This window comes from Notolepis coatsorum, assembly GCF_963971535.1.
Source record: "Notolepis coatsorum genome assembly, chromosome: 1".
Classification (NCBI taxonomy): Eukaryota; Metazoa; Chordata; class Actinopteri; order Aulopiformes; family Paralepididae; genus Notolepis; species Notolepis coatsorum.
In genome coordinates, this window is record NC_140165.1 from 169249677 (window position 1) to 169794715 (window position 545039).

At 44.5% G+C, this 545039-nt stretch overlaps 2 protein-coding genes across 3 annotated transcripts; one reads left to right on the forward strand and one right to left on the reverse strand.

Annotated features, from left to right (window-relative positions):
- Window positions 1-5332: 5332 nt before the first annotated feature.
- Window positions 5333-366780, reverse strand: adam10a (ADAM metallopeptidase domain 10a). 2 transcript variants are annotated; one of them, XM_084321679.1, is made up of 16 exons: window positions 366586-366780; window positions 336611-336761; window positions 214841-214959; window positions 207746-207904; window positions 150614-150714; window positions 144634-144792; window positions 131909-132001; window positions 98709-98892; window positions 31512-31675; window positions 30576-30759; window positions 25947-26097; window positions 24126-24309; window positions 23918-24029; window positions 22904-23124; window positions 14466-14592; window positions 5333-6048 (listed from the first exon to the last, which is right to left on the reverse strand). In XM_084321679.1, exons 1-16 carry the CDS (start codon window positions 366650-366652, stop codon window positions 5933-5935), a joined length of 2292 nt encoding a protein of 763 aa, XP_084177805.1. In that variant the 5' UTR covers window positions 366653-366780; the 3' UTR covers window positions 5333-5932. The 2 variants fall into 2 exon arrangements, with proteins under 2 accessions (XP_084177805.1, XP_084177806.1); XM_084321680.1 differs by lacking the exon at window positions 336611-336761 and having other exon boundaries at window positions 366586-366705.
- A 29828-nt stretch (window positions 366781-396608) lies between these two features.
- mindy2 (MINDY lysine 48 deubiquitinase 2) lies at window positions 396609-472326 on the forward strand. Its single transcript, XM_084321989.1, has 10 exons — window positions 396609-397635; window positions 399601-399658; window positions 408038-408102; window positions 437877-438035; window positions 441352-441454; window positions 444416-444558; window positions 447313-447486; window positions 460570-460740; window positions 471483-471576; window positions 471670-472326. Exons 1-10 carry the CDS (start codon window positions 396667-396669, stop codon window positions 471765-471767), a joined length of 2034 nt encoding a protein of 677 aa, XP_084178115.1. The 5' UTR covers window positions 396609-396666; the 3' UTR covers window positions 471768-472326.
- Window positions 472327-545039: the final 72713 nt, after the last annotated feature.

The following is a 545039-nucleotide window of genomic DNA, read 5'->3' on the forward strand; positions in this document are numbered from 1 at the left end:
GTACTTAAGTTATGCTTTTACATTATACTTACTTAATAAGTGAATAGTTCCAAGTCAATCAAAAACTATGAGTTTTATTTACTCAAAACATAATGCGGTTTACAGTCTGTATCTACTTAATTATCTTAAGTTGTACTTAAGTTATGCTTTTACATTATACTTACTTAATAAGTGAATAATTCCAAGTCAATCAAAAACTATGAGTTTTATTTACTCAAAACATAATGCGGTTTTCAGTCTGTATCTACTTAATTATCTTAAGTTGTACTTAAGTTATGCTTTTACATTATACTTACTTAATAAGTGAATAGTTCCAAGTCAATCAAAAACTATGAGTTTTATTTACTCAAAACATAATGCGGTTTACAGTCTGTATCGACTTAATTATCTTAAGTTGTACTTAAGTTATGCTTTTACATTATACTTACTTAATAAGTGAATAATTCCAAGTCAATCAAAAACTATGAGTTTTATTTACTCAAAACATAATGCGGTTTTCAGTCTGTATCTACTTAATTATCTTAAGTTGTACTTAAGTTATGCTTTTACATTATACTTACTTAATAAGTGAATAGTTCCAAGTCAATCAAAAACTATGAGTTTTATTTACTCAAAACATAATGCGGTTTACAGTCTGTATCTACTTAATTATCTTAAGTTGTACTTAAGTTATGCTTTTACATTATACTTACTTAATAAGTGAATAATTCCAAGTCAATCAAAAACTATGAGTTTTATTTACTCAAAACATAATGCGGTTTTCAGTCTGTATCTACTTAATTATCTTAAGTTGTACTTAAGTTATGCTTTTACATTATACTTACTTAATAAGTGAATAGTTCCAAGTCAATCAAAAACTATGAGTTTTATTTACTCAAAACATAATGCGGTTTACAGTCTGTATCTACTTAATTATCTTAAGTTGTACTTAAGTTATGCTTTTACATTATACTTACTTAATAAGTGAATAATTCCAAGTCAATCAAAAACTATGAGTTTTATTTACTCAAAACATAAGAACACGTCACACGAACTCAAGACATTCAAGTTAGTAGAACTTTCATAGAATATTGAGTATACCCTACTCAAACTAATTGATTATTTTGAACATGCGGGTTTACAGTGCATGAAAGCCACAGCGGGCCTGGGTTGAACCCTGAAGTGGTACTGATTCAGTGTGTCAGCCCATCATGAAAGCCACAGCGGCCTGGGCTGAACCCTGAAGTGGTACTGATTCAGTGTGTCAGCCCATCATGAAAGCCACAGTGGCTTGTGGCCAGAGTTCTGCTTGACTCGCTGGTTTCCGGCTGTACTGTATATGTACCGCTACGCTTTGCTCACTTAATATCACAGCCGGCCAAATGAACAGACTGAAATTAACTTTAGATCTCCCGGGCGATGGTATGTCATGTAATTTCATTTGACTTACTCAGAAGCATTTTATATTACCTAAACATAAATTTCAGGCCATTCATTTGACAAACACTTACCCCAAAGTTGTTTCAACTTGTTTACTGGAGGCTGACTTTTGCTTGACTATTTTCACTCCCAAGTCACATTTGATTCATCATGGCAGCGCCCGGGAGATCTAAAGTTAATTTCAGTCTATGTAAATTCTTTCCGGCTGTGATATGAAGCGAGCAAAGCACAATGGTACATATACACAGCTGGGAACCAGCAACTGTTTGACCAGCAGTGCTGTGAGTGCCTGGCGTTGTGCACAAATACCACAATTAGAAAATGATCCTTCAGACAAAGAACCATATTGAGTTTTCAGATATATTTGAACCAATTGAGTTTAACCAATTTAAAGATGGTAAGTTAGGAGTATTGTGTTCATTTGTAGTTAAAAGACAGCAGAGGTTCAGTACTTTTGGGCAACAGTCAGAAAAATCAATCAGAAAAAGTAAATAAAGTACAAGTACAAATCAACCACAGGAAAAAAATTACATTGTTATAGCAACAAGTAATATATTTATGTATTGTATTGACGATTACATATCCAAACAATGTAAACTTTTTACGCTTTCAGAAAATGTCGCCTGCCAGGGATCAAACCCGGGGCACGTATATTATGTACTTTTTTTCCTGTTGCAGATTAGTAGCCTACTTTATTTACATATTTTAAGCGAGAACAGGTTGTTTCGGGTGATGTATCACATTCACACTGTGATTAGGATTAACTTTACATCTGCAAAATACAAACAATGTGGAGCAGTTTGATCAAGTCTATATTTATTAATGCATTTCAAGTACTTTAAAAGAAATGACATATCTTTGCACAATAATTTTGCAATTTTAGTAAAAAATTTCAAAGTGAGCAGAATGGGAAATAGAACCGACAGAAAAGGTAAATAAAAACAAAAGACAATTGAAGAAACTGTATAAAACACAGCAGACATTAAAATCAGACAGCAGTATTGAATTATTTCCATTTTGAATTCTCTCTCACTTGTATTTCAGTGCACGTGTTCTGACTCATAGCAAGAATGTGTAAAAAAAAAAGAAAAAAAAAGAATAAACTCAATTCCCAGAGGCTTAGCCCTAAGCACATCTATTAACCAGATCATACCACACCAACACAAAAAAAGAAAAAAAAGAATGAGAGAATGACTTCACTAAGCTAAGTTCACACTAAAGTAAACATTACAATTTGCCAAAGACAATGACAAACATTCTTTATTTAACCGCCCAGGGGAGAAATAAAAGCATTACTAGTTAGCACTAAGCAGACATCACACAAAAAAATTACTTTATTTATTTTTCTTTTAGAAGCTTGGTTGTAGATGTAGCAAATGGATATGGATAATTATTTTATCAGCAACACAATATAATTTTCCATGCACCCATTTGCGAGGAAACAATGAAGGCATTTCTCTGTGTGGAAGTTTACTTCTTCTATCTTCAGCTCTGTTGATACTCTGCATAGAATGTACCTGATACATAAAGAGGTGTAAGTCCACTTTATAATTAGCAGTGTACACTAGATAAATGGCTATCAAGCTATACTGGATAAAAACCATTCCCAAGGATTTCTGACGTTACCCCCAGAATGTAGTAATGTACTTTTAAATACATACTTTTCTCTATATTGTCAAGAACACAATAATTCAGGAGGAAAAGATAAATCTATATCATGCAATCTTTCCATCCTCTCAACGTTGACCTTGTAAAAACCCTCCCGGTTAGAGGCCACTGGAAAAGTCTATCAGAGTAACTTTTATTATTAGTATCTATTTTCTTCTTCTCAAGCCTCATGAAACTGCAGCAGACCGATAAGAGTCTTTGGATGAACTGCTTCCTGACGTACGAGCTCGTCCTGGAAAATACCTGGACCGCCGCTCTTGATGCACTTAACTTCCTTTACACTCCTGTTCCACTTGTAGGCACATTGTTTTAATGTCATCGAACGGAGAGGGGCAGTAATGCTAGGTTTCTCCGGTGGTAAGAGAGTTAACCTTAAATCGCGGAGGGTCAGGTTGGACCTTAATCGCGGAGGGTCAGGAAGGCGTGACGGTGAAGGGATATGACAGGATGGTCGACACACAAGAGATTAGTGATAGTTGTTTTCCCCGTAGCGTTTCACTTAACACCCACTCAACTCAACTCAACTCAAATACTTGGTCATTAAGCCGCAAAACTAAATTAAGATGTCTAGTTTTCAGCAACTGATAACGATTCCTCTCTATATACAAATAATCAGAATTGCAAGTAAAATTTATAAAATGAAATAAAAATAAAAATCCACAATCATATTAAAAGCTAGCCGTGTGTGTTTTCATCTGGCAGATCATTGCTCATTCCTAATACAAGCATAGGAGATCCCACTGACCGGCCTGGAGTGGTTTGTAAGACAGGGCTTTCAGCCCCTGGTGACGGATTCAGAGGACAAACACGGCTGGGGAGAACCATATAACTAGATGGTGCAAGGGGGCGGAGTCTCCAGCGTAGTTCACCGGCGGCCATCTTGTCACAGGAAGCACGCCCACTCATAACATGAATGTCTATGGTGCATGTACTATTGAAATATAACCATAGCTTGCTAAACTTTCTACCGATTTACAAACGGTTTGGTTTATTACAAAAGTTATTAACGTGGCTATGATTCAGGCTGCTTGGACATGTTGAAATTATTTTCATATGAAAGTCCATTATAAGTATGCAGTATGATAACTACATCTCTGCCGTTTATAACAAACCAAACCGTTTGAAAAACGGTTGAAAATGTAGCAAGCTATGTTTATTTCAATAGTAGGCCTACATGCACCAATTGCACCATAGACATTCATGTAAGATGGCCGCCAAGTGGCAACGTCGGTCTCCATTGGCCAGCAGCGCGGGTGAGTCATCTAGCCTTTATATTATGTGTAGCCGGGCTGCGTCGTATTGCCATCTCTGCGTTGTGTTAAACTTCGATGCCCCGAGGTCGGCTGCACCGTGGGTTTCAACGGCAAGAGCGAGGCCAGTTAAAGTCCGCCCGGGCCGGGACTACGCATTGCTTTCTGTGATAACTCCCGATGGGCTGCGGTCTGTGTCCCGATATTCTGGCAAGGACTCTTTCGACTTGCAGGATACGATGTTGTCCTCCATCAGCTCTTATCCAGCGTGCCTACGGCCCTCTTGTTCTACAGCACCAAATAATCCATGTTGTCGCCCAACACTCATCAGTCTTGAGCCTCGCAGGTCAGAGAAATCTTGCAGGTTGTTCACAACTCGCAATCTTTTCCTGGCTCTGCAATACTACACAAGTCACTCGTTTGGAATGGAACTGATGTCTGAAGGGTATAGTGGTTGTTTTCTACAAATGAGGGGGGAAATAGCGGTGAGACGAGAAAAGTTGTGATACAATCAAGTTGAATAAAAGCTATTTTCTTACTAATAATCTCAGCCCCAAACGGCACCTTAATGTAAACCTGGCAGCACGACACCTTCCACCCGCAAAAATTCTATCACACTTCTCAAGATATAAATATTAAGATAATCTATCAGTCACTTCTCCTTTACCATTTTCTCAGATAACTCTATATAAACTTACACAGCTTTCCCCCCCCTCTACATTCCATCACCACTCTGATGAGCAGAGTTCTGCATGGCAGCTGCTGTCTCTTCGCCCAATACGCTTTTGTTTTGTTTTTATTAATCCTGAGAGTGAATTGAAACAGTAAATAATCTTCATCAGACAGCAGAAAAATCTATTTTCATGTGATACACAGGAAGAAAAAAAAAACGATACTGCAAAAATCTGTACAATTGCACACAGAGAGGGACATGTATGCTTTAGAAAGGAAAGCTTCAGGGTTTTTTCGTCCCCCCCCCCACGTCCCCCCACGTTCGTTTCGATTTAAAACAATCTAATTACATTGGCAAAAAGAGTCTCTTCCAATAGAATGTCTCCCTTCCAGGCTTTTGATTGGCAGCGGAAAAAACAACAAACCATGTGACTTGCAGTCCTGTTATCATGCTCATGAGGGCAGCAGAGAGGAAGAACTAGAAAAGCCTAGCTAGATGGTGAGATGACACCTCTACCACTATGCAGCTCCTCTCTTTCTCTTTCTCTCTCTCTTTCGTGCATTCACTGTAAAAAAAGAAAATAAAAAAAGAAGAAGCTTTCAAAAAAAATAATATATATATACCACGTGACAGAAATTTAAATATTTTCTCCCCTCATTGAGAATATTATTTGTGTTTCTGTCAAAAGATGTATGGACCAGCGTTAATCTGGCTCCTGGAGCAGAGGTGCTGTAAAGGTTGTTAGGCCCTGGAAACTATGGGCTTTTTGTCCAGTGAAATAAGTTTTGTTGCCATTTTTTATTATTATAATATTTTTTTAAGAGTTTTGCAGTAGGTGGTGGTGGTGAATGTAACTCTTTGGAGTGAAGTGCTCCCATTGTAGGCACTAGGTAGGAACCAAGGCAAAGAGAGGACTGGAGACTCAGCGTCTCATCTGTCCCATCTGATAGTCTTCCCTGGGCTGGCGCTGGGGCTGGCGCTGGCGCTGGGGCTGGGCCTGCTGGTTGGCGTGCTGGGGTCTCCTCCGTTTCAAAGTACCTAGAGGGACACAGACATGTGAGCGGAGCTGGGGACCGACTATGAGCCTTAGAATAAGAATAAGATAAGCATCACATAAGCATGGGAGAGGGGGGGGGGGAGTACAGGTATGGGCAGGGTAATAGTAGAAAGACAATACATACATACATACATATAAATAAATAAATAAATAAATAAATAAATAAATAAATAAATAAATAAATAAATAAATAAATAAATAAATAAATAAATAAATAAATACATAAATAGACAATAAAATGAGATCTGAATATACAAATATGAGAAAAAAAACAATGTAGAATCCTAACAATGTTGTGAGAATGGAGGTTAGTCTTCAGAACGTCTCGTCTACAAGGTGTAAACGACGGGCAGTGATGCAAACAAAGGTCAAAGGTCTCTTGACGCAACCTACAGGACGCACAGCGGACGAGTGCACGAGATGCGCAGCCTCAGTCTGTTTTGACAGTAACCTCTTCATTCCTGTCCCACAGTGCAGAGTTCAATGTCAACATAATTTCTTGCCTGTAAGAACGTACTGAAAGCAGCAGAGCGAACGCGACACTGTTAGCCCTTTCACACCGCCAGGGCTCTGGTTCTAGCTCCAGCTCCGTACTGGAGTCTCTGAACCTTGGTGCTCTCTGGCCAACCAGCCCGCATTTACACCTATTTAAGCAGTACCAACGTTCCACCGTCTCCATCATCAACGGGGGCCTTTACTCAGGCGGAGGTAAATAATGCATGGAGAAAGGCTTAGCGAGCCTCAACGTGCAAGCGCACACAAAAGCACACACGCACTGTATACGTTTGAAATGAATCGTTCCAGCAAAGTAGGCTTCTATTATTCGAATTACTTGTTTTAATGGGTATCATAGTAGTAAGTCCTACTGTAGAACATGACATATTAGCATGACATCTGATTTATTAATGCCAATACTGGACTACAAGCGCAATTGGCACTTGACAAGTGTAAATGATGGATTAGTCAATCACAGTTAACGTCGGACCATTTAGCTGATTAGTGCGCTGCCTGTGGATCCTATGGTCCGATTGATTGATTGATTGATTGAAAGTCCCAGGTTCAAATCTCTCGGTTATAAATTACTATTCTTATTTATTTATTTTGTATCCACTTTTTCTCCTCTTTTTCTATTTTTCTCCCATCCCAATTACCCGCTGTGCCAATTCTCCCCTCCCCTGACTTGAACGTTGGTCGCATATGCCCCCCACTGGCCGGTTGTAGGGAGGATAGAAGCCTTGCATCACGTGTCCCCTCCGATACACGAGGAGGCAGCCTGTCACAACTTTTCACCTGCCAGCGCGGACTCTCATTGGCGAGGTGTAACGTGTGGGAGGCTCACACTACCCCCGCCATTTCCTGTCTCTGCTGTGCAGGTGTCCCCAACCGACCTGTAGGAGTCGCTGTCCACAATGTCCAGATTACCACCCATCGACTTCCACCCGCTAACTCTGCCCATTGAGTTAGTATGAGGCAACGCCGACAGCCGGAGTCGAACCCGGTGTCTCTTGCGATGGTGACGAGCGCAATGTCCGCTGCGCCACCCAGCCGCCCAAATTATTATTCTTATTTTAACGTTAATTCATTTATCCACTCTGGTTGGATGGTGTATTGTACTTGTGCTGTATAATGACAATACATTTTAATCGAATCTCATTTTGAAATCGCTACCTGTTGAGTGGATCAGCATGGTGCAATGCCACACCTCCGAAGCTGTTTTGCACATTCTGCCACTGTCGTGTCCATAGGCAGCGTAGCGATCTCAAAATGAGATTCGATTAAAATTAGGGATGCACCGAATATTCGGCCACCAAAAATTATCGGCCGAAAATGGTTAAAAAGGGCACTTTCGGTTGGCGGTTAGGTGGCCGAGCGGAGATTGCGTTCGTCACCAGCCCCGGAGCTGAGCTGGATTTGCCTGTTCGAATCCAGCTCACAGCTCCGGGGTTGTCACCAGCTTGGCTGGCCGTCTGCACTGATACAATTGGCTGTATCAGAGGGTGGGAGAAGCTGGCGGGGTGGGTCCGGGTCGTTGTAAACAGCGACTCCTACAGTTCGGTCGGGGCGCCTGCTAAGCGCGGATTGGACGTGAGGGGGATAGTGTGGTCCTCCCACACGCTACGCCCTCTCAATGAGAATCCGCGCTGCCAGGTGAAAAGAAGCGGTGATTGGCTGGACGTGTGTCGGAGGAAGCACGTGGTAGCCTCCACTCTCCCAGATGATCTGACTGTGGGGGGTAAGTGCGCAGCGACCAGGAAGGGACTGGGAATTGGCATACGACTAACATTGGGATGGGAGAAAATCGGAGGAAAATGGAGGGGGAAAAAGACCAAAAAAAAAAAACTGTGCGGCTAAACTAAAATCAGTACCACTCTCAAACAATGTAGTGAAAGACCGAATTGATAAGATGTCAAGTGATTGCGAGCAGCAGCTGTCAGAAAAGCTTAGAAAGGGTCCATTTGCCATACAACTTGATGAAACTACAGCTGTCGCAGACGAGGCTGTGCTCATCGTTTATGTGCAGTATATCGAAAATGAGGATCTGAAGCAGGACATTCTCATGTCAGTCAACCTTACTACCACCACTCGAGGTGAGGATATTTTTACTGCAGTGGATTTTTACTTCATTCAACATAAATGCAAACCGTTCACCATTAGGGCCTGATTTGAGAGGATGAATACAGGATTTGAATATTGGCCAACATTTTGAAATACATATGGTGCAAGATGAGATTTGTTGATTGAAGGCACAAGTCAAAGAAGCATAGTGGGTCTAATTATGATGCATATGCCTGTGTATAAGCAGTTTGTTATTAAAATGACAAAAAAAAGTATTAAAATGACAAAAAAAGCATTTTATGGTATTTTATTAGGAGGGGGGTCCAGGAATTTCATCAGAGATGTTTGGGGGTCCCTGGGGGAAAAAAGGTTGGGAACCCCTGGACTACGGGTATTGCACTACCACCCCTGCAGGGGACGGGGAGACACACACACACACACACACACACACACACACACACACACACACACACACACACACACACACACACACACACACACACACACACACACACACACACACACACACACACACACACACACACACACACACACACACACACACACACACACACACACACACACACACACACACACACACACACACACACACACACACACACACACACACAACATTCTGCACTCGCACACACACAAATGCACCATTGGTCACTTTAAACACACAAGAAAAGGACACTTTAAAGGAAGGAAAAAGGACACTTTAAGAAAATAACTTGTTGTGATTGTTGCATAGTATAGTTAGTAACAGCAAGTATAGCATTAGGGACATAGAAGAAAAACTGCACATTGTATAGGAGTGTACATAGGATCCAGTGCCTTTAAGCGGATTATTAACATGTCTATTTACCATGTCTATTCTAGTTATCTTATTATTATTACTACTATTACTATTGTTTTATTGCACAATCGTAGCAGGCATGGCCAACCGCATTTCACTGTATGCCCTGGTATGTATGTGATGAATAAACTCTTGAATCTTGAATCTTCAACCATCTTCTCTGGAGTTTCTGGATTACAGAAGGAACCCAGCCCCACTCAACCCCATCACCCTGTGTGACTCCACAGTGGACACTGTGGAGTCTTTCCGCTTCTTTGGAACAATTATCTCCCATGACCTCAAGTGGGAGCTGAACATCAGCTCCCTCATCAAGAAAGCACAGCAGAGGATGTACTTCCTGCGGCAGCTGAAAAAATTCAACCTGCCAAAGACGATGATGGTGCACTTTTACACAGCCATCATCGAGTCCAAGCCAAGGACAGCGGCAGGCTGCAGCGTGTCATTCACTCTGCTGAGAAGGTGATCGGCTGCAACCTGCCATCTCTCCAGGACCTGTACGCCTCTCCAGAACCCTGAAGCGTGCAGGTAAGATTGTGGCCGACCCCTTTAATTTAGTTTGTATCCCATTTAATATTATTCAACCTCTTATTTACAGTTGTACAGCCCTGGCCTATATTTTATTTTATTTCATAATTATATTATATTATATTGTGCTCAACTTAGTTCATATTTCATTTGATCTTAATCCACCTCTTTATTGTATTATCTGTCTGTTAATGTCTGTCCGCTAATGTCGCACTGAAAATGACCAAAGCTAATTCCTTGTATGTGAAAACTACTTGGCAAATAAAGACCTTTCTGACCTTCTGACCTTTATAATACAATGAAGGACCTGAATCTTGTTTCAGGACTGAATCTTCAAATCAAGACCGAACTGTCAGAGATCATCAGAAATAAGATGTGAATTCTAGTTCAGGTTTGAAACGGAGCTGAAGGTCAGCTGCTCTGGAGCCTCGTTCATTGGACAGAGGAAAACCGAAGAGGGCACAGACAAAGATGAAGAGGGATCACAGTGCAGAAGCAGCTTTAGCTGGTGAATGAGTGACTGAGTGAGTGTGGTAGGGCTATTAACCACAATTGACAATCTCACCAAGAGAGAGAATTTGAGCATCTTCAACAGAAGTGGAACGTTGTTTTCTTAAGTTTGTACAATATGACTGTGCTGTAACTGTGCAGAATATACAGTATACATATACTGCATAAAAAGTGTAAGCTGATGTATTTCTTTGATTTCTGTTTGTGATTTCTGCTGTTTGGTGTAAATATTTTAATTAAATAAAAACGACTAACCTTCTACTGTCTTTTACTATTACTGTCTTTTACTATTATGCAATTTCTTATTAACTAATCTACCTTGCCTATATTACTACATACTATGCTAATCTGTCTATACTACTATGCAGTCAAGACTGTAGCACTCAAGTTGACACTGTTTTGACAAACAATGTTCTGTTCCATTAGGGGCTCTGCTTGGCATCACTCTGCACTCTCTCGCGTATGTGCACGCGCACTGAATAAATTCCACAAATGTACCTTTAATACCAGTATTAGTCTGACCACACCCCTCATCAGCTTACCTTCATAAGCAGGTGTGTGGCACCGCCGGCCCATCCACGACCGGAGGAGACGGTAGGGAACGTCGTGTCCAGCAGACAGTAACCTACCGTCCCTCCGGGGCTCCTCGGGGTGGCAAGACTCGAGCGGCGCGAGGTGGCAGACGCCGCTGAGTGACTTTTCCCCTCTGTATCCCCTCTCTTTTACACCCTCCCCGGCCCCTCTATGATTTTGTGCCTTAGAACACTTTATAAATAAATAAAAAAGTTCCCCGATATAAGGGGGACTGTGTTTTGGCCGAACAAACTGTGTGTTTCTTCAACAATTCATATGGTGGGGTTGTGTATATATGAATCTGCCCTTTTACGTTGTGAGATGAGTCGTGTTGTGTTACGAGGTTAAGCAAGGTCTGCAACGTACACTCAGTAATAGGTTCTATTAGCTTGATGCTCCACATGCAGGTAGAAACTGGTGTTATTCCATTGCTTGAACTAAGTATGTGTCTCACAATGCTGTGTTGTTTAGTTGCAGTAATACTCGTACACGCACATTCCGCGGCCTAGCCGTTTACTCTCGGTCAGCGTTTTTTACTATGTACGACATAGTCAACGGGTGTAGGATTCACACACAGGCGACTTGTGTTTTGTTGTAAAATCCTGTTCACATTTTTGTGGGTAGCGGGCATTGTATTAGCTTATGCTATGCATTGCATTCTACCGGAGGTTTTCAAAATGGCTACGGTTGTTTTCTGTGTGTAGGGTATGAAGTGTGTTTTTCGTGAGGGGGTGTCGAATAAACCCCTCCTTTTCCCACTTGATTGGTTTAGGGGATTTTTGATCTCTTCTGCTGGGCCAGTCAGGGCCAAGCCGGTGGGACGTCTTGGCAGGGGGGGGGGGGAGAAGGTTATTCTGCCGACTCCTATTACAAGACAGGAGCCGGCAGGTTTCCCCGCCCGTTGTAGCGGTGTTGCTATGGCGACGCCTTCCATGAGTTGAGGTGTCTTAAAGGTGTCGAGTTAGGGCGTATGGCTCACAGTTCTGCTGCGCCCGATTTATGTGTAAACTTGAGTCGGTTGGTCACGTGACTCACAGTTGGCATATCTTTTTCATGACTATAAACTCATGTGGGAAGGTGTTTCTGGGAGGGTCTTACACTCTGATTAAAAAGAGTGACTGGATTAAAATCATGTGAAAACAGGTTTTTTACTCCCAGCTGTGCAGTTGGGTCATACGGGTGATGCTTTTTCTTTATTATTATAAAGAGTTGGATGTGTCTATATGGATTGGAAATGAGGGTCCCTGATGGAAACTAGACTAACGTCTTTCTCAGGTCTGCCTCCCCTTAACCAATTGTGTGTATTGCGCCGTACTGGGTTGTACCCTTTCTGCAATCTGTTGGGTAAAGTTTTTCATTCATTCATTCATGGAGTTGATTGCATCTCGCCCCTCTTGTCGTTCCCCTGGGCGTCTTGGGGATTCAATAAGATGGTCTAAACAGCCTATTGTTGATGTGGGTATGTCAAAACGCACACATAGTGCTAGCTCAGGATGTTCTGTTGGACATTAGCTGACTGGCGCGCCTTGATTGCTTGGGGTTAAAACAGCGTTTTTATGAAGCAATTGGGATGGGGGTTTTTTCCTCTTCCGACACCCTGTGTGGTTGTCGATGGGTTCCCGTTCATGTCAGGGGATGATAACGGAATGGATCTGAACATATGGGGAAGGGTCATGTATAATACATTGTATTCTGCACTGTCGTAATGGCTTACGGCCGTGCCAACCTGTACGCGCCCGATCTCGTCGGATCTCGGCCGCTATGCAGGTTGGTCTTGGTTGGTACTTGGTTGGGTGACCTCCTGGGAATACCGAGTGCGGGGTGCTGGGGCTGGTCTTCCATTTTTTACGCTCTTCTCTTACGCATGGCGAAGAGGGGCCTGTTGGGGTGGTTTTGGCCTCCTCGGGGGACCCTGTGCTCCCCGTATCACCGGGCCCGGTCCGGGGTAATGTTTCGTTGACCCGTAGGCCCGGGATGACCCTGTTGGAAACCGGAACGCGGGCTGCGGCAGTGCCGCAGGTGTGTTTTGGGGTTTCTTTCCTGAGGGGTTATGGGACCAACCATTGCATAGGGTAACGCCTGGGTGGTTGGTTCTCTGGTGTGTTGCTGCAGTGTCAACTCCCGGGTTCACCGGTTGAGGGTGCCCCTGCACGTTCATGACGTCTGCCGATCGTGTCAGCCTTCTCTGTGGAGGCTTGGTTATGCGACAACGCCAGCATACGCCCCTTCCGCCGGGGCGGCTGTGTTCAGCTGTTCTTTCTGGCGCCTGTCTCGTCCGCACTCTCCAGGCTAGGGTTAACAGCCTGTTGCCTGGTCTTTTTTCCCGGTGCACTGCCTGCTTCCGTTGGTTAACTCTTGTGTGTTACGGCCATGCTGTCTGCCTGTTGCAGGGCCAGTGTGCCAGGCGGTGTACTGTTGGGGAGGACAGGGCCCGCTCGGCTGAGGGGCCTTTGTCCGAATACGCTGGCGATGTGGGGGGCGGGGTCTCTAAGTGCCCACCTGGTGGGGTCTTGATGCTGGCATCATGGACTTCTCCGGGCCCCCATTCCAGGGAGTCCAGTCCTTTTGGTGGGTCTGGGTCTTCCTTTGCGCTCCGCTGCTACGTTGTTTCCCTCCGTTCGTTCCCGGGTGGCATGCGGGTTGTGCGTGGGTGTAGTCGTGGGGTCAAGCCACGGTCTGCTCACCCTGTGCGTTGAGTTGCTTGAGTGCCTCTTCGCACGGTCGGGTCCGTCGCCCTCTCGGTAAACCTCTAATAGGGAGGGTGCCCTCCATTAGGGGGGGGTCGGGGGGGCTCGGCCCTCCCTGTTCTGTTGGTTGTGGGGGGCCTTCAGCGGGGTGTATTTGTCGGCCAGTGGCTCCGCTTGGCCTCCCTTTGTGCAGAGTGATGCCAAGCAGAGCCCCTAATGGAACAGAACGTTAGGTTATGACTATAACCAAGTTCTGTTAATTAGGGGTGACGCTTGGCATCCGACGGCCTCTGCAGCCCTTGACCTCACCTTGTGGTGAAAGCTTGGGAAGGAGGAGAGCAGGTGACCACACACCTGCTTATGAAGGTAAGCTGATGAGGGGTGTGGTCAGACTAATACTGGTATTAAAGGTACATTTGTGGAATTTATTCAGTGCGCGTGCACGTACGCGAGAGAGTGCAGAGTGATGCCAAGCGTCACCCCTAATTAACAGAACTTGGTTATAGTCATAACCTAACGTTACTTACTGTAGCAGCCAGAGATGTACCCTTCCTGCTGATTTGTTGTACAGAACGCTTTGGATAAAAGCGTTCAGCTAAATGACTAAATGTAAATGTAAATAAATCTGACTGTAAAGCATGTTGAGTCGCTTTCACATGAAAGGTTGTCTATGAATGAGATGTGATACCTGGCAGAGGCTTGGGCGGGGGCAGCTTGGGGTTGCTGCTGGGAGTGTGGACACTGCAGATCTTGATGAAGCCGGCCATTAGCATGATGAGCGCAATGCCCATCAACAGGACCGCCCACCAGTGAGCCTGGAAGACACACAAGTATATTATAGCATGTAGGAATCAATGTGCTGTTTCGACTTCATCTGCAGAGAAACAACAGGGCATCAACAAGTTAAATTGAAGACTTTTTAAGACCTTTTTAATACCACTTAGAGCCACATTTAATACCAATTTCATGACCATACTAGCACATAGCGACACTGAACTGACGGTTGCACTTGCACGCCAATTTAAATTCTTCGCCAGATACACCAAGCTCCCGGTAGCTCCACAAACAACAATTTGAATACAAAAACATTTAATATTATTTCATGCCCCACCCCCAAAATGTAATACCTGTGCAAATGATATGTAAGCTTTTTTAATACCTTTTAAATTGAGTATTATGAATTTAATACGTTTGAACCTCTTAACTCATTCATGGCCAATCACGTAATATTACATGTTTGCTCGCCAACCGTTGGGCGCCAAAAACATAATATTAAGTTTTTAGATAGTTTTTCCTTTTTTTTCTCGATTTTAATATTCTATGCCGTCTCACGGACCTCTATGTTACCGTTGAAAGCCATACTGAGACCCCGAGAGTGCAATAGTGGTTCATCCGAGCACATTGGAACGCGTCCAGGACACTCGATGCATGTGTTGTGCCAGTTCATGTTGGGGACTACTTAGAAGAGTAGCCAGAGAGCCATGGACCCTAGGAAAGAGCTCCAGAAAGACTTGGAGGCAGCAGGTACAACTGTGACAGAAAGGACCATAGGCAATGCACTCCACCGCCATGGCCTCTGTGCATGCTCAGCCCGCAAGACTCCACTACTGAAAAAAAGACATGTTGAAGCTTGTTTAAAGTTTGCCTAACAACATTTGGACAAGCCAGTGAATTACTGGGAGCATGTACTCTGGTCAGATGAGACCAAAATGTTACTTTCTGGTTGTCACACAACACACCATGTTTGGAGGAGAAATGGCAGTGCACATTACCTGAATAACACTATATACCAACAGTGAAGTTTGGAGGTGGAAGTATCATGGTGTGGGGCTGCTTCTCCTCTCCTGGTACTGGCAGACTTCATATCATTGAAGGAACAATGAATGGAGCCATGTACAGAGAGATTCTTGAGATGAACCTGCTGCCATCCACCAGGATGCTGAGGATGACACGTGGGTGGACCTTCCACCATGACAACAATCCAAAGCATACAGCAAAGGAAACTTGCAGTTGATTTCAGAGAAAGAAAATCAACTTGTTGGAATGGCCCAGTCAATCACCTGACTTAAACCCAATTGAACATTTGTGGAAGCATCTGAAGATCCAGATTCACAAGAGGCCCCTCCGCAATCTTCAAGATTGAAAGACAATCTGTAGAGGAATGGGCCAAAATCACACCTGAATACTGCTAGTTACATCATACAGAACGCATCCTTGAAGCTGTCATTACAAACAAAGGCTTCTCCACTAAGTATTGAATTAATTTCAGTTAGTGTGTTCAATACTTTTTTCCTATGTCATTCCACTTTATTACACAACTTTATTTATGTATGGACTTTAATGTTTCGATTTTTTGTCTGGATTCCCTGAGTTAATACCAAAGTCTGGTGAAAATTTCATTTGAATGGCCATATTGGAAATATATTTATACGGGACAAAATGCTGATGTGTTCAATACTTATTTCCCCCATTGTATAGCGCCCAGAGACATTTGAGTGTAACACAGGGTCTGGAACAGGGTTTACTGCACTCTCGATACTGCCACCTGGCAGGATCTGGCCGGTACTCAGGGATTAAAGCAAAAAAAAAATCTCCTGACTGAATTTTTTTTCAGGCAAAGTCATATTCTTATTTTAACCTCCACTGTATTTTTCTTTTTCTTTAATAGCGTTAGTTTTAAGGGAGCCTACTTGTAGAGCCTACTGTCCTGACTGTGACTATAGACCCTACTGTTGTGGTTGTCGCGCCAGGCTGCTTGTATCCTTTGTCATGACAAACCAATAAAAAATCACGAATTAACCGGTGGCTACAACAACACACAGTAACTACATGCATCATTGTTTACAATGAACGGTGGGGCTAATCGAAAGGACTGGACACGGACAAGTTAAACTAACCTAAAGTTAGTTGTTCACCAACAATCTACAGACACAAACAAACACAGAACCGGACTGTTATATTAAATTAATTGATTGCTGTTAGTGTGTCCGTGTCCAGTCCTTTCGATTAGCCCCACCGTTCATTGTAAACAATGATGCATGTAGTTACTGTGTGCAGGGCCGCCTCAGGGGGTGTGCGAGCAGTGCGGTCGCACAGGGCCTCGCAAAAAAAAAAAAAAATTATTTTTAAAAATAAATAAATGGCGAGGCCCCCCTTCCCGCGAGGCCCTTTTTCATCACAGACCTAAAATCTAGTTTTGCTTATATGCTTATATATTTCACATTAGACACGTTTGTAGAATGTGTCTGACTTGTTCCTGGCTCTGCGGCTCTGCAGCAGACATACTCACTATTGGAGCTCTGGGGCTCTGCAGCAGACATACTATTGGTTTCAACGAAGGGAGGGGTTACATGTGTACAGTCGGCCGGCGTGCGTCAGCTGCGTTTGACTATTTCGTGCGTGCAGCATTGGAGGTTATGCTTATGCCAGCCAAGACGAAGAGGACGGTCGTTCGGCAGATGGACTGAAGATGAAAGTTGTTGCATGTTAGACAGTTCAGTCAGGCTAGCCATGTCGGCTTAGCTAAAGGCAGGGACAGCTAGTTAGCTTTAGCTACGTTATAATATCGAGTGCTAACGTGTGGTTCAGTCGGGATAGCCATGTCGGCTAGTAGCTAGCTTAGCTAAAGGCTAACTAGCGTTAGCTAACCTAGAGAGAGTGCGTGCAGCATTGTTATGCCAAGATGAAGAGGACGGTTGTTCGGCAGATGAACTTCGTCAACTCCACGCGGTTGTCTCCATCCTCTTGGACGTTTGGTGAGTTTTTAATGCACTCTATTCTATTCCCGCCGTGGATATATCTCTCTCTTATTATTTTTTATTGAGCCAAACGGGCCGGCTAGCTGTTGTAGCTAATGTTATATTGAGCCAAGCGGGCCGGCTAGCTAACGTAGCTAACGTTATATTGAGCCAAACGGGCCGGCTAGCTGTTGTAGCTAATGTTATATTGAGCCAAGCGGGCCGGCTAGCTAACGTTATATTGAGCCAAACGGGCCGGCTAGCTGTTGTAGCTAATGTTATATTGAGCCAAAGCGGGCCGGCTAGCTAACGTAGCTAACGTTATATTGAGCCAAACGGGCCGGCTAGCTGTTGTAGCTAACGGTGTGTACCTGGTGTCAGTACCTGGCTACTCTATTTGCAGTTAGCCTATTTAGCTGATGTCGGCCGTTGGCTCCTTGCTACTTTGTTTTCTCTGGTATAGACCCTCTTCTCTTTGGATTTAAGTGTTGCTCTTTGTCCTTTTGGATCTATGTATATTCATGTTGCCTTTGTGAAGTTATCTTTTCCTTCTGTTTTGTTCTTCCATTAAAAGTTGAATATCCTTTAGGGGCTCATCTTAGCTGTCTTGCTTATCTCTCTCATACATGCTCTCTCTCTAACACACACACACAGACATGCTCTCTCTCTCTAACACACAAACACACATGCTCTCTCTCTCTCTTTCTAACACACACAGACATGCTCTATATCTCTCTCTAACACACAAAATGACATGCTCTCTCTCTCTATATTTCTCTATCTTTCTAACACACATATACATGCTCTCTCTCTAACACACACACAAACAGACATGCTCTCTCTCTCTCTCTCTCTTTCTAACACACACAGACATGCTCTATCTATCTCTCTCTCTTCAATTCAAATGGGCTTTATTTCACATTCTTGTATTTCTCCCAGTAGGTATGGGAGTTTTGAGTTATTGTCCATGTTTTCAAAGTCTCTTTGGGTGTTTGCAATTTGTGGGAAGTATATGTCTTGGTATAGTGGGCAGGTTGTTAAGAAGTGGAGCTCGGTTTCCACCTCATCTTGTGTGCAGTGGGTCTGTCTTCGCTTGGGAGCCAGGTCTGCCTATGGCGGCCTTTCTCGATGGCTAGGCTGTGCTCGCTGAGTCTGTACCTAGTCAAGGATCTTCTTAGTATTGGGTCAGTCACAGTGCTCAGGTATTCTGCCACTGTGTACTCTCTGTTTAGGGCCAAATAGCATTTCAATTTGCTCTGGTTTTGGGTTGTTTCTTTCCAATGTGTCTCTCTCTCTCTCTCTCTCTCTCTCTCTCTCTGGCCTTGCTCTGGTGGAGGGTCAGGGGCATTGCCGGGTCTGTGCAGCGATAACACTGTATATTGACTGTAGAACGGGAGCTCTCTCTCGCTCTCTCTCTTGCTATATGTTGACTGTATCATGCCCAGCCTCGGGCAGCGCTATTATTTAAGAATATGTTGACTGTATGAAAAAAAAGAAAAAAATCTCGCACAGGGCCTCGCATTTCTCCCAGGCGGCCCTGACTGTGTGTTGTTGTAGCCACCGGTTAATTCGCGATTTTTTATTGGTTTGTCATGACAAATTACATAATTACCAATTACATAATCCAACATATGTGTAAAGAAACAACATATTCCAGTTAACGGTATATTTTTTTAATGATTCGTTACAGCGAAATCAATACTTCAATTTGTATAAATTGTGTTAGGCGGAGCTTAGTATTCCTCATGCGCATGCGCGCGCTCGGCCAATCAGAGCAACGCGGAAGGGCTTGTTGCTTGCCGAAAGGATGCAAGCCGCCAGGCTCTGTGCTGGAGAGCGCGAATGCAATTAAGGCTTGTGGCTAGCTTCTGATTGATGGCGTGCTAGCACCCTTTTCCCATTACTGCCACACTGTAATTTCCTGTGGCATACGTTGCAAAAACACACACCTGGCTTTTTTAGTTTTTTGCACCATGAACTAAAAGGCTTGTTATCATACAAACAAGGGACTAAACACGTTTCGCAATTATGCCACAACAATGGGGAACGCCCTACAGCCGTAAAAAAATTTGAATCCTATTCCCTACCCACATTCAAAACCGCTCTCAAAGAGCACCTACGGGAGGCTGCAATTCGAAACTGGCCACCGTAAATGTCCAACCCCCCCCCCCCCCCCAATGGACAGTCTCCTCCCCACTGTATTATTTTTTATCCACTTGCTCGCATGTGCCCCCCACTGGTCGGTCGTAGGGAGGGTTGAAGAATCTATCGCATGTCCCCTCCGATACATGCAGAGTCAGCCAGCCACTTCTTTTCACCTGCCAGCGCAGACTCTCATTGGCGAGGTGTAACGTGTGGGAGGCTCACACTACCCTCGACATCTCCTGTCCTTGCTGTGTAGGCGCCCTGACCGACCTGTAGGAGTCGCTGTTTACAACAACCAGATTACCACCCATCGACTCCCCTCCCGCTGACTCTGCCAATTGAGTCAGTATGACGGCCGGCCCGAGCCGGAGGCAATGCTGACAGCCGGATTCGATACCGGTGTCTCACGTGTTGGTGACGAGCGCTTAGACCGCTGCGCCACCCAGCCGCCCGTCCCCACCGTATGTATATATTTTGTACCACCCACCCACCCCCTCCTAATGTACAGTCTTCTCCCCATCATATGTATATATTTTCTGTTAGGATCTCTGGGTAACAGTACTGTATATTTGCATATCGTATATGTGACAAATGTAAAAGTACTATATACCTGTATCTGTATGTCATGTATGTTGTGTATGTCATAAATGTCACTATGAATTGAAAATGGGGGACCCTGATGTAAACAAGACGAAAGTCTTTCTCTGGTCTGCATCCCCTTAACAATTGTGTGTATTGAGCCGTACTGTATTGTACCCATTCTGCAATCTGTTAATAAAGTTTTCATTCATTCATTCAAGTTTCCACGCTCATATGGGCTCCGATGAGTATCAGAGGTAGATCAACGTGTGAGAAATACGTTTTGTTTGGGTTTTGTCCGCTAAAGTGGGCCTAATGCAGGATTTGTGCACATGTGTTTTCTGACATAGCCGAATGATGTGAATGCGTTTCTGCTACTGGATCTACCAGATCCGGAGAGATACACCTGTGTGATGTTGGTACGGAGTTAAGCTAATAAAGGATACTCACAACCACAGCAGAGGACTCACATATTTGTACTGTGAAGTAACACGACAATGACAAATGTGTTGTTTCTGTTTTTCTTTTTGACATAGTTGAGGCACACGGAACAAGTTAACAACTCACCACTACAGCCCCCAGTAGCCTAGCCAGTCTCTTGAAACACAGCTATCTTCAAACGTCCACTCCTCTCGAAACTTTATTTTGTTAGGTGGTCCCGCTCATCCTTTTCGTCTGAGAAAACCGTGGTGGGTTTTCTTTTTAGCGGCCGGCTTACTCCTTCCATTTAACGTTATTAAGCTAACGTTAGCTAATCGGTATAGCAGGTGGGCGTAACGTTACAGTGCAAGCAAGTGGTGGATGTGACGTCGGTAAACAAGGAGAGATTGACGTGCGAGGAGATTGGGGCTGCAAAAAAGGCAACTGTCGTAAGACCAAAACACACCACAGTTTTAATTATTTTACATGACTATTTTGTTACCCGCCATGTGGCGGACAGACCTCTCATTGTCACTCGCCAAACCTAAAACCTGCCCGCCATTGGCGCTTGGCGGGTGCTTATGTTGTTCCCAGTCTACAAATCATATTATATCAGGTAGCCAATTGACGAAAAATCCGTCACGACTCCGAATCAAATTGACGGAAATCTGTCTCAAGACGGAGCGCTTTAATCCCTGCCGGTACTGCACCCTCGGTCCCAGTATGCCTTTTAATGGCAACATACAGGTCCGTGACATTGAATAGAATATTAAAATCGGAAAAAAGTTAAACGGACCAAATAACGTATATATATGTGGTTGGTGTTCAACGGTTGTCGGCCAATCACGCATATAAACGTTGTTGGTGGGGAGTGAGTTAAGAATCAGGCAAAAACGGGGCCATTTTAGTTTGAGTTTTTGACAACTTTTTTGCAAAGCTTAGCTTTATACTTTATACTTATAGCACATGCATGAGTCTGGTCTCTTTTGAAAGGTAACATTCTGTAGTTGCTATGTCAATAAAGAAAAATCACTTTGAATGCTAATGTATTAGAGAAAAAGAGGTTTGAACACACTGAAGTAAAAGTTGTGTGTACTCACATTTCTGTTTAGTGGTTGCCAGATGCCTGTTTTTAAGTTCCGCCATAGAGGTAGGAGCTGGAAAACACTGCAGTTCCATAGCCTGAAGTCTTATGTAGTACAGGTCAAAATTTAATAAAAATCCCACGAAAAATCTGTGTTTGAGAAAGGTTTTGGTAATGTGTGTACAGCGTGATTATCCAAAATGGCTGTCCGCTGCCATTCATTCAGACGAGCAAGTCAAAACAATGGACTTCTTCGTCTTCTTGTGTCACCTTCCCCCACTCTCACCCGCCTGTGTGGGATCTCTTTCGGAGCGGACGTTCGTTGGCTACAACAGTGATCAATCACTTTCGTCATCAGTTCAGGACCGTTCATTACCAGACGTGGTCATTTGACGGAGCGGCCTGTCAAATGATGCTTGCCGGATATATCGTCATGTAACTTGAGACCCGAAGCACACAATCGGTTGAGTGTGGTGGCGATCGAAATGCGGCAAATTTAACGTTCGAACGGTGTATTGGATGATCAGCGAAAAATGCAGCCCGGAGCCGGCAGACGAACGAGTGCCGCACAATCGTCGGGCCGGCCAATGCTTATGTGGTTAAGACCTTGTAATACCCCACAGATACCCTGAATAAAGAGTTGTCTCTCTTTTCTGTATTTTTTTATTCTATAAATACATTCTTTCTGTATTTTTCACACATCCAAATTTAGTCCTTATGCCAATTCCCTTCCTGGTCCTTGCACGCATTGCCCCACTGTTGGCCTGGGGAGGGTGTATAACTACCACATGCCTCCTCCGATACATGTGGAGTTGCCAGCCGCTTCTTTTCACCTGACAGCAAGGAGTTTCACCGGGGGAACGTAATGCGTGCAGAGGTACACGCTATTTCGCCCAGATCCGCTCCCTGCTGAACAGGCGCCCCGACCGATCAGTAGGAGTCGCAGTTTACAATGACCAGGACACATACCCTTCCAGCTTCCCACCCGCTAACACTGCCAATTGTGTTAGTAAGGATGACTGACCAAGCCGGAGGTACCGCTGACGATCCCAGAGTCTCTGCGGTGGTAGGCTAGAGTTGTCTTTCTATGCCTTGTTCTGTTGACGGATCCCTAGTTTGGGCTCTGAGGGACGTTGAACCGTCTGGTTCCTTGACACTCACCACTATCCATTCAGCAATGTTCTCGTAGAGCTCGTGGTTGAAGATGGCCTTCTTCAGTCTGGCCAGAGGCCCGTCAGCGTCCACCAGGCGGCACTTCATGAACACGTCGCAGTAGCCCTTGAAGTCGTTGCAGGGGGAGCCAGGCTGCAGGGTGGTGACCTTCTTGTTGAAGAACTGGGTCCACAGTTCAGAACCTGTGCTGCTGCATGTGTTGGGTTTCACTGGAGAGAGAGGGGGAGAACTGTTCAGAACCTGTGCTGCTGAGAGAAGGAGGAGACACCTCTGTCATATTGGCTGGAGAGAGAGAGAGAGAGAGAGAGAAGGAGAAGGAGAAGACAACTCTGTCATATTGGCTGGAGAGAGAGAAGGAGAAGACTACGGGTGGCTGCAATTCGAAACTGGCCCTGGTAAATGTCCAACCCCCCCCACCCAACCCCCTCCAATGTACAGTTTCTTCCCCATCGAATGTATATTTATTTTTTATGATCTCTTTCTCATAAACAGTACTGTATATTGGTATATCATAAATGTCTTGATGAATTGAAAATGGGGGACCCTGATGTAAACAAGACGAAAGTCTTTTTCTGGTCTGCATTCCCTTAACAATTGTTTGTATTGAGCTGTACTGTATTGTACCCATTCTGCAATCTGTTAATAAAGTTTTCAATCAATCAATCAATCAATCAATCAATCAATCAATCAATCAATCAATCACATATCTGTCATATTGACTGGAGAGAGAGAAGGAGAAGACATATCTGTCATATTTCATCACATTATGAACTGGACTTCCATTCTAGAGTACTGTTCCCATGTCAGCCCGACCTTTTATATATATATATATATATGCTCAAAACCGGACTAAACCTTCTGTTATATCCTCAGCCTAGTTTTTGTCATTCATTCTCTATGTGTACCTTTTCCAAGCCTGCAGTGCTATAAGTGCATCTCAAATGGATGGGTCCATGATGGTGTGGTGCAGTGACGGGTTCAGACGTCAGCTCCGCTACTCACTTTTCTCCATGCAGCACACGTGGCACAGCTCGGCTGCCTCGTCCTGGCCCTCCTCGCTGGCACAGGTGCAGACCTCCAGGCCGTACCTCTTACAGATAGAACCAGAACAGCCCTGTGGCCAAAAACGAGAGAGATTCACGCATGATTAGCCCCTGAAACCGCCCCTCCGATGTTGAAGCGACTGGAAGATGAGAGCTCCACTACGTACCCCGTTGAGGCAGACTTGAGTCTCTCCGTGGCAGACGGTGAAGTTGGGCTTGGGCTCCGAGGTGGGGCAGTGCGGGGTGCCGGCGTTACACATGCCCGCGTAGGCACACTCCGACTCCAGCCGGCACTGGTCGTTGCTGCCCTTGTAGCTGCACTCCGGTGTGCAGCACGGGCCCTGGCTGGGACTGAGGACGGGGTTCACAACCACGCTGTTCAGTCAACCAAAAGTTCTCAATATACCTGCATATAATCCTTCTATATACCTACTTATACACCTGCATATCACCTATATAACTCTGTATGATAGCATGTATATACCATATATATATTTATTTATTTATTCTTACCGTATATATATATCGATCCACATCTGTCTGTACATATCTGTAGATACTATATCTATAATCTGTACATATCCCTTACCTACTCTTACTAGTTACACTGCTGGCCAGTATGATTTACTACCATAGTGTCTTTATACCTGTATCACTGTACATATTAAAGGTCCCATGTTTTGCTATTCCTTTCACTATTTGGGCAATGTTACACAATTCCTGTGAGTCTATGGAACACATCTGTATGTTTTTTAATTTTTTTTTTAATGCATTGTTTTGTATTTCTAATCAAGTACTCTAAAGCAGCATTTTTCCACTTCAAGATTTCAAGCTGTTTTGGGCTGGGCTCCGCCCAGTGACAGTCACCCACACAGCGTGATACATGTATACGAGAGAGAGCGAGAGAGAGAACGAGCGAGCGAGAGAGAGAGGGAGAGAGAGAGGATACATCGCTCTGTGTGCGTGTGCGCTGTGTGAGCGGCTCGACTGCGATTGTGTGTAAAATGCAGGTGGACCGTGGAGAGAGAGAGGGAGAGAGAGAGAGGATACATCGCTCTGTGTGCGTGTGCACTGTGTGAGCGGCTCGACTGCGATTGTGTGTAAAATGCAGGTGGACCGTGGAGAGAGAGAGGGAGAGAGAGAGAGGATACATCGCTCTGTGTGCGTGTGCGCTGTGTGAGCGGCTCGACTGCGATTGTGTGTAAAATGCAGGTGGACCGTGGAGAGAGAGAGGGAGAGAGAGAGAGGATACATCGCTCCGTGCGCGTGTGCGCTGTGTGAGCGGCTCGACTGCGATTGTGTGTAAAATGCAGGTGGACCGTGGGGAGAGAGGGAGAGTCAGGGACAGGGAGACCGCTTCTGCATTATTCCCACTGCTCCGTTGTTGAGCGAATTGTTGATTCTCTCTGTCGGCACCCGCGCCACGTCAACCCGTTTGAGGAAGTGTCAGTATTTCCACTCGCTCTGTTGTTGAGCGAATTGTTGATTGTGGGCGGTGACTAGAACCAGTGCCTTATTCACGTCAGCGAGCGAGTCAAATCAGAATGGCTTAGTTCAGTGAGGGAGGATATCGTGAACTCAAGACTGGACTGATAAGCCAAAATGAGAATTAGAGACACAGACCCCATTGATACAACCCCACATTGCTAGAAAACAATGCTAAACACTAGAAAAGGCTTTTTATAAGACATGGGACCTTTAATACTACAACTCTGTACACACATCTGATTAGCACTATACTCAGTAGTACTAATCTATCTACCCAATTTAATCACCTGTACATTACTATTGCACTTTACTGTCACATTTGCACTCTGGTTGGATGCCAAACGTCTATGTGTATAATGACAATACATTTGAATCTAATCTAATATAAGGACAAATGCATGAACAAAATGTTGTGTTCAGTTAAGAGTAAAGTGTAAGAACTTTTCAAAAGCTACAGAATTATCTCATCAGACGATCTGGCCGATATTAACCACACTGACCTGCAGATTTTGCCAGGCTTGAGTTTACACTTGGTGCCGTCGACCTGGTTGGCGTCATAACAGCAGGCGTCTTTACACTGGTCGCTGTAGCCACAGTCACACTGCTCTCCAGGCTCCACTAGACCATTTCCACAGATGGGCTGTCCAGACTCTGCACACACGCGCACGCACGCACGCACGCACGCACGCACGCACGCACACACACACACACACACACACACACACACACACACACACACACACACACACACACACACACACACACACACACACACACACACACACACACACACACACACACACACACACACACACACACACACACACACACACACACACACACACACACACAGAGAGGAAGTCAACAAGGTATGCATAAAGCACCGATATGAACATTTTCCACAGTATCAATAACTGATATACCTGCCCAGTTGTATATGCAAGTACAGGAATTATAGTAATAGTAAGTAAAGTAGGAAGTATACAAACTCCTGTATATATACACACACAAGTATACAAACTCCTGTATACACCAGTGTTTCCCTTATATGGATTCAGCTGCACCTGAATCAGGACCGCCGCTGCTATGAACTAGACTACCCCCCAAATAATAATAAAAAAAAAATGTGTTTGAAGGTGTCGACTGAAGGTTTTTTGTCCTCTGCAAAAGCATGCAATTTGGTCCACCAGATTGATACATCTTGATATTTGTCTAGTGTGTTTTGTCTAATTTATATATATATTTTTTGTGTGCATTCGACTAAGGGGCTGGCAGTCGACTACGGCTCCTTTCGATTTATTAGTCGACTATTCGACTAGTCGTGGTCAGCCCTAGTAATTTGTAATCAGATTTGTTATTTGACTTGCCACAAATCTCACCCCACGTATTGTCTAGTGATTGATTCCATATTTACAGGTGAAGACTGACCTGAGGAACAGGCTGCAGGGAGACCATCTGGCCGCTTGTATGCGTCTCAGCATCAATGAGCCCCTACCAGTGAATTCCCCGACCAAAGAGCCCTGGAGCTTTTCTTTCAAAAGCCCAGGAAAATGAAATGCTCTAAGGCAGAATGTAGCCTATGCCACTGAGACTTCTTAGGTGTAACGTGCTGTTGTAGTGTTATGATTTGTGTATGTTAGACAGTTAGTATGTTCTATGTATCTATGTCTATGTTTTCTATTTATATTATCTATTAAATCATCTATATCTATGTTCAATACAAATTGTGTACATTTTCTTAAGTGTTGAGGCATGTCATTAATCTTGACATTTACCCTGATTACAACTACACTGCAAAATCTTTTTATCTTATCAAGTGAAAATATCTTGTATTTGGTACAATAAGTCCAATATTGAGTAGAATTATCTTGAATTATCTTATCCCACTGGCAGATAATTTAGCTTTTTTCAATTTAATCTTGTTTTAAGAAAACAAGATGTAATGGGATATTTCTATGGTAACGATTCGATAGAGCTGATAAAATAAAGATTAAACTGGAATCCAAGAAACGTTTCGTTGTCTTTATTTGAATATGGCCGGACAGTCTTGACAGTACAAAGGAGTGCTGCGAGAATGTGTGAGAAAACATTTGGAAAGAATGTGCTTATATGCTGTCCCCCATGTCTGAAACCTGTTGGTGAGCTGTTGCAAAGAGGGGCAACGTTTCCATGCACGGAAGTGCCACAGGAAACCTTTGCGGTTTAATGACCAAGGCCCCTCGCTATTTCTCTGAGAGCAGTCATTCTCGAGAAACAGCTATTCTTGAGAAACAGGTGTCAGCAGTTCACTGGTGTGGTTTTCAGACAGATGGTGCAGACTACAGACAGAGGGTGCAGACTACAGACAGATGGTGCAGACTACAGACAGATGGTGCAGACTACAGACAGATGGTGCAGACTACAGACAGATGGTGCAGACTACAGACAGATGGTGCAGACTACAGACAGATGGTGCAGACTACAGACAGATGGTGCAGACTACAGACAGATGGTGCAGACTACAGACAGATGGTGCAGACTACAGACAGATGGTGCAGACTACAGACAGATGGTGCAGACTACAGACAGATGGTGCAGACTACAGACAGGATGTTCCATGCAAAGGTGACAAGTTGAACAGGTGCAAGTCAAAACGTCAATGTATTCAGATGAATTAGTACATTGTTGTTTAAAGGTATATTTTTGCCATTACAAAGATTAACATTGTCCTAAAACAAGATTAAATGGACCAAAATCAAGAAGAAAAAAATAAGCAAAATTATCTGCCAGTGGAATAAGATAATTCAAGATAATTCTACTCAATATTGGATTTATTGGAACAAATACAAGATATTTTCATATGCAGCTACCTGGGCCTCCAGAGCACTTCTAGTGTCAGCTACCTGGGCCTCCAGAGCACTTCTAGTGTCAGCTACCTGGGCCTCCAGAACACTTCTAGTGTCAGCTACCTGGGCCTCCAGAGCACTTGTAGTGTCAGCTACCTGGGCCTCCAGAGCACTTCTAGTGTCAGCTACCTGGGCCTCCAGAGCACTTCTAGTGTCAGCTACCTGGGCCTCCAGAGCACTTCTAGTGTCAGCTACCTGGGCCTCCAGAGCACTTCTAGTGTCAGCTACCTGGGCCTCCAGAGCACTTCTAGTGTCAGCTACCTGGGCCTCCAGAGCACTTCTAGTGTCAGCTACCTGGGCCTCCAGAGCACTTCTAGTGTCAGCTACCTGGGCCTCCAGAACACTTCTAGTGTCAGCTACCTGGGCCTCCAGAGCACTTCTAGTGTCAGCTACCTGGGCCTCCAGAACACTTCTAGTGTCAGCTACCTGGGCCTCCAGAGCACTTCTAGTGTCAGCTACCTGGGCCTCCAGAACACTTCTAGTGTCAGCTACCTGGGCCTCCAGAACACTTCTAGTGTCAGCTACCTGGGCCTCCAGAACACTTCTAGTGTCAGCTACCTGGGCCTCCAGAGCACTTCTAGTGTCAGCTACCTGGGCCTCCAGAGCACTTCTAGTGTCAGCTACCTGGGCCTCCAGAGCACTTCTAGTGTCAGCTACCTGGGCCTCCAGAACACTTCTAGTGTCAGCTACCTGGGCCTCCAGAGCACTTCTAGTGTCAGCTACCTGGGCCTCCAGAGCACTTGTAGTGTCAGCTACCTGGGCCTCCAGAACACTTCTAGTGTCAGCTACCTGGGCCTCCAGAGCACTTCTAGTGTCAGCTACCTGGGCCTCCAGAACACTTCTAGTGTCAGCTACCTGGGCCTCCAGAGCACTTCTAGTGTCAGCTACCTGGGCCTCCAGAGCACTTCTAGTGTCAGCTACCTGGGCCTCCAGAGCACTTGTAGTGTCAGCGGACACCAAAAACATCCTAGCAAATTCACATGACTCCATGAACATGAACATGAATAACCTCGAACAATTCTAAAGTCGTTTTAAGTTATTTCTCCGGCTTGCGCTAATATGGATTCCGGCGGCACGTGCGCACGCACAAATATGGATTCCGGCAGTGTGCGCGCAGCACAGCACAGCTGTTGAATTATTTTTCAGGGGAAACACTGTACACACACACATAAGTATACAAACTCCTGTGTACACACACACATAAGTATACAAACTCCTGTGTACACACACACATAAGTATACAAACTCCTGTGTACACAGACACATAAGTATACAAACTCCTGTGTACACAGACACATAAGTATACAAACTCCTGTGTACACACACACATAAGTATACAAACTTAGGGCGGCTACGTGGCGTAGTGGGCAAGGCGCTCGCCACGAAATGCTGGAGACGCTGGGCTCGTCAGTTCGAGCCCAGCGCTCCACATTTGCTTTCAGTTTAGCTGGTCGTCCGTACTAATACACATTGGCCGTATTAGGGGGTGGGAAACTGATGGGTGGGGATCGGGCGTTGTGGACAGCGACTCCTACAGGTCGGTTGGTGCGCCTGCGCAGTAGAATCAGGAAGTGTCGGGGGCAGCGTGAGCCTCCCACGCGTTACTCCTCGCCACTGAGAGATCGAGCTGCGCAGGTGAAAAGATGCGACTGCTGTTACCTCAAGTACCGGAGGGGACTTGTGCTATGTATGACTTAGTCCACATTGCAGCCGGCTTGTGGGAGGCAAGAAACAGCGTCCGTGACAAGGGAGGGTTGAATTGGATGATACGAAATTGGGATGGGAGAAAATATAGAAAAATGGGAGAAAAAGTGGATAAAAAAAAAAACACATAAGTATACAAACTCCTGTGTACACATACACAAGTATACAAACTCCTGTGTGTACACACACACAAGTATACAAACTCCTGTGTGTACACACACACAAGTATACAAACTCCTGTGTGTACACACACACACAAGTATACAAACTCATGTGTGTACACACACACACAAGTATACAAACTCCTGTGTGTACACACACACACACACACACACACACACACACACACACACACACACACACACACACACACACACACACACACACACACACACACACACACACACACACACACACACACACACACACACACACACACACACACACACACACACACACACACACACACACACACACACACACACACACACACACACACACACACACACACACACACACACACACACACGTAGCCCTTACCTACGAAGCAGTTCCCCCTCTTCTTCTCCAGCACCTGGCTGATGTTGCGGACGCTGCAGATGGAGAACTTGTTGTTGTTGAGCTTGTCTCCTGACGTGGCTCTGGCGTACATGATGTAGTTTCCCCGCTCCTTCTTCTCCTGCACCTTAGATTCTCCCGGGGTGCATTCTGTCCCAGAGTCATGCTGCACAAACACCAACACAGTTATGTGTGCCCTTTTAGCAGCAACGTGTGCCCTTTTAGCAGCAAAGTGTGCCCTTTCAACAGCAGTTTCAGTGTCAGTTTATTTAAAAAGGACAGTACACATTAATAAACATTTTTGTAAATGTGTCAGTTTTAGCCAGCTGGCTAATTCGCAACTGTAGTCCTTTTGGCAAGATGTTATAAGACCGACCATACACCTAGAACAGAAGCATTAAAAGTAAAATACAGTATTTACAACACAATCCAACATAATAGTAAAAGCAATAATAAAATACACAATGAACTAAAAGTGATTACATGTTTGATTGGTTAATAACCAAGTCTTGAGTTTTTTTGTAAAGGTGTGGTAGGTAGCACAGTGTCTTATTTCAGTTGGTAGAAATGAGTGGCTCTGACTGCAAAACAGGACTGACTGAAGGAGCTGGACCTAAACGGCACCACAGTACAGTCCCCTCTCTGGGGAGATCTTGTGGACCTATTATGAGATAACAGTGTGCCCTTTCAACTCATTCAGCGCCAACCACGTAATACGTGTTTGCTCACCAGCGGGGGGGGGGGGGGGGAGAGAGAGAGAGAGAGAGAGAGAGAGAGAGAGAGAGAGAGAGAGAGAGAGAGAGAGAGAGAGAGAGAGAGAGAGAGAGAGAGAGAGAGAGAGAGAGAGAGAGCGAGAGAGAGAGAGAGAGAGACAGACAGACAGACGGTCATGTCCAGGTTCAGAGAGCGGTCACTCACTGGAGAGCCAAAGTTGTGTCCGACCTCGTGGGCGAAGGTGATGTGAGAGACCTTGGGAGGGACGTGGGAAGCGTAGTTCTGCACAGTGATGATGCCCGTGTTCAGAGACTTCCTCTTCCCGTCAGAGTACAGCTTACTCTTCTCACAGATACCCCCCGAGCTCCCTGGGGAAGAGGAATAAAGCATGCAGCATTGGAGTGACGTTGTTATAACACAGGGAAATGTAATAACCTTTTCCTTTAGAAGGACTTTAAAATGTAATAACACCAGGAAATGTAATAACCTTTTCCTTTAGAAGGACTTTAAAATGTAATAACACTCGGACATGTAATAACTTTTTCCTTTAGAAAGACTTTAAAATGTAATAACACCGGATAATGTAATAGCTTTTCCCTTTAGAATGTAATAACTTGCTGGATAATGTAATAAATGTGGAATGCTTATTTTTCCAGATAATGTAATAACTTATTACATTATCCAGTGTGTAAAAACAATGTGTTATTACATTTTAAAGGATTTTTTTTTTTTTTTTAAACATAACATAAAATTAGACACACAAGCATTAACAGTAAACATCCAATGTAAATCACCATTTGAATCAATATAAATGTAGTTTACGAGATATATACCTAATACTTGCTATCTAATACAATACATATGCTCTTGCTCGCTCTCCCCCCCCGGACCCCCACTTGGATAATCCATCCATTTCATTCGTTTCTAACCAGGCACTACAATTCATATGCTAGCTTTTATTCTCTCCACCACTTCTAACCAGATTGCAATGTTGGTTTCACTGACACCTAAAAGTCTTGCTGTAGATATCTCTAGATAAATCACATCGAGATAGGTAAGAACCCATACCTTCCGGCACATTTTATCCGGTTGAATCCATCGTGATGCTAGGAAAAGGATATTACATTTCCCAGTGTTATTACATTTCCCGGTGTTATTACATTTTAAAGTATTAACCCGAGATTTCTCATGTTTCAAATCCAACCGATTTCTCGGGTTTTGATGCTTTGATCCTTTTTTCGATTTTCCCATTCTAAACACTTGCGCAGACCTGCCTGTGTCTCCCTGGCACTGCTGCCTAGGTTAAAATTGCAATGGCGATCGAATCCCGACAGGTGGCAGTATCGCCTAACTTTTGAACTGGGTCTCTAGTGTCTCTCAGTGCCTCTGTGCCTCTGGCTGCAGGAATCCCCTCCCCCTCAAAGTGAAGCAGTACACAGCCATCTGTCGCGGATTTGCTCACGTGAAACCTATTGTTTTCCATATTCTAGCCAGGCCAATGCACATCCGGTAATGATGATCGTGATGGAACTACTGGGATTATTCATTTTGGAGTACCTTCTTACAAAGGTAAGGTCTATTTTACCTAACCTAAAACATGCTTTTGTATTGATCACAGGGTCCTATTTTACCAAACCTAAAACAAGTCAAGTCAAGTCAAGAGTTTTAATTGTCACGGCATACAGGTATACAATGAAATGCGGGTGGTCTTGCCCACAACGATGTGCAATACAGTGGTACAACATATAATAGAATCAAAAAATGAAAAAACAACATTGTGCAGTAAACAGGTAACAGGTAACATGGAGTGACATCTCGGTATCTGTACATAGTTATTTACAGAGCATATGGGACATGCTAGTTAGCTTTGGTAGTGCAATACACTGTTCCTGTTATTCTAATTTAAAGTGTCCTTTCCTTTGGCCATAAGTGTGCGTGTGTGCGACATGAGTGTGTGCCCGCTCATGTTAAAGTGTTAAGTGGCTGCTCGTGTGTGAGCGTGCACAGCGTGCGTGTCGTGTGTGTGTTCATGTGTGCTTGTGTGTGGATAGTTCAATGTTCTGAGCACTCAATGTTCATTGTTCATGGCTCTGATGGCCTGGGGGAAGAAGCTGAGCCTAAGCCGCTCTGTCCTAGTAGCTGGGGTTCGCAGGCGTCTGCCTGACCTCAGCAGCTGAAACAGGCTGTTATTGGGGTGGTGAGGGTCCTTCATTATCCTGCAGGCTCTGGATTTGCACCTCTTGTTGTATAGAACCTGCAGGGGGGGTAGTGCAATACCCGTGGTACGCTCGGCTGAGCGCACCACTCTCTGTAGGGCCTTCTTGTCCTGTGCCGTGCTGTTTCCATACCAGGCAGTGATGTTTCCGGTCAGGATGCTCTCTACAGCTCCTGAGTAGAAGGACTGGAGTATCTTCCCCGATACTCTGAACTTCCTTAACTGTCTCAGGTGGTAGAGGCGCTGTTTCGCCTTCTTTACTACTGTGCCTATGTGTGTTGACCATGTCAGGTCCTCTGAGATGTGGACCCCCAGGTACTTAAAGCTGCTCACCCTGTCCAAAACATGCTTTTGGTAACGATTGCAGCTTTGTAAAACAACCCCCCCCCCCCCCCTTGATGACTTTGTGAAGACACATCTATATTGGTATTTGATTTGGAAATAGTATAGGTTTCAGGCAACCAGAACAATTTGCGCATATGCATATAACACGTCATATCTCGCGATCTAGAAAATGAGACTGGATTATTTTTAAACAGGGCGATGTTTAGCATGGAATAGCGCACAAACGAAAGTATGTAGAAATGAACTGGTTTGTCAGTGTTGGACTATAAATAGTGCCTGTCAAATTAGCCATACTATTGTCTCCATAGCTATAATATAGAATATACGATGGGTCCGCAAACATCGTGAAAATGGTCAATAACGCTGGCGCCAGGAAGTAAAGATGGGAAAACAGTGTGGCAGTCAATGAGTTAAAGGAAAAAGTTATTACATTTTGAAAAGTTATCAAATGTCCTGGTGTTACAAGGTTTGTTTTTCCTTCCTAAAATATAGGCTGCTCTGGTTACATTAGGTTATCACTTATTACATTAAAAAACAGATATATCATAGCATATATTATTGGTATGCTATTTAATCTTTAAAACATTTGTAATTTTCCCTTTAATTAGGCCTTCCATCGTCAGTTTTTAACATGGAGGCTAGTGAGTGACGTTCAAATAGAGAGTTGAAATGACTGATGTTATAGCATTATAGTTTCCCACTGTGTATTTATTATGCGGCACACACAAGTACCTACTTGCAGCAAACCCAGTAAAAAAGTTACCAAAATTTGCTTGAATTACATTAACAGAGTTTTTACAAAACTGTCCACTTCCTGTATTGACCCTATATCCACAGCATTTTTTAAGCGAATATTCAAGAGAATTTCAAGTCATGTCCTAAATATTATAAATAGTTTCTGACAGGCATTTTCCCAGATGCATTCAAAACAGCTGTCATAAGACCCTTACTAAAGAAACCCAAACTAAACAGTAATGTGCTGACCAACTATTGGCCAATATCCAACCTCTCATTCATCAGCAAGATACTTGAAAACAAATTCTCAATACAAATAAACTCCTTTCTCAAAGAAAACAACATCATGGAGGAATTTCAATCAGGCTTCTAGAAAAGTTAGTTGGCCTTTCTGACTATGTATTGAACTGGTTCAGAACATATTAAAGGGATAAAATATTACGTCAGGCTTGGAGATCATTCTTCTGAGAAACACCTACTTCGGAGTTCCACAGGGGAGCTGCCTTGGCCCATTATTATTCTCACTATACATGCTGCCACTTGGAAACATCATCACTATGTTTCCATAGTTACGCAGATGACACACAATTGTACAACTCCGCTGAACCAAATGATCACACAGCTATTAACGTTAGGTTATGACTATAACCAAGTTCTGTTAACACTAGTGGACGCTCTGCGTCTGTTGCATATATCTCGCTTCAGCATATATACACTGAATAATTTCACAAATGTACCTTTAAATACCAGCATTCATCTGGCCACACCCCCATCCGCTTACCTATATAAGCAGGGGTGGTGCCACACACTCATCTCCTTCCCAACAAATTTCACCACAATGAAAAATCAAGGGCCGCAGCGGCGTCTAGACGCAGAGCGTCCACTAGTGTTAACAGAACTTGGTTATAGTCATAACCTAACGTTCTGTATCACACTAGCTCCCGCTCTGCGTCTGTTGCATAATAGGAGCTGAGCGGGAGCTAGAAGCTCAACAAATACACCCCGCTGAGGCCCCCCACAGCCATCAGATCAGGGAGGGCCGAGCCCCCCCGACCCACCCTAATGGAGGGCACCCCCCCTATTGGTGGCTTCACGGGAGGGCGACGGACCCGACCGTGCGAAGAGGCACTCAAGCAACTCAACGCACAGGGTGAGCAGAGCGTGGCTTGACCCCACGACTACACACACGCACAACCCGCATGCCACCCGGGAACGAACGGAGGAAACAACCTCGTTACTGCCCCCAGAATCACGGGGTCAAGGGCAAACCCAACCCCGTGGCAAGGCCGTAGCAGCGAAGGAAGACCCAGACCCACCAAAGGGACAGGACCCCCTGGAACGGGGGCCCGGAGAAGTCCATGATGCCAGCATCAAGACCCCACCAGGTGGGCACTTAGTGACCCCGCCCCCCACATCGCCAGCGTATTCGGACAAAGGCCCCTCAGCCGAGCGAGCCCTGTCCCCCCAATAGTACACCGCCTGGTACACTGACCCTGCAGAACAGGCAGTCAGCATGGCCGTAAGCACACAAAAAAGGTTAACCAACGGAAGCAGGCAGCGCACCGGGGAAAAACCAGGCAACAGGCTGTTAACCCTAGCCTGGAAACTGCGGACGAGACAGGCACCAGAGGGGACAGCTGAACACAGCCGCCCCGGCGGAAGGGGCGTATGCTGGCGTTGTTGCATGACCAAGCCTCCATTTAAAAAAACCCACCCAGAGGGGTTGAGGCAGAGAAGGCTGACACGATTGGCAGACGTCATGAACGTGCAGGGGCACCCTCAACCGGTGAACCCGAGAGTTGACACTGCTCCAACACACCAGGGAATCAACCACCTTGGTGTTACCCAATGCGGTGGTTGTTCCTATAATCCCTCAAGAAAAAACTCCAAAACACACCTGCGGGTATACACCGGCTATACCGCAGTACAAGTGTTTCAGTTTTCAAAAAAGGGTTAACCCAGGCCTACGGTCGACGAAACATTACTTCGGACCGGGCCTGGCGATACGGGAAGCACAGGGTCACCAGAGGAGGTCAAAGACCACCCCAACAGGCCCCTCTTCGCCATGCGTGAGAGAGGAGCGAAAAAGAATGGAGAACCCGCCCCTAAGCACACCGTACTTGGTATTCCCAGGCGGTCTCCCAACCAAGTACTAACCAGGACCAACCTGTGTAGCGGCCGAGATCCGACGAGATCGAGCGTGTACAGGTTGGCATGGCCGTAAGCCATTACGACAGTGCTGAGTAAAAATGTACCCAACCAGGGTCTCCATAGCGCTTAACCCTGTGACACCCGGACCGACCTGGCATTTTTCCCCCTGAAAAAAGCCCAAGTCCCTCAGGGTACCAGAACAACAGATCTGCATCCCCGGCGGACAACGGGTTCAACTGATCCGGACCAGCGTGACCAGAACCAGTCCCGTGCCCTAACCACGCCGACATGCCTACTCCAAAAAGAAGGCGCCACCCAGACGTTCGGGCGAATGCGCCAGGTGGCCCACCCCAAGGGCGTGAGACCCCTCTACATATGTTCAGATCCATTCCGTCATCATCCCCCAGACATGAACGAGAATCCGTCGATAACCAACCCAGGTCGTGGGATGTGGTCGTCGGAAGAGGAAAAACCTCCATCCCAGTTGCTCTATAAAAACGCTGTTTTAACCTCAAGCAACCAAGGCGTGCCAGTCAGTCGCCTGTTTACAGCGAGCTAGCACTATACGTGCGTCGGGACACACCCACATCAATGAACAGGCTATTTAGACCTGTCATTGAATCCCCAAGGCGCCCAGGGGAACGACAAGAGGGGTGTGACACTTCCTAACTCCAACTCTTTTTTAATAGAAAAGAAGGAAGCACCAACAGTATGTATCCCAGTCTACACAGCCGGGGGTAAAAAAAATGCACATTTTTACATCCCACCACCCTCCCATAGGAAGGAGACGGGAATCCCCAGAGAGACTTCCCACGCGAGCTGTACAGATTGAAAAGAATATATTGCACCTTGAGCCATGTAAAAAATTGGTTTTAGGGCTCTCCGGGGAAGAGGCACTGAACCCATACACACTCAATAATCGAATTGAATCGAATACATACACAATAGAATAGGACACCTTCTAGAGGGTCCACTCACTTTGACAATCTGAGGAGGAGGCTCTGTACTCTGATGGAGGCTCCCTCACATGGAAGGAGGAGTCCGAACTCACAGAAGGCCCGAATAGGCGCTTGGTGAGGAGGAGCCCTGACCACCCCCCCGAAACAGATCCATCACATGGACCTAACAGCACACGGAAGTCCTACCAACAGAGACGCGCACGGTGACGTACTCTATGGCGGGGGAATTTCTGCGGTGCACACGCCCAATATCCCAGGCCGTGGTACCAGGAAACTCCCTCCCCCCCCCCCCCCCTCACCCCGTAACGTGCCGAACCGCAACGTGACAGGAACCTTGAAGGACAGGGGGTGTACCCCTGACCAACAGAAAAAAGGGGGAGAGGAAAGGTTACCAGTTCACCCCTTTACGACCCCACACCCATGATACGATGTAATGACAAAAAGAGAATATGACACACAGTCATAGTCAGCTCTATGAAGCGTTTGACAGCTTCACACAGTGCATGAGCTAACCTGCTATCTGATTTTTACTAAGGAAAAAAAACACAGAATAGAGAGGGCTCTCTAAGAGCCCCGGTCCAACTCACACATGTGCTTCTGTGGCCAGTCCAACCCAGTTGTAGGTCACATGACACACACAACCCATCATCACCTACAAAAAATGGCAAAAACACTCTACAGAGGAACGCCGTTTTTCATAATGAGAGAATACATAATTCTCGATTAGTATCGGCCACAGGCCTTGCTAAGCACACACGAAAGCGACCAAACAATCTTTTCTTTTAGGAAAATAAAGTTTCTCCAGCAGTCTTAGCACAACCTCAGCAATCAAGCTAAGGGTTACATCGCATCCCTACCACACAAAGACACAATGTAGTGCAACAACATGTCTGATAGGAGGATGAAAAAGTCCCCAGGGAACCGGGGGGAAACACAATCCTCCTACTTTACCCTTAATACGGCCAGTTAAAACAGGAAAACCTGTTAATATGTGAACACACTGTTCATTGTCATCACAGGCTGAGAAAAGAAAATTCTTTACTCATTTGTCACTAAGCATAGCTTCATAGGTTAGTTACCCCTTAGTTGTGAGTACACGGTACATATAAACACACATGATGTTTCTCACACAACAACCAGATCATTTTCACATCTGTAACAACAACCCGATTTGCACGGAGAAGCTAATTACCAGTGACAAGACGATTCACACAAAACTCGCGTTGTATCCTAAATGTATTGCAGCAACACACGTTTTTGGAAAACAGCGTTATTTACAAAACATGTAGAAGGTAAAGCCAGAAGACGCGTATAAGGTCTGGCCAAACCTTTGTCCTACCCGGAGCGTAGATCAGCGAAGTGCAGTCTCAAGGCCCCGTAGAAAACACAGCAGTCCTGTGTTGTTCGAACTGGGCAGCGTCGCCGCACCAACCCGTCGTTACGGTCCCCTTTGTTGACGGAGGCTTTGCCGTCCTGGCCCAGGGCAGGTTCGACGAACATCCTCTGTCAAAGATGACGTCGTAGTCAAGAGTGTTTAAAACATGTTATAATCAAAGCACGTTCAACAGAGTAGCATTAAGCAAACGGCCGCTTCAACCGTCGGTCGCTACTGCCCCTGCCCGCGAGATGCCGAGCGAACGGCGCACGCGACCAGAGGGGAGCTTGCGGCGGCGCGCGAGGAGCCGGAGCTACCCCGCGCTGGGCCTTGCCCGATAGCAGCAAGCTAACGTTTCCTAGTGATCACAGCAAGCTAGCGCCGCAGCTAACAGCTGACTGGCTAACAGTAGGCCCAACATATGTAGGCCACGCAGTGATCACAGCAGGCTGACGCCGCAGCTAACAGCTGACTGGCTAACCGTAAGCTAAGCAGCTATCACCTGAACTTGTACACAATGATATAACACTCACCCAGACAGGCCGCCGTTCTGAAACCCTCCTCACTTTTTAAGAGAAAAGAGAAACAAGATGTCAACACAGCTTTACAACGGTGATTTTACCAACACCCGACGGAGCCAGCACAACACCCAAACTGGCCTGTGTAGCTGACTTGAACATAGATCTTCCGCTATCGAACATCTATGCACATATCTCCTCGTGAGGAATACTCTCATTTGGATATGAAAGAAGGGGCTACACGGTGACAGAAGAGATATCCACTCGTCCAGAAAACACAGGGATCACCAGTGTTAATGGTCGCGGCCCACTAGTTAAAACTATAATGGGCTTCAGACCAAGGTCTTCTGTCGCCTAAGAGGCTGAACAAAGGACCCTAGCCTGGGGCCGGTTTTCATAAACATTGTCAATTAGCCCCCATAGCACTAACAGACAAGTGGAGCCTGCCAGCAAACAGTACTCACCCAACCTGAAACCCACCGCTTCTCACAACAGCGGCGCGTCCTACAGTTCAGCTGTGCCCTGAAAGGTTTCACCCCAACCAACACAGCAAGGAACTGCAGTTGAGAGGCATGCAGCGGCGTGCTCCCAATACGAAAACCGGTGGAGGATTTTAGAATGATCATCATCTTCCAGACACTCCAGTACGAAGACAATATCGCTGTATTTTCTCGAAAATAGTGAGAGAGAAAATAAAGATATGATGTCAACGTATCTCCTTGTTCTTCCTTTCCTCAGAGTAAATATTTTTCTCCGCGTCAAGTGGGCATATAGCAACACGTTGCTTGTGATGAAATTTGAGAAGGAGATGAGTGTGTGGCACCACCCCTGCTTATATAGGTAAGCGGATGGGGGTGTGGCCAGATGAATGCTGGCATTTAAAGGTACATTTGTGAAATTATTCAGTGTATATATGCTGAAGCGAGATATATGCAACAGACGCAGAGCGGGAGCTAGTGTGATACAGAACTCCATTTCTGCCTGTCTCTTAGCAATAAACAAATGGTTGACAAACAACTTCCTAAAATTTAATATGGACAAAACTGAAATCCTACTAGTCGGTCCTATAACAATAAGAGAAATGTTACAGAGCAATATGGGGCAACTTACTCCTTGGATCAAACCCAAAGTTACAAGTATTGGTGTTATAATCAAGAATCAAGAGGTTTATTTGTCACATACATACCAGGGCATACAGTGAAATGCGGGTGGTCATGCCCGCATTGATTGTGCAAAATACAATAATAAAATAGGCAGGAAGCAGACCCCTCCACCTATGGACTTTCCCGACTCTTCTGTTCGGTCAGCGCGGAAGACAGAGAACGAGTCAGATGGGATGTTGTGATCCGGTGTTGATGGCTTCAACCATGTCTCCGAAAAGCATAGGATGTTGCAGTCCCTGCAGTCCCCTGCAGTGACTGGCGGTCGTACGACGTCCATACCAGCGTGGTTTTTATAGAAAAAAGTATTAAAAATAAACATAATAAATAAAAGTGCGCACAATTGTAAGTATTGTCTAAGTGTTGTTTGTCTATAAATGTTAATAAAAATGTAAGTAAAAAAAAATAAAAAAGTGCGCACAATCTCTGCAGAGCAAAACCAACGGCGACTGACCTCGGCCGCGCCATCGTAAGCCTGTAGGAGTGTAGGGCTAGACTCAGACCTAAGCATTAAGGAAGCTAGATCTCTAAATACTTTCTAAAATAAGTAAAAAACATACCTCTTCACCGTAGCCTTTTAATAAACGCTGCTGCTGATTGTACTGTAGATTGCACTATTTTACTCTGTCCATTATATTTTACTCTTTTATTACAGGTTCTAAACGGTCAGGTATTGAACTGTGTGGTTATCAAGCAGGAAGAAAGAGTTTTAAAACTGTGTGGCGGACCCAGGCCTGGAACTGTGCCCTGAGAGAGGGAACTGTGCCCTGAGAGGGAGGTTTTGTTTACCCTGAGAAGGAGGTGTGAAGGGTCAAAGTGGGTATCAAACAGGGAAGGTAAAGATGGTTTTAAACTGTTAAACAGTCATTCAGAAAAATTTTATTGCATAATTTTACTCTATCTATTCTATTCTAATATTTTATTGCACTGCACTATTTTACTATTTTTATTATTGTCTATTTTAAAACTGCAATAGAATCAAACCATAAACAAGGTGGCCTATTGGGATGTTAGATCCTAATGTGAAGAACTATGTGATTTTATGTCTGCACTTTAAATACTTCGAAGCTTTGTTCGATGGCACAAGCTTCGAACATAAAAAGAAAAAAAATAATGTAATGCTTTAAAAAAAAAATTGCCTTCAAAATCTTGCGCCTCCATTCCAATGAAACGAAAGTAAGCGGCGCCTTCCCGCCTCCATTCCAATTAAACGAAAGTAAGCGGCGCCTCGACTCCACCTCTCTACAACAAGCACGTGGAGATTATCTGTGTTGAAAACAACAAGGACATGTGCAGCAGACATGTCGATGAAGAAGCGAAGCAATGCTGTTTGTTATTTAAGACTATGTCGGACAGATTTGTGTTCATTGTGCTGCTTTTTTAAAGTGTCCCGACCCATATAAAAATATGTCTTAATAAAACGTGCTTAATTAAGTCGAATTCTGCCTTTGTCTCTATCAGCTACATATAAATATTTATATAATTGTTTGCTTGATAGACGAAGGTTGCAACATAATTATGTAATGTCATGTCGTTGGCTGTGAGAGCAGCCCCACTGCACCCAGGCAGCGCAGCCGAGTGAAACCTTGTTGGCACGAAAGGGGCTACTTAATTAATTAATCCAATCCACTTTATTTATAGAGCACATTTAAAAACAACAAAGTTTACCAAAGTGCTGTACAAGTCCTACAACATAAGATACAAAAAATTAAAAATAAAAATAAATAGATATATTAAAAAAAAGTAATTTCTTTATTTTTTACTTTTTTTGAAGCTTCGAATTAAAATCGAAGCTCGGCCCCGAAGCTTCGATTGCCAAAAAAAGCTTAGAAGGTCAGCCCTATTTATGTGCTCATTTTGTGCCTGTCTTTTTGCTGCTGTGAAGCACTTTGAGCTGCAATTATTGTATGAAAGGTGCTATACAAATAGTTTATTATTATTATTATTATTATTATTATTATTATTATTATTATTATTATTATTATTATTATTATTATTATTATTATTATTATTATTACTGTATAGACCTGTTCGCTGTATACGTCAGACTCAGTGTGCGCGAGCATCAAGGGGGCAAAAGGAACGTAATCCTGGTCAGAACAACGGGTCAGACTACAATATATTTGCATTTATTAGCCATGCTAGCGATCTAAACAATCAATCCATGCCAAAGCTGGATATGTAAAAGGTGAAAGACTCACAGCCATGCTGATTTTGCTAAATGACATCTAGGCCATAAGGTGAAGCATGAGAAGTGGCTAGAAAACGATTCTCATTCCCACCTCGGGGGACTATGCAATTTTCACTCTGGGTGAAAGATATATTGGTGTAGATTTAGGAATAAAAAGTTCTCCATTTACAATCCTGCTCGTTTTGCGCAATCATAATTTTCCTCGCAAACGGATACTTGGTCACCGCATAGTTTTATTTGACATAATTGGTGCGAGTTCTCAACTTTTTTAAGTTCTGGTAACTTATTAGGGGTTCCTGTTTGCGGACGACTCAGCCCTGCTGGTCTCTGACAAGAACAAGTTACAGGTTGAAAAAGCCCTCAGCTCGGAACTAGGCAAAATCTGCATATGGCTCGCCGACAACAAACTATCATTACACATGAGCAAAACAGAGTCCATTCTCTTCGGTTCAAATAACAAACTCAGCAAGACCGACGGCTTCTCGGTTACAGTGGGTGACAATATTATCACAAGGAAAGATGAAATTACCTACCTGGGTTCCATCCTAGAGGCTAATCTTTCCTGTGACAAAATGGCATCCAATGTAATAAAAAAAGTCAACCAACGAACGCGATTCTTGTACCGGATCTCCTCTCTGGTAAACAAGAATACCCTGAAGACTCTAGCAGGAGCACTCATTCAAGGGTACTACGACTATGCTTGCACCTCATGGTACCAAAGCACCTCAAAGGCACTAAAAAACAAATTACAAACATCTCAAAACAAGCTAGTCAGACGACTGCTTGACCTGACTCCTAGAACCCACCTCACCCCTGCCCACTTTGACAACCTAGGATGGCTTAGAGTAGACGACAGAGTACAGCAACTTGCAATGGGCCTGGTCTACAAGATACACTACGCGACCAAGGTACCCATGTACATGTCAAAATACTTCCCAAAGGTCAGTGAATACCACGATCACAACACCAGAGGGAGCTCCACAAATCATGTAAAACCCAGATTCGGCTCAAACAAGGGACTAAACACGTTTCGCAATTATGCCACATCAATGTGGAACGCCCTACCTAAAGCTGTAAAGGAATGTGAATCACTACCCACTTTCAAAAACACTCTCAAAAAACACCTACGTGAGACTGCAATTCGAAACTGGCCCCTACAAATGTCCTAACCTAGTTGTACAGTAAATGACCAAGTAAGGCTTTGTCAGTATTCCAATGTACAGTGTGTGTGTCCCCTACCCAACCCCCCCCCCCCCACCTCCAATGTACAGCCCTCACCCACCCACCCAACCCCACCCCACCCACCCAACCTCCTCCAATGTACAGTTTCTACGCCAAATGTATATACACTCTTTTTCTGGACACTTTTGTATCACAAACAGTACTGTATTTGCAAATCTGATATGTCATAAATGTATAGATGTAGCAGTACTGTCTATCTGTATGCCATGTATGTCATATATGTTATGATGAATTGAAAATGGGGGACCCTGATGTAAACAAGACAAAAGTCTTTCTCTGGTCTGCATCCCCTTAACACTTGTATGTATTGAGCTGTACTGTACCCATTCTGCAATCTGTTAATAAACTTTTCAATCAATTCAATCAATCACAGTGCATGAAAGGCACTAGTAGAGTCACAACCCCAATAGATCCCAATAAAGAGCTGAACACACATTGGTGCCAAGGGCTGATGACACCTAAGCCTAGCTACACTAATATGGAAAATATACTATTTGATGCTATGCTGAGTGACAGTGTGGTAGAATTGACGTTGAATTTCATAATTAATATGTGTGAATAAATTAGAAGACCACATCAAAAGCCAGATGTATCTTTCTATAGCAGAGAGAGACTCAGTGGCTAAATCAGGCTCAACTGCCAGTGGAGACAGCTGCAGCAGATAACAACAGAGAGCCATTCTCAACCCCCCACTACACCTTTTCAAACTGACTGTATGTAAATGCTGATCAAAGACAGCTGGGCTGCCCACAGGGCAGACCAGTTTAGACTTGTTTATCTATTAATCAACTGTTTATTATCAAAAGAGTAAACCATAATATTAGAAATGGGTAAATTCATATATACTGGAGATACAGTTGGTAAAAGGTTTGAAGGGTGATTACACTCTTGTTATAGAATTCTGGTTAGTACTGTATGGTAATATGGCCCAAAGGAGGGGGCTATTCACACCACCCCACCAGATGACATCACACCAACCCCCACCCACGGACAAGAACCTGTTGGGGACAGACCCAACAGGAAGACAATGACGGGGGCCACTAGCGGCCCCCTCTGGGTATTGAGTCAAGATCCACACAGGAGATCAAGGAGGTGGGGGCAGCCGGCCCCCCCCCCCCAGAGAAACCCAGAGGTGGGGGCTGCCAGCCCCCACAGGAGACCGCCCACAGAAGACGCCTGATTGGACCAACTGTATTAGTAAAATGTGCTATTATTGGCCAGAAATTATAGTATATAAGAGCGAACATATTGGTAGTTCAGGAGCCCAGATCCCAACCCCGATCTGCGTGCTCCCCGCTCCCCACCCAGAGACTACTGTGAGCTGATTGCATTTTACGTGAGTAAATCGTGGGAAACACCAATGGTTGTTTATAGATTAGAGTAATGTACAGATCCCTGATCTGTAAACCAGATTTACTCATGTATAATGTGTACAGTATTGTCAATGTATGTTCAAATTATGTTAACCAAGTGACTGTTTCTGTACATATTGGGGTTTGAGAATGCAAACCTTATTGTGATTTCTGTACACGACAGCCATGTTAATGTTTTCTGATAATCTTTTGTATGCAAAAGGCAACTTCTTATTCACCCTTGGCCTCTGGCTCAAATAAATGGTGAGTTGAACTATAGTTCATGGTTTGTCTGGCTACATGTTTATTTCTTTATCCGCTTTAAGTCAGATGAAGAGACCAACAATTCTATCAACATGATCCCTTCCTCCTCCTTCCAGATAAGCAATCCCATTTGTCCTGTACTACAATAACCTTAGATTATTGTAGGATTCTGTAGGAATTTACTACAACAGTTTAGCTGTTTTTTTGTTTACATAACTAGCATTCTAGTTTTCTTCAGATACTGTATGCCATCTAGTTAGCCCCCCCTCCCCCAGGGGTGCATGCTAGCTCTATTGTCCTAGTCACTAGGACCTAGTGTGTGTGGGGGGAGGAAGAGGTGATGGTAACACAAGCATTGGTTCTGAAAGCTAACATACTTTAAACATCACTATAAACTAGCAGAGCTACATAAACATCACTGTAAACAATAAAACTAGATGGCATACAGTATCTGAAGAAAACTAGAATGCTAGTTATGTAAACAAAAACAGCTAAACTGTCTCTCAGCACAGCATCAAATAGTGTATCCACATCTTGAGCTGCAGAACACGTTGTGGCCCGTTTCTCAGCTGTATCCAGGCGCTTTTTGTCAATAAAACGCAAGTTGTGTGAAAAGCAGCATCTCCAGGAACATTGGCAAAATCGATCTCTAAACAATGTTTGTATGTCTCCGCAATGGTATGATTCTGGCCTGGTAGGTTAATCCACCGTTCTATGCAGTTTCTATATCTATCCCACCGTGTCTGTGTAAAATCTTGTACAGGTTTTTTCTGAACGGCCGTGAGATGCATGTAACATTGTTTAGAAACCTTTTTGCGAACTTTAGAAGGTGTTTTTTGTCAATTTTTGTCCTCTTCTGGTGTAACGTTACTCTGTGGATGTCATATTTGTTGTCGCCCAATGGCCGTATCCTTGCAACAAAGAGAGCTGCTATTGGTCGAGCGCAAGATACGTGACCGAACTCGCACCAATTACGTCAAATAAAACTACGTGGTGACCGAGTATCTGTTCGCGAGGAAAGATCTAGTCCCGACTTTAAATGGATTGTAAATGAAGAACTTTTTATTCCTAAATCTACACCAATATATCTTTCACCCAGAGTGAAAATTGCGTAGTCCGCCGAGGTGGGAACGGGATGAAACGATACAGCCTTCACCTTACGGTCTACACTCGGGGGAGTGTCATGGTTTGTCCATAGAGCCCCATCATACTTTTGTAGTACTTTTGCAGAAGCTTGTGCTGGTATGGGGCAACTTAGTCACGTGACTCAGTTGGTATCGCTGATTGGCACGAACACGGTATGTTTGTATACAGCGAACAGGTCTATAGGCAATTGTTCAACCTGAAAATGAAACATCTTTCTATACCTTTTTCAATTGATATCATTGATCATGAGCTCCTACTCAGGAAGCTATTAGCATATAATTTCAATGAATGTTCTATTAAATTAATGGAGTTACTTGGTTAACAGAAAACAAAGGGTACTGTTTAATGGGACACTTTCAGATATGGAAACCCTTCAATGTGGCGTCTGTGATGCACGATATATCGGCCGCCGATATAATATTGGCCGATATGGCAGTTTTTTTACACATCGGTATCGGTCCGATATCAAGATAGGGCCGATATGGGCCGATATAAAAAGATTTTTTTTTATACATGTTTTGGCCAGAAATGGTCATTTCTGAAAATAAGTTACAAAAGTACAAAAATTATGCGTTTTGGAAAATAGCTCTTTATTTGATTATCATAAAAAAGTGTTTTCTATACAGAGATATCGACATCGGTAAATATCGGTATCGGCCACAATTTTCACATCGGTGCATCACTAGGTGTAACTGAGGGGTACAATTCCCTGACTGTATTGAGAGTATGGTATTATTAAACCACTACTTAGTTATGTACTTTAATTACTGGCCATACAGTACACGGTATATATGGTGAACACCCACACAAGAATACAGCTTAACAAAGAAAGTTATATTTATAAGTATTTATTAGCAGAGCAGTAATAGTAGATTACAATATTGAGAATTATGAGTTGCGCTTATATGGCGAAGAACACTTAAATAGGTCAAGAGCGTAAGTCCATGAGCATATTACGATGGGTATAATTAATACCACCTGTAGCATAAGAATTATATAAGGCACACTCGTAGTCAGCTGGAGATACTAAGGGGGTTTCCTCCGGTTGTAAGCCAGCAGGGGAGAGGAATGTTCGGATGCAAAAGTCTGGATCAACGAGGAATCAATAAGCTCCAGCTACGGGAGGCGGTACATATACTCCCCTCGATCGGCAGACAAAAGCAGCAGCTATAATCCAGTAGGCGCGACAGCATGGATGAAAGCCAGCCAGCCTCTTCCTAGAGACGGGCTCGAGTGATGCTCCTCACGGGTAGATCCCACACAGCAGTGGGGTAGACGGTTCTCTGCTCCAGCAGCCACAGTACCAAAAGCAATATAATCCAGCCGGAAAAGGCTCTGCATTCGCCGGTGTAGATTCTCCTGTGCACTATACTTCGCATTTAACTAGGTCGAACTTGACGTTATTTCACTAAACTCTGACACTTTTACTATCCTATTCGCACGCGGTTCTAAGTGCTCTATTTAGACGCAAGGTTGCTCACTTCACTTGGTCGTTGATACGTTACTTTGAACGAATGATGAACTGAATGAACTGATACTTTGAACGAAGTGCACGAAGTGCTGCTGTTTCCACCTGCGCCGTATTTATACGTAAGGTGAATTATCTAGTGCCAACCTCAGTTCTGTCTCGTATTACTGCGCAAACCTGGACATGTTGAGACAAGCCTTGGCGGTGGCTTTGAACTCGCCCTTGGGGGTATGGTCGTTGGCGCCTAGGGGTCGCTGTCCAATAGGAGAACGAATATTATGGTCTGGCTTGTACCTAGGTAAAGGGATATTTCGTGTATATATACAAAGAATATACAAGGGATATCAAACGATATACAAATATTATACAAGGGATATTAAGCAATAAATATATATATTCGGTTTAATCTGACCCTTTGTAACAGCCGCCTCCTAATTAGTCCGCACCTAATTAGATAAGCAGAGACAGATTAACCGTCTTGTCCACTGCTCAATGTCCGTTGTGAGGAGTAGGGCAATTCACAAAGTCAGTGGGTCATGGTCGTCATTAAGGGAGTCGGGTAGCCTTGGCAACTCTATCAGCCTCGCCACAGGTCGGGTGTATGTCCGTCCCTGGACGAGCACTTCTGCCGCTCTGACCTTTCCGTCGGCACCAGTGATCACCTTGCTTACGCGGCCGGCCGGCCACGCAGCTCGGGGTAGTGACTGGTCTATGATCATGACGATTGTGTCCACTTTTAAGTTGTCCCTGTCCTTGACCCGCTTTTGACGGGCTGGACGGGATGGAGGGGGGCTTAGGAGGAAGCGGGCCTGAGACTGGTTGATCTGTGCTTGGCTGTGCCTCCACATCCTCCGTCTGTTTCTCTTGTTTGGTCTGTACCCCGTCTGAGGAGGGGCCGGTTCCGGCCGCCCCATCAAGGAGTCGCTTGGGGTGCTGGGTTCGAGGTCAGCTACGTCTGGAGCGCAGCTGAGGGGGGTGGAGTTCGGAACTCCCTCTTGTGCCCACGGTTCTCTCACAGGCCTCTCGCCTAATGTCAATAGCCTCTCAACGGGCTGTACGAGAGTGGCCGGTGTCGCTCACCTTTGTGTGCAGGCAGCGTGTAGACGTGGGTTTACTGTCAAGTCCGTAGAGGGGGCCCTGGAGCGTCCACCCCAGTCGGGTCTGAACCGCGACTGGGCATCCTTTGGGTCCGATGTGGGCCGCCTCAATTGGGAGAATGAGGTCTGCGTGGTCGGAGCCTATGAGCAGGGTCGGTGTGGCGCCGTCGATAAGCGGTATAGGTAGTCTGCGTAGGTGCACGTACTTCGCCATCAGCTGTGGGATGGGGTAGGTGTACTGTGACAGGCCTATGTCGTGGCTGGTGAAGACGTTGGTAATACTATACTGCTTCTCGGGCTGGTCCACCGCTGCTATCTTGAAGGAGACATTTTCACCCTTTATGGTCTTCTGGTCTCTTCTGATGGTACGTATTGTCATTGTTCCTTTGGCACCCCGCAGACCCAACTGGGCTGCGGCGGAAGCGAGGAGGAGAGTCTTTTCAGACCCATCGTCTAGGACGGCGTAAGTGTCCAGGACCTTGTCCTCGTAGCTCAGGAGCACTCTGACCACTTTGATGAACACTCTGGGGTTCCCGCTATGCTGGTCTATATGGAGCACTCCTGTTGGCCGGTTGCCTTGTTTAGTTAATCTTCGCTGGTGGGCCCCGCACAGTGCTGCGCGGTAAGCGGCGCCCGCCTGGGCCGCCTCACGCCACTGGTCAACTTGGACGGGGTTCAGTGTCTTATATTCGGCGCACTGTGCCAGCCAGTGTCCGCTGTCGCAGTAGGTACAGTAGGGGGCGGTCTGGTGGATCTTCGGTACTGGTGCCACCGCCTCGGCCTGGTCCATTACCGTGACGGGCCCACTTTGTTGTCCTGGCGGACGCCTGTTGATGTCATGCAGGACTTCCAAGTGGGCGCCGCCGCACCTGCTGCACTTCTTCTTCAAACGGCACTCAGCTGCCATATGGCTGTGCGCGCAGCGGAAGCAGCGGCAGTGGTCTTTGATCCACTGACTCACCTCGTCTGTGGTCAGCTTCTTGAACGTGTCACATTGATACAGCCGATGTTCCCCTTCACAGTACTGGCATTCAATCTTCCACTCCTCTTTCGTCGAGGGGGTGTTGTGGTTCTCGTGCTGCGGTACTGATTCGGCTTGGTGCATAACGGTCACCGACCGGCGGTTATCATTAGATCCCCGAGGTCCATCTCTTGGGCTTGGTCCACTCCACACGAACGTGTCCAGTCGTAGGCTGCTGACCTCCCTGGCGAGGAAATCAGATAAGTCTAGGAGGGATGCCTCTGGGCCGTTGGGGTCGCGGTGGTCTCTTTGCCGCCTGAAGCGCTCTTGTCGGGCGGGAGGGAGCTTCTCTAATATCCTTTCTACATTAGAGTTAGCATACAGTTCATATATCCCTTTCTCCTTTTGGGACCCCAGCATCCCTACCAGGGACTGTACCTTGATAGAGAGGTCATCCAATGCTCTATTGTCTCTGGCTGGGGGGAGGCAGTCGATATCTCTTATTTCCTGTATCACGTAGTCCCATATGCGTCCATAACGCTGGTCGAGGGCTACTAGAGCCGCGGTGTATGGGGTACTTGAGTTGGAATATGCCAGCGCTATATTATGCGCTCTGGGCACCTTCAGGTGCTTGAGGAGGATAGCATATTTGTACGTCTCATCAGGGACGTCGGACATCATAGTCTCCAAGCACATCCGTAATTCCGTGTACTGTGCTCTATCCTTGCGCGTAAAGTCTGGGAACGTCGGTGTGCCAAGGTACGATGCCATGGATGGCTGGCACATCGGTGAGCGTTGGGGAAGAGGCCTTCTGGGCGAGTCTCCCCGTACGTGTTGTCGTGGGTTGGTACTTGGTGGGTACCAGGGGCCGGGTACCCAGGTGCTGTTCCTCGGTGCTGACTGTACGTCAAACTCACCCGTGAGTTGGGTCGGGGGTTTGTAGTGCAGTGGCTCGGGGCTGACGTCGGGGCTGTACTGGGCCTCCTGGTCCAGAGTACGTTGCTGCTGGTCGGGGCTGTACTGGGCCTCCTGGTCCAGAGTACGTTGCTGCTGGTGGGCTTGACATTCCTCCTCTTCCTCTTCCTCTTCCTCTGCTAGGTCCTGGAGTCTTCTAGTCAGTCTCTCGGCGACGTAGGCCGGTTCTTCCCGGTTGCTGGGTCTCGTATGGACCGGTCGGGGAGGGGGTTCGGAGACGTGGACAGGATCCTCCTGTTGGCGGGGTCCCGGGTCGCTTGGTCGGGTAGGGGAATGTGCCCTAGACCCGTGTCGTGATGATCTCCGGGAGCTCCGTGTGGAGAGAGGGGGTGTCGCCATGGCAATCAATTGTTCCATCATCTGCGCCTGCAGCCGGTCGCGCTCTGCCTCGCGCTGGGCATGGGCGGCGTCGCGCACTGCTTCGCGCTGGGCATTGGCGGCGTCGCACTGTGCATTGGCGCTGGCATGGGCGGCGTCGCGCTGTGCATTGGCGCTGGCATAGGTGGCGTCGCGCTGTGCATTGGCGGCGGCGCGCTGTGCATCGGCGCGGCCTCTTTCAATGTTCTCTTCCGTCTGAAGGCGTCTGGTCTCCAGTCTTATGCGGTCGTCTTCACTCCTTTGTTGCGCCTGGAAGCGCTCTCGCTCGATTGCAGCGTGTTCGCGCTCGCTCGTCTGTTGAGCCTGGAGGCGTTCTCTTTCCATGGTAGAATGTTTGCGCTCACTTAGTTGTTGCGCTTGAAGTCGATCGCGTTCGGTGGAGGCTGCCAGGGTGGCGATGAATGCCTGCGCGAGCATCTTGTCCGCTTCGCTGGGGGAAGACACTGACGGAGGTGATCGGCTTCTGGCAGTGCTCGTTGGAGATTTGTTCTCTGGGCGCGCCTCGAGATCCGTCTCCTGGGCGCGCTTCTCTTCTGGTAGTGGGTCGGGTTCTGTCCCTGGAGCGTTTTCTTTATCCTGGAGCTATCCGGGGACTGTCCCGTTGACGTTGTCTGGGGGTATAGTCATGTCATGTCCCCCCTGGTCCCCCCGTGGGCTTGGTCAGTTTCGTTAGAACCCACTGGGGTCTCTACTGGCAGGGTCGTCTGGTCGGTAGGATTTGACATGCTTTGACTATCCGCTTTATTTATTTTATCCGCATTTAACGTCTGTATAAAGCTAGGTATTAGACTGGCAGTGTAGTCCTCTAGGTAAGGAGGTGGCTGCCGTCTGCGCTGCGGGCGTTCTAGCTTAGGAGAGCCGTTTGTGGAGTGTTCACCGCTGGCCATGGTTAATATCAATATTATATTTAGATATTACACTGATATTCCTCCGGCTCGAAGGACCAATTGTAACTGAGGGGTACAATTCCCTGACTGTATTGAGAGTATGGTATTATTAAACCACTACTTAGTTATGTACTTTAATTACTGGCCATACAGTACACGGTATATATGGTGAACACCCACACAAGAATACAGCTTAACAAAGAAAGTTATATTTATAAGTATTTATTAGCAGAGCAGTAATAGTAGATTACAATATTGAGAATTATGAGTTGCGCTTATATGGCGAAGAACACTTAAATAGGTCAAGAGCGTAAGTCCATGAGCATATTACGATGGGTATAATTAATACCACCTGTAGCATAAGAATTATATAAGGCACACTCGTAGTCAGCTGGAGATACTAAGGGGGTTTCCTCCGGTTGTAAGCCAGCAGGGGAGAGGAATGTTCGGATGCAAAAGTCTGGATCAACGAGGAATCAATAAGCTCCAGCTACGGGAGGCGGTACATATACTCCCCTCGATCGGCAGACAAAAGCAGCAGCTATAATCCAGTAGGCGCGACAGCATGGATGAAAGCCAGCCAGCCTCTTCCTAGAGACGGGCTCGAGTGATGCTCCTCACGGGTAGATCCCACACAGCAGTGGGGTAGACGGTTCTCTGCTCCAGCAGCCACAGTACCAAAAGCAATATAATCCAGCCGGAAAAGGCTCTGCATTCGCCGGTGTAGATTCTCCTGTGCACTATACTTCGCATTTAACTAGGTCGAACTTGACGTTATTTCACTAAACTCTGACCCTTTTACTATCCTATTCGCACGCGGTTCTAAGTGCTCTATTTAGACGCAAGGTTGCTCACTTCACTTGGTCGTTGATACGTTACTTTGAACGAATGATGAACTGAATGAACTGATACTTTGAACGAAGTGCACGAAGTGCTGCTGTTTCCACCTGCGCCGTATTTATACGTAAGGTGAATTATCTAGTGCCAACCTCAGTTCTGTCTCGTATTACTGCGCAAACCTGGACATGTTGAGACAAGCCTTGGCGGTGGCTTTGAACTCGCCCTTGGGGGTATGGTCGTTGGCGCCTAGGGGTCGCTGTCCAATAGGAGAACGAATATTATGGTCTGGCTTGTACCTAGGTAAAGGGATATTTCGTGTATATATACAAAGAATATACAAGGGATATCAAACGATATACAAATATTATACAAGGGATATTAAGCAATAAATATATATATTCGGTTTAATCTGACCCTTTGTAACAGCCGCCTCCTAATTAGTCCGCACCTAATTAGATAAGCAGAGACAGATTAACCGTCTTGTCCACTGCTCAATGTCCGTTGTGAGGAGTAGGGCAATTCACAAAGTCAGTGGGTCATGGTCGTCATTAAGGGAGTCGGGTAGCCTTGGCAACTCTATCAGCCTCGCCACAGGTCGGGTGTATGTCCGTCCCTGGACGAGCACTTCTGCCGCTCTGACCTTTCCGTCGGCACCAGTGATCACCTTGCTTACGCGGCCGGCCGGCCACGCAGCTCGGGGTAGTGACTGGTCTATGATCATGACGATTGTGTCCACTTTTAAGTTGTCCCTGTCCTTGACCCGCTTTTGACGGGCTGGACGGGATGGAGGGGGGCTTAGGAGGAAGCGGGCCTGAGACTGGTTGATCTGTGCTTGGCTGTGCCTCCACATCCTCCGTCTGTTTCTCTTGTTTGGTCTGTACCCCGTCTGAGGAGGGGCCGGTTCCGGCCGCCCCATCAAGGAGTCGCTTGGGGTGCTGGGTTCGAGGTCAGCTACGTCTGGAGCGCAGCTGAGGGGGGTGGAGTTCGGAACTCCCTCTTGTGCCCACGGTTCTCTCACAGGCCTCTCGCCTAATGTCAATAGCCTCTCAACGGGCTGTACGAGAGTGGCCGGTGTCGCTCACCTTTGTGTGCAGGCAGCGTGTAGACGTGGGTTTACTGTCAAGTCCGTAGAGGGGGCCCTGGAGCGTCCACCCCAGTCGGGTCTGAACCGCGACTGGGCATCCTTTGGGTCCGATGTGGGCCGCCTCAATTGGGAGAATGAGGTCCGCGTGGTCGGAGCCTATGAGCAGGGTCGGTGTGGCGCCGTCGATAAACGGTATAGGTAGTCTGCGTAGGTGCATGTACTTCGCCATCAGCTGTGGGATGGGGTAGGTGTACTGTGACAGGCCTATGTCGTGGCTGGTGAAGACGTTGGTAATACTATACTGCTTCTCGGGCTGGTCCACCGCTGCTATCTTGAAGGAGACATTTTCACCCTTTATGGTCTTCTGGTCTCTTCTGATGGTACGTATTGTCATTGTTCCTTTGGCACCCCGCAGACCCAACTGGGCTGCGGCGGAAGCGAGGAGGAGAGTCTTTTCAGACCCATCGTCTAGGACGGCGTAAGTGTCCAGGACCTTGTCCTCGTAGCTCAGGAGCACTCTGACCACTTTGATGAACACTCTGGGGTTCCCGCTATGCTGGTCTATATGGAGCACTCCTGTTGGCCGGTTGCCTTGTTTAGTTAATCTTCGCTGGTGGGCCCCGCACAGTGCTGCGCGGTAAGCGGCGCCCGCCTGGGCCGCCTCACGCCACTGGTCAACTTGGACGGGGTTCAGTGTCTTATATTCGGCGCACTGTGCCAGCCAGTGTCCGCTGTCGCAGTAGGTACAGTAGGGGGCGGTCTGGTGGATCTTCGGTACTGGTGCCACCGCCTCGGCCTGGTCCATTACCGTGACGGGCCCACTTTGTTGTCCTGGCGGACGCCTGTTGATGTCATGCAGGACTTCCAAGTGGGCGCCGCCGCACCTGCTGCACTTCTTCTTCAAACGGCACTCAGCTGCCATATGGCTGTGCGCGCAGCGGAAGCAGCGGCAGTGGTCTTTGATCCACTGACTCACCTCGTCTGTGGTCAGCTTCTTGAACGTGTCACATTGATACAGCCGATGTTCCCCTTCACAGTACTGGCATTCAATCTTCCACTCCTCTTTCGTCGAGGGGGTGTTGTGGTTCTCGTGCTGCGGTACTGATTCGGCTTGGTGCATAACGGTCACCGACCGGCGGTTATCATTAGATCCCCGAGGTCCATCTCTTGGGCTTGGTCCACTCCACACGAACGTGTCCAGTCGTAGGCTGCTGACCTCCCTGGCGAGGAAATCAGATAAGTCTAGGAGGGATGCCTCTGGGCCGTTGGGGTCGCGGTGGTCTCTTTGCCGCCTGAAGCGCTCTTGTCGGGCGGGAGGGAGCTTCTCTAATATCCTTTCTACATTAGAGTTAGCATACAGTTCATATATCCCTTTCTCCTTTTGGGACCCCAGCATCCCTACCAGGGACTGTACCTTGATAGAGAGGTCATCCAATGCTCTATTGTCTCTGGCTGGGGGGAGGCAGTCGATATCTCTTATTTCCTGTATCACGTAGTCCCATATGCGTCCATAACGCTGGTCGAGGGCTACTAGAGCCGCGGTGTATGGGGTACTTGAGTTGGAATATGCCAGCGCTATATTATGCGCTCTGGGCACCTTCAGGTGCTTGAGGAGGATAGCATATTTGTACGTCTCATCAGGGACATCGGACATCATAGTCTCCAAGCACATCCGTAATTCCGTGTACTGTGCTCTATCCTTGCGCGTAAAGTCTGGGAACGTCGGTGTGCCAAGGTACGATGCCATGGATGGCTGGCACATCGGTGAGCGTTGGGGAAGAGGCCTTCTGGGCGAGTCTCCCCGTACGTGTTGTCGTGGGTTGGTACTTGGTGGGTACCAGGGGCCGGGTACCCAGGTGCTGTTCCTCGGTGCTGACTGTACGTCAAACTCACCCGTGAGTTGGGTCGGGGGTTTGTAGTGCAGTGGCTCGGGGCTGACGTCGGGGCTGTACTGGGCCTCCTGGTCCAGAGTACGTTGCTGCTGGTCGGGGCTGTACTGGGCCTCCTGGTCCAGAGTACGTTGCTGCTGGTGGGCTTGACATTCCTCCTCTTCCTCTTCCTCTTCCTCTGCTAGGTCCTGGAGTCTTCTAGTCAGTCTCTCGGCGACGTAGGCCGGTTCTTCCCGGTTGCTGGGTCTCGTATGGACCGGTCGGGGAGGGGGTTCGGAGACGTGGACAGGATCCTCCTGTTGGCGGGGTCCCGGGTCGCTTGGTCGGGTAGGGGAATGTGCCCTAGACCCGTGTCGTGATGATCTCCGGGAGCTCCGTGCGGAGAGAGGGGGTGTCGCCATGGCAATCAATTGTTCCATCATCTGCGCCTGCAGCCGGTCGCGCTCTGCCTCGCGCTGGGCATGGGCGGCGTCGCGCACTGCTTCGCGCTGGGCATTGGCGGCGTCGCACTGTGCATTGGCGCTGGCATGGGCGGCGTCGCGCTGTGCATTGGCGCTGGCATAGGTGGCGTCGCGCTGTGCATTGGCGGCGGCGCGCTGTGCATCGGCGCGGCCTCTTTCAATGTTCTCTTCCGTCTGAAGGCGTCTGGTCTCCAGTCTTATGCGGTCGTCTTCACTCCTTTGTTGCGCCTGGAAGCGCTCTCGCTCGATTGCAGCGTGTTCGCGCTCGCTCGTCTGTTGAGCCTGGAGGCGTTCTCTTTCCATGGTAGAATGTTCGCGCTCACTTAGTTGTTGCGCTTGAAGTCGATCGCGTTCGGTGGAGGCTGCCAGGGTGGCGATGAATGCCTGCGCGAGCATCTTGTCCGCTTCGCTGGGGGAAGACACTGACGGAGGTGATCGGCTTCTGGCAGTGCTCGTTGGAGATTTGTTCTCTGGGCGCGCCTCGAGATCCGTCTCCTGGGCGCGCTTCTCTTCTGGTAGTGGGTCGGGGGCTATCCGGGGACTGTCCCGTTGACGTTGTCTGGGGGTATAGTCATGTCATGTCCCCCCTGGTCCCCCCGTGGGCTTGGTCAGTTTCGTTAGAACCCACTGGGGTCTCTACTGGCAGGGTCGTCTGGTCGGTAGGATTTGACATGCTTTGACTATCCGCTTTATTTATTTTATCCGCATTTAACGTCTGTATAAAGCTAGGTATTAGACTGGCAGTGTAGTCCTCTAGGTAAGGAGGTGGCTGCCGTCTGCGCTGCGGGCGTTCTAGCTTAGGAGAGCCGTTTGTGGAGTGTTCACCGCTGGCCATGGTTAATATCAATATTATATTTAGATATTACACTGATATTCCTCCGGCTCGAAGGACCAATTGTAACTGAGGGGTACAATTCCCTGACTGTATTGAGAGTATGGTATTATTAAACCACTACTTAGTTATGTACTTTAATTACTGGCCATACAGTACACGGTATATATGGTGAACACCCACACAAGAATACAGCTTAACAAAGAAAGTTATATTTATAAGTATTTATTAGCAGAGCAGTAATAGTAGATTACAATATTGAGAATTATGAGTTGCGCTTATATGGCGAAGAACACTTAAATAGGTCAAGAGCGTAAGTCCATGAGCATATTACGATGGGTATAATTAATACCACCTGTAGCATAATAATTATATAAGGCACACTCGTAGTCAGCTGGAGATACTAAGGGGGTTTCCTCCGGTTGTAAGCCAGCAGGGGAGAGGAATGTTCGGATGCAAAAGTCTGGATCAACGAGGAATCAATAAGCTCCAGCTACGGGAGGCGGTACATATACTCCCCTCGATCGGCAGACAAAAGCAGCAGCTATAATCCAGTAGGCGCGACAGCATGGATGAAAGCCAGCCAGCCTCTTCCTAGAGACGGGCTCGAGTGATGCTCCTCACGGGTAGATCCCACACAGCAGTGGGGTAGACGGTTCTCTGCTCCAGCAGCCACAGTACCAAAAGCAATATAATCCAGCCGGAAAAGGCTCTGCATTCGCCGGTGTAGATTCTCCTGTGCACTATACTTCGCATTTAACTAGGTCGAACTTGACGTTATTTCACTAAACTCTGACACTTTTACTATCCTATTCGCACGCGGTTCTAAGTGCTCTATTTAGACGCAAGGTTGCTCACTTCACTTGGTCGTTGACTCGTGGTGAAGGCTTTAACGTTAAGACGATACGTTACTTTGAACGAATGATGAACTGAATGAACTGATACTTTGAACGAAGTGCACAAAGTGCTGCTGTTTCCACATGCGCCGTATTTATACGTAAGGTGAATTATCTAGTGCCAACCTCAGTTCTGTCTCGTATTACTGCGCAAACCTGGACATGTTGAGACAAGCCTTGGCGGTGGCTTTGAACTCGCCCTTGGGGGTATGGTCGTTGGCGCCTAGGGGTCGCTGTCCAATAGGAGAACGAATATTATGGTCTGGCTTGTACCTAGGTAAAGGGATATTCCGTGTATATATACAAAGAATATACAAGGGATATCAAACGATATACAAATATTATACAAGGGATATTAAGCAATAAATATATATATTCGGTTTAATCTGACCCTTTGTAACACTAGGCGTTCCCCAAGGAAGTTGCCTTGGTCCTTTGCTCTATTCAATTTGTTAATGATTTACCTTATGTATTGAATAATGCATGCATGGAAATTTATGCGGATGACATGACAATGTATGTCTCTGCAGAGAAAGATAACTTGGTTAATACGTTGCTCCAAGCTGGTTTCTAATTGGGTTACTGAAAACAAGTTAAAGTTAAATGTTTAAAAAACAAAGACTATCATGCTGGCCTCTAAAAATAAATTAAGAACGGATCAGGAACTAAATATTGTGATATGCAGTAGGTACCATATAATGCCGGGGTGCGACCCGGACAATATATAAGAGTGCACCAGTATGTATGAGCGTCTATGTCAACCTAAGTAAACTTGAGTCCAGTCTGCAACTAATTGTCTTCATTGTCTCGATAACACTTCATGGTGACAGCGGTAACAGTAGTGGATTGCCTTAAACAGGACGGGAGGATAATTCTGCATCTGCACGTAGGAAACCTGTCAGCGCTAATGAAGCAATCTGACAGCTGAAAACTGCAGCAGTTCACACGCTGGAAACGCAACCCGAACGAGAAGACGTCATGGCATCACATTTGCCAACAATGAATTGGGCCGACCCGGATCAGGGTGAGGCCAAATCCTTTTTTTTTTTTATCTTTCTTCCCCTCCTTTTTCCCGATTTTTCTCCCATCCCACCCTTCCTGGTTGTTGCGTACTTTCCCCTACTGTTGGTCCGGGAGACCGGAGACTGTCACATGCTTTCCTTCGACGCATGTGCAGCCTGGGGCAGGCCAACCTGGCCGCGCAGGTTCTCACCGGGGAGAGTGTAGCGTGTGGGAGGCCACACTATCTCTCCTCAGATCCAACCCTCCCAGCGCCCCGGCCGAACTGTAGGGGTCGCTGTCCACAACGCCCAGGACCCACCCTTCAGCTTTCCCACCCCCTGATACAGCCAATTGTATCAGTGTGAGAGGCCAGCCAAGCTGATAGCAACGCCGGGAGCTGGATTCGAACAGGCGAATCCTAGTGTCTCCCGGTGTTGGTGACGAACGTAATCTCCGTGCGCCACCTGCCCCCCCCCTATTTCATTGTTTAAACAAAAAAATTCTCTTTACCTAGAAGATGAGGAAATAGTTGGCGATGCCAACAGCAGGGCTGTACAGTGCGAGATATATGTTGCACGTGCTACAGCAACATCGGCCTGTGCGATGAATGGATTTACTTCAGTAGCACTGGTGCGATAGGCATTCGGTTCATATCGATACTCTTATTTTGAAAATCCTGTGGCAACTCTCATTTCCGCCCAAGCGCAGCTCCAGCCATAATATCTATGGCTCCGGCAGCTAGCAACGTTCGGTTCATATCGATACTCTTATTTTGAAAATCCTGTGGTGTCGTATCCGCTCGGCTCCACAGCACACAGCAGTACTCGTCTCAGTAGCGTCTGGAACACGCACATTGTAACATAGCAAGGCTAGTGTGCCTATTTCGCCACCCAAAACAAATCCCTGCTGTTTTATTCTGCAACGGGTCAAATGCGTCTAACATGCTTTGCAATCCTCGCCATTCCTTTATGACCACGTTGTGTTAAAGTCCGAAATTAAAGTTACGTTAGCGTAAGCTAACAAAAAGCTAACCTTGATCAGAGCCAGAGAGAACAGCAGAGTGGGGACTGGGAAGGAGGAGGGGGGGGCAGGCATTCTCCCTTCTGTGTGTGTGTGTGTGTGTGTGCGTTTGAAAAGATCAGATGAAGTCAGAGGAGTATATTATATTGATAGTAAATGTACTGAGGGTGGACAGATAATGTTGATATTTAAACATAAAAAATACAATACATAATAAATGTATTCATGATCATCATGCAACATAAAACAATTGCAGGAACGGTTTGGGAGAGGAAGGGGTTTTAGGTTGCGTGTTGTGAGTTCCAAAAAATTTACTTAAAGTTTAAAGCTCAATATATCAAAACGTGGCACTTTATATAGTGAACAGGAGGTCTATTTGTATTAACACTATGATCGCCGGGGACGAGTTAAGACGTCATTCCTAGCCATGCTCATTCTGCCGAAGACGCCGTAACTCGTCTTTGATGTCAATATTTCAAAAATCTGTCATATCATATTTCAATCATATTTCCTTTCCGGAGCACTGAGACACACTGCAAAGCTCTACTCAACTCTCTAGCGGTTCAAGAGCGCCATCTGGTGGCCGAACGGCAGATCGCCAACCGGAAATGAGCCTTTGTACCGGAAGTGCTCATCCATATGTGGTCCGGGCACTCGCTATCGTTAGAGAGACTCCGTCTTGATACAGTGAACATCGATTGGTGCAAATAACTCGAAAAAACAACATGATTTGGACGTATATACTATTATACAACCTGGAAATGGATCGGGCATTTCTCCATCCCATAATAGAAAAAATTCTGTTCCACGCTCATCTGCCAGCGGCGCGAGGAAGCCACGGTAAGATTCAGCGCTATATTCTAACGTGTTCCATATAAACTGCTATGATGAACATATGACCCACTCTGGATGAATCATCTAACGCTGCCCACGGAATTATAAACGATCCCCCGCCCATCCGGTCATCATCAGATGATACGCAGTAACTTCTAGAACCACGTCCAGTTGAAATTTTTTATCTTGCGCCGATTGCTATCAAACTGTATTTCATCATCAATATAATGCATTTGGAGCTATAAATCAAGTTCTGGAGAAAGCTGCAGAAAACGATAAAAACATACTTATACTTTAGACCATATTTTAGTATGAGTATGTGAATGAAAAAGTATAACGTTGCTACACCCTGAACAATACATATAGGACATTGAATGGGCCATAATAATGGCAATTTAGCAATAGAATTTAAAAAGTTATAGCCCTGCAAAGAAGGGGAACTTCTCCATAGACAAATAGAGCTGGTGAGGGATGGTAAATTATGAATTTAACCCATGGCGATTAAAGTGTTAAAAACAATAGATTGTTTTTCATTTAAATGTCTGGAAGAGCTAAAATTTTTTTTTTCTAATTATATTTTCGTTACCTTTTTTGAGTTGATCTAAATGTTACTGATTGTGTTAATGGGCTTATGATATCGTCTCATATCGATTGCAGGCACCTGCATCGTATCGTATCATGGCAGATATCGGCAAATATCGTATCGTTGTCCAAAGAATCGATATCGTATCGTGATGAAACTTGTGATTCCCACCCCTAGTAGAGTCCATACACCCAACACCAAATCCCATAATTCCTTACACGTAACGTGTCTGGCTGTGTGACGTCAACTTGTCAGCATGAAAATGACAGCCAAACATGGCACTGCAACTAAATAACACAAATACAATAGGCACATTTGTGACTGTTACAAATATAACACGTTTTATACTTGTGCTACAAGATCAACAAAACGATCAACCTCTGTAGCACCAGTGCTATGTGCAAAAAAAGTTAACGTACAGCCCTGCCAAACAGGCACGGAAAATATGTCGTGGCATTGGAGATGAAGGACTGAAACGGCTGAATGCTAGTGGACTCAGTGAGGCTGACAAGAAAAAGCCAGCCAAACTATGGGAATTATATGAAGGTCAGTTAAAATTGAATGTTAACTTTAGAATCCATAGGCTCCAACTAATGCAATATAGACAAAAAACAGATGAAAGCATTGATGATTTTGTGACCAGAGCCAGAATATTAGCTAAAAAATGCCAGTTTATTGATGAAGAGCTCAATGAACGTCTAATGGAACTGATCATTGCCAGCACACCCCACGATGCTCTGAGGAATGACCTGTACAGCAAACCCAAAGGCCATCCTCTAAGAAGTACTAAAAGAGGGGCGGAAATATGAAGCCCTATCAGCAGGCAATGAACAGTTACACCAACTGGGTATGTCACATGGTGAGAAAATCCATGCAGTGGACAGAGGGTGAATATGCCAAAACTGTGGCAGGAGCCATAAACCCTGTCAATGTCCTGCATTCAACAATGAATGCTCTGCCTGTGGTACCAGAGGTCAAGTGCTGCAGGAAAAGCAGGTGGCAGGGACAACAATGCTTCGGTCGGGGCCAAAGAAGCAAGTCTCCCCCACCACCACAAAGACAGGACAGACAACAGGCCTCCAGGAGTTACCACAGACAGTGGGGTGAGTCCCATATCAATGCGATACAGCACAGAGGCTGATGAAGAAGGGGAGTACCAAACAAAATTCTACTCAATCATCAGTGAGAAATACATGCACAGCATTGAGAGCAAGCCACCCAGAGAAGAGGCATACACAACAATGAACGTGAGACCACCTGACCTACCAGGCCACAGACATACACTCCGTCTAAAAATAGACACAGGGGCATCAGGCAATACTCTTCCACTACGCACCTTCAGACAGATGTATGGCAAGGATGCGTGTGCGCAGGAAAAGCTGAGGAAAAATTACAGGAGGCTATCGGCATACAGTGGTCATCAGATTCCCTGTCTGGGTACTATCGACATTCCATGCCAGTACAAAGACTCACAATGGATCAACCATTGCAGAGCTAAAGAAAGCTTACCCAGACCAGGCAATTTTAGTGGAACCGCTAAGCTCTTTTTGAAAAAGGATGCTGAACCACCACGGAAATGCAGTATCCACATCAAAGACAAGCTAAAATCAGAGCTGAATAAAATGGTGGAGCAAGAGGTGATAAGAAAGGTGGAAGAACACACAGACTGGTGTTCCAGTCTGACGTACAGCACAAAAAAAGACGGCTCCCTTAGAATATGCCTAGATCCTCAAAAACTGAATGCCAGCCTTAGGAGATGCCCACACAAAATTCCAACTGTGGAGGAATTAAACCCAGAATTTGCTAATGCCAAAATATTTAGCAAGCTTGACGCAAAAGCAGGGTATTGGTCTATACACCTAGACAAAGACTCACAACCCCTAACAACATTCCGGACTCCATTTGGCCGGTACTGCTGGAAGCGCTTACCATGCGGTCTCAAGACCTCTTCCAGGCCAAGATGGACCAGATCCTAGAGGGGCTCCAAGGTGTTGTCAGCATAGCTGACGACATAGCAGTATATGGAGAAAACGAGGAAGAGCATGACAAGAACCTGACCAACCTTATGGAACGAGCTGCCGAGGCAGGTGTTGTTTTCAACAGTGACAAGTGCACCATAAAACAAAGCAGCATTTCCTTCTTCGGCAACCTGTGCACAGGCAAAGGCATCAGGCCAGACCCAGATAAGATCAGGGACATACAACACATGCCAACACCCCAAAACAAAGAAGATCTGCACAGATGCATGGGAATGCTAACATACCTGTCCCCCTATATACCAAAGTTAGCGGATAAGGCTCACACCTTGAGGGGGCTGCTAAAAAATGAAGCGCCATGGATATGGGACACTGACCACCAGAAATGCTTCGAGGACCTGAAGTCAACAGTCACAGAGCATGCGTGTCTGAAGTACTATGACCCAAACACACCTTTAACCCTTGAAGTGGATGAAAGGATTGGGCATTGCTTTGGTGCAGAACAACAGACCCATCGCCTTTGGCTCAAAAACACTGACTGACTGCCAGTCAAGATACAGCAATATAGAGCAAGAGATGCTAGCCATTGTATATGGGATGCAGCGATACCACGCGTACCTGTATGGGAAATCATTTCACGTGGTAACAGACCACAAACCACTCGTCACCATATGTGCAAAACCACTGCATGCTGCACCACCACGACTCCAGCGCATGCTGATAAAGACACAAGGGTACAATTATGAAGTCATGTACCGACCCGGTACTCAAATGATCCTGGCAGACACCCTCAGCCGGTTGCCAAACCCAGAAAACCATGGGGACATAGAGCTAGATGAGCGCATTGGTGGAGTTGATACGGAGATCGAGGATCCGAAGCAACATACCGCTGCAATAATAAACGTCTCCCCTGAGAAACAGGACGCTCTCCGTACCGAAACTGTGAAGGATCTCAAACTTATGAAGACTCAAAGAAGTCATTCACCTAGGATGGCCAGAGCACATCAAAGACCTGCCGAAGGACCTGCGTGCTTACTGGTCCTTCAGAGATGAGCTCGCAATGGAATCAGGAGTCATATTCAAAGGTAGACAGGTACTCATCCCAGACTCCATGACTGATGACATCCTGAAACAGTTACATGTGGGCCACCAAGGGATTGAGAAAACGCGTCCCCTTCATTTGGATCAAAATGAATGATGACATCGAAAGCGTGTGCAGATCCTGCAGAGTGTGTGTGGAACATCAAGATGCAAACCCAAAATAACCTCTCCACCCACACCACATACCATCCAAACCATGGCAGTCTATCGCTTCTGACCTATTCGAGGTCAAAGGTCGCCAGTTTCTTCTGACTGTGGACAGGTATTCCAAATATCCATTGGTGGATGAAATGCCTAATGTGTCTAGCCATGCAGTTGCACAAAAAAATGCAGATGTACCTGTCATTGTTCGGCCGAGTAGACAAGATCCTAACAGATAAATGGGCCACAGTACACAGGGCAGGCCTTCCAAAGGTTTGTAACAGACTGGGGAGTCAAACACATCACAAGCTCTCCCCATTACCCAAAGAGCAACGGGTTAATTGAAAGGCACGTGAGACACATCAAATCAATTGTGACCAAAACCCTGGAACAAGGAGGCAATCTACAGATGGCATTACTACAAGTCAGAGCGACGCCCATCGACAGTAAACTGCCATCACCAGCAGAATTGATATTTGGGAGACCTGTCACCACCCTGCTGCCAAGTCTGGTAGAGCCAGGCAGGGAGGAGCATAGGGTTCACATGGAACAGAGAACAGCGGACCTAAAAGAGCATCACGACCGCAGCTGCCGCAGAGAATTACCCCCACTCTGCCCCGGACAGCATGTGACTGTGCTGAACAAGGATAGAGGGACATGGCATCCAGCTATCATTGTACAAAAATGCAATGAGCCAAGAAGCTATGTTGTACAAACACCAAATGGCAACCAGGTCAGGCGGTGCAGGAGCCACCTGCGTGAGCTATACATCCCACAGATGCAGAGAAGTCCAAAACAGACACACTTTGCTGAGCCACAGCTTCAAGAGGACACTCACGAGGGCCCACCGGAAACACCTACAGTGCAGAGTGACCCACCGGAAACACCTACCATGTCACCCTGTACCACACAGGTGTCCAATAGCCCAGGACCAAGACGCACAAGATGTGGGAGGGTTGTAAACAGACCAGATTATTACAAAGACTATGTGACATGAGCACACAAAAGATGCCCACTACAAAGGGCCAGAACAACACCAGGAGCACAAGTCTAAGTCATCATGGGGACTCTGTTACTTTGTTATCATTATGGTCTTGAAGGGTGAATGTAAAAACAAACAAAAAAAGGGGGAGGATTTGCACTTGGTGATGTGATTTCAGTGGACTATTGACATAGTGTTGTTCTACATATATGTTCCGCTAAGGGAGGTTCGGCATTCTGGGAAAGTATATATGGGGCAATGCTGCTAAACAGGGGGGATGTAGTGATATGCAGTAGGTACCATATAATGCCAGGGTGCGACCCGGACGATATATGAGTGCACCAGTATGTATGAGCGTCTATGTCAACCTAAGTAAACTTGAGTCCAGTCTGCAACTAATTGTCTTCATTGTCTCGATAACACTTCAAATGGTGCTGCTATTGAGCAGGTTAGAGAGGCCACGTTGTTGGGTGTGATTATTGATGAAAATCTTGCTTGGTCAAGGTACATTAATAACATAGTGGCTAAAATGAGTAGGAGTATTTCAATTGATTGATTGATTGATTGAAAACTTTATTAACAGATTGCAGAATGGGTACAATACAGTATGGCTCAATACACACAATTGTTAAGGGGATGCAGACCAGAGAAAGACTTTCATCTCGTTTACATCAGGGTCCCCCATTTTCAATTCATTGTAACATTTATGACATACATGACATACAGATATATATCATGACATTTATGACATACATGACATACAGGTATACAGTACTGTTACATTTGTGACATACAAGATATGCAAATATATAGTACTGTTAAACAGAGATCCTAACAGACAATATATATACAAGGGGAGGAAACTGTACATTAGGAGGGGGTGGGTGGGTTAGGACATTTACGGGGGCCAGTTTTGAATTGCAGCCTCCCGTAGGTGCTCTTTGAGAGCGGTTTTAAAGGTGGGTAGGGATTCAAATTTTTTTACGGCTGTGGTTAGGGCGTTCCACATTGATGTGGCATAATTGCGAAACGTGTTTAGTCCCTTGTTTGAGCCGAATCTGGGTTGAACATGATTTGTGGAACTCCCTCTGGTGTTGTGGTCGTGGTATTCACTGACCTTTGGGAAGTATTTCGACATGTACATGGGTACCTTAGTGGTGTAGTGTATCTTGTAGACCAGGCCCATTGCAAGTTGCTGTACTCTGTTGTCTACTCTAAGCCATCCTAGGTTGTCAAATGGGCAGGGGTGAGGTGGGTTTTAGGAGTAAGGTTAAGCAGTTGACCAGTTTGTGTCTCTATTATGGTTAATCTCAGGCACAGCCTGATGGACCAACCAAGCTATACAAGCTGCTGGTTGCAGAATTAAATACTTTAAGTAATAAAAACCACATACACATACATACACATACACATACACACGCACACAGCAGCAGAAGAAGATTGGGCAGGTGGTGCTGAATATGGCTGAAGGTAATGTGGGTGTCAAGGTAATATGGGGCTGAAGGACGTCACAAATAACAATCTACTACTCACTACTACTCACTTGCACTCTTTAAGACGTCCGACCATATGCTAATGTGCATTGACAAGGCAAGTTATTCTTGTGTACTAGGCTTACAGTGTAAAGCCTAAGACCTTTTGTAAGATCCAACAATAGGTGATCTGCATATTGATTAGACATGCCACTAAAGGAAATTCGTCTAAAGGTCTTCGCAAATCAAATTGTTTGTAGCTATAATGAAAATGACCTTTTCCTGTGTTGCATTGTTTTTACAGAATGAGGGGTTGTCCCAACACTGAGAACATGTTGTACATTGTGCCTTTTCTGCAGTTCATCTGTGACAAGAACCCTCCCTCTTCAAACAACCCATTCAGAACTGCAGCTTCAGTCGACGTGGTTAGTAACACCTCGTATGTGCGCATGAAGAGATCTTGGAAAAATGCGCATGTACAAAATACTTGGGCTTGCAGATACATTCTCTCTTTTCTACCTAAGTTGAACCTAAAATATATGTTTCACAACATTTTCTATGGTAAATGTGATATGTTATTGCTGGATCTTGAGTCATATTTGATCTGCTACTCTAGTCTGACAGTTTGATCTGAATTTCATTAAACGGGACAGGCTCGTCGCACCACTGCTAGATGTACGATAATATTTGCACTGTACAGGCACAGAAACAGCCCATTGAGAACAGAACTAAAACAGAGAGATATAGAGGCTGCTAGAATGCACAATCTGAGTGTTTGTTTCAGAAAAAAACTTTAAAGACTTAGGGGACCTCAAATACCCATATTAATTTGTTGAAAAGGACTAAAACAGATCCCTTTTCAAATTCATATCGCTCATGTTTTGATAATTCAGCTTTTAAACCTTAATCCTTTTATAGCCAAGAGGCTATTCAACTAGCCAAATTTCCCTCGGGATGATTAAAGTATTTCTATTCTATTCTAATAAAACCAAGAGGGCCAAAGATGGAAATTATTTAAAGATGCTATAGATAACATTCAGCCACTAGATGTCGCACTAGAGCACCAGCATGTCATTTATCCAATCAGGTGCATTCCACATGGGGAAATGGAAAGAAGCGAGGGGATACACGCACGCTACATGTAAACAACAACATTATTTTTGGACCAGCCATTAACACAATCTGCGCCGGAAACGAGATAACTCGTTATTGCTCGCCATGTTCAGCACCAGAAACGAGTTAACTCGTTTTTGGGATCGTTATTTCGTTTATTCGCTATATCTATTCATAATTCATAGCTGCAGCCTCTGATATACCCTTCAGACCCTGTCTGAGCTGGCAGACAGTCAACACCGCCCTCTACTGCCATGCGGAGCTATTGCATCTCATTGAAAATGGGCTGGTGTGTTTTAGGAGCCGATCTGAGCCAGGCGGGCAGGGTTTAAATACTCAGGCGAGCCAGTTCTATAATAAATAATAATAAATCAAATTTATATAGCGCCTTTCATAGAACCCAAGGTCGCTTTACAATCAGGACAAAAAATAGGGCAACGATGGCATCGAACAGTAACCCCGCCCGCCTGTCATTGTGAAACGGTCGGTAGTGTGGTACGGACCTCCATGAGCAGTATTTGGAATTGCGATCAGATATTTGGATTATTTCTTTTGCATTACATCAGATACAAGGTAAGAACACTATATATAAATGTGATTGTTGATCTGACATTTATTTCTACCGCGATCACAGCTATCTGTGTGGACTGTGTATGGCTGTTTTCCGTTGGCTGCGGTGGGGGGGGGGGGGGGGGGGCGCGGGGGGGGGGGGGGGACATTTCATGTATGCACGACGAGATATAATAATGATAATCTAGCGTTGATTTCAGGATGATTAGATAATCAGCCGAAAAATTACAACGTGATGACTGGATTACAGTAAAATGCCTTTTTCTCATCTTTTTCCTGGAATTACTCAAAAGCACCCAAACCATACTCTATTCAAAACGGTATAAAACGGAAATGTACGGATCTGTTTTGGGCATGTTGACTGGAAGCAACTCACTGACAGTCGACTGCGTTATTAGACCCATAGATATAATATAAGATATATTTTAAGCACTCGCAAATGTCGCAGTCTAAAACTATATCCATTGAATATAGACCTGGCGATGAAGGGGGATCAGCGCCCCCTGCTGCAAGCGGTCAATGTGTTAACTCAGATATCCTGTTTCTGGTTCCTTTTTTTCATTATTATTATTCTAAACACTCACGCAGGCCTTTGTGAGTGTGCCTGGGACCTGCAATGACGATTGAATCCCGACAGGTGGCAGTATCGCCTACCTTATGAACTGAAAATGGGGGACCCTGATGTAAACAAGACGAAAGTCTTTCTCTGGTCTGCATCCCCTTAACAATTGTGTGTATTGAGCTGTACTGTATTGTACCCATTCTGCAATCTGTTAATAAAGTGTTACACCCGCTAAGTTCCTAGCTTTAAGAAAGACACAAGAGTGTAGTTTAATTTAACAATAATATTTATTACATAAAAAGGGGTGGACAAAATTACTATAAGCCCACTTTAAGCTAAAATGTTATCTATAGCGCCTTTAACCTCTTAACGTTCGACGGCCCGTACAAGGGCCGTCACGCCCGTGTTTGAAAGTTGAATTTGCCACCTTTCGATTGGCACCATACTCGACCTATTGCATGCTTCGGGTCTCGAGTTACAAGACAAAATATCCGGCGAGCGTCATATGACAAGCCTTTCGGACGAGTGACCATGTCCGGTTGTAAACGGTCCTGAACTGACCAGTCACCACTGACGGAGAAAATGATTGACGACCGTTGTAGCCAAGGAGCGCCTGCTCCGAAAGCGATCCCAGACGAGCGCTGATTGCAACAAGAAGGGGACAGAATAAGACAAACAAGTTATTTGTTTTGACTCGCTTGTCTGAATGGATGGAAATGGACGGCCATTTTGGATAATCACGCTGAATTATTGCGGTACACACATTACAAAAACCTTTGTTAAACACACATTTTCTGTGGGATTTTTTATAAACTTTGGACCTGTACTACATAAGACTTCAGGCTATGGAACTGTTATGTTTTCCAGCTCCTACCTCTCAGCTGGAACCCAAAAACACAAATCTGGCAATAAGTCAACACAAAAGTAAGGAGCAAATATATATTTTTTATTTCAGTGTGTTCAAACCTCTGTTTCTCTATTACATAAGCACTCAAAGTGATTGTTCGCTCTTCACCAGCCCCCACCCTTGGACTACCTTTCGCAGCTGTCATAGTTTATGATTAGCGCCCCAGAGGGCTTTAAATACCTGGACCTCCCTCCAGTCCTGGTCGGGTCGTTCTTGTTACTACAATCTACTGCCGCGTCTCCGGCGTGAGACGTCGTGCCACCCCTGTACTTCACCACCTGTCGCCGTTTGCCTGGAGTGGGACGCCGTCTACGCTCTCTAATTCTCTACGGGAGGTTTTCCAGTGTTCCCACTCCAGACGTCAAGCCGGCGCGCATCGCTTCCTATTTCCACGGGAGGATGCGTCTCTTCGCCCCGGTCCCCTGGGACCCCTGTGTTCTGCGCTGCCCGTCTGCAGCATCCGAGGGGGATCTCCGTGCCAGGCCTGGAGTGGTGTTCCCACTCCAGACGTCAAGCCGGCGCGCTCCCACTCCAGACATCAAGCCGGCGCGCTCCCACTCCAGACGTCTAGCCGGCGCGCATCGCTTCCTAGTTCCACGGGAGGATGCGTCTCTTCGCCCCGGTCCCCTGGGACCCCTGTGTTCTGCGCTGCCCGTCTGCAGCATCCAAGGAAGATCTCCGTGCCAGGCCTCCGCCGTCGGGTCCCTGGTCCCCGTGCCAGGCCTCCGCCGTCGGGCCCCTGTTCCCGTGCCAGGCCTCCGCCGATGGAACCCTTTCCTCATCCCTGTAAGCAGCTCTGGCCCTCGCCCTGTCCAAGGCCTTACCCTGTTCTCTGTCCCTGTCTCCAGCCCGCCTCTCCGGGCCTCTGTCCCTGTCCCCCTCTCCAGTGCCCCTGGTCCTGGTCCTTGACATTTTGCCCTGGCCCTGTCCCTTAGCCTTAGTCCCTTAGCCTGTTCGCCTCTTAAAGGCACAGTGCAGCATTTTCCCTATTTCTTTGACTCTTGTGTTTTTTGTGTTCTCCCTTAAAGGGACAGTGCCGCTTTTTGTTATGTAATGAATAAATGCCCTGTTTTGGCTTACTCTCATACAGTACCTGTCTTGTGTTGTGCGATTGGGGTCGGTTACAAACCATAACATCTACGCTCCATAGAGGAGCAAAAGGCATAAAGCAAGGGAACACATCAGAACAACACACATCTTAGTAGAGCCTAAGGCGAACATACATGTGTCAGTTCTCCAGATAGGAAAGAGCAAAGTCGATGTGTGGATATTTCAGGCTTCCCGAGGTTTTCAGGATTGAGCCAAAATGACGTATTGAATCCTGAGGTGATATTTTTGGTAAAACTAAGAGTTCAAGGACGGTTCTCTGTTGCAGCAGCCTCTGCCCCTCAGGGGCAATGGTTGCTCTGTTATGGACATGTACTGCACATAACGTAGAGATGTGCTTGTCATTGAAGCCAGTTCGCTAGGTCTTGGGAATGTGTTGAGCACTTAGTGTAGTGCAAGAAATGCTGGAAACAACTTATCTTAACACATTCAGGAATCTTCCAACTCTGTTTGTGCACAATCCAGGCTGTTCTGTTAATGAATGGAATATAGAGTGGCATGGTGTTAGTGTGTTTATCAACTCTGCTGGTGCCTTCCTTTAAGTGAAGTATGTCTATAAAATACAGATCTTCCAGCATAATATAAAATATATATATATATAGACCGCTTACTTCAGATGTTTAAACTAAGCCTGGTCTGACAATGACATTTCTGTTTAACTTAAATTGGGGCAAATCCCATGGTTAGGCTGAGCTCACATTATATAAAACAAAATCTAACCTATAATGGCAAACTGACTTAAAGGCTACTTTTAGCACAGATGATTACAGATCATTTGATTCTTTGCGTATGATGATGTAATAGCAAACAAAAATAATGAGCCCAAAGATGCTGTTACACAGAGAGGTTGTTACAGAGAACATCCATTTTCTTGCCTGTTCAATCTGAAGGAGCCTTGTGCAGAAACCTCAAACCAAAGTCTCTGCTCAGCATACAATAAGCTGTGAACAACAAGTGAAATTAGCAGGAACAACACTGACATTGCAGCTTGGGTGAAGCCCGGTTGTCAGGAGCAGACTCCAGAACAGATGTCTGCTGTTGGCGTGTTTTGCTGTCTGACAGGCGAATTCACAAAGAATGGATTGCGCGGCGCTAATAGCACCTGTTACGGACGGTGTCCTTATGTATGTATATAGAGGGAGTAATGCATGTTATCTGTTGTATATATATAGGCATGTTTTGTTTGTTGTTGTCTTGTCTCCCTCTTGTGTCTACATATCCCATTCTCAGGTGTCTCCCAGTCCCAGTTGCAGCAGCAGCTGGTCAATCAGCAACTCACCCCAGTGCAACGGCAGGTGAAACTGATTCTGCAATCAACATCCACTCTCCCTTCATATACCCTTTTTGTTTCAGTGTTAGTGAGCTCCCTGGTTCGTTTGGTCTGTGTGTGGTGGTAACTATACTTGGTCTGTGTGTGGTGGTAATTATACTTGGTCTGTGTCTGTGTGGGAGCTCATTTTGTTATGTCTTCGGTATAGAGCTGGTGAAGGCTCTTGGCACTTTGTGCTGTCAGTTAGTTTAGGTCTTTAGTATACTGTAGTTTTGTGCTGTTTGTGTTCTGTAGAGCTGTGACCTGTTTGGCATTAGTTTAGTATTTGTACATTTCTGTTTTGTTTCTAACGTGTGTATTTATTCCTCGTCACCCAGCCTATGGTGATTGCTTTGCTTTGTATTAATCTTTTGTTTTGCACACAGGGACATTGAGGACAGGAAGATACCCTGGGTCTACATTTTGCATCACGTAGGTGACCTACTGTTAAAGACACCAGCCTTAGAAGTGAGCACCACCACCTGTACTTTGGGGCGTCCGCGCCTGTAAAGGGGGGGTGGGCTTTTATTTCTTTTTGATATTTAATTTGGTGCTCACTGGTAAGTCCTCTTTGCTCTCTGTGTTGCAGAGTTTTGAATTTTGTGAAATAAATATTATTATTTTGCAAATCGTTTCTTGTGTTCTATTTCATTATGGCTTTCGCTCAGCATCATCTGCACTGTACTTCACTTCGTGCACGTGCACTGAATAAAAAATTCCACCATGTACCTTTACATCCCAACATTCGTCTGGCCACACCCCCATCCGCTTACCTTCATAAGCAGGTGTGTGGTCACCTACTCGCCTCCTTCTTCACTTTCACCACAAGGAAGTGCCTTCGGTAGATCCCCACTTGACGAGGTTGTTAGTAGAAGAAAGTTGGAAAACAAAAGAACGGGAAGATACGTTGACATCATATCTTTATTTTCTCTCTCACTATTTCGAGAAAATACGGCGATATTGTCTTCGTTACTGGAGTGTCTGGAAGATGATGATCATTCTGACCTTCAACGGCTTTTTCGTATTAGGAGCTCACACCGCTGACATGCTCCCCAGCTACAATCCTCCTTGCTGCGGCTGGATGGGGTTGCCCTCCGGCCATACAGCTGGACTGTGGGAAGCACCGACTGTTGTGAGAAGCAGTTGTTTCCAGGGTGGGGTACGTACTGTTTTGCTTGCGAGCTCTGGTTGTGGTTGATGCTGTGGGGGTTAGCTGACAATTTTACGAAACGCCGACTCCAGACTGGGGTCCTCTGCTCGGCTTAAACGGCGGTCGGAGGATCTTGGTCTGACGCCCATGATGGTCAATCTAGTGGGCCGCGACCAGGTCCTGGTGAACCCAGGATTCTCGAGCGGATTCTTCTCTGTCCCGTGCAGGCCCCACCTTTCACATAAAAATTAAAGTACACCCTGACGAGGAAATGTGGGCATAGGATCTTCTTTATCGGGAGTTCCATGCTCAAAGTCGGCTGCAGCCCGAAATGGGAATTGTGCTGGCCCCGCTGTATGTCTGGATCACCGTTGAAAACTGTGTTTGACATTCTTTTTCTTTTCCCTCTTAGGGGAGGGACTTGGACAGCGGCCTGTCTGAAGTGTGGCTTGTTATGTCGTTGTGTACAGTTCAGGTGATAGCTGCTTAGCTGGCGTGCTAGTTTGTGGCCTACTGTGTTAGCCAGTCAGCTGTTAGCTGCGGCGCTAGCTCGCTGTGTTTACCAGGCTAGTAAACGTTAGCTTGTTGCTATCAGTCGGATAGCTGCTTAGCTGGCGTGCTAGTTGTGGCCTACTGTGTTAGCCAGTCAGCTGTTAGCTGCGGCGCTAGCTCGCTGTGTTTACCAGGCTAGTAAACGTTAGCTTGTTGCTATCAGTCGGACGGCTGTTAGCTTAATGCTACACTGTTGAACGTTGCTATGACTATAACATGCCTTAAACACTCTGACTACGACGTCATCTTTGACAGAGGATGTTAGTCGAACCTACACCGAGAGCCCTGCCAGCGAGGACTGCGTCAACATGGAGAAACGTAGCGGCTGGGTGGTGCAGCGACGTTACCCTCGTCGCCAACACAGGAGATGCTGTGTTCAACTTCGGTGTCCCGTTAGCCAGATTGCAGTTCTCTTGGCCTGCGCTCAGGGTAGGAGTCCCGACCGGACTTTAAACACTTCTTCTTTCCTTCCCTTCTAAATGTTTTGTAATAACGATGTTTTCCAAAACGTGTGTTGCTGCAATACATTGAGGATACGACGCGTGTTGTGTGTGAATTGTCTTGTCACTGGTATAGCTTCTCTCTCCATAGAAATCGGGTTGTTGTTTACATGTGTAAAAATGATCTGGTTAGTTGTGATGAGAACATGTGTGTTCATGTAACGTGAACTCACAACTAAGGGGGTTAATTAACCTATGAAGCTATGCTTAGTGACATGTGATTGAGGAATGAATTCTTTTCTCAGCCTGTAATGACAATGAACAGTGTGTTCACATATTAACAGGGTTACCTGTTCAACTTGGTCGTATCAAGGGTAAGGAAGGAGGGGTGATCCCCCCGGTTTCCCTGGGGCTTCCCCACCCTACTCTCAGACATGTTGTTTACAATATATGTGACCAGGTATGGACTTCAGGGTCATGTTGAGGGATCTTAATTTTTTTTTTTTTTTTTACATATTATGAAAGTACAGATTCATACCTTCAAAATAAGCCATCACTTGAACATTTTGGTGGGATACTTTGCAAGCTACTTCCTATGATTCATGGTGATTATCACAAAACGTATTCAGAGATAATAGCCTTCAAGAGACGAGCAGGCTATTCAGTGACAATAGTGAAACAACTACAACACTACCCAGAAGTCATTGTAATCCATGGCCCCCCTCTCTCTAGGGCAATTAACACCTGGCAGCTTTCCAGTCTGAGGCTCTTTGTTATTACAATGAGTCTGGTGACTGGTAGTGGTAGTGAAAGGGACCCTGATAATAAACAAGAAACTTAATCAAGTTTCAAGATTTTATTAGCATTTAAAATAACACGAGATAAAAATAGACATGCTAAAGTCAATGTTCAATGTTCTGATGGCCTCTCCAGAAGCATTTAGATGTAAATACATGTAGTGTGGTAGTGAAAGACACAACAACTAGGTTAACCTTCTGTAGTGTGGTAGTGAAAGGTTAACCTTCTGTAGTGTGGTAGTGAAAGGTTAACCTTCTGTAGTGTGGTAGTGAAAGGTTAACCTTCTGTAGTGTGGTAGTGAAAGGTTAACCTTCTGTAGTGTGGTAGTGAAAGGTTAACCTTCTGTAGTGTGGTAGTGAAAGGTTAACCCTTGTGCTGTCCTAACGATGAGGGAGCTCACTGGGCTTAAGGGAGAGGAAAAGATACATCATGTTTAAAGCCATATAATTTTAACTGTTTACTATTTTTAAAACATTTTTTTACCCATGTTTAACATTCATAGCCTATTCTCAAGATATCTGTAAAAAATTACACATATTTTCGAATTATAACCACTTAAATTAGTGTTTGTTTGATACCACGTCAGTTTTTATTGAAAAAAAATTTTTTTTCATCGAAAAAGACGGATACATGTTTGTTTTGACCATATTTCTAATATTTATTTTTGATAAATACCAATTAGAAATATCTCGACGAATTACCCCTGAATACGAATCAAAAAAAATATTAAAGATTCGCTCATTAGTTCGACCAGAAACGGCGTTGAGGCGAACGTTACGAAGCGCTCAGCGGTTCGAAATGTTGTTTGACCATATTTCTAATATTTATTTTTGATAAATACCAATTAGAAATATCTCGACGAATTACCTCTGAATATGAATCAAAAAAAATATTAAAGATTCGCTCACTAGTTCGACCAGAAACGGAGTTGAGGCGAAGCATTACTAAGCGCTTCTGTAGTGTGGCAGTGAAAGGGTTAACGCGCGCCTCATCTCATCTCCCCTGCCTATACACGGTACTGCGCACATTCACATTCATAACGTCCAGACAGGAGGGATACACGGTGCAGTAACAGTTAAGCATTTAGATGTATTTAGATGTAAATACATGTAGTGTGGTAGTGAAAGACACAACAACAACAACAACTTACTTTTAACTGTATTAACAGATTCCGTGCTGAATGCCAGCGCAGAAAATAGTTTACATCAGGGCCCCCACAATAATAATAATCTCTCGCTCCGATGAAAAAGCCATTTTTTATCACTCCGTTTCCGTATTAAATTAATTTACTTTTAGCCATTAGGTTGGAAAAAATGCACCCTACCGAAATTCGTTCACTCATAAAATTCTAACTGTGTTTTAATGGTTTTTAATTAAGTTAAAACACGCGTTTTATAACGGCCGTCAAGGCCTCTTTTTTTTAATCTTTTTTTTAGACACTGCGTTCCGTTGCTTATAACTTATAACATTAAGATAGTGTATTAATAGTGTGTTATTCTCTCTCTGAGAAAGGAGAGCTAAATAATGACGTCTGTGTGTTAACACCTATTAAGTACACCTATTAAGCCCCCTGTGGACAGGCCCAAGCCCGCGCGTGTAGTTTTTCTCCTCACTTGGAAGAAGATTTGTGGAACTATTATAACAATAATTACCTCATTTACAAGTTGTATTTAAGTTTGCAACTAAGGGCAAATAAGGGAACACATTAATGACAATTCAAATATGTAAAAAAAAATCAAGATTTCGATTTTTAGGATTTTCTGAACAGCAAGACATTTTCTTCATTTCAGAGCACCTCCCCCTTTGCGGATCAAATCGGGTTTGGTCACGGCGGGTCACATATTGTGTCACTGTGTTTGTGGGGATACGATGTAACCCTCAGCTTAATTGCTGGGGTTGTGCTTTCCGCTTGAGAAAAAAAAATGTCCTAAAGAAAGGATTGTTTGGTCACTTATCATGTGTGCTTAGCAAGGCCTGTGGCCAATACATAATCGAGGATTCTGTATTCTCTCGTTATGAAAAACGGCGTTCCTCTGTAGCAAGAGTGTACTTTTGCCATTTTTTGTTGTGATGAAGGGTTGTGTGTGTCGTGTGATCTACAACTGGGTTAGGTTTGGCCACAGAAGCACATGTGTAAGTCTGGTACCGGGGCTCTTAAAGGGGACCCTCTCTGTTCTGTGTTTTTTCCTTAGTAAAAATCAGATAGCAGGTTAGCACATGAGCTATGTGAGGCTGTTCGATGCTTCATGTAGCAGGCTATGACTGTGTCATGCTCTACTTGTCATTACATCGTATCATGGGTGTGGGGTCGTAAAGGGGTGAACTGGTAATCCTTTCCTCCCCCCTTTTTTTATTGATCTTTTTCCCCCTCCATTTTCCTCCGATTTTTTCTCCCATCCCAATGTTAGTCGTTATGCCAATTCCCAATCCCCTTCCTGGTCGCTGCGCACTCACCCCCCACAGTCGGTCTGGGAGAGTGGAGGCTATCACATGCTTCCTCCGACACACGTCTAGCCAATCAACCGCTTCTTTTCACCTGGCAGCGCGGATTCTCATTGAGAGGGCGTAGCGTGTGGAAGGATCACACTATCCCACTCAAGTCCTATCCGCGCTTAGCAGGCGCCCCGACCGAACTGTAGGAGTCGCTGTTTACAATGACCCGGACCCACCCCGCCAGCTTCTCCCACCCTCTAATACTGCCAATTGTATTAGTGCGAACGGCCAGCCAAGCTGGTGACAACCCCGGAGCTGTGAGCTGGATTCGAACATGCAAATCTAGCCGCTCCGGGGTTTGGTGACGAACACAATCTCCGTTACGCCACCTGAGCGCCCCTCTTTCCTCCCCTTTTCTGATTGGTCAGGGGTTAAAACCTCCTGTCCTTCGAGGTTCCTGTCACGTTGCTGTTCGGCACGTTACAGGGTAAGAGGGGGGGGGGAGTTTCCTGGTCCCACGCCCTGGAAGATTGGGCGTGTGCACCGCGAAAATTCCCCCGCCATAGAGTACGTCACTGAGCGCGTCTCTGTTGGTAAGACTTCCGTGGGTTGTTCAGGTCCATGTTATGGATCTGTTTCAGGGAGTTGTCAGAGCTCCTCCTCACGAAGCTCCTCCTCGGGGAGAAGTGCCTTCTGTGAGTTCGGACTCTCCTTCCCTGTGAGGGAGCCTCCTCAGAGTTTCAGAGCCTCCTCCTCAGATTGTCAAGGTGAGTAGAACTTCAAAAAGGAGTTCTGCTCTATTGTGTGTGTATTCGATTAAATTCGATTATTGAGTGTGTATTGGTTCAGTGCCTCCTCCTCGGAGAGCCCTAACCCAAGTGTTACATAGCTCAATGTTGCAATATGTTCTTTTCAATCTATACAGCTCGCATGGGAAGTCTCTCTGGGGATTTTCGTCTCCTCCCTGTGGCGAGGGTGGTGGGATGTAAAAATGTAAAAAAATTTTACCCTCAGCTGCGTCACGTGGGATTCATGTCAGTCTGTGTTTCTTTCTTTTTTAAATAAAAAGAGGAAGGAACATGAAGCACGACGGCTCCGTGTCGTTCTCCCAGGCGACTTGGAGGAACAATGTTTGGTGTCTTGCTAGACTATCCATTGATGTGTTTGGGTCTCGATGCGTACATAGTGCTGGCTCGGGGTGTTTCTGTTAAGAATCACGCAGGGGCTAAGTGCGCCTTGGTTGCTCGTTATTAAAACAGCGTTTTTATAGGGCAACTGGGATGGAGTTTAGTCTCTTCCGAGCGCCAGTTTACTAGGTTGTCTCGATGAATTCTCGTTCATATCTGGGGGATGTTAACGGAATAGATCAGAACATAGGTAGAGGGGTCTCACGCCCTTGGGGTGGGCCACTGAGTGCGGTACAAATGGGACCGTCTGGGTGGCGCCCTCTTTTCATGTTTTAGATCGACACGCATACCTACCCCCTCTTCTGGAGTGGGCATGTCGGCGTGGTTAGGGCACGGGACTGGTCTGGTCGCGCTGGTCCAGGTCAGTTAACCCGTTGTCCGCCGGGGATGCAGATCTGCTGTTCTGGTACCCTGAGGGACTTGTGCTTTTTTCGGGGGGAAAAATGCCGGGTCGGCCCGGGTGTCACAGGGTTAGGCGTTATGGAGACCCTTTGTTGGGTACATGTTGTACTCTGCACTATCGTAATGGCTTACGGCCATGCCAACCTGTACACGCCCGATCTCGTCCGATCTCGGAAGCTAAGCAGGTTCGGTCCTGGTTAGTACTTGGTTGGGAGACCACCTGGGAATACCAAGTGCGGTGTGCTTAGGGCTGGTTCTCCATTATTTTCGCTCCTCTCTCACGTGTGGCGAAGAGGGGGCTGTTGGGGTGATCTTTGGACCTCCTCTGGTAACCCTGTGCTTCCCGAGCCGCCGGGCCCGGTCCGAAGTAATGTTTCGTCGACCCGTAGGCCTGGAATAACCCTTTTTTGAAAACTGAAACACTTGTACTGCAGTATAGCCAGTGTATACCCGCAGGTGTGTTTTGGAGTTTTTTCTTGAGGGGTTATAGGAACGACCACCGTCTGTACCGAGAGGGTAGTTGATTCCCTGGTATGTTGGAGCAGAGTCAACTCCCGGGTTGCCCGGTTGAGTGTGCCCCTGCACGTTCATGACGTCTGCCAATCATGTCAGCCTTCTCTGCCTCGACCCCTCTGGGTGGGTTTTTTTTAATGGAGGCTTTGTCATGGTGGTCAACAACGCCAGCATACGCCCCTTCCGCCGGGGGGGCTGTTTTCAGCTGACTCCTTTGGCGCCTGTCTCGTCAGCAGTGCTCCAGGCTCAGGTTACAGCCTGCTGCCTGGTTTCCCCGGTGCGCTGCCTGCTTCCGTTGGTTAACCTTTTTTGAGTGCTTACGGCCATGCTGACTGCCTGTTCTGCAGGGTCAGTGTGCCAGGCGGTCTGCTATTGGGGGGAAATGGCCCGCCCTTGGAGGGGCCTTATCCGAATACGCTGGCGATGTGGGGGGCGGTGTCACTAAGTGACCGCCTGGTGGGGTCTTGATGCCTGGCGTCATTGACCTCTCCGGGCCCCCTTTTTCCAGGGGATCCAGTCCCTTCAGTGGGTCTGGGTCTTCCTTCGCGCTCCGCTGCTACAGCCTTGCCACGGGGTTGGGTTTGCTCTTGACCCCGTGATTTTGGGGGCAGTAACGAGGTTGTTCCTTCCGTTCGTTCCCTGGTGGCATGCGGGTTGTGCGTGTGTGTAGTTGTGGGGTCAAGCCACGGTCTGCTTGAGTTCCTCTTCGCACGGTCGGATCCGTCTCCCTCCCGTAAGCCTCCAATAGGGGGGGTATCCTCCATTAGGGAGGGTCGGGGGGCTCGGTCCTCCCCGGTCTGATGGTTGTGGGGGGCCTCAGCGGGGTACATTTGTCGGGCTATGGCTCCCGCTCAGCCTCTCTTGTGCAGATGATGCTGAGCGAAAGCCATAATGAAATAGAACGTAAGGTTATGTATATAACCAAGTTCTATGAATTATGGCGACTTGGTTATATACATAACCTTATGTTTTGTGTCACTGCACCCTCACCTACCCTGTCTGTGGCCTTGTGTTGCGTCTCCCCACTGGGGTACGTAACATAAATGGGGGATCGTTAGTGGGCAACAGACGGTTGGTGTTGGTGTGTGGTGGGCACGTTGGGTAGGTTGGTTTTTAGTAGTAAATTGATCGGTGTATGTTTGCGCTGGTGTCTCTTTGTAGACATGACGTCTTTTAGTGTGGAGGGGTTTCTGAGTGATCCCTCCGTGGATAATTTGGATCAGTGTAGGAAGGAGGATCTCTGTGCTATTGCCTCCCATTTTCAGGTCAGCCTTGCTAAAAGTTTGTCGAAGGCTGACCTGAGGGAGGAGGTGGTACGCCTTTTAGTATATAGAAAGGTGCTCGGTATGGGTGAGGGGGCGTCTTTTATTTCTTCCCCTCAGTCGGCCTCGGACACGGAGCATGAGGGGGTGGAGGGGGCGGTGGTGGACCCGGTTGCAGACGGGGTAGAGGAGGATAAGCCTCCCCTTTCGGGTGTCACGTCTCCAGGGCCCAGACATGCTTCACCCTTCCCTAGTGGGAGTACTGAGGAGGCCAGTCTTCAATTAAGTTTGGCGCGGTTACAATATGAGGAGAGGGAGAGGGAGAGAGAGGAGAGGGAGAGGGAGAACAAGAAGGAGAGGGATTACAGGTTAGCTGTCAGGAAGATGGAGCTGGATGCTGAGATCTCGAACTCTCGGATTTAAATCCACCCTAAAAACATGGCTCAGCAGCAACTCAAATTGGTCATAACACTTTCAATGCCAACGACGAGATAACTCGTTTGTTCATGCCGACCGTTCATTGCCAACGACGAGACATCTCGTTTTTTTTTTTATTAGCGATTTGAATTCATATTTCATCAATCTAGTCTCACGTTAGTGCTGCAAACTCTCTCTGAGCTCCATTGGGAAAATACCACCCCCTATCATCTCTCCCTGTGGTACTGCACCCCTTTGGAATGGATTGAATGAAACACATGGGGGGGGGGGAATCTAGCTTCCTCATTTTACTTCTCAGGCAAGTCACCCGAGAGGATCGGATTCATTGCAGAGCCCCAAAACAGCGTGGAATACATATTTCCAGTACCCAGCGTTGGATCAATAAACGCAATCAATATTTGGAATGGCGATCAGGAATTGGAATAATCTTTTTGGAGAACATCTGATCTGAGGTAAGGAATCTATTTTACCAGTTTTAGGATAATCAGATCTTTTTTCACAGAGATATCAACGTGTGCCCTATGTGTGTGTGTCAGGGTTTCCGTTAGAAAAAATTGTTGCCGGTCTCCGTGACCTGCAAGATTTCAATCTACCGGACAAATGAGATTAATTCCGGTCATAGTTTATTGAGCTTTAAAACAATTGATAGGCAGGCTATATAAAGAATGTCATCCTCAAGGCATGTAGATTTATAATATTATTACTTAAAACTAGGCTACTTTTGCATATACAGTCATTAATATATTCCAAATAAAATAAGTCCCTCGATACTCCGTGCTGCTGCTGACTTGAAATAAAATAGACCGCGTATGTGGGCAGTCGGTCCGACACTAAACAGCAGTCTGTTATAATCACATTTTTATGAGCTAACGAATTCCGTTATATTGGACATTTGTATTAATTATATCAAGCGAAGAACTGAGAAATTTGGCAGAGAGAGACGGCAACATTATCGTGGGTTTGCGTGATGTATATCTCCACCTCCCAACGACTTGGTGCTGGTCATAATGTCCGGTGAAAACAACTCCCTCCAAGCACAACTTGACCACCCGAACCGTACCAAAACAGGCCAAAATTAAATAGCCCATGCGACGAACGATTCATTACATTCGTTTCATCGTTGCTCCACCAAGCAGCCGGTCCAACAATGAAAGCTGTTGTCAGCGCGAGCCGGCCGCAGTTAGTTTGCAAGAAGCATCCAGCTGCAGACCCGCAGAGCAGCTTTCCAGGTCTGGGGACCGCACTGTGCCAGCAAAGCTGGTGGGTTCTGTGGGTCTGCAGCTGCATGCCTTCCGCAAATCCAGCAGCAAGCTCTCGCTGACACAGCGTCGTCATTACCAGACCGGCTGCTTGGCGAAGCAACGACAACAAACGCAATGATTGTTTCGTTCATCGCATAGGCCACCCAACTCCAGCCCATCCAAATACAATTCAAATAATCAAACTGTGCCCAGAGGGAACTATTTTCACCGGACACTATGACCGGAGAGATTAAATATGTCGGACTTCAACAGATTTTGCCGGTCAAATACCGGTAATTACCGGCTAACGGAAACGCTGGTGTGTGTGTGTGTGCGTGTTTGCTGATCAGGAAATGAGAGAATCGATTTTTCAGCTTGCTTCTATAGCGTGCATAAGTACACATATACTATCGATAATCTAGCGTTTATTTGAAAATGATTCATAAATAGGCCGAAAGATTTTCAAAATGGTATAAAACGGAAATGAACCGATTAAAAAACAATCCGTTTCGACAATGTTGACTGCAAACAAGTCATTGATAAGCAACGGCCAGATTACACACATAGCCATAATTTAAGACATAGTTTATGCGTTTGCAAATATGAGAGCTCTATCATTGAAGTGGGTGGTGGCATTCAAGGGGGGTAAGGCGCACCGCATGTCTGGCAATGAAAGTGTTAATATGGTTTTTATCTCATTTATCATAACTTGGCTTTTATTTCTCTTTATCATGAGTTGCTAGGGTTTGCGGATTTTCTTTTAACATTAGTTGACTGTATGAGTTTTCAGGTTAGGTGTTATTGTACTAATGTTTAGGGTGTGTCCTGTCTAGTGTACATGTCCATTTGTGTTTTTGTGCCTTTTATGTTCCATGTATGGACCACAATGGAAACAAGCTTTGGCTTTATTGTGTTTTATCCATTTTTGACCAGCGTGTTAACACTTATTGTTTGTCTTTCAAATGTTTGTCCTACGATTGTGTCAAAATAAAGTATTCAATCAAAAACTTACAACACAATCATGCTTCTATTCTTGCGTTTATGTCAAAACAAACAAACATCTGACTCAAGGTACAACAGTTTTATTGGGAAGTTTATTCTTAGGCTTTTCTCCAGTGCGTCCAGCTCCTCTTTCGATGGATTGACATGTCTAATAATTAGGGATGCACCGAATGGGAAATTCTTGGCCGAAACCGATACCGAAAATAGGAAACAGTTGGCCGAAAACCGAAAGGCCGAAAATGATTCATAGAATAGAATCTTTTTTTACCAATGTTGTTCAGCTACCTGATTATGGAAAAATATATGATTATGGCTAAACTTAACTTAAATAATAAATAATCACTATTATGGGTCTTTTTGTATCACAAACAGTACTGTATTTGCAAATCTGGTATGTCATAAATGTATAGATGTAGCAGTAGCCTACTGTCTATCTGTATGTCATGTATGTCATATATGTCCTGATGAATTGAAAATGGGGGACCCTGATGTAAACAAGTCGAAAGTCTTTCTCTGGTCTGCATCCCCTTAACAATTGTGTGTATTGAGCTGTACTGTATTGTACCCATTCTGCAATCTGTTAATAAAGTTTTCAATCAATCAATCAATCAGAGAGAGAGAGAAAGAGAGAGAGAGAGAGAGAGAGAGAGAGAGAGAGAGGCGGACATCTGTGCTCTACTGAGCACACCTTTCTAGTCCCCAGATGACTTTGGCACAGTAGACAGCGTCAATGTGAGAGAAACAATCCCTCCCCCTTTCGCTCTGAATAATATGCATATTAGATCACTCAAGTGATATATATAGTAAATAAGGATAAAGTATGTTAAAGACGCATTTATTGGACTTGTTGCGCGCGGAGTTTACATACTGTAGAAACAACTCCCGAGGAGATGCATTGCTCCCGAGTCCCAAGAGGAGTATCACGCAGGACTGAAGAGCTCACAGCGCGCATGTAATGAATCCGCGTTTTGATGACATCGTCACAACAACACGCGTTAGGTTGCTTCTGTTTCGTGATATATTTTCGGTGAAAAAACTCTTTCGGCCATTTGTGGCCATTTTCGGCCGAAAATTTCGGCCGAATTTTCGGTGCACCCCTACTAATAATGCTGTTTTCATTATTACCGTTAGATGTAGGCCCGTCATCTATTTCTATCTACTTGTTTATTGTTTACGGGTACGTTAAATCAAACGTAATATTGTCGGCGGAGTAGGTCATATTGACAGTCGAGTTAACGTTTTGATGGCAGTTGAAACTTTCTATAACATTCTAAAGCTAGCGCAGTGGTATATTCATGGTGATTTAACCGTGAGTGTATCATGAATATACTCACGGCTTAGAACGCTCTCGACCAATCACAATGCGTGGTCGGACCTACCTGTTGTATAATTAATCAAAATGTCCAATCTAACGAATTTTGTTTTCTCATAATAGCCTACTGCTGAATAACATGGACAAACCATTATGTTCCATGATTTTAATAAAACACAAACTGCCTATAAATGGTTATTGAGCTGCAAGCCCCTATGCAGAGTCAGTTTCATCACGTTGTATATTACTAGTCCTGAGTAATCATCATCATCACAATCACCATCATCACCACAATCACCATCATCATCATCATCATCATCATCATCATCATCATCATCATCATCACCACCACAATCACCATCATCATCACCACCACAATCACCATCACCACCACAATCACCATCATCATCATCACTATCATCATCATTCGCTCTGGGGGAAGCTACTGCAGCCTCCCAGGCAGAACCAACAGGACCATGAATAGTTTCTTCCCCTCAGCTGTCAGACTTCTGAATCAAAACTCTACTTAGCTCACGGCACCTCACTATATACCTGTGTATATAGCCATAACTTATGTAGACTTTATTTGAATGATTATTTTAATTATTATTTTGTATTCTCACCATTGCACATTGTGCCATTACACCCTACTGTACAGTTTTATTTATATGTGTCTTATATTGCAACTGACTGTTGATTGTCACATCCTGGTTAGACGTACAAAATCTCGTTGCACTGTCTTGTACCATGTAATGACAATAAAGTGAATCTAATCTAAAAACCACCACCACAATCACCAGCATCATCACCACCACCACAATCACCATCATTACCAGTCACCACTGGTCAGATGAACTCAATGGTACACTGGTTGAAGAAACCTGGCTTGGCTTCAAAACCAAATTCTCAACAATACTAAACAACATGGCCCCCCTAAGAACCACCAGGGCAAAAAATCGCGCTGAGCCGTGGATGCACACTGAAATACTGACCGCTATGAAAGCCAGAGACAAAAAATGCTCTGAATTTCATAAAAGTCAGTCAAAGCTTACCAAAAGCACGAGCAGTGAACTCCAAGCCCACGTGACTGAACTCAAACTAGAAAGAAACAGACTAAGAAATGACGTAAACTCCATGATAAAAACTGCAAAAAAAAATTTCATCAATGACAAAACTGAGGAAAACAAAAATAAACCACGTGAACTTTGGAAATTACTCAATAATCAACTAGGCTGCAGTAAAAAACTTAAAACCAGGTTCTCAAACATAAACATAAAGACAGACAACACGCTCATCACAGACAAACTGGATGTAGCCAATTACTTAAACACTTTCTTCACAAACATAGCCACAACACTGGTAAACAAACTACCCTCCCACTCAGGGCAGTATGGGGTAGAACACATAGTAGCATACTACAAGAACCTAGGCGTCCACAAAGACGATTTCAAACTGGAAATGGTAACTACAGATGAGGTACTCAATAAACTGAGCGCCCTCCAACCGAACAAGGCCACTGGCCATGACAACATACCCTCCAAATTCCTCAGAGACTCGGCAGCCGCCATCACCCCAGTCATCACACACATAATAAACCTCTCCATAAAACAGGGACACGTCCCCAAGGACTTCAAAATAGCGAGAGTAACACCCCTGCACAAAAAGGGCAGCAAATTAGACCCAGGCAACTACCGCCCTGTTTCTATCCTTACATCCATCTCGAAAGTCATGGAAAAAATAGTATACGAACAGGTCGAAAAGTACCTTACGGATAAAAATCTAATCTACGAATTCCAATCTGGCTTCAGAACATCCCACTCCACTGACACATGCCTTCTCTATTTGAACGACCACATCAAGCAAGAGGTGGACGCGGGCAAATACTGCGGCATGGTCATGCTAGACCTACAAAAGGCCTTCGACACTGTCAATCACACCATTCTGATTGACAAGCTAAAAGCAATTGGCAGTGAGCTGGATACAATCCTACCTGGAGGGGAGAGAACAGATGGTGGAGGTAAACGGTACCCTATCCCCCCCCCCCTCACAGTGAACTGTGGTGTTCCACAAGGAAGCATACTAGGACCACTACTGTTCCTAATTTATGCAAATGACATGTCGTCAGCTTGTGACTGCAACTTGTTCCTGTTTGCGGACGACTCAGCCCTGCTGGTCTCTGACAAGAACAAGTTACAGGTTGAAAAAACCCTCAGCTCGGAACTAGGCAAAATCTGCATATGGCTCGCCGACAACAAACTATCATTACACATGGGCAAAACAGAGTCCATTCTCTTCGGTTCAAATAACAAACTCAGCAAAACAGACGGCTTCTCAGTTACAGTGGGTGACAATATTGTCACAAGGAAAGATGAAATTACCTACCTGGGTTCCATCCTAGAGGCTAATCTTTCCTGTGACAAAATGGCATCCAATGTAATAAAAAAAGTCAATCAACGAACTTGATTCTTGTACCGGATCTCCTCTCTGGTAAACAAGAATACCCTGAAGACTCTGGCAGGAGCACTCATTCAAGGGTACTACGACTATGCTTGCACCTCATGGTACCAAAGCACCTCAAAGGCACTAAAAACCAAATTACAAACATCTCAAAACAAACTAGTCAGACTACTGCTTGACCTGACTCCTAGAACCCACCTCACCCCTGCACACTTTGCCAACCTAGGATGGCTTAGAGTAGACAACAGAGTACAGCAACTTGCAATGGGCCTGGTCTACAAGATACACTACATGACCAAGGTACCCATGTACATGTCAAAATACTTCCCAAAGGTCAGTGAATACCACGATCACAACACCAGAGGGAGCTCCACAAATCATGTAAAACCCAGATTCGGCTCAAACAAGGGACTAAACACGTTTCGCAATTATGCCACAACAATGTGGAACGCCCTACCCAAAGCTGTAAAGGAATGTAAATCACTACCCACCTTCAAAAACACTCTCAAAGAACACCTACGGGAGACTGCAATTCAAAACTGGCCCCTACAAATGTCCTAACCCAGTTGTACAATAAAGACCAAGCATGGCTTTGTCAGTATTCCAATGTACAGCCCCACCCAACCCCACCCCACCTACCCAACCTCCTCCAATGTACAGTTTCCATGTCAAATGTATGTCAGTATTCCAATGTACAGTGTCCCCCCCCCCCTACCCAACCCCCCCCCCCCCCCACCTCCAATGTACAGCCCCACCCCACCTACCCAACCTCCCCCAATGCACAGTTTCTATGTCAAATGTATATACTCTTCTTCTGGATTTTTTTAGTATCACAAACAGTACTGTATTTGAAAATCTGTCATAAATGTATAGATGTAGCAGTACTGTCTATCTGTATGTCATGTGTGTCATATGATGAATTGAAAATGGGGGACCCTGATGGAAACAAGACGAAAGTCTTTCTCAGGTCTGCATCCTCTTAACAATTGTGTGTATTGAGCTGTACTGTACTGTACCCATTCTGCAATCTGTTAATAAACTTTTCAATCAATCAATCAAAACCATCATCATCATCACAATCACCATCATCACCACCACAATCACCATTATCATCACCACCACCACAATCACCGTCATTACCAATCACCATCATCATCATCACCACCACAATCACCATCATCATCACCACCACCACAATCACCATCATTACCAGTCACCATCATCATCATCACAATCACAATCACCATCATCACCACCACAATCATCATTATCATCACCACCACCACAATCACCGTCATTACCAATCACCATCATCATCATCACAATCACAATCACCATCATCACCACCACAATCACCATCATCATCATCATCACGATAATCATCACCACCACAATCACCATCATCACCACCACAATCACCACCATCACCATAATCCTCACCAGTCACCATCATCACCATCTTCATCATCACCACAGTTACCATCATTATCATTATCACAATCACCATAATCATCACCACAATCACCATCATCACCACAGTCACCATTATCATCACCATCGTGTGTGTGTGTGTGTGTGTGTGTGTGTGTGTGTGTGTGTGTGTGTGTGTGTGTGTGTGTGTGTGTGTGTGTGTGTGTGTGTGTGTGTGTGTGTGTGTGTGTGTGTGTGTGTGTGTGTGTGTGTGTGTGTGTGTGTGTGTGTGTGTGTTGCTTGGCAGGGTTATTACTGTCTGTTTGCCCAGTGAACCCTGTTGTGATAAAACAGTCAGGGTTGATGTCAGAGCCACCAGGCTGTCAGTACAGAGCAGTCCCATCACCAGGCTCACTGCATCTCCATCCACCTTTAAACTGAGCAGAACACCAGACCATCTCAATGTCCGTTAGTGACCCTGGCAGAAGGAGAGCACTGCAGTTGTGACTAACGTCCATGCAGAGGGAGCAGAAACGCTCAAAATGCTGATGGGACAAAAACCCAGGGCGACTTAAAAAAAGCATTTCCTCCCTGGTCCTTGGAAGCACAGTTACATGCTCTCCTGAGGGAAGGTCAGGGTGTGTAATGCAGTAACTGAGGCGGAAGAGCTTATGGAGGTGCATGCCGGGGACACCAGGAGACACCAGGATGCTTTCACCGCTTTCTGATAAACATCAGCACCGCGCTCCAGAGGACAGAGCCAGAAAACCCACCGTACAAATTCCTCTCTTGAAAGCGAGACCCTGAACTGAGCTCATCTGAGTGGATTCTTTCAAAAAGGCAGAGATGAGATGCTGCAGCCTGGAAGCTACTGTACAGGCTCATCTGCTGCTGTGAAAAGGCTTCTGGGTCTGTCAGCAAAACCCCATTAGTACACAGTATACCCCTGTGTGTGTGTGTGTGTGTGTGTGTGTGTGTGTGTGTGTGTGTGTGTGTGTGTGTGTGTGTGTGTGTGTGTGTGTGTGCGTGCGTGCGTGCGTGCGTGCGTGCGTGCGTGCGTGCGTGCGTGCGTGCGTGCGTGCGTGCGTGCGTGCGTGCGTGTGTGTGTGTGTGTGTCCAGGCACACACAAAGACAAAATCCTGCCAAGTATGTGAGCTACAGTACGCTGATGACTGTGCCATCTTAGCTCACAGTCCAGAGTCTATGCAGCATGCTCTCGACACCATATCCAGCCTGTACCAATCCTTCGGTCTCCAGGTCAACATACAAAAAACCGAAGTCATGTCCCAACTCACTTCCCGAACCTCTACACCTCCCAGTTTTCACATAAACGGTGTTCCACTCAAAACAGTGGATAATTTCACCTACCTCGGCTCCACTCTGTCCTCATGCTGCTCCCTTGACGCGGAGATACACACACGTATCAATAAAGCGGCATCATCCTTTGGACGCCTACGCAGCAGGGTTTTTGAAAACCGAAACCTGAAGATCAGCACCAAGGTTGCCGTTTACAACGCAGTATGTCTCTCCACTCTGCTCTATGGAGCAGAATCCTGGACCCCATACCGCCGGTACATCACCAACCTGGACGCTTTCCACATCCGTTGCCTCCAAAGGATCCTCGGCCTGACCTGGGAAGATCGAGTCCCCCACACAGACATCCTCAACAACACCAACTCAATCTGTATGGCCGCAGCTGTGGCCAAAAAACATCTTCGTTGGATAGGGCACACCATACGTATGCCTGACCAGCGCCTGCCCCGCCAAGTCCTCTATGGCCAACTGAGAGGAGCAAAGCGGGCTGCTGGAGGCCAAAAGAGACGCTTTAAGGACTACACCAGGGACCTCCTAAAGTGTGCAAACATCACGCAGCTTGAAACTCTGGCACTCGACAGATCAGCCTGGCAAGTCACTTGTGCCACTGCAGTTTCCCAAATACACCAAACGAACCAAGACCGAAGATCTGAGAGGCGCACGCAACGACACCAGCGGGCGGCTGGCATCCCCCAGGTATCTGGCTTCCCTTGCGCCATCTGTGGACGGGTGTGTGGCTCAAGGATCGGACTCAACGCCCACGAGAAGTGGCACCAGCGGCAGCGTCGCTAACCCCCCCCCCCCCCTCTCCCCATCCCTGGAGCAAGCGTCATCATCGAACACGATGGACAGCTAAGAGAGTGTGTGTGTGTGTGTGTGTGTGTGTGTGTGTGTGTGTGTGTGTGTGTGTGTGTGTGTGTGTGTGTGTGTGTGTATGTGTGTGTGTGTGTATGTGTGTGTGTGTGTGTGTGTGTGTGTGTGTGTGTGTGTGTGTGTGTGTGTGTGTGTGTGTGTGTGTGTGTGTGTGTGTGTGTGTGTGTGTGTGTGTGTGTGTGTGTGTGCGTGCGTGCGTGCGTGCGTGCGTGCGCCTGTGTGAGCGCCTGTGTGTGTGTCTGTGCCTGTGTGTTTGTGTGTGTGTGTGCCTGTGCTTGTGTGTGTGTGTGTGTCTGTGCCTGTGTGTTTGTGTGTGTGTGTGCCTGTGCTTGTGTGTGTGTGTGTGCAATTATGAAATAAATCTAGCTTCCAGCAAGTGTTCTCAAACTTTTGACTAGTAGTGTACGCGTGTGAATGTGTGTGTGTGTGCGTATGTGCGTATACACTACCAGTCAAAACACTACACTTGCCAGAAGCTATGTTTTTTCCTAACTGACAAGGTTTAGTTTATGTACATACTGTTTAATGAAATTTAAAACACTTTACAATGTAAAACAAAACATAAGGGTAATTGAAAACGATCTCTAAACCTTGGAACAGAAGAGTCAACACCTCACAAGTCATTCTGTCCCAATATCTATGATCACATGAAATCAGGAGACTTGACATATTCAACGGCACTGTTCCAAGATGTAGAGACAACTCTTAATACTCCTTGTTTTGTTTCGTTTTGCATATTAGACAGGGTCAATTTTCAGAAAATCAAAACCCTGAAGGCATTTCGTGTTTATTTTTGGTACACAACATTTCTATGGGTATTAAGGGGTGCTGAATCCAAATCTGCTGTATACCAAGTTCAAAAATGTCAAATAAGGCCTCAAAATTGAGAAATCCAACATGGCCGCCAGCGCCAGCCTGAAATCTATTTAAGTGCATATCTTTCTGACTAAACAAGGTAGAAACATGAATGAAATGTGTTTTATATGTTTGCATACATGAATAATTTAAAATCATATCCTGATTTTAGATCAGTTGTGAAAATGTTGCTTGAAACTCATATTTATAGCAGAAACTGTGGTCGTTATTGATGCATAACTCATCAACCAAATAAGAAAGAAAAGCAGGATGGATTTATTCAAACTATTTTCTCTTGAATTTTTTATCAACATGCCATTTATGCAAATTAGATAGTCCTTAATATGCGTACAGTATCTTAGGTACAGTAATTTATTGTCAGTCATCAATCGTATTCAGGCAGGTGTCGCAGGTGTCTTGCAGTTGCATGATTCATCCAATGCCACTTTTCCTGAATAGAATAGAATAGATTATAATATAATAAAATAAAAAGATTATTTTACCATATAAATAAGTGAATGTTCAAGTTTCTTTATTAGTTGTCATACAGCATACAGAATACTTTGCATGAAATGTTTCTTTCTGTGTTGCTCCTGAGAGTGTGCTAGATAATAACAAGATAGTAAAAAATAAGTATAATAAGTATAAAATAGAACATCAAGAAGTCAAGTATGTAAACAAATGTAAACAACAAAATTGTTCAGTGTATCTATATATACAGTATGTACAGCTGGTACAAAAATGGTGAGGTATAGCTTAGCTTGTGGTGCCACCTTGTAGTGGTGAGGTGCAATAAGGAATGAGAATGATGTGCAATTTCCTTACCAATAATATAAATATAAATATAAAGTGTAAAGTGTGTCTAAAGTGGTAAAGTGGGTACTACAGTGTGTTTATTTAAGTGAGTGTATGTGCGCTGTGGGTGTGTTGATGGTTTGCTTATTGTTCATTGTTCATTCATTGAGCATCCTGATGGCCTGGGGATAGAAGCTCCTTCTGAGTCTCTCTGTGCTTGCCATGAGACTCCGGTATCGCTTGCCTGACCGCAGCAGTTCAAAGAGGCAGTTGTTTAAGTGGCTGGAGTCTTTGATTATTCTCTTAGCCTTGCCCATGCACCGCTTGTTGTAAATGTATTGGAGAGTGGGAAGCCCACCTTCAATTGTGCGTTCAGCTGAACGGGCCACTCTCTGTAGTCTGCTGCGGTCTTGTGCAGTGCTATTCCCAAACCAGAAGGTGATATTGCCAGTCAGGATGCTCTCTATTGTGCATGAGTAGAAGTTCTTGAGGATCTTCTGACTCACGTTGAACTTCCTTAAGCGCCTAAGGAAGTAGAGGCATTGTCGTGCCTTCTTGATAACACTGTCAATGTGTGTGGTCCATGTCAAGTCCTCGGATATGTGGACTCCGGGGTACTTAAAACTGTTCACTCTCTCAACCGGTGCCCCATCGAGGCTGAGGGGGCTGTAGTCCCTGACCCCGACCTCCTAAAGTCCACAATCATCTCCTTTGTTTTGCTGACATTCAGGGAGAGGCTGTTCTCTTGACACAATCCCGCTAGAACCTTAACCTCTTCCAGGTAGGCCCTCTCGTCGTTTGCAGAGATCAGGCCCACCACTACTGTGTCGTCAGCAAATTTGATGATTGTGTTGTTGTTCCGCTGTGCCACACAGTCATGTGTGTACAGGGAGTAGAGGAGGGGGCTCAGAACACAGCCCTGGGGGGCCGCTATGTTGAGAGTGATGGATGAGGAGGTCCAGTTGCCTGCTCTCACCACCTGGGGTCTGCCCGTCAGGAAGTCCAAGACCCACTGGCAGAGGTCATAGTTCAAGCCCAGGTCCCTGACCTTGACTATGAGTTTGGAGGGGACTATGGTATTGAATGCTGAGCTGTAGTCGATGAATAGCATTCTCACATAGTTCCCCTGCCTCTTGTCCAGGTGTGATGCTGCTGTGTGCAGCTCATGGGCTATGGCGTCCTCCGTGGACCTGTTGGGGCGGTATGCAAATTGCAGGGGGTCCAGGTTGATGGGGAGGGAGGAACAGATGTAGCCCTTCACTAGCTTCTCAAAGCACTTCATGGCTATGGAGGTGAGAGCTACAGGGCGGTAGTCGTTGAGGCAAGCAGGCTTGGATTTTTTGGGTACAGGGATAATGGTGGACTTCTTCAGACAGGTGAGGATGACAGCCTGTTCTAAGGACAGGTTAAATATGTCAGTGAATACCGGGGCCAGTTGGTCGGCACAGACTTTTAGGACACGGTCGGGGATGCCGTCCGGTCCTGCTGCCTTCCTGATATTCACTTTCTTAAACGTCCTCCTCACCTCATGTTCTGTTATTCTGAACACTGAGTCTCCATCAGCAGTGCCCCCCCCCCCTCCATTGCGGTGGTTTGTAGGCTGGTGCTGTTATTCCCAGCCTCAAACCTCGCATAGAAGGTATTGAGATAATTTGCCAGTTGGATGTCACTGTTCAGTTTGAGGGAGGTGCCTTTGTAATCTGTCATCGTTCTGAGGCCCTGCCACATAGCTCTAGAGTCAGCCTGTTCATATTGAAGTTCAATTTTATCCCTGTAGCGCCTTTTTGCTTCTATTACTGTCCTCCTAACATTGTATCTCGCCACCTTGTGGTCATTCATGTTGCCTGTCACAAGCCTGGCATTGTATGCTGAGGTGCGCGCCTTCAGAGCTTCGCGGATGGATTTGTCTACCCAGGGCTTTTGGTTTGGGTAAACTCTAATTGTGGTAGAGGGGATTGTTTCTTCTACCAAAGTACAAACAAAGTCCAGCACTGTTTCCGTGTAGTCATTAATATTATCTGTGTTATCGCGGAACACCCCCCAGTCTGTACATTCTAGTGCAGCTTGGAGCGTCTCCTCCGACGCCACCGTCCAGCGCTTCACATCTCGCGATACTACAGGAATGCGCTTGAGACTTTGTTTATACTGCGGTACAAGAAAGATGGCGTCGTGATCTGACTTGCCGAAAGGACTGGCAGCATGTGATTTGTACCCGCTCTTAAATTGCGAGTAGCAATGGTCTAAAATATTCCCGCCTCTGGTAGAACAAGTCACATGCTGGTAGAAGTTTGGCAGCACTTTTCTCAGATTGTGCCTGATTTGATGGATTGGTCATGGTATCTGTCAAAGACGACATCTACCCTCTGGTATTTTGCTCCCATCTTCAACACGGTGTCAGTGAACTTGTTGGCATAGTCACCAAATGTTGTAGTGTCCGGTGGCTTTCCGAGTGCCATTACCAGAGCTTGGCCATCAATGACCAGGCAGCTGGGTCCCTGAAGGGTAAGATCTGCAGGGGTTTTAACTTGTTTCGTCAGTATATTTGCTAACACAGACTTGTTGGTGGAATGTAGACTCCCGTTAGTTGTGGCCAGAGATGGCGGGATGGGCATGAGCTCATGCTGGAGGATATTGTCAAGGTCTACCTTACGACCTGCTCTGTAAGCTGTGATGAGCCTTTGTAGAATCTGCCTGTCCACTTTGATGGTGTTTTGCTTGTTCTTGGAAAGTTGCACAACTTCATACAAAGAGGCAAATGTCTTGGCTTTGTTCATTTGAATGGGTGATTTCAGGTTCAGGTGCTGGTCACTATCTGGAGGTTCACACAAAAGTTTGTCCACAAACATGTTCAGTTGTGCCTGTCCAAGGTGTTCTGCGCCAAGTAGGGATTCTTGAATCTCCGGTGTGACTACGTCCTTGTTGATGTATGTAAGAAAACTTACAAAAGCACATTTAATTCAGGTTTGTACCTTGTGTAGTCACACTTAACTCATTAAGCCCCACCATTTATTTTTTGAAAATTCGCCTAAAACAGCATGCTTACATTAAAACAAAGGCTTATATATCCAGATTTATAAGAGCTACTTGCATAAACTTGGTACCTGAATAAAGCTAAGACTTGGGGGATTCTAATGTTGGTGTCCAACACTGTACAGTTATTACCAAATTGCTGTAGTATTCCTGCAAACACTGAAGAAATGTCATTTTTTTATCCTCGCCTATACAAAGATTACAGTTAGACAGTCAAAAACACCCTGTTACTCATGGTTGCACCCCAGCTATATTCCTACTCTCTTCCTCCATAGGTGCAGATGTTCTGTGCAAAGTTTCATGTCAGTAGAATAAAAACTGTGGGTTTAGCACCTGTTTTTGTGGAGAGAGGGCCTGGTGCTGGCGGCCATGTTGGATTTCTCAATTTTGAGGCCTTATTTGACATTTTTGAGCTTGGTATACAGCATATTTGGATTCAGCACCCCTTAATACCCCTAGAAATGTTGTGTACCAAAAATAAACACGAAATGCCTTCAGCACTTTATACAAGCACATTTTCTGAAATTCTGCCTAGTCTATATCGTAATCTGCTTTAATTTTCAAGTATTTCCGTGGACGTACAATGTTGTTAGTTGTGGAAACAGAAAACTAGCTTCTGAGCGTGTGAGCGGAGCGGCGCGGAGCGGCCCAGACATCCGCTCTTCGCTCTAGACGTCTGAGTTCCGCTCTCATTCGCTCATGTTGGCCCCCCCCCCCCCAAGCCCATCTCCGCTCACTCAGCGCTCAGCTTCACTTGGCCCCCCCCCAAGCCCATCTCCGCTCACTCAGCGCTCAGCTTCACTTGGGCCCCCCCCAAGCCCATCTCCGCTCACTCAGCGCTCAGCTTCACTTGGCCCCCCCCCAAGCCCATCTCCGCTCACTCAGCGCTCAGCTTCACTTGGCCCCCCCCCAAGCCCATCTCCGCTCACTCAGCGCTCAGCTTCACTTGGGCCCCCCCCAAGCCCATCTCCGCTCACTCAGCGCTCAGCTTCACTTGGGCCCCCCCCCAAGCGCTCCCCGCTCCACAGCCCGCTCAGCAGAAAAAATATATATTTTTGGAGCATGATGTAAATTAGCTTGATTTTATCAAACTACAACAGTCTGCACCCCCTGGGCCCCTTAACAACTGTTTGTATTGAGCCGTATTGTATTGTACCCATTCTGCAATGTTAAATAACGTTGTTTATCCATTCAACTAGCTGTACTATGCTAAGGTAGCTAGCCTAGCCGCAATGCTATGGCCGATCCCATTCACGTTAGCATGTAAGCTAACAACAACAGCGCTTTTTGAGAGACTAAACTCTCCGCTCTTGGTGGTACATTGTGTTGATGTTGGTTTCGTTTCATCAATAAATGAGGCAGAACACAGTGAATGTATCCTTTTTTTTTTATTGCACTTTGTTTGTTTCTCACTGAAAATAAATGTTGCGTTCACCCGAGGTCCCGAGGTGATTTAAAGATGGCGGATTCTACTTTGACTTAGCAGGATGTGTAGTGACGGTTCACCCTTCTGATTGGTTAAAAATTACCTTCATGTTTGTACATCGCCACCTATTGCTTTGGCATTGTACTACATGTATATTACATCAGTTTAAACCACTGTGTGATCGTGTGCACTGAGCGGCTGGGAGCGGCTCGGAGCGGAGGAGAGCTCTGACCCATTTAAAAACACACTCCACGCTCACTTCAAAATCCACCGCTCCGCTCACGCTCCGCTCACATGCTCGCCTTCCAGCAAGTGTACTCAAACCTTTGACTGGTAGTGTATGTGTGTGTGTGTGTGTGTGTGTGTGTGTGTGTGTGTGCGTGCGTGCGTGCGTGTGTGTGTACACCAACCGGAGGGTGCTCCAACCCAAGCCAAGCCAAGCACTCCATCATCGAAGTCCCTGTCCGTGAAGACGTAGGCCAGGCAGTAGTCGTCGTGGTTCTGCTCCGAGTTTAGCTCCAGGAACTTCTCCACCCCAATGTTGGCGAAGCGAAACGGGTTGGACTTGTCGCTCTCGTCGACGGTGGTGTTTATCTGGACGGAACAGAAGAGAGTTAGTCTGGAGTTAGTCTAGAGAGGAGAGGGTGGTGTTTATCTGGACGGAACAGAGCTGAGGAGAGGGTGGTGTTTATCTGGACGGCACAGTTAGTCTGGAGTTAGTCTAGAGAGGAGAGGGTGGTGTGTATCTGCACGGAACAGAGCTAGTCTAGAGAGGAGAGGGTGGTGTTTATCTGCACAGAACAGAGTTAGTCTGGAGTTAGTCTAGAGAGGAGAGGGTGGTGTTTATCTGCACAGAACAGAGTTAGTCTGGAGTTAATCTAGAGAGGAGAGGGTGGTGTTTATCTGGACGGAACAGAGTTAGTCTGGAGTTAATCTAGAGAGGAGAGGGTGGTGTTTATCTGGACGGAACAGAGTTAGTCTAGAGAGGAGAGGGTGGTGTTTATCTGCACAGAACAGAGTTAGTCTGGAGTTAATCTAGAGAGGAGAGGGTGGTGTTTATCTGGACGGCACAGTTAGTCTGGAGTTAGTCTAGAGAGGAGAGGGTGGTGTTTATCTGCACAGAACAGAGTTAGTCTGGAGTTAATCTAGAGAGGAGAGGGTGGTGTTTATCTGGACGGAACAGAGTTAGTCTGGAGTTAATCTAGAGAGGAGAGGGTGGTGTTTATCTGCACGGAACGGAACAGAGTTAGTCTGGAGTTAGTCTACAGAGGAGAGGGTGGTGTTTATCTGCACAGAACAGAGTTAGTCTGGAGAGGAGGGAAGGATGAGAGGAGAGGCGCACAGTGTCTGGAGAAGCAGACATTTACATTTACATGTAGTAATTTAGCTGATGCGTTTTTCCAAAACGACTTACAAATTGGGAACAACAAGTCAGCAGGAAGGGTACATCTCTGGCAGCTAAGGATCAGTGGCATTGTTTGTCAAATAGTGTCAAACTTGAGTGTTATACTCTGAGTGCATAGTAGTAGGGATGCTCGATATTGGCTTTTTAACCGATACCGATATACCGATATTGTCCAACTCTTAATTTCCGATACCGATATCAACCGATATCAACCGATACCGATATATGCAGGGTTTCGGAATAATTTCAGGTAATTAACATTACATATCTCTTGTTGTGGAATTAACACAACATTATGCATACTTTTGACAATAAATAAAATCAGAATTTGTTCTTATTTGCTTGCCTGGGTAAATCAAGGTTATAGAAATGTACAAAAAAAAAATTACAAAAAAAAGAAAAACGATACCGATATTTTCCGATATCACATTTTAATGCCAATATCGGCCGATAATATCGGTAGGCCGATAATATCGGACATCCCTACATAGTAGTATAGTCATATTAGCATGATAGGTAGTAGTATAAGTATAGTAGCATAGTAGTAAGGTACATAATAGTAAAAGACAGTAAGAAGGTTCCCCATTTAAGATATTGATTGAAGATGTGTGTTTTTAGTTGATGGCGGAAAATTGGGCGGGTTTTAGCTGTTTTGACTGTGGTGGGAAGTTTGTTCCAACACTGTAGGGCGAGGACCGAGAATAGCCTGCTTCTCTTTGATGATGCCCCAGGAGCTCAGAGAGGAGTGGGTCTGAGGCACACAATTGGCAGTGTTAGCGGGTGGGAAGCCGGTGGGGTAGGGCGGGCCATACTTTTTTTGTTTTGGAAAATCAATCGAGTGGGGTGTCTAAAATATGTGTTTTTTTGTGGGGAATTCAAATATATGATTATTTTTCAGATCGGATATCTCTAACCTACATCGTTTTGGATTTCAAAATGGCCGATTTTACCATTTTTCACCCCTTGGCCATACATGGATGCCAACATGAATCTGAAGGAAATCCTAACATGCAAGGTGTCTAAATTATGTGTTTCTTAATGGGGAATTCAACTATGAGTTAATTTTTCGGATCAGATAACTCTAACCTACATCATTTTGGATTTCAAAATGGCAGATTTTACCATTTTTCACCCCTTGGCCATACATGGATGCCAACATGAATCTGAAGGAAATCCTATCATGCAAGGTGTCTAAGTGTTTCTTAACCCATTCTCTGCCACCACTTTGATCATCCTAAACCATCCTCTGCCAGCGCTATTTGTCTATGGAGATGTTCACCTTCTTTGCAGGGCTATAACTTTTTAAATTGTATTGCTAAATTGACATTACTATGGCCCATTCAACATCAATTATCTATCGTTCAGGATGTAGGAACGTTTTACTTTTTCATTCACACATTCATACTAAAATACCGTCTAGAGCAGGGGTCAGCAACCTTTTTGACATGGAGTGCCTGTTTGAAATATAGTTGTAACTAGTGTGCCTCAACAATATTCCATGCATCGTAATTTTTTTCTTCTCATAATCAGGTCTTTTTAACACTTTGGGTGCCGGGAGCCGTCTTTAGACGTCTTTGCTGGCCATGCTAAAGTTGCCGGGGGACGCTGTACGTCGTCTTTATATCAATATTTCAAAAATCTGCGATCGGATTCATAATGTCCCTCCGCTGGCCTGAGATCCACCAGCAGGACCCACTGAGCTCTCTGGCGGTTCAGGAGCGCCATCTGGTGGCCGATCGGCGCAAGCGCTTAACAGGAAGCGCACTAGAGGTTTTGCTAGACGTCCGTATTGCTTCCGGCCACTCGGTACATGTCCCGTGACTCTAGCTCGTCACTCTACATAGCGATCGATTGCCAATAACTCGATAAACAACATGATTTGGACGTATATACCATTATACAAGCTGGAGATGGACCGGGTAATAATATATCCCATAATGATAAAATTTCTACTCGACGATGATCGCCCAACGGCGCGCAGAGACTGGGGTGAGTTTCAGCGTGTAACGTTACCGTCTTCGATAATAACTGATATTATCAACATTTGACCCACATTAGATGATTGGTATAACGCTGCCCACGGAATTATAAACGCCCCCTCGCCCATCCGGTCAACATCAGATGACGTGTAGTAACTTCTAGAAGTACGTCTAGTTGGAATTTTTTATATCGCGCTGATTGCCATCAAACTGTATTTCATCATCAATATAATGCATTTGGGGCTATATATCACGTTCTGGAGAAAGCTGCAGAAAGAGATGAAAACATACTTATACATTAGACCATACTTTACTATGAATATGTGAATGAAAAAGTTTAACGTTGCTACACAATGAACAATACATATAGGACTTTGAATGGGCCCTAATAATGGCAATGTAGCAATAGAATTTAAAAAGTTATAGCCCTGCAAAGAAGGGGACTTTCTCCATAGACAAATAGCGCTGGCAATCTATGGTATATCATTAATTTAACCTTAGGCAACCAAAGTGTTAATGATAATTTTTACATGATTACATCATTATTGTTATTGTTATTATTAACAATATTATTATGATGGTTGTATCAACCCTAAATCTGAGTTGGGGGGGGGATGCAATGCAGACAAACAGCTGCATACAGTGCGACCATTTCACTCACATTTGCCCATTAATTTTTGGACACATCACACACCATCGGTGTGTGTACTGTACGTGTGCTGTCATAGCTCCACCTACAGGCCTAATGGAGAACACCAGGAGAACACCAGGATGTGAATGGAGGGTGAATGTGAGGTATATCGTGTAAATACGTTTTGATTGATCGCAAGACTACACTGTAAAAATAATAATAATAATAAGTTACCAGAACTTAAAAATATTGAGTTCAGTTACTCTGCATTAAGGTTTTCAGTTTTCAATCCATAATAAGTTAACAGAAAAATAAGTACACAACCACATTATTTCAACCTAATAAAACTATGTTTATTGTCATTGTTTTAAGAACACAAGTTGACTTGGTAATACTCACATTTTGAGTAAAAAAAAATGGCTTTTAACATGTGCAATGTTCAATGAAATAGAAAAATAAATAATACAATTTGTTGATTAATCCCACTGGTCACAATGGTGACCGTAATAATGATTTTGTTATAAGGCTCTGCAAATGTTATGTAGCAAATGATGTAGCAATGTATTTCCAGCTAAATTGAAATAATAAACAAATAAAGGGTCTCAATTAAATATGTGGTAGTAAAAAGAACCTGTGGGAGGATTTCAACAAGATAAATGCGACAACAGTGCAAAATATTTCACTAAAAAAAAAAAATAATAATAATTATTAATTTTTTTAATGCTGCCCCCTGTGCCTGCCTATGAAAATGCCCCTGCATGCCTATGCAGGCACGCGTGCCTAGGGTTGCCTACCCCTGGTCTAGAGTATAAATATGTTTTTATCGTTTTCTGCAGTATTTCATAGAACGTGAGATATAGGCATAAATGCATATATTAGATTATCAAATGCAGTTTGATACCGATCCATGCTATATAAAAAATGTCAACTTCCGGTTTAGCGTAATATGTAGCACACGCATTTGGCAACTGCTCCGCTCCCACCAACGTTAATTTCGTTTAAAAACATTATTTGGACAATATCAAAAGAGATTAGACCACATCGTATGTATTGATAAGACCTTCTACTAACTATATCAAAAGACAACATGAGTAAGAATAAAGGAAATCAGGGAAAGAAACAAGATACGGTAACTCCAGGGTCGCAGAAAGATACTCGCTCAAAGAGACACGTTCCAGCCGACGCGGGTAAACTGCCGTTGGCGACAAGCCCCGACGTGGAGAATGAAGAGGAAAATACACCGGGACCATCGACTACGGTCCCCGACAGAGAGTCAATAGATGCCAACATAACACAAGTGACAGGTACAAGCTCCGTGAAAGTTAGAGCAGCCGATCTGGATAAGATGATACTAATAGCAAAAAAATCCACCGTCACCGTCACTGCACCTATATCACCAATTGAAACAAGCAGTACAACCGCACCAGCCGATTTCAACACACTGTCTATCCTGATGAAAGAACAGATTACACAGATGGAGGCGCTCAAAGCAAACGTCGAAGATAAATTCGATCGCATCGATGCTAAATTGGAGGAAGTCATGAAAGCGGTCGCTGCACAATCCGAGCTAATCACGTCAGTGGAGAATTCGGTGACAGATATTATACTGTCAGTCAAAGTGATCGAAAACAACATCGACAAGGGCTTGACAGAGATGGCAAATGAGATAGAAATTGTGAAAGAAGCATGCCGGAGGGAAATACAAGAGGTTAAAAATGAATCGATGGAGAGGCAACTCGAATCCCAACGCTACCACAGGCGAAATAACATCCGCATTGTAGGGCTTGAAGAAGCAGTAAACTGCGAAGACGCCAACTTTCCAACAGTGCTATCAACGATTTTGGGTATCAACCCTCCAAACAAAGTGCCGAAAGTGGACCAAGTTTACAGAATCGGTCCTAGGGAGCAAAGAAACAAAGGGCCAAGAGTCATCATTGTTACTCTGCGGAAGACATCACTAAGAGATGACATCATCAAAGTTGCTCGCACCCAACGGGGGAATCTGAAATATGGTGATAATTCAATATATATCTACGAAGATCTAAGCAAAGACGCCATCGCTCGACGTCTACCATACAAGGAGGTGATGCAAAAAAAATTCACAGCTGGTCACAAGCCAAGGCTAGCATACCCGGCGCAGTTATCGATCGTGGGCAGTGACGGCCGCAGGTTTGGATTACGCACACCTAAAGAAGCTGAGGATCATTTGAATCGACATGGAGTGGATACCCCAAGGCAGGACGGCAATGCCTGAAAAACAGATAAGCCTCTTTCTCAGTGTATATCAGAATTTAGAATGACTTTATTGTGTTCATCAAGGTAACAGACGATATGCAGGCCGTCTATACCAATGCGATCTGTGTACAATACGTTCCGTAATACAATATAATTTCAGACTCTGGTCTCCGGGGAGACAAATATATATCATTGCAAAAAGATCAATCTGGAATATTCTGGGTTTATCGCTCGAATGCCCTGGGTCTCTTAGATCATTCTGGAACATAACAACAGTCTATTGGCACAAGTATATTCCACATCCTTCTAGAATATAATGCACCATGACAACGAAGGCCTACAACTCTAGCATTAAACTTCCGGTGTGTATATACATAGCAGATAATCAATTGAATGAAGTTCAATCAGTCCTTAATAATACTTTAAAAATCAACCACATCTAAACGTATGAACACTACAAGGTTATTCTAACAATTTAAGTAATCACTCCACTGTTGAAGTGACTGGCTCATTGAAGCTCTAAAAGGCTCTGCTTTTCTATTTTATTTTCTATTTTATCTAATCAGTTAATTCGGTTCTAGTGGCTTCTCCACGTTGATTATTATTCTATCTCTCATTCCTTATCTATATCTTTCTTTTCTTTTTTCTTTTTTCTTTTTTCTCTCATTATTCTATTTTTTATCTTTATCTTTTAACTTACATTGTTCTTTTCCATTGTTCTTCACATTAAGGTGTCAATATTTCTCTACAATCTTTTCCTTTTTCCTGACTTTCCTACATGTTAGTGGAGGGTTCAAATGAATATGTCGATGAAAGTTTATTCTCTTTTTTATTTTTTGTCATTTATCACAATATTTCTTTACAGTAAGGGAAGGTGCAAGACCAAAAGCGACATTCTATTGCATTAGAATGAAAATGTTAGATCCTATGGCAATTAGCATAGGAAGATTAGGATTACAATGCTCAGTTTGGGCAATCCGGTGGACTAAGGGGGAGAGTCATTCACGGAGGATGTGTTTTTGGAACACAGGCCTGTACGACTCTCTGGGCGAGGGGAAAATAGGGGATTTTTATTTGTATATATATATGTTTTTAAGCTCGGCTCTCAACGGGACCTCATTAATTGGATGTACATCTATTGTAGCTTCACACTCCAGAAGCATTACCAAAAACTACACAATAACATGCATAGATTATGGCTAGTTTGAATATAATGGTATGGAACACCGGTGGGATAAACAAACAACACAAACGCAAAAGCGTGCTCACACTGATGAAAAAAGAACATGTGGACGTGGCTCTTTTAAGTGAAACGCACATTTTAGAGGCAGACATAAATACGTTAGCGGATAACATATACCATAATATTAGTCACTCTTCTTTTGGTACGAGAACTAGAGGTGTAGCCATAGTCGTCAGACGTAAATTAAATATCGAATTGAAAGGGGTATGGTCGGATGCTGAGGGGCGTATAACTATAGCTAGGATTGTACATAATAACAGGAAAATTGCGTTGGCAGCGGTATATGCCCCAAATTTGTACGAAGTGGGTTTCTTCACTTCACTAACCGGAGAAATGTTAAACCATCCCGAGTACTCATATATAATAGGTGCGGATTTTAATGCCATTTGGAATCCAAGGATGGACAAATCTTACCTTGCCTTTTCCAGCGAACAAAAAAATTCATCTAAAGCATTAAAAGATTGGTCAAAGTCTACAGGGGTAATTGATTTATGGCGTTCACTTAATCCCATGACCCGTAAGTACTCCTGTCGTTCGACGAGACACAACACATTATCCAGAATTGATTACGTCTTTGCATCCCCGAGAATATTTGATAAATATGAAGTGGAAATGATACCCAATGCGCTATCAGATCACTGTTACTTAATCCTGAAAGCAACATTTGGTACACTATCTTCCCGGGCCCCAAGATGGCGTTTTAATACTATGCTGCTTAACAACAAGGAATTCATTACACAAATTAAAGAAGCACTCACAGTATTCCTACGGGATAATGCAAACGTGGAGCAAGACCCCAGAATATTATGGATGTCGGTAAAGGGTATGATCAAGGATTTCACGGATAGATTTTCCTCCATATTGCGCAAAAATCAATGCACAAAACTGTCTGAAATGGAAACGCTTTACTCAACGCTTTTTAATTCTTTAAAATACAACAACTCTACTAGACTAGAAAACCAAGTTAACATTCTAAAGACAGAGATCAAAGCAATATACAGACAAAAATCGGAAATGCAAATACGCAGCACAAGACAACAGCAGTATTTCCAAGGTTCTAAACCTAGTCACCTATTAGCCATGCGATTAAGAATTAATGCAAAATTTGCAGACATAACTGCCATTAGAAAACAACAAGTTCTTGTAACAGACCCCAAAATAATAAATGATACATTCAAAGAATTCTACTCCGACTTGTATAATTCAGAAACGACATTCGATCAAAACAAATTAGACACATATCTTAATCAAATTACTCTCCCTAAACTTTCGGAGGACGACGCTAAACAGTTAGAAGCACCGATCACATTAGAAGAACTCAAGAAGGCCATATCCGGAATGAAAAACGGTAAGGCTCCGGGAAAGGACGGTATCCCATCAGAAATGTACCTTTCCTGCTGGGACATATTTGGACCCTTATTACTAAATATGATCTTATACTCAGTCAAGGAGGGGAGCTTCCATAAACACCACAATATCGCACTCATTTCAGTTCTTCTCAAAAAAGACAAAGACCCCACTGAGTGCGGTAGTTACCGACCTTTAAGCCTCCTCGGAACCGATGTCAAACTGTACTCTAAGATATTAGCCATCAGATTGCAAAAGCATATGACGTCTTTAGTTCATCCGGACCAAACAGGCTTCATAAAAGGTCGCCTGATCAATGATAACATAAGGCGAATACTGCACGTACTAGATGCAGACAAAGAGGACACCACACCTAAGGCGATGCTATCCCTGGATGCTATGAAAGCATTTGACAGGTTGGAATGGTCGTTTCTATGGGCAGTATTAGAAAGGATGGGGTTAGGAAAAGGATTCATTGATATGATTAAAGTACTATACAAGGACCCATCGGCCGTGATTACAACAGGCACATTCATCTCCGAAATCTTTCCGGTATCACGCTCAGCCAGACAGGGTTGCCCTCTTAGTCCCGGACTATTCGATATATCATTAGAACCTTTAGCACAATTTATAAGACAATCCCAACACATAGAACCAATAGTAATCAAGGGCACACAACATAAAATTAGTTTATATGCGGACGACGTAATATTGTTCATGCAAAACCCCAACACCACATTGCCGCATCTACTCAAGTTGATAGAGAACTTTGGTGATTTATCGGGATTTAAAATAAATTGGCCGAAGTCGGCTTTTCTTCCTCTTAACATCCGTGCAAAAAAAGACACAACCCTCCCAGGTGCGATACCCATGGTTAAACATTTTAGATGCTTGGGTGTGGAAATATTTCCCACCATAAGACAAACGGTGAAGCACAATTACACAAAAATACAGAACAAAATCAAAGACGACCTGGACAGGTGGGCAAAACTTAAAAACTCAGTACAGGCAAGGGTATCAATAGTTAAGATGGATGTATTACCAAGAATCAATTTCATCAGCTCAATGCTTCCGTTACCTCCTCCAGAGGGCTACTGGAAAAGATTACAATCCTCCACATACAAATTTATTTGGAATAACAAACCACCTCGCATAAAAAGATCCACCGCACAGAGAAATAAAGCAGACGGTGGCATGGCAGTTCCAGATTTTTTACAATATTTTAAGGCTTTCACATTAAGACCATTGAAAATATGGTTTGATCCCCAGGCTTTGGTATCTTGGAGAGAATTAGAAGAAAACATAGTAGCCCCACAGAGACTGAAAGACATAGCACACACTAAACTTTCAATCAAGCATTGTGAGCGGGAATTTGGCCCCATAATTACCCATGCAATCAGAACATGGCGGGAAACACAAAAGAAATATCCTAACCCTCAAAAATGGCATAATCACACTCCCATATTCAATAACAATGCACTCTTAATGGGAAAACGCCCTATAAGATTCCCTATATGGGAAGAGCAAGGCATACACTCATTAGGGGATATTTTTAATAACCAGGGCTTCTGCAGTTATGTCGAAATATGCACAAAGTTTAACCTCACCGAGTCCACATGGCTTTTTTACATACAGTTGAGGTCTCACGGTGTTCCATTACTCATACCAATCGAACACCACAGATACCACAAATTTTTCTATGAAAGAGAAACATTGGGAGGTTTTGTATCAGGTTTTTATTATCAATTACTAACGTCCTCGTATGAAACCCTTCAACTAGACACTGTCTGGAGGAGGGATATACCAGACCTGGAAAATGACTTTGATTGGCAAGGAGCCTGGGCAAATGTCCGACTTACATCAAGGAACCCGGATCATCAACAAATCAATCTGAACTATATTCACAGGACATACTTGACTCCTATAAGGCTGTGCAAAATGGGGCTTAAACAAGACTCCAAATGCTCCCAATGTACAAATGGGGACGAAGGAACATTTATGCACATGTATTGGGACTGCCCACCAGTTAAGGCATTCTGGAAAGATGTGTCCCAACAATTATCAATACTCGTATCTTGGAATATACCTGTACACCCCTCGGTATTACTATTGAATGATGTTTTTGAGTTTGCAGTGAATCCACAGCTAAAGAGATTGGTTTTATCGGGTATCACAGTAGCTAAAAAACTGATCGCATCACGCTGGTTTCAACCGGAAAAAATTTGCCGGAGAGTTTGGTTCCTTACATATCTCGATGTGATATATCAAGAAATATCTACAGCAAGATTTCTGGGTCTCAATGAATCCAAAATGTCAATGTGGGTAGAAGTGGTGGAGAGAATAAAAGCTAGCTTATAGTGGTAGTGTCTGGTTAGGAGTGAGGGATAATGGAGGTACTATCCAAGAGGGGGTCCGGGAGGGGGGGGTTCGAGCTGGAGCATATGTGTGTAGGGTTTTAGAAAATAGGTATTAGGGGTATATTCTATACTAACATTTATATAATAGTAATTTCGCGGGATATACACTGTATACGGTTAAAATGTTATTATAGACTATTTTTGTTTTATCTTGTTTCTGTACTTGCATGTATTTTAACCACCTTGACTGAAAGTTTCATTATGCATTGTGTGTTGAGTACTGACTTTTAATAATTTTTGTTTTGCAATAAAAAAAAAAAAAAAAAAATTTCAACTGTACATGGTCCTAAACGTCATGACTGATCATCTGCCGGTGAACGGAGGGGGGGGGGGGGGGGTTGTTTATAATTCAATGACTGACGTTAAATGATTTATGTAGTATGGGTGATATATTGATCAGAGCAGTTTGTATCGAAAATGATAAAGAAAAACGCTGAAACTCACGTCAGTCTCCTCGTAGCGTTGGGCGATGAGAGTGGAGCAAACAGATCCCAATTATGTGATGTTGATCGATGCGATCCATTTCCGGTTTGTATATTACTAATACACGTCCAAATCATGTTGATTATTGAGTTATGGCAAAGATCCATATCCACGGTGTCTGTATTGAGCCCCGGGACGATAAATGAGTGGCCGTACGAAATTAGGGGACGGACCGAGCTCCAACGGGCACTTCCGGTTTGGCAACCCGCCGATCGGCCACCAGGTGGCAGTATTGAAGCGTTGCAGAGTTGTGCTGGCTCAGACAGCATCAGCCAAGACTCCGTGGGTGAAATATGAATACCATGACGAAAATATGAAATATTGATCTCAAACACGCCTTACGGCGTGATTGGCAGACAACGCATGGCGGAGAAACTCGCCTTAACACGTGATTGGCGGAGAATGGATTAGTGGGGAATTCAAATATGATTTCATTTTTGGGATAGGATAACTCTAACCTGCATAATTTTGGATTTCAAAATGGCTGATTTGACCATTTTAACCCATTGGTCATAAACAGGTGCCAGAATGAATCTGAAATAAATCCTAACATGCAAGGTGTCTAAATTATGTGTTTTTTAATGGGGAATAGAAATATGAGTACATTTTTTGGATATGATAACTCTAACCTACATAATTTTGTATTACAAAATTGACAAATTTACAAAAAAATATATGGGAAATCATTTATAATGACAAAGCCATCAAATGTATTAACAAGTGAACTGTATATAACTGGATACAACTCCAAAGATCAATAATAATAATAATAATAATAATAATACTAACAATAATAAATTGTATTTGTAATGCACACAAACACCTAAGTGCTAAATCTCGATCTCCTGACTTCTTGAACTTTGCCAGGTTCCAATGTCTTGATTGGACTCATTCTTGGACAGCAAGGTCTCCTACTGTACTGCTTTAGCCACCAACCTACAAACACAAACTTAAAGTCAACGTCAGCCATAAATAGGTGAGCTCTTTCCAGAACTACTCAGCAGAAACCTCAGTAACCATTTTAACAAACATCTCAATGTATTGAGAAAATCCATGGGGCTCCATCAATCCTCTATCTTCTTGAATTTGATCAGGTTGCACAAGTCCTACTTGGATTCATTATTGGACATCAGCCTCCTGCTGGTCTCCTGAGCCCTGATCCCTCCATCCATTTTTTCTTGTGAAAAGTACTTAGCAGAGGCCTCAGTCACCATTTTAACAACCCTCTCGATGCTTTGTGTATGGCAAGGCCAGTCGAGAACCTCCATGGGGGTGTTGATTAAGTTCTTCACCTCTGAGGTGCTTAGGGAGCAGGTGAGAGGTGGCTCTGACACATCTTCTGACCAGCTGATTAAGCCACCAATGTTGGAAGTGTCACTATTGATGTGAGGTGTTCTTCTGATCCTGACAGAGGAGTCTCCCAGCTGAGTGTCTGGATCCCCCTCTCCCCTGATGGCCAGGATTCTCTCCACCCCCTCAATTCTCTCTTTTTGATCCTCAGAGCACAGCAGTGTTTGGAGGATGGCTTCACTGTGGGCATACCAAGCAGATCTTCTCACAGTTGGCATCACAATATCCAGCACCTCCTTCCTCTGACACTTGAGGCAGTCCAGCTGAAACAGGATGTGCCTAGGCCCTTCGATCCAGGAGTGCTTGACCTTCATAATAATAATAACTTTATTTGTATAGCACTTTTCATACAGAGGTTGCAGTTCAAAGTGCTTCACAACAGTAAAAAATACAGGCATAAGCGAGCATAAAAAGATAGACAGGTAGAATCAGTGTTTCACATTAGGATCTAGCATCCCAATAGGCTCTCCGCTTACAGTTTTCAGTAACACAAATAGTAAAAATAGTTTAAAATGATTCAGTTTAAAAATAGTAAAAAAAAAATTAAAATAGAACGGACATAAAAAATACAGGCATGAGCGAGCATAGCAAGATATGGCAAATCACAGTGTTTCACATTAGGATCTAGCATCCTAATAGGCTCTCTATTCAGTGATACTCCTGTAATTCCCAACATACTTCACAGTACATATTGCTGTAACTTTAGTGATATTAGATCACAGGGACACGAACCCACACTGTAACTTTAGTGATACTAGATCACAGGGACTCGAACCCACACTGTAACTTTAGTGATACTAGATCACAGGGACTCGAACCCACACTGTAACTTTAGTGATACTAGATCACAGGGACTCGAACCCACACTGTAACTTTAGTGATACTAGATCACAGGGACTCGAACCCACACTGTAACTTTAGTGATACTAGATCACAGGGACTCGAACCCACACTGTAACTTTAGTGATATTAGATCACAGGGACTCAAACCCATACTAAATAGTGGGACCTATTGCATGAACAAATAATCACAGTGTTTCACATTTGGATCTAGCAAATAATAAAAATAGTTTAAAATGATTCAGTTTAAAAATAGTCATCAGTAAGAAGTAAAAAGTGCAATAACCGACACATGAATTTGATAGGCAGTGTATAAGAGTAGGCAGGGTAAGAATAGTGCAGGTAAATACAAGTTGTGTCAGGATATCCCTGATGTTTCCTCTTGCCACTAGGTGGTAGCAGATATCTATCAGTGAAATGCCTGAGCAAAGAGATAGGTTTTAAGCTGTCTTTTAAAGATGTCTAGCGAGTTGGCTTCCCTGATGTTTTGGGGTAGTTTGTTCCATAGTTTTGGGGCATAGTTGATAAAGGCTGCATTACCGATCCTCTTTTGACTGCTTCTGGGAGCCTCTAGTAGTCCAGCAGCTGATGATCGCAGTGTTCTTGCTGGTGTGTAATTTATTAGAGTGTTGGCGATGTAGCTAGGTCCCTGTCCATTTAGAGCTTTGTATGTAAGGAGAAGGACCTTAAAGTCAATTCTAAATGTTACAGAAAGCCAGTGTAAAGCAGCTAAGACTTGACTAATGTGCTCTCTCCTTTTGGTTCTAGTTAGCAGTCGGGCTGCAGAGTTTTGGATTAGCTGAAGCCTCTCTGTGGTTTTCTTAGGGAGACCTGTGAAAAGTGCATTACAGTAGTCTAACCGGCTAGATATGAATGCATGAATTAGCTTCTCAGCATCGTTCTGATTAATAAATGGTCGTACTTTTGCTATATTTCTGAGATGGAAGAACGATGTTTTCGTCACTTTGCTAATATGAGAATTGAAGTTCAGTTCTGAATCTATGATAACCCCAAGACTAGTGACCTCAGATTTGATCCAAGGGGTTAGTCCCCCCAGGTTCTTTATTAATGTTTCTTTTTTAGTTTTGGAGCCGATAATTAGAATTTCAGTTTTGTTCTCGTTTAGTTTCAGGAAGTTCTTACTCATCCATTTATTTATTGCCAGTAAGCAGTCTGTAATGGAGCTAATCGCTGTATCATTTGGTTCAGCAGATATGTACAGTTGTGTATCATCCGCATAGCTATGGAAATCTACATTATGTTCTCTGATGATATCACCCAGCGGTAACATGTAAAGGGAGAAGAGTAAAGGACCTAAGCAACTCCCTTGTGCAACTCCATAGTTGTTGTCGTATATATCAGACATGTGATCTCCTAGTTTAACATAGAATTTCCTCCCTCTGATGTATGTTTTAAACCAGCCCAGCACATGTTCTGAGAAACCGACATGGTTTTCAAGACAATCGATTAGAATATCGTGATCGATTGTATCAAATGCTGCACTGAGATCTAACAGGATAAGGATGGAGATCTTATTCTCGTCAGAGTTTAGTCTGAGGTCACTGATTATTTTGGTGAGGGCAGTTTCAGTGCTATGATATTTTCTGAATCCTGACTGAAATTCTTCTAAGATGTTGTTTTCTTCAAGAAAGGAATTTATTTGAACTGAAACTATCTTTTCAAGTACTTTACTAATGAATGGTAGGTTGGATATTGGACGATAATTTGCCATTTCATTACTATCCAAGTTAGGTTTTTTTTAGTAATGGCTTTACAACTGCTGTTTTAAAGGCATCCGGGAAAATACCAGTCCTAAGGGAAGTGTTTATGATATCTAGCACAGGGCTTGAAACACTATTAAATACCCGTTTGAAGAAAGCTGTAGGTATAGGGTCAATGTCTGAGGTGGAGGAGTTACATTCTGAGACAGTTTTGCAGAGTACATCTAATGTGATGCATGTGAAACTTCTCATGGTTACATTGCACGGTTTGCCGCAATCAGCTTTATTTCCATCATGAGTAATGCTGGCCCTGATCAAGGTTATTTTGTTGTTAAAGAATAGTGCAAGTTCTTCACACTTAACCGTTGATGACTGAGGAGGTGTAGGGGCAGTGTTGAGTAGTACATTAATAGTGGAAAAGAGGATTCTGGAGTTTCCAGCATTTTCTGTAATGATTTTAGAGAAGTAATCTTTCCTTGCTAAGCGGATGGTTTTATTATAAGCAGTTAAAGCATCTTTGTATATATCACAGCATATGGTGGTTTTTGTTTTTCTCCATTTTCGCTCCGCTGCACGACATTTCCTTTTTTCTTCGTTGACCGTATTATAGTTTAACCAGGGCGAGGCTCTAGTTTTCTTCTTTTTCGTTTTTAATGGGGCGACAGAATTTAATATAGATGACATTGCATCATTGAGATTTTCTACCATTTCATTTAGAGAGCTGTCATGATTGTGTGGTTCATGTAGTCTGATAAGATCAATGAACTTTGATTCAGCTTTGTCGTTTAGGAGCCTCTTTTTAACTATGATTTATTTTTTTGTTTTAGTAAGGGTTATTTGAGTATCAAAAAATATACAGTGATGGTCAGAGAGAGGTAATTCAGTTATTGAGATATTTGTTATGCTTAGCCCAGTTGTTGTTATAACTAAGTCTAGTGTATTCCCAAGCCTGTGAGTTGCATTTGTTATATGCTGTATTAGGTCAAAGCTATCCAGTAGATTTTTTAGTTCTATAGTTTTGGAGTCTGTTTTCTTATTAAAATGGATGTTCAAGTCTCCATTTAGGATCACCTTATCATATCCGGTAACACATAGTGAGATCAGTTCAGAGAGCTCCTGTATAAATATTGGTGAGTGTCTAGGCGGGCGGTATATTGTGACAATAATAGTTGATTCTGTTTTTAGTTCAATGGCAAGATATTCCATTGACATGAACTCGCCTAGTTCTGTGATTCTAAACAAGAGTTTTGAGGAGAAGATTGCTGCAACTCCTCCGCCCCTTTTATTTTTTCTGGGTATTTGAAAAAAGTTATAGTCTGGTGGACAAGCTTCTATCATTATTGATGTAGCTGTGTCATTATTTAGCCATGTCTCTACTAGGCAGATGCAATCTAAGTTATTTTCTTTAATCAGATCATTTACTAAGAATGTTTTATTATTCAGTGTTCTGACATTTAGGAAAGCTAATTTTATTTGTTGGACTTCTTTAGAGGAGGTCTGCTTTGGCTTGACCGTGATGGCCCTGAGGTTAATAGCAGGTAAACGCATTGATGGCGTATATTTTTCACCATGCCATTGGCTGGTTATGATTACTGGTATGTTTTGAGAGATGGCATGGCAATTGTGCTATACTGCACTGCACTGACTGTACTGTGCTTTCGGAAACATTTGATCAGACGAGATGGCCTTGTGTGATATGGGGGGGGGGGGGGATGCCTTGTGCTGCTGCACTTCGTGGTGAGATTGTGTCCTTCATGACTATCTCTCGTGCTGGTATGAGCTTAATATTCTTGGAGGCCATCAAGGCATGACGCATGTTTGCTGCTAGGAGCTTTGAACCTAAGTGATTTGGGAAGAGCCATTTCTTTGAAAACATTCTGGGTTATTCCAGAAAACATTGAAGTTGTCAATGAATTTCAGGCCGTGTACAAGACATGCAGCCCCTAACCATGAATTAAAATTTAGGAGTCGACTGAATGCTTCTTGTCCTCTGCGAAAGCATGCAATTGGTCCACTGATGGACACATCAGTGTCTATGTACACAGACTGATGTTTGTCTAGTGTGTTCATTAAACGTGTGAAATCGTCTTTCAAAGTCTCTGTGCCAGTCTTCTTTCGCAGGATGTCAAACGATCCAGAGTGAATGACAATTTTTGTTATTCCCGGTCTGATTAGTGTTGGAAGTATTTCGGCCAGCTCTTTCACAGATGTATTGTCTAGACCAGGGGTCGGCAACCTGCGGCCTCGAGGCCGCATGCGGCTCTTTAGCCAATCAGCTGCGGCTCCCTGGCACAAAAAAAAATAAAATTACTTTACAATTTTGGAGATCGATGTCATACTGTGACACTGAAATGAAAAAATATTTCATCAACTAAGATATTTAGTCAACAAAAGGCTTACCTGTATGCCTGATATGTGGTGCGAAATTTGCGAACAATGAAAAATTTACTTTTTATTTTATAGATTTTCCACAAATAAGGGAAGGACTCTAATAGAGCTGCATATAGTTCAGGGTTTTATTTCAAAGTAGGTCTACAGATGCCAGTGTTTTTTCTCCTTTTCTGTGTTTTATTTCAAAGTAGGTCTACACATGGTATTCTTTTTTCAAAGTGGACTACTTTCTATTTTATAAATGTTCCACAAATAAGGGAAGGACTCAAATATACCTGAATAGTTCAGGGTTTTATTTCAAAGTCGGTCTACAGACACCAGTGTTTTGTCTCCTCTTCTGTGTTTTATTAAAAAATAGGTCTACACAGCCAGTATTTTTTCTCCTCTTCATAATAGTTTGAGGTTTTCCTTTGGTAAAAACAGGTAAAAACAGCAATTCAAAAGTAATTTTTTTTCTTTTTGTTGCTTTATAATCCCATTAATGCAACAAACTGTGTGCTATAAGTATAAAGTATAATAAATCGCAAATTACTTTGGGTATGCAATTGTCAGGCGTTTTATGCTAAATGTGGGGTATGCTTGGGGATATATAAAACGTGTTATCTTCATTTTAAGGGTAAATAGGTTGTGCGGCTCCCTGAGCATTTTATTTTGTGGGACGGGGGAAAAGTGGCTCTTTTGATAGTAAAGGTTGCTGACCCCTGGTTTAGACAGATATTTTCTGTGTTTGCCATCTCCACATACCTTGTTGTGGAATCTCCAATCAGTATGCAGTCTATTTTCTGTGTGAGGTTAGCATTTTTCTTTCCAACAGTTTTGGGGCCGTTTGTTTTTGGGCTAGGCCTAGTCTGCCGGTTCTTTCCACAGTCCTGTGGCCTTGGTGAAGCCTCGTTAGCCTTCTCAATAGCCGGCATGTTAACGCTGGTCCCGTACCTTCGGCGTTGGCTACGCGACGTTCTCCTCGGCGCATGATAGTCTCTTCGCTGTTAGCCGTTCGCTCGGTCTGGGTCGTGTTTGCTAGCCGTGTCGCTCGTGGCTCTGTTTTCCTCGTCGTCTCGTCGTTAGCGTGTGCTCCGATGTGCCGGCTGTTAGCTTCGCTAGCATTAGCGTGAGCTCCGGCATGCCAGCTGTTTGCTTCGCTAGTGTTAGCGTGAGCTCCGGTATTCTTGCTATTAGCGTCGTTAGCGTGAGCTCCGTTACGCTCGCTGTTTGCTTCATTAGCGTTGTTAGCCACGCTTCTATGTCTCTTTGCTTTGGGTGTTGATATGCGTGTTTCCGAGAGTAGGTTGAAACTATTTCCTGGCGGTACCGGGGGTGAGGTCCTGGTTCGTTTATTTCTCCTTTTATCCTTGACGGTGGTCCACTGCTTTGGTTTAGCTCCTTGGTTGTGCCAAGGACCGTCTTTTGGGTGGTGCTGTTCTGTAGCTACTAGCATAGGCCAGGTCTCAATCATGGTATTGTTGGCTATATTTGTAGTAGCTTCAAAAATAGAGTCAAGGAGTTGCTCATCCTGCTGTATTTGGTACAGGGTAGAAACCCGAGCCTCCAGCTCTACAATCCTCATACTCATCTTCAAGCAATTAGTACATTCTGTGGGAGAGCCGAGTCCCGGCATCTTCCCTTATTTCCTGTCTTTTCAGGTTAGGCTAAGCTGAAGCTAAGCTAGGTACTTAGCTGGTGGTGGTGGTGGTGATGATGATGATGATGGTGGTGATGATGGTGGTGGTGGTGATGGTGGTGGTGGTGATGGTGGTGGTGGTGATGGTGGGTCACTCACTTCACAACCGGGGTCTTTATGAAATATCATACAGGAGAGCTGTCCGTCGCTCTCTCCTAAACGGGGCAGCTTCCGTCGCCCCAGAGATGTCCGTTTCTCTCCCCTACACGGGGCAGTTCCGTTGCCCTGGAGCTGTGCTATTACTCACACAACCAAAACCACTGTCATGTTGAACCAACATGGATAATACACTCCACAATGCATTGTAGATTATTCAGGTTCTTTCTTTTAAGTTGATGCTTTGACACCCAGAGCCTGAGGAGTCTGTTTGCTGTGGTGAGCCAGCGGCTGTGGTTTACCGGTCCAGCAGAGCCAGCCTTGCAGAAAGCACTCCATCCCTGATTGCACAGACCAGCTTATAGCCATAGTGTTGATCAGTTGAGAGATCTTGAATGATCTTCTCAGGCAGCTTGATCAGCGGAGGGCCAAGAAAGATCCTGGTGAAGTTAGGTTTGATCTCCAAGTCTGTAACAGAATCAAGGAGCTGTCCTATTGGCCCAGATAATTTGTTGTCTGACAGAGTAGCCCCATCAACTTCAACAATGAGACGGCGCAGTGGAAGTTCACCAGTGTGCAGGTTGCACACCAACCAGACCAGCTTTCTCCCCAGGTACAGCTCCGGCTTCCGCATTACACCTGCCTTCACTCCAGTATTGACATTGGTTGAGTCTCCTCCAATGGCCCACAAGGTCTTATCAGAACCTCTCTCTTTCAACCAGGAAAACAGGACCTTAGCAATCTGCTCTGCATGTGACTCCTCTTTAGTTGCTTTATCTGGTGTAAAGTGGAACAGATAGTTGCTGCCAGGCTCACTAGCAACACTATAGTGTTCTTCCTTGATCTTTGCAGGAAAAGATTGGTCACCATCATCACATTGGTCATGTCAATCTGCCCATCAAAGAGGATACAGGAGATCCCCCCCTCCTCCCTGCACTTCTCCTCAAACTCTTCCCCCAGCTCTTGCATCAACTTTTCTTGTGCTCTCTTAACCTTGTTCTTATCAATCACTTTACTTGTGTCATCTTCTAAGATGAGTCCTGCATCAATCAGAGCTGCAGTTTCTATAGCTGCAGTTGGCCTTAGCCCTATGCCATACCTTACACTAGCAAGGGCGATGTTTGGAATCTTATCATAATTTTTCAGTTTCAGGAATGAGCTCAACTTCAGGGACTGTAAGGAAGCTCTCAACATCCTTCCTGGCGACCTTGTCTGCTGCTGCAAAGCTTTCTTCTTTGCCCCTTCTCCTTTTCTCTGCCTTCTTTTCCATCCCCTCCCTTTCCAATGTTTTCACCTGTCTCTTGTGCTCAGGCAGATCAGCTCCAGCCATTTGGTGTGGTCTTTTACTTCCAACCTTTTCCCTCTGTCCCTTGATGTAGGCAATATCTTATATCAATACCTGGGGCTGGCGGCGACGCTATTGGTCGCGTGAGCCGGGGGTTGGCAGAGGGGAGGGGGCAGGAGCTGACCTGGAAAGGGTATAAGCGGGTGTGGCACCTAGGGTAAAAGGGTATGGTAAAATCGGCCATTTTGACATCCAAAATGATGTAGATTAGAGTTATCTTATCCTAAAAATTTACTTGTATTTTTATTCCACATTAAATAAATAACACCTTGCATGTTAGGATTTATTTCAGATTAATTCTGGCACCTGTGTATGACCAAGGGGTTCAAATGGTAAAATCGGCCATTTTGAAATCCAAAATGATGTAAGTTAGATTTATCCTATCCCAAAAATTAACTCATATTTGAATTCCCTGTTAAGAAACACATAATTTAGACAACTTGCATGTTAGGATTTCCTTCAGATTCATGTTGGCATCCATGTATGGCCAAGCGGTGAAAAATGGTAAAATCGGCCATTTTGAAATCCAAAATTATGTAGGTTACAGTTATCCGATCCGAAAGATTTACTCATATTTGAATTCCCCATTAAGAAACACATCATTTAGACACCTTGCATGTTAGGATTTCCTTCAGATTCATGTTGGCATCCATGTATGGCCAAGGGGTGAAAAATGGTAAAATCTGCCATTTTGAAATCCAAAACGATGTAGGTTAGAGTTATCCGATCCAAATAATAATCCCATATTTGAATTCCCCACAAAAAAACACATATTTTAGATACCCCACTCGATTGATTTTCCCAAAAAAATATATATGGCCCGCCCTACAGGTGGGGTATGTGTCCTGGTCGCTGTAAACTGCGACTCCTACTGGTCGGTCGGGGCGCCTGTTCAGCAGGGAGGGGATCTTGGGGAAATAGCGTGAACGTTCCCCCAGTGAAACTCCTCGCTGTCAGGTGAAAAGAAGCGGCTGGCGACTCCACATGTATCAAAGGAGGCATGTGGTAGTTCTACACCAGGGGTGGCCAACCAGTCAGAGACTAAGAGCCACAAAAATTACTGTGGTACGACAAAGAACCACACCATATATACCAGCGTTTCTCAACCTTTTTTTCAGTCACGGCACCCTTCATGTGTTTATAGGTCCCACCCTCTGGCCTCTGAAGTTGCTAATGTCTTTTTTATTTGGACCTCACAGGGTTCTTAAGCCCGAGTGGTCAGGTACTGGACCGCAAATGACATCAGGCCATAAATCCATCTCTACAGAATGTATGAATTAATGTTGCGTTTTCTTTTCAAATGTAGCCAAGAGTAAAGACCTTAACCCTGTCAAAACAACAGTCAAAGTGTATATTTTCAGCATTACGTTTGTTTACCAATGATTGTAACTGTTATTAGTGAAATATATGATTATAGAAATCTCAGGGCATTGAGTCGGAAAACGGCGCATATTGACGGGAGGAAGTGGCACAGCCAAAAGTGAGTGTAGTCTTTTGAAGGAAGAGACCCAGAGCTTTTGATGGGCTTTAGAATTTCAAAAAACTACACTACCCAGCTCACGCCAGCCCCTGTCAATCATCTGACTTCTGGATAAACTTTTTTATTTCTCTTATTTTTCGGGATTATCTCCCACAAACCTGAACCTTATTGCCATCATACAGAACACAGTTAGTTTCTCTACCTTTCTGTGAACGTCTAGCTAAAAACGGCGTTGCAATCTGATGAAAATGTTTGGAGTGTCACTGGGAATACATTCCCTGAGATCTATAGATGTCCCTAGAATCAGATACCAAGAACATGCAAATTAACCTTAAAAAAGTCTGTAAATGTTGGGCGCCCCAGTGGCGATTCCCGAACCCGTCGTTATTTGCCGAATGTCTTCCCCCCACTCTGTCTCCCATTCCTCCTCTGTCTCTATCTACTGGACTGCCCAGTAGAAATAAAGCGATAAAAACGCCAAAAAATGTATCTAAAAAAAAAAAAAAAAAATCTGTAAATGTTTATTCTACGTTTTATGGAATGAATGACATTAACCCTTTATCTGCCGGAGCTTATATCCATCCTTGTAGCCTCTCTGACAGCACTATTTGTCTATGGAGATGTTCACCTTCTTTGCAGGGCTATAACTTTTTAAATTGTATTGCTAAATTGACATTACTATGGCCCAATGGCCCATTCAACATCAATTATCTATCGTTCAGGATGTAGGAACGTTTTACTTTTTCATTCACACATTAATACTAAAATACCGTCCAGAGTATAAATATGTTTGTATCGTTTTCTGCTGTATTTCATAGAACGTGAGATATAGCCATAAATGCATATATTAGATGATCAAATGCAGTTTGATACCGATCAACGTTATATTAAAAATTTCACATGTACATGATCCTAAACGTCATGACTGGTCATCTGCTGGTGACCGGAGGGGGGGGGGGGGGGGGGGGGTCGTTTATAATGCAATGGCCGACGTTAAATGATTCATGTAGTATGGGTGATACTACATTCTTTTCAAATGTAGCCAAGAGTAAAGACCTTAACCCTGTCAAAACAACAGTCAAAGTGTATATTTTCAGCATTACGTTTGTTTACCAATGATTGTAACTGTTATTAGTGAAATATATGATTATAGAAATCTCAGGGCATTGAGTCGGAAAACGGCGCATATTGACGGGAGGAAGTGGCACAGCCAAAAGTGAGTGTAGTCTTTTGAAGGAAGAGACCCAGAGCTTTTGATGGGCTTTAGAATTTCAAAAAACTACACTACCCAGCTCACGCCAGCCCCTGTCAATCATCTGACTTCTGGATAAACTTTTTTATTTCTCTTATTTTTCGGGATTATCTCCCACAAACCTGAACCTTATTGCCATCATACAGAACACAGTTAGTTTCTCTACCTTTCTGTGAACGTCTAGCTAAAAACGGCGTTGCAATCTGATGAAAATGTTTGGAGTGTCACTGGGAATACATTCCCTGAGATCTATAGATGTCCCTAGAATCAGATACCAAGAACATGCAAATTAACCTTAAAAAAGTCTGTAAATGTTGGGCGCCCCAGTGGCGATTCCCGAACCCGTCGTTATTTGCCGAATGTCTTCCCCCCACTCTGTCTCCCATTCCTCCTCTGTCTCTATCTACTGGACTGCCCAGTAGAAATAAAGCGATAAAAACGCCAAAAAATGTATCAAAAAAAAAAAAAAAAAATCTGTAAATGTTTATTCTACGTTTTATGGAATGAATGACATTAACCCTTTATCTGCCGGAGCTTATATCCATCCTTGTAGCCTCTCTGACAGCACTATTTGTCTATGGAGATGTTCACCTTCTTTGCAGGGCTATAACTTTTTAAATTGTATTGCTAAATTGACATTACTATGGCCCAATGGCCCATTCAACATCAATTATCTATCGTTCAGGATGTAGGAACGTTTTACTTTTTCATTCACACATTAATACTAAAATACCGTCCAGAGTATAAATATGTTTGTATCGTTTTCTGCTGTATTTCATAGAACGTGAGATATAGCCATAAATGCATATATTAGATGATCAAATGCAGTTTGATACCGATCAACGTTATATTAAAAATTTCACATGTACATGATCCTAAACGTCATGACTGGTCATCTGCTGGTGACCGGAGGGGGGGGGGGGGGGGGGGTCGTTTATAATGCAATGGCCGACGTTAAATGATTCATGTAGTATGGGTGATATATAGATCAGAGCAGTTTGTATGGATAATAATAATAAAAAACGCTGAAACTCACGGCAGCTTCCTCGTAGCGATGGGGGATGATACTGGAGCAAAAAGATCGCTATTATGGGATGTTGATCTAGGTGATCCAGTTCCGGTTTGTATAATACTAATATACGTCCAATCATGTTGTTTATTGAGTTATGGCAACGGATCGATATGCACGGTGTCTGGATAGAGTCCCGCGAGCAATAGCGAGTGGCCGGACGGAATAGGGTGCGGACCAAGCATTTCCGGCCACTTCCGGTTTTGGCAACTCGCCGATCGGCCACCAGGTGGCGGTATTGAAGCGTTGGAGAGTTGAGCAGAGATCTACAGTACCAGCCATTGGGCTGGGCGATATGGCCTAAATATGATATCACGATATTTTCTGACCTTTCGGCGATACACGATACGCATCACGATGTTTTTCTTTTTTTCCCCAAACAATTCATTAAGAGGCTTACCAAGACAGTATTTGAGTTTTGCAAGCTAACATTAAAGACAAAATAAAATACCCATGCATTTAGCATTTTTATATTATATATTAGATTTAGATTATTGGATTATTAGATTATATATTGCATATATTTAGCAATGAGATATTATATGATTTAGATATGAAATATGATGAATTGAAAATGGGGGACCCTAAACAAGACGAAAGTCTTTCTCTGGTCTGCATCCTCCAGTCCACTGTTGTTGTATTGAGCTGTACCCATGCTGCAATCTGTTAATAACGTTTTCATTCATTCAGACGGCAAACAGAATCATTTTGATTGACAGTCGAGTCTGCCAATTACGTCACACCGCTTGCACCCGCCCTGCTGTTCTTAGCACCAATCGGCAAGCGCATATTAATTTTTTACTTCCGCCATTGGAGAGCTCAATGACAACAACAATGGTAGCAGTAGGCGGGCGGCTAGGTGGTGTAGTGGGCATTGGCACTCGCCACCAGTGTGGAGACGCTAGGATTCGCGTGTTCGAATCCAGCTCTCCACATTGTTTTCAGTTTAGCTGGTCGTCCGCAGTAATACACATTGGCCGTATTACGGGGAGGGAAACTGAAGGGTGGGGATCGGGCGTTGTGAACAAGCGACTCCTACAAGTCGGTTGGTGCGCCTGCGCAGTAGAATCAGGAAGTGTCGGGGGCAGCGTGAGCCTCCCACGCGTTACTCCTCGACACTGAGAGATCGAGCTGCGCAGGTGAAAAGATGCGACTGCTGTTACCTCAAGTACCGGAGGGGACTTGTGCTATGTATGACTTAGTCCACATTGCAGCCGGCTTGTGGGAGGCAAGAAACAGCGTTCGTGACAGGGGAGGGTTGAATTGGATGATACGAAATTGGGATGGGAGAAAATATAGAAAAATGGGAGAAAAAAGTGGATCAAAAAAAAAACAATGGTAGCAGTAGCTCCCCGCGGCCGACGTTTAGCTTTTAGCTACGCAGGATGACTAAACGACTGGAGGCATAATGATTTTACTGCAACGGATGTTATAATAAAAGCCTTTCCATACATCTGTCTGATTGAAAACTTTATTAACAGACCGCAGAATGGGCACAACTGAGTCAGCACGGGCTGAGATATGAACGACTAATGCTTGCTATCTATCTAGGTCGACCTCGGACGTTGCTATGTAAATACGCTGATGTTATTGAACATGTAACTATATAACGTTGATGCCACAAAACGAATGCCTTTGTTATCATAAGTAGTAACTTTGATGCAGTAGTGTGTGTGGGGCGGCGCTGTTCAAAAGTTTCAACGTGTGGACCAGATTGACGCGACACAATCCTCTTGGGCAAAACATCACGATATCCACGATACGTTTAAAAAGTGTATCGTTAATGAACTGTACCCGATATTTATATAATATCGTCATATCGCCCAGCCCTACCAGCCAAGACTCCGTGGGTGAAATGTGAATACTGTGACAGAAATTTGAAATATTGATCTCAAAGACGCTGTAAAACACCATTGGCAGATTACGCATGGCGAGGAATGACGTGGTAACACGTGATAATGGGGGGAGGAGCCCCACATTGGCGGGCAAAGAGCCGCCAAGGTAAGGGCTATATGGTATCAATCTTGCGTTGATCCAAGAATTCCTTCATTGCGATCGGAGCGTATGTGTGTAATGTACTGTGTAACGTATTCCGTTGGTGTCGATCAAAGCATAAAAAAACTACCCCCCCCCTTTCATGCATTCATGATGAAACATAATACCTATAATCCAGTGGCGGCCGGTGGGTACTTCGCCACTAGGGGCGCTATACCAAACATCTCTCCCTCTCTCCTTCTCTCTCTCACACACAGCGCGACGTGGAATCGATTCGTTACACAATCAGACCTATTATATACCAAGAATAACTTCAGTATGAGTACAGGGCTGTACACATATTTTGCATATTGTTAAACGAGCCAAGGCTAGCTATTAAACTATGGATATGAATCGAAAATCTGGGACCCTGATGTAAACAAGACAAACGTCTTTCTCTGGTCTGCATCCCCTTAACAATTGTGTGTATTGAGCCGTACTGTATTGTACCCATTCTGCAATCTGTTAATAAAGTTCTCATTCATTCATTCATTCAAACATAGACGATATTGAACAAGCCATAATCCACGTATTTTCAATCCGAGAGAGCTGCAGTAGTTAAATCAATGAGCCATCGACATAGTCAGTGTGGTAACGACGTAACGTTATTATTGCATCCAAGATTGATACACGGCTGGCTAGGCAGTTGGTAGTCATAGTCTTGTGTTATAAAATAAATAAACAATCAGCAATGTCTCGCTTCATGAATGGCCAGCAGTAGCCTAACAGTACTGCTCCTAAAAAAAACTATTTACAAACGTTAACGTTAACCACAGAGAGAGAGAGAGAGAGAGAGAGAGAGAGAGAGAGAGAGAGAGAGAGAGAGAGAGAGAGAGAGAGAGACTCACTGTTTAGTTGAAACGTCCAGGGCAGGAGAGCTTGATAAACGTGTATAATCCACTGATGATGTATTCCAGACAACTGTCCACTGTAGTCTGTCTCCAGACTACATCCGCCATATAGCTTGTTAGCCAAGTGTTAGCTCGTTAGCACAACACAAGTACATTCCTTTGTCCATTTCCGCTCGAACAGACTGCAAACTACCTGGCGTTCTATCGCCATGCTCTAAGACAAACTCTAACCTTAACCAACTTTGAAAGAGTGCCTAAGCTTAACAGTCTAAAGAACTTGCAGTCACGGCACGCTCGTCTAAGACAAACAGCTGCCTGCATCATTCTCACAACAACACAACTATCTCCACCGACCAACCTAGGAACCAACCTAGCCGGAATAACCTAGAATTGGAACATTAGAAATTGGATTCGGCCAATCAGAGATCGTCTCTGTGAAATTCTGCTACGGAAAAAAATACTGGCGTCGGCCAATCAGAGAGCGTCTCCGCGAAATGCGGCTACAGATATTCTTGACGCTACTGGCTAGACCGCTTCAAATCGCGCCCAGATTCCAACATAATAGTCATATTTCAACGCACAACGCGTTATGCACTGATTGGCTGTGACGGATACAGCGATCAAACTGTGACGCGCACTCAGAGCGCTGTCGCGTATAGCCCGGGCCGAGAAATACGAAAAAATAAAAAAAATAAAAAAAACGTGATGTCACTTCCTGCTCTGGAAAACGAGTGTTTTTTAATTGCGATAATAACGTTATATTGTGCATTGGAAATACAAACATACTTAAAATGAGTAAATATTATTCATTTTAAACATGTTTATATTATTTATAGTAGTAGAATACACTTTTAGTAGAATACACGCATATGGCTATTACGCAGCCTTTTGGGAATTCTCTAAAACTCTAAAACTATACTTATATTCACCACAGTATAAAACGGGAATGTATGGATGACATTTTTTTTTCTTTTTCACATATTGAACGATAGATACTCGATGTCAAATGGGCAATGGTATTATATCCATAGCTATAATATAATATAGTTTTAGCCCTGCAAACACCGCCACGTATTCCTATACTTTAAAGTGTTGGCCTTTTAACCAACACAGTAGACAGCTCCATCTGGCGCTGATTGAGTTAAAGGCCAGTTGCAGGTGTGTACCGCACGCAACCCCCCCCCCCCCCCCCCCACACACACACATAGACACAATCGATCTCAGAATTAAAATCCCTTTAGTGGTGTTTTAAATAGTTGTTGAACAGAGCTCCTCCTACCTCAGCTGGAAACTGGTGCTACTCAGCTACTCAACTTTAAAGATATTATGGGGTCTCACTTACTCTTAATCTAATTGATTAATCCAGTTTCAATTTCAATTATGATTTTGTCTTCCCACGATCACGTAAACAAGATAGTTGAGATAAAATGATTATCGTGCCGCATTGTGTGCCGTGTTGCTCTAATTTTGTCTTGTGCTGTAAATGCAGCGCACCCTTCCTTCACAGGCGTGCGCTATGCCCTCTTCCCTCAAGCCCAAACAGTAGTTTCAGCTCCTGTTGAGAGGGAGGCGGGAGCCACGGTGCGTTATTTTTAAACAAAACAAACAAAGGCAGCTTTTGGTCGAGAAGAAAGGTAAAACTAATTCATCATTCATATGATTGATAGATCCGACTTGTTTTTCAATGTGTACATAATGTAAATATCGGTAGATGACAGCATCTACTCTGACGGATCTATAGATCCGAAAATGGAGGCAGCCAGAGTGTGTGTTTCAGAGCAGCAGGCATGGTGTTAGAGATAGTGCTCAAGGTCATCGGCTGAGGTGCTTGAGAAGCCGTTGCTATGGTGATGAGATAGGGTGGGGCATTTTGAACCGTAGTTCGATTTGGGTCAGAAGTGCCGTTGCCATAGTAACAGTCATGAGAGAGAGAGAGAGAGAGAGAGAGAGAGAGAGAGAGAGAGAGAGAGAGAGAGAGAGAGAGAGAGAGAGAGAGAGAGAGAGAGAGAGAGAGAGAGAGAGAGTTCGACATTGCGAGACTTGAAGACGGTAAGCTGTGAGTTCTTCAGAAGACTAACCAGACTAGGACACGAGGCTGAGACGTGTAGATGTGGACAGAGACCTCAGGAGCTAGAGGGTAGGGGGAAGGGACGCGTGGCCCCACCCTCCGGTTGCCACGAGCTAGCTGTGGCTAACAGGGAAGGCTTTTTGGATAACAGCTAGGCCGCAACAACCACCGAGCGGGTAACAGGAGAGATCATTAGAATAATGAATTTAGTTTCTTCAAAGACTTTCAAAGACTTTCAAACTGTTTACGCACACACACACACACACACACCAGACCAGGCTGCAGAAACAAATTAGTGGGGGGGGGGCATAAAATTTGGAGTCCCAGCAAGCCCCTAAATACCTTGGCGTGCGTCTGGATCGGACACTGTCCTTCAAACAACACCTCGAAGATGTCAGGGCAAAGACAACATCAAGGGTTGCGCTGATCCGACGCCTCGCAGGTACAACCTGGGGAGCCACTGCCAAGACCCTTCGGATATCCACCCAAGCCCTGGTCTTCTCGGCAGCAGAGTACTGTGCCCCAGTCTGGAGCAGAAGCCTGCACGTTAAAAAAGTTGATGCGGCTACTAACAACGCCCTCCGGATCATCACTGGATGCCTGAAGGCTACACCCGTCTTCCTGCTGCCAGTCCTTGCAGGAATCGCACCAGCTGGCCTACGACGAGAGGCTGCCACTCTCGCCCTAGCAAGGAAGGCAGTGAAGCATGACTGGCACATCCTACACAACACCACAACAACAACAGCACCTATGAGCAGACTCAAGTCCCGCCACCCCTACAACAAGGTGGCACAAGAGATGCTCCGTTCCACCACTGAGGACCTATCCAGAAATGGATGGCTGGCGGCAGCCTGGAAGAGAGAGTGGGAGAGTGCTGGGCCAACCCGTATCCACCACCACATCTGGGATCCAGGAGATGGCGCCACAGGAGACGATCTTCCACGCCGGCAATGGGTTCTGCTGAACCGTTTAAGATCTGGGGTTGGTCGCTTTAAAGCATCATTAAAGAAGTGGGGCCTGGCAGACAGCGCTGCATGTGAGTGTGGAGACCCTGAGCAGACTGTTGACCACATCCTGACCATCTGCCCCCTATACAAACCACCCTCGGAAGCCAGCCTCTTTGATGTGGGACCAGAGTTAAGGGCATGGCTACAAGATACGGAGTTGGACCTCTGACGTTACACGAAAGAAGAAGAAGGGGGGGCACAATGGTTTTTCAACACAGGTTCCCTTTTATACGTTTCAGCTGGGACAGCGGCACTGTGGCTTGCTTGGCGCTGCCCACGGTGCTGAACTAAACAGCAGAGAGGCAATTGAAAAATCTAATTTCTCTCTATCTTAAGAACTTTCACTTATACAAAAACAGACTGAACGGATATATATAACAGACCTGCTGGGGCAGCGGACTGAGAGCAGGGGACACAAACAGGCTGGATAAAATGGTCAAGAAGGCCAGTAGCGTGGTTGGGGTGGAGCTGGACTCTAGCGAGGGTGGCGGAGAGGAGGAACCTTGCTAAGCTCCAGGCCATCAGGGAAAACCCCTCCCACCCACTATACACCAGGGTTTCCGTTAGAAAAAATTGTTGCCGGCCTCAGTGTCCAGTAGATTTCAATCTACCGGTCAAATGAGAGAAATTCCGGTCAGAGTTTATTGAGCTTAAAAACAATTGATAGGCAAAAGAATGACAACAAAACAAAAGAATGACATCATCAAGGCATGTAGATTTATAATATTTTTACTTAAAACTAGGCTACTTTTGCGTATAAAGTCATTATATTCCAAATAAAATAAGTCCCGAGACTCGTGCTGCTGCCGACTTTAAATCAAATAGGTGTCTGTGGGCGGTCGCCCGACATTAATAAACAACAGTCTGTTATAATCACATTTTTATGAGCTAACGAATTCCGTTATATTGGACATTTGTATTAATTATATCAAGCGAAGAACTGAGAAATTTGACAGAGAGAGACGGCAACATTATCGTGGGTTTGCGTGACGACTCTCTCTCTCGCCACCTCCCAATGACTTATTTGTGAGAGTATGTCGATGCAGAGCAGCAGATTCAGCTGTTATTGGCTCTTTTCTGGGGGCCGCACAGCAGCGCCCCCCCCCCCCCACCCAACATTGAATTGAAAATGGCTGAATTGGAGTACTGCTGGAGTACTGCATTGTGCTGCTGCTGCTCCGGCTCTGCAGCTTCACAAAAGTTTGCACACCCAGCACTAAGCTCTCGCTGACAACGTCGTTGTCATTATTAGAAGCAACGATGAAACAAATGTAATGATTGTTTCGTTCATCGCATAGGCTATTTAATTTTAGCCTATTTTAATACAATTCAAATAATCAAATTGTGCTTAGACTCAGGGAATAATTTTCACCGGACATTAAGACCGGAGAGATTAAATATGTCGGACTTCAACAGATTTTGCCGGTCAAATACCGGTAATTACCGGCTAACGGAAACGCTGCTATACACAGACTTGGCTGACAGGAGGAGCATGTTATAGGCTCACACTACCTAAATGCAGCACTGAACAGCACAGGAAGTCCTTCATTCCGACAGCCACCATACTATACAATGCATCACTGTGCCTCACTGCATCACTGAGCACAGAGTGACAGTTACCATCTTCCTGGACTCTTACTTTTTAAACAGCACTGTGCAATATTACACCTACTGTAGACTTCAGTATATTTTTACTGTATTTATTTACTGTATATTTTATTCTATTTTTATTCTATTTAATTTTATTCTATTCTTAGGCCATTTGTTTTGTTATTCTTATTTGTGACTTGTTCTTTCTAAATGTTTAATGTTGAGTGATTTGCAGTGTCAAATTTCCCTCAGGATAATACATTTCTATTCTATTCTATTCTATTCTATTCTATATCTTTGAAAAGTCTCCATTTATTCAACACTTCTGAATGACAAACTGAACTGAACTGACAAAAATAAGGTGCATAAAAAAGCAAACAAAATTCCTCCACAGGCTACTCACCATCATAAGTAGAGAGGCAAGCGGTGTTTGGGGACAGAGTGAAATCTTCTTAAAACACTGCCCCTCCACTCATTCCTGAACTTTTTTGATAAGTCCTTCTCAAATGCCAACTGAATTAAATTGGCCTTAGTCGCGTCGATGAAGCATACTAAGGCGATGTTCTGTAAAGACGTTCTTGAGGGTAGAAAACGAATTCTCACAGAGTGCCGTGCTAGCTTCAGTAGTGTTGTTGTTGACATCAGTGCCCACTAGGGCTGTCCCCGACTAAGGATTTGGATAGTTGACTTTGATTGACAAAAAAAAAAAAAAAAAAAAAATGTACCAGGGTGGGCACAGCTGACTCAGTGGGCGGGCCCGGCCCCCTAATGCCCGCCCATGGCGCCGGGACTGACACACACACACACACACGCATTACAACTGCCTCAGGTGCACACTGCACATGCATGCATATATAAACACACACACACACACACACACACACACACACACACACACACACACACACACACACACACACACACACACACACACACACACACACACACACACACACACACACACACACACACACACACACACACACACACACACACACACACACACACACACACACACACACACACACACACACACACACACACACACACACACAGACAGACACACACACATGCATGCACATGTTTGCTTCAACTCACCCTAATCCTCTTGACCATAAAGCTGATGTTGCGGATTCCCAGGAAGTCTGTGGTCTGGTAAATGGCATCGATAGCCTTTACATGGCTGGAGATCTGCAGGGAAAACACTATGGATTAGCAACACATAAAAAAGCAGGTCAATCCCACCCTGGTGGTGTGGCTGTGACGACACGGATTAATCTAATCTGCATAAATAATCTCTAATTACAGAGGAAAGCCGCGGGGAGATGTGCTCCACACCGTTGTTGATCTTGAAGATTAATTGACATCTTTATGATGCTCATATGCTTGCGGCTTCACACAATATACACTGTTTCTATCGCTTTCTCTCTCAGTGGGGAGAAACTGCCCAGAGAAGAGAGACAATATGCCATAAAAACGCATGCCGTTTGATGACATGTAAACAGGTTTGGAGACACTCGTCATAGCTGGAGGCGATGTCTGCCTGTTTGTTTGCCAATAAATGAAATGGTCTTGAAACAATCTGTTTTAATCACTTTTTCCCATGGTGCTGCAAACTGCCAGCCGTGGGCTATGCACTCACTCACTCACTCACTCACTCACTCACTCACTCACTCACTCACTCACTCACTCACTCACTCACTCACTCACTCACTCAACTCACTCACAGACAAGGCAAGGACTTTTATTGGACACATGTGCAGTAGCAACGTTTCCTGCTCTGGCAGGAGAACGTAGTGTGAAGAGCGGTCAGACTAAGATGCCTTGAGCTGCCTCTCCCCAAATCATCCTCGAATGCAATTGCAAGATATTAACAACACAAAAGCTTCCCCCAGCTGCTCTAGTTGCAGCACGTCAGGATTGGCCATGGATCCATGCGTTGCCAGAGGCAGCTTCACAAAATGTTTCCTTGTTGTTATTTCTGTGCGTCAGTGATTACGGTGAGAATCTATTTGTGTTTCTTCAACTGTAGAGCAAGTTTATTTCTTGTTATTACATGGCGTTTTCACATTCGCCGAAATGCTTGCTTGTGATTGGTCAATAGCCCCCGACAGCGGTGAATTATTTTTTCGATAACCACCGGTGATTATTGTTTTTCGCAGCTGGAGTAATCAAGCCCCAGTGCCCCACTGACACACACTGTTTCAGTGCAGCCAATCAGACACACCTGCCGGGCTGCCCGCGATAATAATAATCACTTTATTTGGGCTGACAGAGCCACAGAACAACTGCGATTTGTCAAATGAATTAGGTATATTGTTAGTAAGTTAGCCATGTAATAAGCGGGATAATGTATAGCTATACTCGGTCATCATCGCAAAATAATTGACCTTCACTGACGTTTAAAACACCTCGCCGAGGCGGCTCGGTATTTTAAACTCCGTGTCAGTCAATTATTTTGCGACAATGACCTCGTAGCTATACATTATCCCTTACTTAACAGGCATACCTTTGTGTGTTTCCTAGTCTGTGTTTGTAAAACAACTTGATGAGCCGAGGTGCGCTAGCTTACATTGTGAGTGAATGCTCATTTATGTTAAAAGTAGGGATGTCCCGATCCGATTTTCAGAAGATCGGGATAAAAAAAATACTAAAAAAAATCGGGATATTATATATTTTTTACTTTTTTTTTTTTATTCAACAAACATGACCATGTTCACGTCTTAAACTCATACTGAGGCCTTAGTTTTGGTTTTAAATTGCATATCATCATTCATTTATTTATTGTCACACAGAGCAGAAGAATTTTGCCAAAACAAACGCATTTCCTTTGATTTAATTATACATCAAATGATTTATGTCAAGGATGAGGGACATCCACTAGTTGCAGAACTTGCAGTCACCTGATTTTTACAGACGATGGCGCCATTGCTCTCATGAAGCAGCAGGTTGAAGGCGGAGTTTTTAGATTACTCCGGTTGCAATGCCTCGCTTGAATGAAGTTCTGTATCACACTTAGCTCACGCTCAGCGTTCATTGCATATATCTCGCTTCAGCATATATACACTGAATAATTTCACAATGTACCTTTAAATGCCAGCATTCATCTGGCCACACCCCCATCCGCTTACCTATATAAGCAGGGATGGTGCCACACACTCATCTCCTTCTCAAATTTCATCACAAGCAACGTGTTGCTATATGCCCACTTGACGTGGAGAAAGATATTTGCTGGAAAAGAAATGTTTACGGGAAAGGAAGCACAAGGAGATACGTTGACATCATATCTTTATTTTCTCTCTCACTATTTCGAGAAAATACGGCGATATTGTCTTCGTACTGGAGTGTCTGGAAGATGATGATCATTCTAAAATCCTCCACAGGTTTTCGTATTGGGAGCACGCCGCTGCATGCCTCTCAACTGCAGTTTCTTGCTGTGTTGGTTGGGGTGAAACCTTTCAGGGCACAGCTGAACTGTGGACGCGCCGCTGTTGTGAGAAGCGGTGGGTTTTCAGGTTGGGTGAGTACTGTTTGCTGGCAGGCTCCACTTGTCTGTTAGTACTATGGGGGCTAATTGATAATGTTTATGAAAACCGGCCCCAGGCTAGGGTCCTTTGTTCAGTCTCCTAGGCGACAGAAGACCTTGGTCTGAAGCCATTTTAGTTTTAACTAGTGGGCCGCGACCATTAACACTGGTGATCCCTGTGTTTTCTGGACGAGTGGATATCTCTCTGTCCCGTGTTAAGCCCCTTCTTTCATATCCAAATGAGAGTATTCCTTCACGAGGAGATATGTGCATGGATGTTCGATAGCGGAAGATCCATGTTCAAGTCAGCTACACAAGCCAGTTTGGTATTGTGCTGATTCCGTCGGGTGTTGGTAAAATCACCGTTGTAAAGCTGTGTTGACATCTTGTTTCTCTTTTCTCTTAAAAAGTGAGGAGGGTTTCAGAACGGCGGCCTGTCTGGTGAGTGTTATATCATTGTGTACAAGTTCAGGTGATAGCTGCTTAGCTTACGGTTAGCCAGTCAGCTGTTAGCTGCGGCGTTAGCCTGCTGGGATCACTGCGTGGCCTACAGAGGTTGGGCCTACTGTTAGCCAGTCAGCTGTTAGCTGCGGCGCTAGCCGGTTGTGATCGCTAGGAAACGTTAGCTTGCTGCTATCGGACAAGGCCAGCACGGGGTAGCTCCGGCTCCTCGCGCGCCGCCGCGAGCTTCCCTCTGGTCGCGTGCGCCGTTCGCTCGGCGTCTCGCGAGCAGGGGCAGTAGCGACTGACGGTTGGGGCGGCCGTTAGCTTAATGCTACTCTGTTGAACGTGCTTTGATTATAACATGTTTTACACTCTTGACTACGACGTCATCTTTGACAGGGGATGTTCGTCGACCCTGCCCTGAGCCAGGACGGCAAGGATTGCGTCAACAAAGAGGACTGTAGCGACTGGTTGGAGCGGCAACGCTGCCCAGTTCGACCAACACAGGAACGGCTGTGTTGTCTACGGGGTCTTGAGACTGCACTTCGCTGGTCTACGTTCCGGGTAGGACAAGGTTTGGCCAGACCTTATAACACGTCTTCTGGCTTTACCTTTCTAAATGTTTTGTGAATAACGATGTTTTCCCAAAACGTGTGTTGCTGCAATGCATTTAGGATACGACGCGAGTTATGTGTGAACTGTCTTTGTCACTGGCAGTTAGCTTCTCCGTGCAAATCGGGTTGTTACAGATGTGAAAATGATCTGGTTGTTGTGTGAGAAACATCATGTGTGTTTATTGTATTTTATTTTTTTATTCTTTTTTAAACAAACATATAAACAAACATGACAACACACGATAAGATATACAAGCATTAATTGTCAGGGCACATCCAATGAGATCACATTTTGGTTAGTTGTTTTATATAAGATATACCCATAATACCTGTTATCTAAAAAAAAACCTACATACATATGCTCAGCTCGAAACCCCCCCTCCCGGACCCCACCTTGAGAAGTACCTCCACTATCCCTCGCACCTAACCAGACACTACCATTATAAGCTAGCTTTTATTCTCTCCACCACTTCTAACCACATTGACATTTTGGATTCATTGAGACCCAGAATTCTTGCTGTAGATATTTCATGGTAAATTACATCGAGATATGTAAGAAACCAAACTTTACGGCACATTTTTTCCGGTTGAAACCAGCGTGATGCGATCAGCTTTTTGGCTACTGTGATACCCGATAAAACCAATCTCTTTAGCTGTGGATTCACTGCAAACTCAAAAACATCATTCAACAGCAATACCGAGGGGTGTACAGGTATATTCCAAGATACGAGTTTTGATATTTGTTGGGTCACATCTTTCCAGAATGCCTTAACTGGTGAGCAGTCCCAATACATGTGCATAAATGTCCCTTCGTCCCCATTTGTACATTGGGTGCATTTGGAATCTTGTTTGAGCCCCATTCGGCACAGTCTTATAGGAGTCAAGTATGTCCTGTGAATATAGTTAAGATTGATTTGTTGATGATCCGGGTTCCTTGATGTAAGTCGGACATTTGCCCAGGCTCCTTGCCAATCAAAGTCATTTTCCAGGTCTGGTATATCCCTCCTCCAGACAGAGTCAAGTTGGAGGGTTTCATACGAGGCCGTTAGTAATTGATGATAAAATTCTGAAACAAAACCTCTCGATGTCTCTCTTGAGTAGAAGAATTTGTGGTATCTGTGGTGTTCAATTGGTCTGTCTAATGGAACACCGTGAGACTTCAAACATAGCTCTAACTGTTTGTGAAAAAGCCATGTGGACTTGGTGAGATTAAATTTTTTGCGTATTTCTTTATCACTACAAAAACCCTGTTTGTTAAAAATATCCCCTAATGAGTGTATGCCTTGCTTTTCCCATATAGGGAATCTTATAGGTCGTTTTCCAATTAAGAGAGCATTGTTATTGAATAAGGGAGTATGGTTGTGCCATTCTTGTGGGTTAGGATTTTTTTTTTGTGATTCACGCCATATCCGGATCGCATGAGTAATTATGGGGCCAAATTTTCGTTCACAGTGCTTGATTGGTAGTTTAGTGTGTGCTATGTCCTTCAGTCTATGTGGGGCTACTATGTTTTCTTCTATTTTCCTCCAAGATGCTAATGCTTGGGAGTCAAACCATGTTGTCAATGGACTTAATGAGTACGCCTTAAAATATAGGAAAAAATCTGGAAATGCCATGCCACCATCTGCTTTATTTCTCTGTGCGGTGGATCTTTTTATACGTGGTGGTTTGTTATTCCAAATAAATTTGTATGTGGAGGAGTGTAATCTTTTCCAGTAACCCTCTGGAGGGGGTAACGGTAGCATTGAACAGAAGAAGTTGATTTTAGGTAGTACATCCATCTTAACTATTGATATCCGTGCTTGTACTGTGTTCTTAAGTTTTGCCCATCTATCAAGGTCGTCTTTGATGTGTGTTTATATGTACCGTGTACTCACAACTAAGGTACTGTAACTAACCTATGAAGCTATGCTTAGTGACAAGTGAGTAAAATAATGTTCTTTTCTCAGCCTGTGATGACAATGAACAGTGTGTTCACATATTAACAGGTTTTCCTGTTTTAACTGGCCGTATTAAGGGTAAAATAAGAGGATTGTGTTTCCCCCCGGTTCCCTGGGGACTTTTTCATCCTCCTATCAGACATGTTGTTGCACTAGATGCGATGTAACCCTTAGCTTGATTGCTGAGGTTGTGCTAAAACTGCTGGAGAAACTTTATTTTCCTAAAAGAAAAGATTGTTTGGTCGCTGTCGTGTGTGCTTAGCAAGGCCTGTGGCCGATACTAATCGAGAATTATGTATTCTCTCATTATGAAAAACGGCGTTCCTCTGTAGAGTGTTTTTGCCATTTTTTGTAGGTGATGATGGGTTGTGTGTGTCATGTGACCTACAACTGGGTTGGACTGGCCACAGAAGCACATGTGTATGTTGGACCGGGGCTCTTAGAGAGCCCTCTCTATTCTGTGTTTTTTCCTTAGTAAAAATCAGATAGCAGGTTAGCTCATGCGCTGTGTGAAGCTGTCAAACGCTTCATAGAGCTGACTATGACTGTGTCATATTCTCTTTTTGTCATTACATCGTATCATGGGTGTGGGGTCGTAAAGGTGTGAACTGGTAACCTTTCCTCTCCCCCTTGTTTCTGTCGGTCAGGTTCCTTCAAGGTTCCTGTCACGTTGCGGTTCGGCACGTTACGGGGTGGGGGGGGGGGGTGGGGGTGGGGAGGGAGTTTCCTGGTCCCACGGCCTGGAATATTGGGCGTGTGCACCGCAGAAATTCCCCCGCCATAGAGTACGTCACTGTGCGCGTCTCTGTTGGTAGGACTTCCGTGTGCTGTTCAGGTCCATGTGATGGATCTGTTTCGGGGGGGTGGTCAGGGCTCCTCCTCACCAAGCGCCTATTCGGGCCTTCTGTGAGTTCAGACTCCTCCTTCCATGTGAGGGAGCCTCCATCAGAGTACAGAGCCTTCCTCCTCAGATTGTCAAAGTGAGTGGACCCTCTAGAAGGTGTCCTATTCTATTGTGTATGTATTCGATTCAATTCGATTATTGAGTGTGTATGGGTTCAGTGCCTCTTCCCCGGAGAGCCCTAAAACCAATTTTTTACATGGCTCAAGGTGCAATATATTCTTTTCAATCTGTACAGCTCGCGTGGGAAGTCTCTCTGGGGATCCCCGTCTCCTTCCTATGGGAGGGTGGTGGGATGTAAAAATGTGAAAAAATGTTACCCCCGGCTGTGTAGACTGGGATACATACTGTTGGTGCTTCCTTCTTTTCTATTCAAAAAGTGTTGGAGTTAGGAAGTGTCACACCCCTCTTGTCGTTCCCCTGGGCGCCTTGGGGATTCAATGACAGGTCTAAATAGCCTGTTCATTGATGGGGGTGTGTCCCGACGCACGTATAGTGCTAGCTCGCTGTAAACAGGCGACTGACTGGCACGCCTTGGTTGCTTGAGGTTAAAACGGCGTTTTTATAAAGCAACTGAGATGGGGGTTTTTCCTCTTCCGACGACCACATCCCACAACCTGGGTTGGTTATCGACGGATTCTCGTTCATGTCTGGGGGATGATGACGGAATGGATCTGAACATATGTAGAGGGGTCTCACGCCCTTGGGGTGGGCCACCAGGCGCGGTTCGCCCGAACGTCTGGGTGGCGCCTTCTTTTCATGTTAAGATCGACACGCATATCTGCCCTTTCTCCTGGAGTAGGCATGTCTGCGTGGTTAGGGCACGGGACTGGTTCTGGTCACGCTGGTCCGGATCAGTTGAACCCGTTGTCCGCCGGGGATGCAGATCTGCTGTTCTGGTACCCTGAGGGACTTGGGCTTTTTTCAGGGGGAAAAATGCCAGGTCGGTCCGGGTGTCACAGGGTTAAGCGCTATGGAGACCCTGGTTGGGTACGTTTTTACTCAGCACTGTCGTAATGGCTTACGGCCATGCCAACCTGTACACGCTCGATCTCGTCGGATCTCGGCCGCTACACAGGTTGGTCCTGGTTAGTACTTGGTTGGGAGACCGCCTGGGAATACCAAGTACGGTGTGCTTAGGGGCTGGTTCTCCATTCTTTTTCGCTCCTCTCTCACGCATGGCGAAGAGGGGCCTGTTGGGGTGGTCTTTGACCTCCTCTGGTGACCCTGTGCTTCCCGTATCGCCAGGCCCGGTCCGAAGTAATGTTTCGTCGACCCGTAGGCCTGGGTTAACCCTTTTTTGAAAACTGAAACACTTGTACTGCGGTATAGCCGGTGTATACCCGCAGGTGTGTTTTGGAGTTTTTTCTTGAGGGGTTATAGGAACAACCACTGCATTGGGTAACGCCAAGGTGGTTGATTCCCTGGTGTGTTGGAGCAGTGTCAACTCCCGGGTTCACCGTTTGAGGGTGCCCCTGCACGTTCATGACGTCTGCCAATCGTGTCAGCCTTCTCTGCCTCAACCCCTCTGGGTGGGGGTTTTTAAATGGAGGCTTGGTCATGCAACACCGCCAGCTTCCGCTCCTTCCGCCGGGGCGGCTGTGTTCAGCTGTCCCCTCTGGCGCCTGTCTCGTCTAGGGTTAATAGCCTGTTGCCTGGTTTTTCCCCGGTGCGCTGCCTGCTTCCGTTGGTTAACCTTTTTTGTGTGCTTACGGCCATGCTGACTGCCTGTTGCAGGGTCAGTGTGCCAGGCGGTGTACTATTGGGGGGACAGGGCCCGCTCGGCTGAGGGGCCTTTGTCCGAATACGCTGGCGATGTGGGGGGCGGGGCACTACGTGCCCACCTGGTGGGGTCTTGATGCTGGCATCATGGACTTCTCCGGGCCCCCATTCCAGGGAGTCCAGTCCTTTTGGTGGGTCTGGGTCTTCCTTCGCGCTCCGCTGCTACGGCCTTGCCACGGGGTTGGGTTTGTCCTTGACCCCGTGATTCTGGGGGCAGTAACGAGGTTGTTTCCCTCCGTTCGTTCCCGGGTGGCATGCGGGTTGTGCGTGTGTGTAGTCGTGGGGTCAAGCCACGGTCTGCTCACCCTGTGCGTTGAGTTGCTTGAGTGCCTCTTCGCACGGTCGGGTCCGTCGCCCTCCCGTGAAGCCACCAATAGGGGGGGTGCCCTCCATTAGGGTGGGTCGGGGGGGCTCGGCCCTCCCTAGTCTGATGGTTGTGGGGGGCCTCAGCAGGGTACATTTGTCGAGCTTCTAGCTCCCGCTCAGCTCCTATTATGCAATGAACGCTGAGCGTGAGCTAAGTGTGATACAGAACGTTAGGTTATGACTATAACCAAGTTCTGTTAACACTTAGTGAACGCTCAGCGTTTAGACGCCGCTGCAGGCCCTTGATCTTTCATTGTGATGAAATTTGTTGGGAAGGAGATGAGTGTGTGGCACCATCCCTGCTTATATAGGTAAGCGGATGGGGGTGTGGCCAGATGAATGCTGGCATTTAAAGGTACATTGTGAAATTATTCAGTGTATATATGCTGAAGCGAGATATATGCAATGAACGCTGAGCGTTCACTAAGTGTTAACAGAACTTGGTTATAGTCATAACCTAACGTTAACTTTTCACCTGGATAACGTCAACATTCAGGGTGAATGTAATGTGAGAAATTGGGATGGGAGACATTTTTTATTTTATTTTTTATTTTTTTTGGATCGGGAAAGATCGGTATTGGTAGATACTCAAAATCACATGATCTGCATCGGATCGGGAGCAAAAAAATGTGATCGGGACATCCCTAGTTAAAAGGTGCTGTAAGTGGTGTTTTTTTGGTTAAAATATGTGTTAAATAGCTCTACATTCTGAGAGCCATCATTGATAGAGAGTGTTTAGTCAGTGACATGGGCCTACCAGATACCTCTGGTATTCATTCCCACTTAACAGGAGAGAGAACCCAGGATATATCAGGAGAGAAAACCCTAGATATTTCTACTTATTTCAAGAAAGCTTGCCAAGCCAGATTTTATTACTGCTCTGGCAGATTATTTGCATAAAACCCATTTTTATTTATCTATTTTTGTCAGACCATTGTGTGGAGTTCTCTCTCATGATTGGACTGAGAGACCCACGTTACTGACCAGACAATCTATATCAGTGATGGCTGTCAGAATGTAGTGCTATTATTCTAACAAGAAATATCACTTACAGCACCTTTAACAACACCAGTACTACGGGGGGAGGGGCATCTTATAATAGTCCAAGTGTCTGTTCAGTTTCATATTTGTTATACATGATATACAGGGATTGAAAGAGAGAAAGAGACTCTCATTACGTGCAACGCAAGTAAGTGCGCACTGCGTTCAGAGAGAGAGAGAGAGAGAGAGAGAGAGAGAGAGAGAGAGAGAGAGAGAGAGAGAGAGAGAGAGAGAGAGAGAGAGAGAGAGAGAGAGAGAGACCACTGTCACTGCCACTGCCGAATTCTACCCGCATTTGGTGAGTGGCGGGTGTTAATGTCAAGCCCTGTAAGCACTTGGATATAAGCACATGTACACTCTCAAAAATAAAAATTGAAGTCACGGTTCGGTACAGGTTTTCGGTACAGTTCCAATCAGGGGTGATGTAGTGTGCAGTAACTAATTGTACTTGTAGGGCTGTCAACGAATATTCTATATTGAAATTAATAATCGATTTGTTAAATTAAAAATTACAAAAATAATTATATTAGATTGTGAAAAAACAGCCCCCGTGGGTGGTTGTTAGTGGTTAACATACCGTTGTATTTGTTCGGTACACAGCCGTACTGACCGGTTCGGTACGGTTCGGTTCGGTACGGTACGGCTACGTGTACCTTTACACCCCTACTCAAAAAAGTTTGCGGTGCTGGGAGTAAATAATGTAAGAAGTCACTGTCCTCTGCTTTATTCAGTCAACGTTTCAGTCAGGGATCTTCAGCATGACATAAGGATTGTAAAAATTATTAATGTGGGTTCTTTTGAACACCACCAAACAATTGTGATTGGTGACTGGATTGGTGTGCCCCTTGTGTAGATTGTTGTACATTGTAGCCCATATGTCTTCCTTGCTTGCAGGTCAGTTCTAAAATGGAACGAGGTTGTGAAGGCCTACAGAGAGCATGTCGCCTGTGAGCCGCCACTAGAGGCAGCAGAGTGGCTAACTGTGAGCGAGTGAATCTGTGATTTAATCCGTGAGTGAGTTAGGCTACGTTCAGAATGCACATGAAAGTGGCCGAATTTATTTCAGTGTGAACAGCACAAAGCACATGGAATCTGATCTTTTCAATTCTGATTTGGCCCACTTTCATATGTGGTCCTGAATCAGATACAGGTCAAATTTTTTGCAATGCCACCTCAGTCCTGGGACTTTTACGTCACTCTAGATTGACACTAATTGACATTTGTTCAGGACCATGACCCGTTCCGACTGGAATCTGATATTGGTCACATTTACAATAATGTGAACAGCCAAACAAAAAAATTCTGATCTGAGCGGCACGGTGGTGTAGTGGTTAACACTTTGACTGCCGGAAAACGCTTAAAAGCGGCCATGCTCAAGTTGCCGAGGACGCTTTACAGCGTCTTTAATATCAATATTTCAAAAATCTGGGATCGGATTCATATTTCCCCTCCGCTGGCCTGAGATCCACCAGGAGGACCCACTGAGCTCTCTGGCGGTTCAGGAGCGCCATCTGGTGGCCGATCGGCGCAATCGCTTAACAGGAAGTGCCGTAGAGGTTGTGCTGGTCTGCCATATTACTTCCGGGCACTCGCTATAGGTCCCGGGACTCGATCTCGACACACTACATAGCGATCGATTGCCAATAACTCGATAAACAACATGATTTGGACGTATATACCATTATACAAGCTGGAGATGGACCGGGTAAATCGACATCCCATAATGGTAAAATTTCTACTCTACGATGATCGCCCAACGGCGCGCGGAGACTGGGGTGAGTTTTAGCGTGTAAAATTACCGTCTTCGATACTAACTGCTATTATCAACATTTGACCCACATTAGATGATTGGTATAACGCTGCCCACGGAATTATAAACGCCCCCTCGCCCATCCGGTCAACATCAGATGACGTGTAGGAACTTCTAGAAGTACGTCTAGTTGGAATTTTTTATATCGCGCTGATTGCCATAAAACTGTATTGCATCATCAATATAATGTATTTGGGGCTATATATCACGTTCTGGAGAAAGATGCAGAAAGAGATGAAAACATACTTATACATTAGACCATACTTTACTATGAATATGTGAATGAAAAAGTTTAACGTTGCTACACAATGAACAATACATATAGGACTTTGAATGGGCCCTAATAATGGCAATGTAGCAATAGAATTTAAAAAGTTATAGCCCTGCAAAGAAGGGGACTTTCTCTATAGACAAATAGAGCCGGCAACCTACGGTTGATAATGAATTTAACCCATGGCACCCAAAGTGTTAACACTGCCGCCTCACAGCTAGAAGGTCCAGGGTTCGATTTCAGCTTGGGGACCAGGTTTCCGCGTTGCCAGGTACACAGGTGGGGTATCTCCCGGGCCTTTCTGTGTGGAGTTTGCATGTTCTCCCCGTGCTCGCAAGGGTTCCCCCCCGATAAGATAAATCCAATGGAAAAACATGCACAACAGATCGCTAACACTGTCGCGTCCCTGACGAAGACGTACAGGAGAACTTGGATTGGTCCCCGGGGCGCGGCCCCACGCCGCAGCCCATGTCTGCTCCCGGCGGCACTTGGGGGGAAGGACGACGGGATGGGTCAAGCGCAAAGACTCAATTGCATGGGCGACCCAACAAAAATTGCATGTGTGTGTGTTCCTGTGTGTGTGCCGCCCATCGCATGTGTGTGTAAATAAAGACTTCTTCAAAGTCCAGTTATTATTATTATTGAATTGAGCACTAAGGCCTGCAGGGACATTGCCGGTCGTAGCGCCATGAAGCCCCGACATGCTGGAGAACTCTGAAGTGGCTTTGTAGCTTAGCCCTGCGTCAGCTAGAGAGGAACATGTGACTTTACAATATAGGAAAGACTATGATGGTATATTCAGCAATTACATAAGTGTCTCCTAAATTAATTTGCTCTCCTTCTTTGGCCTGGCATCTGCTGCTGTCAGCTGTTCCTCTACTCTACTCTACTCCTCTATCATTAGTCTGTGGTGATTGGTTCAGCCAGTGAGAAAGTCTGCGCTGCTACAGTAGCTGCATGAGGCCAATACCTACTCACAGAAAAACACTAGACTTCACGCATTTCCCCATCACTGTGTGTGTCCATTGAGTTAGTGAATGAGTCATTTGGTTATTCGTCTTCAAGTTTTCCAGCCAACCTAGAGAGTCAGCGTGTCCAGAGTGAGGTCATGTGTATCTGGGTGTGTACCTGAGCGATGACAGCCTCCCGCGTGTGGTAGTATTTGTAGAAGAGGTGGTCGGTCTGGATGAAGAGCTGGCACGTGTTCTTCTCTATCCCTGCTGCCCTCCTCTTCCTCAGGAGGACTGGACCCTGGGGGTGTTCCTTCTCCAACACACTGTTTTCCTCCTGCACCAACAACAACAACAACCACCACCAACAGTCATCAGAAACAGGACGAGGACGAGAAGTTCAACGAGAGACTGACGCTATGCAGAACAATCTGCTAGGCCAGGACTAGTGGAACTAGAAGGAGAGGCCAGGACGCGTGTATGCTTTACCCAACGCAGTTGTGCGATTTGCGAATCTGATTGGCCACTGACGTTTCTGGTCATGTGACATGTGCGCCCAATAGCGTGACCAGCTGTGTCTTTGCCCATTTCCGCGTCGAACAGCCTGCAAAGCACCTGGCCTTCTATCGCCATGCTCTAACACAAACTCTAACCTTAACCAACTTCGAAAGAGTGCCTAAGCTTAACCGGCGAAAGAACTTGCCGTCATGCTCTAAGACAAAGTCTAACCTTAACCAACTTCGAAAGAGTGCCTAAGCTTAACCATCGAAAGAACTTGCAGTCACACGATTGGTGCACATGTCACATGACCAGAAACGTCAGTGGCCCATCAGATTCGCAAATCGCACAACTGCGTTGGGTAAAGCATTCACGCGGCCAGGACTAGTGGAACTAGAAGGAGAGGCCAGGGCCCTCATTTATCAACGTGGCGTACGCACAGATATGTGTGTAACCCGTGCGTACGATCATTTCTAAGCAAAGTGTGGGATTTATCAATTTGAACTTGTGCTTGACTTTGTGCATATATTTAAGCACAGGTCGGACCATGCGTAGCTGGCGCCGGTGGTAGAATATTTTTACAACGCGGAAATAAGCACTGACTGCGCTCCGCGTAACTCAACTCGTTATTATTTTGCGCATATATTGCAGAAATACGGGAACGTTTTGATTATATTTAAAAGGCTTCGCCATTGTTAAACGTAATAAGTGGAACCCCGAAGCTGTAAGCAGAATACAAGTCATATGAACACCCACGATATAGTGTTCTTCCCCCTTCCTATAAGAAAGAATAAAAAACGCATTGCAACGAGAACAGACTGAGGTTATTTGTTGAGTGTATGTGTATACAAAACCCTTGCAATAAATGTGTCTTAAATGAATGAAAAGCATACATGCTCTGGACACAGAGCATATATCGTGTGGGTGATATCATGACTTATATTCTGCTTACAGAATTTCACTTATTTAGTTTTACAATGTCAAAGCCTAAATCAAAACGTTCCCGTATTTCTGCAATCTATGCGCAAAATAATAACGAGTTGAGTTCTAACAAAGAACGTATTACATGCTGGTAGGCTGATAGAGTAAACTATGATATGAATATGATATGATATAAAGGTATACTGGTCCGTCCGCGAGGATATCGAGGACTCGAGTAGGATAGCCATTAAATGCAATTTGAGAATATAGGCTAAAGCGACGGCCTATAGCCTATACATAATATTTAATGTTTTCATAAGCGTAAAGATACAACAGCTAGATTAATGATCAAGTTAGTTTACTGTATGCAGGCTTCGCAGGGCTGTGTGTTATTATATATGCGCAAGTTACTGTTGCATAATGTAGGCTATGGGCTGGCTGCTATTATATGTAATTCATATAGGCTACCTAATAGTATATGATTTTTAGAGGCATCTATTTTGTTGTCGGTATTAGGCTAATACCGACAACAACAGGGGGGGACCCTGATGTAAACAAGACGAAAGTCTTTCTCAGGTCTGCATCCCCTTAACAATTGTGTGTATTGAGCCGTACTGTATTGTACCCATTCTGCAATCTGTTAAATAAAGTTTTCATTCATTCATTCATTCATTCAAAATAGATGCCTCTAAAAATCATATTATAGCCAATCGAACACAACTAATAAAGGCATTCATATTACAGCACGGTTATAATGACACACCACCAACGCCAAAAAGTGGTCAACGAACGGTCTTTATTAGTATTTTGAGCTGTCCAGGCAGAATTGCAGCAATGGTCTTAGGGAGCCGTTGATATCTGACATCACCGTTTACAAGTCAGCCTTTTATTTATCCCATAACACGCGTTGTGTCTTCTTGGTTCGGCAGCGCCTCAGTGAACAATCTCCGCGAAGTTAAGTTTCTCAGAGTTCCGCTCGGGTCAGTCCATTATTTCACATCCCATGGGGGGTGTTTCATCACTTTCATGACCATACTGTATATGGATAATCATGCACGAGCATTGACGGTAGAACAAAGAGGTATTTATCAACACGGAGGAGCGTAGGACCTGTGTACGCACGGTTGATAAATCCAGTTTTTTTTGTGCGTGCACACATTCTAAATTCCTGGCTTACGTATGAAAATAGAATACTTTTTTTTTTTTTTTATCCACTTTTTCTCCCATTTCCTATATTTTTCTCCCATCCCAATTTCGTATCATCCAATTCAACCCTCCCCTGTCACGAACGCTGTTTCTTGCCTCCCACAAGCCGGCTGCAATGTGGACTAAGTCATACATAGCACAAGTCCCCTCCGGTACTTGAGGTAACAGCAGTCGCATCTTTTCACCTGCGCAGCTCGATCTCTCAGTGGCGAGGAGTAACGCGTGGGAGGCTCAGGCTGCCCCCGACACTTCCTGATTCTACTGCGCAGGCGCACCAACCGACCTGTAGGAGTCGCTGTCCACAACGCCCGATCCCCACCCATCAGTTTCCCACCCCCTAATACGGCCAATGTGTATTAGTATGAATGACCAGCTAAACTGAAAGCAATGTGGAGCGCTGGGCTCGAACAGGCAAGCCCAGCGTCTCCGTCATTCGTGGTGAGCGCCTTGCCCACTACACCACGTAGCCGCCCTGAAAATAGAATACTTTCTAAGAAAAATTGATAAATGAGGGCCCTGGACTAGTAGAACTAGAAGGAGAGGCCAGGGCCCTCATTTATCAATAATGCTTAGAAAGTGTTCTATTTTCGTTCTTAAAGGGGAACTCCACTTTTTTTGGAAATTAGCTTATTTAACATCTTCCCTGGAGTTAGACAAGAAGATGCATACCTTTTTTGTCTCTGTGCGTGCATTTTAGCTTTGGGAATAGACGCTCCGTTAGCATAGCTTAGCTTCATCACTGGAAGTGAGGCAGGACAGTAGCCTTACAGTGCCTTACAGTGTATTGCAAGGTCTGACATTGACCAAACTTGATATGCATGACCTTGGTGGGCTCTAGGTCAACTCCTGAAAAGGGGGTCAATGTCAGACCTTGCAATCAAAAGTTAGGGGGTGCACTGAAATTATGGCAAGGGTTATTAGCCCCCTAACTTTTGATTGCAAAGTCTGACATTGACCCCCTTTTCAGGAGTTGACCTAGAGCCCACCAATGTCATGCATATCAAGTTTGGTCAATGTCAGACCTTGCAATACACTGTAAGGCACTGTAAGGCTACTGTCCTGCCTCACTTCCAGTGATGAAGCTAAGCTATGCTAACGGAGCGTCTATTCCCAAAGCTAAAATGCACGCACAGAGACAAAAAAGGTATGCATCTTCTTGTCTAACTCCAGGGAAGATGTTAAATAAGCTAATTTCCAAAAAAAGTGGAGTTCCCCTTTAAGCACAGAATTTAGAATGTCTCTACGCACAGAAAAATCGGGATTTATCAACCGTTGTGACCAATCTTATTTGGAAACATGACACACAGAATAATAGTATTTAGCGTTTTATTTTAAACAATATTTAATCGTATGATTATAGATATTTTTAGAGAATAAATAAATCCAATGAAGGTGTCAAGTTTACAGACAACTCCGCTGAGGAGGAGGGAGCGTGTAGACTATCTTCGTTGCGCCGGGAGCCAAGGATGTTGACTGACCCAGTCCTGCTACAGAACCAGCACATTGACAGAAATAAATGACAAGCTGACCCAACATTAAGCACTGTAATGACTGAAATGAAATCAATTTCAGCACGCCAACTCTGCGCTCTACAATGCCTATTGTGCGCTCGTGAGCCCGTGGTTTTGGTCGGTCAGCACACCGCGAGAAGTATTCCTATAATAACGCTATGAACCAGGCTGAATTCATTCGGAAATACCTATTCCAAATGCTATTTGGGGTTTGACAATAATTACACTAATGTCGCTATTTTACAATGAACTATAGTGAATTACGGGTCATACAGAAGTAACAGAACACGTCATTGTTGAAACTAATGCATGAAACTAATGAAAGCATAATGCCATCCGTCTGCAGTCTTCATATTCTACCGCTGGGCGCCAGGTACGCATGGTCAGAGCTGTGCGTATATATACGCACAAAGTCAAGCACACGTTCAAATTGATATATCCCACACTTTGCTTAGAAATGATCGTACGCACGGGTTATGCACATATCTGTGCGTACGCACCATTGATAAATGAGGGCCCAGGACTAGTAGAACTAGAAGGAGAGGCCAGGACTAATACAGGGGCCGAGGTCCAGTCATGACCCCTGAGGGGAACAACCCTCCAAGGTGTGATTAATCTGCTGGAGACAGGAGGACACACGTCACTCCTCCAGAACACCGGATTATCTGACATCATCACTCTCAATCATCCACTGTTCTGCTCAGCTGGAACAACATAGCAGGATAAGGACACAGGAAATAGAGATAGAGAGAGAGAGAGAGAGAGAGAGAGAGAGAGAGAGAGAGAGAGAGAGAGAGAGAGAGAGAGAGAGAGAGACATAGAGGGATACAGACAGTCACACAGAGAGAGAGAGAGCGAGAGAGAGAGAGAGAGAGAGAGAGAGAGAGAGAGAGAGAGAGAGAGAGAGAGAGAGACAGAGACAGAGATAAAGAGAGACAGAGGGTACAGCGTCACACAGAGAGAGACATAGGGAGAGCGAGAGAGAGAGAGAGAGAGAGAGAGAGAGTACAGACAGTCACACAGAGAGAGAGAGAGAGAGAGAGAGAGAGAGAGAGAGAGAGAGAGACAGAGACAGAGATAAAGAGAGACAGAGGGTACAGCGTCACACAGAGAGAGACATAGGGAGAGCGAGAGACAGAGACAAAAGGATACAGACAGTCACACAAAGAGACAGAGAGAGAGAGAGAGAGAGAGAGAGAGAGAGAGAGAGAGAGAGAGAGAGAGAGAGAGAGAGAGAGAGAGAGAGAGAGAGAGAGAGAGAGAGAGAGAGAGTACAGACAGTCACACAGAGAGAGACAGGGGGAGAGAGAGAGATAGAGAGAGAGAGAGAGAGAGAGAGACATACAGACAGTCTCATAGAGAGACAGATGCATACAGACAGACAGAGAGACAGTGAGAGAGGCATATAGACAGACAGTCACAGATAGAAGAGAAAGAGAGAGAGGAACATAGAGGGATACAGAGTCACACACAGAGAGAGAGAGAGAGAGAGAGAGAGAGAGAGAGAGACATAGAGAGAGAGACAGAGGCATACAGACAGTCACAGCGAGAGGAGAAAGAGAGAGAGAGACAAAGAGGGATACAGACAGTCACATACAGAGAGAGGGAGAGAGAGAGAGAGAGAGAGAGAGAGAGAGAGAGAGAGAGAGAGAGAGAGACATACAGAGACACACAGCGAGAGACAGAGAGGCATATAGACAGTCACAGATAGAGGAGAAAGAGAGGGAGAGAGACATAATAGGGATAATAGACAGACATACAGAGAAAGAGAGAGAGGGAGAGAGAGGGGGGGCAGAGAGTTTATCATAATGTAATCACTTCCATGTTTTCCTATCAGCCTAATGGCACCGGTGTTGTTCTAACCACAAGCAGCCATGAACCGACTGATCCGTTACAGACTTATAAGGGAGAGGATGTTCTCCTCAGTGTTATGGTTACATAATAGTGTTGGTGTTAAACCCTTGACGTGAGTCCAGCTGTGCGTCTCAATAGAGGGCTGTGGGGTGTGATGCTGATGTTTACCTTGACTGGCACGTCTACCGCTGAGGCCTGGTGCTTTTTCATCTTCTCAAACACAGAGTGGTCAGCACAGCCGCCCTCTGAGCCATACCGATGAGGGTAATCTGGTGGAAAGTGGAGGGACAAAAGCTCACATTCAATTATGGTTCATTTTCAGAATCGCACCTTTGGGAAATATGTGCCCAACTTTTGTGTTGGACAGGCAGAGAAAGAGAGGAGAGAGGGGCTGATAGAAAGTGATTCCCAAGAGTAGAGCAGTCTCTCGTCGTCTCTAGTAGTCCCTCTCCCTCTCTCTCTCTCCTCCACTTTATCTCTTTTCTTTTCTCATCTCTCCTTCCCAGCAGAACAAGGTCTCACACGACACACGTCTCCACTAATTGAAAGGAAAAGAAAGTCCCTGTGCCTTCTTCCTCTCCACTGCTACAAAGCTCGTCTTCGTCCCAATTACCGCTGTACTGCTGGCCTTGCAGATACTGTATGACAAGTTTAAAAAGGGTACCAATCCTGTGTCCAATAACTGTGGTACATGAAACTTTCAGGCCCCCTTTTTCAAATAGCTTCTTAGATCAATAAGCGTTCATTGGAATGATATGAATACGGGAGGAAGCCGGCACTGTGACGTCCCTGCCCCTACCTACCCGTCTACCGGCTCCACTGCAGGCACACCTGGCTGTAACCCCTCCCACTACGCAGCAGACCTAGCAACTAGTTCCATCCCTCACAGCCACTCCCCAATGCTGCATCATATTCACGCCTTTCTCCCACTTTTCCCCTTTCAAGTCCGGCCTTGGGAATCACTCCCCCTTTCTCTTGAGACGTATTCTGGAAAGCCGAAGGTACGATAATTTCTACAACGCTAAGAATCCACGTTACATTTTGCGTGCGTATTCTTGAACTCTGTCATCTCGGCATTTCTAGAGATTTCAAGTTATTCACGTGGTAAAATGACTGCATTTATATAGGGCTTTCATCCAAAAAGAAACCGGGAAACATCAGATTACTAGACGACCGCTCTACCTCCTGAGCCACTGTCGCCCGCACACATTTCACAATTCATTCATGTTCCATCTTGCAGGCGTATTCTCACCCATTGCTATGGGTGATTACTATCATTACTAGTGATTACCATCAAGCTATCAACTGCATGCTTGTTCTCAGCCATTGCTTATCTGTCAAAGTCATTACCTGTGATTACCATTAAATGTTCCACTTAGCGTGCATATTCTCACCATAGTTCTGTCATTGCCAGAGACTTCTGTATCATCGGGCTTTGCAACACATCCACCCTCCATATACTAACTCTTCTCTCATCCTTTCATCTTAATAATAAACACTGCACGGACTCTGGTGCAGTGTGTTACTACGGTTTGAACCATGTATACCAACATCACTATTACTATTGTCTGATTGAATCCTGCCACCCACTACTGTTCACTACTGTTATCACTATTGTCAATATTACTTGCACTTTGTTCTATTACTGATGTACCTATTTACCTGTACACCCCCTCAAGCTGCTATGACACTTGAATTTCCCCAAGGGGATTAATAAAGGAACACTTGACTTGACTTTGATCCATCCAGGTCAGACGGAGGGGCTTGTCATACCACAGCGCAATGCTGGGTCGAGCCCCTCTTCTCGTGCGCTTGGGCTCCCCTTGCTTCCCCACCTGCTGCCCACTCTGGTGTCGATCGGAGGCGACCAGCTGCTCATGTGCGACACGCTCACTCCCTAGTCCCTACCCGCCCCACCTAGCCGAGCGTGCACCCCATGCGTTCACGCCTAACTGCCAGCAAGGCATGTGTATCGATCCCCCTGCCGTCTATCCCATGCCTCGCTCTCACATCGTCAATAGATGTCTTGCACCTCATGCGTGTGTTGTGTTCGTCATTGGTGCTGAACTAGTGAAACAACAACATTCCTGCACGACTCAGGGAGTTCCATTGTATTAAAAATCAACCTAAGCCTTTTCCACATCTAGTCTGCATAGATGTGGAATAGAAATGGTTCAAATCAAACCACTAAGTGTGTCTGACTCTGGACCACCAAAACCTGCACAGACTACAACGTATGACGTATATTATGCGTATAGTACCGTTTACTTTTTACGTTTACTCATAGTTTACTCATAGTATTCAGATTCAAAGTCTTTATTGCCTATATTTATTGTAACATAGAATATAACCAATAGGGAAGACAGAACCTCCTTTACTTTTCTCATATTTTTATATTCAGAGTTAATTATATTGCCTATATGTATGTCTTTCTACTATTACCATGCCCACACCTGTACCTCCCCTCCCCCCTCCCCCATGCTGCTATTATCTTAAATAGTACTGCCAAATCATTCTAAGCATTTCTTTTAACAACCTACCTGTACTATCAGAATTGTCTGAATATGGTAAACCCACCCAGCTGGCACTACGAGCAGGTTAAAACTAAATCTAAGAATTAACAAATACCCATGTGGCTCTCTATATAATTTAACCCATATCTAATTGTGACTTTGTGTATACGATGACTGCCCATCACTACAACCCGTCATGCTGCTGAGTCCCTGACCCTGCATCCTGCCCATCTGGCTGCTGGAGCTCTGGCCCTGTCAGCATGTCCCAAGTGTAGTGACCCATATGAATAAAAAAAAAATTAAAAGGCTTGAGAAGGATTTTTTATTTAATAATGCAAGTTGACAAGGGATGCACCCAATCTGACTTTTTCAGTCCCAATATCGATACCTCTGGGCTTTGGGTATCGGCCGATACCGAGTACCGATCCGTTACTTTTAATGAACAGTATAGACTTGGACCGTCATTTTGGGGTCATTGGACAAAATATATTGAGATATAATAAATCTTTCTCCATTAGAGACAGTTAACCTGTAAAAATGCAGAAAATCAAGTCACTTGTGTTAGACATGTTTCTTGGTATCGGATTTTAGTATCTGGGAAATTCTCTGATACCGATATTCTATTTTATTATCGGTACTGGTCCTTAAAGTTAACCCTAACCCTGTGTTTCTCTGATAGCTGTGTGACTGGCAATCATTATTTGGTGGGGCTGTCAATCATTCTTTGGTGGGGCTGTCAATCATTCTTTGGTGGGGCTGTCAATCGGATTGTGTGAGCAGGTGTTGTCCGTTTGGTTGATTTGAGTTCCTTGCTGTAGAAGCAAGAGGAACTGGCTGGTGAGCTGGATTCTCCAACTACCCCTCACCTGTGAGGACCTCGTGGCCACAGCTCTAAGAGCGTGCTAGCTTTAATAGAACATGCCAACATGCTTACGGAGTCAGACAAGAAGATAGATACCAATCTCCTCTCTGCGCATTCAGTAGAAAGCTATCCGGCTGCAAGCTAGCCTAGTTTAGCACAAATGAATGGAAGCGGATATAGATCAGATAGCTTAGCTTAAAACCTTAACGCCTAGGCTAGCTGATTGGCATCTATCTTCTTCGTCTGACTCTGGAGAAGATGGTAAGCACATTTCCCATAACGTTGGCGTGTTCATTTAAAAGACTCTGGCTAGTATACATGTAGGAAGTAGCCTACATGTATAGTAGCTTGGGTTGACAGCTTACTTATTTCATTTAGCTCACCTGTTTGGGGGTGTTGTGTTGGCCACTATTGGCAGTGCCTGAATAGCTGACCATCGTGAGCACACTCCACCCTGTGAGTTCTGGTGTTTTAGTTGAGTGTTTTCTGTGTGTTTTGAATTCTTCTCCATTCTTCCAACGATGTAATTACTATACTTTCTCAATTTGTTTGTGTGGGTGGAAAGAAAAAGGCCAACCTGGCACACCTTCCTAACAAGATGGGTCAGTCATACGACTATAAATGTATTGTATATTGACAAATCCTTTATTGCCTAGATCAATTGTAAGTTAACGTATAATATAACCGATAGGGCATACAAACCCTCATCTGCACCTTTGTTTACCATTTTCATATTCTTATATTCAGATTGCCTATATTTATGTCTGCCCATTACCATGCCCATACCTCCCCTCCCCACTCCACCATGCTGCCAGATTTTTCCCCAAGGGGATCAATAAAGGAATGTCTTATCTTAGTTTAACTTATCTTATCTTATAAAAAGTTTAGAAGCTCATTTCAGAGGGGAGAGATGACGCCCACAGGCTGCTGCTTTAAGAGGGGAGAGATGACGCCCACAGGCTGCTGCTCTCAGAGGGGAGAGATGACGCCCACAGGCTGCTGCTCTCAGAGGGGAGAGATGACGCCCACAGGCTGCTGCTTTCAGAGGGGAGAGATGACGCCCACAGGCTGCTGCTCTCAGAGGGGAGAGATGACGCCCACAGGCTGCTGCTTTCAGAGGGGAGAGATGACGCCCACAGGCTGCTGCTCTCAGAGGGGAGAGATGACGCCCACAGGCTGCTGCTTTCAGAGGGGAGAGATGACGCCCACAGGCTGCTGCTCTCAGAGGGGAGAGATGACGCCCACAGGCTGCTGCTCTCAGAGGGGAGAGATGACGCCCACAGGCTGCTGCTTTAAGAGGGGAGAGATGACGCCCACAGGCTGCTGCTTTCAGAGGGGAGAGATGACGCCCACAGGCTGCTGCTTTAAGAGGGGAGAGATGACGCCCACAGGCTGCTGCTTTAAGAGGGGAGAGATGACGCCCACAGGCTGCTGCTTTAAGAGGGGAGAGATGACGCCCACAGGCTGCTGCTTTCAGAGGGGAGAGATGACGCCCACAGGCTGCTGCTTTCAGAGGGGAGAGATGACGCCCACAGGCTGCTGCTTTAAGAGGGGAGAGATGACGCCCACAGGCTGCTGCTTTCAGAGGGGAGAGATGACGCCCACAGGCTGCTGCTTTAAGAGGGGAGAGATGACGCCCACAGGCTGCTGCTCTCAGAGGGGAGAGATGACGCCCACAGGCTGCTGCTTTAAGAGGGGAGAGATGACGCCCACAGGCTGCTGCTTTAAGAGGGGAGAGATGACGCCCACAGGCTGCTGCTCTCAGAGGGGAGAGATGACGCCCACAGGCTGCTGCTTTCCCATCACTAGCCTGGAGTCACAATAGGGAGATGTAGTGGTTACTTCCTGGTCTATAGGGAGGTGTAGTGGTCACTTCCTGGTCTATAGGGAGGTGTAGTGGTTACTTCCTGGTCTATAGGGAGGTGTAGTGGTTACTTCCTGGTCTATAGGGAGGTGTAGTGGTTACTTCCTGGTCTACAGGGAGGTGTAGTGGTTACTTCCTGGTCTATAGGGAGGTGTAGTGGTCACTTCCTGGTCTATAGGGAGGTGTAGTGGTCACTTCCTGGTCTATAGGGAGGTGTAGTGGTTACTTCCTGGTCTATAGGGAGGTGTAGTGGTTACTTCCTGGTCTATAGGGAGGTGTAGTGGTTACTTCCTGGTCTACAGGGAGGTGTAGTGGTTACTTCCTGGTCTATAGGGAGGTGTAGTGGTCACTTCCTGGTCTATAGGGAGGTGTAGTGGTTACTTCCTGGTCTATAGGGAGGTGTAGTGGTTACTTCCTGGCCTATAGGGAGGTGTAGTGGTTACTTCCTGGTCTATAGGGAGGTGTAGTGGTTACTTCCTGGCCTATAGGGAGGTGTAGTGGTTACTTCCTGGTCTATAGGGAGGTGTAGTGGTTACTTCCTGGTCTATAGGGAGGTGTAGTGGTTACTTCCTGGTCTATAGGGAGGTGTAGTGGTTACTTCCTGGTCTATAGGGAGGTGTAGTGGTTACTTCCTGGTCTATAGGGAGGTGTAGTGGTTACTTCCTGGTCTATAGGGAGGTGTAGTGGTTACTTCCTGGTCTATAGGGAGGTGTAGTGGTTACTTCCTGGTCTATAGGGAGGTGTAGTGGTTACTTCCTGGCCTATAGGGAGGTGTAGTGGTTACTTCCTGGTCTATAGGGAGGTGTAGTGGTTACTTCCTGGTCTATAGGGAGGTGTAGTGGTTACTTCCTGGTCTATAGGGAGGTGTAGTGGTGACGTCATTGCCGTTTTTCGTGTTCCACCCTCTGCCCAACGCAATGTATTTCCCCATTGCCCATTTCTAAATCGTCTTGTTTAAACCAAATAAAGCATTAGCATTTGCATGGTGTACCTTTCTGTGCTTATTCATAGACAATCTATAGCTCAACATGAAAATATTCGCAATTAAATCTAAATTCAATCGGCAAATTTTATTTCAACTAAAAATGCTTAAACAATAATGTTAGTGATAGAAGGGAACTCATTTTGTCCAAAAATGGAGCTTTTCAATTTCCATGCGGCAGAATTATTACAATAGCCGATAACACATTTTCCCAATGATAAATCCCTATACGGGTGGAACAACCAGTGACGTCAGACTACACCTCCCTATGGATCTACCTCAAACCCGCCCTCTTTTTTCTTGATCCTCCAATCACAGCTGTTGCTTCCGTACTTTGTTTGTCAGAGGGAAGTGATTGGAGGATCAAGAAAAGAGGGCGGGTTTGGGATAGGTCAGATAAGACAGAGAGGTAGAGACACTTGTCTCCTCTCTTCCCATAGTGCAGTGCATCTCCCTGCCCCTCTAGCTCTAAAGCTCAGCTATCACTTATTTTAATCACAGGGTCATGCACACACATGCACACACACGCACAGATGCACACATACACAGTCTTTAAAGAAAACAAACCCTCTTCATAGACACGATGCTCTAAAAACTACCAGCAGCCTTCGAGCCTAATACCAACAATGATGATGGAAACGATTCCAGCTCCCAGGCCTGATAAGCACACTCCCCCTGGGAAGGTCACTCTCCTCTGCCAGCCCTTACAGAAATGACTTGACTTTACTGCTAACTCACCAAAATAAGTTCCCTACAAAAATGAAGAGGGGTTGCATCACCACATAAAAACCCTCTAATCCTTTTAAAAATAAAGTCGGGGTGACAGTGGTTCAGGAGGTAGAGTGGTTGTCTGGTAATCAGAAGGTTCATGCTTCGATTCCCGCTCCTCCCGGCAGCGTGTCGCAGTGTCCTTGAGCAAGACAATTAACCCCTTAACCTCTTACACCTGTGCGGTTCATCAGCGGACCGCAAATGACATCACGTCATAAATCAATCTGTCTAGACTGTCTGACAAAAGTATCGTTTTATTTTTCAAACGTATTCAAGTAAACATCACAACCATGTCACAACAGCAGTTATAATGTATATTATCATCAATATGTTAGTTTACCAATAGGTTAAAATGTTATTAGATAGATTGTCGTTTTCGTTTTGCTGTTGTTTAGTTCGCGAAAGTCGACCATTTTGGAAAAAATTTATGTCGGGAATTTCGAGAGCTTTTTTCCGAACGACACTTCCCAAAGGCCTCTATGGGGTTTCAAGCTAATTACTTTTTACTATGCTAACGTTGTTGGCATATATTGAAGCGCAGTTAGTTTCTCATCCCTATTTTTAGCATGTAGCAACAATTAGATTTGAAATTAGTTTAAAAATGGTGGCACCCTGGCAAAAATAAAAAAGCTACTACAGTAGATTTCATTATCTGTTCTTATGCACGCCTGGTGATACTAAATCCAAATCGAACTCTGGCATTTGAAATATAAGATTTGGCACAATCCATAAATGTGCGAATTGGCTATAATAAGGTAATTTATAAGCCTGCTATTCTATATTCTATAATAATATTTCAAATTGCATTGGTCCGGATGGAAGAATTCAGTACTGTATCTACAAAACCTTCGGTTTAATCATCTTCCCTTTATTCATTTCCTTCGAGTTTTTGTACACATGATCTCAAGAAGGTACTGAACGAGATCAGTGGCAGTTTTTCATGTCTGGTAATTTTTAGCATGGTGTTATTCACTGCCAAAGATGCAAAGAAAAATCATAATTCATATTCTCCTTTGTTTCATCACAATTTAAGCAAGCCTAGTAATAGACACAATATTTCTGACACTGGGAATACATTCACTGAGGTCCATAGATGTCCCTAGATACCAATAATATGCAAATGGACCTTGTAGAAGTGGAGCAAATCAATATTCCATTTACTTAGGTATGTATTTTAGTCGGATTTTCAGAAAATAGGGCTCCGGGCTTAACCCTTTGGTTGCCGAAAACGGAGATCTACATTTCTGTGGCCCAGCGCTTGAGTGCGGGACACGTCACAGAAACGTAGATCTACGTTTCTGTTTCGGTATTTATTTTATTCGCTATTGCCATTCATAATTCATCGGGCAGCCTGTGCATGCTGTACTGAATGTGTCTGAGATCGCAGATGGTCAATACCGCCGCCTACCGCCTCGCGGCCGAGATTGCACTCCATTTGAAACAATGTCGTTTATTTTCTCTACCGAGCTGCGGCGTGGGGGCGGGTCCTAAACACTCCGGCAAAACAAGCGCTTGTAGGGATGGCTTGGACAACTGACCCCGCCCGCCCGTTCATGTGCAATGCCCGATAAAGTCGGAGACAGGATCGCTGTGGATATATGGAATGGCGATCAGATAATTGGATTATTTTACATCAGAGACAAGGTAAGGACTCTATATTACCGATCTTGCGTTGATCTGATATTTTTTTGCCCACTATTGCTCCGTGTGTGTATGTGTGTGTGCTATGTCCCGTTTGCAGTGATCACAGCACGGAGGTGCGCCCGCTCCAACCCCCCTTTCATGTATGCACAAGGAGACATAATACAGGTTTGATTTCAGGATGATTAGATAATCAGGCGAAAAATGGCAACGTGTTTATTGAATTACACAAAAACGCTGTTTTCGCGTCTTTTCCTGGGATTACTCAGAATCACTCAAACTATACTCATATTCAACACGGTATAAAACGGAAATGTATAGATGAAAAAATTATGTTTTTTGCACGTTGACCGGAAGAAACCCACTGACAATCGACGGCGTTATTAGATCCATAGCTATAATATAAAATATAGGTTTAGCTCTACAAACAAGATGAGCGTTTACATGGGGTTAATGAGCGCCAAGGCCTATATGCACTTCCCGGAAGGGAGCGTGGCACCCAATGTGTTAAGAGGTTAACTGCTCTCGATGAGCAGGTCGGCACCTTGCATGGTCGCCTCCGCCGTCAGTGCGTGAATGTGTGAGTGAATGGATGAATGTGAGGCATAAGTTGTAAAGCGCTTTGGATATAAATGCAGTCCATTTAACATTTAAAGTACAACTTTTACAAACTGGCACAATTTCAATGCAATGACATAATCGAATAGTCATGAAGACAAATACCCAAAACATTGCAGATGTAATGAAGCTGACTGGCCAGTTTCTGTTGAAATGTTTCCATATATCTCACAACATGCTATTTTTCATCATGACAGGGTTATTATTTCAGCTTTTAGTGAAATCAAAAAAGCCAAATCACGTCGGAATCGTTATAACTAAACAAATACCTTGCACACAGCAATTCAGCCGACAGTAACTTGGATGACATATGTTTTAACATTTGCATAAGCCAAAGTGGAGATGACAAGAATATTTTTGTTCACGTTCCTTAGGATTCCAAATGATGTTATCACAGCAAGACGGTCCTGGGTTCAAACCCAAGCAGGGGGCCTTTCTGTGTGGAGTTTGCATGTTCCCCCGTGTTTGCGTGGGTTTCCTCCGGGTACTCCGGTTTCCTCCCACATCAAAGACAAGCTTGCTAGGTTTCCTGACGTTGCCCTTGACCGAGGTACTGGCATTACAACTGGAGTTGGTCCCTGGGTGCCGCACTATGTGTGGCTGCCCACTGCTCCTGAGTGGTTAGGATGGGTCAAACGCAGAGGACGAATTTCCGCAAGGGGATTAATCAAGGTTCAATTTAACTTAATTTGTAAAAAGTGCTACAACATGAACAATTTCACTTTAGATTAGGACTTTTCCAAACAAAAGTGCGAAAACGCCCTAAATTCACACTCTTCAATAGCAGAACATTTCTAGAGGAGCAGTCCTTCAAGCACTTAATTTTTTATTTATAGACCGTTTCCATCAGCCACGGACAAACGTGTTGCCGGGTCAGCAGCAGCAGCACCTCCTCAAAAGATCTGCCAGGCTGGAGCCAACATTCAGCAGTAACTTACGGGCCCATCCGCCAGACTCCGGCTCTGGTCAGAGGTGGTGGTGTCATAAAGGTCAACCTCTTGCTCCACCGTCGGCGGTCAGGACAAGGGAACGGTCCTGTGCTGGTCACTGGACCGGCTAGCAGACAGACACGGAAACAATGCGTTCACCCTCCCGAAAGAGAAAGCCCTCATTGTCCCCGCTGTGAATGCCCATCCATTAAAATGCTAACCAAAAGGACTTTGTGAATGGGGAGAGAAGAGAGGACAAAGTTGCAGGATTGGCCAGGAGTCAGAATCAAGGCCTTTTCATTCTTTTGTCCACAATTCATTCACTCACTCAACCTTTATTTAGCACTCGGGAATGCAGTTGAGGGTGGGCCTCGTTTTCAACACAGCCGAGATTACACCAGCAATGAAACAAAGTGAGTAAATAAAGTTAGGCTACAATAAAAACATAATAAAAACTATAAAATACAAAGTGAAACATACTAAAAACAATAAAGGTAGGCTACATTAAAAAACATAATATAAATATTATCAATAAAATACAAAGTGAAACATACTAAAAACAATAAAGGTAGGCTACATTAAAAAACATAATATAAATAAAATACAAAGTGAAACATACTAAAAACAATAAAGGTAGGCTACAATAAAAACATAATACAAAATTATAAAAACAATTAAATAAAAAAATACTATTCTTTACTCTTTCTCACCAATACCTTACTCATTCGGGGCCATCCACATAATATTACGTGTTTGCCCGACAACCGCTCGGTGCCAGCCACGTAATATTACGTTTTTGGTTAGTTTTTCTTTTTTTTCGATATTAATATCCTATTCACTGTCACAGAGCTGTATTTTGGCTGGAAAAGGCATATTGGGACTCTGAAAGTGCAGTACCAGCCAGATCCTGGTAGTGGCGCTGTCTTGAGACGCTCCGGGCGGACTTTTCTGTTAGTCTGAAGCGAGGACTTCACTCGATCGCATGGAATACTTCTTGGGATGCCGAATGGCATGGGCCAATGGACATATGATCTACCAGATGGCGATCAAATAATTGGAAAATAATTTTTGGAATCCAACCGGCCAAAGGTAAGAGCAATTTGACGTCAATTTCAGCTTGATCGTGCAAGGATTTAATAGCCATCCCCCAGTTATTGGCTATCAATTAATCAGAAACAACTCCCCCCCCCCCCCCCCCCCTTCATGCATTCATGATGGAACATAATACCGATCATATGCATTTGGATTTTTAACTCTAGCGTGTGTATGGATGAAACGCCAATGGATTTAACGTTATTAGCTTAGCGCCTTATAAATAGCCTTGCAGGAATTATCCCAGATCATTCCGATATAACACTCATATTCACCACGGTATAAAACGGGAACGTATTGATTGAAACAAATATTTCTTTTATGCATCTTATTGGATACATAGCTATAATATAAAATATAGATTTAGCTCTACAAACAACGTGACGCACAGTGAAAAGTTGTAATGGAAAGCTGGCCTAACTACAGTCTAATAGCTGGCAATGATTGAGTTAACAGGCATGAAGACATGTTTACGATTAGGTGTCATGGTTTTTTTTAATAGATCTCATTATTGGCAGACAGATGTCTGCACTATATTTTATGAACAACACAAAAACTCACTTAAATTTTTATGGTAGAGAGAAATCTCTTACTATCTTGTTTGTTTTTGAGATGTTGAGCTCCAGGCAGAGGTCCCTGCCTGCTTCAAGATGTCTACCATCATCCCTGTACCAAAGAAAACCTCCCCAACATGTCTCAATGACTACAGACCGGTGGCACTCACCTCTGTGGCCATGAAATGTTTCGAGAGGCTGGTCAAGGATCATATTTGTGCCTCCCTCCCCAGTGATATGGACCCTATGCAATTTGCATACAGGCCAAACAGGTCCACTGAAGATGCGGTCTCCCAAGCAGGCGTGGAACTTTGTTCCTAGCGGTGGGGGGGACATATTAGGGGGCGTGGTCAGTGACGTCGCGGGGGGGGGGGGGGGGGGGGGGGCGCCCCCCCTTCCAATTTTTTTTTCTTCTAATACCAGGTGTGCAATACGCATTTTCCCAGGCGGTGGCGCCTCTTGTAAGAAGTGGTCACGGTGGAGCCAGGGCTTGTCCAGCTGCACGTCCGCTAATTTAATATAATGATACTAGTGAAATTTTTTTAACTCTGTCAAAATAAACGAGCTGCATAGGCATAATAAACTGTAAGCGACATATACATGTTTGCACTGTCTTTTTTCTATTATAAAGTGCCTCTCGAGACTCGGGTCCATAACACATAACAGATCAGTCATTTGATTGTAATGCAGGTGCTCGCATTATAAATCGAATGTATGCGAGACAAACAATGTAATCGTTTTGATGCATACATCTCTGCCCAGCCTACCCCACCTGTTGCTGTTGCGCCCCCGCACAGAGACCCATATCCCCGCACCAGAACGCTACGACGGGGACGTCTCTAAATGTCATGCCTTTATTTTTCAATATTCACTAGTATTCGGACAACAGCCGCACACTTAAAGTGATACATCTAAAATCGCTTACCTTACCTGTCGGGGGTCCAGGACTCCTGCGTTAGAATGGGCGACAGGCAGCTCTCCACTTCCCTCTGCAATTCGTTCCCTGCATACATCGCAAAAGGTATTCGACCACCCTCCCGGGGGCTCGGATAGTTCTTGTAACTGCCTCCGTGTTCAAGTTTAAAGGGGAACTATCTTATAAATGGCCTTTTTGAGTGTTTAGCATTGTTTCCTAGCTATGTGAACTTATATTAATATGATCTATGTCTCAAAATTCTCATATTGGCGCATTCTTCCAATTCTCCTCTCACAATATTCACCCTTACTGAACTGAGTCGTTTGAAAATGTGCCTATATGTGATGTCATATAGTCACTGCTGCATGTTAATGTGGCTCCTCAGGCACCAGCACCTGCACCCCAGTCCACATCAGCTCAAAACGGCTCGAGATCTTGAGGTAGAAAAATGCTGTTTTTGAGGACTTGATTAGAAATACAAAACAATGAATAAAAAAATATATATATATTACAGAGGTGTTCCATAGACTCACAGGAATTGTGTAAAAGTGCCCAAATAGTGAAAGAAATAGTAAAATAGTTCCCCTTTAAGTTAAGTATGATGTCATAGACTATGTCAAATGTCATGACTCATAGTAGAATCGGCTGGCTTGTTCGCCATCCGCCAGGGAAACTGCAGATATATTCCTTTACTGCGAATTGAGAGCGTCCCAAAAATGATTCCAGGCCGCTATTTCTTTACCAACGGATTTCCAGTTCCGCGTTGACGCTTCCAGGCCGCGTCTATTCGAATCCCAACTGGTTAATGCGTCGGCTACATGCTGCTTTAATAACACTGCATTATCGAGACAGCGCCCCTATGTATGACTTTGAGGATCTGGCAATGAATTCCAAGAGTAGGGTAAATCTGCAGTGCCGGCACTGTGTAGTAGCGACTAGCGAGTCACAGTGCTGGCCGCCAGGCCGCGCAGTTGCAGCGGTTTGGGGGTAAAAACATGGGGGGGACAAATACTGCATTCTGAAATCATGCAGGGGACATTTTCCGGGGACCCCCCCGCAAGTTACGCCCCTGCTCCCAAGTACTGCACAGCAGCACCCTCTCTCACCTAGACCGCCAGAAGGGGGGCTATGTGAGACTGTTGTTCATTGACTACAGCTCAGCGTTCAACACCATAGTCCCCACCAGACTGGTGGACAAGCTGATCGAGCTGGGTCTGAGCTCCCCTCTGAGCGCCTGGATACTGGACTTTCTGAGCGAAAGGCCCCAGGCGGTCAGGGTGGGGGGCCAGACCTCCAACACCATCACCCTGAGCATCGGGTCCCCCCAGGGCTGTGTTCTGAGCCCCCTGCTGTACTCACTATACACACATGACTGTGTGGCCAAGTTCAGCTCCAACTCCATAGTGAAGTTTGCGGACGACACAGTGGTGGTGGGGCTGATCTCGGACAACGACGAGAAGGCCTACCGGGAGGAGGTTGAGGTACTGGAACGCTGGTGCCAGGACAACAACCTGCTCCTGAACATTGGTAAAACCAAGGAGCTGATCGTGGATTTTAGGAGGAGACAGCAGGAGACACACACACCACTGAGGATAAACGGGGCTACCGTGGACAGGGTAAGCAGCTTCAAGTACCTGGGGGTCCACATCTCAGAGGACCTGACATGGACAACACACATAGACTCAGTCGTAAAAAAGGCGAAGCAGCGCCTCTACCACCTGAGACAGTTAAGGAAGTTCAGAGTATCGAGGAAGATACTCCAGTCCTTCTACTCCGGAGCTGTAGAGAGCATCTTGACTGGAAACATCACTGCCTGGTATGGAAACAGCACGGCACAGGACAAGAAGGCCCTACAGAGAGTGCTGCGCTCAGCCGAGCGTACCACGGTTATTGCACTAACAACCCTGCAGGTCCTATACAACAAGAGGTGCAAATCCAGAGCCTGCAGGATAATGAAAGACCCTCACCACCCCAACAACAGCCTGTTCATGCTGCTGCGGTCAGGCAAATGCCTGCGAACACCAGTAACTAGGACAGAGAGATTTCGGCTCAGCTTCTTCCCCCAGGCCATCAGAGCCTTGAACACTGAACTCTCCACGCACAAGCACACATGAGCACACACACAACTAGGGATGGGTATCGTTAGGATTTTATCGATACTACTACTCTTATCGATACTGCTTAACGGTTCGGTACTTTATCGATACTCTTATCGGTTCTTTTTGATTATTTTGCAAGAAAAAAAAACAATTAATTAAGAACAGAATCGACATTGCTTTATTATTCTTTTATATAACTATATAAATATAAATAAATATTATTTCTTTAGCAGCAACAGCAGCAGCAATGTTTTAAATGTGTCTGAATTATAGACTTTTCATAATTAACAACAAATTTAAGATAAAAAAGTTGGAGTCATACAATACTATTTTGATAGACAGTCGATCTGCCAATTACGTCACACCGCTTGCACCCACCTCTTCTTCTTACCACCAATCGGAAGCTCTCGTTCGTTTATTTACTTCCGGATTGTCAGCCATTATTCTACTCGGAGCTCTCAGCTCAGGCTAATAACGTTAGCTCCCCGCCAGCCACATTGACAAGTACCAGCGCTTATACATTACTGGCAAATGTCTTGTTGCACAGCGAGCGTTGTCTGCATCAACTTTAGTAAAATAGACCCAGACTTTTGAACGTTTCGTTCTGTCCGCCATGATGAGAGCAGAGCTGTCTGTACTCTGTAGCCTACAACAGCACCCGTGTGTGTGTGTGTGTGTGAGTGAGTATGTGTGTGTGTACAGTAAGAGCACAGCACAGCCCGCTCCTCCTCGCGCAGGCAGAGAGAGACCGAGGGAGGAGAGATATAGAAAACGGCCAACAAGATTAGTTTGCGACGTTTAAATTCCTAAAAAAAAAACTCCATAATTTCTCGAGTACCGATAGCAGTACCAATGACGTCGGAGCTTATAAATACTCCGGTTGTTACAAAGGATCAGATTAAACCGAATATATATATTTATTGATTGATATATATTGCATAGTATTTGTATATCGTTTGATATCCCTTGTATATTCCTTGTACATATACACGGAATATCCCTTTAGCCTACTACAGACCATAATATTTCATTCTCCTATTGGACAGCGGTCCACAGGCGCCAGAGCCATGCCTCCGGAGTCAGGTTCAAAGTCACCGTCAAGACATGTCTGTGCATGCCCGGCCTTGCCCAGGGATACGAGACAGAAATGTCGTTGGCACTAGTTTGTTCACCGTGCATATAAATATGGCGCAGGTGAATACAGAAGCGCTTAGTCTAAGAGTTACCCAATAAGTTGAAGCCTCACCCACGATACTCCGTGCGGTGAAGTATGGCCTGTTTGGCCCCAGAATAGAGCATTGAGACCGCGTGCAAATTAATAACTGAATTGTCAGAGTTTGGCGCTATACCGTCGAGTGCGACATATTTCTATTAAGTCAGTAATAGTCTATTTGTGTATAGTGTATCGTGCGGCTAAAGTTCTACAGTGACCAGCATCACCAACGCTTCCTCGTACCAGCTAGAGTTCTTATCCAGGCTGGGCTGCTTTCATGGCGCTTTCACCCGAGGAGACCTAGACGAGAACCGTGTGGACATGTACACTGGATTAATCTACCCGACGACTACATAGCCCTTTGCGGCTGGATTATATTTGTTTTGGTCCTGTGATTTATGGAGCGGAGAATCGCCGACGCCTGCACGTGTTGGATTTACCCTGTGAGGAGCCAAGTCGAGTCCGCGCCTCAGAGAGCCTGAGGCCGGTTAGCTTTCTTCACTGTGGAGCTACAGTCTACGGAGAACAGCTGTATTCGTCTGTGGATCAAGAGGCTATTGCACCGTCTCCTGTACTTGGAGTCTCCTTAGTCATCGTTGACCAGACTCTCTACTACCGACAGATCCTCTACCCCTGCTGGCTTACAACCAGGGGGACCCTTCCAGTATCTCCCGCTATATATTACTAGTGTACCATAGATATAATTCCCTAAGATTCAGGTTGTATAAGTACCTCCTGCGTAACCAGAGAATGGACATTCATTGTTGATTTGCCTACGCACATTCCTTTGCCTTACAAGTGCATTCAAAGTATAATAGAGAAGTATTATGTACCTTTTGCTGCAATAAATACTTAAAGACAACTTTGTGTAGAACCGGTTCATTGTGGGAAGTGTTCATTATATTTATATATCATGTACTGTATGGCCAGTAATTAAAGTACATAAAGCGGTAGTGGTTTAATGATACCATACTTATCAATACAGTCAGGGAATTGTACCCCTCAGTTACAATTGGTCCTTCGAGCCGGAGGGTAACTAGTGTAATATTAATATAGTGGTATTAATATTGACATGGCCTATGATGAACACTCCACAAAACGGTTCTCCTAAAGTAGATCGCCCGCAGCGTAGACGGCAGACACCTCAGTACTTAGAGGATTACGTTGCCAATATACTACCTAGCTTTCTACAGACGGTAAACGCGGAAAAAGTAGATAGTAAAATTATGTCCGACCCTATCGACCAGGCTACCCCGCCAATAGAGGCCCTAGTGGGTTCTAACGTAACTGACCAAGCTCACGGTAGGGACCAGGAGGGACCCGACATGACTTTACCCCCCGCCGAGACCGAAGAAGTAGTCCCCGGAGAGCTCCAGGATAAAGACAGCCCTCCAGGGATGGAACTCTACCCGCTACAAGAAGAGGAGAGCACCCCGGAGATGGATCTCCAGGACTCGCCACAGGAGAACAGATCTCCAACGAGTACTGCCAGGAGCGGATCACCTCAACCAGCGTCTTCCCCCAGCGAGGCGGACAAGATGCTGGCACAGGCATTCCTCGCCAGCCTAGCAGCCTCAACAGAGCGCGATCGACTCCAAGCACAGACGCTTAGTGAGCGCGAACATTCTTCCATGGAAAGAGAACGCCTTCAGGCGCAGCAACGGAGCGAAGAAGATCGTATACGTCTAGAGATTAGACGCCTTCAGACGGAAGAGAATATGGTAAGGGACCAGGCCGAAGCCCAGCGCGCCGCCGCCGGTGCCCAAAGAGAAGCAGAGCGCGACCTCGCTCTCACCAAGCGCGAAGCCGAGCGCGACCGATTACAAGCGCAGATAATGGAGCAGCTGATCACCAGGGCAACACCCCCTCCCTCCGCACGGGGTTCCAGGGCCTCGTCAAGACAAGGGTCAAGGGCACCCTCCCCTACCCGATCAAGCGACCCTGAGCCCGACCACCAGAGAGAGCCTATACCCCCCTCCGAACTCCTTCCCCGACCGGTCCAAGTGAGACCCAGCTACAAGGAAGAAACGGTCTACACCGCGGAGAGGCTAAATAGACGACTACAGGATCTAGAGGACCTGCCAGAGGAAGAAGAAGAGGGAGAGGAGGAGAGTCAAGCCCGACAGCAGCACAGTACTCCACAGGACCAGGAGGTCCAGTACAGCCCAGGCTCTACCCCCGCGGCTCTGCGCTACAGACCCCCGACGCAATTCACGGGTGAGCTTGACGCACGACCAGCCCCGAAGAATAGCACCTGGATACGTGGGCCATGGTACCCAGCAGGTACCAGCCCACCAAGAGGCGTAAGAGGAGACTCGCCTAGGAGGCCTCTCTTCCAACGCTCACCGATGTGCCAGCCATCCATGGCATCATACATTGGCACACCGACGTTTCCGGACTTCACCCACGAGAACAGAGCACAGTACACGGAGCTACGAATGTGCTTAGAGACAATGATGTCCGATGTAGCTGATGAACCGTACAAGTATGCTATCCTACTGAAGCACCTCAAGGTGCCCCGATCGCACAATATAGCGCTGGCCTATGCCACCTCTACTACCCCATACACAGCGGCTCTAGCAGCACTCGACCAAAGATATGGACGCATATGGGACTACGTAATACAAGAGATAAGGCATATTGACCGCCTACCCCCAGCCACAGACAATCGCTCACTAGATGACCTGTCTATCAAGGTACAATCCCTGGTAGGGATGCTGGGGGCGCAAAGAGAAAAGGGTATGCACGAACTGTACGCGAACTCTAATGTCGAGAGGATTTTAGAGAAGCTTCCGCCCGCCCGACAAGAGCGCTTCAGGCGGCAAAAAGACCACCGTGATCCTAACGGTCCCGAGCCATCCCTCCTAGACCTAGCCGACTTCCTGGCGAGAGAAGTCAACAGCCTACGGCTGGATACGTTCATGCGGAGCACCCCAAGCTCCAGAGAGGGACCTAGGAGAGCAAACGATGGCCGAAGATTGGTGACCGTCATGCACCAATCAGAATCAGTACCGAGCAGCAAGAACCACAGTACCCCCTCGATGAAAGAGAAGTGGAAGATGGTGTGCCCGTACTGCGAAAAGGAACACTGGTTGTCACAATGTGACACGTTCAAGAAGATGACCGCCGACGAGGTGAGTCAATGGATAAAGTCCAACCGACGCTGTTACCGATGTGCGCGCAGTCACATGGCAGCCGATTGCCGCTTAAAGAAGAGGTGTAATCGGTGTGACGGAGCCCACCTAGATGTCCTACACGACAGTAACAGAAGAAAGCCTGCACCCTCAAGCAGCACAAAGGCAAGTGTTATGTACATTGACCCCGCCAGCAGCGGGGGCGCCCGGGTGCTCTTAAAGGTGGTCCGCGTAACACTGAGTTACCAAGATAAGGTCATGGACACTTACGCCGTCCTTGACGACGGGTCAGAGAAGACCCTTCTCCTCGCGTCCGCTGCGGCCCAGCTGGGGCTGCGGGGGAGCGAAAACCAGATGACGATTCGGACAATAAGAAGAGATCTAAAGACGATAAAGGGCGAGAATGTCTCCTTCACTATCGCAGCAAGCGGGCAGCCAGAGAGACGGTATAGGATTACTAATGCTTTCACCAGCCAAGAAATAGGCCTGTCGCAGTACACCTACCCCATCGCCAAGCTGATGGATAAATATGTGCACCTGCGTCAACTACCTATACCGCTCATAGACGGTGCCACCCCGACCCTGCTGATAGGCTCCGACCATGCAGACCTCATCGTCCCGATAGACCGGGTCCACACAGGGCCCAGAGGCTGTCCTGCAGCAGTCGAGACCCGCCTAGGATGGACATTACAAGGCCCCCTCGCTAAGTCTCTTAACCGAACAGCAGCCACTAACTGCCTCCACTCCAGAGTGACGGAAGAAGACACCACCCTCCTACAGCATGTCGAGAGGCTATGGACACTAGAGACAATGCCCTTTAAGAACGAAAAGAAAGACATTCGTTCCAAGGAAGACATTTACGCTATAGCACTCCTCGAGCAGGGGACAAAGAGAGTCAAAGTCAACGGAGTGATGAGATACGCAACTCCACTCCTGAGGCGAGAGGGTATGCCTACCTTCCACGCCCCAAAAGAAGCGACGGAGCGGTATCTATTGAACACAGAGCGGCGCCTAGCCAGAGACCCCGCTCAAGAGACTGTGTACCGCGCTGAGATTAACAAGCTAATCACAGCGGGACACATAAAGAAAATTGACATTAAAGAGGCCGATCAGACGACCGAATCATGGTACGTGCCGCGCCACAAAGTCCACCACAACGGCAAGGATCGTATTGTGTTCAACTGCAGCTACCAGATCGGATCACAAAATCTGAATAAAGAGCTCTTGCCCGGCCCAACACTCGGCCCCTCTCTACTAGGCGTGTTACTACGTTTCCGCCAAGACAAGGTGGTCATCAGCGGCGACATCAAAGGGATGTTCCTGCAGGTGAGACTAGTGGAGGAGGACAAGCCCCTGCTGCGGTTCCTATGGAGAGAGAGGATCGGGGATGAGCAACCAGCCATCTATCAATGGGAAGTCCTCCCTTTCGGAACCACATGCAGCCCATGCTGTGCTACGTTTGCACTGCAAAAACACGTCGCAGAGGACCCAGCAGCTGATGAAGAGGTCCGACAAAGTGTAGGAAATAGTTTCTACGTGGACAACTGTCTGCAAAGCGTCTCGACGCCAGAAGAAGCCGAGGCCCTTCTACTCAAGCTCCGCGCCTCCCTGATCAAAGGCGGCTTTGATCTCAGGCAGTGGGCCAGCAGCGACCCGCAAGTATTGCGCAGCCTCTCCCCCGAGGACAAGGCAGCAAGCAGCGAGACCTGGATGGCGACCATCCCAGGAGAAGCCCAAGAAATGACATTAGGACTAGTCTGGCGCTTCAAAACAGACTCGCTCCATTATAAACACACACCCCTGACCAAGGAGCAGGGAAGGTCGACTGCACTACCGACCACCAGACGGAGTGTATACAGAACACTCGCCAGACAATATGACCCGTTGGGATGTATTCTACCTTACACCACCAGGGCAAAGATGATTGTAAGAGCGTTATGGGACAAGGACCAGGGCTGGGACGACCCCATACCCGAACACCTTGCATCCACATGGAGAGAGTGGGAGACGGAACTCAGCTCACTCCCAGGTGTCAACATACGCCGCAGCTACTTCCCACCCACAGTGAGGCCGGAGACGTGCCAGATGGACCTGCACGTCTTCAGCGACGCCTCCGAAGTAGCCTACGGTTCGGTGGCCTACTTGCGTGCCCGAGAGGAGGGAGGAGAAATACATACTGCTTTCATCCTGGCTCGCTCAAGAATAGCCCCACGAAAGCAACAATCTATCCCGCGTCTAGAGCTCTGCGCAGCCCTAGCAGGAGCGCAACTCGCCACGTTAATCCAACGTGAACTCACCATTCCGGTGCAAAGAACAATCTTGTGGTCAGACTCCCTGACAGTACTCACATGGATCCGGTCTGATTCGTGCAGATACAAGGTCTTCGTGGGAGTCAGAGTCACAGAGATTCAAGATTTAACAGAAGTAGCAAGCTGGAGGTATGTGGACACAAAACACAACCCAGCTGACGTCATCACCCGGGAAATGTCCCTGGATGACCTCACCCGTCACAACCTATACAGTGACGGGCCAGAGTTCCTCAAGCTCCCGGAAGAAGAGTGGCCTACACCCACCCCACGGGAAGCGAGTAAAGAGGAGGCCGAAAACAAGAAATCTATGTTCTGTGGATTGAACACACTCGTCTCCACAGACCCCGACATAGACGATTGCCTCACCCTAGAGAGTGCGCAGCTAAAGACATTCCTGTGGCACCACCCAGAGGTTCAGCTCACTACTGACATTACAGCAGCTGACTACGAAGAAGCAGAACTTCTTCTACTACAGAGAGACTCGTTCCCCGATGAGCTAGACTGTCTACAGGGAGCAAAGCCCGTCCCATCAGACAGCAGACTGCTCCACCTAGCCCCCGAGAGAGACACCCATGGTCTCATCAGAGTGGGTGGTCGTCTGCGGAGAGCTCCAGACTTACCGGATGACGTCAAGTACCCGATAGTCTTAAACAGCCGACACAAGGTCACAGAGCTGATCATAAAGAAATACGACGAGGATGTGCATCACGCCGGGGCAGAGAGAGTCTTCGCGGAGATCAGACGTCGTTATTGGATACTGCAAGGGAGAGAAGCAGTGCGGCGCTTCCAGCGAACCTGTCTAGACTGTCGTAAGTGGCGAGCGCAGCCCAGTATACCCCGGATGGCTGACCTACCTCCCTGTCGCCTCCGACTCGGCGACAAGCCTTTTCACTCCACCGGTATGGACTGTTTCGGCCCGCTGTATATAAAGAAAGGAAGAGGAACCGAGAAGCGGTGGGGTATTGTATTCAAATGCATGACCACCCGAGCGATGCATATAGAACTCCTTCCAACCATGAGCACAGACTCATTCCTTATGGCCTTCCGAAGATTCATATCGCGGAAAGGCAAACCGTCTATATTATTGTCTGATCACGGGACAAACTTCAAAGGCGGAGAAAGAGAGCTGAGAGAGAGCTTCCAAGCTATGGGCCCAGAACTTAAGACCCACCTCGCTCCATCCCAGATTGACTTCCAGTTTAATCCCCCGAACGCACCTCACTTCGGTGGAACTTGGGAACGAGAAGTACGTTCAATAAAGACAGCCCTGTACGCCGTGCTTGGGGCCCAGACCGTGGCGGAAGAAGTCCTAATGACAGTCCTCACGGAGATCGAGGGAGTATTGAACTCAAAGCCCCTCGGTTACGTCTCAAGTGATGTAGCAGATGTCGACCCAGTCACCCCCAACACACTCTTGATGGGGCGGCTGGACCCCGCGCTACCACAGACAATGTACAGGCCTGAAGAAGCGAACGGCCGAAGAATGTGGAGGTACAGTCAAGTATTGGCTGACAAGTTTTGGAACAGCTTCCTACTCCACTATCTACCGTCTCTACAGACCCGCCAGAAATGGGTGAAAGAGAGAGACAATTTGCCAGAAGGAACAGTCGTCATGATTATCGACCAGTCACTACCCCGAGCTATGTGGCCGGCTGGCCGCGTAAGCAAAGTGATCACCGGTGCCGACGGAAAGGTCCGAGCAGCCGAAGTGCTCGTCCAAGGACGGATCTACACCCGACCCGTGGCGAGGCTAATAGAACTGCCAAGGCTCCCCGATACTATCGATGACGACCATGACCCCATGACTTTGTGAACTGACCGACCCCTCACAACAGACATTGAGTAGTGGACAGTGCGGTTAATCTGTCTCTGCTTAGCTAATTAGGTGGGACTAATTAGGGGGCGGCTGTTACAAAGGATCAGATTAAACCGAATATATATATTTATTGATTGATATATATTGCATAGTATTTGTATATCGTTTGATATCCCTTGTATATTCCTTGTACATATACATGGAATATCCCTTTAGCCTACTACAGACCATAATATTTCATTCTCCTATTGGACAGCGGTCCACAGGCGCCAGAGCCATGCCTCCGGAGTCAGGTTCAAAGTCACCGTCAAGACATGTCTGTGCATGCCCGGCCTTGCCCAGGGATACGAGACAGAAATGTCGTTGGCACTAGTTTGTTCACCGTGCATATAAATATGGCGCAGGTGAATACAGAAGCGCTTAGTCTAAGAGTTACCCAATAAGTTGAAGCCTCACCCACGATACTCCGTGCGGTGAAGTATGGCCTGTTTGGCCCCAGAATAGAGCATTGAGACCGCGTGCGAATTAATAACTGAATTGTCAGAGTTTGGCGCTATACCGTCGAGTGCGACATATTTCTATTAAGTCAGTAATAGTCTATTTGTGTATAGTGTATCGTGCGGCTAAAGTTCTACAGTGACCAGCATCACCAACGCTTCCTCGTACCAGCTAGAGTTCTTATCCAGGCTGGGCTGCTTTCATGGCGCTTTCACCCGAGGAGACCTAGACGAGAACCGTGTGGACATGTACACTGGATTAATCTACCCGACGACTACATAGCCCTTTGCGGCTGGATTATATTTGTTTTGGTCCTGTGATTTATGGAGCGGAGAATCGCCGACGCCTGCACGTGTTGGATTTACCCTGTGAGGAGCCAAGTCGAGTCCGCGCCTCAGAGAGCCTGAGGCCGGCTAGCTTTCTTCACTGTGGAGCTACAGTCTACGGAGAACAGCTGTATTCGTCTGTGGATCAAGAGGCTATTGCACCGTCTCCTGTACTTGGAGTCTCCTTAGTCATCGTTGACCAGACTCTCTACTACCGACAGATCCTCTACCCCTGCTGGCTTACAACCAGGGGGACCCTTCCAGTATCTCCCGCTATATATTACTAGTGTACCATAGATATAATTCCCTAAGATTCAGGTTGTATAAGTACCTCCTGCGTAACCAGAGAATGGACATTCATTGTTGATTTGCCTACGCACATTCCTTTGCCTTACAAGTGCATTCAAAGTATAATAGAGAAGTATTATGTACCTTTTGCTGCAATAAATACTTAAAGACAACTTTGTGTAGAACCGGTTCATTGTGGGAAGTGTTCATTATATTTATATATCATGTACTGTATGGCCAGTAATTAAAGTACATAAAGCGGTAGTGGTTTAATGATACCATACTCAATACAGTCAGGGAATTGTACCCCTCAGTTACACCGGTCTTTTCTAATATAGTACCGGTTCCCTACTATATACTATATGCTGCTCACGCTCACACTGATGGTCACTTTACAGAAGGAAAGGTCACTTTAAGAATAGTATAGTATAGCTTGAGATTGTAAAATATAGCATTGTATAGCAGTGTACATAAAGACCCAGTGCCTCATCCGTAGCTAACAGTGTATTGCACTACCACAGGACCTAGCATGTCCTACCATGCTCTGTAAATAACTCATGTACAGATACCGATATGCCCTACTTTGTTACTTGTTATTGCACAATGTCGTTCTATTGGATTCTTATTATATATTACTATTGTAATTATGCACATCGTTGCGGGCAAGACCCTCCACATTTCATTGTATACTTGTATGCCGTGACAAATAAAACTCTTGTATCTTGTATCTTGTTGTATCACCATGTCTTGATGATATGGTGATTTGAATATAGAGGGGTTTGACATAAAATATTCAGAAACAGGGCGGCTACGTGGCGCAGTGGGCAAGGCGCTCGCAACGAATGCTGGAGACTAGGCTCGAACAGGATGCTTCCTGTTCGAGCCCCGCTCTCCACATTGCTTTCAGTTTAGCTGGTCGTCCACAGTAATACACATTGGCCGTATTACGGGGAGGGAAACTGAAGGGTGGGGATCGGGCGTTGTGGACAGCGACTCCTACAGGTCGGTTGGTGCGCCTGCGCAGTAGAATCAAGAAGCGACGGGGGCGGGGCCCCTCCAAAGCCCAGACCTGAAAGATCGAGCCGCGCAGGTGAAAAGATGCGACGGCTGTTATCTCGAGTATCGGAGGGGACTCGTGCTATGTATGACTTAGTCCACATTGCAGCCAGCTTGTGGGAGGCAAGAAACAACGTTCGAAGACAGGGGAGGGTTGAATTGGACGATATGAAAATTGGGATGGGAGAAAAATAGAAAAATGGGAGAAAAAAGTGGATAAAAAAAGAATATTCAGAAACATAGACACAGACACACTCACATACACATCTGAGACACACACACACACACACACACACACACACTCCTGAGACACAGTCTCTCACATGCACCTAACTATTTCTCCTCTGCCGTTTATTCATATTTTATATATATACGTATGTATATGTATTATTATTTTTTGAAATTATTTTAATTGTCTGTTTTTGGTATGTCTGTGGTTTAGTCATTTGTTTGTTTTGTATGTTTATAAGAAAAACAAATCGAAGTGGCGGCTGGGTGGCGTAGCGGAGATTGTGCTCGTCACCAATGCAAGAGAGTCCGGTATCGAATCCCAGTCTCAGCATTGCCTTCGGCTTGGGCCGGCCGTCGTACTGGCTCATTTGGCAGAGTCAGCGGGTGGAAGTCGATGGGTGGGGATTGGACGTTGTGAACAGCGACCCCTACAGGTCGGTTGGGAGACGCCTGCACAGCAGAGACAGGAAGTGGCGAGGGTAGTGTGAGCCTCCCATGCGTTACACCTCGCCAATGAGAGTCCGCGCTGGCAGGCGAAAATATGTGACAGGCTGCCTCCTCGTGTGCCGGAGGGAACACGTGATGCAAGGCTTCTATCCTCTCTACAACCGACCAGTGGGGGGCATAGTCAAGCAACGTTCAAGACAGGGGAGGGGAGAATTGGATACACGAAATTGGGATGGGAGAAAAATTGAAAATGAGAAAAAGTGGATAATTTTTTTTTTTTAACGATAAATTGTTTGATGGCGTACACCATAAAATAACTGAAATAAATGTAAAAATAAATAAATAGAATTCAGAAACGATTATTTTAAAGCTGCAGGCTTGTTTTATTAATGTACGAAAAACAAAGAAGCACATTTTTCAAAAGAATTTGTTGAGAGGATGTCTTTGGTTACCAAGTTCCACCTGATATGTAGCAATGACAAAAATCATACCAAACACATTGCCCCACAATGAGAGCGAGTCTGTTCTACGCACAAGTCGGTCTGTACTGACTGACTAAACATTGTTGTAAGACCGGGAAAAACTGGATATTAAACAAGAGCAAACGAAAGCAACACCAGCAAAGTGGAGGAGCAACACATAACAGTTACTGTCAGAAAAAGCTTATTGTGGAATGTTGTCAGGAGTTACATTTCCTTCTGCTTCAGACGTATCATTTGATTTGTTATAACTGATTTAGTGCACCCTCTCTGAGCACAGCCAACCCTCAGTATACTGAGAGGAGGTGTCGCCCTCTGTTAATTGAAAATAGATGTCAAGTTAGCATCATAAAACAAATTCATGGGACCAGTGTGATCGGTTGCTATGGGAGATAAACATTGGCTAACATTGGCTAACTGTGCTAGCGGGTGATAAATCGATTGCCACAGTTGCTGTGGATGTTTTTCAACCACTAAAATGAACTTAGTAGTTAAGTAGTTTCATAACTTGTTTGTGGAGAACTACTGACAGACTCACCGATGGGCCAAATTGGGTCAAATTATAGATGATGCAGTTAATTACGGGAAGCAGAAGTGAAATGGTTTCATTGATGACCGGCAGGATAGTTTCTCAAGGGGCTTTAGTCAACATTTTGGATAACTTTAGATTGGCATGCCTTCTGTCCTTCTGTTAATTTATGTAACAAGATTGGACAGGATGAACAGAAAGAGGAAGGATATACAGAGTAACATTAGAGGGAACCGCAATCAACATAGGAGGAGCAGTAAGTCAAGCAAGCATGTGCGTGCATGTGTGTATCTGTATGTTAGGGGGTCATCACTTTTTCCCCAAATCAGGTAACAAATCCAAAGTAACAGAGTTCATTCAAATGAATTCAAACTTTTATGTAATCAGAATGCTTTATTAACCCCCCCCCCCCCCCCCCCCCCCGCGCGCCGGCAGCAATCCCAAAACTATTACTAATGTCATCGATTAGTTGCTAATGCCTCCTTAAGGGACAGTGCACACCCGAGAGAAAGAGAGAGAGGGGGAGAGAGACACACACAGACCTACTGGCAGGCACCTTATAATTACAAAGGCACACATTTCTGGTGAAAGGATGTCCCGACTGATAAGATGACAGACATCCTTTTAGCAAGAGTGAGTTTACCCGCCCAGCAGAAATAGAACCAGCGCTGCTTCACTTTTCACAAAAGTTTTCCACAGACTCCCAGAGGCACCAGCAGCTTTAACCTCTTAACGTTCGGCGTACCGTATATGGCCCGTGCTCGGGACGCACGCACATCGCGGCACGTTGCTATCGTCTGTCAGCTCTGGGCTGCATTTTTCATCATCACATTGTTGGAAAGTTGAATTTGCCGCCTTTCGATCGTCACCACACTCAACCTATTGCATGCTTTGGGTCTCGAGTTACAAGACGAAATATCCGGCGAGCGTAATTTGACAAGCCATTCCAACGAGTGACCACATCCGGTTGTAAACGGTCCTGAACTGACCAGTCACCGCTGATGGCAGAAATGATTGACCACTAGGGGTGTAACGGTACGCGAATACGTACTGTACCGCCTCAATGTGGTCCTCCGGTACAGTACGCGCTGTGCACCGAACGATTGCAACGGTACGGAAAGCTTTTTTTGCTGAACTTAAATCCCCCCGGCCCTAATATAACGTGCACAACTAACCGGATGTTGTTTGTTCATCCCACGCAGCCATGCAGCTACACTGAACGATAGCTGTAATTCAGCATAGCATATTAGCCTTAGTATGGTGGGTGCAATACTAACTGACCAGCCAGAGCTAGAAGATGCTCCCACAACATTCAAGTCTCCCATTTGGGATCATTTCGGATTCCCAGTTCTGTGTCGTATGGTTCTCGCTCGGTGTCACTACTGCACTATACTTCGCTCGTGCACGCGCACTGAATAAAAAATTCCACAATGTACCTTTACATCCCAACATTCGTCTGACCACACCCCTATCAGCTTACCTTTATAAGCAGGTGTGTGGCCACCTACTCGCCTCCTTCTTCGCTTTCACCACAAGGAAGTGCCTTCGGTAGATCCCCACTTGACGAGGTTGTTAGTAGAAGAAAGTTGGAAAACAAGAGATACGTTGACATCATATCTTTATTTTCTCTCTCACTATTTTCGAGAAAATACGGCGATATTGTCTTCGTTACTGGAGTGTCTGGAAGATGATGATCATTCTACACCTCCACCGGGTTTCGTATTAGTAGCTCACGCCACTGACATGCTTCCCAACTACAATCCTCCTTGCTGCGGCTGGAAGGGGTAAGACCCTCCAGCAACACAGCTGGACTGTAGGACGCACCGACTGTTGTGAGAAGCGGTGGGTTCCAGGTTGGGTGAGTAATGTTTGCTTGCGAGCACCACTTGTCTGTTAGTGCTATGGGGGCTAGCTGACAATGTTTACGAAAACCGGCCCCAGATTAGGGTCCTCTGTTCAGCCTCTTAGGCGACGGCGGAGGATCTTGGTTTGAAGCCCATTATAGTCAACTAGTGGGCCACGACCAGTAACTGGTGATCCCAGGATTCTCTGGACGAGTGGATGCTTCTCTGTCACCGTGTAGGCCCCATCTTTCATATACAAATGAGAGTATACTTTAACAAGGAAATGTGGGCATGGATGTTCGTTATCGGAAGATCCATGTTCAAGTCGGCTGCAACCCAGATGGGACTGGTGCTGGCTCCGCCGGATGTCTGGTAAAATCACCATTGTAAACTGTGTTGACATCTCTTTTTCTCTTCTCTCTTAAAGGTGAGAAGGGTTTTCAGACGGCGGCCTGTCGGAAGTGTGGCTTGTTATATCGTTTGTGTACAAGTTCAGGTGATAGCTGCTTAGATTGCGTGCTAGTTGTGGCCTACCTGTTAGCCGCGCAGCTGTTAGCTGCGGCGTTAGCTTGCTGTGTTTACCAGGCTGGTATACGTTAGCTTGTGGCTATCAGCCGATCGGCTGTTAGCTTAATGCTATACTGTTGAACGTTCTGAGACTATAACATGCTTTAAACACTCTGACTACGACGTCATCTTTGACAGAGGATGTTAGTCGAACCTACCAGGAGCCCGGCCGGCGAGGACTGCGTCAACAAGGAGAACCGTAGCGGCGGGGTGGAGCAGCGACGCTGCCCGTGTCGTCAAACACAGGATGCTGTGTTTACTATCGGTGCCCTGTTAGAGACTGCAGTTCGCGGGGGTCTGCGCTCACGGTGAGGAAGGTCCTGACCAGACCTTAAAACGCGTCTTCTTCCTTCCCTTCTAATGTTTTGTAATAACGATGTTTTCCAAAACGAGTGTTGCTGCAATACATTTAGGATACGACGCGAGTTGTGTGTGAATTGTCTTATCACTGGTATTAGCTTCTCCATGCAAATCGGGTTGTTTGTTACAGATGTAAAAATTATCTGGTTTGTTGTGTTGAGAAACATCATGTGTGTTCATGTACCGTGTACTCACAACTAAGGGTGTTAATTTAACCTATAAAGCTATGCTCAGTGACATATGAGTGAAGAATGAATTCTTTCTCAGCCTGTAATGACAATGAACAGTGTGTTCACATATTAACGGGTTTACCTGTTCAACTGGCCGTATTAAGGGTAAGGTAGGAGGAGTGATCCCCCCGGTTCCCTGGGGACTTCCCCACCCTCCTCTCAGACATGTTGTTACAATATATTGTGTCACTGTGTGGTGGGATACGATGTAACCCTTAGCTTGGTTGCTGGGGTTGTGCTAAAACCGCTTGAGAACCTATATTTTCCTAAAGAAAAGATTGTTTGGTCACTTTTCGTGTGCTTAGCAAGGCCTGTGGCCGATACTAATCGAGAATTGTGTATTCTCTCATTATGAAAAACGGCGTTCCTCTGTAGAGTGTATTGTCATTTTTTGTGGTGATAAAGGGTTGTGTGTGTCGTGTGATCTACAACTGGGTTAGGTTGGCCACAGAAGCACATGTGTAAGTCTGGTACCGGGGCTCTTAAGGGGGCCCTCTCTATTCTGTGTTTTTTCCTTAGTAAAAATCAGATAGCAGGTTAGCACATGAGCTGTGTGAAGCTGTTAGACACTTCATGTAGCTGACTGTGACTGTGTCATGCTCTTTTTTGTCATTACATCGTATCATGGGTGTGGGGTCGTAAAGGGGTGAACTGGTAATCCTTTCCTCCCCTTTTGACGGGCAGGGGTTGTCCTTCAAGGTTCCTGTCACGTTGCTGTTCGGCACGTTACAGGGTAAGAGGGGGGGGGGGGAGTTTCCTGGTCCCACGCCCTGGAATATTGGGCGTGTGCACCGCAGAAATTCCCCCGCCATAGAGTACGTCACTGTGCGCGTCTCTGTTGGTAAGACTTCCATGAGCTGTTCAGGTCCATATGATGGATCTGTTTCAGGGAGTGGTCAGGGCTCCTCCTCACGAAGCTCCTACTCGGGCCTTCTGTGAGTTAGGACTCTCCTTCGATGTGAGGGAGCCTCCTCAGAGTGCAGAGCCTCCTCCTCAGATTGTCAAGGTGAGTAGAACTTCAAAAAGGAGTCCTGCTCTATTGTGTGTGTATTCGATTCAATTCGATTATTGAGTGTGTATTGGTTCAGTGCCTCCTCCTCGGAGAGCCCTAAACCAAAATTTTACATGGCTCAATGTTGCAATATATTCTTTTCAATCTATACAGCTCGCGTGGGAAGTCTCTCTGGGGATTTCCGTCTCCTCCCTATGGGAGGGTGGTGGGATGTAAAAATGTAAACTATTTTTACCCTCAGCGGCGTCACGAGGGATTCATGTCGGTCTGTGTTCTTTCTTTTTTGAATAAAAAGAGGAAGGTACATGAAGCACGACGGCTCCGTGTCGTTCTCCAAGGCGACTTGGAGGAACAATGTTTGGTGTCTTGCTAGACTATCCATTGATGTGTTTGGGTCTCGACGCATACATAGTGCTGGCTCAGGTGTGTTTCTGTGATAGAATCACACAGGGGCTAAGTGCGCCTTGGTTGCTTGTTAAAACAGCGTTTTTATAGGGCAACTGGGATGGAGTTTTGTCTCTTCCGAGCGCCAGTTTACTAGGTTGTCTCGATGAATTCTCGTTCATATCTGGGGGATGTTAACGGAATAGATCTGAACATAGGTAGAGGGGTCTCACGCCCTTGGGGTGGGTCACTGAGCACGGTCTATATGAGGACCGTCTGGGTGGCGCCCTCTTTTCATGTTTTGGATCGACACGCATACCTGCCCCCTCTCCTGGAGTGGGCATGTCGGCGTGGTTAGGACACGAGACTGGTCTGGTCACTCTGGTCCAGGTCAGTTAACCCGTTGTCCGCTGGGGATGCAGATCTGCTGTTCTGGTACCCTGAGGGACTTGTGCTTTTTTCGGGGGGGAAAATGCCAGGTCGGTCCGGGTGTCACAGGGTTAGGCGCTATGGAGACCCTTGTTGGGTACATATTGTACTCTGCACTATCGTAATGGCTTACGGCCATGCCAACCTGTACACACCCGATCTCGTCCGATCTGGGCCGCTACGCAGGTTCGGTCCTGGTTAGTACTTGGTTGGGAGACCGCCTGGGAATACCAAGTGCGGTGTGCTTAGGGCTGGTTCTCCATTCTTTTCGCTCCTCTCTCACGCATGGCAAAGAGGGGGTGTTGGGGTGGTCATGGACCTCCTCTGGTAACCCTGTGCTTCCCGTGCCGCCGGGCCCGGTCCGAAGTAATGTTTCGTCGACCCGTAGGCCTGGAATAACCCTTTTTTGAAAACTGAAACACTTGTACTGCGGTATAGCCAGTTATGCCCGCAGGTGTGTTTTGGAGTTTTTTCTTGAGGGGTTATAGGAACAACCACCGCATAGGGTAACGACAGGGTGGTTGATTCCCTGGTGTGTTGGAGCAGTGTCAACTCCCGGGTTACCCGGTTGAGTGTGCCCCTGCACGTTCATGACATCTGCCAATCATGTCAGCCTTCTCTGCCTCAACCCCTCTGGGTGTTTTTTTTTTAATGGAGGCTTTGTCATGCAACAACGCCAGCATACGCCCCTTCCGCCGGGGGGGCTGTTTTCAGCTGACTCCTTTGGCGCCTGTCTCGTCCGCAGTGCTCTAGGCTCAGGTTACAGCCTGTTGCCTGGTTTCCCCGGTGCGCTGCCTGCTTCCGTTGGTTAACGTTTTTTGTGTGCTTACGGCCATGCTGACTGCCTGTTCTGCAGGGTCAGTGTGCCAGGCGGTGTGCTATTGGGGGGAAAGGGCCCGCTCTTGGAGGGGCCTTATCCGAATACGCTGGCGATGTGGGGGGCGGTGTCACTGAGTGACCGCCTGGTGGGGTCTTGATGCCTGGCGTCATTGACCTCTCCGGGCCCCCGTTTTCCAGGGGATCCAGTCCCTTCAGTGGGTCTGGGTCTTCCTTCGCGCTCCGCTGCTACGGCCTTGCCACGGGTTGGATTTGCTCTTGACCCCTTGATTCTGGGGGCAGTAACGAGGTTGTTCCTTCCGTTCGTTCCCGGGTGGCATGCGGGTTGTGCGTGTGTGTAGTCGTGGGGTCAAGCCAAGGTCTGCTCACCCTGTGCGTTGAGTTGCTTGAGTGCCTCTTCGCACGGTTGGATCCGTCGCCCTCCCGTGAACCTCCAATAGGGGGGGGGTGTCCTCCATTAGGGAGGGTCGGGGGGGCTCGGTCCTCCCCGATCTGATGGTTGTGGGGGGCCTCAGCGGGGTACATTTGTCGGGCGATGGCTCTCGCTCGGCCTCCCTTGTGCAGTAGTGACGCCGAGCGAGAACCATACGACACAGAACGATAGGTTATAACTATAACCAAGTTCTGTGAGTAATGGTGACGCTCGGCGTCAGACGCCGCTGCGGCCCTTGATCTCGCCTTGTGGTGAAAGCTTGGGAAGGAGGCGAGTAGGTGGCCACACACCTGCTTATGAAGGTAAGCTGATAGGGGTGTGGTCAGACGAATGTTGGGATGTAAAGGTACATTGTGGAATCTTTTATTCAGTGCGCGTGCACGAGCGAGGTATAGTGCAGTAGTGACGCCGAGCGTCACCATTACTCACAGAACTTATAACCTATCGTTAACCACAGTAATGGACAAAGACAGGTGGATCGCACTAAAGCTACATGCCGGCTAGCCCCTTTCGTGACTGTGATGCACACTTGTGGAAAGGGGCTACGTGCCAGCATTGTTCAACTTTATTGCGAACTTTATCACGCATTTGAAACGGCATCACCCAAATGTGAATATCACTGGTACAAGGAAGAAACAGACCCTAGTGCAAACCCAGCTCCCTGTGGCATTCAAGCAGCATCTCGCTATTAATTCTGACCGGGCCAAAGCAATAACAAACGCCATAGGTGTTTTTATAGCAGCAGATCTGCGACCATACTCCGTTGTCGAGAACACTGGGTTTAAGCACATAGAGCATAGAGAGTAATAGAGCCCCGCTACCTAGTTCCCTCTTGTCCGTATTTCAGCCAGCAAGTCATACCACCAGCTGTGTATAAACAAGCCCCTTTCGTGACTGTGATGCAAGCCCTGCCCCTGTATTCAAGCAGGGCTTGCATCAGATCACAGTCATGAAAGGGGCTATGTATAAACAAGCACACGCTACAGTTGTCCACGACTTATCCTAGGCATCTGCTATATAATAATATTCAGATTTACTTTAAGTGTTATTAGTAGGTTACAGCAGTAAGCATTAGTTTGCTCAGTAAATTATGCCCCCCCCCCCCCCCCCACTGTACCGAAAATAATACCGAACCGTGACTTCAAAACCGAGGTACGTACCGAACCGTGGATTTTGTGTACCGTCACACCCCTATTGACCACCGTTGTAGCCAAGGAGCGTCTGCTCTGAAAGCGATCCCAGACGACTGCAACGAGAAGGGGGCAATGAATAGATGAATGAAAGTGGATGGCCATTTTGGATAATCACGCTGAATTGAACTTAGATTTTTTATATATTTGTATGTTGTATTGAGATGTATTGTTGTACTTTTAAGTGAACATATATGCCTTGAAACACGATTGAGTAGATGGGTGTGATTGGTGAACTTAGATATTTTATTATATAATATATTTATGTGTTATTGAGGTGTATTGTATTGTTTTATTGTATTGTATTGATTGTATTGTATTGATTTGTGTGGACCCCAGTAATAGTAGCCTATGCCTGTGGCAATGGCTAATGGGGATCCGAATAAACTAAACTAATTATTGCGGTACACACATTACAAAAACCTTTGTTAACAGGTGGGCAGAAAAGTTGCAAATATTTTACTTAATTTTGAGGACTGCATACTTTTTTTTGCAAAGTCTCTTTTGAAAGATAACATTCCGAAGTTACTAATGCAAAAAAGGATAATCACTTTTAGTGCTAATGAAATAGAGTAACAGAGGTTTGAACTTGAGTTGAACTTGAACTTGTGTACTCACATTTCTCTTTAGTGGTTGCCAGATTCCAGATTCCATTATTCCAACATAGAGGTATGAGCTGGAGAACAACGTGGTTCCATAGCCTGACGTCTTATGTAGTACAGGTCAAAATTTTATAAAGATCTGTTAAAAAATGTGTGCTTGAGAAAGGTTTTAGTAAACCGTGTACCAAAATCTACAGTCTAAAAACATACTTATATTCTCGACGGTACTAACACGACAATGTATGAATGGAAAAATATATAACGTTCCCACATCCGGAACGATAGATACCCGATGTTGAATGGGCCATAGTAATGTCGATATAGCTATAATATTTAAAAAGTTATAGCCCTGCAAAGAAGGTGAGCCACTCCATAGGCTTACAGCACTGGCAGAGAGTGGTAAAGATGGGCATACTGCATGTGTCTGTGTACTGGTATGTGTCTATGTATCATTATGTGTGTGTCTGTGTACCATTATGTGTGTGTCTGTGTACCGGTATGTGTGTGTCTGTGTACCATTATGTGTGTGTCTGTGTACCGGTATGTGTGTGTCTGTGTACCATTATGTGTGTGTCTGTGTACCGGTATGTATGTGTCTATGTATCATTATGTGTGTGTCTGTGTACCGGTATGTGTGTGTCTGTGTACCATTATGTGTGTCTGTATATCATTATGTTGTGTGTCTGTGTACCAGTATATGTATACTGTGTGTATTATGGATGGGCATAGATTTTCAAATATTTGCATACAAAAAATTGTTTAGTCCCCCCAAAATATTTTCCCTTGTTTTTACCGGCACCTATGCTGTGTAGTGTATTGAGGGACCCTATTAACTGTTAGACCGCTGAACGGCATGCTGAGTACAACTCGCTAGCTAGGGCTTATCAAAATAAATGGTTTGGTTCCGGTTGCCGACCGACCCTGCCAATTTAGGTGCGACCCAATTTATTTTATGAGTTTAAAAAAAATGAATAATTAAAAAGAAATATATATATATATATTATTTTATTTAATTTTTTACAATAAAGTTTCCGAAAAATCTTAGTCAAACCTTTAGTATTATGGATATTAAACATGCTGGCAGAGTACATGCATCCATGTTGTCGTGAACATTTTAATTAAATAAAGAAATTCCCTATCCATAGTCGCTGTGGGACAGAATTTAATAAAAAATGTAATAAATTCCCTACTTACCCATGGCCTTAACTGACAACCAACAGGAACCAAACAATTAATTTTGTTAGGCCTAGCCAGTCTGTTAACAGCTGAGGGAACAGAAAACGAAAGATGAAGAAAGAGAGACTGGAGTTGTTACATGGTAGCAATGTTTTGTACGTTTGTCATGTTGTTTCACTAAGCACACCATATCTTCCAGGTGCTGCCCTCCGGGAGGCGCTACAGATCCCTGACCACCAAAACATCCTGCTTTAAAAACAGCTTTTTCCCCACTGCCATACGGACACTGAACTCCCTGTAGCAACCCCCCCTACCTCTGTTGCTATGGACATGGACATAAACTGTGATATTGTGGTCTTTGTAAATATGTATTTATGTATTCAACTGCATGTAGTATGTATGTATTGTAAGTGATGTTATATGTTCTATGTTGGAACAATGCTGTAACTGCACTGAAAACAAATTCCACCAGCCTGGCTGGGTGGTCATTAAATAATCTAATCTAATCTAATCTAATCTAAGTTCACACATTTCAAAAAGCGATTAGTATTCAAATAGTTCCCAGTGACTGATCTTGTGAGTTTTGCCCATCCCTAATGTGTGTGTGTGTGTGTGTGTGTGTGTGTGTGTGTGTGTGTGTGTGTGTGTGTGTGTGTGTGTGTGTGTGTGTGTGTGTGTGTGTGTGTGTGTGTGTGTGTGTGCAGTGTGTTGGTGTGAGTACAGAGTAGCAGTCAGCAGGCTGGAGCAGTAGCAGGCTTGGCAGGCAAATACAAATGTTGACAGCTGTCGTAGCCGCCTGCCACAGTCATATGGACTGTGAGTGAATATGCGTTAGTGTGCGGCAGGCGTGGCTTTACTGGATGCGTAGAATAACCGCCATGCCCTGCAACAAGAGAGGGAGGGTGCACCTTCTGGCAGTGACATCACCTTCTGGCAACACAATCACACAAAGCCTCCGTTGCTGTAGGCTACAGCAGTGGTTCTCAAACTGTGGTACGCGTACCACTAGTGGTACTTGGTGGTACTGCTGGTGGTACTTGAAAACATTTACAAAAAAGCTTTTTTTTTTTTTTTTTTTTGCTATTTTTTTTTTTAAACATAACATCAAATTAGACACACAGGCATTAACAGTAAACATCCAGTAAACACTTTTTTTTGCAGTCAGGCCACTGAACTTAGAAGCAGGCCAGGCCAGTGTTTCTGGTTGCGGTGGCGCGATAGTTAGATAACCTAAGTGGGGAACAACCAGGATTAATGCAGTCTAAACAGTCATACATTTTTAATTCAACTTCAGCCCTGATCATAACCATTTATTTTTAGATTTTTTGTAATGTCAGAAAAAAAATCTGACATTACAAAAAATCCATCAAAATCTGTGTTGCTGCTAATCATTGACACATGCCTAGCCTGTAACAATCCCCCCCAGAAAAATGTACTTTGCATTTGATATATTGAAAATATTTTACTTTTTGTGTTTTTTTTAACAATAATTTGTGATGCCATAACACAAACTGGCATTTAAAGGGTAAACATTAAAACATTTATTAAATATGTGTTTTCTTTTCTTTTTTTACAATAATTTGTGATGCCCATCACAAACACTGGCATTTAAAGGGTAAAAATTCAAAAATTCCACCAGAATGCAGGAAATTAACTTTTTGTAACAAAATAATTGTGTGCGTGTGTGTGTGTGTGTGTGAGTGAGTGAGAGAGAGAATGATGGACAATCGCTTGCTGTGTGTGAGAGAGAGAGAGAGAGAGAGAGAGAGAGAGAGAGAGAGAGACAGACAGACAGACAGACAGACAGACAGACAGACAGACAGACAGACAGACAGACAGACAGACAGACAGACAGACAGACAGACAGACAGACAGAGAGAGAGAATTAAGTACATTTGCTGAAATACAGTTGTTCTTAATTTTCTCACTTGCTATGTGAGAATGTTAGTTATTATGTTCTCAATGCCCCTTGCATTGTATGAGTTGTGTGGAAGCGTTTGCTAGTTCTAGTGCTATCCCTTTGTACATTGTGGCTGTGTCTGTTAACAATACATAATGGTATTAGGAATACATTTGCCTCCTGCGTGAACTGCGCATAGCTGAATATACTGTATTTTAACGCCGGTCATATGGTGGTACTTGGAGAGCCAGCTACGTTCTCAGGTGGTACTTGGTGTAAAAAGTTTGAGAACCACTGGGCTACAGTAATGTTATAATAACGTTGTGATAGTCTACAGTAATGTTATAATAACGTTGTGGTAGGCTACATTAATGTTATAATAACCTTGTGGTAGGCTACAGTAATGTTATAATACCGTTGTGGTAGGCAGGCTACAGTAATGTTAATAATAACGTTGTGGTGGGGGCGGTTAGGTGGCCGAGCGGAGATTGCGTTCGTCACCAGCCCCGGAGCTGAGCTGGATTTGCCTGTTCGAATCCAGCTCACAGCTCCGGGGTTGTCACCAGCTTGGCTGGCCGTCTGCACTGATACAATTGGCTGTATCAGAGGGTGGGAGAAGCTGGCGGGGTGGGTCCGGGTCGTTGTAAACAGCGACTCCTACAGTTCGGTCGGGGCGCCTGCTAAGCGCGGATTGGACGTGAGGGGGATAGTGTGGTCCTCCCACACGCTACGCCCTCTCAATGAGAATCCGCGCTGCCAGGTGAAAAGAAGCGGTGATTGGCTGGACGTGTGTCGGAGGAAGCACGTGGTAGCCTCCACTCTCCCAGATGATCTGACTGTGGGGGGTAAGTGCGCAGCGACCAGGAAGGGACTGGGAATTGGCATACGACTAACATTGGGATGGGAGAAAATCGGAGGAAAATGGAGGGGGAAAAATAAAATAATAACGTTGTGGTAGGCTACATTAACACTTTGAGTGCCAGCAATGTGTTATGTCGTCTTTTCATGCCCCCCGTTGAGTGCCGACGACGCGAATTGTCGTTTGATTTTTTTATTAGCAATCTGAATTCATATTTCATCAACCGAGTCTCCCGTTGGTACAGCAGCCCCTCTAGGAGCTCAGATGGGAAAATACCGCCCCCTATCGTCTATCCCTGTGTAACTGCAGGCCATTCGATTAGACTGGTGGATCTGTGTGGGGGGAGCCTACTGGCTCCACTGTGCTGGCGAGCCGTCTGATGAACATGGAAGTGATCGCGAGTTGGAAAGCAGCCTGGAATATATATTTACAGCAGCCAATAATCAATCAATAAACGCGATCGATATTTGGAATGGCGATCAGGAATTGGAATAATCTTTTTGGAGAACATCTGATCTAAGGTAAGGAGTCTATGTTACCAGTTTTAGGATAATCAGAGCTGTATTCACTGAGATAACAGCGTGTCCTGTATGTGTATATGTGTGTGTGTGTGTGTGTGATGTTGAGGAAATGAGGTAATCGATTTCTCAGCTCGCTTCTATAGCGTGCATAAGTACACATATACTATCGATAATCTAGCGTTTATTTGAAAACGATTCATAAATAGGCCGACAAATGACAACGTGTCTAGTGTATTCGAGAATATTCCAATAAATGCCGTTTAGGGAATCTTTCTATTTTCCGAAAAATTTTGAGAAAACGATAGCTTTTCGAAATGCTATAAAAAGGATATGAACCGATTTAAAAACAATCCGTTTCGACAATGTTGACTGCAAACAAGTCATTGATAAGCAACAGGCAGATTAGACACATAGCCATAATTTAAAACATAGATTATGCGTTTTTAACGCTATCATTGAAGTGGATGATGGCACTCAAGGACATTAACACTTTGATTGCCTAAGGTTAAATTCATGATATACCATCCGTTGCCAGCTCTATTTAACATGGATAAGTTCCCCTTCTTTGCAGGGCTATAACTTTTTAAATTCTATTGCTACATTGCCATTATTAGGGCCTATTCAAGGTCCTATATGTATTGTTCATGGTGTAGCAACGTTAAACTTTTTCATTCACATATTCATACTAAAATATGATCTAAAGTATAAGTATGTTTTCATCTCTTTCTGCAGCTTTCTCCAGAACGTGATTTATAGCCCCAAATACATTATATTGATGATGAAATACAGTTTGGTAGGAATCTGTGCGAGATCAAAAATTTCAATTGGACGTACTTCTAGAAGTTTCTACGTATCATCTGATATTGACCGGATGGGCGGGGGATCGTTTATAATTCCGTGGGCAACGTTTTACCATTCATCTAATGTGGGTGATATGATCATCAGAGCAGTTTATATCGAACACGTTCAAAAATAACGCTGAATCTTACCGTATCTTCCTCGCGCCGTTGGACGATGAGCGTGGAACTGAAATATTCCTATTATGGGATGTAGAAATACGCGATCTATTTCCAGGTTGTATAATAATATATACGTCCAAATCATGTTGTTTTTTCGAGTTATTTGCAGCGATCGATGTTCACTGTGTGAAGACTGAGTCTCTCTAACATTAGCGAATGCCCGGACCACATATGGAGTGAGTCCTGCCGGGTTAAAGGTAACATCCGTTTTTTCGATCTGCCGATCGGCCACCAGATGGCGGTCTTGAACCGCTAGAGGATTGAGAGGAGATCACACTTGTGTCTCAGGGCCCCAGAAAGGAAATATGATTCCGATCACACATTTTTGAAATATTGATATCAAAGACGAGTTACGGCATCTTCGGCAACTTGAGCATGGCGGGGAAGGACGCCTAAACTCGTCTTCTGGCAGTTAAAGTGTTAATCAACATTATGGCCGGCACTGAAAGTGTTAATGTTATAATAACGTTGTGGTAGGCTACAGTAATGTTATAATAACGTTGTGGTAGGCTACAGTAATGTTATAATAACGTTGTGGTAGGCTACAGTAATGTTATAATAACGTTGTGGTAGGCTACATTAATGTTATAATAACGTTGTGGTAGGCAGGCTACATTAATGTTATAATAACGTTGTGGTAGGCTACAGTAATGTTATAATAACGTTGTGGTAGGCTACATTAATGTTATAATAACGTTGTGGTAGGCAGGCTACATTAATGTTATAATAACATTGTGGTAGGCTACAGTAATGTTATAATAACGTTGTGGTAGGCTACAGTAATGTTATAATAACGTTGTGGTAGGCAGGCTACATTAATGTTATAATAACGTTGTGGTAGGCTACAGTAATGTTATAGTAACGTTGTGGTAGGCTACAGTAATGTTATAATAACGTTGTGGTAGGCTACAGTAATGTTATAATAACGTTGTGGTAGGCTACAGTAATGTTATAATAACATTGTGGTAGGCTACAGTAATGTTATAATAACGTTGTGGTAGGCTACAGTAATGTTATAATAACGTTGTGGTAGGCAGGCTACATTAATGTTATAATAACGTTGTGGTAGGCTACAGTAATGTTATAATAACGTTGTGGTAGGCTACATTAATGTTATAATAACGTTGTGGTAGGTAGACTACAGTAATGTTATAATAACGTTGTGGTAGGCTACAGTAATGTTATAATAACGTTGTGGTAGGTAGACTACAGTAATGTTATAATAACGTTGTGGTAGGCTACAGTAATGTTATAATAACGTTGTGGTAGGTAGACTACAGTAATGTTATAATAACGTTGTGGTAGGCTACAGTAATGTTATAATAACGTTGTGGTAGGCTACAGTAATGTTATAATAACGTTGTGGTAGGCTACAGTAATGTTATAATAACGTTGTGGCAGGCTACATTAATGTTATAATAACGTTGTGGTAGGTAGGCTACAGTAATGTTATAATAACGTTGTGGTAGGCTACAGTAATGTTATAATAACGTTGTGGTAGGCTACAGTAATGTTATAATAACGTTGTGGTAGGCTACAGTAATGTTATAATAACGTTGTGGTAGACTACAGTAATGTTATAATAACGTTGTGGTAGGCTACAGTAATGTTATAATAACGTTGTGGTAGGCTACAGTAATGTTATAATAACATTGTGGTAGGCTACAGTAATGTTATAATAACATTGTGGTAGGCTACAGTAATGTTATAATAACATTGTGGTAGGCTACAGTAATGTTATAATAACGTTGTGGTAGGCTACAGTAATGTTATAATAACGTTGTGGTAGGCTACAGTAATGTTATAATAACGTTGTGGTAGGCTACAGTAATGTTATAATAATGTTGTGGTAGGCTACAGTAATGTTATAATAACGTTGTGGTAGGCTACAGTAATGTTATAATAACATTGTGGTAGGCTACAGTAATGTTATAATAACGTTGTGGTAGGCTACAGTAATGTTATAATAACGTTGTGGTAGGCTACAGTAATGTTATAATAACGTTGTGGTAGGCTACAGTAATGTTATAATAACGTTGTGGTAGGCTACAGTAATGTTATAATAACGTTGTGGTAGGCTACAGTAATGTTATAATAACGTTGTGGTAGGCTACAGTAATGTTATAATAACGTTGTGGTAGGCTACAGTAATGTTATAATAACGTTGTGGTAGGCTACAGTAATGTTATAATAACGTTGTGGTAGGCTACAGTAATGTTATAATAACGTTGTGGTAGGCAGGCTACATTAATGTTATAATAACGTTGTGGTAGGCTACAGTAATGTTATAATAACGTTGTGGTAGGCTACAGTAATGTTATAATAACGTTGTGGTAGGCTACAGTAATGTTATAATAACGTTGTGGTAGGCTACAGTAATGTTATAATAACGTTGTGGTAGGCTACAGTAATGTTATAATAACGTTGTGGTAGGCTACAGTAATGTTATAATAACGTTGTGGTAGGCTACAGTAATGTTATAATAACGTTGTGGTAGGCTACAGTAATGTTATAATAACGTTGTGGTAGGTAGGCTACAGTAATGTTATAATAACGTTGTGGTAGGCTACAGTAATGTTATAATAACGTTGTGGTAGGCTACAGTAATGTTATAATAACGTTGTGGTAGGCAGGCTACATTAATGTTATAATAACGTTGTGGTAGGCTACAGTAATGTTATAATAACGTTGTGGTAGGTAGGCTACAGTAATGTTATAATAACGTTGTGGTAGGCTACAGTAATGTTATAATAACGTTGTGGCAGGCTACAGTAATGTTATAATAACGTTGTGGTAGGCTACAGTAATGTTATAATAACGTTGTGGTAGGCTACAGTAATGTTATAATAACGTTGTGGTAGGCTACAGTAATGTTATAATAACGTTGTGGTAGGTAGGCTACAGTAATGTTATAATAACGTTGTGGTAGACTACAGTAATGTTATAATAACGTTGTGGTAGGCTACAGTAATGTTATAGTAACGTTGTGGTAGGCTACAGTAATGTTATAATAACGTTGTGGTAGGCTACAGTAATGTTATAATAACGTTGTGGTAGGCTACAGTAATGTTATAATAACGTTGTGGTAGGTAGGCTACAGTAATGTTATAATAACGTTGTGGTAGGCTACAGTAATGTTATAATAACGTTGTGGTAGGCTACAGTAATGTTATAATAACGTTGTGGTAGGCTACAGTAATGTTATAATAACGTTGTGGTAGGCTACAGTAATGTTATAATAACGTTGTGGTAGGCTACAGTAATGTTATAATAACGTTGTGGTAGGCTACAGTAATGTTATAATAACGTTGTGGTAGGCTACAGTAATGTTATAATAACGTTGTGGTAGGCTACAGTAATGTTATAATAACGTTGTGGTAGGCTACAGTAATGTTATAATAACGTTGTGGTAGGCTACAGTAATGTTATAATAATGTTGTGGTAGGCTACAGTAATGTTATAATAACGTTGTGGTAGGCTACAGTAATGTTATAATAACGTTGTGGCAGGCTACAGTAATGTTATAATAACGTTGTGGTAGACTACAGTAATGTTATAATAACGTTGTGGTAGGCTACAGTAATGTTATAATAACGTTGTGGTAGGCTACAGTAATGTTATAATAACGTTGTGGTAGGCTACAGTAATGTTATAATAACGTTGTGGTAGGCTACAGTAATGTTATAATAACGTTGTGGTAGGCTACAGTAATGTTATAATAACGTTGTGGTAGGCTACAGTAATGTTATAATAACGTTGTGGTAGGCTACAGTAATGTTATAATAACGTTGTGGTAGGCTACAGTAATGTTATAATAACGTTGTGGTAGGCTACAGTAATGTTATAATAACGTTGTGGTAGGCTACAGTAATGTTATAATAACGTTGTGGTAGGCTACAGTAATGTTATAATAATGTTGTGGTAGGCTACAGTAATGTTATAATAACGTTGTGGTAGGCTACAGTAATGTTATAATAACGTTGTGGCAGGCTACAGTAATGTTATAATAACGTTGTGGTAGACTACAGTAATGTTATAATAACGTTGTGGTAGGCTACAGTAATGTTATAATAACGTTGTGGTAGGCTACAGTAATGTTATAATAACGTTGTGGTAGGCTACAGTAATGTTATAATAACGTTGTGGTAGGCTACAGTAATGTTATAATAACGTTGTGGTAGGTAGGCTACAGTAATGTTATAATAACGTTGTGGTAGGTAGGCTACAGTAATGTTATAATAACGTTGTGGTAGGCTACAGTAATGTTATAATAACGTTGTGGTAGGCTACAGTAATGGCAAAAAAACTAGTGACCTTAACCCTTTCTCCGCCGGAAACGGCTTACGACGTGTTTCAAGTTCATGCGAATTCTGCCAGATCACGGCGTACGACGTTATTCTGATCATATTTCATATTTTTGCCATGGTATTCATATTTCCATCACAGAGGCTGGTCTGATGCTGTCTGAGCCAGCACAACTCTGCAACGCTTCAATACTGCCACCTGGTGGCTGATCGGCGAGTTGCAACCGGAAATGGATCCCTTGTGATCCCGGTGCGTCTCCCTATTCCGTCCGGCCACTCGTATATCGTCGCGGTACTCAATACACACACCGTGGATATGGATCGTTGCCATAACTCAATAAACAACATGATTTGGGCGTGTATTCGTATTATACAAACCGGAAATAGATCGCCTCGATCCCCATCACATAACTGGGATCTGTTTGCTCCAGTATCATCGCCCAACGCTAAGAGGAGGATGCCGTGAGTTTCAGCTCAAGTTTCAAGTTTCAAGTTTCTTTAATAGTTGTCATACAGAAGTACAGAATACTTTTATACAAAATGCTTCTTACTGTTACGCTCCAGAGACTGTGCTAGACAAGATAAGTATCAAATAAAATAACATAGTATAGCATGTAAATTAGAAGTAAAAAAATTAGGTCACAGTGTTCAGTATAGACATATGTACAATGTTCGATGCAGAATAGACGTAACTGAGTTACCATATAATATACAATACTGTGCAGTGTACTAATACAATACTATATAGTGCAAGGCAGAAATGGGATGAGGTGCAATTTAGGTACAATTTACAGTGGGTGTACGAGTTGTAGTGCAAATCCTTTATCAATAAATATAAAGTGTGTTTGTGTGGTTTAAGTGAGTGTATGCGTTTGATGGTTGTTGCATAGTGTTTATTGTTCGTTTAGCAGCCTGATGGCCTGGGGATAGAAGCTTGAGTGTTTATCATTATCGATACAAACTGCTCTGATCAATATATCACCCATACTACATAAATCATTTAACGTCGATCACGGAATTATAAACGACCCTCCCCCCCCTCCGTTCACCCGCGCATGATCAGTCATACGTTTAGGACCATGTACAGTTGAAATTTTTAATATAGCGTGCATCGGTATCAAACAGCATTTGATCATCTAATATATGCATTTATGTCTATATCTCACGTTCTAGGAAATACTGCAGAAAACGATAAAAACATATTTATACTCTAGACTATATTTTCGTATGAATGTGTGAATGAAAAAGTAGAACGTTCCCACATCCTGAACGATAGCTAATCGATGTTGAATGGGCCATAGTAATGTCAATTTAGCAATACAATTTAAAAGGTTATAGCCCTGCAAAGAAGGGGAACATCTCCATAGACTTACAGTGCTGGCAGAGATCAAACATGGATGGATATAAGCGTGGCAGTTAATGTGTTAACAATGAAGAAGAATGCGTGGAAACGTTGAGGCAGTAGAAGCAACAAGTATGAAATACACAGACGAGCTACACTATGCTAATTATGTTGTGAGAGTTGTCTGCCAATATTGTTACATTTCTTATCAGAAATAGTCTTTCTTATCAGACTCAGAGATTCATGTATTCACAAAATGGATCCCCGGTCAACGTTATTGAAGACTCCTGTGACAGAGTACTTGTGATTTACTAACCGCACATGTATTGCATGATATGGCTGTTAGATTTGACATATGGCTGGTAGATTTCACTTGTATCTGCCACGTAGGCTGCTAGCGGAAACCTTGTATCATCTCACAGAGGGCCACAGTCTGACCTGCTGCTGCAGTGTCCCGCTACAACCTTGTATCATCTCACAGACGGCCACAGTCTGACCCTCTACTGCAGTGTCCCGCTACAACCTTGTATCATCTCACAGACGGCCACAGTCTGACCCTCTACTGCAGTGTCCCGCTACAACCTTGTATCATCTCACAGATGGCCACAGTCTGACCCTCTACTGCAGTGTCCCGCTACAACCTTGTATCATCTCACAGATGGCCACAGTCTGACCCTCTACTGCAGTGTCCCGCTACAACCTTGTATCATCTCACAGACGGCCACAGTCTGACCCTCTACTGCAGTGTCCCGCTACAACCTTGTACTGACAACCTGGTCTGACCTGTCCCTGGCTGAGATTCTGGGAGAGCCCTGGCTGTCAAAAGACATCCTTCTCTGTGAGCTTGACGTTGTCTGTGTTCTTCTCAGCACACAGAGAGAACAATCCATCTATCACAACCGCCACTAATCTGTATACATTCCTCTATTCATCCAACCAGCCATCTGCCCTTTTACAACCTCTCACAATCATAACACCTCCAGCCTTCCTCTGTAATTAGCTAACTTTCGTAACACAAATAATAGTGTGTGTGTGTGTGTGTGTTAAGGCTGTCCCCGAACCCTGTTTTTAGGGTTCGAACGTTCGCCAGGGTTTATCGAACGAACGTTCGTTTTTTTTTAAATTTTTAATTAAATTTTTTTTTAATGAATTTATTTTAAAATAAAATTATAATATTTTTTTTTTATTGTATTATTATAGATCCTACGGAGGGCGGCATTGCATAGTCTATTGGTGAAAAACATGTTGTTTACAGTGGTGGCTGTTCATGTAAACATGTAATTAAACAAAGCACTCAGAAGAAAATAAACAAGCTACTGCATCAAAGTTACTACTTATGATAAACAATAGCCCTTGCACACCGCAGTCACGTAAGGGGCTAGATAAACAAAGGCATTCGTTTTGTGGCATTAACGTTATATAGTTAGTGTTACACGTTCAATAACAGGTATTCACTCTTGGTCGACGGGAAGGGGAGAGAGGCGCGCGCCTCGGCTCCTCAACAGACCCGTCCACCGTCTACCTCGGAACGGGGGACGGCAGAGAGACAGAGAGACACCGGTGGAGGGGCCCCCGGACATGCCTGCCGCCCGTCCACCCTCGGCCAGAGTTGTTTCCAACGCAACCACCTCCCGCCATGAAGCTCGCGCTCCGTGGCCGAAAAAGGCTGGTATTCATTAATGATCCTTCCGCAGGTTCACCTACGGAAACCTTGTTACGACTTTTACTTCCTCGGCGGGGAGCTAACGTATTAGCTACGGTAAGTCTGTTGTGCTTCTCGCAAGCAGATCAATGGCGGCATTGCCGGAAGTAAAAAACTAATAAACGCTTGCCGATTGGTGGTAACAGCAGAGGCGGGTGCAAGCGGTGTGACGTAATTGGCAGAATCGCCTGTCAATCAAAATTGTTCTATTGCATTGGTTGAGAGCTCTGGTTGAGACAATAGTATCCAGCTGCAGCCCGGCAGACCATACTGGTTGAGCCGAGCGCTGCGGGGGACGCGCCGCTTCACATCGCCTCAACCCTGTGTGCCTCCTTTATTTTTTTTTCACCGAACGTTCTAACCCATTAATTAAAGTCGAACGTTCGGGCTCAGCCTTAGTGTGTGTGTCATAGGCGGCGCGTATATTAAGGCTAGGGGCGGCTATGCCTACCCAGAATATTATGCTCGGAATCTTGAAATGTATATAATATATATGCGCAGGCTGCTGGCTAGTGCTGCAGCCGGCTGGCTGGCCGAGGTGTCAACGACGAAGGTGTCAATCTGTGGCAGCGTTTAACATTCCAGGTATACAGGCAGTAACCAATCACGCATAGGCTCAGGTTAAATAATGTGGCCAATCACATCATTCACATGATCATCCTGATCCCGCAGGCAGAGTAACATCTGTGTTCTGAATTTCAGCCCGCCGATCGCTTTGTAGAGAAGCGAGGAGAGGCATAACTAGCGATCACCTGAGGCTGTATGTTGTTTTATCTTGGCAAACAAGGGCTTGCTCTAAGAGGACATGATGAGAGTCCGAGTTCATCAAATCGTGGAAACTTTTTAGAGCTACTGTATGTACATTGTTTTCAAAGCATGATGAGATCTAAATTACGAAAAACGTTCACTTCATTGCAACTTGTGATTCAATTCTCACCAAGACGAAACGTCGCATTTATCTGCATTAAGGTAAGACAATGGTTCATATATTATTGGATGCCTTCATTTGAACACTTAATTTGCACTATATATAAATGAGTGGGGCTCGCTGTAGTATAGCCTAGTAGTGTGTGTGTATATGAAATCAGAACCTGGACAGTTTGCGTGCAACCAAAAATAAAATATCAAATTTTTCTCGGGCTGCGCGCGAGGGGCGTTCCCAATACAGCCTACCTAGACCTGAAGCCCATCCGCCGCCTATGGTGTGTGTGTATGTGTATGTGTAGGCAGGGGCGTAGCTGGGGGGGGGTAGATTAGGATGATTATAAGGGCCCAGCACGGGGGGGGGGGGCCCAGAGAACACTATTATTATCTTTTTATTAATATGGTTTTATTATTATCCTAAAGTAAGTTAATGTAGATGACTTAAAAGTATAATTGCCTGTATTAAAAGAAAAACGTCACAAAACAGGTGCTTTTTTAAGTTTCCATAGATTGTGACACCCCTGCATTTCTCTAACAATGGTTTGATCTACTGCCTCACAAGTCCCTCCCACCATGAGCATGAAGCCAGGTGCTGAGTGAGTGTCGGCTGAGTGAGTGTGTCACGGTGTTTAAAGACGGTATGTCATTGGTGGTGGTGGCAGGCAGACCTTTCATGTAAGTTACAATACTCAATACAAAAAAACACATTTATAATCATCATCTCCTCTTAATTTCCGCTGCTTTGAATTACAGGTCACAGTCTTTATGTTAGCTATAGCTCAGCTGTTAGCTAACGGTGTTGTCAAGATCCAGACCCCTCCTCTCTCTCTCTCTCTCTCTCTCTCTCTCTCTCTCTCTCTCTCTCTCTCTCTCTCTCTCTCTCTTCCTTGCTACCTCTGATTACAGATGTGCAAACAGCTGCCACTCCTCCATCAACTCACAACTATAATTTTCCTTCAAGCATTGACTTTCATATTTTCCATCATATACCACTTTCTGATTTCATTTCATTGGAAAGAAAAGAATGATAATAAAATAAGAATAAAGTACTTATATCTGCGTTTACAGATGCCAGCCTTCAAGTATTTTAAGGTACAACTACCTGAAAATAAAATAAAAGAGAAGAATGCATTATAGAATGATAGAAGATAAATTATGATAGAAGCCCATCTCCTACTGTAACTAACCTGCACACTGTATATATATATGTGTGTGTGTGTGTGTGTGTGTGTGTGTGTGTGTGTGTGTGTGTGTGTGTGTGTGTGTGTGTGTGTGTGTGTGTGTGTGTGTGTGCGTGGTGTGTGTGTGTGTGTGTGTAGCCCGCCAACCAGGTAGAACATGGCAGAAAAAAGAAAAAATCATGTATTCAAACCAGTTCAGTGTATTCCTAAGTGTATTGCTCTCCTGTGTAGAATGATGTGGTGACTGCAGACTCAGGGAGGAGGCAGAGGAAGTGAGAAAGAGACCCAAGAGTTACAGGTAATGGGATATCAGACAGCTTAAAGTGTAGGATAACATCCCTAGTAAAAAAAAAATGCTATAGGAATCTCTATACGTTTTTGGAACCCTATAGCAATCCTTTAGGATCCCATATGATTAATTGAATAAGTCAAAGAATGTTGAGATTTTTTCTTTGTTCATTCCTATATTGGGTTTAATTTTCAATTAAATAGACAGAAGATAAAGTTGATAGTCATGTTGATTTCTTGCAGTCCATTACAGTTCATTAACTTCAACAGGGTTTTCAAGGTTGGGTATCATTGTGTAATTTAGGGGGTGAACGCAAGGTCATGACCCCACCAGTATCCAAGAATCCTGAATTGTCCCCACCAATAGCTCAACACTTGTCACTTGCGCCTCCTTGAATTACTTGCGTGTGTAACAGGTAGGGCTTTAGCACTCTGCTGAGAAAGGCAGCAACCCGGCCCCTACAGCAAAAAAGCTAGTGCTCCGCCCGCGACAGTTCAAAATCAAAATCTGCTTCGTAAAAGGTACACAGTTTACTCAGTTTGAGTAAAATGTACTCAGTTTGAGTCAAATTTACTCTGCGAAATTTACTGTGTATATCGAAGTAGGGAGTGATTGTATACTACAGAGCACATAAAAATGTAAGTGTCTGTCAACCTAATAGTGTGCTTGAGACTTTGTGTGGGAGATGGGATTACAGAGAGACAGGACAAGTAACAGCTTTTGTATGTTGAGTATCAGAAAACATTGTCACAAGAATAGGGGGAAATATGCCTAGCCTAGTGCGACTCAAGGTTCTTTGGTAGACTATTGCATTGGTTCATTCATTGAAGATGAACGCAATGCGACATCCTTTACTAGGCTCACCCACCAACAGTTCAGGTGCTGAACTGCTGATCCAAATGTATAGGTAAAAAACATATTATGCGTTTTCATCAATAAATACATGGCCAAAAATTTTCGCTCGCGCACTGACGCGCGCTCGCTTCCCTTAGGGGCCCATAAGTCAATTCTGTCAGGGGGCCCAGAATCTACAGCTACGCCCCTGTGTGTAGGTGTAGGTGTAGGTGTGTGTGTGTGTGTGTGTGTGTGTGTGTGTGTGTGTGTGTGTGTGTGTGTGTGTGTGTGTGTGTGTGTGTGTGTGTGTGTGTGTGTGTGTGAGTTAGCATGGATGAGTTACTCTCTCTAACAATCACAGTCAACAGAAACATCTATTTTACATAAGCCACAGGAAATACTTAGAACTCATGGACATGTTACTGTAGCAGAAATTACAAACCACCAACCATGTCTGCCAGCAGTATAGTACTAGTAGCTCAAGAAATATGCATTTTCCATGCAATATGCATTTTCCATGCAACATGTATTTATTTATTTTAAATGACCTATGCCCTGCATATAAGTAATATGCTGGGAATGAATATGAAGATGCAAACCTCTAATGTTAAAATCTACTTTGTAAAAGTAGCATTATACACAAACTAATTTAATGACATTTCATATAGGCTGTAATACAATTTTCTTTAAGTGTTTTCCTTTTAACACTTTGCCGCACAACCACGAGTTAACTCGTGTTTCGATTCCACCCGTTGAGGACCAGAGCCACGAGTTAACTCGTGGGAAGTTGTTATTGTTTTATTCCATATTAATAACGGTATTAACGTCCCCGATCGACTTGCAGGATCTACCCGCATATTTGATTTCCGAAACATGCAATACCGGCCAGATCCTCTTAGGGGCGCCATCGCTCCACTGCAGTATCATTGAGGCCAAATGGGATTTTTTTTTTTTTATTGTCTAGGGCAGTGGTTCTCAAACTTTTTACACCAAGTACCACCTGAGAACGTAGCTGGCTCTCCAAGTACCACCATATGACCGGCGTTAAAATACAGTCTATTCAGCTATGCACAGTTCACGCAGGAGGCAAATGTATTCCTTTTTTTTTATCCACTTTTTCTCCCATTTTTCTATATTTTCTCCCATCCCAATTTCGTATCATCCAATTCAACCCTCCCCTGTCACGGACGCTGTTTCTTGCCTCCCACAAGCCGGCTGCAATGTGGACTAAGTCATACATAGCACAAGTCCCCTCCGGTACTTGAGGTAACAGCAGTCGCATCTTTTCACCTGCGCAGCTCGATCTCTCAGTGGCGAGGAGTAACGCGTGGGAGGCTCACGCTGCCCCCGACACTTCCTGATTCTACTGCGCAGGCGCACCAACCGACCTGTAGGAGTCGCTGTCCACAACGCCCGATCCCCACCCATCAGTTTCCCACCCCCTAATACGGCCAATGTGTATTAGTACGGACGACCAGCTAAACTGAAAGCAAATGTGGAGCGCTGGGCTCGAACTGACGAGCCCAGCGTCTCCAGCATTTCGTGGCGAGTGCCTTGCCCACTACACCACGTAGCCGCCCCGAGGCAAATGTATTCCTAATTAGGGCTGGGCGATATGGAAAAAAATCATATCGCGATAACGATATGATAATGTTATCATATTTCTCGATATCGATAATTATCGAATTGTTATAAGTATTAAAAAAAAATAAAAAATTTAACAACAGATGTATGTTTATTTTGCAGCAATTCTTTGTCATTGCCGCCATCTTTAGTGTTACATCCCCTCACACTCCAGTTCTCAGGCTGCAGCTGGTTTAAAAGCAAAAGTAAACCGGCTTCTCTGCTGGCTGTGGCTCCAGGGGAGTTGAACAGTTCTGGCTCTGCTAGTTTATTTTCGATCTTTTGGCGCTTTTTTGGTGGACAAACCACTGCACATGTGCACCGTGACTCGTGACTGGAGTCTAGTTCTGCCAGCACACATAGCCTACTGTGTACAGACGGTTTCAAACTGTATTTTAAATTAGAAAGCAAACAAAATAAATGGATAAAAAAATAAATAAAAAAGAGAAAAATAAATCTCAATTTGGTCAGTATTGTCATTTGGACAAGCAAAGCCATTACTTTAAGTTGCAGGCAAGAAAGACAAGTCTGTCCACTGTCTCTGGTTTAAAAAAGAAAAAAAAAAAAGAAAAAAAAAAAGATTTTTCGATTTTTTTTAAATTTCGATATTCGATATAGATTATTAAAATATATCGCGATATTTATCGTTATCGTTATATCGCCAAGCCCTATTCCTAATACCATTATTTATTGTTAACTTTTGTCAGACACAGCCACAATGTACAAAGGGATAGCACTAGAACTAGCAAACGCTTCCACACAACTCATACAATGCAAGGGGCATTGAGAACATAATAACTAACATTCTCACATAGCAAGTGAGAAAATTAAGAACAACTGTATTTCAGCAAATGTACTTAATTCTCTCTCTATCTCTCTCTCTCTCTCACACAGCAAGCAATTGTCCGTCATTCTCTCACACACACACACACACACACACACACACACACACACACACACACACACACACACACACACACACACACACACACACACACACACACACACACACACACACACACACACACACATTGTTACAAAAACTTAATTTCCTGCATTCTGGTGCAGGAATCTTTTAATTGTTACCCTTTAAATGCCAGTGTTTGTGATGGCATCACAAATTATTGTTAAAAAAAACACAAAAAGTTAAATATTTTCAATATATCAAATGCAAAGTAAATTTTTCTGGGGGGGATTATTACAGGCTAGGCATGTGTCAATGATTAGCAGCAACACAGATTTTGATGGATTTTTTGTAATGTTAGATTTAACACCAACTCTTTTCAGAAAAGTGGGATTCATTTTTTATCTGACATTACAAAAAAATCTAAAAATAAATGGTTATGATCAGGGCTGAAGTTGAATTAAAGATTTATGACTGTTTAGTAGGGTTGGGCACCGAAAACCAGTTCTAATTAGGAACCGGTTCCTAACTTCCGGTTCTGGAACCGGAAGTAACATACCTGCATTTCGATTCTTAAAAAAATTACTTTGTTAATTAATACCCTAGTTACAGTACAGCAACCAAATTAAACTGTATCAAGTCAACTGAAAATGTGAATAGTATGAAAAAAATGTAAATTTTTCAAAAAAAAATAAAAATCTCCTGCGAAATAAGCTGTGACCTGCACCTCAATGAATCGGAATCGAGAATCGTTCAGAACAGGAATCGATATGGAGAATCGGAATCGGAACCGGAATCGTTCAAATCCAAACGATGCCCAACCCTACTGTTTAGACTGCATTACTCTCTGTCACAGTGATCTCCTGGTTGTTCCCACAGTTTGAGAACCACTGGTCTAGGGGCGTTTCATATGAGCCTGGATCCCAGCCGAACATCCTCCATCTTTGATCACGTTACCGAATGTAGATTTCAGCCTGGAATAATGGGATTTATGATCAGCCAATGGACATATCGATCTACCAGATTCCGATGAATAATGACGAAATGCTGCCGGCGATCACATGGCCTGACGGTAGGATACTATTCACCCAAATTACAGCCGGATTGGACATTGTTGTAACACGCAAGCGATCGATCAGTTGAATGTGGCTACTTGAACGCACACTGTATTGCTAATCAATAATATTAATCGGCGTCCCCCGCCGCCCCCATTTCATCCATAGATGCTCTGTAATAGTCCGGATGCTAAGCAGTTTGTTTTATTTCATTCGTATATATACAACAGAAATGGCGTTTGATATAACGTGACTAGCCTTTAGCCTCATATCTAGCTTCCCAGAAAAAAGACGAGACGAAAACTGCGATAAAGCTTATATTCACGACGCTATAAAATGACAACCAACCGATGGATTTTTATTTTCTTTAAGCCATTATGAAGGCACGGTTTATGCACTCAAGTGACAATGAGAATGGACAGATAGCAATACTATAAAGTATATATATAGCTGTTAGAAAGTACATCGGTTTGTTGACAAACCCTGGTCGTCCAGAACCATATTACACTGTAAACCGTGGTCGCCAATGTGTTAAAATGGGGTGTTCCAAAGCATCTCTGACAATGGCCAGAGAATAAGGTGCAGACATGTTCTCACATAATATGGAAATACTCTGCTTAGTTTAGACGAGGGGCCGTAACCATAAAATGTATATGCTTGTTTTACACATGTATAGTTTTAGAGCCACCCGGTGGGTTAATAGCACAGCTGCATAGATAGGGTTTCTCTTTACACACCACAGATGCCTCAGCAAATGAACATATTCCCAAGTTGTTGGTGGTTGCATGAAAGATGTACTGTTGTCAATATTTCAATGTGCAGAATGGGTACAATACAGTACGGCTCAATACACACAATTGTTAAGGGAATGCAGACCAGAGAAAGACGTTTGTCTTGTTTACATCAGGGTCCCCCATTTTCAATTCATAGTAACATTTATGACATACACAACATACATGACATCATGCCATTTATAGCATAGGGACATACATGACATACAGGTATATAGTACTGTTACATTTGTGACATATACGATATGCAAATATACAGTACTGTTACCCATAGATCCTAACAGAGAATATATACATATGATGGGGAGGAGACTGTACATTAGGAGGGGGTGGGTGGGTGGGAGAAAAAATATACATACGGTGGGGAGAGAATACATATGGTGGGGAGGAGACTGTCTATTAGGAGGGGGGGGGGGGGGTTGGACATTTACGTGGCCAGTTTCGAATTGCAGCCTCCCGTAGGTGCTCTTTAAGAGCGGTTTTGAATGTGGGTAGGGATTCACATCTTTTTACAGCTGTGGGTAGGGCGTTCCACATTGTTGTGGCATAATTGCGAAATATGTTTAGTCCCTTGTTTGTGCCGAATCTGGGTTGCACAAGATTTGTGGAACTCCCTCTGGTGTGGCCGTGGTATTCACTGACCTTTGGGAAGTATTTCGACAAATCGACATGTACATGGGTACCTGTGTGGTGTAGTGTATCTTGTAGACCAGGCCCATTGCAAGTTGCTGTACTCTGTCGTCTACTCTAAGCCATCCTAGGTAGTCAAAGTGGGCAGGGGTGAGGTGGGTTCTAGGAGTAAGGTCAAGTAGTAGTCTGACCAGTTTGTTTTGTGATGTTTGTAATCTTGTTTTTGGCGCCTTTGAGGTGCTTTGGTACCATGAGGTACAAGCATAGTCGTAGTACCCTTGAATGAGTGCTCCTGCCAGAGTCTTCAGGGTATTCTTGTTTACCAGAGAGGAGATCCGGTACAAGAATCTAGTTTGTTGGTTGGATGCCATTGGATGCCATTTTGTCACAGGAAAGATTTACCTCTAAGATGGAATCCAGGTATGTAATTTCATCTTTCCTTGTGACAATATTGTCACCCACTGTAACTGAAAAGCCGTCGGTCTTGCTGAGTTTGTTATTTGAAGAGAATGGATTCTGTTTTACCCAGGTGTAATGATAGTTTGTTATCAGCGAGCCAGGTGCAGATTCTACCGAGTTTTTTTCAACCTGTAACTTGTTCTTGTCAGAGACCAGCAGGGCTGAGTCGTCCGCGAACAAGAACAAGTTGCAGTCACAAGCTGACGACATGTCATTTGCATAAATTAGGAACAGTAGCGGTCCTAGTATGCTTCCTTGTGGAACACCACAGCTCACTGTGAGGGGAGAAGGAATCAGTAACATGCATTCTGACTGGTCTGAATAATTCGGAACGACATTAACATATCATATTCGGAACACATTAACATAATACTAGTCAATGAACACTACGCAAAGCGGGCGACATGTTCTTGGCACAATTTGGAAATGCACAAACCGCTGTTTTTATCTTTTAGATAACGCTAAACTAGCTGTGCAACAAACTTTTCACGGTAACGCTAGTAACGGTTATAGGACGTTAGCTCTCCATGCTCCACAGCTTCCAATTGTTGTCTTCCTGCAACAACTCACGCCTTGCAGGATTTCAGGCAGAGATTTTTGTGTCAGTGGCAAAAACATTTAAAGAAAAAGATAAATATAGCACCCTCAAAAACGATTCAAGTTCAGTTGATAACTCATGCCCCTCCCTAATCGGGAGATGTTATTCAAGCGAGTATTGAGGCTGCTACTTACTGATGTCCTCGTCACGATAGATGACGGAGTGGAAGGGCACATTCTTTTCTTGGAGGTACCTCTCCGAGGGTTCTACGTAGTATGTGCCCTGATGAGTCAGGATGAAGCCCTCAAAGCGCCCGTCCACCACTGAACCATGGGTCATGGTGCCCTCTTCACCTGAAGCACAGAGAAGATACTAGTCACATTACAGTCAATTATAGTCAAACATGTGATACTACACGGACTACTGCACTATTAATACTGCACAGACTCTGGTTACTACAGTTTGGACCATGTATACCATCATCACTATTACTACTGGGCTGACCTTCAAAGCTTTTTTTGGCCGCCGAAGCTTCGGCCGAGGCCGAGATTCGATTTTAATTCGAAGCTTCGAGATAAAAAAATATATATATATTTTATTATACTTTTTTTTTTATCTTATGTTGTGGGACTTGTACAGCACTTGTCAACTTTGTTGTTTTTAAATGTGCTCTATAAATAAAGTGGATTGGATTAATTAATTAAATTAATAATGAGTCGGGAGCTGCGCTGCCTGGGCAGCTGCTCTCCGTTACACAGCCAACAACATTACATTACATAATTATGTTGCAACCTTTGTCTATAAAGCAAACAATTATATAAATATTTATATGTAGTTAATAGAGACAAAGGCAGAATTCGACTTAATTTTTTATTAAGACATGTTTTTATATGGGTCGGGACACTATAAAAAAGACTAGAGAATTGTCAGTGCTGTAAAGTTTAAACCTTTTAAAATCTTAGACAAACTAAACACTTTGCTTTCATGAAATATTGTAAGCCGTCATTTGAGGCTTTATAAAAGCAGCACAATGAACACAAATATGTCAGTGCCGAGTCCGACCTCATCTTAAATAACAAACAGCATTGCTTGTTGTAGTTAACAAAGAGAGGCAGAGTAGATTTTGCAAAAAAAAAAATATATATATATTTTTTTTAATATATTCAAAATCTTTTTCCCCATTCGAATCCCATGCCCATCGAAAGAAGCTTCGAAGCTTCGAAGTATTTAAGACAGCCTTAACTGTCACTAGTGATAAATCTAAGGGCAGAATGATATACAGAGTCCAAAGGCTTTAGAGTGGAAGTAGCAGCATGTCTATAAACTATCTCCATAATCCAAAACAGGCAGAAAAAAGCCAACCTTCTGTAGCAGTTTACGTGCAAGGTTGTCTAATCCAGTGTTTCTCAACTGGTGGGTCGCGACCCAAAAGTGGGTCGCGGGGCCATTTTGAGTGGGTCGCGGATGTGTGTGTTAAAAAAAAAAAAAAAAAAAAAACGTTTTTTTTTTTTTTTTACTTTTTTTTTTCACTACCTATCTTTGTGAAAGTGGCTTCTCAGCTCTGGTCCAGCTGAAGACAAAGCGGAGGAACAGATTGGACATTGAGCATGACCTCAGAGTTGCTTTGTCTACAATCACCCCAGACTTTGAGACTCTTGTCAGGAGCAAACATCATCCCCAGTTATCCCATTAGTCCCCTGCATGTTAAGCTAAGAATTCTGCTAAGAAGGATATATTATTTATTATTATTATTATTATTTTATTTCATTGTGTTTTTAGCCCTTAGTTGCACTTTTGTTGCAATCCCAGTTATCCCATTAGTTCCCCCAAACTTAGGTCTGTTATGTTAAGCTAAGAAGTCTGCTAAGAAGCATAATTATTTATTATTATTATTTAATTTCATTGGGTTTTTAGCCCTAGTTGCACTTTTGTTGCAACCCCAGTTATCCCATTAGTTCCCCCAAACTTAGGTCTGTTATGTTAAGCTAAGAAATCTGCTAAGAAGCATATTATTTATTATTATTTTATTTCATTGGGTTTTTAGCCCTAGTTGCACTTTTATTGCAATCCCAGTTATCCCATTAGTTCCCCCAAACTTAGGTCTGTTATGTTAAGCTAAGAAATCTGCTAAGAAGCATATTATTTATTATTATTTTATTTCATTGGGTTTTAGCCCTAGTTGCACTTTTGTTGCAAACTCAGTTATCCCATTAGTTCCCCCAAATTTAGGTCTGTTATGTTAAGCTAAGAAATCTGCTAAGAAGCATATATTATGTATTATTCTTTTATTTCATTGGGTTTTTAGCAATAGTTGCACTTTTGTTGCACTTTTTTGTGTTTATTTCATATTTTGAAAGATTGCGTATTACTGCAAATTTTTTTTTTTTTACATTTGGTTCAAAATTTTGGGTCGCGACTTAATGACGAAGGAAAATGTTGGGTCCCGAGGCTAGACCAGTTGAGAACCACTGGTCTAATCCATTTAAATGTAAATTTCTCATCAAGCCAGATGCCAAGATATTCATATTATTTAAAGGGGAACTATCTTATAAATGGCCCTTTTCAGTGTTTAGCATTGTTTCCTAGCTATGTGGACTTATATTAATATGATCTATGTCTCTAATTCTCATATTGGCGCATTCTTCCAATTCTCCTCTCACAATATTCACCCTCACTGAACTGAGTCATCTGAAAATGTGATGATTTGTGATGTCAGAAAGACACCGCTGCATGATAATCATCATGTGGGCGCAGCGGTTTACCATTGTGGTTGGAGCCCAGGCTCAAAACGGCTTAAGATCTTGAGGTAGAAAAATGCAGTTTTTGAAGACTTGATTAGAAATACAAAACAATGAATTAAAAAAAATATATAATTACAGAGGTGTTCCATAAACTCACAGGAATTGTGTAAAAGTGCCCAAATAGTGAAAGAAATAGTAAAATAGTTCCCCTTTAACTCTCTCAATAATAGACCCATTCACAGTGTATGCAAATCATCACAAACAGTACCTTTGGCTCTAGAGAACAGCATGAACTTTATTTTGTTTGCATTGAGTAACCAGTTTAAGATGAACAAGAGCATCCTGCAAAGTATTAAATGAGAGTTGTAATTTTTCAAAGGCTAGTTGTACAGTGTCAGCAACACAATAGACAATAGTGTAATCCGCATAGAGATGAGCCTGATAACCCCTCAAAGAAGAGACCATAGTATTAACCATTTGGTTGCCGAAAACGTAGAACTACGTTTCTGTTGCCCGATCGTTGAGTGCCGGAAACGTAGATTTTTTTTTTTTTATCCACTTTTTCTCCCATTTTCTATATTTTTCTCCCATCCCAATTTCGTATCATCCAATTCAACCCTCCCCTGTCACGGACGCTGTTTCTTGCCTCCCACAAGCCGGCTGCAATGTGGACTAAGTCATACATAGCACAAGTCCCCTCCGATACTTGAGGTAACAGCAGTCGCATCTTTTCACCTGCGCAGCTCGATCTCTGTGTCGAGGAGTAACGCGTGGGAGGCTCACGCTGCCCCCGACACTTCCTGATTCTACTGCGCAGGCGCACCAACCGACCTGTAGGAGTCGCTGTCCACAACGCCCGATCCCCACCCATCAGTTTCCCACCCCCTAATACGGCCAATGTGTATTAGTACGGACGACCAGCTAAACTGAAAGCAAATGTGGAGCGCTGGGCTCGAACAGGCAAGCCCAGCGTCTCCAGATTTCGTGGCGAGCGCCTTGCCCACTACGCCACGTAGCCGCCCTCCGGAAACGTAGATCTACGTTTTTCTCACAGTATTTATTTTATTCGCTATTGCCATTCATAATTCAGCGGGGCACCTTGTGCATGCTGTACTGAATGTGTCTGAGCTGGCAGACGGTCTTATACCGCCCTCTGACGCCTTCGGCCATTATTGCACCCCATTAGAAACGGGTTTGTTTATTTTCTCTACCGAGCTGCGGCGTGGGGGCGGGTCCTAAACACTCCGGCAAAACACACGCTTGTAGGGATGGTTTGGACTACTGACCCCGCCCGCCCGTTGAAGTGCAATGCCCAACAACGTCGGAGACAGGATCGCTGGGGATAACTGGAATGGCGATGAGATAATTGGATTATTTTATTTGCATTATATCAGAGACCAGGTATGGTCACTATATATGAAAGCTTGCGTTGATCTAATATTTATTTCTACGTCGATTTAAGCTATCTGTGTTTTATGTGTATAGCTGTTTGCCGTTGGGTTGCAGGAGGGGGGGGGGGGGGGGGGGGGCGCGCCGGTCTAAACCACATTGCATGTGTGCACGAGGAAGGATAATAATAATGATCCAGCGTTGATTTCAGGAAGATCCGATAATCAGGCGAAAAATGGCGTGTTTATTGAATTACACAAAAACGCTGTTTTCATGTCTTTTCCCTGGAATTACTCAGGAGTAACCAAACTATATTCATATTCAAAACGGTATAAAACGGAAATGTACGGATGAAAAAAATCTCGTTTTTTTGCACGTTGACCAGAAGCAACTCTGAGACTCGACGGCGTTATTAGACCCATATACTATAAAATATAGGTTTAGAATATTAGTGTCAACTTGCGAAGCATTAGTGAATGGATAGTGGATAGTACAAAAACAGAATCAGAATTCAAATATTTAAAATTTTACGCATTTTATGAGCAAACTAAATTTGTTAGATTGGACATTTGATTAATTATATCAAGCAGAGAACGGAGCAATTTAACAACCCTCGACACCGGGCTGTTTCTCCCCTCTCCTTTACTAGAGACAAAAAGTAGCCTGGTGTAACCCAAGCGCCCCCTACTGGTCGAGTATTGTTAATTTGGCAACTACCCGGCTACTGTGCAGCAAGGGCAGCGCTCTACTGTGCTCCATCTGTAACACATTCACCCGGTGCATTGAAAGCATGCTGTAAGAATTATTATTCAATAGGGCTGACCTTCGATTTTTTTTTTTGGAATTCGAAGCTTCGGGGCCGAGATTCGATTTTTATTCGAAGCTTCGACATTAAAAAAAAAAAATATATATATATATATATATATATATATATATATATATATATATATATATATATATTTTTTTTTTTTTATGTTGTGAGACTTGTACAGCACTTTGTTCAACTTTGTCAGTGCTGTAAAGTTTAAACTTTTTTTAACTTTGACCAGTCAGCTGGTTCTTTTAGCGTTTATCGCTTTTTCTGGTCAAGCATGACCGACAGAAACAGGTTGAATGGGGTATAGATCGGGGGAAAGACACTCTGAGAAAATACGGCGAGTCCGGGAGTCGAACTCGTGTACCCCAGATCCGTGACGCGCACGGTTGTCCCCGACGCCGAAATAGCGTCCGAGGTACGCGGTGAGCTACTGGAGCTCCCCTAAGTTTAAACCTTTTTAAATCTTAGACAAACGAAACACTTTGCTTTCATGAAATATTGTAAGCCATCATCTGAGACTTTATAAAAGCAGCACAATGACCACAAATCTGTCAGTGCCGAGTCCGACCTCATCTTAAATAACAAACAGCATTGCTTGTTGTAATTAACACAATCGTGGCCACTGGGATGAGTCTAATAAATCTCTAGAGGACCAGCAAATGTAAACAGATGTGGGGCTGTTTGTAGAGCTAAATCTATACTTTATAGTATTGCTATCTGTCCATTCTCATTGTCAATTGAGTCCATAAACCGTCCCTTCAAAATGGCTTAAAGAAAAAAACAATTCATCAATACGTTCTCATTTTATAGCGCTGTGAATATAAGCGTTATACGGCATTTGGTCTAGTATATTTCCTGGAAGGCTAGATAAAGGGCTAATAGCTACTAACGTTATATCCAATGGCATTTCCGTTATACAGATGCTACAGTTAAAACTCAAACTGCATATGATCGGCACGATCCTCAAGCATGTATGCATGAAAGGGGGGGGGGGGGGGGGCGGGGGACGTCGTTTCTTATTATTGATTACCAATAACCGTGTTCGTCTAAGTAGCCACATGGGCCGATCGCCTGGATGGCTATCAAAACAATGCCCGATCGGGTAGTACTTTACGTGAAAAATATCTTACCATGAGCCGGTTGGATCCCCCCGAGCATTTCCCCGTTATTGATCGCCATCTGGTAGATCGATATGTCCATTGGCTGATGATAAATCCCCTTATTGCATAGTGAAATCCGCAATCCAAAACGTATCCCATGCAACAGACAATAGCTATCGCTTCAGATGAGTAGAAAACTACATTAGAGATCCAAAAAAAAAAGACAACTTCTGCCACAGTCTATTATCGCGATAGCGCCCCTAAGAGGATCTGGCCGGTATTGCACTTTGGCGAATTCAAAGAGTAGGGTACATCTGCAGTGCAGCTCGGCGACCTTGAATAGGTTATTAAAATGGAATAAAAGCCAAAACAACTTGCCACGGATATATCCGTCCTTCTGTCCACAACGGGTGGAATCGAAACACGGAGATATCCGTGCTTCGTCCCCAATGAAGAGAGGCAGAGTTGATTTTGCACAAAAAATATATATATATATTTTTTTATAATCAAATTTTATTTTCATATTCGAATCCCATGCCCATCGAACGAAGCTTCGAAGCTTCGAAGTATTTAAGACAGCAAAATCGACCCCCACAAAAATTTAACACATCCCCCATTCTGGCAGGAATGGATCTTTTAAAAATATTTTGATGGTTCATGATCAGCCTAAGGTTTGAGAATGGCTCCTTTTTAAATCATACCAACACAGCTTTCTGGCAAGGCTCACTGCTACTGTACACAACCAACATGCTTTGCACTCAAGACAACAGCATTCAGAAATATTATGGTAGGGAAGGATGGGGAAGGGGGGCCTGGATGGCTTAAAGAAATCAGTCAGGGAGGAATCGAACGTAGGGGACCGACTATGGTGCCACACATGGGTCTATGATATTGGCGTATGAATAAAGCACAACTTCGACATCCTTGGCAGCTACTGTAGAATTATCTGATTTCCAAAGATTGGGATTATCTAATCCCAAAATTAATACTGCCAGTGAAACATAAATTAGGGAGGCAGTTTCAGGCTGGAAAACAAAGAACTTTTAAAGAACCGGTACAATGAAAATCATAAACTAAAACTACTCAAAAGGTTGTTACTCAAAAAACGAAACAAAAAGTTATTATAGTAGCTAATTGTGATTAGTTTACTTGAATCATGAGGTTGTCACGTAAAATGGATGTTTTCCTGGTAACCATCATGACCGGCAGACACATGGATCCACTGATGACTACTGGACTTACCAAAGATGTCTCCAGAGTAAATGTGAGAGGTGTCAACGGGCGTCTCCTCCCCTGATACCTCCACGACGAGATCTGGGGAAAATAGGGTGGTGTCCCTCTTCATTCGCAGATTAAAATGCCTGTAAGAGAACATGAAGCAACATATTACTAAAACAATGGGACGACATTCAGTATTTATAACACTCTCCCTTGTGGCATAGTCGATGCAGTAGCAATGTAGCAGCTATGAAAAGAAAACGATGAGGGCATGTAATATCACATCCAACTAATTTACCTATCTCAAGCCACAAACAATTTTCTTGAAGACTTAATTTCTTCTCATTATTAACCTTTGCACCGGTAAAGTGTAAAGATCTTTAGGGATACGACATAGGAACAAAGTGTGATATCTTCCTGAGAATTCATCACAATACGACTGCTGGTGTTTGGCTTCCTCACATACCCTGACTGGAATGGGAATGCCCTCGTTAACTGACAACAGTTACAGCCATTTAACATCAGACGTCCTGCGGGTTTGACCTTGTCGGCAACACGGAGCAGATCTCGTTCCCCCGGCCCTCTCACTGGGTAACAAATGGCAGCAGCAATCAATACAGGCATCTCTGCTCACAGTCACCTCATTAACTTTCCTCCTCAGCAACACGGCGGGTTAAGCTGGCAAGGCTCCCTGCTACACAACCAACATGTAGGCAAGACAACAGCTGGATGGCTTCAGAACAGGGCCGGACTGGGGAAATAATTCATACCGGGAGATATAGCGCGAAATATAGCCCCAATCAGGCCACTTTTTAAGCGGGGGGTCCCCCACCAGGACATTTTTTGTTACAAAGACTTAATTTCCTGCATTCTGGTGAATTTTAGTGCATGTGAATCACAAACTAATGAGCCAACAATTGCTTAGTACAATGTACTGTTATGGACCTCAAATAAAATTGTTGTGGCACTAGCAATGCTACTCTCTCCACCTTCAAAAAGAAAAAAGCAAGAGCACAACATATTTTTCTATTTACTATTATAATACAGTTAACCACTCTCTCCTGTAAGGGCCTTTCTTTTTCTTTGTTTTATCCCTCTCTCCTCCACCCTTTCTCTTTCTTCCACTGTCCATCTTGACATCAACGTTAATTGACTTTCGCTCTACTGTATCTCTCCCGAGTCCCTCACTACCTGGCTCACTGCATGTTATTCTGCATCTGAGTGCCGTCTGCCATTCCATTCGCCACCTCCGCTGTCAATTAGTTGTATCGCCTGGTCCCGCCTCCACCAATCACAAGCGGCAGCACGGCTCCATTGTGTGTGTGTGAGATCCACGTGAGGGAAAGAGAGTCAGATAGTTCTCAACTCTGTCGCAGACAGTGAAATCCTGGTTGTTCCCCACCCACCTAGGTTATCTAACTATCGCGCCGCGCCGCCGCCACAACTAGAAACAATGGCCTGGCAAAAAAAAAAATATATATATATATATATATATATAATAAAAAAAAATATATATTTTTTTTTTATAATTTTATTTTTTTATCTGTGCAGGCCAGGCCACCGGGAAAACTCCCGGTGCTCCCGATGGCCAGTCCGGGCCTGCTTCAGAATATCAGTCAGGGAGGAATCTAACATAGGGGACTATGGTGCCACAGGGGGCTATGATATTAGAGTATGAATAAAGCACAACTTTAATAATAGCTTCATTTTATATAGCGCCTTTCAAAAGACCCAAGGTCGCTTTACATAGGGGGGGGAATAACAAAGTAACAAACATAGTGGACAGACACAACATATACATATAAAGTGAGAAATTAGGGGTTAAAGGCCAAGTTGAAGAGGTGGGTTTTGAGCAGTTTTTTGAATGAGTCCAGAGTTGGGGCGATGCGGAGTTCTGCGGGGAGGGAGTTCCAGAGGGTGGGAGCTGCCACACTGAAAGCTCTGTCCCCAAAGGTCCGCAGTCTGGTTCGGGGGATGGAGAGCTGACCACCATGAACAACTTTGACTTGTTTGTTACTGTAGGATTATCTAATTGCTTAGATTAGATTAGATTAAAATGTATTGTCATTATACAGCACATACATGTACAGTACAACGAAAATAAGTTTGACATCCACCCAGAGTGCAAACATAACAGTAGTGCCAAAGTAATATACAATGTACAGGTGATTAAACTGGGTCTAAAATATATCGTCGTCAAAACTAGAATTTTTATTTGACACAAAAATATTTTCAAACCAAGATGAATTTCCCTATTGTGATTGAAGAGCAAACCTAACTTTCACCAATCTTCACTTACATTTTCTATATATATATATATATATATATATATATATATATATATAGAGAGAGAAAAGGTTACTCTTGATCAAACAAAGATGAATGTCCCTATTGGGATTAATAGTGCAATAACTTGCTTTTCCCCCAAACTTAAAACAAATAAAAGGTGCCTCTTGATCATCAAACAAGAATGAATTTTCCTATTGGGATTAATAAAGTGCAAATCTAACTTTCACCAAACATCACTTTTTGTAAAATAAAAGGTGACTCTTGACATTTTTTTTATCGATTTTCATTTTATTTTATTTTTTATCGTCCTAAATCATGAATTCGAATTAATCGATTAAATCGATTAATTGCCCAGCCCTATGTACAGTGATACAGGTATAAAGACACTATGGTAGTAGTCATACTGGCCGGCAGCGTAACTAGTAAGAGTAGGTAAGGGAAGGCAGTTTCAGACTGGAAAACAAAGAAATGCCATTCAGGATGCCTACCATAAATCAATAGAAAGTTTGACAGATAAATGGAGGTAGGTGGAGTGAAAGGGGACAGGTTGAAAACAGACTTCATAATGTTTATAATAAAGTGGGGAAGGTAACACTGGATCTTAATAGCATCCCTGCATAGAGGGGACAGCATGTGGGCATTAGGGATTCTCTACACAGGGATTAGGGATTAGTTAGCGACGACTGCTGTCCCTGTTGTCCACCATCAGCCTCGCTATTCCTTCCAGGTGTCAGGCATTTTGTTCTCTTGCATTCATTTAGGGGATTCTATGTAATAGTTTTCTTTTGTGTTAAAGGTCAAAGGTTCGTCTGTGTCACAGGGAACCACAGCCGCATCCCATTTTAGGAAATTACAGAGGAGGAAGTACAGGTTTCGAAAGCTGAACGGGCAAGAAGCAGAGCTGGTGGAACAGCCTGGGGCTGATGAGTCTACACATGGTAACAAGATGCAACGTGTGAGGCATTTCTGGAGTTGTTGTTCACCTTTGACTGAACTATAGGCTAGCCACTGTAACCTGCTTTCAGTCATGGTGCTAAGCTAGCTAGGCAAGCATGCAAACGGATCTCTCACTATAGGGAGGTGTAGTCTGACGTCACTGGTTGTTCCACCCGTATAGGGATTTATCATTGGGAAAATGGATTATCGGCTATTGTAACAATTCTGCCACATGAACATTGGCAAGCTTTCCATTTTTGCACAAAATGAGTTCCCTTCTACCACTAACATGGTTGTTTAAGCATTTTTGGTTGAAACAAAGGTAGTTATAAGGTTTTTAATTTGTCATAAAAAAAGAACTACAATTACCAGTAGGCAGCCTGTTGTTCAGTACGCATCGCTATTGGTTTGTTAGGCTGTCGCCTTATCCCCGTCACGGGTCATAGTACCAAGCTAGCTAGCTAATGTAGAATTTGCACTACAACCCATACCTCATTACACCTTACTGTAAATTGTACCTCATCCCATTTCTGCATTGTACTGTATAGTATATAGTATATTGTATTGTAACTCAGTTACTTTTCTACTCTGCATTGTACATTGTATGTATATATTGAACACCTTTGTCTACGTACTTGACTTCTATTTTATACTTACTATACTTTATACTTATCTATTTTTATCTAGCACAATCTCTGGAGCAAAACAGAAAGAAGCATTTTATATAAAAGTATTCTGTACTTCTGTATGACAACTAAATAAAGAAACTTGAAAGAAACTTGAAACTAACGTTACCCCGCTAAATGCTATTACGTAGCATTATGTCTACTGTCGTGAACCATTTTAAATCGGGGCATGTAGAGGAGTTTCGGAAACGAGTAAAATGTGTAGGTCCTCTTCTCAGACCTGTGGGGCAAAGCACTGCACGCATCATGCCGGCTAGCAAGATAGCTAGCTACACGCCACGGCATGTTGATACGATAGTAGCCCCTTTCGTGACTGTGATGCACTCGGTCACGAAAGGGGCTACCACGATAGCTAACTAACGTTAACGTTACAAGCTCAAACACCTTATAACTACTACTACTGTCGTGTCCATAAATTCCCTGTCAGAATACTTTGTTTGTGAGGACAAAGGTATACAAAGAGGAGAGAACCATTTTAAATCGGGGCATGTTAGGAGTTTCGGGAATGCAGACTAGCAAGCTAGCTAGCTACTAACGTTATAAACTATACACAATATGTACAACGACACAATGATTTACATTAGTATTTACAGTGATTTAATATGCAGCGAAATAACGTTATACGATTTAAATTATAAATACAAATATGGTAACATGGTTGTGGCTTTTACAAATAGTGGTTAGCTTTAGAGATAAATGGCTATGATCACGGAGCACTAGTGTTGGGTGAAACAGATACTAGCCACAGATTCAGGGTCAGTTATTTTCCCATTGTGCGAATTGTTAAGCTTATGGAATGTAAGGGAAATCTGATCCTAGGTCTGTGACTGACTACAGGCAGAAGGCAGGCTACGCTGCAGTAGGAGTTAGATCATTTTGTGTACTGTACTGTGTAGGGACTGTCCTGCTCCACTAGGGGCAGGCTTTTCTCATTCACTAGGCTGGGGGCGGGGCTGGCTTTTCTAATTCACACTGTACAACTCCCGAGGCTGACAGTAGTGCACAAACTCTAGGTTGGCTTTGAGAGTTGTATTATACTGTTATAAAAGTTATGCTTTTCTAATTCACAGGAGCGATCTTTTCTACCACACTGTACAACTCCCGAGGCTGACAGTAGTGCACAAACTCTACGTTGGCCCTGAGAGTTGTATTATACTGTTATAAAAGTTATGCTGTAGGTTGTGTATGTGGGAGGGGGGCGGGGGGGTATGTCGCCCACGGTCTATTTGGTTAACGTTATGTACAGTAGTTGTGTTTGATTGATTGAATTGAAAACTTTATTAACAGATTGCAGAATGGGTACAGTACAGTACATAGATGTAGCAGTACTGTCTATCTGTATGTCATATATGCCCTGATGAATTGAAAATGGGGGACCCTGATGTAAACAAGACGAAAGTCTTTCTCTGGTCTGCATCCCCTTAACAATTGTGTGTATGGGCGGCTACGTGGCGTAGTGAGCAAGGCGCTCGCCACGAAATCTGGAGACGCTGGGCTTGCCTGTTCGAGCCCCGCTCTCCACATTTGCTTTCAGTTTAGCTGGTCGTCCGTACTAATACACATTGGCCGTATTAGGGGGTGGGAAACTGATGGGTGGGGATCGGGCGTTGTGGACAGCGACTACTACAGGTTGGTTGGTGCGCCTGCGCAGTAGAATCAGGAAGTGTCGGGGGCAGCGTGAGCCTCCCACGCGTTACTCCTCGCCACTGAGAGATCGAGCTGCGCAGGTGAAAAGATGCGACTGCTGTTACCTCAAGTACCGGAGGGGACTTGTGCTATGTATGACTTAGTCCACATTGCAGCCGGCTTGTGGGAGGCAAGAAACAGCGTTCGTGACGGGGGGGGTTGAAATTGGATGATACAAAAATTGGGATGGGAGAAAATGTAGAAAATGGGAGAAAAAGTGGATAAAAAAAAACAATTGTGTGTATTGAGCTGTACTGTATTGTACCCATTCTGCAATCTGTTAATAAAGTTTTCAATAAATCAATCAAAACAGCTCAATACATACAATTGTTAAGGGGATGCAGACCAGAGAAAGACGTTTGTCTTGTTTACATCAGGGTCCCCCATTTTTAATTCATCATAAACTGTACTGTGCGGGACAGTGATGCAACAGTAGCAGGACAGTGGATCACAGTGATGTAGCAGGACAGTGGATCACAGTGATGTAGCAGGACAGTGGATCACAGTGATGTAGCAGGACAGTGATGTAGCAGGACAGTGGATCACAGTGATGTAGCAGGACAGTACATCACAGTGATGTAGCAGGACAGTACATCACAGTGATGTAGCAGGACAGTGATGTAGCAGGACAGTGGATCACAGTGATGTAGCAGGACAGTGGATCACAGTGATGTAGCAGGACAGTGGATCACAGTGATGTAGCAGGACAGTGATGTAGCAGGACAGTGGATCACAGTGATGTAGCAGGACAGTACATCACAGTGATGTAGCAGGACAGTGATGTAGCAGGACAGTGATGTAGCAGGACAGTACATCACAGTGATGTAGCAGGACAGTGATGTAGCAGGACAGTGATGTAGCAGGACAGTGCATCACAGTGATGTAGCAGTACAGTGATGTAGCAGGACAGTGATGTAGCAGGACAGTGCATCACAGTGATGTAGCAGGACAGTGATGTAGCAGGACAGTGGATCACAGTGATGTAGCAGGACAGTGCATCACAGTGATGTAGCAGGACAGTGATGTAGCAGGACAGTGGATCACAGTGATGTAGCAGGACAGTACATCACAGTGATGTAGCAGGACAGTACATCACAGTGATGTAGCAGGACAGTGATGTAGCAGGACAGTGGATCACAGTGATGTAGCAGGACAGTGGATCACAGTGATGTAGCAGGACAGTGGATCACAGTGATGTAGCAGGACAGTGGATACCAGTGATCATTTTGTGTACTGTACTGTGTAGGGACTGTCCTGCTCCACTAGGGGCAGGCTTTTCTCATTCACTAGGCTGGGGGTGGGGCTTGCTTTTCTAATTCACAGGAGCGATCTTTTCTACCACATTGTACAACTCCCGAGGCTGGTAAGTGCTAGTTAAAATGTACAACTAAGTGCTAGTTAAAATGTACAACTCCCGAGGCTGGTAAGTGCTAGTTAAAATGTACAGTAGTGCACAAACTCTACGTTGGCTTTGAGAGTTGTATTATACTGATATAAAAGTTATGCTGTAGGTTGTATGTGGGAGGGGGGCGGGGGGCTGCGTCGCCCGCGGTCTATTTGGTTAACGTTATACCTGTTACTGTGGGATGATAACAGTGGCGCACGGTCTGTTTAGTTAAAATGTACAGTAGTGCACAAACTCTACGTTGGCTTTGAGAGTTGTATTATACTGATATAAAAGTTATGCTGTAGGTTGTGTATGGGGGCGGGGGGGGTACGTCGCCCACGGTCTATTTGGTTAACGTTATGTACAGTAGTTGTGTTTGATTGATTGAATTGATTGAAAACGTTATTAACAGATTGCAGAATGGGTACAGTACAGTACATAGATGTAGCAGTACTGTCTATCTGTATGTCATGTATGTCATATATGTCCTGATGAATTGAAAATGGGGGACCCTGATGTAAACAAGACGAAAGTCTTTCTCTGGTCTGCATCCCCTTAACAATTGTGTGTATTGAGCTGTACTGTATTGTACCCATTCCGCAATCTGTTAATAAAGTTTTCAATCAATCAATCAAAACAGCTCAATACATACAATTGTTAAGGGGATGCAGACCAGAGAAAGACGTTTGTCTTGTTTACATCAGGGTCCCCCATTTTCAATTCATCATAAACAGGGGTGTAAAAAGTACCCAGAAATTATACTTTACTACTACTATTATACTAAGTACACTGTACAACTGTACAAGCAAAACTATAATTGGAATATTGACGAAACCATACTTGGTAATTTACTGTACATTGGAGGGGGTTGGGTTAGGACATTTACAGGGGCCAGTTTCGAATTGCAGTCTCCCGTAGTTGCTCTTTGAGAGTGGTTTTGAAAGTGGGTAGTGATTCACATTCCTTTACAGCAGGGATCAGCAACCTTTTTGATACGAAGGCCATTTTAAAATGTTCTTGTTAACCAGTGTGCCATATCAATGTTAAGGTTAATTATGACACCACATCACAATGTAAATATCCAACAGATCTGTAATTCTATTCCATCCATATAGGCAACGTGCATAGCAATAGTTTTAATAACCATTTTCCTCTCATAAATATATAAGAGAATGCTGCCGTCTTTATGAGATGCTTGCTTGCCATACCTGGACACATTCAGCCTTGTCTGCCTCATCCTTTAAAGTTCTCATGTTTAGTCTCAAAATGGCGTTTAACACTCAATGTTCGGCAAACAACAACAGACTGACCCTTCTCATTGGCTCTGACCATGAAATATCCCTGGTATATCAGTCAACCTACAGTACCATAAATAACAGGCTGTGCAACTGCCAATGGCTGTGAAAGAGGTAACTGCATGGGGAGGTAACTCAACATTTCCAAAAAGGTTCCTCTTACACATTTGCTAGTGTGCCATGTTGGTTTAGATAATGTGTACCAATGGTGGCACTCGTGCCTAAGGTTGCTGACCCCTGCTTTACAGCTTTGGGTAGGGCGTTCCACATCGATGTGGCATAATTGCGAACCGTGTTTAGTCCCTTGTTTGAGCCGAATCTGGGTTTAACATGATTTGTGGAGCTCCCTCTGGTGTTGTGATCGTGGTATTCACTGACCTTTGGGAAGTATTTTGACATGTACATGGGTACCTTAGTCGTATAGTGTATCTTGTTGACCAGGCCCATTGCAAGTTGCTGTACTCTGTCGTCTACTCTAAGCCATCCTAGGTTGTCAAAGTGGGCAGGGGTGAGGTGGGTTCTAGGAGTAAGGTCAAGCAGTAGTCTGACCAGTTTGTTTTGAGATCTGCCAGGTTATGACATTTATGCTTCTACCTAAAACCAGGTTATGTGAGTAGCTGGGATTGGTTCAGGTTCTGATATTGCTGTACAGGCCAAGATTTCACTGATCGCTTTAGTACTTAGAAACATAGCACTATGTTGTATCCTCTCACCAGGCTCCAATGCAATGGGGCACATTTTCACATGATGTTGCTGTCAATGACGCATTATACAAAATGGTCATCAGTAGTGGCCACAGAAATAAACCCATATTCCATAATGGGACTTGAGTATACTGAATATTTGACCATACCAAATATCTCATATAAAAGGCCTTCTAGTAGGCCAGTTGACTAACTCACATAATTAGCATCATATAGCCACAATACTAACTAACAATGCTTTACTTTTTCTCTTTCCTTGGCATGTCTCCCAAGGGGCCCGGAATCACTACTTACTGCTCTGTTTAGTCCTATCTCATTCCTCATCTCTCCTGCTCCATCCCTCATCTGCTGACTGTGGTCATCCTGTCCTGGGTGTGTTTGGTCTCCTGCTCCACTCTTCTTCAGGCTCTGTGATCCTGCACCTTTTTAGGGTGGAGGATATCGGCAGCCATTGGACGTGGTTGGCTGCCTGAATTTAGCTTAGGTCTATTGCTCTTTTTGCCCAACAAAGTAACTGCAATTTTTTTGAAGACCAGCACCATGAAAGGACATACTTTAAAGACTACAAGACAATCTGAATGTGTGCACATAACCTCACCATGCTCACTGAGAACACCTGCACAATGAGGATTACAGTTTATCACAAATGATGCGCTTGTTTATGTGTTGTGCTTGTAGTAGTAGTGTTAGCTTGTGTGCTATTTGATTGTTATTATTTACACTGTTTCTAAACAACTCCTAACTGATCAGAAAAAGATACTGGAATATGTTGTTTCTTTACACATATGTTGGATTATGTAATTGGTTTGTCTTTTTTATTGGTTTGTCATGACAAACCAATTACATAATCCAACATATGTGTAAAGAAACAACATATTCCAGTTAACGGTATATTTTTTTAATGATTCGTTACGGCGAAATCAATACTTCCATTTGTATAAATTGCATTAAAGGGGAACTATTTTACTATTTCTTTCACTATTTGGGCACTTTTACACAATTCCTGTGAGTCTATGGAACACCTCTGTAATATATATATATTTTTTATTCATTGTTTTGTATTTCTAATCAAGTCCTCAAAAACAGCATTTTTCTACCTCAAGATCTCGAGCCGTTTTGAGCCTGGGCTCCTAAACCACTGCGCCGGGTCTCGCCGCCTGAACATTAACATGCAGCGGTGTCTCTGTGACATCACATATCGCGCACATTTTCAAATGACTCAGTTCAGTTTGGGTGAATATTGTGAGAGGAGAATTGGAAGAATGCGCCAATATGAGAATTTTGAGACATAGATCATATTAATATAAGTTCACATAGCTAGGAAACAATGCTAAACACTCAAAAAGGCCATTTATAAGATAGTTCCCCTAACTCTTTCAGTGCCACTCACGAGATTTCTCTGGGTTTTTTATAGGTGGTTGCGTGCCACTCACGAGATTTCTCTGAATTTTTTTATTTATTTTTTTGCGATCTGAAAAATTATTGCATCACCCGAGCCTACCCGAGTATAGCCGAGCTGCGCCGGTGATCACTGTGGAAAAAAGCGCCCCCTGTCGTCTCCCAGATGACATAAGTGATTTTGGAATGGACTCAATGAAAATGAATGGGGAAAAAAATCCGGTACTCCACATTTTCCAGTTCACTGATCCAGCCGGGGTTACCACAGTTCATTCTGGAGCCTCAGATCCCCGCGGATCATGGAGATCTACAGTTGGATCCATACACGTATCGATTTTTTCGAATGGTGATCAGGAATTGGAATATACCAGTTGGATACCATCTGATGTCAGGTAAGGACTCTATGTTATCAGTGGTAGGATAATCGGAGTAAGTTTGATGAAGTTATAAGCTGTTTTGTGAAATGTCTTCTTTCGGTTTCACTGTAAAAGTCTGTGAGGAAATCAACGGAGCGATTATCAGTGCACGGCCGTAATGTGCTTGCGTGCACGTATAATATTGATCATCTAGCGTTTATTTGAAAACGATTCATAAAAAGGCAGACGAATATCAACGTTGTGGAATATTCCACTAAAAGACGATTTTCATAGAATGCTCCAGAATGAGCTGTTTTTTATATCAAAACGGGGGCTTTTCTAACTGCTCTGAAACGGAAACGACGCGATAAAAAAACAATCTGCCTTCACAGCACTGACTGGAAAATAGTCTTTGATAATGCGATGGGCAGATTAGACACATAGCCATAATTTAAAACATAGATTAGGCGATATTAACGTTAACATTGGCGCCGATGGTAGCATTCAAGCGGTAAAACGGAAAACCAGGCGTGGACCTTAGTATTGCTGAATGTAATTCAAGCATATATACCTTTAGGAGTTGAACATGAAGTATTATTTTAACTTTGGGTGGAATAAAGTTTTAGAAACATTTGGGATGAATACACCTTTAAAGCTATTTGTGGGAATACACATACAAAAATAAAAACGAAAGAATGGAAAAACATGCAGAACTGATCGCTAATGCTGTCACGTCCCTGATGAAGATGAACAGGAGCACTTGGATTGGCAAGGTATTGTATTGGAGCGGACCCACGACAGGATGAAGGATGACAGGATGGGTCAAGCGCAGATGACATTTCAATGGCAACCCCCCCAAAGGAATGCGTGTGTGCTGCCCATCTCACATGTGTTACAAATAAAGACTTCATAGTCCCATTTCATTCATTTATTCATTCAAACTATTTGGGGTTATAAGCTTTAAAAGGATTTGGGGAAGACACCATAACACAATTGGGTATTCGAACCTTTGAAACCATTTGGGTGGAATACACCTTTAAAATGATTCGGGAAGACACATTTGGGTATTAGAACCTTTAAAACCATTTGGGTGGAATACACCTTTAAAATGATTCAGGGAAGACACATTTGGGTATTAGAACCTTTAAGACCATTTGGGTGGAATACACCTTTAAAATGATTCGGGGAAGACACATTTGGGTATTAGAACCTTTAAAACCATTTGGGTGGAATACACCTTTAAAATGATTCGGGGAAGACACATTTTGGTATTAGAACCTTTAAAACCATTTGGGTGGAATACACCTTTAAAATTATTCGTGGAAGACACATTTGGGTATTAGAACCTTTAAAACCATTTGGGTGGAATACACCTTTAAAATGATTCGGGGAAGACACATTTGGGTATTATAACCTTTAAGACAATTTGGGTGGAATACACCTTTAAAATTATTCGGGGAAGACACATTCGGGTATTTGAACCTTTAAAACCATTTGGGTGGAATACACCTTTAAAATGATTCGGGGGAGGGGGGGCGGAGCTGAGCGATCATGGAGTAGACGTGTTTCACATGAGCTCCCTTCTACCGTGCTGAATATACGTTTCTCCCCATTAGTCTTTATTTTATTTTTATTTGTTTTTTATTTGTTTGCTAAGTCGTCGTGTTTAGTATACATTCATTGACTTTTTTCGACTTTCTACGATGACAGGGGTGGAAACCAGAGCCATGAAACCATGCGCCACAACCAGCAAGCCGTCACCGCCGGGCCTAGCCACACCGTCTCCCGCTGTCGGGGAGTTAAGCGAAGCTGTGCTCTTGGTCATGACCAAGCTACACGCAGACTCTGAGACACACATCGCTGAAGCACAGAAGAAAGTGTTGGCGGATTTCTGTGTCAGCCTCCGTCGTGAGATATCGGAAGAAATACGGCTGGCGGTAGTCCCGCTGACAGACAAGATGGAGACGATTCACGCTGCCTCATCGGCTAATGCTAACGGAATAGCCATGCTAACGACGGAGGTATCATTACAGTGTGAGAAGATGGCGGGTCTCGAATCCGCCCTGCTGGCTAGGCAGGCTGAAGTCAACAAACTACAGTCGGCAATGGAGGAGATGCAGTCCCGGGATAGACGCCACAACGTCAGGATTGTTGGAGTACCGGAGACCAGCGGTGAGGGCCGTCTCTCTGAGACCGTGCCCGAACTGCTGCAGAAGATACTAGGGACGGACGTCCTCCCTTTGCCTCCTATCTGCGAATCGGCCTACAGAGCGGGCAGGTTTTCTCCCGGCGTGAACAAAGAGCCGAGGCCCATCGTAGTCAAGCTGAACAGACTCCAGCAGAGGGAACTCATCATGCGGTCGGCTCGTACCAGAAGGGGTAATCTGAGGCTTGGCGATCACAAAGTGGCCATTTTCGAGGACTTTACACCGGAGGTTCAAGCACAGAGAGCCGAATACAAGGTGGTCCTGACTAAGCTATGGAAACTAGGCCTGAGGCCCACGTTATTCGCTCCCGCGAAATTATCTGTGTTGGAGAAGGTCGGTGGTCAGCGTTTGTTTTGGTCGTTGGCTAAAGCGAAGGAATATCTCGCGGAGACACCCGAGTCTGTTGCTTGATATCTATGGAGGGTGAGTGACTTGGCGGTTTGGGCCAATATACATTGATTAGGTCGACTATTCACAAACACTTGCTGTCATGCCCAGACATGCTAACTGTCCTCTGCCCATCCAACTAGCGGGGCTTCCCAATGACTTCTGTTACTTGCTAAAGCTGACCTCATGGTCGTACTTGTGTATCGCCTCTTTGGAAGCTAACGAGCTAGCTGAACAATGTACATAATAGGCTAACGTGCTATCCGGATTCATCACTAGCTTACGCGCTAGCCTCGGGCTAGCCAGCCAGCGGGCTTCGTCTATAGTCTGCGCTGAGACATTCGAGACCCGTTAATGGTTACGTATTTTGGTTGCTGCTGCTGTTCAAAGGGACATTGGTTTGCACAATTCAAGAGTGACCGAATCCCTAACTAACTTCTGGTATGCTTTTATTTTTATATCCAGGTTGTTTTGAGATTTGGGATCCAAAGTAGATGCCAAGGTCGGTTGAATATGCATATACAATATATGATAACAGGTTGGGTCGGGTATGGCTTGCACTTCATGGCTATATGGTTATATGGCTTGCACTCTAGCCATTACCCTCTTTTCCTTTATTTTTTCTTTCCTATTGTCGCTGTTTTTATGTCATCTGTATGCGCGATTTAAATGTGATCCGATTCTACCTTGGACTAACTGCTGATTCGCCTTAATTTTGTTTTGAATTTTCCGTGATCCACTTATGCTATAACGTTGCGACATTAATATGCAGACTCCAAGGTAGTTGGTTACAGGGTTGATGCTGAGTAATTATATAATAATTATTGTCGCTGTTTTAATGGCATTTGAATGAGCAATTTAACTGTGATTCGATCCTACCTTGGACTAACTGCTCCGACCGATATCTTTATTGAAACAATGTATGATAACAGGTGGTGTCAGGTGTTGCCTATTACCATCCCCGGATTAATTAATGAATGTGTTTAATTCTATTCTTACATAGGTTATGTCATTTCAGCCGTTGTGCCTGATCAGAGGGACAGCTAAAGGGGTGCACTTTGACCATAACCCTTTTTTTCCCTTCCTTTTTTTGTCATGGTTTAATTGACACTGTTCACACAATTTTGCACAATTAACCTGTGACCCGACCCTGCCTTAGACTATCGGCTGGGATGCTTTAATTTAATTTCGTTTTGAATTTTCCTATACCCTTTTGGGCCATAACAATGCGACGTTGAAGCGCAGATTCGGAAATAGATGGCTGCAGGTTGATGTGGAGTTATTATTTAATAATGGCTATTTTTACCATTATGGTTATCTCATGTTGGGGCCAGTGCTCAGGTGGGTTTCGACCGATATCTTTATTGAATTTAATTTTTATTATTATTTGTGTTTATTGGACTAGTGGGGGTTTATTCAGGGGTTTATCTAGAGGGGGGTTGGAGTGGGGAGCGTCTTATTGATCCATGTCTCTAGTGGGAAGTGATAAGAAGATGACCATCCTCAGGGGATGGGGCATAGGGTGGGGATTGGAGAGTGGGTATAGGGGGCCTTATAATAGGACGGGTGGGATAGGGTTTAGAGTAGAAGGAGGGGGGGTTGTAACTGGGGTGGTATTTTTATGTGTTTTATGTACTGTTGTCTTATATGTGTGTAATCGTTCCTCCTCTGAACTCCTGGGATTGACCGTCCGGGCCCGTTACAGTTGATATAATTGAATAGTTCAGCCTGCATTTGTTAGATGTGAATGGATACACTGGTTTTGTAAAACCACTGGCTGGCTGCTCTAATGCTGTGAGCATCATAGACTGTTGCTTTACCATACTTGATGGTACAGAAGCTGAAGCACTAGTTTAACAATTTACGTTATGTGCAGAGAAACAAGTTAAAAACAATTTATGCACTTTCAATAAAGCGTTTTAAAAAAACTGTTGGGGGAACGACGACGACTTCGTAACCTAGTTACTTTCAAAGTAACTAAGTTACTCTGATAATCAAGTAATCAGTAAAGTAACTTGGATTACTTTTTAAAGGAGTAATCAGTAATCAGTAATCGGATTACTTTTACAAGTAATCTGTGGCATCACTGGTCGGACCAACACAGTGGGGGGCAGCTGGACGAAGGTCCATGCTGGCCCGTCTACCCCGCACATCAATGTGTTGGAATTGAAGGCGGTCCTCCTGGTCCTCAAACGGTTCGACCACCTGGTGGTAGGCGAGCACGTTCTGGTCAGAATGGACAGCATGACGGCAGCGGCGTATATCAACAGGCAGGGTGGGACTCGTTCCATCCACCTGCACCGGGCGGCGATCGAACTTTGGCTATGGGCATCCCGCAGGCTGCACAGTCTGAGGGCGCTCCACATCCCTGGTGTAGAGAATGTGGGCGCAGATATGATGTCTCGGGGCGGTCCTCGTTACGACGAGTGGGAACTCCGCCACGATATAGTCAGACAGATCTGGGATCGCTTCGGGGAGGCCTCGTGGATTTGTTTGCGAGCCGACGTTCTCACAAGTGCCCCTTGTGGTTCTCGGTCAGTCGGGCAGATCGTCCCCTCTTGGGGGTGGATGCCTTCTCGATCTTTCCATGGCCGCCCGGTCTTCTGTACGCCTTTCCTCCTGTACAGCTGTTGAGTCAGCTGTTGGAGCGGATACGGAGGGAGCGCAGGACGGTGATCCTGGTCGCGCCGGACCGGGGCACGGCAGTGTGGTTCCCGGTCTTGATCCAGCTACTGGTCGCTCCGCCTTGGGTTATTCCTTGGTCGCTGTTTCAGTACCCGGTGTTGGGCCAACGTCTGATGGTGTGGCTGGTGGGAGGGTAAGTCTGGAGAGGATGGACCCTTCTGTGGTTGATACCATCCAGAATGCGCATGCTCCCTCCACTGTCGCGCTTTACGCGGGCAGATGGCGTATGTTCCAAGAGTGGTGTAAGGCGGGGGGCCGGGACCCAGTCTCCTGCCCCCTGGATGCTGTCCTTGGTTACCTCCAGTCTCTCCTTGCTAGACTGTCGGCTTCGACGGTGATGGTATATGCAGCAGCTATTTCCTCCTATCATGAGGGATTTGAGGGGGATGTCTTGTTCAGCCACCCTCTTGTGAAACGTTTCCTGCTTGGCGCTCGACGCGTTAAGCCGGTGCAACGCTCTTTGGCTCCGAGTTGGGATCTTCAATTGGTCCTCGTCGGTTGTCCTTGGCCCCGTTTGAGCCTCTTGAGCAAGCGCCGTTGGGACGGCTGTCGTTCAAGACGGCGTTCTTGCTGGCCGTCACCTCCGCTAAACGCGTGGGTGAGCTCTGTGCTCTTTCGGTACGTCCAGAGTGCCTGTCTTTTCGTTCCGATTGCGGTGCCACTCTGCGGCCTAATCCTGCCTTCGTGCCTAAAAATATCCGGAGTTCCTTCCGCTCCAGGGATATTGTGGTTCAGGCGTTTCATCCGCCTCCTCACGCTAGTGAGTTAGATGCGGGCCTTCACCTGTCATGTCCGGTCCGTGCTTTGGGAATTTACCTCAGCCGTACTCAGGACCTCAGGGTTACCGATCAGCTTTTTGTCTGTCACGGTGGTTCTCGTGCCGGTAAGGCACTATCGAAACAGCGCCTGTCCCATTGGTTGTGCGAGGGCATTGCCCTCTGCTACACGTTGGCCGGGCTGGATCCCCCTGGGGGCGTCAGGGCGCACTCCACTCGTGGGGTAGCAGCCTCTGCCGCTCTGCTGGGTGGGGCCTCGGTGGAGGACATCTGTGCTGCAGCTTCGTGGTCCTCCCCGGGCCCCTTTGTAAGGTTTTACCTCATGGACATGACCGGGGATTCTGTCTCCCAGGCGGTTCTGGGGTCTGTGGCCTCTCCTGCTTCCCGTCCTTTGGTAGGGTAGCAGGGGTGTGTGGGTATGGGCCACAGTGTGTTGGGTCACACGTGGTTCCGCCTGTGCTGTGTGTTCAAGGGGTTCTAGTTCCCTCTTGCTCGCACTCGGGTGGAGTTGACTGCGCCCCCCCTTCATTAGGAAGGATGGGGTGACGGGACTCCCCAACCCCTTGATGTGGGCTTACGGGTCCTCAGGGGGTGCATCTGTCGGGCCTCGCGTCCGCTCTACCCCATATCTCGGAATGGCTTAAGAGCGGGACGTGATGGCCAAGTACGCTATATAACGACAGGTTATGTATATAACCTAGTTATATGAGTACTGGCTAAGCATCCCGCTCTTAAGCGGCCCTGAGTTCCCTTGAAGAATCTTTTCCTGGAAACGGGTTTTTTGCGAGGAAGAGTGTTTGGTGACCATGCCTAATGTCTTATAGAGTACGCCTCTATAGGGGCGGAGCCCGGCAGGTGATGGGTGTATTTGTTTTTCGTTGATGGTGTACAGTAGGTACATGAGATGAGGTATATCTCGGAATGGCTTAAGAGCGGGACGCTTAGCCAGTACTCATATAACTAATGCTTTATTTATCTAAAACGAGCCGATTTAGAAATGGTCAATGGGGAAATACATTGCATTCCACAGAGGGTGGAACAGGAAAAAACTAAAATGACGTAACCACTACACCTCCCTATACTGGACGCACTCTGGGTAAGCAAATAAGTTAATTTATAAAAATGTTGGAGTGTTCCTTTAAAAGGACAACATGTCAATGAATGTCAATGAATGTCAATGAATTAACGTATAGGCTATCTGAACTTGAATAACTTTCTCCTGTTTATCAGATCTTTGTTATAATTCTGTTTTGTTTCTAGCCTTAGCATACTATTATGCTAACTAAACTATTGCTAACCTTTGGATGTAAAATATTGCAGTGTTTAATTCCGTCAAATTATTGGTAAACTTTGGAGCGCTATTTAGCCCCTTTAATCTAGCATGAATGATTCTGTAGTTTCACATGATATCACTATTGTCATTAAAATGAAGCCTGCTAGAGCCATTAACACATTGAGTGCCACGCCTCTTCCGGGAAGTGACCTGGCCTTGCCGTTCATTAACCCCATGTAAATGTAGTTGTAGTTTGTAGAGCTAAACCTATATTTTATATGATAGCTATGGGTCTAATAACGCCGTCGAGTGTCAGTGAGTTGCTTCCAGTCAACGTGCAAAAAACAGATAATCTGTTCATCTGTACATTTCCGTTTTAAATATGAATATAGTTTGGGTGCTTCTGAGTAATTCCAGGGAAAAGATGTAATTCAATAAACACTAGGGGTGTAACGGTACGTGTATTCGTCCCGCGAATTTACGGTATGGCCATCACGGTGCGGTACATGCAGCCTACGACGAATACGCCTCAGCGCAAACACACCAGCACCAACACACACACACGGCGCGCGTCGCCAACACACACACGGCGAGCATCGCCAACACACACACAACACACACACATGCCGTGCGTCACCAACACACACACACACACATGTGTCGCCAACAAACAACAACAACATTCTCCCCTGCCGGACTCACGCTGATCAAATAAAAAAAAGAAACATACTTTTTCGGACTGATCATCTGAGCTCCTCTCCAGTCTCCAGTTGAACTGCTATTGTGTTTAAAATCCAAATAATCCTCTGCCATTGTTGTGTAACATGTCATCTGTTCTCTAGTCTTCAGTCTCGGCTTCACGTGAAGTTAAAAACTCTCTAGAAGTGAAAGTGAAACTTAGCAAGCCTATAAGTTGTTAAAGGGGCACTAGGCAATTCATTTACTCTAGGATGCCTGAACGCGTGTTGCTTAATGACAGCCCTACAGTGCAAGAATGTGACAATTTGACCATGTGACCGCGGCAACGCGGGAGAGCGGCAGTGCGGAAATAGGCTGTCTCTAAGACAAACTCTAACCTTAACCAGCTCCTTAACAGCGCCTAAACTTAACCGTTCTAACCTTAACCAACTCCGAAACAATGCCTAACCTTAACCTTAACCTTAACCATGCCTAACCTTAACCATAGAAAGAATATTGCCATTCTCTAAGACAAACTCTAACCTTAACCAGCTCCTTAACAGCGCCTAAACTTAACCGTTCTAACCTTAACCAACTCCGAAACAATGCCTAACCTTAACCTTAACCATGCCTAACCTTCAGGGCCGCCTCAGGGGGTGTGCGAGCAGTGCGGTCGCACAGGGCCTCGCGGGAAGGGGGGCCTCACAAAAAAAAAAAAAAAAAAAAAAAAAAATGTTATTTTTTTTTTTTTTTTTTTTTTGCGAGGCCCCCCTTCCCGCGAGGCCCTTTTTCATCACAGACCTAAAATCTAGTTTTGCTTATATGCTTATATATTTCACATTAGACACGTTTGTAGAATGTGTCTGTCTTGTTCCTGGGTCTGCAGTGACATACTCACTATTGGAGCTCTGGGGCTCTGCAGCAGACATACTATTGGTTTCAACAAAGGGAGTGGTTACTTACATCATGTGTAGTACGCCGGCGTGAGTCAGCTGCGTTTGACTATTTCGCGCGTGCAGCTTTTGACTATTATGCTTAGTTATGCCAGCCAAGACGAAGAGGTCGGTCGGTCACCAAGGAACGTTGACGAAAGGCCTCTCGCTGGCGGGACAAATGGCCGGAGCCTTGTCATGGTGCAGTCGGGATATAGCCATGATGATGATGTCGGCTAGTAGCTAGCTTAGCTAAAGGCTAACTAGCGTTAGCTAACCTAGAGACAGCGCATGCAGCCAAGATGAAGAGGATGGTCGTTTGGCAGATGAACTTCGTCAACTCCACGCGGTTGTCTCCATCCTCTTGGACGTTTGGTGAGTTTTTAACCTATTCTATTAACTCTATTCTATTCCCGCCGTGGACATCTCTCTCTCTCTCTCTCTCTCTCTCTCTCTCTCTCTCTCTCTCTCTCTCTCTCTCTGGAGCTAAACTGGCCGACTAGCTGTTGTAGTACTACTAGTAGCTAACGGTGTGTGGCCTGGTGTCAGCACCTGTATGTAGCCGCATAGCTTGCTTCTGCGTTAGCTAATGGTTAGCGATAGCCTGGTTGAGCTAACTGTTAGCCAGTTAGCTGTTTAGCTACGACGTTAGCTGCCGGCTGCGCTCGGCTGGGAACGTTCGTTTGATGCTATCAGTTAGCCTTGAGTTAGCTGTTAGCTTGTGCTACGACCATTGACATTAGCCGTGAGAATAGCAGGGGGTTCTGGCACTCTGACTACGACATCATCTTTGACAGAAGATGTAGTCGGGCCTGCACCATGACAAGGCTCTGGCCATAGCTTCTTTTTGTGCCGCCAGCGAAAGGCCTTTCGTCAACGTGGAGACCTGTGTTGCGGCCTTTCGCCCTGCATTCCTTGGTGCAGGTAAGATTAATGAAAATGTCATGACATTACCCCACTCTTCCTTCCTTCCCCTCCCGAATGTTTTGTTAATAACGATGTTTTTTTCCAGGCAAAACATATGTTACTTCACAACATTTGGAGATACGACATGTGCTGTGTGTGAATTCATTGTCTTGGTCGTTTGTGTAGCTTGGGTAGCGTTGGGCCGTTGGCCAAAGCTGTGTGTGGCCTGGTGTCAGTAGCCTACCTGGCTAGCCTTTATCTGTCGGCCATTGGCTCCTTGCTGCTTTGTTTTCTCTGGTATAGACCCTCTTCTCTTTGGATTTAAGTGTTGATCTTTGTCCTTTTGGATCTATGTATATTCATGTTGCCTTTGTGAAGTTATCTTTTCCTTCTGTTTTGTTCTTTCATTAAAAGTTGAATATCCTTTAGGGGGTCATCTTTGCTTATCTCTCTCATACATGCTCTCTCTCTAACACACATGCTCTCTCTCTCTCTCTCTAACACACATGCTCTCTCTCTCTCTCTCTCTCTCTCTTTCTAACACACACAGTCTGCCTATGGCGGCCTTTCTCGATGGCTAGGCTGTGCTCGCTGAGTCTGTACCTAGTCAAGGATCTTCAGTCACAGTGCTCAGGTATTCTGCCACTGTGTACTCTCTGTTTAGGGCCAAATAGCATTTCAATTTCTTTCCAATGTGTCTCTCTCTCTGTACACTGTATATTGACTGTAGAACGGGAGCTCTCTCTCGCTCTCTCTCTTGCTATATGTTGACTGTATCATGCCCAGCCTCGGGCAGCGCTATTATTTACGAATATGTTGACTGTATGAAAAATATTTTTTTTTTTTTTTTTTTTTTTTACCTTTTGGGGGGGGGGGGGGGGGGGGGCTCGCGTTTAAATCTCGCACAGGGCCTCGCATTTCTCCCAGGCGGCCCTGCTAACCTTAACCGGCGAAAGAATACACGTTAAAAAAAAAATCACGTTAAAAAAAAATTTTGATGGGATTCGAACTCGTCAACAACGGACCGCAGGACCGCAGGACCGCTGCTCTGCCAGGTGAGCTGAAGCGCCGAATGAAAATCATGGCGGATTACTAGGGCGGTTGCATAATTCCGCTCGCGCTCTGCCGCTCCGCTCGCTCTGCCGCTCCGCTCGCTCTGCCGCTCTGCAGTTGCCGCGCCTGGCGCGGGGCATGGCGCAGCCAATCAGGGAAAACGCGGAAGCAAAAGCAGCACTGTAGGGCTGTCATTAAGCAATAGGCTGCCTGAACACAGAATGACACCAGTATCACTGACTACCATGGCAAGCCTATAGAAAATTATTCTATTTAATAATAATAATAATAATAATAATAATAATAATAATAATAATAATAATAATAATAATAATAATAATAATAATAATAATTATTATTATTATTATTATTATTATTATTATTATTATTATTATTATTATTATTATTATTATTATTATTATTATCATAAATATAATATATAAAATATATATATAAGAAATAATTTTAAAAAATAATTATATTAATAACAATAATTATAATTTTTGTTTTCTGTTGTACCGAACTCGTACCGAACCGTGACCCCAATACCGAGGTACGTACCGAACCGTGGCTTCTGTGTACCGTTACACCCCTAATAAACACGTTGTAATTTTTTGCCTGATTATCTAATCTTCCTGAAATCAACGCTAGATCATCATTATTATCCTTCCTCATGCAAGCATGCAATGTGGTTTAGACCGGCGCCCCCCCCCCCCCCCTCTCTCCTGCACCCAACGGCACACAGCCACACACATAAAACACAGATAGCTTCAATCGCGGTAGAAAGAAATATCTGATCAATGCAAGCTTTTATATATAGTGTCCTTACCTGGTATCTGATGTAATGCAAAAAAAAGAATCCAATTATCTGATCGCCATTCCAGTTATCCACAGTGTAACTGAGGGGTTACAAAACCCTGACTGTATTAAAGATTGTGATAGATTAAACCACTGCTAATTATCATTATTATTACTTGCCAGAAAGTACAGTTAATTATGGCAGACACTCAGAATAATACGGCACGGTGACAAAGAAATATCATTTAGAGTATTTGTACAGAATGGGAATTAAGGGTCGCACTTGTATGGCGAAGAATATGAATAAAGTCAGTCAGTAGCAAACGTCAGTTGGAATGAATAATTCCTACGATGGGGTACTAGACTAAACGCCGCCTGGCGTAGGATGGCACTATAGGGGGAAACGATGGTACCGCTGGAGACAGGGGGTGTCCTCCCAGAGATGTAAGCTCTGGAGGAAAGAAGAATGTTCGGATACTCAGTCTGTTCAATTGAAGAAGACGGGTTTCTCGTATAGAATCCAGTCCTTGTAATCCAAAGGCTCAGCAACAAAGCAATAGCTGTAATCCAATTGCTCGATAGCAATGACGATAGCCAGCCAGCTTCGGTCCTCGAAGCTAGCCCGAAGTAAATCTTCAAGGTGGTTAAATCGAAACGACAGTGGGTATTAACGAGGCTCTTCTCCAAGGGTAGTACGTTCCACAATCACTATAATCCAACCAATACTGGTTCTGCAATCGCCGCCGTAGGTTCCAATATGCACATGTCCAGTAGGTCCACGACTAGGCCCTCCTCGTGTACTGGCACTAATTACTAAGTCCACGCACACTTGCTAAGGTTTCACTAGTTACCAAACGAACAAACTACTTGGTAATGCCGCACACGAACTAACTGCTGTTGGCACGATTCACACTAAATGACGACTCTTTACTTCACATTAAGCTAAGTCAAACTTGACATTACTGCATTAACTCTGACACTTTTACTATTCACTTCGCACGTAGTTCACAACACTCTGTTTAGACGAACTGCTTGCACTTCACTGTTTTACCGAACTGCTGCTGTTCGCACCTGCCACGATATATATACTTAAGTGGCTTTCTAGTGCCAAACCTCAGCTCTCGTCTCGAATCAATGCGCCGGCTCCAGGCATGTTCCAACATGCCCAGGCTCGCCTTTGAACCTGACTTTAGGGGCGCGCCGTCTGGCGCCGAGAACGTCAAGGACATTATCCAATGAGGAAAGTGAATATTACTAGGATTCAAACACAGGCTTAAAGGGGTATAACTTGTATATATAAATAATATACAAGGTATATAAAACAATAAACGTAGATTCTCAGCTTTAATCTGGCCCTTCACAACACACAGCGATCCTGTCTCTGACGTTGTTGGGCATTGCACATGAATGGGCAGGCGGGGTCAGTTGTCCAAACCATCCCTACAAGCGTGTGTTTTGCCGGAGTGTTTAGGACCCGCCCCCACGCCGCAACTCGGTAGAGGAAAGAAACAACCTTGTTTCTAATGGAGTGCAATAATGGCCGAAGGCGTTAGAGGACAGTATAAGACCGTCTGCCAGCTCAGACACACACAGAACAGTATGGGGATTATTTTTTCGCTCTGTGTTTTGTCCCTCCACCCCTCACTAGGACGGGTGTGGGGGCCCGGACCCTCCCCAGTGTTCTGATGGTTGTAAAGGGGACCTCAGCGGGGTACATTTATCAGGCCTTCGCGTCCTGCTCCGCTCCTGTTGTCCAATAGAGCGTAGCAGAACGCTAGACAATAACGAAATGTAACAAAGGTTATCCTATAACCCTACTTACATGAGTTCTTGTGAGCGTTCTTCTTCCAAATGGAGTTCATCTCGGGAAGGATGAGCACGGCCATGCTCCACGGTTATATACATGCCGGAAATGGGCGTGGCCGGGTAGATAAAAGGTGCATGTGGCAAAATACTTTCAGTATATACTAGGGATGCACCGAATGGGAAATTCTTGGACGAAACCGATACCGAAAATAGGAAACAGTTGGCCGAAAACCGAAAGGCCGAAAATGATTAATATATATATATATATATATATATATATATATATATATATATATATATATATATATATATATATATATATATATATATATATATATATATATATATATATATATATATTTTTTTTTTTTAGCTACCTGATTATGGCAAAAGACATGATTATGGCTAAACTTAACTTAAATAATATTAATAATCACTATTATGGGCCCATAAAACATTTATTCAGCACTTTTGAATGCATACATTAATTCCAGACTGTTAAGACTAAAAGACTACAACGATTGATGACGACTTCCTGTCCTTGCATTTCCATTTCCGGTTTAACGATAATACATTTTCAACAACAGATTGCTGCTAATTAAACACTTCATTTAAACGGAGTAACGTTAACGTTATGTCGAGTTCATACGTGTAGTGTAGTATGAACTCGTCATAACGTTAACATTACTCAGTGTCCACTGTTGCTGCCACCGTTGCGTCGCAGATGGATGGTACACTGTTAGCTCCGTAGCTAATCCGCTCCTAGACTACTGATAGCAGTACTGTTAACGTCGGAGCTGATCAATACTCCGGTTTTTTCTAATTTAGTTTAGAACCGGGTTTCGGGGGGCATCCCTACTCCCAAGAGGAGTTAGTTATCACAGGCTGTAGAATGCAGGAAGAGCTGCCAAGCTGCTCACGTTACATGTTGCGCATGCTACCGGTATGTCTGTAGAGTGTAGTCGCGTTTTGATGACGTCATCACAACAACACGTTATTTGACTTTCGGTCATATATTTTCGGTGCTAAAACCCTTTCGGCCGAAAGCCGAAAGAGCCTTTTTAACCATTTTCGGCCGATAATTTTCGGTAGCCGAATTTTCGGTGCATCCCTAGTATATACAGTAGGTATTAACAAGTTAGTCCAATAGAGTGTAGCAGAACGCTCACAATGGATTAAAAGAAATACAGTGAGAAAAACGTAGTTCTACGTTAACGGCACCCAACGTGTTAAAAGAAGGTCTGTTGGCTGGGTGATATTCCAATGTTCATATGCAGTCGATAGCAATATATATATATATATATATATATATATATATATATATATATATATATATATATATATATATATATATATATATATATATATATATATATATATATATATAAACATATATATGTATATACATTTTTCTTTTTTGGGCCATATATTGGGCCAATATCAGCCCAATATATGATTAACTCCTACCAGGCTGAGACAGCCATGCTTCATAACTATGTAAGACATGGACACACCTGGCTGCAAGCAACATCATAAGAAATTGACAGTTGTTACAGATTCTAAAACATTTCAAGTCTCTTTCTGGGAAGAAAATAAATGACTGCACAGCAGTCTATTTCAGTAGTGAGCTTTACCAAATGTATCTACTTTGCAAAGCAAGCAATTCATTAGGATAATCAGTGGTCTGTCATTTGGCACTGTGTTCTCTTGTTAGAGCAGGAAATATAGTATCAGTATACAGGTGTGCAAGATATTCTTTTTCATTTAATATGATCCTATCTTTGGCCAGCTGGCTAATCAATGGAGGTGCTACCCTGACTAATCAGATAGCCCCAACTGCAGATGGAGACCGGGTGTGACTATGCTGCTATTGAGAACGCTGTTGTGTGTGAAATTAGTCCAGAAGAGAAATCATTCTGAGTCAAGAAGCAGGGATGGGAATTGATAAGATTTTATCGAAACGATTCCGTTATCGATTCTGCTTATCGATCCGATTCTTTGTCGATTCCCTTATCGATCCTTGCTAAATTTATAATTTTAATAAATAAATTGGAAATGCAACAGAACTAAGGTGGTTAGAATAACAACATGCAACTTGACATTTCTGATTGTCATTTATTGTTGGGCCCCCATGTCAAAAAACTACAAAAACTGTAAAAAAATATATTTAACTATACACTTAAATAAAATAATGTATTTGAGATTCTCTTAAACTAATTTATTTATTTATTTGAATTTTTTTATTCTTAAACTAATTTAATCTATTGAATAACGACCTGTTCAATGCAACTACAGTTCAATATCTTAAACTAATTGAATCTATTGAACTGTAGTTGCATTCAACTGGTTGTTATTCCTCTGCACGCACGCACACACGCACACGCACACACACACAGCTCCCTCCCCGCTAGCCCCCACCCTTTTCTAGTCAGATCAGCCTGCTGTTCTCTCTCTCTTTCTGTGTGTGTTTGTGTATGAGCAAGGTTAGCTAGCGTTAGCTCCACGGCTAATGCTAGTTTACCCCGAATTAAATGAATGACTAGGTTGCAAAACATTGGAGTCGTTTTCACTGCACATAGAAAGTCAAACAGCGGGAGCATATCCGACCAAAACCCAGGCAATTTCGAGCCCTTAAGGAATAAAATAGTCTGCTATGGCTGACTGCTAACGTTAGCATGGCGCTAACGTTATTGTTTTAAAATGCGCAAATGTCGGAAAAACATGGCAGCGATAAGAGGAATCGATAGTCACGGAGGCATGCGATTCCAGGAATCGGACAATTAGGAACCGGCTCCCAACGGGAACCGGTTTTCGATTCCCATCCCTATCAAGAAGTCAGAACGTGAATTCTGCTGAATGCAAACACACGACCAAACCACTTACAGCTTCCTCTAAACCACAGCCAGATAGCCCAGATTAGCAATAAACAACAACTACAGGAAGTACAGATCTAGACTGTGATTGAGGTTATATGCAACTCTTGTTGCAGACTCAATGCTATGAGGCATGAAAATCAAGTAATCACCATTTCAGCATCCATTGCAACAAATGTATCTAGCAAAATGGAAGGATCAACACGTCTAAACGGTAGGGTTACTTCTATTCTATTCACATATGCTTACTACATCTATTCTATTCACATATATGCTTACCACACCACATGTATCTATTGCTATGTCCGCCCATCACAATCCTGCAAACGCCTGTCCCGTCTCCCTGTGAGTGGCTGTCTTGTGGTGATGACCGGAGTAGTGGACGTCCCGTGATGATGACCGGGAGGATGTGACCCTCTCTGCACCGCCCCCATGCCTCAAATAGATTCGCCATCAGCTCTATTTTCAATTTTTCAAAATGTTCAGTTGCTATTGCATGCACTTATCTGTGTTTCATTACACATATGAGTGCATGCTTACCAACTGTTTCGCCTGTTTTATTGCAACACTACTATCACCGACATCTAAGAAGGGAGATCCCCCCTTGAACGGCCCTTCTAAGGTTTCTCTCCTCCACATTGTCTGTGGTGCATTTTTTCCTATTGCTAGGTTTTAGTGAGTTTTTCCTTACCTTCGTGTGGGGTATGTCTGGGAGTGTTGCATGAATTTATTTAAAAATGTTTGGACTTTTTGGTGTTTTTGTTTTGTTCTTGATTTATTGTGATGTTTCTTCTTGATTTGTCTAAAGAAGATGTGTCCGGCCCGCGTGAATATTAAAGGCAACCAACTTGTGTTCAGCTTTTCTCTGATTGGCCACGACCCCACGCCGCTAGCCCGCCCGACACCGAGCCTGAAAATGTTTCTTTTTACCTGGGAATCGATACCGGTACCCAATGGTACCCTTTTTTCTGTACTTTACTCTTCACAACACACCCCTTACCTCCCTCTCCAAAACCGTTCCTACAACAATAACAACAACTTGCAAAGGAGATCTTGTATCTCAATGGGACTTCCTGGTTAAAGAAAAAAAGAAAAAAGAAAAAAAAGAAAAGAAAATATTAGCGTTTATTTATTTTTTGCGATTTGCTAATTGCATCATTTCAAATTTCGATTTTAAATCGATTAATCAATTTAATCAGCCCTAACAGTGAAGTGGCATTACAGTCAGGCGTCACTTCCTTGATATGGCGCGTTTCTCATTGGGACAGACTTAATTGACTTATCAGGCTGATTGGGAACCGACATAATTGACCTATTTCAAAAAAATATTATCCTCCAATCACAACTCCTGCTTCCCTAGGGGGCGGGGGGGGGGGGAGACAAGTGTTAGTTGTGATTGGAGGATCAAGAAGAGAGGGAGGAGTCAATTCCGACAGGGATCTGATTTGTATATTGACCAAAAATGATGGTAAAATGTAAAGTGGCCCCAACCTTAGCCTTCAGCAAAACTTTTATAGGATCTGAGGCAGGAAGTGGGATTGTTTTTACAATCAACAATCATATGTTATCAGTATCTCTGATGGAGTAGAGAAGAAATCAAATTCCGATATAGAAATGCAAAATATGCAAATACAAGGAAGTTACATTATTATTTATTGAATTAATAAATAATAGTAGCAAAGTACATCCAGGCAAGACAAAGAAGTCCATTTTCACTTGTTATCTTTTAAATCTTCCATTGTCATGCTGCTGGAGCCAAATAGAGAAGTACCGGTATGTCTTTTTCTATAACTCTGCTTCATTGATTCTCTAGGTTTAAATTTGAGCAGAGAACATTTTCTTTTTTTTGTATCTACTTTTTCTCCCCATTTTCAATTTTTCTCCCATCCCAATTTCGTATTGTCCAATTCTACCCTCCCCTGTCTCGAACGTTGTTAGACCATGCCTCCCACTGGTCGGCTGCAATGTGGACAAAGCCTTGCATCACGTGTCCCCTCCGGTACACGAGGAGGCAGCTGTCGCATCTTTTTCACCTGTACAGCGCGATCTCTCAGCGGCGAGGAGTAACACGTGGGAGGCTCACAACGTCCGATCCCCACCCACCGGCTTTCCCACCCCCTAATACTGCCAATGGACCTATCTCAAACCCTGCCCTCTTTTCTTGATCCTCCAATCACAGCTGTCGCTTACCTCGGACTTCCTCGGTAAGCGACAGCTGTGATTGGAGGATCAAGAAAAGGGGCAGGGTTTGAGATAGGTCTATTGTATTAGTATGAACGACCAGCCAAGCCGGAAGCAACGCCGAGAGCTGGGCTCGAACCCAGCATCTTCTGCGTTAGTGGCGAGTGCCTTGCCCACTGCGCCACTTAGCCGCCCAGCAGAGAACATTTTCTAAATAAATAAAATTTATTTGTAAGGCCCAACAACACACGTTAATGTCCCCATGGGCCGGACGCGTGAATATTAAAGGCAACCAACTTGTGTTCAGCCTTTCGTTCAGCGTTTCTCTGATTGACCGCGCGGCGTCTTCCGTTGGCCGTCGCAATGACTTGTTTTGTTTACATCAGGGTGAACGCTGTTGTATTCGCAAATATGAGAGCCAGCAATACGCAGCTCCAGTTAACCTAATTTATACCGTAATGAATAATTAAAAAAATATACCGTTAACTGGAATATGTTGTTTCTTTACACATATGTTGGATTATGTAATTGGTTTGTCATGACAAAACAATAAAAATCGCTACTTTACATCAGGGTGAACGCTGTTACGCTGCCACCACCCACTTCAATGACAGAGCTCTCATATTTGCAAATGCATAAACTATATCTTAAATTATGGCTATGTGTCTAATATGGCTGTCGTGAAGTCATTGATAAGCGACAGCCATATTAGACACATAGCCATAATTTAAGATATAGTTTATGCATTCGCAAAATATGAGAGCTCTGTCATTGAAAGGGCTTCTACAACGGACGACGGCCGCTGCTGCTGGAGCTGGGCCGAGTCAAGCCGGCGGCGGCGCACGGAAGCCGGGGAGAAACCACCGCATCGCCCCGCTGGCGCTTCAGCAGCCTCCACTGATGTACAGTGACGAGTGAATCTGGTAGTTGGTTTATGACGTTAAAAACGCGAAATAACATATAACGTTACAGCGTACAGTTTCTAGTTAATCAGTCAGGCGTCAGCCTCCACACTGATGTACAGTGACTGACGTTAAAAACGCGAAATAACATATAACGTTACAGCGTACAGTTTCTAGTTAATCAGTCAGGCGTCAGCCTCCACTGATGTACAGTGACGCGTGACGCGAAATAACATTATATAACGTTACAATGTACAGTTTCTAGTTACAGTAGTGACGCGTGAATCGAGATAGTCCTAACAGTGTTTATTATTAAGAGTCAGATAGTCCTAACAGTGTTTATTAGTAAGAGTCAGATAGTCCTAACAGTGTTTATTATTAAGAGTCAGATAGTCCTAACAGTGTTTATTATTAACACTTTGAGTGCCACGCCGGGTTTTCCTTTTTACCCCCTTGATGCCACGGTCCACTTCAATGTTAACGTTAATATCGCCTAATCTATGTTTTAAATTATGGCTATGTGTCTAATCTGCCCGTCACTTATCAAAGACTCATTTCCAGTCAGTGCCGTCAAGGCAGATTGTTTTTTTTTATCGCTTCATTTCCGTTTCAGAGCATTTTGAAAAGCACCCGTTTTGAAATAAAAAACAGTTCATTCTAGACCATTCTGTGATAATCGTCTTTTACTGGAATATTCCAGAACGCTGATATTCGTCTGCCTATTTATGAATCGTTTTCAAATAAACGCTAGATGATCAATATTATACGTGCGCGCAAGCACATTCGCGCCGCGCACGGATAATCGGCGCGTTCATTTCCTCATGGATTTTTTCAGTAAAACCGAAAGAGCCCATTTCACATAACAGCCTATATCTTCATCAAAATTAGTCTGATTATCCTAACACTGATAACATAGATTCTAGGGATGTCCCGATCGCCTTTTTTTGCCCCCGATCCGATCCCGATCATGTGATTTTAAATATCTACCGATTCCGATCGTTCCCGATCCGATCTTTCACATTAGTAATCAATTTTGACGCATTTGTGTCAGAAACTGGCGGAGCAAGAAGCCCCTCTGTTGCCTATAGTCCGGGGCGCGAGCGCGGCGGCTCTTGTTATTTACATTCATATGTGCTTCATATGAGAAATATTAAAAGTTTCAATATATGTTTGCACATTAGTATACATTCAGTGTTCGACTTACGTAATGATTAGCTCCATTCTGGTCTGAAACGCCGACGATAATCCTCAGTCACACAGCAAATAATTGCCGTTATCTGAAAAGTTAGTCTGAAAACTCCGCCTCCTGCTGCTTCATGAGTTTTTCCTCCACGCGAAATGTCCTCCTTGCAAACATTGCAATTGCTGTTGGACTGGCTTGACTTTCTATTTTAAAATGCTTAGGCCCTGTCCACACGAGGGTTTGGATTTAATATGACCGAAGTTTGAAAAAATAAAACTCCGTCCACACGGTGAACACAGGCGAACAACCGTGTATAACTGCGTACTCACGGCAGAGCTGGGAACCCAGTAACCGATACATTTAGTACAATGCCAAAACAGTAGGCGGCGATGTTGTTCAGACATGAAGGCCATTTCAACCAATCAGAAAAGGCTGTACGCTCACTAAACTTCCTGTTGGGTCGCGATCTGCCATTAATTCACTGAAGAAGAAGAAGTAAACTTCCTGTTTAGAAGCACAGCTGGACTGGATCATTTTGCCAACGGAACATATTATTTTCAGCAAAGAAAGAAACTGCAATAAACAAACGGATACATTCACTGTGTTCTGCCTCTCATTTTGTTGATGAAACAAAACCATCAGCAACACAATTTACCACCAAGAGCGGATAGTTTAGTCTCACAAAAGACCGCCGGTGTTGTTAGCTACATGCTAATGTGAATGGCTATATCCATGTATAGTATATAGCTTAAATGCTAACGTAATGTGGTAACGTTACCGATATGAAATGGATGTAAACGTTATTTAACACATTGCAGAATGCGTACAATACAATACGGCTCAATACAAACAATTGTTAAGGGGATGCAGTCTGGACTGGGTTCCTTATAACAATAACTTGACAACACATGAGTTTAGTTTAGCTGCAGCTCAGCGTCAGGTCAGGAATGCGACAAGACATCAGTCGATCACAACACTCTTCAACACAGACGATACGTTTCGAACAAAAGTTTGTTACAATCATTTTCATATAACGCTACTTGGGACTGCTGTAAACACTGGTGTAGTTGGCTCTGCTATAATCTCTCTACCCCGCGGTCTGCCGTGAACATGGGAAATAATTGCGACAGCTCTGCTGTAAACACTGGGAATAACCTCGGTTGCTATGCCCACACGCAACTGCAAAACCGCACAACTTCACCCTGGCCACCGGTTTCAAAGACCGCGGTTGCAGTGTAGCAAATCCCCGGTTGTGTGTGGCCGAACAGTGCAACTGCGCACATACAATCATGGTTATATTAAAACCAGCGTTCGTGTGGACGGGGCCTTAGTTACAAACCTCTAGCAGCTGCTCAAGTCAGTGGATAACGTTTCGGGGAGCAACGTGTTGTTGTGATGTGAGCGTCTAAAATTAAAGGGAAAGTGTTTGTTGCAACGGTGTAAATTAAAGGGGATGTGTTTGTTGTGGACAATTATTCTGCTCTGTGTGACAATAAATACATTAATGATATATTATATGTAATTTAAAACCAAAACTAAGGCCTCCGTATGAGTTTAAGACGTGAACATGGTCATGTTTGTTGAAAAAATAAAATAAAAAAAAAAATCTTTTTTTGACTGCCGATTTTTATTAAAAAAGATTCCCGATCCCGATCCTCTGAAAAGCACGTGATCGGCGCCGATCCCGATCACGTGATCGGATCGGGACATCCCTAGATTCCTTACCTGACATCAGATGGTATCCAACTGGTATATTCCAATTCCTGATCACCATTCGAAAAAATCGATAAGTGTATGGATCCAACGTGATACAGTAGTACACATGATTCCGCGGGGCTGAGAGGCTCCAGAATGAACTGTGGTAACCCCGGCTGGATCAGTGGACTGTAAAATGTGGAGTACCGGATTTTTTCCCCCATCCATTTTCATTGAGTCCATTCCAAAATCCCTTATGTCATCTGGGAGACGATAGGGGGCGCTTTTTTCCACATATGATCGCCGGCGGCGCTCGTGTATACTCGGGTAGGCTCGCGTGATGCAATATGATTTCAGATCGCTAAAAGAAATTAAAAAAATCCGAGAAATCTCGTGAGTGGCTTTCAACATAACTATCGGAAACCCGAGATATCTTGTGTGTGGCAGTTAAAGTGTTAAGAGTCCTAACAGTGTTTATTATTAATTAACGTCATAAACGAACTACCAGATTTATTTTGCACCAGGGAACTTGAAGGTTCCTGCCGCGCTCGCGGCAAAAGGGGGCGGGCTAGCGGCGTGGGGTCGTGGCAATCAGAGAAAAGCTGAACACAAGTTGGTTGCCTTTAATATTCACGCGTCCCGAACAGACCCAGTGCGTAGGCCAGATGCAAGCCGCATTTTACAATAAACCTCTGTGGGGCTGCCTAAAAAAAATATATAATCGCAAATGTAATCGCAATCGCAATATCTGTCAGAAAGATCGCAATTCGATTATTTCCCAAAATATTAATTGATTTTTAATCGAAATCGCGATTTGGAATGATGCAATTATCAAATCGCAAAAAAATAAATAAAAATCGCAATAATTTTTTACATTATTTTTAAAACTTTTTTATTTAATTTTTTTAACCAGGAAGTCCCATTGAGATACAAGATCGGTTTGGGAGAGGGAGGTAAGGGGTTTTAGATTGTGTGTTGTGAAGTTTAGACTTCAGAGAGGGAGAGTAAAGTACAGAAAAAAAGGTACCGTTGGGTACCGGTATCGATTCCCAGGTAAAAATAAAAAATGTCTGGCTCGGTGTCCTGAAAAGACCCACCGCGTAGGCCAGATGCAAGCCGCATTTTACAATAAACCTTTGTGGGGCTGCTTATTTTTTTTTATTATTATAATCGCAAATGTAATCGCAATCGCAATATATGTCCGAAAAATCGCAATTCGATTATTTCCCAAAATCGTGCAGCCCTACCGCCAACTCAGAAGAGTGAGGGTGGGCCCCCTGCCATAATGACATCACAGGGTTCGTGTTTTTTATTGGCACGAGGGGTATGCCCGTGAATTGGGGCCTGCGTAGTTCAGGTCCCAACTCACGTTGTCAAATGAGGTCTCTGCGGGATAAACTGGCGTCTTCCCCCTCTCGAGAGAGCGGAGGTAATGACGGGTGGTTTCTTCCCAGGCTCTGTGTATAAATCCTGTGTCAAGGGTCCTTGCGAGGACCGGTCTCCCCCCTTTTACCCAATAGGGGGGAGAGACGATGGGTTGGGGCTGTTTCTTATCGAAATTCACCCAACACCGTTCTCAGGTTATCGGGGCCGCGGCTACGAGCCCCGGCCAAGCAGAGACCGTTCTTTTTCTTTTTTCGAACCGGAACAGTTACAGCCCATTGAATGGGCATAATGTAAGGGTCTGTTCTCTGTCCTTCGATATCAGCCCCTGGTCCTTAGGGACCGATATCGGCGCCTTGTCCCGGGCGTTTTTCAAATTATCTAATTTGAACTAGCCATCTTTTTTTTTTTTACTTTATTTTTTAGCGTTTATCGCTTTTCTGGTCAAGCATGACCGACAGATACAGGGTGAAACGGGATATAGAGCAGGGGAAGACATTCTGGTAAATGACGGCGGGTCCGGGAATCGAACTCGGAGTCCACCAGATCCGTGACGCAGCACGGTTTTTCCCCGACGCAGAAATAGCGCCGAGATATGCGGTGAGCTACTGGAGCCCCCTGAACTAGCCATCTTAGGGACCGACGCGCCCTGGTCTGTCCGAGCAGCATAATGGCGTTTATGCGGTCAGCCAGGAGGGAGTTTATCTCTGCCGAGCGGCAGGCTTCGCTCGTGCAATGCATCTGTAGCTTGAAGGCTCCCTACATTTCCGGGGGGAAATGACAGGGCAGATCGTCACATGGGGGCTTCACACCCAACAGGGTGGGCCACCGTGAGCTGTTTTTACAGTCCATCTCGGTGGCGCCTCCTGTGGTTTTTGATTAAAACGTTTACACCCCCCCACCGGTAACCATTTTTTAGAAGTGGGGTGACAGCGTTGGGGACCCAGGACTCGTTCTGGTCGCGCCGGACCAGATCAGTCCAGCCGGGTAGTCGAGCTCTGCTCGTACAATGTAACTGTCAGCCAGAGGGCGTTGTGCGTTTCTGGGAGGAAATACCAGGGCGGACCGGACGTCACGGGGGCCCCTCCCCCCTCTCAGCGGGTGGGCCATTAAGGTACTGTTTTTAACAGTCAGCCCCTCTAAGCGCTCATGTGTAGTTCACGGTCCTCCAGGCACAGGTCGAGCCATGCTCTTGCTAAGGAACCTGTCAGCCTGGGTTAAAGGAGCAACCCTCTGTTTGAGTGGTTGTCTCCCCGGTATGCCGGTGGCAGAGTCAGCTCACTGGCAGAGTCAGGGTTCGAAATCCCGACCCCACGAGAGTATGACCCCACGAGATGATGACATTATACACGGCGTACCAGACGGCCCCGGTGGTGTCACAAGCAAACGCCTGGGGAGGTCTCGATGCCACGGCCTCGTTGTCCTCACCGGGTCCCTTTGGTCGGGTCCTAGCTCCTGGACTCGACAGAGAGCCCTGTCCCTCGAGTGGTCCATGGGGCTGGGACCTGCTCCGCGTCCCGCCGCTGGCGGAGTCAGGGTTCAGAACCCCAACCCCACGAGACGCCTCGCTGGCAGAGAGATGCTCCGTTCCACCACTGAGGACCTATCCAGAAATGGATGGCTGGCGGCAGCCTGGAAGAGAGAGTGGGAGAGTGCTGGGCCAACCCGTATCCACCACTACATCTGGGATCCAGGAGATGGCGCCACAGGAGACGATCTTCCATGCCGGCAATGGGTTCTGCTGAACCGTTTAAGATCTGGGGTTGGTCGCTTTATAGCATCATTAAAGAAGTGGGGCCTGGCAGACAGCGCTGCAGGTGAGTGTGGAGACCCTGAGCAGACTGTTGACCACATCCTGACCATCTGCCCCCTATACAAACCACCCTCGGAAGCCAGCCTCTTTGATGTGGGACCAGAGTTAAGGGAGTTGGACCTCTGACGTTACACGAAAGAAGAAGAAGACCCTGACCCCACAAGATGTGGGAGCGGTAACGCGAACATATGCTTCGCGGTCGTTTCCCTTGTAGTGAGCGGAATGCGCGGTGGGGTAGACGTGGGCCCTTTTTTCCCACGGTCTACTCACCTTGTGCGTCTTTTGGGTGCTGTCACCTTTTTTCGCTCCACCCCTCACTAGGACGGGTGTGGGGGCCCGGACCCTCCCCAGTGTTCTGATGGTTGTAAAGGGGACCTCAGCAGGTACATTTATCGGGCCTTCGCGTCCTGCTTACATGAGTTCTTGTGAGCGTTCTTCTTCCAAATGGAGTTCATCTCGGGAAGGATGAGCACGGCCATGCTCCACGGTTATATACATGCCGGAAATGGTCGTGGCCGGGTAGATAAAAGGTGCATGTGGCAAAATACTTTCAGTATATACAGTAGGTATTAACAAGCTAGTCCAAGTTGCTCAACGAACAATAAACACTATGCAACAACCATCAAATGCACACAGCACACACATCCACACGCACACACTCACTTTAAACAAACAACTCACTGCAGCACCCACTTTACACACTTTAGAACACCTAAACACACTTTACACTTTATATTTATTGGTAAAGGATTTGCACTACAACTCGTACACCTTACTGTAAATTGTACCTAAATTGTACCTCATCCCATTTCTGCTCTGCACTATATAGTATTGTATATTAGTACATTGCATAGTATATTGTATATTGTATGGTAACTCAGTTACTTCTATTCTGCATCGAACATTGTACATATGACTATACTGAACACTGTGACCTCTATTTTTACTTCTATTTTACATGCTATACTATTTTATTTCATACTTATCTTGTCTAGCACAGTCTCTGGAGCGTAACAGTAAGAAGCATTTTGTATAAAAGTATTCTGTACTTCTGTATGACAACTATTAAAGAAACTTGAACTTGAAACAATAGAGTGTAGCAGAACGCTCACAAGAACTCATGTAACTACGGTTATAGGATAACCTTCGTTTCCATGACTACATAACCACATAACCAAATCTTCTATGCCAGACATCACAGCTGCGGCAACCAGATGACGATTTGGAATGGAAATGAGCCATTGTATGGCCAATCTATCAGTTGAATTCCTATGGGGTGAGAAATGTGTGTAATAGTTTTCCCCTATGGAAATCTTCCATTAACCACTTTGGTTAGCCGTCCACATGCCTCAGCTCGGGCTGACATGAGATAGGTACACGTGCCAGACAATAAAAAATCTGATTATACGGTGCAACTTCCACATTTCCACACATTCGCAGGCTACGAAAAAGGCTGCTTTTAAGTAAAGCCCAAACAAACCTTCCCAAGCTGAGGCAGCACACACCCAAAATTTTAGCAATAGTAAAGGCAGCATTTTCTATTCAGATGTCTGTGTGGCTAAAGGAAACACTGCTGAACTGCAGAATCGATTGAAACACTCAAATCCTGTGGGTCCCAGTAATGATTTGGCTTATCTTGTTCTACTGGACATGGGGGGGAGAGAGGGGCCACACACAATATTATCTTTAATCGTGCAGGCTCAGAGCAAGTGCTCACAGGATAACCTGAACAAACAAGAGCCACACAGCAGCCCTGCAAAACATCAACCACCGACGGGGACCTCAGGGAGGGAACTTTAGCTAAATCAATTTTGAGTACATTTTGCCCCCTTGGTAGTCTAGTTTATGGGGCATGTTGTGAAATTCAAATTATACATTTGGTCATATTCACAAAATCGATATTTTCCATGCTTCATGTCCAAATAAATAGTTGAATAGTAATTTTACAGGATTAAACTGAAAAGTATTTGGTTGAATTGAGCCATGGATGGTATAATCCAAGGGTGGCTTAACCTTTCAATTCCAAAAATAAGTTCAAAATCACAAATAGATTTGAAATCACAAAATTCCAGGCTGTAGGCGGCTGGGTGGCGCAGCGGCCATTGCTTTCGTCACCAACGCAAGAGACACCGGGTTCGACTCCGGCTGTCGGCGTTGCCTCCGGCTTTGGCCAGCCGTCATACTAACTCAATTGGCAGAGTTAGCGGGTGGAAGTCGATGGGTGGTAATCTGGACGTTGTGGACAGCGACTCCTACAGGTCGGTTGGGGACGCCTGCACAGCAGAGACAGGAAATGGCGGGGGTAGTGTGAGCCTCCCAGACGTTACACCTCGCCAATGAGAGTCCGCGCTGGCAGGTGAAAAGATGTGACAGGCTGCCTCCTCGTGTATCGGAGGGGACACGTGATGCAAGGCTTCTATCCTCCCTACAACCGGCCAGTGGGGGGCATATGCAAGCAACGTTCAAGACAGGGGAGGGGAGAATTGGCATAGGGGAATTGGGATGGGAGAAAAATAGAAAAAGAGGAGAAAAAAAATTCCAGGCTGTTTGCCGAACCCTCTGGTAGAGAAACTCCTTGAAACAGTTAAAGTATGTTCAGCTTAAAACAGTTAACACATTGAGTGCCACGCCCCTTCCGGGAAGTGACCCCTTCATTGCCGTCCATTAACCCCATGTAAACGTAGTTGTAGTTTGTAGAGCTAAACCAGTGTTTCCCATTAATTACCTAGACTGTGGCGGCCCAAACTTTATATTTTGAAATATAAAGTTTGCCAATAGGGATGTATCAGTAGTATTGGCAGTGGTAGTAGTCGTAATAGTAATCGAGTATATTTTTTTATTTTCTAAAAAATAAACCAGTTCAACACAGGTAACCACTTCATTTCATTTCACTTCATTTCTTTGATGGCTCAAATGTATGCTCTAGTCCAGTGGTTCCCAAACCTCTCCTCTCCCCAGCCGTTGCATGTATTTGTTAAATTCCACCACCAGCACACCTGATTCAACTAATAAAGGGCTAGTTAAGTTGAATCAGGTGTGCTGGTGGTGGAATTGAACAAATACATTGAACGGCTGGGGTGCTTCGAGGACAGGATTGGGAAGCACTAGTCTAGTCGATTTTGTGTTTTGAGCACAAAGTTCATCATAGATCTAGCCTCTTTATTTTGCTCTCAAAGTGCACCAGATTGATGCATTTAACTTTAAAATGTACCCAAAAAAAAGTTACGGGGGGGGGCATGCCCCCGGACCCCTCTAGATGGGTAGAGGTTCACCCACCACAGTCTCACAAAATCCTGTGGGAAACACTGGCTAAACCTATATTTTATAGTATAGCTATGGGTCTAATAACGCTGTCGAGTCTCAGTGAGTTGCTTCTGGTCAACGTGCAAAAAACTTATTATTTTTTCATCCGTACATTTCCGTTTTATACCGTTCTGTATCATAGTCGGTTCCGCTCGGCGTCACTCATGCACTGTCCTCGCACACGTGCACGCGCACTGAATAAAGACCACAATGTACCTTTAATCCCAATATTTGTCTGACCACACCCCTATCAGCTCACCTACATAAGCAGGTGTGTGGTCACCTGCTCTCCTCCTTTCTCGCTTTCACCACAAGGAAGTGCCTCGGTAGATCCCCACTTGACGTGATGTAATGGTAGAGAAGAGTTGGAAAACAAGCGATACGTTGACATCATATCTTTATTTTCTCTCTCACTATATTCGAGAAAATACGGCGATATTGTCTTCGTACTGGAGTGTCTGGAAGATGATGATCATTCTAAAAATCCTCCACCGGTTTTCGTATTGGGAGTTCGCGCCGCTACATGCTTTCCAACTGCAGTCCTTGCTGTGTGCTGGTTGCGGTAAAGGCACAGCTGGACTGTAGGACGCGCCGCTGTTGTGAGAAGCGGTGGGTTCCAGGTTTGGTGAGTTATGTTTTTGCTGGCGAGCTCCACTTGTCTGTTAGTGCTATGGGGGCTAGTTGACAAAACCGGCCCCAGACTAGGGTCTTTTGTTCAGCCTCTTAGGCGACGGCGGAAGACCTTGGTCTGAAGCCCATTATAATTAACTAGTGGGCCACGACCAATAACACTGGTGATCCCTGTGTTTCTGGACGAGTGGTTGTTTCTCTGTCACCGTGAGGCCCCTTCTTTCATATACAAATGAGAGTATTCCCTCACGAGGAAATATGGGCATGGATGTTCGTTAGCGGAAGATCTGTGTTCAAGTCAGCTACAGGCCAGTTGGGTATTGTGCTGGCTCCGTCGGGTGTTGGTAATATCACCGTTGTAAAACTGTGTTAACATCTTGTTTCTCTTCTCTCTTAAACAGTGAGGAGGGTTTCAGAACGGCGGCCTGTCTGAGTGATTGTTATATCATTGTGTACAAGTTCAGGTGATAGCTGCTTAGCTTACGTGCTAGTGGTGGCCTACTGTTAGCCAGTCAGCTGTTAGCTGCGGCGCTAGCCTGTTGTGATCACTAGGCTAGGAAACGTTAGCTTGCGTGCTAGTTATGGCCTACCTAGGCTAGGCTAGGAAACGTTAGCTTGCTGCTATCGGCCGAGTGCGGCCGTTAGCTTAATGCTACACTGTTGAACGTGCTTTGATTATAACATGTTTTAAACACTCTTGACTACGACGTCATCTTTGCCAGAGGATGTTCGTCGAACCTGCCCTGAGCCAGGACGGCAAGGACTGCGTCAACAAGGGGGACCGTAGCGACGGGATGGAGCGGCGACGCTGCCCAGGTCGACAACACAGAACGGCTGTGTTTACTACGGTGCCTTGTTAGAGTCTGCAGTTTCGCTTGATCTGCGCTCAAGGTAGGCAAGGTCTGACCAGACCTTGAGCACTTCTTCTTGCTTTCCCTTCTAAATGTTTTGTAAATAACGATGTTTTCCAAAACGAGTGTTGCTGCACTACATTTAGGATACGATGCGAGTTATGTGTGAATTGTCTTGTCACTGGTATTTAGCTTCTCCATGCAAATCGGGTTGTTTGTTACAGATGTGAAAATGATCTGGTTTGTTGTGTTGAGAAACATCATGTGTGTTTATGTACTGTGTACTCACAACTAAGGGGGTTAAACTAACCTATAAAGCTATGCTTAGTGACATATGAGTAAAGAATGGTTCTTTTCTCAGCCTGTAATGACAATGAACAGTGTGTTCACATATTAACAGGTTTACCTGTTCAACTGGCCGTATTAAGGGTAAAGTAGGAGGGTTGTGTTTTTCCCCCCGGTCTTCTTCATCCTCCTCTCAGACATGTTGTTACACTACATTGTGTCACTGTGTGGTAGGGATACGATGTAACCCTTAGCTTGATTGCTGAGGTTGTGCTAAAACTGCTTGAGAAACTTTATTTTCCTAAAAGAAAAGATTGTTTGGTCGCTTTTCGTGTGTGCTTAGCAAGGCCTGTGGCCGATACTAATCGAGAATTATGTATTCTCTCATTATGAAAAAAAAAAACTGCGTTCCTCTGTAGAGTGTTTTTGCCATTTTTTGTAGGTGATGATGGGTTGTGTGTGTCATGTGACCTACAACTGGGTTGGGCTGGCCACAGAAGCACATGTGTAAGTTTGGTACCGGGGCTCTTGGAGAACCCTCTCTATTCTGTGTTTTTTCCTTAGTAAAAATCAGATAGCAGGTTAGCTCATGCGCTGTGTGAAGCTGTCAAACGCTTCATAGAGCTGACTATGACTGTGTCATACTCTCTTTTTGTCATTACATCGTATCATGGGTGTGGGGTCGTAAAGGGGTGAACTGGTAACCTTTCCTCCCCCCCTTTTTTCTGTTGGTCAGGGGTACACCCCCTGTCCTTCAAGGTTCCTGTCACGTTGCGGTTCGGCACGTTACGGGGTGGGGGGGTGGTGGGGGGGGGGGGGAGTTTCCTGGTCCCACGGCCTGGAATATTGGGCGTGTGCACCGCAGAAATTCCCCCGCCATAGAGTACGTCACCGTGCGCGTCTCTGTTGGTAGGACTTCTGTGTGCTGTTCAGGTCCATGTGATGGATCTGTTTTCGGGGGGTGGTCAGGGCTCCTCCTCACCAAGCACCTATTCGGGCCTTCTGTGAGTTCGGACTCCTCCTTCCATGTGAGGGAGCCTCCTTCAGAGTACAGAGCCTCCTCCTCAGATTGTCAAGGTGAGTGGACCCTCTAGAAGGTGTCCTATTCTATTGTGTATGTATTCAATTCAATTCGATTATTGAGTGTGTATGGGTTCAGTGCCTCTTCCCCGGAGAGCCCTAAAACCAATTTTTTACATGGCTCAAGGTGCAATATATTCTTTTCAATCTGTACAGCTCGCGTGGGAAGTCTCTCTGGGGATTCCCGTCTCCCTCCTATGGGAGGGTGGTGGGATGTAAAAATGTGAAATTTTTTTACCCCCGGCTGTGTAGACTGGGATACATACTGTTGGTGCTTCCTTCTTTTCTATTAAAAAAGAGTTGGAGTTAGGAAGTGTCACACCCCTCTTGTCGTTCCCCTGGGCGCCTTGGGGATTCAATGACAGGTCTAAATAGCCTGTTCATTGATGTGGGTGTGTCCCGACGCACGTATAGTGCTAGCTCGCTGTAAACAGGCGACTGACTGGCACGCCTTGGTTGCTTGAGGTTAAAACGGCGTTTTTATAAAGCAACTGGGATGGAGGTGTTTCCTCTTCCGACGACCACATCCCACGACCTGGGTTGGTTATCGACGGATTCTCGTTCATGTCTGGGGGATGATGACGGAATGGATCTGAACATATGTAGAAGGGTCTCACGCCCTGGGGGTGGGCCACCGGGCGCGGTTCGCCCGAACGTCTGGGTGGCGCCTTCTTTTCATGTTAAGATCAACATGCATATCTGCCCTTTCTCCTGGAGTAGGCATGTCGGCGTGGTTAGGGCACGGGACTGGTTCTGGTCACGCTGGTCCGGATCAGTTCAACCTGTTGTCCGCCGGGGATGCAGATCTGCTGTTCTGGTACCCTGAGGGACTTGGGCTTTTTTCAGGGGGAAAAATGATAGGTTGGTCCGGGTGTCACAGGGTTAAGCACTATGGAGACCCTGGTTGGGTACGTTTTTTACTCAGCACTGTCGTAATGGCTTACGGCCATGCCAACCTGTACACGCTCGATCTCGTCAGATCTCGGCCGCTACACAGGTTGGTCCTGGTTAGTACTTGGTTGGGAGACCGCCTGGGAATACCAAGTACGGTGTGCTTAGGGGCGGGTTCTCCATTCTTTTTCGCTCCTCTCTCACGCATGGCGAAGAGGGGCCTGTTGGGGTGGTCTTTGACCTCCTCTGGTGACCCTGTGCTTCCCGTATCGCCAGGCCCGGTCCGAAGTAATGTTTCGTCGACCCGTAGGCCTGGGTTAACCCTTTTTTGAAAACTGAAACACTTGTACTGTGGTATAGCCGGTGTATACCCGCAGGTGTGTTTTGGAGTTTTTTCTTGAGGGGTTATAGGAACAACCACCGCATTGGGTAACACCAAGGTGGTTGATTCCCTGGTGTGTTGGAGCAGTGTCAACTCCCGGGTTCACCGGTTGAGGGTGCCCCTGCACGTTCATGACGTCTGCCAATCGTGTCAGCCTTCTCTGCCTCAACCCCTCTGGGTGGGGGTTTTTAAATGGAGGCTTGGTCATGCAACAACGCCAGCATATGCCCCTTCCGCCGGGGCGGCTGTGTTCAGCTGTCCCCTCTGGCGCCTGTCTCGTCCGCAGTCTCCAGGCTAGGGTTAACAGCCTGTTGCCTGGTTTTTCCCCGGTGCGCTGCCTGCTTCCGTTGGTTAACCTTTTTTGTGTGCTTACGGCCATGCTGACTGCCTGTTCTGCAGGGTCAGTGTGCCAGGCGGTGTACTATTGGGGGGACAGGGCCCGCTCGGCTGAGGGGCCTTTGTCCGAATACGCTGGCGATGTGGGGGGCGGGGTCACTAAGTGCCCACCTGGTGGGGTCTTGATGCTGGCATCATGGACTTCTCCGGGCCCCCATTCCAGGGGGTCCAGTCCCTTTGGTGGGTCTGGGTCTTCCTTCGCGCTCCGCTGCTACGGCCTTGCCACGGGGTTGGGTTTGCCCTTGACCCCGTGATTCTGGGGGCAGTAACGAGGTTGTTTCCTCCGTTCGTTCCCGGGTGGCATGCGGGTTGTGCGTGTGTGTAGTCGTGGGGTCAAGCCACGCTCTGCTCACCCTGTGCGTTGAGTTGCTTGAGTGCCTCTTCGCACGGTCGGGTCCATCGCCCTCCCGTGAAGCCACCAATAGGGGGGGTTCCCTCCATTAGGGTGGGTCGGGGGGGCTCGGCCCTCCCTGATCTGATGGCTGTGGGGGGCCTCAGCGGGGTGTATTTGTCGAGCTTCTAGCTCCCGCTCAGCTCCTATTATGCAATGAGACGCAGAGCGGGAGCTAGTGTGATACAGAACGTTAGGTTATGACTATAACCAAGTTCTGTTAACACTAGTGGACGCTCTGCGTCTAGACGTCGCTGCGGCCCTTGATTTTTCATTGTGGTGAAATTTGTTGGGAAGGAGATGAGTGTGTGGCACCACCCCTGCTTATATAGGTAAGCGGATGGGGGTGTGGTCAGATAAATGCTGGCATTTAAAGGTACATTTTGAAATTTATTCAGTGTATATATGCTGAAGCGAGATATATGCAATGAGACGCAGAGCGTCCACTAGTGTTAACAGAACTTGGTTATAGTCATAACCTAACGTTAAAGTACGTTCAGCTTGAAACAGTTAAAGTACTTTCAGCTTGAAACAGTTAAAGTATGTTCAGCTTGAAACAGTTAAAGTACGTTAAGCTTGAAACAGTTAAAGTATGTTCAGCTTGAAACAGTTAAAGTACGTTCAGCTTGAAACACTTACTGTAGGAAAGCCCTGTTAATAAGACTACTTTGTTCTGTAATAGCCCTTTAATATGTTGTTGTTGACAGGAAAGGGTAATTGATTTATGCCAGTGTAATCGTTCAGCGTGATGTGCTCCAGCTAGTGTCGCACTCTAGTCTTCTGATAAGGTTACTGGCCCTTTAAGAGTTTCTCCTTCTAACGTGGGCAAGTTGGTCTCCGTGTTGCTGCCTGATGGTGCGGCAGTAGAAACATCTGTCCCTTTGAGGAACGTGTGCGTAAATGACACGTGAGTACAGTACTTATGTTTAGTTCCTGCCTATTCATCCACTCAGCTTACTCTACACTTACACATTGATCCATTCCTGTTGACGTTGTTTCTCTCTGTTCTCGAGATGCTGCGCCGTTAGCTTAGCCGCATGTTAGCCAGCCTAGGCTGCCCCTGCTAGTGATATGCTGCTGTGCTGCGTGGTTAGCTTAGCCGCACGTTAGCTAGCCTAGGCTATATAACTATAACTCACTCATTACCTCTAGTGAATTGAATGTATCTTTACACCTGGTTTACAGTCCGCCTACCTATATTGTTTACATGCATTGCATGAGTAATTCCCTGCATAGGCTATGTAGGTTATATATAATAATTCTGGTTAAGCGAATGTCTTAGTTACTAGTTGCACTATATTACTAATGAATATTATTGTAGCTATAGACCACATGTTTATGACATTATGTTTATGTACGTCACTACTGTGTTTACTAATGTATACTGTATTGTATTCCTTTGTAGACAACCACACACAAATTCCCAAATACAACCACATTAACTGCAGCACGCCTCTGTGTGATTCTTTAATCGGAGTCACAACCCCATAGTGTCCGCCAGCTCTATCAAACGCACCCTGTGGAGGCCCTAGCCCTCCGTTTCACTTACAGTAGAGTACGTTTATATTAAATTATGTCAAATGAATTTGAACTTGAACTGGATGTTGAGAAATCATACCTTTTGCGACTAGGAACTCCAGAGTCGTCGTGATTTTTTATTAGATAGTTCCTAGTAGGAATTTCCGACCTCCAGAGTTATAATCAAATGCAGCAGGAGACTGTATCTAATCTCATTATCCCTGAAGTCGCTGAATATAGATATCTGGGCATATGGCCTGATGAGAAATTTACATTTAAATTCTATATGGACAACCTTGCCTCCAAGTTGCGACAGTAAATTGGCTTCCTATACAGAAACAGAACCAGCTTTCCTTTGATCAGTAGGAAGAGAGTTGTCGAAGAGGTTTTCTTATCAGTCTTGGACTATGGTGATGTAATCTATAGGCATACTGCAGCCTCAACTTAAATCATTGGACTCTGTCTATCACTCTGCCCTTCATTACTGGTGATAGATATGACACTCAACCTTGTCTTTTATGAGAAGGTTGGTTGGTCCTCTTTGACGGAGAGGCGCAACAAACACTGGTATTTGTTCATTTTTAAGGCCCTTATTGGTAAGCTTCCTCCTTATATTACATTATTGGAATGGAATGTTGGAACCTATGGAACCTGTTCTAGTGTTGATTTCAGGAAGATTCGATAATCAGGCAAAAAATTACAACGTGTTTAGTGTATTCCACTAAAGGGCTATTATCGCGTCTTTTCCTGGAATTACTCAGAAGCACCCAAACTATATTCATATTCAAAACGGTATAAAACGGAAATGTACCGATGAAAAAACCATCTGTTTCGTGGATGTTGACTGGAAGCAACTCACTGACAGTCGACGGGTGTATTAGACCCATAGATATAATATAAGATATATTTTAAGGACTCGCAAGTGAACAAAGCGCCCCGATTTACAGCGCTGGCATAATAGCGCCCTCTGGCGCCCGACCCGTGGCGCAGAATGAGTTAAGAATGTAATTCAATTTCAATAGATGTTCATTGTTGTGAAATGTTTGTATATAAAAAAGTTATTTCAGTTCCCTGGGGAAAAAAATTTTCAAAAAAAGAAAATGGACAAATTGATCCCCCTCACTACTTTTAAGGACTCTATCTATCGCAGAAGGAGCCGCCCTCCCTTATGTTGTTTACAGACACCTGCAACTGTATGTACATACACAGCCTTTTAACTGTAATTTGACTGTTCTGCTTCATGTATGCCCCTCAGTGTTAATTTCGTCAGCTATTTTTTATTTTAGTTTTAGTCTTAGTCAAGTGTCAAATGCTCTTTTTCGTTTTCATCATATTTAGTCACCTTCATTAATTTTCCGTTTAGTCAGTTTTTGTCAACTACAGGTCTGAGCATTTTAGTCTTTGTTTAGTCTCGATTTAGTCTTTTTTGTTTAGTCTCGCCACTCAGTTACAGCCTCATAAGTTGGCGTGAGCAAAAAAAGCTAACGTTGTTAGCTAGCTGGTTAGACTTATGTAAGCTATTTAATGTGTTCTATTGTGGTGGATCAACATAATTTAGCGATCCGTCATGCAGTAATGTAGGGAAGAAAGAGGAGTTTCCTTTTCTGTATAGTGCTTTATTTCCAGCTCAATATGGGGTTTTAGAGGTTGATAATTCCCTTCTCATACACAACACAGCTGCCTACATGCTAATACGCTAGCTTCACAATCACAACAACAACGTAACATGCGGTCCATCCTCCCATATCTCCCGGGGGGGAACAACACCCCCAGCATAACAGTTGTGCCCCTAAGACCATACAACTAGAGCGACACACACCCACGGAACGATGTGTTGGGGATAAGGGTTCCGCACAGACTTATGTCTGTTACTTTCCTTTTTTTTATATACTTTTTCTCCCCATTTTCAATTTTTCTCCCTTCCCCAATTTCGTATTGTCCAATTCTACCCTCCCCTGTCGTTCGCCTCTCAGAATCTGACTGCAAGCTCTGAGAGAACAAGAGGATTTAGAAGAATGTGCAGCACGAGTACATATAGCCTACCATCTTATGTGATCATGTGCTTTCCCTCATGGCATGTGTTGTGTTTGGGGTGCAGTGGTTTTGGTTTTGAGTGGAGGAATTTGAGTAGGCCTGGTGTCTGTAAAGGAGGGCCCCTGAAACCTTTTATTTATACTCGAAAGGCAACTGAGGTTTCCCTCGTTTACAGTTACTTTTATTTATTTCATTTTTATTTAAGCTTTATTTAAGCAAGCAGGTCAATTAAGAACACATTCTTATTTTCAAGGACGGTCTGGCGAGAGGACAAAAGGTCCCCTCGAAAGGTAACAGGGAAAGGGGACCAAATCAATAAAATAAAATAGAAAAGAGACAGATGGTAAAAACCATCACAGAGGTAAGGGAAATAATTAAAACACACATTAAACAAACAACCAAATAAAATTACAAAGGGGCATCTGTGTTAATTAGTCAAACGAAAATGATGACTAAATATGGTCGTCAACAAAGCTTTTCCCCCTGACAAAAACGAGACGAGACGTCACATTAATGGAGATCATGTGACAGTGTGACACTAATGTGACGAAATGATTCGTATTGTCCAATTCTACCCTCCCCTGTCTCGAACGTTGTTAGGCCATGCCTCCCACAAGCCGGCTGCAATGTGGACGAAGCCTTGCATCACGTGTCCCATCCGGTACGCGTGTACCACTTCCGCAACGGATTTGATTTCCGGGGTTGCCCTGATTGGCCGCGACGGCCACGTGACGCGGCAACGCCAGAGGCTGCTGTGTTTCACTGCCGCTTTCCCACTTCAACGCCGCAGCAGCATTGTCGCGCCTAGCACAGTCTCTAACAGTAACAGTAAGAAGCATTAATGTTGCTGAATTAAAGAATGAATAAGTTAAACGTGTCAATTCAGCAGTCAAAGTGTACTGTATAAATCTAACTTCATTAGATGGCCGACGTACGGCTCTCTTGTCCATTAATGGATATATAATGGATATTTTATTTATCTGCCACCATGGTGTAATTGTTAGTCCTCATACCTCTCACGCGGGGGCGGGCGACCCGCGTTCGAATCCCGCCTTTTTCTAATTTTTTTTTTTTGCGATGTAAATGCTTCAATCTGGTGCACTTTGAGAGCTATATAAAGAATGACATCCTCAATGCATGTAGATTTATAATATTTTAACTTAAAACTAGGCTACTGTTGCGTATACAGTCATTAATATTATATTCCAAACAAAATAATATTAGACACGCGGGGTTTCGAACTCGGGTCGCGTGTATCACTTCCGCAACGGATTTGGATGAGGATGTCATTCTTTATATAGCTCTCAAAGTGCACCAGATTGAAGCATTTACATCGCAAAAAAATTAGAAAAAGGGGGGATTCGAACGTGGGTCGTCCGCGTGAGAGGTATGAGGACTAACCATTACACCACGGTGGCAGATAAATAAAATATCCATTATATATCCATTAATGGACAAGAGAGCCGTACGTCGGCCGTCTAATGAAGTTAGATTTATACAGTACACTTTGACTGCTGAATTGACACGTTTAACTTATTCATTCTTTAATTCAGCAACATTAATGCTTCTTACTGTTACTGTTAGAGACTGTGCTAGGCGCGACAATGCTGCTGCGGCGTTGAAGTGGGAAAGCGGCAGTGAAACACAGCAGCCTCTGGCGTTGCCGCGTCTGGGGCGGGGCCGCGGCGTGTCACGTGGCCGTCGCGGCCAATCAGGGCAACCCCGGAAATCAAATCCGTTGCGGAAGTGGTACACGCGTACCGGATGGGACACGTGATGCAAGGCTTCGTCCACATTGCAGCCGGCTTGTGGGAGGCATGGCCTAACAACGTTCGAGACAGGGGAGGGTAGAATTGGACAATACGAATCATTTCGTCACATTAGTGTCACATGATCTCCATTAATGTGACGTCTCGTCTCGTTTTTGTCAGGGGGAAAAGCTTTGTTGACGACCATATTTAGTCATCATTTTCGTTTGACTAATTAACACAGATGCCCCTTTGTAATTTTATTTGGTTGTTTGTTTAATGTGTGTTTTAATTATTTCCCTTACCTCTGTGATGGTTTTTACCATCTGTCTCTTTTCTATTTTATTTTATTGATTTGGTCCCCTTTCCCTGTTACCTTTCGAGGGGACCTTTTGTCCTCTCGCCAGACCGTCCTTGAAAATAAGAATGTGTTCTTAATTGACCTGCTTGCTTAAATAAAGCTTAAATAAAAATGAAATAAATAAAAGTAACTGTAAACGAGGGAAACCTCAGTTGCCTTTCGAGTATAAATAAAAGGTTTCAGGGGCCCTCCTTTACAGACACCAGGCCTACTCAAATTCCTCCACTCAAAACCAAAACCACTGCACCCCAAACACAACACATGCCATGAGGGAAAGCACATGATCACATAAGATGGTAGGCTATATGTACTCGTGCTGCACATTCTTCTAAATCCTCTTGTTCTCTCAGAGCTTGCAGTCAGATTCTGAGAGGCGAACGTTCAGCACATGACATACATATGACCCAGGCTTCCCATCCCAGAGCCACTCCTGAGTAGAGTCACGGGGCTCAGGATCTGAGGGGGCACGAGAATTCCGCAGATATGACTCACATGCGGTGTTTCCCATCAGTTGACACATAATGAGCTGTTTATTGATCGCATCAATGGATAATACGGTCAGCTGGTGCTGTACAGTAACTACCGGGGAGGAAAGAGCTGTTGCAGGCATCTCTCTCTCTACTGGTTCAATTAATGTAGAAAAGTAGAAAAACGTTGCACTATAAAAACAAACTGGATAGTTGATGATAATAAACATTTAACTTCATTAGCTGAAGTATTCTAAAATCATTTAAGCCATTCTCCTTTTCTGTGTGTGTGTGTGTGTGTGTGTGTGTGCACGCGTCTCATATCTGGTCTGACATCAGAGGAGTTTGATAGTATTTACTGAGGATTGCCAGATAATGTTGATATTTAAACACAAAAAAAATTATAATACAAAATAAATATACATGATCATGCAACATAAAAAAAAATTGTTGTAGGAACAGTTTGGGAGAGGGAGGTAAGGGATTTTAGATTGTGTACCGTTGGGTACCGTACCGGTATCGATTCCCAGGTAAAAAGAAACATTTTCAGACTCGGTGTGCCGAACAGACCCACCGCATAGGCCAGATGCAAGCCGCATTTTACAATAAACCTCTGTGGGGCTGCTTAGAAAAAATTATAATCGCAAATGTAATCGCAATCGCAATATCTGTCAGAAAAATCGCAATTAGATTATTTCTCAAAATCGTGTAGCCCTACTTCCTACCAAATCACTGTACAACAGACCACATTCTCACCCTCAGCACCCTAATCGACAACCAAATAAATAAAAACAAAAGCCAATTATACTCCTGTTTCGTTGACTTCCAAAAAGCATTAGACTCAATTTGGCACGAGGGTCTGCTGTACATTGTGTACAAGCTATTAGAAAGTGGCATTGGAGGGAAAACCTACGACCTTATAAAGTCAATGTACACCAACAACACATGTGCTTTTAGGATTGAGGAAAAACACAGACTTCTTTCCTCAAAGCCGTGGGGTTAGACCGGGGTGCAGTTTGAGTCCAACCCTCTTCAACATATACATCAATGAACTGGCAAAAACATTGGAACAAACAGCAGCACCTGGCATCCCCCTAGCAAACACAGAAGTCAAATGCCTACTGTTTGTAGATGACCTGGTGCTGCTGTCCCCAACAAAAGAAGGGCTACAGCAGCACATTGATCTTATGCACAAATTCTCCCAGACATGGGCACTGACAGTAAATCTAACCAAAACTAAAGTTATGATATTTAAAAAAAGACCCAGTCTACAACAACACAAATTCCTCCTAGACAAAATTGCCCTAGAACACACAAAAAAGTACACCTATCTCGGCCTAAACATCAATGCTACAGGGAACATCAACCAAGCTGTATAGCTACCAAATCCATTCCGAGACTGACTAGCGTCGCACATAACAAGTCTCAGTCTCTCTCTCTCTCTCTCTCTCTCTCTCTCTCTCTCTCTCTCTCTCTCTCTCTCTCTCTCTCCTTCAAGTAACCAAACATTACACTATAAAAACAAACTGGATAGTTGATATGTGTGTGTGTGTGTGCGCGTGCCCGTCCCAACTCTGGTCTTTGTGGAAAGTTTGATAGTATTTACTGAGGATGGCCAGATAATGTTGATATTTAAACTTAAAAAATAATTATACAGAGAGAAGCTTCAGCAAGTACAAAACGCTGCTGACCGAAAAAAGAGAATCCCTCACTGAGGAAAACACAAAGGCCTAACCATCATGTATCACAATGGTGATGTCAGTCAGAGATGGGTAGAAGCATGAACCTTTAACCTCTTCCACCCGACGAAACTGGTACCGGTCCTGAAATGACATCTGGTCATAAATCAATATTTTTCAGACTGTTGTATAAAAGTAGCGATTTTTATTTCAAACGTATTCAAGTATTAACATCATAAACATGTCACAACAGCATGTAGAATGTATATTATCACCAATACGTTAGTTTAGCAATAGGTTAAAAGTGTTATTAGATAGATTTTACTTTTCGATTTGATCAAGTCTATTTCGCGAGGTCGACCATTTTGGATATTTTGAACCATGGGAATTGTAGTTTTTTGCTGCCATTTTGTAGCAGACTTCCACAGATCTGGTTCTGCGTTGGAATTTTGGCCGTATTACGGGGTGGGAAACTGATGGGTGGGGATCGGGCGTTGTGAACAGCGACTCCTACAGGTCGGTTGGTGCGCCTGCGCAGTAGAATCAGGAAGTGTCGGGGGCAGCGTGAGCCTCCCACGCGTTACTCCTCGCCACTGAGAGATCGAGCTGCGCAGGTGAAAAGATGCGACTGCTGTTACCTCAAGTACCGGAGGGGACTTGTGCTATGTACAGTATGACTTAGTCCACATTGCAGCCGGCTTGTGGGAGGCATGAAACAGCGTCCGAGACAGGGGAGGGTTGAATTGGATGATACGAAATTGGGATGGGAGAAAATATAGAAAAAAATGGGAGAAAAAGTGGATCAAATTTTTTTTTATATTACATCAGTTTAAACCACTGCGTGATCGTGTGCACTGAGCGGCTCGGAGCGGAGAGCTCTCGCTCCGGAGTCACTCTGACCCATTTTAAAGCCCACTCCGCGCTCACTTCAAAATCCACCCGCTTCGCTCCGCTCACATGCTCTGGTACTGTATAGATTAGAACCTTCTGTTTAATCATCTTCCCTTTATTCATTTCCTTAGATTATTTTGTACACGTGATCTCAAGAAGTTACTGAACGAGATCAGTGGCAGTTTCTAATGTTTGGTCATTATTAGCATGGTGTTATTCACTGTCAAAGATGCAAAGAAAAATCATAATTCATATTCTCCTTTGTTTCATCACAATTTAAGCAAGCCTAGTGTTATATTCTGGCAATCAGCCAATCTCATCTCCTCATCTCCTTCGTCTCTCTCTCTCTGTTGTGCGTTGTGTTTCTCTTGCAACCCCTATTAGAACATCCATAATCAGAAGAAACGACACTGCCAGCGTGATACCTTTATTCCATAAACGTAATCAGATGTTACCCATTTCGTATTGTCCTTGAAAAGTCTTTGGTGGAAAACTAAATTCATTATTCGAATGATTTCTCCTTTCACCCCGCTCGGTGGTCGTCGCGGCCTAGCCTTCTCTGTTGTTGTGCCACGTCAGTCCTCCCCTCCCTTTCCCCGCTAAGGGAGGGGGGGGGAAATCGTCTCAAAGTCTCTGATCAACGCTCCTTCTTCTGTGTGTGTTGTAGCTGAAAAAAAACTACTTACACCCGGAAAGAACTCCAGTCCACATTATAATATTCTCGGCATAGCAACGACAGGCCCGGCCTCTCTTCTCGTTGCTATGTGACATGGTGTCTTTTGACCCAAATCACTACAGCAGCAGCAATTGTTGATATTATCCCCCCTAGTTCTCTCTGACCAAACCTGCACTTTCAATGCTTATCAAGATGCCGAACGACCTTGGAGTAGGGCTGGGCGATATGGCCAAAAACGTTATCGCGATAAAATTATAAAATTATTTTCATATAACTCGATATCGATAATTATCGTCGATATAATGTCTGTCAAGTTTAATTAACTTCTTATGCCCGGCGCCGATAGACAGGCTATTAATAGACTTGTTTTGCTGCTGCGAATGTCTCGAGTTGATGTCGTCATCAGTCCGCGCACGTTAGCAGTTAGCCAGAGCAAGCCGTGTATCCCATGACAATGTACTAAATATGACCCTAAAATACTCCGTTGCAACGACGTCCACCGTATACCCCACACTACTATAACCGTGGCCTCAGAATTCACGCCACACACCCACTCGGCACGTAAACTATAAAATAGCGCCGTGCAAGCTAATTATCCTAGCCAGCCTTGTTTCCAATGCACTCAATATAACCCTAAAATACTCTGTTCCGCCCCAATACATTGCAACGACGTCCACCGTATACCCCACACTACTATAACCTTGCCCTCAGAATTCACGCCACACACCCACTCGGCACGTAAACTATAAAATAGCGCCGTGCAAGCTAATTATCCTAGCCAGCCTTGTTTACTACTTGAGTGCTACCTCTCTACCCAGAGGTGCAGCGCGGGTCTCCTTCCGCTATCGGCCATCTCCTTCACTGATTGGTTGTTAGTGCGTGTGCTCATATCCAAGCTTGGAAAATCGATATATCGAAACTTTGCGACCACGTTTCATGTTTATTTCGAGGATATAATTTATCGCGATAGTTATCGTTATCGTTTTATCGCCCAGCCCTACCTTGGAGCCACACACACCCTACTTGCCGTGGAGACACTGACTCTCTCTGTCGTCCTCCACCACCTCTTCTAGCTCTCTGACCTGGCTATAAGTAGATGCTGTTATCCACCAATATTTAACACTATATACACTTTGAAAAACCTCTACATCCTTCACTAGTAATATACACAATATTTCTGACACTGTGAATACATTCCCTGAGGTCCATATGTCCCTAGATACCAATAATATGCAAATGTACTTGTAGAAGTGGAGCAATATTCCATTTACCTAGGTATATATTTTAGGCGGATTTTCAGAAAATATTCCACGGGTGGAAGAGGTTAAAGGACATCTCTTTGAAATAAATTACATTTTACAGTTTTTTTCTGATTTCTTTTAAACAAATTGTTATTTTGTATTATTTAACTATTTAATTATTATTTAGTTATTGAACTGCATTGAAAAAAAGAAACCTCATTGTCAATATTCCAATGTACAGTTTTGCTTGTACAGTGTCCCCCACCCACCCCTCCTACCCCCCCCCCCACCCCCCCCCCCCCCCCCCCCACCCACCCAACCACCTCCAATGTACAGTCCCCCCCACCCCCACCTACCCAACCTCCTCCAATGTACAGTTTCTACGTCAAATGTATATACTCTCTTTTCTGGACTCTTTTCGTATCACAAACAGTACTGTATTTGCAAATCTGGTATGTCATAAATGTATAGATGTAGCAGTACTGTCCTATCTGTATGTCGTGTATGTCATAATGAATTGAAAATGGGGACCCTGATGTAAACAAGACGAAAGTCTTTCTCTGGTCTGCATCCCCTTAACAATTGTATGTATTGAGCTGTACTGTACTGTACGCCTGAATACTTTTGACAACAAATGTTTGTTTCCGCGTCTCTGATTGGCCAGGTCATTTCTGGTCATGTGACATGTACGCCCAATCGTGGGACCGCAAGTGTCTACACTGGTTAAGCTTAGGCGCTCTTTCGAAGTTGGTTAAGGTTAGAGTTTGTCTTAGAGCATGGCGATAGAATGCCTGCCCTTCTTTCGACGGTTAAGCTTAGGCACTCTTTCGAAGTTGGTTAAGGTTAGAGTTTGTCTTAGAGCAGGGCGATAGAACGCCAGGTAGTTTGCAGGCTGTTAGACCCAGAAATAGGCGCAGAACTTGCTGTCCCACGATGTCACATGACCTGGCCAATCAAAGCGCAAAACTTGCACGCGGAAACAAACATTTGTTGTCGAAAGTATTCACGCGTACTGTACCCATTCTGCAATCTGTTAATAAAATGTTCAATCAATCAATAGTCATAACTGAACTGTCACTGAACTACACTGGCACTGTTTGCAGATATACTGTTATTAAAGTTAGTTAAAAACATAATTTTGTATTGTTTTTTTTAAATCCAAAGGAAAAAATATAAAATCAGAGAAATCTGAAAACAGGAAAATTAAAAACAGAGAAATCCAAAAACAGGTAAATGCATATCCGAAAACAGGAAAAGATAAAACGGATTTCATAGGGCCCTAGTTAACACTTTCACTGCCACTCACGAGATATCTCGGCATTATTAATATGTGGTTGAAAGCCACTCACGAGATTTCTCTGATTTTTTTTTTAGCGATCTGAAATCATATTGCATCACGCGAGCCTACCCGAGTATACCCGAGTGCCGCCGGCGATCAGATGTGGAAAAAAGCGCACCCTATCGTCTCCCAGATGACATAAGGGATTTTGGAATGGACTCAATGAAAATGGATGGGGAAAAAATTCCTGTACTCCACATTTTCCAGTCCACTGATGCAGCCGGAGTACCAGAGTTCATTCAGGGGGCTCTCAGCCCCGCGGAATCATGTGTTACACTGTACTAGGGATGCCCCCCGGACCCCGGTTTTAAACGGGAACCGGTACTATATTAGAAAATACCGGAGTATTTATAAGCTCTGACGTCCTCGGTACTGCTATCGATACTCTAGAGAAATTATTATTATTATTATTATTATTATTATTTAAAAGTTGCGAACGATCCTCTCTCTGTCTCTGCACGAGAAGCGAGCCGCAGCCAGCGAGTCAATTATTACACACACTCCTCGCGAGTCGCTCGCTAGTGCTACACATAGACATACGGGTACTACATACGGGTACTCCTTAATGAAAGTCCCCGACGCCCCGTGCTATAGCGCTCTGCACACAGACAGCAGCTCTGCATGCACTGAGTCGTGATCATGGCGGATAGAGCGAAGCGTTCTAAAGTATGGATATACTTTACAAGGGTCAATGCCGACAATGCACGTTGCCACAAGTGCAACAAAACATTTGCCAGTAAGGGTGGCAATACGAGCAAATCAATTTATCAAAACATCTGTTGGCAAAACATGATATTAGTGTGCAGAAATGCGCGTATTCGACTGCCTTGCGCGCAGTGTTCCATCTGCATACTGCAGCCGTAACCCAAGATACGGAGTTGCCTAGGCTAATAACGAATTATTACAAATAGGCTAATAAACAAAACAATTGTTTAGCTACAAATACTACAATCTAAACTTTTTATAGATCGTCAAGCTGAGGCGTCAGCCACTATGTCCCAGCCCAGTGAGCCCAGGGCCACCACACATCCTCCCTCTACCTCCCTCCACCACCCAAAGTCCTTTCTCCCTAGCAGCTAGAGGAAGGATGACAGAGGATAGGGTGAACGAGTGTCACAGTTCTGTTAGCCTTTTGCATTTGTTGTTTATTATAAAAAGTCTATAATTCAGAGTCAGACACATTTAAAACATTGTTGCTGCTGTTGCTGAAGAAATTATATTAATTTATTATATTTATTTATAAAGTTATATAAAAGAACATTGCTGCTGCTGTTGCTGAAGAAATTATATTTATTTATAATACTTATTTATAAAGTTGTATTTATAAATAATAAAGCAATGTTGATTCTGTTCTTAATTAATTGTCTTTTTTTCTTGCAAAAAAATAACCAAAAAGAACCGATAAGAGTATCGATAAAGTACCGAACCGTTAAGCAGTATCGATAAGAGTAGTAGTATCGATAAAATCCTAACGATACCCATCCCTACACTGTACACACGTTGGATCCATACACTTATCGATTTTTTCGAATGGTGATCAGGAATTGGAATATACCAGTTGGATACCATCTGATGTCAGGTAAGGAATCTATGTTATCAGTGTTAGGATAATCAGACTAATTTTGATGAAGATATAGGCTGTTTTGTGAAATGGGCTCTATCGGTTTTACTGAAAAAATCCATGATGAAATGAACACGGCTATTATCAGCGCGCGCCTCGAATGGGCGTGCGTGTACGTATAATATTGATCATCTAGCTTTTATTTGAAAACGATTCATAAATAGGCAGACAAATATCAACGTTCTGGAATATTCCAGTAAAAGACGATTTTCATAGAATGGGCCAGAATGGAAGGTTTTTTACCTCAAAACGGGTGCTTTTCAAAATGCTCTCAAACGGAAATTAAGCGATAAAAAAACAATCTGCCTTGACAGCACTGACTGGAAAAGGATTCTTTGATAAGCGACGGGCAGATTAGACACATAGCCATAATTTAAAACATAGATTAGGCGATATTAAGCGTAACATTGGCGCCGATGGTGGCATTGAAGCGCTATATCTGGCGCCATCTGGTGGCATTCAAAGTGTTAAGGTGAGTTAATAAATTCACTCTGAAAATTTGCTCCACTCAGATAAACTGACTCTTCGGTCGGAGTGTCCAGTGTGCACTCTGAGCCTTCAGAATTTCCGAACAACTTGAGTGCGCTCGCTCTGACACTGGTTGTAAATAGTTATGTGTTGTATGTGCCTCCCTGTATTGTAAATAGTTCATATGTGTGTTGTCACTACTGTATGTATAATTGTAAATAAGTTAATTTGTGTTGTAAATAAATATTGTTAATATTTATTTACCCCATTTATGTGCAATCGTTTCATTTCAGCTCAGTGTAGAGAAGTGCAGTTAATGCACCGATACTAACAACCTCCTTACTGCGCGCGTCTATGACGACACTGTTGACACCACGTATCGGTGACACGCACACCCCGTGACAACACTAGAAGTTTCGGGGGGCCTACCACCCCCCCTGAAAAAATTTGAAATACAACAATGTGCAAACACAGCAGCAAGATTTGTGAGCTGCTGTAACAAGAAAAGGACATCCAACAGAATACAACCACCATAAAGACTGTCAATCACACAAAAAAATTCTTTCCTTCTGTACTGATTTCTTCAGATTTCTCTGTTTGATTGTTTTGCAATGTAAACGTATTTTCCCATGTAAATAAAGCCCAATTGAATTGAAAGAGAGAGAGAGAGAGAGAGAGAGAGAGAGAGAGAGAGAGAGAGAGAGAGAGAGAGATAGAGAGAGAGAGAGAGAGAGAGAGATCCGATAGGGCAGACAGCCAATTAATATTGTTATTAATATTGAAATATTGACTTATTCTATGTTTGCATTATTCTAATTAGAAAGCCTATGATACGACATGATGCTTTTCACTCTCTCTCTGCTTGGCTGACGATGGTAGATTTCTCGAGCCTTGGAAAAGTACAAAGTAGATCTCATGCTCAAAAGGGTTGCCCACCCCTGCTATAAAGAGTTGTTGAAACCTCCACCACTCTCTGAGACAGACCATACTAGACTCTTATAAAGGGTTGAAACCTCCACCACTCTCTGAGACAGACCATACTAGACTCTTATAAAGGGTTGAAACCTCCACCACTCTCTGAGACAGACCATACTAGACTCTTATAAAGGGTTGAAACCTCCACCACTCTGAGACAGACCATACTAGACTCTTATAAAGGGTTGAAACCTCCACCACTCTGACACAGACCATACTAGACTCTTATAAAGGGTTGAAACCTCCACCACTCTCTGAGACAGACCATACTAGACTCTTATAAAGGGTTGAAACCTCCACCACTCTGAGACAGACCATACTAGACTCTTATAAAGGGTTGAAACCTCCACCACTCTGAGACAGACCATACTAGACTCTTATAAAGGGTTGAAACCTCCACCACTCTGACACAGACCATACTAGACTCTTATAAAGGGTTGAAACCTCCACCACTCTCTGAGACAGACCATACTAGACTCTTATAAAGGGTTGAAACCTCCACCACTCTGAGACAGACCATACTAGACTCTTATAAAGGGTGAAACCTCCACCACTCTCTGAGACAGACCATACTAGACTCTTATAAAGGGTTGAAACCTCCACCACTCTGAGACAGACCATACTAGACTCTTATAAAGGGTTGAAACCTCCACCACTCTGACACACACCATACTAGACTCTTATAAAGGGTTGAAACCTCCACCACTCTGACACAGACCATACTAGACTCTTATAAAGGGTTGAAACCTCCACCACTCTGACACAGACCATACTAGACTCGTATAAAGGGTTGAAACCTCCACCACTCTCTGAGACAGACCATACTAGACTCTTATAAAGGGTTGAAACCTCCACCACTCTGAGACAGACCATACTAGACTCTTATAAAGGGTGAAACCTCCACCACTCTCTGAGACAGACCATACTAGACTCTTATAAAGGGTTGAAACCTCCACCACTCTGAGACAGACCATACTAGATTCTTATAAAGGGTTGAAACCTCCACCACTCTGACACAGACCATACTAGACTCGTATAAAGGGTTGAAACCTCCACCACTCTGAGACAGACCATACTAGACTCGTATAAAGTGTTGAAACCTCCACCACTCTGAGACAGACCATACTAGACTCGTATAAAGGGTTGAAACCTCCACCACTCTCTGAGACAGACCATACTAGACTCGTATAAAGGGTTGAAACCTCCACCACTCTCTGAGACAGACCATACTAGACTCGTATAAAGGGTTGAAACCTCCACCACTCTGAGACAGACCATACTAGACTCTTATAAAGGGTTGAAACCTCCACCACTCTGAGACAGACCATACTAGACTCTTATAAAGGGTTGAAACCTCCACCACTCTGACACAGACCATACTAGACTCTTATAAAGGGTTGAAACCTCCACCACTCTCTGAGACAGACCATACTAGACTCTTATAAAGGGTTGAAACCTCCACCACTCTCTGAGACAGACCATACTAGGTAATTTACCTAGTATGGTTTTGTCAATATTCCAATGTACAGTTTTGCTTGTTTGTACAGTGTCCCCCCCCCCAACCCCCTCCAATGTACAGTAAATTACCTAGTATGGTTGTCAATATTCCAATGTACAGTTTTGCTTGTACAGTTGTACAGTGTTTCCCCCCCCAACCCCTCCTACCCAACCCCCCCCCAGCCAACCCCACCCAACCTCCTCCAATGTACAGTTTTTATGTCAAATGTATATACTCCCTTTTCTGGACCCTTTTTGTATCACAAACAGTACTGTATTTGCAAATCTGGTATGTCATAAATGTATAGATGTAGCAGTACTGTCTATCTGTATGTCATGTATGTCATATATGTCCTGATGAATTGAAAATGGGGGACCCTGATGTAAACAAGACAAAAGTATTTCTCTGGTCTGCATCCCATTCTGCAATCTGTTAATAAAGTTTTCAATCAATCAATCAATCAATCAATCAATCAATCAATCAATCAATGGTCTGTCAGAGTGGTGGAGGTTTCAACCCTTTATAAGAGTCTAGTACTGTATGGTGTGTGTCAGAGTGGTGGAGGTTTCAACCCTTTATAAGAGTCTAGTATGGTCTGTGTCAGAGTGGTGGAGGTTTCAACCCTTTATAAGAGTCTAGTATGGTCTGTGTCAGAGTGGTGGAGGTTTCAACCCTTTATAAGAGTCTAGTATGGTCTGTCTCAGAGTGGTGGAGGTTTCAACCCTTTATAAGAGTCTAGTATGGTCTGTGTCAGAGTGGTGGAGGTTTCAACCCTTTATAAGAGTCTAGTATGGTCTGTGTCAGAGTGGTGGAGGTTTCAACCCTTTATACGAGTCTAGTATGGTCTGTGTCAGAGTGGTGGAGGTTTCAACCCTTTATAAGAGTCTAGTATGGTCTGTGTCAGAGTGGTGGAGGTTTCAACCCTTTATACGAGTCTAGTATGGTCTGTGTCAGAGTGGTGGAGGTTTCAACCCTTTATAATTGGAGGGGGTTGTGTTAGGACATTTACAGGGGCCAGTTTCGAATTGCAGTCTCCCGTAGGTGTTCTTTGAGAGGGGTTTTGAAAGTGGGTAGTGATTCACATTCCTTTACAGCTTTGGGTAGGGCGTTCCACATTGATGTGGCATAATTGCGAAACGTTTAGTCCCTTGTTTGAGCCGAATCTGGGTTTGACATGATTTGTGGAGCTCCCTCTGGTGTTGTGATCATGGTATTCACTGACCTTTGGGAAGTATTTTGACATGTACATGGGTACCTTGGTCGTGTAGTGTATCTTGTAGACCAGGCCCATTGCAAGTTGCTGTACTCTGTTGTCTACTCTAAGCCATCCTAGGTTGTCAAAGTGGGCAGTGGTGAGGTGGGTTCTAGGAGTAAGGTCAAGCAGTAGTCTGCATACCGCCCCAACAGGTACACGGAGGACGCCATAGCTCATGTGCTGCACACAGCAGCATCACACCTGGACAAGAGGCAGGGGAACTATGTGAGAATGCTATTCATCGACTACAGCTCAGCATTCAATACCATAGTCCCCTCCAAACTCATAGCCAAGCTCAGGGACCTGGGCTTGAACTATGACCTCCGCCAGTGGGTCTTGGACTTCCTGACGGGCAGACCGCAGGTGGTGAGAGCAGGCAACTGCACCTCCTCATCCATCACCCTCAACATAGGGGCCCCACAGGGCTGTGTTCTGAGTCCCCTCCTCTACTCCCTGTACACACATGACTGTGTGGCTCAGCGGAGCAACAACACAATCATAAAATTAGCTGACGACACAGTAGTGGTGGGCCTGATCTCTGCAAACGACGAGAGGGCCTACCTGGAAGAGGTCAAGGTCCTGGCAGGATGGTGCCAGGAGAACAGACTCTCCCTGAACGTCAGCAAAACAAAGGAGATGATTGTGGACTTTAGGAGGTCGGGGGTCAGGGACTACAGCCCCCTCAGCATCGACGGGGCACCGGTTGAGAGAGTGAACAGTTTTAAATACCTCGGAGTCCACATTTCCGAGGACTTGACATGGACCACACACATTGACAGTGTTGTGAAGAAGGCACGACAACGCCTCTACTTCCTCAGGCGCCTAAGGAAGTTCCAAGTCAGTCAGAAGATCCTTAATAACTTCTACGCATGTACAATAGAGAGCATCCTGACTGGCAATATCACCTCCTGGTTTGGGAATAGCACCGCACAAGACCGTAGCAGACTACAGAGAGTGGCACGTTCAGCCGAACGCACAATTGGAGGGGGGCTTCCCACCCTCCAGAACATTTACAACAAGCGGTGCAGGGGTAAGGCTAAGAGAATCATCAAGGACTCCAGCCACCCAAACAACTGCCTCTTTGAACTGCTGCGGTCAGGCAAGCGATACCGGAGTCTCATGGCGAGCACAGAAAGACTCAGAAGAAGCTTCTATCCCCAGGCCATCAGGCTGCTCAACGAACAATAAACACTATGCAACAACCACCAAATGCACACAGCACACACATCCACACGCGCACACTCACTTTAAACAAACAACACACTGCAGCACCCACTCTCCACACTTTAGATCACCTAAACACACTTTATATTTATTGGTAAAGGATTTGCACTACAACTCGTACACCTTACTGAAAATTGTACCTAAATTGTACCTCATCCCATTTCTGCTTTGCACTATATAGTATTGTATATTAGTACATTGCATAGTATATTGTATATTGTATGGTAACTCAGTTACTTCTATTCTGCATCGAACATTGTACATATGTCTATACTGAACACTGTGACTTCTATTTTTACTTCTATTGCATGCTATACTATTTTATTTCATACTTATCTTGTCTAGCACAGTCTCTGGAGCGTAACAGTAAGAAGCATTTTGTATGAAAGTATTCTGTACTTCTGTATGACAACTATTAAAGAAACTTGAAACTTGAACTTGTAGTCTGACCATACTAGACTCTTAGATAGTGCTCTGTATCTTCTCTCTCCTATGGGCTCATAATACATGTTTATAACCACCAGACTATTAGACTCCTCTATTTCTTACATTTCCATAGTATAATAAGTTACTAAACAAAACAAAAAACATCATATATTATTTAATATATTTTTCTTTGGAATATATTGTGAGGGAAATGTTATCTATGTCCATCTGTGTTAAATCTCTGTACAGCTTGACTAGTTAATATGATCAACTAGCTACAGCCCAGACACTAGGCTACAGTCTGACAGTGTCTCTTTAAACAACGACCAAGATTAGGAGATGGCATTTGGCCTATTTCTTCAGTTCTAGTGAGAGACATAACACCGCCATAGAGCCAATCTTTGTTATGATTCTCTCACTAGGGCAATTATTTGTTTACTTTTCTTGTCATATCTGGTATCTGTGTATGTCATGTAAATTCTGTATTTAATGTACGTCTGACCAAGACCTCTGGGTCACTTTCTGGTCAGACGCTTTGTGTGTACAGTACACATGTTGTCTCTGATTATAAACTGATCACTTTTTCTATGGCTATGGCCGCAGAAATAAACTATGTTCTATATACTATGTTCTATGAATTAGGCATGAGGGGTGTCAGGGGGAGACACATGTTCTCTGGTCTGGTCTCATCTGACACGGAGACGTCCGCCGACATGGCGGGTCTAGTGGAGAACAGCAGGAGAAGCCTGGATGTGTAGAGACGCAATTCTTGCTAATTCTTTACTAGTTCTTCCTGAGTTATACTCAGGGCTCAACACACTATTAATATCTGACTTCAGCCCAGGTTGTGTTGCTGGAAAGGGGAAGGAGGGAGCAGAGAGATGGGGTGAGGTAGTACTACCAACTGATAAGAGTGGAAAAGGGATGGCTTTTTCTTTTCTTCTTTTTCTTTTGAAAGAAAATGAGAACGAGAAGCTGAAATAGGTCCAGAGGAATGTGAGGAGGAGAGGAAAGCGATGGGAGAGTGAGAAAATAGATAAAGAAAGGGAGAGAGAGAGAGAGAGAGAGAGAGAGGGAGGGAGAGAATGAAACATGGGGGAAAGGAGAGTATGATGTGACCTATGGATATACTGCAGCATAGAGCTTATCTGGGGCTAGATTTATTATGACTTCCTCTGCTTGCTATTCACCGCGGCACACCCATTACTGCCAGCAGCCTCTCCGCTCCTCCGCTATGGAACGCTCAATATGACCTCCCGACTTCATCTATCTCCCCCGCGTAACCAGCTAGTGCTCCACAGTGTACCGCGCCCAATTCCAAACATCTACCACTCAGCCAAAGGCCAGCGCAACCAGCTAGTGCTCGCCAGTGTACCACTCAGCCACTCAACGATAGTATACTCACAGTAGTGTGAGTATACTAGACCCTCCCGTATATGATCAATCCCTGGCCAATACAGTCGGGATCCTCAGGGATGAATCCATAACAATAATAAAGTAATAATAATAATACACTTTATTTGTATAGCACCTTTCATACAAGAAGTGCTGGACAGTCATTATTGTTATTATTATGTCGGTCATAGTCCTGTGATTTATTGTGGATTTCGTTAATGTATTGTGTGTCTAGTTTTATGTTAAAAAAGGGAAAATAAAAAACATTTGTTCAAAAAAAAAGAAAAAAAGAAATAAGTGCAGCCCAAAGTGCTTCACAGCAGTGATGTAGACACAAAATAGACATTGGCATATAATTTGCATATAATTGGCATAATTATAGACAGGCATAAAATGAGCAGAGAATTGATATTAAATTCCCCCATAGGGAAATGTTTAGGTCCAGAGACTGAAGACACGTAGAAGCAGTCTGTTTAGGTCTGATGTGTTAGGTCGCATTCACACCAGAGTCCGTTTCCTCGGATAGTCCGCTTGGTTTGGGGTAGTGTGAAAGCTCATTCAAACTCGGGTGCGGACCAAAAAAGCTAACTCTGGTCCGCCTGAAAATGTAGGTCTCGGTTCGCTTCCAAGTGAACCCTGGTGCATACTTTTGTGGTGTGAATGCTCATCGGACCAAACACAAGACCAAATAGAAGTTCACTAGGATACTATGATGAATTGAAAATGGGGGACGGTCCCTGATGTAAACAAGACGAAAGTCTTTCTCTGGTCTGCATCCCCTTAACAATTGTATGTATTGAGCTGTACTGTACTGTACCCATTCTGCAATCTGTTAATAAACTTTTCAATCAAACTTTTCAATCAAAACAGCTGCCCAACTCCGCGCTCTGAGCGTTCTGAGCGCACTGCAAAACAAGCACGCGTGGAACATGTCTCGTGGACAGACGTGGGCGAATGAGGAAGTAAAAGCCTTGATAGAAATATGGTCAGACGAGCTAATTAAACAGCTGCTTGTGGCCACTCACAAAAACAACGAGGTGTACAAGTTGTTTAGCGAGAGGATGATGGCAATGAGCTTCAATCGAACAATCGACCAATGTCACATCAAAGTTAAAAAACTGCGTCAGCATTTCAGCAATATATGACAATAATGTGTGTGCGCTGGGCTGCTCCGGGGAATAATGTGGTGTGTGTGTATGTTGTGTGTGTGTATGTGTGTGCGCTGGGCTGGGCTGCTTCGCAGAATAATGTGGTGTGTGTGTGTGCGCTGTAGAGCTGTCCCCGAAGCCTGTTTTTGGGATTCTATACAACAGTATATCCAATAGACGAGCCTTTTCGATCGGGTGACATTGTTCAGAAAGTTTGGTGCACTTGACAAATTGCAGTGTGAAAGCAAACCGAACCAAATGAAGAATGCAACAATGTTGCAACTTCACCCCCCCGAATTGCACCGAGTCCACCAAACTATGTGAAAGCGACCTTAGAAATGTACCCGTGCGGATGGGGCGAAGTCTTGGAAATTAATGTGATCACTTTGATTGTCACTCGCCTCTGAAGTACCTCTGTGGAGTGTCGTTACTCGTCAATATGACACTGAATATTCATGCACATGACAGCTTCCATATTTAATTTAAAAATATATTACTGATTAGAGGCAAGTTGATACCAAGGATGCGAGAAGTGGGGGTGCGACGGGTGCTCCAGCACCCCCTGCTGGCGGGGAGGGTAACTGCAACTGCAAGGTGGTTTTGGCCTTTATTCCATTGGAATACCGACGCTACTCAATGTCATAGAGCGGAACGGCACTGCAGATTTACCCTATTCTTGGAATTCATTGCCAGATCCATAGGGGCGCTGTCTCGATAATGCAGTGTTATTAAAACAGCGTGTAGCCACTCATGAACCGGTTGGGATTCGAATAGACGCGGCCTGGAAGCGTCAACGCGGAACTGGAAATCCGTTGGTAAAATAAATAGCGGCCTGGAATAGTTTTTGTTTTGGGACAATTCGCAGTAAAGGAATATATCTGTCGGCGATGTTGTATGCGGGAACGAATTGCAGAGAGGGAGGACTGTCTGAAGTGGAGAGTGTGTTTACTTGTGTCTCAGAAAAGAAATGTCTCATCTGATTTCTTTAATAATAATAACCTGGACTTGCTGCAGCATATGCATCCGGATATTCTGGACTCACTGGACATTCATGTTGTCATGAAGGAGTTTATTTCCACCACTCCTGAACGCAAGACCACCTTCTGTGTTTTACCGTCTTCGGAATAGGTAATGTGTGTTATTATTATTATCGCTCCTGCAGCTATTGTTGTTGCGACAGTGACACAGAGGGCGCAACAGCCAGATGGGGTAAGCTGGGCTGTGATGTGTGCATCAGAACGCTCAGAGCGCGGAGTTGGGCAGCTGTTTTGATTGAAAAGTTTGATTGAAAAGTTTATTAACAGATTGCAGAATGGGTACAGTACAGTACAGCTCAATACATACAATTGTTAAGGGGATGCAGACCAGAGAAAGACTTTCGTCTTGTTTACATCAGGGACCGTCCCCCATTTTCAATTCATCATAGTATCCTAGTGAACGAGAGTGTTGGTTATGACTGACAGACATGTGGAGCTGTTTGCAGATAGCGAGCATTTTGACGTGTTGCGTGGTGGCGATGTCTCGCAGACAATACAACTACAAGTATAATTATATAATATATATATTTTATATATAAAAAAAAATTATTAAAAAAAAAAAATTAATCAAAAACGATCGATATCTCAGCACCCCCACTCCCCGCGGACTTCTCGCGCCCCTGGTTGATACTAGATACAAATGTGTGGAACTTGTGTATTCAGAAGAGCAGGAGCACCATCACATGCTAGAAATAATCATATTGACACAGGGAATAGTGTACTCTACATAGGGCTGGGCGATATAACGATAACGATAATTATCGCGATATATTTTAATAATCGATATCGAAAAAAAAAAATTCAAATTTTATTTTTATTTTATTTTTTTGTGACCTGCAACAGGGCAGTTTTAAAACCAGAGACAGTGGACAGACTTGTCTTTCTTGCCTGCAACTTAAAGTAATGGCTTTGCTTGTCCAAATGACAATACTGGCCAAATTGAGATTTATTTTTCTCTTGTCCATTTATTTTGTTTGCTTTCTAATTTAAAATCCAGTCATGAGTCACGGTGCACATGTGGTTTGTCCACCAAAAAAGCACCAAAAGATAGAAAAGAAACTAGCAGAGCCAGAACTGTTCAACTGCCCTGGAGCCACAGCCAGCAGAGAAGCCGGTTTACTTTCGCTTTCAAACCAGCTGCAGCCTGAGAACTGGAGTGTGAGGGGATGTAACACTATAAACATACATCTGTTATTTATAAAAAAAAAAAAAAAAAAAAATTATATATATATATATTTTTTTATACTTATAACAATATCGATAATATCGAATATCGAGTGATATATTGTTATCAATATCGTTATCACAATATCATTTTTGGCCATATCGCCCAGCCCTAACTCTACAGTCTTACTTAACTATTTTACTATTTCTTTCACTATTTGGGCACTTTTACACAATTCCTGTGAGTCTATGGAACACCTCTGTAATATATATATTTTTTTTATTCATTGTTTTGTATTTCTAATCAAGTCCTCAAAAACAGCATTACCTCAAGATCTCGAGCTGTTTTGAGCCTGGGCTCCTAAACCACTGTGCAGCGGCGTCTTCGCCTGAACATTAACATGCAGCGGTGTCTCTCTGACATCACATATAGGCACATTTTCAGATGACTCAGTTCAGTGAGGGTGAATATTGTGAGAGGAGAATTGGAAGAATGCGCCAATATGAGAATTTTGAGACATAGATCATATTAATATAAGTTCACATAGCTAGGAAACAATGCTAAACACTCAAAAAGGCCATTTATAAGATAGTTCCCCTTTAATATGCGGCCAAGAACAAAAGTGATCAAATAGTGATTTCAAGAAGCCACCCGGCTATATTCATAACCTCACACACCTGGAGACCATGACAGATTGTATGTGCGTCGCACAGCGACTACAATTGCGGACTGTATTTGACCAGGGACTGAAAACTTGTGTAACAGTATTTGTGTATATCGTTGTGCTCCACACTGCGGCACTGTTGTTTAAATGGTAAATGGACTACATTTATATAGCGTTTCACAATTTATGCCCCACATTCACCCATTCAGGCGGCACGGTGGTTAACACTGTTGCCTCACAGCTAAAAGGTCCTGGGTTTGTTTCCTGCTTGGGGACCAGGTTGACGCGTTGCCAGGTACGCAGGTGGGGTATCTCCCGGGCCTTTCTGTGTGGAGTTTGCATACACTCCCCGTGCTCGCAAGGGTTTCCCCTCCCAATAAGATAAACCCAATGGAAAAACATGCAGAACAGATCGCTAACGCTGTCACGTCCCTGACGAAGACGGATAGAGTCGGTCAGTCAGTATGGAGAGTCGGTCAGTCAGTATGGAGAGTCGGTCAGTCAGTATGGAGAGTCGGTCAGTCAGTATGGAGAGAGTCGGTCAGTCAGTATGGAGAGTCGGTCAGTCAGTATGGAGAGTCGGTCAGTCAGTATGGAGAGAGTCGGTCAGTCAGTATGGAGAGTCGGTCAGTCAGTATGGAGAGTCGGTCCGTCAGTATGGAGAGTCGGTCAGTCAGTATGGAGAGTCGGTCAGTCAGTATGGAGAGTCGGTCAGTCAGTATGGAGAGAGTCGGTCAGTCAGTATGGAGAGTCGGTCAGTCAGTATGGAGAGTCGGTCAGTTAGTATGGAGAGTCGGTCAGTCAGTATGGAGAGTCGGTCAGTCAGTATGGAGAGTCGGTCAGTCAGTATGGAGAGTCGGTCAGTCAGTATGGAGAGTCGGTCAGTCAGTATGGAGAGTCGGTCAGTCAGTATGGAGAGTCGGTCAGTCAGTATGGAGAGAGTCGGTCAGTCAGTATGGAGAGTCGGTCAGTCAGTATGGAGAGTCGGTCAGTCAGTATGGAGAGTCGGTCCGTCAGTATGGAGAGTCAGTCCGTCAGTATGGAGAGTCGGTCAGTCAGTATGGAGAGTCGGTCAGTCAGTATGGAGAGTCGGTCCGTCAGTATGGAGAGAGTCGGTCAGTCAGTATGGAGAGTCGGTCAGTCAGTATGGAGAGTCGGTCAGTCAGTATGGAGAGTCGGTCAGTTAGTATGGAGAGTCGGTCAGTTAGTATGGAGAGTCGGTCAGTCAGTATGGAGAGTCGGTCAGTCAGTATGGAGAGTCGGTCAGTCAGTATGGAGAGTCGGTCAGTTAGTATGGAGAGTCGGTCAGTCAGTATGGAGAGTCGGTCAGTTAGTATGGAGAGAGTCGGTCAGTCAGTATGGAGAGTCGGTCAGTCAGTATGGAGAGAGTCGGTCCGTCAGTATGGAGAGAGTCGGTCAGTCAGTATGGAGAGTCGGTCAGTCAGTATGGAGAGTCGGTCAGTCAGTATGGAGAGAGTCGGTCAGTCAGTATGGAGAGTCGGTCAGTCAGTATGGAGAGTCGGTCAGTCAGTATGGAGAGAGTCGGTCAGTCAGTATGGAGAGTCGGTCAGTCAGTATGGAGAGTCGGTCCGTCAGTATGGAGAGTCGGTCAGTCAGTATGGAGAGTCGGTCAGTCAGTATGGAGAGTCGGTCAGTCAGTATGGAGAGAGTCGGTCAGTCAGTATGGAGAGTCGGTCAGTCAGTATGGAGAGTCGGTCAGTTAGTATGGAGAGTCGGTCAGTCAGTATGGAGAGTCGGTCAGTCAGTATGGAGAGTCGGTCAGTCAGTATGGAGAGTCGGTCAGTCAGTATGGAGAGTCGGTCAGTCAGTATGGAGAGTCGGTCAGTCAGTATGGAGAGAGTCGGTCAGTCAGTATGGAGAGTCGGTCAGTCAGTATGGAGAGTCGGTCAGTCAGTATGGAGAGTCGGTCCGTCAGTATGGAGAGTCAGTCCGTCAGTATGGAGAGTCGGTCAGTCAGTATGGAGAGTCGGTCAGTCAGTATGGAGAGTCGGTCCGTCAGTATGGAGAGAGTCGGTCAGTCAGTATGGAGAGTCGGTCAGTCAGTATGGAGAGTCGGTCAGTCAGTATGGAGAGTCGGTCAGTTAGTATGGAGAGTCGGTCAGTTAGTATGGAGAGTCGGTCAGTCAGTATGGAGAGTCGCTCAGTCAGTATGGAGAGTCGGTCAGTCAGTATGGAGAGTCGGTCAGTTAGTATGGAGAGTCGGTCAGTCAGTATGGAGAGTCGGTCAGTTAGTATGGAGAGAGTCGGTCAGTCAGTATGGAGAGTCGGTCAGTCAGTATGGAGAGAGTCGGTCCGTCAGTATGGAGAGAGTCGGTCAGTCAGTATGGAGAGTCGGTCAGTCAGTATGGAGAGTCGGTCAGTCAGTATGGAGAGAGTCGGTCAGTCAGTATGGAGAGTCGGTCAGTCAGTATGGAGAGTCGGTCAGTCAGTATGGAGAGTCGGTCAGTCAGTATGGAGAGTCGGTCAGTCAGTATGGAGAGAGTCGGTCAGTCAGTATGGAGAGTCGGTCAGTCAGTATGGAGAGTCGGTCAGTCAGTATGGAGAGTCGGTCAGTCAGTATGGAGAGTCGGTCAGTCAGTATGGAGAGTCGGTCAGTTAGTATGGAGAGAGTCGGTCAGTTAGTATGGAGAGTCGGTCAGTCAGTATGGAGAGAGTCGGTCAGTCAGTATGGAGAGAGTCGGTCAGTCAGTATGGAGAGTCGGTCAGTCAGTATGGAGAGTCGGTCAGTCAGTATGGAGAGTCGGTCAGTCAGTATGGAGAGAGTCGGTCAGTCAGTATGGAGAGTCGGTCAGTCAGTATGGAGAGTCGGTCAGTCAGTATGGAGAGTCGGTCAGTCAGTATGGAGAGTCGGTCCGTCAGTATGGAGAGTCGGTCAGTCAGTATGGAGAGTCGGTCAGTCAGTATGGAGAGAGTCGGTCAGTCAGTATGGAGAGTCGGTCAGTCAGTATGGAGAGAGTCGGTCAGTCAGTATGGAGAGTCGGTCAGTCAGTATGGAGAGTCGGTCAGTCAGTATGGAGAGTCGGTCAGTCAGTATGGAGAGTTTGGGACATTCGCTGTTGTAGGCTGGCCCTCCGTGTCCAGCAACAAAACTGAATTGGGCTCCTGCTCTACAAATATGCACTTTACATGCAGGACTGGAGGCACATGGGGTGAGAAAGAGTTTTACAGTATAACAACAAGGGGAGTGCTGTTAGACTAAGGGCAGCAGTTGACTGATAAATGATTCAGCCCCATCCTGAGTGCTGCATACGCGGAGCTGAGTCAGACAGTCACACATATACCTTGACTCACAGCTTGCTCTGTAAGCAGGGCAGCCGCAGGCAAATGGGAGAACAAGCCTAGAAGTAGGCCATCAGCAGGGATCAGGTCCCGTTCAGGACAACTACGTGAAAACCTCAGCAGAACTAGAGGAAAGAGTCCTACTAACTTGACTCAAGCTATTAAGATGATCACACACACAAGTCCAAGGCAAACAGGAAAAGGACAGACGTGCAACACACACGGCGCCCACGCCCATCAGTTCAGTAGAATCAGGTATACAGTAAGTCTCCTAGACCAGGGGTTCTCAACCTTTCTGCTGCCAAGGCACCCCTGTGTTCAATAAAATATTCCAGGGCACCCCTACATACGATAAAGACTTTTCCGGTCCTGTCTTTTTTGCTACAATGATGATAAAAGTGCTTGCTTTCAAAATAATGTTTATTTAAGAAACCGGGAAACACATTTGTGTGTATATGCAGGTTATATAATGCATTATTAACAGGTGTTTCAGGTCTAAATGGCTTAGTACTGTTGACATTACACTGCTTGTAGTAGTAATCAAATAGCATATTTCTTTAAATAAAATTACAGAAAATTATCACTAAAGTGCTATCTGTTGCAGCTGCACTGTTCTCCATAAAAATAGCATATTTGGATAAGTTTGAAAATTTCTCAAAAACAGAAAATCATGTATTTTTTTTAAATACAGAAAAGGATCACCAAGTTACCATTTCTCAAAAAATATAAATAAATACAGAAAATAAGCACTCGTTCACTCAGTGGACATTTCTAGCTCAATGCGAGGTCCGCTGCTGCTGGCTAATAATACGGTCAATACGTGGGGAGATCTTTGACAAGGCAACACGCATGTCATCATCAAGGCTCAACTTGGCCCTATATTTTGTTTTCAGAGCTGTCATGGATGAAAAGCCAGCTTCACACAGATATGTGGGGCTGAATGGTATCAACACCTTAACTGCTGCATCATGAGATACTTGGTACTCAGCACCACACTCTGAAACTAGCTCTCCAGGTGGTATCAGATGAGATTTCAATGAGTTCTTCCAAGAGTTTGGATGGAGATGTGTCAGGAAGCTTTGTCTCAATGTTGTCTGTAAAGTTTTTTTTTTATCCAGAGTAACTTGGTGATCCTTTTCTGTGTTTTATTAAATAATGATTTTCAGATTTTGAGAAATGGTCAAACTTGTCCAAATATGGTATTTTCATGGAAAACAGTGCAGCTGCAACAGATAGCACTTTAGTGATAATTTTCTGTAATCCAAAAAGAATTTAATTTTTTAATTTTTTTTATTTTTATTTATTTTTAATCTCAAGGCACCCCTGGCAGCTCTCTGCGGCACCCTATGGTGCCACGACACCCCTGTTGAGAACCGCTGTCCTAGACTACATGTAACAAAGGTTGACGTTGTTTGGTGCTTGGTCTATACAACATGTAGCTCTATTGACAAGCTTTGTATGCATTACATATATATACAAAGCTCTATGATGAACCACTGCAAATTCTGAGGGTTAAGTCATAACCTGTCCTAAATAAGTATTAGTCTTTGTCATTGTGTTTTTGAAGGGATCAACAGAAAGCTCAAAGAGTCTTGACAAAGGCCAGTTGGGTGAAAAAAAACACAAGCTGCTGCTGAAATACAGTATAAAATTAAATACTTTCAAATACGCCAAATCGACGAACACTCAGTGCTGCCACCACTGGTCACTAGGGCTGACCTTCGATTTTTTTTTATTTGAAGCTTCGGGCCGAGATTCAATTTTAATTCGAAGCTTCGGAAAAAAAAATAGAAAAAATATTTAATATTCTTTTTTATAAAATCAGCACAATTGGAGAATTATCCAGCGCCTTTCCTACAGAGATATTATTATTATTATTATTATTATAGGGGCACTTACTATACAAGTATTATTTATCATCTGGTGCCACCTAGTGGACGTTTACTGCAGACTGTGGGACTCCTGGAGACAGAAACTGTGAACAGGTGGGCTGATTCAGAGTCTGCGTGACGCACTATTTAAGAGACACTCATAGCCATATGCCTGTAATGAGAAAAGCCCTGTAGGCGATCTAACTGGCTAACGGTATGTTGCATTGTTGTCTTTTGTATGCGCTGTTTATGTTCGTAATTATCATTTATATATGCATAGCACATGTGGCTAATGAATGCCGTTTTGTTTCCCGTTTGTACAGGTAAATAATCTGACTGTTAACTGACGGTAAAGTGACTAATGACTGATGAATACTGCCGTCTAAAGACTACCAGTAATCTAATGGCTACTAATGACTAATGCTACTAGCTACCTACTGTCTAATTGACCACCTGCTGGCTGTTTGTCAATGACGTTGGAGTTTTCGAGTGTTTGGATGCTATATCCTAATAAATAACATTCAAGCAGATGTCGGAATTGTTTCCTTTGGTCCGTATTAAAACAGTTGATCGCCTGCACCCTTCCAATGGGGAGATCTAGTTGACGCACATTGACAGTGACTGCTAGATAATTGGACAATTATTTACCGAACGCGCCCGCTATGAGACGGGACGGACGGAACGCAGAAGCAAGTGCCCGCGTGAGATACCCCTCAACGTCAAGGTGGAACCAGGACGGAGTGGATACACACAACGGGGCACATTGGAGAGGACGCGGTCAGCTCAAGGGAAGTGAAACGTTGATGTTGACTGCTTATTGGGTTGGAATCGCCGTATTCCGCCCACATGCTGGTTGCTTGAAGTGGTGGGGTCGCCGAATTCCATCCAATGTTAATGCTAAATGCTATCCATTAGCCAACCAATGCTAATACTGCTAGCCACCAATGCTAACGCTGTTAGCCAAAGACTGCTAACACTGCTAGCTGCCAATGCTTAACGCTAGCCATTAGCCAACCAATGCTAATACTGCTAGCCACCAATGCTAACGCTGTTAGCCAAAGACTGCTAACACTGCTAGCTGCCAATGCTTAACGCTAGCCATTAGCCAACCAATGCTAATACTGCTAGCCACCAATGCTAACGCTGTTAGCCAAAGACTGCTAACACTGCTAGCTGCAAATGCTTAACGCTAGCCATTAGCCAACCAATGCTAATACTGCTAGCCACCAATGCTAATGCTGTTAGCCAAAGACTGCTAACACTGCTAGCTGCAAATGCTTAACGCTAGCCATTAGCCAACCAATGCTAATACTGCTAGCCACCAATGCTAACGCTGTTAGCCAAAGAATGCTAACACTGCTGGCCACCAATGCTAACTAAAGAACATTCATTGACACCCATGCCTTGGCTGTGTTGAACTAAGCAACTACATTATTGCTCCAAACGCTGTGAACATTATCATTGACACCCCTATGCCTTGGCTGTGTTGAACTAAGCAACTACATTGTTGCTCCAAACGCTGTGAACATTATCATTGACACCCCTATGCCTTGGCTGTGTTGAACCAAGCAACTACGTTGTTGCTCCAAACGCTATGAACATTATCATTGACACGCCTATGCCTTAAATATATTGTTGCTCCAAACGCCGTGAACTATACCAATTAACCAAGAACTGTAACGGTGCTCACCAACTCTTTCCTACTTGCTCACTCACATTGTGGACTGTACCTCAAGTTTCAAGTGAGTTAAGCGAACTACGTTTGACCCACCATACGGTCCCGTCATTAACCCCTGCTGGGGAAAGTGTCATTGTAATTATACTGCTACACGCCAACTGTACAACTGTGCTTCTGACTGTTCCATTGTTTACTACTGCCTGCGACCAGTGACTCTGCCGTAAAAGGAGCTCCAGTTGGGGCAACGGCTGACTGAGACAAGATGGAGGGTGTAGATGTGGAAGAGCTAAAGAAGAGGCGTACTGCGGCGCAGACAGCTTTCACAAGGAGAGCCAACCAAGTAGCTGACAATGTTGACACCGCATCGCCAGCGGAGCTGGTCAACGACAAGAAAGCTCTTCAAGTAGAGTTTGCTAAGCTCGTTGACACGACGGGAGACTATGTTGGAGCATTGGAGGAGGCCGACGGAGCCGCACATGCTACCGTGATAGCCGACGCCACAGCAAAGAAAGACGCAAGCAAGCAGAGGAAAGCGGCACTGGAGAAGAAGATCTTCTCGGAGGTATGGTCCCGCTTCGTTCAGCCAGAGTTAGGCCCCCTTGAAGTGGAGTTCAAGGAGGCCTTGGAAGAGACAAAGAGACTCAGCACCCAATGGGCACCCAAAGACGAGAGAGCGTTGGAGGGGAACAAATTGGAGAGGAGACTCAACGCCTTTGAACAGATGGTGAGAGAGTGGAGATACTTTCTTCCAACTCCCAACATAGCTGAATTGGGGAAGCGGTACAGGCACCTAGACGAGGAAAGAGCAGCACTAATGGACAGATGGTCGACCCTCCTAGAGCCTGGTGGAAAGGGTGACATTGGAAGTGCTTATGAGGATGAAGAGGAGGAAAGGACACACCTCCTGGTTTGGGAATAGCACTGCACAAGACCGTAGCAGACTACAAAGAGTGACACGTTCAGCCGAACGCACAATTGGAGGGGGGCTTCCCACCCTCCAGAACATTTACAACAAGCGGTGCAGGGGGAAGGCTAAGAGAATCATCAAGGACTCCAGCCACCCGAACAACTGCCTCTTTGAACTGCTGCGGTCAGGCAAGCGATACCGGAGTCTTAAGGCGAGCACAGAAAGACTCAGAAGAAGCTTCTATCCCCAGGCCATCAGGCTGCTAAACGAACAATAAACACTATGCAACAACCATCAAATGCACACAGCACACACACCCACACGCACACACTCACTTAAACAAACAACACACTGCAGCACCCACTCTCCACACTTTAGATCACACAAACACACTTTATATTTATTGATAAAGGATTTGCACTACAACTCGTACACCTACTGTAAATTGTACCTAAATTGCACCTCATCCCATTTCTGCCTTGCACTATATAGTATTGTATATTAGTACACTGCATAGTATTGTATATTATATGGTAACTCAGTTACGTCTATTCTGCATCGAACATTGTACATATGTCTATACTGAACACTGTGACCTAATTTTTTTTACTTCTAATTTACATGCTATACTATGTTATTTTATTTCATACTTATCTTGTCTTGCACAGTCTCTGGAGCGTAACAGTAAGAAGCATTTTGTATAAAAGTATTCTGTACTTCTGTATGACAACTATTAAAGAAACTTGAACTTGAAACTTGAAACACAACATTGAAAGGGGCGGTGACGTGACCAGCCCACCTGGCGTCGCCAGGGACGCTCCTCAACATGCCACTGAAGCTGGCCCCTCCCCGTCCGCTGACGATAAAGGTGAGGTCGCTCATGCCCATTCACCTCCCCAGTGTAACAGCGGTCAAGCAGAGGTAGCTTATGGAAGCCCTCCCTTGCCTCCCGGCAGCCATGAGGAGGCCTCCAACGCCGTCCATCTCCAGTATGGAGTAGGGGCCGCAGGAAGTGGGCCTCTCCATCATGTTGGAAGGCAATCACCCCCACGGGTAAGACAACCCGGCAGGGAACCTCGTTTCAGTTCATCCGTCACCATCTATATTCATGCCAACCCCACTGACACGCCTCAGTCACGAGGTGACCGCGCCACGCCACCAGGTGATTAGGGCGCAACGCAGGAAGGTCTCGCTCACCACAGAGACCACCAGGGGGCCCGACCTAGGATCAAGCTCGCCGCCATCAATCTACCCAAATTCTGTGGGGACAGAAGGACCTATTGGCGCTGGCGGGATAACTGGGAGGACCTCCAGGCGCTGGCAGAACCCTCAGGTTTACCAGTGTGTAAACTGTATCACCTACTGGACAGTGTGGAAGAGCCACTGAGGAAGAAGCTTGGGCTGGATCGCTGCAGAACCGCGGATGACATTTTCAGGCTCCTAGACAACCGCTTTGGGGACAGGAGCGTGACCGCAAGCCTGATCCTCAAGGATCTGGAAGAAGTACCTGCAGTGCGAAGCAACCAGCCTAGGCCGATGATAGACCTGGTCCAGGCAGTGGAAACCGCACTGTATGACCTGAAGGACCTTGGAATGGAGGATGTTATCAAGAACCACTTAACTGTCGCCGCCATAGAGAGGAAGCTGCCTATAGGCATGAGAGAGAAGTGGATCTCCTACGAGCGTGACCCCGCAAATGGCGTCACGCCCAGAAGCTACTTCGACAGGCTCTTGTCATTCTTGAAAGGACAGGAAAGGATCCTCGAGAGGCTAGCACAGCTGGAGATCGGAACCACCCACGCTGGCGATAGACCAACCCAGCGTGAGATGCTGAGCGACAGAGGTAGTGAAAGACAGTCATTCACCAGAACAACAGTGAGTGATGTCAGGAGGGAGTCCCAGAGGGACCCGTGCACCATGTGTGGAGACAAAGCACATGGAGGGAGACTTTATTTCTGCCCGGCCTTCAAGAAGGCTTCATTGACGGAGAAGAGAGCCCAGGTGAAAAAGGCAGGGATGTGTGCCAAATGCCTCGATTATCACGGGGTTGACGGCGGGTGCATGGAGAGATTCTTCTGCCAAGAGGAAGAGTGTGTGGAAGAGGACGGCCCTGTTGTGCATAATTTCCTCCTCTGCCCCAAGACGCAAGGGAGGAGTGAGGCAACTGATGAGCCACCAGCTAGGAGAGGACCCCAAGGCCTGACAGAAAAGCAGGAGGAAGTCATCGCTGGGTTGGCGCTCCAAATGGAAGCATTCAAAAGGGCCTTCACGAACAAAACAACCTCTAAAGTGTGCACCGGCAAGAGCCTGGTGGACAAAAGTGGCTTAAAAGAATACCCAGTCCTGATGATGCTCGTGGATGTCACCACAAGGGGAGGAGGCTGTGTGGGGGCCTTGATCGACCTCGCCTCCGACACGAACTATATCACACACAAAGCCGCCAAAAGACTCGGGCTGACCGGCGAGCCAATCACACTGGTCGTGTACGGTGTGGGGATGATGGAAGTCAAAGTTGATACAAAGCGATATGTGGTGGCGATCAAGGTATGGACCCCGAAGGGGACCGTAAGGTGCCATGAGATGATCTGCTATGGCCTTGAGGACATTGCCAAGGTGGACAGAGTGGTGGACTCTGAGCAGCTGGAGCTGTTCTTCCCACGTGTCCAGCCAGGAGAACTGACCCGGCCCGAGACCATCGACCTGCTCATCAGCGCCCGGGAGGGTCGCTTAGTCCCACAAAGAGTGGGGAGAGTCGGCGATCTGGTGCTGTGGGACGGCCCGCTGGGCAAGACTGTGAGTGGTGCGCATTCAGACCTCTTTGAGGGGGTAGAGTTGACGGGACGCCAATCATTGACCCACTTCGCGCACTCCATGGGGACAAAGGCCGTCGGAGTGAAGAAGCACCTCGTGGTAGACCTGACCGAGAGTGGCCGCCCGCCTGGAGCGAAGGAGCAACCAGCATCACTCCCTAACGACCATAGAATCTCACAGTCGGCACTCCTGAGAACGGAGAAAGCCTCAGGAGGGACCTCGCATGGCGTTGAGCCTACACCAGACAGGTCCGGTCTGGTCAAGGTGGGAGGCGTAACGCCACAGAAGCCAAACCAAAGACACTGGTCCAAAAACGCCCCAAGAGGGACCCCAAGTGGAAAGCAGCCTACACCAGGCAGACCCGGTCTGGTCAAGGTGGGAGGCTCAACGCCACGGAGGCGAGACCAAAGACACTGGCCCAAAAGTACCTCAAGAGGGGCCTCAAGTGCAAGGAAGCCCACACCAGGCAGGCCCGGTCCTGCAAAATGGGATGCATTGACGGGCAAGGAACGCCAAAACACGTCCGATGAACTATGCCTGGCTGGGCTGGAAGGAGAAGCCCACAGGGCCAACCACGAGGGCGTTGCTGAAACCCTCTCACAATTGAGGAACAATGACCGAATAAAGGACGTCGAAAGTCGCCTGTTTCTGGCACAAAAAGAAGGACGTCGAAAGTCGCCTGTTTCTGGCACAGAGAAGGACGTCAAAAGTCGCCTGTTTCTGGCACAAAGAAGGACGTCGAAAGTCGCCTGTTTCTGGCGCAATTGAGGACGCAGAGGATTGCCTGTTTCTGGCACGATTGAGGATGTCGTGGATTGCCTGTTTCTGGCACAACTGAGGACGTCGAGAATCGCCCGTTGCCGACATAACTTACGTAGTTTTCACGGACGCCGTTGAGCTACCACTGTAGATAGAACGAGAGTTGTATCTTTTCTTTTGTTTCCCTTTAAATATAAGAACAATTTGTATGGTTTGGGTAGTTTTCTGAGCCCTTACGGCCAGAATACTAGGTGGGAGGTGGAGAATTATCCAGCGCCTTTCCTACAGAGATATTATTATTATTATTATAGGGGCACTTACTATACAAGTATTATTTATCATCTGGTGCCACCTAGTGGGCGTTTACTGCAGACTGTGGGACTCCTGGAGACAGAAACTGTGAACAGGTGGGCTGATTCAGAGTCTGCGTGACGCACTATTTAAGAGACACTCATGCCTGTAATGAGAAAAGCCCCGTAGGCGATCTAACTGGCTAACGGTATGTTGCATTGTTGTCTTTTGTATGTGCTGTTTATGTTCGTAATTATCATTTATATATGCATAGCACATGTGGCTAATGAATGCCGTTTTGTTTCCCGTTTGTACAGGTAAATAATCTGACTGTTCAGGGCTCTACAGTGCGACCATATTGCTCGCATATGCCCCTAAAAATAATTGTGTGCGAACCTCAAAAACCAATTACGCGCACGGTGTGCGAACTGCTGATGACAGCCTAAGTCGTACTTTTTATTTTTCCACTGAGAATCGTTAAAAAACTACAAGTCCCACATTGCACTCAAGCCAACGGTCCAATCACAGTAGAGTAAAGTGACTGGTTTCATGGGAAATAAAGCAAATGACCAATCGGAAGCTCTCATTTTGCTTGTTTACTTCCTGAAACTCCGCCATTGCGATCAGGGCTCTCGTTTTCCGAGACACTAACTTATTATAGTCTCTCTCTTACCAATAGCAATAGATTTTAGAACACCTAGATTTATCGATAGCAATAGTAATATAACGTTAATGCAACAAAACGAATGCCTTGCTTTGTTAATCATAACGTTGATGCAGTAGCGTATGTCGGTGTGTTGGCTGTAACGGACATGACAATAACATAACGTGTACACATTAAAATTGCGATAATATATTCTAACATTTTAAAATCGATGCAGTTGAATTTCCCCCTTAGGATCGATGCATTGTTACACCCCTACACCAAAGTCACTGGCCCACTGTGTATCTGTGTGTATAATAACTTGGCTAGCGTTATCAACAGCAGAGGTGGGCAATGGGTCCAGCTGCAGCGCCGGAGTGCAAGCGGTGTGATGTAATTGGCAGACTCGACTGTCAATCAATGGTCTACCTGACACGCAAACTCAAACAATGTTTCTGTACTGGAGGTGTACAGTATTTCAATAGGCAACCCTGAAAGGATTATTTTTCTAGAAGAGCAACACAGCCAAAACATAAGCATTGTATGCATAAAAGGGGCTAAAGTTAAGTGACTGAACCTTTTGTAGCAGTAGTTTGATTTGATAGGGACAGCACATGTTAATGAACATCAAGTACAAAATACAAAATGTAAACATGCAGGGTTGTAGCAAGAGCTAATGTACACACATGCACGCACAGTACAAATATACATTTATTTTTGAAAAAAAAAAAGTCTGTTACTTGAAATATTTTCACTGTGCTCCTAAATTTTTTTGGGTGCTCCTAAATTTCTTTGTGTGCTCCTAAACTTTTTCATTTAGGAGCACATGTGCTCCTTGGGAAAAAGGTTAGCGTAGAGCCCTGCTGTTAACTGACGGTAAAGTGACTAATGACTGATGAATACTGCCGTCTAAAGACTACCAGTAATATAATGGCTACTAATGACTAATGCTACTAGCTACCTACTGTCTAATTGACCACCTGCTGGCTGTTTGCCAATGACGTTGGAGTTTTCGAGTGTTTGGATGCTATATCCTAATAAATAACATTCAAGCAGATGTCGGAATTGTTTCCTTTGGTCCGTATTAAAACAGTTGATCGCCTGCACCCTTCCAATGGGGAGATCTAGTTGACGCACATTGACAGTGACTGCTAGATAATTGGACAACAATGAAATTCATATTTTTTTCCTTCTTTTTTTAATAATCAATTTTTTTTTTTCATATTCGAATCCCATGCCATCGAACGAAGCTTCGAAGTATTTAAGACAGCCCTACTGGTCACCAATAATATAAGCACCTTGACCTGACAGGTTAACAGTGATAGTAATGTGTTTTATTGGCGCTCTATTTCTAGCATGTGATTTCACTCACAGGTTCTTATATACTGTAGCGAGGGTTTAGTCACCGATGCGGAAGTAAAGAACCAGGAGAGGCCTGACTGCGACCAGTGTTATAAACATTTCAATCATGTCAATAGAATATGGTCCCAGTGCTGCCAAACGTCATCAATGACTTGACGTTTTAGTTTTAAAGACCTTGATCTCACTCTGTACAAAAGCCTGGGGAAATAACCGCCTGCTCTGCCTGGTCTGGTCATCTGATCCTGCTCCAAACACTGTGCTGTGGGTGTGTGTACACAAGAAACTGTTGTCTTGCTACAACAAACCTTTAGCGCTACACAGCTCTAAGTGTACACACCACGTCTGTGTGTGTGTGTGTGTGTGTGTGTGTGTGTGTGTGTGTGTGTGTGCGTGTGTGCGTGCGTGCGTGTGTGTGTGTAGCAGTTTGGATCTGAGTGGAAAGATAAAAGCTTTGTGTTCGCTGAATAGCTTCCATTTATCTCCAAGCCCAGCTAACTCTAAGGCCACAGGCCCTTACCTCAACAGTGCGTGTGTGCTGTTGGAATGTCTTGCTTTTCATTTCGGCTCCCATGTTAACAGATTAGAGCAGCCACACAGTGACCATGTTAACAGGTTAGAGCAGCCACACAGTGACCATGTTAACAGGTTAGAGCAGCCACACAGCTACTGGTCCATGTTTTATACAGACCACCAGCCAGCATCTCAGAACATCCTAGTAGCTGGTCATAGTTTTATACAGACCACGAGCATCTCAGAACATCTTAGTAGCTTGTCATTGTTTTATACAGACCACGAGCATCTCAGAACATCCTAGTAGCTGGTCATTGTTTTATACAGACCACGAGCATCTCAGAACATCCTAGTAGCTGGTCATTGTTTTATACAGACCACCAGCATCTCAGAACATCCTAGTAGCTGGTCATTGTTTTATACAGACCACCAGCATCTCAGAACGACTTTGTAGCTGGTCATTGTTTTATACAGACCACCAGCATCTCAGAACGACTTAGTAGCTGGTCATTGTTTTATACAGACCACCAGCATCTCAGAAGACTGGGCCGCTCCACTCTTGACACCTTGTGAGCTGTTCAGTTGATCCCAAAGGTAACTTTGAAGTGATCATTTACGATTAGGACAACATTACCATTATCATATAGGTAATAGCAAACATGTTGTTAGGTTTCCTCTTTCTATGAGACTTGGTAATGACACAGGGAGGACTGAGCGGAGCATGGAGCAGCGTGATGGGACCCTGACAGCCATCAGAGACGGAGCCGGGACTTCAGAGAGAGGGAGCGTGTACTTGGGACATGACAGGGCTTCTCCAACAGAGAGGGAGCGTGTACTTGGGACATGACAGGGCTTCTCCAACAGAGAGGGAGCGTGTACTTGGGACATGACAGGGCTTCTCCAACAGAGAGGGAGCGTGTACTTGGGACATGACAGGGCTTCTCCAACAGAGAGGGAGCGTGTACTTGGGACATGACAGGGCTTCTCCAACAGAGAGGGAGCGTGTACTTGGGACATGACAGGGCTTCTCCAACAGAGAGGGAGCGTGTACTTGGGACATGACAGGGCTTCTCCAACAGAGAGGGAGCGTGTACTTGGGACATGACAGGGCTTCTCCAACAGAGAGGGAGCGTGTACTTGGGACATGACAGGGCTTCTCCAACAGAGAGGGAGCGTGTACTTGGGACATGACAGGGCTTCTCCAACAGAGAGGGAGCGTGTACTTGGGACATGACAGGGCTTCTCCAACAGAGAGGGAGCGTGTACTTGGGACATGACAGGGGTTCTCCAACAGAGAGGGAGCGTGTACTTGGGACATGACAGGGCTTCTCCAACAGAGAGGGAGCGTGTACTTGGGACATGACAGGGCTTCTCCAACAGAGAGGGAGCGTGTACTTGGGACATGACAGGGGTTCTCCAACAGACTATTTTTTAGGTTCCTTTACACACAGCGGGCCAGAGACACACAGAGGGGGTGAGAGTGGAGAACAGGGAGAGAGAGAAAGAGAGAGACCAGACAGACAGCCCCAGAGCCTCACTGGACTAACAGGTGGTGTGTGCTCAAAACCTGTTTCACTATGCAAGTGTGTGTGTGGTGTTTGATTGATTGATTGATTGATTGATTGATTGATTGATTGATTGATTGATTGAAAAACTTTATTAACAGATTGTAGAATGGGTACAATACCGTACGGCTCAATACACACAATTGTTAAGGAGATGCAGACCAGAGAAAGACTTTCGTCTTGTTTAAATCATGGTCCCCCATTTTCAATTCATAATGACATTAATGACATACGCAACATACAGATATATATCATGACATTTCTGACATACATGACATACAGGTATACAGTACTGTTACATATAAGATGTGCAAATATACAGTACTGTTAAACAGAAATCCTAACAGAAAATATATACAAGGGGGAGGAAACTGTAAATTAGAAGGGGGTGGGTTTGGACATTTAAGGGGGCCATACATACAGATATATATCATGACATTTATGACAATACATGACATACAGGTATAAAGTACTGTTACATTTGTGACATATGAATTGACTCTTGACTTGACTTGACATACAAGATATGCAAATATACAGTACTGTTAAAACAGAGATCCTAGCAGATAATATATACATACGAGGGGGAGGAAACTGTACATTAGGAGGGGGTGGGTGGTTAGGGAGAGTAGGTTTGGACATTTACGGGGGCCAGTTTCGAATTGCAGCCTTCCGTAGGTGCTCTTTGAGAGCGGTTTTGAATGTGGGTAGGGATTCAAATTTTTTTACGGCTGTGGGTAGGGCGTTCCACATTGATGTGGCATAATTGCTAAACGTGTTTAGGCCCTTGTTTGTGCCGAATCTGGGTTGAACATGATTTGTGGAACTCCCTCTGATGTTGTGGTCGTGGTATTCACTGACCTTTGGGAAGTATTTTGACATGTACATGGGTACCTTAGTGGTGTAGTGTATCTTGTAGACCAGGCCCATTGCAAGTTGCTGTACTCTGTCGTCTACTCTAAGCCATCCTAGGTTGTCAAAGTGGGCAGGGGTGAGGTGGGTTCTAGGAGTAAGGTCAAGCAGTAGTCTGACCAGTTTGTTTTGTGATGGTTGTAATCTTGTTTTTAGTGCCTTTGAGGTGCTTTGGTACCATGAGGTGCAAGCATAGTCGTAGTACCCTTGAATGAGTGCTCCTGTTAGAGTCTTCAGGGTATACTTGTGTGTGTGTGTGTGGGCGCACGTGCATGTGTGTGTATGTATGTGTGTATGTGTGTGCGTGTGCGTGTGCGTGTGTGTGTGTGGTTTGACAATCAGGTAAATTCTCCACTGGCTCTCCAGGCCAGTAACTTTTCAATTCACTGGCCAAACCATTGAAGCCACTGGCCCTGTAGGAGTGTAACGGCACAGCAAAACCATGGGTTATTCAGGTTGGGCCTCGGTTTTTGGGGCACAGTTCTCAAAAATAGATGTTGTATATATCACTTAATCATCTGCCAATTATAAACATAATTAATTAAATGCGTTGTTCATGAGATATTGGGTTCCACATTGTTGTTTTTGCAGTGAGGGAGAAAGATTAGAATTTCATCATGCGTGGCTACAGTAACTTGAGATTTGTCACGGCAAGAGGTAGACTAATTACTGTTTGTTCTAAATGTAGGCTAAATGTGAATTGATCAAAAATAAATTGCCCAATATTTGGAACTGGGATTAATATGAATCAGGACTAGGGCTACAAAGGATCGGAAACTTTCCAGCACATTTCTGGAATTTCTTTTAGATCAACTTTTTCTCCCATTTTCTATTTTTCTCCCATCCCAATTTCGTATTGTCCAATTCTACCTTCCCCTGTCTCTAACGCTGTTAGGCCATGCCTCCCACAAGCCGGCTGCAATGTGGACGAAGCCTTGCATCACGTGTCCCCTCCGGTACTCGAGGAGGCAGCCGTCACATCTTTTCACCTGCACAGCGCAATCTCTCAGCGGCGGGGGTCCGCGTGGGAGGGACACGCCGCCCCGTCGCTTCCTGATTCTGCTGCGCAGGCGCACCAACCGACCTGTAGGAGTCGCTGTCCACAACGTCCGATCCCCACCCATCAGCTTCCCACCCCCTAATACTGCCAATTGTATTAGTATGAACGACCAGCCAAGCTGATAGCAATGTGGAGAGCTGGGCTCGAACCCAGCGTATCCTGCATTGGTGGCGAGCGCCTTGCCCACTACACCACCTCGCCGCCTATTTCTGGAACTTTTCAATGGGAAGTTAAGATCGGGAATTTGGGAATCTTTGGGGGGATAGACAAAATAAGGTAATACTAGGTTATGTGAAATGTTTTGATTAAAATATCCCCATTTAATGTAAATTCAGTTGAATTGCAACTCTGTGCTAGTTATGAAGTGGTGATGCTAATCACTAAACTCTACCAGGGCTAGTTATGAAACCGCCGTGATGGGATCCTGCAGGGGGCTTAAAGCTCCACTTTATCCCTTGCTGAAGCATAGCATTCTGGATTTTATCCTGATTCAAGCTATTCAGTGCTTCCCTCAATTCTCTTTCTGCTCCTATGAAGTTTGTGCCATTGTCTGATCTCAAAGACAAAACTTGACCTCGTCGACAGATGAATCTTCGTAATGCATGGATGCAGGAGTCTGTATCAAGTGTATGTGCAATTTTGAGATGTACTGCCCTGCTTGCCATGCAGGTGAAGATTACACCATACCTTTTAACTAGACTTCGTCCTCTTTTGATCTCTATCGGACCAAAGTAGTCCACTCCTACATCTGTAAATGGAGGCTTATCTGGTTGAATCCTCTCCAAGGGCAAGTCTGCCATTTTCTGCTCTCCAATTCGACCCCGCTGTCGTCTGCACACAATACAGTCAGTTATAATTTTTCTTGCAGCGGAGTTAGCTTTGATGATCAAATATCTTTTGCGGAGACAAGACAGCATATAGTTTCTTCCTCCATGTCCGAGTTGTTTATGGATATGTCGTAACAATAGTGTGGATATGTGAAGGTCCTTCGAGAGAATAATTGGATGTTTGGTCTCTTCCGGCATCGCAAGCCTATTCAGGCGACCACCTACTCTCAGAAGTCCATCATCCAGCACTGGATCCAATTTGTACAAATGACTGCTTCTTTTGACATTTTTACCAGCTTGTAGAACGGATATTTCTTCCTGGAATTTCTGTCCTTGACTGAATGAGATGACTGCATCTTCTGCTTGGATAAGATCTTCGGGAGATAAGCACTGTCCACGAAGTGTCACTTGAAAGACTTGCATTTCCTCTGCAACTTTTTCCTTTAATTTGACAAGATCATCTTCGACACTACTCATGGCAGTTTGAATCTCCTTTCTCTTTCTAGTCAGTTGCAGGAGTGTGGTCTTTACTTTAAGAAGCCAAGCTACAGCAGTCTTCAGCTTCATCCATGATGAGAAGTAGTGGATTAGATAGTTGGTTAGGTTCAATTGACTTTTGACGATGACATTTACTGTAATGTCAGGTTTGATTTCTGGATCATTAGCAGAGATTGTAGATTCAAAGTGCAAGTTCGGCCATTCATCATTTGATCTACAGAGAAAATCTGGTCCTCTGATCCATCTTTTGTAGCTCAAGAAGCGGTCTGCTGTCAGCCCTCTTGACGCTGCATCTGCAGGATTTTCCTTTGTGCTCACATATCTCCATTGTGATACGTCAGTAGCATCCCTTACAAAAGAGATCCTGTTTGCTACAAATGTTTGAAAACATTTAGTTTCATTGTTTATGTACTTTATCCGTCCAGAAAATGGATTTGTCCAGTGGTAGCTGCAAGTCCTTTTGCAGCATTGTGTCAACTCTGACAGCGAGGACTGCCGCTGCCAGCTCCATTCTTGGAATTGTCATTTGTTTCAATGGTGCCACTCTGGACTTTCCAATTGTGAATGCAACGTGCACTTCCCCGTTGCTGTTCTCCAGTCTTAGGTAAGAGACAGTTCCGTAGCCACTCTCACTGGCATCTGAAAAATGATGCAGCTGCGAGTGTGTGACTTGGCCAAAGTTCTTAGGTTTCATACACCGATCCACTTTAAACTCCACCATTTGCTTGAGATCCGCTAGCCATCCTGTCCACTGCTGAGAGAAAACTTGGGGTATGGCTTCATCCCATCCAAGCCTCCTCCTGCAGAGCTCCTGCATTATCAGCTTGGCTGGCAGAGCAAATGGTGCCAGAAATCCCAAAGGGTCATATATTGAACCGACCACAGACAAGATGCCACGTCTAGTGTGTGGCCTCTCTGGTGCTGTAACCGTGAACCTGAACACATCTGTCTCAACACACCAGTGTAATCCCAGGGCTCTTTCAACTGGTAGACTGTCCTTGTCCAAGTCCAACTTCCTGAACTCCTTGGCTCTGTGCTCCTGTGGAACAGATGCCAATACAGCACGGCTGTTGCTGATCCATTTGGATAAAGTGAAGCCACCCCTCTGGCAGAGAGCAGTCAGTTCTTTCACCAATTGTACCGCTTCTCGCTCTGTAGGCATGGATTTCAGGCAATCATCCACATAGAAGTTGTCGTTCACCGTGTCCGACACTCCAGGTGGAAAGTGGGCTCGGTTGTCTTCAGCAGTCTTCCTCAAAGTAAAATTTGCACAACTAGGTGACGACACAGCTCCAAAAAGATGTACCTTCATTCTAAATTCAGCCAGATCTTGCTGCACATCACCATCAGGCCACCATAAGAACCGCAGGTAGTCAACATGTTTTTCAGATACCTTAACCTGATGGAACATGGCCTTGATGTCTGCCATCAAGGCAACAGGTTCCTGTCTGAACCTGATGAGGACTCCAATAAGTGAGTTGGTAAGATCGGGACCCTGAAGCAGTTGACAGTTTAGTGATGTTCCTTTAAAGACTGCACCGCAATCAAAGACGACTCTCAAGTTGCCTTTCTTTGAGTGATGCACACCATGATGTGGGATATACCAGAGTTTTCCATCACCTCGATTCAGCTGGTCCACTGGCACCAATTCAGCATAGCCACTGTTAATCATATCTGTGAGGAAAGAAGTGTATTCATCATGGAACTTTTCATCTTTGTTAAACTTGCGTTTCAGGCTCTGGATGCGTTGCTCTGCGATACAACGGTTGTTTGGCATGATGGGATCTTCTTGTTTGAAAGGCAAGTTTAGACAGTAATGTCCCTCTTCAATCCTTGCTGAGTGGTTTACAATATCAAGGAATTTTACCTCTTCTCTTGACATTTCCTCTGTTTCTTTGAAATCCTGGTTGTACTGTTCGACAATTAACTCCTCTATGTTTAGAATAGATATTCTATTGACAGCAGCAGCAGGGCAGCCATAGCCATTCTCATCCCTGATGGTGTTGTCTCCTCTTAAGGGACCATAGATGACCCACCCCAATAGGGTCCTCACAGCGTATGGTCCATCTGCCTGGCTATTGACCACCTCCCAGGGTTCCAGTACATTTGAGGCGTTTGTGCCGATGAGGAGGTCAATGCCAGAGTCTATTTCAGGTATTGTGATATGGTTCAAATATGGCCATGGTGACAAGTCCTGTTGTTTTGGAATATTGTGTTGTGAAACTGGCATGGTTTTATGAGTGAACACATCAGGCAGTTGAATGAAGCTGTCACTGTCCATCCTAGCTATTTCCAAACCGGTAATATGGTAGCTGGTCTCAGGCTTCACTTGGTTCATGGTACGGAGAAGAATATTCGTTTTTGGTCCAGGAATGTTTAGCCTTCTCATTAAGCTTTCAGTGCAGAATGTAGATGTGCTCCCATGATCCAAGAATGCATATGTTTCCAATACTGTGTCCCCCTTGTGGCTCTTTACCTGTACTGGTACTATGGAGAAGAGGGAGTTTTCATCACCGGCCCCAAGGTGAGATGACAGCATTGTCTCCTAATGATTCCTGTGCCATTTGTTCAATGTGGAGTATATCGGGATGTTTTTGTTTACATGTACCACACGTTAAACGACTTTTGCAGTCTCTGCTTAAGTGTCCTCTAAGAAGTCTATATTCTCTCTGTGTTTCTTCTTCTTCATCTGTGGACACCGCTCCAATGTGTGATCACTTTCATTGCAGAACAGACAAGAATTATGAAAACTGATGAATACATTTATTTGCACTCTATTTGACTCCACTGCTGTTTCCATGGGTGTTACTGTTGTTGCAAAACTGCTTCTTGGGCTTGACCTTTCTCTTGGTTTAATGATGGTTGAGGTTTTGACAGTTGAATTCTGTTTAGCATCCTGGATGTTTCCAAAAAGCGGGTCAGACAGTATTTTCACCTGTCTCTCTATGAAATTGACCAGGTCTGAGAAAATAGCACGATGTCCAAGCTCCTGTACCTCACATGCCCTGTTCCTCCATCTTTCTCTGATCTTGTATGGCAGTTTCATAAGGATGGTCCTCATGTTTGACACAACATTCATCTCCTCCATATAGGCTAGATTTTCCATTGCATTGCAACAGCCTCTGAGGAAGAGAGAGAATGCCTGCAATTCTTTCACATCCTCCTGCTTGATTGCTGCCCAAGCAAAGGCCTTTTCCATGTATGCTGTTGCAATTTTGTGCTCATTCCCAAAATGCTCTTTGAGCAGATGTCTTGCCCTCTGATAGCCCTGTGATGGAGGCAGATGTTGGCAGCTGCGGACCAGGTTTTTTGGATGTCCTCTTGTGTATTGCTCTAGGAAGTGTAAGCAGTCACTGTCATCATCAGTTCTTTTCTCCACTCCTCCCTCAAATGCACTGATAAAACCTTCATATTTTAATGGATCACCATCATACACAGGAATGTCTCTTGGTGGTAGAGTGGAATACAGATTTTGCTTAACCAGTAAAGCAGTTATGTCAGTCTGTCTTTGTAGCACATTGCAAATATCACCGGCAGGGGGTGTAGTATGAATGACATGACCTTGAACATCCTTTTCCAAATGAACCTGTATATTTTCAGTTTGAACATGTTGGCTGGGGAGAGAATATTGCATTAGAGGAGTCATATGATGAGCTTTAACAGGTTTTTCACAAATAGGCTGTATAGGCCTCACAACCTGTGGCAGGGAGGGAGGCTTTGTTTGAACATGTTGGCTGTATAGGCCTCACAACCTGTGGCAGGGAGGGAGGCTTTGTTTGAACATGTTGGCTGGGGAGAGAATATTGCGTTAGAGGAGTCATAGAATGAGCTTTGGCAGGTGTATCACAAATAGGCTGTTTAGGTCTCACAACCTGTGGCAGGGAGGGAGGCTTTGTTTCCCTTTGAGCAGCAGCAGCTCCTTTTTGCAAGTCTGAGCTCCTCCCACTTGACACTCTTGAACTGTTCCTTGATCCCATTGTTTCCAGTACATGGGCCTTTGCATTTGCTGCTGCCAGCTGTGTATCAATTTCCAGTTGTTCCAGTTGCATTCTGAATTGTTGTTGTTGAGCCTCATTTTCTCTTCTGAGTTGATCTTGTTGTGCCTCATTTTCTCTTCTGAGTTGATCTTGTTGTGCCTCTTTTTCTCTTCTGAGTTGTTCTTGTTGCATCCTGAGTTGCTCTTGTTATGCATCATTTTCTCTTCTGAGTTGATCTTGTTGTGCCTCATTTTCTCTTCTAAGTTGTTCTTGTTGTACCTCCAGTGTATGTTTTTTCTTTAAGGCAGAAATCTTTTCCATTATAGCGGCCTTTTCGGCCTGAGCTAAAATACGAGCAGATGAGGTGGAAGATGTTTTTGATGCAATGGATTTGTGTGTGGATCTTGATTTAGAAGTATTTGATACACTGTCATGAGGTCCAATATCATCAGAATTTACATCACTCAGTCTTTCACCTTCAGTAGTGACATGTGTTTCCTTTTCAACAGTGACATGTATTTGCTGTTCCACTTCTGATAGCCACAGATGTACATCCTGTATAAAACCTTCTAGAAAGTAAATTTTTGGTGATTTTCCTTTTGCCTTTCAATTTCCTCTTCATGTAATGGTAAATTCATCAATGATGAATGACTTTCCTTGGCTTCATCACACAGAGTGGTTAATTCATTCTAGGGCTGGGCGATATAACGATAACGATAAATATCGCGATATATTTTAATAATCGATATCGAATATCGAAATAAAAAAAAATCGAAAAATCGTTTTTTTTCTTTTCTTTTTTTTTTATTCTTTTTTACCTGCAACAGGGCAGTTTTAAAACCAGAGACAATGGACAGACTTGTCTTTCTTGCCTGCAACTTAAAGTAATGGCTTTGCTTGTCCAAATGACAATACTGACCAAATTCAGATTTCTTTTTCTCTTGTCCATTTATTTTGTTTGCTTTCTAATTTAAAATACATTTTGAAACCGTCTGTACACAGTAGGCTATGTGTGCTAGCAGAACTAGACTCCAGTCACGAGTCACAGTGCACATGTGCGGTGGTTTGTCCACCAAAAAAGCGCCAAAAGATTGAAAATAAACTAGCAGAGCCAGAACTGTTCAACTCCTCTGGAGCCACAGCCAGCAGAGAAGCCGGTTTACTTTAGCTTTTAAACCAGCTGCAGCCTGAGAACTGGAGTGTGAGGGGATGTAACACTAAAGATGGCGGCAATGACAAAGAATTGCTGCAAAATAAACATACATCTGTAGATCTGTAGATATTTCTAGATAAATCACGTCGAGATATGTAAGAACCCAAACCTTCCGACAAATTTTTTCCGGTTGAAACCATCTTGATGCTATCAGCTTTTTAGCCGCTGTGATACCAGATAAAACTAATCTCTTTAGCTGTATAGGGACTGCAAACTCAAAAACATCATTCAACAGCAATACAGAGGGGTGTACAGGTATGTTCAGAATTAAGAAATTTGATAATTGCTGGGACACTTCTTTCCAGAATATCTTAACTGGTGGGCAATCCCAGTACATGTGCATAAATGTACCCTCATCCCCATTTGTACATAAGGAGCATCTGGAGTCTTGTTTAAGTTCCATTCTGTTCAATCTTATAGGAGTCAGGTATGTCCTATGAATATAGTTAAGATTAATTTGTTGATGGTCCGGGTTACGTGACGCAAGTCGAACGTTTGCCCAGGCTTCTTGCCAATCAAAATGTATTTCCAGGTCTGGTATATCCCTCCTCCAGACTGAGTCTAGGGGGAGGATTCCATACGAGGACGTTAGTAATTGATGATAAAAATCTGATACAAAACCTCTCGATGTCTCTCTTTCATAGAAGAATTTGTGGTATCTGTGGTGTTCAATTGGTATCCTTAATGGGACTCCATGAGCCTTCAAACATACCAATAACTGTGCGTAAAAATAATATGTGGAACTGGTGAGATAAAATGTTTTATGTATGTCTTCATATCTACAAAAACCCTGTTTGTTGAAAACATCTCCTAATGTGTGTATGTCCTGCTTTTCCCATTTAGGGTATCTTATAGGTCGTTTTCCAATCAGGAGTGCACTGTTATTGAATAGGGGAGTATGACTATGCCATTTATGTGGGTTAGAATATTTTTTTTGTGTTTCACGCCATATCCGGATCGCATGAGTAATAATGGGGCCAAATTTCAATTTGCATAGCTTAATTGATAATTTGGTGTATACTATGTCCTGCAGTCTATGTGGTGCTACTATATTTACTTCTAAATTTCTCCAGGATACTGATGCTTGGGAATCAAACCAGGTTGTCAGTGGTCTTAAAGTGTACGCCTTAAAATAGTGGTACAAATCTGGAAATGCCATACCTCCGTCGGCTTTGTTTCTCTGTGCGGTGGATCTTTGTATACGTGGAGGTTTGTTATTCCAAATAAATTTGTATGCGGTAGAGTGTAATTTTTTCCAGTAACCATCTGGAGGGGGTAACGGTAGCATTGAGCTAATGAAGTTGATTCTAGGTAGGACATCCATCTTAACTATTGATACCCGTGCCTGTCAGCGTTTCCGTTAGCCGGTAATTACCGGTATTTGACCGGCAAAATCTGTTGAAGTCCGACATATTTAATCTCTCCGGTCTTAATGTCCGGTGAAAATAATGCCCTCTAAGCACAATTTGATTATTTGAATTGTATTAAAATAGGCTAAAATTAAATAGCCTATGCGATGAACGAAACAATCATTACATTTGTTTCATCGTTGCTTCACCAAGCAGGTATAATAATGTTGTCAGCGAGAGCTTAGTGCTGGGTTTTGCGAGTGCATGTGTAGCTGCAGAGCCGGAGCAGCAGCAGCACAGTGCAGTACTCCAATTCAGCCATTGGCAATTCAGCTGTTGGGTGGGGGGCGCTGTTGAGCGGTCCCCAGATAGAGCCAAAAAACAGCTGAATCTGCTGCTCTGCAGCGCCATACTCTTTGCAAATAAGTCGTTGCGAGGTGGAGAGAGTCATCACGCAAACCCACGATAATGTTGCCGTCTCTCTCTGCCAAATTTCTCAGTTCTTCGCTTGATATAATTAATACAAATGTCCAATATAACGGAATTCGTTAGCTCATAAAAATGTGATTATAACAGACTGCTGTTTAATAATGTCGGGCGACTGCCCACAGACACCTATTTGATTTAAAGTCGGCAGCAGCACGGAGTCTCTGGACTTATTTTATTTGGAATATAATGATTGTATACGCAAAAGTAGCCTAGTTTTAAGTTAAAATATTATAAATCGAACTCGCTACCCCAGATCCGTGACGCGCACGGTTGTCCCCGACGCCGAAATAGCGTTCGAGGTACGCGGTGAGCTACTGGAGCTCCCCTGGATGTCAATTATTTTTAAGCTCAATAAACTCTGACCGGAATTTCTCTCATTTGACCGGTAGATTTAAATCTACCGGACCCTGAGACCGGCAACAATTTTTTCTAACGGAAACCCTGGTGCCTGTACTGAGTTTTTAAGTTTTGACCACCTGTCAAAGTCGTATTTGATCTTATCTTGGATTTTTATGTAATTGTACTTCACCGTTTGACTTATAGTAGGGAATACTTCAACTCCCAAACATCTGAAGTGTTTAACCATTGGTATTTCTTCTGGAAGGAGTATATTTTTTGCAGGGGCATTAAGTGGAAGGAAAGCCGACTTTGGCCAATTTATCCTAAATCCCGATAGATTGCCAAAGTCATCAATCAACTTGAGAAGATGAGGCATTGAGGTGTTAGGGTTTTGCATGAACAGTATTACGTTGTCCGCATATAAACAAATGTTATGTTGTGTGCCCTTGATTGCGATTGGTTCTATGGATTGGGATTGTCTTATATATTGTGCTAAAGGCTCTAATGATAAATCGAATAGTCCGGGACTAAGAGGGCAACCCTGTCTAGAAGAGCGTGATACCGGAAAGATTTCGGAGGTGATTATACCTGTTGTAATCATGGCCGATGGGTCTTTGTATAATACTTTAATCATATCAATGAATCCTTTTCCTAACCCCATCCTTTCTAATACTGCCCATAGATAAGACCATTCCAACCTACAGGTATCAAAAGCTTTCATCGCATCCAGGGACAGCATCGCCTTAGGTGTGGTGTCATCCTTGCTGGCATCTAGTACATGTAGTAAACGTCTTATATTATCCTCTTAGCCTCTTATGAAGCCAGTCTGATCAGGATGAACTAAAGACGTCATATGCTTTTGAAGTCTGATGGCTAATACCTTGGAGTACAGCTTGATATCGGTTCCGAGGAGGCTTAAGGGTCTATAACTACCGCAATCGGTGGGGTCTTTGTCTTTTTTAAGGAGGACTGTTATGAGTGCAATATTGTCGTTCTTATGGAAGTTCCCCTCCTTGATTGAATATAAAATCATATTAAGTAATAGGGGTCCAATTACGTCCCAACATGAGAGGTACATTTCTGGTGGGATACCGTCTCTTCCAGGAGCCCTACCACTTTGCATTTCAGATATGGCCTCACTAAGTTCATCTAGTGTGATGGGTGTTTCTAACTGTTTAGCGTCATCCTCTGATAGTTTAGGGAGGTTAATTTGATTAAGATATGTGTCCATTTAGTTTTGATCGAAGGTCGTTTCTGATTTATACAAGTTGGAGTAGAACTCTTTGAATGTCTCATTGATTTTTTTAGGGTCTGTAACAAGTCCTTGTTGTGCTTTAATGGTAGTTATATCTGCAAATTTTGCGTTGACTCTTAACCCTTTGATCGCCATGCTTAAATTCATAATTTACCATCCTCCGCCAGCCCTATTTAATATGGAGAAGTTCCCCTTCTTTGCAGGGCTATAACTTTTTAAATTGTATTGCTAAATTTACATTACTATGGCCCATTCAACGTCCTATATCTATTGTTCAGGGTGTAGCAACGTTATACTTTTTCATTCACATATTCATACTAAAATACGGTCTAAAGTATAAGTATGTTTTTATCGTTTTCTGCAGCTTTCTCCAGAACGTGATTTATAACCCCAAATGCATTATATTGATGATTGTATACAGTTTGATAGCAATCGGCGCGAGATAAAAAATTTCAACTGTACGTGCTTCTAGAAGTTACTACGTATGATCTGATGTTGACTGGATTGGGGGGGGGTCGTTTATAATTCCGTGGCCAATGTTATATGATTCATCTAGTGTGGGTGATATGATCATTAGAGCAGTTAGTATCGAACACGTTGAGAAATAACGTTGAATCTTACCGTAGCTTCCTCGCGCCGTTGAGCGATGAGCGTGGAACAGAAATGTTCCTATTATGGGATGTAGAAATGTGCGATCCATTTCCAGGTTGTATAATAGTATATACGTCCAAATCATGTTGTTTATCGAGTTATTGGTAACGGATTTCTATCCGTTGTGATCAGCTCGAGTCCTGAGACTATTACAGAGTGATCGGACCAAATTGAAATGAGCACCAGCTTTCATTTCCTGTTTCCGCCCTGGGCGATCCGCCGATCGGCCACCAGATGGCGCTCTTGAACCGTTGGAGAGTTGAGAGGGGCTCAACAGTACATCTCATGTCTCCGGGGGAGAAATATGATTTCGATCACAGATTTTTTTAAATATTGATATCAAAGACGTGGTACGGCGTCTTTGGCAGAATGAGCATGGCGGGGAAAGACGTCCTACGGCGTTTTTGGCGATTAAGGGGTTAACCGCATAGCTAGTAGGTGACTTGGTTTAGAACCATGAAAGTAGTGCTGTTGTCTTGTGCTACGTATTTGTACTTCAGATTGTTGTTTATAAATGGCATTAATCTCTTTTTTTAACACATTAATTTGAGTTTCCAGTCGAACCGAGTAGTTGTATTGTAAAGAGGAAAATAACGTAGAGTAAAGCGTTTCCAGCTCTGCCAGTTTTGAGCAACGATTCTTGCGTATTTTGGAGGAAAAGTACCCGGTAAAATCCTTGATCAATCCCTTTACCGACATCCATAATATTCTGGGGTCCTGTACCGATTTCGCATTCTCCAGTAGGAATACAGAAAGAGCTTCTTTGAGTTGTGTAATGAATTCCTTATTATTCAGCAATATCGAGTTAAATCGCCATCTTGGGGCTCGGGATGACAGTATACCAAATGATCCTTTTAGGAGTAAATAACAGTGATCTGATAGTGCATTGGGTACCATTTCCACGTCATAGTTATCAAATAGTCTCAGGGATGCAAAAACATAATCTATTCTGGAAAGTGTGTTATGTCTTGCAGATCGACAAGAGTACTTCCGGGTCGCGTGAATATTAAAGGCAACCAACTTGTGTTCAGCTTTTCTCTGATTGGCCACGACCCCCCGCCAGGGGCGCGAGAAGTCCGCGGGGAGTGGGGGTGCTGAGATATCGATCGTTTTTGATTAATTTTTTTTTTTTATATAATTTTTTTTTTATATAAAATATTATATAATTATACTTGTAGTTGTATTGTCTGCGAGACATCGCCACCACGCAACACGTCAAAATGCTCGCTATCTGCAAACAGCTCCACATGTCTGTCAGTCATAACCAACACTCTCGTTCACTAGGATACTATGATGAATTGAAAATGGGGGACGGTCCCTGATGTAAACAAGACGAAAGTCTTTCTCTGGTCTGCATCCCCTTAACAATTGTATGTATTGAGCTGTACTGTACTGTACCCATTCTGCAATCTGTTAATAAACTTTTCAATCAAACTTTTCAATCAAAACAGCTGCCCAACTCCGCGCTCTGAGCGTTCTGATGCACACATCACAGCCCAGCTTACCCCATCTGGCTGTTGCGCCCTCTGTGTCACTGTCGCAACAACAATAGCTGCAGGAGCGATAATAATAATAACACACATTACCTTTTCCGAAGACGGTAAAACACAGAAGGTGGTCTTGCGTTCAGGAGTGGTGGAAATAAACTCCTTCATGACAACATGAATGTCCAGTGAGTCCAGAATATCCGGATGCATATGCTGCAGCAAATCCAGGTTATTATTATTAAAGAAATCAGATGAGACATTTCTTTTGAGACACAAGTAAACACACTCTCCACTTCAGACAGTCCTCCCTCTCTGCAATTCGTTCCCGCATACAACATCGCCAACAGATATATTCCTTTACTGCGAATTGTCCCAAAACAAAAACTATTCCAGGCCGCTATTTATTTTACCAACGGATTTCCAGTTCCGCGTTGACGCTTCCAGGCCGCGTCTATTCGAATCCCAACCGGTTCATGAGTCGGCTACACGCTGTTTTAATAACACTGCATTATCGAGACAGCGCCCCTATGGATCTGGCAATGAATTCCAAGAATAGGGTAAATCTGCAGTGCCGTTCCGCTCTATGACATTGAGTAGCGTCGGTATTCCAATGGAATAAAGGCCAAAACCACCTTGCAGTTGCAGTTACCCTCCCCGCCAGCAGGGGGTGCTGGAGCACCCGTCGCACCCCCACTTGGCGCGTCCTTGCCCCCCGCCCCCTTTTGCCGCGAACGTGGCAGGCAAGCGGCAGCGGTCCCAAATGAAATCCATCAGTGGAGGAAGCGGCAGCGGTCCCAAATGAAATCCATCAGTGGAGGCTGCATCAGTGGAGGACGCAGGCTGCTGACTGATTATGAAATGAATGAATGAAGCACGGAGCATAATGTATAATGTTATTTCGCGGCGTTTGTAACGTCATAACATCAGTGGAGGACGCAGGCTGCTGACTGATTATGAAATGAATGAATGAAGCGCGGAGCATAATGTATAATTGAAGCGCGGAGCATAATGTATAATGTTATTTCGTAACGTCATAACATCAGTGGAGGCTGCTGACTGAACTAGAAACTGTACGCTGTAACGTTATTATGTTATTTCGCGTTTTTAACAACCAACTACCAGATTCACTCGTCACTGTACATCACTTCTGAAGTATAAACAAACTATACTGCTGTGACGATTTTGAATATCTTAACATGTATTTACGCCCATAAATCTTTTTAGATGAATGATTGTGGATATAATATAGAAAACACATCATTATGATATTGTCAGATGGCGTTGTCAGATGTGTAGAATTCACCTACTTACAATTATTTTCATATAAAATACAATGGTGAGTGAGAAATGTATCTCCAGTGATAAAACCCAGTGCTCTATGATACACAGTGCATGTACATAATTTCACCATAATCAAATACAGACATAATTGTGGATTATAGGCATAGGCATAGGTTAGTTATGGCGTTAAGTGATGCGGCGATAGCGATATGGCATTAACCAACAACAACGGGCATTAACCAACAACGCAAACACAATGAGGCATTAACCAACGAGCACCTCTCGAGCACCTCTCAGAGCACCTGGGGGAGCCTCATGCGCATGCGCGGCCGCGGTCACTCTCTGCCGCGTCTGCCGCGTCTCTCTCTGCCACAAACAACACACAGCGCGGATAAGGGCGTGTGCTAGGGCGGTCACGTGGCCGTGTGGCCAATCAGAGAAACGCTGAACGAAAAGCTGAACACAAGTTGGTTGCCTTTAATATTCATGCTTCCGGGTCGTGGGGTTGAGTGCAGGGTTTCCGTTAGAAAAAATTGTTGCCGGCCTCAGTGTCCGGTAGATTTCAATCTACCGGTCAAATGAGAGAAATTCCGGTCAGAGTTTATTGAGCTTAAAAACAATTGATAGGCAAAAGAATGACAACAAAACAAAAGAATGACATCATCAAGGCATGTAGATTTATAATATTTTTACTTAAAACTAGGCTACTTTTGCGTATAGTCATTATATTCCAAATAAAATAAGTCCAGAGACTCCGTGCTGCTGCCGACTTTAAATCAAATAGGTGTCTGTGGGCAGTCGCCCGACATTAATAAACAGCAGTCTGTTATAATCACATTTTTATGAGCTAACGAATTCCGTTATATTGGACATTTGTATTAATTATATCAAGCGAAGAACTGAGAAATTTGGCAGAGAGAGACGGCAACATTATCGTGGGTTTGCGTGACGACTCTCTCTCTCTCCACCTCCCAATGACTTATTTGCGAGAGTATGTCGATGCAGAGCAGCAGATTCAGCTGTTTTCTGGCTCTATCTGGGGACCGCTCAGCAGCGCCCCCCACCCAACAGCTGAATTGCCAATGGCTGAATTGGAGTACTGCACTGTGCCGCTGCAGCTCCGGCTCTGCAGCTGCACATGCACTCGCAAACCCAGCACTAAGCTCTCGCTGACAACGTCGTTGTCATTATTAGAAGCAACGATGAAACAAATGTAATGATTGTTTCGTTCATCGCATAGGCTATTTAATTTTAGCCTATTTTAATACAATTCAAATAATCAAATTGTGCTTAGAGGGAATTATTTTCACGGGACATTAAGACTGGAGAGATTAAATATGTCGGACTTCAACAGATTTTGCCGGTCAAATACCGGTAATTACCGGCTAACGGAAACGCTGGTTGAGTGATCGCCATAGATCATTTACACCTGTATTCTTCGACCAATCCTTTAACGCATTAGATGAATTTTTCTGTTCGTTGGAAAAGGTGGGATAAGATTTATCCATCCCAGGATCCCAAATGGCATTAAAATCCGCACCAATTATAAATGAGTATTCAGGAAGGTTTAACATTGTTCTGGTAAGTGTAGTGTAGAAGTTAGCTTCGTACAAATTTGGGGCATATACCGCTACCAACGCTATTTTCCTATTCCTGTATACAATTTTAGCTATGGTTATCCGACCATCTGCATCAGACCATACTCCCTTCAATTCAATATTCAACTTCCGTTTCATGACTATAGCAACTCCACGGGTTCTCGTTCCAAAGGAAGAGTGACTAATGTTATGGTATATGTTGTCCGCTAACGTAGCTTTGTCTTCCACTAAAATGTGCGTTTCGCTTAGAAGAGCCACGTCAACCTGTTTGTTTTTCATCAGTGTGAGCATGCTTTTGCGTTTATGTTGATTATTTATTCCCCCAGTATTCCAGATCATTATATTCAAACTAGCCATAATCTATACATGTTGTTGTGTAGTTGTTGGTAATGCTTCTGGAGTGCGAATTCACAATGGATATATATCCAACTATTGAGGTCCCGTTGAGAGCCGAGCTTAAAAACATACATATATACAAATAAACCCCTAAATCCCCCTCCCTCAGAGAGTCGTACAGGACTGTGTTCCATAGACACAACCTTCGCGTATAACTCCCTCCCTTAAACCACCGGTTTGCCCAAAGTGAGCCTTTTAACCTTAACTTTCCTATGCTAATTGCCATAGGATCTAAAACTTTCATTCTAATTTAATAGAATGTCACTCGTGGTCTAGCGCCTTCCCATTAATGTAATACAAATAATGTGAAAAATGAAAAATATACCTCAATTGGCATATTTATTTGAACCTTCTACTAACATGTTTATGTTGGAACCTTCAGAAAAAAGAGAAAAAGAAAAGAGAAAAAAAAACTAAAAAAATAGATTTTTAGAACTAAATTATGTAAATCCCTAAAGCAATGGAGCAATTGCTTAAAATATTTAAATAACTTTGTCAGGCTTATACCTTTAGATGAAAATGAGGTTTTTAAATCCTTGTATGCAGTTCGTCCCCCGACAAGTGTGGGCATTAAACCGTTATGAGGGTTTATTGAACTTCCATATCTGGTTCATGTGCATATACATACCAAATGTTATTGTTCACAGGCCTTCATTGTAGGAGTACAGTGTATTCTAGAAAGTTAGCCATCGATATTGATTTGTATATACTGATGTTATGTTCCAGAATATTCTTCCTATCCAAGAGTTATGTCATTCCAGTGTATTCCAGTATATTCCAGTATGACCCTGAACGATCGAAAGAAGAATCCAGAATGTTCCAGAGTGTTCCAAAATGTCAACGTTAGATTATTGCCTGCACAAAAACCAGAAATCTATAAATATAGTGCCTATCGTTTCATATAACTTAGATTGCATCTGCCTAGTAGAGACATGGCTAAATAATGACACAGCTACATCAATAATGATAGAAGCTTGTCCACCAGACTATAACTTTTTTCAAATACCCAGAAAAAATAAAAGGGGCGGAGGAGTTGCAGCAATCTTCTCCTCAAAACTCTTGTTTAGAATCACAGAACTAGGCGAGTTCATGTCAATGGAATATCTTGCCATTGAACTAAAAACAGAATCAACTATTATTGTCACAATATACCGCCCGCCTAGACACTCACCAATATTTATACAGGAGCTCTCTGAACTGATCTCACTATGTGTTACCGGATATGATAAGGTGATCCTAAATGGAGACCTGAACATCCATTTTAATAAGAAAACAGACTCCAAAACTATGGAACTAAAAAATCTACTGGATAGCTTTGACCTAATACAGCATATAACAAATGCAACTCACCGGCTTGGGAATACACTAGACTTAGTTATAACAACAACTGGGCTAAGCATAACAAATATCTCAATAACTGAATTACCTCTCTCCGACCATCACTGTATATTTTTTGATACTCAAATAACCCTTACTAAAACAAAAAAAGAAATCATAGTTAAAAAGAGGCTCCTAAACGACAAAGCTGAATCAAAGTTCATTGATCTTATCAGACTACATGAACCACACAATCATGACAGCTCTCTAAATGAAATGGTAGAAAATCTCAATGATGCAATGTCATCTATATTAAATTCTGTCGCCCCATTAAAAACGAAAAAGAAGAAAACTAGAGCCTCGCCCTGGTTAAACTATAATACGGTCAACAAAGAAAAAAGGAAATGTCGTGCAGCGGAGCGAAAATGGAGAAAAACAAAAACCACCATATGCTGTGATATATACAAAGATGCTTTAACTGCTTATAATAAAACCATCCGCTTAGCAAGGAAAGATTACTTCTCTAAAATCATTACAGAAAATGCTGGAAACTCCAGAATCCTCTTTTCCACTATTAATGTACTACTCAACACTGCCCCTACACCTCCTCAGTCATCAACGGTTAAGTGTGAAGAACTTGCACTATTCTTTAACAACAAAATAACCTTGATCAGGGCCAGCATTACTCATGATGGAAATAAAGTTGATTGCGGCAAACCGTGCAATGTAACCATGAGAAGTTTCACATGCATCACATTAGATGTACTCTGCAAAACTGTCTCAGAATGTAACTCCTCCACCTCAGACATTGACCCTATACCTACAGCTTTCTTCAAACGGGTATTTAATAGTGTTTCAAGCCCTGTGCTAGATATCATAAACACTTCCCTTAGGACTGGTATTTTCCCGGATGCCTTTAAAACAGCAGTTGTAAAGCCATTACTAAAAAAACCTAACTTGGATAGTAATGAAATGGCAAATTATCGTCCAATATCCAACCTACCATTCATTAGTAAAGTACTTGAAAAGATAGTTTCAGTTCAAATAAATTCCTTTCTTGAAGAAAACAACATCTTAGAAGAATTTCAGTCATGATTCAGAAAATATCACAGCACTGAAACTGCCCTCACCAAAATAATCAGTGACCTCAGACTAAACTCTGACGAGAATAAGATCTCCATCCTTATCCTGTTGGATCTCAGTGCAGCATTTGATACAATCGATCACGATATTCTAATCGATCGTCTTGAAAACCATGTCGGTTTCTCAGACCATGTGCTGGGCTGGTTTAAAACATACATCAGAGGGAGGAAATTCTATGTTAAACTAGGAGATCACATGTCTGATATATACGACAACAACTATGGAGTTGCACAAGGGAGTTGCTTAGGTCCTTTACTCTTCTCCCTTTACATGTTACCGCTGGGTGATATCATCAGAGAACATAATGTAGATTTCCATAGCTATGCGGATGATACACAACTGTACATATCTGCTGAACCAAATGATACAGCGATTAGCTCCATTACAGACTGCTTACTGTCAATAAATAAATGGATGAGTAAGAACTTCCTGAAACTAAACGAGAACAAAACTGAAATTCTAATTATCGGCTCCAAAACTAAAAAAGAAACATTAATAAAGAACCTGGGGGGACTAACCCCTTGGATCAAATCTGAGGTCACTAGTCTTGGGGTTATCATAGATTCAGAACTGAACTTCAATTCTCATATTAGCAAAGTGACGAAAACATCGTTCTTCCATCTCAGAAATATAGCAAAAGTACGACCATTTATTAATCAGAACGATGCTGAGAAGCTAATTCATGCATTCATATCTAGCCGGTTAGACTACTGTAATGCACTTTTCACAGGTCTCCCTAAGAAAACCACAGAGAGGCTTCAGCTAATCCAAAACTCTGCAGCCCGACTGCTAACTAGAACCAAAAGGAGAGAGCACATTAGTCCAGTCCTAGCCGCTTTACACTGGCTTCCTGTAACATTTAGAATTGACTTTAAGGTCCTTCTCCTTACATACAAAGCTCTAAATGGACAGGGACCTAGCTACATCGCCAACACTCTAATAAATTACACACCAGCAAGAACACTGCGATCATCAGCTGCTGGACTACTAGAGGCTCCCAGAAGCAGTCAAAAGAGGATCGGTAATGCAGCCTTTATCAACTATGCCCCAAAACTATGGAACAAACTACCCCAAAACATCAGGGAAGCCAACTCGCTAGACATCTTTAAAAGACAGCTTAAAACCTATCTCTTTGCTCAGGCATTTCACTGATAGATATCTGCTACCACCTAGTGGCAAGAGGAAACATCAGGGATATCCTGACACAACTTGTATTTATTCTTACCCTGCCTACTCTTTTACACTGCCTATCAAATTCATGTGTCGGTTATTGCACTTTTTACTTCTTACTGATGACTATTTTTAAACTGAATCATTTTAAACTATTCTTATTTATTGCTAGATCCAAATGTGAAACACTGCGGGTTGTGACGCACACACACACAGTCACACACACACAGTCACACACACACACACACACAATCACACACAAACACACACACACACCGACATACACACATACACACACACACACACACAGACACACACACCGACATACACACACACACACACACAGTCACACACAGACACACACACACCGAGTTGTAGTAGCGTTGTAGTTGTAGATCTAGGTTAACTGTGTCCTGGTAGATCTAGGTTAACTGTGTCCTGGGGTAGAGTAGTAGTAGATCTAGGTTAACTGTGTCCTGGAGTGGTAGTTGTAGAGTAGATCTAGGTTAACTGTGTCCTGGAGTAGAGTAGTAGTAGTTGTAGCGTTGTAGTTGTAGATCTAGGTTAACTGTGTCCTGGTAGATCTAGGTTAACTGTGTCCTGGAGTAGTAGTTGTAGAGTAGTAGTAGATCTAGGTTAACTGTGTCCTGGAGTAGTAGTTGTAGAGTAGTAGTAGCTGTAGTAGTAGTAGATCTAGGTAAACTGTGTCCTGGAGTGGTAGTTGTAGAGTAGCGTTGTAGTTGTAGATCTAGGTTAACTGTGTCCTGGAGTAGATCTAGGTTAACTGTGTCCTGGAGTGGTAGTTGTAGAGTAGTAGTAGCTGAAGTACAACCACACACACACACACACAACACAATAAACACACATACACACTAAACAACGATGCATACAGGATTATTTATGACTATTTTTAAACTGAATCATTTTATTCTTATTATTTGCTAGATCCAAATGTGAAACACTGTGATTATTTGTTCATGAACTACAGGAGTATTACTGAATAGAGAGCCTATTAGGATGCTAGATCCTAATGTGAAACACTGTGATTTGCCATATCTTGCTATGCTCGCTCATGCCTGTATTTTTTATGTCCGTTCTATTTTATAATTTTTTGACTATTTTTAAACTGAATCATTTTAAACTATTTTTACTATTTGTGTTACTGAAAACTGTAAGCAGAGAGCCTATTGGGATGCTAGATCCTAATGTGAAACACTGTGATTCTACCCGTCTAACTTTTTATGCTCGCTTATGCCTGTATTTTTTACTGTTGTGAAGCACTTTGAACTGCAACCTCTGTATGAAAAGTGCTATACAAATAAAGTTATTATTATATTAAACTCTTTGTACCTCAATGTTGCCAACAGGCTTATTTGCTGCCGCTTTTGTAGTCGAGCCATGGCAAAGTCATCCAAATAAAAATAAAAAAAAATAAGAAAAGGAGATGAATAAGCTTGTCATCTGAGACGGGCCTATGGTGTTGTGTTTGCTTCATGTAATCTTTGGTGTCTTCAGGCGAGCGTAACCCGAATCTTTTCCCATTTTCCCCCACAATGGAGAGAGACGCTGGGTAGCGAAGGCTGGGATTGAGTTTTCTCTTATAGAGCTTATGCAACACTTCTTTGTAAGGGGCTCGTCGGATTATAGCCTCCCTGCATAAATCTTCGTAGAACGACACTGGTTTATCGTTATATTTCAGTTTCCCCCATTGCTTATGTGCCTCTCTGATGATCGTGTCTCTTATTTCTGTTTTACGCAGAGTAGCAATGATAACTCTCGCCTTGTTGCCGTTGGGGTCCCGGGTACCGATTCTATTACAATGATCCACTAACGGCATTGTGGGGAGGATTTCTTTACCAAGAATTTCAGCTAACACTGTTGGAAATGTGTCGTCTGTGCATTTGGCTGATTCATCCAATCCCACAATACGGATATTAAATCTACGATAGTGACGTTCGGAATCGAGCAGCCTCTCCATTGATTTCTCTTTGTTGTCATGTATCTTCTTCAAAAGCACTTTGTCCCCCTGTTGCATCTCCTCCGCTAGCTCCATGAATCCTTCATGAAAAGCCTTCTTGCTCTCCTCGACTTTCAATGTAAATTCGATCAGTGTTTTCAACTGCAGTAATACGCTCGGATTGATTTGCGGTCGCTGTTTTAACCTCTTCGAATTTAGCATCGATATATAATTTGAAAGCGTCAGCCTTGGCGTCCGCCTTGGCGTCCGCTTTATCCATCAGATCCTTTATCAGATTAGTCAGAGACTTGAAATCGGGTGGTGTATTCTCCATGCGGTTGTAGGAGCGTTGGAAGGAGCGGCGGTATTGTCGGATATTTTCTTCTCAATTTCCACTGCTATCCCTTTCACGAAGCTCGTCCCCGCCGGGACCGTTATATTGTCGTCTGCTATCTCCCTCACGGGGCAAGTCGTCACCGGGACCGTTATATTGTCCGCTGCTGTCTCCCCAACGGAGCAAGTCAACACCGGTGCCGTTATATTGTCCGCTGCTATATCCCTCGCGGAGCGTGTCACAGCCGGGGCCGTTATATTGTCTACTCCGTGTCTCTTTCCAGGATCTTTCTCTTTCTTTGGTCCCATGTTGAATCTTTCTTTCTGTTGATATAGTTAGTAGAAGGTCTTATTTAATATATACGATGAGGTTTAAACACATTAGTGTTGTACAAATAAGGTTTTGAAGCGAAATTGACGTTAACGGGAGCGGAGCGTTGACCAAACGTGTCCGCTACATCTCGTTCTCAAACCGGAGAAGCCTTTGATGATGTCCTAGTTTCACTCATAGCTGTAGAGCGTCGTTCTTACTTGAATGTAACGGCAATTTTTCATTTCCAATGTCCTGTTTTCTCTTGCCCGTTACTTCACAGGTATGGTAGGGAGTGATCTTACGCAGTAGACACAGCAATGATGGATGTCCAGTCGTGATTCCAGGTTTAGGGGTGTTTATTGCTGAAGTTGCAGTTGTACATTCAATTTATTGCCAGTGTGGGTTCTGTAGGAATTATATGGTATTCTATATTTATTTGGTATTTCTTGGCTTCTGGTTGCTGAGCTGCTGAGCTTCTGTTACTGAGCTACTGTTACTGAGCTACTGGCTGAGCTACTGTTACTGAGCTACTGGCTGAGCTACTGGTAAGAACGGTGTGCTCCTCACTACCTGTGTCCTAGTTGATTACTGCACCTGTGACCCTAAATACCTAACCAGTGCTGTCAAATCTAAAACCTGCCACCAGGTGTCCAATAATAATATTACAAATAATAAAATAATATGCCACCATCATAATGGCTCCTACAACGAGGTCATTGTCGCAAAATAATTGACCGACACGGAGTTTAAAATACCGAGCCGCCTCGGCGAGGTGTTTTAAACGTCAGTGAAGGTCAATTATTTTGAGACAATGATCGAGTATAGCTATACATTATCCCGCTTATTACATGGCTAACTTACAAACAATATACCTAATTAATTTTACATCGACTCGCAACACTGGTTCTGGCTCCGCTCGTCGCTCCGCCCTGTCATCGCCGGCAGCTTCCCCGGCAGCCGGCAGTGTCTGATTGCACTGATGTCAGTGGGCTTGATTGCGAACAGCTGCGCACAGCGGTCATTATTGTTCCACAGAGGTCCGTTATCGGGTAATATCGGACCTCTGACGCACGCTATTGACCAATCACAAGCAAGCATTTCGGCGAATGTGAAAACGCCATGTAATAAGAAGTGGTAATGCTAATCACTAAACACTACCAGGGCTAGTTATGAAGTGGTGATGCTAATCACTAAACACTACCAGGGCTAGTTATGAAGTGGTGATGCTAATCACTAAACACTACCAGGGCTAGTTATGAAGTGGTGATGCTAATCACTAAACACTACCAGGGCTAGTTATGAAGTGGTGATGCTAATCACTAAACACTACCAGGGCTAGTTATGAAGTGGTGATGCTAATCACTAAACACTACCAGGGCTAGTTATGAAGTGGTGATGCTAATCACTGAACACTACCAGGGCTAGTTATGAAGTGGTGATGCTAATCACTAAACACTACCAGGGCTAGTTATGAAGTGGTGATGCTAATCACTAAACACTACCAGGGCTAGTTATGAAGTGGTGATGCTAATCACTAAACACTACCAGGGCTAGTTATGAAGTGGTGATGTTAATCACTAAACACTACCAGGGCTAGTTATGAAGTGGTGATGCTAATCACTAAACACTACCAGGGCTAGTTATGAAGTGGTGATGCTAATCACTAAACACTACCAGGGCTAGTTATGAAGTGGTGATGTTAATCACTAAACACTACCAGGGCTAGTTATGAAGTGGTGATGCTAATCACTGAACACTACCAGGGCTAGTTATGAAGTGGTGATGCTAATCACTAAACACTACCAGGGCTAGTTATGAAGTGGTGATGCTAATCACTAAACACTACCAGGGCTAGTTATGAAGTGGTGATGCTAATCACTAAACACTACCAGGGCTAGTTATGAAGTGGTGATGCTAATCACTAAACACTACCAGGGCTAGTTATGAAGTGGTGATGCTAATCACTAAACACTACCAGGGCTAGTTATGAAGTGGTGATGCTAATCACTGAACACTACCAGGGCTAGTTATGAAGTGGTGATGCTAATCACTAAACACTACCAGGGCTAGTTATGAAGTCGTGATGCTAATCACTAAACACTACCAGGGCTAGTTATGAAGTTGTGATGCTAATCACTAAACACTACCAGGGCTAGTTATGAAGTGGTGATGCTAATCACTAAACACTACCAGGGCTAGTTATGAAGTGGTGATGCTAATCACTGAACACTACCAGGGCTAGTTATGAAGGGGAGATGCTAATTGCGAAACACAGAAAGCCTTTTGCTGAGGGTGAATTTGTTAAGACATCAAGAGACAAGTGAGTAGCAGGGAAGCAGATTTAGATGAAAGCACAGATGGATCTGACGCAGCTCATTTGCTTATTCTTTGCGAGGAATAGAGAGGCCTTGCACAGAATATTTGTGTAGTTCTTCCAGGATCTGTAACCATTGGTAACCACTTAAAAAAAAAAGTGTGAATAATTTACAAGATCCAATAATAAGACACCAAATTATTATGTTTTTGTTTATATATTTCTCATAAATCAACACATAACAACCATTGTCTCTTGCAAAAAATAATGGTTGCTATGTTACAGGCAGCCATCCTGGAGGAAAAAGATCATTACACAATACATTCTGTGCAAGGCCTCTATTGATGATGTGAAAATTACAAAAGAACTGTTTGACCTCCAGACTCATAAGGGCCAGACAAGAGAGGTGGAGTAGAGTTATGTCCATCTCTTCAGTTCTTCACATTATTTTTTTTTAAGTCTTATTCACGTCTGCAAAACTTTTTTTATATATATATATAAATCAAACTCTGTGGGGAAAGAATTATCTGTGATATTGTGAATAAGTACGCAGTCACAGAATAAGAATAGAATTGGTTAGAATAAGGATAACAGAAAAACTTCCAAGTGTGAAGGGCACTTGGAACAATATTACATTTGTAGATGTGAGTTGTTATTTTCATATTCTCGACCTTCTGACTATCAACTGAACCTTTTTTTTCTGCTGAAACTGTCAAACCACGTACATCCTTTTTAAGCCGTCCTTTCTGTGAAAAATACTTGTCTGAGAAAATTCTGCGACACATAGCCTGTGTGTGTGTGTTGTGTGTTGTGTGTGTTGTGTGTTGTGTGTTGTGTGTGTGTGTGTGTATCATCCTGTACACAGTATGTATTCCAAGAAGGGATGTGCATCAGTTGTGATTGGAGGATCAAGAAGAGAGGGCGGAGTTTGGCATAGGTCAATTGTGACCCAAACACCATTTAAAACTAGAAATCTATGTGAAAGGTTGTTGTTGTCGTTGTTGTTGACAACAATGGCAGGGCCCGTAATTTTGTTCACAAACATCCAAATAAGTATCTTCTAGGCTTACATTTGGATCAGTGCCTCAAAATGATCTTATGAATGTATGAATGACTTATCGGAAGAGTTGTCACGGGGTGCGCTCCATGGGGAGCGTGTTTTCAGAGACAGGGCAGTCTATTTGCAGAGAGAACATAATATTAAGTAGAGTCCGCTACCCAAGACACATTCTCCTTGATTTGTACCACAATTTGGGACCCAAATTGGAGCGTGGAACAAAACACACGAATGCCATCCCGTGCACATTCAAGTTCTCCACCCTGGGATTTTTGGCCACCGGCACGGTCCAGCGTGAGATCGGGCATTTACCAACCCTCCATGAGCAGGATTATGACCGCAGTGTTGGATGTCATAATTTCCCCAACCCCCAACTACATACAATACCCATATCAAGGCAGAGGTTAAGAGAGGATTTTACGCCAGGTTAACCAACATCATCGGAGCAATAGACTGTACCCATGTACAGTAGGTGTCAAAGCTCCATCAATAAACAAATTCAGTTATGTGAATAGAAAGGGATTCCACTCGGTCAATGTACAGATAATCTGCTATGCGCATTTTGCTGATGTCGTTGCCGGTGGCCGGGAAGAACGCACGACTCATTCAGGCTAATTGTATTTAATTCAATTGTAATGTTATTACTGGGTTATCTTTAAAATATCACTTAAATGCAGGTGATTGGAGTTATCCACTGAAGCCATGGTTAATGACTCTGACCGAGCCAACAGGAGCGCAATTATAACAGGCTCACACGCGCACAAGAGCCATTGTAGAGAGCAATTGGCCTGCTGAAAGTTTGGCACGGGAATTGCTGCAGCAATTCAGAGGATCATACAGCAGTTTTAAGTAAATCTGACCATTCCTTCATATCCTTCTCACTAACTCTCATGCTTAACCGAAAGGTCTTCACCCCAACTCAAACCGTCTCACTCAGACGCAACCTGCCCTCCCTATCCCCCTCCACCCTCTCCTCTGACATACTATCCGCTCTACCTTTGAGTGACACCTTCTCTGCTCTCTCCTCTTTCTCTGCAGAAGACTTCGCGATCTTCTTTGAGGAAAAGGTGGAGAACATCCGCAGCTCCTTCTCCCAACCCCCACCCATTCCAAATGCTGAATCGAGAACCTCATCCTTCACTCTGTCATCTTTCTCTCCCATTACAGACGCAGAGACCCTGACACTGGTAACGTCGAACCGTCCGACTACATGCCAGCTGGACCAGCTACCCTCCCCACTCCTCCAGACCATAGCACCGGACATCCTCCCATTCCTAACTGCAACCATCAACTCCTCACTCAACTCTGGGGTGGTCCCTACCTCCCTAAAACAAGCCAGAGTCAAGCCACTCATAAAAAAAAAAAAACATGAACCCCACCGTCATAGGCAACTACCGTCCTGTCTCTCTTCTCTCCTTCCTTTCTAAAACACTTGAACGTGCTGTATCCAACCAACTTACTGCTTATCTCTTACAGAACGACCTCCTAGACACTAATCAGTCTGGCTTCCGGACTGGCCACTCACAGAAACGGCCCTCATTGCGGTCACAGAGGCACTTCACTTAGCAAAAGCGAAAGGCCTCTCCTCTGTCCTAATTCTCCTAGATCTATCTGCAGCCTTCGACACAGTCAACCATCAGATCCTCCTCACGGCCCTCGCAGGAATGGGAGTGGCTGGCTCTGTGCTGACATGGCTGACATCATACCTCAATGACCGCTCCTACCAAGTGTCATGGAGAGGGACCCTGTCGACCACCCGCCCCCTGTGGACGGGTGTCCCCCAGGGCTCGGTTCTAGGACCCCTTCTCTTCTCCCTCTACACTAAATCACTGGGTAACATTATCACGTCTCATGGCTTCTCCTATCATTGTTATGCCGACGACACTCAACTCTTCCTCTCCTTCCCTCCCTCAGATATCCACATCTCTGAGCGGATCTCGGCCTGTCTGTCCGACATCTCCGCCTGGATGACGACCAACCACCTCAAACTGAACCTAAGCAAAACAGAATTGCTCCACCTGACTGACCTTTCCATCACAGTCGAGAATGCAGCTGTGACCGCGTCCCCGACCGCCAAGAACCTTGGTGTTGTCCTCGACGACCAGTTGAACTTCTCTGCTCACATCGCAGCGACAACCAGAACCTGCAGATTCCTCCTGAGCAACAGAAGGATCCGCCCCTTCCTGACAAAAGAAGCCACCCAACTCCTCGTCCAATCAACAGTCATCTCCCGCCTCGACTACTGCAACGCACTGCTCGCTGGCCTCCCGGCCACTGCCACTAAGCCTCTTCAACTCATTCAGAATGCAGTGGCCCGCCTGATCTCAAACCTACCGAAGTCGGCCCATGTCACCCCACTTCTTAGGGACCTGCACTGGCTCCCCATTGCTGCACAAATCCGCTTCAAGGCCCTCGACCTAGCATACCGTGCGGCAAAGGGAACCGCTCCCGCATACCTCCGGTCAATGGTCTCTAACTACACACCCTCAAGACCCCTACGCTCTGCATCTTCTGGCCGCCTCAGACCTACTCCTATCCAAGCTCCGGGAGGGTCATCAAAGAGAAGTCGCCTATTCTCAGTCCTTGCCCCACAATGCTGGAATGAACTACCCACCCCAGTTAGGACAGCCGAAAACCGTCCAATCTTTCACCGTCGACTAAAGACACACTTCTTCAACCATTATCTGAATTAAAAAAAAAGATCTAACCCTAACTAACCTTACTGTCATGCACTTGTCCTAATAAACTAACCTACACTGTAGCACTCAACACTTTGATGAACATTGTTACTCAGCTGATAGAGTTGTGCCCTTCCTGATGACTTGTCGTACAGAACTTGTAAGTCGCTTTGGATAAAAGCGTCAGCTAAATGACTAAATGTAAATGTAAATCTACCCTTGCAAGGTCTTAATCTAACTTTAAAAAACCTAAACGAAAAAAGGCATTTATTTTGCAGTATATGTTATCACCGCAAGCGCAAAATCGTGGTTATGAGTTTTTATTCTCCATTGGGTTGCACAGGTAGCAATTTGCTTCAGTGACTTGTTCATTTCAGTCATTACAGTGCAAATGTCGGGTCAGCTTGTGATTTATTTCTGTCAATGTGCTGGTTCTGTTGGACTGCGTCAGTCAACACTCTTGGACGCTCCTTCCTCCTGGGTGTCCACTGGAATGGACAACTTCATTGGATTTATTTATTCTCAAAAACTATTTAAAATCATACAGTTAAATATTGTTTACAATAAAAAGCTGAATATTATTTTGTGTGTCATGTTTCCAAATAACATTGTTAATTCAATATGCGCCATCCACCTATATATACGTGTTTGCTCGCCAACCGTTGAACGCCAATCACGCATATATGTTATTTGGTCCGTTTTCCGATTTTAATATTCTATTCAGTGTCACGGACCTCTATGTTACCGTTAAAAGGCATACTGAGACCCAGAGAGTGCAGTAACGGCCAGATCCTGCTAGGTGGCAGTATTGCCCACCCTTTGAAACCCTGTTCCAGACTGTGTGTTACATCTAATCTCGTCCAAGCGGAGAACTTTGGTCCAGGCAAGTCTAACGGTTCACCCGATCACATTGGAACGCTTCCATGGCCCCTCGATGCATGTGTTGTGCCAGATTATGTCGGGGACCCGATGGACATCAATACTGGAAATCGCGATCAGACAATTGGAATATTCTTTTTGGAATAACCCAGATCAAAGGTAAGGACTATCTGACTTCAATTCCACCTTGAACCTACAATGATTTCCTATCGATCCAGTTGATCAACGTATGTAGTATTCAAAACGAATGCCGTTGATGACGATCAGAGCATCAAAAAACGACCCCCCCCCCCCCCTTTGATGCATTCGTGATGAAACAGAATAACTATTATATACTTTTTTTTTTTAACCTTCTCTTTCTCCAATTTTTCTCTGTTTTTCTCCCCGTCCCAATTTAGTCGTTGTGCCAATTCCCCCCCCCCCTCCCCTACCTGGTCGTTGTACGCATGTTCTCCCATGAGTCTGTACAAGGGCATCCCGAAGCCGATCGCACGCTTCCTCCAATACGTGCGGCGACTGCCAGTGACGTCTTTTCACTTGGCAGCGAGGACTCTCATTGGTGAAGTGTAACGCGTGGGAGGGCACGCTATCTCCACCAAGTCCTGCCCCCGCTGAGCAAGCGCCGAGACCTGACCTGTAGGCGTCGCTGTCCACAACGCCAGATTCCCACCCACCAGCTTCCCACCCCCTAATACTGCCAATTGTATTAGTATGAACGACCAGCTAAGCTGGTAGCAACGCAGAGAGCTGGGCTCGAACTAGGGCTGCACGATTTTGGGAAATAATGTAATTGTGATTTTTCTGACAGATATTGCGATTGCGATTACATTTGCGATTATATATATATATTTTTTTAAGCAGCCCCACAGAGGTTTATTGTAAAATGCGGCTTGCATCTGGCCTACGCGGTGGGTCTGTTCGGGACACAGAGTCTGAAAATGTTTCTTTTTACCTGGGAATCGATACCGGTACGGTACCCAACGGTACCTTTTTTTCTGTACTTTACTCTTCCTCTCTGAAGTCTAAACTTCACAACACACAATAAAACCCCTTACCTCCCTCTCCCAAACTGTTCCTCAGTAAAATCCTCAGTAAATACTATCAAACTCCTCTGATGTCAGACCAGATATGAGACGCGTGCACACACATACACACACACAGAAAAGGAGAATGGCTTAAATGATTTTAGAATACTTCAGCTAATGAAGTTAAATGTTTATTATCATCAACTATCCAGTTCGTTTTTATAGTGCAACGTTTTTCTACTTTTCTACATTAATTGAACCAGTAGAGAGAGAGAGATGTTTTCTCTGTCTTGAGCAGGGTTAGCTAGGAACAGCTTTCTTTTTTTTGTATCCACTTTTTCTCCCATTTTCTATTTTTCTCCCATCCCAATTTCGTATCGTCCAATTCAACCTTCCCCTGTCTCGAACGCTGTTTCTTGCCTCCCACAAGCCGGCTGCAATGTGGACGAAGCCATACATAGCACGAGTCCCCTCCGATACTCGAGGTAGCAGCCGTTGCATCTTTTCACCTGCGCGGCGTGATCTTTCAGCGTCAGGGGTATGCGCTTTGGAGGGGCGCCGCCCCCATCGCTTCTTGATTCTACTGCGCAGGCGCACCAACCGACCTGTAGGAGTCGCTGTCCACAACGTCCGATCCCCACCCCTCAGTTTTCCCTCCCCCTAATACTGCCAATTGTATTAGTACGGACGACCAGCCAAACTGAAAACAATGTGGAGAGCTGGGCTCGAACCCAGCGTCTCCAGCATTGGTGGTGAGTGCCTTGCCCACTGCACCACCTAGCCGCCCAAGGAACAGCTTTCTCAAGCTTCGCACCTTGGGCATGGAATGGGCTACAGGACCATTATCCACTTAGACACCCCGGTCTCTCTTGGTGAATTTAAATCTGTATTACATAACTTCCTACAAGAAGAATGTTGCTGCTTTCTGTATTCGGGGCCCAACTGCAACATTACTGTATTACCCTGTATTATACACTTTTACTATCATGTTGTAGACTATTCTGCTTTGTGTTTTTGTGTTTACATGTGATGTATTGTATATTGTATACATGCACATTTATTATGTTCTTGTGTGATGTATCGCACATTTTATTGCTGTGTGATGTATTGCAAATGTTATTGCTGTCATCTTGGCCAGGTCTCCCTTGCAAAGGAGATCTTGTATCTCAATGGGACTTCCTGGTTAAATAAGTTAAAAAATAAAAAATAAAGTTTTTAAGTTTTTTTTATTGCAGGCCCTGGCGATTTTTAATTGCATCCTTTCAAATCACGATTTCGATAAAAAATCGATTAATCGTTCAGCCCTAGCTCGAACCCAGCATCTCCTGCGTTAGTGCTAGCGCAATCTCCGCTACGGCACCTGACCGCCTATATACCTTTGATTTGGAAACAGTAGCGTGTCCAGGCGAGTAACGCGAATGCATTTAGCTAAATTCACATATCGCTCCATAACGCAGTTCCCAGGAATTAGCCAGTATCACTCTGAAACTATACAATATTCATGGCCCAGATGAGAAACATTTAAAAAAGCCTACCATGCATAATAATAATAATACATCAGATTTATATAGCGCTTTTCCTAATGCTCAAAGACACATTACAAAACAAACAATACAATACAGTTTTAGTAGAGAAAATAAAAAAATATATATAAAAAGGTGAGAGAGGAAGGAGTTCATGGGTTGAAAGCAAACTATTGGTCAATTGCCCCCAAATACGACTTTATAAAGCCCATGCTGTATGCATAGAACGCATATTTACAACCTCTCCTCTCCTCTCTTCTCTGCTCCACACCTACAAGTTCTGAGCACACTCTGGGTTTTAGCCACAGGGACCTTTCAGAGAGAGATGACAGGTGACATCCGGTATTTCCCAACCTACTGCACGATTGGCTCTTGACAAGCGTGCAGTCGTTCAGTATTGACAAATCCTACTTTGCTGGAACGATTTATTTCACACTATACAGTACGTATGTCTTTATTTGTCAACACACACACTCACACACATGCAATGAGCGACCCACAGGAACACACACAAACACATGCACTGAGTCGTGAGACACGTGTGTGTGTGTGTGTCATTTTGAGATTAGTCGCAAATCGCTTCCTGTTGAATGGATCAACTGTTTTACACACGCCTCATTCGCCTTATAAGGAGCTGGCGGGCGTGTCTGTATGCAAATTAATTGAGTGTGAATGAGCATTTCAGTTTAAGATCAGGTGGGATTCATCATTCAACACACCTGGGTAAGAACGGATTTGGACTTTAAGAACGGCTTGATGAATGTGGCGGTGGCTTTTCTTATTTTTCTCTTAACACTTTGAGCGCCACGCTTAGCCGTTATCTCTACCGCTAGATGGCCAGCTTGATAGTCGTTTCCGCGGTGTTTCACTCTATTTGCAAAGCTGTGTGTGTGTTCTGTATTATAGCTGTGGAGACAATGGTGTGGCTCATTTGACAGACATTACTTGTAGTGCAACATGAAAAAAATTGTTTGTTTCTACACACTGTAGTTTGTAGTTCATTACACGCTAAACATCGCGCATTTCCAAGATAATTCAGTCTTTTTTCATAGATCGCGAGATAAAACGCGTTATGTGCAATAAGCCCGAATCGTTCTGGTCGATTCCCTGAAGCCCCAAATACTCCCAAATCAAAGGTATATAACCAGTATATTATGTACCTTCACAAAACTCAAAACTGTGATCGTGTTTGCAGAGCATGTTTTACGTCCGGTGAAACACAGAACTGTGATCGTTTCAGTTTGTGATGTTTCAGATTCGGTAAAAAATAGACAGAATATACCTTACCTTAGCCAGAAGGTATTCCAAAAAGAATAATTCCAAGTGATCGCATCGCCATCGCGATTACCAGTGTATATGTCTATACACGTTTCGATGGTAAAATGCACTTAGGCAAGTTAACTCATCTTTGGCGCCCAATGTATTAACAGACAGGTAAGAAAGAATAAGAAAAATAATAAGAGAGTATTGGTGAATGAGGCCCATTGTGCCTATATGTATGAAATTGCTGATAAACTATGTCTTGTTTTGTAAGCTTGTCGTTGCTGTAAATAAGGGTAACCTTAGTGTCTTACGAGTTGAAATAAAGGTTTGAAATTAACCTTCCTGTCAATCAAAGGAGGAGATAGTTTAGTCCTAAGACTGACTGCATGTCTGTGATCCCACCATGCCTCATCACCTACTATGCCCAACTTTCCAGTAGCATAAGGAATAAAACTTGTAATCTTTCTTGTGTGCAAAATGACCTTTGTTTTCAGTGTCCGTTAGGATTTGAAACGCCTTGCAGCCTCTCCCTAGCTTAAGACTTTATCATGTAACACATCTGAAATGGAAACAAGGGATTATGGAGGGATAGAGAGAACCATTGCTCCCTAAACAAAGCATTCTGGAAAACAACTCAAACAGACAGGCTGACCTTCAGCTAACCATTGCTCCTTTGTCACTCAAACTCAATCTTTGTGTTTAAAGGACAAATAATGAGAAACAGTAACAGATTAGACTGCATCCAATAAAATGTTGTGAAGTGATAATTCATACATTTTTGTGAGCATTTATTTGGGATCATTATCATAAAGACAATCAAAAGCAGTTATGGGACAAAGAGTGGTGCTGTTCTCTAGCTCATGTGCTCTAGGCTACTTACTGCACCAAATTGTAGCAAAAACAATATCTGATAGTGCTGGCTTGTTTGTACCCGCACAGCTGAATTCAGAAAACACACTGAACTCCAAACAAGTCAATAATACAACATTGGATCAAGAATAAGTCGTCAGTTGCGTCAAGAAGATACAGGATTTGTTAATAATTTGTTTAGGCAAGTTAGGCAAGGCAGAGCCACCAACATCACTAAAGACTCCACCCACCCTGGTCACCCACCCTGGTCACCACCTCTCTGAACTGTTACCCTCTGGCAGACGTTATAGGTTCAGCCAAAAAAAACTCCAGACTCAGAGACACTTTCTTCCCCAAAGCAGTTTGCACTCAATACGAACATGAAAAGACACTGAGAACCATATGCTGCTATCCACCTGGCACTTTACCTTGCACTTTCCTATTATATGCAATATTGACTGTCAAGTCAAACTGGATCTCTAAACCTCCTGAACCCAGACATGACCCAGTCATGCCCCCCCCCCCCCCCACACACACAGTCAGGTCAAACTGCATGTGTCTGCATGCAAATGAGGGAAAATGTGAACGCGCCTGGAGTTGTGAATGAGTGACGTCAGTTCATTCAGCGGAGCACAGCTGCGAGCGTTTTCCCGCGTTCATTTCACGCGTTCAGGAATCCAGAGGAGGATTTCCGTATATCTGTTGGTACGAACTTTTTACCAACACGTTCCCGAATGAGGACCAATGTTTGCTGTCAGTCGGTGCAAGGAAACACACAATGGACAGCGCCTGATGCAACACTAGGTTAGATGTAGGGTCAGTGCCTGGTAATATGGTGACATTAGCTGTGGTCATTAGCTAGAATGGAGGTAACATAAACATTAGCACCACTCCTGTTGGGGAACAACCTCTACAGCGTGGACAAATCACCAAGCGCTGTAATCAGAGTAACACGTTGTTGTGAACTAAGTAATTCAATGTCCAGCGCCGGGGGGGTTGTTTCTGAGCAGTGCAGGCCAAGCTCTTCCTGCAGGTTTGAACTAGGAAAGGGGACAATCCGCACTCAGGAAACACGTTTAAATGGTTATTTTTTTATGCATAGCAGCAGACAATGTTTCAGCCTTCGTCAGCATTTCCATGCCTGGGCGGAAATGACATATAAACACGATACGTTGTCCAAAAATGGTATACAAGATTAGAAAATACAAGACTAGAAGATGGAAGATATAAAATAACACAAGGCTAGACTGGTGGAATTTATATCTTATAAGAAACCTCATTCAGTCCTTTAGGGAATCTAAGGTCTCTAGAGAGTGAATTCAATACACCCCTCTCTAAGAGCAAACGGTCCCTATTCCCTTCCTCTTTTCAAAGGATTCACTACTTCACTAGTTTGAAATCAGCCTACAAACCTCATAGCCTGTGGCATTGAAACGCCTGACTACAGGGGACTATTCACCATGATTTCTAATATTGCTCTTATGTTCAGAGACTCAGGTCCTCAATTCTCTCTTGGTTTTACAAACGGCAAAAAAAGGAAAAAGCATTTAAACGTGTTTTGTGAGTGCAGATTATGATTCCAAGTCTTGTGACTTGAGCGTACCGATCCTCTGTACTCGAGTGTTGTTTGAACTAACCTTCCGTGAGCGTGGAAGTCCAGCTGGAGGATCTTGTCCTGGTGAGAGACTGCTCTCTTGGCTCTCTGGTGACTGCTGTGCAGGGCTTCTCTGTCGTATGAAAGGCCCTCATAATGGTGGATGTATTTGTTCAGAGGTTTTCCATACTGACCTGGAACAGAGTTGATACAGTTGATTAAAATTCACATGCCCATTATTTTGTCACAAGGCGATGAGGAAAATCACTTAAAGCAATGTTTCATGTTGGTACAGCTAATTTCCACATGAATATTCATGCCAACGAATACATTAATCAACAGTAAGTCGCTCACATTAGTCATCTGTGTTCAGGCATTTATTTTACTATTAAAAACATAATTAAAAAAAAATATCCATTTTGCACTATGCATTCTTGTGCCATGGGCAAGTGATCATTGATTGATTGATTGATTGATTGATTGATTGATTGATTGATTGATTGATTGAAAACTTTATTAACAGATTGCAGAATGGGTACAGTACAGCTCAATACATACAATTGTTAAGGGGATGCAGACCAGAGAAAGACTTTCGTCTTGTTTACATCAGGGTCCCCCATTTTCAATTCATCATAACATATATGACATACACGACATACAGATAGACAGTACTGCTACATCTATACATTTATGACATACCAGATTTGCAAATACAGTACTGTTTGTGGTACAAAAATAGTCCAGAAAAGAGAGTATATACATTTGACGTAGAAACTGTACATTGGAGGAGGTTGGGTAGGTGCGGTGGGGGGGGGGGGGGGTGGGTGAGTGGGGGACACTGTACAACTGTACAAGCAAAACTGTACATTGGAATATTGACAAAACCATACTTGGTAATTTACTGTACATTGGAGGGGGTTGGGTTAGGACATTTACAGGGGCCAGTTTCAAATTGCAGTCTCCCGTAGGTCAGGGTTTCCGTTAGAAAAAATTGTTGCCGGTCTCAGGGTCCGGTAGATTTAAATCTACCGGTCAAATGAGAGAAATTCCGGTGAGAGTTTATTGAGCTTAAAAACAATTGATAGGCAGGCTATATAAAGAATGACATCCTCAAGGCATGTAGATTTATAATATTTTAACTTAAAACTAGGCTACTTTTGCGTATACAGTCATTATATTCCAAATAAAATAAGTCCAGAGACTCCGTGCTGCTGCCGACTTTAAATCAAATAGGTGTCTGTGGGCAGTCGGCCCGACATTAATAAACAGCAGTCTGTTATAATCACATTTTTATGAGCTAACGAATTCCGTTATATTGGACATTTGTATTAATTATATCAAGCGAAGAACTGAGAAATTTGGCAGAGAGAGACGGCAACATTATCGTGGGTTTGCGTGATGACTCTCCACCTCCCAACGACTTATTTGCAAGAGTATGCCGCTGCAGAGCCGCAGATTCAGCTGTTTTCAGGCCCTATCTGGGGACCGCTCAACAGCGCCCCCCACCCAACAGCTGAATTGCCAATGGCTGAATTGGAGTATTGCACTGTGCCGGCACAGATGGTGGATTCTGTGGCTCTGCAGGTGCATGCTTCTCGCAAACCCAGCACTAAGCTCCCGCTGACAACATTATTAGACCTGCTTGGTGAAGCAACGATGAAACAAATGTAATGATTGTTTCGTTCATCGCATAGGCTATTTAATTTTAGCCTATTTTAATACAATTCAAATAATCAAATTGTGCTTAGAGGGAATTATTTTCACCGGACATTAAGACCGGAGAGATTAAATATATCGGACTTCAACAGATTTTGCCGGTCAAATACCGGTAATTACCGGCTAACGGAAACCCTGCCGTAGGTGTTCTTTGAGAGTGGTTTTGAAAGTGGGTAGTGATTCACATTCCTTTACAGCTTTGGGTAGGGCATTCCACATTGATGTGGCATAATTGCTAAACGTGTTTAGTCCCTTGTTTGAGCCGAATCTGGGTTTAACATGATTTGTGGAGCTCCCTCTTGTGTTGTGATCGTGGTATTCACTGACCTTTGGGAAGTATTTTGACATGTACATGGGTACCTTGGTCGTGTAGTGTAGACCAGGCCCATTGCAAGTTGCTGTACTCTGTCGTCTACTCTAAGCCATCCTAGGTTGTCAAAGTGGGCAGGGGTGAGGTGGGTTCTAGGAGTAAGGTCAAGCAGTAGTCTGACCAGTTTGTTTTGAGATGTTTGTAATTTTGTTTTTAGCGCCTTTGGGGTGCTTTGGTACCATGAGGTGCAAGCATAGTCGTAGTACCCTTGAATGAGTGCTCCTGCCAGAGTCTTCAGGGTAGGGGTGGACGGTATAAACGGTATACGGTATAAACGGTATGAATTTACTCTACGGTATGGATTTTGACTATACCGAGTAACCGGTAGGGCAGCTCTAAAATAGCAATGACGTCATGTAACCACAGCGCGACTATTTCAATCGCATTTGCCCCTAAAAATAGATCGAATTAGTTATAGATAATAGATATGTGCAAACTGGAAAAAGTTATTTAGGAGGCTTCGCGCAGTGGGCGCACTGGGCGTGTCAACACGCAATTGTCATTTCATAATAAACACATATCACCGCGGCGCGCCGCGCACAGCAAGTTTCAATTTCAGTTCCTGGCATTTTTAACCAGTGGAGAAAGGTAAGAGATCTTACCTATCGTTTTTCTTATATGAATTATTCTACGTTAATAAAACATACCTGGTGATCAACTACAGTTTGCTGTAAACATTATGATATGTGTGTAGTGTTATGATAACGACGGGAGGACGGCTGCTGCAGCAGTGGATTTGCGAAATAGCATGCAGCTGCAGAGCCGCAGAGCCAGTGGCTCTTTCAGGTCTGGTCACAGGCCCGCTCAACAGCGCCCCCCCACCAAACGGCTGAACGACCTGAAAGAGCCACTGGCTCTGCGGCTCTGCAGCTACATATGCTTCTAGCAAAATCCAGCCCCGCTGTTTGCAATGGGAGCAGCACGGAGTCTCGACTCGGGACTTATTTTATTTGGAATATAATGACTTTATACGCAAAAGTTGCCTAGTTTTAAGTTAAAATATTATAAATCTACATGCCTTGAGGATGTCATTCTTTATATAGCCTGCCTATTAGGCAAAAAAAATTATTCTAACGGAAACACTGATACCGTGATATATACCGTTACCGTCTATGCTTCAAATTATACCGTGATATAAATTTTAGACCATACCGTCCACCCCTACTTCGGGGTATTCTTGTTTACCAGAGAGGAGATCCGGTACAAGAATCGAGTTTGTTGGTTGACTTTTTTTATTACATTGGATGCCATTTTGTCACAGGAAAGATTTGCCTCTAGGATGGAACCCGGGTAGGTAATTTCTAATTTCTTCTTTAATCATAATAATCAAATAAAAACATGCACATAGTAAGCTATAAAGCTATATAAAGAAACTACTAATAACGTAGGTATGGTGCTAAATGCAAGGTAGGCTTGAGAATTATGACCATGGCGTAGTCAAAGAGAAAAATAATATCTGGGTCCACAATGTCACGATTTGCACTAAAAGAGGGCCTATAGCTTTTGAATGAATGATCGTTGCATTTAAATAGCGATTTTCTAGACACTCAAAGCGCTCCCCACAATGTAGGGTGGAAATTGCCTCCTTCACCACCACAGGTAGCACCCAACCTTGGGCTACGCAAGCTCAATGGCTGCCATACACTGGCACCAGGCACACATTTTTGCATTTGTACTTTAGTTTTGTATATTTTGTAGTGTTTGGTCTTTATTCTTTTTACTTTTTTACTGTATGAAGCACAATCTGAGGGGGCTCATACAACCAAATATTTCACTGTAATGTACATGTACCTTATATATGTGACAAATAAAACAACTTGAACATCACACTACATAATGGCTGAGCGGCTCAGGAGATGATGTCGGCAACAGAGTCTTCATGATATTGTGTGGAGGAATGGAACACAAGTACTGCGGCTAAGGTAGAGAAATCACGATTACAAACTCATTCAAAACACTTAGCCAGCAACAGCTTCAGAGCTGCTCTAATCCACTCATTTTAGGTTTTATGAATATATATTTTCCTATTGTCAACTGAACACTATACGAAAAGACCAAAACCAAGAATGCATTTATTCTACTGACAAGTATGGTCCATGCAGCTAACACCAGATTATAGCTCATATCCACAAATCATACAAGTCAATTAAAATAAGAGGCCGGATTTGTCTCAAATTAAATAAATTAAAATGAATTGTGCGTTTCACTCTTTTGATGTGTTTCTTACACATTGTGCGCCATAAACGGCGTAAGTCGTTATTGCCCGCCATGCGTTGAACGCCAACAACGGCGTAAATCGTTTTTGGGATCAATATTTTATTTAATTTAATATTTTTTCGCCATGGCATTCATAACTTCATCCAGCCTCCCTCCGGACTGCAGCGGCACCCTGTCTGAGATTGCAACGCCTCAATACCGCCACCTGGTGGATGGTCAGGCGAGTTACACTCACAGCAAAACCGGAAGGCGTGTTGCTTTTTAACAGCGGAGCAGTGCAAGAATGTGACAATTTGACCATGTGACCGCGGCAACGCGGGAGAGCGGCAGTGCGGAAATAGGCTGTCTCTAAGACAAACTCTAACCTTAACCAGCTCCTTAACAGCGCCTAAACTTAACCGTTCTAACCTTAACCAACTCCGAAACAATGCCTAACCTTAACCTTAACCTTAACCATGCCTAACCTTAACCTTAACCATAGAAAGAATATTGCCATTCTCTAAGACAAACTCTAACCTTAACCAGCTCCTTAACAGCGCCTAAACTTAACCGTTCTAACCTTAACCAACTCCGAAACAATGCCTAACCTTAACCTTAACCTTAACCATGCCTAACCTTAACCGGCGAAAGAATACATGTTAAAAAAAAAATCACGTTAAAAAAAAAAATTTGATGGGATTCGAACTCATCAACAACGGACCGCAGGACCGCAGGACCGCTGCTCTGCCAGGTGAGCTGAAGCGCCGAATGAAAATCATGGCGGATTAGGGCGGTTACATAATTCCGCAAGCTCTGCCGCTCTGCTCTGCGGTTGCCGCGCCTGCCGCGGGGCGTGTCGCAGCCAATCAGGGAAAACGCGGAAGCAAAGGCAGCACTGCTCCGCTGTTATTAAGCAATAGGCAACCGGAAGTGGCGATCGGTGCATCGAGGAAATCCCTCCGGCAGTCATATCTTGTTACGTGGGTCCAGACAAACACTCAAGTGCATTTGGATCGCTTTCTAAACGCAATAATCGATATGATTTCGGCATTTATTGCACCATACAAACCGGAAATGGATCTAGGAGATCGATGTCAAATAATTGGGATATTTTTCCTCCAGTCTCATCGGCGAACGGTAAGAGGAATATAACGTTATTTTCAGCCCGATTGTTTATTCATTTCACTGCAAACCATCTTCTCAACATATCAACCCATACTAAATAAAGCCGTTACTGACGATCAAGGAATTATAAACGACCCCCCCCCCCCTTTCCTTCACGCATGATGAAGCATAATGTATACCGATCATATACATTTGAATTTTTTAATATAGCGTGTATAGGAAAGAAACGCCAATCGATAATCTATCATATGCGTCAGGGCCCATAACTAGCGTTTTTGGAATTACAGCTGAAAAGCTTAAAAACATACTTATATTCTGGACGGTATTAACACAACAATGTATGAATGAAAAAATATAACGTTCCCACATCCGGAACGATAGATAATCGATGTTGAATGGGCCATAGTAATGCAGATATAGCTATAATATTTAAAAAGTTATAGCACTGTGGGCAGCTACGTGGTGCAGTGGGCAAGGCGCTCACCGCGAATACTGGAGACGCTGGGTTCGCCTGTTCGAGCCCAGCGCTCCACATTGCTTTCAGTTTAGCTGGTCGTCCGTACTAATCAGGGCTGTACGCTAAGCTTTTTCACTAGGGGCACACTTGCCCCTAAATGAGAAATTTAGGGGCAAAGAATATTTTTTAGGGGCACATTTTTAAATAACTATTTTACCATTATAGTAGGGCTGGGCGATATGGCCTCGCCCTCTAAATGATATCGCGATATTTTTTGGCCATATCACGATACACGATATATATCGCAATATTTTGACATTTCCTCTAAAGCACTTAAAAATGCTTGATTTAACCCTTTGATGCATACAGTCACGCTAATATGATGATTATAATACGTCCCTGCAACATATGTTTGCATTATTAAACCATGAAGATGCTTTAAAAAATTATTTAATGAAAATGTACTAAGAGTAGTCTACTGACACACTAATAAAAAATGTATTTACATCTAAGACCATTTATATAAAAACTTTTGGGTGCCTTTTTTTTGCACAGTACTGTGTTTTCTATCCACTTTAGCCAAACACACACACACACACACATATATATATATACACACACACTACTGTGAGAAAATAATAATCACACACACAAAGGGATAATGGCTTATAGCAGACTTAATTATTTTAGAATATTTCAGATAATGAAATTAAATGTTTATAATCAACTATCCAGTTAGTATTTATACTGTCTGTAACGTTTGGCTACTTTAAATCATTGAATGTAGAGAGAGCTGTACTGTATTGTACCCATTCTGCAATCTGTTAATAAAGTTTTCAATCAATCAGAGCGAGAGAGAGAGAGAGAGAGAGAGAGAGAGAGAGAGAGAGAGAGAGAGAGAGGGGGCGAGAACGAATGAGAGAGCCAGCCCCCCCCCCCCCCCCCCCCCCCGGGTTTTGTTCTAGGTTCGCGTTTTGATCGTCTAAGCTGCCGTAGGTGATGACGTCACACTCGAATGTAAACAGGACGCGTTTAACAGACGGAGATGGAAAGTGGATGATATACAGTAACAGAAACAAATAACCAATAAATATGAAGTTATGTTTAAACTTCTGTTGTCAAGCGTTGTCAATATAACCCACCCCCTTTCCTCCCGAATGGAACTAGTGTTGTGGAGTCCGCTTTGACTGGTGTCCAGGGTTAGCAGCAGCTTAGCATAATCCTAATGGATACCGTGGATAGCAGCTAACGTTAGCCCATTGCTTGTGTCAATCAAATTGCATGTTATTAAAGGTCCGCGCTGGTCTGTCTAATGAAATTACAACCGCAACATTATGCCCTGGTTGTAGGCTAATGTTTTATCCAATTTGTATGGATTAATTTAGGAGTGAAATGCGAATGAAGGGTTGCAAATGCAATCACTACTCGCAAGCTTGCCCCCAGATGATATTTTCCACTCGCACCGGCCAGATTAGGGGGCAATTTGCGACGAGATGATCGCAGTGTACAGCCCTGCTAATACACATTGGCAGTATTAGGGGGTGGGAAACTGATGGGTGGGGATCGGGCGTTGTGGACAGCGACTCCTACAGGTCGGTTGGTGCGTAGAATCAGGGAGCGATGGGGGCGGCGCCCCTCCAAAGCGCAGACCCCTGACGCTGAAAGATCGCGTGAAAAGATGCGACTGCTATTACCTCGAGTATCGGGGACTCGTGCTATGTATGACTTAGTCCACATTGCAGCTGGCTTGTGGGAGGCAAGAAACAGCGTTCGAGACAGGGGAGGGTTGAATTGGATGATACGAAATTGGGATGGGAGAAAAATAGAAAATGGGAGAAAAAGTGGATCCAAAAAAAAAAAGTTATAGCCCTGCAAAGAAGGTAAACATTTCCATAGGTTTACAGTGCTGGCAGGCGCCCAATGTGTTAAAGGATGGATTCGAGTCCAAGATTGATTGAAAACTTTAATTAATAGATTGCAGAATGGGTACAGTACAGTTAGTGCTGTGACAAACTGTCAAAAAGGGCTTTAGTTTTTGAGATACCCCTACCGGAGGTAGAACAAAACACAACATTGTTTTTCCTCATCTCTAAGGTCTCCCATATATGAAATGGATTCTTGTATAAAAATATTTTACTGCAAAAATAGGTAAATTGATAGATATTGTTATACACCCCCAAAGGAAAAAATAACCAAAATATAGCCTGGCCGTATGGGAGTTGAGACATATAAACTCATGTAGATTAATAATACAAGCTCCAAGAGCTTTCAAAATTGGCATGCTAGCAGTCAGACAGTTGCTTAACATAATAGAAAAACCTGGATGTGAATATCTTTATGCATGTAGGAAATATATACCTATGTACACATACTTAAAATAAGCGGAAATGTAAAAAATTAATATCTCTGCAGAATGTTCTCATTTACTTTGTAGTACCTCTGCCATGGATTGTCATAGAAACACAGATGAGGGCTTTTCGGAAAGGTGTGGTTGTGCTGAATCCAGCAATACCACATGTGTAAATATAGCATGCATGGTCAGGGACTTACATCAGTAAATGTATGAGGTGTCCTAAATTAAAGAAAATGAAACATTTACATAATGAAGTCTTCAGTCCAAAGCCCATTATTATCAGTGGTGAGAAGCATGTTGACAAATTCAATGTTACTGCTATGTTCACACCAGCAGAGTGCAGTCGAGCCTGCACTGCTTACAGTTTATTACAGTTGTGGTGTGGTCAATAATTGGCTACTGTTAGGCTACCAGTTGGATCCTGCTGTAGCTAGCTGCATCATTGTCTTCATGGATACTTCATAACTTGACAGGTAAATCATTGCAAATATTATGTGATGTGAATATGCTGAGACTAACTTTCCTAATCTAAGTAGCTAAATAGCCTAGCTTAACTAGAAAGTGGTTAAGTAGTAGTAGTTAAGTTGAGTAGGCTATGATTAGCACAATTCTTACGGCTAATAATACCATAACGTTAGGTTACATGTGTAATTCAACATTTTATTACATGCGTGTGAAAATACTAATTCTGAAATGTATATTTTTCCTTTTTACTAGTCTCTTGAAACAATGGAGAATGTCTTACAGACATTGGATCAAAATCTGTGTATCATCTGTGGGAAACATTTGGAAAAAGGCAAGAAAAAAGATCCCTACATCCAAAGGCCCACAGTAGAAGGCCTCCAACGCATACTTACTGTTGCTCAGCAGAGAGATGATGATGTTCATAAAACCCTGGCTCCATATACAGATGACATACTTTCCTCAAAAATAAATGTATTATATCATGTATCATGTAGAGCAAAATACTCCAGTAAGACCAACATCAGTGAGCATCAAGTTGTAAATGTTGAGAATGAGAGCCTACCTGCGACTGAGTAGGGTTGATACAACATCATTTAACATACGAAGAGTTTAAGTTTAAGTTTAAGTTTAGTCCTCTGACTTCTGTCTCTCTCACTCACTCACTCACTCAACACACACACACACACACACACACACACACACACACACACACACACACACACACACACACACACACACACACACACACACACACACACACACACACACACACACACACACACACACACACACACACACACACACACACACACACACACACACACACACACACACACACACACACACACACACACACACACACACACACACACACACACACACACACACACACACACACACACACACACACACACACACACACACACACACACACACACACACACACACACACACACACACACACACACACACACACACACACACACACACACACACACACACACACACACACACACACACACACACACACACACACACACACACACACACACACACACACACACACACACACACACACACACACACACACACACACACACACACACACACACACACACACACACACACACACACACACACACACACACACACACACACACACACACACACACACACACACACACACACACACACACACACACAGAGCTCCCTCCCCGGGCCCCTGTCCTATAAGGTATTGGCTTGTGTTGCTACACGGACACATTTGTATGTTGCACCACAGTACTTCCTGGCTTACAGAGACTAGTAAACAAACACTCTGTGTCTTATTATATGTGAACTAAAGAGTACAAGGTTTACACAACAGCCCCCACCTGCTGTTTTATTGTATTTGTACCTGTACTATCCGCTGTCAGCTGTTTATCTCTCTTTGTGAGCTTGATTAAATAGCGTTAGCTCACGTTAGCTAGCGTTAGCTCCGCGGCTAATTTTAGCTCACCCTGAACTAAATCAATGACTAGGTTCTAAAGCATTCAAGTAGTTTTCACTGCACATAGAAGTAGCCAAACAGCGGGAGCATTTCGGGAGCATATTACCAAAACCCAGGCAATTTCGAGCCCTTAAGGAATCAAATAGAGTCTGCCATGGCTACATGCTAACGCTAACATTATTGCGCAACTGTAGGAAAACCCTGGCAGCTATAAGGGAATCGAAAGTCACGGGAGCCACACGGTTCCAGGCATCGGCCAATTAGGAACCAACCTAGCATTAGGTGAGTAGTAGTAGCCCACTATTAGGACGTGAAATACTGTCTACTTAAATTTATAAAATATCAACCTATCTATCTATCTATCTATCTAATAATGAGACAATATGCAAATAAGATAATACTAATAATTGTCACGGTTCCCCGTATATGAAATGAAAGTGGCTTGCAACTTTACTGCTGGTAAAATCACTGTTTATTTCTCGTTTAGCATAGTATTACATTCCACTTCTATAAACAATCAAAGTCCTACCGTAAGAGCCTCATACGGGTCAATTAAACCTTTTTGATTAGTCTTTCCTTCGAGCTAAGTTGGACTGAACATTTCACTGTCAAAAGCGCAAATGTAAATAAGGTTGCGTCGCAACACGGTTTTCAAAATAAAGGTCACATATACAAATACCTCTCAATTCTTATTAAAAAAAGTCCCGGATATACATAAACATTAATTGGCATAGATCTCTATAAACGGCCCAACACATTGATCACTTTAGGCACACACTGAAACCAGTAACATCACAAATATGAAGCAGGTAATTACCCATACAAATAATAAATCTTTCATGGGGTTATTTACAATAATAATTCATTTGATTTCTAAAGCACTTTTCATTGTGAAACAAATGTATGCAGAGTTTCTTGTCCTCCTGATTAATGCAATGGTGTGTGTGTGTTGTGGTGATCTCATTCAAGGAGCACTACACAAGCGCGCGCACACACACACACACACAGTTTGTTGTTTTTGTTCTATTAGTGATTTACACACTTTCTCAGTTGGTTCATTATAAAAGATACAAACCTGAAAACAAACGCACTTAAATGTTAAATAAAAGGACCACAGTAATGAGGCAGGAGGAACATATTTTTTTAATAATGGTAAAATTGTTATTTAAAAGTTTGCCCCTAAAAGATATTTTTGGCCCCTAAATTTCTCATTTAGGGGCAAGTGTGCCCCTAGTGAAAAAGCTTAGCGTACAGCCCTGAGATAGTGCAAAAAAAATTATTATAAAAAAAAATATATATATATATTTATGACTAATCGACGCAAACATTCTGCGTCGACGAGTTTTTATGATCGACGTCGTCGATTATGTCGACTAATCGTTGCAGCCCTAATCTGCAGTAACACCCCCTCTATGGTTGTAGCGCAACCATTCGCTCAACAACAAAGTGAGTGGAAATACCAGACACTTCCTCAAGCGGGTTTTGACAGAGAGAGGCAGAGAACGAGTGAGCGAGAGAGAGGGAGAGAGAGAGATAAGAGGGACAGGAGCTTCTGTCGGGGAAACACACACGCATTTACACTAGGGATGTGCATCTCCATCACTGAGGCCGATGCGATGCGCATCTCGATACGGTGCCAACAATACGATACATTAACGATACATGTGAAGCACCGGGCGATGCGATACGATTCACCCCTGTTGAGATACGATACGATTTGATTCAACGTAATGCGATTCAGGGCGATACGATGCGATTCAACACGATGCAAAATAATGATAACATTTTATGGTATGACAGAGGATTTGGCTGTATTCCATATATGCAGCTTATATTATTATTAAAATTAAAATAATCTACTGTAAAACAATTTATATAAAAACTCTTGGGTGCCTAAGACTTTTGAACAGTACTGTGTTTTCTATCCACTTCAGCTAAAAACACACACAATGTATATATATATACACACTACTGTGAGACAATAATAATCACACACAAAGGGATAATGGCTTATAGCAGACTTAATGATTTTATAATATTTCAGATAATGAAATTAAATGTTTATCATCAACTATCCAGTTAGTATTTATATTGTAACGTTTGGCCACTTTAAATCATTGAACGTAGATAGATAGAGAGAGAGAGAGAGAGAGAGAGAGAGAGAGAGAGAGAGAGAGAGAGAGAAAGAGAGAGCGAGAGAGAGCGAGTTTGAGTTTGAGCGTTCTGATGCTCCGTAGCTAACCACACCATGATGGTATTTTGTCAACAACACAGTTTGAACCTGGAGGAAGCGATATAAATAAACAAATTGACAATAAATGTGAAGTTATATTTGAACCTGTTGTCAAGCGTCGTCAATATACCCCCCCCCCCCCATTTCCTCACTAATGGGCCTGGTGTTGCGGAGTCACGTTAGTTAGTTAGATAGTTTAGTGTTAGCTGAACGGCTAACAGTGGCTAACGTTAGCTAGCGGCTACTAACGTTAGCCAGTTGCTCAATTCAATTCATGTCTCCTCCTCGACTTCTGTAGTAGCGAAGCAAAGATAGTATCTGCTGTGTGTGCACTGTGCAGTGCACTGCTGACAGAAGTGGATGAGAGGAAATTATATGAATGAATCGGTTTTGACCGATGCAAAGACGCTAACAAAAGATGCATCGCGAGTTCAACCTGAATTCTAGCCGATGCGCACTTATTCCACCGGTGCACTCGCATCTTGAAAGTTTATGCCGGTGCACCGATGCGAATCGGTGAATCTTAACATCACTAATTTACACACACACAACCTTGACCGGTGAACGGGGAAACACACACGCATTTACACACACACAACCTCGACCGGCGTGCGGGGAAACACACACGCATTTACACACACACAACCTCGACCGGCGTGCGGGGAAACACACACGCATTTACACACACACAACCTCGACCGGCGTGCAGGGAAACACACACACATTTACACACACACAACCTCGACCGGCGTGCAGGGAAACACACACACATTTACACACACACAATTTTTTTTAAAGAAACTTTACAGATGTGTTCCATAGACTCACAGGAATTGTGTAAAGTTGCCCAAATAGTGAAAGGAATAGCAATGCATGTCCCCTTTAACCAAAAAGTAATGCTGATTCATTTTGCACATAATCTCACACACAGCCAAAAACAAATCAGTTTTGCACACATTCATTTAGTTTGAGAGTAAATGAGTTTAAATATGGCCACCGATATCATGGGACATTGAATCCTTGTGTTGTGTTAATTACTTACAGCTCCATGAAATTTTGTAGATGAAAAAATAGCAATACCTTGTCTTATTTATAGGGGCTGTTACCATGACATTTTTTGTGTGACTGACTACACTCAAATTCTTTCTTTCCACTGTAAATAAAATGATACAAACTGGTAAACTCAATAAAGGGTAATTATTTTCGCCTACAAGCGTATTTCATGAAAACTGCAAATGTTATAAAACCCAGCATTAAAGAATAATTTACATTGTAAGGAAGGCCACGATAACAGCTTTCCAAACAATCCTACAGCCAGAAACCTTTACTTTGTCATGCAAAGAGCAGGTGGTGCTTGAGTTGTTGTACTCTGTGTGGACCATCCGTTTCATTAAAAACAGCCCGACAGCGATAAGGAGGAGCATCCAGATGCTAAAGAATGCACTTTGTTCTGTTCCACTCAACTGTACTCTAATCTAAAAAGAGGAAATATCAACAATCAAGATATATCTATTCTACTACAGCAACCAACAATGGTATAATTTGCCACAAACGCAGTATAAGCCTTGCTTAAAACTAGGGATGTCCCGATCCGATCACGTGATCGGAATCGGCGTCGATCACGTGCTTTTCAGAGTATCGGGGATCGGGAAAAAATAATAATAAAAATCGGCAGTCAAAAAAAGAAAAATTGTATTCAACAAACATGACCATGTCCACGTCTTAAACTCATACGGAGGCCTTAGTTTTGGTTTTAAATTACATATAATATATCATCATTAATGTATTTATTGTCACACAGAGCAGAATAATTATCCACAACAAACACATTCCCCTTTAATTTTCACCGTTGCAACAAACATTCCCTTTAATTTAGACGCTACACGCGACCACATCACAACAACAACACGTCGCTCCCGAAACACGGTTAATATCCACTGACTTGAGCAGCTAGACTTAATGTCAGAGGTTTGGAACTAAGCATTTTAAAATAGAAAGTCAAGCCAGTTCTGTTTGCAAGGAGGAGATTCCGCGTGGAGGAAAAACTCATGAAGCAGCAGGCTGGAGGCGAAGTTTTCAGACTAACTTTCACCTGGAGGATAACGTTACGTGACTGAGGATTATCGTCGGCGTTTCAGACCAGAATGGACCATTACGTAAGTCGAACACTGAATGTATACTAATGTGCAAACATATATTGAAACTTTTAATATTTCTCATATGAAGCAGAAGCACATTTCTCAGGGTGAATGTAATAACAAAAGCCTCCGCTCTCGCGCCCCGGACTATTATAGGCAACAGATGGGCTTGTCTCGCTCTGCCAGTTTCTGACAAAAATGCGTCAAAATTGATTACTAATGTGAAAGATCGGATCGGAAACGATCGGATCGATAGATATTTAAAATCACATGATCGGGATCGGATCGGAAGCAAAAAAAGGCGATCGGGACATCCCTACTTAAAACCCTTTGGAGGCCAAACCCGAGATAAGTCGGGTTAACTCGCCATGCTCTGGGCACCAAACCTGAGAAATCCCGGGTTTTAATCGATATTTCTTTTATTCGCTATATCCATAAATTTTTCATCCATCCAGCGTGATGTTATCATTGGGAATGGGTCTGAGCTCGCAAAGGGCAAATACCGCCGCCTAACGTCTCCCGGATGGTATTGCACATCATTGGAATCCCTCTGGCTGGGGCTGTGCATCAATCTAAGAAGTCCGGTCCAGGTTTTCCTTCTCGGGCATGCAGTATCGTTATAACACATTGACTGGGGACACTCGGAGCAGCGTGGATTATGTGTTTTGGACATATAACGTTGGATCAATAAACGCGATCAATATTTGGAATGGCGATCAGGAATTGGATTAATCTTTTTGCAGGACATCAGATGTGAGGTAAGGACTTTATGTTACGAATCTTGGGTTAATCAGATGTTCCTTTCACCGCCATCAGAGCGCGTGTGTGTGTGTGTGTGTGTGAGGTTCGCGCCGACCAAAGTACGGAGAAGCGATTTTTCAGACCCTGCTTCTGTTCGCCCATGATGACACATAATATCGATAATCTAGTGTTTATTTGAAAACGATTCATAAATCAAGCGACAAATGGAACGATTTCTAACGAAATACATTGAAGCTTGATTTGCTGGAGTTTATTGAGATGAGACAGAACGCTCTAGAAATATATTCATATTTGTCACGTACGTGGGTTGTTCATGATCATTATTGCCATATTTTTAACACCATGTAAACATCAGGTTAGTATATGTAATATGTGTTATTTTGTTTGTGTGTGATGTGTGTCATCTCCTAAACCCTTTTTTCTTTCTCCCCTTCCCAGATGCCACTCATCTCACTGATTGGGCTGATTGCACCTGCTGATTGCACCTGCAGGCAGTCAGTCTGAGATGAGTGGTTATTAACCTGGTGACACACATCGGGGCGCCTCATTTGAATCACTGCCACGTTCCAGAGTGGAGTGGGGAGGTTGCCCTTCTTACCTAGCTGTATCTGTGGAGCTATTGTGTGGCCTTGTGCCATTTACCACTTGGTGTGGATTAATCCATTTGATGGTTGTTGTGTCCTATGAATGACACGTTGACATTTGTTTGTTTGTCTGTATGTATACCTTGTTTGTTCTCCCCTACCCTTTTCCCTGATTGGATATTGTTGTGGGTTTAAATCCCCGCTTCAATAAATATTATTTACCATTTGGAAAACGCTTTGTGTTGTTTCTTGCCTGCCGGGACCGGTGCTTAAAGCACCCACTGGACGGGCTGGTTTTCATGTACAGCCCGCTCCAGCTATATTCTATATGGTCATCAGACCTTTGTACATGACAATATTCATCACGGTATAAAAATGGAAATGTATGTATGAAAAAAGTATCTGTTTCGTGCATGTTGACTGGAAGCAACTCACTGACTTATTTAGATCTATTGCTATTATATTTGATATATTTTAAGCACTCGCAAATAAGTCCTATCTTACATTGGATAAAGCACTGCCGCTGACGGGCCATGATCCCTCTGCTGTTGGCGCCGGAAATGTTAACAGGCTTGAACAGCTCGTAAACATGAGTCACCACACCCTTAATCCAGCCGGTCTGCTTCTTTTAACAAAGACTTAAAAGAGAGTGGTCAGTAAACATACCTGAGGAGATCACAAGCTGCAGACGGTTGGTTTCAGTGCTCTGTCGTCATGCTATTACTCAGTATCCTAATCAGATCACCGTTTAAACTCTAGGCCATGTGACAAATTGCATTAGCACAACAACAACAAACTTCTATAGACAACTACTGCTGCCACATGCTGCCACAATATGCAGACTAGATTAAAGCTATGAGCTCCACCCCTAACCGCCTCCACCCCTAACCGCCTCCACCCCTGTGAGCTGTCACCCCTAACCGCCTCCACCCCTGACCGCCTCCACCCCTAACCGCCTCCACCCCTAACCGCCTCCACCCCTAACCGCCTCCACCCCTAACCGCCTCCACCCCTAACCGCCTCCACCCCTGTGCCAATTCCACACTGCATGGTTTGGGCCTAATTCTGTAACACAATACTGCATGTTTGTAAAAATGTCTTAGCAGGGCTTAATCCAGACCTGGGAATTGTACGGCCCGCGGGCCGGATGATTCTGACCGGCCCGCGAAAGATTACATGATAATAAAAAAAATAAAAAATAAAATAAAAAAAATATTTTTTTTTAATATTTTTTTTTTTACTTTTTTTTTTTCATGTCAACGTTCACACGCACAGTATACGCTTAGGAGACATGCTCAGAAGATGTTGGTTCTCTTTGGATCCACCTACATATGTGAACAGACATTCTCAGTCCTGACGTTTACCAAGTCCAGGTACAGATCCTCTCTCACTGATGAACATCTGGCAGCTGTGCTTCGCATCTCCACCTCAGACATGCAACCTGACTTTGATGGACTTGTTAAAGCTCAACAGAGACTGGATTTCTCACACTGAATGAAAAAAAAAGAACTGAAGAACACTAAAATGTGGAAATATAACAAGTGAAATGGGACACTTGATCTTTTTTTTTCTTTTTTTTGCACAGTTCTGAAAACATTAAATGTTTAATATAGGCATGTAAAGTAAAAAAGGCTACACAACTGGGACACTTTTCTTTACACAGTTCAGTGACATGTCTTGTTTATTTTTGCTATAAGATGATGTGATGTCTTTAGAAAGCTAAGAAAATCCTTGTTTCAATAGTATATGAAACTCAAAATGCCCTTTGTTATTAATGTTTCACATTTTGTTTATCATTTTGGAAATAAATTCTATTTGAATAAATTATATTTTTGAAAGCTAACCTCACCTTTTAATTGTCAAATAATAACATACACTCTTACCAGGGGTCAAAACAATGCCATTTACTGCTTTTTATATAGAAATAAAATGTATATTATGCATAATTGAGTTTGGAATTTTGGCCCGGCCCCCCAACATATTTTCAGTTGCTCATTCGGCCCCCCGGGAAAAATAATTGCCCACCCCTGGCTTAATCGATAGAGCTCTAGCCCATAGGTATGTTGTCCAATAGTTGGAGATGCTAAGAAAAGCTGACTCTGGAGTGAGCAGTAGATTACAGGCTACTATTGTTGATGACTAACAGAAGGCTCTTGTGAGCATGTGGCTGCTTGAAGCAGAATATGCTTGAGGCCTGGGTGTGTGCTGCCTGTGGTGCGCTCGCCGTAGAAGGTTTTACCAAGTAATATCACACAGAAGAATGCAGATGCTGATTGCAAGTGTGGACATACGTCACTTGGTAACCAACTTACTAGAAATAAGGGAATTATTTTCACCCTGCAAACAAGTGATGAAGCATTAACACTTTGAGTGCCAGCAGGGGGCGCACGATTTAGCGCTTGAGTGCCAGCGCTGTAGTCAATGGGAGGGCGAGCACATTTGCGAACGCATAAACGATATCTTAAATTATGGCTATGTGTCTAATACGCCCGTCGCTTATCAATGACTTGTTTTCAGTCAACATTGTCGAAACGGATTGTTTAATCAGTACATTTCCGTTTTATACCATTTTGAAAAACGTTCGTTTTTTGAAACTTCCAGAAAAAAAAGGAATCAGGAATTTCGCTCTTTAGTGGAATACACAAAACACGTTGTCATTTTTCTGCCTATTTATGAATCGTTTTCAAATAAACGCTAGATTATCGATAGTATATGTGTACTTATGCACGCTAGAGAAGCGGGCTGAAAAATACACACACACACACACACACACACATGGGGCACACGCTGATATCTCTGTGAAAATAGATCCGATTACCCCAAGACTGGTCAAATTGATTCCTTACCTCAGATCAGATGTTCTCCAAAAAGATTATTCCAATTCCTGATCGCCATTCCAAATATCGATCGCGTTTATTGATCCAACGCTGGGTACTGGAAACACATATTCCACGCTGTTCTGAGGGTGGGCAATGAATGGGATCGTCTCTGGTTACATGCCTAGGGATGGGTACCGAATTCGGTACTTTTGAGGTACCGAACCGAAACACGTCGGTACTACCGAGTATCGAATCAAGTGAGATACCAAAAAGAATAATACAAAAAAAAAAAAATGTTTTTTTTTTTTTACTCTTTTTTCTTTTCATGTCAGCGTTCACACGCACAATATATGCTTACCTAGGATTTGACTTGATTTAACAACAAAGCAGTCGGAGCAATGGCAAGCCGAAAACTGTAGAAATTGTAGTTATTTGAAGTTTGGATTTTCTTGAGATTAAATTTCTTGAGATTAAAGTACAGAAAAAAGGTACTGTTGGGTACCGGTATCGATTCACAGGTACCGGTACCGGTATCGGTTCAAATGTGAAAGGTACCCATCCCTATACATGCCTGATAAGTAAAATGTGGATTCCGGAGTCTTTTTTTCCCATCCATTTCATTCAGTCCAATCCAATGGGTACAATACCATCCGGAGAGACGATAGGGGGCGGTATTTTCCCTGTTCGAGCTCAAAGCCAGTCCCAATGGTAACGTGAGGCTAGATTGATGAAAAATTTATGGAAATCGCTGATTATGATTAAAAACGAGATTTCTTGTCGTTGGCACTCAACGCATGGCATGAAATAACGAGTTTGTCGTGGCTGGCACTCAAAGTGTTAAACATTAAAACCTCAGGACAAAAATGTGCCTTTTTTTGGAAGCTGAAGGTTATTTTTTGTAGTGGAGATAAACGGTTTATCTTTCCTAGTTTCCTCCTGTAGCCTATCGTAGAAAGCATTACAAATTAGTATACGCCCCCATGTGCAGGATGAGTCATCAAAATATTTTGATCGTTTTCTAGGAAATCACTAACTCTAAAACACCATTCACTTTTTGTCATTGTTGGGACAGTGTGTGTGTGTGTGTGTGTGTGTGTGTGTGTGTGTGTGTGTGTGTGTGTGTGTGTGTGTGTGTGTGTGTGTGTGTGTGTGTGTGTGTGTGTGTGTGTGATTCATTGAAAACTTTATTAACAGATTGCAGAATGGGTACAATACAGTACGGCTGTGTGTGTTTATAGGCCAGTGAGAGGGAAGGTCATGTGAGGACTGTGACCCCAGTGGTACCTTCGGAACGAAGAAGCCACCTAATGATGATGATGAGAGGGAAGGTCATGTGAGGACTGTGACCCCAGTGGGCCAGAGAGCAGCCTGCACCAACACATCAGCACACCTGCCATCATCAGCACACCTCCATCATCAGCACACCTCCATCATCAGCACACCTCCATCATCAGCACACCTCCCATCATCAGCACACCTCCATCATCAGCACACCTCCATCATCAGCACACCTCCCATCATCAGCACACCTCCCAACATCAGTAGGGTTGGGTACCATTCACAATTGATACCGGTACCCAACGGTACCTTTTTTCTGTACTTTAGTCTCTAAAAATGTAATCTACCTACCTCAGTTGTAAAAAATGAGTCAAAACATCAAATTATTTATTATCATTATTATTTATTTAGAACTATTTGTTAATAAATATATATATATATATATTAGGGATGGGTACCTTTCACATTTGAACCGATACGGTACCGGTACCGGTACCTGTGAATCGATACCGGTACCCAACGGTACCTTTTTTCGGTACTAGTAGAGTAGAGTAGGTACCATGCAGTGGAAAAGCGCCATAGTCTCTAAAAATGTAATCTACCTACCTCAGTCGTGAAAAAAAATATCCAAACTTCAAATAACTACACTTTCGATCGTTTTCGGCTTGCCATTTCCCCGACTGCTTTGTTGTTGAATCAAGTCAAATCCTAGGTAAGCGTATATTGTGCGTGTGAACGTTGACATGAAAAGAAAAAAAGTGAAAAGAAAAAAAGAAAAGTGAAAAGAAAATATATATATTTTTTTTTCTGTATCTCACGTGAATCGATACTCGGTAGTACCGACGTATTTCGGTGAGTACCTTTAAAAGTACCGAATTCGGTACCCATCCCTAATATATATATATATATAAATATATACAGTATACTATACACACACACATCTTTAAATAAAAATTTATGTTTTACAAAATAACAAGTATAAAACGATTAACACTTTGAGTGCCACGGACGCGTTTTGTCGTTAGTTCATGCCGACCGTTGAATGCCAGCAACGCTATAGCATTTGTTTGTCGAATTTCTTTTATTAATCGAGCCTCACGCTAGTGCTGCAGACTCTCTCTGAGCTCCATTGGGAAAATACCGCCCCCTATCGCCTCCCCTGTGTAACTGCACCGCATTGGATTAGACTGATGGGGGGGGGGGGGGGTTCCAGCCTCCTCATTTTACTTTTCCGGCGAGGCATCTGAAGAGACCCAAGTGATCGCCGAGCCGGAAAACGCGTGGAATACATATTTACAGTACCCAACACTGAATCAATAAACGCGATCGATATTTGGAATGGCGATCAGGAATTGGAATAATCTTTTTGGAGAACATCTGCTCTGAGGTAAGCAATTTATTTTACCAGTCTTGCGGCTATAACTCAGCATTTTGGGAATTACCCTACCGCTCTAAAACCATAGTTTATATTCACCACGGTATAACATGGGAACGTATGGATGGAAAAATTTATTCTTTTTCACATATTGAACGATATAGGTGATGTCAAATGGGCCATAGTATTGTATCCATTCCATTGCTATAATATAGAATATAGTTATAGCTCTACAAACAAAGTGATGCAGTCCTATCTTTTAAAGCGTGGCAGTGCTAGAGCGAGGCCCCGACTAATCCCCGGCAGTCAATGAGTTAAAAGTACCGGATTCGGTACCCATCCCTAAACATCAGCACACCTCCCATCATCAGCACACCTCCCATCATCAGCACACCTCCCACCATCAGCACGGCTCCCATCATCAGCACACCTCCCATCATCAGCATAGCTCCCACCATCAGCACACCTCCCACCATCAGCACACCAGCACACCTCCATCATCAGCACATCTCCCACCATCAGCACATCTCCCATCATCAGCACACACACCTCCATCATCAGCATAGCTCCCACCATCAGCACACCTCACATCATCAGCACACCTCCCACCTCCCATCAGTATGGGCTACAATTGGCACATTTGGTGATTGGCCAATTGCAAAGGCAGATCATTCGAACCGTTAGCACAGCACTGTTTTCTTTTTCTTTTTTACTTATTTTTTCACGCTACAGTATCACATTTGATGGTGTTTCCACTACACACACAGCACACTTCATAACATAAACATAAACCAGAAGATCAAAACATGCCCACATATTTATGAATTTCTGATAATGGTCCCAAAATAATGCACTCGATTTTACAATTCTTATAGGCCTACTGTATACATGCAGGGAGCGAAATTAACTTTTTGACTCACTGGCCAGTGGCGGGTAGATGGGAAGAGTCTACCCGCCAAGCATATTTCTTACCTGCCAATATATATTTTATATATACAATTTTTTTTTAAATAAAATATATATTATATAATCATACTTGTAGTTGTATTATCTGCGAGACATCGCCACCACGCAATAAGTCAAAATGCTTGCTATCTGCAAACAGCTCCACTGTCTGTTTTGGCTGTGTTGCTCTTCTAGAAAAATAATCCTTTCAGGGTTGCCTATTGAAATACTGTACACTTTCCTACTGTACACTTTCCTGATTAATTGAAATGGGGGACCCTGGTGTAAACAAGACGAAAGTCTTTCTCTGGTCTGCATCCCCTTAACAATTGTGTGTATTGAGCTGTACTGTATTGTACCCATTCTGCAATCTGTTAATAAAGTTTTCAATCAATCAATCAATCACACCTCCAGTACGCGTGAATATTAAAGGCAACCAACTTGTGTTCAGCTTTTCGTTCAGCGTTTCTCTGATTGGCCACACGGCCAATCAATCAATCCACTAGCACACGCCCTTGCGGCAAGAGAGACGCGGCAGAAGTGCTGGTCGAACCAGCGGTGTTCTGTTGTGTGACTGTACTACAGCGGTGTTCTGTTGTGTGACTGTACTACAGCGGTGTTCTGTTGTGTGACTGTACTACAGCGGTGTTCTGTTGTGTGACTGTACTAAACTCTTCCACCACATGACCGACATTTGACATACAGTACACCTCCTATCTATGTTGGGATTATGTTTGGTCATGACAAAACAATAAAAATCGCTACTGTTAGTAATGCTGCCACCACCCACTTCAATGACAGAGCTCTCATATTTGCGAATGCATAAACTATATCTTAAATTATGGCAATGTGTCTAATATGGCTGTCGCGAAGTCATTGATAAGCGACAGCCATATTAGACACATAGCCATAATTTAAGATATAGTTTATGCATTCGCAAAATATGAGAGCCGCTGTCATTGAAGGGCTTCTACAACGGAGGAACGGCCACTGCTGCTGCTGGAGCTGAACCGAGTCAAGCCGCGGGCGGCGCACGGAAGCCGGGGATAAACCACCGCGTCGCCCCGCTGCGCTTCAGGCTCAGCAGCCTCCACGGGCGAAATAACATATAACGTTACAGTTCCACACAGGGTTCGAAATTAACGGGGGCTTGGGGCATAATGCCCTTGAAAATGGATAAAATGCCCTCGAAAATCAGTTAAGGGGGGCACTTAATGCCCCCGACAGTTTACTAATTATATATATATATTTATCCGGTAATGGAGCGTCTGTGTATCGTATACGGTTCAGATGACGCGCAAATAAAAAAAATCATTTGGCGGAGCCGGTGTTCTGCACTGGCTGCAGCAGCAGCAGCCAGGTGCTAGTCAGTTTGTGTAGAAATGGCACGCACAATATAAATCAATCTTCATTACGACTTTAAAAACATAGCCATTAACATTACATAGGCCTACACACATCTTGCCATAGCGTTAGCAGTTTGTACAATGTTTGTAGCTGTTAGCTAGCTAGCCCTTCACAACAACAGCTAACACCGTAGCTACTAGCTACTGTAGCAGAGGAGGAAATGGGAGTCTGAGAGGCGGGGTGTTTAAAGACAATGATAGGCGTTTATTCAACATCCAAGAAGGCTAACATACAACTGTGTTTTACTAACTCCAACCGGGACTATTGCCGCTTTCGCGCTGCTTGTTGACGTTATGAACTGCTCCTAACGTGACCGGAGCTGAAGGTGGCGGTGCCACACGCTAAAATGTCCGTGGGGACCCGGCGCCAACCCATAGATAGTTCCAACTCACCGAATTACGTAATCCACCACAGTTGCACTCAATATTTAAATAATGTTAGTCTAAATATATGTAGACAGAAACATAATAATTTCAAGCAGAAAACGAATCTTTCCATTAAGAACTGACAAGCAGGGAATTTAAACATGGTTGACATTGTTTTTGTGTGTTTATATTAATTAAAGAAAGGAAAGTCTAGTGCTGGCTGAGCATATTGTTTGTTTGCACTAAATTAATACTTTGACAAATGTAGCCTATATTTTTCAGTCAGTTCGGTCTTTGTGTGCCAAACATTATTTAAGGCTGTAAACACTGTAAACCTTTTATTTTATTTTTAATAAATGAGAAACATGTTTAGATTTGAGTGTTATAGAAAAAGAAAGCAATACGCTTGGACCAGCACTCACAGATTTTGGTATATTTAATGGCAGCCTGAAACAAACATGTTTCGGAACGATTATGTTCCGAAACATGTTTGTTTCAGGCTGCCATTAAATATACCAAAATCTGTGAGTGCTGGTCCAAGCGTATTGCTTTCTTTTTCTATTATACTCGACGGGATTTCAGCACCCAGTGTTATAATTTGTGAGCGCAGTCTATCTTGACTTTTAGATTTGAGTGTTAAATTTTTTTTAATAAAAATTAACGTATATCTAACTGAAAACCGTGACCCCAAATTCGTGATATGAACCAAACCGTCCATTTTGTGAACCGTCCCACCCCTACCGTTTATCATAAAAATTCAGTGCCCCCGAAATACAAAAAAAAGCCCCCGAAAATCAATTAAGGGGGGCAAAAAAAGCCCTTGAAAAAAAATGTTAATTTCTAACCCTGGTTCCACACTGATGTACAGTGAGTGTCTAATATGGCTGTCGCGAAGTCATGCCTCTCCCCCTGAAAGCCCATCCACGCTGTGTATCATAGAGACATAGAGCACTGGGTTTTATCACTGGAGATATATTTCTCACTCACCATTGTATTTTGCGCCATCTGACAATATCATAATGATGTGTTTTCTATATTATATCCACAATCATTCATCTAAAAAATTGTATGGGCTTTGATTAAACATGTAACCTACACCTACTGTAACCTACTGTACCTCTGCTTCCTACAGCACAGCAGGTAATGGCGTTAATCAATGGAACGCGAAACATAATAACGTTCCGCTTTCTAGTTCAGCGCATTTCATAACTGTATGGGCTTTGTTTATACACGAGTGAATCTGGTAGTTGGTTGTTAAAAACGCGAAACATAATAACGTTACGCTTTCTAGTTCAGCGCATTTCATAACTGTATGGGCTTTGTTTATACACGAGTGAATCTGGTAGTTGGTTGTTAAAAACGCGAAACATAATAACGTTACGCTTTCTAGTTCAGCGCATTTCATAGCGCTCCACTGCTACCGCAGCTGAACACAAGTTGGTTGGAACAGGTACACAAGTTGGTTGCCCGCGCTGCCGCTTGCTTGCGCTCCTTGGATTTCATTTGGGACGTGGGACGACTGCGCTTGCCTGCGCGTGGGGGCGGGGGGGCGCGGCCAATCAGAGAAAAGCCGAACACAAGTTGGTTGCCTTTAATATTCACGCCTCCAGTACAGAAACATTGTTTGAGTTTGCGTGTCAGGTAGACCATTGATTGACAGTCGAGTCTGCCAATTACATCACATCGCTTGCACTCCGGTGCTGCAGCTGGACCCATTGCCCACCTCTGCTGTTGATAATGCTAGCCAAGTTATTATACACACAGATACACAGTGGGCCAGTGACTTTGGTGTAGGGGTGTAACAATGCATCGATCCTAAGGGGGAAATTCAACTGCATCGATTTGAAAATGTTAGAATAGATTATCGCAATTTTAATGTGTACACGTTATGTTATTGTCATGTCCGTTACAGCCAACACACCGACATACGCTACTGCATCAACGTTATCATTAACAAAGCAAGGCATTCGTTTTGTTGCATTAACGTTATATTACTATTGCTATCGATAAATCTAGGTGTTCTAAAATCTATTGCTATTGGTAAGAGAGACTATAATAAGTTGGTGTCTCGGAAAACGAGAGCCCTGATCGCGGAGTTTCAGGAAGTAAACAAGAAAAATGAGAGCTTCCGATTGGTCATTTGCTTTATTTCCCATGAAACCAGTCACTTCACTCTACTGTGATTGGACCGTTGGCTTGAGTGCAATGTGGGACTTGTAGTTTTTTAACGATCTCGCAGCGGAGGAAAAAAAAGACGAGAGAGGCTATAATCTGTATTCGCACAGCGTGCGCGTAATTGATTTTTACCGTTCGCATACAAATATTTTTAGGGGCCTGCTTATGAACTACACGTCTACACGCCACACGGCGGGCAGCCCTCTAAGTGTCATGCGCCAAAGGTAAAAACAGACCGCCCCTGGCGGGCGGCGGGCTTTAGTTTCGGTCCCTGTATACATGCCAAACCTAGTTGTGGTGTTGCCTGTCTGAATCAGCCGAGCTCGTTCAGGCTCCATGTGCTGCCTGTCTGAATCAGCCCAGCTTGCTCGGAGTACACACAGCCACTACTCTTCAGCTAATGGCTAATGGCTATGCATTGATTACTCTACTGGAAAGTATTTCATACCACTACCACTATCACTTTAATATCTCATAAATCAAATAGACTCAGTTCAGAGATACTTATTTCTTTAATTATTTTTCTTTTGGTCCAGATTCAAAAAGCAGTGCTTCAGGTTTTTCCATTCGGGTTTTAAGAAGAGTTTAATCAAATTGCACAGCATTTTGGTTGTAAATGGTAAATAAAATGGTAAATGGCTGCATTTTTATAACGCTTTTATCCAAAGCGCTTTACAATTTGTTCCTCACATTTGACCCTTTCACGCACACATTCACACACCGACGGCGGAGGCAACCATGCAAGGTGCTGCCAACCTGCTCATCAGGAGCATTTAGGGGTTAAGTGTCTTGCTCAAGGACACTTCGACACACTGCCCGGGAGGAGCAGGAATCAAACCAGGAACCTCTGGATTACCAGACGACTGCTCTACCTCTCGAGCCACTGTCGCCAGTAGGCTATGTGTTTGTGTTGTGACATGATTGCGCTAGCTGGATCACAATATCATATAAAATCGATCATGTCACCGAATGCAATCATAGCAACATTTGCATTATAGCAAAATATCAAATTGTTGCCTTAAGATATGATACCAGACCAGTATATTGTGGTAAAGCCTGATGTTTACACACCTACTAAATAGGTGAATAATAGCAGGGTAGGTGGAATAAGATCACTTTGGCTTCATCTTCATCATGTAGGCCAGGTCAACATGATTACATCTTCATCTTCATCGTGTAGGCCAGGTCAACATGATTACAGTAGAGTCTTTCTCAGCCTCACTACCAGTGAGGTGGTGCAAGACTTGCCATTCCTGACGGGAACAGAGGAAGTGGAAACAGCTTGGGTCATGACTCACCCCACCCTCACATAATTACCATGGATGCTGGGTAATGACAAGAAGACTGACATGCCACTGACAGTGAGGAGAGATATCAGGATGGCTCTTGGCTCAGTGTAATGCAAGCATTTCTCATCCTGAACCTACATCATACTTGGAACATAATACTGACAGTGCCAATACATGTTGTTGGCTCATTATGCTTCAAAACTGCTGAGTGCTGAATGTGAACTAGCAGTGGGACAAGCTCGTCATTCCAAACTGGCGCTAATAAGACACTTAATTTGCTATCAGCGATAAATGCCACGAAACACTGGAAATTGTAGAATTGGTGGAGACAACATAGAACAAGAGAATGTTCAGTCCCCCTTGCACAGTTGAATAAATCATAAATAACAGAGTTACAGCCACGCTACAGGGCTGGAGCCCTAGAACATTGACACGATAATAAGATGCTGTTCCTAATGTTAGAATGAATGAATGAATGAATGAAAACTTTAACAGATTGCAGAATGGGTACAATACAGTACAGATCAATAGTAATACACACAATTGTTAATTAACACTTTGACTGCCTAAAAACGCTTTACAGCGTCATTGCTGGCGATGCTAAAGTTGCCGGGGGACGCTGTACAGCGTCCTTATATCAATATTTCAAAAATCTGCGATCTGATCCATAATGTCCCTCCGCTGGTCTGAGAACCACCAGCAGGACCCACTGAGCTCTCTGGCGGTTCAGGAGCGCCATCTGGTGGCCGATCGCGCAACCGCTTAACAGGAAGCACAGTGGAGGTTGTGCTACATGTCCGTATTGCTTCCGGCCACTCGGGATAGGTTCCGGCATTCTAGCTCGTCACTCTACATAGCGATCGATTGCCAATAACTCGATAAACAACATGATTTGGACGTATATACCATTATACAAGCTGGAGATGGACCGGGTAATAATATATCCCATAATGATAAAATTTCTACTCGACGATGATCGCCCAACGGCGCGCGGAGACTGGGGTGAGTTTCAGCGTGTAACGTTACCATCTTCGATACTAACTGCTTTTATCAACATTTGACCCACATTAGATGATTGGTATAACGCTGCCCACGGAATTATAAACGCCCCCTCGCCCATCCGGTCAACATCAGATGACGTGTAGTAACTTCTAGAAGTACGTCTAGTTGGAATTTTTTATATCGCGCTGATTGCCATCAAACTGTATTTCATCATCAATATAATGCATTTGGGGCTATATATCACGTTCTGGAGAAAGTTGCAGAAAGAGATGAAAACATACTTATACATTAGACCATACTTTACTATGAATATGTGAATGAAAAAGTTTAACGTTGCTACACAATGAACAATACATATAGGACTTTGAATGGGCCCTAATAATGGCAATGTAGCAATAGAATTTAAAAAGTTATAGCCCTGCAAAGAAGGGGACTTTCTCCATAGACAAATAGCGCTGGCAATCTATGGTATATCATTAATTTAACCCATGGCAGCCAAAGTGTTAAGGGGATGCAGACCAGAGAAAGACGTTTGTCTTGTTTACATCAGGGTCCCCCATTTTCAATTCATAGTGACATTTATGACATACACAACATACATGACATCATGACATTTATGTATAAACACATTTACAATATAAACTAGATGGTTAGGCTAATCACTGCATTGGTTACGAGTAGGCCTCTCTAAATATATCCTAAAAGTCCTCATTGTTTTAACTCTATTAGTAAAGTCATAAAAACAAACTTAAAAAGCTCGCCCCTTTCCTGCTGCAAACACGCCGTGTCTACTAGTAGTGTTCTGCAGGCAGGGAAGGTGATGATGATGATGGAGCAGAGCTAGCAGCTCGCAGACCTCGAGAAGACTGTCCATAGGGCGGAGACTGGTGACAGCTGTCAATCAACACCGTAGCACATCATGTCTAGCTTGGCAACAAACATCGCCTTCGGTTGACTTCATATATAGCTGTAGCTTCCCTCTTCCCCACGATAGTCAAATGAAGGAGAGTTTGCTAGCTAAGGCTAGCTAGCCACTTCTCTGACAGACGTTAGTTCCTGGTCTTATTCTGTCCCGTCTACTGAATGATATATCGTAGCTGTGTTAGCCTAACATGTGTGTGTTATTAACATTAACGTTTAAGTAACGTTGGTTTCTGACGTGGTCGAGGGCAAAATATCTGGGACTCTCTAGTCAACAAACTGTCTTAGTTGTAACGTTTAGAAGCAAGAAGCGTGAATGTATAACAACAAGCTGTATCTTGTCGCCGCTTCCCGTGAGCTAACATCGCTTGGCCAGCCTCGGCTGATAGGTAACTTAGGGTCGGTGTAATAGCCACTCTATAGCATTCCATAACCCTCAATTACATAGGAACAAAAAGTGAAACTGTTCGGGCTAGCGCGTCATTTCATAGATCCGATTAGCTAACATTAGCGATCACTTTTCTTGTCCTGCGAAATCAGGGGACGAGACTTACCTTTAATATTCCGTAAGCAGCTCAACAAGAGTAGGAGTTTTACAAATATCATGTCGAATGAATTCATTGTACTCCAACATATAAACTATGCAGTACGGCGATATAACAAAATGCTCCTTATTTTGGTTTATCACGTCTTAAAGGTACAGCCAGCTGCCCTTCTGCATGATTTGCTAGTTTATCGTTGGCTGTCTCGCGACCACCACCACGGCCGTGTTACTAACAAGCAGCCTGACGTCACGTCATTGGGAAACTCTTCCTGATAGGTCACGTTGCAGCCAGGGTTACAAATGTTGTTGGTGTTGTGTTGTTTTTTTTTTTTTTATATATTGAGATGTAATTGAACATTTACTTATTATTTTATTTCTTTACAGTGTGCAACGTGTATCTGTATTCTGTAAATAGCTCACTATCTTTAGCTAGAATATTCTAAATACATTTGGAATATAGCAATATACAGTGTAATATGTGAATATGTATATGACTAGTAGTAAATATGTTAATAGGTTAATGTACAGTATTATTATATACAGTGGTACAAGTATGAATACACTATGGTAGTAAGCCATACTAGCCAGTGGTATTAACTAATAAGAGTAGGTATGGAATATATACAGATATAGGAAAAAGTATAGTGTGTACGTATGGGTAATATATATATATATATATATATATATATATATATATATATATATATATATATATATGTATGGTTTGAGTTATTGTACATTGCTATCGTACAGTGGGGATCAATAAAGGAATCTTATCTTAACTTATCTTATCTTATATGGATATGGTTGAGTATAGGCAACAGAGCCTTGAATATTTTATTGAAGAATTTATACGGTATAGACGGTGTGTGTATGTGTGTGTGTGAGTGTGTGTGCGTGTGTGTGTGTGTGTGCGTGTGTGTGTGCGTGTGTGTGTGTGTGCGTGCGTGTGTGTGTGTGTGTGCGTGTGTGTGTGTGTGTGTTTGTGTGAGTGAGAGAGATTCCTTTAGCGCCTCCCAGAGGATAAGAGGGCAAACAGTCTGTGGTTGGGGTGAGAGGTGTCCTTGACAATAATGCATGCTTTCCTCAGACACTGTTTATACTGAACAGTTTCAATTGCAGAGAGTGATGTACCAGGGAGTTAGGGTTTTTCCAATATTTCCCCCCAAAACTGATGGCACACGCTAGACCAGGGGTGCCCAACCTTTTTTGAACCAAGATCTACTTTTTAATTTACCACCTAGCCGAGAGCTACCAGCCTAAATGTTACCTACTCTATTAGTATTAATAGTATTAGTAATACCCATTCAATATGCACATGACAGAACATATTATATGGCATATAATATTTTCTGTCATGTGCATATTGAATGGCAGAATGGGTATATAATATAATATGATATTTTATATATCATTGTAATCCTGACATCCTGGCTGGAGTGATGCAAGGGGACACCCTTGCCCCCTTCCTTTTCGTCATAGTCCTCGACTATGCGCTCAGGAAGGCCATCAATGGACGGGAGCAGGAACTTGGTCTCACAATAACCCCAAGGAGATCGAGACGACACCCCGCCATAGTCCTAACAGACCTTGACTACGCGGACGACATCAGCATGCTCTCTGACCAGGTGGAGCAGGCACAGGAACTCCTGTGCAGAGTGGAGACGGAGTGCGCCAAGGTTGGCCTTAGGCTAAATGCCAAGAAAACCGAGGTCATAATGTATAACATCCTCCCGGATCATCCACCTCTAAGGACAACAGGAGGCTCTGCTCTAAAGGAAGTCAGTGATTTCAAGTACCTGGGCTCGTGGGTCAACTCGTCCGAGCAATACCTTAAAGTGAGGAAGGCACTTGCGTGGAGGGCTCTGAACGGCATGACCAGTGTGTGGAAATCCAACCTCCCCCGTCAAATCAAGCTCAACTTCTTTCATGCAACAGTTGAGTCTGTCCTTTTGTATGGCAGTGAATGCTGGACCTTGAAGCCCACCCTGCAGAAGTCCTTGGATGGGTGCTACACCAGAATGATGCGTGTGGTGCTCAACATCAACAGGGATGAGCATGTCACTAATGCAAACTTGTATGGGGGGGTGCTAAAGGTGAGCGATAAAGTGGCAGTCAGGAGAATGAGGCTGGCAGGTCACTGCCAGAGACACCATGAGATGCCAACCAGCAAACTTGTGCTGTGGGAACCAACACACAGGCATCGATCACGAGGACGTCCCACGTTAACCTACGTGGACGTACTCAGGAGAGATGTGGGAACAGAAAGCACCGGCGAGCTAGCCAGATGCATGGAGGATCGGGATGACTGGAAGCACCGATGGAGGGCCCATCCGAGGACGACCTAGATAGATAGTGTAGTGTAGCAATTACAAGAATGACGAGACTAACTTCTCACGTTGGGCATGCAGGCAGCATGACCCATTTATTTCACACTCTGCATACACAGACAACACACACACTCAATTCAATGGGCATGAGAAAACATGAGTTTACATTGCCAAAGCAAAAGTGGAACAATACAATCAAAACAAAAATGATGTACAATTAAAAGGGAATAGGAATGATGTGTAAACAGAGCTGTCACATTGCAACTGTAGTGTTGTCACGATACTGGAATTTCTAACTTCGATACGATACCTTGAAAAGTATCGATATTCGATACCATTTTCGATACCACAGGGAAAAATGTTAAATCTTAAAATGTTAAAAATTAAAAATAAAGATAAATATATATATATATATATTTTTTTTTAACAATTTTGCTTTTGTTGCTGGTCGATTCTCCTTAGCTTCTCTCTGGTACTATAGGAGAAGATAAATATAACACTCGCACACACGCACGCTGAAATGGGTATCGTAGAACATGACATATTAGACAAACGCACGCAATTGGCACAAGTGTAAATTATGCATTAGTCACTCAGTTTTAACATTGATGCACTTAGCTCAACTCGTTCGTCAGTTGGTCACAAGTTCAAATCACTCTTAGTTAATTTTTTTTTAATTTTTTTACGTTTAATTAATTTATCATCTCTCTATATTAACGTAACTAGCTATTCATATCAATCGAAATAACGTTCATCTCTCTATATTAACGTAACTAGCTATTCATATCAATCGAAATAACGTTCATCTCTCTATATTAACGTAACTAGCTATTCATATCAATCGAAATAACGGTCATCTCTCTATATTAACGTAACTAGCTATTCATATCAATCGAAATAACGTTCATCTCTCTATATTAACGTAACTAGCTAAGTAATGGGTTTATGCCTCTTTTGAGGATGTGAGAGTGAGTTTAACCCATAGCACCGCTACTCACCCCAGCCCTTCTTGACTGCGCTTCACGATACCATCCGTTACATGTATACATATTACATATAGGCCCTCCTTCCCAATATGTAGTGTAGCTGTGTAGGCCACAATCTATTCTCAAATCAATTTATTACAGCAACTGTAACTTAAGTAAACCTAAATCTCTAAGTGGTGTTTATTTTTTTCCGATTGATATGAATAGCTAGTTACATTAATATAGAGAGATGAACGTTATTTCGATTGATATGAATAGCTAGTTACGTTAATATAGAGAGATGATAAATGAATTAAACGGAAAAAAAAGAAGAAAAAATTAACTAAGAGTGTTTTGAACTTGTGACCATAGGCTCCACAGCCAGCTGACGAACGAGTTGAGCTAAGTGCATCGATGTTAAAACTGAGTGACTAATATCACTAATGCATAATTTACACTTGTGCCAATTGCGTGCGTTTGTCTAATATGTCATGTTCTACGATACCCATTTCAGCGTGCGTGTGTGCGAGGGCTCTCGCATTATTATTATTATTATCTACGCTGCGTGTGTGCGAGGGCTCTCACATTAATATTATTATTATCTACGCTGCCTGCGTGTGTGCGAGGGCTCTCGCATTATTATTATTATCTACGCTCATGCGCGCTCATACCGGCGTGGGGGCAAAACTAGCGTGGGGGCGAAACTAGCGTAGATCAGTGGCCAATCAGAGCAACGCGGAAGGACAAGCCACTTGCTTAAAGCATAGACGCGAGGTGGCTGCGCACAATTATCCTGAGTATCAAGTCTGGTTCGAATTAACGAGACTGAATCAGCGTGGCTTGTTTTTATCCTTATTCTGAAAGAGTTGAACAAATGATTTTCGCTAGCAAGATCTCATTTGATTATTCATTCCATTAAGCCTACTGCCAGCAGGTTGATTGATTGAACATTTTATTAACAGATTGCAGAATGGGTACAATACAGTACAGCTCAATACACACAATTGTTAAGGGGATGCAGACCAGAGAAAGACTTTCGTATTTACATCAGGGTCCCCCATTTTCAATTCATCATAACATATATGACATACATGACATACAGATAGACAGTACTGCTACATCTATTTATGACATACCAGATTTACAAATAAAGTACTGTTTGTGATACAAAAAGAGTTTAAAAAAGAGAGTATATACATTTGACGAAGAAACTGTACATTGGAGGAGGTGGGGTGGGGGGGGGGGGGTTGGGTAGGTGGGGTGGGGGGGAACTGTACATTGGAGGTGGGTGGGTGGGGTGGGGGGGGGATGGGTAGGCGGGGTGGGGGGGAGGGGGGTAACTGTACATTGGATTATCGACGAAACCTTACTTGGTCCCAAGAAGAGAGTCTCGTGTATTACGGGGTTAGGACATTTACTGTACATTGGAGGGGGTTGGGTTAGGACATTTACAGGGGCCAGTTTCGAATTGCAGTCTCCCGTAGGTGCTCCTTGAGAGTGGTTTTAAAAGTGGGTAGTGATTCACATTCCTTTACAGCTGTGGGTAGGGCGTTCCACATTGATGTGGCATAATTGCGAAACGTGTTTAGTCCCTTGTTTGAGCCAAATCTGGGTTTAACATGATTTGTGGAGCTCCCTCTGGTGTTGTGGTCGTGGTATTCACTGACCTTTGGGAAGTATTTTGACATGTACATGGGTACCTTGGTCGTGTAGTGTATCTTGTAGACCAGGCCCATTGCAAGTTGCTGTACTCTGTCGTCTACTCTAAGCTATCCTAGGTTGTCAAAGTGGGGAGGGGTGAGGTGGGTTCTAGGATTAAGGTCAAGCAGTAGTCTGACCAGTTTGTTTTGTGATGTTTGTAATTTAGTTTTTAGCGCCTTTGAGGTGCTTTGGTACCATGAGGTGCAAGCATAGTCGTAGTACCCTTGAATGAGTGCTCCTGCCAGAGTCTTCAGGGTATTCTTGTTTACCAGAGAGGAGATCCGGTACAAGAATCTAGTTTGTTGGTTGACTTTTTTTTATTACATTGGATGCCATTTTGTCACAGGAAAGATTTGCCTCTAGGATGGAACCTAGGTATGTTCATCTTTCCTTGTGACAATATTGTCACCCACTGTAACTGAGAAGCTGTCGGCCTTGCTGAGTTTGTTATTTGAACCGAAGAGAATGGACTCTGTTTTACCCAGGTGTAATGATAGTTTGTTGTCAGCAAGCCAGGTGCAGATTTTGCCTAGTTCCGAGCTGAGGGTTTTTTCAACCTGTAACTTGTTCTTGTCAGAGACCAGCAGGGCTGAGTCGTCCGCGAACAGGAACAAGTTGCAGTCACAAGCTGATGACATGTCATTTGCATAAATTAGGAACAGTAGCAGCCCTAGTATGCTTCCTTGTGGAACACCACAGCTCACTGGGAGGGGGGGAGATAGGGTACCGTTTACCTCCACCATCTGTTCTCTCCCCTCCGGAAAACTCCAGAGAACATCGTCTCCGTCCTCGTATTCCTCCCCCTGGCTATTCACCCCGCCCCCCTCCATTCAGAGCTCCAACGATCTGGTACCATTAGTTTAGGACCTATAATAATTCGGACATTAGTTGCCTATAAATTGTATAATTAATTCGGACATTGTTGCATATAAATTGTATTTGTATAGGGAAATCAGTGTTACAGATTACATGTGTGTTTTATGTTAAACATTAAATGTGATTATTCAACTTGGTACCCTGTCCCATCCCAGTTAATAGTGTCCGCCATCTCTACAACTAAATCAAAACAAATCCGAAATAATCCTCTTCGGTCCCCCAGACGCTGTCACCACCCTTACCAACAGCCTTGGCAACCTGTCCTCCCTGGTCAAGCCGTATGTCAAGAACCTAGGGGTCATTTTTGATCCACAATTTAAATTTGACAGACAAGTAAACTCAGTGGTAAAGGCATGTTTTTTCCAACTGCGCACCATTGCCAAACTCAAAGCCCTTCTCTCCCCTGCAGACCTTCAGAGAGTCATCCACGCCTTCATTTCATCTAGATTAGACTACTGCAACTCCCTCTATATAGGCATTAACCAGTCTTCCCTGTCCCGCTTACAACTGGTACAAAACGCTGCTGCCAGACTGTTGACCGGAACCCGCAAGAGAGACCACATCACCCCTGTCCTTGCCTCCCTTCATTGGCTCCCAGTACGCTACAGGATAGATTTTAAGGTTCTCCTATTTGTTTTTAAAGCCCTTAATGGTCACACACCCTCCTACATCTCAGACCTCCTATCCCCCTATTCCAACACCAGGTCCCTCAGGTCAGCCGATCAGAGGCTCCTGACAGTCCGGAGGTCTAACCTCAAGCTCAGGGGGGGCCGTGCCTTTGCTATCGCAGCCCCTGAACTGTGGAACAGCATCCCCACCTCCATTAGGCTCGCCCCCTCGATAGATGCCTTCAAATCGAGGCTCAAAACCCACTTCTACCTACTAGCCTTTCCCGTTCACTGACTCATGCCCTGTTTTTCTATGTGTTTGCCTGTGTGCCCTCCCATAAAACGGAGTGTGATTGTTGTCTATATGTATCTTGTGTATTTACCCTCTGTACAGCACTTTGGTTGACACGCGTCATGTGAAATGTGCTTTATAAATAAATTTGATTGATTGATTGATTGTATATTTAATATTTGGTTAATTAATAATTTAGTATTTGTCAAGCTCATCATTTAAATACAGTCAGGGTTGTGTAGCCCCTTAGCTACAATTGGTCCTTCGAGCCGGAGCTTATTAGTGATAATATGGCTAGCGGCGGACACTCCCCAACCAGATCTCCCCCATTAGAGCACCCTATGCGCCGGCGTCAGCCTCCTCCGTACCTGGATTGGAGCATTGGTAGCTCAAGCATGCCCAACCTTACAGAGGAGTCAACCCTAGATGCACACAGTGGTGTACTAGGGACCCCAGCTAGTTTTAGTGCAGCTAACCTAGCTTACAGGGGGGGACAAGCGAGGCATGACTTGACTAGACCCACAGAGTACCGTGCCCCCGAGGAGGATCTCGGAGCGCGTAAGAAGACCAGGTCGCCCCCCGGGCCCGGGCAGCCCCGGATCAAGGTCATCAGCGTCATCCCCAAGCGAGTCCGACAGGATGCTAGCGGAAGCCCTAATCACCATGATAGCCGCCACGGCTGAAAGGGACCGCCTCCAGGCGCAACGAGAGAGTGAGCGTGAACATCTCAGAGTGAAAGAGAAGCGCCAACAGACTGAAGAAAACATGGAGCGCGAACGCGTCAATGCGCAGCGCGAGGCAGAGAGAGAACGCCTTCAAGCAGAGAAGGATATGGAACGCGACTGCCTCCAGGCACAAATGATGACGCAAGTGCTCCGGAATGTAACTCCCCACTCTTCCACCGGAGCTCCCGGAGATCATCGTGCCAAGGGTCGAGGGCACCCTCCCCGACCCGACGGAGCTACATGGGACCCTGCCTCAGGGAAGAACCTGTTTACATTGCAGAACAGCTAGCTGAGCGACTACAGAGCCTGACTGAGGACGAGGGAGGTCAGACGGCCCACGCGCACTACTCCATCCCAATCAATGAAACCGAGCGCAGCCCCGGTCTCACTCACAACGCGCCTGGCAACCCAGCCCCTGGTTCCCGCCCAGCACGAACCAACGCCCCCACGGATGGGAGACTCGCCGCCGGCGCCTCTCCGCCCCCTGACCTCCATGGCACCCTACATCGGGACACCCACATTCCCAGACTTCACCAGAGAAGACCGAGCGCAATATACCGAATTACGCATGTGCCTAGAGACAATCATGTCAGGAGTACAGGACGAGCGATACAAGTACACCATCCTTCTTAAACATCTCAAGGTAACTAGAGCGCACAACATTGCGCTGGCATACTCCAATTCACCCACTCCCTACTCTGACGCCCTGGCTGCCCTTGACAGACGTTATGGACGTACGTGGGATTATGTCATTCAGGAGATACGTGAGATCGAACGTCTCCCCCCGGCTACAGACAACCGGGCCCTGAATGACCTATCAGTCAAAGTGCAGTCCCTAGTGGGGATGCTCGGGTCCCAACGGGAGAAGGGGATGTATGAGCTGTACGCCAACTCCAACGTGGAGCGCATTCTAGAGAAGCTCCCCCCATTCCGCCAAGAACGGTTTTGGCGGCAACGAAACTACCGTGACCTGAATGCCCCAGAGCAGTCACTGCTGGATCTTGCTGACTTCCTCGCCAGAGAGGTTAGCAGCCTAAGGATTTACACCTTCGCATGGGGTGGCTCGAACCTTAAAGAGGGACAGAGGAAGGCTAAAGACCAACGCAGGCCCATCACAGTGATGCACCAGGCCGAGTCTGTGTTGCGGCAGAAGAGTCACACCCCCCCTTCAAGTTTCAAGTTTCAAGTTTCTTTAATATTTGTCATACAGAAGTACAGAATACTTTTATACAAAATGCTTCTTACTGTTACGCTCCAGAGACTGTGCAAGACAAGATAAGTATGAAATAAAATAACATAGTAAAATTAGAGTAAAAAAATTAGGTCACAGTGTTCAGTTTAGACATATGTACAATGTTCGATGCAGAATAGACGTAGTTACCATACAATATACAATACTGTGCAGTGTACTAATATACAATACTATATAGTGCAAGGCAGAAATGGGACGAGGTGCAATTTAGGTACAATTCACAGTAGGTGTACGAGTTGTAGTGCAAATCCTTTATCAATAAATATAAAGTGTAAAGTGTGTTTGTGTGATCTAAAGTGTGGAGAGTGGGTGCTGCAGTGTGTTGTTTGTTTGAGTGAGTGTGTGCGTGTGGGTGTGTGTGCTGTGTGCATTTGATGGTTGTGGGGAAGTGGAAGGTTGCATGTCAATACTGCGACAGCGAACACTGGCTGTCACAGTGCGACGCATTCAAGAAACTGACCACCGCCGAAGTAAGTCAGTGGATTAAGGCTAACCGCCGCTGCGCACGCGGCCACATGGCAGCAGAATGCCGCCTTAAGAAGAAGTGTGGCAAGTGTGACGGCGCTCACCTCGAAGCACTGCACGAGTGCAACAAGCGGAACCCAGCTCCACCGATCAACTCGGGAGCCGGCTGGGGTGGACGCTCCAGGGCCCCCTCTCCGGGCCTTCCAGCCGACCAACGTCCACCCGCTGCCTTTACACCCAGGCGAGCAACACGGACCCCACTCTCCTACAGCACGTCGAGTGGTTATGGACGCTAGATGCGCTGCCATTCAAGAACGAACGAAAGATGATCCGGTCCAAGGAGGACAAGTTTGCCATCGCTCTACTAGAGCAGAAGACTACTAGGGTCGAGGTCAACGGAGTGCTAAGGTATGCGACCCCACTCTTGAGGTGGGAAGGAATGCCCACTCTGCGCGTGCCTAAAGGTGCAACGCACCACTACCTACATAGCACTGAGCAGCGCCTCGCCAAGAACCCCCAACAAGCGGCGATCTATCGCGCAGAGATCGAGAAGCTGGTGGCGGCCGGCCACATAAAGAAAATGGATGACCGCGAGGCAGAAGGGACGACAGAGTCCTGGTACGTGCCCCACCACAAGGTCACACAACGGGAAAGACCGCATTGTGTTCAATTGCAGCCATCAGATTGGACAGCAGAATCTGAATAGCCTACTCCTGCCCGGTCCCACACTTGGACCCTCCCTCCTTGGCGTCCTGATACGTCTCCGTCAGGACAAAGTGGCCATCAGTGGTGACATCAAGGGGATGTTCTTACAAGTCCGGCTGATGGAGGAAGACAAGCCTTTACTGAGGTTTCTGTGGAGGGAGAGGCTCGACAACAAACAACCCTCGATAAACCAATGGGAGGTACTCCCCTTCGGCACCACCTGCAGCCCGTGCTGCGCCACGTTCGCGTTACAGAAGCACGTGGCCGAAGACCCCGGAGCTGGCGATGATGTCCGACACAGCATTGAGCGATGTTTCTACGTGGACAACTGTCTACAGAGCGTATCCACACCAGGAGAAGCAGAGAACATCATGATGAAGCTACGGGCTTCGCTAGCCAAAGGTGGATTCGACCTCCGACAGTGGGCCAGTAGCGACCCTCAAGTCCTCCGGCACCTCCCTCCAGAGACAAAGGCCGCTAGCAGCGAGACCTGGATGGCGCACACCCCAGGCGAAGCGCAAGAGATGACCCTGGGTCTCGTCTGGCGCTTTAAAACAGACTCGCTTCACTACCGGCACACGCCTCTGAGGACGGACCAGGAGGCGTCCACGACTAGGCTGACCAATCGGCGGAGTGTGGACCGAACACCCGCCAGCCAGTACGACCCCATGGGGTGCATCCTAGTGCACTGCAACCTTGCCCAGGCCCGACGGGGCCCGGCCCGGCCCGGCGGGTTCGGGCTGGGTAGGGCTTTTTTTTTAATAAATAATTCGGGCTCGGCCGGGCCCGGGCACCGCCGTTTTTTATTTTCTTTTTTTTTATTGCGTTTTTTTTTTTTTTTTTTTTTCATATAACTAGGGTTATATGATAACCTTCGTTTTAAGATTCGCTTTCTCTTTTGCGCCAGAGAAACATTTGGATGTAATTACTGCAGCGCGCAGAGAGAACTCAGGGGACAAGTTCAACTCGATTGGTTGTGTTGGAATATAGCCAGTTGGCGAACGTTTTAATTTGTTCTTGGGATGTATGTAGCCGGTTTTGTTAACGGTGTTCAACGCGTTGCTGACGTCTGGTGAGTGATGTTTACTATTTGCTGGGTCGCGACTGCTACTTGTTTTGTTGTGATTTTCATTACGTTGCTCTGCTCGAAATCTGATTTCTGTTTTCTGTTTGTTTGTTTGACTGAGTAGGCTATTGTGTGTCGTGTGTGCGTGTGTCAAAGAAGATTCTATAGCCTTCAATACGTTTTGAGGCTGATGTGTGACAGTGTGAGTCAATCTATATAAGCGAGCACTGGGAGAGACGGCATTGCGAAACAGGCTATGTAAATGCTTCTTAGTTTTGTTTATTTATTACGTTCATATAAAGCCGTGTTTCGAATATTTAAAACAAATACAAAAAAAATTATATTTTAATAATAATAATAATAATAATAATTATTATTATTTTTTTCGGGTTTTCACGCGGGCTAGGGCTTAAAATATTATTTACAGTCAGGCTTATTTTCGGGCAGGGCCTGAAGTTCAAGGGCTCGGGCAGGGCTCGGGCTTTATTTCAAGGCCCTTGCATACCACTAGTGCATCCTCCCCTACACCACACGGACGAAGATGCTGGTGAGAGAACTATGGGCAAAGGAGCAGGGCTGGGATGACCCCATACCCGAGCACCTAGCCACCAAATGGAGAGAGTGGGAGGATAAACTCGTCTTACTCCGCAAGGTTGCCATCCCGCGGAGCTACTTCCCTCCTACCGTGCGCTTGGAGACTTGTGAGATCGACCTGCACGTCTTCAGCGACGCCTCGTAAATGGCGTACGGATCAGTGGCCTACCTGAGGGCTCGAGAAGAGGGAGGAGAAGTCCACATAGCCTTTGTCCTGGCCCGCTTGAGGATTGCTCCCCGCAAGCAGCAGTCGATTCCGCGACTGGAGCTCTGCGCAGCCCTGGTAGGCGCACAACTCGCCAAAATGGTGAAAGAGGAACTCACCATACCGGTGCGTGAGATCATCCTATGGTCAGACTCTATGACCGTGATCACCTGGCTCCAGTCCCCCTCCTGCCAGTACAAACTGTTTGTAGAAGTCCGCATATCGGAAATCCAGGACCTGGTAGGAGTTGAATGTTGGAGTGTGGTAGAATTGACGTTGAATTTCATAATTAATATGTGTGAATAAATTAGAGGACCACATCAAAAGCCAGATGTATCTTTCAATAGCAGAGAGAGACTCAGTGGCTAAAAGAGTCTCGACTGTCAGTGGAGACAGCTGCAGCAAATAAACAACAGAGAGCCATTCGCAACCCCCACTACACCTTTTCGAACTGACTGTATGTAAATGCTGATCAAAGACAGCTGGGCTGACCACAGGGCAGACCAGTTTAGACTTGTTGAAGAGATGATTAGTCATGGACACTAAGTCACAAACAAAGTTATCTAAAGGTTTATTGAAACAGGCCTCTGTACTCAAGTGGCCACACCAAAGGGGGGGGGGGCCAGAAAGACCCCCCTTCTTATCACTGAGGGAAGATGACATCACACCAACTCCCCACCCGTGGGACAAGACCCAACCCCCCAGAAGAAGACGCGGGATTGGATCAACCATGTGCTAATATTGGCTAGAAGTTGTGTATATAAGGAAGAGACAAATTGTAATTCGGGAGCTCTCAGACCGGACCAACCCAGGGGGTCTGGGGGCTCCACCGCTCCTTCCACCATCGAGAGACTGCTGTGCTGTTTGCATTTTATGTGAGTAAAATACATGGGAAACACCATTTGTTGTTTAAAGTTTAGTGTAAATCCTTAATATCTGAAACCAGATTTACTCATGTATAATGTGTGCAGCATGGTCAATGTATGTTCAGATTATGTTACCGACTGTTTCATGTACATTATTGAGGTTTGAGATGCAAACCTGATTGTGATATTTCTGTACAACAGACAGCCCTGTTAATGTTTTCTGATAATCTTTTGTATGTGAAAGGCAACCTTTTATTCACTCTTGGCCCTGACTCCAATAAATCAGCTGAGTTGAACTACAGTTCTGGTTTGTCTGGCGTACACGTTTTATTCCTCATCTGCTTAAGTCAGATGAGGAGACCAACAATTCTATCAGTATGAATCTTTCCTCCTCCTTCCAGATAGTCAATCTCATTGTATTGTACTACAATAACCTCAAATTATTGTAGAAAGTGGCGGCTAGGTGGTGTAGTGGTCTAAGGCACTCGCCACCAGTGTGGAGACGCTAGGATTCGCGTGTTCGAATCCAGCTCTCCACATTGTTTTTCAGTTTGGCTGGTCGTCCGCAGTAATACACATTGGCCGTATTACGGGGAGGGAAAAACTGAAGGGTGGGGATCGAACGTTGTGAACAAGCGACTCCTACAAGTCGGTTGGTGCGCCTGCGCAGTAGAATCAGGAAGTGTCGGGGGCAGCGTGAGCCTCCCACGCGTTACTCCTCGACACTGAGAGGTCGAGCTGCGCAGGTGAAAAGATGCGACTGCTGTTACCTCAAGTACCGGAGGGGACTTGTGCTATGTATGACTTAGTCCTCACTGCAGCCGGCTTGTGGGAGGCAAGAAACAGCGTTCGTGACAGGGGAGGGTTGAATTGGATGATACGAAATTGGGATGGGAGAAAATATAGAAAATGGGAGAAAAAGTGGATCAAAAAAAAAATTATTGTAGAAAGTCTGTGGGAATTTACCACAGAAATGGTGCCGTTCTTCCCATCCTTTGTGTCTCCCCCTGAAAAGGTGCGGTAGGGTCTTGTCATATGTATCATATCTGGACCTTGCTGTGTGTTGGGGACACGGGGCAAAGAGCTGGGGTGTTGCTGCGTTTGGAGTGATAGACGAGGGGCTTGTTGTCTGAATGGAGGAGAGAGAGGGACAGGATGAAGGTTGGTTGTGTACGCCACTGTTTGGGGCCCACGGTGAATATGGCTTCTGCATGCAGGGTTGGGGGTGCGGTGACTTAGTAAAGGATGTCCGGAGGTATGGAGATCGCGCTTGTTGTGCAGTGAACATGCAAACGTGGGCTTTTTATGTTTGTATGTTTATTCAGACACAGGAGGCCGGGCTCGGCCTATGCGGGCCACGGGGGTTGGGTTGGTTAACTCGTATGAAATATACTTTATGAACTGTACGGGGGAGTTGAAGTAATTACAAGGCCTCATGTTATAGTAATGTGATTGCGTATTGGTGGCGCACAGACTATCTGGTCATGATATAACGGGGGTGGCGTCGCATGACGGCAGGTAAAAGGCTTTTCTTGCTAGGAAGCACGGTTATTCTGGTGTATACGACAGGAGCGCGTTCTGAGTATGTAATTGCCCTAAAATTATTCTCAGGAAGAGGGCGCGGGTAAGTTGGGGAGATTTGATTGTTCTGAAATGGAAGGAGAGCTGTGTCCAATGTGCATTATGACCCTGCTTGTAGCCACAGAATAGGCGGGACGGGGACCGTGAGTGGGTCAGTATGGGCATAAATGCGTCGGGCTAAGGGCTCTGTTACTATTTCGGAACATGCAAGTCAAGTATGGTGAAAGATTGATAGACCCTGGCATGATCAGCGCAGGGGTCTGTGCGATTACAGGATAAAAACGTAGTAATTAATAGAAGTGTAGGGTGCCGGCGTGTTCAGGACAAGGCTTCGGAAGGGACGGACTGGAGTCTGGGGGACCACTCGGCCTGTTTTAAATGTAGATATATTTGCCGTCCTTAGGCATAGTATCCTTTTTAATCTTGAGCGAAACCGGCCTGTTGATTAATTGCGTTCGCTGTGATACAAAAACAATTCGGTCAAAATGGCTGATAAGTACTTAGTGGGAATTCAACGGAGCTAGGGTAAGCTTAAACATTCAGTAATGGTTGTATGGGGGACTATGGCTATGGTTAGGAATTGTATGGGGGACTATGGCTATGGTTATGAATGTTTGGCGTAACGTGGGGGCTTATTGTTGTTTTGTTATGATATTTTATTGTTGTTTTGTTATGATATTTTAAAGGCCAACGGACATATGTTTGAGGCGAGTCCTGCTGGTGGTTGGGGCTAGCTAGCTTAGCTCTGTGGGAAGAGTCCGCGGTGAAACTGGGGACGTTACGATGGCGTTATGAGAGAATTGTTTAAACGCTGTGGCGGCGATTGCAGGTGAGAGGCGAATCTAGACGTCGACTGGAGAGATTGTGGCCGTTTTGAGGGTTATTATTGATGCGGTAACAATGGTATATGATATTAAGGATTCGCTGCTTGATGACGTCATGGTGTTGTGGGGAGTATGTAACGTTCGCGGTGCTATGGGCGGAGTAGGTAGGAGAAAGGATTCGTGTTGGACTATATGTGCGGCGTTGGTTGGTGTAAATGTTTTAAAAATTATTTTCTGTTAGAGTGGTTGGCTATTTTAAGCTTGTGTGAATTGTTTATGCTTTGGTTGGTACTGAGCGAATTGCGTGGGTGAACGGATCTTGAAAGGCACGGCTCCCGTGAGGGCCTTGAACGTCGCATTAGAGCTGGCTAAGCTAGTTAGCTTGCGTGCCATTGTTTTGTGGCGTTTGCGGGCGGCATATGTTACGTTTCGAGTTTTGAGAATGATGTTGGGGAAGGGGTAGAGAACGTGATGAATGTCGTGGCAGATTATGAATATCGGGGCAGGTTATGAATGTCGTGGCAGACTTTGATTGTCGTAGCAACGTTATAACAGCCGCGTCGGTTGCTACTGCGCATGCGCGGTACAGCGTGGATTGGGTCTATTTGCATTCGTGATAGTTCGCTCAGGGGACAGAAATAACGGGTAAGAGAATATTCTGCATTATGTAATATGGCGGTATTTGTATATTGTGCATTGTATTTTTGTGTAAGCAGGGGAAGAGATGTAACATGTATGGTGGTTAGATTAGGGGAGATAGTCATTAAGGGTTTACTTAGGCTGCAAACAATACAGTGAGCCTATTGAGGAGGAATGAAGTGATGGATACATTGCCTATGATAAATCTGGAGTTCACGAACCGGCTATACTGGGTAGATTGTATTATTGTCTTTGATACACAGGGGTATATTTTTAACCAGGGGGGAATGAGTAGTGATGGATTAAAAATAAGTACAGTTAAAAACATACAGTTGTTGAGGGGAGGCAGACCAGAGACGGAGTCACCAGTTTTAAACACATCATAACTTTTATTGCATACATGGTACACAGATAAACGGGAGTTTGAGAGTAGCTATAGGCTGAATTTGGAAAGTGGCTCTACACTAGAGTTACATGTTGCTTGCAGTAAAATCAATTTATCACACGTGTATGAAGAAAGGAGCATTTAGGACTAACCACTATAATGTTATGCTGAAATGAATGATGCTTACATGTATAATAATTAGAGTTGATGGACATTTCCAGTTTTTTTATTTGTGTAACGTGTACAATTGTGAGCTTGGAATAATGATGTTGTGTTTTATGTAGCTTGAATTAAGATGCTTGTATAGAATGCATTGATGTTGAAATGTCAGATATTGATACTTGTTATAGCTTTAAGGCCGTTGATTTAAATAGGATAATGTTTATCTGCAAGTCTTTAGATCATGGGGATGATAATTTAATGATGTAGGCTTGTGGGCGTATATGTTATTTGGTTGCATTGTTATGTTGAAATACTGTTAGAATGTTATATCTTTAATGCCATTGATTTACATAAGCTGGTGGTTTATATTAGGAATTGATTGCAAAATCCTTGGGTCACAGTGGGATAATTTAGTGACAAGGGGTTTGGTTTATATGCTGTTTTGGTTTATATGCTGTTTTGATGACTGTATGATGGTGTTTTTGCAGTAATTGTAATGATTTGCTGTCTAGTCTGTAATTTTTCTGTGTTTGGCTGTTAGGGACAGGAAAATGTATTACTTTTAGACTCTAGGGGACAGCTGCCCCTGGGGGATGAAATGTGTGAGTTTGACCCTTTTTTGGTGTTTACAGGAGGGCCCAAGGGGGGTCGTGCATACAGCTGCTTACAATGGCGGTTCTTATATGACAGGATGGCGTGAGATTAGATGCAACAGGAAAGAGGCCACAGGTGGAGATAAGGAGAGAACAGTCAAAGTGAGACAACAGATGGCGTTATTTTTAGAGCAGAGGACAGGAAGTGGGGGTAATGGGCCAGGGGGCCAGGAAGTGACAGGAAGGTGAGACAGGGGAAGGGTTTGTCAGGGAACAGCTGGGTGAGTGAGTGAGACAATCAAGGAAGTAGGCATTCATTTGGGGTTATGACTTATGAATGTTAACTGGTTGATAAAGGAATATTTGGATCTGTCTGTGCACTGGAAGGCATGGATAGGTCTGAATTAAAGATGGATTCCAGTCCGTCTTTGAAGTGAGAGTAGAGGTTAAGAAGAGATGAGTGTAGCCTGATGAGAGAGCAGAAGAGGGAGGAACAAAACTAACCCATTGTCGGTCTGTGGTTGATTAACGAGTGTATGAGAGAGATATATATTTATAATATGAATGATTACTGGAGCTCGTATTTTTGGTTGAGTTGGTACAGATAATATTTTTATTTAAATTTAATTTTTGTATATTATGTGTGAGATTGGGATGTTTCAGTGAATGATTGAGCTGGGGGAGGGGGCCAGGGAGCCTTAATTACCCATTCACACACACACACACACACACAGACACACACAGACACACACACACGGACACACACACACAGACACACACACACGGACACACACACACAGACACACACACACACACACACACACAGACACACGCAGACACATTCACACAATTTGATCACACATGCATACACACACACAACTTAGCTTTCACTTAAGGTGAAACTAGTCTTAAGAATAACAGACTGTGTTTAGGTAGGATATATCTGTGTTTCCTATTCACCTCGGCCTCCTGGCTCTGCTTTGAATTAGGAGTTTTAGATTTTTTTTTTTTTTTTTTCTAAATGACCATTGAGGTGGTCTGATGTTGGAGGTGTTGATTTCATTGTTTTGCTATTTTGGGGATGAATGATAATCTCACATGTAGGAGTGGCGTGACATGTAGTGGGGGATGGGTTGTATTTGAATATTAATTGGTGGTTTTTGTTTTTTCCCAATCTGTGTTACATGATGTGGCGGGGGAGGACTGTTGAAAGAAGAGATGCATTGGATCCGATCGATGACAAGTTAAGTAGTGCCACCACGATTTGCATATGGAATTAATGGCTTCCCGTATTGAGTATGTTGACATATTGTGTAAAAAGATTTGCTCTGTGCTTGTGTCTTCAACAGCTCAGAAAAGGGAGGGGAAAGGCAGAGCAACGCTGGGAGAGACATGAATACATTTCATTAGCGGTAAAGTAAAGTAGGATTTCATTTTTCCCTGTTACTCTGCAGTCCGATGGTGGTCGATTACAGATGGTGGTGAGAGAATTCTTGTGCACAGAGACCCCTGCCTATACAAACCCCATGCGGGTGGGGCCAGGTTGTAAAAACTGAACGGATGTGGTTTGGAGGAACTTCCATGCTATAATCATCTGACGACGGGTTGTCATGAGATAAATCAATGACTGGACCTGGGATGACCTGGCCTGGAAGGGCGGGGCCAGTCTGAAGACTGAGCTGACAGTGTGTGAACAAGGTTCTCTGGGGAGTTGTGGTTGGACTGCAGGGGACGGGACTGAATAGGTACTGATGGGCTTTGTCTTGTGCACATTGTTTGGTAGGACGCAAGCAAAGGGCGGATAAATTACACAACGCAGGGTCAGATAAAGATGCATTCACATAAGTGAGGACATGGCCAGAGTGAGGTGAATGAAAGAAAATTTTCGTTGAAATTCTGCTTTTCTCTGCCAAAACTGAGCTGTGGAAACAAGAAGTGACAAGTTTATGACCGTTATGTGTCATAAAAGGGGGGAGGATAGGTGGGAAGCAATTAATTGATTATGCAGACGTGATTGTACTATCTTAAAGAAAAAATTAGCAGAATCAGAGAATGAATGGAAAATGGAAAATTGTGATACTAATGGATCTTGTCTCCCCAGATCATGTAAACGGATACTGTAATTTTAAAAAATTGTGTTTTATTTGAAGGGTATAATGATTAGATTAAATTGTTTTATTGTGTTCAACAAGCTCAAAAGTTGTTGTTTCAAAAGTAGGCCTCTGGTTATGAGCCTTGAGGAACAAGAAAGCTAATTGCCAAAGAAAAATGGAAAAAGAAAAAATGGAGAAATTTTGAAAAAATGAATTTTGGGAAAAAATGAATTTTATTATGTATGGTTAGTATGTATAAAAAATCAAGTCAATATATCATATGTGACGATAAGAATCGTCAAAACGGGGAATGTGGTAGAATTGACGTTGAATTTCATAATTAATATGTGTGAATAAATTAGAGGACCACATCAAAAGCCAGATGTATCTTTCAATAGCAGAGAGAGACTCAGTGGCTAAAAGAGTCTCGACTGTCAGTGGAGACAGCTGCAGCAAATAAACAACAGAGAGCCATTCGCAACCCCCACTACACCTTTTCGAACTGACTGTATGTAAATGCTGATCAAAGACAGCTGGGCTGACCACAGGGCAGACCAGTTTAGACTTGTTGAAGAGATGATTAGTCATGGACACTAAGTCACAAACAAAGTTATCTAAAGGTTTATTGAAACAGGCCTCTGTACTCAAGTGGCCACACCAAAGGGGGGGGGGGGCCAGAAAGACCCCCCTTCTTATCACTGAGGGAAGATGACATCACACCAACTCCCCACCCGTGAGACAAGACCCAACCCCCCAGAAGAAGACGCGGGATTGGATCAACCATGTGCTAATATTGGCTAGAAGTTGTGTATATAAGGAAGAGACAAATTGTAATTCGGGAGCTCTCAGACCGGACCAACCCAGGGGGTCTGGGGGCTCCACCGCTCCTTCCACCATCGAGAGACTGCTGTGCTGTTTGCATTTTATGTGAGTAAAATACATGGGAAACACCATTTGTTGTTTAAAGTTTAGTGTAAATCCTTAATATCTGAAACCAGATTTACTCATGTATAATGTGTGCAGCATGGTCAATGTATGTTCAGATTATGTTACCGACTGTTTCATGTACATTATTGAGGTTTGAGATGCAAACCTGATTGTGATATTTCTGTACAACAGACAGCCCTGTTAATGTTTTCTGATAATCTTTTGTATGTGAAAGGCAACCTTTTATTCACTCTTGGCCCTGACTCCAATAAATCAGCTGAGTTGAACTACAGTTCTGGTTTGTCTGGCGTACACGTTTTATTCCTCATCTGCTTAAGTCAGATGAGGAGACCAACAATTCTATCAGTATGAATCTTTCCTCCTCCTTCCAGATAGTCAATCTCATTGTATTGTACTACAATAACCTCAAATTATTGTAGAAAGTCTGTGGGAATTTACCACAGGAGATATGTTGACACCAAGCAGAACCCGGCAGATGTCATCACACGGGGGATGTCCCTAGCCGACATCACCCATCCCAACTCATACAGTGATGGTCCAGAGTTCCTCAGACTCCCGGAGGAGAAGTGGCCTATCTCAACACCTCGGGATGCAAACCAGGATGAGTCAGAAATAAAGAAGTCCATGTTCTGCGGGCTGAGTCAAGCCCAGGCTCCAACGGGCCCAGACTTAGACGACTGTCAGACTCTGGAGAGTGCCCAAAAAAGGACATTTCTCTGGCACCACCAGGAGCTCCCCCCCACCACAGACCTCAGTGCAGCCGCCTACGAGGAAGCAGAACTCCTGGTGCTGCAGAGGGCGCAGAGAGACTCTTTCCCCGAGGAAAGAGAGTGTCTGACTAGGGAGAAGCCGGTCCCATCAGACAGTAGACTCCTCACCTTGGCCCCAGAAATCGACGCCCAGGGCCTCATTAGGGTGGGGGGCCGGTTGAGACGGGCCCCGGACTTGGCCGAGGATGTGAAGCATCCCATCATCCTAGGACTTAAGCAGCCGACACAGGGTAACAGACCTGATCATTCAGAAATATGACGAGGTGGTGTGCCACGCGGGGACTGAGCGAGTCTTCGCAGAGATCCGGCGGCGCTTCTGGATACTCCAAGGGAGAGAAGCTGTACGCCGGTTCCAACGAACTTGCCCTACCTGTCGCAAGTGGAGAGCACAGCCTATTATACCGAAGATGGCAGATCTGTCTCCCTACGACGTAGCTGACGTCGACCCCATCACCCCAAACTCCCTCTTGATGGAGCGGCTGGACCCTGCACTACCTCAGACTGTGTACAGACAGGACGAAATGAGCGGAATGAGAATGTGGAGACACAGCCATGTGCTGGCCGACCAGTTTTGGGCTCGCTTCCTCCTACACTACCTACCCTACGTGGCCAGCCGGCCGTGTGAGCCGAGTTATCAAGGGCTCGGATGGGAAGGTCAGAGCTGCAGAGGTCATCGTCCAAGGGCGGACCTATACCAGACCAGTAGCTAAGTTGATTAAGCTTCCTGCTTTCCCTGACTCCCCTGACGATGACGATAACCCATCGACTTCATAGCTTACCTCCAACTCCCCATAGTCCCTTATGGAGAGATCGACTTGACATTTGATATTAATCTGTGCCCCAATTTTTTGTTAGCTAATTAGGTTCCGACTAATTAGGGTGCGGCTGTTCTGAAGGTCCAGATGAATACATAAAGTCCACGTTTATTATTTTCTATACCTTATATATTGTTTATTTGTATAAGATATATATTCACGCTGTTTATTTACCTACGAGTATTTTTATCATTCGCCTCTTTTCATATCGCGCCGTAGACAGCGTGAGCCCATGCACCTGTAGAGTGTACCAACATGCCCAGTGTTGGCGCAGCAGTAAACCAGCTACAGTGCACAAGAGAGCTGGTCTGCTAGTGAGATGTAATTACAACGTTGGTGAGCTACTAGGTGGAAACGGCAGCGTGATATAGTTTGGAGAAGTGAAGTAATATATACTTCGATCGATATAGATCTGCCAACGGGCAGATAACAAAGGACCGTGAAGAGACTTTAGGCTGAGTTCAGCTGCGTTCTGGATTCAACTAGCTACTGCATGCTGGTTAGCCTTGTTAGCATAAAGGGCTAACTAGCTATTGAACCCGAAGTTCGGGCGTTTGGAATATAGGAACCCGGTCCGTACGAGACCCCCTATCCAGCGACGCCGACGACAGGACTATCTCACACGGGTCTGCATCACCTCCAGAGAACATCGTCTCCGTCCTCGTATTCCTCCCCCTGGCTATTCACCCCACCCCCCTCCATTCAGAGCTCTAACGATCTGGTACCATTAGTTTAGGACCTATAATAATTCGGACATTAGTTGCCTATAAATTGTATAATTCATTCGGACATTGTTGCATATAAATTGTATTTGTATAGGGAAATCAGTGTTACAGATTACATGTGTGTTTTATGTTAAACATTAAATGTGATTATTCAACTTGGTACCCTGTCCCCTCCCAGTTAATAGAGTGTCCGCCATCTTGTGTATATTTAATATTTGGTTAATTAATAATTTTGTATTTGTCAAGCTCATCATTTAAATACAGTCAGGGTTGTGTAGCCCCTTAGCTACAAGAGTTCTGTATCTTGAACAGAAAATATAACTGTAATATTACTCATATCTTTAATGACTCTTCAGTATTAGATTATGTATTGCTGAGGGCGGCTAAGTGGCGCAGTGGGCAAGATGCTCGCCACTAACGCAGGAGATGCTGGGTTCGAGCCCAGCTCTTGGCGTTGCTACCAGCTTGGCTGGTCGTTCATACTAATACAATTGGCAGTATTAGGGGGTGGGAAAGCCGGTGGGTGGGGATCGGACGTTGTGGACAGCGACTCCTACAGGTCGGTTGGTGCGCCTGTACAGCAGAATCAGGAAGCAACGGGAACAGCGTGAGCCTCCCACGCGTTACTCCTCGCCGCTGAGAGATCCACATTGCTGCCGACCAGTGGGAGGCATGGTCTAACAACGTTCGAGACAGGGGAGGGTAGAATTGGATAATACAAAATTGGGATGGGAGAAAAATAGAAAATGGGGAGAAAAAGTAGATAAAAACAAATATTATGTATTGCTGACTTTATAAAGGTTGTTTCTATTGCACAATATAAAAGCAGTCAAGTTTCAAGTTTTATTTGTCACATTTAAGGTACGCTTACATTACAGTGAAATGCTTGGTTCTTTATGGACCCCTGAAATTGTGCTTCATACAGTAAAAAAGTTTAAGAATGAAGACCAAACACTATACAAAATATACAATATACAAAACTAAAGTACAAAATGCAAAGATGTGTCCATTTATAATATAATAAATAATATAATAAAATAGAGTCTATAGTATAAATAGTGAAATTAAATAGAATATAAAATGTGAGGTTCAACTAAATTCAGTCATTTTAAATCTTTCAATGTGTCTTATCATTATTAAATGGCACAACTGGATATTAAAGCTGCAATCATTATCTTCTGACCACTAGCGGGCAGCATGGAGCCACTCTAAACAATGAATGAATGAATGAATGAAAACTTTATTTAACAGATTGCAGAATGGGTACAATACAGTACGGCTCAATACACACAATTGTTAAGGGGATGGAGACCTGAGAAAGACGTTTGTCTTGTTTCCATCAGGGTCCCCATTTTCAATTCATATAGACATTTATGACATACACAACATACATGACATATAGGTATTAGTACTGATACATTTGTGACATAAACGGTATTCAAATATACAGTACTGTTACCCCTAGATCCTGACAGAGTATATACATATGATGGGGATGGGACTGTACATTAGGAGGGGGTGGGTGGGCGGGAGAGAAATATACATACGGCGGGGAGGGAATATATACATGCGGTGGGGAGGAGACTGTCTATTAGGAGGTGGTGGGGGTTTTGGGCATTTACGGTGGCCAGTTTCGAATTGCAGCCTCCCGTAGGTGCTCTTTAAGAGCGGTTTTGAATGTGGGTAGGGATTCACAATCCTTTACAGCTTTGGGTAGGGCGTTCCACATTGATGTGGCATAATTGCGAAACGTGTTTAGTCCCTTGTTTGAGCCGAATCTGGGTTTAACATGATTTGTTGAGCTTCCTCTGGTGTAGTGGTTGTGGTATTCACTGACCTTTGGGAAGTATTTTGACATGTACATGGGTACCTTAGTCGTATAGTGTATCTTGTAGACCAGGCCCATTGCAAGTTGCTGTACTCTGTCGTCTACTCTAAGCCATCTGTCGTATATTTCTAAATGAAAACATAAATAAAACAAATGAAACTGTACAAAATTATACTAGACGGAAATGCTGTTGGTAAACTGTAAGGGTTTTGGCAGAGGGGCGACAGGGGCTCCAGGAGAAATGGTGTCAGTTGGCACCAGGCCTAAAGATAGTAGGATTTAGTCGACTCTCCCATCACCCCACCAGCTGGCTGACCTTAAGATAATTACTGAGCCCTCCAGGCTATCTTGAAGGAAGCAAGGAGAGAGGCTTGTTGATTTTAGGTAAAAGAATCAACTAATCTCTGTTTCCCCCATGGTCGAACCTATTTGGTAAGAGACTAAAGAGGAACTTATTATCTTAGAACAGGCATGAACAGGACTGGGGGGAAGGGAATACATTCTGTAGGATGATGAAACCTAGCATTTGAAGGCTCATCGATTGTGGAGGTCAGAGGTCTTGTAGACAATAGCTGACCAGCCGTTGGACCCAGGAAAAGGACTGGAGGGTATTTCCCGGCTACGGCAGCTGGTCTGAGACTAGGCTTCAGAGTATAGAAAATTAAACAATACAATTATCACATATACTAAAGGTTAGTCTAGAAGCAAGGGAGTTTCAGAAACATTCAGTTAGGTATCAAATATGATTAACATTGGACACTAGAAAAGCCAAATGGAGTTAAATACATTCTAGAATTAATGCTAGCATAACCTAACTACAAGTAAAACTGTCATACAAAATCACATTTGATAATAGGTTTAGCAAGCATGAAAAGTAGACAACAAGTGAACCAAATAATAAGACAGAGGTAGTAAATTAAGGTTAAAGCTAAAATAAGGTTAAAGAAAAGGTTACTACTAAGAGAACAGACAAACCATCAGCAGGATGGAAACATTTAATAAGGCAATTTCATAAGTTACATGTAGGCATAACTCTTAGAACTATTAGGAAAACGGTAGTCACAATAAAGAATAACTCTTGAATAATAAGGATAAAAGAAACCATGACACAGGACTCCTTATTGGTTAATCAAGAGACAAAGTAGTCTATTTTCTGTTGAAGGACGTATGCTATTATCTGTGGACGGAGAGAAGAACTGTAAGGATCCCCAAATACGGTAATGGAATAGAACGGCTAACAGCCAGTCGGATTCTCCCCATTATACACTGTGTAACATTTGTGTCGCAAGACCCAGGATGACGTGTCACTCACAAAAAGGAATTCCTGCTAGAAGGAATTTGGCCAATGGGGAAAGGCCGATCTCTGGGGTGACGTCACCTGAGAGGCAGGGAAAAGGTCTTCTCTCTCTCATTAAAAAGGCAGGGAAGCAGACAGAAGGGGACTGGAGCGCGGGAGACTGGAGAACCAGAGACTCGAGAGCCGAGCCGGACACGCACAGAGCCACGGACACAGACGATGACAGAGGAGAGGCTCATAGCAGAGATCCGCCGAGACGAAACCAAGCGCTCCCAAACCGCCGAGGATCCGAAAGCAAGGTTGCTCTGACGACCAGCAAACCACTAAGAGAAGACTCGTGTTGTCATGGGAACCCTAGACAACAACCATACCACCCCAGCACGAGAGAAGAACGCTCTGACGGCCGCAGCTGATCCGAGCATGGATCAACTGCCTCATCAAAGAGACAATTAGATATACCAAAGAGACGATGTACTTGTTTTGATTCATAAGCTGTGGTTTATTAAGAAATAGAAATAAACACCGCAGTTTGTTTGATTGAACCACCTTGTCAGCTTCTTTCCTTTAATTGAACCAAACATCTGAAATACCAAACAATGCAGAGGAGAAGGGTAAAAAGACTATACGATCACAGAACTTAGATATAGGTATAAATGAAGATAGAGATACTTCACATCCTAGGTTGTCAAAGTGGGCAGGGGTGAGGTGGGTTCTGGGGGTATGGTCAAGTAGTAGTCTGACCAGTTTGTTTTGTGATGTTTGTAATCTTGTTTTAAGCGCCTTTGAGGTGCTTTGGTACCATGAGGTGCACGCATAGTCGTAGTACCCTTGAATGAGTGCTCCTGCCAGAGTCTTCAGGGTATTCTTGTTTACCAGAGAGGAGATCCGGTACAAGAATCTAGTTTGTTGGTTGACTTTTTTTATTACATTGGATGCCATTTTGTCACAGGAAAGATTTGTCTCTAGGATGGAACCCAGGTAGGTAATTTCCTCTTTCCTTGTGACAATATTGTCACCCACTGTAACTGAGAAGCCGTCGGTCTTGCTGAGTTTGTTATTTGAACCGAAGAGAATGGACTCTGTTTTGCCCATGTGTAATGATAGTTTGTTATCAGCGAGCCATATGCAGATTTTGCTTAGTTCTGAGCTGAGGGTTTTTTCAACCTGCAACTTGTTCTTGTCAGAGACCAGCAGGGCTGAGTCGTCCGCAAACAGGAACAAGTTGCAGTCACAGGCTGACAACATGTCATTTGCATAAATTAGGAAGAGTAGCGGTCCTAGTATGCTTCCTTGTGGAACACCACAGCTCACTGTGAGGGGGGGGATAGAGTACCGTTTACCTCTACCATCTGTTCTCTCCCCTCCAGGTAGGATTTCATCCAGCTCACTGATAAACTCATCAAAACCAATTGCTTTTAGCTTGTCAATCAGAATGGAGTGATTGACAGTGTCGAAGGCCTTTTGTAGGTCCAGCATGACCATGCCGCAGTATTTGCCAGCGTCCACCTCTTGTTTGATGTGGTCGTTCAAATAGAGGAGGCATGTGTCAGTGGAGTGGGACGTTCTGAAGCCAGATTGGAATTCGTAGATTCGATTTTTTTCCGCCAGGTACTTTTCGACCTGTTCGTAGACTATTTTCTCCATGACTTTCGAGATGGAGGTAAGAATAGAAACAGGGCGGTAGTTGCCCGGGTCTAATTTGCTGGCCTTTTTGTGCAGAGGGGTCACTCTCGCAATTTTGAAGTCCTTGGGGACGTGTCCCTGTTTTATAGAGAGGTTTATTAGGTGTGTGATGACTGGGGTGATGGCGGCTGCTGAGTCTCTGAGGAATTTGGAGGGGATGTTGTCATGGCCAGTGGCCTTGTTAGGTTGGAGGGCGCTCAATTTTTTGAGTACCTCATCGGTTGTTACCATTTCAAGTTTGAAGTCGTCTTTGTGGACCCCTAGGTTTTTGTAATATGCTACTATGTGTTCTACCCCATAATGCCCTGAGTGGGAGGGTAGTTTGTTTACCAGTGTTGTGGCTATGTTTGTGAAGAAGATGTTTAAGTAATTGGCTACATCCAGCTTGTCTGTGATGAGCGTGTTGTCCGTCTTTATGTTTATGTTTGAAAATCTGGTTTTAAGTTTGTTACTGCAGCCTAGTTGATTATTGAGTAATTTCCAAAGTTCGCAGGGTTTGTTTTTGTTTTCCTCAGTTTTGTCGTTGATGAAATTTCTTTTTGCGGTTTTGATCATGGTGTTTACGTCATTTCTTAGTCTGTTTCTTTGAATTTTTTGTTCAACCACGTGGGCTTGGAGTTCACTGTTTGAGCTTTTGGAAAGCTTTGTCTGACTTTTATGAAGTTCAGAGCATTTTTTGTCTCTGGTTTTCATAGCGGCCAGTATTTCAGTGTGCATCCATGGCTCAGCGCGATTTTTAACCCTGGTGGTTCTTAGGGGTGCCATGTTGTTGAGTATTGTTGTGAATTTGGTTTTGAATCCAAGCCATGTTTCTTCAACCTGTGTACCACTGAGTTCATCTGACCAGTCCAAGCTCCCCAGTTCTAGGTTAAAGGTCTCTCTAGAGTAAGTTTTGAGGTCTCTAGATGTGACTGTTTTGTGACAGTCGGCCTTCTGTTTTAGCTTTTTGCGGGTACAGAAAATCATATAATGATCACTTAACCCGCATGCTATCACCCCTTTATTGGAGATCATGGACTTGTCAGAGGTCAAAATGAGGTCAATGGTGGTTTGTGTCGAATCACATACCCTTGTGGGTTGGGTGATTAGCTGGCTGAAACCGTGCAGATCAGAAAATCTACTGAAGGCCTTGAAGACGGGTGCTGCTTTACGCAGCATATCCGTGTTCCAGTCCCCAATACGAATTTTTTCTACCCCCTCCACCCCAGCTAAACAACCATCAAGTGTGTCATAAAAGCCATTCTGTTCTGGTGGTCTATAGATTGTGCCTACTAGTACTGGTTTCGCCCTGTCTAATAAGATTTCAATCCAAACAGTTTCAATTTCGTCATGGTTAAGGTCAGTACGGTTGATGAATTTGGTATGTTTGTGTATATACACACAGACGCCACCTCCATACTGGTTTCTATCCCTCCTGACTATTGAGTAGTTTTCAATTTCAATCTCTGGATCCTGTGGAACAATATGTTAGCCTTACCGTTTTAAAACAATTGTTTGATTTCAGCCAGTTTAGGTCTCAGGCTGTTTGTATTAAGGTGGAATATATGAAGTCCATTCTTGTTGGTAATCTGATTGATGTCGTCACACTGGTGGTAACTCTGTTCATTTGTGTCCTGTGGTGGGGGGAGGGGGGGTGTTGTTGTTTGTGCCGTGAGTGGGGAGGGGGGGAGGGGGTGATCCTTTGTCCTTTGCTGGAGTCTGTATTCCTCTGTGTGAAAGCCCGTGACAAACCCTTAATTTCTCCCAAAATGAAAGCCTCGCCTAGTTTTGCCAAAGTGATCATTTGAAATACAAAATCTTGTAACTATTTGCTGGGAAAAGAAATATCATTTTTATGCATGGATTACTAGATTTCAACTACAGTAAATACAACTTTCTCTTGTGCATTTCCAGGTTGTTAATCAAGATAGGTAAATATTTGAGCTGAAGTGCAGGCTGGGTATTGTCAACAAAGGGAACAGATGATGGAATAACAACAGACTGGCCTCTGGTAGCACAGGGTTGATTGAGGACACCATGACTCAATAAGACCTAATACCAGGTGGTCATAAGATGTTTTGAAAATGTAGGAAAATAGTTATTGCAGCAGTATATTATGACTGGTCATAGGAATTATTGAATTATAGATGCCTTTCTTTGGAATTATGAATTGCCAAAGTTATACCAAACAGTATAACTTGGAATAAAGACCAGTCATAACACACACACAGGCTATAATTACATATGTGTACTATGGCAGATAGATAGTGGCATCGAATCAATGGTCTGTCGTTGTTTTGATTGGCCCTAATAGTCTATTGTTGCTGCCTGACCTGCTAGGTTGCCTCTGGCTCTGATATTGTTTTTTGTGTAATTCTTTTTATTTATTTTTTGTATTTATGTGCAACTTTTGTATTCCCTTGCTGCAGCTTGTCTTGGCCAGGTCTCATTTGAAAGAGTTTTTTTTTTTTTGTATCTCAATGTGACTTTCCTGGTTAAAAAAAAAAAGAATAGATGCATCAAGAAACTTTTTTTATGCCAAGTTCTATGTTGTACTTCAGTGGATAATTCAATTGAGTGGCTTGACATGAAGGGGCAGCAGGGAAGCATGGTGTACTCACTCTGAACTTTTTTTTTTAAACCAAGAACCAAGAATTTCACTCCTCTATGCTGTAACAGAATAGACAGATGTGACAAAGAAGCTGATTCTGATTCATCTTTTATCGCTGCGTGGGTTTGTCAGTGGTGGTAATCAAATAAAGAGACCCTTCTATACACAAATCTGCTTTTCTAAATCCAAGGTCATCACTGCAAATCAATTGGGGGAAAAAATAATACAATTTATGGCCCTTATGGGAACAACAAGCTTAAACAAACAAATGTGCTGTTGTTGAAATATCCGACCTAGCTATATAATATAGGCCATCACCCGAACGCCTCCCAATAAATTGACCAGCAAACGAGTTGACTTTGGTTTTCTCCCGCCCCCCACTGGTAGGATAAAAAAAATACACATTGATGACGTCATTGGTAGAGATGTCATGGCGTTTGTGGGGCTGAAGCTACTAGAGCTAGAGCAGAAATTTAGCTAAAAATCTGTCGACAGTTTGTAAATCGAAATGGAGAAAAATGCAAACCTGCATCGAGATATTGAAGGGAGTTCTCTGTGCACCACCATCGCAGGGGAGACGGGTGATATCACAGCTGTCGGCGGAATAAAAGGAGCTACAGATACGTGCACGAATAGTGACCCTTCTCTCAGTACTTTGGTTAACGTTAGTTGTAATAATAGCACCAGTATTTCTCCTGGCTCTGCTAATGTCACGTCCATTGCTGAGAAATCAGACGTGACCGCAATGATCGACATCCTCTCGGTGCAGGAGAAGGACATTGGACCGAGTGGATCGCGGTCGGAACCCGGTGATCAGATGAGTAACGGGATGGGACGTGACTCGGAGCTGGCTACAGGACACAGCGAGGAGGGTGGCACTGGCGAGGAGGGTGGCACTGGCACATCAAACAGCGAGGAGGGTGGCACCACTGGCACCTCAAAGTTAGTAAACAACAAGAATGATGGTCCTTGCGGGGCGTGTGGTGGTGCGAGGAGCACTGACGCGCCAGCTGAGACCACGGCTTGTGCACAAGTTGCACAAATGAAGCTCGCTATCAAACCGACACGTTTTTGTCCAGACAGCGATATGGTGGTAACGGGAAACAGATCGGGACTATCGAACGATCGCACCGTATCCGAGGGATTGCCAAGTGGCAGTGACCCCCCTGACCCCAGCCCGGCTGCAGAATCCCGCAGCATAGATTCACTTGAGTCGTTCTCGAACCTTAATTCCTGCCCCAGCTCCGACCTGAACAGCGACGGGCTGGAGGACAGAGGGCTGGCCTCGGCTCTACAGAGCGAGTACGGGGCGGACGGGATTCAGATCCCGTGCAACAAGGACAGGGGCGCTGGTCAGTCCATATACCACATCAAGTGGATCAAATGGAGGGATGAAAACACACCGATCATCACCCAGAACGAAAATGGCCCATGCCCGTTACTAGCCATTATGAATGTGCTTTTGCTAGCATGGAAGGTAAAGTCCCCGAGATTAGTTTACACACCGCTAGACAATTTGAGACTGCTCACTTAATATATAATAACCATGTCATCACTGTGTTATTGTTTGAATTAGACCCGCACACTAATTGTATGTCAGTTTCATTATGTTAAATTAAAAGAAAATACATTATCCTTTCTACTTCACTAACATTTCTTTGAGCAAATAAGTGGCATCGAGACATTACACGAATGGGCTTGTCACCTGTCAAAATGTGAGAATACTCTTAGAATGTAAAGCTTATGTCTGTAGCTCAGACAGGCTGCTAGGCCATATTCCTCCAATGGGAATTCTGACACCCCTCCTTAATACTCCAGTTTTTATACGAATATATTGATTATTTGGTCTAATGCGTGCATGATTAGTTCAGTCAGAATATCATAATAGATTTTCATCATACTTGAAATTTGAAGTCAAGTAATTCTGCACAGCAACCAGAGTATGATTTGGAGTTATCAATGGGAAGGTGTAGTAGTCTATTCATAGTATTTGCATGACATGTCATGCCATGCCTACCAATAGGTGCAGTACCATGGCTCACATTGGCATCCATTGTCATTTAATGATAATTGCCTGTTATTTGATTGCACTTTTCACTTTTTCTTTAAATTTTTAAATTTGGATTCAAATGTATTGTCATCATACAGCACAAGTATAGCACAACAAAAAGGAGTTTGGCATCCAACCAGAGTGCAAATGAAGCAGTAAAGTGCAATAGTAATGTACAGGTGATTAAACTGGGTATGCAATATATAAATGAGTACTACTGAGTAATAGTGCTAATCAGATTTATATACATAGTTGTAGTATTATTATGCACAGTGATACAGGTATAAAGACACTATGGTAGTATGTCATACTGGCCAGCAGTGTAGGTAAGGGATATGTACAGATAATATAGATTTAGTATCTACAGATATCTAAAAAGGATTATGCAGGTTTGATTGATTGATTGAAAACTTTATTAACAGATTGCAGAATGGGTACAATACAGTACGGTTAACTGCTAAGAGGATGCAGACCAGAAAAATACTTTTGTCTTGTTTACATCAGGGTCCTCCATTTTAAATTCATCAAGACATTTATGACATACCAGACATACAAATATACAGTACTGTGTGAGAAAAAGAGATCATAAAAAAATATATACATCCGAAGGGGAAGAAACTGTACATTTGAGGGGGTTGTGTGGGTGGGGGGGGGGGGGGGGGGGGGGGGGGGTTGGACATTTACCGGGGCCAGTTTCTAATTGCAGCCACCTGTAGGTGCTCTTTGAGAGCATTTTTGAAGGAGGGTAGGGATTCACATTATTTTACGGCTGTGGGTAGGTTGTTCCACATTATTGTGGCATAGGTATGTAGACAGATGTGGATATATATATACGGTAAGAATAAATAGGTATATACAATATACACGTTATATACAGCATTATTGTACATGCTATCATAGATAGTTATATGGGTTATATGCAGGTATATAAGTAGGTATGGAAGGATTATATGCTGGTATATTCAGACAGATATGGATATACTGTATACGGTAAATATAAATGTATATGGTATATACAGCAGTATTGTACATGCTATCATAGTTATATGGGTAGACTATAGTATGAGGTTTGTCGAGTCAATGCCAACCAAGATGTCTGAAATGGAATACTGTGATTTCCCCATTAATTGTACAGCCTTAGTGTGAATGCCTTCTTTAATCGCCCCTGGGAGCATGAGTGACATGGTGGGCCATTTTAAAGGGTCTTATTGGTGGGTCGTATTGCAAAATATGGTTATGACTATAAACTGACTAACTGCTGACATGGCACATGTGGTGACTTTAAAAACACTGCTACTCCTATTTTACAAACTAAATGTATGTTTGATTCTAATTTTGAGTAGGCTAAGTTTTGCACATTACTGAATGGTCGCCCATGTGGGTCAATTGCAGGTTAAGATGCCACCTATGATGGAAATCATAACTGCAGAACAACTTATGGAATATCTTGGTAAGTATTTGTAGGTGCACAAACCTGTTTCTTTTTTAATGGAATATCTTGGTGAGTATTTGTAGGTGTGAAACCTGTTTTTATGCAATAGAATATCATGTCTAAACAATAATAGCATAGTATCATTGGTTGAAGTAGACACATTAATGTATTTTTTTTTCTGTGACCTCATCCTGAAATCAAAGGACTGTATTTTGTTTTTGTTTCTTATCAATTTACATGTCCGGCTCTCACACTGGTCTGTGTCTCTGTCCATGTGTGTAGTGCAGAGGTATAAGATTAGGGATGGGAATTGATAAGATTTTATCGATACAATTCCATTATCGATTTTGCTTATCGATCTGATTCTTTATCGATTCCCTTATCGATTCCTGCTATAAAAAATTCTCCACTTTTTTTCTCCTCTTTTCTATTTTTCTCCCATCCCAATTCTCCCCTCCCCTGTCTTGAACGTTGCTCGCATATGCCCCCCACTGGCCGGTTGTAGGGAGGATAGAAGCCTTGCATCACGTGTCCCCTCCGATACACGAGGAGGCAGCCTGTCACATCTTTTCACCTGCCAGCGCGGACTCTCATTGGCGAGGTGTAACGTGTGGGAGGCTCACACTACCCCCGCCATCTCCTGTCTCTGCTGTGCAGGCGCCCCAACCGACCTGTAGGAGTCGCTGTCCACAACGTCCAGATTACCACCCATATACTTCCACCCGCTAACTCTGCCAGTTGAGTTAGTATGACGACTGGCCCAAGCCGGAGGCAACGCCGACAGCCGGAGTCGAACCCGGTGTCTCTTGCGTTGGTGACAAGCGCAATGTCCGCTGCGCCACCCAGCCACCTGATTCCTGATACATTTATAATTTAAATAAATAAATTGGAAATGCAACAGAACTAAGCTGATTAGAATAACAACATGCAACTTGACATTTCTGATTGTCATTTCTTGTTGAGCCCCCATGTCAGAAAAATACAAAAAATAAAAAATAAATTAACTATACACTTAAATAAAATAATATATTTGAGAACTAATTTAATCTATTGAACTGTAGTTGCATTCAATGCAATGAGCATGGCTATTTAGCTAGCTAACGGCTAACGTTACTTTACCATGTAATGTAAATGAATGACTAGGATGCAAAGCACCTTCAGTTTTCACTGCACACACAAAAAGGTCGCAATATCGAGCCCTTTAGGTTTTCCTAGTCAAGGAATCAAATAGTCTGCTATGGCTGCATGCGTGGCGCTAATGTTATAGTTTTTAAATGCGCAACTGTCGGAAAAACATGGCATCGATAAGAGGAATCGATAGTCACAGAGGCATGCCATTCCAGGAATCGGACAATTAGGAACCGGTTTCCAATCGATTCCGATTCTCGATTCTAGGGATGCCCCGATCGATCGGCCACCGATCGTTATCGGCCGATAATCAGTATAAATATGCGATCGGTGATCGGTGATAATGCTTTATTTTCGCAGATCGTCAAAACCGATCTCACTCGCTGTTGCTGAGTTCTGTCTCAGACACCGGGTGGTGCGGCGTCTGCTCATCCCTCCAGCCCCTCCCGCACGCATGTAAACACGGGTCTAGTCTAGTGAGACGGGACACGGGAGGACGGCGTCTCCCTGAGCTAACGTTAGCTTAGCTACCGTTACAAAATGACCCAGTCAACTATTCACTTTTAGTTTAATACATGATGAGGCATTGTCTAACCGAACGGTATCTAGCCGGCCAGCTACCGATAGCTCCTGACATCAACAAACGCTCCAGCAAGTCTAGTAGAGACGTGTATGATACCTCAGCTAGCTCATGTTAGCTGACGCCAGCTCACTGTTCAAAACGAAATGTCCCATTGAACTAAATAATTCACTGAAGCGTTGTATTAACGTTATATATCCGGCTAGCAGTAGCTACAGATAGTTCCTGATATCAATGTCTTATAACACTGATTCGATGCGTATTCGAGCTGAGGGCTTGCTGAACACAGTAACGTTATACCAATAGGGTCCAGGTGCAGCGCCGGAGAATCCTGGCCGTAGCTCGAGCCTACTAGAGTATAGGTCCAGCTGCAGCTCCGGAAAATCCTGGCCGTAGCTGGAGGCTACTAGAGTACACACAGACAGTGGAGCTTGTTGCGTGGTGGCGATGTCTCGCAGATAATACAAGTACAAGTCTAATTATATATTATATATATTTTATATAAAAAAAAAGAAAACGATCGGTATCGGCCGATATGGCTCACGACGATCGGTGATCGGTATCGGTGGCAAAAAACGTGATCAGGGCATCCCTACTCGATTCCCATCCCTAGATAAGATAAGATATTCCTTTTTGATCCCCTTGGATACCTAGACACTAAGGCTACGTTCACACTGCGAGCCTTAGTGCTCAATTCTGATTTATTGCTCAGATCAGATTTATTTTGTTTGGCTGTTCACCTTATTTTAATTTAATTTTTTTAATGTGGCCAATATCAGATTCCAGTGTGAACTGGTCATGCTCCTGAACTGACCCGCATGCACAAATGAACAATGAAGAAAGAAAGAAAGAAAGAAAGAAAGAAAGAAAGAAAGAAAGAAAGAAAGAAAGAAAGAAAGAAAGAAAGAAAGAAAGAAAGAAAGAAAGAAAGAAAGAAAGAAAGAAAGAAAGAAAGAAAGAAAGAAAGAAATTGCAACGAATGTCAATCCAGAGTAACGTAAAAGTTGCATGAAAATCGCATGACTGTTCAGACTGAGGTGTCATTGCAAAAGATCAGACCTGTATTTGATTTCGGACCGTATATGAAAGTGGCCCAAATCAGAATTGAAAAGATCAGATTCCATGTGATTAAATGTCAGAATCCGATCTGAGTCACATAGGCTCATCCAGTATGTGACTGCAGTCTGAACACAGCCACCGTGTCCTGCCTGGGAGGCTGGGAGTGAACTAACTTCATGAAGAATCACTGTATCCGGGCGTTCTCTTATCAACATGCTCACAACAAGGCTATGTCATTGGCCTAGCCAAAAGAGATTAAACCTAGAGGGGGACAGTTCCCATCTACACAGAACATCCAGAGGCAAATTCAGTTTTTCTACACAGAAGACAACACTTGCTTCTTCCTGATTTGAGATTCAGTGGTGATTGTAACACTGACCGTGACTAGGGGGCGACAGTGGCGTAGGAGGTAGAGCGGTCATTTGGTAATTGGAAGGTTCCCGGTTCGATTCCAGCTCCTCCTGGCAGTGTGTGTCGAAATGTCTTTGAGCAAGACACTTAACCCCTAACTGCACCCGATGAACCTTGCATGGTTGCCTCCGCCATCGGTGTGTGAATGTATGGGTGAATGTGAGGCATAAGTTGTAAAGCTCTTTGGATAAAAGCGCTATATAAATGCAGTCCATTTACCATGACCTTTATACATTACTGCCACTTAGTGGAAAAGGTGATGGGGATCAGTGACCTCATTACAGAATACATCTGGAGCCTCTAGGTGGCGCTAAAACAGTACATTTCTCCTACACGTGTTGTAGAAGAAGATCGCCTGACTCAAGTGGCGTAAGGAACAGGATACTTCATAAGTGCTCACTCTATCCAACTCTGTGGCCTAGCCTGCTCGGTTCTTTGGAGTGCCATTTCAGTTCTAGAGTTTCTAACCATGCCACATTGATGAAGACTTGCCAAGTAGTCCTCACCTGTAATCTTAAAGGAGAATACCACCCAATTTAAATTCATACATGTTATTCCTATGGTGCAAGGCGGTCGGTAAACACGAACAATTCAAATCCCAAATCCAAGTGCAAAGACTCAAACTTGGGATGTCATGGGATATAAAGGTCTGGAGCTGCTCCATAGATGGTGATTTTGGGAAAGATGGTGAACGTGACACAGCACCCAGGGGAATGTTCTGTATATACAGTATGGGTACGTTCTGTATATACAGTATGGGAACGTTCTGTATATACAGTATGGGGAACGTTCTGTATACAGTATGGGTATGTTCTGTATATACAGTATGGGTACGTTCTGTATATACAGTATGGGTACGTTCTGTATATACAGTATGGGTACGTTCTGTATATACAGTATGGGGAACGTTCTGTATATACAGTATGGGTACATTCTGTATATACAGTATGGGTACGTTCTGTATATACAGTATGGGGAACGTTCTGTATATACAGTATGGGAATGTTCTGTATATACAGTATGGGTACGTTCTGTATATACAGTATGGGTACGTTCTGTATATACAGTATGGGTACGTTCTGTATATACAGTATGGGTACGTTCTGTATATACAGTATGGGTACGTTCTGTATATACAGTATGGGGAACGTTCTGTATATACAGTATGGGTACGTTCTGTATATACAGTATGGGTACGTTCTGTATATACAGTATGGGGAACGTTCTGTATATACAGTATGGGTACGTTCTGTATATACAGTATGGGTACGTTCTGTATATACAGTATGGGAATGTTCTGTATATACAGTATGGGTACGTTCTGTATATACAGTATGGGTACGTTCTGTATATACAGTATGGGGAACGTTCTGTATATACAGTATGGGAACGTTCTGTATATACAGTATGGGTACGTTCTGTATATACAGTATGGGAATGTTCTGTATATACAGTATGGGTACGTTCTGTATATACAGTATGGGTACGTTCTGTATATACAGTATGGGTACGTTCTGTATATACAGTATGGGTACGTTCTGTATATACAGTATGGGTACGTTCTGTATATACAGTATGGGTACGTTCTGTATATACAGTATGGGTACGTTCTGTATATACAGTATGGGGAACGTTCTGTATATACAGTATGGGTATGTTCTGTGTATACAGTATGGGTACGTTCTGTATATACAGTATGGGTACGTTCTGTATATACAGTATGGGTACGTTCTGTATATACAGTATGTGGTACGTTCTGTATATACAGTATGGGAACGTTCTGTATATACAGTATGGGTACGTTCTGTATATACAGTATGGGGAACGTTCTGTATATACAGTATGGGTACGTTCTGTATATACAGTATGGGTACGTTCTGTATATACAGTATGGGTACGTTCTGTATATACAGTATGGGAACGTTCTGTATATACAGTATGGGTACGTTCTGTATATACAGTATGGGAATGTTCTGTATATACAGTATGGGTACGTTCTGTATATACAGTATGGGTACGTTCTGTATATACAGTATGGGTACGTTCTGTATATACAGTATGGGTATGTTCTGTATATACAGTATGGGAATGTTCTGTATATACAGTATGGGTACGTTCTGTATATACAGTATGGGAATGTTCTGTATATACAGTATGGGTACGTTCTGTATATACAGTATGGGTACGTTCTGTATATACAGTATGGGTACGTTCTGTATATACAGTATGGGTACGTTCTGTATATACAGTATGGGAACGTTCTGTATATACAGTATGGGTACGTTCTGTATATACAGTATGGGAATGTTCTGTGTATACAGTATGGGAACGTTCTGTATATACAGTATGGGAATGTTCTGTATATACAGTATGGGAACGTTCTGTATATACAGTATGGGAATGTTCTGTATATACAGTATGGGAATGTTCTGTGTATACAGTATGGGTACGTTCTGTATGGTGGCAGGTTCCCCTTTGACCTGTTATTTGTGTCCTCAAGAGACGAGGACGGTGTGATTCCTACACTCTCAGAAGTGTGTGTGTGTGTGTGTGTGTGTGTGTGTGTGTGTGTGTGTGTGTGTGTGTGTGTGTGTGTGTGTGTGTGTGTGTGTGTGTGTGTGTGTGTGTGTGTGTGGGTTCGGGGGTATCCCCCATAGGCCCGGTCCTTTGCTTCCATCAGGGAAACGGGAGCCGTCTCTGCCCCCTGTGTGGCATGCAGAGCCTCATATACACCCCCTTCATAACTGGGGTGTTTATGCAATGTTGAAGTAGGGGTGTCTTCTTACACTCAGGGGTTCTCCTCCCAGCAAAGATGGAGGCGGTACCATGCTACCGGCTCTCCCGACAGCTGTGCCCTGGCCAACGTCGGTATCGATCCGTCGTTCTTTTGACTGCCGTATCGTTTGTCCCCACTTGACACGGGCCTCAAAGTGGGCCGGCGTTATAACGAGGATCCTAAACATCCCAAGCTTCGCGTCTGACCGTTTGGACTTTCGTTAGGGGTTAGTTTGTACCGAAAGCGGCGTGGGAGACTGTCCCGGAGATTATGCCTGTGGTTTTAAATGAGACGTCTGACAGACAGCCTGACATTATGGGTTTGTGCTCCGTTGAAGTGTAACGTACCAGTACCGACACCAATGCTCATCGACCACATTTACATGGTGGCCATTTTGCTCTTATGCCACGCTCAGGTTGGGATTCTTCTTTCCACCCTGTTCCCACCTAGGGTGTGAATATGGTCAACGAGGGCCAACACAGACAGAGTAGTGATTACTGGGTGAGATATATGTTGTATTTAAGAGAATAGAATAGAATATCTTTATTGTTAAAATTGTTAACTAATCCTAACTATTTAGGAGCAGCGTTGGTAGCCACAGTTCAGCGCCCAGGGATGCATACATGCATGTCTTTTCATGCATGGAAGATGGCCGGTTGTTGTTGTTGTTGTTGTTGTTGTTGTTGTTGTTGGGATCCAACAGCACGTCATGGAGGGGGCCAGTTCCCCAGCTGCAGCAGAGGCCCAGTCAGGGAGAACAGAGTCAGCTAGAACAGAGATGGGGGTAAGGGGCTTTCCCTGCCCTGGGAATAGAAACAACATTCAGTTGATTGGACCACGCTGAGTGTATTCTTGACCCGTTGTGAGGAAGACTGCATTTGAAAGATAATATGGATAAAATAATTTGGATGCACTTATACAACAGCTTACCAAAAGAAAACATAATTTCAGCAATAATTCACATTGAATTGGTCATATTAGCTCTGCGATTAAAACATTCTACAGGCAGGGGCGGTCAGGTGGCGTAACGGAGATTGCGTTCGTCACCAACCCCGGAGCGGCTGGATTCGCCTGTTCGAATCCAGCTCACAGCTCCGGGGTTGTCACCAGCTTGGCTGGCCGTTCACACTAATACAATTGGCTGTATTAGAGGGTGGGAGAAGCTGGCGGGTGGGTCCGGGTCGTTGTAAACAGCGACTCCTACAGTTCGGTCGGGGCGCCTGCTAAGCGCGGATAGGACCTGAGTGGGATAGTGTGATCCTTCCACACGCTACGCCCTCTCAGGGAGGATCCGCGCTGCCAGGTGAAAAGAAGCGGTTGATTGGCTGGACGTGTGTCGGAGGAAGCACGTGGTAGCCTCCACTCTCCCAGATGATCTGACTGTGGGGGGTAAGTGCGCAGCGACCAGGAAGGGGATTGGCAATTGGCATAACAACTAACATTGGGATGGGAGAAAATCGGAGGAAAAAGGAGGGGGAAAAAGGAGGGGGAAAAAGATAATAAAAAAAAAAAAAAAAAACATTCTACAGGCTGTGAACTTTCAGCCTTGTAGTTGCAATAATAATAATACTTATAATAATAATATAATTGCCTACCCCTACAATATTGTACAGGCATGGATTTGTTTCAAAAGGCATTTGTTACATAAAGTAAAGCTAGCCGCACAATTCTAACCAAAAGTTTGGCTGTGATTCCAGTGTGAGAGACTGCTATGTCCCACACTAGCGGTGGGCTTGAGGAGAATGTTAATCAGGACGGCCGCTACACTGTGGTGCTGAGGAGGCTGAGGGAGACCTGGCTGGAGCTATAGGCAGCAGTGTGTTAGCCTCAGCAGAACTATAGGCAGCAGTGTGTTAGCCTCAGCAGAACTATAGGCAGCAGTGTGTTAGCCTCAGCAGAACTATAGGCAGCAGTGTGTTAGCCTCAGCAGAACTATAGGCAGCAGTGTGTTAGCCTCAGCAGAACTATAGGCAGCAGTGTGTTAGCCTCAGCAGAACTATAGGCAGCAGTGTGTTAGCCTCAGCAGAACTATAGGCAGCAGTGTGTTAGCCTCAGCAGAACTATAGGCAGCAGTGTGTTAGCCTCAGCAGATGTTTTCCAACAGACCTGTGTGCCTAACGGTAGCTGAGCTGACAGCCTTCTCTAGCGGCACCCTACTGGCAAGGGACTTACTGACCCCACATGCTTGGCTCGAACCCTTCCTGGAAGAACAGCTGGCCGGTGCTTAACGCTCCACTCACTGAGGATTAGAAGCATCTTTGGAGCATCTGCTGTCGATAGTCACTTTCTCTGCACTACATGTGATTGACTAGAGAAGGCATTTTGATCATCTGTGGATATCCCTGCTTACAGAGAAGGGGACTATACTTGTTCTGTTGACACATCCACTCTGGTCGTCTTTAATGAGCTTCCTCGCCCTGTTTCTTTGATTCTTCCTCGGCAGGAGACTACATCCTTGACGCCAAGCCTAAAGAGATCTCTGAGGCCCAGCGGTTAAACTATGAGCAGGTGAGGACTGGTGCTGCTTAATCAGGATTATTAGGGACTAAATGAGCCCATGGCTGCAACTGCATCTCTCTCTCTCTCTCTCTCTCTCTCTCTCTCTCTCTCTCTCTCTCTCTCTCTCTCTCTCTCTCTCTCTCTCTCTCTCTCTCTCTCTCTCTCTCTCTCTCTCTGCCCCCCCCCCCTCTCTACTTAGCATAGAATATCAAGTCAAATATATTTAGACAGCCCGATATCACAAATACATCTCAATGGGCTTCACATCACAATGGAGCAACACCCCCCTCACCTTAATCCTCAATGAAGATGAGGAAAAACTCAACTCAACAAGGGAATCAAACCTCAGAGGGTGCAGGCATGCGATACTGGATCCTGAAAATACCTCTCTTGTCTTATCTCTGTTATTATTGCCGTTGTCTGTAATGATTTATGAATGGTAATACAGACGGTGAAGTGGTTAGTAGGAGGTTAACTAACTCATTCCCATGCAGTGTGTTTGTGCCCACGCTCCAGTCCGTTGGCCCCAAGGAGGTGGAAAGGCCAGTGTATTTTTATGTAATATGGAAATAAACACTCAGTTTATCATCTTCACGACCAAATGAGGCTGCAGACCCCGGCTCTCTCCCTCACTCTTATAGACGTTACATAAGATGCATGTTGCAAAGGCAAAGGGGACAACCGGGGTCGTGGGCATCACATTGAGTTGTTTCACATGGCTGTTCAGCTGCAGGCGGGTGGTGGGGCCGTGCGTGCGTGCATATATATGTGTGTGTGTGTGTGTGCGTGTGCGTGTGCGTGTGTGTGTGTGTGTGTGCGTGTGCGTGTGTGTGTGTGCGTGTGTGTGTGTGTGTGTGTGCGTGTGCATGTTATTATAAATTAGTATGGGTGTCTCATTTGTAGAGGCAATAGAGATGGAGCTTCAGCCACATAATTATATACTGTATATATAACCAGCTCGAGCTATAGAACTATATACTCTTTATATAACCAGCTCGAGCTATAGAACTATATACTCTTTATATAACCAGCTCGAGCTATAGAACTATATACTCTTTATATAACCAGCTCGAGCTATAGAACTATATACTCTTTATATACCCAGCTTCAGCTATAGAACTATATACTCTTTATATAACCAGCTCCAGCTATAGAACTATATACTCTTTATATAACCAGCTCCAGCTATAGAACTATATACTCTTTATATAACCAGCTCCAGCTATAGAACTATATACTCTTTATATAACCAGCTCCAGCTATAGAACTATATACTCTTTATATAACCAGCTCCAGCTATAGAACTATATACTCTTTATATAACCAGCTCCAGCTATAGAACTATATACTCTTTATATAACCAGCTCCAGCTATAGAACTATATACTCTTTATATAACCAGCTCCAGCTATAGAACTATATACTCTTTATATAACCAGCTCCAGTTATAGAACTATATACTCTTTATATAACCAGCTCCAGCTATAGAACTATATACTCTTTATATAACCAGCTCCAGCTATAGAACTATATACTCTTTATATAACCAGCTCCAGCTATAGAACTATATACTCTTTATATAACCAGCTCCAGCTATAGAACTATATACTCTTTATATAACCAGCTCCAGCTATAGAACTATATACTCTTTATATAACCAGCTCCAGCTATAGAACTATATACTCTTTATATAACCAGCTCCAGCTATAGAACTATATACTCTTTATATACCCAGCTTCAGCTATAGAACTATATACTCTTTATATAACCAGCTCCAGCTATAGAACTATATACTCTTTATATAACCAGCTCCAGGGGCGGCTAGGTGGCGGCTCAGTGGGCAAGGCGCTCGCCACCAACGCAGGAGATGCTGGGTTCGAGCCCAGCTCTCGGCGTTGCTACCAGCTTGGCTGGTCGTTCATACTAATACAATTGGCAGTATTAGGGGGTGGGAAGCTGGTGGGTGGAGATCGGACGTTGTGGACAGCGACTCCCACAGGTCGGTTGGTGCGCCTGCGCAGTAGAATCAGGAAGCGACGAGGGCGGCGTGTCCCTCCCACGCAGACCCTCGCCGCTGAGAGATCGCGCTGTGCAGGTGAAAAGATGCGACGGCTGCCTCCTCGAGTACCGGAGGGGACACGTGATGCAAGGCTTCGTCCACATTGCAGCCGGCTTGTGGGAGGCATGGCCTAACAGCGTTCGAGACAGGGGAGGGTAATGGACCTGTCTCAAAACCCTGCCCTCTTTTCTTGATCCTCCAATCACAGCTGTCGCTTACCTCTGACTTCCTCGTACAAACAAAGTTTGTACGAGGAAGTCCGAGGTAAGCGACAGCTGTGATTGGAGGATCAAGAAAAGGGGCAGGGTTTGAGACAGGTCTAAATAGAAAACGGGGAGAAAAAGTAGATCAAAAAAATATATAACCAGCTCCAGCTATAGAACTATATACTCTTTATATAACCAGCTCCAGCTATAGAACTATATACTCTTTATATAACCAGCTCCAGCTATAAAACTATATACTCTTTATATAACCAGCTCCAGCTATAGAACTATATACTCTTTATATAACCAGCTCCAGCCATAGAACTATATACTCTTTATATAACCAGCTCCAGCTATAGAACTATATACTTTTTATATAACCAGCTCCAGCTATAGAACTATATACTCTTTATATAACCAGCTCCAGCTATAGAACTATATATTCTTTATATACCCAGCTCCAGCTATAGAACTATATACTCTTTATATAACCAGCTCCAGCTATAGAACTATATACTCTTTATATACCCAGCTCCAGCTATAGAACTATATACTCTTTATATAACCAGCTCCAGCTATAGAGCTATATACTCTTTATATAACCAGCTCCAGCTATAGAACTATATACTCTTTATATAACCAGCTCCAGCTATAGAACTATATACTCTTTATATAACCAGCTCCAGCTATAGAACTATATACTCTTTATATAACCAGCTCCAGCTATAGAACTATATACTCTTTATATAACCAGCTCCAGCTATAGAACTATATACTCTTTATATAACCAGCTCCAGCTATAGAACTATATACTCTTTATATAACCAGCTCCAGCTATAGAACTATATACTCTTTATATAACCAGCTCCAGCTATAGAACTATATACTCTTTATATAACCAGCTCCAGCTATAGAACTATATACTCTTTATATAACCAGCTCCAGCTATAGAACTATATACTCTTTATATAACCAGCTCCAGCTATAGAACTATATACTCTTTATATAACCAGCTCGAGCTATAGAACTATATACTCTTTATATAACCAGCTCCAGCTATAGAACTATATACTCTTTATATAACCAGCTCCAGCTATAGAACTATATACTCTTTATATAACCAGCTCCAGCTATAGAACTATATACTCTTTATATAACCAGCTCCAGCTATAGAACTATATACTCTTTATATACCCAGCTTCAGCTATAGAACTATATACTCTTTATATAACCAGCTCCAGCTATAGAACTATATACTCTTTATATAACCAGCTCCAGCTATAGAACTATATACTCTTTATATACCCAGCTCCAGCTATAGAACTATATACTCTTTATATAACCAGCTCCAGCTATAGAACTATATACTCTTTATACCCAGCTCCAGCTATAGTATTATATACTCTTTATACCCAGCTCCAGCTATAGTATTATATACTCTTTATACCCAGCTCCAGCTATAGTATTATATACTCTTTATACTCAGCTCCAGCTATAGAACTATATACTCTTTATACCCAGCTCCAGCTATAGAACTATATACTCTTTATACTCAGCTCCAGCTATAGAACTATATACTCTTTATACTCAGCTCCAGCTATAGAACTATATACTCTTTATACCCAGCTCCAGCTATAGAACTATATACTCTTTATACTCAGCTCCAGCTATAGAACTATATACTCTTTATACTCAGCTCCAGCTATAGAACTATATACTCTTTATACCCAGCTCCAGCTATAGAACTATATACTCTTTATACCCAGCTCCAGCTATAGAACTATATACTCTTTATATAACCAGCTCCAGCTATAGAACTATATACTCTTTATATAACCAGCTCCAGCTATAGAACTATATACTCTTTATACCCAGCTCCAGCTATAGTATTATATCCTCTCCCTACTCTGTCTGGGAAGCAGCACATCTGTAAATGATTCCTACAAACACGTTCATCATTTAGAGAGAATAGATAGAATAGAAAACTTTATTGCCATTTCAACACATGGTTGATTGGGGTTTGTCTTGGTGCCACATACAGTACAGACATTATAAAACCATACAATATAAAAACACAATACATGCAATACAATCCCCACAATAAAAGAAGTCTAATCATGTGAAGCCTCTCATACTCATAGCATGCTTGCTTTATTATGACATAGTCTTCTCTCCATATAGGGTGAGCTGGAATAAATCCTTGCACATGACATTGTGGCGTCCGCAGCTTGCTCAGTAACTGTAAGGGAGTGGTTTAGCATTTGTGTTGCATAGTAATTATGTAGGTCTAATCCTGGACTCTGGGTCCTGAGGGCACTGAGCTCCTTGGCATATCTGTGTCCTTGTGTTTATGTATGTGTACATACGGGTGTGTCTGCGTGCTGGTGGCATTTATGGCTCTAGCCAGGTGTTGTGGTTTATGTGTGGATTGCAGAGTTAGCCTGGGCTCTCTGTTAGTTTGAAGGAGTCTCTGCTGTTAGCCTGGGCTCTCTGTTAGTTTGAAGGAGTTTCTGCTGTTAGCCTGGGCTCTCTGTTAGTTTGAAGGAGTCTCTGCTGTTAGCCTGGGCTCTCTGTTAGTTTGAAGGAGTTTCTGCTGTTAGCCTGGGCTCTCTGTTAGTTTGACGGAGTCTCTGCTGTTAGCCTGGGCTCTCTGTTAGTTTGAAGGAGTCTCTGCTGTTAGCCTGGGCTCTCTGTTAGTTTGAAGGAGTTTCTGCTGTTAGCCTGGGCTCTCTGTTAGTTTGAAGGAGTCTCTGCTGTTAGCCTGGGCTCTCTGTTAGTTTGAAGGAGTTTCTGCTGTTAGCCTGGGCTCTCTGTTAGTTTGAAGGAGTTTCTACTGTTAGCCTGGGCTCTCTGTTAGTTTGAAGGAGTTTCTGCTGTTAGCCTGGGCTCTCTGTTAGTTTGAAGGGGTTTCTGCTGTTAGCCTGGGCTCTCTGTTAGTTTGAAGGAGTTTCTGCTGTTAGCCTGGGCTCTCTGTTAGTTTGAAGGAGTTTCTGCTGTTAGCCTGGGCTCTCTGTTAGTTTGAAGGAGTCTCTGCCGTTAGCCTGGGCTCTCTTGCGGCACAGTGGTGTAGTGGTTAACACTGTCGCCTCACAGCTAGAAGGTCCAGGGTTCAATTCCCGCTTGGGGACCAGGTTTCTGCGTTGCCAGGTACCCAGGTGGGGTATCTCCCAGGCCTTTCTGTGTGGAGTTTGCATGTTCTGAAAAAGTAAATAACGCACATCCTCCGTTTCTTGGTGCTGAGCTAAACTGTAAAAACAGTAATACATAAAACAAAGCGGGGCTCGCAACTCACTTGATGCTCCAAGGTGTTTTAATTGACAAAATAATAGCAGTAGATACAACGTTTCGACCGACCCTTCCGTTCTTTTTCAAGTATGAATACAACACAAAAAATGACATCTTTTTATACAGGAAATTAAATAGATTAGATATCAGCCCCACCTGGTGATCAGGGGAGGTCCCAAGACTTGCATGATTTATACATTTTATACATGATTAAGTAACTATTTATCTTTTCCATTTGACATTTTTTAGAAGGAGATTTTTAGAGAAATATATATATTAAACACAGTATTAGACATAATTTAAAGATAGGCAGCAGTGTGTAAGGTACTTTCTTTGGACCATGTCCTAGCCACTGAAAACACAAACAAAAACGAAAAAACGATGTCTATCTATTGACTGTCTCCCTCTATAAGTTAAATTGACAAATAAGGTCTAATGTCAAAGTCCACATTATGTAAATCCTGCACATTTTATGTGGAGAGAGAAGGAGAGAGCAGAAAAGTGTCAGCCAGGATAATGCTAGGTGGCATCTAGGAGGAGAGAAGTCTAGTATGTTAATGTGTAAGTTAAATAAACCACCCTCTCTCTCTTTCTGTGTGTTTTTATACTGTACATCTTAAGACAGAAGTATCTTTGTTCCTTTTTGCCTTCGTATTGGACTTGTTGTGTCATGTTTGAAGTGAACTCAAGCCTCCTGATTTTGAAGAGAGCTGGATGAGTCCAGAACAGATCCACAGGCCTAACGTGGGTTCTATCTTTAGCTCGGGCTTCAAAACATCATCTGCCAGTGGAGGATACGCTGTTTAAAATAGTGATGGCTTGGATGTTGCCGGGCCACTGCTAAACATTTCCTCAGAGGAGCCGTAGAGCCTCTTGAGCCAACAAGCACTATTCGGTTTTCCACGCCCTCTCATCCGTGAAATACAGTGTGTTGGAGGGCTTGGGGAAATAGGTTATTGTGTTTTTAAGATGAGATGTGCCTCTTTTATAGGAATTTGAATGTGAAGAAGGGGCTAAAGCCTAGAATTTGTTGATCGGGACTGGACATCCTGGATGTCCCGTTTGGACTCGGACTATTATCCCTGTACCCAAAAAATCTACGCCCGCTTGCCTCAACGACTACCGCCCTGTAGCTCTCACCTCCATAGCCATGAAGTGCTTTGAGAAGCTAGTAAAGGGCTACATCTGCTCCTCCCTCCCCATCAACCTGGACCCCCTGCAATTTGCATATCGCTCCAACAGGAGGACGCCATAGCCCATGTGCTGCACACAGCAGCATCACACCTGGACAAGAGGCAGGGGAACTATGTGAGAATGCTGTTCATCGACTACAGCTCAGCATTCAATACCATAGTCCCCTCCATACTCATAGCCAAGCTCAGGGACCTGGGCTTGAACTATGACCTCTGCCAGTGGGTCTTGGACTTCCTGACGGGTAGACCCCAGGTGGTGAGAGCAGGCAACTGCACCTCCTCATCCATCACGCTCAACATAGGGGCCCCCCAGGGCTGTGTTCTGAGTCCCCTCCTCTAGATTCAAGATTCAAGATTCAATCGTTTTATTTCAAACCACAGTGTTAGTTTGGCTACATTTACCATTGTCCGGCAAAACAACATTTGAAAATAAATGAAATGGGAAAAGAGGAACCCCCCCCCCCCCCCCCCAAAACGTTTTTTTTTTTTTATCCACTTTTTCTCCCATTTTCTATATTTTCTCCCATCCCAATTTCGTATCATCCAATTCAACCCTCCCTTGTCACGGACGCTGTTTCTTGCCTCCCACAAGCCGGCTGCAATGTGGACTAAGTCATACATAGCACAAGTCCCCTCCGGTACTTGAGGTAACAGCAGTCGCATCTTTTCACCTGCGCAGCTCGATCTCTCAGTGGCTCACGCTGCCCCCGACACTTCCTGATTCTACTGCACAGGCGCACCAACCGACCTGTAGGAGTCGCTGTCCACAACGCCCGATCCCCACCCTTCAGTTTCCCTCCCCCTAATACGGCCAATGTGTATTACTGTGGACGACCAGCTAAACTGAAAGCAAATGTGGAGCGCTGGGCTCGAACTGACGAGCCCAGCGTCTCCAGCATTTCGTGGCGAGTGCCTTGCCCACTACGCCACGTAGCCGCCCCCCCAAAAAGTTTAAAAATAAAACAGCCAGAAACTATACACTGTTTGAAAAGGAGATGGAAGAAGCAAAGCTTATATGTTTCCATCCCCCATCAATAACTATATACTTCAGCAAGTATATGACACGATTACCAATACATATAATACAGTACAATTATCAAATACTTCAGCTACACACAACACAATCACACATGCACACACACACATACACATACACACACACACACACACACGCTAGACCAGGGGTCAGCAACCTTTTTGACATGGAGTGCCTGTTTGAAATATAGTTGTAACTAGTGTGCCTCAACAATATTCCATGTTTTTCTTCTCATAATCAGGTCTTTTTAATGATAATTTTTACATTATTACATCATTATTGTTATTGTTATTATTAACAATATTATTATGATGGTTGTATCAACCCTAAATCTGAGTTGGGGGGGGGGGTGCAATGCAGACAAACAGCTGCATACAGTGCGACCATTTCACTCACATTTGCCCATGAATTTTTGGACACATCACACACCATCGGTGTGTGTACTGTACGTGTGCTGTCATAGCTCCACCTACAGGCCTAATGGAGAACACCAGGAGAACACCAGGATGTGAATGGAGGGTGAATGTGAGGTATATCGTGTAAATAAGTTTTGATTGATCGAAAGACTACACTGTAAAAAAATAAATAATAATAAGTTACCAGAACTTAAAAATATTGAGTTCAGTTACTGTGCATTAAGGTTTTCAGTTTTCAATCCATAATAAGTTAACAGAAAAATAAGTACACAACCACATTATTTCAACCTAATAAAACTATGTTTATTGTCATTGTTTTAAGAACACAAGTTGACTTGGTAATACTCACATTTTGAGTAAAAAAAATGGCTTTTAACATGTGCAATGTTCAATGAAATAGAAAAATAAATAATCAAATTTGTTGATTAATCCCACTGTTCACAACGGTGACCGTAATAATGTTTTTGTTATAAGGCTCTGCAAATGTTACTGAATGATGTAGCAATGTATTTCCAGCTAAATTGAAATAATAAACAAATAAAGCGTCTCAATTAAATATGTGGTAGTAAAAAGAACCTGTGGGAGGATTTCAACAAGATAAATGCGACAACAGTGCAAAATATTTCACTCTAGTAGTTCAAAGCAAAAAAAAAAGAAAAAAAAGTATATATTTTTATTTTATTTTTTTATTTTTTTTTATGCTGCCCCCTGTGCCTATGAAAATGCCCCCGCGTGCCTATGCCCACACTCTTTGAAATCTTTGTTCTTACATGGCTTATGTGAGGCTTCCAACAAATCTTTTCATTTATGATCACTCCTAAAAAAGTGGTTTGCTGTACTCTTTCAATAACGGTATCATCTATCGTAACTTGGATCGGTGTGTCATAATTACGATTTCCAAAAATCATTAGTTTTGTTTTGTTCAAGTTTAGAGACAATCTGTTTTTGTCAAACCACGTTTTTAATTTGACCAATTCAGTCATGGTTTCATTCAGAATCTGTTGTAAACTCTCACCAGAGCAAATCATATTTGTATCATCTGCAAATAGCACACATTTCATTGTTTCAGATACTTTACAGATATCATTAATGTACAAAAGAAACAAAACTGGACCCAGAATTGAACCTTGTGGTAAGCCACACCTAATATTCCTGTTTGTTGAGATGGCACTGCCCATTTGAACAAATTGATTCCTGTTACTCAAGTAACTTTTAATCCATTCCAATGCTATACCCCTAATGCCATATCTTTCCATCTTTTTAATTAAAATACTATGGTCAATCGTATCGAAAGCTTTTTGAAGGTCAATAAAAATTCCCAGTACATGGTGTTTTTTGTCAATTGAAGTTGTTATTTCCTCTATTAGCTCAATGAGGGCCATGGTAGTGGGTCTATTCCTCCTGAAGCCATATTGACTGTCAATCAGCAATTTGTGTTTCTCAATGAACTCTTCAAGTATTTTTACATAAATCTTCTCCAGAATCTTAGAAAATTGGGAAAGCAGAGAAACCGGCCTATAATTTGTAAACTGGTGTTTGTCCCCTGTTTTAAATATCGGTAATACTTTTGCAGTTTTCATCAAACGAGGAAATATTCCCGATTGTTACGACAAATTACAGATATGTGTGAATGGTTCTACAAATCCTTCCGCTACGTTCTTAATCACAGTCATGTCAATGTCATTCCAATCCGTTGATGTTTTGTTTTTACAATTCCTGAGTATGGCCATGATTGCATTTCCATCTGTTGGAGTAAGAAACATGGAGCTTTGATTTCTATGGATTGAGTCTTCTACACCCACTATCAGACTGCTTTCTGTGATTTTTTTCAGCTAGACTAGGTCCAACCCCTACAAAGAACTTGTTAAAGCCATCGGCCACTTCCTCCATATTACTAATTTTCCTGCCATCCTCAATGAAGTAATTTGGAATTTGGATACAGTCCACCTTTTGGCCCTTTTCTTATTATGTCATTAAGCACTTTCCAAATACCCTTGCTATCATGTTTATTCCTTTCTAGTAAGTTGGCATAAAAAACCTTTTTACAATTCCTCATAATATTGGTTAGTTTGTTTTTATATAGTTTATATTTCAATCCAGACTCATCCGTCCTATTTGTAATAAATTGCTTATACAAAAGGTTTTTCTTTTTACTGGCGTTCATCAGTCCCTTGGGTAACCAGGGTTTTATACAGTAATTCTTCCTGTTACATTTGACTAATGGGCAATGCTTGTTATACAGATTCATGAATATATCCAGAAAGGACTCATAAGCAGCATCAGTATCCTGTTTTAGGTACACAGTTTCCCAATGCTGGGCCATTAACTCATTCTTAAGGGCATTCATTGAACTATCAGTCTTAACCCGTATATATTTGGGTGCGGTGTCTGTTCTATTCTTTTTGTAATTAACTTCATACACCGTAAACACAGGTAAATGGTCCGAAATGTCATTGATTAATAATCCACTAATGGTGTTACCAAAACTGTTACAAAATATGTTATATATTAGAGTAGCGCTATGGGAAGTTATTCTACTGGGTCTGATAATGTTTGGAAGCAAACTCATACTGAACATTGAATCAATAAATGCTTCTGTTGTTTTATGATGCTTGGCCTTTAATAAATCTATGTTGAAGTCACCACATAAAAATAAGTCCTTTTGACCGTGACTTGAAAATAATGTCTCCATCCACTCCGTAAATTCTCCAGCGTCCGTCCCTGGCTCCCTGTAAATACAACTCACAATAATGTTTTTTCTTTTTTCCATTTGGATTTCAACTGTTACACATTCAAATAGATCGTCCACGGCCCTTGACATATCGTTAACCTTTTTACAGCACAGATTACTATCAATGTACAATACCACCCCTCCTCTGTCTTTGCTGTTTCTATTTACCCAAAACATTTCATAACCACACATGTTAAAATCTAAGTAATTGTCAGGCTTCAGCCAAGTCTCAGAAATAGCTATGATACTGAATGGTTTATCAAATTCCTTTAGATAACTTTTTATGGAATCAAAGTTTCTGGGAAGGCTTCTACTATTAAAATGGATCAGTGCTATGTTGTTTGCCACATTGTTCTTACTGTTGAATTTACTGGCGGTGTAATATTGGCATTCGTTATTTGACATTGTAAAAAAAAAAAAAATTGTTGTCCGGGTCTATTTCATTGACCTGTGTATGGGATTTATAGTCTGTGTACTCAAAATTGTCAAATTTAGCTTCAAGGCAATCAGAATCAAAATCAATAATGATGGGAGTATCGTTCTCTATGTCATCCCCTTGTGAGGACGGGCCATGATGTAAAACTGAACCAATGCACATGGGGAGAGTAATCAGGGAGCGTTTCTGACTAGTACCGAGACCGAGAGTATAGCCTACACACTTCACACACACATTCATACACGTACACATACAAAACAAAAGGAAAATAAAAAATAAAACTGCTTGGTTACTAAATGAATCAGCCATGGCTTAGGTGGTCTAAATCTTACCACCACTTCTGCTCAGTCTGAATCGATAAAAGGAAAGGAAATATAGCTAAACGAATGATGCAATATAATGCTCAAATTAGGTTTAATTAAATTAAATCAATTTAAATTAAATCGACCCTTTAGGCTGAGCTCATACAGCTTTGAGAGTTCGGGACAAGGACTGTCATTTACATCTTTGGCAATAAATCAAAGACTGACAAACGATGTCTCCACATTGAAGGGAAACTTTCGTAAACACTCACTCAGGAGGACGAGTACACTTCAGTTCTCTGGTATGTTTAACTTGTCAAATTCAGGGAAGAGTTCGCTGATGTTGGCAGCAAGACGGCCTCTGTCTCCTTGTGAGAGTTGAATTTCTTCCATTTGCCATCCATCTTTACTTCAAGTGTACTGCCACGCAGGGCGTACTCGAACCCCCTTTCCCGCAGTTTCTTCTTTACGGTGATGAAACTTCGGCGTTTGTCATGCATTGCCTTGCTGTAGTCGGGAAAAATATAGACGCGATTTCCCATGTAAAGCAAGTCCTTCTTCTCTCTAGCAAGACTCATGATCCTGGCTCTATCCTGGTACCTGTAGAATTGAATGAGGATGTGCCGATGTCTGGGGTTGGTGTCTCTCTTGCGGTGACTCTGGTCCCTCTGGCTGTCGGATCCAGCGCCGCGTCTGTTCCTTGCGGCCCCGTCGTCGTCATCTTTGGACTCCAGCCGACCAGGTCGGTGTGCCGTTGCAATGGCCAGGGGCTCCGGAAAGTAATTTTTCCCCAGAAGCTCGGGAATCAGTAGAGACATAAACTGGGTGACGTCTATACCCTCGCGGCCCTCGGTAATGTTCACAAAGCGCAGATTCAGAGCCCTGCTCCTGTTCTCAAAGTTCTCTCTCTCTGTGAGCAGATAATCCACCTTTTTTTCGAGCTGTTTTATGCGCTTCATTTGATCCTGTGTATTGTCTTCAGTGGCACTGACCCGTGTCTCCAGCTCGGATACGTGATCCCCCAGAGTGTCCACTTTTGTCTGGATTACATCCAGTTTGTTGTATATGGGGTCCACCTTAGAATCCAATTTAGTGCTGAATCCCTGAATAGCCCTCCACAGTGTCTCCAGGTTGATTTCCACCGGCACTGCCACCTCCATCGGGCTCGTCATGACGCCGATTGATTACAGGTGAGCTCGGTGTGTGTAGACCGACGGCCGACGCGCCCCTGTCAAAACACTGCCCGATGCGAGAAAAAACACCGTTTTGCTTCAACAAGGAAGACTATTGAAGTTCAAATTAATTCAGGATCAAAATTAAAAGAGTGAATGTCAAAGTTTGGCTAAAAGTTCATCATATCCGACTGAGCATTTTCGTGCTGCCTCACACCGCCACCATCCACAGACACAGCTGTCTCCAATCAGTCAATCAATGAGCCTCTACTCGCTGTACACACACGACTGTGTGGCACAGTGGAACAACAACACAATCATCAAATTTGCTGACGACACAGTAGTGGTGGGCCTGATCTCTGCCAACGATGAGAGGGCCTACCTGGAGGAGGTAAAGAATCTGTCGCGGTGGTGTCAGGAGAACTGCCTCTCCCTGAACGTCAGAAAAACAAAAGAGATGATTGTGGACTTTAGGAGGTCGGGGGTCAGGGACTACAGCCCCCTCAGCATCGACAGGGCACCGGTTGAGAGAGTGAACAGTTTTAAGTACCTCGGATTCCACATATCCGAGGACTTGACATGGACCACACACATTGACAGTGTTATCAAGAAGGCACGGCAACGCCTCTACTTCCTTAGGCGCTTAAGGAAGTTCCAAGTGAGTCAGAAGATCCTTAAGAACTTCTACTCATGCACAATAAAGAGCATCCTGACTGGCAATATCACCTCCTGGTTTGGGAATAGTACCGCACAAGACCGTAGCAGACTACAGAGAGTGGCCCGTTCAGCCGAACGCACAATTGGAGGTGAGCTTCCCACTCTCCAAGACATTTACAACAAGCGGTGCATGGGTAAGGCTAAGAGAATAATCAAAGACTCCAGCCACCCAAACAACTGCCTCTTTGAACAGCTGCGGTCAGACAAGCGATACCGGAGTCTCATGGCCAGTACAGAGAGACTCAGAAGAAGCTTCTATCCTCAGGCCATCAGGATGCTAAATGACAATAACACTATATAACAACGATCAAATACACTCACAGCACTGAGCACACACATCCACACGCACACACTTACTTTAAACAAACAACTCACTGCAGCACCCACTTTAGACACTTAACACACTTTATATTTATTGGTAAAGAATTTGCACTACAACTCATACCTCATTACACCTTACTGTAAATTGTAACTGTGCATTGTATATTGTATATGTATATATTGAACACTTTTGTCTACGTACTTGACTTCTATTTTATACTTATTTTATACTTATCTATTTTTATCTAGCACAATCTCTGGAGCAAAACAGAAAGAAGCATTTTATATAAAAGTATTCTGTACTTTTGTATGACAACTAATAAAGAAACTTGAAACTTGAGTACTAGTGACTGAGAACATCAGCCAAAGCTGTCCCTGCCAGTCAGTTCGCATATGTTGTGTTTCTCAATCCAGCCATCTGGTTGTTTGGCCATGTCAAAGTGTAACCCGCTGATTAAAACAGACGGCGCTGGTTGACAACTAAGGCTGGGCGATATGGACAAAATAATCACAATATCTTTCATAGTTTAGATTGTATTTCACAACATTTGACGGGATTTGTGCAAATTACAATGTGATATAACATCCTTTTATATCATTATGTTGTAATACAGTTGTCATGGTGACAAGACATTCCAATCAGAATGATCTTCTTTGAAGTATTCCTTTTTATTTATTTTTTATACTTCAAGGAACTATTTAATTTTGATTAACTTAATATTGTACAGTATGTATAAACTATTTGTTACAATATGTATGTACTGTGGACGACGGCATAGTAAAAATCCATACCTTTGCATGGATCCATGACAATATACCTTCATATTTGGTCGACCTCCCAGCCCTATTGACCACTGTTCTAGTGTATATGGCTTGGCCACAGGCAGGGGGCGAAATTTAAGCCCGCCGCCCGCCATTGGCGCTCAGTTTTTACGTTTGGCGCTTGCCACTGAGAGGTCTGCCCGCCGTGTGGCGTGTAGTTCATAACGATACTCTTATTTTGAAAATCTGTGCGGGTCTCATTTCCGCTCCAAACGCAGTTCCAGTCATAATATCCATGGCTCCGGCAGTTAGCAACATTCGGTTCGTATGATACTCTTATTTTGAAACAAACCGTGGCAACGAGTCATATCCGCCCAGCCCAGCAGCGGGATACTATTGGCTTCTGCTCGTATCAACACAGAGGCAGTCTGCTCTAGTCTAGAGCGGACCTCCATGAGCTACCGTTACTGTTTAAACAATGACCCAGTCAACTATTCACTTTTAGTTTAATACATGACGAGGCATTGTCTGACGGTATCTAGCTGGCTAGCTACTGATAGCTGCTGATATCAACAAATGCTCCAGCAATAGTCGACTCGAGTGCATAATACCTCCGTTCCCTCGTTAGCTAGCTCACGTTAGCTATCTCACGTTAGCTAGCTCACGTTAGATCTATAATGTCCCAGTAAACTAAATTGTCTTAACGTTATCTAGCGGGCTAGCAGTAGCTACAGATAGCTCCTGATATCAATGTCTTATAACATTGATTCAATGCGTATTCTAGCTGAGGGCTTGATGAATGTGATTTGACCAAAGAACCGTAACATTATACCAATAGGGTCCAGCTGCAGCGCCGGAGAATCCTTGCTGGAGCTGGAGGCTACTCAAGTATACACACAGACAGTGTGCTGTTTGCAGATAGCGAGCATTTTGACTTATTGCGTGGTGGCGATGTCTCGCAGATAATACAACTACAAGTATGATTATAGTATATATTTAATTTAAAAAAAATGTATATAAAATATATATATATATATATATTTTTTTTAATCAAAAAAAATTTGGCAGGTAATAAATATGCTTGGCGGGTAGATTCTTCCCATCTACCCGCCACTGGCCGGTGAGTCAAAAAGTTAATTTCGCTCCCTGGCCACAGGGTGAGAATGAAATGAAATATCAACCAAGAGACATGTGACAGCAAGACAAGAGGGCCTTCTCTGTACCCCTCGTAGAAACTGGAGTGAACCCACTGTCACGTTAAGATAGGAGCCTTCTCTGTACCCCTCGTAGAGACTGGAGTGAACCCACTGTCACGTTAAGATAGGAGCCTTCTCTGTACCCCTCGTAGAGACTGGAGTGACCCCACTGTCACGTTAAGATAGGAGCCTTCTCTGTACCCCTCGTAGAGACTGGAGTGACCCCACTGTCACGTTAAGATAGGAGCCTTCTCTGTACCCCTCGTAGAAACTGGAGTGACCCCACTGTCACGTTAAGATAGGAGCCTTCTCTGTACCCCTCGTAGAAACTGGAGTGAACCCACTGTCACGTTAAGATAGGAGCCTTCTCTGTACCCCTCGTAGAGACTGGAGTGACCCCACTGTCACGTTAAGATAGGAGCCTTCTCTGTACCCCTCGTAGAAACTGGAGTGAACCCACTGTCACGTTAAGATCGGAGCCTTCTCTGTACCCCTCGTACCCCTGGAGTGAACCCACTGTCACGTTAAGATAGGACCCTTCTCTGTACCCCTCGTAGAGACTGGAGTGACCCCACTGTCACGTTAAGATAGGAGCCTTCTCTGTACCCCTCGTACCCCCTGGAGTGAACCCACTGTCACGTGAAGATAGGAGCCTTCTCTGTACCCCTCGTACCCCCTGGAGTGAACCCACTGTCACGTTAAGATAGGAGCCTTCTCTGTACCCCTCGTACCCCTGGAGTGAACCCACTGTCACGTTAAGATAGGAGCCTTCTCTGTACCCCTCGTACCCCCTGGAGTGAACCCACTGTCACGTTAAGATCGGAGCCTTCTCTGTACCCCTCGTAAAGACTGGAGTGAACCCACTGTCACGTTAAGATAGGAGCCTTCTCTGTACCCCTCGTACCCCTGGAGTGAACCCACTGTCACGTTAAGATAGGAGCCTTCTCTGTACCCCTCGTACCCCCTGGAGTGAACCCACTGTCACGTTAAGATAGGAGCCTTCTCTGTACCCCTCGTACCCCCTGGAGTGAACCCACTGTCACGTTAAGATAGGAGCCTTCTCTGTACCCCTCGTAGAGACTGGAGTGACCCCACTGTCACGTTAAGATAGGAGCCTTCTCTGTACCCCTCGTACCCCCTGGAGTGACCCCACTGTCACGTTAAGATAGGAGCCTTCTCTGTACCCCTCGTACCCCCTGGAGTGAACCCACTGTCACGTTAAGATAGGAGCCTTCTCTGTACCCCTCGTACCCCTGGAGTGAACCCACTGTCACGTTAAGATAGGAGCCTTCTCTGTACCCCTCGTAGAGACTGGAGTGACCCCACTGTCACGTTAAGATAGGAGCCTTCTCTGTACCCCTCGTACCCCCTGGAGTGAACCCACTGTCACATGAAGATAGGAGCCTTCTCTGTACCCCTCGTACCCCTGGAGTGAACCCACTGTCACGTTAAGATAGGAGCCTTCTCTGTACCCCTCGTACCCCCTGGAGTGAACCCACTGTCACGTTAAGATAGGAGCCTTCTCTGTACCCCTCGTACCCCCTGGAGTGACCCCACTGTCACGTTAAGATAGGAGCCTTCTCTGTACCCCTCGTACCCCCTGGAGTGACCCCACTGTCACGTTAAGATAGGAGCCTTCTCTGTACCCCTCGTAGAGACTGGAGTGACCCCACTGTCACGTTAAAATAGGAGCCTTCTCTGTACCCCTCGTACCCCTGGAGTGACCCCACTGTCACGTTAAGATAGGAGCCTTCTCTGTACCCCTCGTACCCCCTGGAGTGAACCCACTGTCACGTTAAGATAGGAGCCTTCTCTGTACCCCTCGTACCCCCTGGAGTGAACCCACTGTCACGTGAAGATAGGAGCCTTCTCTGTACCCCTCGTACCCCTGGAGTGAACCCACTGTCACGTTAAGATAGGAGCCTTCTCTGTACCCCTCGTAGAGACTGGAGTGACCCCACTGTCACGTTAAGATAGGAGCCTTCTCTGTACCCCTCGTACCCCCTGGAGTGAACCCACTGTCACGTTAAGATAGGAGCCTTCTCTGTACCCCTCGTACCCCCTGGAGTGAACCCACTGTCACGTGAAGATAGGAGCCTTCTCTGTACCCCTCGTACCCCCTGGAGTGAACCCACTGTCACGTTAAGATAGGAGCCTTCTCTGTACCCCTCGTACCCCTGGAGTGAACCCACTGTCACGTTAAGATAGGAGCCTTCTCTGTACCCCTCGTAAAGACTGGAGTGAACCCACTGTCACGTTAAGATAGGAGCCTTCTCTGTACCCCTCGTACCCCCTGGAGTGAACCCACTGTCACGTGAAGATAGGAGCCCGACCTCCAAGCCCTGTAGTTGTTTATTGACAGCCATTCAGCTTAATATTGCACATTGAAGATTACAGAGAACACTGGAGATATACTAGACTGCTTTAAGGCTTATTTAGTTAAAAGTCCCTGTGAAGGAGATTCAGATTTGTTTCTAAAGACATTTATACATTAGAAAATAGTCACTAAAAACATGTGAAAAGACTGTGAACTACCGGTATATATAGAGTTTAACGAGTTTGACCGTTTTTTTTTAATCCACTTTTTCTCCCATTTTCTATTTTTTCTCCCATCCCAATTTTCATATCGTCCAATTCAACCAATCGTCAATCAATCGTCCAATGTCTTCGAACGTTGTTTCTTGCCTCCCACACGCCGGCTGCAATGTGGACTAAGTCATACATAGCACAAGTCCCCTCCGGTACTCGAGGTAACAGCCGTCACATCTTTTCACCTGCGCGGCTCGATCTTTTCAGGTCTGGGCTTTGGAGGGGCCCCGCCCCCGTCGCTTCTTGATTCTACTGCGCAGGCGCACCAACCGACCTGTAGGAGTCGCTGTCCACAACGCCCGATCCCCACCCTTCAGTTTCCCTCCCCGTAATACGGCCATGTGTATTACTGTGGACGACCAGCTAAACTGAAAGCAATGTGGAGAGCTGGGCTAGAACAGGAGGCATCCTGTTCGAGCCTAGTCTCCAGCATTCGTTGCGAGCGCCTTGCCCACTGCGCCACGTAGCCGCCATAACGAGTTTGACCGTTAAGTTTTATTTTTATTTTTGTGTTCAGGATTCTTGGGCGGAGCCTGAAATCATGGTTCGATGACACATTGGTTTTTGAATCATTCAAATTTGTCTGGGTGGTTAATAACACTTTTTTCTTGTGGTGTGACAAACTCCACACATATTTATTATTGCCTTACAGGGACTAAATGTTAAGGGTAGGTTGTATTGTTTGGGGTGAATGTCGATTGCGTGTTAATGTCGTTAGTCAATAATGGAGGATGCAGCTCCACCAGGTTAATACTTTGTGTGTGTATTTGGTCACTTTGTTTTAAATGTTGAGAATTATTAAAAACGTTTAAAAAAAATCGAAAAAGATGCAATATTATTTCACTGTCCCTCTCAAAGATACATAGGCCTAAACACATTGTGTTTTATGTTTTACTAGGATCCCCATTAGCTGTCAAATTAATGGCCGCTAGTCTTCCTAGAGTCCTCACAAGAAAATAATACAACAGAATACAAATACAGAATGTAATTACTAATTAGTAATACAATTAAAATAATAAGAAAAAAAACCTAAAAGGAAAAAAGAACATCAGACAGTACACTGCAGTGCTTTCACACTAACTAAAGAAAAGAAACACAGCTGTGGAAGTGACACACACACACACTGCTAAATGAGGTGGTGCTAATCATCAGATCTGTGGCCCCCTGAAGTAAAGGGCTGTGGTCCATCCCAGGGAGCCCTGCTGAAGCCTGTGGCCCCCTGAAGTAAAGGGCTGTGGTCCATCCCAGGGAGCCCTGCTGAAGCCTGTGGCCCCCTGAAGTAAAGGGCTGTGGTCCATCCCAGGGAGCCCTGCTGACCCTGTGGCCCCCTGAAGTAAAGGGCTGTGGTCCATCCCAGGGAGCCCTGCTGACCCTGTGGCCCCCTGAAGTAAAGGGCTGTGGTCCATCCCAGGGAGCCCTGCTGAAGCCTGTGGCCCCCTGAAGTAAAGGGCTGTGGTCCATCCCAGGGAGCCCTGCTGACCCTGTGGCCCCCTGAAGTAAAGGGCTGTGGTCCATCCCAGGGAGCCCTGCTGAAGCCTGTGGCCCCCTGAAGTAAAGGGCTGTGGTCCATCCCAGGGAGCCCTGCTGACCCTGTGGCCCCCTGAAGTAAAGGGCTGTGGTCCATCCCAGGGAGCCCTGCTGAAGCCTGTGGCCCCCTGAAGTAAAGGGCTGTGGTCCATCCCAGGGAGCCCTGCTGACCCTGTGGCCCCCTGAAGTAAAGGGCTGTGGTCCATCCCAGGGAGCCCTGCTGAAGCCTGTGGCCCCCTGAAGTAAAGGGCTGTGGTCCATCCCAGGGAGCCCTGCTGATCCTGTGGCCCCCTGAAGTAAAGGGCTGTGGTCCATCCCAGGGAGCCCTGCTGACCCTGTGCTCGGTCCTGTCCACAGGGGGTCTCATCCACAGGCAGGGGGAGAAGCTTGACTCACAGGTGTCAAAGCTGGAGGAACTCCGCTGGGGTTTGAGCAGAAAAAATATCTATTCTCACTCACTGCTATGGGAAATTATTATTTCCACTCTCTTATAAGTCTTTCAGTGTGGGGAAAATAATTTAAATAAGATATTCCTTTATTGATCCTCTTGGGGCAATGTGGGTGTCATAGCAGCATGGGGGAGGGGAGGTACAGGTATTGGCAGGGTAATGGTAGAAAGACATAATATAGGAAATAAAATAAGATCTGCATGTAAAAATATGAGAAAACATAAAAGGTGTAAACAATATAATTAACTCTGAATAAAAACACATGAATGGTGTAAATCATTCTCAATGACAGAACACTGATAAAGAGCTGTGGGCTAGTAGGCCTTTCACATGGGACATGCCGACAGCACCGCCCAGCTCTGACACCCATTATTTCTCATGGCTTGCGCTGCACAGCGACTGCTTTTCGCTGCACCGAGCAACTAGGTGAACTCAGGAGGCACAGCGCGCTGTGACGACTCCCCACAGCAACAACAGGCAGCCGGCCAGGCAGAGGAGGGAGCACTGTTACAATTTCCTGATTCCTACAAACACATTTCAAACCAAATGCACAACGCCAGGTAAATTTAAACAGTGCAATGTAGATTATGTTATTATCTATAGACTATATAGTTCTACTCTTCTGCTGAAAACCCTGCGCCCATTTTGCTCTCTCCTCCGTGACGTCGGATGTGCGCTGAACATAGCGGTGAGCACAGCTTGAATCGCATCCTATGAGAAACCGCAAGCTGTGGCCTTGTCACTGTGGTGAAGTGACCTGGGAGGGTTCTGGTTGGAGCCTGTTGGCCATATTCACACAGCGGCCATTTTGCTCTTATGTCATGCTCGGGTTCGGATTCCTTTCCACTCTCTGGGAATTCCAACCTGAGCGTTACATTTCATTTAATTTCAAACCTTTATTTAAACTTGAAAGACAACTGAAGTTTCCCCTCGTGTACACGGTCACGCCGAGTGTACATACAGAAAGGAGCAAAAAAAGCATATGAAATCATAACAATAAGACAACTGTTGGAGTTCATTCCATGAGCTAGGGGCATATCAAAATGCAGATTTACCCTGTTCAGAGCACTCGAGGGACCTTAAGGACCAGCCAGTCACTAGAATGGGTTCCACATTGGTACCAAAATTCCATTCCAATAATGATGTAGTATAAGGAGGTAGCTTACCAATAATGATGTAGTATAAGGAGGTAGCTTACCAATAATGATGTAGTATAAGGAGGTAGCTTACCAATAATGATGTAGTATAAGGAGGTAGCTTACCAATAATGATGTAGTATAAGGAGGTAGCTTACCAAAAATTATGTAGTATAAGGAGGTAGCTTACCAATAATGATGTAGTATAAGGAGGTAGCTTACCAATAATGATGTAGTATAAGGAGGTAGCTTACCAAAAATTATGTAGTATAAGGAGTTAGCTTACCAAAAATGATGTAATATAAGGAGGTAGCTTACCAATAATGATGTAGTATAAGGAGGTAGCTTACCAACAATTATGTAGTATAAGGAGTTAGCTTACCAAAAATTATGTAATATAAGGAGGTAGCTTACCAATAATTATGTAGTATAAGGAGGTAGCTTACCAAAAAGTATGTAGTATAAGGAGGTAGCTTACCTTAAAGGGCCTTAAAAACAAAGGGAAAAGGAAAATATTGATTCCATGCATGGACTGAAAGATCGGTCTCCCATATTGGTCCAATTGTATTTGCACAGTCAACATGAGGCAGATATTAGAGTTGGTATTTGTGTGACCTTGCTGGGACAGAGAGACGCACTGCTGTGCGTCATGTTGTCACGCACAGTTCCAGTAGATTACCACCAGGCACTTTCGCTCTCACTGATTGATTGATTGATTAAAATTTGTATTAACAGATTACAGAATGGGTACAATACAGTACAGCTCAATACACACAATTGTTAAGGGGATGCAGACCAGAGAAATACTTTCGTCTTGTTTACATCAGGGTCCCCCATTTTCAATTCATCATAACATATGACATACATGACATACAGATAGACAGTACTGCTACATCTATACATTTATGCCACTGATGTCTGCCGACCTCTGTGGCAGGTTTCCTATCAGCCTGCTACGTCAAAGGGAGGTGGAGATGGGAGCGACTGTAGGAGTGAAGTTGAGAATGTTGCTCAAGGACATCCAGCTGGTCCCATTCTCTCTAAACGAGAGGCTGTTCTCCCTCATGACCGGTGAGTTGGATGGACCAGAGAAATCGATGCAGCGTGGAGCTCGTGAAGAGCGAGATTCAAGTCAAAGCGAATCTCTCTTTGACATGCCAAGAATTTTATAAACATGCTCTTCATCACAATGGTCTAGAGAAGGCTCTAAATATGAAATTCATAATTCTCAATTAAAGGACTTAAAAGGTATTAAAAAGTCTTACATTTAATTCGCACAGGTATTCGATTTGGGGGGGGGGGCAGTCCAGCTGTCTGGAGATTAAATTATATATTAATATATGAAATGGTTTTGTATTCAAGTTGTTGTAAAACATTTTAGATGCTTGGGTGTGGAAATATTTCCCACCATAAGACAAACGGTGAAACACAACTACACAAAAATACAGAACAAAATCAAAGACGACCTGGACAGGTGGGCAAAACTTAAAAACTCAGTACAGGCAAGGGTATCAATAGTTAAGATGGATGTACTACCTAGAATCAACTTCATCAGTTCAATGCTACCGTTACCCCCTCCAGAGGGTTACTGGAAAAGATTACACTCCTCCACATACAAATTTATTTGGAATAACAAACCACCACGTATAAAAAGATCCACCGCACAGAGAAATAAAGCAGACGGTGGCATGGCAGTTCCAGATTTTTTCCAATATTTTAAGGCGTACACATTAAGACCATTGACAATATGGTTTGATCCCCAAGCATTAGTGTCCTGGAGAAAATTGGAAGAAAACATAGTAGCCCCACATAAACTGAAGGACATAGCACACACTAAACTACCAATCAAGCACTGTGAACGGAAATTTGGCCCCATAATTACCCATGCGATCCGGATATGGCGTGAAACACAAAAAAAATATCCTAACCCACAAAAATGGCACAATCACACTCCCTTATTCAATAACAATGCACTCTTAATTGAAAAACGTCCTATAAGATTCCCTATATGGGAAGAGCAAGGCATACACTCATTAGGGGATGTTTTTAACAACCAGGGTTTTTGTAGTTATGGAGAAATATGCACAAAATTTAATCTCACCGAGTCCACATGGCTTTTTTACATACAGTTTTACGGCTATGTTTGAAGTCTCACGGTGTTCCATTAGACATACCAGTTGAACACCACAGATACCACAAATTCTTCTATGAAAGAGAGACATCGAGAGGTTTTGTATCAGATTTTTATCATCAATTACTAACGTCCTCGTATGAAACCCTCCAACTAGACTCTGTCTGGAGGAGGGATATACCAGACCTGGAAAGTGACTTTGATTGGCAAGGAGCCTGGGCAAATGTCCGTCTTACATCAAGGAACCCGGACAATCAACAAATCAATCTTAACTATATTCACAGGACATACTTGACTCCTATAAGACTGAACAGAATGGGTCTCAAACAAGACTCAAAATGCTCCCAATGTACAAATGGAGACGAAGGAACATTTATGCACATGTATTGGGACTGCCCACCAGTTAAGGCATTCTGGAAAGATGTGACCCATCAATTATCAAAACTTGTATCTTGGAATATACCAGTACACCCCTCTGTATTACTATTGAATGATGTTTTTGAGTTTGCAGTAAATCCACAGCTAAAGAGATTGGTTTTATCGGGTATCACAGTAGTTAAAAAACTGATCGCATCACGCTGGTTTCAACCGGAAAAAATGTGCCAGAAGGTTTGGTTTCTTACATATCTCGATGTGATTTATCAAGAAATATCTACAGCAAGAATTCTGGGTCTCAACGAATCCAAAATGTCAATGTGGTTAGAAGTGGTGGAGAGAATAAAAGCTAGCTTATAATGGTAGTGTCTGGTTAGGAGTGAGGGATAATGGAGGTACTATCCAAGGAGGGGTCCGGGAGGGGGGGGTTCGAGCTGGAGCATATGTGTGTAGGGTTTTAGATAATAGGTATTAGGAGTATATCCTGTATAAGACATTGATACAATTGGTAATTTCGTTGGATATACACTGTATACGGTAAAATATTATTATATACTTTTTTTGTTTTCTGTTTCTGTACTTGCATGTCATTTTAGCCACCTTAATTGTTTCATTATGCATTGTGTGTTGAGTACTGACTTTTAACAATTTTGTTTTGCAATAATAAAAAAAAAAAAAAAAAAAAATGTTGTTTTTTGCGGGGCTACCAGGAGTTTGGTGCGTCTGGTGAGAGCTTGTATGGAACGCACAAGAATTTATTTATAATTAATTTATTTGATCTTTAATTTATTATATTTTTTATTAGAAATTAAGTGCAGCCGCCAGTTCAGTGTTGCTACTGTATGTGTGTTTTTCTTTTTTAATATTTTCTTTTTTGCTAGTATGGTTGTGAAATTGGTATTACATTTAGCTCTAAGTGGTTTTAAAAAGGTCTTAAAAAGTCTTAAATGTAACTTGTTGAAAACTGCAGATACCTTGTTAATTAATCAAAAGGCCTATGGTGGCGCCCAGTAACAACTATGAATACATAACTCATCAGCCTACAGTATGTTCTGTTCTTCAGTGTTTCTGTTCTTCAGTGTTTCTGTTCTTCAGTGTTTCTGTTCTACAGTATGTTCTGTTCTTCAGTGTTTCTGTTCTACAGTATGTTCTGTTCTTCAGTGTTTCTGTTCTACAGTGTTTCTGTTCTACAGTGTTTCTGTTCTACAGTGTTTCTGTTCTACACTATGTTCTGTTCTACAGTATGTTCTGTTCTTCAGTGTTTCTGTTCTTCAGTGTTTCTGTTCTTCAGTGTTTCTGTTCTACAGTATGTTCTGTTCTACACTATGTTCTGTTCTACAGTATGTTCTGTTCTACAGTATGTTCTGTTCTACAGTATGTTCTGTTCTTCAGTGTTTCTGTTCTACAGTGTTTCTGTTCTACACTATGTTCTGTTCTACAGTGTTTCTGTTCTACAGTATGTTCTGTTCTTCAGTGTTTCTGTTCTACAGTATGTTCTGTTCTACAGTATGTTCTGTTCTACACTATGTTCTGTTCTACAGTATGTTCTGTTCTACAGTATGTTCTGTTCTTCAGTGTTTCTGTTCTTCAGTGTTTCTGTTCTACACTATGTTCTGTTCTTCAGTGTTTCTGTTCTACACTATGTTCTGTTCTACAGTGTTTCTGTTCTACAGTATGTTCTGTTCTACACTATGTTCTGTTCTACAGTGTTTCTGTTCTACAGTATGTTCTGTTCTTCAGTATGTTCTGTTCTACAGTGTTTCTGCTGCTTTTTCATTTGGTCTATTTGACCTGTTTATCACCTTATGATCATAGCTAATTAAATATCATCAGACATATCTGACAAAACCTAAAGGTCCAAGTCCAACCTTTAAAAATATCAAACCCCAGGGGCGGCTAGGTGGCGCAGTGGGCAAGGCGCTCGCCACCAACGCAGGAGATGCTGGGTTCGAGCCCAGCTCTCTGCGTTGCTACCAGCTTGGCTGGTCGTTCATACTAATACAATTGGCAGTATTAGGGGGTGGGAAGCTGGTGGGTGGGGATCGGACGTTGTGGACAGCGACTCCTACAGGTCGGTTGGTGCGCCTGCGCAGTAGAATCAGGAAGCGACGAGGGCGGTGTGTCCCTCCCACGCAGACCCCCGCCGCTGAGAGATCGCGCTGTGCAGGTGAAAAGATGTGACGGCTGCCTCCTCGAGTACCGGATGGGACACGTGATGCAAGGCTTGGTCCACATTGCAGCCGACCAGTGGGAGGCATGGTCTAACAGCGTTCGAGACAGGGGAGGGTAGAATTGGACAATACGAAATTGGGGACGGGAGAAAAAATAGAAAAATGGGGAGAAAAAGTAGATATAAAAAAAATCAAACCATAAACAGAATAATTAATGTAGTAGTTTCTTCATCACAATTGGGCAAAATTATAAATAGACTTATTCTACAGCCATGTTGATGAGAATAGCAAGTTGATTTACATGGTTGTTACAGGGAATGTTGTAACATGAGACCACATGATTGTCTGAAGGTGGGCATGTGTAATACTTTAAAGGAAAACTCCAACATTTTGGGAAATTAGCTTATTTGCCATCTACCCTGGAGTTAGACAAGAAGATACATACCTTTTTCTTCTCTGCGCATGCAGTAGGAGTAGGAAGACGTTTGGAACTAGGCTAATGGAGGAACCTACTTCCAGTGACTGACGCTAAGCTAGGCTAACGGTGCGCGTCTTCCTACTCCTACTGCATGCACAGAGAAGAAAAAGGTATGTATCTTAACACTCCAAAATGTTGGGAACCCTGGAGTTAGACAAGAAGATGCATACCGTTTTCTTCTCTGTGCATGCAGTAGGAGTAGGAAGACATTTGGAACTAGGCTAATGGAGGAACCTACTTCCAGTGACTGACGCTAAGCTAGGCTAACGGTGCGTGTCTTCCTACTCCTACTGCATGCACAGAGAAGAAAAAGGTATGTATCTTCTTGTCTAACTCCAGGGTAGATGCCAAATAAGCTAATTTCCCAAAATGTTGGAGTTTTCCTTTAACTGAAAGTACATTTTGTACTGAAACTCTGAAACAGTCTGTGTCTGTGTCGGGTGATATGGGTAGGGGAAGATCACATATCAGCATCAGCCTGAAGACACCATAGTGGTGCATTTTAGTCACATACTTGCGCTTTAAGATGCTAAATGTTTGACTTGCTGTAGCCCTCATCGGGGGAGGGGGGGGGGGGGGGGCTGACACTTGAGGCTGAAACGTTAGTAAATATTCAGCATCTGGAGCGTGAGTGTGACTCGTTCTCCTCTTTAGCCTGAAGCCTCTGGGCGAACGCCGAACATCCATCTGAGCTCGTATAGATGGTTTCATCTTGACAATATAAACATTCTGAATAGACCCCAGTTTGCTTCCTGTTACAATAAGTGAGAGGAAATAAACATGGGTCCAAACTGTTCCCTAGCAACACAACTAGTTTAACTTGTCATGTAATTTTTGTTGCTTTTATAGTTTTTTATTTTCACTTTTTTTTCACTTTTTCTCCTTATTTTCCAATTCTTTCTCCCATCCCAATTTCGCCTCGCCAATTCTCCCTTCAATTCTCCCCTCCCCTGTCTCGAACGTTGCTAGACTATGCCTCCCACTGGTCGGCTGCAGTGAGGACCAAGCCTTGCATCACGTGTCCCCTCCGGTACACGAGGAGGCAGCTGTCGCATCTTTTCACCAGACAGCGCGATCGCTCAGTGGCAAGGAGTAACGCGTGGAGGGACGCTGCCCCCGATACTTCCTGATTCTGCTGTACAGGCACACCAACCGACCTGTAGGAGTCGCTGTCCACAATGTCCAATCCCCACCCACCGGCTTACCTACCCTTTAACACTGCCAATTGTGTTAGTATGACGGCCGGCCAAGCCGGTAGCAACGCAGAGAGCTGGGCTCAATACCAGCATCTCCTGTGTTAGTGGCGAGCGCCTTGCCCACTGCGCCACTCAGCCGCCCGCTTTTATAGTTGCTTTTGATGATTGTTGATGATCTTTTATGAAATTATAGTAGTTGTAGAGGCAAAATATGATATCTAAACCTTTTTAAATGTAACCAAATATGTATTTATATAATTTTTCTAATATAAATTATATAAAAAAATATATATTAAAAAGAAAATATATATAATACAACAAAAATAAAAAAAATTTTAATTATGAATCTAACCAAAATCATCATTTTCACCTGTGATGCCAGCTTTAATACTGATTTGGCTTATATTGTGGCGACTAACCAATTTCTAGTCGAACCCTCCAGGATTTTGCGATTCCGCAACCTCATAAAATGGTCATGGCTGGCAGTCTTCTTGTTCTGTCTCTCAGGCCTCGTTCTGTTGCAACATTGTAGCGACACTGTTCATTTGACAGTCACTTCTCAGCGGCGAGGGCGGCAGAAATGACTCAGCCAGGCTACAGCAGAATACATCACTGCAAAGAGCAAACTACTTTAAGTTGGCAGGAACCAAAGTGAGGTGCTTGACTTAAATTTGTCATGGAAAGCAGTTGGTTGAATGCTGAAAAGGAATGTGTGTGTGTGCGCGTGTGTGTGCACGCATGGGCGTGTGTATGCGTGTGCGTGTAGACTTGCCAGTGTAAGCACACTAAATCCCATTTCAATCAGCTCTCTCTCGTGGTCAACCATCAGATGCATTATGCTAACGTTTGAAGACCCTTTGATTGATTTGAGATGTGTCTCTGTGTTGGTGAAGAGAAGGGGGATTTACAGGCAGGCCTGCTTGTGTGAGTAGCCTACAAATAAGTGTTGATATGATTTAATATATATAGCCTGCCCTAAATAAAAATGGAAAAGGAATTCTTGGTTTCACAATTTTCCAGCAATATAACACAGAAACCGTCGCAAGTTGCATTGCAATTCTTTTTAGAAAAGCCACCACAAAATCGAGCATTTTGGGTCTGGATTATCACAGGATATGTAACTCCTGGTGGATCTGCCTAGTCAACTAGGAACATTTTGAAACATGTTATTTCTCTGGTCTAAGACGGTCCAGACCTTTTGGTAGGTGACACTGAGGACACCAGGGGAATGTTCTGGTGACACTAAGGACACCCAGGGGAATGTTCTGAGTATACAGGTATATGGTCTGTGAACGCTACTATAGAATAAAGCTCATCTTGATAACAAACAAACACTCTGTGGCTCCACTAAACCAGTCTCCCAGTCATTGGTCTCTGGAGCAGCTCCAGACTTTATACCTGATGACATCACAAGTTCTGGAGACTCATATTTGATAGAATTTTCCCAGGCCATGGAAATAACATATTTTTAATTCTTCATTTGGGGCGGTGCTGCCCTTGAACTTTGACCTCATACTCACATCTTGATCAGGTGATCATGAGTGAACATGAAAAAAAACAAGTTTTCCCACAATGCTCCCATCCCTTTTTCCACGACTGCCCCTCCCACACTATTCGAGAGAGGGCTTGGTATATTCCTCACTCCACCCTGACACGGAAATGCCATTAAAACGGTGCAAATCTCTGTTGAATTATCATTGCAGAAAGCTTTTAACACACACACACACACACACACACACACACACACACACACACACACGCACACACACGCACACCCACACACGCACACACACACACACACACACACACACACGCACACACACGCACACCCACACACGCACACACACACACCCACCCGTAGGAAGAATTTGAGACGTTGTGTTCTGGTCTTGTCTCCCAGAACATGAGCGATGCCATGGCCGTGCTGCACAAGCTCCAGACCGGCCTGGACGTGAACGTGAAGTTCACAGGGGTGCGTGTCTTCGAGTACACCCCAGAGTGCATTGTCTTCGACCTGCTGGACATCCCCCTCTACCACGGCTGGCTGGTCGACCCCCAGGTAAGACGGATCCTCCCTGTCGCTGCCTCTGCTGCTACTAGTAGGGATGCATGCACCGATGTGAACATTTAGTCTGATAACCGATATTAACATTTCTGTTATGGTTAATAACCGTTATTACAGATGTTGGTACGATCTGTATATTATAATATTGGCCCACAATCCTGTGCTGTGTCATTGTCACATGCAAGTAACGTTACCCAAACAAAATGTGCGTGGTCAAAAAAAGACCCAGTATCAGCCCAGACTGATGCAATAAATAATGTTTGCCGATATATATCTGTTCAGTTTTGGGCAGATCATGAGACCGATACCGATATATGAAAGAAAATTGCTCATCGGCCGATACCGATATGGTCATCACCGATTATATTAGGCCTGCTCGATTAATCTAATTAATTAATTATAAATTCATTCGCTGCCAAGCTGAGGACCCTCATTTGAAAAGATTTAGTCTCTGAGGAGAATATTCAATTGATATCTCACGTCAAAAGAATCCTTATTGCCTATGCTCGCTATGCACTCCAAGTGAAGCCCTTGAGCTTGGCGCTGTGTTAGACGAACAATACCATGGCACTCACTGTTGACTGCAGGAAGTGTGTTCCTCGCTGGCCTTGTTCTGCACAATTGTAAGTCACTTTGGATCGAAACCTTGGCTAAATGACTGAATGTAAATGTAGAAAGTATTGTATTTTGATGTAAAAAGATTTTGGTTGTTACAAACGGCTATCAAAGTAAATGTGAGAACGGACACATTATAACGTTTGCTGATGATTCTGTCATAGTTAGCCTCCTGGAGGGTGAGGAACTAGATCATGGGCCAGTAGTTGATAACTTTGTGTCATGGTGTAAAGGAGTCTTTTATTGAGCTGAATGTGTCTAAAACCAAGTACATGACCATTGACTTTAGGAAGTCATAACTTAGCCCCAAGCTGACGAAGCAACAGTTGTGATTGGAAGAGGGTGGTGTTTGAGATGGGTCCATTGATCTGGTGGAAGATTACCTGAGTGCCGTGTTTGACAACAAGTTGAGCTTACAACCAAATAGCTTCCATCTATATTATAGATGCCATTTCTTAAAAAGGTACAACGTCTGTACTTTTGTAAAGTAAAATTTACTCTTTTTAATGTCTGTACTACTAATCTGGGACCTTGAATCTGGCCAATAAGAATAGGCTTTGGTAAAGTTATTGGGGTGAGTCAGGTGGAGCTCTTGACAGGCAGGTCCTGAGGAAGGCCCAGGCCATACTAGGCATGATCACCGTCATGATCACCGTCCTGATCACCACCCTGACCACCGTCCTGATCACCACCCTGACCACCGTCCTGATCACCACCCTGACCACCGTCCTGATCACCACCCTGACCACCGTCCTGATCACCACCCTGACCACCGTCCTGATCACCACCCTGACCACCGTCCTGATCACCACCCTGACCACCGTCCTGATCACCACCCTGACCACCGTCCTGATCACCACCCTGACCACCGTCCTGATCACCACCCTGACCACCGTCCTGATCACCACCCTGACCACCGTCCTGATCACCACCATGACCACCGTCCTGATCACCACCATGACCACCGTTCTGATCACCACCATGACCACCGCCATGCAGAGACAGTTTGAGCTCCTACCTTCAGGCTGTAGAGATAGTTCTCGCTGAGAGGACAACAAGATATGACATTTGTCATATTACGGGGCGTGACCATGCGATTTCTCCCCCACACACACACTAGAAGAACACACACTTCCTCCAAAAAAGGTTGCCTATATGGGACCATTGTACCTGCAGTCAATGTCATCAACGTCTATTCCTCAAGAATAATAGTCTTGATTGAGCCTTTTAAAGTTATTTTTCCAGTTTACTGTCCAGGTAAACAGAAAGATATTCTATAAGGACCGTTTCACCCGTGGTGACCTACGACACACCTTCTGTGCATTAAACCCCCTTTATTGGTTTGTCAAAAGTACACAAGAAGCGAATTAAACGAGTTGTAGGGGTTGTGGTTGCATTAACCACATCTAAAAAGACAAAAGGTCTCCTTTGTTTGTACAGCAATTATTGAATTTGCACATGTGATCTTTGTACCTAAGCACTTTATGTATTCAGCATTCAGCTGTTTTTGAAGTGATCTTGCATTAGTATCTGTCTAGTATGTATTATGTGATGCTGTTTTTTTTATGATGGAAGTGTCTTTATACCTGGCTGCAACCAAATGTCTCCTGTGGGTTATATAATAAAGCCTGACTACATATGATTAAGTTCCCGCGTTGTCTTTACTGTAGTTGAGGAGATGAGAATAGTAAAGTGAAATGTATTATCAGAATAGTAACTCAGCTTCTGTCATTGGACTCGACTTGTAGTGAATGAAAATGTGAAATTAAACTGTTCCCCATTTTTCTGGGGACCTCCTGGAACCTTTTCAAAGATCGCTGGGGGTCCCTGGACTCTGTGTTGAGAACCACTGCGCTGTTCTACCTCCTTAGTTCCTGCTCTCACTCTCCCCCCCTCTCTCTCTCCTTCCTCCTCTCCCCCCTCTCTCTCTCCTTCCTCCTCTCCCCCCCTCTCTTTCCCTCTCCCCACATATCCCCCTCTCCTTCCGCCTCTTTCTATCTCTCTCTCCCTCTCTCATTCCTCCTCTCTCCTTCCTCCTCTTTCTATCTCTCTCTATCCCTCTCCCCATATCTCCCTCTCCTTCCTCCTCTCTATCTCTCTCTCCTTCCTCCTCTTTCTCTCTCCCTCTCTCATTCCTCCTCTCCCCCTCTCTCCTTCCTCTTTCTATCTCACTCCATCTCTCCTTCCTCCTCTCTATCTCTCTCTCATTCCTCTTTCTCTCTCCCTCTCTCATTCCTAGTCTCTCCCTCCCTCCTTCCTCTTTCTATCTCACTCCCCATCTCCTACCCCCTCTCTCTCATTCCTCCTCCTCCTCTCTCCCTCATTCCTCCTCTCTCTCTCTCCTTCCTCCTCTCTTTCTCTCTGAATCTCTGTCCTTCTTCCTCTCTCTCTCCTTACTCCTCTCGATCTCTCTCTCTCCTTCCTCCTCTCTCTCTCTCTCACCCCCTCTCTCTTTTTCTCCTCTTATCTCCTACAACCATTATGATTCCTGTTTCTTCCTGTTATTCAGGCTGTCAGGCCGTCATCTGCAAACACGAGTCCACCCAGCAGTTCTGGCTCATCTTCCAGAGAATATTGTCTTCTCCTGGACCTGTGACAAAGTTCTATTGTGGCTTGTTCTTCAGTGGATGGTTGAAACGGAACAGAAGCTTGATGAATGCGCTCTCTCTTGTTTGGTCTCTCTTTTCTTCCCCAGATGAGTGACATCGTCAAGGCAGTGGGCCACTGCAGCTACAACCAGCTGGTGGAGAAGATAATATCCTGCAAACAGGCGGAGGGCAGTGAGTTGGCCGGGGAAGGTGGGTGCTTTTCTTTACTTCTGTTCCCTCTCTTCCCTCTCTCCTTCCTTCCTTCTCCTGCCTCAAGGCTAATTGATAAGGCCCACTCTTAACCCTTTCACTACTACACCACAGAAGGTTAACCTTTCCGTCTGTAGTGTGGTAGTGAAAGGGTTCAATTGAAAGAGTTTTATAACCTTATGTAATGTCTCAAGACATTTTTAGTACCTCACAGGCTATTAATCTCCACCAACTAGTGGCTACATGGATTATGAGATGTAGTTGTTCTGAAAGCTTTCCTCTAAAACAGCATTGGAATCGGTTGACGTTTTTTCCTATATGAAAAAACACAGGAGCACCATAATTTCAGATATACAGTATGCAGCTTTCAACTTCAATAGAAGAATGAATCACTCTGACTTTGGACGGGGAAATGGGGCAGTTGTTTAATGCGAAGCAAGATGCTTTGTCCGCATTCATATAACTAGAGTTATACTACATAACTATCGTAATTTGTATAACTTCAGTGACCAAACCGGACTGATCCGGGCAAAAGATTTCTCTGTACCTTTCGGTTGGGCACAACTTTTTGGACCTATGAAAACTTCTACAATGAAGTAAAACCGCTAGCTTAATAAAGAAACATGGGCATAACTTACCAACCGCAAGATACAGTCTGTGGCCAAACCATATTCGCCGCATTGTCTGTTGATATACAGAGTCTTGACGTTTCTCATCTAGGCTCCAAGCAACGCCCATAGCAATATTTTAACTTGTATGATCCTCCAGGAGAAATGTGGTCTGTAAACAGAGACCTTTCAGCTGGAACGTTTAGTCCTGTAATTGTAGACGGACTACCTCAACCTACAGTATGATCGACATCATCCTTTCTGTGTCCCTAATATTTCCCTACAGCTGTCGTCGCATTTCCTCTTGCAACCCAACGTTCCTTTTCTGTGTTTTTCTCCTGACTTTCGTTTATTCGAAGAGCCTGCCACACGCCACTGGAGTGGCTTTTCCACAGGTTGGCGGGCTGCAGGGAACACTCCCCAGAGTGACGAGGCCCCCTCCTCCCTCTCAGAGCAGGGAACACTCCCCAGAGTGACGAGGCCCCCTCCTCCCTCTCAGAGCAGGGAACACTCCCCAGAGTGACGAGGCCCCCTCCTCCCTCTCAGAGCAGGGAACACTCCCCAGAGTGACGAGGCCCCCTCCTCCCTCTCAGAGCAGGGAACACTCCCCAGAGTGACGAGGCCCCCTCCTCCCTCTCAGAGCAGGGAACACTCCCCAGAGTGACGAGGCCCCCTCCTCCCTCTCAGAGCAGGGAACACTCCCCAGAGTGACGAGGCCCCCTCCTCCCTCTCAGAGCAGGGAACACTCCCCAGAGTGACGAGGCCCCCTCCTCCCTCTCAGAGCAGGGAACACTCCCCAGAGTGACGAGGCCCCCTCCTCCCTCTCAGAGCAGGGAACACTCCCCAGAGTGACGAGGCCCCCTCCTCCCTCTCAGAGCAGGGAACACTCCCCAGAGTGACGAGGCCCCCTCCTCCCTCTCAGAGCAGGGAACACTCCCCAGAGTGACGAGGCCCCCTCCTCCCTCTCAGAGCAGGGAACACTCCCCAGAGTGACGAGGCCCCCTCCTCCCTCTCAGAGCAGGGAACACTCCCCAGAGTGACGAGGCCCCCTCCTCCCTCTCAGAGCAGGGAACACTCCCCAGAGTGACGAGGCCCCCTCCTCCCTCTCAGAGCAGGGAACACTCCCCAGAGTGACGAGGCCCCCTCCTCCCTCTCAGAGCAGAGAACACTCCCCAGAGTGACGAGGCCCCCTCCTCCCTCTCAGAGCAGGGAACACTCCCCAGAGTGACGAGGCCCCCTCCTCCCTCTCAGAGCAGGGAACACTCCCCAGAGTGACGAGGCCCCCTCCTCCCTCTCAGAGCAGGGAACACTCCCCAGAGTGACGAGGCCCCCTCCTCCCTCTCAGAGCAGGGAACACTCCCCAGAGTGACGAGGCCCCCTCCTCCCTCTCAGAGCAGGGAACACTCCCCAGAGTGACGAGGCCCCCTCCTCTTACAGGCTGCTCGGTACTGTAGCTGCTCCTTGGAGGCAGAGCTGCACCAGGAAGCCCCGCTCTGCCGGAAGGGGCTTCTGTTGGCTGCAGTCAGGCTGGCTGTTCTCCAGTATGCCTACTGGTTGGCCCTCCTGTGCCTCTTCCCTGTGCCAGTCAACCCTGCCACATGCCACCTAAGTGGATTTCTACACGGCTGTCTGACTCAGGGACACAGGCAGAGGTGGTATAAACAGCAGACCAGTTTATTGAAGATGGTACAAGCCGGAGCAGATGGAAACGTGTCACGACAGAAGCTCTCTCTCTCTTTCACATGTGGGTGATGGCAGATTTAACCTGTGCACACTGGTTAACTCAATGTACACCAGGTGCACAGCCACGCTGCCCCCAGGTCTGATTAGCTTGACCCAGAGCAGGTGTAGCTGCTTAAACCAGCCCCCCTCACACACCACAGTCCTTCACAAGGGACTCAGTCCATCCAAATCACTTGTGATACATCACCCCACATGACTCAACCTCTACCATCTTTTAACTATGAACGTAATGCTATACACAACACTCCCGACTTACGGTCTTTATATAATCGGGTTTGAAAAGAGATTCATCTGAAAGATTCAATTATGGACATAAAATAGCACTTTACACGGAGGCAACGTTTTTGTGGCAAACTGACTTATCTTCAGCTCCCTCCTAAATAAATCGTCAAGGTATTTGTCACATTCTCACCTGTCACGTATTTTACGCTGCCTTTTCTCGCTTCTCGGTCACACTCTCTTTTCCGAGTTGGAACGTCACCTTTTTTCCTCTCATCGCCATCGCTCGACTATCGTCCCGTCTGCTGTCATTCTGTCACCCATTCTGGCGCTCACAGGACACGTGTCTCCCCCCACCCCCCCACCCCCCACCCCCCACCACCACCAGCAGGTATCGTAGCGGAGCAGTTTCTGAACAGCACGGCCACTCAGCTGACATACCATGGCCTGTGCCAGCTCACGTCCACCGTGCAGGAGGGAGAGCTCTGCGTCTTCTTCAGGAACAACCACTTCAGCACCATGATTAAGTACAAGGTAAAATACTCAACTACAAAGAGAGCGTTACCGTCGGGGCGTTATCAGCGGGAATGTGGAGAGCGAGCGCACAAAAGCTCCCGCTGAACGCCACTAAAAGTGATCATCAGACTACGTGTGAATATGGACCTATTATGTGTGTTTTTGCACAACTTCCTTCAATCTGGGGAACATGTTTGTTATGTTTCTTTTTCCAAAGAAACTAGTCTAAAATTGTATTTGAATTATTTATTTTCCAGCACTTTCTTCCCTTTTCTTCCCTTACGGGCCATTTTTGGTGGTTATAGCAACACACCACATTTTTTATAAAATATTTCTTTCCCTGCCCCGCTACCCCACACCAAGACTAAAAACAAAAAAGTTTACAGACTGGAGAGTAATGTAGACCAACTATGTTCTGTATATAACCATGTTCCATACAGTCTGCCCTTTCCGGCTGATGGTTAAATGAGAACGTATGGGTCGTGGATGAAATCTGTGATATACTCGTTCCCTCCTCTTTAATTACCCACCGAGGACGAGACACACAAGGAATTTGTCTCATCAAGATGTGCAAGAGGTGCGGCCAGAAGGGATAGTGGGGAGGCGTGCAGGGTGGGGAGAGACTGCAGGGTGGGGAGAGACTGCAGGGTGGGGAGAGACTGCAGGGTGGGGAGAGACTGCAGGGTGGGGAGAGACTGCAGGGTGGGGAGGCGTGCAGGGTGGGGAGAGACTGCAGGGTGGGGAGAGACTGCAGGGTGGGGAGAGACTGCAGGGTGGGGAGGCGTGCAGGGTGGGGAGAGACTGCAGGGTGGGGAGAGACTGCAGGGTGGGGAGAGACTGCAGGGTGGGGAGAGACTGCAGGGTGGGGAGAGACTGCAGGGTGGGGAGAGACTGCAGGGTGGGGAGAGACTGCAGGGTGGGGAGAGACTGCAGGGTGGGGAGAGACTGCAGGGTGGGGAGAGACTGCAGGGTGGGGAGAGACTGACTGCAGTGGTCATACATTTATAATATTATTATTATTATTATTATTATTAGTGGGGGCGACAGTGGCTGTATATTGTAGAATGGGTATTTCCCCGGTAATGAGCACACAAACATGCTTGTCTGGCTCCTAACAACAAGCAGAACGGTCCCTGATGTGCTACAAGTGGCACAAAGTGTACGGAACATGGTTCCATATTAACATAGTCAATTGAATTAAAATGAAATATGAGGCCAACTGCGAGATGTACTGCTGGGCGATGTGGACAAAATAACATGTCAATTTTATTTGTACAGCAGCTCATTATCATGGTTCCATGTCTCAACGGATTTCACAGGCTTCTAAATGTTTTGTATATGTTGATTGACATAAGAAAAACTATATGAATCCCCATTCATTTAGCATTAGTGAGTTTCTGCGTAAAAGAAACTCTTCTCCAATTCAACTCATCTCTTCTCGAGCTCTCTTAAATTAACACATGTTGATAGAGTTGACCTCACACAAAAGATAAAGTATTTAATTGCTATTAAAATGTGATATTTAATATTACAATCCATTATTTATGTCTACAAGGTAGTCAAGACTAGGAACCTGCTGCTGCTGATAAATTATTTATAGAGCCTGTTTCAAAATAAAGTTACAAAGTGCTTACTTACTTATTTATTTACTTACTTACTTATTATTTACTTATTTATTTATATAAATAATTTCATATTTACTTACTTGTCTAATAATAGAGGAGCACCACCAGCCCTCTTAGCGCCTCTTCTCAGATGCTGAAATGCCCCAATGCTCAATGAAAGGTTCCCATTTAAATGTAATGGATAGGCCTGTCAAGAAGCTAACCATGGTGGCTATTCAGCACCGAGAGACTAATATAATAATAATAATAATAATAATAATAATAATAATAATAATAATAATAATAATAATAATAATAATAATAATAATAATAATAATAATAATAATAATAATAATAATAATAATAACAGGGCTGTTTTCCCTTATCACTGCTGCTAGAACGGGCCTTTCCTGTTATCTACAGCAAGGAAAGGGCTGTGTGTGTGTGTGTGTGTGTGTGTGTGTGTGTGTGTGTGTGTGTGTGTGTGTGTGTGTGTGTGTGTGTGTGTGTGTGTGTGTGTGTGTGTGTGTGTGTGTGTGTGTGTGTGTGTGTGTGTGTGTGTGTGTGTGTGTGTGTGTGTGTGTGTGTGTGTGTGTGCGTGCCTGTGTGTGTGTGTGTGTGTGTGTGCGTGCCTGTGTGTGTGTGTGTGTGTGTGTGTGTGTGCGTGCCTGTGTGTGTGTGTGTGTGTGCGTGTGTTTGAAATAGTTGAATAGACTTGCCAGTGTAAGCCAGCTGGGTGCAATGCCTATGCCCCTTATATAAACACAAGGCAAGGCACTAAATCCCATTTTCAATCACTCACTTGAAGATATGCTCTCTCTCTCGTGATCAAGCATCAGATGCAAATGCTAACGTCTGAAGACCCTTTGATTTTTGTTGTTGTTGTGCTACAAATGTATTTAAAAAAATGTAATTACATTTGGGAATTCTGCATTTTGAGATCTACATTGGAGGAAAAAGATCATCCTTCCACTAGAATAATGTGATATACACACGTTGTACTTTCTGTTGAATCTTTCCTGTTCAATTTCCCTTTTGAGTTTATGGCCAAATGTGCAAAAAGTCAAAGCGTCCGCATGGCTGTAGCAACGCTCCCAGGTGTGTCGTAACAAGAGGCTGGTAAAACTCGACATGTCGTCTGCTGTGCTGAGTACTGTGTGTTCCTCAGGGCCAGCTGTACCTCCTGGTCACGGACCAGGGCTTCCTGACGGAGGAGAAGGTGGTGTGGGAAAGCCTCCACAACGTTGATGGAGACAGCAACTTTTGTGACTCAGAGTTCCGACTACGGCCTCCCTCTGACCCGGAGACGGTGTACCGCGGCCAGCAGGACCAGATCGACCAGGTCTGAACACCCAGCGTTCATCCTCTCTGGTTACAATGTTGAGCCACAACACACTGTCCAGAACATAGACATATATAAAGGCTAGATGACTCACCCGTGCTGCTGGCCAATGGAGACCGATGTTGCCACATGGCGGCCATCTTGCCACAGGCAGCACGCCCACTCATAACATGAATGTCTATGGCGCATGTACTATTGAAATAACTATAGCTTGCTCAATTTTCAACCGGTTTGGTTTGTTATAAACGGCAGAGATGTAGTTATCATACTGCATACTTATAATGGACTTTCATATGAAAATCTTTTCAACATGTCCAAGCATCCTGAATCATAGCCACGTTAATAACGTGTGTAATAAACCAAACCATTTGTAAATCGGTTGAAGATTGAGCAAGCTATGGTTATTTCAATAGTACATGCACCATAGACATTCATGTTATGAGTGGGCGTGCTGCCTGTGACAAGATGGCCACCGGTGAACTACGCTGGAGACTCCGCCTTGCACCATCTAGTTATATGTATCTATGGTCCAGACTGCCCCCGATAATAGACCTCTCGGCAGGTGACTTATTTCCGGCTGCTCCCGTCTCCAAGATCTCCTGCAGCTATAGGAAACGAATGGACTCTTGATAGATTGCTCCTAGCTTCGTCTGTGACACATTTTGTAAAACATTAGGCTAGTTCAGGGGTGGCCAACTCCTGAATGCGGCTCTTTGCCCGTCAATGTTTTTTTTTTTTTTATGTCACTCATTCCATAAGAACATAGAATAAACATTTATAGATTTTTTTTTAAATGTCCATTTGCATGTTCTTGGTATCTGATTCTAGGGACATCTATGGATCTCAGCGAATGTATACCCAGTGTCAGAAATATTGTGTCTGTTACCAGGCTTGAGTAAATTGTAATGAACCAAAGGAGAATATCAATTCTATTTAAAAATATATATATAATTATCTTTGACTGTCAATAACACCATGCTAAAATTGACCAGACCTGAAAAATCTAAGCAAATGAATAAAGGGAAGATGATTAAACAGAAGGTTTTGTAGATACAGTACTGAATTCTGCCATCTGGACACATGCAATTTGAAATATTATTATAGAATATAGAATAGCAGGCCTATAAATTACCTTATTATGGCCAAGTCTCACATCTATGGATTGGGCCAAATCTCCCCTTTCCAATGGCAGAGTTCAATCTGGATTTAGTATCACCAGGTGTGATTCACAAACCGTGAATGAAATTACTGTAAGTACAGTTACTTTTTTATAATGCAAATTTCTCCACCATTTTTCATCATATTGCAACACCGTGTTTTTGCTACCTTTGTTCACAGAAAGGTAGAGAAACTAACTGTGTTCTGTTTTATGGCAATAACGTTCAGATTTGTGGAAGATAATCCCGAAAAATAAGAGAAATAAAAAAGTAATTCCAGAAGTCAGATGATTGACAGGGGCTGGCGTGAGCTGGGTAGGGTAGTTTTTCGAAAAAGTTAGTGTAGTCTTCCTTCAAAAGACTACACTCACTTTTGGCTGCTCCACTTCCTCCTGTCAATATGCGCCGGTATCCGACTCAATGCCCTGAGATTTCTATAATCTTATATTTCACTAATAACAGTTCAAATGCAATTTCAGTCCTGAATTTCCCCAAGGGGATCAATAAAGGAATATCTTATCTTATCTTAAATCATTGGTAAACAAACGTAATGCTAAAAATATACACTTTGACTGTATATATCGGGCTTAAGAGGTTAACCCTGTGAGGCCCAAATAAAAAAGTCATTAGCAACTTCAGAGGCCAGAGGGTGGGACATATAAACACATTTACTATCCAATAGCATTGTGAGGCTGAACAACAGGACCCATTGACATACATGTGCTTAAAAAACTTTAAATAAACATTTACAGACTTTTCTTTTTTTTAAATGGTTAAAAGTGATTTTGTAATTTTGCAACCGTGGGTCTCACAAGGTACTTTTAACCCTGTGAGGCCCAAATAAAAAAGACATTAGCAGCTTCAGAGGCCAGAGGATGAGACCTATAAACACATGAAGGGTGCCGTGACTGAAAAAAAGGTAGAGAAACGCTGGTATATGGTGTGGCTCTTTGTGGTACCACAGTAATTTCTGTGGCTCAGTCTCTGACTGGTTGGCCACCCCTGGGCTAGTTAGTATAACATGAAATCCTCCTGTAAAACGTTGTTTTACCTCTCATCACAATATCACAATATAAATCTCATCACAATACAAAGGACAAACATACTGGTAAACGGGAAAGGAAAACACCATTCATTTTCACCATAGGCGGAAATCAAAGGAACTGGAGATTCGCTTATTTTTTTGTTAAAATGACAACACTTGAGAGATTTATGTCACATGGGATCAGCAGATACCACACTGACCTGTTTGGGTTGCTCTATAGTGGTAACCACTAGGTGGGGGAAAAGTATATAATATATCAAGAGTGAAGTGAACAGACTGAAAACGTTATCGTATTAGATAAAACAATTATCTGAAATAGAAAATAAAAATAATTAAAAAAATCTAACCCTAACTAATCTTACTGTCATGCACTTGTCCTAATAAACTAACCTACACTGTAGCACTCAACACTTTGATGAACATTGTTACTCAGCTGATAGAGTTGTACCCTTCCTGATGACTTGTTGTACAGAACTTGTAAGTCGCTTTGGATAAAAGCGTCAGCTAAATGACTAAATGTTATGTAAATGTAAATAAAACAGATGTATATATTAGGGCTGGGACTTTATCGCATTAATTTCAATTAATTAACTACAGAAAGAATTAAAAGTTAAAAAAAAATTATGCATTTAATCGCATGATGATTTTTCTTTATTATGTAAGAAGAATGTTACCTTTCAAAGAAGACCAGACTCATGCATGTGCTATAAGTATGAAGTATAATAAATTGCAAATAACTTTTTTTCTTAGTGTGGTTTGTTCATACAGATTACTGAAAAAATAAGAGAAATTGAGATCAATCAAGAGTTTTTTTCTCCAGTGGTCAACTGTTCTGGAATGTACTTGAAAGTACTGCGTTTTACTTTTACCTCGAAACTGCTTGAGTTTACAAAAGGTCCTTTGTGCTATATATATATATTATTCCTAAAATTGTTGTTTTTTTACACTTTGTTAAAAAATTGCATTGATCTGTTGGTCTGTGTAGTAGCTAATACAGGATTTTGCTGCTTAAACGTATGTATAATGTATATTCATTGATTCACTCGTATACCAAAATACATTTAAATTGAGAAATGTTGCTTTTCGCATCAAATATTGATATGCGATTCAAATGTGATTAATTTCGATTAATTAACTATAAAGTCTCTAATTCATTTGATTAAAATGTTTAATCAAGTCCCACCACTAGTATATATATATATTGTTTCAGATGTTTTCCGTTGGGGACATCATTTTCAGTAAAAAAAAAAGGTAATAAATTGCAATATCGCGGGGCGGCTAGGTGGTGCAGTGGGCAAGGCGCTCTCCACATTGCTTTCAGTTTGGCTGGTCGTTCGTACTAATACAATTGGCAGTATTAGGGGGTGGGAAACTGATGGGTGGGGATCGGGCGTTGTGGACAGCGACTCCTACAGGTCGGTTGGTGCGCCTGCGCAGTAGAATCAGGAAGCGACGGGGGCGGCGTGCCTCCAAAGCGCAGACCCCTGACGCTGAAAGATCGCGCTGTGCAGGTGAAAAGATGCGACGGCTGCCTCCTCGAGTACCGGAGGGGACACGTGATGTATGGCTTCGTCCACATTACAGCCGGCTTGTGGGAGGCATGGCCTAACAGCGTTCAAGACAGGGGAGGGTAGAATTGGACGATACGAAATTGGGGATGGGAGAAAAAATAGAAAAAGTAGATAAAAAAAAATAAAGAAATTGCAATATCGCAATATTACAATACCGTGACTAGTATCGTGATAATATTATTTTTATTATATAGAATTATGGTATCGTGGGGCCGCTGGTGATTCCCACCCCTAGTAACCAGTGGTTCTCACATCTCCAGGTAGGGGGCGGCGCGGTCACTAGTTGGGCTGCCATGTCCACACGAATCCAGATATTTAGCAAAACGCACATTTTCTTCCACGTTTGGGCCTCTCATCCACACGTACAAGGGTGTTTTCAGAGACATAAACGGCGCATTTTAAAGTGAAGATTTTCCAAAATATCCGTTCAGTGGATCCATGCAGCCACTGTAAACGCATAGTCTAGATCAGGGGTTCCCAAACTTTTCAGGCCGGGGCCCAGAAAATAAGGCGTCAGAGAGCCGCGGCCCAATGCACATCGTCGGGCTTTTTTTTTTTTTTTTTTTGCCAGGCGACCGATTTTTTAAGCCAAATATCACTTCAATCCTATTAAGTTAGTTCAAGTTAGTTATTCATTTATATGTGCTATTTATGAGAGGGCTAACTTGTTGCAAAATAATAATGATAATAATAATAGCCTCATTAAAATACTATTGTTGCTTCGGTTGTTTTCAGCGTTTTATGTGCATAATCTGTTATTTAGTTTGAAATGTTCGTTGAAATAAGTAGATTTTTCGTTTTTGTTTATTTATTAAGTTAATATAAAACCATATAGTCACATTTTAGAATACAATAGAATAGAATTTTAGAATACAACTAGAAACACTGTCCTGGCCTGCTTCTAAGTTCAGTGGCCTGACAAAAAAAAAAAATAAAAAAAAATAAAAAAATAAAAATAAAAAAAAGATTTTTTTTTATTTTTTTTATTTTTTATTTATTTTTTTTAAATCATCTCGCGGCCCACCCGTGGCTGCTCGCGGCCCACCTTTGGGTCGCGACCCCGACTTTGGGAACCACTGGTCTAGATAAACGATGACGCCACAGCTCACTACGCATGCTCAGACTGTTGTTCCATCTATGGCAATACAATAGGCGCCTGTATAGAACACGGAGGCAATAAGATGGACAGCGCCTGGTGCTGAAAGGACGGAAGTAGCATGTAGTTTCTTCCCCCTCGAATGTATATATCTTCTCTTATTGATCTCTGCCTCTTAAGCAGTACTGTATATTTGTATATCTTGTATATCATTCATGAATGTCTAGATAACAGCTACTGTATACTCCAGTGCCGACATATTCGGCCATCAGACACTGCTTGCGTGTAATAGGGATGTATCTGTTATTTAGTTATACTGGACATTTTCGTTTACATAAGTAGATTCTTCGTTTCTGTTTATTTATTAAGTTAATATAAACCATGTTTCGAACGTTTTTGAGGTTGTTAAACACACGCTTTCGATTTATTTAAGTGGCGAGTGGCGTTTCTTTTTCTTTTTGCATTCTAAATTCAGTTAATAGACTCGCTACAGGAGAGGTCTGCACCTGATGCGCTCCGATGTTGTGGATAGTTGAGGATGTTGGCATCACGCGGCGTGAGTGGTCCCAGAATGACCTAATAATAACTTAACATTATTAGTTGAATAGTTACTGTACAGGAATTACAGGAATCATTTGAATATGTGAATATAGCTTGCCCGTGGACACAGACATTCATACGCATTAACAGCTCGACATATTTGGTCGACGTTCTCCTGTGTCTTGGTCGTCTTGTACTGTAGAGTTACACTCAGCAGAAACTCCACCTCGTCATCTGTCCATAGAAAGGAATCACGTTTTGCTGTCTGTTTTGCCATAACTTCTTTTTTTGAGAGGTTTTTCTGTCACTACAGGATTTCAATTTGTAGTTGCCGGCGCCAATGAAAATCAGCTCACTACGCATGCTCAGACTGTGGCGGGCCGTAATCTTGCCCGTCAGATTGTTTGGCGAATATTACTTTACTATTTCTCTAATATATTTCAGACCGACTATGTCCTAACAGAGAAACTGCCACCACCTAAAACATCCTTATTACACCTTGTTTTATCCATATAGGCAGCAGCGCTTTGAAGTAATAATAACTTCGGTGGACAGCGCCTGCGTGCTGAAATGTCATTCAAACTATCCTCACTTATATATGCGACGACGGCACGTGAACAGTACAATGCAATTAATGAATGTCTTGTTGTAATTAGTATATATATAGTTTGTGATAAGGACTCGCCATATTTAGTTTCAGAATCCGTTGAATACATTGTCATTGTATCTCTCCGTCGCCCAGTGCACAGAAGTAAAGCATTAAATCGTGACATATCTAGATTGGTTGTTTACTCTGGACTGCATCTAATCCACCGCTATATCTATCTATTTATTATCTACTGTATGTATGTCAATATAGCCAATGGAAATGCTAGGAATGGTGAAGTGGGCTGGGTGGACAATTCCTATCCTTTCTCTGTCGTCCTGACCGCTCGTACCACCATGGTATTTGGGGTATCGCTTATCGCCACCTGCTGGCCCGCATGCTTGTTGGCGCAATTCATGCGTTTATGTGTTTGTGTCTGGATGGAGTTTTTTTTTTAAACACTGTGGTACTGTGGACGGGGATTTTATTTTAAACGGAGCCTGAGAATATCCGTTTGGCAAAAGATCCATATACGTGAGGACATGTTAGTGTCATGGTTTTTGCCTTATTTCACCTTTCTGTGAGGGACAGCTGTCTATTTTTGCTTTATTTCACCTCTCTGTGAGGGATAGCTGTCAATCCCTGTTCCCTGTGGTTAATTGCCTCATGGGTCGGCAGGTGTGTGTGCTTGATTGCACCTGATGCAGTGCAGCTGTGCCTATGGCCATGTGGAGTCTATTTAAGTTTGGAGATCGCAGTGTCAACTGCTTTTTCATTTCCTAGTGTTGGCTGTCCTTTTGGTCACGCTCATTATATTGAAGTGTAGTCTGATCTCTGATTCAGAATTGAGCTTTATGGTAGTCATTCTTATTTTAGGCTACTCACGTGATTCTACACATAAACTCCCTTAGTGGAGGTTTATTGTTTTACTTTTTCCAATATAAACTCCTTTATTAGGAGGTGTCCTTGTGGCTTATTTACTTTTATACTATACCTCTTTATTGAGAGTAGTCCTGTTTTTTGGGGCTTGATTTTCTTAATTACTCACTTTGAGATTTCCACCTGTAAAGGTTGTTTTCTGTTGTTTAATTTTTCCCCTTTCTAAAATATCTGTGTAAGCAGTCTAGTGGTTGTCCGTTTCACGGATAACTTTAAGAGTCCCTGTTATCTGACCCACACACACACACATAGCCCTCACACTTAGACGCTTATTGTTTTGTTCATATGAGCCAGAAGCAGTGTTGTAGTACTCAAGTCCGAGTCCTGGGCCCTATTCCCCGTACCTAGTTCAACTAAGTCGATCAAAAGTCCCATTAGCCAGATTCAATTAACCCGATGTTTGAAACCAGGCTTTCCCTGTTCCTCGAACGCTGATTCACTCTCGTTAATTCGAACCAGACTTGATACTTAGGATAATTGCGAGCGGCCGCCTCACCTGAAAAGACAGCAGGTGTCGATCGCAGAAATCCTGATTTTCTAACGGAATTGATTGATTGATTGATTGAAAACTTTATTAACAGATTGCAGAATGGGTACAATACAGTACGGCTCAATAGCCTCGCAGACAAGTTAAATGCATATCTATAGGCAAATTTTAAGTCCCTCATTACCCCAATCAATCAGATCATATTTCTTTAAATGTGCCGGCTGGCAGTATGCTTAATGGAATGAATAATCGAATGAGATCTTGCTAGTGAAAATAATTTGTTCAACTCATTCAGAAAAAGTAGATAAAAACAAGTCCATGAATAGATACTTATGAGGATATCTGTACTGTATGCGCTTAGGTATCATGTACTATATAAATACATGGTTCCCAATGTTTTCAAGGCGCGACCCCCGAAATAACATGTCAGAGAGGCTTGGAGGCTATACAGTTTCACTATTAATCAGGTTTTAATCTGTTTCGGACATCATCCATACATGCATTGAATTGATTAACCTTTGGTTTATACCAGTGACACCAGTCATGTTCATCACCCTCTTGTTCATCATCAGATAACAGTGCTTGGTGCGGCTGGGTGGCGCAGCGGACATTGCGCTCGTCACCAATGCAAGAGACACCGGGTTCGACTCCGGCTGTCGGCGTTGCCTCCGGCTTGGGCCAGCCGTCATACTAACTCAATTGGCAGAGTTAGCGGGTGGAAGTATATGGGTGGTAATCAGGACGTTGTGGACAGCGACTCCTACAGGTCGGTTGGGGACGCCTGCACAGCAGAGACAGGAAATGGCGGGGGTAGTGTGAGCCTCCCACACGTTACACCTCGCCAATGAGAGTCCGTGCTGGCAGGTGAAAAGATGTGACAGGCTGCCTCCTCGTGTATCGGAGGGGACACGTGATGCAAGGCTTCTATCCTCCCTACAACCGGCCAGTGGGGGGCATATGCGAGCAACGTTCAAGACAGGAGAGGGGAGAATTGGCACAGTGGAATTGGGATGGGAGAAAAATAGAAAAAGAGGAGAAAAAGTGGATAAAGAAAAGATAACAGTGCTTGAACAGATAAATGCATTCTCTCAAATTCATTCATCAAAAACGTCAAAGGCTTGCAATTTCTCATTCACTTTTCTCAGTAAGTCACGTCCACGTCATCAAATCCGTCAAACAGCGCATCTCCTCAGACATTTTCATCCCAGTTAGCAGTTACAATATCACAATAACGTGTGAGTGACAGTGATACAATTCAACAATCCACAGATTCAGATTTGTCGTAATTCACATCCACAATCCACGCATAAAGACGCTTAAATTTATGCTTGAATGAAACACAATCCGGGCGCTCCGTTAAGCGGAGCGCATAAAGACGCTTCAATTTATGCTTGAATAAAACAAATCCGGCCGCTCCGTTAAGCGGAGCTAGCACAGCGGAGAATATGAAATGAATCAGAGCCAAACACCCGATAGGTTTCATTCATTAAAAATATCCCCGCTGGATTCACATTTGCAATGCGCCGTTATTAAAATAACCACATAGTGTGTGTCGCAACTTGCGAGTGCCGTATAGCTATGACGTGCATTATTTAGGACAAAGTAAATCCATAGGCTGAATATGATTTATTATCAGCATTTTAGGTCTATTATTTTACATTTCAAAAGCCCCCTCTATAAAAACGAAGGACAAAAACATAATTCAGAATGGTATAATGGGATCTATGAGGAAGGGAGCTGGCTTTTCTTTGCGAGGGCGTGGCCAGTTTATCCAGCTAACTGAACTAAACCCTGCGCTGGAGCAGGTTCAAACTTTTTGATCTGTTGCCATAGAAACGTGCTTCGTGGAACCGAAAGGTCTGACTTATGTCGAGTTATCCTGAAAATTATCCGGCTAACTCAGTTAGCCAGGTACGAGGAACACTTGAGCACTGATGACTCTGACTTGGACTCGAGCATTGACTGCCTTCGGACTCGGAAGGTGCAGACGAGGACTTGGACTTGTTTTTTTTTAATAATTTTTAGCATTTTTACAGCTTTATTGGTCACGCAGGACCGACAGAGGAGAAGGCGAACTGGAGGAGAGGTGGGGAGGACATGCGACAAATAACGACGGGAGCTGGGATTGAACCCGGGTCGGCCGTGTAGCGAGTCACTATGGTATGCGCCACGAGGGCGCCCCTGGACTTGGACTTGTTAATTGATAAATACAGTAAATGTTTTGTAATGGGCCCTAATAATTTGGAATAAGATATTGATGGCTAGTGCATTTGTTTGGCTATTGTGTCACAAAGTAAATAAACTCCCTTTGAAATGGTGACCGCTGTGTCTTTATGTTTAATGTAGATCTTTTTTTATTTGTATGTCAGCTCTTTGACTGCCAGAGTGGAGTGGACTCAACTTTGATGACTTGGACTTGGACTCGGACTAGGGTAATGGGGACTCGACTCTGGCTCTTCTTTGGTGACATGGACTCTGACTCGAACACTGGGGACTCGAGACTCGACTCGGACTCGAGATTTAGTGACTCGATTACAACACTGGCCAGAAGTACATGTTAAATTACATTTGATTTGATGTTTCTTTCAACACTGCAGCCTGCTGGATCAGGAGGCGGGGGGACTTTATACTGTTGTCACATTCTTTTCATACAGACACAGAGCCAGTTTCTTACATGAGTCAGTGGCTTTGATGAAAAGACAAAATGGCTGCAGCTGACGAGGGCAGACTGACTCGTTCTCTAGTGTTGAACAGATGGGATAGGTGTGTTTTCAGCTTCAAGTATCCATTAAGCATATGCAATGTACTGTAACTGACCTATATGACAGAGACGACGCGCTCAAGTCAAAATGTTGTTGGGGATACCTTGTGCTTCCCTCAGGCGTCCTGTTCTGCCCCAGTTGGACACAGTTCCACTGTCAGAATAGTAGGGGAAAGGTCCTCAATAATAGATGTGTAAAAGCTCACAGGCAGACAGACTGCCCCAGTTGGACACAGAATCACACCCTCTGATTGAGACATCTTAACTCAATCTGCGCCAACAACGTTTCGTGTTTGCTCGACAACCGCTGAGCGCCAACCGCGTATATATATGTTATTTGGTCCGTTTTCCTTTTTTTCGATTTTAATATTCTTTTCAATGTCACGGACCTGTATGTTGCCGTTAAAAAGGCATACTGGGACGCCTGTTACTGTTCCGCAACTGTAAGTTACTTCCGGGGTAGGCCTGATTGGCCCCGACAGGCACGTGACAGGCGCGGCCACGCCCCGCGGCAGCCTCAGGACGCGCAACGAGGCTGCTGAGAGCTGAGCTGCAATGCGGAAATAGGCTGTCTATTGCCATTCTCTAAGACAAACTCTAACCTTAACCAGCTCCTTAACAGCGCCTAAACTTAACCCTTTAACCTTAAGCAACTCCGAAACTATGCCTAACCTTAACCTTAACCATGCCTAACCTTAACCATAAGGCATAACCAACTCCGAAAGAATATTGCCATTCTCTAAGACAAACTCTAACCTTAACCAGCTCCTTAACAGCGCCTAAACTTAACCCTTTAACCTTAAGCAACTCCGAAACTATGCCTAACCTTAACCTTAACCATGCCTAACCTTAACCATAAGGCATAACCAACTCCGAAAGAATATTGCCATTCTCTAAGACAAACTCTAACCTTAACCAGCTCCTTAACAGCGCCTAAACTTAACCCTTTAACCTTAAGCAACTCCGAAACTATGCCTAACCTTAACCTTAACCATGCCTAACCTTAACCATAAGGCATAACCAACTCCGAAAGAATATTGCCATTCTCTAAGACAAACTCTAACCTTAACCAGCTCCTTAACAGCGCCTAAACTTAACCCTTTAACCTTAAGCAACTCCGAAACTATGCCTAACCTTAACCTTAACCATGCCTAACCTTAACCATAAGGCTTTTCAATGTGATCGAGTGAACTTCTAGGCTTCCCTGTACTAACATTTAAATATAAATGATTTAAATGTAACACACGGTCTGGAACAGGGTTTACTCCACTCTCGATACTACCACCTAGCCGGATCTGGCCGGTACTGCACCCTTGGGGTCCCAGTAGCCTGTTACTGTTCCGCAACTGTAAGTTACTTCCGGGGTAGGCCTGATTGGCCCCGACAGGCACGTGACACGATGCATGTGTTGTGCCGGATTATGTCGTGGACCAGATGGACATCAGATGGACCAGATGGCGATCAAACAATTGGAATATTCTTTTTGGAATAGCCCCGATTAAAGGTAAGGACTATCTGACATCAATTCCAGCTTGATCGTATACATGAAAACATTTATTATTTTTTGCATCTTGGACAGAAGATAGTTACTATTACCATAGTATTGTATCCATAGCTATAATATAGAATATAGATATAGCTCTACAAACAAAAAACAAAAGCGTGGCCTAGCTAGAACAGGATGAGGAAAATCCCTGGCGCTGAATGAGTTAATGGCTGCTTAGCAGATCCCTGGGATCTACGGTGCCCCCCTCTGTTCTGTGTGCTGCTTCTCTTCCATTACTTCTTCAATAATGCATGGGGTCTCCCGAGTCGTCCACTGGATCCAGGGCTGTCCTCTTATTGGTCGGACAGTTAGGTCCGAACAGCTTGTCTTCCTTGGTTTATGCTCTTGCATGCGCGCATACACACACTTTTACTTAAACCACATTGCATTGACTTAAATTCATTATAGCCCCTAACCTTAACCTCAACCCACACGTCAAACCAAAGGTTGCTCTTTGATGGCATTACATATTCCTCTACCTTTAACCACTGACCAAACAAATCTGCTTTCTCCAAATTGGGGACAAGACTTTGGACAAGCCATCCCCAATCAACTGGTCTTTAGTCATAAATGCATCCAACACACACACATACACAATATGATGGACATTAGTCCCACATGCTGGTCCAGTCTCTCATGCACAAGATATATTGTATAATTGTAAGAACCATTTAAGACAGTCGGCTGTACTCTTTGTAAGAAGTTTCACTAAGTAAAGCAGTTTTAAAAATCCAAGCAGTTTTCAATAAACAAAGCATTATTTTGTCTTGTCAGATGTGCGTCTTCATTAATAGACCATTTTACACAGCAAACGTATTGACGTTTTCATAGCAGGGTAGACAGCTGTAACTAATAACATTAATGACTGCTCCATTTCTGTTTACAGTAGGCGTGCCAGTGAGCCAACGTGCACGACATCAAGGCTCTGGCACCGCAACAGACTGAGTATCAGCCCCAGCTGTGTTTACCTCGCTATGACCACGTCAAAATATCTGCTGCAAAAATGTCACTCGTTCATCTTTGGATGTATTAGGAAATGAGCACATGGCAGCATTAGAGTTGGTGTCACACTCAATCAATCAATCAATCAATCAATCAATCAATCAATCAATCAATCAATCAAATTGAATTATATAGCACATAGCCGATCTGAGGGCCCTGACGTTGGTATAGGGGGTGAGTAAGCAGGGGCCTTACCATTAAGGGCTTTGTAGACCAATAGGAGAACCTTGAAATCTATTCTATAGCACTGATGTAACAGATGCCCTTCTTTCTCTCTCTCTCTCTCTCTCTCTCTCTCTGTGCGTGTGCATGTGTGTGTGTGTGCATGTGCTTGTATGTGTGTGTGTGTCTAGGACTATCTGATGGCGCTGTCGCTGCAACAGGAGCAGCAGAGCCAGGACCTGCAGTGGGAGCATCTCCCCGAGGGCATCAGTGACCTAGAGTTGGCCAAGAAGCTCCAGGAGGAGGAGGACCGGCGCGCTTCACAGTACTACCAGGAGCAGGAGCAGGCTGCAGCCGCACAGGTGGAGGAGGAGGGCCTGAGGGGGGTGGGGGTAGGAGGAGGAGGAGGAAACGGAGACGGAGGAGAATTCATTGAATGTGGCAGATGATGCCCACTGAATCACCTTTTGAAGGAGCGAGGAGAAAGATGAGAGTAGGAGGGGACTGAGATGCACGTGGCACTGACGATAAGATAAGATATTCCTTTATTGATCCCCTTGGGGAAATTTGGGCATCATAGCAGGGGAGGGGATGTACAGATATGGGCAGGGTAATGGTAGAAAGACATAAATATAGGCAATACAATTTGATTTGAATATAAAGATATGAGAAAGATAAACGGTGTAAACAATATAATTAACTCTGAATATAAAAATAAAGGTGAACAAAGGTGCAGATGAGGGTCTGTATACCCTATCGGTTATATTATTATTGTAACTGAGGGGTACAATTCCCTGACTGTATTACTAGATATGATACTTACTACCACTACCTTTGTACTTAATATTCGGCCACCCAGTACACGGCATAAATATATTATCATGAACACTCTCACGTAGATGAAACGGATCCAACACAAATGTACGAATTAGAAACAGGTCTTTATTGCCTACACAGCGATGGTGTGTAGACTAAACACTTAATCACTTAATTACATTTATGAATTGAAATAGTATGCACTTTTATGGCAAGGAGTATTCGTCGGTATATCAATAGATAATGTCCAATCTCTGAAGGCGCAGGTGGCAAACATACGACCTGGAATAGCTAAGGAACAACAGCAATGATACTTCAATGATTATAGGCTGGATACACTAGAGGGGGTTAATCCGGTCGATTGTAAGCCGACAGGAGTAGGAGGGGGGGGGGGGTAGAATCCAGCTGCCTCGTCCGGCCAAGGGTATCCCAGGAGAACCCACTGTAGTGCCGTTCAATGCGCCGGCGATCCTTGGACCACAGATGAAAGCAGGTGGACTCTTTGTGGGCCGGCTCTCTCCGGTCCACGGGGGAGAGATGTGGAGAGACCTCGTCTTGCAGAGCGTCTCCTCACCTTGTGTCCTCTCCAGGGGGGGGGGTTCCAACACACGGTAGTGTCGGGGGTCTTTATCCATAGAATAATCAAAGTATCCAAAGCATAATCCGTGCCTGGGAAGGCGGGCTGTCGTCGGTAGAATAATCCGGTATACAGGTCCACTCGCTCGTCGGCTCTGGGGCTCCTCGGGTGCAGCTTCACATAGGGTCAACCACCCTGGGTAAGCAGCCAGTTCTCTGCCCGAAACGATGGGGTACTGACTACGGTAGTATTCTCACCGCACGAAGCACTATATATTAACAGACTATTATTAGCTTAATAGACTACGTCCAACTCGACGATATAGTGCCAAATATGACTATTCAAATATTAATATACACGATGTCTCAATACCGATGGTAGGCGAACTTGGCCTTACTCCCACACGTGGCATCGCGGGGAGGCTTTACGTCTGTGACTCTATTGGAGGGTAAGAAACTGGACTGAAAAGAAAGTCCTACTTTAGTAGCGCAGTATATATACGCACTATGAACAAATAGTCCCATTAGTGGTGCGGTAGCCAAATTCCTACGCGGAACTAGGACTTGTTCGTACATGTCGAGCGGTACGTCTGAACTGGGTCTGAGGGGTATGGCAGCCTGGCACCAAGGTCTCGACCAATAGTAGAATGGAGACTATTATGGGATGTTCAGTAGGCTAGAATGGATATTCAATGCATATTGTACAAGGAATATACAAGGGATATCAGGGAATATTAGAGAATATACAAATACAATTAAATATATATATATAAATAAATATATATATTCGGTTTAATCTGGCCCTTCACAACAGCCACCCCCTGAATAGGTCCCAGACCTAATCAGTTAAACGGAGACAGATTAATCGCGTTGTCTATTTACACATAAGGGTTTGCTGTAGGGGTCAGTCAACTTCACAAAGTCATAGGGTTGTAGGGTCATGGTCATCATCGATTGTGTCTGGGAGTCGAGGCAGTTCTATGAGCCTTGCCACGGGACGGGTGTAAGTGCGACCCTGGACGAGCACTTCAGCTGCTCGGACCTTGCCGTCGGCACCGGTGATCACTTTGCTTACGCGGCCGACCGGCCACATAGCTCTGGGCAGTGATTGATCAATAATCATGACGACTGTTCCTTCTGTCAAATTGTCTCTCTCCTTTACCCACTTCTGGCGGGTCTGTAGAGACGGTAGGTAGTGCAGTAGGAAACTGTTCCAAAACTTGTCGGCTAATACTTGGCTGTACCTCCACATTCGTCGGCCGTTCGCTTCTTCAGGCCGGTACATTGTCTGGGGTAATGTGGGATCTAGCCGCCCCATCAGGAGTGTGTTGGGGTCTCTGCGTAGGCGACCACCCACTCTGATGAGGGTGTGAGCGTCGCTCTCGGGGGCCAGATGAATTAATCTGCTGTCGGATGGGACGGGCTTTCCTCCCTGTAGACAGGCCAATTCATCGGGGAACGAGTCTCTCTGGGCTCGCTGCAGTAGAAGCAATTCTGCTTCCTCGTAGTTAGCTGCTGACATATCAGCGGGGGACTTGCACTCCGGGTGGTACCGCAGGAATGTTCTTTGTTGTGCACTCTCTATGGACGTGCAATCGTTTATGTTAGGGTCGGTGGAGGCTACGGTGCTCAATCCACAGAACACAGACTTCTTAATTTCCACCTCCTCTGGACTGGCTTCCCTCGGGATAGGCATGGGCCACTGTCCTTCCGGGAGTCTTAGGAATGCGGGGCCGTCACTGTAGACATTGCGACGGGTGAGGTCATCCAGGGGCATCCCTCGGGTTATGACGTCAGCTGGGTTCTGTTTTGTATCAACGTAGCGCCACTCTGTTTCTCCGGTTAACTCTTCGGTTAAGTCTTGAATCTCGGTGACTCTGACTCCCACGAAGACTTTGTACTTGCATGAGTCCGATTTGATCCAGGCGAGTACCGTCGTGGAATCTGACCACAGGATTGTTCTAGACACCGGTATGGTGAGCTCACGTTGGATGAGCGTGGCTAGGTGCGCTCCGGCTAGGGCTGCGCAGAGCTCTAGACGTGGGATAGATTGTTGCTTGCGTGGGGCTACTCTCGAGCGGGCGAGGACAAATGCTGTGTAGATCTCTCCCCCTTGGTCTTGGGCCCGCAAGTAGGCTACTGATCCGTATGCGACCTCTGAGGCGTCACTGAAGACGTGCAAGTCCATTTTACATGTCTCTGGCCTCACCGTGGGTGGGAAGTAGCTTCGGCGCATATTAACGCCTGGGAGTGAGTGGAGCTCCATCTCCCACTCTCTCCAGGTGGATGCAAGGTGTGCGGGAATGGGGTCGTCCCAGCCCTGGTCCTTGTCCCACAATGCTCGTACAATCATTTTTGCCCTGGTGGTGTACGGTAGAATACATCCTAGCGGGTCATATTGTCGGGCGAGTGTTGTGTACACACTCCGTCTGGTGGTCGGCGCCGCCGCCGGCCTTCCCTGCTCCGTAGTCAGGGGCTTGTGTCTGTAGTGAAGCGAATCTGTTTTGAATCGCCACACCAATCCCAGGGTCATCTCCTGGGCTTCTCCCGGGATTGTAGCCATCCAGGTCTCGCTGCTGGCTGCCTTGTCCTCGGAGGAGAGGCTGCGCAGTACTTGCGGATCGCTGCTGGCCCACTGCCTGAGATCAAAGCCGCCTTTGATCAATGAGGCGCGGAGTTTAATCAGGAGAGCCTCGGCTTCTTCCTGGGTTGAAAGGCTTTGTAGACAGTTGTCTACGTAGAAGCTGTTCTTTACGCTGTGTCGGACCTCTTCGTCTGCTGCTGGGTCCTCTGCTACATGTTTCTGTAGTGCAAATGTCGCACAGCAGGGGCTGCACGTCGTTCCGAAGGGGAGGACTTCCCATTGGTAGATGGCTGGGTGCTCATCTCCTGTCTTCTCTCTCCATAGGAACCGTAACAGGGGCTTGTCCGCCTCTACTAATCTCACCTGCAGGAACATTCCTTTAATGTCCCCGCTGATGGCCACCTTTTCCTGGCGGAAGCGGAGTAGAACGCCGAGTAGGGAGGGGCCGAGTGTGGGACCGGGCAGTAACTCTTTATTCAGATTTTGGGATCCGATCTGGTAGCTGCAGTTAAATACTATGCGGTCTTTACCGTTGTGATGGACCTTGTGGTGGGGCACGTACCACGATTCAGTGGTCTGGTCAGCCTCTTTAATGTCCATCTTTGTGACGTGTCCCGCTGTGATGAGCTTCTCAATCTCAGCGCGGTATACACTCTCTTGGGCGGGGTTCTTGGCTAAGCGCCGCTCCGTGTTCAGCAGGTACCGTTCTATGGCGTCTGTCTTGGCGTGGAAAGTAGGCATTCCTTCTCGCCGCAGGAGTGGCGTGGCGTATCTCAACACGCCGTTGACCGGGACTCTCTTGGTCCCTGTCTCGAGGAGGTGAATGGCGTAAATGTCATCTTTAGAGCGAATGTCTTTCTTTCCATTCTTAAAGGGCATTTGTTCCAAGCTCCATAGCCGCTCTACGTGTTGCAGGAGTGCGGTTTCTCCCTCTGTGACTCGGGAGTGGAGACATCTAGTGGCTGTACTTCGGTTGAGAGATTTGGCGAGCGGGCCTTGGAGAGTCCATCCCAAACGGGTCTCGACTGCTGCAGGACAGCCTCGGGGTCCGGTATGAACCCGGTCTATCGGGACAATGAGGTCTGCATGGTCGGAGCCTATCAACAGGGTCGGCATAGCATTGTCTATGAGCGGGATCGGTAACTTGCGCAGATGTGCATATTTCTCCATCAGCTTGGCGACGGGGTATGTGTACCGCGACAGTCCTATTTCTTGGCTGGTGAAAGCGTCTGCAATCTGGTACCGTCGCTCAGGCTGGCCGCTTGCTGCGATAGAGAATGAGACATTCTCGCCCTTTATCGTCTTCAAATCTCGTCTTATTGTCCGAATTGTCATTTGGGTTTCGCTTCCCCGCAGCCCTAGCTGGGCCGCAGCGGAGGCGAGCAGCAGGGTCTTCTCTGACCCGTCATCGAGGACGGCGTAAGTGTCCAGGACTTTATTCTGGTAGCTTAGTGTCACACGCACTACTTTTAGGAGTACTCGGGCTCCACTGCTACTGGCGGGATCGATGTACATGACGCTCGCTTTGCGGCTGGATGGTGCAGGTGAAGGGCGCCGTCTGTTACTGTCGTGAAGTATGTCCAGATGGGCTCCATCGCACTTGGTGCACCTTTTCTTTAAGCGGCATTCGGCTGCCATGTGTGAGCGCGCACAGCGAAAACAGCGCTTGTTGGACTTTATCCATTGACCTGCTTCCTCCGCGTTCAGCTTGGGGAAGGAGTCACATTGCGCTAGCCAGTGTTCTTTCTCACAGTAGGGGCACACTATCTTCCACTTCTCCGTTCTGGAGGGGGTACTGTGGCTCCTGCTGCTCGGTACTGACTCCGATTGGTGCATCACAGTCACCGATCTTCTTCCATCATTTAGTCGTCTGGTTCCTTCTCTGGAGCCAGGGGTGCTCCGTCCGAATGTATCTAGCCGTAGGCTGCTGACTTCTCTCGCCAGGAAGTCCGCTAGATCGAGGAGGTTCGGTTCGGGGCCATTCGGGTCTCTGTGGTCCCTCTGCCGCCTAAAGCGCTCCTGACGAGCGGGCGGCAGCTTCTCCAGGATCCTTTCCACATTTGAGTTGGCGTAAAGTTCATGCTTCCCCTTCTCTCTTTGCGCTCCCAACATCCCTACCAGGGACTGCACTCTGATGGACAGGTCGTCCAGTGCTCGATTGTCTATTGCTGGGGGTAAGCGGTCGATGTGTCGGATCTCCTGGATCACGTAATCCCATATGCGCCCATACCTCTGGTCCAATGCTACCAGCGCTGCTGTGTATGGGGTGGTGGAAGTCGCGTAGGCGAGCGCTATATTATGTGCGCGGGGCACCTTTAAGTGCTGCAGTAGGATGGCGTATTTGTGGCGTTCATCCAATACATCCACCAACATGGTCTCCAGACACATGCGGAGTTCTGTATACTGGGCCCGGTTCTCTTGGGTGAAGTCGGGTACCATAGGCGTGCCAATGTATGACGCTGACTGTGGATACATCGGCGAGCGTTGGGGGAGAGGCCTCCTAGGCGAGTCTCCTCCCGCTTCTTGGTATGGGCTGGTACCGGCAGTGTACCATGGCCCGCTTGTCCAGGTGCTGTTCCTCGGTGCGGGTCGTGCGTCGTGCTCACCCGTGTATAGAGTCGGGGGTCTGTAGCGCAGCTCCGCGGGAGTATAGCCTGGGCTGTACCGGACCTCCTGGTCCGGTAGAGTACTGTGCTGTCTTCGGGCGTGGTTCTCCTCCTCTTCCTCTTCGTCTTCAGTTAGGTCATCCAGTGCTTGTAGTCTCTGGTTTAGCCTCTCCACAGGATATGCTGCTCCTTCCCGGTTGCTAGGTCTCGCTTGGACCGGTGGGGGGAGGTGGTCTGTGGGGGGTATAGACCTCGTCTGTTGGTCAAGTTCAGGGTTGTTTACTCGGCTAGGGGATGCCGCCCTGGAGGTGTGTCTAGACGAGTTTCTGGAGCCTCTGGCGGAGGGAGAGGGTGTTGTCCGTCTGATCAGCTGTTCTATTAGTTGCGCTTGCTGTCTGTCGCGCTCTGCGTCCCGTAGAGCACCAGCAGCTGCTCGCTGGCTGTCTGCTCGGTCTCGGGCCACATTCTCTTCCATCTGAATGCGTCTTATTTCTAGACGTATATGCTCTTCTTCGCTCCGCTGCTGGATCTGCAGTCGGTCGCGTTCAGCAGCGGCGTTCAGGCTGATGAGGAAGGCCTGCTGTAGGGTCCTCTCTGCCTCGCTGGGAGAAGGCGGTTGTATAGGGGAGCCTTCCCTCGGGGTACTCCTTGCGGAGCCTTGGAGCTCTATCTCCACGGTGCTCTCCCCGTCTTCTTCCGTGCCGAGTTCTCTCTCGGTAGCGTTGTATTCCTCCCGGGACTCATCGGGGACTACTTCTTCAGTACTGGCGGGGTGTGTAGTCATGTCTGGTTCCCACTGGTCCCCACCGTGAACTTGGTCAGTTACATTAGAGCCCGTAGGGGCCTCTATGGTCGGGGTAGTCTGGGCGTTGGGGTTAGACATACTTTTACTTTCTAGTTTTACCGCGTTTACTGTTAGTAGAAGACTAGGTTGTTGACTGACAGCGTAAGCCTCTAAGTACTGAGGGAGCCGTCGTTCGCGCTGCGGGCGTTGGTTAGGAGGATCGTTTCGTGGAGTGTTCATCATAGGCCATTTCAATATTAATAACACTATATTAATATTACACTAATTACCCTCCGGCTCGAAGGACCAATTTTAACTGAGGGGTACAATTCCCTGACTGTATTACTAGATATGATACTTACTACCACTACCTTTGTACTTAATATTCGGCCACCCAGTACACGGCATAAATATATTATCATGAACACTCTCACGTAGATGAAACGGATCCAACACAAATGTACGAATTAGAAACAGGTCTTTATTGCCTACACAGCGATGGTGTGTAGACTAAACACTTAATCACTTAATTACATTTATGAATTGAAATAGTATGCACTTTTATGGCAAGGAGTATTCGTCGGTATATCAATAGATAATGTCCAATCTCTGAAGGCGCAGGTGGCAAACATACGACCTGGAATAGCTAAGGAACAACAGCAATGATACTTCAATGATTATAGGCTGGATACACTAGAGGGGGTTAATCCGGTCGATTGTAAGCCGACAGGAGTAGGAGGGGGGGGGGGGGTAGAATCCAGCTGCCTCGTCCGGCCAAGGGTATCCCAGGAGAACCCACTGTAGTGCCGTTCAATGCGCCGGCGATCCTTGGACCACAGATGAAAGCAGGTGGACTCTTTGTGGGCCGGCTCTCTCCGGTCCACGGGGGAGAGATGTGGAGAGACCTCGTCTTGCAGAGCGTCTCCTCACCTTGTGTCCTCTCCAGGGGGGGGGGTTCCAACACACGGTAGTGTCGGGGGTCTTTATCCATAGAATAATCAAAGTATCCAAAGCATAATCCGTGCCTGGGAAGGCGGGCTGTCGTCGGTAGAATAATCCGGTATACTCGTCGGGCTCGTCGGCTCTGGGGCTCCTCGGGTGCAGCTTCACATAGGGTCAACCACCCTGGGTAAGCAGCCAGTTCTCTGCCCGAAACGATGGGGTACTGACTACGGTAGTATTCTCACCGCACGAAGCACTATATATTAACAGACTATTATTAGCTTAATAGACTACGTCCAACTCGACGATATAGTGCCAAATATGACTATTCAAATATTAATATACACGATGTCTCAATACCGATGGTAGGCGAACTTGGCCTTACTCCCACACGTGGCATCGCGGGGAGGCTTTACGTCTGTGACTCTATTGGAGGGTAAGAAACTGGACTGAAAAGAAAGTCCTACTTTAGTAGCGCAGTATATATACGCACTATGAACAAATAGTCCCATTAGTGGTGCGGTAGCCAAATTCCTACGCGGAACTAGGACTTGTTCGTACATGTCGAGCGGTACGTCTGAACTGGGTCTGAGGGGTATGGCAGCCTGGCACCAAGGTCTCGACCAATAGTAGAATGGAGACTATTATGGGATGTTCAGTAGGCTAGAATGGATATTCAATGCATATTGTACAAGGAATATACAAGGGATATCAGGGAATATTAGAGAATATACAAATACAATTAAATATATATATATAAATAAATATATATATTCGGTTTAATCTGGCCCTTCACAACAATTATGTTACAATAAATATAGGCAATAAAGAAATTCAAACTTTTGATTCCTGTAGACCTTTACAGCTGCATTTTCAGTCGCTAGGCAACAACGTTGTTCTAGTTGCACATCTGGTCAACAACAATGAAACGCGAAAGCTCTGACAAGCAGCTCATGTAACGCTGAAAGGAACACAGCAACATTGTGGGAAATGCGCTTTCCGTCTTCTCCAGAGTCAGACAAGAAGATGGATACACATTCCCTCTGTGTGCGTTCAGTAGAAAGCTATCCGTCTGCAAGCTAGCCTAGCTTAGCACACATTAATGGAAGCAGATATGGACCACTAGCCTGGCTGTTGGTCAAAAACACCTCTCCCGGAGTTTTAAGCTAGGCTAGTGGTCAGTATCCTTTTAAGCTATATAGGTAACAAGTGGTAGGTAAGTGGTATGTTTTTATTAAAATGTGTTAAATAGCTTTACATTCCGACAGCCATCACTGATATAGAGTGTTTGGTTAGTAATATGGGTCTCTCAGTCCCTCCGCTCTGCAGTAAGCAGAAAATACAATTTCTGGTATCCCTTCCCACTTTATCCAATCAGGAGAGAGAACCCTAGATATTTTTACTTATTTCAAGAAATCTTGCCAAGCCAAGAGTGTAGAGCTATTATTTTAACATGTAGACCACTTATTTTAACAAACAAAAGAATACCATTTACAGCACCTTTACGTCCTGATTTTTCTGAATATTGTCAGCTATTGAGATTAGTTTTAGCAGCTTACTGTGCAGGAGGGGGTTGTTTTCTCTGATCCATTACATACATACCATCTAAAATGAAGGTCTGCTGTTTAGCTGAAGGAATAAACCAGTAATGCTTGTATTGCTGCAGTCATACTCTATGATTGCACACCACCAGTAAACTCCAGGGTCTGTAGCACCCATTTCATCAGTACTTCTAGCCTATTATAGCAAATATTTCCAAGGACCAACCTGAATCATACATACATATTGAATAGAATAGAAGTACTTTATTAATCCCGAGGGAAATTCAGCACCACAGATCGCTCACAGTAAACATTTAGTTAGTCAAAAATAAGAATACACATTAAAAGATATACATTCTAAAATACACAGTCCGAAAATATACAGGAAAATGTAATTGTTTTCGAAATATTGAAAAGGTCTGATATGTTTTATCAATTTATTTATAAAATATGTATTCTATTTGTTTTTTTTACATCCCATAAACCTAATGGTAAAATTTGTAGACCAACATCAGATGACAAACACAAAGCACTATAACACCAATAGTTCTACATTCTAAAACCTGCCCTGCTCATTCAAGTGAACACCGACCCATCCAAAACAAATAAACAGAAATAGAAACTTGAATTACCCAACTTACACATTTTAAAGCATTCTAAAAAGAACCGCCTCTTGCTAAAGCGCAGCAAGCCTGTGTTAGTCAGCCAACTTGGCCAACAACCTGCATAGCAGAATAATGTTACAGTCGGCAGAAACGAGAAACACAAGTAGATCGGCTCGGTAGGGAAGCTACAGCGAACGTCAGCAAGCCCACACAATATCTATAACCTCTTTGCCGACCTGCGCTCCAAAAGGTTGTCATTGTTACTGCAAATGGTGTGTCAAATAACAATCTTCCTTAATTAATTTAGGTTTATCAAACTAATTGCAATTTCATATTCAGTATATTTCTTTGATTTTGCATCTTAATGGATGAGTTGAGCGGAAGACCCAACATTTATGTCCAAGTAAAATGTTACTGTACTGACACTGCAGATGTTTAAGTGGAAGATTATATTGATTGTTATTCATTGGGGAATTGCCTATAAAAGGTCCACACCCAAGTCCGTATGTGTGGGCCCATGTGGAGGCAGGATTTTACTGATGGACCCTTTTGAAAAATATCAGAAATGACATTTCCCTGATGAACAAGGTCCCGGGCGCCGGGTAGCATCGTTGACCGTCCCGTTCTCCTCCCCTGTGTGTTTCACGTAGCAGGGTCAGCAGGAGGCGGCGGAAGGAGGAGACGAGGCAGACAGAGGAGCGGTGGGACCGGTGGCGGCAGGAGCAGGGGCAGGAGGAGGAGGAGGTGGAGGAGGAGGAGGAGGAGGAGGAGGAGGAGGAGGAGGAGGAGGAGGAGGAGGAGGAGTGGTGGTGGGAGCAGGAGCAGGGGCAGGAGCAGGAGCGGCAGCTGGAGGAATGACCAGCCCTGGCAAACAGTCCGCGGAGCGCAAACCCAAGAAGGAACCCAAGGATAAAGACAAATGCGTTATTTTGTAACATAGAACGGGTGTGTGCGTATGTGTGTGTTTTTGTGAGTGTGTGTGTGTTTGTTTGTGAGACGGGGGGGCGTTTGTTTCTTAATAGGTGTGGCACCCAGTGCTCAGCCCCAACTTGAATATGAAGCGGGACGGAGAGAGTGAGAGAGTGAGACAGAGAGACAGAGACAGAGTGACAGAGGAGTTGCCCGTTCCCAAACCACTGGTGCCTGCCATCCTCTCCTCAGTGGCCCCTGGACAGCGGAGGAAGGGACACTATGACGACGACCACTTAAATCCTTTCGTAGAGTTGGCCAAACTTTGTTACACAGTCGCACAGTGCACTATATTTGTGACGCGGGGGTCAAGTTTCGGGGTGATTATATTTTATAGCAAAAAGACAAGAAAATGGAAAGAAACAAGATGTCACCCTCTCATGACACCATGTCTTTTTTCTTTTATGAAACATTGTTATTCACTTTTTTCAATATTATTGCAGTTTATAAGCTATTTTTTGGTATTAAACAGAGCATTATGTAGGTAGACCTGCTTTTGTTTTGTGTTTTCTGAAACATATGAGTGACAGGACACATAAATAATGTTATTATAAATAACCAAGACTTTGGCCATGGTGTTTTTTTTTTTTTTTGCTGAGGCAACAAGATGATCTGTATGAAATATTTATGCCTCTATAATTGATGCCAAGTTACACATTTTTACTTTGTCCAGTATGTACGTTTGAGAGAAAGAGAGAGAGGGAGCGCTTAGGGGAGAGGTTTTGATTTTGTGTAAATTGAAAGGGATTTTGTTTCCTCATAATATTGCCTGTTGGAAATTAATGTGATAACACTTGTCGTGTCGTATCCCCTTCTAAACACTAAACCCTTTTTATTCCAATGGATTTCAAAAGGGTTACTGATGCCAGATAGCTGCAGTGCAACATACTAATCATCACTTACCCCTGTTCAGATTTGCCTTACCAGAGTATGGCAGTGTTGAATTCTGCTCTGTCTGAATGTGGTCGTGTGTTTGTGGTCGTGTGTGTGTTGTCTCATTGGCTCCGCATGACATTCTTCATTTCAATTGGGAAATAGCCAAACATGTTTTATTTTATATTAAGCTAAACATATATGGTCATTTCATGTTTTCATTTCACTTAACGAGTGTCATTTATTTTCTTTGCATCCTCTACTTACGGACAATCACAGTGACGGTCAGACAGGGCGGTGGAGGCTAACAAAGAATTAGTCTCAGGCTTTACTTTACTTTTTAATCGAGAACTGGGGGGGTTTTGATGCCTGAATGCAGAGGCAAGAGAGAGGCTGCAGAGAGGAGTCGACCAGGTCCACATAGAGTGGAAGACAACCTGTACGAGAGGCCAAACGTCCCTCCTCCCCCACAGTCGGTCTGTCGTCCCTAAAGAGAGGCGGGATGTGCGCAGGCGCCTTCGTGGGCTTTGTGGTTGGACCCTAGATGTAGGATCCCTCGTTGTATCCCAAGATTTGAAAGTGGAATACAACTCAATTGAAGTTCCCATAAATTGAGTGCCCATACATGCTCTTCCTCTGCCACAGAGCTCTCCTAAGGCACAGGAAAACACAAGGGATTTCCCTTTAACCCGCATGCTCCTCGCCATAGCATCCCACTTTCAGACTAATTACACGTCAAACATTATGTACATATTTACTAAACGCACACTTATAATGGAGTTAGCTAATAGTTTGTGCCATTATCTAAACACAGTGGTTTTGCCTCCTGACGAAGCGTTTTCTATCTATACATTCCAGCTGGATGCCTTGACCCGAGCCTTTTGTTATGTATCCAGTGTAGAGAGACAGTTGTAGGGGAGGCTCCTTGCAGTGCTTGTTGTGGGATCTCATGTCCGTTACCTTCGTGTTGCCCGGCCTTCCAGAACAAGCCTGATGGTGTACAGACCTTTTAAGCTTCTTAACCTAGTATGTGAATGGTTTTAGGGGCGGCAGGCTACCCAAAGTTAACAGCTGACTCTCCTAGGGACTAGACTCGAAGGCAGTCGTTAGTTCTGCCTGTCTTATTTGGCCCTCGAAAAGGCTAGACTTTGTATATAAAACGCCTTACAAAATTTTTTATAGGACAAAAGGAAACAAGTGTATTAACAGAATGAGACAATCCATAGATATTAACAGACACACCCAGAAATACTCTCAGGCCTTCTTTGATGGGACATATTCTCGAGTGTCTTTTACAAACTGATGATATGTGTAACTGGCCTGTTGCTACTCCTTTAGTCTCACTCAGACACGTGTGTATGTATGTGTGTGTGTGTATGTGTGTGTGTGTATATATATATATATATATATATATATATATATATATATATATATATATATATATATATATATATATATACACTATATATATATATATTCAATAGACCATAAGCCAACGTAATGGCTATTATAAATGAGTTTGTGGTAGTAGTAATACTCATTATACATAGTTAAGGAATACTATGTTAAAGGGGAATGTTATTCAATTTAAGAATTCATAAATTATTACTATGATCTAAGACAACCCAATCAATATGACTGAAAATGGAACAACTCTAACCTGACCCAGTCAGATGGTCCATCACAGAGAGCCATCTGGGAAGTCGTCCTTTGAGACTGTTGAATAGGGCCGGCCCTCAGCCGCCAGTAGTTCCTCAAAGGACGTCGATTGCTTGGAACCACTGTGGTTCGGAACACGAGCGCATAACTGACTAGATGGATTCTGGTGTGAACTCGTTCTCGTAATCTTTTGAGAAGCCATCTGCCACGCAGGGTTAACAACTCACCCCCCAAAGGGTCAGAAACAAGAGAGCTAAGACTTTAACCTGTGGGTAGGTTAACAACTCACCCCCCAAAGGGTCAGAAACAAGAGAGCTAAGACTTTAACCTGTGGGTAGGTTAACAACTCACCCCCCAAAGGGTCAGAAACAAGAGAGCTAAGACTTTAACCTGTGGGTAGGTTAACAACTCACCCCCCAAAGGGTCAGAAACAAGAGAGCTAAGACTTTAACCTGTGGGTAGGTTAACAACTCACCCCCCAAAGGGTCAGAAACAAGAGAGCTAAGACTTTAACCTGCGGGGAGGCGCTTGAGGTGTGGTTTGGAATGTATACATGCATGTATATGTTTTATTCTGTATATTAAAAAAAAAAAAAAAAATGCGTGTTGGGGGGGGGGAGGGGGCGATAAAGGGTACATTTTCTGGTTCAGAATGAATACTATGATAGAATTCATTCAATTTGCATTTAAAAGCTTAAAAAACATTCTGTAGGTCCACAAAACCAGTCTCCCATGTATTGTCTATGGAGTAGCTCCATTACATGTTCAAGTCTTTGTTCTTGAACAACAATGTTTCTGGCTTTTATATGTAGAAATGTTCGCTTATACTTGCTGATCGGATTGTCCCCATAGGAAAAGTTCCCCCCCCCCCCCTCAAATTCTTAAATTGACTGGTATTTCCCTTCAAGTATGTACAATTTATGTGGTGTGCATCATCCTCTACACACTAATCGTGACTAGCAAACACAGCAGCTGTGTTCCTCCCCAGACTCTTAATCTCCTTGCTGCTTTCTAAAAACACATTAACAGACGATACAAAAGAAGGAACCACAGGTATAATCCTCAAAAGAATAGTTGAAGGGTTTTTCAACATTCTATATCCACTTTAAAGTAAACCTTTTGTCATAAGTTCAAGACTGAATATTTTAAAAGCATGATAACATGATTAAAACTTTTGTTTTTGTTAAGGTATGGTCTTTAATTAAATGAATGATGTTAATATTCAATAATGACTTAATCTCTATGCCAACAATCATTCTAGGAACACGTGTCGATATTTTAAAATGCTGGATGTCTTCAGATCGAAGAGGCAGAAAAGAGGTTGCAAGGACTGAAGGACAGTATGCTCTCTATGCTGCAGTCTGCAGCAACACATTTATTTTTTGGTACTCATCTCATAATTAAATTGAAATTAAGATTCTCTGCATCTGTTTGACCCGAGGTCCCAAGTTTTACCTTTACATGTTCAGACCCACAGTTGATTATCGATTAAACATTCCAAAGCAACTCTAGAAATGGAACCTCAATTAGGGCAAGTCATTGATGTAAGGGAATGTGTGCACGTGCATGTGAGTGTGTGCGAGTGTGAGAGACAGAAAGAGCGGGAAGCAACGCATGCCACACATTTGATCACATTATACTACTGTGCATTAGCTTACAATTGGAGTCATTTCCTATACATTTGTAACCTGTATTTTGATAGTTTTGCTGTATTGTGTTTCAGTTTGACCGATTTTCCTAAGATTATCTGACAAGAAGAATTCTGTGTGTCTAAATGTCTCAAAGTGATTTTATTGATTGCCTTGTAAAAGTGATTGTGGGGTAAATGCTGTTAGTATTTTGACAAGGTAGTCCTTGGAACATGTAATCATTGTAATTGGTTTTGCACTGTTACATTGATATGCACTACTAATAGAAAAAGAAACATACCTCATTTTATACAGAATAGAAATTGTGCGAGTGCTATTGTTCTTTGGGTACCTTGTAAAAAAAAAGGAAAGAAAGTGTAACGGCCAAAAGAAATAACAGGGCCTGTTGGATAAAATTGTTGTCTGAAAGTACGAAAGGGCTGTTCTGTTCATTAAACTGTTTATGCTTCAATGAGGGTGGGTATCAGTTGAAAACACATGTATTCCTATCAATAAAACTTGGTGTAATTTGATATAATCAGGTTAGGGCTGCACCGCTGCTGGTGTCCAATACAATGTACCAACAATATCAAGAGTACCAGCAACAACGTTATTTAATGATTCTGAAATATTTATATATTAATTACAACTAAAATGGATTGGAGGGTGTGATTTGGTTAGATTAACATAATTATTTAAAAAAATTAATACAATTAGTTTAAAATGATTTGTTTATAATATATTTCCCCCCTTGAATTTCCATAGAATAATATCAATTGAAAATGAATTGAGAATGGCCCCCCTGCCTGTTCTGGGAGGGAGGTGAGAGACTGTAGGTGTGCCTCTAATTCAGGTAGCTTTTCCCAGGCCAAGGCCTTCATATTTGAGTGCATCCATTTTCACAAACATAAATGTCAAGTGATACATCCATATTCTGGTATGGGGGGGGGGGGCTGTTTTATATCACTGATGATACATTTTTTTGTCAATTAGAGACATGTACACATTGGTAAACTGGTCTAAAGTGATGTGCTTTCTTGAATGCAGTATAGACTCCCAAATGTTTTTATTTTCCGATGCATGTATAGTGCTGAATGCAACACAAGGCATACATTAGCGTGCCGCACCCCCCCCCCCCCCCCAAATGATTTATCTTTTTTATTTCTTAATATATGGCCCAATTTGTTGATATTCCACTTACATATAAATACAAGCAAAAAGGAATTTGTAAAGTTGTGAATATGGAAGGGTAAATCTTTTGTGTTGGTTTAAATGTTCCATCTATTTACTACATAAATGACCAAATAATGTATGTAGCCTTTCACAGTACAGTCGCAAAATGTATATGGTGATATATATATAAATATATATATAACAAAATGCCTTATAGACGACGGACACTCACCCTTATTAGAAGTACCTGGACAATAAAAAACTGAAATCTGTATTTGCTTTGATGTCATTGTATGATTGTGGTCTAAGGTATGGTAGAAATCAGTGCATCATTCATTCACATAGGCTACCAAGACTCGTTCAACCAAAATGTACATATGTAGGCTACATTTTATGGCGGTCTGATTCATCCTGTGTGCCTTCTATGAAGTTTTTATTCGCACAGAAACCGTGTAGATTTGTAGGCAATAACATGAATTACACTGTAATGTGCAGTGGGTTAATTTAACAGACATGACTTAAAATCATCAGTGAAGCATGGTGGTGGTAGTGTTATGGTGTGGGCATGTATGGCTGCCAATGGAACTGGTTCCCTTGCATTTATTGATGTGATGCGATTGCTGACAAAAGCAGCAGGATGAATTCTGAAATGTTTCTGGCAATATTATCTTGATCATATTCAGCCAAATGCTTCAGAATGCGCTTCACAGTACAGATGGACAATGACCCGAAGCATTCCAAAGAAGTGGAATGTTATGCAATGGCCAAGTCAATCACCTGACCTGAATCCAATTGAGCATGCATTTTAATTGCTGAAGGGAAAATGCCCCAAGAACAAGCAGGAAGTAAAAACAGTTGCAGTAGAGGCGCGTGTGGTAGTTTTCAGTCAAAGCAAACTGTTATATATTTAAGCATTACATCACGCGCAGGAGTGGTTTGTGACCAATAAACCATGCCTAGGGGTGGTCGTTAGGCCCGAGGCGCAGCCGAGGGTCGTTAGACCCCCCTAGGCATGGTTTATTGGTCACAAATCACGACTGCACGTGGTGTAAAGCTTTTATACAACTGCCAGATTCATCCAACCTTATTTCTATACAATAAACACACATTAATCGAAGATTTATTGAAAAAACCATCCGCCAGAAAAAGTAGTTCCCACAACTACAAAAAAGACAAGTTGCCTCCATGTGGAAGCAGCTTGAAGTGCATCCAACCAAACTAACACATCCAACTGTGTATTATTGGAATGATTGAGAGAAGTTGCCTCATGTGGAAGCAGCTTGAAGTGCATCCAACCAACTAACACATCCAACTGTGTATTATTGGAATGATTGATTGAAAATTTTATTACCAGATGCAGAATGGGTACAATACAGTACGGCTCAATACACACAATTGTTAAGGGAATGCAGACCTACTTTCCATAGAACTTCATTATTAGATGCTTCTATATAAAGTAGGTAAAACAAATTAAAAGGTTTTCTTTGCCCTATAGGAAAAAAAACGTTTTCTTCGCCCTATTTTTTTATTTATTTCTTTTAGCCTAAACTTAACCAGTTGGAAACCAGGGGTACAGTAATAAAATTAGCAATCAACCAATTAATCAATTCAATAGACCATGCTCACTTAAAACAGCGCTGCTTCTCTCTCTGACTCCCCCGCTGTTGCAGACAGGAGTGTGTGTGTGTGTGTGTGCGTGTGTGTGTGTGTGTGTGTGTGTGTGTGTGTGTGTGTGTGTGTTTGTGGGTACGCCAGCGTCGGACAGTGTGAGAGTGAACGCTGCAGTCAGTGGGAAGGAAGTAGAAATTTAAATCAATCAATTAATCTATCAATCAATCCGCGATTTTTCTTTTGTTCTAGATTGACTCAAGACCCATCAATTACATCATCCAACATTGTTTAAAGGACTAACACATTCCCCTTGACAGAATCGCTTCATATTTAGTCGTTATGGGCTTATGGCGCTATCAACATTCTGGCGCTATCAACATTCTCCCGGAGTGAGCCGGCGGAGTGATTATGTGATTCGGTTGTGGGCGGGTCCTGAGCCCAGGACCGTGGATTGTTGCCAATAAAGACGTGTAAATGGCCAATCAGAATCGAGAAATTTGCATGCCGTTGTATAATATTTTGTACAACACAACCAACGATTACAGAATGGCAACAGGAACAGGTACTATACACTCACAATTTCTCCCCCCATCTCCCCTCTCTCTGTAACACAACGAGGCATAGACACACATCTCTGACTTGGTACAAGCAGCTGCCTGTCTCAGATTTCCTCCTCATGGGGGAAGATGAAACATGCAGGCGCTGATTAAGTGAGAGACAGTGGCTGTTTGATCTCCTGGGAAAGTCAACAAATGTGTGGTTTTACAGCTCTGAGATCGACCAAGCGACTAGAGAACCATCTGGTCAGACAGATTGAATATACAAAGATACTAAAGAAACGGCCTTATAAGGCGCCAGACAAGCCCCACTAAGGGGGGCTGCTGTCTCCTCTAAGACAAAGGACAGCAGATGTAGCAGAGATCAAAGAGAGACCGTTTGAGTCCACTCTGTGACCTAATAGGGCATCTTGAACTGCGGGAAAACGCCCAGTAATAAATTCAGTCTTAAACGTCACTGTAGGGCTTAGCCTATTGAGAGCTAAAACAAGTGTTCTCCAATTAGAAAGCTCGATGCGAGTTCTTGGATACGCCCGCCTGTCGTAACATTAGAGGCGGAGCTTAGATTTGAATATGACAAACTCCTCGATGGGAGAGAAAAACACAAACCCCACGAGACCAGACCAGGAAACAACTAGCAGAATACACACTCTTTTCTCCACTAGATATTGAGGAAACCACGAGCAGAAAGACGGCCCCGCAACTACCATCTTGGAGAAGCCGAGACGCGAGAATGTTTATAGACAAGCTTTTTTATTGAGAATTTAGTCTGAATTCTACGATCCTCCGGCATATTGGATGCATCTCGTAGGTTCATTGCACATATTTCTTTTGTAACATCTGTTGAAATCCATTTTCATTAAAAACGGATTCTCTTCAAACTGCTCGGAACTCGATTTCTTCAACCGCCGCGCCGTGTACTAGCAGAAACCATTATATACATGGTTATCTGCAGTGGTAGCTCAGTAGTACTTCAAAGAGCTTTTTAAGGTTTAAACACAACGCAGAGTACGAAGGTTAAGCTAGGAAGATACTACACGCGTCTCTACTTTCCATAGCTGCATCTCTGCAGACCCCTCTCTGATTGGTTGAGCCCATTTCTGCAGACCCCTCTCTGATTGGTTGAGCGAAGCCCGCCTCTGATCGCTATAGTTTCCCAACAGGAGTAAAGTCTGGAACGCAGTAGAGATGTGTCGTAGCAATCCGAAGTGACATTGACCACCAGACTCTTTCTCTTAAGGCATTACTGGGTTAATTAATATAAATGTTATATTGTAACTGTCTAGTTACACATTGGTTCCGAAACATGTATGTTCCAGGCTGCAATTAAAACTTTGAATCTGAGAGTGCTGGACCGGCTTCCTGCTTTCTTCTAACTGTCTAGTTAGGCATTAACTGTGTTAATCTAAATGTTACATTATGATTGTAACTGTCTAGTTAAGGCATTAACTGGGTTAATCTAAATGTTAGGTATTGTCACACCAGGATCAGTTGGTATGATGAAACACATGTTATTATATGTTTGATTGAAATGTTGTGTCTTACTAATAATAACTAATTCCTTGGTCAATAGAAGTCTCTGATAACGTTACAATGTACAGTTTCTGACAGCTGGCTGTGTTGTGAAATGTGCATAACGTTATGAATAAACCGCGAAGTCACGCGAAATAACGTTATACGCGAATCTGGTAGTAAATTTCTTTTTATCTTCTTGATATGATAACATTACGTCCGCCTTTTGCTCAACCAATCAGAGAGGGGTCTGCAGAAATGGGCTCAACCAATCAGAGAGGGGTCTGCAGAAATGCAGCTACGGAAAGTAGAGACGCAGTAGAGACAGAGCAGGGAGCGTCTCTACTTTCCGTAGCTGCATTTCTGCAGACCCCTCTCTGATTGGTTGAGCCCATTTCTGCAGACCCCTCTCTGATTGGTTGAGCGAAGCCCCTCTCTGATTGGTTGAGCGAAGCCCCTCTCTGATTGGTTTAGCTCGTCACACGGCAAAAGGCGGACGTAATGTTATCATATCAAGAAGATAGTCAAGTCAAGTCAAGTCAAGAGTTTTATTTGTCACGGCATACAAGTATACAATGAAATGCGGGTGGTCTTGCCCGCAACGATGTGCAATACAGTGGTACAACATATAATAGAATCCAATAAAAACAACATTGTGCAATAAACAGGTAACAGGTAACATGGTGTGACATCTCGGTATCTGTACATAAAAAATATTTACAGAGCATATAGGACATGCTAGGTAGCTTTGGTAGTGCAATACACTGTTACTGTTGTTATACTAATTTAAAGTGGCCTTTCCTTTTGGCCATAAGTGGGTGTGTGCGGCATGAGTGTGTGCCCGCTCATGTTAAAGTGTTAAAGTGGCTGCTAGTGTGTGAGCGTGCACAGCGTGTGTGTCGTGTGTGTGTTCATGTGTGCTCATGTGTGTGGATAGTTCAGTGTTCTGTGGCACTCAATGTTCATTGTTCAAGGCTCTGATGGCCTGGGGGAAGAAGCTGAGCCTAAGCCTCTCTGTCCTAGTAGCTGGGGTTCGCAGGCGTCTGCCTGACCTCAGCAGCTGGAACAGGCTGTTATTGGGGTGGTGGGGGTCTTTCATTATTCTGCAGGCTCTGGATTTGCACCTCTTGTTCTATAGAACCTGCAGGGGAGGTAGTGCCATACCCGTGGTACGCTCGGCTGAGCGCACCACTCTCCTGTGTCGTGCTGTTTCCATACCAGGCAGTGATGTTTCCGGTCAAGATGCTCTCTACAGCTCCTGAGTAGAAGGACTGGAGTATCTTCCCCGATACTCTGAACTTCCTTAACTGTCTCAGGTGGTAGAGGCGCTGCTTCGCCTTCTTTACTACTGTGTCTATGTGTGTTGACCATGTCAGGTCCTCTGAGATGTGGACCCCCAGGTACTTGAAGCTGCTCACCCTGTCCACGGTAGCCCCGTTAATCATCAGTGGTGTGTGTGTCTCCTGCTGTCCTCTCCTATAATCCACGATCAGCTCCTTGGTTTTACCAATGTTCAGGAGCAGGCTGTTGTCCTGGCACCAGCGTTCCAGTACCTCAACCTCCTCCCGGTAGGCCTTCTCGTCGTTGTCTGAGATCAGCCCCACCACCACCGTGTCGTCTGCGAACTTCACTATGGAGTTGGAGCTGAACTTGGCCACACAGTCGTGTGTGTATAGTGAGTACAGCAGGGGGCTCAGAACACAGCCCTGGGGGGACCCGATGCTCAGGGTGATGGTGTTGGAGGTCTGACCCCCCACCCTGACCGCCTGGGGTCTCTCACTCAGAAAGTCCAGTACCCAGGCGCTCAGGGCGGAGCTCAGACCCAGCCCGATCAGCTTGTCCACCAGTCTGGTGGGGACTATGGTGTTGAACGCTGAGCTGTAGTGAATGAACAACAGTCTCACATAGCCCCCCTTCTGACGGTCCAGGTGAGAGAGGGTGCTGTGCACTACTTGGGAGACCGCATCGTCAGTGGACCTGTTTGGCCTGTATGCAAATTGCATAGGGTCCATATCGCTGGGGAGGGAGGCACAAATGTGATCCTTGACCAGCCTCTCGAAACATTTCATGGCCACAGAGGTGAGTGCCACCGGTCTGTAGTCATTGAGACCTGCTGGGGAGGGTTTCTTTGGTACCGGGATAATGGTAGACATCTTGAAGCAGGCAGGGACCACTGACTCCTTCAGGGATCGATTAAATATGGTGGTGAACACAGGGGCTAGCTGGTTAGCACAGGACTTGAGTATGCATCCTGTTATTCCATCTGGGCCAGCCGCCTTCCTGGTGTTCACCTGCATAAATGCTCTTCTCACACTGTGTACCGTCAATGAGAGAGCGTCCCCGCCCCCCCGCGGATGCCCCCCCCCCCTCCACAACAGCCGGTGCACCAGTGACGTCACTAGCCGTTGGGCTAGCAGTGCCACTGTTTGCACCAAACAGCGCGTAGAAGGTGTTGAGCTGGTCCGCAAGGGAGGCGTCGTCGCTCCCCATTGAGGGGGCGCTGACTTTGTAGTCAGTTATAGCCCTCAGTCCTTGCCATAAGCCTCTTGTGTCATTCTGTGCCATTTGTGCCTCCATCTTGTCGGCATACAGTACGTCCGCTTAGCAGTTTTAACAGCCTTGCGCAGAGTGTAGACTGTTGTCTTGTACTCTTCCATGTTTCCTGACTCTCTGCCCAGGTTGTAAGCAGTGGTGCGAGAGTTCAGGGCTGCTCTGATAGTACTGTCCACCCATGGTTTCTGGTTTGGGAACACCGTCGCCTTCTTTGTGGGGACAAAAGAAATGTACTACCAGATTCGCCGTTATTTCGCGTGACTTCGCGGTTTATTCATAACGTTATGCACATTTCACAACACAGCCAGCTGTCAGAAACTGTACATTGTAACGTTATATAACATAACTGTTCTGAAGGTCCAGATTAACACTGAAAGTCTGCGTTTATTATTTTGTATAACTTGTATATTGTTTATATATATATAAGCTATATATCCAACGCCATCCGTTTGCATAATAGTATTCTTCGCTCGCCTCATTGGGTCCCGCCCTTGACATTGGAGGCGCCACCAGACGAGCCCCCCAGACATGGTTCGAGACATGTTCAGACAAGTTCAGACTTGCCCATAGCAGGCGCATTGATTCCGGACAGGTAAATCGGCTGCGCCCTAGAAATCAGTCTGAGTATATATATTGTAGATGGTGCAAGCAGCCGCAGGAGCAGTAACATAACAGCAGTGGAAGTAACGAGTCGGCAGTATCAGAACAGGAGAAGCAGCAGAGCGAGAGCGTGATACGTCCGGTACAGTTGTACACAGACCTACCAACGGTGTATCGTTACAGATAGCTAGTAGCTACTTAGATACGACTATAATATTGTAGAGCCATTATTGGCGCAGTATAGTGACTTGTGTAAGCGAAGTAACGTGGAGAAACGTATAGTTAAACCCAGCGGCGTTTGGATCTAACTACTCATTGAAGACCGTCTGCGGGCTAGCTTCCAGTACAAACGAAGCTAGCTAGCTACCATCTATGCCATCGGGCTTTTGGATTAATAGCTATTAACCCTGCCATCGGGCGCTAGGATTACAAGGACCGGTTCCGTACGAGACCCCTTTTCTTCCAGCGACGACAGGATTATCCGACCAGTCTCCAATTCCTCCGGAGCTTGGAGCTCCAGAGGGAAACCATCGTCTCCAGCTACCCTTGCTTTTCCTCGTATCACCTCGTCTCTTCTCACTCCCTGCAGAGCTCCGGTCGAGTATTCGTAACCTAGGAACTATTCATTACCGCTGACTTTGATACTCTGACATTCTATTATTAAAAGAGAAACGTGATAATTCAGATGTATATTGCTATGACGATTAAAATGCTTATAAACCAGGTATCCTTGTCCCCGTGCCGTCAATTGAGTGTCCGCCATTTTGTCTAACTATACTGTCTGGCTATTAATATTCTTTAGTAGTGGTTTAATCTAAACAATCTTTAATACAGTCCGGGTTGTGTAGCCCCTTAGCTACAATAACGTTATGTTATTTCACGGTTTATTCATAACGTTATGCACATTTCGCGTGACAACACATAACGTTATTTCACGTGACAAGTTCAACACAGCCCAGCTGTCAGAAACTGTACATTGAGGGGGTTTGAATCACTGTTTAGTGTTTACACTCTCCACTTACTGTAACTGTACCATGACGCACTCCCCACTTACTGTAACTGTACCATGTTCTACATATAACCTCATCTCATGCACCTTGTTGTGTATCCTGTTTCTTTTTCCTCATTATTATATTCAGAGTTAATTATATTGTTTACACTGTCTTTCTTCTATTATAACCCTGCCCATTTGATGTTCCCAAATCATATTCAGAAAGTATCACAGCGACTTCTATTGACCAAGGAATTAGTTATTATTAGTAAGACACAACATTTCAATCAAACATATAATAACATGTGTTTCATCATACCAACTGATCCTGGTGTGACAATACCTAACCATAGGCGGAGGGTGAGCTTGAGATTCGGGTAGACTGTCTTTTTAATGCCGCCCGTGCGGAGCGCGAAAAATTTGACCTTTTATTTTTGGTTGCACGCAAACTGTCCAGGTTCTGATTTCATATACACACACACACTACTACGCTATACTACAGCGAGCCCCACTCATTATGAAAAGGAACGTTTCTGTTTCCCAAACTATGTTTTAGGATATTCTGGCAGGACTGGCTGAGAGGGGCCAGTGTTTTTTTCTCCCAAATCAGTGTGGGGTGGATTACCTAAAGCCTCAGGTGATCGGGTCACGGTGTTATGCCCAGGGGCAGGGCTCGCTGTGGCTTCACGGATGCGATCTTCTAGAGCTTCTGAATTACTGTTATCTTCTTCTTGCTCCTTTGCCTTGAAAAAATTACGTATATCCATTTTGCATTTGTGCGGCCGTTGCTGTGTGTTGACCTGGAACCAACTGGCGGGTGCATTCGAATTCAGATGTTTATACAAACGGGTGCGTGCGACGTGATTGGTACAGTACTGGATGCAGTCTGGAATGTTAACTCTGTCACCACACCTACCCATTGACACCTCCGTCGGGCGACCCCCCCCCCCCCCCAAGCCCCACACACACACACACACACACACACACACACACACACACAGGCTGCCTATAGGAATAATTCTGCATATGCCCACATATATTATTTATATATAAATGCTAAATATTTACATCAGACATGTACAGACAATGTACAAACAAACAATAATTCTACATATTAGGTACAGGCAAGCATATGGTGTTAGAGTTCTGCAGGGATGTTGTTCACAAGTTATTTCTTAACCATGTTTTGAAGTGGGGGTGGGTGGGGGCGGCTACAAGCATAGTCGTAGTAGTACCCTTGAATGAGTGCTCCTGCCAGTCTTCAGGCCGTCTGGAATGTTAAGTGTCACCACACCTATCCATTGATGGTCGGCCGACCCCAGCCCCCCCAGCCCCCCACACACACACTCAATACATGAATGAATGAATGAATGAAAACTTTATTTAACAGATTGCAGAATGGGTACAATACAGTACGGCTCAATACATACAATTGTTAAGGGGATGCAGACCTGAGAAAGACGTTTGTCTTGTTTCCATCAGGGTCCCCCATTTTCAATTCATATAGACATTTATGACATACACAACATACATGACATTTATGGCATAGGGACATATAGGTATTTAGTACTGATACATTTGTGACATAGGCGGTATTCAAATATACAGTACTGTTACCCTTAGATCCTGACAGAGTATATACATATGATGGGGAGGGGACTGTACATTAGGAGGGGGTGGGTGGGTGGGAGGGAAATATACATACGGCGGGGAGGGAATATATACATGCGGTGGGGAGGAGACTGTCTATTAGGAGGTGGTGGGGGTTTTGGGCATTTACGGTGGCCAGTTTCGAATTGCAGCCTCCCGTAGGTGCTCTTTAAGGGCGGTTTTGAATGTGGGCAGGGATTCACATTCCTTTACAGCTTTGGGTAGGGCGTTCCACATTGTTGTGGCATAATTGCGAAACGTGTTTAGTCCCTTGTTTGAGCCGAATCTGGGTTTAACATGATTTGTTGAGCTTCCTCTGGTGTAGTGGTTGTGGTATTCACTGACCTTTGGGAAGTATTTTGACATGTACTTGGGCACCCCGGTCGTATAGTGTATCTTGTAGACCAGGCCCATTGCAAGTTGCTGTACTCTGTCGTCTACTCTAAGCCATCCTAGGTTGGCAAAGTGGGCAGGGGTGAGGTGGGTTCTGGGGTTCAGGTCAAGTAGTAGTCTGACCAGTTTGTTTTGTGATGTTTGTAATTTTGTTTTAAGCGCCTTTGAGGTGCTTTGGTACCATGAGGTGCACGCATAGTCATAGTACCGTTGAATGAGTGCTCCTGCCAGAGTCTTCAGGGTATTCTTGTTTACCAGAGAGGAGATCCGGTACAAGAATCTAGTTCGTTGGTTGACTTTTTTTATTACATTGGATGCCATTTTGTCACAGGAAAGATTTGCCTCTAGGATGGAACCCAGGTAGGTAATTTCGTCTTTCCTTGTGACAATATTGTCACCCACTGTAACTGAGAATCCGTCGGTCTTGCTGAGTTTGTTATTTGAACCGAAGAGAATGGACTCTGTTTTGCCCATGTGTAATGATAGTTTGTTATCAGCGAGCCATATGCAGATTTTGCCTAGTTCCGTACAATTGTTAAGGGGATGCAGACCAGAGAAAGACTTTCGTCTTGTTTACATCAGGGTTCCCCATTTTCAATTCATCATAACATATATGACACACACAACATACAGATAGACAGTACTGCTACATCTATACATTTATGACATACCAGATTTGCAAATACAGTACTGTTTGTGAAAGACAGTTTGTGAAAGACAGAAAGACAACAGAAAACACAAAACATAACAACATGAGATACATATGACAATCACAATTAACAATGATAATCTAAAAACAGTAAAACATTGTAGACATCATTATCAACATCAGAATATTTTGCTCACATATTTAAGTAGTGCATTCTCAGGTGGTATTTGAAAGACACTTTACTATTCAATTTACTTATGTTCAGTGGGCAGTTATTCCAATGATTGATGGCACGATAAACAACAGTCCTCTTTAAAGCATTTGATTTTGGACGTGGTAACATAATCTGTCCATCATCAGCTGACCTAGTAAAATAAGAATGAACCTGACTGCATCTGACAATTTGTTTGTATAAGAAAACAGGTTGAGATGAAAAGACAGTGTTCCTGAAAAATGTAACTGTTGAAAACCAGCCTAATCTCTACCGTTAACCATGAGAGTTGCCGGTGCATTTGGTTTTTAGTGCCTTTGAGGTGCTTTGGTACCATGAGGTGCAAGCATAGTCGTAGTACCCTTGAATGAGTGCTCCTGCCAGTCTTCAGGCCATCTGGAATGTTGTGTCACCACACCTATCCATTGACGGTCGGCCGACCCCAGCCCCCCCCCCCCCCCCCCCCCCCCACACACACAGGTACACAGGGGAAAAAAGAAAGGTAAATTTTTGTATTTTTATTTTTATTTTTTTTAATAAATAAAAATAATGTGTCGACTGGTCTGGGAAGGCACAGCCTACCCGTGCCTTACACACCCGCCGCCTAACCAATGTGTAACTAGACAGTTACAATATAACATTTATATTAATTAACCCAGTTAATGCCTTAAGAGAAAGAGTCTGGTGGTCAATGTCACTTCGGATTGCTGATTGCTACGGACTTTACTCCTGTTGGGAAACAGCGATGGGCAAATACTGCGGCATGGTCATGCTGGACCTACAAAAGGCCTTCGACACTGTCAATCACACCATTCTGATTGACAAGCTAAAAGCAATTGGTTTTGATAGTCTATCAGTGAGCTGGATGCAATCCTACCTGGAGGGGAGAGAGCAGATGGTGGAGGTAAACGGTACCCTATCCCCCCCCCTCACAGTAAGCTGTGGTGTTCCACAAGGAAGCATACTAGGTCCGCTACTGTTCCTAATTTATGCAAATGACATGTCGTCAGCTTGTGACTGCAACTTGTTCCTGTTTGCGGACGACTCAGCCCTGCTGGTCTCTGACAAGAACAAGTTACAGGTTGAAAAAACCCTCAGCTCAGAACTAGGCAAAATCTGCATATGGCTCGCTGATAACAAACTATCATTACACATGGGCAAAACAGAGTCCATTCTCTTCGGTTCAAATAACAAACTCAGCAAGACCGACGGCTTCTTAGTTACAGTGGGTGACAATATTGTCACAAGGAAAGAAGATATTACCTACCTGGGTTCCATCCTAGAGGCAAATCTTTCCTGTGACAAAATGGCATCCAATGTAATAAAAAAAGTCAACCAACGAACTCGATTCTTGTACCGGATCTCCTCACTGGTAAACAAGAATACCCTGAAGACTCTAGCAGGAGCACTCATTCAAGGGTACTACGACTATTGTAACTGAGGGGTTACAAAACCCTGACTGTATTAAAGATTGTGATAGATTAAACCACTGCTAATTATTATTATTATTACTTGCCAGAAAGTACAGTTATAATATGGCAGACACTCAGAATAATACGGCACGGTGACAAAGAAATATCATTTAGAGTATTTATTATTATGCAGCAATTGTACAGAATGGGAATTAAGGGTCGCGCTTGTATGGCGAAGAATATGAATAAAGTCAGTCAGTAGCAAAGTCAGTTGGAATGAATAATTCCTAAGCTGGGATACTAGACTAAACGCCGCCTGGCGTAGGGTGGCACTATAGTGGGCAAACGATGGTACCGCTGGAGACAGGGGGTGTCCTCCCAGAGATGTAAGCTCTGGAGGAAGGAAGAATGTTCGGATACTCAGTCTGTTCACTTGAAGAAAGGGGGTTCTCGTACGGAATCCAGTCCTTATAATCCAAATGCTCAGCAACAAAGCAATAGCTGTAATCCAATTGCTCGATAGCAATGACGATAGCCAGCTAGCTTCGGTCCTCGAAGCTAGCCCGAGGTAAGATCTTCAAGGTGGTTAAATCCAAACGACAGTGGGTATTAACGAGGCTCTTCTCCACGGTAGTACGTTCCACAATCACTATAATCCAACCAATACTGGTTCTGCAATCGTCGCAGTAGGTTCCAATATGCACATGTCCAGTAGTTCCACGACTAGGCCCTCCTCATGTACTGGCACTAATTACTAAGTCCACGCACACTTGCTAAGGTTTTACACTAGTTACTAAACGAATGAACTACTTGGTAATGCCGCACACGAACGAACTGCTGTAACACGATTCACACTAAATGACGACTCTTTACTTCACATTAAGCTAAGTCGAACTTGACGTTACTGCATTAACTCTGACACTTTTACTATTCACTTCGCACGTTAGGTTCACAACACTCTGTTTAGACGAACTGCTTCACACTACATTAGAATCACACTACTGCTGCTGCGCCTTCCACGATATATATACTTAAGTGGCTTTCTAGTGCCAAGCCTCAGCTCTCGTCTCGAATCAATGCGCCGGCACCAGGCATGTTCCAACATGCCCAGACTCGCCTTTGAACCTGACTTCAGGGGCGCGTTGTCTGGCGCCGAGAACGTCAAGGGCGTTATCCAATGAGGAAAGTGAATATTACTAGGATTCAAACGCAGGCTTAAAGGGATATAACTTATATATATAAATAATATACAAGGTATATAAAACAATAAACGTAGATTCTCAGCTTTAATCTGGCCCTTCACAACAGCCGCCTCCTAATTAGTCCGCACCTAATTAGTTAAGGGAGACAGATTAATTGCTCCATACTTGTTGTAAGGAGTAGGGCAATCTACAAAGTCAGTGGGTCATGGTCGTCATCAGGGGAGTCAGGGAGCTCCGGCAACTCTATCAGCTTCGCCACAGGTCGGGTGTAAGTCCGCCCTTGGACTATGACTTCTGCCGCTCTGACCTTCCCATCGGCACCAGTAATCACTCTGCTCACGCGGCCGGCCGGCCACGTAGCTCGGGGTAGTGACTGGTCTATTATCATGACGACTGTGTCCACCTTCAGGTTGTCCCTGTCCTTTACCCACTTCTGACGGGCTGGAAGGGATGGTAGGTAGCTTAGGAGGAAGCGGGCCCAAGACTGGTCGATCTGTGCTTGGTTGTGTCTCCACATCCTCCGTCCGTTCCTCTCGTTCTGTCTGTACACCGTCTGAGGAGGGGCCGGGTCCGGCCGCACCATCAAGAGGTAGTATGGGGTGCTGGGTTCGAGGTCAGCTACGTCGCTTGGAGCGTAGCTGAGGGGGGTGGAGTTCGGAACTCCCTCTTCTTGAGCCCACGGTTCTCTCACAGGCATCGCGTCTAATGTCCATAGCCTCTCAACGGGCTGTACGAGAGAGTGGCCTGTGTCGCTCACCTTTGTGTAAAGGCAGCGTGTGGACGTTGGTTGGCTGGCAGGTCCGTAGAGGGGGCCCTGGAGCGTCCACCCCAGTCGGGTCTTAACCGCGGCTGGGCATCCTTTGGGTCCGATGTGGGCTGCCTCGATTGGGACAATGAGGTCTGCGTGGTCGGAGCCTATGAGCAGGGTCGGTGTGGCGCCGTCGATGAGCGGTATAGGCAGTCTGCGTAGGTGCGCGTACTTCTCCATCAGCTGTGGGATGGGGTAGTGGTAGCTTGACAGACCTATGTCATGGCTTGCAAATGCCGTAGTGATGCTGTACCGCTTCTCGGGCTGCTCGACCGCTGCTATTGTGAATGAGACGTTTTCGCCCTTTATGGTCTTTAGGTCTCGCTGAATAGTACGGATTGTCATTGTTTCTTCGGTACCCCGCAGGCCCAACTGGGCTGCGGCGGAAGCAAGGAGGAGAGTCTTTTCTGACCCGTCGTCGAGGACGGCGTAAGTGTCCAGGACCTTGTCCTCGTAGCTCAGGAGCACTCTGACCACTTTGATGAGCACTCGGGGGCTCCCACTATACGTGGGGTTGATGTGGAGCACTCCTGTTGGTGAGTTGCCTGGTAGGGCTAGTCTTCTCTTGTGGGCCTCGCGCAGTGTATCGCAGTAAGCGTGGTCCTGCGTGTTAGTCTTACTCCACTGATCCATCTCGGCGGGGGTCAGTTTCTGGTATGCGTCACACCGTAACTTGGAGTGTCCGCTGCGGCAGTAAGTACACCAGGGGGGGGGCCAATGGATCTTCTGTAGTGGTGGGTAGATATTCCCTTCCTCTGTGGCGGGGGAGTTGTGACTCGTCTGTGATGACACCGCCTCTGCCTGGTACATCACCGTGATGGGCCTACTTTGGTTTCCTGGTGGGCGTCTATTGCTCTCATGCAGGACTTCTAGGTGGGTGCCGTCACACTTGCCGCACCTTCTCTTGAGGCGGCACTCGGCTGCCATGTGGCCGCGCGCGCAGTGGCGTTTATCCTTAAGCCACTGACCTATTTCGGCTGTAGTTAGTTCTTTGAAGGCGTCGCACTGTGACAGCTGATGTTCACTGTCACAGTACTGACAGGCAGCCTTCCACTTCTCCTTGGCGTGGGGGTTGTGGCTCGTCTGCCGTGACACAGCCTCGGCCTGGTGCATCACGGTCACGGGCCGGCGGTTGTCGCTGAACCTTCTCGGTCCATCTTTAGGGTCAGAGCCACCCCACGCAAACGTGTCTAGTCGTAGACTGCTGACCTCCCTGGCCAGGAAGTCAGCAAGGTCTAGGAGGGATGGTTCTGGGCCGTGGGGGTCACGGTGGTCTCTCTGCCGCCGAAAACACTCTTGACGGGCTGGGGGGAGCTTCTCCAGTATCCGCTCCATGTTGGAATTTGCATATAGTTCATATCTCCCATTCTCCTTCTGTGACCCGAGCATCCCCACAAGGGATTGCACCTTGATAGAGAGGTCATCTAGTGCTCTATTGTCTTTGGCTGGGGGGAGGCGGTCGATATCCCGTATTTCTTGGATTACGTAATCCCATATGCGTCCATAGCGTGCGTCGAGGGCCACCAGAGCATCAGAATAGGGGGTTCTTGAGTTCGAATATGCCAGCGCTATGTTATGCGCTCTGGGTACTTTAAGGTGCTTGAGGAGGATGGCATATTTATAAGACTCGTCGTGTACCTCGGACATGATAGTCTCTAAACACATGCGTAGTTCAGTATACTGTGCTCTGTCCTCACGCGTAAAGTCTGGGAATGTGGGTGTCCCAATGTAAGATGCCATGGATGGCTGGGACACCGATGCGCGTAGGGGGAGGGGCCTCCTTGGCGAGTCTCCCCGTACGTGGGGTCGTGGGTTAGTGCTGGGTGGGAACCAGAGGCCGGGCCTCCAGGTACTGCTCCTCGGTGCTGACTGTGGATTAAACTCACCCCTGGGTTGGGTCGGGGGTTCGTAACGCAGCGTCTCGGGGCTGAGGTCGGGGCTGTACTGTTCCTCCTGGTCCGAGATGGGTTCGTGCGTGTGGGCTTGATGTCCTCCCTCGTCCTCCGCTAGGTCTTGAAGTCTCTTAGTTAGTTTCTCGGCGACGTAGGCGGGATCTTCCCGTTGGCTGGGTCCCGTATAGACTGGTCGGGGAGGGGGCTCGGCGACGTAAGCAGGTTCTTCCTGTTGGCTGGGTCCCGTATAGACTGGTCGGGGAGGGGGCTCGGCGACGTAAGCAGGTTCTTCCTGCTGGCTGGGTCCCGTGTAGATTTGTCGGGGAGGGGAAGGTGCCCTCGACCCGTGTCGTGATGATCTCCGGGAGCTCCGGGTGGAGGAGTGGGGAGTCACCCTTTGGAGTAATTGCTCCATCATCTGCGCCTGCAGACGGTCTCGCTCCGCTTCGCGCTGTGCATTGGCGGCGTCGCGCTGTGCATCGCGTTGCGCGTTGGTGCGGTCTCGCTGAATGTTTTCTTCAACCTGGAGGCGCCTCTCTTCCAGTCGGATGTGTTCGCGCTCGTTCTGTTGTTGCGCTTGGAGACGTTCTCTTTCCATTGCAGACTGTTCGCGCGCACTCTGTTGTTGCGCTTGGAGACGGTCGCGCTCACCCTGGATACGGTCTCTTTCGGTTGAAGCTGTCAGCGTGGCGATCAGGGCTTGCGCTAGTCTCTGGTCAGCCTCGTTGGGGGATGACGCTGATGAGGGTGATCTGGCGTTGACAGGACTTGGTGGTGACCTGTTCTCTTTACGCGCTCCGAGGTCCATCTCTAGAGCGCTGCTTCTTATTCTTTCCCGCGCCCCGAGGTCCATCTCTGAGACGCGGTACTCTTCTCTTTGGTGCGCGCCGAGGTCTATCTCGGGTGCGCGCTCTTTGGTCTCTTGCGTTCCGAGGTCCATCTCGGTGGCGCTGTCTTTATCCTTTGGCGCTCCGGGGTCCATCCCGGTGGCGCTGTCTTTGGATATAGTCACGTCATGTCCCGCTTGTTCCCCCCCGTGAGCTAAGTCAGTTTCGTTTGAACCCACTGGGGTCTCTACTTGTGGGGCCGACAAGTCGATTAGGTTGGGTATGCTTAAGCTATTAGTTTTATCCGCGCTTAACGTCTTTTTAGATAAGCTAGGAGGTAGAACGACAGCGTAGTCTTCCAAGTGTGGAGGGGGCTGACGTTGGCGCCTAGGGCGCTCTAGTTTCGGAGAGCCGTTTGGAGAGTGTCCGCCGCTGGCCATATCACTATTAATATGATATTAAGATTACTGATACCATCCGGCTCGAAGGACCAATTGTAACTGAGGGGTTACAAAACCCTGACTGTATTAAAGATTGTGATAGATTAAACCACTGCTAATTATTATTATTATTACTTGCCAGAAAGTACAGTTATAATATGGCAGACACTCAGAATAATACGGCACGGTGACAAAGAAATATCATTTAGAGTATTTATTATTATGCAGCAATTGTACAGAATGGGAATTAAGGGTCGCGCTTGTATGGCGAAGAATATGAATAAAGTCAGTCAGTAGCAAAGTCAGTTGGAATGAATAATTCCTAAGCTGGGATACTAGACTAAACGCCGCCTGGCGTAGGGTGGCACTATAGTGGGCAAACGATGGTACCGCTGGAGACAGGGGGTGTCCTCCCAGAGATGTAAGCTCTGGAGGAAGGAAGAATGTTCGGATACTCAGTCTGTTCACTTGAAGAAAGGGGGTTCTCGTACGGAATCCAGTCCTTATAATCCAAATGCTCAGCAACAAAGCAATAGCTGTAATCCAATTGCTCGATAGCAATGACGATAGCCAGCTAGCTTCGGTCCTCGAAGCTAGCCCGAGGTAAGATCTTCAAGGTGGTTAAATCCAAACGACAGTGGGTATTAACGAGGCTCTTCTCCACGGTAGTACGTTCCACAATCACTATAATCCAACCAATACTGGTTCTGCAATCGTCGCAGTAGGTTCCAATATGCACATGTCCAGTAGTTCCACGACTAGGCCCTCCTCATGTACTGGCACTAATTACTAAGTCCACGCACACTTGCTAAGGTTTTACACTAGTTACTAAACGAATGAACTACTTGGTAATGCCGCACACGAACGAACTGCTGTAACACGATTCACACTAAATGACGACTCTTTACTTCACATTAAGCTAAGTCGAACTTGACGTTACTGCATTAACTCTGACACTTTTACTATTCACTTCGCACGTTAGGTTCACAACACTCTGTTTAGACAAACTGCTTCACACTACATTAGAATCACACTACTGCTGCTGCGCCTTCCACGATATATATACTTAAGTGGCTTTCTAGTGCCAAGCCTCAGCTCTCGTCTCGAATCAATGCGCCGGCCCCAGGCATGTTCCAACATGCCCAGACTCGCCTTTGAACCTGACTTCAGGGGCGCGTTGTCTGGCGCCGAGAACGTCAAGGGCGTTATCCAATGAGGAAAGTGAATATTACTAGGATTCAAACGCAGGCTTAAAGGGATATAACTTATATATATATAAATAATATACAAGGTATATAAAACAATAAACGTAGATTCTCAGCTTTAATCTGGCCCTTCACAACAACTATGCTTGCACCTCATGGTACCAAAGCACCTCAAAGGCGCTAAAAACAAAATTACAAACATCTCAAAACAAACTGGTCAGACTACTGCTTGACCTTACTCCTAGAACCCACCTCACCCCTGCCCACTTTGACAACCTAGGATGGCTTAGAGTAGACGACAGAGTACAGCAACTTGCAATGGGCCTGGTCTACAAGATACACTACATGACCAAGGTAAGGTACCCATGTACATGACAAAATACTTCCCAAAGGTCAGTGAATACCACGATCACAACACCAGAGGGAGCTCCACAAATCATGTTAAACCCAGATTCGGCTCAAACAAGGGACTAAACACGTTTCGCAATTATGCCACATCAATGTGGAACGCCCTACCCAAAGCTGTAAAGGAATGTGAATCACTACCCACTTTCAAAAACACTCTCAAAAAACACCTAAGGGAGACTGCAACTCGAAACTGGCCCCTGTAAATGTCCGAACACAACCCCCTCCAATGTACAGTAAATTACCAAGTATGGTCTTGTCAATAATCCAATGTACAGTTTTGTTTGTACAGTTGTACAGTGTCCCCCACCCACCCCTCCTACCCAACCCCCCCCCCCCCACTCCTACCCAACCCCCCCCCCCCACTCCTGTATTGAGCTGTACTGTACTGTACCCATTCTGCAATCTGTTAATAAAGTTTTCAATCAATCAATCAATCTGTGCAGACTTTACTCCTGTTGGGAAACAGCGATGGTCTGTGCGGACTTTACTCCTGTTGGCAAACAGCGATGGTCTGTGCTCACCACACGAGCCGGCGTCTACCCCCAAGCTTCATTTTACCAATCAGAGAAGGGCTTCGCTCAACCAATCAGAGAGGGGTCTGCAGAAATGGGCTCAACCAATCAGAGAGGCGTCTGCAGAAATGCAGCTACGGAAAGTTAAGCTTAGGCACTCTTTCGAAGTTGGTTAAGGTTAGAGTTTGTAGAGCGTGACGGCAAGTTCTTTCAACGGTTAAGCTTAGGCGATTGATTGATTGATTGATTGATTGATTGATTGATTGATTGATTGATTGATTGATTGATTGAAAACTTTATTAACAGATTGCAGAATGGGTACAATACAGTACGGCTCAATACACACAATTGTTAAGGGGATGCAGACCAGAGAAAGACTTTCGTCTTGTTTACATCAGGGTCCCCCATTTTCAATTCATCAGGACATATATGACATACATGACATACAGATAGACAGTACTGCTACATCTATACATTTATGACATACCAGATTTGCAAATACAGTACTGTTTGTGATACAAAAAGAGTCCAGAAAAGAGAGTCAGGTGCAGGTTGCCCTGAATAGTGCCCATAAGTGTGGTGCATCCTTTGTAATGACTACAGATGACTGGGTGTCCAGTCTGATGGTGGTGAAGATGTTGGTGACTGGCACGGCAGCAATTAAACCTCATAGCAAGGTCTGGGATGCCACAATTCAGTCGGAGCTTCATCAAAGTCAGGAGTAGCTGATCGATTAGAGGCATAATTCAAGCACCACAACACATGAAGTACTAGGGGTCTGTGTAGCAATGTCAAGGTGGTTTGGGCCTTGTTCAGCTCTTCCTTCATCCTTCACACTCACACGGAGCATTTGTTTTTTCCGTTTGGTGGGAATGGGAGCTGATGTGGTCGGGGAAAGCAGTGTTGGCCCAGCTGCTTTGCCATTGGGAAAATGCCACCAATGGCAGGCACTCTTTCGAAGTTGGTTAAGGTTAGAGTTTGTCTTAGAGCATGGCGATAGAACGCCAGGTAGTTTGCAGGCTGTTTGACGCGGAAATGGGCAAAGACACAGCTCGTCACGCGATTGGGCAAACGCGTCAGTGGCCAATCAGAGAGCGTCAGTCAGTGGCCAATCAGAGAGCGTCTGCCAGAAATGCGGCTACGGAAAAAAATAACGCAGCATCACCAGGGACGAACAAGCAGGAAGTGAAAACAGTTGCAGTAGAGGCAGAGCATCACCAGCGACGAACAAGCAGGAAGTGCAATGAGTGCCAGAAGTATTTGAATTTAATCAGACACCGCATTTATAGCATTGAAAATAATAACTTTGAAAACATGTATCTGAATTTGAAAACATGTATCTGAATTTTTTCAGACACCGCATTTTTGTATCTGAATTTACCGCCACAGGCCCTGATTGATTGATTGAAAACTTTATTAACAGATTGTAGAATGGGTACAGTGACCGATTGATTGATTGTTTGATTGTTTGATTGATTGATTGATTGATTGATTGATTGAAAACTTTATTAACAGATTGCAGAATGGGTACAGTGACAGTGACAGGCCCGGATTGATTGATTGATTGATTGATTGAAAACTTTATTAACAGATTGCAGAATGGGTACAGTGACGTCACAGGCCTGGATTGATTGATTGATTAATTGATTGATTGATTGAAAACTTTATTAACAGATTGCAGAATGGGTACAGTGACGTCACAGGCCCGGATTGATTGATTGATTGATAACTTTATTAACAGATTGCAGAATGGGTACAGTGACGTCACAGGCCCGGATTGATTGATTGATTGATTGATTGATTGATTGATTGATTGAAAACTTTATTAACAGATTGCAGAATGGGTACAGTGACGTCACAGGCCCGGATTGATTGATTGATTGATTGATTGATTGAAAACTTTATTAACAGATTGCAGAATGGGTATAGAGGTGTGATAGGTGTGATAGGTGTGATAGGTGTGAGAGGTGTGATAGGTGTGAGAGGTGTGAGAGGTGTGATAGGTGTGATAGGTGTGATAGGTGGGATCGGTGTGAGGTGGGATAGGTGGGATAGGTGTGATAGGTGTGATAGATGTGAGAGGTGTGAGAGGTGTGATAGGTGTGAGAGGTGTGAGAGGTGTGAGAGGTGTGATAGGTGTGAGAGGTGTGAGAGGTGTGATAGGTGTGATAGGTGTGAGAGGTGGGATCGGTGTGAGGTGTGATAGGTGTGAGAGGTGTGATAGGTGTGAGAGGTGTGATAGGTGTGAGAGGTGGGATCGATGTGAGAGGTGGGATAGGTGTGATAGGTGTGAGAGGTGTGATAGGTGTGAGAGGTGTGATAGGTGTGAGAGGTGTGATAGGTGTGATAGGTGTGAGAGGTGTGATAGGTGGGATCGGTGTGATAGGTGTGATAGGTGTGAGAGGTGTGATAGGTGTGAGAGGTGTGATAGGTGTGAGAGGTGTGATAGGTGTGATAGGTGTGATAGGTGTGAGAGGTGTGATAGGTGTGAGAGGTGTGATAGGTGTGATAGGTGTGATAGGTGTGATAGGTGTGAGAGGTGTGATAGGTGTGATAGGTGTGAGAGGTGTGATAGGTGTGAGAGGTGTGATAGGTGTGATAGGTGTGATAGGTGTGAGAGGTGTGATAGGTGTGAGAGGTGTGATAGGTGTGATAGCTGGTCTGACATAAACTCCCTTATGACTGTTTCACAGTCCTTGCTCTCCTTCTCTGCCATCCCTGTAAAAACCAGATTGTCTTGCATAGACCTACACTGTACATCCAGAAGAGATTCCTTCAACTTCCTGTTGTCTATCTCAATTATGTCTACTTTGTTTCCCATGTATTCCACCTTTCCTTTCAGCTCAGCATTATCCTTGACCAGCTCATCAATTTGTCTCTGACTGAACTCTTAATTTCCTGCATCATCAAGTCCAACATATCCAGTTTATCAAGTCTCTTATTGATGGCCTGTAATGTTAGATTCATGTCAACCTCTCTTATTGTCAGCGCTTCCTCCAATGAAGCTTCCTCTGCATCTTCAATGTCAGAACGTGATCTTTTACTCAGTTTGGGCTTAATACAGTCTGTAATCTTCTGTGACTTTGTCTGAATGTTAAGTTGCACAGGCTTCTGTTGCGACATGTTGATATTGTCGTAATGTTTGTCTATAAAATGCTCCAGCTGAAACAGCTGTTCAGAAGGATCCAGTGTGCTATCCCTGTGCGGTATTTCAGTACAAGAAATGCCCCTCTACACAGTTAAACAGTTAAACTGGCCTGATGGTGTAGCCTGGGCCTGGCCTGATGGTGAAGCCTGGGCCTGGCCTGATGGTGGTAGCTGGGCTGGTGATGCCTGGGCCTGGCCTGATGGTGAAGCCTGGACCTGGCCTGATGGTGATAGCTGGGCTGGTGATGCCTGGGCCTGGCCTGATGGTGAAGCCTGGACCTGGCCTGATGGTGATAGCTGGGCTGGTGATGCCTGGGCCTGGCCTGATGGTGAAGCCTGGACCTGGCCTGATGGTGATAGCTGGGCTGGTGATGCCTGGGCCTGGCCTGATGGTGAAGCCTGGGCCTGGCCTGATGGTGGTAGCTGGGCTGGTGATGCCTGGGCCTGGCCTGATGGTGAAGCCTGGGCCTGGCCTGATGGTGGTAGCTGGGCTGGTGATGTCTGGGCCTGGCCTGATGGTGAAGCCTGGGCCTGGCCTGATGGTGAAGCCTGGGCCTGGCCTGATGGTGGTAGCTGGGCTGGTGATGTCTGGGCCTGGCCTGATGGTGAAGCCTGGGCCTGGCCTGATGATGAAGCCTGGGCCTGGCCTGATGGTGTTGGCTGGGCTGGTGATGCCTGGGCCTGGCCTGATGGTGTAGCCTGGGGCTGGCCTGGTGGCTGGTAGCTGGTAGGCTGGGGCTGGCCTGGTGGTGATGGCTGGTAGCAGCTAGGCTACTACTAGCCTGGTGGCCTGGTGCAGCCCGGTTGGCCTGAGCTGCTGCAGGGCCTGGCCTGGTGGTAGCTGGCTGCTGCTGGAGCCTGGGCCTGGCCGCGTCTATACTTTCCGCAACGGAGCTCATTTTCCGGGTTCCTCTGATTGGCCGCGACCCCCACATGACCCGCGCTAGCACGCCCCCTTATCCACCGCTGCCGCTACAGCTCGCCTGTGTGTTGACGCTCGCGCGGCAGAGGCGGCATGGACTTGACTTTATGCTGCACTTAGCGCTGACTGAGAAAGTAAACATTACAGTTCTACTTTATAAAATGCTAATTGTAAATATGTTTAAGTCCACTCCACATTACAGTTGATGCGTGATGCTGCTGAGGCGGTCGTTTCTGTTTCAATAGATAGCTTTATTATTATGCTCTCAGATATACATACAACTGCCGGCCATTAGCTCGCGCTCAGACACACACCAGTCCGGGCCGCGTGTACCTGTTCCGCAACAGTAAGTGACTTCCGGGGTAGGCCTGATTGGCCCCGACAGGCACGTGACGCGGCAAACTCAGGACGCGCAACGAGGCTGCTGAGAGCTGTCGCGCGGAAATAGGCTGTCTATTGCCATTCTCTAACACAAACTCTAACCTTAACCAGCTCCTTAACAGCGCCTAAACTTAACCGTTCTAACCTTAACCAACTCCGAAACAATGCCTAACCTTAACCTTAACCTTAACCATGCCTAACCTTAACCATAGAAAGAATATTGCCATTCTCTAAGACAAACTCTAACCTTAACCAGCTCCTTAACAGCGCCTAAACTTAACCGTTCTAACCTTAACCAACTCCGAAACAATGCCTAACCTTAACCTTAACCTTAACCATGCCTAACCTTAACCGGCGAAAGAATACACGTTAAAAAAAAAATCACGTAAAAAAAAAAAGATTTGATGGGATTCGAACTCACCAACAACGGACCGCAGGATTGCAGGACCGCTGCTCTGCCAGGTGAGCTATAGCGCCGAATGAGAGTCATGGCGTATTTGGACGGTTACGTAATTCCGTAAGCTCTGCCGCTCGGCTCCGCGGAGCGTGCCGCGCGGCAGAGAAAGTTGCGCGTCACGTGCCTGTCGGGGCCAATCAGGCCTACCCCGGAAGTCACTTACTGTTGCGGAACAGTTACACGCGTCCGGGCCGTATCTGATGACGTAGCCATCTGGTCGTCTCCAGACCGAGATGACAGTTCCTACATATTACCAGCAGGAGGGGTAATAACATCACCATAACATCTCCCTTCTTATAAATGGTTAAGTTAACAAACACAATAACCTGAACGACCTTAATCGAATCAAAGAACTTAATCATTACACCTTAACAGCCAGTAATGTAACCGCTGGTAATATAACAGCTAGAGTAACAGTAGCGTAACAACTCCTCCTTCCCTTCCTTCTCCTTAACATCAACATAATGGCAATGACTTTCTTTTATCTTTTTTTTAACATAACAGTAAGTCCCAAAAGTCCATAGGCCTTCTGCCTTGGGTCGGTGAAGCCTGCGGCCTACAGATTGAGTCTCACAGGTGGTCGCGACCAACGGCCGCTACGCAGTCGGGCAGCGAGCCTCTCGGTGCTTGACGGTGCTGCAGGTGAGTGGTGAGTTTGTGGGCTGTGAGGCTCACCTGTCTGCCCCCCCCCACAGTCTATCAGTCTCTCCTCCCCAGCCTCAGTGATGCCTTCTGCACAGTCAGGTCTGGGCAGATTCTGCTCAAGTGTCTCATCCTGAGGAGTTGAAACTCCCTCCCGCCTCTGTGCTGCCCGTTCTGCCGTCCGGAGGTCCACTCTGTTACGCCTGTAGAGAGTCCCCTCAACATCAACGAGGAATGATCGTGGTGCGACTCTCTTCAGACAAGAGCCGAGCCGCCACCGCCCTGTACGATCACCAGGCAACGGACGCATTCTGACTTGGTCCCCAATGTTCAAGTCAGGGAGGTCCCTGGCTGCCCTGTCATAGTGTGATTTAGCCACACCTTTTTTCAGCCTGAGTCTCTCAGTGACACCAACTGTCACACAGGGCTGCAGCAGACTAGGCGCTACCGGAAGCGAAGACTTCAGCCTGCGTGACATGAGGCGTTGCGCCGGGCTGCTGCCCATCCCCTCAGTGGGTGTGTTGCGCCACTGCAGTATAGCCATCCATACATCTGTGCCATCTAGCTTGGCCCTCTTGCATAAGGCTTTCGCTATCTTGACTGCCGATTCCGCTTTCCCGTTCGCCTGCGGGTGGTGGGGGGAGGAAGTGATATGGGTGAACCCCCATTTGTTTGCGAACATCCTGAACCTAGCAGAGTCAAAGCACCCCCCATTGTCTGAAATCACACAGTCTGGTTGGCCATGACGAGCAAACTGGACTTTGCAACGAGTGACGATTGTGTCAGCTGACACGTCTGGGAGTGGCTCAACCTCCCAGAAATCAGAATAATGATCAACCATTATCAAAAAGTCTTTCCCAGCATAGGAAAAGAGGTCCATGCTCACTGTCTGCCATGGGCGCTCTGGAATATTGTGAGACATCATTGACTCCTTTTGCTGTGCTCGTGCATATTCATTGCAGGCTGGGCAGTTGGACACGTGGTCCTTGATTTCCCCTCTCATATTTGGCCAGAATAGCGTGTCCCTAGCCTGCCTGTAGCACGCCTCCCCACCAATGTGGCTTGCATGAATTCTGCCCAGCATTTCCAACATCAGTGCCCTAGGTATGATAACACATTGCCCCCTGTAGAGCACTCCATTCTGCATGTTGATCTCATCACGGAAGGACCAATAGTCCCTCACACTCAGAGGTGCGTCCTCCTTCATATCGGGCCACCCCCGCAGCACGATCGACTTCAAGTCCTGTAGGTTCTCATCAACCTCTGTGTACTGCAGGATCTGGCGGAACCTGTGGTCAGGAACGTTGAGGTGCTGTGCCTGGTCAACGTGCATAAACGCGGCCTGCTCTCCCTCTATGGCGCACACTGTGTGCTGTGTGTGTGTCATATCTGACCCCCTGTCCTGTGTTGTTGCTCTGCTTAGAGTGTCACTGATATACATCTCTGGCCCCGGCTTGTAAGTGACTTCCAGGTTGTAATTTTGGAGCTGCATCAACATACTTTTTTTGAATTTTATTTTTTTATTATTTTTTAAACAAACATATAAACAAACATGACAACACGCGATAAGATATACAAGCATTAATTGTCAGGGCACATCCAATGAGATCACATTTTAGTTAGTTGTCTTATATAAGATATACCCCTAATACCTGTTATCTAAAAAAACCTACACACATATGCTCAGCTCGAACCCCCCCCTCCCGGACCCCACCTTGAGAAGTACCTCCACTATCCCTCGCACCTAACCAGACACTACCATTATAAGCTAGCTTTTATTCTCTCCACCACTTCTAACCACATTGACATTTTGGATTCATTGAGACCCAGAATTCTTGCTGTAGATATTTCATGGTAAATTACATCGAGATATGTAAGAAACCAAACTTTACGGCACATTTTTTCCAGTTGAAACCAGCGTGATGCGATCAGCTTTTTGGCTACTGTGATACCCGATAAAACCAATCTCTTTAGCTGTGGATTCACTGCAAACTCAAAAACATCATTCAATAATAATACCGAGGGGTGTACAGGTATATTCCAAGATACGAGTTTTGATATTTGTTGGGTCACATCTTTCCAGAATGCCTTAACTGGTGAGCAGTCCCAATACATGTGCATAAATGTCCCTTCGTCCCCATTTGCACATTGGGTGCATTTGGAATCTTGTTTAAGCCCCATTCGGCACAGTCTTATAGGAGTCAAGTATGTCCTGTGAATTTAGTTAAGATTGATTTGTTGATGATCCGGGTTCCTTGATGTAAGTCGGACATTTGCCCAGGCTCCTTGCCAATCAAAGTCATTTTCCAGGTCTGGTATATCCCTCCTCCAGACAGAGTCAAGTTGGAGGGTTTCATACGAGGACGTTAGTAATTGATGATAAAATTCTGAAACAAAACCTCTCGATGTCTCTCTTGCGTAGAAGAATTTGTGGTATCTGTGGTGTTCAATTGATCTGTCTAATGGAACACCGTGAGACTTCAAACATAGCTCTAACTGTTTGTGAAAAAGCCATGTGGACTTGGTGAGATTAAATTTTTTGCGTATTTCTTTATCACTACAAAAACCCTGTTTGTTAAAAACATCCCCTAATGAGTGTATGCCTTGCTCTTCCCATATAGGGAATCTTATAGGTCGTTTTCCAATTAAGAGTGCATTGTTATTGAATAAGGGAGTATGATTGTGCCATTTTTGTGGGTTAGGATTTTTTTTTTGTGATTCACGCCATATCCGGATCGCATGAGTAATTATGGGGCCACATTTTCGTTCACAGTGCTTGATTGGTAGTTTAGTGTATGCTATGTCCTTCAGTCTATGTGGGGCTACTATGTTTTCTTCTATTTTTCTCCAGGATGCTAATGCTTGGGAGTCAAACCATGTTGTCAATGGACTTAATGTGTATGCCTTAAAATATAGGAAAAAATCTGGAAATGCCATGCCACCATCTGCTTTATTTCTCTGTGCGGTGGATCTTTTTATACGTGGTGGTTTGTTATTCCAAATAAATTTGTATGTGGAGGAGTGTAATCTTTTCCAGTAACCCTCTGGAGGGGGTAACGGTAGCATTGAACTGAAGAAGTTGATTTTAGGTAGTACATCCATCTTAACTATTGATATCCGTGCTTGTACTGTGTTTTTAAGTTTTGCCCATCTATCAAGGTCGTCTTTGATTTTGTTTTGGATTTTTGTGTAGTTGTGCTTCACCGTTTGTCTTATGGTAGGGAATATTTCCACTCCCAAGCATCTGAAATGTTTTACCATCGGTATCTGTCCTGGGAGGGTTGTATCTTTTTTTGCAGGGGTGTTAAGTGGAAGGAAAGCCGACTTCGGCCAATTTATCTTAAATCCCGATAAATCACCAAAGTCCTCAATCAACTTGAGCAGATGAGGCAATGTGGTGTTGGGGTTTTTCATGAACAATATTACATCGTCCGCATATAAACAAATTTTTTGTTGTGTGCCCTTGATTACGATTGGTTCTATGGATTGGGATTGTCTTATATATTGTGCTAAAGGCTCTAATGATAGATTGAACAGTCCGGGACTAAGAGGACAACCCTGTCTGGCAGAGCGTGATACCGGAAATATTTGGGAGATGATTGTGCCTGTTGTAATCATGGCCGATGGGTCTTTGTATAATACTTTAATCATATTGATGAATCCTTTTCCTAACCCCATCCTTTCTAGCACTGCCCACAGATACGACCATTCCAGCCTGTCAAAGGCCTTCATAGCATCCAGGGACAGCATCGCCTTAGGTATGGTGTCCTCCTTGTCGGCATCAAGTACGTGCAGTATACGTCTTATGTTCTCAGTGATCAGGCGGCCTCCTATGAAGCCAGTTTGGTCCGGGTGAACTAAAGACGTCATATGCTTTTGTAATCTGATGGCTAATACCTTAGAGTACAGTTTGATATCTGTTCCGAGGAGGCAGGAGGAGACTCGTTGGGGTCTTTGTCTTTTTTAAGGAGGACTGTTATGAGTGCAATATTGTCATTTTTATGGAAGTTCCCCTCCTTGACTGAGTATAAGATCATATTTAGTAATAAGGGGCCAATTATGTCCCAACAAGAAAGGTACATTTCTGATGGGAAACCGTCTCTTCCAGGAGCCTTACCACTTTTCATTACGGTTATGGCCTTCTTGAGTTCCTCTAGTGTGATCGGTGTTTCTAACTGTTTAGCGTCATCCTCTGAAAGTTTAGGGAGAATAATTTGATTAAGAAATGTGTCCATTTTGTTTTGATCGAAGGTCATTTCTGATTTATATAAGTCGGAGTAGAATACTTTGAATGTATCGTTTATTTTTACAGGATCTGTTACAAGTACTTGTTGTGCTCTAATGGTAGTATATATGGTGGTATATCTGCAAATGTTGCATTAATTCTTAATCGCATGGCTAATAGGTGGCTGGGTTTGGAACCATGGGAGTACTGCTGTTGTCTTGTGCTGCGTATTTGTATTTCCGCTTGTTGTCTGTATATGGCATTGATCTCTATTTTTAGTACGTTAACTTGATTTTCTAGTCGAGTTGAGTTGTTGTATTTCAGAGAATTAAATAACGTTGAGTAAAGCGTTTCCAGCTCATCCAGTTTTGTGCTTTGATTCTTGCGCATTTGAGGAAAAACTATCCGTGAAGTCTTTGATCATTCCCTTTACCGACATCCATATTATTCTGGGGTCTTGCACCGAGTTTGCATTCTCCCGTTGGAATACTATAAGAGCTTCTTTGAGTTGTGTAATGAATTCCTTGTTATTAAGCAGCAACGAGTTAAATCGCCATCTTGGGGCTCGGGAGGATAGTATACCAAATGTACCTTTAAGGAGTAAATAACAGTGATCTGATAGTGCGTTGGGTATCATTTCCACTTCATAATTATCAAATAGTCTCTGTGATGCAAAGACATAATCTATTCTGGATAGTGTATTATGTCTCGCAGATCGACAAGAGTACTTTCGGGTCGTGGGATTAAGTAACCGCCATAAGTCATTTACACCTGTAATCTTTGACCAATCCTTTAATGCCTTCGATGAATTCTTTTGTTCGCTGGAAAAGGCGAGGTAAGATTTGTCCATCCTTGGGTTCCAGATGGCATTAAAATCCGCTCTTATTATAAATGAGTAATCGGGAATGTCTAACATTGCATTGGTTAATGTAGTGAAGAAATCTTCTTCGTACAAATTTGGGGCGTATACCGCTATCAACGCTATTTTCCTGTTCTTATGTTCAATCTTAGCTATAGTTATCCGACCTTCTACATCAGACCATACTCCCTTTAGTACAATATTCAACTTACGTTTAACGACTATTGCTACACCCCGAGTTCTCGTACCAATAGAGGAGTGACTGATATTATGGTATATGTTGTCCGCTAATTTATCTATGTCTTTCCCTAGAATGTGCGTTTCGCTTAGCAGAGCAATGTCCACATGTTCTTTTTTCATCAGTGTGAGCACGCATCAACATACTTTTGAAGATTGAGATCAACGGCTTATAGGTAGTGGTGGAATCGTTGGCATGCAAAAACAATGCTCAAACATTCTTTCTCAATTTGAGCGTAGTTCTGCTCGGTTGGTGTAAGTGCACGTGAGGCAAACGCCACTGGTTGTCCCGCCTGCGTTATGCAGCACCCCAGGCCGTTCTTGCTGGCGTCACTCTGCACTGTGACTGGTTTGGTGATGTCATAGTATTTTAATACAGGTGTGGTGGACACCAAGCGCTTTATTTCCTGTACAGCTTGGTTGTGCTTAGGCAGCCAGTGCCACACACTGTCCTTGTCTAGGAGACGGCGAAGTGGCTCACACACCTCAGACAGCCGTGGCAGGAACTTAGCCAGGTAAGTCACAAAACCGATGAAACGCTGAACAGCCTTGGCGTCGGTGGGTGTTGGCATGTCCAGGACTGCTCTGGTCTTTTCTGGGTATATTCTCAGACCCTGTGAGGACAGTATGTGTGTCCATGAAACTGAACCGCCTTCAGTTTGAACTGTAGCTTTGGTATGCTGAGCCTGAGTTTTACCTTTCTGCACCGTTCCATCAGTGCGAGCAGCTTACTGTCGTGGTCACGCTCTGCCTCGATATCAGAGTCCCCACATCCGACGACGAGGATATCGTCGGCGATTGGCTCGACGCCGCTGAGGTCTCCGAGCAGCTCGTGTTGCTTACGCTGGTAAACTTCTGGTGCCACAGACACCCCGAAGGGGAGTTTCAACCACCTCATTCTACCCCAAGGTGTCCAGAACGTCGTTTTCCAGCTGCTCTCATCATCCAGCTTGCATTGGAGAAATGCCTCCCTGGCGTCCACCAGGGTGAATATGCGCGCCTTGGGCAATTTGTAGAGCACGTCCTCCAATGTCGGCATGAGGTAGTGTGATCTCTTCAGTGCCTGATTGAGGAACTTTTGGTCAATGCATGGTCGAATCTTTTCTTTTCTGTTGACCACGACCATGTTGCTTGTCATGTACAAAGGTCTGTTGACCACACAAAATAGTAACTGGAGCCGGCTGCACATGAACAAAAAACAGCCTCTCTCAGTAAATGCAAAACAGTCCCGGGCAGGTAGGTAATAAACACAAGGCGTTGTTCCAAAAATAGTAAATTATATTTATTAGGCAGGGTAGGGATTGAAACCTCCACTGCTTTATTATGGTAACAAAGGGAAAAAACAACCCACAAACAATTAACAAACAGGGAGAAGGGTAATGGGAGAACACACAAGGTAAGGATAATACAAGTGAAACACTAAACACACAACCACATGCCATGTGGTTGGCAATCTGGGAACCACCCAGCAATAAGATAATTAGGGCTATTTACAAATAACCATAAGTGCCATAAGACACAATCAAGCTTACCTGGTTATACAAAGAAACACCACTCTAACCATGTAGCTCACAGTGTAGGATGAACACCACTTTAACCCCAATGTTTAGAGTGTAGGATGAATCACCACTCTAACCATATAGCTCACAGTGTAGGATGAATCTAAACAGGCCAACAATATCTACATATATATACTTAAAGGTACAAGTCCACACTCAGTGGAACTAGGCCTAAAGCCAACAAGAGAATACTCACAATCCCAAGCACAATCACAAGCACAATAATAATCCCACACAACAGTGGAAAACAATGGCAACCTCACTCCACTCTGGTCACTGGCAATTGACAGAATGAGGCGCCCAGACGTGTGTGTGCTGTCAGGTATTTGTCCACCCGTCCCTCTCGAGGTGATTGCCATCAGCTGTCATTCATTAGGCAATCAGCACTCTTCAGTGTAGGGACGGGCGGCACCTGACAGGAAGAGAAAAGAGACAGCATTAGCTCTCATGTTCACATACACACACATCACATACAAAACATAACACATTAAATATACTAACCTGATGTTCAGATGGTGTCATAAATACAGTAATAATGGTAATGACCAACCCACGTACCCATGTACGTCACACCTCCCCCATAAGAGCGAACCTGTAGGGTTAGCAAAACATTATTACTTATTACCCAACATCCGATTAGTACCACATACCAGGGAGAACAGAAACAACAACAACCTCTACTTTGACAGGCCGCTCCACCGATACCGACCTGTCAACAGGAGACAACAAACTGGAAACTTCCTGGGAAAACAAATAAAGAACAAAAAAAATCATCTCATTGCGATTAACAGGACAGCAACAGGGAAACAAAAATCAGCACACGTCCCTGGCACCATCACAGCGCCCATCTCCTTTCAAAATGGCGTCACAAAAATAACATGATCAGGATCCAAAATGGTGTCAGTAAAAATAACATCAACAGGACCCAAAATGGTGTCACTCAAATTAGAACTTTGGTAATGGCCGGAACACTAATTCCCCCTCCTCACACAAAGGTCTGTTTCCAACTAGCAGTAGCACTGGCCACTGCCGAAAAACAGCTTGATAGGGAGGAATCATTGTGCTGAGCAGTGATCAATGCTTGACGTCTCAGCGGCAATGGTACGTTAGCAAACTTGGGAATTACCAGCTTCCCCTGAACGCTACTTACAGCAACCTTTTCCATCTCTCCAATAGATGCCCCCCCCCCCTGTCCTCAGCGAGAGCCTCGCCACAGACAGAGTCACTCAATGTCAAAGCTCGAGTTCACTTCCTCTCCTGTGCCTTGGTGACAACACAAGTAGAAAAAACATTGGGGTGATTATTAATCAATTCATCACAACACAAGTCAGTCAATGGAGCGTTCTCAACCTCCACTCCTTTTGGTTCCTGGGCTGACCCTTTTCTCTCCTGTCGCTTCCTCAGCGTATGACAACTTTTTACCATATGGCCCATCTTTTTACAATAATTACACACCACCGGTCTCTTAGACGGCGGTGAGCGTGGCTGGAATGCTGACTCACGAGGAGTGAATGAGCCACCTCCACCCCATACATTAGGACGTACAGAAACACGTTTGTGTGACCATTCAAACTCATCTGCCGAAATCGCAGCCTGTCGGAGTGTTGACACCCCCTGCCCATGTAAATAGAGCACAGCTTGGACTGGCAGGGTGGCTTTGAACTGCTCCACAAGTACCAATTCACTCAATGATGCAAAGTCTTTTACCTCACACGCAGAACACCACCGATCAAAATTAAGTCTCTCCTCCTGGGAGAAATCAACATGGGTTTGGGAAGGAGACTTACAGCGGTTGCGAAAATGCTGCCTGTATGCTTCTGGTACCTGTTCGTACACACGCAAGACAGCACTTTTCACTTTCTCATATAACACGCTGTCTTCATTCGATAATGACCCGCACGCCACCTGAGCCCTACCAGTGAGTCTGCATTTCAATAAAGTCGCCCACTGGTCCTTTGGCCAATGCAAAGCCCACGCTATATGCTCAAAAGCAGAGACATATGATTCCACCTCAGACTCCTGAAAGGGGGGAACCAAGGACATATGCTGGCTAATATCAAAGGGTGCCTGGGGGTCGGAAAGTACTGGAGAGGAAATGGTGCTACGTTTAGCGTCACCACACTCCAACTCCAGTTTCCTCATCGCCAATTGAAATTCCCTATCAGCCACCTCCTTCCTCTCCAGCCTGTCTCTCTCCTCCTTTCTCTCCAGCCTGTCTCTCTCCTCCTTTCTCTCCAGCCTGTCTCTCTCTCTGTCTCTCTCCTCCTTGTCTCTCACCTCCTTCCTCTCTTCCCAGTCTCTCTCCTCCTTTCTCTCTTCTCTATCCTCCCTGCGCAAAGCCGCCCTCTCCTCTAGACAGGCTAAACGCAGCTCAGCGCTCAGTGCGCTCAACTCACCAGCAGAAGTAGTAGAACCATGGTCTGAACCTAGTGCAGAGTCAAAACTCTCAGGATCCGACACACCAACATCCTGATCACAAACCTCCATAGCTCTACTCATGAAAAATCTATACTCTGCACTCTGCACTCTGAATACAGTTTATGAAAGAAAGTATACTGCCGTAGCAACACACAATACTACCCACAATACTACAACAAATCAGACTTCAATAAGCCCTACAAAATAGCCACTCACCTATAGTACTCAATAATGTCCCTGTGCAACACTCAACAGCCACATTATGCAGTATGACAACCTGACCAATTAGATTTAATATCCACATCTAACATTCATGAAAACAATAAATGTCGGTTCTAACCACCTAACTAGGATCACACTGGGTAACACTAACTACCCCGTCTAAACTACTTCCCTAGCGGAATGAGGACTACACATATCTTCAGTCGCTTACCGATTTCATTGCGCACTCCACCGGAATAGACGACGCGTGCCCCCCTCCCCCTAACCAAGCAGGTGATCCACCCTTTACCTATGTGGAAAAAAATAGAATGGTTAAGAGCATAACTTACAACAATGGTTTACAACAGTCAAGTGTGCAGCACGGAAAAATGGATATATAATAATATAACTTACCAAATGAAAAAAACGCAACCTACCTGACACGCTCCAATCGACAAGTCCACATGTCACATAACAACAAGGAACTATACAATTGTGCAAACTAATGAGCCCCCATGTCATGTACAAAGGTCTGTTGACCACACAAAATAGTAACTGGAGCCGGCTGCACATGAACAAAAAACAGCCTCTCTCAGTAAATGCAAAACAGTCCCGGGCAGGTAGGTAATAAACACAAGGCGTTGTTCCAAAAATAGTAAATTATATTTATTAGGCAGGGTAGGGATTGAAACCTCCACTGCTTTATTATGGTAACAAAGGGAAAAAACAACCCACAAACGATTAACAAACAGGGAGAAGGGTAATGGGAGAACACACAAGGTAAGGATAATAAAAGTGAAACACTAAACACACAACCACATGCCACGTGGTTGGCAATCTGGGAACCACCCAGCAATAAGATAATTAGGGCTATTTACAAATAACCATAAGTGCCATAAGACACAATCAAGCTTACCTGGTTATACAAAGAAACACCACTCTAACCATGTAGCTCACAGTGTAGGATGAACACCACTTTAACCCCAATGTTTAGAGTGTAGGATGAATCTAAACAGGCCAACAATATCTACATATATATACTTAAAGGTACAAGTCCACACTCAGTGGAACTAGGCCTAAAGCCAACAAGAGAATACTCACAATCCCAAGCACAATCACAAGCACAATAATAATCCCACACAACAGTGGAAAACAATGGCAACCTCACTCCACTCTGGTCACTGGCAATTGACAGAATGAGGCGCCCAGACGTGTGTGTGCTGTCAGGTATTTGTCCACCCGTCCCTCTCGAGGTGATTGCCATCAGCTGTCATTCATTAGGCAATCAGCACTCTTCAGTGTAGGGACGGGTGGCACCTGACAGGAAGAGAAAAGAGACAGCATTAGCTCTCATGTTCACACACACACACACATCACATACAAAACATAACACATTAAATATACTAACCTGATGTTCAGATGGTGTCATAAATACAGTAATAATGGTAATGACCAACCCACGTACCCATGTACGTCACATTGCTTATCCAGGGTGTCGGCTCAGTGACACAAGCAATATGTCCGTCGCTCTCATATTTCTCCAGCTGCGTTTTCACCCGTGCCCTTAATGCCACTGGCACATTTCTCGGGGGAACATTGAACTGGGGTCACACTCGGGTCCAATTCAAAGTGCACTTCTCCCGGCACTGACTCCACCGGGTCGTTGAAAACATCAGCATATGAACGTAGTAGTTGCTCTTTGGTTAAGGGTCCCTTAAGGCACTGATCAACTTTGTTAAGCTCTGCAGGAATAGTGACAGTCATGAGCCCTAAACGCACACACGTAGAACCGGAAAGCAGTGGATTTTGTTCAGTCTCCACCACTTCAAACACAAGGCTGTGCTTAACTCCCTTGATGACACAGTCTGTGTGATATCGCCCCAGCGATCGCATCAGCTGCCCTGAGTACAGCTTTAGTTCTGTAGTGCTTGGCCGCAAAGGGGTATTTGGCGATAGTCTCTCCTTTACTGTCCTGCCCATGACATTGCATGTAGCCCCCGAATCCAACTGACATGCTTGTTTGATGCCATTCAGTCGCAGCATTGCAAACCATTTGAGGCCCTGGGACTGTACTGTGCTAATACATTCAGCAGTATAGATCAGTTCTTCGTTGTCTGAGCCCTCTGCTCCTCGTGGTGTATCCTCTACGATATGCACTTTTTTTACTCTACTCATTTTGCCCCCTGCCTGGCATACTTTTGCAAAATGATTTGCAACACCACAGGACCTGCATGCTTTGCCATATGCTGGGCACTGATCTCTGCCTCTCTTGTGATTAATACCACAGTATTTACAGTCAATGAGCAAATTTGTCACCTCATGTCTCGTTGTGGAGCTCTCCTGAGCTCTGTATCGCCGCTGCTTGTCCGTTGCATTTATTGTGTCCATTTGTATTCCATCTATCGTCCTCAGACGTTTCTCAGTCACCTCAGCCAGGCAACATATTTCCACAGCTACTGGCAATGTCATGTCCTGTTCCCGGAGCAACCTGCGTCTGGTTCCTTCACTTGAAATGCCCAATACGAGCCGGTCCCGTAGCATCTCATCCCGTAGCCCCCGGTACTCGCATGTAGCCGCTCTCTCTCGCAGCCGGGTGATGAAACCATCAATCGGCTCGTCTGTCTCCTGCTTACAGCAGCCGAAAATGTACCTCTCGTATATAACGTTTTTCGCAGGCTTAAAATAGTCCTCCAAAGCGTCCAGAATGGCAGCTGGGTCCTTTTTCTGGTCAACAGTCAGTGTAAGATTGTGCATGTAAATATGCCGACACTCACTGCCCATTATTCTTCTCAGCGTGGCGGCTTGTATCTCCGCGGATTTCTCCGTCAGACCTGTTGCTAGAGAAAAGTCCTCAAACTCTGCTCGGAACATTTCCCAGTTTTTGCAAGAATCTCCTGACATCTGCATGCCCTCCGGAGCGGGGATATTTCCGAAAGCAGCCATAATTGCTTTACTTTCTAGCGTGTTAAGCTAGACCACTTCTGATCACCATGTTTCAATAGATAGCTTTATTATTATGCTCTCAGATATACATACAACTGCCGGCCATTAACTCGCGCTCAGACACACACCAGTCCGGGCCGTATCTGATGACGTAGCCATCTGGTCGTCTCCAGACCGAGATGACAGTTCCTACATATTACCAGCAGGAGGGGTAATAACATCACCATAACAGTTTCTTGACTGGCGTTGCATAAGATTTACATTTAGTCAGCTAGCTGATAACTGCATAAGCAGCATATTAAGATGACTGCGTTTCTTGACTTAGAGTGGCGGCGCGACAATAGCGTTTCTTGACTCAGGCGTCTATGCCAAATACAGCTGATAACTGCATAAGCAGCATATTAATATTAAGATGACTGCGTTTCTTGACTCAGGCGTCTATGCCAAATACAGCTGATAACTGCATAAGCAGCATATTAAGATTAAGATGACTGCGTTTCTTGACTCAGGCGTCTATGCCAAATACAGCTGATAACTGCATAAGCAGCATATTAAGATGACGCGACAATATTATTAAACAAGAGAGCTCTGTCATTGAAGTGGGTGGTGTTACCAACAGCGCGTTTCTTGACTCAGGCGTTTATGCCAAATACAGCTGATAACTGCATAAGCAGCATATTAAGATGACGCGACAATATTATTAAACAAGAGAGCTCTGTCATTGAAGTGGGTGGTGTTACCAACAATGCGTTTCTTGACTCAGGAAGCGAGCGTCAAACACAGCGGCGAGCGGCAGCGGTGGATAAGGGGGCGTGCTAGCGCGGGTCACGTGGGGGCCGCGGCCAATCAGAGGAACTCGGAAACCGAGCTCCGTTGCGGAAAGTATAGACGCGGCCTGGCCTGGTGTTAGCTGGCTGCTCCTAGCAGGCTTGTTTGTTTATCCAAGCAGGTAATCCAAGCAGATTTCCAGACTAAATCCAGTCAGTATATCACTGAAGGCAATATCAAGCAAGCTTTATCAAGAAAACCCATAAAAAGCTATAAAACACATTTAAAAGACATTTAAAATCTCATAAACGTTACACAGCTGTGAAGCACTTTGAGCTGCAATTCTTGTATGAAATGTGCTATACACATATTTATTATTATTATTGGGCTGGATATTGTGCTGGGTTGCTAAAAGCAGGTCCATGTATGAGAAACAAGATGAGCTACCCAGTGATGAACAACCTTTCTGAGAAAACTACCATTATTATTAATTAATTGGGGGGTTGTGATGTCACACTGTAGATGGGGCTTCACAAATCTTTGAAGTCACCCGCACATTCTTATTTTATTTTATTGCACTTGTGTTTATTCTATTCTCAATTAAATGTTTCTTATGTTTGACCCCAGAGAGCAGCAGTTGGCTAAGCAACCAAATACTGGGGATCTAAATTACCAAACAAACCACACAGTACAGTCATCGGTCATATGGCGCCCTAGTGCCAGTTTCATAATAAATATGGATCGCCATGAAATAAGGAATTATTATACATGACTATTATATGCAAGTAGGCTATGTCTAAGCTATTTTACAATATTATACATGAACTGCTTGTTTTTTTTCATCTGTTTATTACTTGTTTTTTATTATTATTTATTTTCAATTTTGTTTTTGTGTTTTTTTGTATTTTTTTTTAAACAAACACATAAACAAACATGACAACACACAATTAGATATACAAGCATTGTTAACAGTGCACATCAAATTAAATCACTGTTTAAATAAATGTCTTACACAAGATATGCCCCTAATACCTGCTATCTATTCCCCTACACACATATGCTCTTGCTCGCACCCCCCACCCTGGACCCCCCAATGGATAATCCATCCATTATCATTCGCTCCTAACCAGACACTACCATTATATGCTAGCTTTTATTCTCTCCACCACTTCTAACCACATTGTCAATTTGGATTCATTGAGACCCAAAATTCTTGCTGTAGATATTTCTAGATAAATCACATCGAGATATGTAAGAATCCAGACCTTTCGGCAAGATTTTTCCGGTTGAATCCATCGTGATGCTATCAGTTTTTTAGCCACTGTAATACCAGATAAAACCAATCTCTTTAGCTGTATAGGTACTGCATACTCAAAAACATCATTCAGCAGTAATACAGAGGGGTGTACTTAAGCATTACATCACGCGCAGGAGTGGTTTGTGAACAATAAACCATGCCTAGGGGTGGTCGTTAGACCCCCCTAGGCATGGTTTATTGTTCACAAATCACGACTGCAAGTGGTGTAATGCTTTTATACAACTGCCACATTCATCCAACCTTATTGCTATACAATAAACACACATTAATCGAAGATTTATTGAAAAAACCATCCGCCAGAAAAAGTAGTTCCCACAACAACTAAAAAGAGAAATTGCCTCCATGTGGAAGCAGCTCGGAAGTGCATCCAACCAACTAACACATCCAACTGTGTGTTATTGGAATCCAACTGCCTTTCAACTAAGACATCCAACCAACTAACACATCCAACTGTCTTTCAACTAAGACATCCAACCAACTAACACATCCAACTGTCTTTCAACTAAGACATCCAACCAACTAACACATCCAACTGCCTTTCAACTAAGACATCCAACCAACTAACACATCCAACTTTTCTTTAGTTTTTAATTATGAAGTTAGTGGTTGTTATTGGAATGATTGATTGATTGATTGAAAATGTTATTACCAGATGCAGAATGGGTACAATACAGTACGGCTCAATACACACAATTGTTAAGGGGATGCAGACCTACTTTCTATAGAACTTCATTCTTAGATGCTTCTATAGAAAGTAGGTAAAACAAATTAAAAAGTTTTCTTTGCCCTATAGGAAAAAAAAGTTTTCGCCCTATTTTTTTATTTATTTTTTTAAACCTACTGTAGAGGGCCTAAACTTAACCAGCTGGAAACCAAGCGTACAGTAATAAAATTAGCAATCAATCAATCAATCAACTCAATAGGCCATGCTCACTTAGAGAGTAGGGGGTATCTGCAGAGCCGCAGAGCCAGGCGTGGACGGGTTTGAGGCGGGGCTTCGTGGCGTAGACAAGTATTAGTGGCCTGGACGCGTGTAACTGTTCCGCAACAGTAAGTGACTTCCGGGGTAGGCCTGATTGGCCCCGACAGGCACGTGACGCGCAACTTTCTCTGCCGCGCGGCACGCTCCGCGGAGCCGAGCGGCAGAGCTTGCGGAATTACGTAACCGTCCAAATACGCCATGACTTTCATTCGGTGCTATAGCTCACCTGGCAGAGCACTGGTCCTGCGATCCTGCGGTCCGTTGTTGGTGAGTTCGAATCCCATCAAATCTTTTTTTTTTAACGTGATTTTTTTTTTAACGTGTATTCTTTCGCCGGTTAAGGTTAGACATGGTTAAGGTTAAGGTTAAGGTTAGGCATTGTTTCGGAGTTGGTTAAGGTTAGAACGGTTAAGTTTAGGCGCTGTTAAGGAGCTGGTTAAGGTTAGAGTTTGTCTTAGAGAATGGCAATATTCTTTCTATGGTTAAGGTTAGGCATGGTTAAGGTTAAGGTTAAGGTTAGGCATTGTTTCGGAGTTGGTTAAGGTTAGAACGGTTAAGTTTAGGCGCTGTTAAGGAGCTGGTTAAGGTTAGAGTTTGTGTTAGAGAATGGCAATAGACAGCCTATTTCCGCGCGACAGCTCTCAGCAGCCTCGTTGCGCATCCTGAGTTTGCCGCGTCACGTGCCTGTCGGGGCCAATCAGGCCTACCCCGGAAGTCACTTACTGTTGCGGAACAGGTACACGCGGCCTGGACAAGTATTTGCACTACTGCGCGGATGAGGGGGGGGGGGGCCTCTCTCGCTCGCTCCCTCTCTCATTTACGACACATACACAACTTAACTTTCGTCTCGTTTACATCAGGGTCCCCCATTTTCAACTTCACTTTCGTCTCGTTTACATAGATCCCCCATTTTCAACTTCACTTTCGTCTCGTTTACATAGATCCCCCATTTTCAACTTAACTTTCGTCTCGTTTACATAGGTACATAGACAGTAATGTTACATCTAGACATTTATGACATACCAGATCTAGTAATAATAGAGTATATACATTTGAGGGGGAATACATTTACATTTAGTCATTTAGCTGACGCTTTTATCCAAAGCGACTTATAGGTACATAGACAATAATGTTACATCTAGATATTTATGACATACCAGATCTAGTAATAATAGAGTATATACATTTGAGGGGGAATACATTTACATTTAGTCATTTAGCTGACGCTTTTATCCAAAGCGACTTATAGGTACATAGACAGTAATGTTACATCTAGACATTTATGACATACCAGATCTAGTAATAATAGAGTATATACATTTGAGGGGGAATACATTTACATTTAGTCATTTAGCTGACGCTTTTATCCAAAGCGACTTATAGGTACATGGACAGTAATGTTACATCTAGTTATTACATGGCGTTTTCACATTCGCCGAAATGCTTGCTTGTGATTGGTCAATAGCGCTCCGTTACCCCTAGCAGCGGTCAATTATCACACAATAATGACCGCTGTGCGCAGCTGTTCGCAATCAAGCCCACAATAATGACCGCTGTGCGCAGCTGTTCGCAATCAAGCCCACTGACATCAGTGCTGCCGCTGGCGAAGCTGCCGGCGATGACGGGGCGGAGCGACGAGCGGAGCCAGAAGCCCAGAACCAGTGTTGCGAGTCGATGTAAAATGAATTAGGTATATTGTTAGTAAGTTAGCCATGTAATAAGCGGGATAATGTATAGCTATACTCGATCATTGTCGCAAAATAATTGACCTTCACTGACGTTTAAAACACCTCGGCGAGGCGCCTCGGTATTTTAAACTCTGTGTCGGTCAATTATTTTGCGACAATGACCTCGTAGCTATACATTATCCCTTACATATTTATGACATACCAGATCTAGTAATAATAGAGTATATACATTTGAGGGGGAATACATTTACATTTAGCTGACGCTTTTATCCAAAGCGACTTATAGGTACATAGACAGTAATGTTACATCTAGACATTTATGACATACTGTTGAGCACCGGTCGTAAACCGAGGTCAGATTGATTATCCCATAACTCTTTAGTCCGAATCCCAGCTTCAAGCAGCGTCCCGCGAAGCGTGGGACATCTAGGACTCAATTTGTCTATAACGTTCAGGGCTTAAACTCAGCAGACCTCGGCTCACACACAGGAACCCCCCGTCCCCTCCATCAATACAGTTGATTAAATGGAGTTGCGGGGTATATTTTTTATTCTATTTGCACTGGGAAGGACTCTCTATATTCAGAGGAGGTCCATTTCCCTAATCCGTTACACGTATTATCACTGTATGGCATTACGTGATAAAACCAGGTTTATCAGAATCCACTTTTAGTCCTTAATGTATAATCATAGGTCTCCTTTTACTCTACACGTATTAAAGCCATACTTCTATTTTGCCTTAATGCATAATCATATGTCTCCTTTTACTCTACACGTATTAAAGCCATACTTCTATTTTGCCTTAATGCATAATCATATGTCTCCTTTTACTTTACACGTATTAAAGCCATACTTCTATTTTGCCTTAATGCATAATCATATGTCTCCTTTTACTTTACACGTATTAAAGCCATACTTCTATTTTGCCTTAATGCATAATCATATGTCTCCTTTTACTTTACACGTATTAAAGCCATACTTCTATTTTGCCTTAATGCATAATCATATGTCTCCTTTTACTTTACACGTATTAAAGCCATACTTCTATTTTGCCTTAATGCATAATCATATGTCTCCTTTTACTTTACACGTATTAAAGCCATACTTCTATTTTGCCTTATTAATCAAAAATGCATGGGGTGAAGTTACAAGGCTAAACACATTTCATGCTTACCCGGTCGTCCGGTCGTCTGGACAGAAGAAAGGATACGAATCATATTTATAAAGAGGTAATTTTAATTAGAAAAAGCTAGTTACAAAAAGATACTGAAGTGGAAAGCACCCAATTCAGTTTAAAATAAGCACAGAACAAAACATCTCATCATGGACGGCTTTTGCCCCGTGTCAAACACCATTCTGCTTCTCTCCCCAAAAAGTCTCTAAGCATCTGCTTCCTCTCTCTCCAGCTCAGTGTAAAAATTCCTCTGTGCTCTCGCCAGTTGGCCCTTATAAAGGGCCCCATGGTCTCTTCTGCTTATTGGTCCAAATACAGCGCTGTCACCGTGATGTCATTTCACCAGCCAGTCAATGCACGGCTCGTGGGGACTGGCTCTACTCCCATTTTACTCCACTAGGCCGTAACTCGAAAAAGTAATTGTAACGTTTTCGCTGGAACAGACTCCCTTTGTTCTCTGGCCCCATCTCACTCAGACCCCACAAAGGGTTAACCAGTTTAATGCGTCTGCCGGCCGGAGAGCTCCGGAAACTCCCTACTGCAGGCTCAGAGATTGCATTCCGAAGGGGCCCCTCTCTTCTCCACTCCTTTCTGACTGGGCATTACCAGCCCAGGCCTAGATACTTGTTCAAAGCGTATATGCATATATATACGTATACACATATATATGTATATATATATATATATATATATATATATATATATGAATACATATCACATCTAGACACCTACAGTAACATATGCCTAGATTTAAAACAGATATATACAATAAACCTATTAAATCATACAAGGGACAGAGAGAACAGGATGTCATTTATACAAAGTGTCACTTAGTTGGCTGTGACACTTTACACCCCCTCTGTCATCCTGGTCGGTCATTTTCCATTGTCTTAATAGCGTCTGTACTGGGGGACGAGATGGCGATTGTGGGGTCACGTGGCTGTGACTCTCCACACCCCCTCTGCCATCTTGGTACCTTGTTACCCTGGTAGCCGGCGGGAAGACTTGCATCTGTTGTTCCCTGGCTGGACGGCTCGACAGGATAGGGGTCACGTTGTTGCTTGGTATCCGGCGGGAAGACTTGCATCTGTTGTTCCCGGCCGATGCACCCAGGTTGTTGTCGTCTTCGTCATCTTGGTCATCGGGGTCACCTTGGTCATCTTGGGGTCACCCCCTCTGACCTCTTGGATCTCTCCCATAGTTTGGGGCAGGTTGATTTGTCACTTCTCGGGCGACCCCCACGGGTCCCCGAGAATTGTAGCAGCAGTCCTCTATTGAAGTGTGGTTGGCCTGGTCTTGTGACCCTGTCCGTAGGCCTCGCAGGACATCACAGATACAGTCCACAGAGGACTCATTTCTTTTCTCTCTTCCAGGTCCATTCAGGGCTCTCGTCGCCCTGTAACCCGGGTCCAGGCCGATGTCTCTCTGTCCGGTCTGGGAGGTCTAGGAGGTCTGGGAGGTCTGGGAGGTCTGGGAGGTCTGGGAGGTCTAGATGAGGACCTTGAGGATGCTCTGGAGCTTGACCTATCCCGGTCTTCCTCCATTTCCGATTTCTGACCTGAGTCAGTATATTCCTTCTTGCCATTCGCTGCGTCGTCCGCTGACTCCGGGGGACCCCCCCCCTTGTCTAAGAATGCGGCACTGGTTCAGGTTTTGTCCCTTTACCAGCGCACCTTTACCAGCGCACATTGTTCACAGGCCTTTCGGACTGTTATCGCTCTTTGTTTGGCTTTATGTATGAGAATGTTGTTAGTTCTCAGGTATACCAACATCCTCCTACTTCCGGCATGTCCAAGGTTATCATATACCTGTCTGATCATGTGAGTAGCCTCGTCCTGTTAGCAATGGCTAGTTAGCCTGCTATTCGCTCCTATTCGCAATGGCTATTTCAGCCTGCTCGCAATGGCTATTTCAGCCTGCTATTCGCAATGGCTATTTCAGCCTGCTATTCGCAATGGCTATTTCAGCCTGCTATTCGCAATGGCTATTTCAGCCTGCTATTCGCAATGGCTATTTCAGCCTGCTATTCGCAATGGCTATTTCAGCCTGCTATTCACAAAGTAGAGTTTTTTCTACTTAAGTTCTGACTTTAAGTAAGCATTTAGTTACTTCAAGTTCAAGTGACTTTAGGGCTCCCTAGCCCTATTAGTCGCGAGTAAACGCCACTTCAAGTGGTTTCTTATGAACCCTCTCTTGTTCCTGATAGATTTTTTACCTCTTAGGCTGTCTGCTGCGCTTTGCAGACCTCTACGTCACTCATTGTTCCAGATCTCGAGCACTTAGGAGGAGTCTTGGTTGGAGAGGATTGCTTGCTGATAAGATCACACTTGAGTAAGGTTTTAACTCAAATCTGTAATAAATTTTACTCCAGAGGCCCCTGACCGCAGTTATTTCAGTTCATATTCTTTCGGCTTTTGATACCTATTCAATTAGCATAAAGCCCAACTCACGAATGTTCTAAGCCCCAGAACCTCCAATCCGTTTTGACAGACCTATAAACCAGTGACTCGGCCGCCCAAGCACCACAGCGTCCTGTATGCTGAAGCTTCCGAGTCCCCACAAATCTGATAGGCCCGTCGGATATAGAGACCCTGATGCTCGCTCTGTCCCCCCGCGTCAAGGTGCTAAGCTTGATGAGAGTTTGCAGAGTCTCAATTTTTATCCATAGGCGCTGGTGAGTGTACATCTCACACAGCTGATATGGTTGGTACAGGTGCTAACCTACCAGATGGTAGCTGTCAGGAAATCCCCTTTGCATGAAATAGATTACAAATTCTTTCGTCCTCTCTACTCTGGTTTAGAGAAAAGACGGACATCTTTACAGTATTTGTGTTGAGAAAGCATTTTGACTTGGTCATACAGCATGCATTCCGTCCGTAACTGGTCTCGGGACCATGCTGCGCATTTGGCTGCAAGACGGTTACCACCTGGTACACCGATGAATAGCTTTTCAAGCAGTAAGCCTGATCTTCGCCTAGGCGTTCCACGTATGACTGATTCTGCTGCAACAGTGAGAGACAAGCTCCCGTCTCGCACCTGTGGGATTAGTTTCTCCACCATATTTTCCCCTGGATCTTGACCGGGGATTCTTACTTCCATTTCCATCATTTGGGCCATTGAAGCCCCTTCGGGGACCTCCAGTCCTTTGAGGTGTCTCAAAATGCGAGCGGCCTCCGGGTCATCATAGAGAGGTGACCCATGGAAAATCTGAGCACACTTATGGATATAAGCAGCCTGGGTCTCCCCTCGAAGCATTTCTGGGGCCAGTTTTTTGAGCACTTGGGTTTTGCTTAACAATTCTTGTGCTTTGTTGCTTTCTCCATATTGGGTGCTGTCACGCAGACTCCTGCCTGTATGTGAACTCTTTCCTCTCGGTCGGTAAATGTCTCCGGGAGATTGGGCTAGTATGGAGTGAGGGCTCACTTCCGGTCGGTGTTCCTCTGTGCTGTGTCTCAGGGCTCGGATTGGGCTTATGGACGGGGCCTCGTTCAACCAGTTTCTTTCTCTCCTGGCTATTTCAGCCATGGCCCTGTCTAGCTTGTACACCTGTTCACGTAGTATGTCATAGTCTGCATGTAAGTGTGCATGCTTGTATGGGTCTGTTACCCCAGGGTGAGACAACACTTTTTCAGCCACGGGTGACCGGGCTAAGGCCTGAGCCGTTCCCCATCTCACGGGATATGCTGGCATAATATCCCCTGTTTTCTTTCCTTCCAAGTCTCCTTCACTCTCTTCGGAGACGTCCTCCAATCCTGAGCTCCAGGTCAAGCCCGAGGGTGACTGAAAGGTGGTGCCTTTCAGAGTAGGCCCCTTGCCTATAGGTCTCAGTTTGACCGGTTTCGCTCTCTTGTTTCGAGGTCTAGGAGGTTTGCCCCTCGGGTACCGAACTCTCTCCCTAGATCTTGATCGAGATGAAGACTTGGAGGATGCTCTGGAGCTTGACCTATCCCGGTCTCCCTCCATTCCTGAGTCCTGATTTAGATCAGTATACTCCTGTTCGCTACTTGCTGGGTCGTCCCCTGAGTCCGGGGGACGGCCTAGAAGTCTATGGATACTCCTGGCCTGAGATCGCGCAGGTTCCGCCTTTTCAGGTTCGAACGGTACTGTCGGTCTCCTGGGTGTGCATGATCTCCCTCTCTCCGCTGCTCGGGAGGAGTTCTGGGAGTTGGACCTTTCTTTCCTGGGTACGGGTCCCGATCCCTTAGGGTTCGGAGGGGGAGTGAGAGGTACCAATGCAGGCTCATCGTCCTCGTCTTCCTCACCCTCCCCGGCTCTATCCACGGCCAGGGTTATTGACTCATGGTCCCTAGGTTCCATCATTAGACGGATCTCCGTGTGCCCTGCACTCCTTAGGCTTGAGATCGCGCTGATTATGGCTTTCCCCAACCATATGCCTCTTTGGCCATATCCTCGAGACCTGCCCCACATCAGGTTTATGGCTAGTCGGTAGGGCATGTCCTTAGTACCGTGGCCAGCATAGATTTCCCTTTTCTGCAGTAGTTCCTTTATACGGGACACCAGTCTGTCCCAGTTTATGTGTGAGGACTCTATCTCCTTGTATTGGTCTTGACTTAGTGTCACATGGACAATTTTCTCCGCGTGAAACACCTCATAATCACACTCTGTGATTACTGCCTTGCCTGGTTTCAGGGGCTTTTTGGTCCTTTTTTCCATTACCTGTTTCCTCAGGTTTCGGTAGTAAGAGCCTCCTGCCGTTACCATGCTTGTTTCCCATCTACCATAGTTCGTCAATGACGGTCCAGTGAAGGTGAGGATTGACCATGGTGTATCAGAGTTATCGGTCCAGACTGGGTGGTTAGTGACTGTTATGTTTGGTGATTGTCTGTGAGACCTTGTAGATGTCACTCTCACCCCTGAGTGTTCACCACGGGGAGATATATAGGTTGCTCTCGCTTGCCTCACTTCCTCGTGACCACGTGGTCCTGGGCTTATGCACTGCAGGGAGTGATCTCGCTCCTGCAGCTCCTTCAGCTCCTCCTCAAACTCCTCCATCTCCAGACGAGACTGCAGCAGCTCCTGTTTGGTGCTTCGCAGTTCGTCTCTGGTGGTGTGGAACTGCTCCATCCAGTGGGCACTCTCGTCCCTGCAGTCCTCTAGCTGCTGCTGCAGGGAGCGCACCGAGGTGTTCACACGCTGCCGCTCTGCCTCGATACCTGCCTGAGACTGGGACACCCGCTCCATGCTGCTCCTCAGCCTCTCCATGTTGGTGCTGTACTGCTCCCTGAGGGTCTCGGATCTCCCGGTCGTGCGTGGCCACCTCGTCCTTCAGCGCCCCCTTCAGGGCCGTGAGCTCCCGCTCCCGCTGCCTCAGCGTCTCCTGGAGCTGGAGGTTGTCATCCAGTTAGCATTCAGTTCACTCCTGGCTTGTCAGCCCATGTTCCAGTGAACACGCCGTTTTAGCTAGCGTCACGTAGCCTCGGGCTAGGTAGCCATCCAGGGAACATTCAGTGAACGGTCGTCTTGGCTGCGTGTCACGTAGTCTCCCCTCCTCACAAACAGTATCTTTGGGCTAGAGGAGCCATCGCCTTTCTGTGAACGGTCGTTTTGACTTCGCTTCACATCCAGTCTCCCCTCCTTACAAACAGTGTCTTTGGGCTAGGGAGCCCTCGCCTTTCTGTGAACGGCCGTTTTGGCTTCGCTTCACATCCAGTCTCCCCTCCTTACAAACAGTGTCTTTGGGCTAGGGAGCCCTCGCCTTTCTGTGAACGGCCGTTTTGGCTTCGCTTCACATCCAGTCTCCCCTCCTTACAAACAGTGTCTTTGGGCTAGGGAGCCCTCGCCTTTCTGTGAACGGCCGTTTTGGCTTCGCTTCACATCCAGTCTCCCCTCCTTACAAACAGTGTCTTTGGGCTAGGGAGCCCTCGCCTTTCTGTGAACGGCCGTTTTGGCTTCGCTTCACATCCAGTCTCCCCTCCTTACAAACAGTGTCTCAGGGCTAGGGAGCCCTCGCCTTTCTGTGAACGGTCGTTTTGACTTCGCTTCACATCCAGCTCCCCCTCCTTACAAACAGTGTCTTTGGGCTAGGGAGCCCTCGCCTTTCTGTGAACGGCCGTTTTGGCTTCGCTTCACATCCAGTCTCCCCTCCTTACAAACAGTGTCTCAGGGCTAGGGAGCCCTCGCCTTTCTGTGAACGGTCGTTTTGACTTCGCTTCACATCCAGCTCCCCCTCCTTACAAACAGTGTCTCAGGGCTAGGGAGCCCTCGCCTTTCTGTGAACGGTCGTTTTGACTTCGCTTCACATCCAGCTCCCCCTCCTTACAAACAGTGTCTTTGGGCTAGGGAGCCCTCGCCTTGGGTAGGGCCAGTTCGCTTCCTGTGGGCAAAGCACGAAATTATGTTGCACTTGTAACTCCCCCCAGAGCTCTATAAACATTATGTTACCCTTTAGTTGTGAGTAAACGTTGCTTTAATCACCAAGATAGAGCTTTCTATTCATTTGTGATATCCCAGAGTAGAGCCTTCCACTCGAGTCGCCAGTAGAGCTTTCTACTTTAATTTTAGCCAAATCTGTGATTTAATTTTACTCCAGAGGCTTTTGACAGTAGTCCTGTCTTCTTCGGCCGTTTAGCACCTATTTTGGTTAGTATAAATGCACATCGCCAGGGACGCCATGTTGAGCACCGGTCGTAAACCGAGGTCAGATTGATTATCCCATAACTCTTTAGTCCGAATCCCAGCTTCAAGCAGCGTCCCGCGAAGCGTGGGACATCTAGGACTCAATTTGTCTATAACGTTCAGGGCTTAAACTCAGCAGACCTCGGCTCACACACAGGAACCCCCCGTCCCCTCCATCAATACAGTTGATTAAATGGAGTTGCGGGGTATATTTTTTATTCTATTTGCACTGGGAAGGACTCTCTATATTCAGAGGAGGTCCATTTCCCTAATCCGTTACACGTATTATCACTGTATGGCATTACGTGATAAAACCAGGTTTATCAGAATCCACTTTTAGTCCTTAATGTATAATCATAGGTCTCCTTTTACTCTACACGTATTAAAGCCATACTTCTATTTTGCCTTAATGCATAATCATATGTCTCCTTTTACTCTACACGTATTAAAGCCATACTTCTATTTTGCCTTAATGCATAATCATATGTCTCCTTTTACTTTACACGTATTAAAGCCATACTTCTATTTTGCCTTAATGCATAATCATATGTCTCCTTTTACTTTACACGTATTAAAGCCATACTTCTATTTTGCCTTAATGCATAATCATATGTCTCCTTTTACTTTACACGTATTAAAGCCATACTTCTATTTTGCCTTAATGCATAATCATATGTCTCCTTTTACTTTACACGTATTAAAGCCATACTTCTATTTTGCCTTAATGCATAATCATATGTCTCCTTTTACTTTACACGTATTAAAGCCATACTTCTATTTTGCCTTATTAATCAAAAATGCATGGGGTGAAGTTACAAGGCTAAACACATTTCATGCTTACCCGGTCGTCCGGTCGTCTGGACAGAAGAAAGGATACGAATCATATTTATAAAGAGGTAATTTTAATTAGAAAAAGCTAGTTACAAAAAGATACTGAAGTGGAAAGCACCCAATTCAGTTTAAAATAAGCACAGAACAAAACATCTCATCATGGACGGCTTTTGCCCCGTGTCAAACACCATTCTGCTTCTCTCCCCAAAAAGTCTCTAAGCATCTGCTTCCTCTCTCTCCAGCTCAGTGTAAAAATTCCTCTGTGCTCTCGCCAGTTGGCCCTTATAAAGGGCCCCATGGTCTCTTCTGCTTATTGGTCCAAATACAGCGCTGTCACCGTGATGTCATTTCACCAGCCAGTCAATGCACGGCTCGTGGGGACTGGCTCTACTCCCATTTTACTCCACTAGGCCGTAACTCGAAAAAGTAATTGTAACGTTTTCGCTGGAACAGACTCCCTTTGTTCTCTGGCCCCATCTCACTCAGACCCCACAAAGGGTTAACCAGTTTAATGCGTCTGCCGGCCGGAGAGCTCCGGAAACTCCCTACTGCAGGCTCAGAGATTGCATTCCGAAGGGGCCCCTCTCTTCTCCACTCCTTTCTGACTGGGCATTACCAGCCCAGGCCTAGATACTTGTTCAAAGCGTATATGCATATATATACGTATACACATATATATGTATATATATATATATATATATATATATATATATGAATACATATCACATCTAGACACCTACAGTAACATATGCCTAGATTTAAAACAGATATATACAATAAACCTATTAAATCATACAAGGGACAGAGAGAACAGGATGTCATTTATACAAAGTGTCACTTAGTTGGCTGTGACACTTTACACATACCAGATCTAGTAATAATAGAGTATATACATTTGAGGGGGAATACATTTACATTTAGTCATTTAGCTGACGCTTTTATCCAAAGCGACTTACAAGTTCTGTACGACAAGCCATCAGGAAGGGCACAACTCTATCAGCTGAGCCCCCCCCCCCCCCCCCCCCCCCTCATCCACGCAGTAGTGCAAATACTTGTCCAGGCCACTAATACTTGTCTACGCCACGAAGCCCCGCCTCAAACCCGTCCACGCCTGGCTCTGCGGCTCTGCAGATACCCCCTATTGCACTTAGAACAGCGCAGCACCCAGCTCTCTCTCAGTCTGACTCTCCCCCACGTTGCAGACAGGAGTGTGTGTGCGTGTGCGTGTGTGTGTGTGTGTGGGGGGGGGGGGGGGGGGGGGGGGGTGGAGAGCCAGCGTCGGACAGTGTGAGAGTGAGGGCTGCAGTCAGGGAGAAGGAAAAAGAAATTGAAAATAAATTGCAAATTAATCAATCCGCGATTTTTCTTTTGTTACACAATGATTCATGACCCATAGATTACACAATCCAACATTGTGTAAGAGACTAAGACATTCGCCGTGACAGAATCGCTTGATATTTAGTCGTTATGACGCTATCAACATATCCATTTGTTAAAGATTATTGTCCGCCATCTTGTGATCCGGCGGAGTGATGTGATGTGATTCGGTTGTGGGCGGGTCCTGGGACCAGCAGCGACGCATGGAGTGTTCCCTATACATATGTGTAAATGGACTGTTTCAGCCAATCAGAATCGAGAAATGTGCATGCCGTTGTATAAAGGTATATTCAGAATTAAGAGATTTGATAATTGCTGGGTCACTTCTTTCCAGAATATCTTAACTGGTGGGCAGTCCCAGTACATGTGCATAAATGTCCCCTCGTCCCCATTTGTACATAAGGAGCATTTTGTTATGGTTTGTAACCGACCCCAATCGCACAACACAAGACAGGTATGATGGTTTGCCAAGAAAGAGATATTTATTTAGAACAGGGAAAAAGGGCACTGTCCCTTTAAGGGAGAAAACACAAAACACTGGAATAACACAAGAGGGGAAGGTAAAGTGCCTTTAAGAGGCGGGCAGGAAAAGGGAACACTATGGGAAGGTAAGGGAACGCCTAAGGGAAGGTTAAGGGAACGCCTTGGGAACAGAGGAACTAGAGACTAGGAGAACTAGGGATAGAGGACTAGGGACTAGGAGAACTAGGGATAGAGGACTAGGGACTAGGTGGAACTAGAAGGGGAGAACTTGGGACAGAGGGGACTGAGGCCCGCGGAGGCGGGCTGGGGAACAGGGAGGAACTGGGGACAGAGACCCGCGGAGGCGGGCTGGGGACAGGGAGGAACAGGGGACTGGTGGGAAAACATCTGGGCCGCTCTGCAGAACAGAGGAGAGGGTTAATATTCAAAAGGGAACAAACAGAGCAGAAGCAGAACAGTCCAAATAAACAAGGTAACAAAATAATAATATCTTCGTGTGACAAACACACAGGGGGAGATGTAATGTCCAAAAATACTATCTAAGTGAGAACAAAAACAGAGTGGGAGATGAAATGTCCAAACTACAACTAAGTGAGAACTAAAGGAGGCAATACGCTGGGTGAGTGACATCACAATCAAAACTCACCCAGGCGTATGCGTAATGGTACAGGAACAGCAGCGAGACGGGGGCAAGAGGCATTACGCTGAGTGAGTGACATCACAATCAAAACTCACCCAGGCGTATGCGTAAAGGTACAGGGACAGCAGCGGGAACGGGGGGCAAAAAGCATTACGCTGAGTGAGTGACATCACAATCAAAACTCACCCAGGCGTATGCGTAAAGGTACAGGGACAGCAGCGGGAACGGGGGGCAAAAAGCATTACGCTGAGTGAGTGACATCACAATCAAAACTCACCCAGGCGTATGCGTAAAGGTACAGGGACAGCAGCGGGAACGGGGGCAAGGGCACTACGCTGGGTGAGTGACATCACAATCAAAACTCACCCAGGCGTATGCGTAAAGGTACAGGGACAGCAGCGGGGCGAGGGCATTGCCACCGGGTGGCTGGCTGTCCGAGCCGAGGAACAGAGTGCTGGAACAGTGGCGGTGGCGAGGGTGTCGTCCACCGGGTAGCCGACTGTCGGAGCCGAGGAACAGAGTGCTGGAACAGTGGCGGTGGCGAGGGTGTCGTCCACCGGGTAGCCGCTGTCGGAGCCGAGGAACAGAGTGCGCGCCACACCTTGGTGTGCGCGTCGGAACAGTGGCGGTGGCGAGGGTGTCGTCCACCGGGTAGCCGCTGTCGGAGCCGAGGAACAGAGTGCGCGCCACACCTTGGTGTGCGCGTCGGAACAGTGGCGGTGGCGAGGGTGTCGTCCACCGGGTAGCCGCTGTCGGAGCCGAGGAACAGAGTGCGCGCCACACCTTGGTGTGCGCGTCGGAACAGTGGCGGTGGCGAGGGTGTCGTCCACCGGGTAGCCGCTGTTGGAGCCGAGGAACAGAGTGCGCGCCACACCTTGGTGTGCGCGTCGGAACCGAGAGACGCCTCGGGGTGCGTCTGCGAGGAGGAGTGTGCCAAGCACGAGGATCCTTGGAAGATGCGCGTTGCGCGCTGGAGACTGGAGAGCGTGCCAAGCCCTTGAAGATGCGCGTTGCGCGCTGGAGACTGGAGAGCGTGCCAAGCCCTTGAAGATGCGCGTTGCGCGCTGGAGACTGGAGAGCGTGCCAAGCCCTTGAAGATGCGCGTTGCGCGCTGGTGACTGGAGAGCGTGCCAAGCCCTTGCAGATGCGCGTTGCGCGCTGGTGACTGGAGAGCGTGCCAAGCCCGAGGGTCCGGAAGATGCGCGTTGGTCTAGATGTGCGTCAGGACGAACAGCTGCGCTGGGGTCTGCAGTGGAACGCTGGGGTGCCTCCCGTGGAAGTTACAGGGAGCGCAGAACAGTCTCCTCCACAGGCTACGGCGACAGCAGACGAAGGCTTGAGCGCATCTGGCGCGCTGGTCTGGATGTGCGTCAGGACGAACAGCTGCGCTGGGGTCTGCAGTGGAACGCTGGGGTGCCTCCCGTGGAAGTTACAGGGAGCGCAGAACAGTCTCCTCCACAGGCTACGGCGACAGCAGACGAAGGCTTGAGCGCATCTGGCGCGCTGGTCTGGAGTGGAACACTGGAATACCTCCCGTAGAGGATTAGAGAGCGCAGTACAATGTCTCCCTCCAGGCAAACGGCGACAGGTGGCCAAAGCTTGCACCTCGTCTCACGCCGGAGATAAAACAGCATAGGCAGACAGAGGATCTCCCGAAAGAGTCTAGATGTTTAGGGAATATGACTCGGCAAGTATACAACACGACCCCACGCCGAAACGAGGGGAAGCGCCCTGGTATTTAAAGCCCACCGGGGAACTAATTAGCCTGCCACCACAGGTGCGAGAGGTAATTGATAATAGTCCAGGTGTGGCCACTGAGAGTAAACGAGAGTAAAGAACGAGAGGGTGGGGGCTAGAGAGAGTGAGTGAGAAGGGAATTTCTAACAGCAGGCTTTAAAGAAACAGAGAAAAGGTGGTGAGCAGCGGGCAAAACCTCACAGTACCCCCCCCTCAACGGGAGCCACCTGGCGACCCAAAACAAATACAGACAGAGTGGCAGGGGGCAAAACAAGAGGTACTGGCCAAGCCAGCAGGGGAAGCCACCACAAGAGTGGGGCTAGCAAAAGAAACAGGGTCGCCGAGGGGTAACTAGGGTAGCAGAGGGGCAACTGGGGGAACTGGTCTAGAGGAACTGGGTCTAGAGAACTAGTCTAGCGAACTGGGCAAGAGAACTGGTCTAGAGAAACTGGGTCTAGAAAACTGGTCTAGAGCAACTGGTCTAGAGGAACTGAGGGGCGAGCAGGGTAGCTAGGGGTAACCATAGAAGCACCGGGAAAGGGCTAGCAGAGGGAAGGTTAGCTGCCAGGGCACTGATAGCTACAGGGCCTATGCTAGCTGTACTGCTACATCAACATAGAGGCTGCGCAAGCTGCCGGAGCCAGGCTAGCAGAGGGAAAGGGTAGCTGCCAGGGCACTGATAGCTACAGGGCCTATGCTAGCTGTACTGCTACATCAACATAGAGGCTGCGCTAGCTGCCGGAGCTAGGCTGGCAGACAGGGCTGGACCAGCATGAGAGCACAAGCTAGCTGGAAGGACAGTCCTAGCTGTGTGAGATTCTACACAAAAAAGTGGAGGCCATGCAGAGGGACCGGGTTAGCTGCTTGGGCCTGGCTAGCTACAGGGCCTATGCCAGCTGCAAGGCTGCATTAACATAGAGGCTGTGCTAGCAGCCGGGGCCAAGCTAGCAGACTGGGGCTCTGCTGAGGGACTGGGTTAGCTGCCAGGGCAAGGCTAGCTACAGGGCCTATGCCAGCAGCAAGGGCTGCATAAACATAGAGGCTGTGCTAGCAGCCGGGGCAAGGCTAGCAGACAGGGGCCATGCTGGTAGTAGAGGCCTAACAAGCTGCAGGGGGGTCAAAACAGGGCTAACAGGGAAGCCAACAGGGCTAACAGGGGAGCTAACAGGCTAACAGGGGAGCTAAACTGGGCTAACAGGGAAGCCAACAGGGCTAACAGGGGAGCTAACAGGCTAACAAGGGAGCTAAACAGGACTAACAAGGAAGCTAAACTGGGCTAACAGGGGAGCTAGAGGGAACAAGAAAAAAAAAGGCAAACTCAACATACACCGTCTGTGCTGGCTGGGGTCGTCGATTTGGTGGGGTCGTACTGTTATGGTTTGTAACCGACCCCAATCGCACAACACAAGACAGGTATGATGGTTTGCCAAGAAAGAGATATTTATTTAGAACAGGGAAAAAGGGCACTGTCCCTTTAAGGGAGAAAACACAAAACACTGGAATAACACAAGAGGGGAAGGTAAAGTGCCTTTAAGAGGCGGGCAGGAAAAGGGAACACTATGGGAAGGTAAGGGAACGCCTAAGGGAAGGTTAAGGGAACGCCTTGGGAACAGAGGAACTAGAGACTAGGAGAACTAGGGATAGAGGACTAGGGACTAGGAGAACTAGGGATAGAGGACTAGGGACTAGGTGGAACTAGAAGGGGAGAACTTGGGACAGAGGGGACTGAGGCCCGCGGAGGCGGGCTGGGGAACAGGGAGGAACTGGGGACAGAGACCCGCGGAGGCGGGCTGGGGACAGGGAGGAACAGGGGACTGGTGGGAAAACATCTGGGCCGCTCTGCAGAACAGAGGAGAGGGTTAATATTCAAAAGGGAACAAACAGAGCAGAAGCAGAACAGTCCAAATAAACAAGGTAACAAAATAATAATATCTTCGTGTGACAAACACACAGGGGGAGATGTAATGTCCAAAAATACTATCTAAGTGAGAACAAAAACAGAGTGGGAGATGAAATGTCCAAACTACAACTAAGTGAGAACTAAAGGAGGCAATACGCTGGGTGAGTGACATCACAATCAAAACTCACCCAGGCGTATGCGTAATGGTACAGGAACAGCAGCGAGACGGGGGCAAGAGGCATTACGCTGAGTGAGTGACATCACAATCAAAACTCACCCAGGCGTATGCGTAAAGGTACAGGGACAGCAGCGGGAACGGGGGGCAAAAAGCATTACGCTGAGTGAGTGACATCACAATCAAAACTCACCCAGGCGTATGCGTAAAGGTACAGGGACAGCAGCGGGAACGGGGGGCAAAAAGCATTACGCTGAGTGAGTGACATCACAATCAAAACTCACCCAGGCGTATGCGTAAAGGTACAGGGACAGCAGCGGGAACGGGGGCAAGGGCACTACGCTGGGTGAGTGACATCACAATCAAAACTCACCCAGGCGTATGCGTAAAGGTACAGGGACAGCAGCGGGGCGAGGGCATCGCCACCGGGTGGCTGGCTGTCCGAGCCGAGGAACAGAGTGCTGGAACAGTGGCGGTGGCGAGGGTGTCGTCCACCGGGTAGCCGACTGTCGGAGCCGAGGAACAGAGTGCTGGAACAGTGGCGGTGGCGAGGGTGTCGTCCACCGGGTAGCCGCTGTCGGAGCCGAGGAACAGAGTGCGCGCCACACCTTGGTGTGCGCGTCGGAACAGTGGCGGTGGCGAGGGTGTCGTCCACCGGGTAGCCGCTGTCGGAGCCGAGGAACAGAGTGCGCGCCACACCTTGGTGTGCGCGTCGGAACAGTGGCGGTGGCGAGGGTGTCGTCCACCGGGTAGCCGCTGTCGGAGCCGAGGAACAGAGTGCGCGCCACACCTTGGTGTGCGCGTCGGAACAGTGGCGGTGGCGAGGGTGTCGTCCACCGGGTAGCCGCTGTTGGAGCCGAGGAACAGAGTGCGCGCCACACCTTGGTGTGCGCGTCGGAACCGAGAGACGCCTCGGGGTGCGTCTGCGAGGAGGAGTGTGCCAAGCACGAGGATCCTTGGAAGATGCGCGTTGCGCGCTGGAGACTGGAGAGCGTGCCAAGCCCTTGAAGATGCGCGTTGCGCGCTGGAGACTGGAGAGCGTGCCAAGCCCTTGAAGATGCGCGTTGCGCGCTGGAGACTGGAGAGCGTGCCAAGCCCTTGAAGATGCGCGTTGCGCGCTGGTGACTGGAGAGCGTGCCAAGCCCTTGCAGATGCGCGTTGCGCGCTGGTGACTGGAGAGCGTGCCAAGCCCGAGGGTCCGGAAGATGCGCGTTGGTCTAGATGTGCGTCAGGACGAACAGCTGCGCTGGGGTCTGCAGTGGAACGCTGGGGTGCCTCCCGTGGAAGTTACAGGGAGCGCAGAACAGTCTCCTCCACAGGCTACGGCGACAGCAGACGAAGGCTTGAGCGCATCTGGCGCGCTGGTCTGGATGTGCGTCAGGACGAACAGCTGCGCTGGGGTCTGCAGTGGAACGCTGGGGTGCCTCCCGTGGAAGTTACAGGGAGCGCAGAACAGTCTCCTCCACAGGCTACGGCGACAGCAGACGAAGGCTTGAGCGCATCTGGCGCGCTGGTCTGGAGTGGAACACTGGAATACCTCCCGTAGAGGATTAGAGAGCGCAGTACAATGTCTCCCTCCAGGCAAACGGCGACAGGTGGCCAAAGCTTGCACCTCGTCTCACGCCGGAGATAAAACAGCATAGGCAGACAGAGGATCTCCCGAAAGAGTCTAGATGTTTAGGGAATATGACTCGGCAAGTATACAACACGACCCCACGCCGAAACGAGGGGAAGCGCCCTGGTATTTAAAGCCCACCGGGGAACTAATTAGCCTGCCACCACAGGTGCGAGAGGTAATTGATAATAGTCCAGGTGTGGCCACTGAGAGTAAACGAGAGTAAAGAACGAGAGGGTGGGGGCTAGAGAGAGTGAGTGAGAAGGGAATTTCTAACAGCAGGCTTTAAAGAAACAGAGAAAAGGTGGTGAGCAGCGGGCAAAACCTCACACATTTGGAGTCTTGTTTACGACCCATTCTGTTCAGTCTTATAGGAGTCAAGTATGTCCTATGAATATAGTTAAGATTGATTTGTTGATGGTCCGGGTTCCTTGATGCAAGTCGAACATTTGCCCAGGCTTCTTGCCAATCAAAATCTATTTCCAGGTCTGGTATATCCCTCCTCCAAATAGAGTCTAGGTGGAGGGTTTCATACGAGGCCGTTAGTAATTGATGATAAAAATCTGATACAAAACCTCTCGATGTCTCTCTTTCATAGAAACATTTGTGGTATCTGTGGTGTGCAATTGGTATCCTTATTGGAACACCGTAATTGTGTGTAAAAATAATATGTGGAACCTGTGAGATAAATATTATTTTCTATTTCATCATAACTACAAATACCCTGTTTGTTGAAAACATCTCCTAATGTATGTATGCCTTGCTTTTCCCATCTAGGGAATCTTATAGGTCGTTTTACAATCAGGGGTGCATTGTTATTGAATAAGGGAGTATGATTATGCCATTTATGTGGGTTAGAATATTTTTTGTTTGTGTTTCACGCCATATCCGGATCGCATGAGTAATTATGGGGCCAAATTTCAGTTCACATTGCTTAATTGATATTTTGGTGTATACTATGTTCTGCAGTCTCTGTGGTGCTACTATATTTACTTCTAAATTTCTCCAGGATACTGATGCTTGGGGTTCAAACCAGGTTGTCAGTGGTCTTAAAGTGTACGCCTTAAAATAGTGGAAACAAATTTGGAAATGCCATCCCTCCGTCGGCTTTGTTTCTCTGTGCGGTGGATCTTTTTATACGTGGTGGTTTGTTATTCTAAATAAATTTATATGCGGAAGAGTGCAAAGTCATTAATCAACTTGAGAAGATGAGGCATTGCGGTGTTAGGGTTTTGCATGAACAGTATTACGTCGTCCGCATATAGACAAATTTTGTGTTGTGTGCCCTTGATTACGATTGGTTCTATGAGTTGGGATTGTCTTATATATTGTGCTAAAGGTTCTAGTGATGAATCGAATAGTCCGGGACTAAGAGGGCAACCCTGTCTAGAAGAGCATGATACCGGAAATATTCCGGAGGTGATTATACCTGTTGTAATCATGGCCGATGGGTCTTTGTATAATACTTTAATCATATCAATGAATCCTTTTCCTAACCCCATCCTTTCTAATACTGCCCATAGATACGACCATTCCAGCCTATCAAAAGCTTTCATTGCATCCAGAGACAGCATCGCCTTGGGTGTGGTGTCATCCTTGCTGGCATCTAGTACGTATAGTAATCGTCTTATGTTGTCAGTGATCAAACGGTTTCTTATGAAGCCAGTTTGATCCGGATGAAGTAAAGACGTCATATGCTTTTGAAGTCTGATGGCTAATACCTTAGAGAACAGTTTGATATCGGTTCCGAGGAGGCTTAAGGGTCTATAACTGGTCTATCCTGACACAACTTGTATTTATTCTTACCCTGCCTACTCTTTTACACTGCCTATCAAATTCATGTGTCGGTTATTGCACTTTTTACTTCTTACTGATGACTATTTTTAAACTGAATCATTTTAAACTATTCTTATTATTTGCTATGCTCGCTCATGCCTGTATTTTTTATGTCCGTCGGTTATTGCACTTTTTAATTACTGAATAGAGAGCCTATTAGGATGCTAGATCCTAATGTGAAACACTATGCTTATGGCAGATCAATCAGCATGGATTGTCTGTAAACTTTAATACATGGCAGTTTGGTTTGTTAGAACAGACTGTAATCTTCACTTGCTTATGGCAGATCAATCAGCATGGATTGTCTGTAAACTTTCACTTGCTTATGGCAGATCAATCAGCATGGATTGTCTGTAAACTTTATGCATTGTTGTCACTTGCCATATCTTACTATGCTCGCTCATGCCTGTATTTTTTATGTCGGTTCTATTTTATAATTTTTATTTTATTTTTATTTTACTATTTTTAAACTGAATCATTTTAAACTATTTTTACTATTTGTGTTACTGAAAACTGTAAGCGGAGAGCCTATTGGGATGCTAGATCCTAATGTGAAACACTGTGATTCTACCTGTCTATCTTTTTATGCTCGCTTATGCCTGTATTTTTTACTGTTGTGAAGCACTTTGAACTGCAACCTCTGTATGAAAAGTGCTATACAAATAAAGTTATTATTATTATTATAACTACCGCACTCGGTGGGGTCTTTGTCTTTTTTAAGGAGGACTGTTATGAGTGCAATATTGTCATTCTTATGAAAGTTCCCGTCCTTGACTGAGTATAAAATCATATTAAGTAATAGGGGTCCAATTATGTCCCAGCATGAGAGGTACATTTCTGGTGGGATACCGTCTCTTCCAGGAGCCCTACCACTTTGCATTTCAGATATGGCCTTCCTGAGTTCCTCTAGTGTGATTGGTGTTTCTAACTGTTTAGCATCATCCTCTGAAAGTTTGGGGAGGTTAATTTGATTAAGATATGTGTCCATTTTGTTTTGATCGAATGTCGTTTCTGATTTATACAAGTTGGAGTAGAATTCTTTGAATGTCGCGTTTATTTCTTTGGTGTCTGTTACAAGTCCTTGTTGTGCTTTAATGGAAGTTATATCTGAAAATTTTGCGTTAACTCTTAATCACGTAGCTAGTAGGTGACTTGGTTTGGAACCTTGAGAGTAATGCTGTTGTCTTGTGCTACGTATTTGTACTTCAGATTGTTGTCTGTAAATGGCGTTAATCTCTATTTTTAGTAAATTAACTTGAGATTCCAGTCGAGCCGAGTCGTTATATTGTAAAGAAGTAAATAATGTAGAGTAAAGCGTTTCTAATTCCGCCAGTTTTGAGCATCGATTCTTGCGTATTTTGGATGAAAAGCTATCCGTGAAATCCTTGATCATTCCCTTTACCGACATCCATAATATTCTAGGGTCCGGCACCGAGTTCACATTCTCTGGTAGGAATACTGAAAGAGCTTCTTTGAGTTGTGTAATGAATTCCTTGTTATTCAGCAGTGTTGTGTTAAAGCGCCATCTTGGGGCTCGGGATGATAGTACACCAAATGATCCTTTTAGGAGTAAATAACAGTGATCTGATAATGCATTGGGTACCATCTCCACTTCATAGTTATCAAATAGTCTCGGTGTTGCGAAAACATAATCTATTCTGGAGAGTGTTTTATGTCTTGCTGATCGACAAGAGTACTTCCGGGTCGTGGGGTTGAGTGATCGCCATAGATCATTTACACCTGTATTCTTTGCCCAATCCTTTAACGCATTAGATGACTTTCTTTGTTCGTTGGAAAAGTTGGGATAAGATTTATCCAACCCAGGGTCCCAAATGGCATTAAAATCCGCACCAATTATAAATGAGTATTCTGGAAGGGCTAACATTTCCCTAGTTAGTGCAGTGTAGAAATTAGTTTCGTATAGATTTGGGGCATATACCGCTACCAACGCTATTTTCCTATTCTTGTGTATAATCTTAGCTATGGTTATCCGACCATCTGCATCAGACCATACTCCCTTCAATTCAATATTCAATTTCCGTTTCACGACTATAGCAACTCCACGGGTTCTCGTTCCAAAGGAAGAGTGACTAATGTTATGGTATGTGTTGTCCGCTAACGTAGCTTCGTCTCCCACTAGAATGTGCGTTTCGCTTAAGAGAGCCACATCAACCTGTTTGTTTTTCATCAATGTGAGCACGCTTTTGCGTTTATGTTGATTATTTATTCCCCCAGTGTTCCAGATCATTATATTCAAACTAGCCATAATCTATACATATTGATTTGTATTTGTTGGTAATATTTCTGGAGTGCGAATTCACAATGGATTTACATCCCACTGTTGAGGTCCCGTTGAGAGTCGAGCATAAAAACATACATATATACAAAAAAAAACCTGATCCCCCCTCCCTTACAGAGTCGTACAAGGTACCTATTTGATACCTCCTTCGCGTACAACTTCTTCCTTTCCTGCACCTCCGGTCTGCCCAGAATGAGCAATTTATCCTAAGCTTTCCTATGTATACCATAGGATCTATACTTTTAATTCTAATTTAATAGAATGTCACCTGTGACCAAGCCTCTCTCCTGTTAATGTAATTATAACAGAATGAAAATTATACCTCAATTGGTATACTCATTTAAACCTCTTTTTTTTTTTAAACCTTCTATTAACATTTATTGGTTAGAACATTTCAGAATAAAGAAATAAAGAATAAGAAATAATGATGTTTAGAGTTAGATATCGAAAACCCATATAATCCGGGAATATCTACTTACATTTTTTATTTATTTTTTTAATACCTTTGCATGTTTACACATCTAAACGACAAGGAGATTTTTAAATACTTGTATGCAGATCGCCCCCCCCCCCACCCAGATCTGTTATGGTGGTCATTGTTCTTCACGTCTATTTCATGACCAAGTCTCATATCGTTGTTGTTTCACGGGGCCATCATTGAAAAAGGTATTGTATTCCAGAGTGCTGTCAGCTGCTCGTGACTTGCAGATTGACTTAGAACAATAACAATCCAGTGTATTCCAGAATATTCCGTTATGACTCATAGCCTTCAAGTAAGAAAAATAGAATAGAAAATTCTAGAATGTTCCAAAATGGTCGGTATCAAATCATGATCTATTTATATATGGTGTTTAGCGTTTTATATCAAATTACTTATTTCTCAATGTTGTCAAAAGCTTGTATGTTGCCGTTTTTGATGTCCATGCAATTGTAGAGTTATCCATGAAAGATGAATCTTGTCATCCACTTTTTATATTCTTCACGTAATCTTCTGCCGCCTCAAGCGAACGTAGCATGAATCTCTTTCCTTCTCCCTCAACTATGGAAATAATAGCTGGATACCGTAAGACGGGGTGGAGACCTTTCTCATATAGCCGGTGTACTACACCCTTGTAGTGGGCTCGCAGAGTTATGGCTTCCTTGCACATGTCTTCATAAAACCACACTTTTTTCCCTTTGTATATCAGTTTTCCCCATTTCTTGCGTGATTCCCTGATAATCGTGTCTCTTGTTGCAGTTTCCCGTAGACTAGCAATTATCACTATTTCCTTGTTGTTGTTGTTGTTGTTGTTGTTGTAGTTTTCAGTCCCAATTCTGTAGCGTTTGTCCACTATCGGTTCTGTAGATAGGATTTCGACTAGCACTGCAGCAAACTTGTCATCTGTGCAGTTGACTGATTCATCCAAACCCACTATATGGAGGTTAAATCTGCGGGCGTGCCGTTCTATTTCTAGCAGATGGATCAAGTTTTTCTCCTTGTTGTCATGAATCATCTGCTGGAGCTGTTTGTTTTCCAGTTGCATTTCCTTCGATACTTCGGCGCTAGCTTCAAATAGTTCCTTATTCTTCTCATCTTGTTTCCGTGAGTATTCGATCCCAGTATTTGCAACCTCCGTTATGCGATCGGTTTGTGCTACAACCTGTGTCTTGATTTCTTCAAATTTAGCCTCTATGGCTATCTTAAATGCGGTAGCATTAGTCTCGGCTCTTTCCACAGCTTTAGCAATATCATTAACCTTGTCGGTTAAGATCTTCATCATAGCTGTCATCAGCGTTTTGAAGTCGGGTGACATACTCTCCATGACTGCCTCGGCTGAGGTCGTCGGAATATTGGAATCCATGCGATTGTCGGGCTTTTTGTTATCAGTAGCGTCTGCTTTTCCTTTCACTGTGGAACGTGTCACCGCGCCGTCTACCGTTGGAGAATCTGCTTCACGTCTTTTTGAGTTATCTTTCTTTGCTGGCATGCTGTTGATATAGTTAGTTGAAGGTCTTAGTTAATATATACGTTGAGGTTTAAACACATTAGTGGTGTATAAAGTAGGTTTTTAACAAAAATTGGAGCGGAGCTTGTGACAGATGCGACCGTCACATACTGTCGTCAAACCGGAAGTTATTTTCAATTTATGTTCGAATAAATAAACTCATTCATTCAAGATAGAATAGAATAATTGTCATTGCACAGTATACAACGAAATTTCAGGGGAGCTCCCATAGACCGTAGTACAATATATACATACATGAACAACACATATAACACTGTACATAACAGAATATTTTAAATAAAGCGCATGATGAGTGGTAACAGTGATTATCAAGTCCAGGTAAGTGCATGGTGCACGTGAGGGGACAGTCAATGAGCGTTTAACAGTCTGACTGCTTGGGGGAAAAAGCTGTTCTTAAATCTTGAACTCTTGGCATGTATGGACCGGTATCTCCTCCCTGGGGGAAGGAGCTGAAAAAGGTGATGTGCTGGGTGAGACTGGTCCTTGATGATACACTTGGAGCGGTGGAGGCAGCGGGAGGTGAAGACGGAGGTGATGTTTGGTAGAGGAGTCCCGACGATCCTGCCTGCCGCCTTCACCACCCTCTGTAGAGCCTCTTGCTCTGCCTTTGTGCAGCTGGAGAACCACACAGACACACCGTAGGTCAGCACACTCTCTATAGTTACTGTCTGTACAATACTGCTGTAGGCCTATAATACTTATGTAAATAAGTAAGGCAATTGAAATATATCTGCAGTACAGCTCAATACACACAATTGTTAAGGGGATGCAGACCAGAGAAAGACTTCCGTCTTGTTTACATCAGGGTCCCCCATTTTCAATTCATCATAAATGTACAGTTCCCTCCCCCTTGTATATATTTACTGTATGTCACAAATGTAACAGTACTGCATGGTCTGCATCCCCTTAACAATTGTGTGTATTGAGCTGTACTGCATTCTGCAATCTGTTAATAAAGTTTTCAATCAATCAATCAATCAATCAATCCGGGCCTGTGACGGTCACTGTATCACACCTATCACACCTCTCACACCTATCACACATATCCCACCTATCACACCTCTCACACCGATCCCACCTCTCACACCTCTTACACCTATCACACCGATCCCACCTATCACACCTATCACACCTCTATACCCATTCTGCAATCTGTTAATAAAGTTTTCAATCAATCAATCAATCCGGGCCTGTGACGTCACTGTACCCATTCTGCAATCTGTTAATAAAGTTTTCAATCAATAAATCAATCCGGGCCTGTGACGTCACTGTACCCATTCTGCAATCTGTTAATAAAGTTTTCAATCAATCAATCAATCCGGGCCTGTCACGGTCACTGTACCCATTCTGCAATCTGTTAATAAAGTTTTCAATCAATCAATCAATCAATCCGGGCCTGTCACGGTCACTGTACCCATTCTGCAATCTGTTAATAAAGTTTTCAATCAATCAATCAATCAATCAATCAATCAATCCGGGCCTGTCACGGTCACTGTACCCATTCTGCAATCTGTTAATAAAGTTTTCAATCAATCGGTCACTGTACCCATTCTACAATCTGTTAATAAAGTTTTCAATCAATCAATCAGGGCCTGTGGCGGTCACGTGTACCCATTCTGCAATCTGTTAATAAAGTTTTCAGTCAATCAATCAATTAATCAATCCCGCAGTGCAACGTGACCCAAATCAGCCAATGCCCGCAGTGCAACACTCCAATTCAGCCATTGGGTGGGACGGTCATGTGACCCAAATCAGCCAATGGAAGCGTGCGGGACCTCAGCCTGCGGGACCCCAGCCTGCTGGTGCTGTGGTTCTGCAGCTGGATGCATCTCGTTCGATTACATCCAGCTCGATTGCTTATCCTGTCTGGGTAACCCGGATGTTGGTTTTTTACATCGAATTCCATACACCGCAATTATGCATCGAATTTTTTACATCGAATTATATACACCGCAATTATGCATCGAATTTTTTTTGGCGTCGAATTGAATTTTATTATGCATTCGAATTGTTTTATTAACACTGCATTTTTATTTCGCATAGGTAAATTCGGAGCAAAGAAATTCAGATACATGATTTTCAAAGTATTTATTTGCAATGCTATAAATTCGGTGTCTGAAACTATAAATGCGGTGTCTGAAAAAATTCAGATACAAAAATGCGGTGTCTGAAAAAATTCAGATACATGTTTTCAAATTCAGATACATGTTTTCAAAGTTATTATTTTCAATGCTATAAATGCGGTGTCTGATTAAATTCAAATACTTCTGGCACTCATTTGCTTCCATACACAATCACCAGGGACAAACAGGCAGGAAGTGAAAACAGTTGCAGTAGAGGCGGAGCATCACCAGGGACGAACAGGCAGGAAGTGAAAACAGTTGCAGTAGAGGCGGAGCATCACCAGGGACGAACAGGCAGGAAGTGAAAACAGTTGCAGTAGAGGCGGAGCATCACCAGGGACGAACAGGCAGGAAGTGAAAACAGTTGCAGTAGAGGCGGAGCATCACCAGGGACGAACAGGCAGGAAGTGAAAACAGTTGCAGTATAGGCGGAGCATCACCAGGGACAAACAGGCAGGAAGTGAAAACAGTTGCAGTAGAGGCGGAGCATCACCAGGGACAAACAGGCAGGAAGTGAAAACAGTTGCAGTAGAGGCGGAGCATCACCAGGGACGAACAGGCAGGAAGTGAAAAGGGTTGCAGTAGAGGCGGAGCATCACCAGGGACGAACAGGCAGGAAGTGAAAAGGGTTGCAGTAGAGGCGGAGCATCACCAGGGACGAACAGGCAGGAAGTGAAAAGGGTTGCAGTAGAGGCGGAGCATCACCAGGGACGAACAGGCAGGAAGTGAAAACAGTTGCAGTAGAGGCAGAGCATCACCAGGGACGAAGCCCAGCGTCTGGTGAGGTCTATGGGTTCCACACTTGTCATCGACTGCAAAGGACTTGCAACCAAGTATTAAAAGTGACCATTTTATTTATAGACTTAGGTTGTCCAATTACATTTGGTCCCTTTAA

Coding starts and splice junctions, on each gene's coding strand:
- adam10a (XM_084321679.1), bottom strand. CDS start 366,652: ATGAATTCATTCGACATGATATTTGTAAAACTCCTACTCTTGTTGAGC. Junction 336,762..366,585: donor CTGCTTACGGAATATTAAAG/GTAAGTCTCGTC, acceptor ACTCTGTTCCAG/GTCAGTATGGAAAACCTCTG. Junction 150,715..207,745: donor CTATCGTGACGAGGACATCA/GTAAGTAGCAGC, acceptor ACTTTCCACCAG/ATTACCCTCATCGGTATGGC.
- mindy2 (XM_084321989.1), top strand. CDS start 396,667: ATGGAGAAAAATGCAAACCTGCATCGAGATATTGAAGGGAGTTCTCTG. Junction 441,455..444,415: donor CAGTGAGTTGGCCGGGGAAG/GTGGGTGCTTTT, acceptor CACCACCAGCAG/GTATCGTAGCGGAGCAGTTT. Junction 471,577..471,669: donor AGGGGCAGGAGGAGGAGGAG/GTGGAGGAGGAG, acceptor GGGCAGGAGCAG/GAGCGGCAGCTGGAGGAATG.